Source organism: Narcine bancroftii, chromosome 1, assembly GCF_036971445.1.
Source record: "Narcine bancroftii isolate sNarBan1 chromosome 1, sNarBan1.hap1, whole genome shotgun sequence".
Lineage (NCBI taxonomy): Eukaryota > Metazoa > Chordata > Chondrichthyes > Torpediniformes > Narcinidae > Narcine > Narcine bancroftii.
Genome location: NC_091469.1, coordinates 250,123,797 through 250,561,041, shown reverse-complemented (window position 1 = coordinate 250,561,041; position 437,245 = coordinate 250,123,797). Strand labels below are relative to the sequence as shown.

The following is a 437,245-nucleotide window of genomic DNA, read 5'->3' as shown; positions in this document are numbered from 1 at the left end:
CCAAGACCCTCTGGCTAAAGAAGTTCTTCCTAATCTCTGTTTTATATGGATAACCTCTAATTTTAAGACTATGACGCCTTGTCCTTGATTTATCCACCAAGGGAAACATCTTACCTGCATCCACCCTATCTAAACCTTTCAGAATACAAAATGCCTTTATTATGAGATTTCCTCTCATTCTTCTTACAACCCAAGAGCTGCCAAACGCTCCTCGTACGTTAGTCCTTGCATTCCAGGAATCATCCTAGTAAATCTCCTCTGCACCCTTTCCAACATCACATCCTTTCTAAGATAGGGGGCCCAAAACTGTACATAGTTCTCCAAATGAGGTCTCATCAGTACCCCATAGAGCCTCATCAACACATCTTTACTCTTGTACACTATTCCTCTTGAAATGAATGCCAACATAGCATTTGCTTTCTTCACTACCAATTTCACCTGGTCATTAACTTTTAGGTTTCCCTGCATGAGGACACCCAGGTCCCTTTGCATATCCGAGGTCTGAATTTTCACCCCATCCAAGTAGTATTCTCCCTATTTGTTTCCACTGCCAAAGTGTACAACTGTACATTTCTCTATGTTGAATCTCATCTGCCATAATTTTGCCCAGTCTCCTAATCTGTCTATATCCTTCTGCAACTTTACGATTTCTACTACACGTCCCACTCCGCCACCTATCTTAGTGTCATCCACAAATTTGGCCACAAGACCATTCATACCACAATCCAAATCATTAATATAAATAATAAACAGCAGCGGCCCCAATACCGATCCCTGCGGAACACCACTGGTTACAGGCAGCCATCCAGAATGGGAGCCCTTAATTTCAACCCTTTGCTTCCTGCCTATCAGCCACTTTTCTATCCAGTTTAATAACTTCCCTGTAATTCCATGGGCTCTTATCTCATTTAGCAGCCTAATATGCAGCACCTGATCGAAAGCCTTTTGAAAATCTAAATAGATAACATCCACAGCCTCTCCTTTGTCTATCCTACTTGAGATTTCTTCAAAAAACTCTAATTGGTTGGTCAGACAGGATCTACTCTTTAAAAAACCATGCTGACTTGGACCTATCCTGTCATGCATCTCCAGGTATTTCTTCACCTCATCCTTGAGGATCGACTCTAATATCTTCCCAACCACTGATGTCAAACTAATCGGCCTATAGTTTCCTTTTTTTATGTCTCCCACCTTAAACAGTGGAACCATTTTTGTGACCTTCCAATCCTCTGGAATCTCTCCAGAGTCTGTCGATTTCTGGAAGATCATCACCAATGGATCTACAATCTCCAAAGCCACCTCTTTCAAAACCCGTGGATGCATCTCATCCGGTCTGGGAGATTTATCAATCTTTAATCCACTTAGTTTGACTAGCACAATTTCTCTAGTAACCCTAACTGAATCTAACTCTACTCCCTGAAGCCTATGACTGTCTGGGATATTACTAATGTCTTTCACTGTGAAGACGGATGTAAAATATTGATTAAGTTCCTCTGCCATCTCTTTATAGCCCATTACAATTTCCCCAGCATCGTTTTCTATCGGTCCTATGTCAGCACGTGACTCTTTTATTCCTTATATATTTGAAAAAAACTCTTAGTATCGTTTTTAATATTTGTTAGCTAATCTCCTTTCATAGCTCATCTTTTCTTTCTGAATGACTTTCTTTGTCTCTCTCTGTAATTGTCGAAATGAATCCCAGTCCTCCGATTTCCCACTAATTTAGGTTCCTTCTATGCCCTCACCTTCACCTCTTTTGTTAGCCACAATGGTACCATCTTTCCTTGGACAAATTTCTTTTTCCTTGGAATATATCTGCATACCTTTTATTGCTTGCAAAAATATCTTTCAGTCCTGCTCTGATCCTCAAATTAGTTTGGTTTCCCAGTTTACTTGAGCCAGTTCCTTTTTCATACCACTGTAATTTCCTTTATTCAACTGAAAAATAGATACATCCGATAAATGGTTTTCCTTTTCAAATTTTAAATTAAATTCAACCGTGTTATAATTGCTGCTTCCTAGAGGTTCTATGACCTTTAACTCCCTAATGACATGACCCAATCCAGAACTGTAGTTCCCTTGGTGGGCTTCACAACAAGCTGTTCAAAAAAGGTTTTTGACAAACTCTCTCTCCTGGCTTCCAGAATTTTCCTGTCTTTTCCAATCCCTTGTCATGTTAAAATCCCCCATAATTATTTTGATATTATCCCTGTGGCATGCCCTCTGTATTTCCTGCTGTATCTCATTATCCACTTCCCGGCTACTATTTGGGGCCCGTATATAACTGCTAATATGGTCTTTTTACCCTTGACATTTCTTAATTCAACCCATAATGATTCTATCTCTTTTGACCCTATGTCCCTTTTTTCTATTGATTTAATGCCATTTTTGATCATCAGAGCCAACCCTCCTCCTCAACCCACCTGCCTATCTTTCCTATAGACAATGTAACCGGGGAAATTGAGCTCCCAATCACACCCGTCATTAAGCCACGTTTCAGTAATGGCTACAATGTCATACTTTTTCAGTTGAATCTGAGCTACCAGGTCATCCCCTTTGCTTCTGATGCTACATGTATTTAAATATCGTGCCCTTGAACTTGATCCCGATATGATTTGTTCCGTATTCTTTTGGAACAGCCCTTTCTCCTGCCTTTTCTTCGTTGTTATTGTGTAAATCTTCACTATTTATTTCACTCCCTGTTGTAATTCCCTATCTCCCTCCTGTCCTATTCTCTGCACTCTCATTTTGAATTCCCTCCCCCTGCCAAACTAGTTTCAACCCTCCCCAACAGCTCTAGCAAACCCTCCTGCCAGGATATTGGTCCCCTTCCAGTTTAGGTGCAGCCTGTCCTTGTTATAGAGGTCTGACCTTCCCCAGATGATGTTGGCTGGTCTGATTGTAATAGGCCATCCTTCAGAGCTGAGCAGGTCTTATTAAGACTGTTCCCTCCTGCAAATAATTTGACAACTTCCATCAAGTTGAGTGTAATCATAACTGTGTTAAATTAAATGGACTCTTAACAGATTATGGTGCTCAAAACTGGACAGCCATGTAAATATAGCTCCAAGATCAGGTTTAAAACTAGATATTAAATGGAAATTGATTCATCTATCCCTCCAAAGCCTTTCCACCACCTACAAGGGCCAGATCAGGAGTATGATGGAGAATGCCATAAGTTTGAAAACAACCAGCGCTAATTAGCCTGCATAATAGACACACTGTCCCACATCCTAAACAGTCATCCCCTCCATAATCAGCACACGGCCTAATTCCACTTTCCAACATGTCGTCTATTACCTTACAGGTTGCACTTAAATAAGTACTACAGTAAAACCTTGTTAGAACGCGGTAGTTGGGGGTCTAAGATTTCACACCGCGTTACAGATGAGTCACGGACTACAGGGCTGGAGCGGCCGGCATGGTTCGTCAGTGGCCCAAAGTCCCACACCGGCCACCCCAGCCCTGACGTCCTGCGCTGGGGTCTGTTGGTCGACAGTGGGGAGGGTGACTGTCGGACGGCTGCCCCTGCCCCAACTCGGGAGCCGGCGTTTGCTCCGCGGCACCTCTCCCCGCTGCGGACCTTTCAGGTGGCAAAACACCGCCTTCAGTGCTGCCACCTGAACGTCCCTCGCAGACACCCGGAGCTGCATTCTCCAGGCGATTCCACCTGAAAGCAGCCTTTGGGGTCCACAGACACCCACCTTATAAGCGATTCAGTGGATTAACCAATTGCATTCTAACGAGGTTTCAGTGTACTTAAAATGTGGTTAGTGCCACCTTCGGGCAGTAAGTTCTCGATCACTTATTTTGTTTTAATTTGTCTTCTGTATAGTTTTAACAATTTAATAACAATGTTTGGGAGTTGGAATAAACTGGTGCTTTCCAGGATAGACAGATGTAACTAGTTGGAATTACCCCAAGGATTGGTTCTTGGCCCTTGATTGTTTACTATTTATATTAATCACCTGAAGGAGGGAATGAAATATATTTCCAAGTTTGCCAATAATAAGAAAAACGGTGGAAGGGAATTTTATGATCATGACATTATGATTCTGAAATGGGATATATGTTGAGGGGTGAAAAGATGGCAAATGGAGTTTAATGTGGGGCAGAGCAAGTCCATGCACTCGAGTCAAGTTCAAGTTCATTTATCACATTTTTTTTGCATTGACCAAAGTGCTATACAAACCAAGGCAATTGATTGAAACTAGTACAATTATTTACAGTACAACAGGTTAAGACATTATAAATAGACCACAATCGCAGTGAATGCTGTCAAAGGGTTTCTAGACAATAAATGCTAATGACAGAAGGTACATTTTTAACTTGGATTTAAAGCAGTTGAGAAAGGGGGCTAATTTAATGGTCAAGGGAATGCCGTTCCACAGTTTGGGGGTTGCAACAGCGAAGGTGCGGTCTCCTCTTTGTGTGTACTTAGTGCTTGGAACAGCCAGGTATCCTGTAGTAGCTGATCTGAATTGCTTGGGAGCAGAGTAGGGCGTAAATTGATTGGAGATATGGGGGAGCAAGGTTGTCGTTGAGAGCCTTGTATGTAAATATCAACAGCTTAAAGTTGATTCTGAGCCACCCTGGCAGCCACTGGAGGGAGGCCAGAATTGGAGTGAATGGTCTCTCTTCTTGGCACCTATCAGGACCCTAGCCACAGCATTCTGAACTGATTGGAGGTGGGTTAGGGAGGACCGGCTCGTCCCAGTGTATAGAGAGTTAGCGTAGTCCAGGTGTGAGAAGATATGGACGTGAATAACCCTTTCGAGGTCCTTGAGTGAGAGGTACGGTTTTATTTAACAATGGTGCAGAGCTGGAATCAGCAGGCCTTTACCAGGGCATTGACCTGTTTCTCATATTTGAAGGCAGGGTCAAATAGCACCCCAAGGGATTTAATGTGGGGTTTGATGAGAGTTGATTGATTACCTAGGAAGATGTGTAAAACATTTTGGTGAAATTAGGGGGGCTAAATAGGATTTTGTCTCATTAAATTGGAGGAAGTTGCAGGCCATCCAGCATTTTATGTCTTCCAGATAGATGGTGAGGTTGGTGATTTTTGACTGGGAGAGCTGGGTGTTGTCAGCGTAACAGTGGAAGGAGATGCCATGTTTCTGCATGATATGGCCAAGGGGGAGCATGTACAATGAGAAAAGAATAGGACCAAGGGTGGATCCTTGTAGAACCCTGCAGGAGAGGGTGGCTGAGGCAAATGTGTAGTTGCCCATGTTGACTGTTAAAGCCCTGTCAGTGAGGAGATTTGAACCAGCTTAGGGCCACACCATTGATGCCAGCCTCCTGCTGGAGAGAGTCTATCAGAGTCAAACACTGTTGAGGTCTAGGGGAATTAGAACAGTGATGCCACCTCCCATGTCTGTGGTCATTGTATACACTCAATAAAGCCAACTCTGCTGTGGTGGGCTTTGTATCCTGACTGAAACTTTTCCGTTATTTTATTTTGGTGAAGGTAGGGAGATAGTTGGTTAAGTATTACTTTCTCAAGAACTTTGGAGAGGAGAAGAAGTTTTGAAACAGGTCTGCAATTTTTGGGGATGGTGGGGTCAAAGTTAGGTTTCTTCAGGAGGGGCTGAACCACTGCCCGTTTGAAGCAGGTTGGGACAGAGCCAGTGGCTGGGGAGCTGTTGATGATGGAGAGGATGCTCAGGCCCGCGATGTTGAAGACATCCATCAGGAGGGTGGTAGGGATAGTGTCAAGGGGGCAGGTTGTAGGTTTCATGGTAAACTCGGTCTTTCTGAGGATGGGTAGTTTGATGAGACTGAATCCATCCAGGTTATGGGGACAGAGCTGCAGTCCAGTTAGGTTACAGCTGGTAGGGGGAGGGATGTTTTTCCTAATGTTCTCAACTTTCTGGATCAAGAATTTTAAAATTTCTTCATGTTTGGCAGGGAATGTGTCCTGGTTTGTAGTGGATGGACTGCCTACAACCGAGTTTAAGGTACTTAAGGAGGAACTCCAGAGTTATGAGAGTTGTTGCCAATTAAGTTGGTGAAGTATTTGCTTTCTTGGCCTTCGCTGCATCCTGATGTGTGTTGAGGTTATGTTTTAGGATCTGGAGGGAAACATGGAATTTGTTTCACTTCGGTCTCTGTTCGGCCTTCCTGCATTCTCTCCTTAAGGTCCTAGTTACATTGTTAAGAACAAGGCACCATCCTGGGCTTGGGTTTTTTTCAATTTGAGTGGAACCACGGCATCCAGGATTGAAGAGCAGGTCACATTGAACAGGGAAGTAAGCTCCTCAGTGTTGAGTTGGGGAAGGGACACCTAGATGGTGGGAGTACCTGGAGCAATGATGAGGGCTCTTGCAAACTCCCCTGCAGTCCTAGAGTTAATATATCGGGAGTATCGACCTTTGGGGGGGTGGGTGGAGGATTCTTTGCAGGCAGGGCAGGGAAAGGTCAAAGGTGATGGCAGTGTCAATTAATGGTGGGTTGATGATGATTAGGTCAGCTGACAGGACTAGATCCAGTGTGTGGCCTAGTTGTGGGTGGGTCCAGTAGATGCATAAACTCATCTACCAGGGGTTTAGATGGGCAACAAACATGAATATTGAAGTATCCAAGAATCAGAAAGTTTTGCATGATTTTGGAGATGAAGTCAGTGAATTGGGTATTTTTGGTGGGCAGTATAGGAGAACAATTGTGAAGGGATTGACCAGGCCCACTTTGATTAATTGGACTTCAAAGGGAGAGAATTCCCTTGGGTTTACTATGCAGCAGTTGAATTGGTCTTTAACTACAACAGCTAGATCCGTGCCTCGTCCGGAGGGCGTTAGAGTGCTGAAAAATTTACAGTTCTGCAGGTAGAGCTTGTGTGGATTCACCCAGGTTTCAAATGATAGTAGTAAGTAGAGACCTTGAGCAGTGAAGAAATTGTTAAGCATGAATGTCTTGTTTGCCAAGGACCTGATGCTGAATAGAGTCATTTTCATTGGGACTGTGTTTTTATTTGACATTGGTGTAAATTTCACCATGCAGCAATTATAGGAGACTATTCCACCACGCTTCACAGATGGCCAGGCAGGGAGGTGAGTTTGCATCGGTGTTCGTCAGAGGCATCGAAAAGATTATTATCTAGATGGAATGATACTGCAAATGAGTGAAGTTCATAGGGATCTAGGTGTTCTTGTACATGAACTTAAAAAAATGGCGGGCAAGTTCAGTAAGTAGTTAAGAAGACAAACAACACGTTGGCCTTGATTACAAAGTGGCTGGACTTTTAGAATGGGTAACTTTCATTACAGTGGTCCGGAGGCCACTTCAGGAATACTGTGTACAGTTTTGGTCTCCTCATCTGTTTTTTTGAAAAAGGAGATTCTTTGGAATGATAGGGCTGTCCTATCACGAGATATTGTGCAGTTTGGATCAAGTTTATCATCTGACTGTATATATACAATCAGGCAAAACAGCATTACCAGACCACGGTGCACACACATACGCAATATGTACAATCCTTCAGATTCCAACTGTGGAAAATCTCTATCCCTGAGGCCAGATCATTAGAAATATTTAAAGTGGGGAGAATTATATAATTGAAAGGTCGAGGAAACTGGCAATAAGTTGAGGCCTGGAAAGATCAACCATGGTCATATTTAATGATGGGCTTGAAGGACCAAGTGGTCTTCTGCTATTTTTGTGTTTGATCATTCACTCAGATCATGGTTAATCTGTTAACCCAATGCTATTTTCTGCAGGATGCCCATATCTCTTGATTCCCTTAGTGTACGGAAATCTGTATTTCCCACAACTTTCTGGAATATAAAATTATAAAGATTCATCAATCTCTTGAGTGAAGAGGTTTCTTGTCCCAGTCTCAAATAGGCTACTCCTTATTCAGAGCCTGGTCCTAGAGTAAACTTTCTTCTGCATCCAGTCTGTCAGGACCTCTAAAAATATTGCAATTCCGACAAGACCTTTCATCTAATCTTCAGGGAATACAGTCCCAGTCTCTTCAAGTAGTAAACCCACCATCCCTAAAACCAGTGTAATGAATCTTTGATGTGTTATTTGTGTGGGGTGAAGATCAGCAGGTAAAGGGTTTTTTGAAAATTTTATTTTTCATTTGCATCAATGCTTGTCCATAATCAGACAGAGTAGTAAAATTATGCAAAAGGAATACATAAATTTATATTTCCTCCCCCTCGCTCCTCAAAAAAGTATGAAAAAAATAAAAAAGCCTATCTGAATTTATCATATAATCATTCATTGATTAATTAAATTTCACATTTAACTCTTACCAATGAAATCCAAAAAATCTAGCACATTTTTTCTGGTTGATTCCGTAAATTATACATTATTTTCTCTAACCGTATTCAATTTTGTAATAACATTTGCCATCTATTCAACCCCCCCCCCCCCCATTATTGTCTAATTTCCAGGTAACCGCCATACATTTCTTTGCTATTGCTACACTTAGAAACTTCCTCTGATAAATATCTAACTTCAATTTGAGTATCACCTAGCAAAAATATTTTTGGATCTTTCTGAACTTTTAGCTTCATAATTTGTCTCAGTAAATTACTCACAACTTCCCAAAAAATTTCTATTTTTTCACGCTGCCTTTGCTACATCTAAAACATTGATCAGAGCAATTTGAATCAAGTCCATGTAATTTATGTGGAGTATAATATTATTGATGTAAAAAATTAAATTGGACCATTTGCTATCTCTTTCCCATCTCAATTTAGATTTAAATACATCTTTTTTCTATGTAGTATTGCAATTTTATATACATATTAGTAATATTTTTAATGAACCTATCAGTTATTAAATATTCAAATTTACTTTGTTGAGGTAATCTAAAATTCAATCCTAACTTTCTTTTTAAATATGATTTAAGTTTATGAGGAGAAAATAGTATTATTTAGTATATTATACTTGTCTTTCAATTGGTCAAGAGTCAAAAAAAAACAGAAGCCAAAAGAACAATCCTATCTCCTTTTTATTCCATAGTGCTAAATATAAAAAAAATGAATTATTTGCTGTAAAAGGAATTAAAGGATTTTGCTTTAATAACATTTTGGCTCTTTGGTAATCTTTCATTCCTCTTTCAACATGGATTCCACTCCATACTTTAAGTACATGTTTCAAAATTGGTGTATCTGTTTTCCCTTTCAACAGTTCTTCATGCCATTTATACAAAATATGTTCAGAATTATTTTTTCCTATTTTACTCATTTCAATTTGAACCCACGCTGTCTTTTCACCAATCTGATAACGGAGGACAAGAATCTGCTTTATAATAATTTTTTAAATTAGGCATTGGTAGTCTCCCCACCCCCCATCATATTTCCATGTTAATTTTTCCAATGCCATCCAAGGAATTTTGTCTCATCAAATAAATTCTTACATTTTTATTTAAATCTTGAAAAATGTTGTTGATACAGAAATTGGTAATGATTGAAATAGGTATTGTATTCTAGGAAAAATATTAATCTTCACACAATTTATCCTTCCTATTAAAGAAATTGGTAAATCCTTCCACCTTAAGTCTTCTTTAATTTTCTTCAATAAAATTATATCATTTAGTTTAAATAAATTATTCAAATTCTTATCAATAATGATTCCTAAATATCTAACCGCCTCCTGCCTTTTAAATTTTGTCATTTTCTTAATTTGAGTATAATCCATCTCAATCATTGGCATCACTTCACTTTTATCAATATTTACTTTATAACCTGATATTAACCCATACTCTGCCAATCGTACATTTATTTTTTAAATTAAATTTCAGGGTTTTTAAGATATAATATTGCATCATCTGCAAAAAGACTAATTTATGTTCTTTATCTTCTATCTTGAAGCCTTTAATCTCATCTCTTATCTCCTCTACCAAATGTTCTATAGCCAGAGCAAATAAAAAAAAAGATGATAATGGACAACCTTGTCTAGATGATCTTTCCAATAAGAAAGGTTTTGATATTTGTCTATTTGTAACTACTTTAGCATTTGGGTGACTTATCCAATTTATAAAATTTGTTGGAATTCCAAAAACCTTCAATACTTTAAAGAAAATGGTCCCATTCTAATCTATCAAATGCTTTTTCTGCATCTAAAGCTAAGGCTACTGATGGCATTTTTCTTTTTTGAGCTACATTTAATAAACTTTAAAAATTAACAATATTATCAGCTGATCTTCTATTCTTGATGAAGCCTGTTTGGTCCATATTTATCAATTTAGGAAAACTATTAGCTAATAAATTAGAAAAAATGTTATAATCTGTATTCATTAATGATATTGGTCGATATCACACATGTCAAACTCTGGCCCGCAGGCCAAATTTGGCAAGCAATATAATTATATTTGGCTCACAAGATCATTTCAAAAATGTATTAGAGGTGGCCCGCTGGGTGCCGCGCCAGTATAGCGCCTGCACAGTAATACTACAAATCCCAGAATGCATTGGCGTCAGCCTGCTAATCGCCCCCACCTCCTTTGTTTACGTTGCAGGGTCTCACCGTGGACTCTGGTTTTGGGGCCTGGCCGGTGTCAGGGGAAGCCAAGGCCGCTTCCCAGCGCCTGGAACCAGAGGCCTCGGGCTTGACCTCGCCAGGATCGTTGCCCACTCCCCCTCCCTACCACAGGCCGACCCGCGACTCACAGTGACGGGGCCGCTGATTCCCCCGAGATGCACCCGCACTGTTGTGTCCCCCCCGCCCGCCCCCCCCCCCCACCGCAGCGCGGTCTGGCCGGTATCAGGGGAAGCCAAGGCCGCTTCCCAGCGCCCGGAACCGGAGGCCTAAGGCCTGACCTCGCCAGGACCATTGCCCACTCCCCCTCCCTGCCGCAGGCCGACCCGCGACTCACGGTGATGGGGCCGCTGATCCCCCGAGATGCCGCCCTGCAGCGAGAGCCGATTCCCCCGCACTGTCGTGTCCCCCCGCCCGCCCCCCCACCACAGCGCGGCCTGGCCGGTGTCAGGGGAAGCCAAGGCCGCTTCCCAGCGCCCGGAACCGGAGGCCTCGGGCCTGACCTCGATAGGACCATTGCCCACTCCCCCTCCCTGCCGCAGGACGACCCGCGACTCACGGTGACGGGGCCACTGATCCTCCGAGATGCCCCTGCACTGTCGTGTCCCCCCGCCCGCCCCCCCACCGCAGCGCGGCCTGGCCAGTGTCAGGGGAAGCCAAGGCCGCTTCCCAGCGCCCGGAACCGGAGGCCTCGGGCCTGACTTCGCCAGGACCATTGCCCAAACCCCTCCCTGCCGCAGGCCGACCCGCGACTCACAGTGATCCGCCGAGATGCCGCCCTGCAGCGAGAGCCGATGCCCCCGCACTGTCATTGTCCAACCCGATCGCCCACAAACCTTGCCCTCCCGCACACAGGCCTGAGTAAGTATTATGAACTTTAATCTCAGGATAAAACGATCTTCCAATAGTTTCATGTCACAGTGATAAATATATTCCTGGTTAAAAATGGTCCTGCACCTGGATACAAGCTCATTAGGCATAAAACTTGAAAAGTTTTTAAATCAAAGGATATCTGTACCAATGGAAAAAGGGCATGGCAAATAACCCTGCTAGAGTTCATGCCCACAATCAGTCCCCCATTTGATTGTTTCAGGAATCATGTTATTCTCCAACATTCTCAATAGCCCTCAGATTTTACTATTCGACAGCACACTAGCAACATTTGACAAATCCTCTATAGAGAAATATTATTTATTGAATATTTTATTTCTCATTTGTTAATGCTTCTGGAAAGAGTTTATCCAAAACTATTATTAAACATTTATTTTAATAAGAAAAAGTTTAACATTACATATGTTGAAAGAAGAGAAAACATGCAGATGTTGTTGAAAATTTTCAATAAATATTTAGTTCGGCCCTCGACTTAGTCCAAGTTTTAAATTTTGGCCCTCCGTGAATTTGAGTTTGACACCCCTGGTCTATATGAAGATTGAAGAAAAGGATCCTTCCTTTTTCGGAATAACTGTTATTAATATTGATTTAACGACTCTGATAAATCACAGGAGTCGTACATTTGATCTAGCAATGCCATAAATATAAGGATTAGTAACTCTTTGAATTCTTTGTAAAACTATGGAGAGAAACCATCCTCTCCTGGAGCCCTATTATTTGGTAAAGACATAAATATGTCATCTATTTTATCTCCATCTTTCAAAGATTTTGATATAATTTCTTATAAAATTTCACAAAAACATAATTAATACTGTGTTTTATAAGTAAGATGATCCGATTTCTCTTTTATGGCTATTATTGTTCTTGATAATTACTCTATCTTCAATGGTCATGCTAAATCTTTATGGGCCCAACTTGTATCTCCCTCCACTTTATATGTTTGTATTTCATTAATTTTTAAAAAATTCCAGTATTCTTAGTTTCTCATCATTTTCTTGATTCTATAATTCTTTTTCCAAATGGTTAACTTCAGACATTTGTTTTAATCTTAGCTGTATAACTTATTATTTGCCCTCTTAAATAACATAACATAACAATTACAGCACGGAAACAGGCCATTAGGCCCTTCTAGTCCGCACCGAACCAAACACCCCTTTTTAATCCCACCTCCCTGCACAATGCCCATAACTCTCCATCTTCTTCTCATCCATATACCTGTCCAACCTTTTCTTAAATAATACAATTGACTCCGCCGCCACTATTTCTCCCGGAAGATCATTCCACACAGCTACCACTCTCTGAGTAAAGAAGTTCCCCCTCATGTTACCTCTAAACCTCTGCCCCTTAATTCTTAACTCATGTCCTCTTGTTTTAAACTTTCCTCCTCTTAACGGAAATAGTCTATCCACATCCATTCTGTCTATCCCTTTCATAATCTTAAATACTTCTATCAAATCCCCTCTCAACCTTCTACGCTCCAAAGAATAAAGACTCAATCTGTCCAATCTCTCCCCATACTCCAGATGCTTAAACCCAGGCAACATTCTGGTAAACCTTCTCTGCACTCTCTCCACTCTGTTTATATCCTTCCTATAATTAGGTGACCAGAACTGCACACAGAACTCCAAATTAGGCCGCACCAACATCTTATACAATCTCAACATCACCTCCCAACTCCTATATTCCATGCAATGATTGATAAAGGCCAGCATACTAAAAGCCTTCTTCACCACCCTATTCACGTGAGTTTCTACCTTCAGGGAATGATGTACCGTCACTCCTAAATCTTTCTGCTCTTCTGTATTCCTCAATGCTCTCCCATTTACCACATATGTCCTATTCTGATTCTTCTTACCAAAATGAAGCACCTCACACTTATCAGCATTAAATTCCATCTGCCATTTTTCAGCCCACTTTTCTAAGCAGCCCAAATCCCTCTGCAATCCTTGAAAACCTTCTTCATTATCCACTATTCCACCTATCTTAGTATCGTCTGCATATTTACTAATCCAATTCACCACCCCATCATCTAGATCATTAATGTATATAACGAACAACAATGGGCCCAATACAGATCCTTGAGGCACACCACTGGTCACCGGCCTCCAACCTGACAGACAATTATCCACTACCACTCTCTGGCCTCTCCCTTTCAGCCAATGTTCAATCCATTTGACTATCTTAAAATTTATACCTAAAGACTGCACCTTCCTAACTAACCTTCCATGTGGTACCTTATCGAAGGCCTTACTGAAGTCCATATAGACAACATCCACTGCGCTACCCTCATCCACATTCCTAGTCACCTCTTCAAAAAATTCAATCAGATTGGTCAAACATGACCTTCCTCCCACAAATCCATGTTGAGTGCTCCTGATCAGACCCTGTCTATCCAGATGTTTATAAGTACTATCTCTAAGAATTTTCTCCATTAATTTACCTACCACAGACGTCAAACTTACAGGCCGATAGTTGCCAGGCTTCCTCCTTGAACCCTTTTTAAATAACGGAACCACATGCGCAATGCGCCAATCCTCCGGCACTATCCCCATATCGAATGACATTTGAAAAATTACCGCCAGAGCCTCTGCTATTTCCTCCTTCACTTCTCTCAATGTCCTGGGGAAGATCCCGTCTGGTCCCGGAGACTTATCCACCTTTATATTCTTCAAAAGCCTTAAAACTACACCTTTTGTAATCTCTATATTCTCCATATTTACCCAATTTGCTTTTTTTATCCCACATCTCCCAATATCCTTCTCCTTAGTGAATACCAAAGAAAAGAAACTGTTCAATATCTCCCCCATTTCTCTAGGTTCCACACACAGTTTTCCACTCTGATTTTCTAAGGGACCAATTTTGTCTCTAGCTTTCCTCTTACCATTAACATATTTGTAGAACTCTTTTGGATTAGTTTTCACCCTGCTTGCCATAGTTTTCTCGTACCTTCTTTTAGCTTTCCTAATTCCTCTCTTAAGATTCCTCTTACATTCAATGTATCTTTCAAACATCTCCTTAACTCCATGCTTCTTATATCTAATGTACGCCTCCCTTTCTCTTCGAACCAATTTTCCAATATTCCTTGAAAACCACGGCTCTCTCAAACCTTTTGCCCCTCCTTTTAACCTAACAGGAACATAAAGCTTTTGCACTCTCAAAATCTGATCTTTAAATGACTTCCATCTCTCTACTACATCCTGCCCATAAAACAAATTGTCCCAATGCACACCCTGCAAGTCCTTTCGCATCTCCTCAAATCTAGCTTTTCCCCAATCAAAAACCTCAATCCTTGGCCCTGATTTCTCTCTTTCCATAATGACATTGAAGCTGATGGCATTATGATCACTGGACCCGAAGTGCTCGCCAACACTAACCTCCGTCACTTGACCCATCCCATTTGCCAACAATAAGCCTTCATAGAGTCCAAAACCACAAATTCATTGGTTACAGAGTATTCATTAGTGTCTAGAAATTTTTTTATCTGCTGTCTTATAAAGTCACCAAAATCTTGCCTTTTTAACAATGCAATATTAAACCTCCATCTATAACCCATATATTGCTCTTCTTCCAATAAAATTGACATAACTAAAGATGAATGTTTAGATAATATTCTTGCTTGGTATTCACTCTTTTGAACTCTTTCTTGTAGTTGAGATGAGAATAGAATAAAAACATATCTATATGTGAATGTCATGTCTAAAAGAATAAAATGAGTAGTCCTTAATACCAGGATGCATCTTTCCAACTATCAATGCGTTTTGTTTCATTCATAAAATTCATCACAGTTTTAACTACCTTGGTTTTAACCATAATTCATCCTGATCTATCCAACTTCGAATCAAAAAGTAAAATTAAATTCTCCCCCATGATTATTTTCCCCTTTGCATTGGCTAATTGCATTAAAAAATTTTATATAAATTCTCCTTCATCTGTATTCGATGCATATATATTCAACAATGTCCAACATTCCAAATAAATTTGACTATTTATCATCACATATCTTCCCACTCTATCAGTAGATATATCCAAAATTTTTACTTGGTAAACCTTTATTTATTAATAGCGTTACCCCTCTGGCTTTAGAGATAAATAAAGAAGACAATACCATTCCTATCCAATCCCTCTTTAATTTTGTATGTTCTATTTCCGTTAAATTAGTTTCTTGTTAAAAAAAAAGCCACATCCACTTTAGTTTTTTTCCATATAACTTAATAGCCTTTCTCTCTATCGGATTCTGAATTCCATTAATATTAATACTAATAAAATTCAATTTCCCTGCTATTAAACACCAGTATTAGATTGTATGTCCATCCATCATTCCCCCTCCCCCCTTCGCTAATCCTTAATGCTACTTATATAACATACTACATTCATAGACAATCCAGGCTTTGTACAAAAAAAGGAAAGATAGTAGAAGGAAGAAAAAAGTGAAGAAAAATCCCAGAGGCATGTGATGATATAACATCTCTAATCCCCCTGATCTATATGGATGCAAAAAATATCACATTTGTACCCATGATTCCACAGTGGTCAGCATCATACTCCCCATTTACTCGCTCAATATACCATGCCATCCCTTACTATAGTTTTTCCAACAAGTCTAATAATCCATTGATCTTATCAAAATGCAATAGATCACGTGCATTGTAGGTTAAACCTTCCTCCCCCTTTAAACTCTCTCGAAATACAACGTAATTTCAGTTATAGTAAAATTCTTTCAGTTATGTAATTAATTCAGGTATCAGCAACCACCTGTTTTTCTTCAGCAGGCAATGAATCGGCATATAACTTTGCTTCATTAGGCTCTGTAAAAAATCTATTCCTCCCACCCGGGACAAATACTTTCAATCCATCAGGATATCTCAAAACAAAGGCATCGCCTTTTTTCCATAGCACATCTTTAACTGGATAAAACTCTTCTCTTTTTTTAACAAATCAAAACTTACATCTGAATAAAATAAAAACTTATTTCCATTATAAATCAAAGGTGATTCTTTATCTTGCTTTGCTGCTAAATCCAATATAATCTCTCGAAGAAATCTGACAGGTATTGGATGGGACCTTTGGTCAGGCTGAGGTTTAGGTCTCAATGCCCTATGGGCTTGCTCAATCTCCAAATCTCCTTGAAATTCGACCTGACCCAAAGATTCTAGTATCCATCAATGGAAATTTTTTTTCAAATCTTGATCTTCATCACCTTCTTTAAGTCCAACAGTCTTGATGTTATTCTGTCTACTAAAATTTTCCAAAATGTCTTTTTTTTTTTGCATTAACTGATCATTCTTAGCAGCAGCTTCTGCTTATTATTTTCTTCATTTGATCTTTAATATTCTGAATCTCAAATTAATTTCCTTCAAATCTTGTGTCAACTTGTGGCATGAAACTTTCACTCTTGTCACCATTTTTCCTTACTTCATCAGTTAATACTTCCATAGATTGTTGAAAAGAATCTAAAAATTGCTTCATTTGCCCAGAAATAAAGAAACTTCTGCACTTTTCTCTGCTTTTTTTTCTTGATTGTAGATCGTTCTTGGTCTTTTGTTTTTCGGGTCTTCATCTGGGTCACTCGAGCTGTGCGCATCTTGTACCTTTTTTTAAAGTTCCTCCTTTTTTTAATGTGCACTGTGCATGCACAAGAAGTCGCACATGCGCAGACTCACTTCTTCACTCGATGTCGGAAGTCTTTTTCAGAGGAGACCTGTGCAGCAGTATCCAAGGTCTCCCCGGCTTCTGGACTTTCTCCTTTGGATATTACCTTGCAGGATCCTTTCTCAAGGTAAGCCTCTCTTCTTTTTCTTGCTCCATTTCTTATATTGCAGTAAGGCCTTGTATTGCAGGCTAACCCCACATAATCTAGTGCTGGAAGAACATTTTAACACATTTAAAAAATATATATATGCACCAGCACTAAAAAAATTTATATTCACCAGCATTTTCAAAAAATGCACTGAGGCAGAGAAGGCTGTGAAGCAAGTGCTGATAAATGGTTTGTATAGTGATGGAAACACAGTGTGGAAACAGGCCCTTTGGCCCAACTTGACAACGCTGACCAAAATAATCCACCCACACCATATCCATCTGCCTCTATTTGGCCTATATCCCCTGTACCCATCCAAATATTTCTGGAAAATTGCAATAAATACGCTGCGACCACCTCCTTTGGCAGCCTGTTCCATACACACACCACCCTCTCTACATTCCATGGTTACCGATTCCCCTACTCTGGTAAAATTATCTTCATAATTTTGTATATCTCTGTGAAATCACCCCTTACTCTCTTGTGCTCCAAATTGAAGTTCCACATTAAAAATACAGAGTACACAAGAATACATGTTAAAAGTAAAAACAAAACCTTACTTAGATCATATAGTTCATCCAAGGTACCTCACATTCTCAATTAAACAAATTATTACAGTAATATATTTTTTAAAATCTAAACCCACTACCAAAAACGAAGCTGTTTGGCAAGGAGAGAAAAAAAAATCCTAATCAAAGTAATAAATTGCCTTATTAGTCAATACCTCTGCATTTATATCAAACCAGAGATTCTAAAAATAATTCATAAAAGTAGTGTTTGAAAATGTAAATGCATATCATAAATTGAGCATTCTCTAAATTTAAGCATGATATAACATCACGTAGCTATAGAGCATGATTTGGTGCAGCAACATCCTTCCATCTGAGAAACACTGCCTAGCCATAAGAGAAGTAAAAGTTAATACATGTAAATCAGATGCCATTAGAGTTGTGCCACTCTCTCCAACAATACCAAACAAGTCAGTTAAAGGATTAGGCTTAAAATTAAGTTTTCAAAAGTACAGAAAAAGTTTGAAATATTTAATTCCAGTATTTCTCAAGGCTCTGCATGTCGAAAACATATGAATTAATGAAGCATCTCCTTATTGCATCTATCACAATGAAGAGATACATCTGCATAAAAATGAGATAATTTGACTTTGGACATGTAAGCTCTATGGACTCATTTAAATTGTAGGAGGGAGTGGTGGGCACATAAAGATGAGGTATTAACCAATTTGAAAATTGCATTCAAGTTTCTTGAGAGATTAAAAGCTGTTCCCAGGTCTTTTAAAAATTTTATCTAAAGGAGCCTCTCTTATTCCCAACAACAGGCCATAAATGTTAGAAATTGAATGGTTAAAGGTAAAAATTACATCTATTAAATTTCTTATCAGTGCTCATAGGGAATGTATGTAATAGAGATTGCAAAAAATCTCATCTATAAATAATGAAAAAATTCAGTATTTGGTAATCTATATTTAACTGATAGTTGTTCAAAAGAAGCAAGACTTTCTTCAATAAATAAATCTTTAAAATATTTAATGCCTAATCTATACCATTCTATAAAAGCTACATCAATCAAATAAAAGAATAAATAGAAAAAAATTGGACTAAAAGAGAAAATGTTTTCTAAATTGTATCCAGGTCCTCTAAGTTTAAATACTAGGTTATTGGTTAATTTATTAAAATATATAGGAAGTGAGGATCCGAAAAGGGAAATAATAAAAATTTTTGTAACAGTATTAGATTCCAGAGAGACCATATTGGATAGTCTTCACAGGTTAATATAACCTGTATATTGACTGCTCGATAATAGAACTGAAAATTTGATGAGATAAGATTGAGTCAAGAGAATAAAAAAGAGACGGGGGAGGGGGGGGGAATGACATAGCCACACTCAACCTCAGCACAGACATTGGGCTGAAAAGCCTGTTTTAGTGCTTTATCCATCTCTGAGAGGTCAGAAATTGTACACAAAATATTCTAGATGCAATCTTACAAAGCCCCTACAATCAGACTTCTCTGATTACTCATTACTCTGATTAAAGTAATCACATTGTTGGCCTTCAGTGCCTTGTGCACACACATTTGGATCTCTGAATAGCAATATGACTGAATCTTTCTCCATTTAACGATTTCTGATATTTACCCTAACTTGAATCAACTTGCATTTGTTAATATTTAACATATCTAGAATGTTTGATCAGCATCATGCATAACTTCCCATTTTGCCCTTTCTCATTTCTTGTATATTCCTTTCAATGCCTTTGTGCTCTTTGCATGTGTACCAGAACCTCGGTATATCATTTATTGGTGATTTAGAAATAGAGGTGGGATTTGGAGTCACTATCTTGGAGAATCTTTCCTGGACCCAACACACTGTTGGCATTGAGAAGAAAGCATATCAGAGCTTCTACTTCCTCAGGAGTTTGCAGAGATTTGATATGACACCAGAAACCCTGGCAAATTTTTACAGATTTGTGGTGGAAAGTGTGCAGACCGGCTGCATCACCAATATTCCAGAGCGTAAAGCCCTCCAAAAGGTAATGGACACACCCCAGGACATCACAGGCAAAACCCTCCCACTATCGAGAACATCTTCAGGGAACAATGACATCGGAGAGCAGCAGCAGCAGTCATCAAGGATCCACACCACCCAGCACACACTATTCTCGCTGCTACGATCAGGAAAGAGGTATAGGTACCACAAGACTCACACCACCAGGTTCAGGAACAGCTGTTCCCCTTCCACCATCAGACTCCTCAACAACAAACTCAATCGAGACTCTTTAATTCTCTCTGTATTGCACAATCAGCTTTTTTGAATTTGTTATCTGTTTACAGTTTATTTGTTTACATCTATACACCGTGTATTTTTTTTTGCACTACCAATAAGTGGTAATTCTGCCTCACCTGCAGAAATAAGAATCTCAGGATTCAATGTGGTGTCATGAATATACTCTAATGACAATAAATCTGAAATTTGAATCCATCCTTTGAACATAGAACACTACAGCAAAGTAAAGGCCCTTCAGCCATGGAAACCTGTTCCACAACAACTTAGTCCTTCTCTGCTTCACACCAATAACCCTTTATTTTTCTTGAATTCATTTGCCTCCCTAAGCATCTTTTGAATGTCTCTATTGTACAGCATCTAACACCACCCATCATTCTGAGGTTTTAAAAAAAAAACTTATCTCTGACATCCACCCTCAATTTTCCTCCACTCACCTTAAACAGATGTCTTTTGGTATTTGCTATTCTCCCTGGAAAAATGGGCTGGCTGTCCCCCCAAAACAAGTCTAATTTTATATACCTCCATTAAGTCAGCTCGTATCCTCCTTTAACACTTTGAAATCTGCTTTCTCTGCAGAGGTCCCCTTTTACTTAGATCTACATTCTCATGTAGATCTGTAAGATATGATTCTCAGTCTCCCAATTAGTAAGCAGTTGTAACATCCTGTCCCCACCCACCCATTCCCTTCAAGAATGCATTCTTTAAACTGAAGAAAAATATTAATAGTAAAACAGTAGAACCTAATACTCTCATTCACCACTAATGTGTGTTAGGAAGCCCAGCTGTTTCCATTTCACACTAGAGAAAATTTATACACAAGGTGGGGTATTTTGGTCTCTGTGTTGGTCCATATTTCCTTTGTGCAGCCTGCCAATGTGCTATATTTGCTCTTGTGTATAACAATTCCATTTAAAGCTGTCATTTTACTAATGTGGTCCTTGCACAACTTGTGTTTGGGCAAATTGCTTGATTAAGTTCAAATTATTAACTGATTCCATTCACCTGATCAATTGATCATTTGTTAAATAGGCATGGTGGTGTACCATATGAATTTTGATTACCTAACTGTGTGAAAAATATCAGTAAGATTGAAAGAGTGCAGAGAAAATTTACAAGGATGTCGTTGGGATCCAAGGAGCTGAGTTACAGAGAAAACTTGAATAGTTTAGGACTTTATTCGCTGGAGCATCAGAGAAAAAAGGGAGATTTGATATACAAAATTATGAGGAGTATTGATGAATTAGGCTTTTTCCTCTGCAGTGAGATACAAACCAGAGATCATAGGTTAAGGGTTTAAAGGGAACATTAGGGGGAATTTATTCATGAAGAATTTGGGGAGGATGTAGAATGATCTGCCAGCTGAAGAGGAGAATGCTGGTTCAAATTTGGCATTTAAGAAAAAAAAATTAATGGATGGGAGAGATATGGAGGGCAATGGTTCAGGTGCAGATCACTGGGAGTAGGCAGAATAATAGTTTGCCTCAGATAAGAATGGCTGAAGGGCCTGTTTCTGTGCTGTAGTGTTCTATGATATATTGTGTGCCCATTTACTTCATAACTCTATCCTCACTGTCAATCTTTCCATGCCACCACATGTTCCTTCCCAGCATGTCTGATAACCACCATGGCCCTGCATGTGTATTTATCATGCAGTGAAGTATACTTGCTGCTCTAGGATCATGCATCACAAATCTTGTATCTGCAATTGCACATTTTGGACGGTAATTCAAATTTATGGTCATGTATACCAATATGCAATGAGGTTGAATGTAATTTAGCCACTGTCTGTTAGCCTCCAGGGGAGACTATTCCTGTCACTTGCCCACACGAAAGATAGGATCCCATTACTCTCCAAATTCTGACCATTGAATATCAGTTAATATTTTGTTTTAAAAAATTCATGTGCTGCAAATCTTAAACAAAAACTATATGTCATCAGATAAGAAAAAAGGCGTTTGGTCAGAAAAGATGGTGGATGAGACATGGGGGATAGCTCTGCTAGGGATGATGCCACGATCTTGTGGAGATAAGTTCTAACAGTTCTCTGGTCAAGTGGGTTAATGGGGAGGCAGAGATGTTGCAAATCGTGGGACTGTTCGTGTCCAGTGGATCTGTGCCGAGAGGAAAACAGCCAATATCACAGAGGAATGTCTGGCAGCAATAACAGTTGCATCACCACTTTATTACCTTTATGTCTGGGTTTTCACCTTGTCCATGTCTCATCGTTTGGACAGCTTGTCATCAAAACGTTCAAGTTCAGTGTTTTATCCAGACCAGGGAGCACAAAATACTCAGCTCATAAGAATCACATATGCACACAAAATATCAAATAAGTGTGTATAAATATTTTGGAACAATTTACTTGCTTCTTTTCTTAGTGTGGATTGAAGTAATGTGGCAGCTGTTCAAGACCGTAGTTTGACCCCACTTGAAATATTGTGTTTGGTTCCGATCGCTCACCACTGGAAGGATAAGGGCTGCAGAAGAGGGGGTGCCAAGGAGATATGCAAGGATGTTGCCTGAATTGGAGAGGGCCTTATGAGGATAGGTTGAGTGAACCTGGTTCTTGGAGCTCTTTGGAGGGAGGGAGGTTGTGGGGTGTCCTGATAGAGGGGTATACAATGATAGGCATTGATCGTGTGGATGGCCAGAGGCTTTTTCCCCATCGCTAACATGGTGGGGTGTCGTTTTAAGGTGCTTGGAACTAAGTACAGGGGGGGGGGGGGGGGAACACAAGAAATAAGTTTTTCCACAGAGTGGACAGAGCAGGGACAATAGGATTTTTAAGAGGCTATTAGGTAGGTACATGAAACAGAAGAAATGGTAGTTATGCAGAAGGGAAATTCTTGTCAATTGTTAGAGTAGGTCATTAGGTAGGCAGATCACTGTGGGCCGAAGGGCCTGAACTGTGCCATGTTGGTTACCATGACTAGTTTATGTTCACAGACCCTCGCATAACTGGGATCATCCCCAGGCTCGGGCCACCGTCGGATCCAGTTTACTATCTCCGCCAGCAGCGCTCCGTCCACTTGATGCAAAAGTCATATAGATGCTAGCTTTCGATTATCCCCAGTCCGTCTCGGCAACCCGCTTGAAATTGCTTTATCTGGATTGTTCCGTCTTTGCTTCCCAGTTTGTGGGGGTTTTTTTTGCAATGTCCCAAGTGATCAAACCCCGTTATGTAAGTCAACTCTTTGAGTGTCTCTCACTCTGCTGGCCCCTGTCTGCACCTGTGGCAGATGGCGGGGTGGGATTTACCTTCTCTCCGCTCGTCACTCGGGTTTGAGCCGCCACGGCATAAAACTTATTTTGCTGTAACGAGGAAAGGGGCTTGGACCGGCTCGGGTCATCTGCGATCCCACCACCGGAGGGTGTGAGGGGAGGTGCGGCGTTGGGAATAGACAGTGTGTGGGAGGGGAGGTTTTAGAGACTCTGAGAGCGGGCGGAGCTGTCGTTAGCGCACTCGGTGGTAACGGGAGCGGGGTGGAAGCCGCCGGTCGCCCCGCAGGCGGGGTGGGGAGGGAAGGAGTGTGGCTGGACCATATCACGCTGCCCCATTCTCTTGCCTTTGTTCCTCTCTCCGGTCCGAAAGCCACTGCTGGCTCCTCCCCTGTGCGGCTTGGCCCTGTGATCGTGTGCATGTGGCTGGGGGTCGGTACCTGTTGCCCCGGCCTAGAGTCCGCTCGGCTCGACGTGTGGTGGCCTGGGTTAGATTTGGTGAAGTACCCGTTACCACGGAACAGCTTGGTTAAGTGTGTGTTGAATTAGACTGAGCTGGGATCACCGTTCACGGACTAGGGTGGGCCTAGCGTACGTTATCCCGGGCTGGGATAGGGTGGACTCGGGTCGGAGTTACCCCGGGCTAGCATAGGCTGTGTTACCCCGTGTGAACCAGGCTGTGCTGGGATTGGATCGATATGTGTTCCTAGGACTAGGGTCGGGTCGGCGCGTGTTACCCCGGGACTGGGTTGGATCGGATCGGCTCGGTGTGCGTTTTGTGACACCGGTGGCCGGACTGGAACGGAGCGGGCTGCGGGAATGGCCGAGCTGTGAGGCGCCCAGTCCACCCTACTGCTGAGGGAAGATGGCGGCGATGAGGCTGCTGACAGGGGCAGGGCTCCTGCTGGCTCTCTGCGCCCTCGGGCTCTTAGCCATGGCCATCTGCACCGATTACTGGTACGAGACGGACGCGCGGCGGCACCGGGACCGCTGCAAGAACTACGCCAACAAGAGGAACGACCCTGGCTTCATCTACATCCCCAGCCAGAACCTGCCCCTGCGTCAGGCACCGCGAAGCCTCCTGCACCGCTCCCGGAGGTTCTTCCTGGGCTCTTCCGCCGTGGATTCCCACTGCAGCCGGCAGTTCAACTCCACCATTCTGGGCCTCTGGAGAAAATGCCACCGCCAGGACTTCGACCAGGACACCGAGGAGCTCATCTTCAAGGGTGAGGGCAAGCTGTGTTGCGCCTCCGGTTGGAGTGGGGACGCGAGGAGGGGGGTGGGAGGAGATTGCCCTGGGCAGTGGGGAGCTGGGCCCGCTGAGGGTGGCATTCCGGCGTGGAAGTGGGTGAGGTGCGCGGTCCTGATGTGGAACGGCACCCTGTGCTCGGGCCCGGCCGCTGGCCGAGGTGCTGAAACCGCCAGTGAAGCGCTCGTGGGGTTTAGTCCGCATCTGGTGTCCGCTCTTCTGTCGGCCTCCCACAATACTGGAGTAGGAAGGGAGTGACCGTGGAAACCAGATCAAAGCTGGAATGGTGGAGAGAGGTTATTGATCGCTCGGCGGAGATGGGTGTGGACGGGGCTGGATGTGGGCGTCTGGTACAGTCTGTCTCTTCTCCCGACCTTGTAGCAGGGCGGGAATCCTGTTCGGCCTCTACCATCCTCGCTCGCTCGGGAACGGGAGAGCAAGGCATTGTAAATTATTGCTAGCCTATGTGGATGTGAGGGGTTTGTGGGGTTCAATGGGCTAATAGTGAGGGGAACAACCAGTGCAGCAAACGAGAAATCAGATGGGGAAGAGCTGGAGATAGAGAGAGGGTGAGAGGGCAGGTGATGGGGTGAGGTACAGGAGAGAGAAGTTGGACAGGTAGGGGCGACGGCAGAGCCAGTGAGGGGATTGGGGAAGGTTGATTATATGGGAATAAGACCATGGAGTCGTATAACACTGAAACAGGGGCCCCTTGTCTATCCCAAACAACCTGCCCACGCGAGACCCACACCCCTCCAGTCCATAGAGTTATCGAAGTGTTTGTTAAAGGAAACTAATATCCCTGCCTCCACCACTTTGATTGGCAGCTGGTTCATATGCCTACCACTGTCCGGTTACGTCCCTTCTCGCCTCTGGTTATGCCCTCTTGCTTCTCCTTAGCTATGCCCCTCATGATTTGAGAATGCAAAAATATCCCCTCTCGACCCAGGTTTTTAGTATCATACAATGATTCAATCTCTCAATTCCTAGCAATATATGTGTAAACCTCTTCTGTATCCTTTCCAATGTAAAAAAATCCTCCCTACATCAGGTGACCAAAACTGCACATGACTCCTACACAAGTTATGTAGGAGTAGATGTTAATGTCCCTTATTGCACTCCTGAGACTTGCTGCCTAGACTCTGTGGGGTAGCCAAGTGAGTGGAGACATATTCTGGGTTATTAAGTGGGTACCCTCCTTCCTCAGTGTTTCGCTAATAGACCCACGACACTTCCAGAGGCTTCAGCAGTGAATCCTGGTGACCTGGGCTCACCTTCTCCTCTCTCCCCCCCCCACCGCCTCCTCCATGCCAATCCTTCACTTGGGGGCCCAGATGGAATCCTTTCTCCTCATCCAGAGATACTGCCTACCCTTTTCAGCAGCTCTGGAGAGATCTTTTACTGGTTGTCAGTGTGTCTTTCCTCATGCTCTCAACTCCCGGAGTAGCCATGTTGTCAATGTAGCTACAAATCCTCTTTAGCCAACTTCAACTGGTCAGGCCCTTGCCTTCCATTTGCCCTCACTGTCTTGTACAACTTCAACATGTCAGCTCAGAATTTGTATTCAATGTCCCAATTCATGAAGGCAAGTGCCCCAAATTCTCCTTCCTACTCTGTCTACCCATGCTGCCATCTTTAAATAACCATGTTCCTACATCCCCTAGTCCTTCTGCTCCATAACACTTTTGCAGACTCTGTCGTTTACAAAGTAAGCCCTGCCCTCGTTCAATTTACCCATATGCAGCACCTTCCACTTGTCTGAGTTGAACTGAATCTGCCATTCCTTAGCCAAAGATGAGTGGATTGGGATAGAGGGAGAGCAGAGATCAACCATATGGGGTAACTGTATGAGAGAACAGGTGAGGGTTGAGAGAGGACAGAAAAAAAAACAGTAAATGGAAGTGGGAGCCCAGGAGAGAATGCAGGGTATAGGTCTGGGGATAGAAGCTGGTACCAAGTAGAAGTGGCAGTAAGGCTCCATTTAGGATTTGACAAGGTCAAGGCTAATTTTCTACTATCCTGCCATCTCCCTGATTCCTCTGCACATCTCTGTTCATTGCTCTCTCCATCATGACCAGCCTTCCAGAAAGGATATTCTGAAGATCCAGCAACTGTCAAGTGGATAAATTTCTCCCCTATTCAGAAATGAGCTGACCTTTATTTTGAGGCACTTTACCCAGGAGAAACTCCCCCCTGACATCCAACCTGCAACACTCTTCTGTGTCTCTCAATAAGATCCCTTTCATCCTTTTAGTCCCTGTTCTCCACTCAATCTCTCCTCTTGTGACAGTACCACCACCCAGGGAATGAATCTTCACCAATCTTCCCCTTGAGCAAGTGTGTCCTTGCTTGGCTTAGATGTGATCTTGCTCATGCTCCATATAATTGCAGTAAGGTTTCTTTATTTTTCTGTTTAAATGATTTTTTTTACATACAGATGTTGAAAATCTGAAATAAAAGCAGGAAATGCTGCAAACACTCAGCAAGTCAGTGTTCTGATGAAGATATTTTTTAAACTCAAATGTTGAATGTGCTTCTTTCTGCATATGCCTGGTATGTTGAGCTTTTAGAACATTTTCTGCTATTATTTCTTGTATGTAAATTGTATTTGGAATGAAGGGCAAATTTCATTGACTTTCAAAACTGCCGGAGGCAGCTATATGTTAACTCTCGGTAAGGTGCACTAGGACATATCACTGACCATAAACATCTCCCAATCTTCAACAATTTTTTAAATAATATTTAGCTTTTCTATTTTAACCTCACATCCCCCACCCTGCTATATTGTTGCCTTATACACTCAGGTAGTCCATATACCCTTGAAGAACTTCACTAACTTTCTCATTCCCACTTAGTTTTCTGCTACAAGTAAACTCAAAAATGTTACACAAAAAGAAACTCAACAGAGGGTGGACCAACATCAGTGGGAGACAAGGAATGGTCAGCGTTTCAGGTCAAGACCCCTCATCAAAGCACGATTAGCGTAGCAGTTATCCCAGCGCTGTTCTAGCTGCCAATGACCCGGATTCGAGTCCGCCCCTGTCTGTAAGGAGTATGTATGCTCTCCTTGTCACTGTGTGCAATTTCTCCGGGTACTCCCATGTTCCAAAGACTTGAAGGGGTTGGTCGTATGGGTGATATTGAGCAGCGTGGGCTCATGGGCCCGAAGGGCATGTTTCAGTGCTGTGGCTAAATTTTTATTTTAAAAAACTCTATGTCCCAGCCAAATGATCAATGTAGATTGTGAGTAGTTGGGACACAAGTATCCATTAGTGCAGAACAAGTATCCATTAGTGCAGATCCCCACTAGTCACAACACCCACTGTTAAATAATTACTCGTCAATCTCCATCTGTTAACCAACTCTCAAATGGAGCTGGTAATTATTCTCTATTTTATGTGCTCTTACCTTGCTTGTTAACCTGTTTTGGATCAAAATCCTTCTGAATACACCCAATCCAGTTACTCCTAGAGCCACAGAAGATTCCAGCAGATTTGTCCTGCAGAATTTCCCTTTCATTAATCCTTTTTGAATGCTGGTCTATTATTATTTTTGAACTGTTTTGAAATTAGATTGTCGCAATTTATTGTGACATGCTGAAGAAGGCAAAGAAAGAGTCACCACGCAATTTAGCATCGTTATTACAATAAGAAAGAAAAGCAAAAGAGGTCCCTTTCAGAGACATCGATTTACCATGGATTTATTTTTTAAATGATACAACAAGGTAGTGGGTCTTTCCAACCCATGAAACTTGTGCTTCCCAATGAACCTACCTTCAAAAATAGGTAGCGCTGCTGTAACAGCCGCTGGTGCTGTCTTGGGAGAGTGGAAAGTGGAGACAAAGCACTGCTCCACAGGGTCTTACCGCCTGGTCGTGATGCCAATGGCTCTGTATAGCTTTAAATGACCTCATAAAGGAGCCAACAGTGTTTTATTTTTCATCCTGCAACCACAGGATCTGTGCTGGGCAGCGTATCACAAGGGGTTTAGACTCTGTGGGAGCAGCAGACCAGCGCAGGACACCAGAAACAGGGAAAACACATCCTCCTCCCCCAGCTATGAGAAGGAGAAGAATAGGAGACAACTCTACAGGTCAGAGCTGACAGCAATGGGCCAGCAAGGAGCAACAGCGGCTAAAAGCCAGCATGCTGCAGGCTGATGTTGACTTGTGGCCAAAGGACTTGCACAGGCTGGGGACAGCTGGCAATTTGTGGACGAAGGACCCACACAGGCTGCGGGTTGCTGGAGACTGGCTCATGGGAACCAGATTTCGGAACTGCGATCCCAGAGGGTGCTGAGGCCAAGAAAGGTTAACAAATGGCCTCAGGCTCTGAAGGCTTCCTGAGCATATTGGAGGTTTGGATCTGGAGCTTTATTGGCAACCTAAGCTCTGAGGCTGCAGGACCTCTGGAGGCAAATCCACGGACACTCGGTTTCTCTAAAGGGACTCTCTTTTACTTCTCTTTCTCCTGTTGTTTGCCTCATGGCAGAGAAAGGTTGAAGTATATCATCCATATTACAATTTAATGTATTATTACGTGACAATAAAAGGAACTTTTGTAACATGGGAGGAAAACAGAGCACCTGGAGAAAACCCACGCAGGGCACAGGGACAGGTTCCGGATTTGAATGGGGGTCACTGGTGCTGTAACAGCAGTGGGCTAACCATGCTAGATGTCACCGCCAATAGCATTCCCCCATAACCTCCATCACTGCAGGTCTGTTGATCAGCAATGACGCTGAGCTTGAGGCCCTACGTCCAGGACACAGCACCTTGACCTCTGGCGTCCTTCATTGTAAATCCCAACATTTGTACCTTGTTGCTTTCTCTTTCCTTTCTTAAATAGTGGAGTCGTGCCTTTTGCTTCCTTTCCTGTAGGAGCCCGTTATGGATCTACGGAATGTTGGAAGATGATACTCAGAGTTACAGACAAAGGCTAAACAGGTTAAGACTTTATTCCCTGCAGCGTTGGAGAATGAGGGGAGATTTGATAGAGGTATTCAAAATTATGTTGAATACAAGCAGGCTTTATCTTCTGAGGTTTGGTGAGATACAGTCGGGATGACATGGGTTAAGAGCGAAAGGTGAAATATTTAAAGGGAACATCTTTGCGCAGAGAGTAGTGAGATTGTTGAACAAGCTGCCACCTGTAAGTGGGGAACGCAGGGTTCATTTCAACATTAAAGAAAACTTTGGAAAGGTACATGGATGGGAGGGGTTTGGAGGGAAATGTTCCGGGTGCAGGGTAGAATAATAGTTTGGCACAGACTAGATGGGCCAAAGGGCCTAGTTCTGTGGTTCTAAGTGAGTATCTTCTCCGGCTGTCTCTTTTGAAAAGTGGATGTGGAGCCTAAGGTCCTCCCCAGAAATTCATCACAAACCGTTTGATTGGTACTTTTTAATGAATATTAACTTATTTTCCTTTCTCATTTACGTTGGGCCCTTGTTACTCTAGAATTTCTTTGCTTAATAATTTTGCTGGGGTGGCACTGTTAGTGTACCGGTTAACTCAATGCTATTGCAGTGCCAATAATGGGGGCTTGAATCCACTGTTCTCTGTAAGGAGTATGGACATTCTTCCTCGTAACCTGGTGGGTTTCCTCCCACCCTCCAAAAACGCATGGTGTTTGTAGGTTAATGAATGTATTTGGGTGGCACGCTTCTGGGCTGGACAGACCTGTTACCATGCTCTATGTCTAAATTAATTTTTTTAATATGTTCTATTCTTCATTAAAAATGTTCCCATCTCTTTCTGGAACAGACCAACATTTGCTTTTCCCTTTGACCTACTCCTACAATCTGCTTTTGTTTCTTGGTGGCTTATCCATTTTTCCTTTTACTAAATCAATTTTTAGAATTACACTGAGTATTGGTGAAGTCACATCTGGAAAACTGGTATAGTTTTGTGCCCCTTGTTTAAGAGAGGAGGCATTGAAGGTAGACCAAATCTTAAAGTAATTTCTGGGAATGAGAGAGTTGGGGATGATGTTAGAGAAGCATGAAAGATCCTTGGGGGGACCATGAGAGAGTAGATGCTTCATGGTCACATTAGTGGTTAGCGCCATGCTATTACAGTGCCAGTGGCCTGGGTTCGAATACGCCACTGTCTGTAAGGGGTTTGTATGTTCTCCCTATCACCTGCATGGGTTGCCTCCCAGGTTCCAAAACAAATGGGGGTTTGGTTGGTTCATTGGATGGCACAGGTTTCATGGGCTATTGATATCTCCATTCAACTTTTATCCACTCACCTTAAACAGACATCCTCTGGCTGTCCACCCTATTCAAGCCTCTCATAATCTTATACACCTCTATTAAGTCTCTTCTAATCCTTCGAAAAGCCCAAGTTCTGTCAATGCAATGAGAAAGAGTTAATAAACGAACATTAGTTAGGAAGTTTGGAAAGGAGAAAGTCTAAGCTTTGTGGCTGAGGATACAGATCCTGTTTGGCATGAAGGGACAGGGAGAGGAAATGATATGGAGGGGGATGCATTATGATTAGATGGGATCCAATTTTCACATTCATTAAGGATTGAACCAGTGTCTTCCAAAGGTTTAGTGTGCCTGGAGTTCCATTGGATTTATTGATGAATGGAGAGATGAGGGGATAGGGTGAGCAGGTTAAGGTGTGGAGACCGGGAATCAGGCAGTTGAAAAGGGAGTCACAAAACATGGAAACAAATACAACTTGCCCACAGTGAGTAAAATGTCCTGCCCACACTAGTCCCACTTACCTGCATTTGGCCCATTTCCCTCTGAACCCATTCTATCTATGTATCTGTCCAATATTTACTTAAACATTGCAATAGTACCTGCCTCAACCATTTCCTCCGGCAGCCTGTTCCATACACCCACCACCCCCTGTAGAAAAAAGTTACCACTCAGGTTCCTGTTAAATCTGATCCCCCTCACCCTAAACTTATGTCCTCTGGTTACTGATACCCCTGCTCTGGGCAAAATACTCTGTGAGTTCACCCGATTTATTCCTCTCATGATTTTGGACACCTCCATGAGATCATCCCTCATCCTCCTGCACTCCAAGGAATAAAGCACTAACCTGATCAGCCCCTGTAGCTCAGATGCCCAAGTCCTGGCAACACCCTCATCAATCTTCTCTGCACCATCTCCAGCTTGGTAACATCTTTCCTGTGGCACGGGCAGAACAGTTAGTGTAGTGGTTACCACAACACAGTTACGACGCTGGTGATCAGGACTGGGGTTCATATCCCGTGCTGTCTGTAAGAAGTTTGTACATTCTCCACATGTCTGCATGGGTTTCCTCTGGATACTCCGGTTACCTCCCACTCTTCAAAACATAGCAGGGGTTGTAAGTCAATTGGGTAGAATGGGCTCATGGGTCAAAAAGAGCCTGCTCTATGTCTAAATTTAAAAAAAAATTAAAACTTAAGAGAATGCTCCAAATAAGGCTTCACCAATGTCTTGTACAATTGCCGCCAACTTCTATATTCAGGCTGATGAAGGCCAATATACCAAAAGCCTCCTTGACCACCATATTTCCTTTGAGGCTATTTTCAAGGATCCCTCTGCTCTACAACACTCCCCAGATCCCCACCATTCACACTAGTCCTGTCCCCGTTAGACCTCCCAAAATGCAACACCTCATATTCTCCATTCCCCTGCCCACCAACCTAACCAATCCAGATCCCGCTGCAATCTTTGACAACCTCTTTCATCATCTACAATACCAGACACTTTAATGACATCCACAAGCTTACTAATCATACCATGTACATTTTCATCTAAATCATTGGTACAGATGACAAATAACACTTGGAGAACTTACATTGCAACTCTTCATAGCAATGATGAATCTCCTCATAATTGTTTGCCCTGTGTCTCACGTACATTCTGTCCTCATGTCCTTCCAATTCTTTCTGTGTCCTCCTCAAATCTGTTCACCCTCCTCACGGTTTGCTGAGCATCAGAGATGGGTAGATCTGCAAGTCAACCAATTGTGCTCCACCGGCTCCAGGCATTGAGCCCAGGAGAATGGAGCTCCCCCGACCACCTGGGAGCTCCCTGAATCACATCGCACCATCCTCTGTAAATCCATTCGGCAGCTTTGGACAAGGGGAGGGTTGGGCATAGTGGGGAAGGGGAAGGAAGGGTTCAGGGGACAGTGGGGTAGAAGAGGGGCAGGGATTGATGATGTCCAGAGGAGGATGGAACATGGGAGGTAGGTGTAGGGTAGGGAGAGGTGGGATGAGTGCAAGGGAGGGTGGTACGGGGCAATTGGCTGAGTGCACCAGAGCAGGTGGGTGCAGGGGAATAGGGAGGTGGATGTTGGGAGGGGAGTGTGCAGGAGGAGCAGGAGAGGGTGGGATGAGGTGAGGAAGAGGCAGGGGAGGTTGGATGAGTGTGATGGAGGTTTGTAAAAGCCCAAATTAACGTTCCTGCCCCCCCCCCACCCAGCCTCCACTCTCAGTGAGTGTGTGGACGTGGTTGGGCAGCAGGCAGTTGATGGGCAGAGCCCAGTGAGCTGGAAAGGTGCTAGGTCATGGGAAGTAACCCTCCCCCTTACCATTACCCCCCGCCAGTGGCTGTTCCTGGGAGTTGGACCCCCACACACCGTGCTGACACCACTGTGGGGGAGGCACCCACCACTGGGGGGGGGGAGGAAATAAGTGGACAATGGTGGGTGGGAAGGGAGGACAGACGGCGAAGGTCTGGCCAAAAGTGAAAAGGAGGTCCACAGTGGGGCAGTGGATACCGATGGCTCATGAGGCTCTATCCCCATGTGATTGCATCCTGTGCACTGGTTTGGGTGGCGAAGTTGCAGAGGGTGGGATATTGCCTGGAGATGGATATGGCCTCGCTTTGCTACCGGAGGGAGTACTTACCCTGCTGTTGCAGGGTACGGAGGGTGTGCACAGCTATTTTGGAAGGGCTGGGTGGGATGGCACCTGTTTTACCAGTGAGAGTGTGTGCCCACTAATGCTGAGTCTGTTTCAGGTGTGGTACAGCGCTGTATGCCCGTGAAATACCATTACTCCTCTTCGACCGTCCCACAGAATCTCCCGGTCAATCTAACCATGAGCATCCGACAGGATGAATGGCATGCCCTACGTAAGTACCAGGGGTGGGTGTGACAGTAAATAACGAAAGGAGGGGGTGCTCTGGGTGGGTGGGGGGTTAAAGAACAGGCTGAACAGAGAGAATCGGGAATAGGGTCTTTTTGCAGAGTGGAGGAATAGACAGCATGAAAATATGTTGGCTTTGCTCCATTCTAACTGCATCCTCTGCCACCCTGCCCTCTGCCACTGTTTCCACCGCCTCCATGCCCTCTTCCACCATTCCCACCACCACCCTGTCCTCTGCCACTGTTTCGACCGCCACCCTGCCCTCTTCCACCGTTCCCACCACCACCCTGCCCTCTGCCACCATTCCCACCACCACCCTGCCCTCTGCCACCGTTCCCACCGCCACCCTGCCCTCTGCCACCGTTCCCACCGCCACCCTGCCCTCTGCCACTGTTCCCACCGCCACCCTGCCCTCTGCCACTGTTCCCACCGCCACCCTGCCCTCTGCCACCATTCCCACCGCCACCTTGCTCTCTGCCACTGTTCCCACCGCCTTCCTGTCCTCTGCCATCATTCCCACCACCACCCTGCCCCCTGCCACTGTTCTCACCTCCACCCTGCCCTCTGCCACCCTGTACTGTGTTTTAACTGCTTAAACCCATCTGTGATAGCCAGAGGTATGTTTTTTGTAACTCAAAATGGTGGGTGCCAGGAATGCATCGCTGGGGGTGGTGATGGAGGCTGATACAATAGGGACATTCAAAAGACTCTTGGACAGGTGCATGGATGAAAGAAAAATATAGCATTATAGGTACAAGGTAGGGAAGATTTAAAGTGTTTTGGAGTAGGTTTCCATAGATCTGCACAACATCGTGAACTGAAAGGCTGGAACTATGCTGGAATATTATGTTCTATGAACCCCTCCAGTAGTCTGGTACCTTACCCATCACTAAAGAAGATACAAGAATTTCTGCCAGGGCCCCAACAATTCCTTGGCTGGATTGCCTCCAGGTCCATAGCTGAGCAGGCCTCAAGGAATTTATGTACCTCAAGACTGCCATCTAGTCTGTAAAATCAATAGGCTTTGGGATCTCATGGTTCTCTTTCCTGAACTCCCGTGACTTCCCCATAGTAAATACAGATGGGAAGTGATGATTTAAGACCTCATCTGTCTTCTGCAGTGTCACACACATGAGCACAGTAATTAATAATGGGACCTATTCCCTCCCACATTGCCCTTTCACTCTTACAAATTTATTAAATCTCTAAGGATTTTTTTCCCTTGCCTGCCAAGGATATTTGGCCTCCTACTTTCATCAGGTGCTCTACTACATCCAACTCCCTTCTGGGACCCACTCAATCCCAGCTGCCTGTTCCTCAATGTCCCTTGGAGCCAGAGCTCCCTCCTCCTATCACATTTGTCCTTCTCTCCACATGTTGACCCTAAACTCTCCCTCTCTCAATCTCAAAAGCCTCCCACTTTGCCAGATGTTCCATTTCCTACTAACAACCTCCCAATAAAACCTGTGTAATCCCAACAGGAGTGAACCAAGAAAGTCTGCAGACACTGTGATTGTAGTGAGTGCTGGAGAAGCTCAGTGGGCCCTGCAGACATCCCAACGTCTCCTTTCTTTCAGCTCTACATTCCCCTAATCAGTTCTCAGCTTTTCTCTCCTGTCCTTCTATCCCCGTCCACTGATGGCCTCTTGGTTGTTGGCCTTTGCTCCTCCCCCTGCCCCTTCTCTCATCCCCCCTCCTTTTTTATTAAGCGTCTGCTTTCTTTTTGCTTGTACCTTGACAAGGAACTTAGGCCTTAATGTAGGTTATGTATCTTATGATGGATGCAGTGGGATCTGCTAAGCTTCTCTAACACTTGCTAGCATTAACTAATGCCAACCAGATTAGCCTCTTTCCCTCCCTCCCCCCCCCCCCCCCCCCCACATCCCACACTCAATTTAGGACTTGAATTTGTGGACCAGTTCTATCTCTTTGCATGACTATTTTAGGACAAGTTGAAATCTGGTCACTCGTCCAAAACAACAACACTTGCCCACCCATACTTCCCGAGAGGAGTTTAAGATGGCCTTGACCCCAGATTCCGGGGGTGGGGGCAACAAACAATTCTGGAGTCTCATTCCTGGCCACAATATCTCCTATCTGTCCAACCATCTATTGAATCTCTTATCGCTACAGCTTCCCTTGATCCCACCCTCCCCTGCTGTGGATCAGAGCTAACTCTGGGGATATAGACCTGGCTCCTCCCCTGAATGGCCATTCCCACTCTCGCCGCCCTCAACAGGATCCAAACAGTGGACTTGTTCCTGGGGCATATGACACTCCCAATCTAACCCTCTACCTTCCCTGATGGTCCCTGAACCTAACATCTCACCAAAATTCCTATCCATGATTAGAGAATTGTGTTTGTTTTTGGTCACTGTGCTACCGAAGAGATGTCGAGGATTGGCTTGCCCACAGAGGGTGGTTGTTGCTGGTTCATATTCTACATGGAGGTCAGGGTGCTTCCACAGGGATCTCCTCTTTGTGATTCTTATAATTGATCTGGATGAGAAAGTGGAAGGGTGGGTTAATAAGTTTGTGGATGACACAAAAGTTGTTGCTGTTGTGGATTGTCTGGAGGGTTCCCAACGGTTACAAAGGGACAATGACAGAATGCAGAGCTGAGCTGAGAGGTGGAGATACTTCTGCAATGTTTAAGAAAACATTGAAAAGAGCTACAGATAGGAATATGGGCCAAATTCTGGCAGATGGGACATTTCGGTCAGCTTGGGCAGATTGAGCCAAAGGATCTGTTTCCACACTGGATGGCCCTAGGGCTTCCAGCATCTTGGATGTTTCAGGACTGATGGCCTCTTAAACCCACCTCGAGTACAAAGCAAAGGATCTTACCTTATCTTGGCTTACTACTGCTCAGCTTCCTCTCCAGAGAACAAGGCTTTAGCTCTCCCATCTTAACAGCAACCACTTTCACCAAAGCCAATCCAAAATATCTGGAATGTTCTGTGCTGCACCTTCCCTGAGCATCTGAGCAGGGAGGAGGTTAAATTTTTAATTTAATTTAGAGATAAATTGAGTACAAGAGTTGGGATGTTAGGGTGAAGTTATATAAGATGAATCCAAATTTGTTGTATTCTATGCAGTTTTTTTGGTCATCTAATTCCAGGAAATTTACCAGGATGTTGCTTGGACTAGAGCTGAGCTATAGGGGAAGGGTTAAACAGGTTAAAACGTTGTTCTCTGTAGTGTCTGAAAATGAGGGGTGATTTGATAGAGGGGAATACAAAATGATGAGGGTATTTACAGAATAAATACAAGCAGGGTTTTTTCACACTGACGTTCAGTGAGATAAGAACTAGAGAGCATGGGTGAAAGGTAAAATGTTTAAAGGGAACATTAGGGAGCATGCAGTCACAGAGAATGGTTAGAATGTGGAACAAGCTGCCAGCTGAAGTGGTGAATGTGGCTCGATTTTGACATTTAGGAAAAAATTGGGTTGTTATATGGATGGGAGGGATATGGCCAGGATGCCAGAGGCACAGACTGGATTGGTCAAAAGGCTTGTAGTGTAGTGTTTTGTGTTTTTAAATGATCACAGAACATAGTGTAGGTTATGGGTGTGAGTTAGGGAAGGATTAGGTTGTTGAAGAGTAAGTTTACAAACGTTGGCAGAACGTTGCATTCTGGAGGACCTCTGCTGTAATGTTCTATTCATTTTCTATACATCTTCATGCGTTTACGCGATTATTATGTGCAGTGTATGAAATGTGTGCACATTGTGGTCTGGAGAAATGTTGTTTCATCTGATTATCTGTAGTCAGATGATAATGAACGAACTTGAGACGCAGCAGGGTAACAGGCCCGACCAGTCCATGAGTTTGCATTACCCAAAGACACCATATGATCAACTAACCCACTAACCCCATACATCTTTGGAACATGAGAGAAAACTGATGCACCTGGAGGGAACGTACAAACTCCTCACACAGTGGTTTCCTCAGACCAGGGTGAGTCTCAGGCCGGGATCTGAGTGCCGCTCCCTTCAGTCTGACGCTGACTCTGATCGACAGATCTGCGGCGGATGACGGCAGGCTTCATCGGAATGGCAGTGTCCATCATCCTGTTCGGCTGGATCATCGGGATCCTGGGCTGCTGCAAGGACCACGACCTGATGCAGTACGTGGCTGGTCTCCTGTTCCTCATGGGAGGTGAGAGCATCCATCTCTGTGCACCAAGGGCAGACCCATCGTAGTACCAAACCCAGGGAGCGATCCAGCACTGACTGCTGGTTTGCAGTAACACCCCTCCCAGCCCCCATCACTTGAGGAGATACCTGGTCTCTGTCTCCCTCTCACGGGAAAGGCATCCAGTGAACTTCTCTTGCACTTGGGGCAAATCCAGTATTTGATTGGGGTTCTTTCCCTTTTGGGATGAACATGTGGGTTTAAGATGTGGGGGTGGAGGGGAATGTGGGACCAGACTGGTGGAAGTAATTAGAGGGACAGGCAGCATCTGCACCAGGAATCTACCTGATTCAAGGACCGTTGTCGACAGATACATTTTTGAGGTGGGTCTCAGACACAGAGAGTAGGATGAAGAGCTGGAGAAGTTGACTAAAGGACACAGCAGAGCCCAGGAGCCAGGTCGTGATGCCAGGAGGGGAATTGAAATCAGGCACAATGTAAGATCCAGCAGTGCAGGTGTAGAATTGCCTTTGGGGCAGAAGTCTTGGGGATAAAATTGGGGGTATGAAAAGATTTTACAGGAAGCCACCTTTGATGTCTTTTTGGATGGTGCCTTTACATGGAAAGCAAAAGCATCAGTCCCATCGCCCTTCTCGCTTCCCTGGAGACCAGCCATCTCCCTTGTACGCTCATCAACGCCTCTGTGGCCATGCATACAAGAAATAAATAGCCTTTCCAAGTGAAGCAACTCTTCACTTGTGAATCTGCAGGGTTAGGTGGGGTGGGGGGGGGGGGAGTTGGGGGTCATCTACTGCATCTAGAGTTCCCATTGTGGCCTCCTCTACATTGACGCAGACTGGGAAATCGTGGCCTTGAACGCCTTCACAATAACGGGGACCTCCCAGTGGCCATCAATGTTAATTCCACACATGGTTCCCACATGTCTGTCCATGGCCTCTTCACTGCCTTCTCACAAACTGAAGGAACAACACCTGATATTCTGTCTGGGGTCTCTCCAACCAGACGGCATTTACATTGACCTCCAGTTTCCATTAAATCCCTCACGCTGGTTTCCCTACACCTCTGACTCCCACCCCTTTCCTCGCCACACAGAGAGTTGCCCCCTCCTCAATCACCTCTCAGCCTTTTTTCTTCTACCCTCCCACTCTTCCCTATCCACCTGGCCTGTGATCCTTCCCCGACATCTACCTCCCTCGTCCCTCGCCCCTCACCCCCGCCTTTTTATTCAGGAACTTGCCTGCTTTTGGGTTCATACCTTGACGAAGGGCTTGGGCCCAGAACGTTGGTTCCCATTTCTTTTCTGTAGATGCTGTGTGACCTGCTGAGTTTCTGCAGCAATTTGGTGTCTTTTACTACAATTTGCAAACTTTCCTGCTTAACTACAGAGGAAACTGGAGCAGGAGTCGACAATCTCAGCTTGACTTGCCCATCTGTTGCCTTAGTCAAACATCTATATGTGCCCTAAACATATTCCCTAAGCAAACTACTGAATTCCATAGATTCACCACTCTCTGGGAGAAGCAGTTCCTCCTCATCTCTGTCCTATATCTACTCCCAAGAATTTTGAAGCTATTAACCCTGGTTCAGGTCTCACCTACCAGTGGTAACAGCCACCCTCCTTCTATCATAGGAACATAGGAAGTAGGAACAGGAGTAGGCTAAAAATGGCCCATCGAGCCTGCTCCACCATTCAATATGATCATGGCTGATCTAATTTATGACCTAACTCCACCTACCTGCCTTCTCCCCATATCCCCTAATTCCTCTATCATGTAAAAAATTATCTAACCGAATTTTAAATATGTTTAATGAGGCAGCCTCAACCACTTCCCTGGTTAGAGAATTCCAAACATTCACTACTCTCTGGTAAAAACTATTTTTCCTCATCTCTGTCCTAAATCTACTCCCCCGAATCTTGAGACTGTGTCCTCTCGTTTTAGTTTCCCCGACCAGCTCAAAAAACCTTCCTACATCTATCCTATCCATACCCTTCATAATCCTATATGTTTCTATAAGATCTCCTCTCATTCTTCTGAACTCGAGCGAATACAATCCTAGATGATTTAATCATTCATCATAAGTCAACCCCTTCATCCCAGGGATCAACCTAGTAAACCTCCTCTGGACCCTCTCCAAAGCCAGAATATCCTTCCTCAAATATGGAGACCAGAACTGGACACAGTACTCCAGGTGCAGTCTCACCAGTACCTTATACAGTTGCAACATTACCTCCCTACTCCTGAATTCAATTCCTCTAGCGATGAAGGCCAACATTCCATTTGCCTTCTTAATAACCTGCTGCACCTGCAACCTAACCTTTTGTGATTCATGCACAAGCACTCCCAAGTCCCTCTGTACAACAGCATGCTGTAGTTTTTCACCCTTTAAATAATATTCAGCTCTTTTATTTTTCTTGCCAAAGTGGATAACCTCACTCTTACTAACATTGTACTCCATCTGCCAGACCTTTGCCCACTCATCCAGCTTAACTATATCCCTCTGCAGACTCTCCACATCCTCATTACAATTTCCTCTTCCACTCAATTTGGTGTCATCCGCAAACTTGGCTACACCATATTTTGTCCCCTCCTCCAAGTCTTCAATGTAAATGATGAACAGCTGTGGGCCTAACACTGACCCCTGCGGCACCCCACTTACCACTCTCTGCCAACCTGAAAAACTCCCATTTATACTGACTCTCTGCCTCCTGTCAGACAACCAATTTTCAATCATAGAAACATAGAAGATAGGAGCAGGAGTAGGTCATTCGACCCTTCGAGCCTGCTCCGCCATTCAACAAGATCATGGCTGATCTTAAAGTTCAGTACCCCGTCCCCGCCTTCTCTCCGTAACCTTTAATACCCTTATACTGAAGAAATATATCTAATTCCCTCTTAAATATATTTAATGAACCTGCCTCTACTGCCCTCTGTGGCAATGAATTCCACAGATTCACCACCCTCTGGGTAAAGAAATTCCTCTTCATCTCGGTCCTAAATGGTTTGCCTATTATCCTCAAACCATGGCCCCGGGTTCTGGACTTCCCCACCATTGGAAACATCCCATCTGCATCCATTCTGTCCAGTCCTGCCAGAATTTTATATGTCTCTATGAGATCCCCTCTCAATCTTCTAAACTCCAGCGAGTACAATCCCAATTTGCGCAATCTTTCCTCATAAGTCATTCCTGCCATTCCAGGTATCAGCCTGGTGAATCGCCTCTACACTCCCTCCATTGCAAGAATATCCTTCCTTAGATAAGGTGACCAAAACTGCACACAATACTCCAGGTGGGGTCTCACCAAGGCCCTGTACAGCTGCAGTAAGGTATCCTTGTTCCTATACTCAAACCCTCTTGATATGAAGGCCAACATACCATTTGCCTTTTTAACCGCCTGCTGTACCTGCATGCTCGCCTTCAGAGACTGGTGTACAAGTACCCCTAGGTCTCTCTGCACTTCCCCATCTCTTAATCTATTGCCATTCAAATAGTAATCTGCCCTCCGGTTTGTATTACCAAAGTGGATAACCTCACATTTATCCACATTGTAATGCATTTGCCATGTATCTGCCCAGTCCCTCAATTTATCCAAATCACACTGGAGCTTCCTGACCCCCTCTTCCGTGCACACAACCCCTCCTAGCTTTGTGCCATCTGCAAATTTGGAGATATTACATCCAATCCCCTCATCCAGATCATTAATGTAAATTGTGAACAGCTGGGGTCCCAGTACAGATCCCTGTGGTACCCCACTGGTCACCGCCTGCCACTCAGAAAATGAGCCATTTATCCCAACTCTCTGTCTTCTACCTGCCAGCCAGTTCTCAATCCACATCAATACATTGCCCCCAATCCCATGAGCCTTGATTTTGGAAGCCAGTCGTTTATGCGGGACCTTATTGAAGGCCTTTTGGAAGTCCAGGTACACCACATCCACTGGCTCTCCCCCATCTATTTTACCTGTCACCATCTCAAAGAATTCCAATAGATTTGTCAAGCACGATTTACCTTTTGTAAATCCATGTCGACTCCGTCCGATCCCTTCTCTGCTAGTCATATGCTCTGCTATTACATCCTTAATAATGGATTCCATCATTTTGCCCACTACTGATGTAAGGCTCACCGGCCTATAATTCCCCGCTTTTTCTCTACCCCCCTTTTTAAATCGTGGGGTAACATTAGCTACCCTCCAATCCATGGGTACTGATCCTGAGTCTATCGAGTTCTGGAAAATAATTCTTAAAGCATCTGCTATCTGAATGGCCACTTCCTTAAGTACCCTAGGATGTAGATTATCAGGCACTTTGGATTTATCTGCCTTCAATCCCATCAATTTCCTCAAGTCCACGTCCTTAGAGATACAGATTTCTTTCAGTTCCTCCCTTGCATTAGTCTCTATGTTTCCCAACATCCTTGGGAGGTTATTTGTATCCTCTCTTGTTAAAATAGAACTAAAGTAAGAATTTAATAGCTCTGCCATTTCCTTATTCCCCATTATATATTCCCCTGATTCCGACTGCAAGGGACCTACTCTGGATTTCACCAATCTTTTCCTCTTGACATATTTATAAAAGCTTTTGCAGTCGGTTTTTATATTTGCCGCAAACTTACTTTCGTAATTTATTTTTGCTCTCTTGATTAATCCCTTTGTCCTCCTTTGGTGTATCTTGAACTGCTCCCAGTCTTCGGTTGTGGTACTTTTTTTGGCCAATTGATATGCTCTCTCTTTGGACCTAATGCTGTCTCTAATTTTCCCTTGTTATCCACGGTTGAGATACCTTTTTTGGTTTATTTTTATGCCAAACCGGTATAAACGATTTTTGCAATTTCTCCATTAGATCTGTGAATGCTTTCATTGTCTATCCACAGTCAACTCCCCCATAAACACCACCCAATCAATCTTACTCAACTCCCGTCTCATACCATCATAATTCCCTTTATTTAAATTCAGGACCTTAGTCTCAGTTTTAATTTCATCACTCTCCATGTCGAGTGAGAATTCGATCATATTGTGATCGCTCCTACCCAAAGGGCCTCGTACAACAAGATTGTTGATTAGCCCCTTATCATTGCATAATACCCAATCTAAAATGGCCTGCTCCTGAGTTGGTTCCTCGACATATTGGTCTAGATAACTGTCCCGTAAACATTCAAGGAATTCCTCCTCCTCAGTATTTTTACCAATTTGATTAGTCCAATCTATATGCAAAATACTTCCCCAGACTCCACTTTCCTGTAACTTACTGATAAGTCTCTTGTGCGGCATCTTATCAAACGCTTTCTGGAAATCCAAATATACAACATCAACCTGTTCCCCTCTATCCACCGCACCCATTATATCCTCAAAGAATCCTAACAAGTTTGTCAAACAAGATCTTCCCTTTCTAAAACTATGCTGCGTCTGCCTGATTGAACCCTTACGTTCCAAAAGTTTCACTATTTCATCTTTAATGACGGCTTCAAGCATTTTTCCAACTACAGATGTCAAGCTAATTGGCTGATAATTTGCAGTCTTCTGCCTACATCCCTTCTTAAAAAGTGGCATGACATTTGCTGTCTTCCAGTCTGCCGGGACCTGCCCAGAATCCAAGGAATTTTGGTATATGACCACCAATGCATCAACTATAACTTCTGCCATTTCCTTCAGAACCCTTCGATGCATATCATCAGGACCAGGTGATTTGTCTGACTTTAGTCCCATTAGTTTCTCCAATACTACTTCCTTTGTAACAACTATTTTATCAAGGCCCTCCCCAACATTCGCATCCTTAACTCCGCACTTGGGCATGCTGGACGTGTCTTCCACCATGAAGACTGACACAAAATATTTGTTTAATGCCTCGGCCATTTCCTCATTTTTTTCTACCAGTTTTCCTTTCTCATCCTCCAAGGGTCCTATGTTAACTCTGGGCACCCTCTGCCGTTTTATATAATTATAAAATTTTTTGCTTTCTGTTTTTATATTTTGTGCCAATTTACTTTCATAATCCTTTTTCCCATTTCTTATTACCCGCTTTGTAACCCCTTGTTATCTCTTAAAGTTTTCCCAATCTTCCAGTTTCCCACTGCTCTTTGCAGCTTTGTACACCTGCGCCTTCAATTTTATACTCTCCTTTATTTCCTTTGTTAACCTTGGTTGATTTTTCCCTCCCTTGCTGCCCTTTTTCCTGACCGGAATATATTTTTGTTGAGCATTACAAAATATTTCTTTGAAAATCTTCCACTGTTCCTCAACTGTTTCATCAATTAGCCTGTGCTCCCAGTCCACTCTGCCCAATTCCTCCCTCATCCTATGGTAGTCACCCCTGTTTAAGGATAATATATTAGTTTTAGATCTAACTATTTCCCCTTCCATCTGAATGAAAAATTCAATCATACTATGATCGCTATTTCCCAGATGGTCTCTGACTATTACATAATTTACTCTACCTATCTCATTGCACAACACTAGATCCAGGAGAGCATTTTCTCTTGTGGGTTCCTTAACATGCCGCTCAAGAAAGCTATCGCGGATGCATTCTGTGAAGTCCTCTTCTAGACTCCCACGACCAACTTGATTTTCCCAATCTATGTGGAAGTTAAAGTCCCCCATGACTACTGCCGTATCATTATTACATGCCTCACTTATCTCTATTTATTTCCTGTGCCACTAAACTATTGTTATTTGGTGGGTGATAGATAACACCCACCAATAATTTTTTGCTTTGTTATTCTTTATCTCTACCCAAATGGACTCAACATTATGCTCTTTAGATCTTATATCATTCCTCACTACTGCCTGGAGCTCATCTTTGATTAAGAGTGCAACTCCACCTCCTTTACCATCCTGTCTATATCTTTGCACCACCTGATACCCTTGAAAGTTTAATTCCCATTTAGGGTCATCTTGTAGCCATGTTTCCGTGATGGCTATCAAATCATAGTCATGGGTACCGATTTGCGTCTCAAGTTCACTAACCTTATTTCTAATACTGCGGGTATTCAGATAAAGTGCCCTTATGCTCTTTGTCCTTTTAATATCTAGTGACTTCTGTAACCTTTTCTTTTGATTTTTCTACCCACTATTTTTCTTTGTAATTTTCTTAACACTCTCATTGACCCGAAAACTCACTGCACCATCTGATTTTTTACTTTCTCCTCCCAACATTACTTTTCCTATTTTACTTTTCCTGGCCATTACTTTATCTTCCCTACCCTTTTCCCTATCACTCTGGTTCCCATACCCCTGTCAAATTAGTTTAAACCTTGCCCCACTGCTGTACCAAACATACTTGCCAAAATGTTGACACCTTTTGGATTTAGGTGCAATCTGTCCCTCTTGTAAAGATCATGCCTTCCCCAAAAGGGATCCCAATGATCCAAGAAGCCAAATCCTTGCCTTGTACACCAGCACATGAGCCACACATTCATTTTCCTTATCCTTACATTCTTTTAATCACTTGCATTTGGAACAGGTAGTAATCCCGAGATCACTACCCTTGCGTTCCTGTCTTTCAGCTTTCGTCCCAGCTCACTGTAATCCCTTTTCATTACCTCCTCCCTTTTCTTGTCAATGTCGTTTGTACCCACAAGTACCAAGACATCAGGCTGCTCTCCCTCTCCTCTCAGAATATTTTGGACCCAATTTGCACCTGGGAGGCAGCACACCATGCGGGTATATTTATCTGGCTCACTGAACCTCCTGTCTGTACCCCTGACAATGGAGTCCCCAATTACTACTGCATTTCTCCTTTTCCTTTTCTTTTGCACCACTCTGCCAGGCTCATTGCTATTGACCTGATGCCCGTGGCCATCTTCTGTCCGGTCATCTCCCTCAACAGAATCCAACACAACATAACTGTTGCTGAGTGGGATAGTCACTGGTGTGCTCTCCGATTTTCTTGACTTTTTCTTTTCCCCCCCCGACGGTTTCCCACTTACCTGACACGGGTTCTGGAGTATTTATCACCCTGAAAGTTGAGTCGATTAATTCCTCACTCTCCCTTACAAACCGCAGGTCATCAATCTGCAACTCCATATCCCTAATTCGCTCCCTTAGTAACTGCATCTCAGTACACCTGGTGCAGATGTGGCCATTTGGGAGGGTGGAGGTCACCCATTGTTCCCACATCTGACACCCAGTACAGAGCACTAACCCTATTAGCATGACTCTGAATACGAAGGCAAATAACTCAGCTTACCTTTTCTCCTTGCCTGCTTTCGCCAAAGCCTGATAAGCCAAAGCCAGGAAGTCTCACTCCTCGCTGGCCACTCCTTCCCCTTTCACTCCTTTTATTGGCCCCTTGACCAATTAACCCTGTCACTTTCAGCAAGCTCCTCCTCCTCTGATTCACAGCCCAACTCTCTCCAATTATTTAAATTTAGACATATGCCACAGTAACAGGCCCCTCCGGTCCACGAGCCCATGCTGCCCAAATACCCCAATTAGCCTATAACCTCAATATGTTTTAGGAAGATGGGAAGAAACCCACGCAGACACAAGGAGAAGATACAAACTCCTTACAGTGTGGCATTTGAACCCCGGACCTGATTCCTGGTGCTGTAATGGCGTTGCACTAATCGCCACGCCAACCATGCTGCCCCAATGTATCTATGACTTAGATAATCTTGTAGACTTCTATTAAGTCACCTCTTTTCCTTCTTCACTCCAAAGAGAAAAGCCCCAGCTCTGTTAACCTTGTCCCACAACACCCTGGTCAATCTCCTCTGCACCCTCTCCAAAGCTTCCACATCTTTCCTGTAATGCAGGTACCAGAACTGAACACAATGTTACTAGTGTGGTCTAATCTGAGTTTTATGGAGCTGCAACATTACCTCAGGATTCCTGAACTCAATCCCTCCACTCATGAAGCCCAGCATCCAATTAACCTTCTTAATTACCTTGTCTACTTGCAATGCACCCTTGTGAGAGCTATGGATTTGGGCCCCAAAGTCCTTCTGTCTTCCACACTGTTAAGAATCCCGCTATTGCAATGTTTAAGAAAAATTGGAGTGGTACCTGGATAGGATGAGTTAGAGGGAGAGGCAGGGTGGTGTTTTGGTAGGTTGGGCCAAAGAATCTGGGGCAACACGATGTTAACCCTTTCATTTCCGAATGTGTGCTTTTTCCAAAGCGACTACATCCTTTATCAAGTAATATCCCTTGATCTGCTCCCGCCTCTATTCAACCGGCTGGTCTTTGGGTGGGGGCAGGGAACCTGGTGGTCACAGAGGAAACTGCCCTCCAGCATCAAAACCTCGAGTCAGGAGGTGTGACGAGAACTGGATTAGTCTAGGGCACAGGCGACGGGAGCTGGTCCGAAGGAGGACCTTGAGGTGATGTGGCCGAACTCTCGGCACCGTCTTCGCTTGGCAGGGGAACCAGAGGATGGGAGGGGAGGGGAACCAGAGGGTGCGAGGGGGGAGGAACCAGAGGGTGGGCTTCACTCTGCCTCCACATTCCTGCTTCACTCCCAGGATGGGGAGACAAGGGTTTAGATGGTGGGCGGGGGAGAGATCAATGCAACCTAACGCTGCGTTTGTTGCCGCCAGGAACCTGCTGCATCATCTCCCTTTGCACCTGTGTGGCCGGCATTAACTTCGAACTGTCGCGCTTCCCTCGGCACATGTACGGCCTGCCGGAGGACATCAGCCACGGCTATGGCTGGTCCATGTTCTGTGCCTGGGGCGGACTGGGCCTCACCCTGTTGGCCGGCTTCCTCTGCACCCTGGCCCCGTCACTCAGCACGCCGCGCACGGCCGTGCAGAAAGCACGGGTGGAGAACGGGACCATGTAAGGAAGCGGGGGGCTTGGCATCAGCTCGGCCGGCTGGTGAGAGACGCTTAAATACTTCCACTACTACCGGTTTATTGAATGTAATTTAGTAGAATTGCTTGTGATAAAAAAAAGTTCATACATTAAAAAAAAAATCAAGGAAGCATTTTTTTCATTGATGCATCGAAAGCTGATGCCCTGGATTTATGGACAATTTTTCTACGACTCCCGGTCAGGGTTTTATTCGTCCCCAAGCAATGAAATGTTTGTCCAGTTCACGCTGCCCTCTCGCCCCAGAGATGATGATGAACAAGCTGCATCCGGGAATATTTCTCCAGGGTCGTGTTTTATACCGTGTGTTTATTTGTACAAAGAGCATTTTCCCCCTGTACAGGAACCCGCTGTTGTAAATTGTTCTGCCGCTGCTTTTGGTCGGACCCTCCAGGCAGCTTAAAATGACCTTTATTACATGGTCGCCGTGAAACGCTCGGCAGAAGCTGGATTCTGCATCGTCCTCGCCCGCCCTCCTCGCAGAGTGACGGGGTCACGGTCTCGGTGACGGGGCTGGACAGCTGCTAACCCCCCTTGCACGCCGGGGGTTCGCCCAGCTCCACGTGTGGGCCTCTGGAACCAAACGGGCCTCAACCCGTTGGAGAAGCAGAGAAACGATCTTCTTCCCTGGAACTGGATGATAGGTTGTTTACCTTGACGCTCATGGGCAGCAATGGAGCTGACACCGGCCACTGTGGACAGGGCTCTCTCTCTGCATGGCCCAAGTCACCGGGACCGAGGGCTTTTTGTCTCAACGCAGAGAGTGATGCGAGGGTGTGGAACGAAGTGCCAATTGTGGCGAATGAGGACGATTTTGGCATTGAAGAAAATTTTGAATAGGAACTTGGTTTGGAGGCTTATAGTCTGGGTACAGGTCAGTGGACCTAGGCAGAATAAGAGTTGGGCATAGACTAGATAGGCTGAAGGGCCTGTTTCTCTGCTGTAGTGTTCTCGGACTATAATGGGATTCAGAAAAACGGTGTGGCCAGTGGGGGGAGAGGACTGGAATGTGCAGCATTGGGTGGGATAGGAGTTGGTTTGGGTCATGTTAGGGGGTCATAGGAACGTATTGAAATGGATAACATAAGGTCATGGAAGGAATCGTTAGACTCACTATGGCACTGCCCTCCTCTCCAGCTGGAATCCCTGTTTGGTGCCTGTTGAAGCCAAAAGACTCATCTTCCTTCAGGAGTGTGTCACATTTGCTCCATCCAACCAATTCTATTTATGAACAAGTTGTCAAGACATCAAGGTGGTCCTCAAAACAGTGCCCCTGTACATGGTGACAGGAGACTTAATAAAGTCACTGCTGAGGGTACTGTTATCCAATTATCAGCCCCCTGGTCCATCAGGAGGTAAGAACCTGGCCCTTCACCCCTAACCCATACTCAGTGCATGGTATTCTGTAGTAGCTTGTGCCCCATTACCTTCCTCTGGACTCATCAACAACTTAAGCTTCTTTACTCATTTCACTTCGGACAAGAAAATCTCAACCCGTGTTGCCAATTCAGCTTATCTCTTTACCAACTCATCAGGTTTTAGTTTTTTTTGGTGGGAGGGGGAGGCAGAAGTCACCAACAGCCTTCTGCTGTCCCCCTTCATCTGCTGAACTTTGTCCATGGTGGTCACATCATTACCTGAGGATGCATGCAGCAGCGCTGGGGCATTGTGGGGGTGTGTACAGTATTAAACTCCAGTGCAGTGTGATGTGTTTGGTACAGTGTAAAATATTGTGATGTCCTCTTTTGATGTATTGTTTATAGCTGAGGATATTGCGCAAGGAAGGAAAGTTATCTTGTCCAGGGGCATTTGTAATTGTAATATACACACTGAACATTCAGTCTGTCGATAATAAAATTACTTACAAGACAGCGTCTTTGGACTTTATTCTAGTCAGAATTGCTGGAGTGCCTGTTCTTTGGCTGTGTGGGAACTGGTTTTAGGGCCATATGAACTTGAACTTTTCTGAGTGGTACATCCCTCCCACGCTTGCTCCTCCTCACCACCAACCCCCAAGCTCCATCTGAGTTGCCACATCTATGAAGCTCCAGGTTACTGTTGCTTCACCCATGGCCAGACCCCAACATCATCCACCAGGTGACCCAGACACTAAAAATGGCTTGGAGACTAGTCCCCATAAGCTCAGAGTCCAATCTAAGGCACTAACCCCACTCCTGATTTTACCATTCATTCCAACGCAACTTTACAGTGACCCTGGCAATGGGAGAGGAAGCCAGGGTGACAGGGATGGGGACAAGATGCAAACTCCACCCAGACAGCACCAGCGGTCAGGATTAAACCCCATGTCCCTGGACAGTGGCTTAATGTGGAAAAAAATGAAAGATACATGGATGGAAGGGGTATGGAGGGCCATGCTCCAGGTTCAGGTCAATGGGCCAAAGAGCCCATTTCTGTGTTGTAGTGTTCAATGGAAGTGGTTCTGCAGGGGTGTGGTTGGCTGGGAGATTGGAGTTTGCCCACTGAACAGTGAATCTGTGAAAGAGTTGACCCCATTGAACTCCTCTTTCACAGGGGTGAGGGAGATGGGCAGCACCAGATTTTGTAAGGGAGGGGGTGTGCAGTGCAGGGAGGTGCAGGCACACTTGGGGTGACGAGGTTGCTGGAGCCCACAACCAACCAGCTGGAGGACAAGCTGCAGCAAGTGTTTCAGAGGCAGGCAGGAGCAGGCAGTCTATACACAAAGATGGAGAGGACCAGTTCCCTGCAGAGTCTGAGTGGGACAAGCACCACTCCTGGGAATACTCTGTCCTCAACTAAATTCCAAGGATCCAGCAGCTGCATGCTTCTGCAGGGAGCTTAGAGAATTAGCATAGGCCACAAAGTGTTACTGAGGACCAGGGGGTAGGTTTCTATTTGTGCAATCAGGAAAGCATTCCTGTTAAGTTAAACACAGACCTTCATGTACAACATCAAATGTTGACACTCCCATTCACACATAGAGACAGCTAATGATCTTCAGTCCTTTGGATCCCTGTCCAATTTAGTGACAGGCCCTTGTGTCTGCCTCACATTCCTTCTAGCTAGTGCTATGCAGGTAAAAATGAGCTGCCCTAAAGCTCCCCAACTTGATTGGAGCAATGCCCTGAAAAACATCCACCACCCCTGACAACTGAACTCAATTATCAGACAGTGTTGATGGCTACGGAAAAAATTCGCTGCAGCCATTAGAGGCTGAAATGAGATTGAGCAACAGAAGCAGGACCGTAAACAGTCCACCTCACAGCAGAAGTAGCAGTTGTGTCAAAGAACAAAAGGGGCAAGGAAAAGAATCCCAGGGCAGAGGGTTTCAAACACCCCAAAACTGGGCAGGCGTAGGAGGCTGTTCACACTGGACTGAATCAGTGGATTGGGTGGTGTAATGACTCAAAAAGCAGATCAGAATCAAATTCCAGAATGTGTAGGGAGCAGTGATCATAGAACATGGATCAGTACAGGCCCACATATAAACCTACTTTGTGATCAATCCAACCTCAGTCCACAACTCCCTATTTTTCTTGCATCCAATGATTGAGAAAGATGACAAAGTCAAGGTTGATAGACTGAAGATTATGACCCCAAGGAGCAGAAGAATGATCAACAAAAATTAAACAGGTGGAAAGGAAACATTTTATGCAGTGCCCAGGATCTTTTTTTTTCTGTTCCAAACAAGGGCAACCTAACAATGAGTGCAATAAATGTGCTGGAGAAACTCAGCAGGTCACACAGCATCCATGGATGCTTCAGGGTAACTAACCAACATCTCGGGCCTGGGCCCTTCATCAGGAATAAGGAAAAAAAAACAGATAGGCACTTGGAAAAAAGATGGGGAGGAGCTCTGATGAACAGCTAAGAGTCATGGGTGGATATAGTGGGGGAGGGTAGAAGGGAAAAAAGCTGAAGTGATGGGAGAGAGAGTGAGCAGAGGGCTAACAGTCAGCTCTGATAGGAAGGGGAAGGTAAGGGGTGGGGAGCTGGAGGAATAGGGAAAGAGAGACACAAGGGAGGGGTGAATAGAAATGGATAAGTCAATGTTATGCCGTCTCGTTGGAGGGTGCCGAGGCAGGAAACAAGGTGTTGCTCCTCCAATTTGTAGGTGGCCTCAATTTGGCAGCGCAGGAGGCCAGGGACAGACATATAACCATATACAGCACAGAACAGGCCAGCATGGCCCTACTAGTCCATGCCGAAACAAATCCCCACCCTCCTAGTCCCACTGACCAGTACCTGCTCCATACCCCTCCAATCCTCTCCCCATCATGTAATTATCCAGTCTTTCCTTAAATGTAAATAACATCCTTGCTTCAACCACCTCCGCCAGAAACTTATTCCACATCCCAACCACCCTTTGCGTGAAGAAATTTCCCCTCATGTTCCCCTTATAATTTTCCCCCTGCAATCTCAAACCATGGCCTCTATTTGAATATCCTCTAGTTTGAATATCCCCTACTCTTAATTGATAAAGCCTATCCACGTTGACTCTCTCTGTCCCTTTTAAAATCTTGAACATCTCCATCAAATCCACCCTCAATCTTCTACGCTCCAGAGAAAAAAGCCCCAGGCTGCTCAACCTTTCTCTGTAACTCAAACCCTGACATCCTGTCAACATTTTCGTGAACCTTCTCTGCACTCTCTCTATTTTATATCCTTCCTACAATTAGGTAACCAAAACTGCACAGTATTCCGAACTTGGCCTCACCAATGCTTTGTACAATTTCATCATAACATCCCAACTCTTGAATTCAATACTCTGATTTATGAAGGCCAATGTTCCAAATGCCTTCTTCACCACTCTATCTACCTGAGTATCAACTTTGAGGGTACTATTTACCATAACTCCTAAATCCCTTTGTTGCTCTGCCCTCCTCAATTGTCTACCATTCAATGAATATGACCTATTTAGATTTGCCTTTCCAAAATGCAACACTTCACACTTATCCGTATTAAATTCCATCAGCCATTTCTCAGCCCACTCCTCTAGCTTTCCTATATCTCTTTTTAAACTACGGTAATCTTCCTCACTGTCCACAATTCCACCAATCTTTGTATCATCTGCAAACTTACTTATCCAATTCACCACCCCTTCTTCCAGATCGTTAATATATATAACAAACAATAGTGGACCCAGGACCGATCCCGGAGGAACTCCACTAGTCACCGGCCTCCAATTTGACAAACAATTTTCTACCAGTACTCTCTGACACCTCCCATCCAACCATTGCTGAATCCATTTCACTACCTCCTTATTTATACCTAATGCCTCCATCTTTTTTCCTAACCTCCTGTGGCAATGGTGCGTGGAATTGTAATGGTTGGTCACTGGGAGATCCTTGCTGTTGCAATACAGTGGATTCATGAGGTCAAGGAAAGACAGAAGTTATTAAAGTCAGCATCCAGAAAACTAAGATTAGGCAAACTAGAGATTAGAACATCAAGTCAAAGCACTGATTGATTTAATCAAGTAATGAAAACAGAATCAAAGTTGCAAAATGTATTACAGGAACAGGTTGTAAACTAGGAGAAAGGATGTCCAGAGCAAAATTAAACTATATATTAAAAAAAACCAAATTTACATCTCGGCCTTTCTGCCTAATGCTGGTTAATGAGCACATAAAACATTACAGCACAGTACAGGCCCTTCAGCCCATGATGGTGTGCTACTCCACAACAACCTGACCCTTCCCTCCCCACACCCATAAGCTTCTCCTTTTCTTTACATCCATGTGCCTACATGTCTGTCCTGGACCTGCCTCCACCATCTCCCCCCGGCACCCACCACTCTGTGTAATAAAAACTTACCTCTGACATGTCCCCTCAACTTTTCTCCACTCACCTTCAACAGATGCCCTCTGGTATTTGCTGTTGTCCTCCAGAGGAAAGGAGCTGGCTAAGCCCTTCATCATCTTGGACATCTCTATCCTTTGTCATTCCAAAGAGAAAAGCCTTATCAGTCTTGAGGGACCAAGTTTACTGAATGTAGCAGGTAGGTATGACACCTGAAAATGACACTATAACTACCTTTAAAATGGAGAAATATTAAAATAAGATGGGAAAACAACTACCTGCACATTAAAAGAAATCTGAGGTTGAAGCATTAAATATCTGAGAATACATTAAGATTAAGCAGCTGGCTAGAGTTAGATTTAAGACAGAACATATCCAAACGACAGAATAGCCAGCTTGGCAGCAGCAGTCTTACAAATATCGTAGGATTGGAAACTTGCTTAACTATTGACCTGCAAAGTTTCTTGGGAGATGGTATGGTAATTGCATTAAGAGCAACTGGTGGAGATTTCCAAAGGCCTTCAACAAGATATCACCCAATGGACAACTGAGGAACATCGAGGAGGAGGGATTCAGGGTTCAGCATAGCCAGCTGGCTGCAAGATAGGAAAGAGGAGTAAAGGGAAGCTGGTCAGAGTGGGCGAATATTCTGCAGCCCCACAAGGATCAGTGGTAAAATGGTAAAAGTGGTAAAACACCTAACAATTTGCAGTTTACTGAACCAGATCCAATATCATCACATTTTCTAAATTGAGAAATGCAGCATGTAGGAGGCAGAAGGAAGCGAGAAAGGGAACAGGCAGGCAGTGCCCGGTACCTCTGTGGTCATTCCCCTCAGCAAAACATGTACCCCTTTGGATACTGCTGAGGGGGACGATCTATCTCGGCAAGGCAGCAGGCAGACAATGAGCACTATGGTCAGGTTTGAGCCTCTGAAGGGAAGGATGAAGTTAGGTAGAGCGATAGTCATAGGGAACTCAATAGTTGGGGAAACAGATTGGAGATTCTGCGGCCGCAAAAGGAAGTCCAGGACAGTGTGTTGCCTCCCGGGTGCTCGTGTCCAGTATATCTCTGAGCGGGTGCATAATATTCTTAAAGGGGAGGGTGAGGAGCCAGAGGTTGTGGTATATATTGGTACCAATGACATAGACAGCAGTGAGGTAGAGGTCCTGCAAAGTAAGTTAGGGAGTTAGGAAAGAGGCTGAAGAGCAGGACCTCCAAGGTGGTCATCTCTGGATTACTCCCAGTGCCATAAACAGGATGATGGTGCAGACAAATGAGCAGCTGATGGTGCAAGGGGCAGGGTTTCAAGTTATTGGATCTTTGGAACCTATTCTGGGGAAGGGGTGACCTATTCAAGTGGAACGGGGGTTGCACCTGAACTGGAGGGGAATGAAGATTCTGGCACAGGGGTTTGCAAATGCTGTTGGTGGGAGGAGGGGGTTTAAAGATAGATTTGCAAGGGGTGGGAACCAAAGTGAAGAGGAAGGAAAGAGGTGGTTGACACACAAGCAGAGACAGTTGGTAAGGAGTTTGTGTGGAAGGACAGGCAGATGGGGCAAAATTGCAGCAAAACAGGGAGTCAAAGAAGTTAAAAATAAAGGCTAAAGGTTTTATATTTAAATGCAAATAAATAAATGACCTTGTAGTACAGCTGCACATAGGCATGTATGAAGTTGTGACCATCAATGAATTGTGGCTAAAGGATGGCTGTCATTGGGAGCTGAGTGTCCAAGGATACACAGTGTACTGAAAGAATAGCAGTTGAGCAGGGGGGAGGGGGGGGGTGTGGCTCTGTGGGTAAGGAATAACACTAAATCATTAAAAACATGGGATCAGAAGATATAGAATAATTGTGGGTTGAGTCAAGAAATGGCAAGCGTATAAAGACACTGTTGGTTGTTATATACAGACATCCAAACAGTAGCCAAGATGTGGATGACAAATTACAATAGAAAAGGTGTGTCAGAAGGGCAATGTTACAGTAGTCATGGGGGATTTTTACTTGGAAATAGATTAGGAAAACAAGGTTGGGACTGGATCTCAAGAGATAAATTGTAGAATACCTATGGGATGGCTTTTTAGAGCAGCTTTTTTGACGAGCCCACGAGGGGATCGGCTAAACTGGATTGGGTGTTGTGTGACGCACCAGAGCTGAGAGTAAAGGAACCATTAGGGGGCAGAGATCACAATATGATGGAGTTCAATTTGAGATTTAACAAGGAGAAACTAGTCAGAACTGTCAGTATTTTAGTGCCATGAAGGGAATTACAATGGCACTAGAGAGGAACTAGCCAAAGTAGATCGGAAAGGGGTACTAGTGGGGAAGACAGAGCAGCCACAGATGGAGTTTCTGCAAGAAATGAGGGTGCAGGGTAAATACATAACAGGAGTCTGTTCCGTTGAATTACACCCAACTGATTTATAACCCCCCAGTATGTTTCGAATGGTAGGAGGAAACCAGAGTCCCTGGACATGGGGAGAAGGTACAAACTCCTTATTGACAGTGTGGGATTCAAACCCAGGTCCCGATCACTGGCTCTGTATCAGAGTTGTGCTAACTGTTACGCCAACTATGCTCGCCTTTAACAAGAATAATATACTGTGCACACGCACATCCTCATGGCGAACCGGCCTCACTTGTATCGCCATGTGGCGGGGCAGCCATGGGGAAATGGCGTCGTCAGAGGTTTCTCTCTAACTCCAGTCTCCCTTCCAGCGCCCATCCTGGGCAGCGATTATGATGTCACAATGCACCAGGTGACTGAGCTCGTGCTGCCCTTAAATGGGCGTGCTGAATTTGAATAAAAAGTCGTTAACAAATTAATAAAATCGTTCCATTGTACATAAGATTCCCAAATGAGAAATGCAAGGTTTTCCTTCTCTCATCCTGAAATGGACAGGCAGAGGGGATAGCCACAGAGATTTAAATCACAAAAGCTTCTGATGGCATTTCCTCCTGTGAGGGAGAGTAGAATCAGAGACCTTGGTCAAGTTGGTTAACGGTAACATCTGTAGCCGGAGAGAAGTGAAAGTGTGGAACTCATTACAACAGGGTGTCAGACATCATGGAAACAGGCCCTTCGACCCAGCTTGCTGATGCCACCCAAAATGTCCCACCAACACTAGTCCCACCTGTCTGCATTTAGCCCAAATCCCTCTAAACCTGTTCTATCCAAGTATCCATCCAAAAAAAAAAAAATTGTAGCCACCTCCGTTTCATACACCCACCACCCTCTGGACAGAAGTTGCCCCTCAAGTTCATGTTAAATCTCTCCCCCTTCACCTTAAACCTACGCCTCCTGATAAATGATTCCACTACTTTTAACAAAAGACCCTCTGCGCTCACCCAATCTGTTTATCTCTTGATTTTATACACCTTCATTTCATCAACCTCATCCTCCTGTGCTCCAAAGAATAAAGCCCCAGGCAGGGGCTACAGCTCAGGCCCCCGAGTCCTAGCAACACCCTGAGAAACCTTCTCTCACCCTCTCCAGCATTCCGAATGATGCCTCACCAATGTCTTATACAACTGCATCATGACCTCACAACCTCTGTACTCATGAAGGCCAATGTGTCAAAAGCCCTTGAGTCATTTCTCTGGGTGCACTAATTCACCACCTCAGAATCATCCCTGGAAAGGACAGATTACCAGGAAATAGAAGGCTGCTCTTCTGGCACCAGCCCAACAATGGTCATTAAATTGGTTGTCAGCATGCCCACCTGATAGAAGACCACACTGAGCACGAGATGCATCATAGTATCTGATAGGACTCTGACCAGTGAAAGATCTAGATTGAATGCCTCAGTCAGAATCTCGTCTAAAAATCTTAACCAACCATCAATGTAGAAAAACACAATTTATTTAATGCAAGTGAAAAGATTGCACGTTTACAGTACGACCTCCAATGGAGTCATACCCGTGAGATGCCTTGCCACCCTTTGCTCAATGTTGGTCCTGGTTGTCCTTCCATGCTAAGCATAATATTGCAAGTTGGCCTTTTTCTTGGCCTGGACTTCCAGGATGCCCTCCATGTAATCCTCGTGCGTGAGTTCTGTCGCTTTTCTGCGCAGAGCGATCATCCCCTGGAAGATTGAGAGTTCAAATTTATTATTATCTGACTGTACATATACAACTCGACAAAACACCATTTCTCTCAATCACACAGTATAATCACAAATATACAATTTAAAATAAATACAAATACTTTGGGATGATTTACTCAGTTACACGATATTATTCATCAATCCCAGAGCCTGCGGGAAGAAGCTATTTACCTCCTTCTTGATGGTAGTAGGTCAAAGATACAGTGTGGTCAGAAATTTTGAGCTCTATTTAAGAATGCTCCTGGTAAATGTTGTCAATAGAGGCAGTGATCTTCTCGTCCCTTTTGATGATCCTGTTTTGATGTCCAGTCCTGATGCTTTGCAGCCACCAATGCCACAAAATGATGCAGCCAGACAGGACACTATCAAATACAAGTTGTCAAGATGGGGGCCGGTAGCCTTGCCCTCCTCAACCTCCTTTGGAAGTATAGGTGTTGCTGTGCCTTCCTAATGAGGTGGTGGTATGGGTCCATGATAGGCCCACAACCAAGGAACTTCTGTGCTCTCCACAATGGAACTATTGCTATGTAATGGAGAATGGTCGACCTTCATCCTCCTGAATCAATCATATCCTTTGTCTACACTGAGATTCAGGTTATTATCCTTGCACCATTTTACAAGCTGCTCAACCTCCTCCCTTGTTGCCAATGTGCCCAACTACTGTTGTATCATCCACAAACTAGAGGATTCTGTTAGAATTGAATCTGGCAGTGCAGTCAAGAGTCAGCAGCGTGAACAGTAGAGGATTGAGCTCGCAGCTCTGAAGTGCGCCAGTGTTCAGCGTAAGCAGAGGGAAAACTGTCTGAGGAAACCAGGGAGTCTCATAGTCCAGAGAAAGCTCATTGTAAAATCATCCATCAGAAGGCAAAGTGGGATTTGGCGACACTTGGAGAAGTTCCAATTACATGCCAGTCAGTAACAGATATTGGGTGCAATACACAAATGTGCTGGAGAAATTCAGCAGGTCAAGTGACATTCATGGGAAGGGTTACAAATGTTTCTGGCCTGAAACGTTGGTTCCCCATTACTTCTGATAGATGCTGCATGACCAGCTGAGTTTCTCCAGCATGTTTGTGTATTGCACCCAAGCCCAGTGGCTGCAAACTTTTTTGCTCAACATCAAGTGTTGGGTTTCTGCTCTCAGAAGCTGAGAGGAGAGGGTAACTATTATGCTGGAAGAGCTGACTGCATCACTGTCACACAGTAGGTGCTTGTACCAGCTGTACCAGTCGGGCAAGGGCCCCTTCACAGCATCAAACAATCTGCTGGAGCAACAAAGTCGGTCAGCATCAGTGAGAGAAAAAGGAACCCATCAGTGAGCCCTTCACAGCTATATCAAAGTTCATATTTAGTTTTAGAGTACATACATGATATCTCATAAAACCCTGATATTCTTTTTCCTGTGGGCCTGGCAGCATTTCTATCGATAGTTAGAGAAAAAAAAAAGTACTTAAGCAAGAGTCTTAAATGAGCCTCTGATCGAGTTTGTTGTTGAGGAGTCTGAAGGTGGAGGGGTAGCAACCTGGTGGTGCCAGTCTTGTGACACCTTTCCTGATGGCAGCAGTGAGAACAGAGCATGTTCTGGGTGGTGTGGATCCTTGATAATTGCTGCTGCTATCTGATGGCAGTGTTGCCTGTGATGTACTGGGCTGTGTCCATTATCTTTTGTGGGGCTTCCACTTGAATCCAAGCCATAATGCAGCCGGTCAGCACACTTTCTACTATGCAACTGTAGAAGTCTGTCAAAGTTTCTGATGTCCTGCCAATCTCCACAAACACCTGAGGAAGTAGAGACGCTGACATGCTTTCTTCATGATGATATTAGTGTGTTTGGTCCAGGAAAGGTCCTCTGAGATAGTGACTCCCAGGAATTTAAATTTTATCACCCTCTTCACCTCTGATCCCCAGTTGATCACTGGATCCTACACCTCTGGTTTTCCCTTATTAAAATCCACAATGAGCTGCTTGGTTTTAGTGGCACTGAGTGAGAGCTGACTGCTGCCTGTGTGAACTTTCAGCACCTGGCAATACGGATTTATGAGCAAAGCAGCCTGAAGGGTCTTTGGAGGGGATTGTAGATTTCCTGAGATGGACAGGAAATTATAATTTCCTGAGATGGACCTGAATTATAATCTGCTGTATACATTTAACTAAGACTATACCTTGAACTACCAGTGACTCAGATGAACTATAATCAACAAATACAAATAACCATTCAGTTGTACTGAAATTTATCACGACGGGTCATGGAAGTTCAGGGGCAGCTGATGGAAGCCACAAGATCTTCAATCAGTGTTTGCAGCTCTATGAACAATGACAGTCACAGAGAGATGTAGCATGGAATCAGGCCCTCTGGCCAATCGAGTTCACAAGCATTCAATTACTCTAATCCTCTCTCAACTTATTTTCCATACATTCCCAATTCTACAAACTGATCTGAAGGTATTGTGCTTAAATGCACGCAGCATTTTTAGAAACAAGGTGGATGATCTTGCAGTATTGGAGGGTATGATGTTATGGCCATTACTGAGCCGTGGAACTGAACGCCCAAGGATACACCGTGTATTGGAAGGATAGGCAGGTAGGCAGAGAGGGTGGCGTGGCTCTGCAGGTAAACAACAATATCAAATCATTGGAAAGAAGTGACATTGGATCAGAAGAGGAAGAATCCTTATGGGTTGAGTTAAGGTAAAAGGACCTAAACAGCAGCCAGGATGTGGACTACAAATTACAACAGGAAATAAATGAGGCATGTCAGAAGGACTGTGTTATGATAATCATGTGGGATTTGAACATGAAAGTGGATTGGGAAAGTCAGGTTACTACAGGATCTCAGGAGAGACAGTTGGTGGAATGCTTATGGGATTGTTTCTTGGAGCAGCTGGATGATGACCCCACCAGGGTGAATAGGTGCTGTGTAATGAAATCTCTTGGTGCCTGCCACATTGACCACCGCCAGTGGGCTGATAACGCCTCAAACCGTGCATCTTGGCGCCTCACAGTTTGGCGGGCAGCAACCTCCTTTGAAGAAGACCGCAGAGCCCACCTCACTGACAATAGGCAAAGGAGGAAAAACCCAACACCCAACCCCAACCAACCAATTTTCCCCTGCAACCGCTGCAATCGTGTCTGCCTGTCCCGCATCGGACTTGTCAGCCACAAACGAGCCTGCAGCTGACGTGGACTTTTTACCCCCTCCATAAATCTTCGTCCGCGAAGCCAAGCCAAAGAAGAATGAACCAGAGCTGATTAGAGAGCTTAAGGTAAAGAACCATTAGGATCACAATATGATTGAGTTTACTGTGAAATTTGAAAAGGAGGCTAAAGTCCGTCGTGTCAATATTTCAGTGGAGTAAAGGAGATTGCAGTCACATGAGAGAGGAACTGGCCAAAGTCAATTGGGGGGTGGGGGGGGACACACAGTAATGGGGAAGACAGCAGGATCAGCAATGGCTGGAGTCTGTGTAAGAAATGAGGAAAGAGCAGGACAGGCACAGACCAAAAGGAAAGAAAGTTGTGAATGGGAAAATGAGACAATTGTGGCCGATGAGGGAAGTTAAAGCCAAAGTCAAAGCAAATGAGAGGGAAGTGAAAATTAATGGGAAGATCGAAAACTGGGAAACTAAGGTGTTAGGAAGGAAAAGATGGATTATAAAATGAGGATAGCAAATAACATCAAAGAGGATTCTAAAAGCTGAAGAGATTGTATTGGGAGACAAGGAGATGGCAGAGGAACTAAATGAATATTTTGGATCACTGTGGAAGACATTAGTAGCTTACCAAACTCTCATGGGTCTCTGGGAAGAGAGGCAAGTGTAGTCAGGATCACAAGGTGCTTGGGAAGCTAAATAGTCTAAGGGTAGATAAGACCGCACGGATGGCAGTCTCTTCAATCTGAGGCGCCTGCAAACTCACACCAAGACACAAGAGAAACTTGTCCGTGAACTACTCTTTGCAGACGATGCCACTTTAGTTGCCCATTCAGAGCCAGCTCGTCAGCGCTTGACGTCCTGCTTTGCGGAAACTGCCAAAATGTTTGGCCTGGAAGTCAGCCTGAAGAAAACTGAGGTCCTCCATCAGCCAGCTCCCCACCATGACTACCAGCCCCCCCACATCTCCATCGGGCACACAAAACTCAAAACGGTCAACCAGTTTACCTATCTCGGCTGCACCATTTCATCAGATGCAAGGATCGACAACGAGATAGACAACAGACTCGCCAAGGCAAATAGCGCCTTTGGAAGACTACACAAAAGAGTCTGGAAAAACAACCAACTGAAAAACCTCACAAAGATAAGCGTATACAGAGCCGTTGTCATACCCACACTCCTGTTCGGCTCCCAATCATGGGTCCTCTACCGGCATCACCTACGGCTCCTAGAATGCTTCCACCAGCGTTGTCTCCGCTCCATCCTCAACATCCATTGGAGCGCTTTCATCCCTAACATCAAAGTACTCGAGATGGCAGAGGTCGACAGCATCGAGTCCACGCTGCTGAAGATCCAGCTGCGCTGGGTGGGTCACGTCTCCAGAATGGAGGACCATCGCCTTCCCAAGATCGTGTTATATGGCGAGCTCTCCACTGGCCACCGTGACAGAGGTGCACCAAAGAAAAGGTACAAGGACTGCCTAAAGAAATCTCTTGGTGCCTGCCACATTGACCACCGCCAGTGGGCTGATATCGCCTCAAACTGTGCATCTTGACGCCTCACAGTTTGGCGGCAGCAACCTCCTTTGAAGAAGACCACAGAGCCCACCTCACTGACAAAAGGCAAAGGAGGAAAAACCCAACACCCAAACCCAACCAACCAATTTTCCCCTGCAGCCGCTGCAACCATGTCTGCCTGTCCCGCATCGGACTTGTCAGCCACAAACGAGCCTGCAGCTGACGTGGACTTTTACCCCCTCCATAAATCTTCGTCTGTGAAGCCAAGCCAAAAGAAGAGATATGTCTCCTGGACCAGATGGATGTACCCTTGGATTCCGAACGAGGAAGCTGTAGAGATTGTGGAGGCATTGGTAATGATCTTGCAGGAATCAATGGAGTCTGGCATGGTTTCGGAGGACTGGAGGATCGCAAATGTCACTCTGCTGTTTAAGAAAGGGGTGAGGCAGCAGAAAGGAAATTTATAGATTTATTAGACTGATCTCAGTGGTTGGGAAGCTGTTGGTGTTGATTGTCAAGGATGAAGTTACAGAATACCTGGAGGTGAATGAAAAGTGAGGCCCAAGTCAGTATGGTTTCCTTAAAGGAAAATCATGTCTGACAAACCTATGGCAATTTTTGGAAGAGAACACAGGTAGGATAGACAGGGGAGATGCAGTGAATGTTGTGCATATGGACTTTCAAAAGGCCTTCGACAAGGGGCCACACACAAGAGTACTTAATAGGATTAGAGCCCATGGAATTACAGAAAGGATATTAGAACAGGGAGAGCATTGGCTGGTTGGCAAGAAACAGAGTACAAATAAAAGGATCCTATTCTGGTTGGCTACTGGTGTGTTCGGGGTCAGTGTTAGAACCACTTCTTTTTACATTGCATACAAATAATTTGGATTATGGAACAGATAGCTTTGTGGCTAAATTTGCAGATGACACCAAATTAGGTGGTAGGTCGGGTGGTGCTGAGGAGACAGAAAGGCTGCAGAGAGACTTGGATAGATTAGGAGAACAAGCAAAGAGGTGATCGATGAAATACAAAGTTGGAAAGTGGACAGTCATGCACTTTGGCAGAAGAAATAGACGGGCAGACCATTATTTAGATGGGGAGAAAATTAAAAATTCAGAGTTACAAAGGAACTTGGGAGTCCTCATGCAGAATACCCTAAAACAGTAGTTTCCCAACTTTCTCAGGCCACATCCCAAGCACCCCCCTCCATACAACGATGCTTGGAGGGAGGGGAGGGTTAGCGGTGGCGCTGACCTGAGATGGGGGCTGGGGGCACTGAGGGGGCGGGTGGGGGTGGATACACCAGTACAACTTGGCAGCCACAAAAACCAGGTCCCGCGAGAACACCTTATTGCCGTTTATTTTGCTCACTTCTGCCACCCCGAGAATGGCCAGAAAATTACTGCACTGGCTCCTTCATTAAACTTTCAGCAAACTGAATAATAACAATACAAATGGTTCAAGCCGCCCCTCTTTTTCCTCACTGCCCCTTGACCTCCCCCTTTTCCCTCTCCGCCCCATTAGATCTTTCCACTGGGGAACCACTACCCTAAAGGTTACCTTCCAGGTTGAGTCAGAGGTGAAGACTCAATGTTGGCATTCATCTCTAGAGGAATAGCATACAAGAGCAGGGATGTAATGATAAGACTCTGTAAAGCACTGGTGAGACCTTGCAGTACTGTGTACAGTTTTGGGAAAAGACATGCTGGCATTGGAGAGGGGTTCAGAGAAAATTTACTAGAATGATACTAGTAATGAAAGGGTGAGCATATGAGGAACATATGTTGGCTCTTGGACTGAGTACAGAGGGATGAGAGGGGGCCTTTTGAGTCATTTTGAATGCTGAAAGGTCTGGTCAGAGTAGATGTGGTTAGGTTGTTTCCCATGGTAGGGGAGTCTAAAACAAGGCACAACTTCAGGATAAAAGGCATCAATTTAAAACAAGAGTTGCAGAAAAATTTCTTTAAGCAGAGGGTTGTGAGTCTATGGAATAGGTTGCCACAGGCAACTGGTTAGGTGTATTTAAGACCGAGATTAACAGTTATTTGATTAGTCAGGGCATCAAGGGTACAGGGAGAAGGCCAGGAAGTGGGTCTGAGTAGGAGGATCAGCTCATGATAGAATGGCAGAGCAGACTCAATGGGCCAAATTCTGCTTCTAGATCTTGTTAAATTGTGAAGATGGGAGTTGGAGTGAGGCAGATCTGGGGATCCAAGAGGTGTGCTGCACATGCCCAACAGGTACAAGGTTCTTGCAACCTGTGTGGGCAAGAGTAGGGTCTGAAGGGTGGATGTGTATAATGGTTTAGATTGGGAGCAGATGAAGTAATGTGTAATGACAGCAACAATATTACTGGGAGAGAGGTACTGCTCTTTGAAGTTCCAAGTAAGAATCCCAAAGGTTGTAATGCCTGCCTGGAGCTAAGGTTAAGGGCATCTTCTTGGGGCTGGAGGAGAATGGAGAGGGATTGAACAATCCAGTTATCTGCTAACCAACTGGCAGTGGATCACTAGGATCAGAGTTGAATTCATGGCTTAGAGACTAGTATGTCTGTGTGTGGAGAGGTAGTAGATAAAAGGGATTCAACTCACAGGGCACTTGCATCAGTACAGCTTTCAGTCCCATCAATTTCGATACAGTTCGCGTTATTTTTTTTTTTAAAACCAATGCTTGAAAGTACCCTTTTGAGACCACTCTTGGAGGAGTGTGTTTGCTGCTGAGTCTTCCTCTGAACTTGTGAATGGAAGAGTGCAAGAGGTTCACTACATCAGCTGCTTGCATGGGAGACTGTCCCATGAGGAGATTTAACAGACCACCTGAGCCTATAATCAAGTTAAACTGCGAGCTACCCCTTCTTAAACCTCTTCCCCCAATCATTTAATTAAATAATTTAATTTTAGACATACAGCACGCTAACAGGCCCTTTCGGCCCACAAGCCCATGCCACCCAATCATGACCTACAACCCTCAGTACGTTTTGAAGGGTGGGAGGAGACCAGAGCCCATGGGGAAACCTACGTAGACACAGGTAGAATGTGTATACTCCTTACAGACAGCATGGGATTTGAACCCTGGTCAAAATCACTGGTGCTGTGACAGCATGGCGCTAACTGTGCCACCCCTCAGTTTTTTCCTCTTCTACCCTCCTACCCAAATCCACGGATGACCTCTTACCCTGCGCTGCTTCCCCTTCTTCCCCAACCTTTTTATTCAGGAGCCTGCCTGTTTCTCCACATTCCTAATAAAGGGCACAGGCCCAAAACACTGATTACCCCTTTATTTCTTATGGTGCTGCATGAACTGCTGAGTTTCTCCACCACGTGTATTGTGCTGGGCCTACAATCACTAGAGCTTAGTGAAATACGGAAAATTCCTCAAAGATTTAGCACAGGAAAGCAGGGAAGATGTTTGCCTGTCTGAGGTGTCTAGGGCCAGGGGTCAGGCTGTAAAACAACCTTTATGGATCAAGACGAGATCTCTGCATTCCCAGGGTGGAAAATCAGTGGAACTTACCAAGGAGACAAAGTCACTACAAAGCTAAAAATTGACACCTTTGGATACAAGAGGTTAGTGCAGGGAGCGGCACTAGGTAAAGGACAAACTTGATCTCAATGGCTGGCAAACAAGATAGAAGATTTGAATAACCTTCCCTTGGCTCGGCTTCCTATATCGTTATGAGAAGTGATAGCAGGTTTATTCTGCTCATCTTTTATCCCAATATATCAGGACTGAATGCAGTACACAAATGTGTTGGAGAAACTCAGCAGATCACACAGGATCTAGAGGAAGTAAAATTTTGGGCCGGTACCCTTCTTCAAGGTATGAGGAAAATCAGGCAGATGCCTCAATAAAACAGTGGTGGGGGTGGGTGAAGAACAGTAGCAGGGAGAGGGAGTGGCAGGAGGAGGTAAGAGGTCATAGGTGGATGCAGGTGGGATGGTAGAAAAGCTGAGAAGTGATGGGGAAATCAAAGAAGGAAGAGCTTGAGGAACTGGAGGAAAGGAGACAGAGGAGTAGGGAGAGTCTGGGAGAGGAGTTTAACGGAAATTGGAAGTCAATTATCAATGTCATCTGGTTGGAGAGGGAGTTCCTCAGATGTATACTCACTGCTTCTACACACACAGCTTTGCACTGAGCTCCGTTGAAGTCATCAGTACATCGAGCCAATTCTTCAAAGTTCACATCAGGGCTGTGGAGAAACAACAAGGAGCCAATATTAACCAAGGACTACAAATGAGATCCCACCATCTCACCTTGAGGAGAGCCATCACGTCTGGGAGACTTTGCATACATTGCTGAACTGACAAACCTCAACTCAGACACACAACTATGAGTACCTAAACATGAATTTGATCAGGTGAAGATTGGACAGATAAGATACAGGACGTAGAGAACCAGGGAACAATGAGGTACATCCATACACTAGCACAGACTCACCTTACATTCATCTTCCTTGAGTGAATCTGCATAATTCTCGCCCGTGCCTCTTCATTGGGCATCGGGAACTCAATCTTCCGGTCAAGTCTGCCTGATCGCAGCAGGGCCGGATCCAAGATGTCAACCCGATTGGTAGCAGCTATCACCTGTGGGGAGGGAAGGAGAAAGTTGGGTGAATCCAGGCCACAAAGGACATACAGTTACATTGTTGGCTTCAGGTCCACTCTGCCCACCCCCCAATACACCCCAGCTGGGAGGTCTCGATCATGGCGACTGATCCCCAGGTGTCACCAAATTCCAGGAGGGCAAGGCCCAAACACCATTTCAATATTTGCAGTCGGGGCAGGGGGGGATGGAGTCCTGGCTCTACTGCTTGGTCAGAGGGTTGCAATTGTGCATAGCTTGGGGGTGGGGGGGGGGGCCCTGCTCACCTTGACGAGGGTGTTTGGCTGGAATCCATCCAGCTGATTAAGCAGCTCCAACATTGTACGCTGAACCTCCCGGTCTCCAGCCTTCTCACTGTCAAATCTGAGGGGAAAAGGCAGAGTCCAAGGGTCACCCATTGATCCTCCTCAGGTAGCACTTCACAACACTGCCCTGCTCCTGTTCCCAACACTTACTTCAACCCCTACGTGAACAGACCCCTCCAACAGGGAGGAACCCCTTTCCTAAAAACAAGCAGCTTTTGGTACCTTGCACAAACAACAAGTAGCTGGAGGGAGTCAGTGGGACCTGAAACATTTGACTGTTAATTTTTTCCCATGGATGCTGTCTCACTTGCCAAGCCCCTCAAGGGTTGCTCAACAGTTAACAGAACACCAAATCCCCTCATACAAAGGAGACTGCAGTACCTACCCCCCCCCCAACAGAAAGTGGCAATTTGCTTTCCACCCAACTAGTTGGAAGGACCCAGACCACGGAAGTCCAGCAGGTCCCCTTTGTCCCTCGACCACATCTGTAGGTTGCACCACCAAAAGCTGGATGCAGGAGCTGCTCTGTTCAAGAGAAAAGCTGCTGAAGATGTGGTGAATACATCTCAGAACGTCACGCACACATCTCTTCCCCTCCGTGGACCTCATCTCATCTAGATCTCCTGCTAGGAAAGGCAGCCAACATTTTGAAGGACCCCAGACACACTCTCTTCTACTCCCCTCCCATCAGGGAGAAGGGTCAAGAGAGTAAAAATAAAACAACAGGTTTAAAGACAGTTCCTACCCCCCCCCCCCCCCCCCCCACACACAACAGGCCTCTGAAATTACATGCTGCCCTTGCTTGGTGATAATTGATCTTTATTTCATTCTAATCCTATACTATGTAAATTGTGCTCTTAACACTGGTGTGTGTTAAAGATAATTAGACTGATCGTGGTAGAACCCTTCTCATTGTACTAGGTACAATGTGAGAAATAAACAAAATTTAAAAATATAAAAGAACCACTGAAAACCAGACTGCTACTCCTCAAGTACACAAGGAGTCAACAATGAAAGGGCTGTCATTCACACACCGCTTGGTTCCAATGGCATCCAGCTCGTCGATAAAGATGATGGAGGGTGCCTTCTCTTTTGCTAAGGCAAATGCATCACGGACCAGCTTTGCACCATCACCAATGAACATTTGGACCAGCTGTGGCCCTGCCAATTTCAGGAAAGTAGCCTAAAATGTGGGGACAGGTCAGAAGATCAGAAAAAACATTTGCTACACATTCCGTAAAACACATCAGGGTCTGATACAGAGCAAAACCTCTCCTGTTGTCAAATGTTTAAGTTAAAAAACAAAATAACTTAGCAATTCAAACACATCCCTAGAAAGCAAAAGTAAGCCAATAGTACATGTCTGATTTGGAGAAAGATTTCGACGGATACGTGGATAGGATGGGATATGGGCCAAACTCAGGCAAGTGGGACTCGTGTGGGTGTGACATTTTTAGCGCAGGCAAGTTGGGTCGAAGGGCTGTTGAAATGCTGTGTGATTTTATTAGGTATATTCAGAAGTGATTTGGATGTTGCCTTTTTAGTTAAAGGGATCAGGGGGTTATGGAGAAAAAAAAAAGCAGGAATGGGATTCATGTTATTAAATGGAGGAGCAGGTTCAAAGGACTTAACAAACCTACCAGCCTGTCAAGCAACTCTTACACCCGTCCTCCTTCCTCTCCTAGTGTGGAGACTGCAGTTCCTACTCTGGCCTCAAGTCAATGGGGCAAGGCAGAATAATAATTTGGCAGATACTAGATGGACTGAAGGGCCTATTTGTGTGCTTAGTGTTCGAAAGTCACCTCAGAACCTCCTTGGACCTTTTGGGAAGAAAGAGCCAGCCCAAAACTCTCCCTCACCAAAATGCAGGTCCGGCACTCACCTTCGTCTGGGCAGCACAGGCTCTGGCCAGCAGGGTCTTCCCCGTTCCTGGTGGTCCATACATCAGGACTCCTTTTGGAGGCTGAATACCCAGGTTCTCAAACTTCTCTTTGTGATTCATGGGCAGGACGATGGCTTCAACCAACTGTAGAGGGAAGGACCACAGACATTAGAGAGCAATAGGGCCCATGCACTTACACACTGAAAAGACTAGCACCACAGCCACTATTACAAGGCACTGCTGCTTGACTGCACTCTCCCCTTTAATAAGAGCTCATAAAGAGAATCGAAGAGAACTTGGCATCTGCGGTTTCTGATATGGGAGGTGTGCAGCTATGGAGGGATTATGGCAGCAGAGGGAGAGGTGGTGATTACCAGGAAAATGAGAACAATTGCAGTGGAGATAGGCCGGCATGATCAAGGAGAGAGCAACAGCTACTCAGGTGGGTACCCAAGCCAGCATAACCACTGTGCTATCAGAGACCACCTTCACCAGGCCTGTGACTGACGGCATGGAACGGCCGTTGGTGCTGGATTTCCTTCCCACCACCGAGAACCGAGTGGCTCCTGGAATGGAAGGAAGTTTCTGTGAAGGAGTCTGACTTTCCTGTGATATACAAGCACCACTACTTACTAAGGAGTCTGAGAAGATTGGACATGTCAAATACTCCATCAAACTTCTACCAGTGCACTGTGGAAAGTATCCTGGCTGGTTGCATCTGAGCCTGGTTTGGCAATTTTACTGCCCAGGAATGTAGAAGATAACAAGCATAGCCAGGTCTATCACAGGCTCCGACCTCCCATCCATTGCAACCATCTCTTTGAGGTGCTCCCTCGTGAAAGCAGCCAATGGGAGAGGGGGAGGGGGGCACTAGAGAGCAGCTGATGGAGTAAGTCACAACCTACAGACCTGATGCAAATTGTATTAGTAAAGTATTATTTAACAGCAACACCATCTGATTATAGTTAGCAACTCTTTGAAGTAACGGGTGGAATTTGAAGTGTTGAAATGCCTAACAAGAAGGCTAAGTCGAGACAGTACCCAGCAGACTGAAGTCTCAGCTTCACCTGATTCTGTCTTCCCGGGCAGCTCACTGTCAGACCAAGAAAATTAGTTAACTGTCTTTGAGCAGATAAAGCCAGCAGTACTGACTGAACTTCATAAAGACATAGTCTTTTTCTTTGGCTTGGCTTCGCGGACGAAGATTTATGGAGGGGGTAAAAAGTCCACGTCAGCTGCAGGCTCGTTTGTGGCTGACCAGTCCGAAGCGGGACAGGCAGACACGATTGCAGCGGTTGCAAGGGAAAATTGGTTGGTTGGGGTTGGGTGTTGGGTTTTTCCTCCTTTGCCTTTTGTCAGTGAGGTGGGCTCTGCGGTCTTCTTCAAAGGAGGCTGCTGCCCGCCAAACTGTGAGGCGCCAAGATGCACGGTTTGAGGCGTTATCAGCCCACTGGCGGTGGTCAATGTGGCAGGCACCAAGAGATTTCTTTAGGCAGTCCTTGTACCTTTTCTTTGGTGCACCTCTGTCACGGTGGCCAGTGGAGAGCTCCCATATAATACGATCTTGGGAAGGCGATGGTCCTCCATTCTGGAGACGTGACCCATCCAGCGCAGCTGGATCTTCAGCAGCGTGGACTCGATGCTGTCGACCTCTGCCATCTCGAGTACCTCGACGTTAGGGGTGTGAGCGCTCCAATGGATGTTGAGGATGGAGCGGAGACAACGCTGGTGGAAGCGTTCTAGGAGCCGTAGGTGGTGCCGGTAGAGGACCCATGATTCGGAGCCGAACAGGAGTGTGGGTATGACAACGGCTCTGTATACGCTTATCTTTGTGAGGTTTTTCAGTTGGTTGTTTTTCCAGACTCTTTTGTGTAGTCTTCCAAAGGCGCTATTTGCCTTGGCGAGTCTGTTGTCTATCTCATTGTCGATCCTTGCATCTGATGAAATGGTGCAGCCGAGATAGGTAAACTGGTTGACCGTTTTGAGTTTTGTGTGCCCGATGGAGATGTGGGGGGGCTGGTAGTCATGGTGGGGAGCTGGCTGATGGAGGACCTCAGTTTTCTTCAGGCTGACTTCCAGGCCAAACATTTTGGCAGTTTCCGCAAAGCAGGACGTCAAGCGCTGAAGAGCTGGCTCTGAATGGGCAACTAAAGCGGCATCATCTGCAAAGAGTAGTTCACGGACAAGTTTCTCTTGTGTCTTGGTGTGAGCTTGCAGGCGCCTCAGATTGAAGAGACTGCCATCCGTGCGGTACCGGATGTAAACAGCGTCTTCATTGTTGGGGTCTTTCATGGCTTGGTTCAGCATCATGCTGAAGAAGATTGAAAAGAGGGTTGGTGCGAGAACACAGCCTTGCTTCACGCCATTGTTAATGGAGAAGGGTTCAGAGAGCTCATTGCTGTATCTGACCCGACCTTGTTGGTTTTCGTGCAGTTGGATAATCATGTTGAGGAACTTTGGGGGACATCCGATGCGCTCTAGTATTTGCCAAAGCCCTTTCCTGCTCACGGTGTCGAAGGCTTTGGTGAGGTCAACAAAGGTGATGTAGAGTCCTTTGTTTTGTTCTCTGCACATAGTAGAGATCATTAAAATGGAGACAAGACCATGTATCAAAGAGCAGTCTTAGCTAAAGTCTGTAAAAACGCAATTCATGGCCAAAAAAGTATCCACACACACCAAACTGAGAGAAATTAAATATATTGTTGGGGAGATAGAACATTCAGTGTTGGGCTATACCAATGACATTTGCTCAATGCAAAAGAAAATTAAAACTCGCACTGCTGATATGATAAAATTAGAAACAAATGTGAGGATTTGGAAGCAAGGTCCCAGTGAAATAATAAGATAGTGGGGCTTCCCAAAGAAACCGACAAAACGACAAAAACACAGTTTCAGCTTTATTAAAGAGGCATTCAGACTAGATGAAGAGCCACTGGTGTATACTGGACCCTCTGATCGAAACCAGGACCAGAGAGTGCGAATGGGCCATAGTGACCAGACATCATTATTACAGTAACAACATGGATGGGAAAGAACGCCTCGAGGTAAAAATGAAGAGGATGACCATCAGTTTTCCATGATCTTACTGCAAAAGTGGCCCGAGGCATTCAACAACATCAGAGAGGAACTGCATAACCTGCAGTGGATCGGATACAGGTCAATCTACCCAGCCTGACTACAGATTACTCATAGTGACGAGGTGAAGGATTCCCTCTCAGCTGAATAAACGAGAATTCATGTCAAGACATTGAAAAACAACTGATTAAAGTGCAAGTGCAATGGGGCGCTGCCAGTTGTTGGGCATTCTTATTTTAATCTGCAGTTACCAAACTTGTTAAGATAGTTAAGGCAGAATCCCAAGACTTGTATAATACGGCATTACTACTGTTAAATTTGTACATGGATTTATTGGGCTGAACGACATAAAGCTGACCAAAGTGCCTTGCTCTGTGCTTGTAAGACTAATTCAAAATTCACAGGAGGAACGTTTCAATTTCATTTCTACTCGAGCTCACTCTCCAAGTCCTTGACGTTTAGGGGTAAGGACGTTTGGACCACATGCATGTAAAGTGTTATCCCCATGGCTTAGTCTTAATATGGGAACATGTGTAGTAACTATGTGGGTGGGTGCAGATTTGTTTGTGCATGTTGGCGCTTTCACTCAATTAGAGGGCAGCACAGCCCACAAAATCTAAATGCAGCAGAGGGATGCATCTCAGATCTATCAGTTGGAATAACAGAGGAACGGAAAGCCCTATCAAAAGATCAAAGGTTTTCTCCAGTCTGAACCGGTTAAAGCCTGATATAGTATTTATCGGTTTTTTTATTAGAGAAACATCAAAAACACATTAAGATGGTCTACCAGAAACCTTTTCCACAAATAGCAACCCTTTTTGTGTCCTTTTTTATGAGTGCTTATGGAGCAAAAGATTAACTGTGAGATGGTTGCACCAGTAAAATTGGTAATATACCGATGATATTGTCAGCAAAGGTGCCAAGGTGGTGAGGGAGTGGATGGATCAGGCATGTATCTGAAAGTGTACGAGAACATTTGTGTATATATGTTGGTTTTTCTGTTAAAAATAAAAGAAAATAAGAGCACCTGTATAATGTGTACGATGCTCAGTAAATACATTTTGGAAAAAAAGGCTGCCAACATCATAAAGGACCTGGTCACAACCTCTTCTATTACCTTCCAAGAATGGTTTCATTGTTCTTGCAAGAACAATGTCCAAGAACAGTTTCTTTTCAACAGCTATCAACCTTACTTTTTACACTAATTCAGGACTGCTCCAACACAATAAAAAGACTGTCTGCACTATGTAAAGCCTTTTTTTCACATTAGTATTACTGTGAATATTTATATCTATATTTTATGTAATTCAATTTGTTTACAATTGTAGATTTTCTTTACAAGTATACGTTTGGCTGCCGTAAAAGTTAGGGCACATGTACAATATATACGACAATAAACTCATTTTCATCATAATGTTAAAGGACTGGAATCCCAATGTGCCCCCATCATGATGAACCTCAATACAGTGGACTTTGCTTTTACTGGGTGACGTTCAGTCAATGCAAGAGAGTGGCGACTTTCTTTGTGATGCCTGACAATGAGCCCAACTGAAAGTCTGGCACCTCTCTCCCAACCCAAGCTAGCCCACCCCTGTAATATGACAACCCTATTTTTACCCCCAAATGGGACCACAGCTGGTTTCCCTACTCCAATACTTGGGATGGGATGACCTCAACCCCAATACAGGTGACCAGACATCCAAGGGCAATGACTAACCTCTTGAATCTGCTTGTCCAAACCCCCAACATCACTGTATTGCTCAGTGGGTCGTTCATCCACTTCCATTGCCTTGACCCGGGAGTCGTACTCTGTAGGCAGAGTCTCCAGAATCAGATAGGAGTCCTTGTTCACGCCCTGGAAGGAATGGCTGGAGATTACACTGGCAACACGCACACATAGTATAAACATGTCCTCACACTTAAGATCTCCAGATAGAGTAGGCACCACACAGGTCACGGACCCTCAAGGTTCTGAGTATTGTAAGGTAAAAACATCATGAGTTGGGACCGGAGAAGGAGTCACCCAGTACTAAAGAATAACAGGATGCAGGTGTGACCTTGTACGCTCAAGTGTGGCAATAACAAGAATGATGTGCAGCAGACTAACAGAGAAGGGTAGCAACAGCTTATTCATTGGACAATGTAATGGTATGATAATTTACTAAGTGCGTGTCCTGGGGTATTAAAAAAACACCACTTGCTGATATCGTTAGAATGCGCCTTCTCCAACTAACACTGTTAGTTGCAAGTGTTACAATCCGGTAATAAAGAACCTTGATTTCGACTCAGTCTGGTGTCTGACTCACTCATTCTCGAACAAAGCAGACCTAACAGTATGCAAATGACACATGCCAGACTCCTAGGCAGAGAGTTCAGATCAGATTGTAAACTAAATTCATCTATAGAAAAAGAGAAGTTGAAGCAAGTGAGGAGAGGAGGAGAATTAAATAAACTCACCACCAGATCGCCAGGCTTCAGTTTCTCTGCATCAACAAGTCCAATCACAGGTAGGAAATAGGTCTGCAGAAGACGAACACATGGTTACATCACTTGTTAAGGCTGGGGTTGTACCCTTCACATTCTTGACATTCCAGGACCAGCTAACTGCTGACCTTCAATTATAGGTCTGAGCAGTGCAGTGTGTGGAATGAAGAGACAGAGCCAGCATGGCTGTCTTTGTGCTGGTTGGTGAAGATCTATGGTGGACACTGGAAAGTTTTAGCTGGAGACATGGGCTTGTACCAGGAGTGGTCAACAGAACAGCCAGATTTGATCCCTCCGCTCGCACAAGAATGTGCCCCCCTCCATGTGGAGGCACAAGAGCGCAGACCCCGCCCGTATTCACCCTTTACACCACGCAGCCAATTTGAACTGCCTTCCTGTCCCCCTGCACAATCCTCTGACTCAACACTTCCAGATCCACTCACCTGACGTGTGGATGTTTTGATCACAGCACATTTCCCTTTCCGTTGGGAATCCAGATCAACATTTGCCCCATCCTCCTCCTGATCGTTTGGGTCAACATCCAGTAGCTGAGACCAATTTAAGGAAAGATGGTAAGTGGAATCCTAAACTCAATCAGCTCAACCCACAATACCAAACCTTGAACGCAAAATCAAGGCTGGTACCATAACATGATAATGATGGGAGACATAATTTCAGATGCACATAATTTAGTGTGGAAACCAATGATAGTTTGGTTTCCTTGAGAGGCTTATCTTTGAGGATGGAGGGGAAGGGCTCCATTCCCAGTCCAAACATTGTGGGTTCCCATCCCTCCACACAGCTCAAGGTCTTGATGAGAAGGTGATGCACTCTCAAAAGAGGCTCCACCTTGGAAGAATTTTTATTTGATTGCATGACCCCTTGAACGACGTGGCTAGTTTGGCTATTTCAGAGACAATTTAAACATCAATCACATTGATGGGCCTGGAGTCACAAACTGGCATATTGGAGGTCATTAGTGAAGCAAGTGACAAGTTAATAGTGTATAATCCCAATAATGCCCAATTCAATTGGGGTCAGTTTTACAGGCTCTTTGGCCCAACATCCATGTTGTCTATCTGAGCTGTTCCCATTTGCATGTGTTTGCCCACATCCCTTTAAACCTTTCCTATCCATGTACCACTCAATGTCTTTTAAATGTTATACGGTTACCCACCTCTGCAACTTCTTCTGCCAGAATATACCCACCACCCTCTGTGTGAAAAAGATGGCCCTACATTCCTCTTTAGATCTCTCACCTTATGCCCTCTAGTTTTGGACTGTCATACCCTTGGAAAACCTTATCTATGCCTCTCATTATTTTATATACTTCTATGTTTCCCCCTCCCACCCTCAGCCTCCAACGTTCCAGAGAAAAGTCCCACCTTATCCAGCCTCTCGTAACTCAAACGCATCAGACCCAGTAACATTCTTGCGAATCTTTTCTGCACCCTTTCCAGCGTAATGATACATTAACATTAGACCAGATGGCCCCATGGACTTACCTCGATGACGTTGGAGACCAGGTACGGAAGGGTCTTGTTGACTTTGATCTTCTCGCTGTTCTCTTTGATTTTATCTTTCATGGCCTGCAGCTCATGTGTCACTCTCAGCACCTCACTCTTCATGATCTGCCAAACACACAGCTTGTATCTGCTTCACAGCGCGCAAACATCAATCCCCATCCTCACAATTAGCCACAGGACAAAAATTCAGAAAATATGTTGGACTTTTGACTTTTTTTCCCCCCCAAGGATTCTGCCTGACCTGCTGAGTGTTTCCAGCAGTTTTCTTTTAATACAGCCCGAAGTCAATTCAAACAGAATCCCATCCGGAGATCAGAGGAAGCTGCACTTAAAAGTTCTATGACAGTGAACAGGATGCACCCCCTTGTCCCAGGGTTCCTGAGACTAACTGCACCACTTCTACCCTATCCTCTTTACATCAATTACCCAGCACAGTGGGGAATACAAAAATGTAGGAGTAGGGGTAGGTGACTTTCCACTTAAGCCTGCCACACCATTTGTGATAACCACGGCTGTTCCATAGAGGTTTCAACTCCTCTTTTGTCCTGGTTGACCAGAACCCTCAATCTTTTATGCATTTATCTATCCCCACCTTAAATACTTCTAAAGACCCAATGTAGGGTAGAGAATTCCAAAGATAAACAACCTTCTGAGAGAAATTTCAATAGCACCTCAATTTTAAATGAGCAGCCCCTTATCTTACAATTATGTTCCCTTGCTTGTGGCTCTTTCCCTGGAAACAGCTCTGCCTGCCTGCATCATTGTGTGGTCTGGTAGTTGCAAAGCATCAGGCCAGAAGTCAATACAGAGGATCATTAAAATATTGAGAAGATCACTGGGGTCTCCCTTTCCTCTTTTGATGACATTCACCAAGAATGTTCCTTACATAGGGCTCAAAGAATTATTGAGAACCATTTCCATCCATCCCACTACCATCAGGATGTATAGGAGGGTCAAAATCAGGACTGCCAGGCTGGAAAATATCTTCTTCCTGAAGGTTGTGAGATTGATTAATGGTATCCTGCAAACTTGGGTTTCATGCAAATGAAATGAGTAAATTATTCCAAAATATAATATAAAATAAACATGTATAAATATTTTGTATATATACATGATCGTTATGCGTGTATGAATGTGCACTGTGGTCTGGAGAAATGCTGTTTTTCCTGGTTGTATACGTACAGTCAGATGATGATAAACTTGAATTGACATAATCCTTTATTCTTCTAAACCCCAAGAAACTGAACCAACCTGTCAAGCCTCTCTAGAGTAGAAAGGAGAATGAAATCCTTGGTCTGCAATATCAGGCAAGTGAATAAGGTTATTAAAAAGGAAAAGAGTCGACCCCTTGCACAAGTCAAACTGCAGGGGTTAAGGGGGCACAGTGCCCCTGGCGGGCGGGCAGGGTTTGGAGGCAGCACCCCACTACTAGTTTCAAGCCATTAGAAGACTAGTCATTTTAAACAAAATCAATTTTTTTTTACAGTAAGCACAGTATATCAGACAGATCCCATCATCTGTACCGACTCTAAGCCCCTTCCAGATCGCCAAGCAGTACCCTCGATCTATGCTCAAACCAGAGTCTATGCTTCTCCTGACCCCAAGCAGTACCTGCCCATAACTAGCACTTAAGCATGCCAAGCAGTGCCTTTGGCCAACTTGCATTCAATCACCGTTGCCCCACCCAACCTGTTCTCAATTCCCAGGCAGCAACCGGTCCAATCTGCACCCAATCCCCAGGCAGCAACCCGGTCCAATCTGCACCCAATCCCCAGGCAGCAACCCGGTCCAATCTGCACCCAATCCCCAGGCAGCAACCCGGTCCAATCTGCACCCAATCCCCAGGCAGCAACCCGGTCCAATCTGCACCCAATCCCCAGGCAGCAACCCCGGTCCAATCTGCACCCAATCCCCAGGCAGCAACCCCGGTCCAATCTGCACCCAATCCCTAGGCAGCAACCCCGGTCCAATCTGCACCCAATCCCCAGGCAGCAACCCCGGTCCAATCTGTACCCGATCTCCAGGCAGCAACCCCGGTCCAATCTGCACCCAATCCTCAGGCAGCAACCCCGGTCCAATCTGCACCCAATCCCCAGGCAGCAACCCCAGTCCAATCTGCACCCAATCCCCAGGCAGCAACCCCAGTCCAATCTGCACCCAATCCCCAGGCAGCAACCCGGTCCAATCTGCACCCAATCCCCAGGCAGAGTCTTGCCCAATCTGTAACCTTTTCTTTGCAACGATGTCCATCTATTACTCGGTGTTTTTCTTCAGCTAACCTTAAAAGCAATGAGTCTTTCCCAATCGTTTCTTCACACATGGTTTTCGAGATATGGGTAAAAACGCAAGGGAGTGCCGCCGGCGTGGCATTGCAACACGTCAGAAATGCTTTGTAACTGAGGGGGAGTGCATGGGGATGTGCCACCCCTGCTATACTGAGGGAAAAGTGGCAGCCAAAGTTGGCAGAGCAACATCCTAGTAATGTATGGAACGAGTAGAGGGAATCAGAGTGGGCTAGGAGGGCACTGATAAAACATGGAGGTAGATTTTAAAAACTTGAAAATTCACAGAAATGCGGAAAATTCACATGCCCGCAAGATGTATGCTGACCATGGGTGATTCCTTTGACTGCAGAGACAAGCAGAAGCTTTTACCTTGATCTCACTGTCCAGAAGTCGCGTCCGTTGAACAATCTCCTCAGTGGACATCTTAAGCACCTCTTCACCAATCCCATCCTTCAAAAGCAAAACACAACAGCAAAGAGTGAAATCAGAGCATGAAGGAGGGAAAAATATGCTTTATATAAGAAGATATATATATATATATATATTTACACCCAAACTGGTAAATGCATAATCCCCAAATTCCCATCCCACTATACCTTCCACCAACCATCCTCTCTCCATATTTCAATCCTTTCTCCATTCTCCCTCCTATACACTCCCACTCTCTTCCATCCTTCCATTCCTCCTTTCATTAATTTCAACCCCTATTTTCAGCCTCTAACATAATTTTCTCTCCCCATTACAAATGTTTCCCCCTTCCTCCATCACCCCTCCCCTTTATGCTCACCTGCAGTATCCAAAAACCTCAAACACCACACATCCCCCCCAAGATTCCTCTCTCCTCCACTTGTTTCCTCCTATGTTCTCTGCCATCTTCATATTTTGTTTCCTGCTACTTTTCTGACCAGCACCTTATTTTAACATCTCCTATATATCCCTCCATTCCTTGCACATGTCAGTCCAAATGACTCTTAAATGTTGCTTTAGAATTTGCTTCCATCACCACCCCTAGCAACCGGTTCTGGGCACCCACCACACTGCAAATAAAATACCACATAAATATCCTTTAAACTTCCACACCTCTCTTTAACTGCACACCTTCCAGTATTAGACATTTCTATACTAGAAAAAGTTAGACATTTCTATACTAGAAAAAGTCAGACTATCAACTCTCTCACAGCACCCCTCATTCTCTGACTCTCCATAAAAAATTTCAAGCTTGTCCAATCCCTCCCCACATCTATTTCTCACTGTTCCTCCATCTCCCAGTAGTTTTTGATAGGCCTAATGATGATTGCATCTTTTTCCTCCCCCCCTGCCCGAGTTCTACCTATATTGCCTCAGTAGATGAGCCCTGCAGTAAATCCTCTCCGAGTGCAGCAGTGATATTCTCACTGATCAGTAATGCAATTCCCCTCCTCCTTTATGACTGAAACAACAAAACCCAGCTGCTAGTCCTGGTCCTCTCTCAACCAACTCTCTATAATGGCCACATCATAGTTTCATGCATTAATACAGGCTCCAAATTCATCTGCCTTACCCATACTACTACTTACATTAAAATAAACACACTTCAGGTCACCAGTCGCACTTTATTCATCAACCTGGCCCTACCTTTTACACTAATTTTCCCCTTAATTCCTCTACTCATTGGTCTACCACTCAGGTTCTTACCCCACTGGTTTAAACTGCCAGAGTATGACCAGGATATTGGTACACCTCCAGTTTAGTGCAATCGGTCCTTCTTGTACAGGTCTCACCTGCTCTGGAAGAAAGCCCAACGACTCATGTATCAAGTCCCATACCAACTCTTCAAGTCACCCATCTTCCCACTTCTTGTTTCATTGGCACATGGCAAAGGGAGTGATCCTGAGATCCTGCTTCTCAACCTTCTGCCTAATTTAATTCACTTTGCAAACCTCCTCACTTTTCCTCCCTATTTAGTTAGGACAAATATAGACCAGGAGCTTTGGAATGTCCTTTGCCCACTCACAGACATCCTTCATTCTGGCATCTAGGAAGGCACACACTACCCTGAATTCTCACTCAAAGCCAGTGAAACATCCCTGACTGAGGAGCTACCTATCCTCCCGTCTCCAATTGACAACAGAAACAGTTGTGGCAACTGATCTGGCTATGGCTGTCGTCTCTTCCTGAGAACCTATCCCCCCCTCCCCCCCACCCCACCACCATACCCCAACAGCATCCAAATGGTATACTTGCTTGAGAGATAAACCTTGAATGCAGTGGTTCTCAACCTTTTTCTTTCCACTCACATACCACCTTAGGTAAACTAATGGAAAAAAGTTTCTTACTATCAATGCCTCTCATAACTTGGTTAAAGTCCACCTCACTCACCTCCACTTCATCCCACACCGACCTGTCGTTCAACGACGCCATCTTGCCTGCTGATACCGGCGCTCGGCTCCGAGCTGCGCTTTCGGCCCCGCGCCCTGCTTCACACACTGCGCCGAGGAGCGCCGCAAACAACGGTCGGCTTCACCCACCACACACCCAGTGCCATTCACTCCGACTTCTCTCCTCCCGATTCTATCCAATCTGCATTCTAAAGTGAATACCGAATCTGCGATCACTGAGACCAGGTTTGCCTTCAAGAGGCACGTGACTGTCGAAACTGCTGAGTGTTTCTGTGACCGGCGCCATATGTATGCGGGGCGAAGGGGTGGCTGTCAATCAATTATGGGCTCGAGCCCCTCAAAATGGCCGGAGGCTAATCACCTGCACGCCGGTCAGATCTGTGCATCCCTGTTCAATTCAGAAAAGCGGACGTTCCTAAATCGATATTCAGATAAATAAGCCTTTAACCCCAAAACTCTGGAAATCTGCAATAAAATCTAAAACAGGCGTCAGGCCACACTAAATCTGCTTTGACCATAAGCTCTTAGTTGATACTTAATTTTTAACACTCCCTGAGTTCTTTTACTGCCTCTGAGCATTCTCACTGCAAGGAAGCAGGTACAGAGAGTGATGATGGTTTTTGTGACTTGCTCAGTTCGATGCTGTTTGTCAAAAACGGGAATGATGGTAGGCATAATTACATTTTCAGATGAACCAAGGCTGGTAGAGTTGTTGAGCATGAGGAGGGTGATGGGTTCTATCAATAAAGAGTCGCGGACTGAAGGAACGATTGGCTTTAATACACACTAGACTTTGGCTGGCCCAGATCCAGGTACAGGAATGCCAGAAAGGGGGAGGTAGCTCAAGCTTTATGGCTGGGGCAAAAGGGGAGGAAACTTAGGGGATGAGTCATTAGTGGGCAGACCAGCCTCATATGTACAGTAGCCGTTAGGGGCTATACAGTGAAGGAAAACATATCAGTACAGAGGGTCTTGTGTTACAGTGGGATAGCTGTCTTCTCTGTGGATTGTCACCTTACTGTGGTGGAGAAGCTTGTGTGGTCCTGAGATCCCGAGAATGATGCCATCTGGAGCTATGCCCTTGGTAGGGCCACCCATGGCAGTAAGGTCAAGGGTGAGGTCCCTGACAAAGAACAATCCAACTAAGACCTCCATGGGGGAATGGGCGGATGAAGTTACTCTGCACTCAATGGCTGCGAAGGCAGACGAAGGCTGCAACAAATCCATCAGCTCAGATCCTCGTGGTTTCTACCCTATTGGAACTAGTTGGTTGATTTGTGAAGTACTGTGTGTTTCTTGGAATGCAATAGCAAGTCCACTTTAAACAAATATATGCACAGGCATATATGCTCAGTGGCCGCTTTTCAAAATTGGACTTGTAAGCCATTTGAGAGCCCATAGGAATGAAGACCATCATCCCCAACCTCGAGTGATAGCCATCACGATAATATCTATGTGCTGGTGGAGTAGGATGAGAAATGACAGATGAGTTTTAAACCAGATAAATTTAAGAAATGATACATTTGGGAGTACTGTTGAGGCTGGATTTATGCACCATGAATGGGAGTAAATACACAACATTGCTGGAGAAACTCAGCAGTGTCCATGGTTCTAAATATAACTGTCAGTGTACTATTACAAATCTCCTGGCCAAGTCTGTAGCCCCAACAGTCACCACCAGCGGGGCCATTTGTAAATTAAAATGGCTACCCTGCCTGGACTTAGTGATGAAAGAGGAACAGAATTCCTGCCCCACCATGTCCCTTTTAAGTTTATCATGTTTCCTTTTTGTCAAATGCATTTCCTGTAAGAATATTACATCTGCTTTCAATTTTTTAAGGTGAGCCAGGGCCCTCTTCCTTTTTATTCACATTGATACTAATAAATTTGATAGTTTTATTCATTTGTGTTTCTATATCTTATTTTTTTCACCTTCACAATACCCTCACTTATTTGTCTTGAATGGCACCCTCCTCATGCTCTTCAGTCATTCATGGTCTCTCCATCCCCATGTCCTCACCAGTTTCAAAAATAAAAAGTAAACATGAAAAACACTAAATCCTCCCCATAGACAAACCTAGATAAAATAAAATAACCTTAAAATACCCCAATATGTCAAAGTTAACAGGCGAATTTGAGCTGATTTATAATAATTTTGAAAATTAGGGAGTTGTAAACCTCCTAATGCATATTTCCAAGTTAGCTTCTGCAATGACACCCTTGCCATTTTGTCTTTCCCCAAAATTTTATCATCAAAGTATTCAAATCTTTAAAAAAAATTGAGGGATCTTACATGGAATAGATTGAAACAGACATTGAATTCGGGAAAAATATTCATTTTAATACAATTAACTCATCCTATCAATGTTATAGGTAAATCCTTCCACTGATTCAAATCACATTTAATCCAAGTCAATAAGGGTAAAAAATTCAATGCAAATAAATGATTATAGTTATTACCAATAATAATACCCAAATACTTAATACGATCAGACCATTTAAACTTCACAACTACAAAAACAGAATAGTTCATATCAGCTAAAGGCACACTTTTATAATTTACTTTATATCCTGATAATGCACCATACTGTTCCAATCATTTATACAAAATCTCTAAAGATTGCAAGGAATGTGTTAAATATATCAAGACATAATCCACAAACAAGTTTATCTTATATTCATCAGAATTTACTGTAATACCTTTAATAGCACTATCCTGCCTAATCATCTGCGCCAAAGGCTCAATAACCAATGCAAACAGAGCTGGTGATGAAGGGCAGCCCTGTCAGGTTGACCTAGATCATGTAAAAGGTAAAGACATCTGTCCACTTGTCACCACTCTTGCAGTGGGATTTTTATACAAAGCCTTAATCCAACCAGTAAAAAGAAGCCAAAAATTAAACTTTTCCAAGTCTTTAAACAAAAAACTCCATTTCACTCTATCAAAGGGCTTTTCAGCATCCAAAGCAATTACCATTGGTTGGTCAGATTACTGCCGAGAAATATTAATTAATGAAATCAACTCTACCATGTTGTCCACTGAATAACAGTTCTTAATAAAACCTGCCTGATCTACATGAACTAAATCAGGTAAACATTTAGCCAATCTATTAGCCCAGATCCTTGGCTACTATCTTATAGTCCACACTTAGCAAAGAAATAGGTCTATAAGATCCTGCCTTCAAAGGGTCACTACCCTTCTTAAGAATAACAGTAATAATTGCTTTAGAAAAAGAATTCGGAAAAGACTCTATTTTCCCTGCCTGATCTAAAATCTCCATCAACAAGGGAATTAATAAATCTTGAAATTCTTTATAAAATTCCTTATAAAACCCATCATCACTTACCATCAGCATAGACTGAAGTGCATCTATTAATTATTTAACAATAAAAGAAGCATCCAATCCCTTAACATCCTTATTGTTCAAAGAAGGTAAAGTTAAGTCAGATAGAAAATTTTCAATATTAACTTCATCCTGTATACCTCAGAGGTGTACAGTTTCTCATAAAACATATGGAATTCATCATTAATCTCTTGCGGTTTATACGTAATTCTTGAATGATGCCTAATAGCATTTATTGTTCCAGATGCCTGTTCCGTTTTTAACTGCCATGATAACACTTTATGAGCTCTCTTCCCCAGCTCATAATACCACTGCCTAGCTCTCTGTAATAGCTTTTCAAATTTATATGTTTGTAACGAATTTCATTTGAGCTGGCAAGTACGCTGGAGGTGGCCCTCCAGAACATGGAGTCCTACTCAAATGACAACACAGCTGCCTCATGGTTACCATGGGTGCTGCCATCTTGGACACATTGCCACTCCCTCCCCCACTAACAATCTGACCGCGAACGCTATCCACTCCCATCACTTGGTTTCGTTCACGATCCGACCACAGGCGCAGTACTCCGGGAGGACCCGAAGTACTAATTCTGCAGCCTGGGCAAACACTGGAGGAAACGCTGCCCAGTGAAGGATGTGATCTGCTCCAGCTGTAGGAAGAAGGGATCTAAACCCACTCCCAGCAGCGCCACATGCATATTGTGGGGGTTGCCAACCTGGATGCCATTATTCCCAGGAACTAACAGCGCCATGTGTGAACCGTGGGGGCCGCCATCTTGAGCGTCATCTTTGGGATCCTGAAATGCTACATACGGGCCATGAGGGCTAATGTCTTGGACACCATCTTCTGGATCCAGCAAGTCCGCATGAAGGCCATGGGGGCCGCCATCTTGGATACCGCCATCTCCGATACCGCCATCTCCGGAATCAGCATGCGATCTCCCTGCCATGGTGACAAGCAGCAATCTGACCTTGGCCACCATCGCACTCAACCAGAACTCATCGGGTCAATGATCGACATTAAGGTAAACGGCCACGTAATGAGTTTCCTGTTTGACAGTGGGAGAACTGAGAGCTTCATACCCCCCAACATGGTGCGGCGCTTCTCCCTTGCAGTAAGGCCGGTGAACCAGAAGGTTTTCTTGGCCTCCAAATCATGTAAAGTGGATGTTGGGGCTACTGCGCGATTATGGAGTTCAATGGGCCCCATGCACCCCTCACTGTCTTTAATCGGCAGTTTTCAAACTGACTGCTGCACTCCAACCTCACACCCCTCCACCATCGTACATGGCCAACAACCCAGTCACGCACCTTGTATGACCCGTTGACTCTCCATGCTCAAAATCACCCCTTCACTGTTGTTCGCCAATCTCTTTTTTTTTGAAGACTTTATTTAAAATTTTATAACATGAATACAATAGAGAATTACATTTAAAGAAAAATAGAAAAAAATTAAAAAAGGTATGATTACAATATTACATCAGAAAACTACACAAAATAACCCCCCCCCGTTAATTGTAACACAATATTAATAGTCTAACTTAAAATTAGTCCAACCCTCCCCCCCAAAAATAAAGAGTGAAGAATTAATAAAATTGACAATATTATATATGGAAAAAAATACCCACTTACATAAAAAAAGAGATAAAACTTAACCTAAAAAAAATTCTAACAACAACAAAAAAAATTGTCAATACTAAAATATCACGCTTAAACATATATTTAAATCAAACTTTAATGCATATAATTAGCAAATGGAGTCCACTTTAACTTATAAAAAGACATCTTATCCTGAATTGAAAAAGATATCCTTTCCATAGTCAAACAAAATTTCATTTCCAAATACCACTTATCTAAAATTTCTATCTTTCCAAGTAAGTGCTATACATTTCTTAGCCACAACTAAAGCTAAGTAGATAAATGAAATCTGATAATCCTCTAAACCTAAATCAATTAATGATTGCATGTTCCCTAATAAAAATATATTGGGATCTAATACAAGATGGATATTATATAAATTGTTAAAAACAGATTGAATACCTTTCCAAAACTGTTGCAATCGATCACAAAGCCAAACAGTATGCAAAAAAGTATTGGCCGTCTGATCACATCGAAAACAAGAATCCAACTTACTAAGACCAAATTTTTTTAATTTCTCCGGCGTTAAATATAGCTGATGAATAAAATTATAATTAATTATCGCTAGTCTAGCATTAATTAATTTCCGAATACTATTCTGACAAATTTCCATCCAAGCTTCTTCAGCTATTTTATGTCCTAAATTTTTTTCCCATTTCAACTTATCTTTATCCCAGTCTTTTTTACTATCAGTTTCTTGTAAAATACAATACAAATCAGATATATATCCTTTTTTTGGTATTGAAAGTACATATTCTTCAAAACTAGATTCAGGCAATAAAATCATATGTCGACCACATAACTGTTTTACAAACGATCTTAACTGATAATATACAAATATAGAATTTGCACTAATACCATATTTCCTTTGTAATTCGTCAAAGGAACAAAAACAACCCTCAGAAAAACAATCAGATAAATTTTTTATTCCCTTCTTTTTCCATTGTTTCAAAGTGGCATTGGAGACCATAAAAGGAACAAGCTGATTATTATATAATGGCAATCTTCCAGAATATATATTTTTAAGTCCCAATTTTTTAAGTTTACTTGTCCATAAATTCAATAAATGTTTCAATATTGGCACATCATAAGTTCGTAATAAATTTTTATTCCATCGAAACAAAAACTCATGAGGAAATTTTTCTAAAATAACCGCCATTTCTATCTTTACCCAACTAGGTGAGTCATCCATATTCATTAATGCACTAAGAAATTTGAATTGAGCTGCTTCATAATAATGCTGAAAATTCGGTAATCTTAAACCTCCAAATTGAAAATCCCACATCAATTTTCTCATTGCTACTCTCGGAAATTTTCCCTTCCATAAGAATTCTCTAATCGCTTTATATGTCCTTAAAAATTTTTTTTTTTTTAAAATAAGGAATTGATTGAAACAAATATTGTATTCTAGGAAAAATATTCATTTTTATGGTATTAATCCTCCCTAGTTAACCCAAAGGTAGATCCCTCCACCTAATCAAATCTAATTTAATCATTTTTATTAAAGGAAAATAATTAATTGAATCTAATTCTTGAAATTCCATATCAACATTAATTCCTAAATATTTAATTTGTGTAGTCCACTTCAAATTTGTAATATTTTTATATACTGAATAATCACCTTTACAAATTGACAAAATTTCACTTTTAGCCCAATTTACTTTGTAATCAGATAATTGGCCATAAATTTCTAAACATTCTTGAATTGCAGGTAAAGAAATATCCGGATCCACCAAATATAATAAAACATCATCAGCAAATAAATTAATCTTGTATTCCTCATTCAGAACTCTCATACCTTTAACATTTCCATTTTGATGTATTAATTGTGCTAAAGGTTCAATAACTATAGCAAATAAAGCAGGTGACAACGGACATCCTTGTCTAGTAGATCTTGTCAAACTAAAAGATTCTGAAATTTGGCCATTAACAGCAATTCTAGCCTTCAGGCTATTATATAAAGTCTTTATCAACCCAATAAATGAAGAACCAAAACAAAATTTCTCAAGTACTTTGAACAGAAACTTCCATTCCACTCTGTCAAAAGCCTTTTCTGCATCCAATGAAACCACTATTGGATAATTCAACTGAAATTTAGATTTATTTATCAAGGTTATTAACCGTAAAATATTATCTGACACATACCTGTTTTTTATAAATCTCGTTTGATCACCATGTATAATTTTAGGCAGGTATTGAGCTAATCTATTAGCCATAATTTTAGCTACAATTTTATAATCTACATTTAACAATGAAATTGGTCTATAAGAAGAAACCTGTAAAGGGTCTTTATCTTTTTTTGGTATAACCGTAATTATTGCGTTAGAACAAGGTTCAGGTAATTGAAAAGTATTATAAGTTTGTTGTAATACATCCTTATAAATAGAAGATACATCAGCATAAAAAACTTTATAAAACTCTATAGAAAACCCATCTTCACCAGGTGCCTTTCCGTTCGGCATGTCTCTTATTGCCCTTTCTATTTCATCTTCTGTAAAAGGTTTATCTAACTCTTGTCTGTCTTCTTGATTCAATTGTGGCAAGTTAATATTTTCCAGTTACATCTTTACATTCTGAAGTATACAATTATTTATAGAAATTACAAAATTCATCATTAATCTCCTTTTGATTAAAAGTAATACCTGATTTCTTTCTAATCACTGGTATAATCCTAGATAATTGTTCCTTTTTTAATTACCATGACAAAACTTTATGAGCTTTCTCACCCCATTCATAAAACTTATGGTTAGTTCGATTCATTAAACATTCAAACCCATATGTTTGTAATTCATTATATTTAAATTTTAAATTAGTTAACTGATTCTTTTGAGTTTCAGTAGCATGTTTTTGAAATTCTTTTTCAGTAGCAGTTATTTTTTCCTCTAAGTCTCCAATCTCTTTAATTCTCTCCTTCTTTATTTTAGAGGCATAACTGATAATTTGGCCTCGCAAAAAAGCTTTCATTGTATCCCATAAAACAAAATGACTAGAAACAGAATTACAGTTAATACCAATAAAAATTTCAATTTGCTGTTTTAAAAAACTAATAAACTCTGGTTTTTGCAATAGCATAGTATTAAATCTCCATCTTGAAGCTTTCTGAACATCTTGTGAACTCAAATATTCTAATAATAATAGTGAATGATCTGAAACCAATCTAGCTTTATACTCCACAGATGTAACCCTATCCTGCAAATATGCTGATATTAAAAAATAATCAATTCTAGAAAAAGAATTATGTCACGAGGAATAAAAAGAAAAATCTTCCTCTGTAGGATTAACTCTTCGCCAAATATCAATTAAATTCAAATCTGCCATCATATTAGTCAATTGGATTGCCATCTTAGACTTCTTAATTACTCTTGGGTACTTATCCAATAAAGGCTCCAACACCACATTCAAATCTCCCCCAATCATCACATTAGAGTTTGATTGTCCAAGTAATAAAGACATATCCACAACAAAAGCTGTATCCTCAACATTAGGAGCATAAACGTCAAGCGAAGTCCATGCCCCATTAAAGATTGTACAATTTAATTTTAATAATCTTCCACCATTTTTCTCTTCATTCTGTAACTGGAATGGTAAATTCTTATGTACCAAAATTGCAACACCTTTTGCCTTAGAATTAAACAAAGAATAAAAAACTTGCCCAACCCATTCACGTTTGAGTTTCAAATGTTCCTTATCTGTTAAATGAGTTTCCTGTAAAAAAGCAACATTAACTTTTAATTTTTTTAAATAAGCAAGTACTTGCTTATGCTTAATAGGATTATTTAAACTCTGAACATTAAGAGAAGCAAACTTCAATTTAGACATTTCTTACACTCAATAAAAAACAAACAAAAAATATTTTTTTAAAAATTTTTTTAATCAACTTTGCCATTGCGACCACCGTTTCTTCCATTTCTTCCAGAAATCAGATTCCCTTCTTGCAGCTCTGCCCTCTTTGGAGACCGTGGAGGACTACATCGTTCCTGGAATTGCGTAATTGGTAAAGACTGAGCAAAATCCATAGCTTCTTTAGGATTATCAAAGAACTTTGGTTGATATCCATCCTGAAAAATCTTCAGTACCGCAGGGTATCTAAATGTTGCCTTATATCCTTTTTTCCACAATAATTCTTTCACAGAATTAAATTCACGTCGTTGAAACATAATTTCCTGACTCAAATCTGGATAGAAGAAAACACGATTACTCTGAACCATCAAAGGAGATCTGTTTTGCTGTGCATTTCTAATAGCCATACGTAAAATAGTCTCTCTATCACTGTAATTTAAACAGCGAACCAGAACAGGTCTTGGATTCTGTCCTGAAAAAGGTCTCCAATATTAAACCTTCAGGAAACTTATCTTGTCCCAACACTTGTGGAATCCATTCAGTGAAAAATTTTCTTGGATCTGGCCCTTCTATGCCTTCTGGCAAGCCGACAATTTTCACATTATTCCGTCTGGTTTGGTTCTCCAAATAATCAACCTTTTTTGCTAAATTTTTATTCTGAATCTGTAGCGTTTCAATTGTTTTATTCACATCTTGCAATTGATCTTGTACATCAGATAATCCTTGATCACACATCTCAAGTCTTTCAATAGTTTCAACTTTAAAAACTCCATAATCAGCCATCTGTTGAGTATTGACATCCACCAATGCATTAATCTTAGAAGGAAGATTATTCATAGAATCACCTAAATGCATCATTGAAGAAAATATCTTATGTTCAAGACTCTTGAAAAGTATATCAACATAAGTAGATCCAGACATGATGGGATCCTACTGTTCTTGTGGAATCAAAGGACCTTCTAGTCCTTCTTTTAATTTAGTAGCTTTTCTTGCAGTTTGACTCCGTGTAAGAGCCCCTGCCACAGACCCCCCAGAAGTGTCAGGAGGCTGATGATCAGGGTTATCTTTGATCCAAACCTCCTTTAAAAGCTTCGTTACGTCAGTATCTGGAAGAGCTGTTGTAACTGGTGGTATAGCAGTCAAATGACAACTCTTTAACTCTCCAACTGGTGGCGCCCCAACTAATTCAGCAGTCAAAGTCTCAGTAACAGCACTCACAGTAGACGTTGTTTGAAATACTGTCACCCAGCCAGCCCTTTGTTCTAAAGGCTGCTGAGAACGACCTTCAGAAAGACCCACCAATACAGAGTGGAGTTCCAAAGCCAAATTCTTCGCTTCTTTTCCTGGATCCATTTCACGCTGAGTCGTGGCTTTTTGTAAACAAGCAGGCTCAGATAATTTCAGAAAATATAATTTTTTAACAATCTGTTGATGTTTCCTTTTATTTTTTTTTACAAATGTACCATTAGGTATTAATTCAACACCTCATACTATTTATAAACTTTTTAAAGAGTTTTAACGGGCACTTAAAGACAAAACAATAAGTTAGAGTCAGGAGAGGACTGGAAGGCACGTCTGTTCCTTACGCCATCTTGCCACGCCCCCCCTTGTTCGCCAATCTCACCCCCAACTGTAAACCCATCACCTTTATTCGGGCAGAGGTGCAGCAGTTACTCAATGATCCCAGCATTTGGAGATCACATGTGGTGGCAGCAAGGAATAGGGAGAAGAACAGGATGGTCCTTGACTACAGTCAGACCATCAACAGGTACACACAATTAGATGTGTACCCCACTCCCATGCATATCCGACATGGTGAACCAAATTGCACAATATTGGGTCTTCTCTACCATCAACCTGAAGTCTGCATGACACCAGGTCTCTATCTCCCCAGAGAACCGCCAATACACTAGGTTGAAAGTGGATGGCCACCTCTACCATTTCCTGCAGGTTCCCTTCAGCATTACAAATTGTGACTCAGTCTTCCTGCAGAAGATGAACTGCATGGTTGAGCTGCAGGACACATTCCCATATCTTGACAATGTCATCATCTGTGGCCATGACCTGCAGGAACACGACACCAACCTCCAGAAATTCCTCCACACTGCCAAGCTCCTCAATCTCACGTACAATGAGGACAAGCATGTATTTCCCATAACCCGCCTTGCCATCCTTGGCCATGTCATTGAAAACGGAGTCATTGGTCCAGACCCTGACTGCATCTGCCCACTCCTGGAACTTCTGTTCCCCCACAGCCTTAAGGCACTGGAAAGGTGTCTAGGATTTTTCTCTAATTATGCCCAGTGGGTCCCTATCTATGTAGACAAGGCCCACCCCTCGTCAAATCCACCTCCTTCCCTCTGACATCAGAGGCTCATGCAGCCTTCAACCGCATCAAGGCAGACATTTCCAAGGCCACAATGCACACCGTAGATGAATCCACCCCGTTCCAGGTGGAAAGCGATGCATCAGATTTTGCTCTGTCTGTCACCCTTAACCAGGCAGGCAGATCAATTGCTTTATTTTCCTGTACCCGACAGGGCCCCGAAATTCGACACTCCTCGGATGAGAAAGAGGCCTAAGACATTGTTGAGGCAATGTGGCACTGGCATACTTACCTGGCTGTTAAACGATTTACCCTGCTAACTGACCAAATACAGTTGTGTTTATGTTTAATAACCAGCAGCGGGGTATAATTAAAATGACGAGATACTAAGGTGGAGAATTGAACCCTTCTCCTACAATTATGATATCTTATACCGGCCTGGGAAACCAAATGAGTCACCAGACGCCCTGTCCTGTGAGACCTGTGCCAGAACACAGACTGAACACTTACGAGCCCTCTGTAATGATCTCTGCCACCCCAGAGTTACCAGGTTCTTCCAATTCATTAAAGCCTGCAACCTGCCGTACTCGATCAAAGAGATCAGGTCGATGACCAAGAACTGCCAGGTCTAAGCATGGTGCAAACTTCTACTGGCTATTCAGAGCACAGTTGATAAAGGCCACCTGCCTCTTTGATTGCCTGAGTGTCGACTTCAAAGGACCTCTGCCCTCCAGGGACTGCAACATACACTTCCTCACTGTTATTGATGAGTACTCTCGTTTCCCATCCCCTGATCTGACACGACGACCGCCACAGTCATCAAGGTCCTGCGCAGCCTCTATTTGGCTTCCCCAGCTATAGTCACAGTGACCGGGGATCTTCCTTCATGAGTGATGAGCTGTGCCAGTACTTGTTGGCCAGGGGCATCGCCACGAGCAGGACCACTAGCTACAACCCCCGGGGGAACGAGCAATTGGAAAGGGAAAATGCTACGGTCTGGAAGGCCTTCCTCCTAGCCCTGCAATCTAGGGGCCTTCCAGTCTCCCACTGGCAAGAGGTCCTTCCAGAGGCTCTCCGCTCCATCAGTACTTCCTATTTACTGCTACGAATGCCACATAGCATGAACGTATGTTTTCCTTCCCCACAAAATCTGCGAATAGAGACCACGCTGCCGGTGTGGCTGACATCCCTACTCTGGAAACGTGAAGAGCCATAAATCTGACCCCCTGGTTGAAAGGGTCCATCTCCTTCACGCCAACTCCCAATAGGTCTACATAGCATATCATGATGGCCGCGAAGATGCTGTCTCCATTAGGGATCTGACACCCTCAGGAGTCCTGGACATCTCTATTGATCACTCCACACCATTTCCCCCACTCTTAGCTACCTACGATGCACCTGAACCATGGCATGTGGCCCTCCCCCAATATCGCCAGATCCCCACCAGCACAACTCTGATGAGTACATACAAGCACCCAAGACCATCCAGGACCCCATCACTGCTCTGCAGTCGCAGCTGGTATTACAATGGTCACAACAAAAGACCAAACCACCTGAGAGACTTAATTTGTGATTGTATCAGCACCACTTCACCCCACTGGACTCCCTTTCAAAACAGGGTGAATGTGGACCATCCATTATCAACGGTACCAGTGGCCCCTCCCACAAGCTTTTGTATAAAGGTGACTATTCCACAGCCCCCTCTCAGTGATGGACAGTCAAGCAGCAGGGATGTGCCTTTGTTCTTTAGTGAATAAAAGTATGCTGTTTACTCAACATCAGTCTTTGAGTCATTGATGGTGCATCAAGAGGGAAGGGAGTGGAAAGCTGGAGGAGATGAGAGAGGAAGAACAGGGAGCTGGCTAGCAGAAACTGGAGAGCCCGACATTAATACCATTTGGCAATGGTTCTCAAACTTTCTCTTTCCACTCACATCCCACTTTAAGAATTCCCAATGCCATTGATGCTCTGTGATTAGTAAAGGATTGCTTAAGGTGATGTGTGGGTGGGAAGAAAAAGTTTGAAAACCACTACTTTAATCGTCCCTAATTGACATGTTATGTGCACCATTTCATAACTCCTAAGGAAAATATTTCAGTAGCAATTGAAGGTTCTCAACCTTCTCTTTCCACTCGCATCCCACCTTAAGCAATCCCTTACTAATTACAGAGCACCGATGGCAGAGGGATTACTTAAAGTGGGATGCGAGTGGAAAGAAAAGGGTTGAGAACCATTAAGTTCCGAGACTGAAAATGAGATGCGGCTCTTCCAATTTACAGGTGGCGTGAAGCAAGGCTGTGTTCTCGCACCAACCCTCTTTTCAATCTTCTTCAGCATGATGCTGAACCAAGCCATGAAAGACCTCAACAATGAAGACGCTGTTTACATCCGGTACCGCACGGATGGCAGTCTCTTCAATCTGAGGCGCCTGCAAGCTCACACCAAGACACAAGAGAAACTTATCCGTGAACTACTCTTTGCAGACGATGCCGCTTTGGTTGCCCATTCAGAGCCAGCTCTTCAGCGCTTGACGTCTTGTTTTGCGGAAACTGCCAAAATGTTTGGCCTGGAAGTCAGCCTGAAGAAAACTGAGGTCCTCCATCAGCCAACTCCCCACCATGACTACCAGCCCCCCCACATCTCCATCGGGCACACAAAACTCAAAACGGTCAACCAGTTTACCTATCTCGGCTGCACCATTTCATCAGATGCAAGGATCGACAACGAGATAGACAACAGACTCGCCAAGGCAAATAGCGCCTTTGGAAGACGACACAAAAGAGTCTGGAAAAACAACCAACTGAAAAACCTCACAAAGATAAGCGTATACAGAACCGTTGTCATACCCACACTCCTGTTAGGCTCTGAATCATGAGTCCTCTACCGGCATCACCTACGGCTCCTAGAACGCTTCCACCAGCGTTGTCTCCGCTCCATCCTCAACATTCATTGGAGCACTTTCATCCATCGAAGTACTCGAGATGGCAGAGGTCGACAGCATCGAGTCCACGCTGCTGAAGATCCAGCTGCGCTGGGTGGGTCACATCTCCAGAATGGAGGACCATCGCCTTCCCAAGATCGTGTTATATGGCGAGCTCTCCACTGGCCACCGTGACAGAGGTGCACCAAAGAAAAGGTACAAGGACTGCCTAAAGAAATCTCTTGGTGCCTGCCACATTGACCACCGCCAGTGGGCTGATATCGCCTCAAACCGTGCATCTTGGCACCTCACAGTTTGGCGGGCAGCAACCTCCTTTGAAGAAGACCGCAGAGCCCACCTCACTGACAAAAGGCAAAGGAGGAAAAACCCAACACCCAACCCCAACCAACCAATTTTCCCTTGCAACCGCTGCAACCGTGTCTGCCTGTCCTGCATCGGACTTGTCAGCCACAAACGAGCCTGCAGCTGACGTGGACATTTACCCCCTCCATAAATCTTTGTCCGCGAAGCCAAGCCAAAGAAGAAGAAGAAGGTTTGTCAGTACATGAGGTCGTGGGCAGACATGAGTATGGGAGTGAGATGCAGAATTGAAATGGTGAGCCACTGGGATGTCCCTGTCACTGATGCGGACAGAGTGAAGGTGCTCAGCGAAGTGATCTCCCAGTTTGATGCAGACGGGAAGGAGGTTAAGTGGCAATGAGATTGAGGCAGAAAAAAATCATGAGGGCCATCGATGGGGTAGACTGCAGAAAACATTTCCCTATAGCACCTTGAGGACATCTTTTTAAGGTCAGGAATAAGATTCAGAGGGGACATGAGGGAGATGTACCTGGAATAAACTGGCTGAGAGAGTAAGGACAACTTTTGAGTCATGGGGCAGAGAAGCAAAGGGTGAAGTGGTGGAGAATGGGGTCGATGCAGATGGTGCCGATGCAGATGGTGCCCACTGAGCAGCATGAATGTGATGTGCAGTGTTGTCTGCCCATGTTGCAATTAAGATAGCCTTTTTGACATCCATGATGAAGGGCTCTGGCCCAAAACTTCAACAGCTCTTTGGTTTCCATGGACGCTGCCAGACCTGTTAAGTTCCTCTGGCACTTCTGTGTCTTACTCTAGTTCTCCAATGTCTGAAGACTTCTTGTTTAATGGACATAAAATTGCAAACACAAAGTGAACAATGCACAGTGGCCTGGATATTCCATTGCTGTGTGAAATGTGCATGTGAAGCATTTAAACAGTGAGTCGTGCTGATGTCACTGTAAGCGAACATGTAGATGTAGCAAGCAGTTAGAAATCAAGCAGCATAATGGTCTTTATTACAAGATGAATAGGGTAACAGTGCAGGGTCTTAGTGAGACCACATTTGGATTATTCTGCAGTTTTGACCTCCTTCCCCAAGAAAGGAAAGCTAACTGCTTCCAGGAATGGTGGGTTTCTCACACGAGGGAAGATTCAGCAGACCAGGGCTGTATTTCCTAGAATTTTGAAGACTGAGAGAGCTCCCTGAAATGTACAAAAATTCTTGTTAGGCTAGTTGATAGGGGAGTGATTCCACACTAGGGAGCATTAAAGCAGAGATCGTGGTCTCAGGGCAGGACTGAAGGACCCTCTACCCTGGGAAAAAGCCTGACTAATCACCCTATCTATGCCCTTTATTATTTCAAAGACCTCTATCAGGTTTTTCTTGCTCTCTCTCTCTCTCTGATTCAAGCCCTTCAGTCTTGATACTGTCCTTGTGAAATTTTTGCACCCTTTTCCAATTCATGACAGGCTTTCTGTAGCAAGGAGACCAAAACCGCACACAGTATTCCACATATGGCCCAAAGACTTACCATCTGTTACATGACACCCAACCTTTGTGGACCCAAATTCAAGTTACACGTACTGAGGTAAGGTGAAGGTTCACTTGGTGAGCTGTCCAGCTAGTCAACCCAAACAGTAAAGCAGTAAAAACACAGTACTTGCAGGGAGATCAGCTAGAAAAACAAAGGCAAATTTTTTACTGCTTTGAGCTTTATTCAGGTATCTGATATCGGAGGAAATCTTTAAGGATTAAAAAAAAATTATATTTATCATTTTAAATATATTTAACAATCAATAACCATACAAAGCACTTTTGCTAAATTTTATAGTCAACATTTAATAATGATAAAGACCTATATGAAGCTGGTTTTACTGTATCTATATCTTTTTAGGAATAACTGTAATTATCACCGTAGAAAAATTTCTGGAAGATAATGCAGTTTGAAATCTTGTTCTATTACCTTCATAAACAAAGGAATCAATAAACCTTTAAATTCTTTGTAAAATTCAACTGAAAACCCATCCTCTCCCAGAGATTTGTTATTTTGTAAACAATTAAGTGCATCATATACCTCTTGTACAATGAAAGGACTATTTAAATAATCTTTACCTATTTCAGTTAATCTTGGTAATACCATTTGTGATAAATATTCATCTATCTCATGTAACAATTCAGATGTATATAATTTTTCATAAAATTCCTTAAAAGTTTCATTTATTTCTTGTGGTTTAAATGTCACTTCACTGTTGTCTTGTGTTAATTGATCTAGAGGATTGTTCCACTTTTAATTGCCAAGCTAAAACATTATGGGATTGTTCTTCTAGTTTATAATATTTCTGCTTAGACCACAGTATCATGTTTTCTGTTCTATATGTTAACATTGTATTATATTGTAATTTCTTATCAGTTATGCTTCTATATTTATTCTCTGAGGGTGATTTTTGAATTTCTTTTTCCAATATTGTTATTTCCTTTTCTAATTTATCTATATCTTTCATATATTCCTTTTTAATTTGAAGTATAACATAATTTATCTTTGCAAACAAGCTTTTAATGCATCCCAAATAATAAACATCTTCTGTTGAATGTTAATTTGTATCACAAAACAATTCTATATATTGCCTTATTAAAAAAAAATCTTTCCTTTGCAATAATAAAGAATATAATCTCCATCTATGTACTGAGTGTTATTTTTCAGCAAATTCCACTTTCAATCAGCAATGGGGAATGATCGGATAATATTCTTGTTTTATAATCAATATTCATAATTCTTGATTGATTTTGAGCTGAAATCAAAAAAATAAATTCTAGAATATGTATCAAATCTACTAGAATAAAAGGAATAATCCCTATATTTAGAATGAATTCTTCTCCAAATATCAATTAGATTTAAATCCTTCATTAAAAATAACAATGTTTTAGCTGCTTTTGATTTAACTATAGTTCTTGATGACTTATCCAGCAAAGGTTCCAAACAAAAATTAAAATCACCTACTAAAACATTTTCATGGACATCTGCTAAATTCAAAAAAGTATTGTATAAATTTCTGATCATCTGTATTTGGTGCATATATATTTAACAAAGTCCATTCCTCAGAAAATATTTGATAATTTACCATTACATATCTATCTGCCGGATCTGTAATTACATTTTGAATTTTAACTGGTAATTATTTATTAAATAAAATTGCTACTCCTCCAGCTTTAGAGTTAAATTAAGAAAAAAACCATCTGACCCACCCAATGTTTTTTTAATTTCAAATGTTCTTTTTCAGTTCAATGAGTTTCTTGTAAAAAATGTGTTATCTACTCCCAATTTCTTAATATAAAACAAGATTTTCTTTCTTCTTATTTTCCCATTAATCCCATTAAACTCAAAATCAGGTTTTGCATCAGTGACAAAGTTATTTTTGCTGCCTGAGGTTTCAACACACTCTTGGTAGATCTATCCAATAAAGGGATGAGACAAAAATCAAAATCTCCACCCACTAATATATTTTCATTAACTTCCCCCATATTTAAAAAAGTTTCTTGTATAAATTTACCATCATCCACATTTGGTGCATAAATAGTCATTAATGTCGATTTTTCAGAAAAAAATTGAAAATTTATTAATAACCAACCAAATGTGTCTAAAATTGTATTTTGTATTTTAATTGAAAGATTTTTATTAATCAAAATTGCTACTCCTCCAGCTTTTGTATTAAAGTGTAATTGTATTACCATTCCAAGCAATATCTACTTTTGATGCCCCTTCATCAGTCCCTGTCTCTTTGCCAACCTCTTAAATACCAAAAACATTAAATCCAGTCATAAAGGTAAGACTTGATTGGGTACTTCAAAGAAAGAAAGAAAGAGAAATAGAAGAGAGAACCCCCCCCCCCCACGAGCTTTGTCATAAAGCCCCCTGAAAATGCTACCACCCTCGATTTTTTGGGTTGCGACTAAAGCTGCAAAATGTTCGGCAGGAGCCAGTCAGCATATCTCCGGCTCCTCTGAGTATATTAAACTCATCTCTGCAATATTACAAACGACTTCCAGATTAAATTCACCACAGTAGTATAACTTTCCATCTTCAAGTGTCCACCCTTTGGGTCAATTCTTGACACATGTCTGGTAAACTTTCTGCATATTCTTGAGCAGGTTCCAGATTCATAAAGAATCTGCTTGGACCTCCTTGAACAAATACTTACAGAGTTGCAGGATAATGCAGAATAAAAGTATATCCCTTATTCCACAAAATATTTTTAACTGGATTAAAACTCTTCCTTTTCTTCAACAATTGAAAGCTTATATCAAGATAAAAGAAAATCTTGTTCCCTTCAAATTCCAACGGCGCTTTTCTTTCTTTAGCCCTGTTTGGCTGCAAATTCCAAAATGTTTTTTCCCTCCCTTGATAATGAAGAAATTTGTCCAAAATAGGCTTGATCTGGCTGAGGTTTAAGTCGAAGGGCTCTATGAGCTCTCTCAATCTCAATATCTCCTTTAAAATGTTCTTGCCCAAAAGTCTGAGGAATCCAGCGCTGTAAAAATTGAATAATATCTTCTCTTTTCTCTTCTTCTTTCAGGCCAATTATTTTAATATTATTTCTTTGACTAAAATGTTCTAATGAATCCACTTTTTCAGACAGTTGCAGACAATTCTTAAACTGTGCACAGAATTTAACATGGATAAAGTTCACCAGGCTTTGGTGCTTGTCCTGGGTAAACTTGTACCTTTCACTTTGTTCATTTTAGATTGGTCACAGTGTTTGAGCTACCAAAAGAAAATAGACACACACACCGAGAGCAGTTCAGTTTATACAAATGTTTATTACAAATTCAAAAGCTGATTTCAAACTACAATATGCTAGCCCTTTCCAACTATACTTATCAATGCCTGGACTGGTCCCAACTGCCGAAGCGAGGCAACGACCGCACACTTGTAGTAGGTTGTCAGGGCGCCGGTAGCAGCTTCTCCACCTCCCCCGACTGGGTCATTGGCTGGACTCTAGAAGTTCTTCTTCTTGCTGAGAGATGTTGCCACCTCTCGGAGAGTCTCAAACTTCAGCAGCGGGACCATGGCTTATATTACCCAAAAAACTGCTTACCCAAGCACCTATTCCCAGCACAGTAAGAAAGATAAGCGAGCAAGCTAGCATGCTTAGGCTTCTATCGAATAACATAATTTTCAGCTTATCACTTTGAACACAATGATTTATTTTGCATCAAGGCTAGGCCTCTGACAGTCTGTGACCAAAACAAGCAGGAAGATTAAATGTTCTTGGTACACAGATGTCCTTTCGTCAGATAACTGCATCTCTGGCCCCTCGGTGGAATTTAGCTTATGTCTGCTGATTCTAAAACACAAGCAGGTTCTCAGCCTTGCAGAAGCAAAGGCTGCAAAAGTAAAAAACATGGTTTAAATCTTCCATTACAGTGCTTGAAAGGTAAATGGTTACTGCTCAGGAAGATTCTTGTCAGTTTCAACCACTTCAGTGTCTTGCCGAAGAAACTTGTCCCATCAGATCACCACAGAGTTCCTTTTTGTTTCTCTTATTCCAAGTGAAACATTAGGTAGCCAGTCCTCTCCTCTTGTATAGACCACAAGGGCTTTGACCAGGCTGAACTAAGCAGTCACAACCCACTTCCAAATGGGGTCTTACACAAGCTTGCCAGCTTGTCCTGTTCTGCAACACTGCAGAATTGAAAGCCTGTTTTACTCTCCCTGTTTGCAAAACCACATGACCCTCTTAGAACAGCAAGTTCTATTCCAGACAGCCTGTGGCTCCAATGAGTTCTTTCCTCTGTTTCCTTTGTGTAAACAACAATCCATCAGTGAAGTCTCTTGGGCACTCTCCAAAGCTTTTGCAAAGGCTCTAGGGCTGACATGTCCAGCATGAGCAGAGCTCCAATATTTTAAATAAGATCTGTTTTAAAGTGTTTGTATGTGACCTACACTAGCAAACCCTGCCCCAATTTATCTCCCAAAAACATACCTTTACAATACAAACACAACATAATCTGTCACAATATGTTTTTACAAAAAAAAAGCACCTAAAGTCGGTTTGTTTAAGTCAAGGGAAAGATGGGAACAAGATTTAAACATAACCACCGATCAACAGGTTTGGCAAGATTTATGTTAAGTTATGTCTAATATTATTAATGTAAAGTATAGAGACGTGACCCATCCAGCGCAGCTGGATCTTCAGCAGCGTGGACTCGATGCTGTCGACCTCTGCCATCTCGAGTACTTCGACGTTAGGGATGTAAGCGCTCCAATGGATGTTGAGGATGGAGCGGAGACAACGCTGGTGGAAGCGTTCTAGGAGCCGTAGGTGGTGCCGGTAGAGGACCCATGATTCGGAGCCGAACAGGAGTGTGGGTATGACAACGGCTCTGTATACGCTTATCTTTGTGAGGTTTTTCAGTTGGTTGTTTTTCCAGATTCTTTTGTGTAGTCTTCCAAAGGCGCTATTTGCCTTGGCGAGTCTGTTGTCTATCTCATTGTCGATCCTTGCATCTGATGAAATGGTGCAGCCGAGATAGGTAAACTGGTTGACCGTTTTGAGTTTTGTGTGCCCGATGGAGATGTGGGGGGGGGGCTGGTAATCATGGTGGGGAGCTGGCTGATGGAGGACCTCAGTTTTCTTCAGGCTGACTTCCAAGCCAAACATTTTGGCAGTTTCCGCAAAGCAGGACGTCAAGCGCTGAAGAGCTGGCTCTGAATGGGCAACTAAAGCGGCATCGTCTGCAAAGAGTAGTTCACGGACAAGTTGTCATACCCACACTCCTGTTCGGCTCCGAATCATGGGTCCTCTACCGGCACCACCTACGGCTCCTAGAACGCTTCCACCAGCGTTGTCTCCGCTCCATCCTCAACATCCATTGGAGCGCTTTCATCCCTAACGTCAAAGTACTCGAGATGGCAGAGGTCGACAGCATCGAGTCCACGCTGCTGAAGATCCAGCTGCGCTGGATGGGTCACGTCTCCAGAATGGAGGACCATCGCCTTCCCAAGATCGTGTTATATGGCGAGCTCTCCACTGGCCACCGTGACAGAGGTGCACCAAAGAAAAGGTACAAGGACTGCCTAAAGAAATCTCTTGGTGCCTACCACATTGACCACCGCCAGTGGGCTGATAACGCCTCAAACCGTGCATCTTGGCGCCTCACAGTTTGGCGGGCAGCAACCTCCTTTGAAGAAGACCACAGAGCCCACCTCACTGACAAAAGGCAAAGGAGGAAAAACCCAACACCCAACCCCAACCAACCAATTTTCCCCTGCAACCGCTGCAACCGTGTCTGCCTGTCCCGCATCGGACTTGTCAGCCACAAACGAGCCTGCAGCTGACGTGGACTTTTTACCCCCTCCATAAATCTTCGTCCGCGAAGCCAAGCCAAAGAAAGAAATATATAATTATGTTATCATGTATCTTAGATTTAGATTCTAATTATTGGGTTTAGTAAGGGTTGAGGAGGAGGGCTTAGTTGGTTTCCAGGGTTTTTTTTAGTAGTTTAAGTAGTTTTTAAAATTTTTATCTTTTACTATATATTAATCAACATATATTTGTAAACTCTGTAACACTGTGATTTGATACTAACTGTTATAATTATGTGTTGATTTAAATATAAAGAAAACCATACAAAATACAAAACGTCAAGAGAACCCATCCCTCCAACCCCCTCCCCACTTCCAATTAAACAGGGAAAACACATACAGAAAGATCCCATTGTCAATGTGTACAGTAAACACATGATGGTATCACAATGTTAAAATCTTTACAGAGGTCTGCTGGCTCGTCAGTAATGATCGTAACCCTATGGTGGCGCCATTGAGGTACCTAGATATTCTAAGTAGGGCAGCCAGATTTTTAGGAAGGCATTACATCCCCTCCTGAGACTGTATGTGACCTTTACAAGTGGAATGCAGTTGTTCATTTTTGAAGACCACCTATCAATGAGGAGATGGGAGTCAGATTTCCATGTTATTGTTATGCATTTTCTGGCCACACATAATGCAACTTCTGTGAATTTACTTTGAAATTTAGTTAGCGATCTACTAATATTTGTAAAATTCCCCAGAAGACAAAGCTCTGGGTCTACTGGGAAGGTGACTCCTGTGATCTTAGTCACACGGGCTATACCAGAAGAGTCTCATATTTGTGCAGAGCCAGGTGGAGCGTAAGAAAGAACCAACCTCTACCCCACACCTAAAGCACATCTCTGATATCTCAAGTTTATATTGATATAATTTCTATGGGGTGAGGTAGAGCTGATGAAGAAAATTATAGTGAACCTGGCATTGATAGAAGCCAATAAGCAATTGTTCTGTCTAAAATCTGACTCCCATCTCACTCTACCTGGCTTTGGGGCTTTCACTCATCAAGAAAAAGTACATTCTAGAAATAAATTTACAGACATTTCCTTCATGCAGTAGTTTCTCCAATTCAGTGTGTTCCAGAAAAGTCATTTTAGGGCCCAAATTGGCTTAACTGGAGGTAACAAAAGAAGATCTTGTTGGGCAAGTTATATTTCTTCTTCAACTGTCCAAATGACATGAGAAGATCTTTTTCATAACACTCTTCCAGACATTGTATCCCCTTATGGTACCAGGTTTCCAGAATTTGTTGTTCAAACTCATGGGCAAAATTTTCATTTTGTCTTAAAGGTGTTTTTGGTAACAATCTCTTTTCAGTCCAGAGCTTCCACAGGTTTCACTCCATATTCTAACCAAATTTTTAAAATGGGGTTGGCTGTTCTGTTGGCTATAATTCTGGAATTCCATTTATGAATAAAATTATTATACACCTTCTCTTTTAGGGAGTGCAATTCAATTTGTACCCAGGAGGGGGCATCATCACCCTCAAAAAAATGCAGAAATCAATCTAATTTGGGCCATCAAATAATATTTTTTGAAACGAGGCAACCAGGTGCCTCCTAGTCAAAATTAAAATGCCATGTTAATTTTTCCTTGGATACTCTGGGTTCTTTTCAGTTCCATTAATCTGCCCAACATGCTTAAAAAAAGGTTTGAGATAGTGGAATTGACAAGGACTGGGAAAAGTACTGCAGTCTTGCCAATATATTCATCTTTACACAGTTGACTCTGCCAATTAGAGTGATGGGCAGGTTCATCCACCTCCTCAAGTCTTCCTCAATTTTACTAAGTAGAGGGAGTTTGTATAAATTCTAAAGATTCTAAGGTATTTAATGCCACACGAGGGTCATTGAATGAACTTGTTTGCTGGTGCTCAGTGTGATCAAAATTTGTTAGTGGGGTGATATCACTTTTTTCCCAGTTGACCTTGTATCCTGAAACTTCACCGTTGGTAAGGGAATTAACCAGATCTGGTATGTACAGGATTTCATCATCTGCCATTAGATTAATTTTGTGATTTGTCTGACTCACCATAAAGCCCTTTATATCTGAGTCTTGTCTAATTGCTTCTGCTAAGGGCTCAGTAGTCAAGACAAAAAGTCCAGGAGATAAGGAACAACCCTGTTGACTCGACTTGCTCAAAGGGAACACTGCCGAGATCTGTCCATTCATGCCGATCCTGTAATAGTTTTAACCCAGTTAATAAACATTTGCCCAAACCCAAGCTTGGCCATGCCTGTTAGCCAGGGCCTTAGAAATAAATTTGCAATCTTAGTAAAGAAATGGGCCAAAATGAGAAGCATTTTAATGGGCCTGTTTTTTTTAATGGATCACAGTAATTATGGCAGTAGAAAATTATTCACGGAGAGTTTGGGTTTTAGATGCTAAATTAATTACATCCACGATGAGGGATATAAGTAAGTCCTTAAATTCTCTGTAAAATTCTGGTGGGAAGCCAGCTTCCTCGATGAGGATCAGGACATGTCTTGGTCTCTGGAATGTAGATGGTTGGGTGCAAAAACTCAAATGGGCCAGATCGATTATTATCAGTTCATTAAAGTGTTATCATCACATAATGACTGGGATCCAGCCAGTGAAGAATTTTATGGGTTCATTTCCTTCACAGCCTTCTTTCATGTTAACAATACAGATATTATTATATCAGCTGTGGTTCTCTAGTGGTCTATTTTCCCCAATAGAAAGTCATTTTCCCTCCTCAATGCACCAAGGGAGGAGTCAGTCTCCATTAGTTGATGCTCTTCCCTCCCAACGTGGTCCTCTGCAGCAGTCACGTAGGAACTCAGCTGGTCTAACATAGTCCTGAGATGGACTGATTAATCTCTTCAGTTTTGGAGTCCATCTTATTAGAGATGGCTTCATTACCTCTTTTAATCTCCTGGAGGAGGACATGTGACTCTCTCTCCTTCAGCAGTTGCTCTTGGGCTTGCTCCATTCCAGGGATGGATCCCTCCATTGACCCCAAGACCACCATTTTACAGTTTTCCAGATGAAATGAATTCTGCTGTAGAAGCTGGATTTTGATTGGTGAGTAAATTACCTGGTTTGTTTCTTCGTTTGCAGCTATTCAGCTGGTTTAGACATTTCTGGGCATTTAATCTTGTTAAATTAGATTTTTCTGAGGAGCCCCAGGGCTCACATCCTCCTATTCTCTGCTGCTTCACGTGACCCCATTTTTAAGAGTATCCTTGAACCTGGTAGTTGGTGACCTTACACTTGCAAATCTTCTTTCCATGAAGGTCAGTGAAGAGAGTGTGACCGGCATTGGATGAGGATGGCTGCTTTCCCGAGGTGGTGGAGTGTGTAGGTGGAGCTGATGGAGGGGAGCATTTGAGGGACAGTCTCAGCTGCGATCACGGCTCCGCAGTTTTTTTGAATATTTTATTTTTGATTTTCCAAAGACTCGTGCAAATCCATTAAACAAAATATTACATTCTCTTTCCACACAATATGATTTACAGAACCCTTTATTCCCCCTCCTTACACCCTCCCCTCTCTATCCCTTAAATTATACAAATACCAACATATGAAAATACCGACATACAAAAACCACCTAAACACCGACAAAGGCAACGATCATCCTTGAGGCTGGAGGACCTCAGATGTCAAATAAAAACAGGTTGGGGCAAAGACACACGTCATCTGTGCCACATTCCCCAATTCATACTCTTAATTCATTATCTGCTGGGATGGATCATTTCTTTTCTCTTATTGCAAAAGAGGGGGGGGGGGCTGTGAATTATATCTGTGCCCTCAGATACAGTTGCCACCCTTCAACAAGGGTGAAGGTATCTCTTCTGTAAATTGTAGGTGATTTTATCCAGGAGAAGGCAGCACTGTATTTCCATATTCCATTGTGTAATATTTAGCTGGGTATCGGACTTCCATGTGACCGCTATATACTTCCTGGGTACTGACAAGGTGACCTTCACAAACTGAATTTGGTGTTTAGACAGTTTAAACCAGTGGCTTTCAAACTGTCCCCCTAAACTCACATCCCATTTTAAGTATTCCCTATGCCATGGGTGCTCTGTGATTAGTAAGGGATTGCTTAAGGTGTGAGTGGGAAGGGAAGGTTGAAAACCACTGTTTTAATCATCCCTAATTGAGTTGTAATGTGCACGGTTTCATAACTCCAAAGGAAATGGGCCAATGACAATTTTTCTCAAGCAAAATATTTCAGTAACAATTGGTTCTAGAGCAGTGGTTCTCAACCATCCCTTCCCATTCACACCTTAAGCAATCCTTTACTAATCCCATGGTGTAGGGATTACTTAAGGTGGAATGTGAGTTGGGGGGGGGGTGCAGTTTGAAAGCCACTGGTTTAAACTGTACTTCCCCAATGTTCCCCAGAAGGTAAAATTCCAGATCCTGTGGAAAAACCATTTTTGTAATTTTTTTCAGTGTCCCCTAGGTCTTCCCAGAAGGATCTCACCCTCGTACATTGCTTTGAATTGTGTAATTTTATTGGTGTGAGGTATAACTGATGCGAGAAATTATATTGCACCAGTATGTGTCTGGCATTAACAATTCATGTCAGGGTATTCAAACACAAATCTTCCATCTATTCTTCATCAATTGTTATGCCCAAGTCTGACCCCCATCATTCCCTTGACTGATGTAAGCCCAGCTTCGGGCCTTCACTTTGGATTATGGAATGCACCCCAGAGATAAACTTATGCACAATTCTCTTTTGAATTAGAGTCTCCATGTCCCTTAGGAAAGATTTTAAATGCAAAAAAGCAGAAGAATGTTCTATTTGATAACTCATATTTAGTCCTGAACTGTTCGAATGACATGAGCTGCCCTTGATAATAACAATCCTCGATGCACCTGATCCCCTTCCAGCACCAGGCGTCCAGGATCTTATTGCCCATGGGTATTAAATTGCTCTTGGTCAAAGGTGTTTTAGGAGATAACCCACCTTCAATCCATCAGTTTATTCTTTGCCATGTCTGCCACATGTTTAATTATGGGGTTATCTGTTTTTTCCCAAAACTGATTTGACGTCCCATTTGTATATAAATTCTCCTGCTAGTTTTTCTCCAACCACATGCAACCCAATTTGTGCCCAAGAAGGAAGACCCCCTCCCTCAAACAATGAGGCAATAAACCTCACCTGGGACACCCAGTATATTTTTTAAATTCTGGCAATTTTAAGCCCCCCCAATTTATATTCCCATGTCAACTTTTCCTTGGAGACTCTAAACACCTTACCATTCCACAAGAAGTTTATGACACATCCATTGAGCACTTTAAAGAGGCACTGGGGTAACAAAATGGGGAGCATTTGAAAAAAAGATATTGTAGTCTTGGCATCACCTTTATTTTTACACAGTTAACTCTGCCCATCAATGCTATGGGCAGTCTTCCAACAAGCCAGGTCCTCCTCGAACTTCCAGTGCAAAGGGAGATCATTTAATTTATATATATTGCATAGGTTTTTATACACTCTTATCCCAAGACATTTAAAGTCTTCCTGCGGCCACATGAATTGGCTTTCCCATTGATAAGGTCTATAATCTCCTTTCAAGAAAGGCATGATTTTGCTTTTATCCAGATTAACCTTATACCCAGAGACCTTCCTGTAATCCTCCTATATGGTCCTCAGTTTGGCTGTTTGTGATGATCTTAGCCTGGGGTTTATAATACAATGTCCTTACCCAATTGTTTGGGTAATTTGACCCAGTCCAAATTTCTCCAGTATCTTAAACAGAAAGTCTATTCCAATCTATCAAAGGCCTTCTCCAGATCCATGGATATGGCCACTCCCAGGTCCTCCCTGGACTGTGCCAGGTGCATTATATTGAGCAATCTAGCTACATTATCTACTGATGGCCTCTTTTGAACAAATCTAGCCTGATCTGGGTTTGTTAATTTCAGCAGATGTTTTGCCAACCTATTTCCCAATGTCTTTGCTAGAATTTTATAATCTACATTTATTAATGATATAGGCCTATAGGAGAAGGATTTAAATGGATCCCTGTCTTTTTTCAGGATCATTGTAATGATTGCTGTTGAAAAAGATTCCGGGAGAATATGTGTCTCTGCCTCCTGATAAAGAGGGGCATTAAAAGGTCTTTGAATTTTCTATAAAATTTGACAGGGAAACCATCCTCTCCCTGTGATTTACCAACCTGCATGAACGTTACTTCCAAGACGAGGGACTTCTCGGTGGAACTGTTTAAAGTACGAACTGCTCGAGAAAGGAGCAAACAAACACAGCCGGTGCAAATGCACACCGTGCCAGAGAGAGGGTACATGCCCTGCATTCTTATGGCACCTGTCACAGGCTCGGCAGATCGTCTGGTAATGGGATGGCGAGTGCAACACGAGGAAGGCCGCGTCACCCAGCGGCCCGAGGACCGCAGGGAAGGGAGCATCTAACTCCTCTTGATCCTCCTGATGCAAATTTGGTAGTTCCAATGAAAGCAAGAAATCATCTATTTTGGCAGGGTCCCCCCCCCCCCCCGATTCTGATTTATACAGTTCTTTATAGAACTTACTAAATGTATCATTTATTTCTCTTGGTTTATATGAAATCTTGCCTTTCCCCATTTGGATCACCTCTTCTGCCAGGACAACACATTATGAGCCCTATCCCCCAACTCATAATACTGGTGCGTCGATCTTAAGATCAGCTTTTCTCTTTTGTATGTAAATATTCCTATATTTTTCCTCATATTCTGACCTTTGATCTCTTTACAATCCTGTTCCAAATTAATAATTTCCTTCATATATCCCTTTTCTATCCCTTTAATGTATTTAATTATCTGGCCCATTAAGTAAGCCTTCAACGAGTCCTACATTTAAAAAAATGCCATAAGTAGAGGGGCAGTTCATCTTGCAGAACAGTTCTACCTGAGTTCTGACAATGCTACAAAATTCCAGCTTTCCCAACAGCTATGGATTTCGGCACCATCTATATGCCATAGCTTGCTTATCTGGCATTACGATGGACAAAGTCAGGAGTGAATGGTCCGACAGCAGCTGAGCCATGTATTTGGTCTCCACTATCCTACTTTCCATCTAGGCTGATGCCAGAAAAAAATCAAATCTACTGTAGGAATCGTGTGGTCTTGAGTAAAAGGAATAAACCCTTTCTCTCAGATTCAACCTTCTCCAAGTGCCAATGAGATTCAAATCTTTCATGAAGGCCAGGGTAGACTTAGCCACCATGACCAGATCCAGATAAAAATGGAAATCCCCTCCAATCAATATATTCTAACCCTCCTTCAGATACTTTCAAGAATATATTTTCTATATATTTTACATCATCGAAATTCAGGGTGTATTTATTAATTAGTGTCCAGGATTCTGAGTATATTTGACAATGTATCTTCAAGAACCTCCCTGCTTGCTCAGCGACCACTCCTTGACTGTTACTGGAACCTTCTTTCCTATTAGGATAGCCACTCCCCTAGAATGGAATTGAAGGAAGACATCACCACCTGGCCCACCCATCCCCTTTTTTATTTGGAATGTTTCTGGTTTGTAAGATGTGTTTCCTGCAGGAACACTATGTCTGCCTGCAGCTTCTTAAGGCGTGCCATGACTCTTTTTCCCTTAATCGTCCTATTTACATTAAAACTTATAAACCTCATTATTTTACCCATCACCCCAGTTCCTCTCCATCTTCCTCACCCCCCTTCCAGTCCACCAATACTTACCTTCTGTTCCCTTTGTCTCATGTCGACTCCTGGTGCAGATGCTTGTGTGCAAAACAAAACCTAAACTAAATGATAATACCAATAATTCAAAAAAATACATTTAAAAAATTCACATGATCCCCTCTACTTCCCTTCTTTCTCCAACTCCACTCCTGACCTTCCTGGCACCCCTATCCCCGACACAGGTGCCAACTCCCCCTCCAACCTGGAGCATGCCCGTGGCACCCATCAAACCTCCCCACCTCCTTAAAGCTCCCGACATATCTTTCCTTTTTAAACTTCTTTCTTTCTTTGGCTTGGCTTCGCGGACGAAGATTTATGGAGGGGGTAAAAGTCCACGTCAGCTGCAGGCTCGTTTGTGGCTGACAAGTCTGATGCGGGACAGGCAGACACGGTTGCAGCGGTTGCAGGGGAAAATTGGTTGGTTGGGGTTGGGTGTTGGGTTTTTCCTCCTTTGCCTTTTGTCAGTGAGGTGGGATCTGCGGTCTTCTTCAAAGGAGGTTGCTGCCCGCCAAACTGTGAGGCGCCAAGATGCACGGTTTGAGGCGATATCAGCCCACTGGCGGTGGTCAATGTGGCAGGCACCAAGAGATTTCTTTAGGCAGTCCTTGTACCTTTTCTTTGGTGCACCTCTGTCACGGTGGCCAGTGGAGAGCTCGCCATATAACACGATCTTGGGAAGGCGATGGTCCTCCATTCTGGAGACGTGACCCATCCAGCGCAGCTGGATCTTCAGCAGCGTGGACTCGATGCTGTCGACCTCTGCCATCTCGAGTACTTCGACGTTAGGGATGAAAGCGCTCCAATGGATGTTGAGGATGGAGCGGAGACAACGCTGGTGGAAGCGTTCTAGGAGCCGTAGGTGATGCCGGTAGAGGACCCATGATTCGGAGCCGAACAGGAGTGTGGGTATGACAACGGCTCTGTATACGCTTATCTTTGTGAGGTTTTTCAGTTGGTTGTTTTTCCACTCTTTTGTGTAGTCTTCCAAAGGCGCTATTTGCCTTGGCGAGTCTGTTGTCTATCTCATTGTCGATCCTTGCATCTGATGAAATGGTGCAGCCGAGATAGGTAAACTGGTTGACCGTTTTGAGTTTTGTGTGCCCGATGGAGATGTGGGGGGGCTGGTAGTCATGGTGGGGAGCTGGCTGATGGAGGACCTCAGTTTTCTTCAGGCTGACTTCCAGGCCAAACATTTTGGCAGTTTCCGCAAAGCAGGACGTCAAGCGCTGAAGAGCTGGCTCTGCATGGGCAACTAAAGCGGCATCGTCTGCAAAGAGTAGTTCACGGACAAGTTTCTCTTGTGTCTTGGTGTGAGCTTGCAGGCACCTCAGATTGAAGAGTGCCTTTATAATAAACAAGTGTAACCATTTTGTAAAAATATAATTATATATACATTATGTAGAGCCAGATCCCTTCCCATTATGACCCACCATCTCTTTATCTTCCTTGGGAATCTTCCTGGGCTCTGACTAGGCTCTTAGTAAACCTTACCGCTTCATTAGTTTCTGGGAAAAACTTCTTACTTCCCCAGGCAGGATCACCTTTAAAGTCGCTAGATATAGTCATGCAAAACCAATACCTTTATTTTTTTTGGCCATATCGATTCCCTTCTGTCTTTTTACCAATTCTACACATATACGGAAAAAAAAAAAATCTTCCCCCCCACTCAACTTCTAATGGGCTGCCGTGCACAGGACTCATTCTCTATCTTGGTATCCCCAGAGTCTAATGAGGACTGAACTGGGTCTCTGTCCCAGTCCTGGTTTGGGGAAGGGGGACTGATAGGCCCCTTCCACCTGGAGTTTCTCTCCTCCCCTTTCCATTCCCAATATCTCAGGGATCCACCTTTTAAAAAAATGCAATGGGGTCTTTCCCCTCTTTAAGTCCTACAATTTTTATATAATTTCTCCTGTTAAGGTTTTCTAACATATCTAGTTTATCCCAAATCTTTAGCCTGTCCTTTACCCACCACCCCCCCACCACATCTCTATCATTTTCTAACCTTTCTACACTGACCTCCATCCTATTGATCCCCTTTTCCACCATATTCACCCTTCCACGACCCTCCTGAATTCCCCTATTTCTGCTGTTGTCTTTTAAAACATTTCTTAGTCTTATTCAGAGGCCTCAACCACTACCTCCATGATATTTTCCATAGAGGGCCCCGAGCCTCCTCCTTCTCTCCTATCTCCGTTCTCTTCCTCTCTCCTGTCCATGATGATGGGCCTCCCAGTCGACCGCTCTCCCCTTCCCGACACTGCTGCCACCACTGCTGACCTCGCCGCTATCGCCACTTCGCTCCCTCTGCTCCCTTCAGGTAAGGCCATTCTCCCAGCGCAGCCTGGTCTTCCACCCCCACTTCGGTCAGGGTCATCCGCCTCCTGCAGTCTCTCCCGTGCTGCCACCCACAAGGCCCTTCGCCATCACCACTGTCGCTATTCCCACCTATGGCGTCTTTCCTGTTGCAGCAGCCTCATCACTTCTGTTGTTCGTAGGGCTGCTCATTAGTCGCCGGCAACGCCTCCCCTCCGTTTGTTTCTGTTGGCTCCCACAGGTCTCACTTTGATGTGCAGGCATTGGTTCTCCCACAGCAATGCCTGCACTCTTCCCTGGGCCAGCTGACGAGCGGCTCCCATTGTCCTGCAACTCGGCAGCTTGAGCAGGTAGGTCGTTCTTCACAGACCCTGCCATTTTCTTTGCCACGAGGCAGCCTCTCCTGGTTTTCATGGTGCCTGGGGGATGGTGTTTCTTTCTGAATTGTCTTTGTTTTTCTTCCCCATGTCTAGGTTTAAAATTTTTGTTTCTATATATTTTTATGGCTGTTCTTAGGGCCTTGTTCACTTGTTATCTCGGGAGCTGAGAACCACATCTACCCCCTACTGCATCACATGACTCCCCCAATACTGCCGTTTCTTGAGCTCTTGGAGATGATCCTTTCCCACGCAGCGATGCCCCCTGACAGGTGCACGTAGAAGTTGTTGAGGGATCCACGTGACAGGCCACATTCCTTCAGGCTTCTGAGGAAGTTGAGGTGCTGGCACGTTTTCCTTGTCACTGTGTCGATGGGGTTGGATGTGGGAGATGTTTACTCCAAGGGAACTTAAAGCTGTGCTCAGTGCCATGCCCAAATAAAATGTGCATCAAAGCAACAACTACATCTTTTCATAAGAAATAGGAGCATCCGCTAATCAATGAGATCTGATATCTGTGGGCCACTGTCAGAGAACCAGGTACCTGTACCTCAGGGCCCTACTATTTATTGTACGAGGACTGCCTTGGTTTTATATCCCAAAATGTAACACTTTGCCCTTGTCTGAGTTAAAGTGCATCGGGGTGTCGAATTCAGAGAGTGCCTCCTGATAGTTGTCACCTGACCCAGAAAGTGTACATATGTTCTATCACTTCTACAGGGTTACCCAGTCTGGGAAAGGGGAAATCCTGGCTGCTTAATATTCAGAAATGACAGATGCAAAAGCGAAAGGAGGTGGGGTGAGTTAGTACAGGAGGAAGTCAATGCAATGGCAAGGTGGACACTGACCAGAAAATTTAGATGTGGACTGAGTGCGGGTCGAGCTAAGGTAAACCAAAGGGCAGGAAATGACAGTGGGACTTGCCTCTGGGCCTTGGACTGTGGAGATGAAGGAGGGAATGGAATGAAACAGGAACCGATATCCCATGCACAAGAAAGGTGTCACAGGGAAAAGGCAAGAGGATTTTTTCCTCCCTCACACCAATAACCCTCTATTTTTCTTATATCCATGTGCCTGTCTGGTCTTTTGAATGTCCCTATTGTAGTAGCCTCCACCACTATCCCCGGTAATGCATTCCAGGCACCCACCACTCTCTGTGCAAAAGCAACTTGTCTCTGACATCTCCCCTAAACTCTCCTCCACTCACCTTAAACAGATGCCCTCTAGTATTTGCTGTTCTTGCTCTGTGGAGGGCAAGGGTGCTGGCTGCCCACCTCATAATCTTTTCAGTCACCTTTGTCACTCGAATTGTTTGACATTCTCAGAAATGTAGCACTACCACTTGCAATCGGATAGAGCCCCAGGGCTTTTGTTGAGGCTGCTGTGGCTACACCTTCAATTCACTCAGAACTCTTCATACATCGACTGAAAGCTGGATTCCATCAGTGTCTGCTGCACATGTGCTGGCTTTTATGCTCATGGTCAGAGAAGTTTCCCTTAATTTCCCTCACACTAGCTTCAGACTGTTAAGTCGTTGCATGTCCAAGATACTGACTGTGCAGTATAGAAATCCAGAACAGGGGAGTCGCCAGAAAGGAGTTAAGCAAGAAAGTCTGCAGATGCTAGGCCAAGTCCAACACACAAACACGTTGGAGAAACTCAGCAGGTCACGCAACATCCATTGGAAGTAAAGGGTAACTAATGTTTAGCACTTGGACCCTTCATCAGGTACATGAAGTACCTGATGAAGGGTCCAGGTCCGGAACGTTGACTGCCTTTTACTTCCCATGGAGGCTACATGACCTGCTGAGTTTCTTCAGCACGTTTGTGTGTGCGACTGCACCTTTACTATGCAATCCCCTGGAATGGCAATGACCACTTCCAAACCGCATGGGTTTCCTAACACACACTTTATTGTTGGTGGTCTCCCACTGATATACCCTCCCCATTTCTTCCCTCAGGCTATCTGCTATCCACAAATTCAGTTCTAATGAGCCTCTACACTGGTGCTCAACTCCTGCAGAATGGGTAAGGTTGACAGAGACTGTGCATGAATCAGATAGAGGCCAAGGGAGGTGTAAGCTCCGCACTCAGGATGAGAAGACGCTGACATTGTCTCTTTCTATTGAAATCAATCATTTTAATTGGTTCAAGACACAGACCTTCTGAATTGCTCTCAGCAGTGTAACACGTGGTTCAAGCAAAGTGGCATAGTGTTTGACCACACTTTGTGTTTTGCCGGAGTCACAATTTGATACATTTTAGGAAAGGTCAGAGAGCTGCACAAGCCTGCTTTATTGAATGAACTTCAACGTGTGGCAGTCAGTGCATCCTCGCCTGACAGGCCTATTGGGAGCCGTGGGACCTCAGGTTGAGAGGCAGCAGCGTAGCTGAACGGCACTTCTCATCGCTGGCGGGTGGGGGCAGAGGAGGGGGACAGTCACTGAAGGTCAAGCTGTCCCAGGGGTTGAAGCACCAGGTTTGGCAGCATTCGCATCAGCCAATCCCCTCCTGGTGCAAGTTGACTGGAATCTTGGTCACCATATTTCTGGAGAATAAAGCACACCAATTTGGAAGCAGAATGGAGGAAATCCATGTCGTCTGTCGGCCCCGAGGGCACATGCAATGCCAGTGTTGAATGACACAGCGAGGGTCACAACAACCCGGGAAAGACCTGCAGTCTTTGCTAAATCAGCCGCTCGCAGGTCATGTTACAGGTCAGTGCACCTGCCAGTGTGGGCAGGGAATTAGTCAGGGTCCCAGCGTCCAAACGATTCACAGGGACATGCTGCATAGGTTTAGGCTTGGCTGCTCCTAAGAGAATGGACGCTGGGGTCTTCAGTGCTGTCCCTTCTCTTGGTTAGGAGTGTGGAGTGGGAGGAGAAGAAAAGGAGTCACCCGCAGCACATGGTCGTCCTCCGGAGATCCTGTCTCCATTAGTCGCCTTTGAAATGGCAAAACTGAGGGTCCCCATTAGTCACCTTTCAAATGGCAAAATCGAGGGAAGTGAGCAGATGATTGCCCACTGACCCTCCTCCCTTCCCACAGCCATGCTCTGCCTCGTTCTTTCATTCCAATTGTTCTGCCATCTTGGTGGAGTGCCTCATCCCCAGTGAAGGGCACACCCGTGTTGGTCATTCACGCAAAACTCTGGTTAACATCAAAAGTAAAAGTGTTTCCCTTTTCCATCAGGCTGCTTTCTCCACACACACCGACAGTGCGAAGCAGCAAAGCATCATTAAAAACTGCGGGGACATCATTATAAACAAAATCATACAAATCAGGTTCCCAAACCCCCCCTCCCCCTTCGTCCACCACCCCATCCTGCTCATTCACATGCTCCTTGCTGCATGCATTTACACGAATCACTTCTGGTCATTTATGTATATCCGTCCAGCTGGTGCCTTCCGGAAAAACAGGCTGTTCCCTCGGCTCATGCTCCCCTGAGACAGAAAAGAGAAAGAGTTCGGTGAGAATCCCTTGAAATGGGATGAGACGAGCTGAGAGTGCAAACGCAAAGCTTAGCACCAAATATTGGAGACATCTGGGACACCATCTGATGGGTGTGTGGACACTGTCCCAACTATACCACAGAGTTCCAGCGACCTGACACATAATGCTCTTGTGCTGGAGTACCATCACTGGCAGGTCAATAACACAGGCCATACCCTGTCTAGGCAAAGAAAGTAGGCAGATGGAATATATGGATTTCAGCAAGGTATTCAATAAGGTGCCACACAGTAAGCTGCTCTGGAAGGTGAGATCACATGGCATCCAAGGTGAGATGCAGAATGGATAGAATATTGGCCTCATGGATGAAAGTAGAGGTGATGGTGGAAGGTTGTTTTTCACACTGGAGGCCCGTGGGTTCGGTGCTGGGCTCACTGATGTTTGTCATCTCTATCAATAAATTAGACGCAAGTTTACAGATGACACTAACTTGTCTGGAATGGTAGACATTGACGACAGTTGCCAAATATTACAGCAGGTCACACTGTGCATTTTGTATCTCAATGATCTTTTTTAAAACACAGATGATGCAGAGGAATTTCTTTAACCAGAGAGTGGTGAATCTCAGGAAATTGCTGCCATCGGAAGTTGTGGAGGCCAGTCCACTGAGGGTATTTAAGACAGAGATTGATAGGTATGTGAATCAACAGGGTATTAAAGAATGGATCGACTCATGAGAGAGTGGCGGAGCAGACTCAACAGGCTGAATGGCCTACTTCTTATGCACATACCCGCATCTCCTCCATTTCCCACACACATGCCCTTGTCCTCGGCTACCACCCCACCAGACTCTGCATCCAACATACTATCCTCCACAATTTTCATCACCTACAACACGATCCCACCAGCACACATGTGTTCCCCTCTCCTCCTTCCAGAGACCACCCGCTCTGTGACTCCCTCATCCCTTCCCACTGATCGACCCCTGTGATCGTAGGAAGTGCTCCACTTGCACTCACACCTCCTCCTTCACCATTATTCAGGGCCCCAAAAAGTCCTTTTAAGTGAAGCAACACTTCACTTGTGAATCTGCTGGAGTCACCTACTGCATCCGGTACCACCGTTCTGGCCTTCTCAACATTGGAGAGACTGGATGGAGTCTGGGAGATCGCTTCGCTGAGCACCTTCGCTCTGTCCTCCAGTGGCCAACTATTTCAGTTCTAAGCCCCAATCCTGAGCCATGACCAAACCAGGGGCGCTTGTGAACTGCAAGCAACAACTAATATTCTGTCTGGGCACTCTCTAACCTAATGGCATTAACATCGACTTCTCCAGTTTCTGCTAAAAAGTAAAAACACACAGAAATGCTGGAGGAACTCAGCCAGTCTCACTGCGTCCATACAGGTAAGGATATACTGATGTTTGGGGCCTGAGCCCTTCTTCCAGGTATAACAGGAAGGCATCTGAAAAAAGAGGGAAAGGGGAAAGAACAGGGGAGGGGGAGGGGAGTCCCAACCATAAGCCAAAAAGTGCTAATGGGTTAAGAGGAAAGGTGAGAATCGATGTTGGCTCTGTGAAAGGAGACAAAGGGAAAAAGGGAGAGAGAGAGGGATAGAACTGGGGGAAAGGTGATGGGGGAAGAAGGGAGGAGGCAGCTCTGGTTTCTGCGAGACTAGCCTGTTCTTCCTCTCGTCCCTATCTCTTCCTCTCTCTCTCTTTTGTTCCAACTCTCTGGCCACTACCCTCTCCGTTCACAGAGCTATCCCACCATTCATCCCCCCCATGTTTTTGCCCTCCCTCTCATATCCACCTGGGGGCCTATACTCCTCCCCCCACCATTTTGTTCAGGTGCTTGCCCACATTTTGCTAGTACCTTGGTGAAGGCCTCAGGTCCAACCCATTGGTTATGTCTCTTTATTGTTATTTGAGTATGCTGTATTTACCACAATTCTCTACAACTGAGCTTCTTGAAGGGATGTTGGGAACCATCGCACAGCAACCCTGCTCACTCCACAGGGCCTGTCGGTGAGAACCATCTTTAATCTGTGTGGAGTATTCTAGCCACATCATATCAACTGGATAATGTAGCTTTTGAGAAATATCCACAGTCATGTGAGATGAAGCAGGACATGAGGTCCTGCAGCACGGAAATAGGCCCCTTGGCCTAGTACCAGGCTGATAAAGGTAGCCACCTACACTAGTCCCTCTGAACCTATCCACGTACCTGTCGAGTTGGGCTCACCTTCAGCACTTCCATTAGCAACCCATTTCACATACCCACTACTCTGTGCAGGGAAAAACCTGCCCCTCAGCTCCCCATTAAATCTTCCCCAATCTTAAACCCACGCCCTGCAATTTTTTGAGTTCTGGACCCTGGTCAAAGACTATGACCATTAATTTCAACAATCCCTCTCATGTTTTATATCTCTCTACGAGTTCATCTGCTCAAATTCCAAGACCCCACAATGGATCCTGGATTTCCTCACCTCCAGACCACAATCAGTTGAGGATTGATAAGAACATCTCCATCCGTATCAGAGCACCACAGTGCCATGTTCTTAGCCCCCTGCTCTACTCACTTTACACATACATCTGTGTGGCTTGGAACGACAATAACACCATCTACAAATTTGCCAACGATACCAAGGTAGTGGGTTGTACAAAGGAAGGGGTGAATTCACATACAGGAGGGAGACTGAAAACTTGGCCGAATGCACCAACAACAACCTTACACTCAATGTCACCAAAATCAAGGAGCTGATTCAGGAGAGGAAAACCAGAGGCGGACGATGCAGTGATCATCAGGGGATGAGAGGTGGGGAGGGTGAGCAAATTTAGGTTCTTAGGAGTCACTATCTTGGAGGATCTTTCCTGGACCCAACACTAATTGGCATCGTGAAGAAAGCACGTCCACCTCTACTTCCTCTGGAGTTTGCGGAGGTTTGGTATGACATTGGAAACCCTGGTGTGGTAGAAAATGAGCTGACCGGCTGCATCATGGTCTGGTATGGATTGCTGCAGCAATCATCAAAGACCCACACTACCCAGCCTGCACTCTGTTCTCGCTGCTGCCATCAGGAAAGAAGTATAGGAGCCACAAGACTGACTCCACCAGGTTCAGGGACAGCTGCTACCCCTCCACCATCAGACTCCTCACCGACAAACTCAATCAGAGTCTCATTTAAGGACTCTTATTTGTGCACTTTTGTTCTCTCTGTATTGCAGTCAGTTTGTTTACATTCGTTATCTGTTTACAGTTCTCTATCTGTTTACATGTTTACAATGTGTGCTGTTTATTTTTGCACTACAACTAGTGGTAATTCTGCAGCGCCCACAGTAAAAAGTATCTCAGGGTTGTATGTGTCAAGATGTATGTACTCTGACAATTAATCTGAAATCTGAACTTCTTTGTTCCAGGGCAAACAGTCCCAGCCTATCCAGTTTTTCCTTACAACTTAACCCCTCAAATTATGCCAATATCCTAACTCATCTTGCTGCACTGTCCAGCTTAATCATGTTTCCTGTAATATGGTGACCAAAACAATTCAAGTATGTAAGATTATGACAGGCCAAGATAGACACTTTTTTCCTGAGGCAACAATAGCAAATACCAGAGGATATGTGTTTAAGGTGAATGGAGGAAAGTTTAGGGTCCTCAGAGGCAAGTTTTTTTTTACTCAGAAAAGTGTGTTTGGAATGCACTACCAGGAGCAGAAGTGGAGGGACATTGAAAAGACTCTTAGCTATGGATGTGAGAAGAAAAAAGGGTTATGAGTGTGAGTTGGGAAAAATATGATGGTTTACATAGGTCGGCATAATATTGTGGGCGGAAGGGTCTGTTCTGTGGTGTAATGTTCTATGTCCCAGAACAGCAGTCTCACCATCGTCCTGTATTGTTGTACTGATGTCCCAACTCAATGCCATGGCTGATGAAGGCACACGTGCCATATCCTTTCTCACTGCCTAGTCCACCTGTGCTACCATTTCCAAGGTACCCATAGGTCTCTCTGTTTTGCAACAGTCTCAGGCTCTTATCATTCTCTCTGCATGACCTGCCGTTTTAATTTCACAAAATGCATCACTTCACACTGTCTGAGTTAAATTCTATCTGCCATTCCTTTGCAGGTAGGACTGAGATCAACTGAGAAAGCAGGCATGTTGCTGAGTGCAAATTTTTGGGATTAGCTACCCAGATGATCACAGATTATCAGAGCAAGTTTAAGGCATGGTTTTATTTTCCTCTCTAATGGAAATAGAATCTAAATTTAGAACACAAACCAGTACCCCACAGGAACAGAGCCTTCCGCCCATAATGTCTGCACTGAACACGATGTCAAATTAAACAAAATCTAATCTACTTGCACATGATAAATATTCTTCTGCCTGCATATTCATGTGTGTATTGAAAAGATTCTTAAGCACTACTATTGTGTCTGGTTCCATCACCAGCACCGGCAGTCTGTTCCAGACACCTAACACCGTGTAAAAAAACTCTGCACATCTCCTTTATACTTTCCTCCTCTTACCTTAAATGTATGTCCTTTATATAACGTTCATGATATGGACAAGGCCAGCTTTTCGTGGCCAGTCCCAATGCATTTGAACCAAGCGCATGAAAGGCCAATTTAGGGTCCATCAATGTTAATCAGCCTGTAGCCACATAAAGGCCAGACAGGATCAGGATGAAAGAGACCCTTGCCTGGAAGGACATCCCTGAACCATTTGGAGTTTTATAACAGTCGCGTAGTTTCGAGGTTCACAAACTGATTTATCCAACAGCAATCAGGTCCTTGAACCTCCCCTAACTCCTGTCACTATCCTAACCCTAATCATCAGGGACCACTACTGAAACATACAACTCTTTCAAGCTCATCCATGTACCTATCCAAAATTTTCTTAAATATCAAAACTGAGCCCTCATTCAGCCAGTAACTTATTCCCCACACTCACCGCTCTCTGCATAAAGAAGTTCCCCCTAGTGTGTTCCTGTTAAACATTTCCTCTTTCACCCTTCACCCATGTTCTCTAGTTCTTGTCTCACCAACCAAGCCTGCTTATGTTTACTCGATCTATACCGTCATAATTTTAAATACCTCTATCAAATCTCCCCTCATTCTTCCATGCTCCAGGGAATTAAGTCCTAACCTTTCCCTGTAACTCAGTTCCTCAGTCCTTGTAAATATTTTCTGCACTTTCAATCTTATTGATATTTTTCCTGTAGTTGGGTGACCAGTTAAGATAGTGCCCTCAAGGATGTACACCAGGGACAGATATTACTCGAGCATACCCATGAATCCGCTGGAGTCACTGTCTATTCTCCTCTCTGGAAGCCAGTGATTCTCCACACCAGTGCTTTCAACCCATCAAGCGCTGACCGTTCACAGTGCAAATGGTCAGCTCAGCAACAACAGCTGCACTCACCTCTCTGCTCAGCTGGCACCAGCAGTCAATCCACGACGTGTACACAGCAGCATAAGGAGGGAGACCACCAACTAGCCTGTAGGTAGAGAGAGACAGAGTAATTCAATAAGCCAGCATCTCTGCAGGAGTGTGGACAATTAGAGAGACAAGAAGGAGAGGTGAAACACTCCCCTGTGTGTGCAATACCCTCCAACGTACCCATATGCACTGGAGTTTCCTTTTTCCTCCCCCCTTGAACAAAGGAGGTTTATTCAGTGATTACAAGAAATCATTTTAATACAATATTACAGGGCTCAGTTACACACTATTTATTTCAAATCATAACACAGCTTCACCATCCAGAATGCACTTTGTGGTGCCCACCGGCTCTGGAAATGCCCCATCAAACCTATAGACACTGCCTGCTCCTTCTCCAGGGTCACAAGGGCATGAATGTAACCCCAGAGAATGGGGAGGCAGTCAGCCTGGGCACAATCCTCGGCTGCCCATTGCCTGGACCCATCATGAATGGGCAACTTGGCCAGGCCCAGGAGTAAAATGCCAAGGAGATCCCAAGTGGCCTACCCTCTCCTCATGGGGTGACCAAAGATCAGGAGCCTGAGACTGAAATGTCTCCAGAGTTTGAGGTGCAGCCCCTTCAGATATTCAAATAGAGGCTGCAATCACTCACATTCCTTATATACATGCTACACCATCTCCTCCAGGCCACAGAAATGAGAGGTTGTCACATGGTCTGAGGAAACTGACTGAGGAATCTGTTATATCCGTAACAGGAGCTCCTGTGATGAATGCTATTTTGACAGGCTCCATTCTCCATTTCACCCTATTGCTGGGGGAGTCGCACAAGGCTGACAAGCCACATGCAAGGGGGATGATACCCAGCAGCAGTTTTCAACTGCAGCACCATTCTCTCAAAGTCCAATCTGTCACATCTGCAGGCCATCGTGGCTCAGTCTATTTGCTTTAAATCAGGAAAGAGTTGTGACACAGGAAGCAGCTCTTTGGCCCATCAGGATTATGTCACCCCAAAAAGACAACAGCTGGGGTTTCCAACACTGAGTCCATAGATGTCTTCCAGAGCATGAGCAAGAGCTATTTAAATGGGAAGGTGCTTTCTGTCTCTCCCATACCTTCAAGAAGCAGGTTCCAGACCCTCACCACCCTCTGGGTTATCTCTCCTCCACTCCTTCCACCAATTAATTTAAGTCCATGCTCCTTGGAGCTCACTCCATTGGTATGAGATTGAAAGAGTGCAGAGAAGGTTTACAAGGATGTTGCCACAATTTTAGGAACTGAGTTACAGGGATTTCATTCCCTGGAGCATCGAAGAATGAAGAGAAATTTGATCGAGGTATACAAAATTATGAGAAGTATAAAGAGGGTAAATGGAAGCAGGATTTTTCCAGAGGTTGGATGAGACAAGAACAAGAGATCATGGATTAAGGGTGAAAGGTGAATATTTTAAAGGGAATATTTGGGGGAACCTTTTCAGGCAGAGAGTATGCAGGGTTATTTAAACATTTAATAAAAATTTGGACATGCACATTGATAGGAGGGGTTTGGAGGGCAATGGTCCAGGTCAGTGGAACAAGGTTGAATAATAGTTCAGCACAGACAAGATTGGCCGAAGGACCTATTTCTGCACTGTAATGTTCTTTGATTCTTTGAACCCTCGACCCACAAGATACAAGTTATTTCTATTTATTCTGTCTGGAGGCTCTTAAATTTGTACCCATCAACAATGCTCGCAAACAATGAACAGCTGGAGGAATCAGTGGGTCAGAAGCATCTGTGGGTAGAGATGGACACTAAATTTTGTGTTTCTGGTCGGGACACTAAATTGTAGCTTAGTGGATGCTACCTGACCTGTTGAGTCCAACTGCCATCTCATCTGTCTGCTCAGGATTACAGCATCCACAGATTTTGTGTTTCCTCACTCAGCTTCCTAGGTTCCAAAGAAAACAACCCGAAATCTGTTGAACAATATTCATCTGTACAATCTTCCTTTCCTGCAACATTCTGCATCCTCTCTAGCACAATCTCAACTTCCCTGTAACATGGGGAATCACCTCCCTACTCTTATATCCTAGGCCTCAGTTTAAAAAAAACTTTACAAATGATTTGCTACCTTTAGGGACCTGTGGGAACACACACCAAGATTCTTTTGTTCCCTCACACAAGTATCCTTTCTTCCAACAGCTACAATACAATTCCACCATCATCCCTTTCTCTGGGACCACGTTCCTTGCTTCCCCTTCCCTGAGCCCTTTCCACTCCTACCCTGGTCGCCACACCAGTCCCTTCACTTCCAGGGACCTGACAGCCCTTCTGGGTGAGATAGAGATTCACATGTGCCCCCTCCTGCCTGACCGTGTTCGGCTGCTCCTCATCTACGTCAATCAAGCAGGTGCTCTATCCATGACAGCGATCTTAAGCTCCTGGCTGTACCTCATTTTCACTCTTTTCCACATTCCCACCCTGGCCTGCCGTGTCCTCGCATTTCCATTTTCAGGGTGAGGCCAAACAAAACCTAGTGTAACGACACTTCATATTCCACACAGACAGTCCACGCCCATGGCAGGAATATTCTGATTTTAGGTAAACCTCTCCCCTCTGTTCCTTTCTCTCTCATTCTGACCCAGGTCCTCTCTCACACACTACTTTCCAACTCCACCACTGCCTGTTGCCTAGTTTCTTTCCCCTTGCTCACCTTGCTACCTCTCCTGCCACTCCCACCACACAGTCCCCTATCTTCTCTCCCCTCTGCCTCCCTTACGTGGTTCCACTCATCACCTTTCTTATTAGATCTGCAGCCCACATCACCTCCCAGCTTCTGTCTCTATCACCATCTTCCCATCTGCCTCCTCCTGTCCACTATCCCTTTTCCTCACCTGGCTCAACCTATCAATTGCCAACTCCTGCATCATCCCACCCCTTTATACCACCAGTCTCCCCGCAACACTCTCAGTCTTGATGAAACCTGAAACGTCAGCCATCCCTGTGCTTCTGCAGGTGCAGCTTGACCCCAAACTCCCTCCATCAGCTCGGCTTTTTTGGTCCAGATTCATGTCCACCCTTCCACTTGCTGCACAGTCCTTTGCCTTGGTGCGTCTTCCCAATTGCCTGGACTGGATTTTCCACTTCCCTGCCCAACTGATGAGACAATCTACATCTTCTTGCAGTCCAAAGCTACTATCCTGTCAATCATTATCAATTACTGTAGCATTGGCAAGTCTATTTATAAACCTATTTCATTAGTATAACTTGACAAAAACGATCCCTGTGGAACCCTACAAGTCACTGTCTTCCAGTTACAAAAACACCTTTGAACCATTACTTTTTGCTTCAATTAAGTGCAATATTCAAACTTGCTGAAAAACTCAGCAGGACACACAGCATCCACAGGAAGCAAAGGGTAACCAATGTTTTGGGCCTGGGCCCTTGTCAGGAATAAACAAAAACAGGCAGGTGCCTGGATACAAAGGGGGGGGGGGGGGGGTAGGAGGAGAGGAATCAATCAAGTTTTTAGAAGTATATGTTCAACTGCAGAAAGTTAGAATTTCAGTGCACATACACTTTGTACAATCTACATGACAATAAACTCATTATCCCATGGATAATGACTAATCAACCATGTGGGAACTTGCAAAAAGCCTTGCTAAAGTATGCATAGATTATATTAAATGTAATGCCTTCATTATCTCAAAAATATTAATCAGATCGGTAAGTCACAATCTTCCTTTCACTATCCCATGCAAAATGAAGGTTTCTGCTACACTTTACATTGGATTCCAAGAATTTATCTACCACAGAAGTTAAGTCTCTCTGTCTTTCATAGGGGCCGCTCACTCTGTTACTCTTTTGTGCACTCATCCTTCCCCATCAATTCCACCCCGGCACCTTTCCCTTTGGTCGCAGGAGGTGCCACACTTGCGTCCACAATCTCCTCCCTCATCTCAGTCCGGGACCCCAAACAGGCCTTTCAAGTAAAGCAACACTTCACGTGTATCCGCAGGTCTGATTCACTGCATCTGGTGCTCCCTTTGTGGCCTTCTCTACATTGGACATTCAGAGCAAGGACATTCAGAGGTTCAAACCTTCCCAGTTTCAGGAATGATTCCATTGGACTAAAAGAAATGAGGATGGGACAGACCAGATAATTATTATTGACTTCTGAACAAAAACGTGAAAGTCTGCAGACATCGTGATTAAAAGTAAAAACACAGTGCTGGAGAAACTCATCAGGTCAAACAGTGAACTTGATACAGTAAAGATAAAAATACATAACCAACGTTTTGCGCAGATTGGGAGATCGCTTCACTGAGCACCTTCGCTCCGTCCACATCAGATACAGAGACCTCCCAATGACCAACCATTTCAGTTCTGCATCACACTCCCATACTTATGTCTGTCCATGGCCCCATGTACTATCCTCACAAGAGCACACGTAAATTGGAGGAACAACACCTGATTTTCCATCTGGGCACTCTCCAGCCACATGGCATTAACATCAACTTTCCAAGTTTCTGCTATCCTGTTCTCTTTTCCCCCTCCCTTCCCTTCCCCCTGTAGCTCTCCATCCCCTTTTCACCAAGCCATCCCTCCTCCCCTTGCCTGCTGCTGTCCCCTTCGTCCCTTCTCCATCTATTACCTCCTGCTTTTGCGACCACACCTCCCCCTTTCCCCTTTTATTCGGACGCCTGCTGACATTTTTCTATACCTTGATCTTGATACCTATACCTTGGGCTTCAGCCCAAAACGTTGGTTATGTATTTTTATCTTTGCTGTATCAAGTTCACTGTTTGACCTGTTGAGTTTCTCCAGCACTGTGTTTTTACTTTTAATCACGATGTCTGCAGACTTTCACGTTTTTGTTCAGAAGTCAATAATAATTATCTGGTCTGTCCCATCCTCATTTCTTTTAGTCCAATGGAATCATTCCTGAAACTGGGAAGGTTTGAACCTCTGAATGTCCTTGCTTGATTCTGGTATATAATTCATCTAGACAGAAGAATTTACCTAATCTCAAAAATGCTGAACACCTTAATATACCCTCATTAACAATACTTACCACATACAATACTTAACACACACTTTCTTTAACTACTGCATTCATATTGGTCACGCCTTTCTTTTGCAGAGACCTGCAAGTTATTTAAGTACCTTCCCCGTATCATACACCCCTGGACATAGATCATCTTTCAGGTCCTCTATTGGTCTCTCCTTAGTGATCAGATTTCAGATTTATTGTCAGAGTATGTACATGACATCACATACAACCCTGAGATTCTTTTTCCTGCAGGTGTGGTGGAATTGCCACTTATCGGTAGGGCAAAAAAAAACACCTGACTCAACATACTCATGTAAACAAATAAAGAAATGTAAAGAAAATGACTGTGCAATACAGAGATAGAGAAAAAAAAAATCAATAAAGTTCAAAAGTAAGAGTCCTTAAACGATTGAGTCCCTGATTGAGTCTGTTATTGAGGAGACTGATGGTGGAGGGGTAGCAGCTGTTCCTGAACCTGGTGATGCAAACCTTTTGGCACCGATACCTCTTTCCTGATGGAAGCAGTGAGCACAGAGCATGTGCTGGGTCATGTGGAACCTTACTGATCGCTGCTGCTCTCTGATGGCAGCGTTCCCTGTAGATGTTCTTGATGGTGGGGAAGTATTTACTTGCAATATCCTGGGCTGTGTCCACCAATTTTTTCAGGGCTTTGTGCTCAGGAGTATTGGTGTCCCCATACCAGACCGTGATGTAGCTGGTCAGCACACTTTCCACCACACATCTGTAGAAATTTGCCAGGGTTTCTGGTGTCGTACCAAACCTCCGCAGACTCCTGTGGAACTAGATGAGCAGAGGTGCTTTCTTCATGATGTCATTGGCGTGTTGGGTCCAGGAAAGATCCTCTGAGATAGTGACTCTCAGGAACTTAAATTTGCTCACCCTCTCCACCTCTGATCCCCCAAATCATCACTGGATCATACACCTCTGGTTTTCCCTTCTTGAAGTTAACAATCAGCTCTTTGATTATCCTTCTTTTGATTTTACGTCACTATTTCTCATACCCTACCTTGACTTTCTCAATTCTCCTTCAAACATCTCTCAGATTTCCTATTCTTCTCCAGGTTCTCTGCTGCATTCGTATCATCTTACCCTCTCTGCAGCTCATCATCTGGGGCAGACAGGGAGGTGGGAGGGTCAGGGCTGAGTCGTCCCATCCATTTTTTGTGGGAACATGCTTACCCTGAACCCTTGAGTCTCTTTCTCGAAGGTCACCCATTATTTAGACCCCAATTTGTCTTCCCCTACCCATTTCCAGTTCACTTGTAAAATGCACCTTAATCCAATTTAGAACCATTTTTAACTCTAGTGACCACAAAACACAGGAGTAAAATTAGGCCATTCGATCCATTAAGTCCTCCCCACCATTTCATCTATTCCTTTCAACCTTATTCTCCTGTCTTTCCCCATAACTTGTTTCCCTTTCTAATCAAGAACATATTTCCCTCTGTCTTAAATATGCCCAATTTCTCTTCTCATTTTAACTTTAACTTTTTCCATAATTATGCTAGAGCAGTGGTTTTCAAACTTTTTCTTTCCACTCACATCCCACCTTAACTATTCCCTACGCCATCGGTGCTCTGTGATTAGTAAGGGATTGTTTAAGGTGGGATGTGGGTGGGAAGAAAAAGTTTGAAAACCACTGTTTTAGACGTCCCTTATTGACTCATGATATGCAGGATTTCATAACTCCAAAGGAAATGGGCCAATGGCAATTTTTCTCAAGCAAAATATTTCAGTAACAATTGGGTCTCGAGCAGTGGTTCTCAACCTTTTTTCCCCACTCACCACCTTAAGCAATCCCTTACAAAGCACCGATGGCATAGGGATTACTTAAGGTGTTATGTGAATGGAAAGAAAAGGTTTGAAAACCACTGTGCTAGATCTACCTAAGTTATGACCACTCGCTGTCCCGGATATACTGGATATTGACAGGAGAGGAAAGCAATCCTTCGATCAGCAGCAGGACGTTTAGATACAAATTGGAACGAATTGTAAATCCACGGAGGCTGTGCCCTGGATCTGAGAGAATAAAGGTTCAACTCACCCACAATTATTGACTGCCATCAGATTGGAGACGAGGACAAAAGGGTAAGTCATCATGCTGGCCACGAACTGTGAGGAGACCAACAAAAGAAGATGCTGTCATAACGGAGGGTGGTCAATTGAATAAAACAGTAGCAATCAACAATCCTCAATGCCAATGATGCTGTGCTAACAGACTCCACGAACCCAGCATTACTTGCAGGCTCCTCTCTGAGCCCTCTCTTCTTGCTGAGGGGAGGGGCAGAGTGATTGGGTGACATTGATTAGGTGTTAAAGCTGGATGAGGAGAATGTGCTTGACTGCTCGTTTCAGGGATTCAATTGAAGCAAAGGCTGATCCTTTCTCAAAGCAAAGCAAATGCTCAGAAGGAGCCTTGCTTCCTGTGGAAGGTTGGATAGGGAGAGCCTCAACTTCTCAGACAGGCAATCTGCAGCAGTCTTCTCTCGCCCATAGCCAAGCAAGAGCAGGTTTAAGTGAGATATGCTGCTCTACATAAAGATTTACCTTTCAGCTACATCCTGCTTGTAACAAGGCAAGAACTGCTCTGAGGATGGGAACAGCAGGCCAAAGACCACTCTCCATAACACATCAATGGCTCGATCATGGAGAGAGAGGAGAGGACAAAAGTGTTTGGTGTGCATAAAAGGATGACCTATCCTGGATCCCCAACAACTCCTCATTGGTGAGGAAAGTGCAGCAGCGCCTACACATCTTAAGGAGGCTGAGGAGAGCAAGGCTACTGGGCCCAATCTTGACAACATTTTATAGGGGCACAAGTGAGAATATTTGTCTGGCTGCATCACTGTGTGGTATGGTAGCTGCAAAGTATTGGACTGGAAGTCAACACAGAAGATCAAAACAGCTGAGAACATTACTGGGGTCTCCCTTTCTTCTATCAACAACATTCAATGGGTCCGATGCTTAAATAGGGCTCAATCAATTATTGAGGACACCTTCCATGCTGTATCTATGATCCACTACTATCACTAAGGAGGTACAGAAGCATCAAAATCGGGACTGCCGGGCTGGAAAGCACAGTTTTAACAGTATAAACCCCTGTTATCCAGAATTCATGTAACTGGCAAAAATAAATCAACAAAAACATAAAATAAAATAATAGGTAAAAAATAAAATAATAGGTTAAAAAAAATGTTAAATTTAAAATTGCAAAAGTAAATGTTCTCTGAAGTAACACATAAATCTTTGGTGAAGATGGGAGTAAATATTCAGCCAGCAGAGGGCCTTGGTTGTGCTTTGCTCATAGCAGCTGTTTCAATAATGTCATTAGATATGGGGATAGTGCCGGAGGATTGGCGCATTGCGCATGTGGTTCCGTTATTTAAAAAGGGTTCAAGGAGGAAGCCTGGCAGCTATCGGCCTGTAAGTTTGACGTCTGTGGTAGGTAAATTAATGGAGAAAATTCTTAGAGATAGTACTTATAAACATCTGGATAGACAGGGTCTGATCAGGAGCACTCAACATGGATTTGTGGGAGGAAGGTCATGTTTGACCAATCTGATTGAATTTTTTGAAGAGGTGACTAGGATTGTGGATGAGGGTAGCGCAGTGGATGTTGTCTATATGGACTTCAGTAAGGCCTTCGATAAGGTACCACATGGAAGGTTAGTTAGGAAGATGCAGTCTTTAGGTATAAATTTTAAGATAGTCAAATGGATTGAACATTGGCTGAAAGAGAGAGGCCAGAGAGTGGTAGTGGATAATTGTCTGTCAGGTTGGAGGCCGGTGACCAGTGGTGTGCCTCAAGGATTTCTATTGGGCCCATTGTTGTTCGTTATATACATTAATGATCTAGATGATGGGGTGGTGAATTGGATTAGTAAATATGCAGACGATACTAAGATAGGTGGAATAGTGGATAATGAAGAAGGTTTTCAAGGATTGCAGAGGGATTTGGGCTGCTTAGAAAAGTGGGCTGAAAAATGGCAGATGGAATTTAATGCTGATAAGTGTGAGGTGCTTCATTTTGGTAAGAAGAATCAGAATAGGACATACGTGGTAAATGGGAGAGCATTGAGGAATACAGAAGAGCAGAAAGATTTAGGAGTAACGGTACATCGTTCCCTGAAGGTAGAAACTCACGTGAATAGGGTGGTGAAGAAGGCTTTTAGTATGCTGGCCTTTATCAATCATTGCATGGAATATAGGAGTTGGGAGGTGATGTTGAGATTGTATAAGACGTTGGTGTGGCCTAATTTGGAGTTCTGTGTGCAGTTCTGGTCGCCTAATTACAGGAAGGATATAAACAGAGTGGAGAGAGTGCAGCGAAGGTTTACCAGAATGTTACCTGGGTTTAAGCATCTAGAGTATGGGGAGAGATTGGACAGATTAGGTCTTTATTCTTTGGAGCGTAGAAGGTTGAGAGGGGATTTGATAGAAGTATTTAAGATTATGAAAGGGATAGACAGAGTGGATGTGGATAGACTATTTCCATTAAGAGGAGGAAAGATTAAAACAAGAGGACATGAGTTAAGAATTAAGGGGCAGAGGTTTAGAGGTAACATGAGGGGAACTTCTTTACTCAGAGAGTGGTAGCCGTGTGGAATGAGCTTCCGGGAGAAATAGTGGCAGCAGAGTCAAATGTATTATTTAAGAAAAGGTTGGACACGGTATATGGATGAGAAGAAGATGGAGGGTTATGGGCATTGTGCAGGGAGGTGGGACTAGAAAGAGGTGTTTGGTTCGGTGCGGACTAGAAGGGCCTAATGGCCTGTTTCCGTGCTGTAATTGTTATGTTATGTTATAAAGTTGTGTGAAACAACCCAGGATGAAGAGCTGGTTGATGTTGCACACTGTTGTGGTGACTCTCTTAAAGTGTCTCCTTATCTCTACTTAATAAAAACTCCCCCAGTCAAAAGCTTTATCTGAAAACCTTGGGGACAGGAGGGTAATGATCTGTGTTAATATTCTTCTTTCTGATGGCTCCATGGAGGGGGTGGAATCTGCAGATGGTTAAATGTTTTCAAAGAATGTGACTGAAAATAAAATACTTTAAAGTTGATATATTCATGCAAGTGAAGTTTGTTCAGTGAGTGTACAATATAATATTTTTGTATTTTGTTTATTCTTAATGCAGGTGTATTAGTTAGGAATTGGAAGAGTAAGTCTCAAGCAACTGGAAAATACATTTATCCGGCATCTACTGATCACCATGGATGCTGGATACCAAGGGTTTTACTGTAGCCTGAAATTGATGAACAATATCCTGTTAATGAGTAAATCATTGCAAAGTATTTATATATTCCCGTGTATATATTCATATATATGTGCTTGAATGTAATTAATATGTGCTGTCTATTCTGTGTGTTATGTGTATGCACAAAGATGTGGAGAAATGCAGTTTCGTCTGGTTGTATATGTAGAGTTAGATGATAATAAACTTGAACCTGGGGGGGTGGGGTATGGAGCAGCAATATTAAAGTTTGGGTGTGGAGCCCTTGCTGGGAGCAGACAGGGAGATAGCTAATACTGAGCAACACTCACCCCAGTCACAGCCTGTGAGTAACTCCTCAACTCCCCAATCTGTGATCCCTGAAATAAAGCAGAGTAAAATAATCACAAACAATGGAGACAAGTTATTGAGCTCAACACCACAGAGACATGACTGGCATTGACAAGTTGGGCCAAAGGACAAATTAGTCCCATTTGCCTGCATTCAGCCCATACCTGTCTAAATGTCTTCTGAAGGACTTGCGGGCTTGAACTTTGGGCCTTTATTTGTTGGAGTGCAGGACGATGAGGGGTGATCTCGTAGAGGTGTACAAAATCATGACAGGAATAGATCAGAGAGTCTTTTGTCTGGGGGAGGGGAATAGAGAACCAGGGATATAGCTTTAAGATTCCTTTTATTTACACACAGAGGGCGTTGGGTTGATGGAACTGACTGCCGGAGGAGGTGGCTGAGGCAGGTTTAAGAAACAGTTGGATGGATACATGGATTGGACAAGTTTAGAGTCAAGCTCAGCCCTCAGCCAATCCCAGAGTCTTTGGATCAGAGTGTAGTTCAAAGCTTCCACCTCATTTCTGTCCTCAGCTCCCCCAAATCAGCAGATGGTAGCAGCACTGCCAAACGGAGATCACCACAGATTGGAGGAACAACACCTCATATTCTGTCTGGGCCCCCTCCAAGCAGATGGAATTAACATCGACTTCTCCGGTTTCAGTTAGCCCGCCTCCCCCCACCCCCACACTGCTTCTCTCTTTCCCTACCCCATGCTTCCTTTTCTCTAGCTGTCTCTCTCTTTCCTTATCCCTCTGTCTTTCCTCAAGTTACCACACCAATCAATTCTCAACATTTCCCTCCTATCCACATCCTATAGGCTGTTGGCCTGTGTTCCTCCTCCTGCCTCTTCTTCCCACTTTTTCACTCAGCTATGAGCCTGCTTTTTGTTCATTCCTTGATGAAGAATACAGGCCTGTGAATATCTAATAACGATACATATATTGAAAGATTTATTACTAATATGTTCATCAAATTACAAGAGACTATTCAGAAAAAGGATTTATTTCAATCTAAATCCAGATGGGAAAGAGATTTATATATACAGATTCAAGACGAAGTATGGTCAAAATTATGCTATGAAAGTGTAACTAATATAATTAATGTTTGATATCAAATGGCACAATTTAATTTTTTACATCAATTATATTATACCCCATAAAAATTACATGTACTTCATTCAAATTGCTCTGATCAATGTTTTAGATGAAATAAAAAAGTAGGATCTTTCCTGCTTGCAGTCTGGCAATGTGAAAAGGTAGATAAGTTTTGGAAAGATGTAAGTATTTTATTGGGACGAATTTTGAGGATGCAAATTTTGAAGGATCCCAGAATATTTTTATTGGGAGATATTTCCCAATTGAAGTTAGGTATTGATCAGAAGAAGTTTTTAGGTGTAGCAATAGAAATAGCAAAGAAATCTATAGCTGTAACACGGAATTAGGTGATATTGTGGGGCTAAGATAGCAAACGAAATTATTAAAGAGAATAATGTATAATTTACAAAATCAACCAGAAAAATTTGATAAGATTTGGAAACCCTACATGGATTTTATTGCTACGACTTTACCTAAAGCGTCCACCACTCCCCCACCCAACCCGTCCTAATTGGTTTATGGTTTAAGATTATTAGGTCAATTTGCATTCAATTAATTAAAAGATATGTTTATTAGACAGGCTTTTCTTTTTCTCTTTTGGGGAGGGGGAGTGGGAAGAAAATATATAAAAAACTATTCTTTTTGTGTCGTAGTTTTTATAATTCTCATGTAATAGACAAATACTGTATATGTTTTGATGCAAATGAAAAATAAAATTTAAAAAAAGAGCATTGGTCATATATCCTTGCCTCTTAAGGATGCTACAGGAGCTGCTGAGTTCCCCCAGCACTTTTGTGTATTAGGTACCAGTACCGTGCCTACCCCATCTATTCCAAGGGTGCCAGCTGTGTAAATGAGAGTTGCTGCAGCATTCTCTGGTTTTATTTTGGGCTTCTGGATCTTGCCATTTTCCAAATGAGTCTATAATAATTCAAATTACTTTTTTGTTTCCCAGAAAAATAGCCAAAAATTACAGTTTTGGAGAAAGCTGCATGAGGTAATTTTTGGCCAGCTGCAATTAGTGGGCTGAGGTGGGTCCCACAAGCTGCAGAAAGTGGATAATTTCAGTGTGGCTGTCAGGCTGAGGACTCACCACAGCTCTTCTGAGAAACAGGAATCTGCGTCTTGGATTCTCCCTCCCTTACCACAGGCTGTTTCAACATCCACCCTGCCCTGTCCCCTTCAGTCCACAGGAGGCTTCAAATCAATTGATTTGGTTCTCCTTTCACCAGCACTGTGGTGTCTCCTTGCTGGAGCTCAGTTCTGCAACACTGTGTCCTGTCAATCCCCAGAAGATCACCCACCTGACGTTCACTTAATGTTTTGGGGAACATCGGGGGAGACTGAGGAGCGACCTGACAGAGGCATTCATAGGGTGGAAACTCAGAATCTTTTCCCCAGGGTAAAACTTCACAAACATGACGTGTTTCAGATGAGAGGAAGGAAGTTAAGGGAGATGCTTGGGGCATTTTTAAAAAAACACACACAGTGATTGGTGCTTGGAACAGGCTGCCAGGAGGAGAGGTGGAAGCAAATACAACAGTTGGATTTAAGGGACCGAGACAAACCTATCAATATGAAGGGGGTGGAGGGAAGTGCAAGCAGCAGTGTTTTAGGAGCTACCCTCTCCACTATCAGCTTCTTCCTCCTCCACCGTCCCACCTGCATCCACCTATGACCCCTTTCCTGTTATTCTCCTCCCCCCCCCCCCCCCCACACTTCCTCCCTCTCCCCACCTTTTCATTCAGGCTGTTTATGCTTTTAACTGATGAAGGACTCAGGCTCAAAACATTGGTTACCCATTCCTGTGGAGCTGTGTGACCTGCTAAATTTCCCCAGCATGTTTGTGAATTGCAGTTTTAGTTTGATTTGGGCACGTTTGGCACAGACACATGGGTTAAAGGGCCTGCTCCTGCACTGCCTGTTCTACTTTCCATTAAATAGAGGAGGCAGCTTGCCAGAACTCCCTGGTATGGGGCCAAGATAAAGGATGAAAGGGTAGCCGTATCACCCTACTTCTTTACCAGTATCCTCCAGACCTCCCCCTAATCTTGTCATTCAATTCTCTCCATCATTCCGCCCATATCCTCCTTACACTGCCTCGGGAGCCACAGTGACTGTGGGTGCTTGGGCTGCCCAGACTTTGACTGGATGGGTGCTGTATTCCAATGACATACCTGGCTGGAGGGCTCCAGTATGTAGGTGTTGATCACGTATGCCAGCAAATTGCTAAGCCACAAAGAAATCATGTCGCCCAAGAGTCGAGGAATCAGGCCACTGTTGGATTACAAACAGGGAAGGGATTAAAGAGCTGCCTCGTCACCAACCACCCCTCACCAGGTGGGTGACACAGAGCCCACCCCTTACCAGGTGTGTGATACAGAGCCCACTCTTCAGGCGGGTGATACAGGGCTCACCCCTCACCAGGTGGGTGATACAGAGCCCGCCCATCACCTCCCTCTCCTCAGCAGGTGGATTATACGGGCACCACCCATCACCTGCCATCTTACACCCAGCTTTGCAATGGAGTGTGCACTCAACTCCCTACCATCCTTCATCCAGGTGGGTACTGGATAGTTCATCATTCATCCCTCCCCATCATACTGCCACCCCACATCCACCTTCATGCAGGGGGACGCCGTCATCACCCACTATCCCTCCCAAGAGTGTAATAGAGATGAAATAAAATATATAACCTGCTGGAGGAGCTCAGCATCAGTAGAAGTAAAGGGATAGATGATGTTTCGAGTTAGACCCTGCATCAGGACTGATAGTGGGAGTCAGAGGGTTTCATAGTAAATGTTAGTCGATAATTTGTCTCTTGAAATGGACTAAGAGGGTCCAGAAAGGGTGAAAGGCGACAGAGTTAATCTGAGGACATGGTGAAGTTAGCAGCGAAGATGATAAAATTGACTTTCCACATGAGTGCAGGAGGCATTTGTGACAGAATAGGTTTGGAACAAGCACTGTTGAACATATCCAATGGTGTTGCTGGGGCCCGTGGTTACAGAGTGAGAGGAATGAAAAGAGAAGATGTTAAGCTAAGAACAAGAGTCATAGTGGAGGGGAGTTGATTGGATCTTTGGCATGATGTGGAGGGCTCCCAAGACCTTCCTGGAGGATGAGGGTGTGTTATGACTGCATGTTCATGCTGAAGATAAGGTAATGTTGGGGCCAGGGAAATGGGAGGCTCTTAAGGTGTCCCAGATGTAGGTGGGAGGTAGGGAAACAAAGTTGAGCTGAGATATGAGAAGATGTGTTTGAAAGAGAAAAAGCAGGGAAACAGTAGGCCTACCAGATGCAGAGTTTCACCCAAAACATTAACCATCGTTTTGCTTCCACAGATTCTGCTCAACCATCTAAATCTTTCCAGCAGTTTATTTTTTAGCCCATTTGGTATCTCCCGTCACTAAGCTTACCCATAAAGGGCTCTTCCTAAACCTGAGTGTCAAATACAGCATCCCTTGATCACAAGGCAGTATAAGGGATCAGTATGGCTTTAAGGCTCACAGAGCAACATGTTCTTGGTCAAATTTATACTTACGCAAAGAAGCCAAAGAATCCTTCTTCTTGATAGATTGTTACTACTGAACTGAACATCCCACTGTGGAGTTAAAGAACAAAAAACATTCATCCTCAAACCAAAAAATCTGATGTTTGCATTTTGTATTAATGTTGCATTACATTCTGCATTAATACTTTGGGCACGTGCACATTCAAGCACTGCTATGATGCAACTTAAGTGCCCATCATTTATAGGACTTTGCAAAATAAAGCATCGTCCAGTTAAGATAGAAATATTTTTTCTCGGAAGGTCATGAATCTTTGCAACTCTTTCTTAACCTGATCACTTGATTATCCCAGAAGTAACATCTTCTCCACATTCATTTTTTCGAGGATCTTTCATGCCAATCAAGTCCCCTCTTCGTCTTCTAAACTCCAGTGGCCTGTCCAATCATTCCTCATCAGTCAACCCATCCTTTCCGTGTTTTAAAAAAACAGTAAATGCTGGTGCAACTCAGCTGGTCTTGCAGCGTCCAGAGGAGATGAAGATATGTTGCTGAATTTTTGGGCCTGAGCCCTTCAGGTATCCTCCAGGACTTACTGTGTCTTTTTTACTACACTTTTTCTACGTTGTAGTTCAGTGAACCTTCTCTAAATTAGCTATCATTACATTGTCAGTGTGCACATACAAGCCAGTACACAGACTTCTGAATTAATACTCTGTGCTCATATGATTGTTCCCAAATTCAAATACTGCCTCCATAGGCACAATCTTGAATTAACGTTTCATGCCTGAATTAATACACCACACATGCTCCTGAATTCACAATCTTGATCACAGACAGGAGCATCAATAAACATTAATTGTTTCTGAATTCATGTCCTGGCTGTGTGCACCCCCCCCCCCCCCCCCCCAAACTGATATTCTGGGCTGCTGCACATGTTCCCAAATATATCACTCTTAACCATTGCTTTGGACCTCACATAGGGAATCTTGATGTGGCTGTGTGCACAGCCCAGAATTCTGCATGTCAATATGGTGTGATTCTATGTGTAGTCATGCAATACCACTCAGGAAGGTGCAAAATAATTTGGAGTCAATTCCAAGTATCATGCCAATTATTTAGAAACATTTTTACCAAACCACAATACTGGCATGTGTGCAGTTGATGGAATGTCCTCCTTCTGAGTCATGTCCCCTCCTGGTACAAGCTAACTAGCCATCGAAGATGCCTCTACATCTGCTCTAGCAGGTCCTGGATCTTCAGTGTCCCTTTCTCGACATGTTAAAGAAACATTCCTCACTTGTGCGCCACAAGTTTCCCTAGCCTGTTCCTGAGTGGCTGATATTTTACACTCACCTGTACTTGGTTTCTCGCCCAATGAACTGTATCATACATCTCAAGGTGATCACTGGAATGGAACAAACCAGCTGAGTATTACACTGGTGCACTGCTGTGATATAGCAAATGTAGTTAAAGGCATCAAGCCAGTCTTACCGTGGAAAGGATGGGTCACAATAGTGGCTGTGGAGCGAGCAATCATCTCCCGCATTGTCTGAACATAAAGAAAATATTTATTATAAAGGCACAGATGCCACAAAGACGGAGGCCTTATAAACTCAACAGCTGCCAACTCTCTTTACGTGCCAGATAGAAGTTGAAGCTGCAGAGGGAGCTACACTCTGCCGCAACTGTTTAATCGTCCAGCAAAATTCATGGTTATGTAGCAGCCCGCGAACTGAATCATGACCTGGCTCACAAAATGGCCAGCGAACGCAACGATCGTGAGGACCCCACAGGGACCAACGGCCATCATCCTGTGTGACCTCCCGCACGGTGGGAAACAGCAGGCAACAGCGGGAACGCCGGCCAGTCGGAGGCTGGCACTGCAATGACATAATTCCTGCTGTCAGAGCTGGCAGAGCAATAAGTCTCGACCTCGACTGTGTGTGTGTTGCTCTTACTCCACACTCCGCGTAACGTGCACGCTACAATGGTGACCCTGAAGGTCCAACCAACAGTTGGACCCAAAGATGACAGACCAAGCAGCTCTCCACTCAAGTCTCGCTCAAGCTGCCAACGTTCTAGACATCGCAGCCACATGTGTGGTTCGAACAGGTCGAGGCCCAGTTGCACCTTCGACAGATCACCGCCGACGACACCCACTACTACTACATCATGAGCTTGCTTGACCAGGACACTGTTGTGAGGGTCGTCAATTTCCTACAGCAGCTTCAGAGCAAAGCAAATACTATGCCCTCAAAGAGCTACAAACCCGCATTTTCGGGCTACCATGGCACGAGTACGCCACCTGCCTGCTGCACATGGATGGTTTGGGGGACAGAGATGAGCGAGATGCTTGCACTCGCTGAGGGGCACAGGCCTTGCTTTCTCTTTGAGCAGATTTTCCTGGAGCAGCTGCCTGAGGATATCAAGGACTTCAATGACCTGAGGAAAGTCGCAGCCTGGGTGGATGTGCTCTGGAGAGCGAAGAAAGAAAACAGTGCCTCGATGGAGCACTAATCAACATCTGGGTGTCAAGAGTCTCAGAACATCTCACTTCCGACAAGGGAGCACAGTTTACCTCGGGGCTCTGGGCAAAACTAGGCAAAATGTTGGGAACACAACTCCACCTCACCATGGCATATCACCCACATGCCAATGTGTTGGTGGAGTGGTTCCAGAGACACTTAAAAGCAGCCCTGATGGCCCAGCGCAAGGGGCCCAACTGGGTGGATGAACTGCCTTGGGTCCTTCTGGGATACGCACCACACCGAAAGAGGACTTTAATGTCACCACATCAGAAATGGTTTACAGCACACCCTTGGTAATCGAGAAATCCCCACAGTTGCACTGAAACAACTGAGGAAAAGACTGGGTACCATAGCCCTTCTACAGCCCCCTCCGCACAGCCAGCCCAAATCTTTAATTCCCAAAGACTTGCACTGTGAATATGTTTTTGTGCAAAGTGGAGCACACTGGGCACCCTCCCCAATAGTCATTCGAGGGGCCATACAGAGTTGTCAGCCATAATGGGTCAACGTGTACTGGACATTGCCAGCAAAGAGGAAACATTCACCCTTGACTGCCTGAAACTGGCCCACAGAGACATTAGCCAGCCAGTCAAGATTCAGTCCCTGTGACACAGAGGTAGGCCGCCCAAAGTGGGAATGGACACTCCGATCGCTGGTTCTGGGGCGGGGGGTGGTTCATGTAGCGGCCTGTGAACTGAGTTGCGACCCGGCTCACAAAATGGCTGGCGAACGTGGAGATCATGAAGGCCTGGCAGGGAGCAGAGGCTGTCATTCCACATGACCTCCCGCATGATGGGAAACGGTGGGAACAACGGAGGCTGGCGCTGCGATGACATCACTCCTGTTGTCAGAGGCAAGAAGTGAATATAAAGAGAGGTGGCAGAGCAATAAATCAGTTTTAAACCTCAACTCAACTGTGTGTGTATATCATTCTTACTCCACACATATCGTAGCACACACGCTACAGTTACTAATCCACAAGATTGTGAAAGAATGGGGATGGAATCGAGGGTCAGAATTAACACACGACGAAAGTGGAAGCTAGACAAAGATTAACAGCATTATTTGTGAGACTTGAGCAGTGGTTTAACGAGGAAGGAAGAACACTGCTTAAAAGTATGATGTGAAAGAAGAACAGACTATGGCACATCACCCACAGACTCTAGATCAAAAAGACTTAATACAACTGGCATTTGAGATTTCATGGAAAAGCATATAAAGAGGCACATGTACCATAAATATTCATGTATAATGCGTTTCGTGTATAATGTGACCCTCCATTTTTGAGGGTAAAAATTAGAAAATTTTTTACCCCCATGTATAATATGACCCCCCCTCGCCTGCCCGAGTCATGTTGGCATCTCTTTCCCCCCTCGCCCGCCCAAGTCGTGCTGGCATCTCTCCCCCCTAGCCCGCCTGATTCACGCTGGTGTCTCTCTCCCCACCCGAGCTGCGCTGGTGTCTCGCCCGCCTGAGTCGCGCTGCCGTCTCTCCGCCCGCCCGAGTCGCGCTGCCGTCTCTCCGCCCGCCCGATTCGCGCTGCCGTCTCTCCGCCCACCCGAGTCGCGCTGCCGTCTCTCCGCCCGCCCGATTCGCGCTGCCGTCTCTCCGCCCGCCCGATTCGTGCTGCCGTCTCTCCGCCCGCCCGATTCGCGCTGCCGTCTCTCTGCCCGCCTGATTCACGCTGCCGTCTCTCCCCTTGGTTTGCCGTCAATGTAGGCGGCTGCTGCGAATCATATTTATTGTTAAAACTGGCAGAATTTTTTTTATATATTATACTCTCATGTATAATGCGACCCCGCCCCCCTACTTTGAGCTCGAATTTTGGTACAAAGTTTTTCTCATTATACTCAAATATTTAGGGTACATCAGAAAAAATAGAAGCTTATGGGTGATGGTGAGAAAAATGTGATCGTTGTGGAGTAGGTTTACATAGGTTGGCACAACATCTTGGGTTGAAAGCCCTGTATGTGCTGTAATGTTCTAGGAATGGTCAAATGGTATCTATAAGCATCAAATCAGACAATAAGCAATCGATGCATTGCAGGAACAGATGGTTCTGTATCCACAATGTACCAGTATATTTGATCCAACTTCTCTCCTGGAAACTTAACAGCTGGAGGCAAGGAGAATGTTTCAGCAGGCCAGCACCCACCTTACCTCTCCAAACACATGGCACAACGAAGACTGGTCTGAAGTCTTTTTCAGTTCTAAACACTACAAGGGAAGATAGCAAACATAATCAGTAAATAACTACTGCAATTCTGGAAAAAAACACACAAGTGCCGGTCTGTGAAGTACTTGTACTAATTACATTAAAGAAAGGAACATTTGAATCACCAGGTAGCTCAGCTTCAGACCAACTATTGACTGCCAAACAAAGCTTATAGAAGGAGCCTCGGAGATGCAATTAAAGAAGAGGACCCACAATATCAGTGAAACTTACAGAATCAAATGCAAGGGATCTGGGTAGTTTATAAATAGAATAAGACACCTTGCAGTGAACTTATCTAATCAAACAAATGGCATGGTCATGAATACAGAGCAATGGACAGGCACAATAACAGAGTTCTACAGCATGGGAGCAGTCTCAACCTGTCCTGATTGCCTGTATTCGGGCCATATCCCATTCAACCTTTTCGATCCATGTATCTGCCTAAATGTCTGGTATACATTAGAATTTCCCTGTTTATAACATTTGATCTTGCAGCTCGTTCAAAATACCCACCAACTATTCACACAGAGATGGGGGTGAATTATATAGAGAAAATGAATTTGAGCCCAGGATGGGTAGCACAGCTGGCGTAGCAGTTATCACAGTGCCGTTACAGTGCCAGCGACCCAGGTTTGAATCGCAGCTGTCTGTAAGGAGTTTATATGTTCTCCCTGTGACCAAGTGGGTTTGCTCCAGGTCTCTGGTTTTCTCCCACATTCCAAACACAGATGGGGTTAGCAGTGGACACATGGGTGTATTTGGACAGTGCAGATCGTTTCAGTTGTTACTACCAGACCAGGGTAGTAAATGCAAGTCCAGTTTCCTTTTGATGGGTTTAAAATTAGTGCAGGGTGACTCAGTGATTCCATTAATAAGAAGTGTCTGCTCACACCCCACTGTCACATGTCCCCAGATGATAACTTCTTTCTATTCCTTTCCCCCCTCCCTCCCCACCCCCTCTATTCTCTTTGAGTGAAGGTCACCAATTTTAATTTGCAGTAACACAGAAACAAAACTAAAAGAGACACACCAGAGACTGCAGATACTGGAATCTGAAGCTAAACATCTGCTGGAGGAACTTAGTGAATTGCGCAGTATCATTGGGAGAAAAAGAACAGTCAACATTTTGAGGCAAAACCCTTTGTCGAAATTGGTAAAAAGTTCAAATGTAAGGCAGACACTCATCTCAGTTTCTTTCACGTCTCGATATTTCTGCAACAAAAGGAGACAGAGTGAGAGAGGAAAGGTCTCTGCCCAACAGCAAGTGAGAGAGGTGCCTGGAAAGGAACTGGTTATATTCAGCAAACAATGAGCTTCTGGAGGAACTCGGCAAGTCAGGGAGCATCCACAGGTGGGAGTGGTCAGCCAGCGTTTCAGGTCCACATTCTTTGTATCAAGTGCCAAGTAAAATGGAGGGATATTATAGAGATATTACATGAAAGGGGAACATTGCTGTGGAGGGGCCAGGAAGTGATGTGGTATTGGACAGAAGTTGGGAGAGATGGAAAGTCAGGTGGAGGGAGAGACCATTGGGAGGAGGGGAGGTTCAAGAGAAAATTAAGAACACGAGTAGGTGAAGAAGAGATAGAAACAGTGGAATCAGATGGGGGTTATCTACAATTAGAAAAATTGATGCCATTGGGCTTAAGATCCCCAGGAGGAGTATCACCAAACCACAAGACACAAGAGCAGAAGTAGGTCTGCTCTACCATTTAATCAAGAGCTGATCCTTTTCACTCAGCCCCATTCCCCAAAACCCTTGATCCCCTCACTAATCAAATACCTGTCAATTTCTGTCTTAAATATACCCAACAACCTCACTTCCACTCCCACCTGTGGCAACAAGTTCCACAGACTCACAACCCTCTGGCTAAAGAAATTTATCTACATTTCAGTTTCAAACTGACGCCCTTTTATCCTGAAATTGTGGCCTCTTGTCCTAGACTCCCCACCATGGGAAACAACTTTGTCACATCTGCTCTGCTCAGGCCTTTCAGCATTCGACCTGTCTCTATGAGGTCCCCCTCATCCTTCTGTACTCCAAAGATGTTTTGTTCCCCAAGTTTATGTTTGTCCTCAACCTGACAATGGATGAGACTGAGGACAAATTATGACTACTATGCTGGACTCAGCCCTTGCACTTGATCTATATTCCTATGTCTATAAGAAGCCGCTTGAACACAATTATTGTGTCTGCTTCCACCACTACCCCAAGCAGTCAGTCCCAGGCACTACCATTCTGTGCAAAAAGAAAACATGGCCAACACATCTTTTGGAGACCATCGCCCCCCCCCCCCCCACCCCCAACCCCACATCCCGGAGGCAGTTTGCTTCAATGCTCTGGATACACGAAGCCCAGCTCTCTTCCCAATCTACGAATGTCCCACCGTTCCACCTGGGACTGCTCATAGAGTGACGCGTTAAAGTGGGCCCCATATCTGTGCACCTCTGCCATTTTGTGGCCATTGGATCACCCTTGCTCAGCCAGGGAATGGAGTGATTCCTGAATTCCAGGCCTGGCTGTCCTGCCCCATGGCGAAGGTTCCTCCATTACATGTGCGAGAAGAGTCAAGAGCTCATTATGAAGCACTGTCCAGTGTTCCCTGAAGCAGTGACTGGTATAGAAACTTGCCACCTCACCACTGACAGTGTACTCACCTGCAGCACCTTGCTATGTATGACTGTCCCAATGGCTCCTGAATACAGCCGGGGAGTTAGGCCTTTAAACAGGCCTCCCTTTCCATCAATTTTCACAATGTGCTTGGCTGCATGACAAATAATAGAGTGACAGTCAAGTAGCAACACAAGAGGTTCACCCTTTTATGTTAATAGTAACAGATACAAAAATAGGAGAATATTATCAGAAGCCCAGCTAATGTTGGAAGGTGAATTCAGAGCAGCCTCACTCCATAGGATCAGAAATAGGCTTTTCAGCCCATCGAGCTGATCCATTTTCCCACTCAGCCACACTCCCCAGCCTTCTCCCCATAACCTTTGATGCCAAGAATAATCAAGAACCTATTAATCTCTGCCTTAAATATTCCTAGTGACTTGGCCTCCACAACCACCTCTGGCAACATATTCCACAGATTCACCACCCTCTGGCGAAAGATATTTCTCCACATATCTGTTCTAGAGAAATCCCATAAATCTTGAAGTTGAATCTCCAAACCTGGGAAACAACCTTTTTACATCTTTCAACATTCAAAATGTTTCAGTGAGATCTCCCCTCATTCTCCTAAATTCCAATGAGTAAAGATTAAGAGCTGCCAAATGTTCCTGATAAGATATCCCTTTCATTCTCGGAATCATCCTTGTGAACCTCATCTGAACCCTCTCCAATGTGGATCTCAAAGCTGCTCACAATACTCCAAGTGAGGTCTTACCCTTGCCTTATAGAGCCTCAACATGATATCTCCTCTCTTATATTCTATTCCTCCTGAAATGAACGGCAACATTACATTTGCCTTTTTCACCACTGACTCATCCTTCAGGCTGTCCTGCATGAGAATTCTTCAGTCTCTTTGAATCAGCGAATTTTCAGCTTTCTCCCCATTTAGAAAATAGTCTGCCAGTTTATTTCTTCCACCAACGTGCACGACCATACACTTTCCAACAATGTTCAGTCATGCGTTACTTAACGTCCACAATACGATCTGTGAAATAGGATGTGGGATCAGTTTGGGGACTGACATGGGGCTGTGGGGAGAGAGCAGAGCAGTGGGATCAGTGTGTGGACCAATGGGGCATTGGCAAGGGAGCAACATGTGGGATCAGTTTAGGGACTGTCATGGCCTGTGGGGAGAGAACGGGGCAGTGGGATCAGTATGACACCGGGCTGTGGGGAGAGGACGGGGCAGTGGGATCAGTGTGGGGACTGACGCGGGGCTGTGGGCAGAGAGTGGGGCAGTGGGATCAGCGTGGGGACCGATACGTGGCTGTAGGGATAAAACGGGGCAGTGGGATCAGTGTGGGGTCTGACGTGGGGCTACAAGCAGAGAGTGGGGCAGTGGGATCAGTCTGGGGATCGACACGGGGCTGTGGACAGAGAGAAGGGCAGTGGGATCAGTGTGGGGACTGACAGAGAGCAGTGGGGAAGGAGTGGGGCAGAGGGGTCAGTATGGGGACTGACACAGGGCTGTGGGGAGAAAGCGGGCCAGTAGGATCAGTGTGGGGACTGGCATGGGGTTTGTAGGGAGAGAGCAGGGCAGTGGAATCAGTGTGAGGACTGATATGGGGCTATGGGGAGAGAACAGGTGAGAGGGATCAGAGGGGGGACCGACACGGGGCTGTGGGGAGGAAGCGCAGCAGTGGGATCAGTGTGGGGACCGACACAGGGCTGTGGAGAGGAAGCGGAGCAGTGGGATCAGTGTGGAGACCGACACGGGGCTGTGGGGAGAAAGTGCAGCAGTGGGATCAGTGTGGGTACTGATACAGGGCTGTGGGGTGAGAGCAGGTAAGTCGGATCAGTTTGGGTACTGATACAGGGCTATGGGGTGAGAGCAGGTAAGTCGGATCAGTGTGGGGACTGATACAGGGCTGTGGGGTGAGAGCAGGTAAGTCGGATCAGTGTGGGGACTGGCATGGGGTTTGTAGGGAGAGAGCACGGCAGTGGAATCAGTGTGAGGACTGATATGGGGCTATGGGGAGAGAACAGGTGAGAGGGATCAGAGGGGGGACCGACACGGGGCTGTGGGGAGGAAGCGGAGCAGTGGGATCAGTGTGGGGACTGACATGTGGCTGTGGACAGAGAGTGGGGTAGTGAGATCAGTGTGAGGACTGACACGGGGCTGTGGGGAGAAAGCGCAGCAGTGGGATCAGTGTGGGGACCGACATGGGGCTGTGGAGAGGAAGCGGAGCAGTGGGATCAGTGTGGAGACCGACACGGGGCTGTGGGGAGAAAGTGCAGCAGTGGGATCAGCGTGGGTACTGATACAGGGCCGTGGGGTGAGAGCAGGTAAGTCGGATCAGTTTGGGTACTGATACAGGGCTATGGGGTGAGAGCAGGTAAGTCGGATCAGTGTGGGGACTGATACAGGGCTGTGGGATGAGAGCAGGTAAGTCGGATCAGTGTGGGTACTGATACAGGGCTGTGGGGTGAGAGCGGGTAAGTCGGACCAGTTTGGGTACTGATACAGGGCTGTGGGGTGAGAGCGGGTAAGTCGGATCAGTGTGGGTATACAGTATACAACATCCTATTGCTACCAATCACTTTTTAAAAATTGCTTTGTACTTGCTCGCAGTTACTGAACAATTATGGGACTATGGATGTAAATGTGGTAAGATGTTGCCCGAACAGTCGTTAGGTGACACACGCTGTATTTCATTTGTCACATCTCAGCCCGTTCTGCTAATCTGTCCAAATCCTTCTGCATCCTCCCTGATTCCTCAACATTACCTCCTCCTCCACCTACCTTTGTATCATCTGCAAACTTGGCCATAAATTCCACAATCTAAACCATTAATATACGACATAGAAAGAAGTGGCTCCAGCACCGACCCCTGTGGAACACCACTGGCAACCAACCAGAATATGATCCCTGTATTCCGACTCTTCTTCCTGCCAATCAGCCAATCCTCTACCGCCGGAAATGTTTTCTCTTATATCACGGGCTCTCGTTTAGTAGCCTCCTGTGCGGCACTTGGTCAAAGGCCTTCTGAAAATCCAAGTACACAACATCCACTGCATCTTCTTTATCCAGCCTGCTTGTCACATCCTCAGAGAAATTCCAATAGGTCTGTCAGGCAAGATTTTCCCTTCAGGAAACCCTACTCGCTTTGGCATATTTTGTTATGTATGTGCCTTCAAGTAATCCGTAATCTCATCTTTGACAATGAATTCCAACATCTTCCCCACCACTGATGTCAAGCTGAATGGTCTATAACTTCATCTCTGCTGCCTTCCTCCCTTCTTGAATAGTGCAGTGACATTTGTGATTTTCCAGTCCTCCTGAAACTCATGATTCCTGAAAGATCATTACCAATCCTTCACTCCAGCTACTTTTTTCAGAACCTAAGGGTATATAGTCTATCTGGTCCCAGAGTCTTATCTACCCTTATTTTGTTTTCTAAGCATCATTTCCCAAGAATAGTAACTGCACTCACTTCCCTTCCTTGATACTGCTGGACATCCAGCACACTGCTAAACAGGCCATCCATAATGTAATACTTCCTTGACAGCGGCCACTCCCAGGATGGTCAAGCAACTTCTTCAAAGTGCCCATCTGACACTGCTGATAATGCAAGGATTGTAACTACTGTGTTGATCCCATGGCCACAGAAATTCTGGCAAACATAAATCAAAAGGATGCAGGGGATTCTACTTTGCTTTTAGTACCTACCGTAAGCAAAGAGTCCAGGCAGCTGGAGAACTGGGCGTCCGAAGATGTTCCGGCCCAGAGAAGGACCCATGGGCTCATGACCAACCTGTTAAGAATGACAAGTTATTAGGTTGGACAGCAAAACAAGCACCCCTCCCTCTACACTCCAAACGAGCAGCCTGAATGCAAAATATCCCACGAGACTCTTTCAGAGGAATATCTGGGGAATGTCACCAGTACCCTGGAAAACATTTCATTTCTTAAAACCCAACTTAAATTTTCTATTTAGAGATACAGCAAGGTAACAGGTCCTTCCTGTCCACAATCCCACCAATTACACCAATGTGACCAATTAATCTACTACGGTAATCCCGCATGTCTTTGGTATCTGCGAACAAACCCACACTGTCATGGGGAGAACATACAAACCCTTTACTTGTTGGAACCCGCTGTGCAGGCAATGACTGCTTCATTGCTTCCATTACAGTCACTATTTCAAAGCTGCCCTTGGTAATTAAGGTAAAATAAATGCAAGTCCTCTTTTCACTACTGGAGCAGCTAATGGCAGGGTTACTGAGCGCCAGCTAGCTCCCTGAAAGGCCACCATTGAACAAGACACCAACAAGCACACAGCCACCTAAAATATCCCAGTTATGCAATTCAAAGACTTACACTTTTATTTTCAGCCCCATAATTACTGTAGCGCTTTGGAGTACACTTAACCACAGGCAGGCCCCACCTAGAACAAGCACTTTTTCCAGGACTGGACGTTGCATACCCTCCCTTCCACTTTGCATCCCCACTCTTGGTACACATCAGGATTAGCATCTCTCAAAGGCCGCTCAGGTAGATGATTGTGCCAACATCTGACCTTGCACCACCTCCTGCCTGGCTTGGGGATACACAAGAGACTGAAGATGCTAGAATCTGAAGCAAAAAAGCATTGGTTCACAAATACCACCGTTGGCCTTGTCCAACCTGTCCTCCTCTTACTGATCATCTCCTCTCTCCATACTGTCCTTCCTGATAAAGGATTTTGGCCTGAAATGTTGTCCATTCATTTTCTTCCACTGCTCTGTTTGATGGCTCCTGGAACTTCACACAATGCCCACACTGAATACATGGGCTGAAAAATGGCAGATGGAATTTAATGCAGATAGGTATGATGTGTCGTACTTTAGGACTAACCAAGGTAGGACATACACAGTAAACAGTAGGAGGCTGAGGAGTGCAGAAGAACAGAGGGATCTGGGAATACAGATACATAAATTCCCTGAAAATGGCATCACATTTGGTCAGAAAGAGAGCTTTTGGCATCTTGGCCTTCATAAATCAAAGTACTGAGTATAAGAGATGGGATGTTATGGTGAAATTGTACAAGACATCAGTGAGGCCAAATTTGGAGTACTGTGTAAATGCAAGCAGGCTTTTTCCACTGAGTTTGGGTTAGACAAGAACTAGAAGTCATGGGTTAAGGGTGAAAGAGGAAAAGTTTAAAGGGAACTTCTTCATGCAGAGTAGTGAAGCAGATGCAGGGTTGATTTTGACTTTTTAAGAAAAATTTGGATAGGTACATGAATGGGCGGGATATGGTGGGCTCTGGTCTGGTACAAGTCATTGGGACTAGGCAGAATAATAATTTGGCATGGAGCAAAGGGCATGTGTTGTAGCATTCTATGGTTCGAAGAAACATTCTGTTAGGCAATAGCATTAATAGTCACAGAACCAAGGCAGGAAGAGGGAGTTAAGGTACAGGTCTCCCTGAATGGGAGAAGAGGCCCTCAGGGCTAAATGGTTTATTCCTGTTTCTGCTCCTAGACTGTATTATTCAGTGAAGTTAATCCCTTTCCTTTACATCCCTGATCAGTTTACTGAAAAATTTTAATTTATAAAATATGTCAGCAAAGCAACTCGGCTAAGAATGTAACATTTATACTATGATTTATATTTGTGTTTATAACAATTGCATTAATGGGTCGTGACTTTACTAATTAATGAGTTTGTTCAACTGGTAAAATGGTTAGAAAATATCTAGTTTACAGCAAAGGAAAGTATAAAAAATGCCAGAAATGGTGGGAATGAGGCCTATGCTGGGAATGGTATGAATTTACACAATTTTACTTAATGATGAAAAATCCTTGTTAACATTTCCTTCAATCTTGGACAGGTGATATCCATCATCAAGCTTTACTGCAAAGGCTTGGCTTCTGGTCACTTGTATGATTATTAATAGGTCAGAATCTGGAGTTCTAACTAGGAGAGGAAAAGAACAACCTAAGACAGTCTCCCCAAGTAACACACAAATGTGGCAGAGAAACTCAGCAGGTCATGCAAAACATTTAACTGGCTGCTCAGTTACTTGTGGTTGTAGATTACTTCACACACAACCTGTTTTCATCTGTGTTGATGACTTCTGATCATAGCTTAGCTTGTAAAAGTTGGGATAATGGTGCAATACTTCACCATTTCAGTTCAGACAATGATTAGGTGCAAAGTTCAGTCACAATTTCATTCAGTAGATGCAAGTCAGTTTAGTTTTGGGCCAACTATGGCATTAATCTTGGGTGCAAGGGGCATCTCCCATCATTTGCATGCTGTGGTAAGAACAATGTTGCTTCAATTCTGTGTGGAGCAGCTACTATTTTGTTTTAAGATGGGTAAAATAATGAAACGCTCTTGCTACATTGGCATGTACAAGCTGCAATTTCTCAACTATAGCAAATACACACTTGATACAGTTCTATGGATATGTTTATTTGCATCATTTTGTTAAGTTACATACATTGTTCCTGTAGTTTTCTTGGCCTTTGCTCCTAACATTATATATGATGGCCATAGCAGTTACTATTAAAGTGAGGAAAATCATTGCTCCTTGGATAAAGGAACCCAGGTGTGGAAATGATGGGGGTGCAGGGAGATAAAGAATTAAAAGCCAAAGGTCAGAATCAGATGCTCGCCAGCTATGGCAGAGCTTCCAGGCCATTACATTCTACAAGGAAAAGTCTAACAATCATAAATTGCTGGGATGCTTCACTCCCAGAGGAGCTGAACATATTTTATGCTCACTTCAACTTTAACAGAAGCTGGTGACCCTGTGATATCTGCTTCAAAGGTCAACGTCAGAACATTTTGCAAGAGGTGAACCCCACAAGATGTCAGGCCCTGATGGCATACACTGAAATCAGAATTTATTGTCATGAACAGGTCACAAAATTCAATGTTTTGCGGCAGCGTCGTAGAGCAAACATTGGTTTAAATTACATTTAAAAAATAAACAGATTTTCATTACTCTGCCAGGTACTCCATCAGGGCCTGCGCCAACCAACTAGCCGGAGTATTCACGGACGTTTTCAAACACTCACTGCTGCATTTGGAGGTTCCCATCTCCTTCAAAAGGGCATCAGTCACCCAAGTAGGGCAGGGTGAGCTGCCTCAATGACTCAGTAGCACTAACTTCTACTGTGATGAAATGCCTTGAGAGGTTGGTCATGGCCAGAGTTAACTTGTGCCTAAGAAAAGACCTGAACCCACTGCAATTTGCCTATCGCCACAATCATTCCACAGCTGATGCAATCTCACAGCTCTCTACTCAGCCCTGGGTCCACCTGGACAACAGCTTTTCATCAATTACAGCTCAGCTTTCAACACCATCATCCTCTCAGCACTGGTCAGCAAGCTCCAAAAGCTTGGCCTCTTTGACTGGATCCTTGACTTCCTCATTCACAACCATAAATTCCAATTTGTAGAATCTGCTTGTGAAGCCCTCCAAAAGCCTCCATGGTCGCGAACAGCTAGAATCCTCAGGATACCCTCACCACAGATCATAGGTGAGGAACACTCAGTCAGGGTGGTGGAGTACACTGAAACTGGCATTCTTTTATATAAAGTGCAGGTCTTATTAGCCATGGAACATGTATTGCTGCAAAATTTTCAGCTTCTTCTGAATAACTTCCAACAGAATATATCAACATCCCAAACTCTCATAACATTGTGAAGGAGGAACCGCGACAATAGGGCAAGAAACTCATGAAGCAACTCGTTAGCATAAGACCAGATGAGCCGGCAAAAACATATTCCCCCGATAATAACAAACAATAATTTTTATAAATTCAAGGCACAATGCCTAAACTCTCAGCAAGTCCATTTTCACAGCTACTCAAAAAAGCAATTGATTCACATTCAAATGTTCTGTTTTTCTCCCAGATGCTGCTCGAACCCCTGAGTTCCCCCAGCAGATTGTTTGCTGCTCTCTGCTCCAGGATTGACAGTCTTCCGTCTCCAGTTTTTAAAGACCATTTGAGCCCAGAGGGGAAAAAAAGGTTGTGCTTTCTTTACTCAGAATACTTCTTAGAACCAATTAAACTGGGTCAGGAAATAAAAAGAGACTTTGGAGAATGAGAAGTGTGAGAAGGGCGGGCCAAAGGTCATATGATGCAAGGAAAGGGAGGGTAGACACAGGGCACTGAATATAAACCAGGAAAGCACAAAGCAGCAGAAAACAGACAAGACAGAAGTGGAAAGGAGAGGATGAAGGAGCTCTCAGTGTCAGTCCTGTGTACTACTGTTTGGCTGTGCCTTTGTCCCAGCATAGAGATGAGCCAGTCTTCACCACGGGAGCGTCGAGGGCTTGTTGACATGGCCATGACCCTGTGGTGCTACCGTTCCAAGCTCAGAATTCCCCTTCTCAAGCTCCACAATTATGGCTGCTATTGCGGTACTGGGGGCTCCAGCAGGCCTTTGGACCAGGTGGACCACTGCTGTTTCCTGCACGACTGCTGCTACCACCATACCAGGGTGACTCTGGGCTGCCACGGCCACGTCAAGTGGAGTGCATACAACTTCGCCTGTTGGAAGTCGCAGACTGCGTGCAAAGGGCAGTCTGTGTGTACCAGGATGTCATGCGAGTGTGACCGGGCCTTTGCAGAGTGCTTGTCCCAGGTGAAGCCCAGTGAGCTCCACTACTTCTACAAAGCGAGGTTCTGCAAGGAGAACAAGGCCGTTTGTCCGGTCATCTTTCCCAACTCCTCAACAATCATGGACTGGATAAAACAAGGCATCTAAAGTCAAGCCATCGCAGCACAAGGAGGCAGCAACACCAGCCTGCCACATTAGGTCCACCCTGATCAGTCATTGGTGAGGAGCACTCAGTGAAGGTGGTAGAGTGCACAGAAACTGACATCATTTTATACAAAGGGCAGGTCTTATTAACCATGCAGCATGTATTATTGCATAATTTTCAGCTTCTTCTGAATAAAAAATATTTGTATTCATTTATAATATACAAGCCTCAAAGTTGGACCGGACCAAAGGATGTAACACCTGTATTTTGGTATTTGTTTTAAAAGAAGAATTGGTGGGGTGGGTGGAGAGGAAATTATAGGCCAGTGAGCCTCACATTAATGGTAGAGAAACTAGTGGAAAGGATGCTTAGGGAAAAGATGTATAATCACATTTGGACAGTCATGGTTAGATTGTGAACAGTCAACGTGGCTTTGTGAGGGGCAGGTCAAAATTTGAATGATGAAGGTAGGGCAGTGGATGTTGTCTCCATGGACTTTAAGGTGTTTGACAAAGTCCCTCATGGTAGGTTGATTGAGAAGATGCAGATGCATGGATTCCATGGCAGGTTGATGGTTTGGATTCAAAATTGGCTCGATCACAGAAGACAGAGGGTAGTGATGGAGAGTGTATATGGGCTGGAGGCCTGTGACCAGTGGTGTTCCACAGGGATTAGTGTTGGGACCATGGTTGTTTGCAATATGCGTAAATAATTTGGATGAAAAAGTAGATGGCGGGTTAGTAAATTTGCAGATACAAAGATTGGTGGACTTGTGGAAGGTGTCGAGGATTATTGAAGGATACAACAGGATAAAAGTCAGTTCCAGATGTGGACAAAGAAAGAGCAGATGAGTTTAATCAGGACAAGTGTGAGGTGCTGCACTTTCAGATTTCGGAACCCTTGGGGGACAGTGTGTTCCGAATTTTAGAACAAATGCCAGCTGCCCCAGATTTAAGCCAACCTGAATTGTTCTGCCGTATCCACCCCCTTCCAGTCACGCTGGTGTCTCTCTCCCCCTCGCCCACCCGAGTCACGCTGCCGTCTCTCCCCCCAGCCCACCCAAGTCACGCTGCCGTCGATTCCCCTAGCCCACCCGAGTTGCGCTGTCATCTCCTCCCCCCCCCCCCCCACCACCGAGTTGCGCTGCTGTCTCTCTCTCTCTTCCCCTCTGCTGTACTAGCACCAGGAAAAAAAATGCCAGTTTTTGGAGCATTTTAGATGTGCAGATAAAGGATGGTGTACCTGTACACAGTTAATGGTCAGGCTCTTAAAAGTATTGATGTGCAGAGGGATCTGGGGGTCCATCACTCATTGAAAGTCACCCTGGGTGGTAAAGAAGGATATGGTTGCTTGTCTTCATTGAATGGGGCACTGAGTACAAAAGTGAAGAGGTCACTTTGCAGCAATATAAAATTTTGGTGAGGCCACTCTTGGAATAATGTGTTAAATTCTGGTCGCCTCATTATAGGCTTTAGAAAGGAGACAGAAGAGGTTTACCATGATGTGGCTAGATTTAGAGGGCATGAATTATGAGAGAGATTGAACAAAGTTGGGTTGTTTTTTCTGGAGTGCAGGAGGCTGAGGGAAGACCTGAGAGAGGTGGATAAAATCATGATGGGCTTCAATAGGGTGGACAGTCATGATCTTTTCCCCAGGGTAAAAGCATCACACAACAGGGGACATGTATTTAAGGTGAGGGAAACCAAGTTTAAGGGAGATGTATGGGGCAAATACATTTACTAGGTGCCTAGAACAAACGGGCTGCCAGGAACGGTGGTGGAAGCCTTTTGTCAGTGAGGTGGGCTCTGCGGTCTTCTTCAAAGGAGGCTGCTGCCCGCCAAACTGTGAGGCGCCAAGATGCACGGTTTGAGGCGTTATCAGCCCACTGGCGGTGGTCAATGTGGCAGGCACCAAGAGATTTCTTTAGGCAGTCCTTGTACCTTTTCTTTGGTGCACCTCTGTCACGGTGGCCAGTGGAGAGCTCGCCATATAATACGATCTTGGGAAGGCGATGGTCCTCCATTCTGGAGACGTGACCCATCCAGCGCAGCTGGATCTTCAGCAGCGTGGACTCGATGCTGTCGACCTCTGCCATCTCGAGTACCTCGACGTTAGGGGTGTGAGCGCTCCAATGGATGTTGAGGATGGAGCGGAGACAACGCTGGTGGAAGCGTTCTAGGAGCCGTAGGTGGTGCCGGTAGAGGACCCATGATTCGGAGCCGAACAGGAGTGTGGGTATGACAACGGCTCTGTATACGCTTATCTTTGTGAGGTTTTTCAGTTGGTTGTTTTTCCAGACTCTTTTGTGTAGTCTTCCAAAGGCGCTATTTGCCTTGGCGAGTCTGTTGTCTATCTCATTGTCGATCCTTGCATCTGATGAAATGGTGCAGCCGAGATAGGTAAACTGGTTGACCGTTTTGAGTTTTGTGTGCCCGATGGAGATGTGGGGGGGCTGGTAGTCATGGTGGGGAGCTGGCTGATGGAGGACCTCAGTTTTCTTCAGGCTGACTTCCAGGCCAAACATTTTGGCAGTTTCCGCAAAGCAGGACGTCAAGCGCTGAAGAGCTGGCTCTGAATGGGCAACTAAAGCGGCATCATCTGCAAAGAGTAGTTCACGGACAAGTTTCTCTTGTGTCTTGGTGTGAGCTTGCAGGCGCCTCAGATTGAAGAGACTGCCATCCGTGCGGTACCGGATGTAAACAGCGTCTTCATTGTTGGGGTCTTTCATGGCTTGGTTCAGCATCATGCTGAAGAAGATTGAAAAGAGGGTTGGTGCGAGAACACAGCCTTGCTTCACGCCATTGTTAATGGAGAAGGGTTCAGAGAGCTCATTGCTGTATCTGACCCGACCTTGTTGGTTTTCGTGCAGTTGGATAATCATGTTGAGGAACTTTGGGGGACATCCGATGCGCTCTAGTATTTGCCAAAGACCTTTCCTGCTCACGGTGTCGAAGGCTTTGGTGAGGTCAACAAAGGTGATGTAGAGTCCTTTGTTTTTTTCTCTACACTTTTCTTGGAGCTGTCTGAGGGCAAAGACCATGTCAGTGGTTCCTCTCTTAGCGCGAAAGCCGCACTGTGATTCTGGGAGAATATTCTCAGCGACACTAGGTATTATTCTATTTAGTAGAATCCTAGCGAAGATTTTGCCTGCAATGGAGAGCAACGTGATTCCCCTGTAGTTTGAGCAGTCTGATTTCTCGCCTTTGTTTTTGTACAGGGTGATGATGGTGGCATCACGAAGATCCTGAGGCAGTTTACCTTGGTCCCAACAAAGCTTGAAAAACTCATGCAGTTTGGCATGCAGAGTTTTGCCGCCAGCCTTCCAGACTTCTGGGGGGGATTCCATCCATACCTGCTGCTTTGCCACTTTTCAGTTGTTCGATTGCCTTATATGTCTCATCCAGGGTGGGAACCTCATCCAGCTCTAGCCTTAGGGGCTGTTGAGGGAGCTGGAGCAGGGCGGAATCTTGGACTGAGCGGTTGGTACTGAAAAGAGATTGGAAGTGTTCTGACCATCGGTTGAGGATGGAGATCTTGTCGCTGAGGAGGACTTTGCCGTCTGAGCTGCGCAGCGGGCTTTGGACTTGGGGTGAGGGGCCGTACACAGCCTTTAGAGCCTCGTAGAAACCCCTGAAGTCGCCAATGTCATGCTAGATAAGACTGACAGCCATCGACCTGAACGTCGGTCTGCCCTCATTGCACATGAACTCCTCAGACTTGACATCGACATAGCCGCTCTCAGTGAAGTCCGCCTGGCAGATGTAGGCAGCTTCCAAGAACGCGGCGCGGGCTACACACTCTACTGGTCTGGCAAGCCTTCGGATGAACGACGCCTATCTGGTGTAGGCTTCATGGTCAAGAGCTTCATTGCCTCCAAACTCGAAAACCTTCCGACAGGCCTCTCGGACCGAATCATGTCCATGCGACTCCCACTTCAAAACAAGCGTCACATCACCCTCATCAGTGTCTATGCTCCAACCCTCCAGGCGGAACCAGCAGAAAAGAACAAGTTCTACACCGACCTGCGCAACCTCATCCAACGTACCCCTACAGCCGACAAGGTTGTCATCCTGGGCGACTTCAACGCTCGTGTCGGCAAAGACTCAGAAACCTGGCCAGGAATCCTGGGCAAGCATGGCGTCGGCAAGTGCAACGACAATGGGCGCCTCCTGTTGGAGCTCTGCGCAGAACAGCGGCTTGTCATTACAAACACCCTTTTTCAGCAGAGGGACAGCCTTAAGACCACCTGGATGCATCCCCGATCCAAACACTGGCACCTCCTGGACTACATCCTGGTGCGAGAAAGTGACAAACAAGATGTGCTCCACACCAGGGTCATGCCTAGCGCGGAATGCCACACTGACCACCGGCTGGTTCGCTGCAAGCTCAACCTTCACTTCAAGCCAAAGCCCAGGAACAATAAAGCCCCCAGAAAGAGGTTCAATGTTGGAAAACTGCAGTCAGACGAAGCGAGAGGAAACTTCCAGGCAAACCTCAAAGCAAAGCTCGACGTTGCAACCCGCCTCACGGACCCGTCCCCTGAAACCCTCTGGGATCAGTTGAAGACTACCATACTGCAATCCACTGAAGAGGTACTGGGCTTCTCCTCCAGGAAAAACAAGGACTGGTTTGACGAAAACAGCCAGGAAATCCAGGAGCTGCTGGCAAAGAAGCGAGCTGCCCACCAGGCTCACCTTACAAAGCCGTCCTGTCCAGAGAAGAAACAAGCCTTCCGTCGCGCATGCAGCCATCTTCAGCGCAAACTCCGGGAGATCCAAAATGAGTGGTGGACTAGCCTCGCCAAACGAACCAGATTCATGTAAAACAGCAATAATTACAGTAATACTAAAGCAAGGGAAAGATCCACTCGCACCAGCGTCATATAGACCAATATCTTTACTTAACACAGATTATAAGATAATAGCTAAACTATTAGCAAACAGATTAGCAGAGTATGTACCTAAAATGGTAAATCTAGACCAAACTGGATTTATTAAAAAAAGACGCACAACAGACAATATTTGTAAATTTATTAACTTAATTCATGCAGTAGAAGGGAGTAAAGCGCCAACAGTAGCAGTTGCTTTAGACGCAGAGAAGGCCTTTGACAGAGTAGAATGGAATTATTTATTCAAAGTATTGCAAAAATTCAGTTTACCAGAGAAGTATATTAATTGGATTAAAGCATTATATAAGGAACCATTGGCGAAAGTGACAGTAAATGGATATATATCAAAGCAATTTAACTTAAGCAGGTCAACACGGCAGGGATGCCCACTATTACCTTTATTGTTCGCGTTAGCTATAGAACCACTAGCAGAATTGATAAGAACAGAAAATAATATAAAAGGGATAAAAATAAAAGACAAGGAATATAAAATCAGTTTATTTGCGGATGATGTTATAGTATACTTAACAGAACCACAACTATCAATAAAAGAATTATATAAGAAATTGAAGGAATATGGAGAAGTGTCGGGTTACAAGATTAACGTAAATAAAAATGAAGCAATGCCTATGAATAATGCGGATTTCTCAAAATTTAAGAAGGAATCACCATTCAGATGGCAAATGCAAGCAATAAGATACCTAGGTATACAAATAAATAAAAATCTCGGCCAACTATATAAACAAGTATTATCCACTAATGAAAAAATTACAGGACGATTTAGAGTATTGGAAAGATTTACCATTAACACTAATAGGAAGGATAAACTGTATTAAAATGAACATTTTCCCAAGGATATTATACCTATTTCAGGCATTGCCAATACACTTGACAGAGAAATTCTTCAAGGAGTTAAAGAAAATAATAAGGAAATTTTTATGGAAAGGGGGGAAACCGAGGATAGCACTAGATAAATTAACAGAATGTTATAAACAAGGAGGCTTACAACTGCCAAACTTTAAAAATTATTATAGAGCCGCACAATTAAGATACCTATCAGATTTTTATCAAACAAGGGAAAAGCCAGATTGGACTAGATTAGAACTAGATAAAATAGGGGAAAAGATACCTGAACACATATTATATAAATGGGATGAAAAATTGGTACAACATAGAAGTTCTCCAGTATTACATCATCTACTCAATATTTGGAAGAAGGTTCATGTAGAAAGAAATAAAACAAATTATCAATTACCAAAACTAATATTGACACAAAATAAGTTACTCCCTTTTACAATAGATAACCTTTCCTTTAGAGAATGGGAGAAAAATGGGATCAAAAGAATAGAAAATTGTTTTTCAGGAAATAGATTATTATCCTTTGAACAAATGAAAGATAAATACAATATAACTCAACATACAGTGCTGGCATATTACCAATTGAGATCCTACTTGAAGGACAAATTAGGAAGCAGTCTGAGTTTACCAGAGGGAAGTAACTTTGAATATGTGATTACAGATACAATGATAATTAAAAGATTTATAACAAATATGTATATTAAACTGCAAGAAAAGGAGAATGAGGAAACAAATGGTAAAACTAAACAAAAATGGGAACAAGATTTAAATATAAAGATAAAAAAGGAAACATGGGAGAAATTATGTTCTGGAACGATGAGAAATACAATAAATACGAGGTTACGTATGATACAATATAACTGGATACACAGGCTATACATTACACCTCAAAAGTTAAATAAATGGGACCCAACAGTATCTGATAGATGTTTTCGATGTAAAAAAGAAATGGGAACAACAATTCATGCAATCTGGACATGTGAGAAAGTAGAAAAATTTTGGGAAGACCTAAACCAAATATTAAATAAAATTACAGAAAACAATATACCAAAGAATCCAGAGATCTTCCTCCTAAGTAACATAAAAAACAAAGAATTTGGAATTGATTTGGATGATGCACAAAAACGATTTGTTAAGATAGCGCTAGCCGTAGCAAAAAAATGTATTATGTCAACCTGGAAATCGGAAGATAATTTGAAAATACAACAATGGTATATAGAAATGAATAAATGTATTCCATTAGAAAAAATAACATATAGTTTAAGAAATAATATTGAAATATTTGAACAAATATGGGAGCCTTACATGAAACACAATAGCGAAAACCTACCGGGGACATTCACTACCTAAATTAACGAAAGGAGAAGGAAATGAAAAGAATTGACTCAGTGGAATTTCTTGTTTATTTTTATTGAATGACAACATTGTTTGACTGGTTTAATGTATCCTAGATTTTGTACTTTAAATGGACGGGAGGGGGGAGGTAGGGAGGGTGGGATGGGAGGAGGTGGGGGGGGGAAGAAAATGGCACTGTATATATTTGAAAAGGAAAAAGTATGTATCATGGTTAATGTGGTTTATGGTGTGAAAAATAAAAAAAATTAAAAAAAAGTTTACTCCACCACTATCCTTTCCAGCTCCATTGTCCTGCCACTCCCCATAATCATTGACCCCCTTTCTAATCAATAACCTATCTCCCTTGGTCTTAAATATACCCAATGACTTGGCTTCCACAGCTGTCCACTTTGAAGTATGATTGTATTTGTTCACCAAGCCCTCCATACTACAGGCTAACCATGCCCCAGCAGATGGAGCACAGTACACATCATCCACCGCTCATCTACAGCGGGGATTCAAATTCAACCTTCAAATAACAGAATTAATGGTGCAATACTAATCCAAGGTGATTATCTCTTTCTTTCTTTGGCTTGGCTTCACGGACGAATATTTATGGAGGGGTATGTCCACGTCTGCTGTAGGCTCGTTGGTGACTGACAAGTCCGATGCGGGACAGGCAGGCACGGTTGCAGCGGTTGCAAGGGAAAATTGGTTGGTTGAGGTTGGGTTTTTCCTCCTTTGTCTTTTGTTAGTGAGATGGGCTATGCAGTCTTCTTCAAAGGAGGTTGCTGCCCGCCGAACTGTGAGGCACCAAGATGCACGGTTGGAGGCGATATCAGCCCACTGGTGGTGGTCAATGTGGCAGGCACCAAGAGATTTCTTTAAGCAGTCCTTGTACCTCTTCTTTGGTGCATCTCTGTCTCAGTGGCCAGTGGAGAGCTCGCCATAGAACACGATCTTGGGAAGGCGATGGTCCTCCATTCTGGAGACGTGACCCACCCAGCGCAGTTGGGTCTTCAGCAGCATGGATTCGATGCTTGCGGACTCTGCCAGCTTGAGTACTTCGATGTCCAAGCTCCAAGGTCCAAGGTATAATCCAAGGTGATTATACAGCCTTTTTAAAACTCTCAGTTGAGCCAAAAGGACAGGACAGAGGCCACTGCCCTCTGTGATCGGGTGAGGCTGGAGCTGATCACGCCCTCTCACTATGGCTGGGTGAGGTAGGAACTGGTCAATGCCCTCTCCTTGTGGCCTGATGAGGTTGGTGCTAGTCACTGTCCTGTCACTGGCCAGGTGAGGTTGGAGCTGACCACTACCCTGTCACTGTGGCCTGGTGAGGCTGAAGCTGATCACGCCCTCTCACTATGGCCGGGTGAAGTTAGAGCAGGTCACTACCATATCACTATGGCCGGGTGAGTTTGGAGCAGGTCACTGCCCTCTCACTATGGCCGGGTGAGGTTGGAGCTGGTCACTACCCTATCACTATGGCCGGGTGAGGTTGGAGCAGGTTACTGCCCTTTCCCTAGGATTGAAGACACACATTTTCTATGACCTTGTGAGACAGACGTAGGTCAAAAGCAGTTATTTGCCTCATTTCAAAATTCTTCTGATCATGATTTTCTCAATACTCATTACCCGTAAAAGATTCCTAAAACAAAGCAAAGCAACATTAATGGAGAAAGGAGATGGGTCAGTGATGTGAGATGTCTACAACTTTCACCTTATCTGGCTCTATCAAAAATATAATGTGGTGACAAGTACATTTTACTTCCTGCTTGTTGCTGAGGTAATGAGTGTCATCATTTCTGTGTGAAGCAAGTCTATGCCTGCAATGTCATTGCAACCCAAACATATCCTTGTGATGCAAGATTTGATGATACGTTCAATGCCAGGAATCTAAACTTCTCTTTGAAAAATAAACACCCCTGACAATGCAACACAGTCTCAGCACATTACCCACAGCAGCATGCCCCCTGAATTCACACCCCACTCCACTCCTGTTTGAAATACCCTCAGCTATCCCATAACAATGTCCATCTAATTTAAAGGCTAGAACATTATACGCAGAGCAACGTAATCCACTGTGCTTGGCCCAATGAAATGGTTGAGTTGCAGGAGGAACAAACAACTAGGTTACGGGGCACCAAAATGGGAGAGAGAAGAGGATATCAGGTGAGCAAGGGGGAACAAAGACAAAAGAACAAATAGTGTCACCAACTGAGAAGGGTGGGATGAAGTTGGGAATTAAATGGGGTTCACAGTGGGGTACGATGGTGAGGGGTGGGATGATGGAAGTTCACAGTAGGTCGGAGAGGGGGATGGAGAAGGGTAGGGGTTCACAGTGGGGGGGTAGGAGAGGGTGGGGGTTCATGGGGGGAAGGAGAAGGGTGGGGAATCACGGTGGGGGGGACGGAGAAGGGTGGGGGTTCACGGTGGGGTGGACAGAGAAGGGTGGGGTTTCACGGTGGGGGGGACGAAGAAGGGTGGGGGTTCACGGTGGGGGGAACGGAGAAGGATGGGGGTTCACGGTGGGGGCATGGAGAAGGGTGGGGGGGAGACGGAGAAGGGTGGGGGTTCACGGTGGACGGAGAAGGGTGGGGTTTCACGGTGGGGGGGACGAAGAAGGGTGGGGGTTCACGGCGGGGGGACGGAGAAGGGTGGGGGTTCACGGTGGGGGTTCACGGTGGGGGGGACGGAGAAGGGTGGGGGTTCACGGTGGGGGGATGGAGAAGAGTGGGGGTTCATGGTGGGGGATGGAGAAGGGTGGGGACGGAGGAATCATAGGGCAGGGGGAAGGGATCATTGGGCGGGGCGAAAGAGTCACGGGATGGAAGGGGTCTCGGAGGGTGGGCGGGCACGTTGCCATGGGAACGACAGCCCTCCCCACATGACGGGCCGCTACCTAGGTCCTGATTCCGGCCCCCGCTCTGTCTTACCTGAATCAGCACCTTGACGTACATGAGCGGGTGCGACAGGACCGTCAACCCCGCCCCGAGGTATAACTGGCTCCATGTGTCGGCCATGGCTGTCCCGCCGAGCCGCGCGCCCGCACCGGAATTGCGTCACTAGCGCACGGCGGGCTCCGGAAGTGGCCGGCGACTAGGTATAGCGTCCGTTTCTCCTACCGTGTTTAGCCCTGCTTCACTCCCCCTCCCTTCTCTACCCCTCTCTAACTCCCTCCCATCCTCTTCTACCGCCCTCTCTAACTCCCTCCTCCTCTACCCCCTCTCCCTCCAACCCACGAGACCTTTCTACCCCCCCCCCTTCTCCAATCCTTGGACCCTTTCCCCTCCTCCACCCCTGCGACCCTGCATCTCTACCCTCTTTGCTCCCATTGATGCTGCTCGACCCGTTGAGTTCTTTTAGCAGATTATCTTTTGTTCCACTCTTCACCCAATCTGTCATCCTCTATCCCCTCAATATCTGAAAGCAACAGTAGGTGAATGGCATAACCAGATAAGTTCATCACATTTCTGAACCTTGTATCCTCCTATTTTCAATGACAACTATCATGTATTTGAAGGTGTGGGGAATTATTTTAAGTACACTCCTGGATGAGTAAGTTATCTAAATCCACCTATTTGAAAGTATTACACTGACTGTGTAAAATGTTTGTATTTCAACCAGGTTAGATCTAATATTAATAATTCAAACTGTATTTTTTGAGAACAATATCTGAAATTTCAGCAATTCCCATTCCAAGTCTGCAATAAATGATTTAAGACATCCCATTGTAAGTGAAGTTTGTCTACATCTGCTGGGTAGAAGTAATAGAGATTGATGGCTCTGAGTAATCAGTAACTCTACTATTTTACCATGTAATTATAGATGGCAGAAGGTAAATGTGAGAGTTTGGTCTTGTCACTTCCGGCTGTTCTTGTGTGCTTGTTGGAATGAATGCAGCAATGTTTCAATATTGCTGCATTTTCTGCTTCCCGTGCAGAGTTCATTGCACTACAGTGGCTAAACATAGATTGAGCTATCATTCCGTTGAACATCTGCACTCAGTCCACAAGTGTGACCTTGAGACTGACTATTACACTAGAGTTATACAGCACAGGACGAGGCCCTGAAATGTAACAACCTTAATTTTTTGCTATTACTCCATTCCTTTCATTAACAAGTGGGGATATTGTTGCCTATTTACACCAGTGTTTCTGAAACGTGCTGGAGAAACTCAGCACGCTGCATTCATAGGAAGTAAAGGGTAACCAAAGTTTCAGGCCTGGGCCCTTCGGGTATTAGGAAAAACACAGGCAGGTGCCTGAATAAAAAGTAGAAGAGGAGAGGAAGGGGGAGGAGCACAGGTTAACAGGTAAAGAGGCCATAGGTGGATACAGGTGGGAAGGTAGAAGAGGAAAAAAAGCTGAAAAGTGATATGGATAAGGGCTGAAGGTCACTCTCGGAGAGGGAACGGAAGGAGGAGCTGGAGGAAAGGACAGTAAGTAACCAACGGGATGGTCAGCATCTCATTTCTACTTGTAATCCAAGGCAACTGGAGTGCTTTCTAATTGCCCACTTCCTCCATTTCTGCTATTCCCACAGGTGTGCAGCTAGTGGAGCTGCTGTCTCACAGGGTCAGAGACCCAGGCTCAGTCCACACCTTGGGTGCTACTTGTGTGGAGTTTTGACGGTTCTCACTCTGACCATGTGGATCTCCTCCCACACCCCAAAGGAATGCATATTGGTGGCTTGATAAGGGAACTGGAGTTCATCAAAGGGGCATAAGCATCAGAATTTAATGTCAGAATTCAGTTCTGACAAAGGCAAAGGGATTCACTGAGTCCAGTACAGTGATGGGATTTGATGCGGGATACAGTTCAGGGAGGGTCTGGGATTTGATGTGGAATACAGTCTGGGGCTCAGAAAGGAATCAGGTGCACAAAGCATCTTGGGAACAGGGCCTGTTTCTGTGTGAGACGTTTGTATTGCTAAGTGACATTTGGAAGGAGTTTTTCGCCCATGCCTCAGTATCAATGTATTCTGTAATCTCTCTTTGACCACTAACAGCATTGAACACACACACTAAATGAGAAGTTTACAGAAATAAGTTTAATCAACAGTATAATCTGCAGGCCAGCACTGCACAAATATTGTACACACAGACAAGAACAAATCAGATATAAAACTAGAATCATTTTAACATTTATTGTAAAGAATACGTTCCTTTCAAAAATATGTAGGTGAGGAATGTTGAGGTTGATTCAGGCACTGTTGGGGACATGTGAAGGAGATGACAGTAGAACAGGGAGGCATCGATCCAGTGGTTAAATGGCAGCACTGGTGTTTGGAGGCTTTGCAGAGGGTAGTTGCTGCTCACTCTCCTGCCACAGACCTGCAGAGGACAGTTGGCCTTTGGGGTTTTCCTTCAGCACATTCTGTTCCATCTTCCGCTGCCTCTCAGGCTCAGAAGGCTTTTCCTGCATTTCAGGTGATTTTCTGCTCAGTACCTGCCTGAGTCCATCTGTAGCAGGGGTGTCCATCAGCTGCTTTGTCCTTGAAGGTCCATAGATGGGCTGGTGCATTGCCACTGTGGTCCCACTCACAACCTTGGGCAGCAAGAATGTGATGGCTTTGGCCAAGGGTTTCGGGAGTCTTTGTGCTTTGTTTGTCTTGTGACTCACTGCAGAGTTGATGGTTTGAGATGCTGATGGATGGGGATCAAGTTGAGGCAGGACCTTGTCAAGTCCATGGTCAATGTTGTTCACTCCTCTGTCAAAGGATTACAGGTTACTGGCATCTGTGTACACTTCCAGGTGTATTTTCAGAATAGATTCATTAACATACTGTTAACCATCACAAGATTTCAAATTCAGGCAGGGATTGCAGCTCAGTTAAATAGGCTTCCTCAGGAGCCCCAAACAGTCCTATCAAGTGAAGCAACACTTCACCTGTGACTCTGAAGGGGACATCTACTGAATCCAGTGTTTCCATTGTGGCTTCCTCTACCTCAGGAAGTCCAGATGCAGACTGGGAGATTGTTTCGTTGAGCACCTTCCCTCTCACACACCATTGCCACACCAACATGTCTATCCATGGCCTTGTGCACTGCTAAGTTGAGGCCACTTATAAATTAGAGGAACACTTTCATATCTAAGACTTAGTGATTTGACAGTCTCCAACTAGACAGCATCAATACTGTCCCCTCCGCTCTCCAGTAACCCCGTCTCTCCCTGCTTTATCTTCATCCTCTCCTTTCCCTTCTTTCTCCTGCCTGTCACCCACATCCTCCTTCCTTTTATTATACTTAAAATCCCTCTGGCCCCTTAGCATATCACCTCCCAGCTCCTTTCCTTTCTTCCCCCTTCCAGCTTGTATTCCCCTTTCACCCATAAGCCTCTGTTCCTCCCCCACTTACTTATTTCAGGCACTTGCTTGATCTTGACAAATGATGAAGGACTTTAGCCCGAAATGACAATGTCCCTTTTGTGCTTTCCATGGATGTACCTCCAGCACCTTTGTGCATTCTTCCTCCTCCACACAGTCTGGGGACAGGTGTGATGAGGAGATGCAGGATATAATCAGGGGTACAGCAGGATTTATCGTAGGATATGGTCACGACATGGATATCAGGTTTAATACAGGTTACAGCCCAGACACGGAGATTTCGGACAGGGTGATGTACTGTTAATAGCTTAAAAGACTGAGTCACTGATCAACAATAAACTTAGACCTCATCCTGTGGTGAGACCCAGGCTTTCTGGGGGAGGGGTTAGGGTGTTGGAGTCTTTAAACAGAGTCCAGAGGTACAGTCATAGAGCAGTCTGGAGCCAGGTAACCAAGTGTACAGCAGTTCACCACACAGGGATTGGGAAAGATGGACGACACATGTAGTTGTGTATGCAGTCTACGCTGAGGGTTGGAATTGTGTGAAATCAGCGACGAGGAAAAAGGACATAAAGTCCCACTCCTGTTTCCTTCAGCCTTGATCCTCCTCTCTTGTCCCCTCATCTGCCAGTTCATCCCTAACACATTAGTTTGGCATCTTGCTCTAAACCAGCTGAGGTCCTTCTTGCTGAGGTTTGATCCTCGTGTCTTTTTATTGTATTCATTTTAAATGTTAAAAGTGCAACACCATAGAAGGCCCTTCCGGCCCATGAAACCCACGCCGCCCAATTACCTGACCAAACCAGTACGATTTTGGAATGTGGGAGGAAATTGGAGGACTCGGAACAAACCCACGCAGGTCACGGGAAGAACATACAAGCTCCTCACATGCAGCAGTAGATTTAAACTGGACTGCTGGTGCATGTGATCAATGATTTAACTGTAAATCAGAATCTCCTGTTAGATGTATCTGAGTCCTGTCTGCTGACTGCAGCTAGTGCAGCCCATAGCATGGTCTGGATGGATCCCAAGACACTGCCTTGTGCCCATGGACAGTCTGATTCTCATGTTATGATGCCTGACCCTCAGTTTTGCCTGTATACTCAGTAACCCCACTCTTCCAGTGATGAACACTGCAATTTAAGGGTGAGGGTCCCCTGTGCCAGCGAAGGATTCCAGGGTATCTTATAAAGGATAGATTAGAGTATTGGAGATGCTGGAGTTCAGGAATCACTTAAAACTAGTGACAAGGAAAAATAAAAAATTTAATAAAAAAAAACCAAAAAACTAGTGACAAGGAACAAAAGTCAAACAAGCAAGTTTGCAGATGCAGGGGTCGATGCAACACACAAACGTGCTGGAGAAAATCAGCAGTTCATTTAGCATCCAGACAAAGTGAAGGGTAACCAATGTTTTGGGCCTGGGTCCTTCGTCAGGTATAGACAAAAGCAGACAGGTGTCAGAAGAAAATGGCAAGAAACAAAATACAATTCACAACACTCTGACATTGGTTGTCATACTCATTGGAATTTAGAAGATTGAGAGGAGCTTTCATAAGAAATAAAAATGTGATAGGCAATACAGGTCAGATGTTAGAAGATGTAGTGGTTGGCAGAGTGGTTAGCGCAACACTGATACAGCACCAGCAACTGGGACCTGGGTTTGAATCCTGTGCTGTTTGTAAGGAGTTGGTATGTTCTTCCTGTGCATGGGTTTTCAATGGGGGCTCCGGTTTCCTCCCACCCCCAAGAACTCCCACCAGGGTCGTAGGTCAACTGGGTGTAATTGGGTGGCACTGGCTTATGGGCTGAAAAGGGCCTGGACTGTGCTGTATGTCTAAAGTTTTTAAATAAATTTTCAAAAAGAATGTTCCTGATGTTGGGGGAAGTCCAGAACAAAGGGTCACAGGAAAGCCATTTAGTACTGAGATGAGGAGAAACACCTTCATTCAGAGAGTTGTGAACTTGTGGAACTCCCCGCAACAGAAAGTTGTTGAGGTCAGTTCAATAGATACATTCAAAAGAGAGTTGATGTGCCCCTTTTGGCTTAAGAGGTCAAGGGGTGCGGAGGGAAGGCAGGAATTGTATGATCAGCTCTGATGCCATTGAATGGTGGTATAGGCTTGAAGGCCTGAATGGCCTCCTGTACCACCATTCAATGACAAAACTGGAGCCCACATCCTTAGCATTAAAGGAGGGATTGCATTAATGTGATGTGTACAGCAGGTGATGTGAGTGTAATTGAAGGATTTAATGGATGGATGGAGAGAAATCATTCCAAACACCTCATATTCTGCCTTGGCCCTCTCCAACCAGATGGCATTAACCAACTTCTCCGATTTCCGTTAAACCTCTTCCCTGGTCTCTCTTTCCTTTCCTCCAGGTCCCTGCCCCCCCACCCACTTCACTTCCTTCTCCTATCAGAGAGCTACCATCTATCTTCTCTGCCTATCACTTCTCAGCTTCTTTCTTCTGCCCAACCACCTGTATCCAACTCTTACATGTCAGTTTGTGCTCCTCCCCTTCCCCTTCCTACCTCCTCTCCTCCCCCCACCAATTTATTAAGGCACCTGTCTGTTTTGGCTTGTACCTGATGAATGGCTCAGGCCTGAAACACTGGTTACCCTATACTTCCTATGGATGCTGCATGACCTCCTCAGTTTTTCCAGCACGTTGGTGAGTTGCATCCAAATCATTCCTGTGCCACACACCTGCGTATAAAGGCCAAGAACATGCGAGACGGCACAGAGGAGGGATGAACATTCTCCTCCTGCCCCTTCTTGGGTCTGAAAGGTGCCAGCTCACCCCTCCCATAGCACCTCCTTACCCATCTGCTGACAGGTGTCAGCTCACCCCTCCCGTAGCACCTCCTTACCCATCTGCTGACAGGTGTCAGCTCACCCCTTCCGTAGCACCTCCTTACCCATCTGCTGACAGGTGTCAGCTCACCCCTCCCATAGCATCTCCTTACCCATCTGCTGAAAGGTGCCAACTCACCCCTCCCGTAGCACCTCCTTACCCATCTGGTTTACATCTTGAGCCAGAGCTTCAGTGGACAGATGGTTTGTTTGAGTTGAGTCCGGTTTTATCCAATGTTAGTACACCAGCTGCCTGAGAAACATAGAAATAGGTGTAGGAGTAGGCCATTTGGCCCTTCAAGCCTACACCGCTATTCAATATGATCATGGCTGATCAGTACCCAGTTCCTGCCTTCTCACCGTACCCCTTGATCCCCTTAGCCACAAGGGCCAAATCTAACCTCCTCTTCAATATTGACAAGTAACTGGCCTCAACTACTTCCTGTGGCAAAGAATTCCACAGATCCACCACCCTCTGAGAGAAGACATTTTTCCTAATCTCAGCCCTAAAAAACCTCCCCCTTATCCTTAAACTGTGACTCCTGGTTCTAGTTTTCCCAAGCACTGGAAACAACCTTCCTGCATCTAGTCTGTCTAAACCCTAAAGAATTTTATATGTTTCTATAAGATTCCCCCTCAATCTTCTGAATTCCAGAGAATACAAGCCTAGCCTATCCAACCTTTCTTCATATGCAAGTCCTTCCATCCCCGGTATCAGTCTAGTGAATCTTCTCTGCACCCCCTCCATGGCGAGGATGTCCTTCCTCAGATAAGGCAACCAAAACTGCACGCAGTCTTCCAGGTGTGGTCTCACCAAGACCCTGTACAGCAATGGTCAAACAAGAGGCTTACTCATTCTGCTCCAGTGCAATGTCCAGGCTGACCAGTGAGGCTGTTGGGATGCTGAGCGGGACTGGTGGGGCCCGCTTCCCTCTCTCACTCCCGAGTACGCTGAATCCACTGTTACCCTCGGCCATCTTGCTGACATCAGGAGATGCTTGGAAATTCTTCCTATACACACAGAAGCTGAGATTAATTGAGGCAAGTCCTGCACCAAGAATGGAGTTAAACAAGAAAATCTGCAGGTACTGGGCAGCATCCGTGAGTGGTAAATGGAGCCAATATTTCAGGTCAGTGGCCTTCCACTCATGCAGGTTTGGGGGGGGGGGGGGTTGAGGGGGCAGACAGAAAAAGGGGAGTGTCTGTGAGAAGGTAGAGGGCTAAGCAAGTTAGAATGGTGGAAGTGGTGGTGAAGGCTTGTTACGTGTCAGGAGGAGAAGCAAGTAGAGGGGGGGGGAATGAGAACAGGAGGGGAAAAAATATTGCCCGAGCACTGTATATACTGGAAAACTAAAATAAAAGGTAATTCTGTAAACCCTCAAGGTGAAGTGGCATCTAGACAGAGAAATTGTTAATATTAAAGGGTGGTGACTGTATATTGAGTAGGCCAGCTGTGTTACAGCTGGGAAAGCTGGTGATCTCACACTGTTGAATCACGCTGAGACTGAATAATCAGCAGATGCTGGAAGATGAAGCTGAGCTCAACGGGTTGTGCAGCATATGCTGGGGAAAGAGAGGTTGACACTTCGGGCTGGGACCCTTCATCGGGAGGTGTGATGGCTAGGATAATGAGGATAGGGGCAAGCTGGGGATTGGTGAAGGACAACGGACTCAGGCAGTTTATTGGCAGAAGCACCAGTGAAAGGGAGAGAGAGGCAAGAGAAACTTTGGGGTGAGGAAGAGAAAATTGAGTCCTACAGGATGGTGGAGGGGTGAAGAGTAGAGAACAAATGCTGGAATCCAATAAGGAAAGTAATAATAATGATGTATGGAAAAATGTAGGAGGAGAGGGAGTCACGTGATGGAGTAGTGGCCGGACGGTGAACTCCAGCCCTCTCCAGAAAAGTCGGGAAAAACAAAGGAAAACACAAAGGCACAGAAATAAAAGTTACAGAAAAGTGAGTATAAAGGTGGAAAGAAGATGGCGACAAAAAAAGAAAAATCGAAAGCAACGGTAAGAAGAGAGGAAGAGAAGACAAAGAAGGAAAAAGGTGAAGGCCTTACCTGTCCGAAGAGGCCCGCTGCGGAGAGAGAAACCCGCTCCCTCAGGTCGGTAAATAATGGACTACAAAAATGGCTCGCAGAGCCGAGTAAAAGTGCGCAACCGCGCATGCGCGAAGTATCGCGCATGCGCGATGCGAATGAAAAAAAACACACCGACGGGAGGGGGGACCAGCTGGGGAGTCGACCTCCACAGCCGGCAACGACAGCTGCAGAACACCTGCAGCAAGAAGAGACCACAGAAGACAATAGAAACAAGAAAGAAGAGGAGGAAAGGGCACCAAAGAAACAACAGATGGTCAACCCAGAGGAAGGAGAAGAGGAAGAGTACAGGGAAATAGAAGAAGAAAAGAAAGGCAAGGTAAAGGATATACTTGCTCTTATTAAAGGATACATGGAGTCATTTAAAGAATGGCAAACACAGGAATTTAAGGATTTAAGAAAAAGAATAAATAACACAGAAGAGAAAATAAATAAAATGGAGATGACCTTAACAGAAATGGGAAAGAAAATGGACAAGATGGAAGAGCGGGCAGTAGCAGCAGAAATGGAGGTAGAAGACTTAAAAAAGAAATTGGAGAAATCTAATAAAAAAACTAAAGAGACACAAGAACTACTAGCTCAAAAAATAGATACAATGGAAAACCATAACAGAAGAAATAACATAAAGATAGTGGGCCTTAAGGAAGATGAAGAAGGCAAGAATATGAGGGAGTTTATAAAAGAGTGGATCCCTAAGACCCTAGGATGTCCAGAACTACAGCAAGAAATGGAAATAGAAAGGGCACATAGAGTATTGGCCTCTAAACCACAACCACAACAAAAACCAAGATCTATTGTAGTAAAATTCCTAAGATATACTACAAGAGAAAAGGTACTGGAGAAGACAATGGAAAAAGTAAGAGAGGGCAACAAACCACTGGAGTATAAAGGGCAAAAAATCTTCATTTATCCAGATATAAGTTTTGAACTCCTAAAGAAGAGAAAAGAGTTCAATACAGCAAAGGCGATTTTATGGAAGAAAGGGTATAAATTTATACTAAAGCATCCAGCGGTATTGAAAATATTTATTCCAGGACAACAAAACAGACTATTCTCGGATCCAGAAGAAGCACGAAAATTTGCAGAACAATTACAAAAATAGACTGAGGGAGGAAGACGGGTAATGAGAGTTAAAATGATCACGATTGATATGTATGTGGGTAAAGACAAAAATAGACTGAGGGATGAAGATGGGTAATGAGAGTAAAAATGATCACGATTGATATGTATGCGGGTAAAGAGGTATAAGAGTGAATAGAGACAATGAGCATACATGAATGTATCTGTACTTAGAGGAAAATATAGATAGTATAGACAAGAATTAATAAGGGAAGGTAATGGAATAGAGAGAATAAGGAGGGAATTAAAAGAGTGACCTTTGTGACATATGAAAAGTGAAATCTTTTCTGGGGGAGGCGGGGTGGGAGGAAATAGCGGTCACTGCAAAATCAGTTGACGCTTGCGAGTGGATTCGCAAATCCAAATGGAGAGGGGAGATGTGGTTGTCCGACAAGGGATAAAGGACAACTCAGGAGGTGAAGGGGAGATTGGGGATAAATAAGATAGAAATAGGAGAATAAGGAAAATGTTGGATGTTGTAGAAATGTTGTCTTATAAAGAGTTGAAAATAAGAAAACAGAAATGGAAAAGGAGGAAAGGTAATGATGGAAAAACGGAAAGAGAAGATAAACAAAATATAAAAGGGCTACGCTGAACTATATGTCTTTAAATATTAATGGAATACATAACCAAATTAAAAAGGAAGAAACTACTAAATTTAAATGAATAAATGTATTCCATTAGAAAAAATAACATATAGGTTAAGAAATAATATTGAAATATTCGAACAAGTATAGGAGCCTTACATTAAATACAATAGCGAAAACCTACCGGGGACAAACATTACCTAAGTTGATGGAAGGAGAAAGAAAGAAAAGAATGGACTCAGTAGAATTTCTGGTGTAATTTTGTTGAATGACAACATTGTCTGACTGGCTTAATGCAACCTAGATTGTATACCTAAAATGGATGAGAGGGGGGGGGGGGGGTGGAGAAAAAGTCACTGTATATGTGTGAAAAAGAAATAGTGTATATCATGGCTAATGTGATTTATGGTGTGAAAAATAAAAAAAATTTAAAAAAAAAAAGAAAAATGTAGGAGGAGAGGTGGACTGAGGAGGAGGGGAGAATTCTGTGGGGAAATGCTAAAAGAGAATAGAACCAGAGAAGGAGGGAGAAGAGAATGGGTGGAAGGGTCCGTTCTCCAAGCCTGTTGAGCATTGTTGATACAAAAGACAGGGAGATCAGATTGGGTGTGGGACAGAGAAATAAAGTGACTAGTAATTAGAAGTTAGGTTAAAACTGAAATGCAGTAGGTCAGGGAGTACATCAGGCCGGGAGCTCCATGGAGCTCATTCTGATTTCTCAGCTAAAGGAAACTCCATTTGAAACTCTGAGAAGCCTTGTTTAGTCAGGAAGGAGCAGCAGTGTCCACATTTCTTGAGGTGGAGGAAGGCAAGGTCACCAGCCCCCATCTTGCCAACATCTTACAGGGGCACAACTGGCTGTATCATTGTGTGGGATGGTAGCTGAAAACCATAGGACTGAAAGTCATTGCAGAGGATCATCAACACAGCCAAGAAGATCACTGGGGTCACCCTTTCCTCTATTGACAACATTCACTGGGAGTGTTGTTCAAAAAATTATTGAGGAGCATTTGCATGCAGCACACAGCATCTTTGACCTACTACCATCAAGAAGGAGGTACAGGTGCATTAAAATCGGGGCAGCCAGGCTGGGAAATCGATGAACAGTATCCTGTGAAAATCATCTAAAAATATTTAGAGATATTTATTTTAAATTATATCTTTATGTATGAATGCTATCATTATATATATATATATATATGTGTGTGTGTGTGTGTGTGTGTGTGTGTGCGCCTGTGGTTTGGAGAAATGCTCTCATCTGCTTGTATATGTACAAATAGATGATAATGAATTTGAGAGGACTGTACTGAGGAGTCATGAATAAATAATCTTGGTGGGCAAGTTCCTTCTCAGTCAGAGCCTGGAAAACATTGTGAAAAGGGCTGGAGAGGGAACAGTGAGCAATGTTCCCCTGAGATTGTCAGCTTACCTTGATGGTGTGTCAGTTCCCGACCACAAATCCTGGGGCTGACGAGTTGTCTCCCTGATGTGCAGATGATCCCCAGCTAAGAAAATTGTATCAGGAGAAATAATTAAAACAATACACAAAGTAGCTCATCCCCAAGGAAACCTTGTCTAATAATGTGCATCTGTAAATTGGCACAGGGTCCAGAAAATTAGAGTTCAAAGCGTGTCTCAAGGATTGGAGGAAGTGGGTTCCAATTTTAATTTAAAAAATTTTTTTAGACATACCGCACCGTAACAGGCCAATTCGGCCCTAAGAGTTCGTGCCGCCCAATTTACACCCCATTAACTCACACCCTGGTACGTTTTGAAGGGTGGGAGGAAACTATATTTTTATTTTCATGGGAAATTGGCACCAGTGTTGGGGAAGGAAGGAGCTGTTCAAAGGGGATGGCTTCTGGCTGAACCATGACAGGACCTGGATCCTGGTGGATCGCATCACTAGGACTGGTCAGGGCTTCAAACTAAATTGTGGGGTTGGGTCCAATAGATTGGAGAGGGATGGATAAAGTCAAAGCAAAAGTTAAAAAAGACAAAAATTAAGAGTAGAGGGGATAAAAGTCAGGTGCAAAAAAGGCAAAGACGACCAGGTTTTAAAAGTACAATAAGTATTAGGGCCCATAATATTCAAAACAAGGTCAGTGAACGTGGCACAGATCAGTACAAAGGGAGAATGATTTGGTGGTCATTACAGAAATGTGGTGCAGGGTGGAGAGGATTGGGAATTAAATATCCAAGGATATCAGGTAGCAAGGAAGGACAGGCAGGAAGGTAAGGGAGGTGGGGGAGTGCTCTTAATTAAGGATGCGATCAGGGAAAGAGTGAGAGATGATGTAAGGTCTAAGGAGCAAAATGTTTGGTCTATTTGGGTAGAGATTAGGAATAGAAAAGGGAGAAAATGACTAGAGGGAGATGCCTATCGGCCACCCAATAATAACATTACAGTGGCACAGGCTAATGAACCAAGAAATATGGGAGGCATGTAAAGATGGAACAGCAGTTATCGTGGGGGACTTTAACATGCACATAGACTGGGTGAATCAAGTTGGTTGAGGGAATCTTGAGGAGCACTTCATAGAATGCATACGCAATGGCTTTCTTGAACAGCGTGTTAACTGAACCTACAAGGGACCATGCTGTCTTGGATCTGGTCCTGTGCAATGAGACAGGTAAAATTAGCGATGTTGAAGTTAGGGATCCTCTTGGAAAGAGTGATCACAGTATGATTGAGTGTCTCATACAACTGGAGGTACAACAGTTCGGTCTAAACCCAGTGTGCAATGTCTAAACAAGGGAGACTACAGGGGGATGAGGGAGGATTGGGCAGGGTAGACTGGGAACACGGGCGATATGGAGGGGCAGTTGAGCAACAGTGGAAGACTTTCAAAGAGATTTTTGACAGTGGTCAACAAAAGTACGTTCCAGTTAAAAGCAAGGGCAGTGAGGGTAGGGGTAGTAAGGACAGTGAGGGTGGGGCCAGTAAGGGCGGTGAGGGTGAGGCCAGTAAGGGCAATGAGGGTGGGGCTAGTAAAGGCAGTGAGGGTGGGGCTAGTAAGGGCAATGAGGATGGGACCAATAAGGGCGGTGAGGATGTGACCAGTAAAGGTGGTGAGGGTGGGGCCAGTAAGGGCAATGAGGATGGGACCAATAAGGGCGGTGAGGATGGGACCAGTAAAGGCAGTGAGGGTGGGGCCAGTAAGGGCAGTGAGGGTGTGGGGCCAGTAAGATCAGTGAGTGTGGGGGCTAGTAAGGGCAGTGAGGATGGGACCAGTAAAGGCGGTGAGGGTGGGGCCAGTAAGGGCGGTGTGGGTGGGGGCTAGTAAGGGCGGTGAGGGTGAGACCAATAAGGGCAGTGAGGGTGGGGCGTAAGGGTGAGGGTGGGGCCGGTGAGGGTGGGGCCGGTAAGGGTGAGGGTGGTGAGGGTGGGGCCGGTAAGGGTGAGGGCGGTGAGGGTGGGGCCGGTAAGGGCGGTGAGGGTGGGGCCGGTAAGGGCGGTGAGGGTGGGGCCCGTAAGGGCGGTGAGGGTGGGACCGGTAAGGGCGGTGAGGGTGGGGGCTGCCAGCCTTGCATTAATGAGGAAATCAAGGAAGGCATCAAATGAAAACTCCCTCCGTACAAAGTCAGGAAGAGCAGTGGGAAACACTGGTCACGGAGCTCAAATAACACCCTTCCACCAGTGCTCTCTGTCTATGATCCAGCCAGTTTCATATCCAAACCATCAGCTCACTCTTTATATATTTTTTGTTATTATTTAGATGCCTGGTGACATTCTTCCACACCTTGATGAAGGGCTCAAACCTGAAACATTGATTATGTATTTTTATCTTTGCTATATAGGTGGCAAGGTTGGTGTAGCTGTTACAACACCAACGATCGGGACCGGGGTTTGAATCCCACGCTGTCAGTAAGGAGCTTGTACGTTCTCCCCATGTCTGCGTAGGTTTTCCCCGGGGGCTCTGGTTTCCTCCCACTGTTCAAAATGTACTGGGGGTGTAGGTTGCATGGGTGGCATGGACTTGTGGGCTGAAATGGCCTGGAACTATGCTGTGTATCTAATTTAAATGTAATTAAAAAATTTTAAAAATATATAAAGGACACTATTTGACCAACAGAATTTCTCTAGCGTTGCGTTTTTACTTCAACCACAGACTTTCGTGTCTTACTTACAACTCACTCTGGATCATAGCACCTTTACTTTCTGTATCAGCTGACCAAGAGGGACCTTGTCAAAGACCCTGAAGTCCATGGAGACAACATCTACTGCACTACTCTCAACAACCACCTTCATCACCCCTCAAAAAATTATATCATATTCGGAAGACATGATCTAACACCCACAAGGCCATGTTGACTGTTCCTGATCTTACCATAACTTTCCCAATGTGCATAAATCTAAATATTCCTCCCAGTAGTTTCCCAATCACTGATGTGAGGCTCCCTGGATTATCCTTTCTTCCCTTTATGATAAACATTGGCCATTCTCCGGTCCTCTGGGGCCTCCCAAGTCATTAATGAAGATGAATATATCTTTGTTAAGATGCTGGCAATCATTTATTTGCATCTTGCCGGCGCGCGAGTTATGGTAGCCAAGCAGAAGCGTCAATCTCCGGCTCTCAGGTAAGGGCCAGGCCGCTCAACCGAGAGCTCGTCGAGGTGGTTCGGAACCCGCGGGCCAGCCTGCGGCTCTTGCACCCTGCACCTGGAGCCCTAGCTGGTCAGCGGGCCCCCACCAAACACGGACAGGCTGGGCCAAGGGCGAGCCCCAAGTCTGTGCCCCACCAGAGCGGCCTTGCCTGGGAACCTCCAGGTTGTTTTGCAAGGCGTGGGAAAGGTTGTGGTCCTGTATGTTCCTGCCCACTCGACCCTACATGGTACAGCCAGGCGTGGAAGTAATCGAGCCACCTGTCCGGGGGCTCCAGGGCCTAGCAGGAGGGCAGAAGAAAGCTCATCCGCACCGCCAGCACTTGGCCACGGCAGGAGTAAATGCACGCAGGCCGATTCCAGGGCACACCACTCCATAATTGTGGACAGCAGTTGTAGATCTCCAGATATGGCTCAACCTAAAAGGGGAGGCAGGCCTCTTCAGCCCAGTTAAGCAACCTGCATAGGAGGACACTCCGATATAAAACCTACGACCCAAGGACCTTGCTGCCACGTCCCAGCTTGCTTGGCCACGGCACACAAACCATGGGTGTAAAGGGTGGGGCCAATACTGCGCACACTGCACTCCTCCTAAAAGCTCCTTTGCGCAGGCCCGAGGACATGTCCACGTCCTCCCCCCTCAAAAGATGCACACAAACTCAAGCTAGCATGCTGGAACATCAGAACCATGCTAGACAAGGCTGACAGCCACTGACCTGAACGTCGGTCTGCCCTCATCGCACATGAACTCCTCAGACGACATCGACAAAGCCGCTCTCAGCAAAGTCCGCCTTGCAGATGTAGGCAGCCTCTAAGAACATGGCGCGGGCTACACACTCTACTGGTCTGGCAAGCCTCAGGCTGAACAACGCCTATCTGGTGTTGGCTTCATGGTCAAGAACTCCATTGCCTCCAAACTTGAAAACCTCCCGACAGGCCACTCTGACCGGATCATGTCCATGTGACTCCCCCTTCAAAACAAGCGATGCATCACTCTCATCAGTGTCTATGCCCCAACCCTTCAGGCGGAACCAGCAGAAAAGGACAAGTTCTACACTGATCTGTGCAACCTCATCCAACGCACCCCTACAGCCGACAAGGTTGTCATCCTTGGTGACTTCAAAGCTCGCGTCGGCAAAGACTCAGAAACCTGGCCAGGAATCCTTGGCAAGCATGGTGTCGGCAAGTGCAATGACAACGGGTGCCTCTTGTTGGAGCTCTGCGCAGAACAGCGGCTTGTCATTACTAACACCCTTTTCCAGCAGAGAGACAGCCTGAAGACTACCTGGATGCATCTCCGATCCAAACACTGGCACCTCCTGGACTACGTTCTGGTGTGAGGAAGAGACAAACGAGATGTGCTCCACACCAGGGTCATGCCCAGTGCGGAATGCCACACTGACCACCGGATTGTTCGCTGCAAGCTCAACTTTCACTTCAAGCCAAAGTTCAAGAACAGTGGAGCCCCCAGAAAGAGGTTCAATGTTGGAAACTTGCAGTCAAACGAAGTGAGAGGAAACTTCCAGGCAAACTTCCAAGCAAAGCTCGAGGATGCAAACTGCCTCACAGACACGTCTCCTGAAATCCTCTGGGATCAGCTGAAAATGGCCATACTGCAATCCACTGAAGGGGTACTGGGCTTCTCCTCCAGGAAAAACAAGGACTGGTTTGACGAAAACAACCAGGAAATCCAGGAGCTGCTGGCAAAGAAGCGATCTGCCCACCAGGCTCACCTTGCAAAGCCTTCCTGGCCAGAGAAAAAAACGAGCCTTCCATCTCGCATGCAGCCATCTTTAGCACAAACTCCGGGAGATCCAAAATGAGTGGTGGACTAGCCTCGCCAAACGAATCCAGCTTAGCGCTGACATTGGTGACTTCAGGGGTTTCTATGAGACACTAAAGGCTGTGTATGGCCCCTCACCCCGTCCAAAGCTCTCTGTGCAGCTCAGACGGCGAAGTCCTGCTCAGCGACAAGATCTCCATCCTCAATTGATGGTCAAAACACTTGCAATCTCTTTTCAGTGCCGCCCGCTCAGTCCAAGAATCTGCCCTGCTCCAGCTCCCTCAATAGCCCTTGAGTCTAGAACTGGATGAGGTCCTTACCCGGGAAGAGACAAATAAGGCAATTGAACAACTGAAAAGTGGCAAAGCAGCAGGTATGGATGGAATCCCACCCCCCCCCCCAGAGGTCTGGAAGGCTGGTGGCAAAACTCTGCATACCAAATTGCATGAGTTTTTCATTCTCTGCTGGAACCAAGGAAAGCTGCCTCAGGATCTTCGTGATGCCATCATCATCACCCTGTACAAAAACAAAGGTGAGAAATCAGACTGCTCAAACTACAGGGGAATCACGCTGCTCTCCATTGCAGGCAAAAACTTTGCTAGGATTCTCTTTAATAGACTAATACCTAGTGTCGCCGAAAATGTCCTCCCAGAATCACAGTGTGGCTTTTGCGCAAACAGAGGAACTACTGACATGGTCTTTGCCCTCAGACAGCTCCAAGAAAAGTGCAGAGAACAAAACAAAGGACTCTACTTCACCTTTGTTGACCTCACCAAAGCCTTCGACACCGTGAACAGGAAAAGGCTTTGGCAAATACTAGAGCGCCTTGGATGCCACCCCCCCCACCCAAGTTCCTCAACATGGTTATCCAACTGCACAAAAACCAACAAGATCGGGTCAGATACAGCAATGAGCTCTCCGAAACCTTCTCCATTGACAACGGCGTGAAGCAAGGCTGCGTCCTCGCACCAACACTCTTTACTATCTTCTTCAGCATGATGCTGAAACAAGCCATGAAAGACCTCAACAATGAAGACGCTGTTTACATCTGGTACCGCATGGATGGCAATCTCTTTAATCTGAGGCACCTGAAAGCTCACACCAAGACACAAGAGCAACTTGTCCATGAACTACTCTTTGCAGACGATGCCGCTTTAGTTGCCCATTCAGAGCCAGCTCTCCAGCGCATGACGTCCTGTTTTGCGGAAACTGCCAAAATGTTTGTCCTGGAAGTCAGCCTGAAGAAAACTGAGGTCCTCCATTAGTCAGCTCCCCACCATGACTACCAGCCACCCCCAAATCTCCATCGGGCACACAGAACTCAAAACGGTCAACCAGTTTACCTACCTTGGCTGCACCATTTCATCTGATGCAAGGATCGACAACGAGATAGACAACAGACTCGCCAAGGCAAATAGCGCCTTTGGAAGTCCACACAAAAGAGTATGAAAAATCAACCACCTGAAGAAACACACAAGGATCAGTGTGTACAGAGCCGTTGTCATACCCATGCTCCTGTTCGGCTCTGAATCATGGGTCCTCTACCGGCATCACCTACAGCTCCTAGAACGCTTTCATCAGCGCTGTCTCCGCTCCATCCTCAACATTCATTAGAGTGACTTCATCACCAACATCGAAGTACTCGAGCTGGCAGAGTCCACAAGCATCGAATCCATGCTGCTGAAGACCCAACTGCGCTGGGTGGATCACATCTCCAGAATGGAGGACCATCGCCTTCCCAAGATCGTGTTATATGGCGAGCTACCCACTGGCCACCGAGACAGAGGTGCACCAAAGAAGAAGTACAAGGACTGCTTAAAGAAATATCTTGGTGCCTGCCACATTGACCACCGCCAGTGGGCTAATATTACCTCCAACCGTGCATCTTGTCACCTCACAGTTCAGTGGGCAGCAACCTCCTTTGAAGAAGACCGCAGAGCCCACCTCACTGATAAAAGATAAAGGAGGAAAAACCCAACACCCAACCAACCAATTTTCCCTTGCAACCGCTGCAACCATGCCTGCCTGTCCCGCATCGGACTTGTCGGTCACCAACGACCCTGCAGCAGACGTGGACATACCCCTCCATAAATCTTTGTCTGCGAAGCCAAGCCAAAGAAAGAAAGAAAGAAGCAAATAGCAAATTCTGTCCGAAATGAGCCTCTGGCTCTATGGACATCCCAGTCAATGGGGAAACCTACCTACTAATGGTGGTCATCTGTGGGGAGAGCCAGAGGAGTAGCTGAGATCGTCAATGAAGAAGGTTGATCAGACACAGGCCCTTTAGCCCAATGTGCCCATGCTGACCCTTTTGCCCATCTCCATTAACCTAAGTGTCTGTATTTGGTTAGTATTCTTCTTATGTATTACCTGTCCAAATGTCTGATACATAGTGATTGTATCTGATTCCACTGCTGCTCTCCAATTCAAACACCATGTATACACAAAATTCCCCTCAGACTCTCTTCAACTCTCCTCTCACCTTAAACCTAGGCCCTTTCATTTTTGCTATCTCCACCATATAAGAAAAAAAGGTTCTTACCCTCTACACTATTTTTGCCTTTCATAACTTTGCATACTTCATTCAGGTCACCCCCTCAGCCACCTTTATTCTGGGGAAAATAAGCCCAGGCCATCTAGTTTCTTCCATAACTAAAGTCCTCTGACCCGAGTGAGTCTCCTCTGCCATCTCTCCACCACAACCACATCCTTCCTGTCTGTCAGTGAGACCCTGTATCAGTTCCTTCAATAGTTTGCTTGTTTTTTGCTCCAGATTCCACCATGTGCAGTCTCTTGTGAAAGGTTGTAACACCCTGCAGGGTCTTGAGGAATTGAGTTCTGGGAAAGGTTAACCAGGTTGGGATTTTATCCCATAGAACATAAAATGAGGGAGATTTGATAAAGGTGATCTTAAATTATGAGGGGTATAGATAATAAATACAAGCAGGCTTTTTCCACGGAGGTTGGCTGAGACAAGAACTGCAGGACAAGGGATAAGGTGAAATGTTCAAAGGGAACATTAGGGGGAACCTTCGCACAGAAAATGGAACAAGCTAGCAGCTGATCTGGTGAATGTGGGCTCAATTTTGACAGTTATGAAAAATTTGGATAGGTACATGGATGGGAGGAGTATGGAGGACTTTGCTCTGGGTGCTGGTCATTGGGACTAGGTGAAATAAATAGTTCAGCATGAACTAGATGGGGAAAAGGGTCTACAGTACTCTATAGTTCCAAGGTTCTACCATCCCAACTCTTATACTCCAACTTATGTCAAACACCTTCACCACCCTACCAATGAACTATGAACCTCAATGTTCATCAATTCCCCATAGTCCTGACTCTGTCACACTTAAATTCTCTATGCCCAACGTTGCACCTGGTCCACAACTTGCTCCAGCCTTTGATCACCTCCTTCACTATCCACAATGCCACCACTTTCCACATCATTCTCAAACTTGCTAATCATTCCTCTTATGTTCCATCAATAAAATGGGGTGCTCAGGGTGTGAGTTAGGGAAAAATTAGATTGTTGTGGAAAAGGTTTCCTAGTCAGCACATCATGGGCTGAAGGGCCTGTTTTAAGTTGCTAATATTTATCATAATATATCCCAGAACCACTGATCACAGACTATTATTCACCAAGGGGAATGACATTAGGACGGTTCAGGGATGGAGTGGTGGATTTCCAGAACAAATTTGCCTTTGAAAAGGATTGATGGGGAGGGGCAAGGAAAAAGATTCCCTGTCCCTCTGAAAGTAGAAATTATCATGAAATCTTGTTCTGCAAAAGCTGCTAGAAGTGGTAGCTTTATTCAACAAGGCAGGCAATGACAAATTGGAGAGTCAAATCACCAGTGGTAAGAAAATTATTGGAAAAGGTTCTGAGGGAGAAGATTAATCTGCACTTGGAGTGGCAAGGATTGATCTGAGATAATGGTTAGCATTGCAGCCAGGACAATACTATTACAGATCCAGTGACCCAGGTTAGTGTAGTGGTTGGCACAGAGTTAATGCAGTGCCAGTGACCCAGGTTAGTGTAGTGGTTGGCACAGAGTTAATGCAGCTCCAGTGATCCAGGTTAGTGTTGTGGTTGGCACAGAGTTAATGCAGTGCCAGTGACCCAGGTTAGTGTAGTGGTTGGCACAGAGTTAATGCAGCTCCAGTGACCCAGGTTAGTGTAGTGGTTGGCACAGAGTTAATGCAGCACCAGTGACCCAGGTTAGTGTAGTGGTTGGCACAGAGTTAATGCAGCTCCAGTGACCCAGGTTAGTGTAGTGGTTGGCACAGAGTTAATGCAGTGCCAGTGACCCAGGTTAGTGTAGCCATTGGCACAGAGTTAATGCAGCACCAGTGACCCAGGTTAGTGTAGTGGTTGGCACAGAGTTAATGCAGCTCCAGTGACCCAGGTTAGTGTAGCCATTGGCACAGAGTTAATGCAGTGCCAGTGACCCAGGTTAGTGTAGTGGTTGGCACAGAGTTAATGCAGTGCAAGTGACCCAGGTTAGTGTAGTGGTTGGCACAGAGTTAATGCAGTGCCAGTGACCCAGGTTAGTGTAGTGGTTGGCACAGAGTTAATGCAGTGCCAGTGACCCAGGTTAGTGTAGTGGTTGGCACAGAGTTAATGCAGTGCCAGTGACCCAGGTTAGTGTAGTGGTTGGCACAGAGTTAATGCAGTGCCAGTGACCCAGGTTAGTGTAGTGGTTGGCACAGAGTTAATGCAGTGCCAGTGACCCAGGTTAGTGTAATGGTTGGCACAGAGTTAATGCAGTGCCAGTGACCCAGGTTAGTGTAGTGGTTGGCACAGAGTTAATGCAGTGCCAGTGACCCAGGTTAGTGTAGTGGTTGGCACAGAGTTAATGCAGTGCCAGTGACCCAGGTTAGTGTAGTGGTTGGCACAGAGTTAATGCAGTGCCAGTGACCCAGGTTAGTGTAGTGGTTGGCACAGAGTTAATGCAGTGCCAGTGACCCAGGTTAGTGTAGTGGTTGGCACAGAGTTAATGCAGTGCCAGTGACCCAGGTTAGTGTAGTGGTTGGCACAACGTTAATGCAGCTCCAGTGACCCAGGTTAGTGTAGCCGTTGGCACAGAGTTAATGCAGCTCCAGTGACCCAGGTTAGTGTAGCCGTTGGCACAGAGTTAATGCAGCACCAATGACTCAAGATAGTGTAGTGATTGGCACAATGTTAATGCAGCTCCAGTGACCCAGGTTAGTGTAGTGATTGGCAGAGAGTTAATGCAGTGCCAGTGACCCAGGTTAGTGTAGCCGTTGGCACAGAGTTAATGCAGCACCTGTGACTCAGGTTAGTGTAGTGGTTGGCACAACGTTAATGCAGCTCCAGTGACCCAGGTTAGTGTAGTGGTTGGCACAGAGTTAATGCAGCTCCAGTGACCCAGGTTAGTGTAGTGATTGGCAGAGAGTTAATGCAGCTCCAGTCAACCGAGTTAGCATAGTGGTTAATGCAATGATATTACAGCGCCAGCAATTTGGGTTCGAATTCACAGCTCCCTGTGAGGAGTTTGTACATTCTCCACATAGTTTCTTACGGGTGTTTCAGTTTCCTTCCACATTCCAAAGACATACAGGTTAATTGGTCACATGGGTGTATTTGGGCAGTGTAGGCCGGAAGGGCCTGTTACCGTGCTGTGTCTCTAAATTAAATTTTAAAAATTAAAAAGACAGCAAGGTGTGCCTTCGTGACAGAGCAATCCTGTCTGATTGTATTTTTCACGAATTAATGAGGGCTGCGGGTTGATGATGTCTGCCTGGACTTCAGTAAGGCCTTTAATAAGTTCTGCATGTGGGAGGAAGGTCCAAAAAATTAGGGCCCAGGGCTCTGGCTTGGTCATAGGAGGCAGAGGATTGGATTTTGATTGTGGCTAATGGATCAGTACTGGGATCCCTGAGGCTTGTTATATGTGCTAATAACAAGCTCCATGGGTGTACAGAAGGTATGACAAGTATGTTTGCAAACAAGACAAAACTTGCTGGAGTTGCTGTACTGAGGAGACAGCCAAAATGGAACGTAAGGTGTTCCTCCAATTTGCGGGAAGAAAACGGAGTACCTGCCGTCATCAGGCAGAGCACAGAACACATCTGAGCAGGGAAGGTACAGCACAACTTTACAAAATATTGAGTGAAACAGGCAAGTCTGTAGATGCTGTGATTGTAGACAATACGCAAAAGTGCTGCAGAAACTCAGCAGGTCTCACAGCGTCCATAGGAGCCAAATATTTCAGGCCTGAGCTCGTCAAGATCAAATTCTCAATAAAGCTAAGAATTGATCAGGAGAAGGGTGGACAGCTCGGTGATTGCAGAACTGGAGGAAAGGAGACAGACAAACAGGGAAAGAGAGAGAGAGAGAGAGGCAGGAAGCTGGAGGGAAGGAGAAAGACAGACAGGGAAAGAGAGAGGGGGGAGTTGCTAATGGAAACTGGAGCAGTCAATGTAAATGCCGTCTGGGTGGAGGGTGCCCAGTCAGAATATGAGCTGGTGTTCCTCCAATTTGTAGGTGTTCTATACTAAATGAACTAATAAAATATTCATTAAGCCATAGTTGACCAAGAGTATGGTTCTGGTGACTCACTCGGCAAGATTGTACTGGAGAGGAGATTCACCTGGATATTGTCTTGAGGGGAGTCATTTCAGCTGCGCAGAGACCTCAGCAGAGAGGTCTGGAAGAAGGGGGCTTGGGTTTAAGGTGAGTAGTTAGAGGGGAGGTGAGGAAGAACTGTCTCTCCCAGAGGGTGATTGGAATCTGGAATACACTGCCAGAATGGGAGATGGAGGCAGTGACTCTTAGAGGGTGTTCAAACTATCTAGACCAGCAGTTGAATCACAAAATTGAGAGTGCCCCGTCTGCCTGCATCATTGTGTGGTATGGTAGCTGGAAAGCATTATAGAGGATCATCAAAACAGCTGAGAAGATAATTGGGTCTCCCTTTTCCCTAATGATGATATTTAATTTATTTCATTTTTAAATTTAGATATACAGGCTCTTTTGGCCCACGAGTTGGTGTTGCCAAATTTACACCCCATTAACCTACACCCCCAGTACACATTTTGAATGGTGGGAGGAAATTGGAGCCCCTGGAGAAAGCCCACACAGACACAGGGAGAATGTTCAAACTCCTTACAGATAGCACAGGTCTCGAAACCTGGTCCGGTCCCGATTGCTGCGCTGTAAAGGTGTTGTGCCTACTGCTACGCCAATCATGCCATCCATTTACTGGAAACATTGTTTAAATAGGGCTCAAAGAGTTATTGGGGGGCCCTTTCCATCCAGCACTCAGTATCTTTTGACCCACGACCATCAGGAAGGCAGCGAAGGAGTTTCAAAATCAGGACTGCCAGACTGGGAAATCATTTCTTCCCGCAGATTGTGAGATTGATGAACAGTATCCTGTAACCAAATAAATCATTCCAAAATATTTATACATATTTATTTAAAATTTTATCTTATTAAGAGAGGCTCCCTCAGATATAGTTTAAAAAGCCTGGGAACAGGACCTACAGCTTTTAATTTTTGAAGAAACTTGGAATGTAATTTTCAAATTGGTTAATACCTCTTCTTTATATGCCCACCACTCTCTCCTACAATTTAAAGTAGCCCATAGGGCTATCAGTCAAACTATCTCATTGTTATGTGGATGCATCTCCACATTGTAATAAATGCAACAGTGGAGATGCTTCATTAATTCATATGTTCTGGACTTGTCAGAGTCTTGAGAAATATTGGAATGAAGGATTTCAAACTTTCTCTGCACTTCTTAAAGTGAATTTTAAACCTAATCCCTTAACTGCTTTATTTGGTATTGTTGGAGAGAATGACATAATGTTAACGACATCTGATCTACATGTATTTGTTTTTATTTCCCTTGTGGCTAGGTGGGTGGTGTTGCTCATTTGGAGGGATGTTACCCCTCCTAATCATGCTCAATGGAAACGTGATTAAAATGTGGGGAACCTTGGATGAAATGATATGATTTAAATGAAATGTATCTTTTTGACTATTAACATATGTAGTCTGTATTTTCTGATGTGAAATTTCAACATTGTGTGTATGTGCATGCAAGGTGTAAATGCTGTAAATGCACAGAAAGATAATGAACTCGAATTTGAATAGCATGGAAGGCTGCAGACCCAGTACTGGTTAATGGGGTAAAGGCCGGAATGGATACGGTGGGCTGTTTCTCAGCTATGGGACTCTTTCATAAATTGATGACCCCTGAATAATTTACTGATCACTAGGGAGGCAATGAGGAAACTGATTGAGAATGTACCCCAGGCCTCCTTGAGAATTCTAGTCCGTAATCTCTGGGAGAGCAGCAATCTGGGATGGTATTGGGAATTGGGTCAGAGCACTTGCTGGCCTGTACCACAGGCACCTACTCACCCACCTGAGGCAGATTCTGCCATTCCCATGTTGGGATCATCAGTTGCCATAAAATGGGGATGGGTGTCAGTCAACTTCCATCCCCAGGAACTGCCTGAGAAGATCAGAAAGCTCCATTACACATGGTGATAACTTCACCCATCAGGGCCCCTGATGCCTGGGCTCCCTGCTCCATTCTACTCTGACATCTCCATCTGGTACCCGCACTCCACAGCCCCCAAAGCCTAGGCTACCAGCTTTGTCCTATCCCACTCCCCTCCCTGACTGGGACTCTCACTTATCATCTGGGACTCCCGCTCCACAGCACTACCTGGCTCTGCAGCGATGACCATCCTGGCTGTGACTGGACGTGGTAAAGCCATCAGCTTTGCTCCCTCCTGCTGAGGAGTTGCTGGTTGTGAGGCCAGCTGCTGTCTTGTTGTCAGAGCCCTGGAGCTGGATGCTGAATGTGCATTCAGAGACCTGTACAGAGAAACCACAATTAATGTGATGCTCCGTATCACCACCCAAGCAGGACACCCCAGTCTCTACCTCGCCATCCTACAGTATGTCCCAGTCTCCCCTCCCCATCCTACAGGATGTCCCAAGCTCCACCTCCCTCCCCTCCAGGACATCCCTCTCTCCACCTCCCTGTCCTACAGGTCACCCCAGCCTCCACCTCACCATCCTACAGGACATCCCAGTCTCCACCTCCCTCCCCTACAGGATATCCCAGCCTTCGCCTCCCCATCCTACAGGATGTCCCAGGCTCCACCTCCCTCCCTGCCAGGACATCCCTGTCTCCACCTCCCTGTCCTACAGGTCACCCCAGCCTCCACCTCACCATCCTGCAGGATATCCCAGGCTCCACCTTCCTGTCCAACAGGACACTGCAGTTTCCACCTCCCTGTCCTGCAGATCACCCCAGTCTCCATCTCCCTGTCCTATAGAATGTCCCAGCCTCCACCTCCCCATCCTATAGAACACCCTAGCCTCCACCTCCCCATCCTACAGGACACCTCAATTGTATGATATACTCCAAGTGCGGTATAACCAATGTTTTGTACAGCTGCAACATGCCGTACCAACTCGTATACATGAAGTGAAGACTGGGTTGCTGCAGAGAAATGGATCAGAGGTCAATCCACAGGACCACAAGTGTGGCAGAGAGGATCACTGGAGTCTCCCTCCTCGCCACTGACGTGATCTACCAGGATCGTTGTCTGAAGGGGGCACACAAAATCATTGAGAACCCCTTCCACCCTGCACACAGCATCTTTCAGCAGCTCCCTTCTGGGAAGAGATACAAGAGAATCAGACCAGCACCACCAGGCTGAGGACAGCTTCTTCCCACGGGCAGTGAGAATGCTGAACAACCAAAGGAACTGCTCACACTGACCATCCGAGACACTCATATTCATGAAGTAATATTGATTTGTATAGATGAAATACTTTTCCTGCATCTGTATAGTTTGTATGTGTGTTATGTCTGGTTGTGTGTCTGTGTATTGAACCAAGGACTGGAGAACGCTATTTTGTCAGGTTGTATTTGTACAATCAAATGACAATAAATTGTCTTGATCTTCGATGCCTCAGCCGATGAAGGCAAATTACTTCTTTGCTACTTTGTCCACCTGTGTGCCACTTTCAGCATCTCTGGTCTTGCACCCTAAGGTCACTCTGTACTTCAATGCTCCCAAGGCCCTTGCCATTTACTCTAAAAGTCCCATCAGGCACCACCTCACATTTATCTGGATTACATTTCACCTATCACTCCTCCTCTCAACTTTCCAGCTGACTTATGTTCCACTGTATCCACCAACGTTTGCATCATTTCTAATCAAACCACCTGTACTCTTATTTACAATAACATGAATATATACACACACACACACACACGTATGTATATATACAGATACACACACATATACAGATACACACATGAGTATGTATACACACACGCACACATATACAAGCATGGGCATTAAAGAAAGTCACTATAGCTTTTGGGGAGGTACTGACACAATTTGATTGAGATTTTGGGGAGGTGACAAAGATCATTGATGAGGGTGGATCTTGCCTGCAGAACTGGTAAAACATTTGACAAGGTGCTTCATAGTGGGTTTGACCAGAAGATTTTCACAGTGAGCGGCAAGTTGGATACAAAACTGGTTTGACCATAGAATTCAGAGGATGGCGCTGGAGGCATGTTAATTGTCCTGGAGATCTGTGACCAGAGAGCTTCCTCCATTTTTTTCTGATGCATAGAAGTGATCTGGATGGTCTGATAGTTTGCATTTGACAGAAACATTGGCGATGGTGCAGAAGGCTGTGATAGGATATGGCAGGATAAAGATCAATTTGAAATTTGTTGGAGAAATGACGAATGGAGTTTTGTCTGGAAAAATGCGTGTGTATTATTTTAGAAGGTCAACTGCAAGTGGAAAGTATACAGTAAATAGCATGAACCTGAGGAGTTAAACAAGAGAGTGTGCAGATGCTGGGCCTGAGTGCAATGCACCACATGCTGGAGAAACTCAGCAGATCATGCAGCATCCATAGGAAGTGAAGTGGAACCAATGTTTTGGGCCTGGGCCCTTCATCAGGTACAAACAAAAACAGGTAGGTGCCTGATAAAAAGATGGGTTGTTGGGGAGGCAGAGGATCATAGGCTGACTGGTAAGAAGTCATGGATAGATACAGAAAAACACTGATGGGGAGAGGGTAGCTCTCTGATAGGAGAGGGAAGGGGTGGGGAGCTGGCAGAAAGGAGATGGAGAGATAGGGAAAGAGAGCCTCAGGGATGGCTTTATGGAAATTGGAGGTCAGCATTCATGCTGCCTGGTTGGAGAGTTCCCAGACCAAATATTAGGTGTTGTTTCTCCAAGTTGTGGGTGGCCTCGATTTGGCAGAGCATATACATGTTGGAGTGGGAATCGCTTATGGAATTAAAATAGTTGGCCACTGGGAGGTCCCCATTATTGCAGTGGGTGGAGCGAAGGTGCTCCACAGAACAATCTCCCAGTCTATATCCAGTCTCATTGATGTAGAGGCCACAATAGGAGTACCAGGTATGGTAGATGACCCCTGTCGATTTACAAGTCAAGTGTTGCTTCACTTGTAAGGACTGTTTGGGGACCTGAATGGTAGTGACAGAGTTGGTTTGGCCACAAGGTCTGGAACCTGAGGAGCACTAACACTGGATCTAGGATGCAGGTCCACGATTCTCTGAAAGGTGCAACACAAACAGATAGGGTGAGAAAGTAGGCGAATGGTGTGCTTGCCCTCATCAGTCAGGGCACTGAGAACAACAGTCATGGAGTCATGTTGCCACTTAGTCCCTGTTTGGAGCATTGAGTGGAGTTCTGATCACCTTGTGCAGGAAAGAGTGTGGAGGCTTTTGAGGGAAGAGGCCTGGAATGGAGTGCATTGGAAGAAGTTGGACAAATGTGAATTGTTTTCTCTGGAGTGTCAGAAGCTGAGGGTGACCCAAGGAAGTGTACAAAATTATACGAGGCAGAGATGGGGTAGATAATTGGAGATCCCCACCCCCCAAGGCTGGAAATGTCGAATACTAGAGTATGTAGGTTTAAGGCGAGAGGGGGAAATTTGACAGGAGATGTGGAGGGAATGAACCTTTACACAGAGGCTGGTGGGTGGCTAGAACAGGTAGCTGGGAGTGGTGGAAGCAGATCTGATGGCAATGTTTAAGAGGCATTTAGACAGGCACATGAACAAGCAATGGATGGAGGGATAAGGACCATGAAAAGCAAATGACATTAGGTTAGGTTGGCACAGAGCTGGTGTGTTCTATGTTTCTCTGCACACCACACAATACCAGTCAGGAAGATCATCCATCCACCATGCCCCTCTGCATCCAATCTCCAAGACGTTTTTGCATTCAGTCTTGCAACGCATTTCAGATTTCTGATGTTTTACCATGAGGGACCCTGTCAAAGATTTGGGAACTTGGGATGAGAAGGGTTTGGAGATGTATCTCCCAGGGTTCTACTGGTGTGTTGTTATGCTGGTGGCCCCTGCCCTAGATTACAGTGCTTCTCTGCAGGGTCCTACTGCCCTGTCGTTATGCCAGCTATCCCAGACAAGTTTAAACATCGAAGAACCCAAGATGGCAGTGTCCATGCTTGGCAGCCCAGACTTTAAGGGGTGTGGGCTCCAGGGGAGAGGTGGACCGACCTGGAGCATCAGAGTTGGAGAAAATTCCCCTCCCCTGAGTAGGATCAGCCCGGGAGAGGACCCCACAGCAAGGAGATCATAGCAAACCAACAAGGGGACAAAGAACTTATATCAGGCTGCTGGAGCCTGGCCTATGGGTAACCAGCAATCAGTACCAGGATCCAAGAGGGTGCCAATGGTGAGCAGGGCTCCTGAAGGGCTGATAGCTTCCTGGCCATATCGGGGGTTAGGAACCAGGGCTGAGGATTATTTGGATGCCTGTAACTCGGGTTCTCTGCTGGATACAGACAGGAAGCCGTGCAGCCATGGAGGTTACGGGGACACTGGAGGTAACGGGATCAGAGGAGGTGGTGGGACTATGGACTCTCAACGTCTCCGAAGGGTCTCCTTTCTGCGTTGGGGCACTGGGACTAGTGGTATCTGTGGGTGTATGTTTACAGGGCAAACAAAAGTAAACATATTCAAAAGGAATCTTGAAAAAGTTAAGATTGTTTTTCTTATTACGAGGTGGTGAGGGGAGGCTTGCTTCAGGTATATCAACTTTAAAGTAAAGAACCTTTTCCTTCATCCACGTATTGTCTAAAAACTCACACATATGAATACAAGATGAAACATGGTGTTAGAAGTGGGATGAAGTAAATTAGAAGGAAATACTTTAAAAGGTAAAATCTAAAGTCAGCAACTGATCAGTGAAGAGAAGCTATCACAGTGAAAAATGGTAGGGTTATATCCACCAGCGAAACTTCACCTGACAGGTAATGTGGCTGAAAATTGGAACAGATTTAAACAGCATTTTGGATTGTATTTAGTGGGAGTCAGAGCTGACGAGAAAAGTGATAAAGTGAAAGTGTCAGTTTTCTTACATGTCGTGGGTGATGAAGCCCTGGAGGTGCTTCACATTTGCTGCTGAAGGAGACAAAATGAAACTGGAAAAAAAAATGGAACAGTTTGAGGCAAACTGCATACCTAGACATAACATGATGTTTGAAAGGCACAGATTTTTCACGTGCACAGTAAACAGAAGAAAGTATTGATCAGTAAGTGACTGAATTGAGAAACAGAAGCAAACCATGTGAATTTAGTGGACTGACCGAGTTGTTGATAAAAGACAGACATGTATGTGGTATTCCAGATAATAGTCTAAGGGAAAGGACTGCTAAGAGAGCAAAATCTAGACCTGGAAAAAGTCATAGTACTCTGTAGGGCTACAGAAACTGTAAGCACGCAGGCAAAAGAGCTGTTCAGTGAAACTAGCTGCAACGTGGATGCAGTGAGCAAGAACAGACAAAAACCAGTTAACAAAAACAGCGCCAGAGTGGAGAGGCGTGGCCAGTGAACAAAAATGAAAGGGACAATCAAAATCCATGTTGTTGATGTGGTGCATAACACCTAACAAAGAGTGTCCAGCATATGGTAAAACATGCTATATGTGCAACAAAAGCAACCATTATGTCTGTTGCCATAGGAACCAAGTGCAACAAAGCAAGGTTCATGCAGTAGATGAAAGTGAGATAGAGGAATTCTATGTAAGATGTTGTGACTGAAAACAAGAAAGAAAATAGAGATTGGATGTTGAGATGAAAAGTGAATGACATACATTTCCGTTAAATTGGATAGTGGAGCACAAATTAATGTAATATCAGAGACTGATTTTAAGAAGATTCGACCCAGACCAAAGATGTATGGAACAAAAGTGAAGGTGACAGGATATTCAGGTACTGACATACCAGTGCAAGGAGAATGCACGGTCAAAGTGAAACACAAGGACAAAGAGCACATGCTAACATTCATCGTGGTACCAAAGGATGTGCAGGCCATGATAGGTTTAACAGCCTGTGAGAAAATGAACCTGGTAAAAAGAGTCCTTGTGATGGAAAGAGAAGGAGAGACAGTCTATGATGAACTCATGAAAAAGTACAAATACCTATTTCAGGGTCCAGGCTGCCTTCCAAGAGAACACATGGATCAGAGTGGATAAACGTGTGCCACTGTAAAGTTCCATTTGCGCTTCAAAAGCAACTGAATTGGACAGGATGGAAAGCCTGAACATGATTCTGAAGATAGATGAGCCAACGGAATGGGTGAGTTCACTTGTTGTTGTGGACAAAAAGAATGGAAAGCTTAGAATTTGCTTGGATCCAAGAGATCTAAACAGAGCAATAAAGAGAGAACACTTTAAGCTTCCGATGTGTGAAGAAATCATGTCACAGTTTGCAAATGCATCTTCAGGATCTCGGCAGTTGAAATTGGATGAAGCAAGTTCAAGATTGTGCATGTTCAATAGTCCATTTGGCAGATACAGATTCCTAAGGTTACCATTCAGAAATGCCTCAGCTCCTGAAGTGTATCACAAAACTATCCATATGGTCTATGAGCACCTTGAGGGAGTTGATACATCAATGGATGACATCATACTATGTGGAACCATGAGAATGGAGCATGATGAGAGACTAAGGAAAGTGCTGGAAGCAACAAGGAAAGCAACCCTGAATAGAAAGAAATGCCAGGGTGACAGAACTAATACTTGTAAGATATATTATTGGCCATGAGGGCAATATCCCAGATCCCAGAAAGGTGTCCGCCATGGGGAACATGCCAAGGCCACAATGCAAAAAGGATGAGCATAGGTTTAATGGAATGGTCAACTATATGGGTAAATTCATATCCAACCTCTCAGAAAAGATGGGTCTATTGAAAAGACGAATAGAAAAGAACATTGAATGGATCACGCTCAATGACAGACGCGGAGATGTGATGCGCTCAAATTGAAAAGGAGCTGCTCAGCATCGCCTGTGAAAGATTTCATCAGTTTGTGTCAGGACAAGCAATCAGTGTAGAGACTGACCTTGATTGCATTGTTCCAAAAGCCATTAAATGAATGTCCACTTAGAATACAAAGAATGAAATGCTATACACTGAATGTGGCATACACTCCAGGTAAGCTAATGTACACAGCAGACACGCTGTCTAGAGCTGTTGACATGATAGAGCCCGCAAACACCAAAATAGATGAAGATGTGAATGCCTTCGAGATCACATGTGCACGGCTCATATCAGATGCAAAAATGAAGCTCATAAAGTTAGAGAGAAACACTGAGACAACTGAGAAAAAACATCTTGGATGGATGGCCCAACGTGAAGCAGGATTACTGCCCTGATGTTTCAGAGTACTGGAACTGTAGGGCGGAACTATCAGTGGTTGAAGACATCCTCTACAAAGGAAGCAAAATCCTTATCCCAAAGAGTCTAAGAAAAGAGGTGCTAAAAAGGATCCATGGAGGACATCTCGGAATCAAAAAGTGTAAGAAAAGAGCACGAGAGGTGATGTACTGGCCGAGAATCAACGATATAACAAATGAAGTGTCAAACTCTACAATATGCTGGAAAGATCAACCAAGCGATCCTGCAGAACCACTAAAGCCACACCAAGCACCACACAGACTTTACCAGAAGTTAGGCACTGACCTATTCGAATGTCAAGGGAAGGACTATCCTGTAGTCACTAGTCACAGACTATTACTCCCAGTATCCAGAGTGTATAAACTAAACACCAACTCTGCGGATGCTGTAATGACAGGTATGAAAGCCATATTCTCCAGACATGGTGTGGCAAGCGAGGTCTTCATAGACAATGGACTCCAGTTTTGCAATTTAAAATTTTGACAGTTTGCCAAAGAGTGGAACTTTGTACACACCAAGTCAAGTCCTCATTTTCCACAGCCCAATGGTCAAGTGGAAAGATCAGTATAGATAGTGAAAAGACTGGTAAACAAGGCAAAAGACAGTGGAACGGACTTCTACAGAGCATGCTAGTATACCGCACAATGCCGCTCGAGTGTGGTATGTCACCAGCACAACTCCTTATGGACACAGGCTAAGATCAAACCTACCCATTCAGGAGAACCTCCTAAAAACAAAAGAGGGGGAGAAAGTGAGGAAGTTCAAAGAACAACAGAAAGAAAAGCAAAAGTATTATTTGACAGACGAACAAAAAACCTTCTGGAACTCCATACTGGTGACCAAGTAAGGCTAAAAGACAAAACAAATGTATGGACTCAGAAGGGAACTGTCCTTAGTGAAGTCCAACCAAGATCATACACCATTCAGACAGATGAAGGGACTGTTCTGTGAAGAAATCATCGAGATCTTCAAATGGAACCAGCCACAGTAGATGGAAATTCGATACTTTTGAACACCCTGAATGCACATCTAGGAAGACGTCGTCTGAGGCAACAACTCAAATTCAAGGACAATCAATCAGGAGATCATCAAGACATGTGAATCCTGAGGGAGTCACGTGATGGAGTAGTGGCCAGTCGGGGAACTCCAGCCCTCTCTAGAAAAGTAAAATAAAGTCAGTGAAAAAACGAAGGCACAAACACAAAAACCAAAATAAAGTGAAAATAAAGGTGTGGAGAAAATGGCAGCGAAAAAAGAAAAGTCAAAAGCAATGGGAAGAAGAGAAGAAGAAAGGACGTCGGAAGAAGAAGGTGAAGGCCTTACCTGTCCGAGGAGGCCCGCCGCGGAGAGAGAAGCCCGCTCCCGCAGGTCAGTGGAAGTCCCGGGCTCGGGACTACAAAAATGGCTCGCAGAGCCGAGTAAAAGTGCGCAACCATGCATGCGCGACTCCTCGTGCATGCGCGATGCACATGAAAAAAAAACACACTGACGGGAGGGGGGAACAGCTGCGGAGTCGATCTCCACAGCTGAGAGAGACACCTGCAGCACAGCAGCAGGTGCAGAACACAGACAATAACGACAACAAGAAGAGGGTAAAAACAAAACAAGGAAACAACAGATGGTCAATCCAGAGGAAGAAGAAGAAGAAGAACAGAAAGAAGTGGAAGAAGAAAAGAAAGGCAAGACAATGGATGCATCTTTTTTTAAAGAATATATGGAATCAGTGAAAGAATGGCAATTACAAGAATTTAATGAGATAAAAAGAAGAATTAAGAATGCAGAAGAAAAAATGAATAAAATGGAAAAGACCATGTCAGAGATAGGAAAAAGAGTGGAAAATATGGAAGAACGAGAAATAATTAAAAGAGAAATTAGAAGAATCTAATAAAAAAGTTAAAGAGGCACAGGAACAGTCATTTGACAATTCAGCATGGTGAAAAGGAGTCTGGCAGCAAGGTTCGGGCTTCCACAATATTGCTAGAAATTGCCCCTGTCCAAGGTCCATATAGGTGAAATAAATTGAGCAAGAGTTTGAGTCCTGAGTTGTGGTTGCTTCTCATTTTTGCATACTTTGTCAAAAGCTCAGAAGATAGATATAATAGAAAACTATAATAGAAGAAATAATATAAAGATAGTGGGCCTTAAGGAAGATGAAGAAGGCAAGAATATGAGAGAATTTATAAAAGATTGGAGCCCCAAGGTCCTAGGAAGACCAGAATTACAGGAAGAAATGGAAATAGAGAGGGCACATAGAACATTAGCCCCGAAACCACAACCGCAGCAAAAACCAAGATCCATTTTAGTAAAATTCTTAAGATATACAACAAGAGAAAATATATTGGAGAAAGCAATGAAGAAAGTAAGAGAAGACAAAAAGCCACTGGAATACAAAGGTCAAAAAAATTTTTTCTATCCAGACATAAGTTTTGAACTCCTGAAGAAGAGGAAGGAGTTCAATACAGCAAAAACGATCTTACGGAAAAAAGGATATAAATTTATGTTAAGGTACCCAGCGGTACTTAAAATAGTTATTCCAGGGCAACAAAACAGACTATTCTCGGATCCAGAGGAAGCAAGGAAATTTGCAGAACAACTACAAAACAAGCAGAGAGATGAAGACATTTAATGAGAGTAAAAATGACCATGAACTATATGTATGTGTGTAAAGAGGTATATGTGTGTGTGTGTATATATATATATATATATATAGTGTGTATACATGAATGTATCCGTATTTAGAGGAAAATATATATAGAGTATTTACTTTTGGCTTGGCTTCGCGGACGAAGATTTATGGAGGGGGTAAAAAGTCCACGTCAGCTGCAGACTCGTTTGTGGCTGACCAGTCCGATGCGGGACAGGCAGACACGATTGCAGCGGTTGCAAGGGAAAATTGGTTGGTTGGGGTTGGGTGTTGGGTTTTTCCTCCTTTGCCTTTTGTCAGTGAGGTGGGCTCTGCGGTCTTCTTCAAAGGAGGCTGCTGCCCGCCAAACTGTGAGGCGCCAAGATGCACGGTTTGAGGCGTTATCAGCCCACTGGCGGTGGTCAATGTGGCAGGCACCAAGAGATTTCTTTAGGCAGTCCTTGTACCTTTTCTTTGGTGCACCTCTGTCACGGTGGCCAGTGGAGAGCTCGCCATATAATACGATCTTGGGAAGGCGATGGTCCTCCATTCTGGAGACGTGACCCATCCAGCGCAGCTGGATCTTCAGCAGCGTGGACTCGATGCTGTCGACCTCTGCCATCTCGAGTACCTCGACGTTAGGGGTGTGAGCGCTCCAATGGATGTTGAGGATGGAGCGGAGACAATGCTGGTGGAAGCGTTCTAGGAGCCGTAGGTGGTGCCGGTAGAGGACCCATGATTCGGAGCCGAACAGGAGTGTGGGTATGACAACGGCTCTGTATACGCTTATCTTTGTGAGGTTTTTCAGTTGGTTGTTTTTCCAGACTCTTTTGTGTAGTCTTCCAAAGGCGCTATTTGCCTTGGCGAGTCTGTTGTCTATCTCATTGTCGATCCTTGCATCTGATGAAATGGTGCAGCCGAGATAGGTAAACTGGTTGACCGTTTTGAGTTTTGTGTGCCCGATGGAGATGTGGGGGGGCTGGTAGTCATGGTGGGGAGCTGGCTGATGGAGGACCTCAGTTTTCTTCAGGCTGACTTCCAGGCCAAACATTTTGGCAGTTTCTGCAAAGCAGGACGTCAAGCGCTGAAGAGCTGGCTCTGAATGGGCAACTAAAGCGGCATCATCTGCAAAGAGTAGTTCACGGACAAGTTTCTCTTGTGTCTTGGTGTGAGCTTGCAGGCGCCTCAGATTGAAGAGACTGCCATCCGTGCGGTACCGGATGTAAACAGCGTCTTCATTGTTGGGGTCTTTCATGGCTTGGTTCAGCATCATGCTGAAGAAGATTGAAAAGAGGGTTGGTGCGAGAACACAGCCTTGCTTCACGCCATTGTTAGTATAGACAAGAATTAATAAGGGAGGGAAGACCTTTGTTACATATGAAAATTGAAATCTTTTCTGGTGGGGCTGGGTGGGGAGGAGTTACGGTCACTACAAAATCAGTTGACGTTTGCGAGTGAATTCGCAAATCCAAATGGAGAGGGGAGATGTCGTTGTCCGACAAGGGATATAGGGCAACTCAGGAGGGGGAGGGGAGAATGGGGTTAAAGAAGTTTTAAATAGGAGAATAAGGGAAATGTTTGAGGTTTTAGAAATGTTGTCTTATAAAGTGTTCAAAACAAGAAAGCAGAAATGGATAAGAAGGAAAGGTGATGATGGAGAAACGGAAAGGGATGATAAACAAAGTATGAAATGGCTATGCTGAACTATATGACTTTAAATATTAATGGAATACATAACCAAATTAAAAGGAAGAAATTGCTAAATTTGTGCAAGAAACACATTTAACTGAATTGGAGCACAAGAAATTAAAGAGAGATTGGGTAGGACACGTAACAGCAGCGTCGTATAATTCAAAAGCAAGAGGAGTAGCTATATTAATTAGTAAAAATGTGCCAATTAAAATAGAAGAGGAAATAATAGATCCAGCAGGGAGATATGTAATGATAAAATGTCAGATATATTCGGAGTTTTGGAATCTACTCAATGTATATTCACCTAACGAAGAAGATCAAAAGTTTATGCAAGATATTTTTTTAAAGATAGCAGATACGCAAGGGAACATATTAATAGGAGGGGATTTCAACCTGAATTTGGATTCAAATATGGACCAAACTGGGAAAAAAATTAACAGAAAGAACAAAGTAACCAAATTTATAATTAAATCGATGCAAGAAATGCAACTTTTGGATATATGGAGGAAGCAACACCCAAATGAAAAGGAATATTCATATTACTCGGGTAGACATAAAACATACTCAAGAATAGACCTATTTTTGTTATCAGCTCGTATGCAAAATAGAGTAAGAAAAACAGAATATAAAGCTAGAATATTATCGGACCATTCACCCTTGATATTGACAATAGAGTTAGAGGACATCCTTCCAAGAATGTATAGATGGAGATTAAACTCCATGCTACTAAAAAGGCAGGATTTTAGAGAATTCATTGAAAGACAAATTAAAATGTATTTTGAAATAAATACGGAATCAGTGAAAGATAAGTTCATACTATGGGATGCAATGAAAGCATTCATTAGAGGGCTAATAATAAGTTATGTAACCAAGATGAAGAAGGACTATAATCAGGAAACAGAGCAGTTAGAAAGGGAAATAGTAAATATAGAAAAAGAATTAGCAATGAAGGAAGATACAACTAAAAGAAGAGAATTGGCAGATAAAAAAACAAAATATGAAACACTACAAACTTATAAAGTGGAGAAGAATATAATGAAGACAAAACAGAAATATTATGAATTAGGGGAAAAAACGGACAAAATTCTAGCATGGCAGCTTAAGACAGAACAAGCTAAGAAAATGGTATTGGCATCAAGGAAAAAAGACAAACAAATCACATATAATCCAACGGAGATCAAGGAAAACTTTAGAGAATTCTATGAACAATTATACCAAACTGAAAACGAAGGGAAAGAAGGGAAAATAGATGAATTTTTAACCAAAATTGAACTACCAAAATTACAAATAGAGGAACAAAATAAATTAACAGAACCATTTGAAATAGTAGAAATACAAGAGATAATAAAAAAATTACCAAATAATAAAACACCAGGAGAGGATGGATTCCCAATAGAATTCTATAAAACATTTAAAGATTTATTAATTCCTCCCCTCCTGGAAGTAATCAACCAGATTGATAAAACACAAAGCTTACCAGATTCATGTAAAACAGCAATAATTACAGTAATACTAAAGCAAGGGAAAGATCCACTCGCACCAGCATCATATAGACCAATATCATTACTTAACACAGATTATAAGATAATAGCTAAACTATTAGCAAACAGATTAGCAGAGTATGTACCGAAAATGGTAAATCTAGACCAAACTGGATTTATTAAAAAAAGACGCACAACAGACAATATTTGTAAATTTATTAACTTAATTCATGCAGTAGAAGGGAGTAAAGCGCCAACAGTAGCAGTTGCTTTAGACGCAGAGAAGGCCTTTGACAGAGTAGAATGGATTTATTCAAAGTATTGCAAAAATTCAGTTTACCAGAGAAGTATATTAATTGGATTAAAGCATTATATAAGGGGCCATTGGCGAAAGTGACAGTAAATGGATATATATCAAAGCAATTTAACTTAAGCAGATCAACACAGCAGGGATGCCCACTATCACCCTTATTGTTCGTGTTAGTTATAGAACCACTAGCAGAATTGATAAGAACAGAAAATAATATAAAAGGGATAAAAATAAAAGACAAGGAATATAAAATCAGTTTATTTGTGGATGATGTTATAGTATACTTAACAGAACCAGAACTATCAATAAAAGAATTATATAAGAAATTGAAGGAATATGGAGAAGTGTCAGGTTACAAGATTAACGTAAATAAAAGTGAAGCAATGCCAATGAATAATACGGATTTCTCAAAATTTAAGAAGGAATCACCATTCAGATGCCAAATGCAAGCAATAAGATACCTAGGTATACAAATAAATAAAAATCTCGGCCATCTATATAAACTCAATTATTATCCAACTAATGAAAAAATTACAGGATGATTTAGAGCATTGGAAAGATTTACCATTAACACTAATAGGAAGGATAAACTGTATTAAAATGAACATTTTCCCAAGGATATTATACCTATTTCAGGCATTGCCAATACACTTGACAGAGAAATTCTTCAAGGAGTTAAAGAAAATAATAAGGACATTTTTATGGAAAGGGGGGAAACCGAGGATAGCACTAGATAAATTAACAGAATGTTATAAACAAGGAGGCTTACAACTGCCAAACTTTAAAAATTATTATAGAGCTGCACAATTAAGATACCTATCAGATTTTTATCAAACAAGGGAAAAGCCAGATTGGACTAGATTAGAATTAGATAAAATAGGGGAAAAGATACCTGAACACATATTATATAAATGGGATGAAAAATTGGTACAACGTAGGAGTTCTCCAGTATTACATCATCTACTCAATATTTGGAAAAAGATTCATGTAGAAAGAAATGAAACAAATTACCAATTACCAAAACTAATATTGATGCAAAATAAGTTACTCCCTTTTACAATAGATAACCTTTCCTTTAGAGAATGGGAGAAAAAAGGGATCAAAAGAATAGAAAATTGTTTTTCAGGAAATAGATTATTATCCTTTGAACAAATGAAAGATAAATACAATATAACTCAAGATACAGTGCTGGCATATTACCAATTGAGATCCTACTTGAAGGACAAATTAGGAAGCAGTCTGAGGTTACCAGAGGGAAGTAACTTTGAATATGTGATTACAGATGCAATGATAATTAAAAGATTTATAACAAATATGTATATTAAACTGCAAGAAAAGGAGAATGAGGAAACAAATGGTAAAACTAAACAAAAATGGGAACAAGATTTAAATATAAAGATAAAAAAGGAAACATGGGAGAAATTATGTTCTGGAACGATGAGAAATACAATAAATACGAGGTTACGTATGATACAATATAACTGGATACACAGGCTATACATTACACCTCAAAAGTTAAATAAATGGGACCCAACAGTATCTGATAGATGTTTTCGATGTAAAAAAGAAATGGGAACAACAATTCATGCAATCTGGACATGTGAGAAAGTAGAAAAAGTTTGGGAAGATCTAAACCAAATATTAAATAAAATTACAGAAAACAATATACCAAAAAATCCAGAGATCTTCCTCCTAAGTAACATAAAAAACAAAGAATTTGGAATTGATTTGGATGGTGCACAAAAAAGATTTGTTAAGATAGCTCTAGCCGTAGCAAAAAAATGTATTATGTCAACCTGGAAATTGGAAGATAATTTGAAAATACAACAATGGTATATAGAAATGAATAAATGTATTCCATTAGAAAAAATAACATATAGTTTAAGAAATAATATTGAAATATTTGAACAAATATGGGAGCCTTGCATGAAACACAATAGAGAAAACCTACCGGGGACATTCACTACCTAAATTAACGAAAGGAGAAGGAAATGAATAGAATTGACTCAGTGGAATTTCTTGTTTATTTTTATTGAATGACAACATTGTTTGACTGGTTTAATGTATCTTAGATTTTGTACTTTAAATGGATGGGGGGTGGGAGGTAGAGAGGGTGGGATGGGAGGAGGGAGGGGGGGAGAAAATGACACTGTATATATTTGAAAAGGAAAATGTATGTATTATGGTCAATGTGGTTTATGGTGTGAAAAATAAAAAATTAAAAAAAAAAGACATGTGAATCCTCCAAAGAGACTCATTGAACAAATTTAGACTCGTGCTATCTTATTCACTCTTCAAGTTTTAGTGTATGTAAATGTGAACACACAAACCAAGTTTAAAAATGTTAACAATGTTGATAATAATGAAAATGCAAGTTCTTGGTGTTAAAGTTAAAATTGCAGATTTATACAAAGAAACATTGTTAGTTAAAAGTAAGATACTTTTGTTTTAAGAAAGGAAGATGTAATGATAATGATCATAGTTGAAAAGCAACTAGCAATATCTTAAGGATTATAGCTCCCGTTTGATTAGACTTGGTTGCCAGCAGGGAATTGACACACAAAGTAGGGCACCGCAGTCTGTTAGACCTGTAATGGTTGCTTCCAGCCTCATATGCTGTTTATATCAACTTTATATCCTTCATCCACATGTTGTCTAAGAGCTCACACACACAAATACAGGATGAAACAAGACACACACAAGAAAGAGAATTGATGGACGGTGGAGTAATGGTGATGGGACTGGAGCAAATTGAGGCAGTGCAGTGGTTGTGGGGGGGGATTGGGACTGTGGGTAGAGGCAGTGATAGAGTTGGGAAGCGGCATTATCGGATATGGTGGGATCCACTCGCTGCCCTCTGCAAGCCACAGGAACTCTGGGGAAATCAGGATCGGGGTCGGGATGGTACGACAGGGAGTAGGCAGCCAGTTATAAGGACTTGTTCTCCCTGGACTAGAATCAAGATTCAAGGGTGAAGGTTTAAGATGGAGATGGGGAGGAAAGGTTTCTCCCAGAGAGTAGTGAATCTGTGGAATTCTCTGCCCAGGAAGTGGAAGAAGCTGGTCATTTAAAAACACAGGTAGATTGTTGCACAATAGGGGAATTAAGAATTGTGAGGAAGAGGTAGGTAGGTGTGCTGAGACTATGGCCAAATCAGCAATGATCTTATTGAATGGAGGGACAGGCTCGATGGGCTGGGTGGCATGTATTTTTAAGAATGGACTTTTTTTTCTTTCCTTTCTTTATATTATGCAGAATGGCACTTTTGAACGATAGACAAAATAAAGCTTTTCAGTGTTTCTGGTACACGTGGCAATAATAAGGAAATCTGAGCAGAATTAGAAGGGTCAGAAATCTGAGGCCATTTGGCTTCATCCAGTTTCTGGAGGGAGGCAGAGGTGAATTCTTGGGAAAATGGGAAAACAAGGAGGAGAACGTATACATATAGGCAGACACTTACCGATTTAGGGTTGCCATGGTCGCAGAGTGCAAGTTTCTCAGGAACAAATCACCTGGGGAGTAGGACGAGGTTACAAGACACAAACACTGTGAGTTCAGGAAGTGCACACTCGGATGCCTTCATTCTCCCCCTTCTGAATATTAAATTGAGATTAGAGACCTTGATATAATGTAGCGTTAGGCAGATCTAGTTATGATAGGACACTGTCTACATGGTGAGTGGGAAGAGACTATGATGGGGGAGGTGGCCTATAGAACGAGATCGAGTTGATAGAGAGAATCAATGTAAGACCAATACAGGTGAGTGGGTGGAGGTGAATCCATGGGAAAAGGATACAAGGCTTGTGGCCCAGATTGCGATGGGGAGAGTGTACAGGACTTAGAGAAGAAGGAGAATCTATTATATAGGTGGGGGTACATAGGCTGCTTATAGTGATCTACTGGGCTGGGCTTGTCTGATAGCAAACAAAGGGAAGCTGGAGGAACTCAGCAGGTCAGGAAGCATCCACAGGTAGAATTAGCCAGTCAGCGTTTTGGGTTGGGACTCTTCATCAAGACTAAAGTAGAAACAGGGTGATATGAACCTTTGGCTATTTCTCCCTATGGATGCTGCCTGCTGCTCATTGTTTGCTCAAGGTGCCAGCAGCTGACAATGGCCAAGTACCAGAGGACCTCTGTTCAAGGTGAGTGGAGGAAAGTTTAGGGGAGATGTTGGAGGCAAGTACCTTTTCCTCTGAGAGTGGTTGGTGCTTGGAATATATGGCCGCTTCTGGTGGTGGAGGCAGGTACAATAAGAACATTCAAAAGGTTTGTCAACAGAGAAAAGTAGAGGGTTAAGGGTGTGAGGTAGGGAAGGATTGGATTGTTGTGGAGCAGGTTGACGTAGGTCAGCACAGCACCATGAGCCAAAGGGCCTGAACTGTGCTGGAATGTTCTGTGCTCTCTCTGGAGTCGTTTTGCATTTTCCTCCACTCTGTCACTTTGGAACCACATGAAGATCTAAGCTCACTCCTGTGCTTCAAGGGCTGAATTTGCATCAGACATGCTCATTTCCAGATGATCAGAAGGGGAATAAAAGGTTACGGCGAGAAAGCAGGGGAAGATGACGTCTGCCACGTTTCCAGGGTCGCAGCAGACTCGATGGGCTAAACAGGCTAATTGTGCACCGATGAATGAGGGTGATTCTCTCCCCCTCACCCCCCTCTGACTGCTCCTCACCTGGTTTCCAGCTGTTGTTGGTGACACACTGCCTGGGTGTATCTGCGCAGTCCACCTCAGTGTCGAAGGGGAGTGGATGCAGCTGGATGGGGGCACAAGGCTCCTGCTGCTGGTCCACGATGGTTAGGGGGAGGGTGGCACGTTGGCAGGCAGCTCGCTGCTGCAAGGGCCCAGGGGCAGGTAGACAGGAGCTGCTCCCACTGCCCCATACAAACTGGTCTGAGAGAGAGAGAGCGAGAGAGAGAGAGTATTCACACATCTCAGCAGGGAACTGGACTGTCCCAGGCCAGGAGTCGTGGATAGGATGACATTTCTTTATGAGTGGTTAACACTAACAAATGATCTGAGGTATCTCATGAGAAACCTATACAGACGGGTTGCAGGGGAGAACATACAAACTCACAGACAGAGGAGGGGGTCAAACCCGGGTCACTGGCACTGGAATAGTATTGGGCGAAAACCCTTCTGGTTGAGTTTACAGGGGATCAGCCAAGAAGATCACTGGGTTCACCCTTTCCTCCATTGACGACATTCACTGGGAGCATTGCTTAAACAGGGCTCAATGAATTAGTGAGGAACCTCAGTACACAGGATTTGTGACCATGACCATTGGGAAGGAGGTACAGGAGCATCAAAATCAGAACTGCCAGGCTGGGAAATGGCTTCTTCTTGCAGGCTGTGAGATTGATGAAACTGTGCAAATCATCTCAGAATATTTATAGTTGTTTTAAATAATGTATACATGAGATTATTATGTGCTGTGTATTGTGTTTATATGCATGAGCACTGTAGTCCAGAGAAATGCTATTTTGTTGAGTTGTACATGTACAGTCAGATAACAAACTTCATCAAGAACCTTGGAAAGGCTCACCTGTGGCTCGTAACCCCACCCCCCTCCACCCCACCGCTGGGTGAAGGGTGAAAGCTTGGGCTGATCGCCCAAGGGGTCGCCTCAGTGGTGACCTCCTGGTTCCTTGTCAGCTTCCAGGACTCTCCAGGTAGGGACAGGTCCTGGGAATGTTGAGCGCACAGCACCCCCACCCACCCTACCAGGTTCAGGGAGGAACCCCAACCCCACCCCAGGCCCGTAGTTATGCTGGTCCACCTCCCTAGGATGTGGACTATCTCTCTGCAAGAGAAGCAGAGACTGGTTGATGATGTCGGACAAGGACTGGACAGGGGTAGATGCCCTGGGAGCCTTGGTCCTCGGCCTGGTGAAACCCACCATCCTGGAAATGGGCAACCTAGGGCTCCACCTGAAGTGACCTGCTGGGGGTATATCCGAGAAATGGGAACCATGGAGGGGTTCTAGTAGTTTTGGGCACTCCGGAAATTACACTGGATCTGTCACGGAGACAACAATATTTTAATATAATTGTCTAATAATGAATGTTATCAAGTGATTTGATTTAATATTGAATTGATGTAATAAAGACTTTTGGAAAAAAAAAAGTGGACAAGTGGTCCTTGTGCTCTGTCAGAGGATGAGGTGGGTAGATACAGCACAGAGGTGGTAGGGATCAGATGCGGGAGCCCTTACCGTATTTCTGCCCCGCTGGAGTGCTCAGCTGCCTGCGCAGGTAAGCTGTGGACATCGCCTCAAGCCAGGCAGTCTGAAAGGAGAAATGTCAATCAATGCTGTTGCCTCGTGGTTAAGTCACTGGATCACAGCCAGAGCCCTGGACCACTGACCCTTTTGCCCAGAGCAGGGAATCAAGAGCCAGGCATGCGTTTAAGGCAAGGGAGAAGAAATATATTTACAGAGGTGGCGGTGGGTGCATGGAACAGTCTGCCAGAGGAGGTGGCTGAGGCCTGTACAATTGGCACAATTTATAGGCCAGATCCACGGATCGGATAGGTTTAGAGGAATATCAGCCAAACGCAGGCAGGTGTTGCTAGTGTGGGTGGGACATTTTGGTGTGCGTGGGGAGGTTGGCCCAAAGAGCCTGTTTCAATGCTGTTCGACTCTGACCAGAGTCACCGGTTAGAATGTGGTTGTAGCAGCTGTGAAATTTAATAGTCTCAGTAGCAGGTTGCTGTAGACATCCAACCGGTTGGCGAGAGGACTTAATGCAGGAAATGTGCCATCCTCATGCAGGTGACCCACCAACTTAGCTATTCATTCCCTGCCTCCTCAATTCAGAGCCAATTGGGCAGGGGAAATAAACACTGATGTGGCCAATGACGTCCACATCCCAGACACAGAAATAAAACAAACCCAGCAGGTTAATTGGAGTAGCAAGAAAGGCTGCAGACACTGGGCTCGAGTGCCACACCCAAACATGCTGGAGAAACTCAACAGGTCACACAGCATCTGCAGGAAGTAAAGGGTGAACAACTTTTGGGGCCTGGGCCACGAGATGTGTATAAAATAGGAAGGGGAGGGGAGGGAGAAAGGGGCAGGGGAGGAGCACAGGTTAACAAGTAAGAGATCACCTGCATCCACCTGTTGCCTCCTCCCACTGTCATTTCCTCCCCCTTCTCCTCCTCCCCATCTTTTTATTCATATGCCTGTCTGTTTTTGCTTGTACCTGGCCTTTGTAGGCCTGAAACGTTGGACACCCTTTACATCCTATGGAGGCTGCATAACCTGCTGAGTTTCTCTAGCACTTTTATGCATTGGTAACAAGTTAAATGTACCCCAACTCTGCATGCGTCAGGTGGGCATTCTGTAGAAATGCGCTCTGGTGCTGTTACCCCCTGAATCAACAGGTTTTGTGGAAAAAAATCTCAGTTGCTGAAGTCTTGCTTTGCATAGGATTTACTGCCATGGGTACTTCCAGCATTCAGCATTTGATTAGCTCTGAGGAGGCGATGGAGGTGGAAGAGGTCGGAGGTGTTCCGGGGAGAAGTGATGACAGGAGGATGGAATGCAAGTCGGTGACCAAGGGGTTTCAGGCAGAGGGAGAATTCCAGGCTGGAGCAGATCGCAATGTGTGGAGAGTAGGTGGGTATGGAGACCGAGGGGGATATGGGGCCAGGGTGGGTATGGGGACTAAGGAGGGTATGAAGACTAGGATGGAGTGTGAGGACCAGAGTACATGTGGGGATAAGGGTAGGTATGGGGTCTAGAGTGAGTGTGGGGACCAGGAGGGTACATGGTGGGGTGTGGGGACCAAGTTGGGTGTGGGAATTAGGAGGACACAGGGTAGGGTGTGGGGAAGAGGATGGTGTGGGGTGGGGTGTGAGGACTAGGGTGGGTATGGGGACCATGGTGGATATGGGGACTAAGGTGGAATGCAGGGTACACAATGGAGGGATGGGTTTGGTCTAGGGTAGGGTGGAGGGTACACAGTAGAGGTATGGGCTTGGTCCAGTTTGGGGTGCAGGGTACAAAGTGGAGGGATGTGCTTGGTCTAGGGTGGGATGCAAGGTAAATGGTGGAGGGATGGGTTTGGTCTAGGGTGGGGTGCAAGGTACCCATTGTAGGGATGGACTTGGCCTAGGGTGAGGTGCAGAGTACAAAGTGGAGGGTTGGACTTGGCCTAGGGTGAGGTACAGGCTACAAAGTGGATGGGCTTGTTCTAGGGTGGGGTGCAGGGTACACAGTGGAGGGTTGGACTTGGCCTAGGGTGAGGTGCAGGCTACAAAATGGAAAGGTGGGCTTGTTCTAGGGTGGGGTGCAGGGTACACAGTGGAGGGATGGGCTTGTTCTATGGTGGGGTGCAGGGTACACAGTGGAGGGATGAATTTAGTCTAGGATGGGCTGCAGGGTACATTGTGTAGGAATGGGCTTGGTCTCGGATGGGGTGCAAGGTAAATGGTGGAGGGATGGGTTTAGTTTAGGATGGGGTGCGTCTAGGATGGGGTGCAAGGTAAATGGTGGAGGGATGGGTTTGGTCTAAGGTAGGGTGCAGGGTACATGGTGGAGGGATGGGTTTGGTCTAGGGTGGGGTGCAGCGTAAATGGTGGAGGGATGGGCTTGGCCTAGGGCGAGGTGCAGGGTACATTGTGTAGGGATGAGCTTGGTCTAGGGTGGGGTGCAGGGTACACAGTAGAGGGATGGGCTTGGTCTAGGGTACACGGTGGAGGGATGGCCTTGGTCTAGGTTTGGGGCTGGGTAATAGTGGAGGGATGTGCTTGGTCTAGGGTGGGGTGCAGGGTAAACGGTGGAGGTATGGGCTTGGTCTAGGGTACATGGTGTAGGGATGGGTTTGGTCTAGAGATGGGTGCAGGGTACATGGTGTAGAGATGGGCTTTGTCTAGGTGGGGTGCAGGGTACAAGGTGGAGAGATGGGGCTTGGTCTAGGGTGGGGTGCATTGTACACGGTGGAGGGATGTGCTTGGTCTAGGGTGGGGTGCAGGGTACATGGTGGAAGGATGGGTTTGGTCTAGGGAGGGGTGCAGGGTACACTGGAGAGATGAGCTTGGTGTAGGTGGGGTGCAGGGTGCATGATCCAAGTTAGTGCCTGAGCTGGTGTACGAGGGCCAGGGTGAAGGGTGGGTTTTGTCTTGCCTGCACTTGGTTCCATAGACATACCTTATTTTTTGTCTTTGGGCCACAGATCACAGAGAGTCCACTTGTGGTGTTCGGTATCCACGGGCGTGGTTTGGGATGTTGGTCGCCATGTGTGTGTGGCAGCTGTACCTGGGGACGACATCAGACAAGGTCTCCTTCGTGAAATACACAGACCAACCAGAAGAACATCTAACCCTACCTCCCTGCCGTTCGTCTGTGTCCAGGCGGATCACGCTCCGAGAATACCCTTGTTCAACCTTCCACCAATTACTGCACACCTCTGGATTTTCACTGCCTCTGATAGAGGAGTCAATGTAAATTATCCTCAATTCAACCCCCACCCCTTGAAAATCAAGATGGTGGCACAACTTAGCTTGCAGCAGCCAATCCATACATGGATGTTTCCATTTACTGAAGTAGGTGCCATGAAGAAACATTGAAAAGGATTGAGGATGGTCTCTGGAATGATGGGGAACGGGAAAGGCAATGCTGGAGACATCATGAAGGAAGCAGACCTCTTGAAAGTCACCAACATCTGACTCAAATGACTGGTGCTGGTGGCATGAGTTCGTTGCGGCCTGGTGGTCATGGATGAAACCCTCTGTGTCGGGGACAATGGTGTGATGAGTGGAATCGGTGGTGAAGACTGGAGTCGCAATACCTCAAGGCTGGAATCAGCAGGGCACCGGCCGACAACCTCAAGGTGGGGTGTGGCTGTGGGAGACATCTGCCTCACTGACAGTGGCGCTGTGTCGGGCTGGAAGAATGGCGAAGAGTTGAGGAGGTAGTCGAAGGGTCTGGAGCGGTGGGCCATGTGGTGGCCTGTTGGGGCATAGCCAAGGCTCAGAGGAACTGTAAATTGAGGGAGTTTCCCTGGAAAATAGGCTGGAGGACTCTTGGTACCATCCATAGCATAGCAGTCGTAAACCTCAGACGACAAAGCCTCTAGGTGGGAGACGGCAACTGCTGAGCCAGGAGCCACTTTATGTTGATATGGACATACCTATCCTGTCTTACTGAGCCCACAGACTGGTCTCCATCTATAAACATGTTCTGTTTACTGTTACTTTTGTACATTCTGTATAAAATGTTTGGCCTGGAAGTCAGCCTGAAGAAAACTGAGGTCCTCCATCAGCCAGCTCCCCACCATGACTACCAGCCCCCCCACATCTCCATCGGGCACACAAAACTCAAAACGGTCAACCAGTTTACCTATCTCGGCTGCACCATTTCATCAGATGCAAGGATCGACAATGAGATAGACAACAGACTCGCCAAGGCAAATAGCGCCTTTGGAAGACTACACAAAAGAGTCTGGAAAAACAACCAACTGAAAAACCTCACAAAGATAAGCGTATACAGAGCCGTTGTCATACCCACACTCCTGTTCGGCTCCGAATCATGGGTCCTCTACCGGCACCACCTACGGCTCCTAGAACGCTTCCACCAGCGTTGTCTCCGCTCCATCCTCAACATCCATTGGAGCGCTTACACCCCTAACGTCGAAGTACTCGAGATGGCAGAGGTCGACAACATCGAGTCCACGCTGCTGAAGATCCAGCTGCGCTGGATGGGTCACGTCTCCAGAATGGAGGACCATCGCCTTCCCAAGATCGTGTTATATGGCGAGCTCTCCACTGGCCACCGTGACAGAGGTGCACCAAAGAAAAGGTACAAGGACTGCCTAAAGAAATCTCTTGGTGCCTGCCACATTGACCACCGCCAGTGGGCTGATAACGCCTCAAACCGTGCATCTTGGCGCCTCACAGTTTGGCGGGCAGCAACCTCCTTTGAAGAAGACCGCAGAGCCCACCTCACTGACAAAAGGCAAAGGATGAAAAACCCAACACCCAACCCCAACCAACCAATTTTCCCCTGCAACCGCTGCAATCGTGTCTGCCTGTCCCGCATCGGACTTGTCAGCCACAAACGAGCCTGCAGCTGACGTGGACTTTTTACCCCCTCCATAAATCTTCGTCCGCGAAGCCAAGCCAAAGAAGTATAATGTTTAATGTAACGTTACACTGTTAATTTGTAAGGATTAAAATTGTAATTGGGAGGCTGGGACAAGATATGGTGACCATGGTTCATGACGGCTGTACAGTGATCCCTTGATATGGTGACATTTTGCCCGCTCCTATGTTTGGTCTTTGTATAGTATTATATTATTAAGTAACAGCTTGAACTGGAGAAACGTAATCTCGCGTTTATGGCTGTTTTACTTCAGGGGCTGTGGTCCTGTGGGAGTGACTTACATTGTCTGGGTCAAGGCCTCTCCCACAATCTACAAGGCAAAGTTAGGAATGTGGCGGATCTCCTTCCATAAACCTGCATGCATGCAGCTTCAACAACTCAACACCATCTAGCACAAAGAAGCCCATTTGATTGGGCTCCCAACTATGACTGTAGCCGTTCACCCCTCCCACCATCTCATCCAGGCTACTCTCACCACTGCTCTCAAAGCCACATCCTCTATGCCCAAGATTGACAGCAGTAGGTACAGAGGATCACCAGCACCTACAGGGGGCCTTCCGAGTCACACAGCAATGACTAGGAAATGTGTCACCTGCCCTCAACTGTTGCTGGGTCTAAATTGTGGCACTGCAGGGAGCACCTGCAATAGGCCTGCTGCGGGTCAAGACAGCAGCTCAGCCAGTGGTGCAGAGCTCCCAAAAACAAGGGCCCGCAATATTCCTCCTTTCAACCACACAGTGAATCAATGTAACATCAACAAACTTCTGAATTATACCCCTACACTTCGGTCAAAACCAATGGCATGTTATAAACTCAAGGGAGTCCACTATGATCTGTACTAAAATTACCTTCACTCGCTGCTATCCTGCATCCTGCCAATTTGCCTCTTCCTTGGATTAGATGGGGCTTTTCATGTTTTGACCAGGCTGCAAATCAGGACCTTGTCAAAAGTTTTGCTAAATCCAGTGTGCAATGGAGGTTTTTTTGGCGGGAGATAGAAGTGGGCAGTGCGGAGTTGGGAAACAGCAAGGTTCATTGGTGTGGAAGGAAGATTCCATGGAGACAACTTCAAATGCCCTGTCCTCCCTACTACCTCCTCAAAGACTCCAACCACGTGGTTCAGACCCCACCTCAAACTTTCATCTGCCAATCATGGTCAAGTAGAGTCCTCTGGAGTTGCCCTCTGAACTCAGGTGTCGAAGGCAGAGGTCCTGGATGAGCTCAGCAACTGTCAAGCGGTATCTGCATCTGGAGTCACACTATTTATGTCCCTGGTCCAGTGGATGGACAACCCAGACACCGATTCAGGTTGGGACCTGTCCTCGGAACTTATGGTGGGGGCGGGGGGGTTGGAGTTGGAGGGCATGGAGGGGATACAGGTTTCAGAGCAGAGGTGGCAGGGATAGTGGAGGAGGAAGGTGTGGTACAAAAGAGTGTTGGGAGATTGGTTAACGCAGATCCGGTGAGGAGGAATATGAGAACTGTACGCTGGGTTGGCATTTTCAAGTAACAAGGGATAAAAGGGCTATAAGCTCCCCACCAAGGTGAAAGGGCATGGAATATTCCAGCAAAAGGCACAAGAATGACACAAACTCGAAGAATATTCTTTCTTCAGTCCGGGCACTTGCAAGCCTTCTGGGATGAATGCCAGGCTCTCAAACTACATGGAGTGTTGTGAGCTTCACATCTCTAAGGAAGAATGTTGGAAAGGATCCAGAAGATGTTTACGAGCATGACCCTGGGGACAAGAGGAGAACTTGATGCCTCTGGGACCTCACTCAGAAGGATGAGGGGCGGATTTCATTGAAACCGCCTGAACATTGAAAAGAGCGGGTGTGGAGAGGATGTTTCCAGAAGCGGGGAGAGTCTGGGACCAGAGGGAATGGCATCAGAATAAAAGCAAAAGGACAGAGATGAGGAAAAGTTTCTTCAGCTGGAGGGAGGTAAATCCAGATGGCTGTGAAGGCCACGCTATTGGGTAGATTTAAAGCAGAGGTTGGTAGGTTCTTGATTAGTGTCAAATGTTACAGGGAGAAGGCAGGAGAATGGAAAAATACACCAGCTATGATTCGAATAACCTAATTCTGCTCCTCTGTCTTTTGTTTTAAGCTGCTCTCTTATTGTTACCCACCATCAGCCCCTGCGCCCTCCCAGGTACTAGGATACACTGAGTATTGCATTCCGTTCTAACCTCATTACATGATCAATGTAGACGATTTAGAGAAGATGCAAAGGAGATTTACCAGGATATTTGCTGGATTAGACATGACCTATGAACAAAGGTTGGCAGATCTAGGGTTTTTCTCTTTGGAATGAGAGATGTATTAGATTATGAGAGGCACAGATAGGGCAAATTACCAGCAGCTTTTTCCTGGGGTGACAATTACAAATACCAGAGGACGTCTGTGTAAGGTGAATGGAAGAAAGTTTTGGGGAGATGCCAGAGGGTCGTTTTTCACACAGAGGATGATGGGTGTCTGGAATGCACTGCCAAAGGCGGTGGACAGGCTGGTAGAATAGGACATGCTAAAGACTCTCAGATAAGCACATGGATGTAAAATAACTAGAAGATTATGGATGTGAGGGAGGGACAGATTAGCTTGTTGTGGAGTAGACTTACAGAGGTCAGCACAAGATCGATGGCAGAAGGGCCTGCACTGTGGTGGAATGTTCCATGTTTGGTAGAGCATTTGGAATCATATCCATGCTCTGATAATTCCAGGATTGGGCATTCCCTGAGGTAGCTACGTCATCAGTGGCAGAAACACGAACCCCGCACCACCCTCTACTTACTCACCCTCTGTCCGTTTCACTAGCTCCCCCGAGCAGCTCTTTGAGTGGCTCTGATTTGGGGTTCACTCACCCCCTTTCCTGAGTACTGCCACGGAGCACCTTGGCTCCTCTCCAAGGGAATGGAATGAGATGGGGACATGCCACTCTCTGAGTAGGGGAGTCACATCTGTTTTGGAGGGGACTGTTGTGCGTGAAGGAAATTTGGCTCCTCTCTGCCTGTCTGGAATGCGTGGATTGCGGGTGGCACTTGTCCTCCCCACATCTGGACTTTATTCGGAAGTCACATCACCTGTCAGTCAAGGTTGGGTTCCAGCCACTAATTAATGTACACCTTGCTGTTGGCTAATTCAAATCACTCAGCGTCACTATTGACTAGACACAGGAATTCAAACCCTATTTAGCACCAAATCAGAACACATTGCTCTCTCTCTCTCTCTCTCTCTCTGCCTTGTGGTGATAGCCCTGGATACCACTCCAGGCCAGGTTGCTACTGCAGACGTTGCTTGGAAGGGTCACAGGTAAGGTGTGCACAGCACTGAAGCTGATCCGTAGTATCACTATAGATCAATACTTGCAGTAGAGCTGCACCTCCCAATGATAAGGGGTCCGGGACAGGTGTGTATATCCCTGTGGGTACCATTTGTACCAGGGCCATATCTCCTGACGATCAGGGGTTCAAGACGAGTGTGTATACTCTTGTGGGTACTGTTTGTACTAGGGCCATCTCCTGATGATCAGGGGTCTGGGACGTGTGTGTATACCCCTGTGGGTACCGTTTGTACCAGGGCCACCACCTGACAATCAGGGGTTCAGGACGGTGTGTAATCTCCTGCTATAGTGGGCAAATGTCGGCACTGCCTGTGTGAATTAATAACTGTGTATCGTTTAACATTTTCCCACGCTATTTTATAAATTGTGTGCATGTGGAATTTATTCCCATTCAATTTTCCCAGGCTCTTCTATAAATTGTTGTGTGTTAATAAAGTTAAATTTCAAACCCTTGTGTCCAGACTCGTCTCTCTGTGAACCCACCGAATCTGATGCTTTTCTGAACACCACACTCCTTCTGCTGTGGGGAGAGAGGAGCCAGGCCTGTGATTCCCACTGCACTGCTGTGACTTTATCATGGTTCCTCAGCCCATGTCCTTGAACACAACCTCCAACTCTGTGGTGGGACAGGGATCCCTGTCAAGATCACCACAGACCTTCCCTCTCCATCACTGCCATCCGATGGGGGTACATGCTGGTACTCCGGGAGGGCAGCGCACGAACGTAACATGAATATTACACTGGGGAGAACCCAGTGATGCTGATATTCAACATACCTTGACCACTGTGGTCCCAGTGGACCCTGCTTTCTCAAAGCTCCCTGGAGATTCGCTCTCTTTGCCCATCTTCCCTGAGGCCTTCATCAAACACAGAAGGTGAAGCATGGTCAGAGTGATGGAAAGATGGAGTACGGCTATGGGAATGGGGTGGAGGGACCAGATCACAGAAACAGAAAATAGAGATACCTCCCAAAGAGTGGCAGTAGATGTTGTCTAGTGGATATCTAGGACACAGTTCCCAATGAACCGCCTCACTCCAGAAACCTCAGGCATGGACACATCCATGTAACCCCATGCTCTGTTACCTCTCACATCCTTCCTCCCCCACTTCCTTGACTTCACTGACCCGCCCTTCACCCCCTCTTCTCCATCCTCACCGTCCCACTCATTCACCCCCTCCCCATCCTTGATCCCCTCCTTCAACCCCTCTCCCCCTCATCCTCACCATCCCCCAACACCCCCATCCATACCATCCCACAACTTCACCCCCCATCCTTACTGTCCCTCCTTCAAACTCTCTCCCCATCCTCACTGCCCTCACCTTCACCCTCCCCATCCTCACCATCCCCTCATTCACCTCCCAATCCTCACCATCCCCTTCACCCATTCCCCTTCCTCACCGTCCCCCTCCTTCACCCCCCAATCCTCACCATCCCCTTCACCCATCCCCCATCCTCACCATCCCCCTACTTCACCCCCCTCCCTCATCCTCACGGTCCCCCTCCTTCACATCCCCCGTCCTCACCGTCACCCACCTTCACCCTCCCCATCCTCACCATCCCCCTCCTTCACCACCTCCCCCATCCTTGATCCCCTCCTTCAACCCCCCTCATCCTCACCGTCCCCAACACCCCTTATCCTCACCATCCCCTCATTCACCTCCCAATCCTCACCATCCCCTTCACCCATTCCCCTTCCTCACTGTCCCCCTCCTTCACCCCCCAATCCTCACCATCCCCTTCACCCATCCCCCATCCTCACCATCCCCCTACTTCATCCCCCTCCCTCATCCTCACGGTCCCCCTCCTTCACATCCCCCGTCCTCACCGTCACCCTCCTTCACACCCCCATCCTCACCATCCCCTTCCTTCACCACCTCCCCCATCCGTGATCCCCTCCTTCAACCCTTCTCCCCCTCATCCTCACCGTCCCCCAACACCCCTCATCCTCACCATCCCCTTCTTCACCCCTCATCCTCACCATCCCCTCCTTCATCCCCAAATCCTCACCATCCCCTTCACTCATTCCCCATCCTCACCGTCCCCCTCCTTCACCCTCCCCATTGTCACCATCCCCCTCCTTCACCACCTCCCCATCCTAGATCCCCTCCTTCAACCCCTCTCCCCCTCATCCTCACCGTCCTCCAACACCCCTCATCCTCACCATCCCCTCCTTCACCCCCCCAATCCTCACCACCCATTCCCCATCCTCACCGTCCCCCTCCACCGTCCCCCTCCTCACCATCCCCCTCCTTCACCACCTCCCCCATCCTTGACCCCTCCTTCAACCCCTCTGCCCCTCATCCTCACCGTCCCCCAACACCCCTCATCCTCACCATCCCCTCCTTCACTCCCCCCAATCCTCACCACCTATTCCCCATCCTCACCGTCCCCCTCCTTCACCCTCCCCATCCTCACCACCCCTATCCTCATCATCCCCCTACTTCACCCCCCACCCTCATCGTCACGGTCCCCCTCCTTCACATCCCCCGTCCTCACGGTCCCCCTCCTTCACAACCCCATCCTCACCATCCCCCTCCTTCACATCACTCCCCATCCTCATCTTCCCCCTCCTTCACTCCCATCCTCACCATCTCCATCCTATCTCCTTCCTCCCTCACTGAACCCCTCCCCATCCTCCATACCCATTGCTTCTCTCTCTGTTGTGATATTGTCTTCTGTCACAATCCCTCATCTTCTGCTACCTCATCCCCCACTCTGTGCACCAGCCTCACCCCACTCCATATTCACCTCCCCCTCTGGCTGTCCATTGACCTTTGCCATCGACTCCTTCATCCGCAGCCCCCTTATCACTCTCCTCTGACCTCCATTATCCCATCTGTGACCTTACTTACCACAGGAGGTCTCAGGGGGACTGGTGGTGGTGGTCTGGCCCATGGGCGGTGCTGCCGCAGCCAGTTGCGGTCCCTCCTGCTCCTTAATCGCTTTTTCTTCCGGAAGCTCTGTGAGAGACACACAGACGGTCTCCATATTAGTACGCCTCATAATGGCCCCACTCCACTGAAACCTACCTCTCTGGCTCCAGGAAGTGTGTCCTTGTCAGCCTGAGACACAGTGGACACAGTAACCCTCTCCAGGAGAGGCAGTGTGTGAACAGTGCAGTTTGTCAATGGGGGGTAGGGATTGTGTAAACAGTGCAGTGTGTCAATGGGGGTAGGGAGTGTGTAAACAGTGCTGTGTGTCAGTGGGGGGGGGTAGGGAGTGTGTAAATAGTGCAGTGTGTCAATGGGGGTAGGGAGTGTGTAAACAGTGCTGTGTGTCAGTGGGGGGGTAGGGAGTGTGTAAATAGTGCAGTGTGTCAATGGGGGTAGGGAGTGTGTAAACAGTGCTGTGTGTCAGTGGGGGGGGGTAGGGAGTGTGTAAATAGTGCAGTGTGTCAATGGGGGTAGGGAGTGTGTAAACAGTGCTGTGTGTCAGTGGGGGGGTAGGTAGTGTGTAAATAGTGCAGTGTGTCAATGGGGGTAGGGAGAATGTAAACAGTGCTGTGTGTCAAGGGGGGTAGGGAGTGTGTGTAAACAGTGGTGTGTCAGTGGGGGGTAGGGAGTGCGTAAACAGTGCAGTGTGTCAGTGAGGGGAAGTGGGAGTGTGTAAACAGTGCAGTGTGTCATTTGGGGTAGGGAGTGTGTAAACTGTGCAGTGTGTCAGTGATGGGTAGGGAGTGTGTAAACAGTACAGTGTCAATGGGGGGATAGGGAGTGTGTGTAAACAGTGCAGTGTGTCAGTGGGAATAGAGAGTGTAAACAGTGCAGTGTGTCAGTGGGAATAGGGAGAGTGTAAACAGTGCAGTGTGTCAGTGGGGGCTAGGGAGGGTGTAAACAGTGCATTGTGTCAATGGGGGGTAGGGAGTGTGTGTAAACAGTGCAGTGTGTCAGTGAGGGGAGTGGGAGTGTGTAAACTGTGCAATGAGTCAGTGGGTGTAGGGAGAATGTAAACAGTGCTGTGTGTCACTGAGGGGAGTGGGAGTGTGTAAACTGTGCGGTGTGTCAGTGGGGGTAGGGAGTGTGTAAATAGTGCAGTGTGTCAGCGGAGGCGAGTTTTGGACAATATTTGGAGGGTAACTCACGAGGGAGATGTTGTCATTTCAATGGATGTTGTCAATTCCTGTCTGCCCAACGAAAGGCATTTAATGAATGCCAGTGGATGCTTGTTGCAGTCTGATCTGGTGTCTGGCTACTGCCAGGCATGAGAACAGGTCAGGATCAGGGTGATTTGTTTAGGGCATGTTTGGGCTTCTCGTACGAGTCTTCCCCTGTCCACCGTCAACACTGATGTTGACTGATTTTTTTATTGTACATTTTAATTTAGAACAGAACATGGTAATTAGCCCTTTCCTCCCCGAGCCTGCGTGTCAGTTAACCCATTGACCCTGCAGGTCTTTGGAACATTGGACGAAACACTTCGGGAGGTCATGGGGAGAATGTAGAAACTTACTGAGGACTTGAAAATGGAGCAAGCAGCTTTGGATGTGGTGAGCCAGCGGGGCATGCTGGGAGCTGGAGAGGTGGGCGGTATCCTTCCAGCTGTCATCTGTAGCCCTGACCACCCCCTTTCCCAATCCCACTGCTGACCTGGAGCACCTGTCCTCTACCTTTGCTGCCATTCTCATCAAGTCTGTTGGAGGTCCATCTGACTCTGTGCTGTTTGAACCACTGGTGCTGGGTAGAAGAGCAGGTGTAACATTAGCACATCTCAGAGTGGCAGCCAGGGTATGCCATCCACACAGGACCCCCATTCCGCACCCACACATCACATCAAGCATGCACACAGGCCACACAGTCTCCCGGCACACAAATGTACTGAGAAAACCCAGCAGGTCATGCAGCATCTGTCAGCAGTAAAGGTAATCAGCCATTCACCATGAATCTGGAAAAACAGGCTGACGTCTGATCCTTCCCCTCTCCCCAGCTTTTTATTCAGGATTCTGGATTCCCATCGAATGGCTCAGGCCTTATATGGTCAAATGGATCAGCAAGTTTGCAGATGACACTAAGATTGGAGGTGTTGTGGACAGTGAAGTAGGTTTTCAAACCTTGCAGAGGGAACTGGACCAGTTGGAAAAATTGGCTTCCATATGGCAGATAGAATTTAATGCAGATAAGTGTGAGGTGTTGCAGTTTTGGAGGATAAACATGTTAAATGGTAGGGCACTGATGAGTGTGGTAGAACAGAGGGATCTGGGAATACAGATTCACAATTCCCTGAAAGTGGTGTCACAGGTGGAAAGGGTTGTAAGCAGAGCCTCTTCATAAATCAAAATATTGAGTATAGGAGTTGGGATGTTATGGGGAAGTTGTATAAGATATTGGTGAGGCTCTTTGTGGAGTATTGTGTGCAATTTTGGTCACCGAATAACAGGAAAGATATCAGTAAGATTGAAAGAGTGCAGAGAAGATTTACTAGGATGTTGCCTGGACTTCAGGAACTGAGTTACAGGGAAAGGTTAAACAGGTTTGGAGCATGGACACAAGTGCAGGTACTTGTGTCCACACACTTGTTTTTGCATGTGTATACACATTTGTGTGTGCTTGCATGTGTGGCATGTGTCCAAGTGGTATCTGTAGGTGTGTATTGTGGGATTCCTATGTGTGTGCAGCACATGTGGTTTGGAGATTTGATGGAGGTATACACAATTATGAGGGGTGTGGGCAGAGTAAATGCAAGCAGGCATTTCCACTGAGGGTGGGTGAGACCAGAACTAGAGGTCATGTGTAAAGGGTGAAAGGGGAAATGTTTAAAGGGAACATTGGGGGAAACTTTATGTAGAGAGGGTGGAACGACCTATCAGTGGAAGTGGTGAGTGCAGGATGAATTAAATAAAAGTTTGGATTGGTACATGGATAGAAGGGCTATGGTACTCGACAGAATAATAGTTTGGGATTGGCTGGATGATATCTGGAATGGGTGAACAGGCTGGGCCTGACCCTGTCAGCATTCAGATGAGTGAGAAGCGATATGATTGAAATGTGGAAGGTCCCACTGTGCCTTGAGAAGGTGAATGTGGAGAAGTTGTTTCTGCTTGCAGAGAATTAAGAACTTCAGCTGCTGTTTAAAAAAAGGGAATTGAGGGATGGGGCAATCTTTTTTTTAAAAAGTCTCAGTGTGTGAAGCCTTTAGAAATTTATTCCTGAAAGGGAAGAGTCCAAGTATTTTCAAGTCATATGTGAATGAATTCTCGACAAGGAAATTGATGAAAAGTTACTGCAATGGACAGGAACACGGGGTTAGGGAGAAATAGTTTTATAGCATAGAAACAGGCCCTTTGGTCCAACATGTCCATGTCAACCAAATTGTGAACCCAACCTAGTCTTATATTCCTCTGAACTTCCTATTTCTTGTAACTCTCTAAGTCCCTTTCAAATATTGAGGTTTCAGCCATGATCTATTGAACAGTAGTGCACCCTGAAGGTGCCAAGTGACCTCTGGTAGATTCTGCAGTGTTATGGTCATCATTAACGGTTTTATCCAGGTTTACTGAATTGTGTGTGATTGTGCAAGCGCTTGCTTGTCTGTGCATGCTCACAGTTGTTTGTGTGCATGTGCTAGTGCAGGTACTTGTGTCCACACACTTGTTTTTGCATGTGTATACACATTTGTGTGTGCTTGCATGCGTGGCATGTGTCCAAGTGGTATCTGTAGGTGTGTATTGTGGGATTCCTATGTGCGTGCAGCACATGTGGTGTGTATTTGTGTGCACATGATGTGTGGTATCTGTGTGTGGGCAGGGTGTGGATGCGGTGTGTGTTTGCAGTGGGTGTGAGCATCTGGTGTCTGTGCATGTGTGGTGTGTGTGTGTGCACGTGTGTGTGTGTGGTGTGGGTGCAATGTGTGTGCGTGCATGTGGTGTGTGTGTTTGTGTATGTGTGTGTGTGGAATTTCTGTATGTTTGTGTGCACATGTGTGGTATGTGTGTCTGTGCATGCGTGTGTGTGTGAGGCATCTGTGCGGCATCTTTGAGTACTGTGAAAGTTGTGTCAGGCATGTGTGGAAAGTGTGCGCATGCGCGCGTGCCTGTGTGTGCGTGTGCATCCATGTGTGCGTGAGCGGTGTTTGAGTGATGCAGCCTCTGGTTTACCAGCCAGCGAGTTTACCCCTCCTTCCCCACTCCATCATGCCTCACACACAGCACCAGCTTGGCTAGATCTCTTTGTACCTGGACTCCAAGTCGGATATGGAGAGGTCACTGAGTGCCACGTCTGAACCATACTCGCGGCCCAGCCTCTCCAGCCTCTGACGGGCTACCTTCCATAGAACCACGTGAACTTCCGCCAGGCATTGTTTGAACTGAAAGTTTAGGAACACAGTATCAAAGTCTTGCAAACAACTCAGACACACTGGTGTCAACAAATAAAACTTGCCTGACTCCTTGCTGAATATGTATTGTATGCGTTTCCTCAGCACCATTGTGTATTGCACTCAACCCCAGCTGTTCCTGTTTAACTCCATTCATACTGATCTCTCACTGAACTCTGTTCAGTGCACTGCATTTTATTCTGATGTACTTGTGGATCGACTTGCTGGATAGCATGTGAAACAAACCGTTACCTAAAGCAGCTGTGAAAAATGGTTGAAAGTGATTAAACTTGCACCATCCTGTGATGGAATGCAAAGTATGTAGATTAGAGCTTGAGAGTAGACACTACTAGCTAGTGGGCCCCTTCTTATCTCGAGCCCCAAGGATACAAGGATCTGGTTCAGGCTGGTTCAGTGACCTAAGGTAGTCTATAGGGAGTACTGCGCTTGCTTAATAGAGACATGAATATTAACTTAGACACCCCTAAGGAGAAAATGAACTAATTAACATAACAGAGTGATACCTGGATTGATGGAAGGGAGAAGGAGAATGTTGTAATGTATTGGGATTCTGAATGGAAGAAGGGAAATGAAGGTGGGGTGATGTTGAGCATGAAACTGTACAAAGGAGTGATGATTCTGAACCTCCGGTGTGTCTCCGGACCAGGGACACCCGACTCTGCAGACTCAAAATGAAGCTGAACCTGTTCTCCAAGACTTTGTCTCCAGAGTAGTAATTGTGAACACTTTATATTTCACAAGCTTGGGTGCTCGTCCGGGATCCTCAACTCCCACTGCTTGGTGACTAGCTATCGAAGAACGAGAAGGAGCACCCCACTGATTTCAGTGGTCTCCGATTTCCTTGCTTGCCGTCAGTGGTTTGAGCAAGTGATATCCAGACAGGAGACTCTGGAGAATAGGACCTAGGAAAGCTCCAGTAGAGGGAGTGGAACAGAACGAAGGGAGTGGTTCGGTCGGGGCAACTCTCGTGTACGAGACCCGGGTAAGAAAAATTGACTATTAAGTACTACTCGGGCGACCGGGATTCTGTCAGGAGTGAGTGATCTGACAGGGATATGGGTAATTAGAGTGCCCGAGAGAAGAAGGGACTCCAGAGTGGGGGTCCTGGGATTGACATTCCGCCCGATAGTCTGTTGGGGGGATGTTAGGAAACTGGGGTCGGGGAAGGACCCAGGGAAAGACTAATGAAACTATGATAAAGTTTTGTTATTACAAATGACCTCAGACTCTGATTCTGGGGTCTTCGGTTTGGTGGCCCTGACTGGGGTCAGATGAAGATTGAATATGTCAGAAATTAAATTTATTTGTAAATGAAAGAAGTCCTCCAGACCCAGAGGAGTCAGATTATGCAGCGTGTTGGATCCGAGTGACCGAATTGTTTAAGGTTGCTGTGAAAAAAATGAAGAGGAAGACGGACCTCCCTGGGATCCTTTGAAGCACCTGCCCCCGTCGTATGACAGTCAGAGGGGAGGGAAGAATCACCAGGATGCTGGTGATATCCCTCCTAAGGAACACCAACAGGTGAGAGAGACCAATGGAGGGATAGAGGCCTGTGCCCCAGAGATGAAGGAGGCAGAAGAGCTTGGACAGGCAGGAAAAACATGAGAAAAAGAGATAGGCTTGCAGGTTGCCAAACTAACGCTGTAAAACTGGCAGAAGGGGATCAGTAAACCTATGGATGTCCTCCAGAAAAAATGTGCACATAGAAAGGAAAAATCAGGAAAGGAAAGGAAAGGAAAAAATGCAGGAGAAGCCTCCTGCATAGATGGATAAACAAAGACTACGTAGTCAAATGGAAGTCCTAAGGCTGATGGAGGACAGAGAGACGAGTGACCCCAAGTACTCCTCGGGGACCCCCTAAGGACCACCAATAGCATATCATCTGCCTGTATCTAAACCCTTAGCCAGCAATACAAGTATTTTCGGATACTGTTAGTGCTCGAACTCAGAGCCATGATAAATCATCCGGCCACTGTAACAAAGAAGTTAAGATTTAAAGTCTGTGGAAAATTTTAGAAGCTTTTGTTAAAACACATTTGTCTGCATTTGCACAGTTTAAAAATTAAGCTATTTTCAGCGAGGACAGAGAGAACTCAGTGTAAAAACATAAGATACCAGCAGGAAGCCCAGAAGAAGAGATAACGCAGCCAGTTTGTGCGGAATATTATAGAGCAGAGAACGAAGACAGCCAGGAATACTCTTAAAGGGGCCACACAAGATACCAATTTGTTTGCAGTTTAAAGTTGAGCACATACCCATGATAAAGACGTGATTTCTTAAGGCAGCAGATAAAGTATCTAAAGGGTTATCAGGATTGGGATTCCAAAGATTTAGTTCAACATGAGTCCTCCTCAACGAGCCTTATACCTTCCATCCAGGAGATTAGACTCCACCAGAGGGATGCCTCTGATAGAGAAAAATGAGCGATGGAAATGTTCCGGTTGTTATTATGTTGATGAACTTGAGTTTTGGGTAACCCCAGTAGCCAGGGTGTTACTATTGTGGGAAAGTGGGACATTTCAAACAGAAATGTCCCGAATTAAAGAGGGAAAGGGATGTTATCCCTCTGATGACTTTTGGGGAGGATTAAGGGTATCAGGGGTTTCTTCCAGGTGGGACCCAACAAAGAGGATGCCATTTTTCTGGTGGACACAGAGGCCACTAGATCATCATTATACCGGAGGGATTTAGATTCACTAGTCCACAATTAAAGGCATCGGGAGAAGGGGGGAGAGTCATGAAGACCCTTCTGATCAAGGGAGTCTTGTGAAGTATCAAGATAGGGAGGTAATTGAAGACCTGATTCTGGTTCCTCAAGCTGGGGTGAATCTGATGGGACCAGATCTGCAAATTAGACTAGGAGTCAATACCACTCCAGTGGAAGGACGTATAATGGTGAAATTGTACCCATTGAGGGAAGAGGATATCCAGGACATTGGGGACTGTGTCTGGGCCGGAGAAGGAAACAGGGGAGGACTGCAAATAACCCCACTCAAAATAACCCTAAAGGAGGGTTTCCAGCCAGTACAGGTGAAACAGTATCCTATTTCGGTAGAAGGACGAAGAGGCCCTCAGTCAGTTATTGAAAATTTGCTGTGAGATAGAATGCTAGAAAGTTGCATGTCCCCTTTTAACACCCCTGTCCTCCCTGTATGGAAAACAGATGGGACTTACCGCTTGGTCCAGGATCTACAAGAATTAAATCAGATTGTTTAGACATGATATTCAGTAGTCCCAAACCCCTATAACATATTGAATCGAATTCCCCTGGAACATGAGTGGTTTAGTATTGTAGATTTGAAATATGCTTTTTGGAGTTGCCCCTTGGATGAGAATAGTTGGGACTTGTTTGCATTCAAGTGGGAGGACCCTCACTCGGGAAGAAAACAGCAGTATTGATGGACAGTCCTCCCCCAAAGGTTTACAGAATCTCCCAATTTTAGAGCAAGTATTAGAAGAACACCCAAGCATTACAGGAACACAGTTAATACAGTATGTAGATGATCTGTTGATTTCAGAAACAAAGGAAAATGAAGTTTGTAAATCCACTATTGAGAGAGAAAGGGTTAAGAGTTTCTAAGAACAAACTGCAATTTGTTGAACAGGAAGTAAGGTATTTGGGACACTTGATTAGCCAAGGGAAAAAGAGAATTGGACCTGAACGAATTGCTAGTATCACCTGTCTGCCTATACCTAAAAATCAGAAGGAGATAAGGAAGTTCCTCGGATTAATTGGGTATTGCCGACTTTGGATAGAAAAATACGCACAGTAAGTCTGATTCTTATATGAAAAAACTAGGAAGCAAAAAAGAAAATGTGGAGTGGAACCTAGAGGAACAGCAGGAATTTAATCGCTTGAAGAAAGACTTGATTAATGCGCCAGTCCTGGATTTGCCTGATATTAATCAGCCTTCCCACTTGTTTGTAAATGTAGAAAAAGGGATAGCCTTGGGAGTGCTAGCTCAGGAAAAGAGGCCAAAGGCAACCTGTGGCAGTCCTCTCAAAAATGTTGGACCCAGTATCAAGAGAGTGGCCAGAATGCATTCAAGCAGTAGCAGCCATTGCAGTATTAGTGGAAGAAAGCCGAAAATTTACCTTTGGAGGGAGTCTGATTGTATTCACTCCCCACACTGTCAGAACCATTTTAACTCAGAAGTCTCACAGATGGTTGACAGACTCGAGAATTTTAAAGTATGAGGCAATCTTAATGGAAAAAGATGACTTAATGATTTGTACAGATAAAAGTCTGAACCCTTCACAGTTCCTGTACTCGTCAGGAGAAGATAAAGAACCAGAGGACTCAGGGCACGGCTGTAGCGAGGTGGTCGAGCTGCAAATGAAAAGTCAAAATGACTTAGAAGAGGAGCCCCTCTTGGAAGGACAGCGGTGGTTCATAGATGGATCATCAAGCTGTATAGATGGGAAGAGATACAGTGGATATGCTATCGTTGATGGAGTTACAGGAACCGAAGTGGAAACTGGGCGTCTGCCCGGCAGCTGGTCCATTCAGTCCTGCGAGTTGTATGCCCTAATGAGAGCCCTGGAATGGCAGGAAGGTACCATATATACAGATTCAAAATATGCGTTTGGAGTGGTACATACATTTGGTAAAATTTGGAAAGAACGAGGAATGATAACAGTAAGAGGAAAAGAATTGGCTCATGAGCAACTAATTGAAAAGACTTTAGAAGCATTAATCAAACCAGAAAGAATTGCCATAGTACATGTACCAGGACATCAGAAGGGGAACTTAACGATAGCTCTTCTCAGAATTCGGATAGCCCCACAACAAGACATTAGAATATCATAACATAATAACATAACATAACAATTACAGCACAGAAACAGGCCATTAGGCCCTTCTAGTCCGCACCGAACCAAACACCCCTTTCTAGTCCCACCTCCCTGCACAATGCCCATAACCCTCCATCTTCTTCTCATCCATATACCTGTCCAACCTTTTCTTAAATAATACAATTGACTCCGTCGCCACTATTTCTCCCGGAAGATGATTCCACACAGCTACCACTCTCTGAGTAAAGAAGTTCCCCCTCATGTTACCTCTAAACCTCTGCCCCTTAATTCTTAACTCATGTCCTCTTGTTTTAATCTTTCCTCCTCTTAACGGAAATAGTCTATCCACATCCATTCTGTCTATCCCTTTCATAATCTTAAATACTTCTATCAAATCCCCTCTCAACCTTCTACGCTCCAAAGAATAAAGACTCAATCTGTCCAATCTCTCCCCATACTCCAGATGCTTAAACCCAGGCAACATTCTGATAAACCTTCTCTGCACTCTCTCCACTCTGTTTATATCCTTCCTATAATTAGGCGACCAGAACTGCACACAGAACTCCAAATTAGGCCGCACAAACGTCTTATACAATCTCAACATCACCTCCCAACTCCTATATTCCATGCAATGATTGATAAAGCCCAGCATACTAAAAGCCTTCTTCACCACCCTATTCACGTGAGTTTCTACCTTCAGGGAACGATGTACCATTACTCCTAAATCTTTCTGCTCTTCTGTATTCCTCAATGCTCTCCCATTTACCACATATGTCCTATTCTGATTCTTCTTACCAAAATGAAGCACCTCACACTTATCAGCATTAAATTCCATCTGCCATTTTTCAGCCCACTTTTCTAAGCAGCCCAAATCCCTCTGCAATCCTTGAAAACCTTCTTCATTATCCACTATTCCACCTATCTTAGTATCGTCTGCATATTTACTAATCCAATTCACCACCCCATCATCTAGATCATTAATGTATATAACGAACAACAATGGGCCCAATACAGATCCTTGAGGCACACCACTGGTCACCGGCCTCCAACCTGACAGATAATTATCCACTACCACTCTCTGGCCTCTCCCTTTCAGCCAATGTTCAATCCATTTGACTATCTTAAAATTTATACCTAAAGACTGCACCTTCCTAACTAACCTTCCATGTGGTACCTTATCGAAGGCCTTACTGAAGTCCATATAGACAACATCCACTGCGCTACCCTCATCCACATTCCTAGTCACCTCTTCAAAAAATTCAATCAGATTGGTCAAACATGACCTTCCTCCCACAAATCCATGTTGAGTGCTCCTGATCAGACCCTGTCTATCCAGATGTTTATAAGTACTATCTCTAAGAATTTTCTCCATTAATTTACCTACCACAGACGTCAAACTTACAGGCCGATAGTTGCCAGGCTTCCTCCTTGAACCCTTTTTAAATAACGGAACCACATGCGCAATGCGCCAATCCTCCGGCACTATCCCCATATCTAATGACATTTGGAAAATTACCGCCATAGCCTCTGCTATTTCCTCCTTCACTTCTCTCAATGTCCTGGGTAAGATCCCGTCTGGTCCCGGAAACTTATCCACCTTTATATTCTTCAAAAGCCTTAAAACTACACCTTTTGTAATCTCTATATTCCCCATATTTACCCAATTTGCTTTTTTTATCCCACATCTCCCAATATCCTTCTCCTTAGTGAATACCGAAGAAAAGAAACTGTTCAATATCTCCCCCATTTCTCTAGGCTCCACACACAATTTTCCACTCTGATTTTCTAAGGGACCAATTTTGTCTCTAGCTTTCCTCTTACCATTAACATATTTGTAGAACACTTTTGGATTAGTTTTCACCCTGCTTGCCATAGTTTTCTCGTACCTTCTTTTAGCTTTCCTAATTCCTCTCTTAAGATTCCTCTTACATTCAATGTATCTTTCAAACATCTCCTTAACTCCATGCTTCTTATATCTAATGTACGCCTCCCTTTTTCTTCGAACCAAGTTTCCAATATTCCTTGAAAACCACGGCTCTCTCAAACCTTTTGCCCCTCCTTTTAACCTAACAGGAACATAAAGCTTTTGCACTCTCAAAATCTGATCTTTAAAAGACTTCCATCTCTCTACTACATCCTGCCCATAAAACAAATTGTCCCAATGCACACCCTGCAAGTCCTTTCGCATCTCCTCAAATCTAGCTTTTCCCCAATCAAAAACCTCAATCCTTGGCCCTGATTTCTCTCTTTCCATAATGACATTGAAGCTGATGGCATTATGATCACTGGACCCGAAGTGCTCGCCAACACTAACCTCCGTCACTTGACCCATCCCATTTGCCAACAGTAGATCTAATACTGCTCCTTCTCTGGTCGGCACCTCTACATACTGTTGTAAAAAACTATCTTGCACACGTTTCACAAACTCTAACCCATCCATTCCTTTCACAGAATGTGTTTCCCAATCTATATGTGGAAAATTAAAATCTCCCATAATTACAACCCTGTGCTTATCACAAATATCTACTATCTCCCTACAGATTTGCTCCTCTAGGTCTCGGTCCCCTCCGGGTGGTCTATAATACACCCCTACAAGTGTAACCTCTCCTTTCCTACTCCTCAGTTCCACCCAAATAGCCTCCGTGGATGTGCCCTCTAATCTATCCTTCCTAGGCACCGCTGTAATATTTTCCCTGACAAGCAATGCAACCCCACCTCCTCTTGCCCCTCCGACTCTATCACACCTAAAACAACGAAACCCAGGGATATTCAGTTGCCAATCACATCCCTCCTGCAACCATGTCTCACTAATCGCTATCCCCTTACAAGATGTTATTTGGACTCCCATATTTGGGGTGGGTAGAAGGAATACCTACAGTCGAAAGTAATGATGTGTTTTTAAGGAACTATTTACTGGCAGTCTCTCGTTCTCTTGCAGATTTAAAAGCTAAGGGTCTGCTGGCGCCGAGCCCTCCTCTGGATTTCCCTATCCACTCTGTGAATGTTGGTGACTGGGTCCTGATCAAATCATGGAAAGAAGAAAAGCTTCAGCCCCGGTGGAACGGACCATATCTGGTACTGTTGACCACAGAAACAGCGGTCCGAATGAAAGAAAAAGGGTGGACACATGCTTCAAGAATAATGGGACCAGTGGACCCACCACCAGCCGCAGAGGGAAAGAAAGAGGAGTAAAAAGGGACAGAAAAGAAAACTACAATAATGAAACTTTTATGCTGTTGCACACACATCCTGAATAAATCAGCTAATATCTCGGATTTGGCGGTCCATATTAAAAAGTATAGAGAGAAAATCCAGGAGGCTGGAGACAGATATCAAAAAGGAGGTGTATAGGATGATTGGACATGGGGAGATTGGAATTTCGAAGGTTGGGGGCCATGGTTAATGCACCTTGCAATATATAAAAAGTATAGAGAGAAAATCCGGGAGGTTGGAGACAGATATCAAAAAGGAGGTGTATAGGATGATTGGACATGGGGAAATTGCAATTTCGAAGGTTGGGGGCCATGGTTAATGCACCTTGCAATATATGGTTTAATGATTATAGTGGGTTTATTTATTGGATTGGCCATCCTTTGATGTGTTATTACCAGTTTAATCTACTCAGCTATTGGAGCGAAGCAGATGGTATTAAAAAGCCCATGGCAGATGAACAACGACAAATTCAACTCATGTTACAACAATTTGAAGAAACAAAAGATGATCAATAATGCAGTTTAATCAGAAATACATGATAAAGAGAAAAAAGGAGGAATTGTAAAAAATGGTTGAAAGTGATTAAGCTTGCACCATTCTGTAAAAAGTGATGGAATGTAAAGAATGTAGATTAGAGCTTGAGAGTAGACAGTACTAGCTAATGGGCCCCTTCTTATCTCGAGCCCCAAGGATGCAAGGATCTGGTTCAGGCTGGTACAGTGACCTAAGGTAGTCTATAGTGAGTACTGCGCTTGCTTAATAGAGACATGAATATTAACTTAGACACCCCTAAGGAGGGAATGAACTAATTAACATAACGTGCGATGTATGAAGAGGGGGGAACTGAGTGATACCTGGATTGATGGAAGGGAGAAGGAGAATGTTGTAATGTATTGGGATTCCGATTGGAAGAAGGTAAATGAAGGTGGGGTGAAGTTGAGCATGGAACTGTACAAAGGAGTGATGATTCTGAACCCCCAGTGTGTCTCCGGACCAGGAACATTCGACTCTGCAGACTCGAAATAAAGCTGAACCCGTTTTCCAAGACTTTGTCTCCAGAGTAGTGATTGTGAACACTTTATATTTCACACAGCACACATCAAAAGGTTCCAAGTTTCCTTTTTCTGTCAGGTAACAATACATTAAAAATGTAATATGCATGATATACTCAACGCTTGCCTGCCATAGGGCAAAGAGTCACCACGAGCATTCCCGGCATCTCTAACTATAGGAGAAAGAGAAGCAAAAGGGAGTCCCTTCAGAGACACCGAGTGTCTGTGGATTCACCTCCAGCCCTCCTGCAGTCTCCACAGCTGCACAGCAGACACCAGTTCCTCACCAACCTGAGGTCCAGATCCAAGCCTCTGATACGATCAGCACGTTTCCGTGCCCACGGCCCTTTGGGTGTGCTTCTCGCCCTCAGCACCCTCTTGAATCCTGGTTCCATTACCTGGTTCCACGAGCCAGATTCCAGCAGCCTGTGTAGGTCCTCCGACTGCAAGTTGCCAGCAGCAAGAGTGGGTCCTTTAGCCACTTAGCCCCTCACTGGTCCATCATCACCATCCTGTAGGATCGTATCCTATGCTTCTCCTTCCCAAATGGTGGGGGGGGGGGGGGGGTCAGGGGTGGGAGGGGTGTTCTCCCTATTTCTGGTGCTCTGCTTCTCCCTGGGAGTCTGCACCCCTCATGGAATGCTGCCCAGCACAGGTGCTGTCATTATGCGTGAGACCCGTGATTGCACGATTTATAAAAAATACTGTTGGCTCCTTCAAAGCCTATATGGAGCCATTGGCATTAGGACAGGGTAGTAGGACCCAGTGGAGCAGTATTGTGTCTCCGCTCCCCGCTCTTCCAGGTTCACACCTACAGCAGCACTGTAGCAACACTAGCAGCGCTGTCATTTTCACGATAAATGTAAAGTTGTCTGCAATGGGTACACATTACATGGAGCTGACTGTATGCACCAACTGCATATCATACACACCTGCTCACATATGTTGGACCAACTCTAGCTGTACTTACACCATAATGTGTGCTTGTAATGTGGTCGCAGATACCCGCACATTGGCTATGACCAACAGCGAGCGTGGCACGTTTATGTAGTGTGTTACACGCAGGAGCAATACTTCTAAATGCATGGGCAGCAAAAGTGTAAACTTTGGCAAAGCCTACTCCTTGTTCAAAGTGAAAGCAGTTTGACAACGCGCGTGCACACATGCCCGGGTTCTGAAGGAGGTAGGGCTAACCTTCGAGTGGTCCGGGTCACAGAAATCCAGGAGCGTGTCACAGAAGTGATATCCCAGTGACTTGAGGTCTTCTATGCTGAAGTGGGTGTCCCTGCGGTTACCTATTAAATGGGTACAATTTATTGCTTTTGGGAAAGCAGTGATTCGGTCTCTCTCCACAGAAACAACAGCTCCAAGCTCACCCTCCCTGCCTCCCCCGCTGGAAGGGAAACTGGTTCCAACTCAGAAGTGGCATGTCCAGCACACCAGTTTGCCTGAGTCTGCTAGAAGCTGGTTCTGGCTCCCATAGTATCCATGGGAAATTTGATGGTCACAGTAATACAGCGTGGTAACAGGCTTTTTAACCCAATTTACCCAGGCTGACCGAAATGTCCCACCCACACTCATCCCACCTGCATGTGTTTTGCACATATGCCTCTAAACCCGTCCCATCCATGAATATTTCCAATTGCTTCTTTTTTTTGTATATTTTATTTCTTATTCAAAGTAAGGCATACAATCAAACATAAAGTATAACTATACATAATTTTCTCCCCTATAATTCCCTCCCTCCCTCCCCCCCCCCCACTAACTACCCCAAAAGAAAGAAGGAAAAAGGAGTTAAACACATACAACATTCAACCAGTCGCCATGTTTGGTGCTGCCCCAACAGTGGAAAAAAACTCCACTAACATATTTAAACCCATATATTTCATATACAGGCTCCACACCTTAACAAAAAAGGAATAATTATTACATAAATTATAAGTTATCTTTTCAAATGGAATACAGGATCTAATTTCCATGTGCCATCTTTGAATACTTAACTCAGTTTCATTTTTCCAAGTAATAGCTAAACACTTTCTCCCCACAGCCAATGTTAATCTTATAAACGCAATCTGAAATTTAACTAATTTTAATTCCAAACCCAGTTTTTTAATATATCCCAATAAAAATACAAAAGGATCGAATGGATTTAAACTTAAATAAACCTTCCAAAATTTCCATAATTCTACTCCAAAAAGGCTTCACTGTCTCATACAACCATACTGAATGTAAAAAAGAACCAACTTGTTTACCAGTTCAAAAACACAAATCCAAAGAAATAAATTCCTATTTCTTTAACTTCTCAGGAGTTAAATAAAGCTGATGAATAAAATTATAATGAATTAATCTATGTCGTACTAATTTAGTCATAATCTCTTCACATAGTCATCCAGTCATCTTGAGAAATTGAAATAGACAGATCCTTTCCCACTTAATTCTAGCTTTATAAACATCCAGTTTAAACATTTTATGCTGCAATAAGGCATACATCTCTGAAATAAACCCCTTTTTACCTCCTTCAGTAAGTAAATTTTCAAATCTGGTTCATCGAGGTAACCTTAAAGTATGCCCAAAATTATCTAAGAACAAAGCTCGAATTTAATAGTAAGTAAATAACATATTCGAAGAGATTCCATATTTTTCTTCAGTCTATTAAATGAAATAAAATACCCAGGTTCATAACAATCCTCCACCAGTCTAATACCTTTCTATTCCCAAAGTTTCAAAAGCTGATTATTCACTGAAAAAGAAAAAAGTTTATTCTGGCACAAAGGAGTTTTAACCAAAATTTTACCTTCAGTCCCTATAATTTTTCCTGTACCATAACTCCATTAAATGTTTCAACATAGGTAAATTGTAATTTTGCAAAAGCTGAGGATTCCATTTATAAATAAATTGTTCCATTCTTTGTTCATTAATCTGAGCTATTTCAATTTTACCCAATCCAAAGATCAATCCGCTTCAAACATTCTATTAATAAATTTTAGTTGTGCCTGCCACTTCATAATAATTTTGAAATAATAATCATTGCAGTCTGCCTAAAGCATATTTCCAAGTCAGTTTTTGTAACAACACCCTTGCTAATTTACCCTTCCACTAATGCATTCAAATCCTTAAAAAACTTTTATTTGAATTTTACATAGAATCGACTGAAAAAGATACTGTATACGGGAGGGCGGGGTGGGGGGGTGGTGGGGGGGTGGCGTGATAGTGCAGGAAGAAGACGTGAGAAACACTTCCTGGCAGAACTACTTAAAACCCGATTTACAACTTAAAAAAAGTTCTGTAAGTGTTTAAAGTATTGGTGATGACTTCTTCTCTACAGCTATGAGGAAGATAAAAGCACAGATGGTGAAAAAAATGGCAGTTGAGCAGTCGGGAAGTACAAAAAAAACTTGGCCTTACCACACAGAATGAGTCTCCAGCGTTGAGTTCAGCTCCACCCCGGCCCCAGTGATCGTCCCTGGGTAAGGCATTTGCGATGCCGGAGCCGACCTTGCGTACCGCTGCGCAAGATGGCGCCGGCGATCGACAACGATCCTCCCCGGAGCAAGAGGACATTTCGCACATGCGCGCATCATTCAAATGGGCCCAAGCTGCGGGGGGACCTGACCTTCACCAGCCTAGTGACTCTGGGCTGGGCGGGGTCCGTAACTGCAGTCAGACGGCCCCAATTTCTTTAACAATGGAGGAGAAAGAAGAAGAGGGCATCGCTGGATTAGTTGAAAAAGAGGAACAACTACTGGAGGAGGCTGAAAGCTTGGTTGAGGGTAGGCCTGAAATCAGGAAGACTTTTATATTTAATTCGGATTCTGTATTCCTTAATCCTGCTTTAAATGATATAGCTAAACAAAAGGAGAATTTTGCAATGTCAATGAATCAGGGATTTGTTGTAGTCAAGGTGCAATTTAGTTAAATGAAGGGTGCAATGTCTGACATAGGGGAGAAATATCTACTATCAAAATGGATGTTAAAAAGTGTTTGAGAGCTATGGATAAGGTTCAAGATCATTTATAAAAAATGAAGGCATTTCTTGACTATAAGGATGAAGTGGAACAATATAAAGAAAGAATAGACCAATTGTTTATTCAATGTTGCAATAGTACCTGCCTTAACTAGGTATGGTCATGATGCACACTCAATCAGAGCTACATCCTGGCCATGAAACACACAGTCAGTGTAATATCTTGTCCACGATTCACACACTGTCACCCTGACAAGATGTTTGTGAGACACACACCGAAACCTTGAAAACCTGTCTGTGAGATACACACCGTCAACATGACAACCCATCAGTGAGATACACACCATCACCATGACAACCTGTTTGTGAGAGACACACCACTACCGTGAAAACCCATCATGAGGCACACACTGTCACCTTGGTAACTTGTCTGTGAGACACACACCGTCACCATGGTAACTTGTATGTGAGATACCACCATCATGTCAACCTCATCCTGCACCAGATCCAAGCTGCTCAGACTGACCTGTGTTTTCCTCTGAAAGTGTAACCACTCAAAAATTAATTTGATGGCCCCATGGAGCTTGCCTAAAGACAGAATCACTGGGATGATGTTGCGAATTGCGTCGGTCCCCCAGCCACCCTTTGGACAGTGGGAAACCTCACTCACCCAATGTAGATCCGGCAAAGGTTGTTTCCATGGTGTAACTGTGAGTGATCCCCATCTTCCACATCACAATCCGACCCGTGCCTGCCTTACTCTTCTGAACCTTGAACTTGCAGCTCTGGTAGGAGAACTGACCCCAGCAGGAGTTGTTACAGGTCTGGTTCTTCAGGGAATGGCTCCCTCCCTTCCTCCCTCCCTCGCATCTCCCTTTTATTCCCATTGCCTCACCAAGGGAAGACTGAATACTGAATCTCCAGTTTGCTCACAGGTATCTCAGAATGGTTTGGAATGTGGAGCTTATCTAAGTGTGCTGTTGAAACTAAATTGAGTGGAAAATCAAATTGTGGTGTCAAGGTGCAGAGACTCTGCAGAGAGATATAGATTGGTAAAGAGGCAGGGGTCTGGCAGATGGAGAACAATGTTGTTAAACATGAGATCATCAGCTTTGGAAGGAAGCATATTCGATCAGACTACACTGAACAACAATTTTTTTCAAAAGGTTTGCTTCCTGAAATCAGGCATTATGATGGTCAACTTCAAGCTGAACACAAAAGATAATTTTAGTTTTGCTGTATCACGTAGTAAGTTGGAGAAACATTAAATTAACTTTTATTGAATTTAGCATGTTTAATCGTATAATGATGCTGGCACATTGCTTTAGTTCAACTGACTTAAAATATTTTGAGTGTCAAACAACATTCGGCCAGCACTGATGGACTCCAGTTGCCCTGATATCACTTTACCATGGTCACAATGTCCTGGTGAAACCGTTCACTGACGGCACCAAGGTCAGTAGGGAAGAATGCAATAAATGAATTTTCAATGACATGCTGCACTTCACAGTTTTGTATGCTTGAAGCATGTTAAAAATCACAAAAATAGGTTGCACAGCATCTAAAATAAAGGTATGTGATAGGAAGATGTTAAGGTCATTTTCGTGATCAGTAGCCCAAAATCCATAAAAGTGTTCAGGAAGCAAAATCTTTGTTGTCCAGTTATTATTTAAAAGGTGAAACATTTCAGCCGACTGTTGAGCAGAGGGACCTAGGATTGCTTGTGTATGAATCACCAAAGGTTGGTTAGCAGGTAAAACAAATAATCAAGGCTGCAAGTGGGATGTTGGCCTTCATTTCTGGAGGGAGTGAATTTAGGAGCAGGAAGGTCCTGCTGCCACTGTCCGGGGCACCTAGAGTACTGTGTGCAGTTCTGGTCTCCCTACTTGCAGAGGAGGTTCACCAGGTTGATGCAAGAGATGAGGGGGATCAGAATCTGAGGAGAGAGCCTGGGACTCGACTTGCTGGAATTCTGAACAATGAGTGGGGATCATATCGAAACTTACAAAAAGGTGAAAGGAATTGAAGAGAGAAACAAGAAAGCTGTTTCCACTCCTACGCATGCTGAGTTCCTCCAGCATTTCGGTGTGATTTTACTATAATCACAGTGTCTACAGACATTCGTGTTTCACTCACTGGTGGGTGAGACGACAACTCATGGACAGAGCCTCAAGATTTAGGGTGGAGATGAGGAGGAACTGCTTCTCCCAGAGAAGTGAATCTGTGACATTTTCTCCCAAATGAAGCAGTAAAGGCAGCTCCATTAAATATAATTATGACGCAGTTTGATAGATTTTGGCATAGTTGGAGAATTAAAGTAATTGAGGTAAAATGGGTAGGTGATCTGCCATGATCTTGTTGAATGGCAAAGGCTCTCCAGGACGAATGGCCGACTCCTGCTCCTATTTCTGATGTTCTTATCATGTTCTGATGGCCTTGGTTGGAGTTGCCAAAGAGCCTGGTGTTGAGCACCAGTGTGGGATGGAGCAGGGGGACCACCTATACATGGCCAGGTAACCACATGTGCAAGACAGCCCCCTCGAGCACACATCCTCCACAGTGGCCCCCTGCCCCTCCCTCCACCTCCACCCTAGACATCTCTCCACCAACCCCCCACTCTTCTTTATCCTTCCACCCCTCTCCCATACCCTGCATCATCCATGCATGCCCTTCTCCTATGCTCCAACCCTCCCTCCCTCCCTGCCCCTGCCCCCAACCCCCACCTTGTCGGGGGTGTTTTTGCTCATCATCAGGGGGAAGACCATCTCCTCGAACCGCCGGGAGGGTTGGTTTCCACTGCAGCCATACATGAAGACATTGTTCTTCCTGCTGTGTCCATGAAAGTCGCAGTACATGACCACCTCCCGCTCCTGCATCAACCTGGGTGGGGGGGAGGGGTGGGGGGAAACAAGACACGGCATCAGTGCTGCTCCTCAATCATCTCAATGGGTATTCCCCGAAACTCCCCATCCCTCTCCCTCTCCACCCTCATTCTTCAGCCTTGGGGACCCACCCATTCAAACACACCCCCTTGTGACACAGGTCCAGCTCAATGATTCCACTCCCCCTGCACCCCCCCCACCCCCCACCAACCTATCAACCTCCCAACAGGCCAAGTATCTCCCTACTGACAGGTGACCATCAGGGCCTGGGCGTCCCAAGTTCAATAAATCTCCTGCCAAGATTCTGGGACTTTTACGGTTCAAAGGGATTGCTGTTCCAGACACTCCTGCAAGACACAGCACCCCTCAACCCCTCCCCTCTCCCAACCCTCAATCCATCCCTCTCCCAACCCACAACACCTCCCCAGTCCCAAACCTCAACCCTTCCCTTCTCTCAAATCGCAACTCCACCCCTCTCCCAACCCTCAACCCCTCCCTCCCCCAACCCACAACACCTCCCCAGTCCCAAACCTCAACCCTTCCCTTCTCCCAAATCGCCACCCCACCCCCTCTCCCAACCCTCAACCCCTCCCCAATCACAACCCTCAACCCCTCCTTCCCCAACACACTACTGCTCCCCAATCCCAACCCTCAACCCTTTCCCTCTCCCAATCCTCAACACCTCCCTTCTCCCAACCCTCATCCCCTCCCCCTCCCTCAATCCCTCCCCAATCCCAACACTCAACCCCTCCCCATCTCCCAACCATCAACCCCTCCCCTCTCCCAACCCTCAACCACTCTCCAACCCTCAACACCTTCCCAATTCCTGCACCCAACTCTCAACTCCTCCCCTCTCCCAACACTCAACCTCTCTGTGCTCCTAGCCTTCAACCCCTCCAGCTCCCAACCCTCAACCCCTCCCTCTCACCCAACCCTCAAACCCTCCACTCTCCAAACCCTCAACCCCTTCCTCTCTCCCAACCCTCAAATCCCTCCACTCTCCCAACCCTCAATCCCTCCCTCTCTCCCAACCCTCAAACCCCTCCACTCTCCCAACCCTCAATCCCTCCCTCTCTCCCAACTCTCAACCCCTCCCCTCTCCCAAGCGTCAAGCCCTTGCCCTCTACCAACCCTCAACCCCTCCCCACATCCCAGCCTTTTATTTTAATGAACATACAAATTTTTTTCAGTTACAACGTCACAAACGCAAAACACACACGGCGCTAACCAGAAAGCAGAACCCACCATAACATGTGGCAACAAAACCATGAGAGGCAATAATTACGACCATCTCACTATCACACAGTTTTACACATCAAATGAAAACACGATTTTCACCATCAGCCACGATTCACTGGAGGCACCACCATTCCCTGAACTTGGCCACCGTCCCCTCCTGCTCCTGTTCCAACACCATACCGGCCCCGACATAACACTGAAAGATGGGCAGGCCCGTCCCAACCCACCCCTCATCCTCCAATGCAACCCTCAAATCTCCTGTGCCAACTCTTCCATCTCCCCAACCAAATCCTCCTCCCAGACCCATTACTACCCACTCTCTGTCCCAACCCCCTCCCCATCCCAACCCTCACCCACTCCCCGTCCCAACTCTCACCCTGACCCACCACGCACCCACTCCCTGTCGCAACCCTCACCCACCCCGTCCCAAACTACACCCACACCCCGTCGCAACACTCACCCACTCCCCATCCAAACACGCTCCCCATCCCACCATTCAACCATTTCCTGACTCAAACTTCACCCACTCCTTATCCCAAACCCCTCCTCCTCCCCGCCCCAAACCCTTCCTCCTTCCATACTCTCCCACACCCCATACTAACCCTCACCCACTCCTAGTGCCAACCCACTCCATATCCCACCCTCACCAACTCCCTGTCCCAAACCTCACCCCTCACCCTCACCCACACACCATTCCAATCCACTGCCCGTTCGAACACTCACCCACTCTCCATCCCAATCCTCCCCATAACCTGTCCCAACCCTCATCCACACCCCGTCCCAACCAACTCCCCATCCAAACCCTCGCCCATTCCCCGTCCCAACACTCACCCATTCCCCATCCCAACCCTCACCCATTTCCCGTCCACTCACCCACTCCCTATTCCAATGCTCACCCTCTCCCTGTCTCAACCCTCACTCACTCCCATCCCAACTTTCACCCACTCCCCATTCTAACACTCACCCACACCCCATCCCAACCCCCTCCTCCTCCCCGTCCCAAACCAATCCTCCTTCCACCCACACCCACACCCTGTTCTAACCCTCAACCACTCCTCGTCCCAAGCATCACCCACGCCCCGTCCCAACAAACATCCCATCCCAATCTTCACCCATTTGCCATACCAACCCACACAAACTTCCCATCCCAACCCTCACCCACTCCCCATCCCAACGCTTACACACACCCCATCCCAAACTTCACCCACTCACCGTCCCAACCTTCACCAACTTCCCGTACAAACCCACACCCCATCCCAACACTCACCCACTCCCCGTGCCAACCCTCACCCACTCACTGCCCCTACACTCATCCACTCCCCGTACAAACACCCTCCCAGTCCCACCATTCACCCACTCCCCATCCCAAACCTCACCCAATACCCGTCCCAACCCCCTCCTCTTCCCCAGCCCAAACCCCTCCTCCTTCCATCCTCACCAACACCCCGTACTAACCCTCATCCTCTACCTGCGACAAACCCCTCCACATCCCAGCCTCACCAACTCCCTGTCCCAACCCTCACCCAAACCCCGTTCCAACCCACTCCCCATCCAAACTCACCACTCTCCATCCCAATCCTCACCGATGTCCTGACCCAACCCTCATCCACACCCTGTCCCAACCAACTCCCCATCCAAACCCTCACCCATTCCCCATCCCAACCCTCACCCATTCCCTGTCCCAACCTTCACCGATTCCCCATACACTCATCCACTCCCTATCCCATTGCTCACGCGCTCCCTGACTCAACCCTCACCCACTCGTCATCCCAAACCTCAGCAACACCCGTCCTAACCCTCAACCATCCAATCCCAAGCCAGACCCACTCGCCAACCCAACCCACTCCTCATCCCAACTCTCACCCACTCCCCATTCTAACACTTACCTACTCCCTGTCCAAACATTCACCTAATCCCCACCACAAATCACTCCACATCCCAACCCTCACCTCCACCCCGTCCCAACATTCACCTGCTCCCCGTACCAACCCACTCCCCATTCCAACCATCACCCACTCCCCGTCAAACGCACTCCCCATCCCAACCCTCACCAACACCCTGTCCCAAGCCTCACCCACTCCCTGTCCCAAGCCTCACCCACTCCCTGTCCCAAGCCTCACCCACTCCCTGTCCCAACCTTCACCCACTCCCCATCCCAAACAGCTCCCCATCCCAACCCCCTCCTCATACCACCCACATGCACTCCCCATCCCAACCAACACACAGTCCCTGTCCAAACACTCACCCCATCTGTCCTAACCCCCTCATCACCCACTCTCCATCCCAACCTTCACCAACTCTCCATCCCAAAACGCTCCCCATCCAAACTCTCACCCTCTCCCTGTCCCAACCCTAACCCAGTCCCCGTCCCAACCCTCACCCATTCCTTGTACCAACCCTCACTCACTCTTCTTCCCAACCTTCACCAATTCCCTGTCCTAACCCTCACATGCTCCTCATCCCAACCCACTACCCATCACATCCTTACCCTTTCCCCATCCTAACCCTCACCCATTACCCATCCCAACCCCCTCCTCATCACACCCTCATACACTGCCCATCCCAACCAACACCCATTCCCTGTCCAAACCCTCCCCCAATCCAAATCCCAATGCACTCTCCGTTCCAACCGTCACCACTCACTGTCGCAACTGTCAACCACTCCCTGTCCCACCCCACTCCCCATCCCAACCCTCACCCACTCCCCATTCCAACCCCAACTCCTCCCCATCCAAACCCCCTCCTCATCCCACTCACCCAAACCTTGTATCATCATTCACTCACTCCCTATTCCAAGCAATTCCCCATCCCAACACTCACCCAATCCCCATCCCAATCCATTCCTTTCCCACTCTCCGTTCCAAACGTCACCCACCCCATCAGAACCTAAACCCACTCCCCATCGCGACTCTCAACCACTCCCTGCCCCACCCCCACTCCCAATCTCAATCCTCACCCACTCCCCATTCCAACCCCAACTCCTCCCCATCCAAACCCCCTCCTCATCCCACTCACCCTAACCATGTACCAACCCTCACTCACTCCCTATTCCAAGCAATTCCCCATCCCAACACTCACCCAATCCCCATCCCAATCCATTCCTTTCCCACTCTCCGTTCCAAACGTCACCCACCCCATCAGAACCTAAACCCACTCCCCATCGCGACTCTCAACCACTCCCTGCCCCACCCCCACTCCCAATCCCAATCCTCACCCACACCCCATTCCAACCCCAACTCCTCCCCATCCAAACCCCCTCCTCATCCCACTCACCCAAACCCTGTACCAACCCTCACTCACTCCCTATTCCAAGCAATTCCCCATCCCAACACTCACCCAATCCCAATCCCAATCCATTCCTTTCCCACTCTCCGTTCCAAACGTCACCCACCCCGTCAGAACCTAAACCCATTCCCCATCGCGACTCTCAACCACTCCCTGCCCCACCCCCACTCCCAAACCCAATCCTCACCCAGTCCCCGTCCCAACCCTCACCCATTCCTTGTACCAACCCTCACTCACTCTTCTTCCCAACCTTCACCAATTCCCTGTCCCAATCCTCACATGCTCCTCTTCCCAACCCACTACCCATCACATCCTTACCCTTTCCCCATCCTAACTCTCACCTATTACCCATCCCAACCCCCTCCTCATTACACCCTCATACACTGCCCATCCCAACCAACACCCATTCCCTGTCCAAACCCTCACCCAATCCAAATCCCAATGCACTCTCCATTCCAACCGTCACCACTCCCTGTCACAACTCTCAACCACTCCCTGTCCCACCCCCACTCCCACTCCCAATCCCAATCCTCACCCACACCCCATTCCAACCCCAACTCCTCCCCATCCAAACCCCCTCCTCATCCCACTCACCCAAACCCTGTACCAACCCTCACTCACTCCCTATTCCAAGCAATTCCCCATCCCAACACTCACCCAATCCCCATCCCAATCCATTCCTTTCCCACTCTCCGTTCCAAACGTCACCCACCCCGTCAGAACCTAAACCCATTCCCCATCGCGACTCTCAACCACTCCCTGCCCCACCCCCACTCCCAAACCCAATCCTCACCCAGTCCCCGTCCCAACCCTCACCCATTCCTTGTACCAACCCTCACTCACTCTTCTTCCCAACCTTCACCAATTCCCTGTCCCAATCCTCACATGCTCCTCTTCCCAACCCACTACCCATCACATCCTTACCCTTTCCCCATCCTAACTCTCACCTATTACCCATCCCAACCCCCTCCTCATTACACCCTCATACACTGCCCATCCCAACCAACACCCATTCCCTGTCCAAACCCTCACCCAATCCAAATCCCAATGCACTCTCCATTCCAACCGTCACCACTCCCTGTCACAACTCTCAACCACTCCCTGTCCCACCCCCACTCCCACTCCCAATCCCAACCCTCACCCAGTCCCCATTCCAACCCCAACTCCTCCCCTTCCAAACCCCCTCCTCCTCCCACTCACCCAAACCTCATCCCAACACTCACCCACTCCCCATCCCAACCAACTCTCTGTCCCAACCATCACCCACTCACCACCCTTACACTCACCCACTCCGTCCAAACACCCTCCCAGTCCCACCATTCACCAATTACCCATCCCAACCCTCACACGATCCCAATCCCAACCCCCTCCTCTTCCCCGTCCCAAACACATCCTCCTTCCACCCTCACCCACACCCCGTACTAACCCTCATCCACTCCCCATGCCAACCCCCTCAACATCCCATCCTCACCAACTCCCTGTCCCAAACCTCACCCATTCCCTGACCCAAACCTCACCCAAACCCCATTCCAACCCACACCCCATCTGAACACTCACCCACTCTCCATCACAATCCTCACCCATGCCCTGACCAAACCCTCATCCACACCCTGTCCCAACCAACTCCTCATCCATACCCTCACACATTCCCCGTCCCAAACTTCACACACTCCCCATCCCAAACCTCACCCACACCCGTCCCAATCCTCACTCACCCCATTCCAACCCACACCCACTCACCAACACAACCCACTCCTCATCCCAACTCTCACCCACTCCCCATTCTAACACTTACCCACCCCCCATTCAAACCCTCATCTACTCCCTACCACAACAAACTCCACGTCCCAACCCTCACCTACACCCCATCCCTGTCCGAACACTCACCCACTCCCCATCCCAATCCTCACCTACTCCCCATCCCAACATTCATCCGCTCCCCATACCAACCAACTCCTCATTCCAATACTGATCCACTCACCGTCCAATGCACTCCCCATTCCAAGCCTCACCCACACCCTGTACCAATCTTCACCCACTCCCTGTCCCAGGCCTCACCCACTCCCTGTCCCAACCTTCACCCACTCCCCATTCCAAACCACTCCCCGTCTCACCCACATGCACTCCTCATCCCAACCAACACAGTCCCTGTCCAAACACTCACCCAATCTCTGTCCCATCCCCCTCCTCACCCACTCTCCATCCCAACCCTCACCAACTCCCCATCCCAAAACTCTCCCCATCCCAACCCTCACCCAATCCCCGTCCCAACCCACTCCTTTCTCACTCTCCGTTCCAAACGTCACCCACCCTGACAGAACATAAACCCACTCCCCGTCGCGACTCTCAACCACTCCCTGTCCCACCCCCACTCCCATTCCCAATCCAAACCCTCACCCAGTCCCCATTCCAACCCCAACTCCTCCTCTTCCAAACCCCCTCCTCCTCCCACTCACTCAAACTTCATCCCAACACTCACCCACTCCCCATCCCAAACAACTCCCCATCCCAAACAACTCCCCATCCCAACCATCACCCACTCCCCATCCCAATGCTTACCCACTCCCTGTCCCAACCCTCACCCATTCACCGCCCCTACACTCACCCACTCCCCGTCCAAACACCCTCCCAGTCCCACCATTCATCAACGACCCGTCCCAACCCTCACCCGATCCCCGTCCCAACCCCCTCCTCATCCCCGTCCCAAACCCCTTCTCCTTCCACCCTCACCCACACCCCGTACTAACTCTCATCAACTCCCCATGCCAACCACCTCAACATCCCACCTTCACCAACTCCATGTCCCAAGCCTCACCCATTCTGTCCCAAACCTCACCCAAACCCCGTTCTAATCCACTCCCCATCCGAACACTCACCCACTCTCCATCCCATCCTCACCCATTCACTGTCTCAACCCTCACCCACACCCACACCCCATTCCAACCCACTCCCCATCTGAACACTCATCCACTCTCAGTCCCAATCCTCCCCATACCCTGTCCCAACCCTCATCTACACCCCATCCCAACCAACACTCCATCCAAATCCTCGGCCATTCCCCATCCCAAACACTCACCCACTCCCTATCTCAATGCTCACCCTCTCCCTTTCTCAACCCTCACCCACCTCCCGTCCCAACTTTCACCCACTCCCCATCCTAACCCTCACCCACACCCCATCCCAACCTCCTCCTCTTCCCCGTCCCAAAACCATCCTCCTTCCACCCACACCCACACTCCATTCTAACCCTCAACCACTCCCTGTCCCAACCATCACCCACTCCCCGTCCCCATAAACATCCCATCCCAATCTTCACCCATCCACCATACCAACCCACACCAACTTCCTATCCCAAACCTCACCCACTCCCCATCACAAACTTCACCCACTCACCAGCCCAACCTTCACCCACTCCCTGTCCCAACCATCACCCACTCCCCGTATAAACTCACACCCCATCTCAACACTCACCCACACCCCGTCCAAACACCCTCCAAGTCCGACTGTTCACCCACTCCCCGTCCCAACACTCACCCAATCCCCATCCCAAACCCCTCCTCTTCCCCGGCCCAAACACCTCCTCCTTCCATACTCACCCACATCCTGTACTAACCCTCATCCACTACCCGTGCCAATCCCCTCCACATCCCAGCCTCACCAACTCCCTGTCCAAAACCTCACCCAATCCCAGTCCCATCCTCACCCAAACCCCATTCCAACCCACTCCCCATCCAAACACTCAGCACTCTCCATCCCAATCCTCACCGATGCCCTGACCCAACCCTCATCCACACCCTGTCCCAACCAACTCCCCATCCAAACCATCACTCATTCCCTGTCCCAACCCTCACCCATTCCCCATCCAAACCCTCATGCACTCCCTATCCTAATGCTCACGCACTCCCTGACTCAACCCTCACCCACTCCCCATCCCAAACCTCACCCACAGCCATCCCAACCCACAGCCACCCCATCCTAAGCCACACCCACTCGCTGACACAACCCACTCCTCATCCCAACTCTCACCCACTCCCCATTCTAACACTTACCCACTCAACATCCAAAACCTCACCTAATCCCCACCACAAATCACTCCACATCCCAACCCTCACCTACACCCCATCCCAACCAACACCCTGTCCCAACACTCACCCATTCCCCAACCCAACCCTCACCCACTCCCCAACCCAACCCTCACCCACTCCCCAACCCAACCCTCACCCAACTCTCAACTCCTCCCTGACCCAACATTCACCCGCTCCCCGTACCAACCCACTCCCCATTCCAACCCTCACCCACTCCCTATTCAATGCACTCCCCATCCCAAGCCTCACCAACTCCCTGTTCCAAGCCTCACCCACTCCCTGTCCCAACCTTCACCCACTCCCCAACCCAAACCACTCCCTGTGCCAACCCCCTCCTCATCCCACCCACATGCACTCTCCATCCCAACCAACACACAGTCCCTGTCCAAACACTCACCCAATCTCTGTCCCAACCCTCACATCACCCACTCTCCATCCCAACCTTCATCAACTCCCCATCCCAAAACTCTCACCAACTCTCACTCAATCCCTGTCCCAACCCTCACCCAGTCCCCATCCCAACCCTCACCAACTCCTTGTACCAACCCTCACCCACTCCCCATCCCAATGCTTACCCACTCACCATCCCAACCTTCACCCAGTTCCTGTCCCAACCTTCACCCACTCCCCGTACAAACTCACACCCCATCCCAACACTCACCCACTCCCCGTCTCAACCCTCACCCAATCACTGCCCCGACACTCACCCACACCCTGTCCAATCACCCTCCCAGTCCCACCATTCACCCACTCCCCGTCCCAACCCTCACCCAATACCTGTCCCAACCTCACCCAAACCCCATTCCAACCCACTCCCCATCCAAACATTCACCACTCTCCAGCCCAATCCTCACCCATGCCCTGACCCAACCCTCATCCACACCCTGTCCCAACCCACAACCACCCCAAGCCACACCCACTCGCTGACCCAACCCATTCCTCATCCCAACTCTCACCCACTCCCCATTCTAACACTTACCCACTCCCCGTCCAAACCCTCACCTAATCCCCACCACAAATCACTCCACATCCCAACCCACTCCCAACTCCCCAACCCAACCCTCACCTCCTCCCCTTCCCAACATTCACCCACTCCCCGTACCAACCCACTCCTCATTCCAACCCTCACCCACTCCCCATCCAATGCACTCCCCATACCAAGCCTCACCCACTCCCAGTCCCAATCTCCACCCACTCCCCAACCCAAACCACTCCCCATCCCAACCCCTCCTCATCCCACCCACATGCACTCTCCATCCCAAACAACACATAGTCCCTGTCCAAACACTCACCCAATCTCTGTCCCAACCCCTTCATCACCCACTCTCCATCCTAACCTTCACCATCTCCCCATCCCAAAACGCTCCCCATCCCAACTCTCACCCAATCCCTGTCCCAACTCTCACCCAGTCCCTGTCCCAACCCTCACCCACACCTTGTACCAACCCTCACCCACTCCCCATCCCAACGCATACCCACTCTCCATCCCAAACTTCACCCACTCACCATTCCAACCTTCACCCAGTTCCTGTCCCAAACTTCACCCACTCCCCGTACAAACTCACACCACATCCCAACACTCACCCACTCACCGTCCCAACTCTCACGCACTCACTGCCCCTACACTCACCCATTCCCCATCCAAACACTCATCCACTCCCTATCCCCACATTCACGCACTCCCTGACTCAACCCTCACCCACTCCCCATCCCAACCATCACCCAATACCCGTCCCAACCCCCTCCTCTTCCCCGGCCCAAACACCTCCTCCTTCCACCCTCACCCACACCCCGTACTAACCCTCATCCACTACCCATGCCAAACCACTCCACATCCCAGCCTCACCAACTCCCTGTCCCAAACCTCACCCAATCCCAGTCCCATCCTCACCCAAACCCCGTTCCAACCCACACCCCATCCAAACACTCACCACTCTCCATCGCAATCCTCACCCATGCCCTGACCCAACCCTCATCCACACCCTGTCACAACCAACTCCCCATCCAAACCCTCACCCATTCCCCGTCCCAAACCTCACCCATTCCCTGTCCCAACCCTCACCCATTCCCCATCCAAACACTCATCCACTCCCTATCTCCACATTCACGCACTCCCTGACTCAACCCTCACCCACTCCCCATCCCAATCCTCACCCACACCCATCCCAACCCACATCCACCCCAGCTTAAGCCACACCCACTCGCCGACCCAACCCATTCCTCATCCCAACTCTCACCCACTCCCCATTCTAACACTTACCCACTCCCCGTCCAAACCCTCACCTAATCCCCATCCCAACCAACACCCTGCCTTCACCAATTCCCTGTCCCAACCATCACCCACTCCTCATCCCAACCCTCAGCCACTCACCGTCTCAACATTCACCTACGCCCCATCCCAAACTTTTCCCACTTCCAATCCCAACCCACTCCCCGCCACAACCCTCACCCCATCCCAAAACACTCCTCACCCCTATCCACTCCCTCATCGACTCTCTGTAACAACCCTCACCCATGCCGCTTCCCAACCTTCACCCAGTCCGCGTCTCAACCCACTCCCTAACTCAACCCTCACCCACTCCCCATCCCAACACACTACCCATCACACCATCACTCACACCCCATCCGAACTCCCTCCACATCCCACCCTAACCCACTCTCAGTACCAACCCTCACCCACTCCTCATCCAACCCTCACCTACTCCCCATCCCAACCCACTCCCCATCACAACACTCAACCACTCCCCATTCCTATATTCACCCACTCCTCATTGCAAATTTCACCCACTCCCTATCACAACTCACTCCCCATTCCAACCCTCACCCATTCCCCGTCCCAATGCCCTCCCCATCCAAACCCTCAACCACTCCCCGTCCCACCCTCACCCACTCCCTTTTACAATCTTCACCCAATACCTGTCCCAACCTTTACCCTCTCCCTGTCCAAACCCACATCCCATCCCAACTCTCACCAACTCCCGATTCCAACACACTCTCCATCCCAACCCTAACACACTCCCCGTCCCAATACTCACCCACTGCCCATCGCCAACATTTCCCTCTCCCCGGCTCAACCTTCTCCCACTCCCTGTCCCAGCCCACTCCCCATCCCAACCCTCACCCACTCCCCATCCCAACCTTCACCCACTCCCCATCTCAACTTTGACCCACTCCCCACTCAAACCTTCACCCACTTCCCATCCCAACCCTCACCCACTCATCGCCCCTACACTCACCCACTCCCAATCCAAATGTCCTCCCAGGCCCACCATTCACCAACTACCTGTCCCAACCCTCACCCGATCCCCATCCCAAACCCCTCCTCTTTCCTGTCCCAAACCCCTCCTCCTTCCACCCTCACCCACACCCCGTACTAAACCTCATCCACTTCCCATGCCAACCCCCTCAATATCCCACCCTCACCAACTCCCTGTGCCAAACCTCACCCATTCCCTGTCCTAAACCTCACAAAAACCCCGTTCCAACTCACTCCCCATCTGAACAATCACCCACTCTCCATCCCAATCCTCACCCATGCCCTGACCCAATCCTCATCCACACCCTGTCCCAACCAACTCCCTATCCAAACCCTCACCCATTCCCATCCCAACTCTCACCCACGCCCCATCGCAACCTTCACCCAGGCCCCATCCCAACTTTCTCCCACTCCCCATCCCAACCCACTCCTTACCTCAACCCTTACCCACTCCCCATCCCAACCCACTACCCATCACACCATCACTCACTCCTCATCCCAAACCACTCCACATCCCAAACCACTCCACATCCCACCCTAACCCACTCCCAGTCCCAAACCTCACCCACTCCCCATTCCAACCCTCACCCACTCCCCATTCCAACCCTCACCCACTCCCCATTCCAACCTTCACCCACTCCCCATCCCAACCCTCACCCACTCCCCATCCCAACCCACTCCCCATCACAACCCTCAACCATTCCCCATCCCAATGCCCTCCCCATCACAACCCTCACCCACTCCCCATCCCAACCCTCACCAACTCACCATCCCAAAACTCTCCCCTTCCCAACTCTCACCCAATCCCTGTCCCAACCCTCTCACCCACTCCCCATCCCAACACACTCCCTATCTCAACCCTCAACCACTCCCCAGTCCTACACTCACCCACTCCCCATTGCAACCTTCACCCACTCCCTGTCTCAACCCACTCCCCATTCCAACCCTCACCCATTCCCCTTCCCAATGCCCTCCCCATCACAACCCTCACCCACTCCCCATCCCAACCCTCACCAACTCACCATCCCAAAACTCTCCCCTTCCCAACTCTCACCCAATCCCTGTCCAAACCCTCACCCACTCCCCATCCCAACACACTCCCTATCTCAACCCTCAACCACTCCCCAGTCCTACACTCACCCACTCCCCATTGCAACCTTCACCCACTCCCTGTCTCAACCCACTCCCCATTCCAACCCTCACCCATTCCCCATCCCAATGCCCTCCCCATCACAACCCTCACCCACTCCCCATCCCAACCCTCACCAACTCACCATCCCAAAACTCTCCCCTTCCCAACTCTCACCCAATCCCTGTCCCAACCCTCACCCAGTTGCCGTCCCAACTTTCTCCCACTCCCCGTCTCAACCCACTCCCTATCTCAACCCTCAACCACCCCCTGTTCCTACACTCACCCACTCACTGTTGCAACCTTCACCCACTCCCTGTCTCAACGCACTCCCCATTCCAAACCTCACCCATTCCCCATCCCAATGCCCTCCCCATTCCAACCCTCACCCACTCCCCATCCCAACTCTCACCCACTCCCCATCCTAAACTTCACCCACTCCTCGTCCTAACCCACTACACATTGTACCATCACTCACTCCCTGTCCAAACCCCATCCTAATCCCACCCTCACCCACACCCCATTTCAACCCTCATCTAGTCCCCATCCCAACACACTCACCGTCCCAATCCTCACCCACTCCGCGACCCAATCCACTCCCCGTCCCAACCCTCACACACTCCCCTTTCCACACTCACCCACTCCCTATCACAACTCACTCCCCATTCCAACCCTCACCCATTCCCTGTCCCAATGCCCTCTCCATCCCAACCCTCAACCACTCCCCATCCCAACCCTCACCCATTCCCCATCCCAACCATCACCCACTCACCATCCTAAACTTCACCCACTCTCTATCCAACCCAATCCCCTTCCCAACCGTCACCCACTCCCCGTTCCAACACTCACCCACTCCCCGTCGAAACCTTCACCTACTCTCCGTTCCAACCCACTCCCTGTCCCAATGCCCTCCCCATCCAAAACCTCACCCACTTCCTGTCACAACCCTCACCCAATCCCCATCTTAACTCTCACCCACTGCCCGTCCCAATGCCCCCCCCCATTCCAACCCTCACCCACAACCCATCCCAACCATCTTCCACTCTCCATTCCAAACTTGTCCGACTCCCCATTCAACCCACTCCCCGTCCCAACTCTCACCCTCTCCTCATCCCATTCCTCATCCACAACCCGTCCCAACCCACTCCGAATTCCAAGCCTCATCCATTCCCCATCCCAATGCCTTCCCCATCCCAACCCTCACCCACACCCCATCCCAACCATCATCCACTCTCCATCACAACATTCACCCACTCCCCGTACCAACCTTCTCCCACTCCCCGTCTCAACTCACTCCCCATCACAAATCTCATCCACTCCCTGTCCCAAACCCAATCCAGTCCCTGTTCCAACACACACCCACTCTCTGTCCTAACCAACTCCCCATCCCAACCCTCAACGAGTCCCCGTCCCAAACCTCACCCATCCCATCCTAAACCACACCCACTCCCCATCCTAAACCCCTCCTCATTGCACCCTTACACATTCCCCATCCTAACCCTCACCCATTACCAATCCCAACCCACTCATCACACCCTCATACACTGCCCTTCCCAACCAACACCCATTCCCTGTCCAAACCCTCACCCAATCCCAATCCACTCCTTACCCATTCTCCGTTCCAACCATCACCGACCCCTTCAGAACCAAAACCCACTCCCCGTCAAAACTCTCAACCACTCCCTGTCCCATCCCCACTCTCACTCCCCATCCCAACCCACACCCACTCCCTATGCCAACCCCAACTCCTCCCCATCCAAACCCCCTCCTTATCCCACTCACCCAAACCCCGTCCCAACATTCACTCACTCCCCATCCTAAGCTATTCCCCATCCCAACCCTCACCCAATCCCCATCCCAACCCACTCCTTTCCCACTCTCTGTTCCAAACATCACCCACCTCATTAGAACCTCAACCCACTCCCCGTCGCAACTCTCAACCACTCCCTGTCCCACCCCCACTCCCAATCCCAACCCTCACCCAGTCTCCATTCCAATGTCAACTCTTCCCCTTCCAAACCCCCTCCTCCTCCCACTCACTCAAACCTCATCCCAAAACTTACCCACTCCCCATCCAAACACCTTTCCAGTCCCACCTTTCACCAACTACCCGTCCTAACACTCACCCAATACCCGTCCCAACCCCATCCTCTTCCCTGTCCCAAACCCCTCCTCCTTCCACCCTCACCCACACCCTGTACTAACCCTCATCCACTCCCCATGCCAACCCCCTCAACCTCTCACCATCACCAACTAACTCCCTGTCCCCAACCTCACCCATTCCCTATACCAAACCTCATCCAAACCCTGTCCCAACCAACTCCCCATCCATACCCTCACCCATTCCCCATCCCAATCCTCACCCATTCCCCGTCCCAACCCTCACCCACTCCCCATCCCAACCCTCACCCACTGCCCATCCCAACCCACTCCCCATCCCAAACCTTACCCATCCTGTCCCAATCCTCACCCACCCTATTCCAACCCACACACTCCCCATCCCAACCATCACCCACTCACCGTCCCGACATTCACCTACGCCCCATCCCAAACTTCACCCACTTCCAATCCCAACCCACTCCCTGCCGCAACCCTCACCCCATCCCAACACTCACCTACTCTCTGTCCACTCCCTCATTAATTGTCTGTACCAACCCTCACCCACGCCCCATCCCAACCTTCACCCAGTCCCCGTCTCAACCTTCTCACACTCCCCGTCCCAACCCACTCCCTATCTCAACCCTCACCCACTCCCCATCACAATCCACTACTTATCACACCATCACTCACTCCCCATCCCAACCCCCTCCACCTCCCACCCTAACCCACTCCCAGTCCCAACCATCACCCACTCCCCATACCAACCTTCTCCCACTCCCCATCACTACTCACATCCACTCCCTGTCCCAAACCTCATCCAGTCCCCGTTCCAACCCAAACACTCCCCGTCCCAACGCTTACCCACTCCCTGTCCCAACCTTCACCCACTCCCCGTCCAAACCCCCACCAAATCAATGTTGCTGAACTCACCCACTCCCCATTCAAACACCCTCCCCATCCCACCATTCACCCACTCCCTGTCCCAACTCTCACCTAATCCCCATCCCAACTCCATCCTCTTCCCCATCCCAAACCCCTCCTAATTCCACCCTCACCCACAACCCATACTAACCCTCATCCACTCCACATGCCAACCCCCTCCACATCCCAGCCTCACCACCTCCCTGTCCCAAACCTCACTCATTTCCTGTCTCAACCTTCACCCACACCCCGTTCCAACCCACTCCCCAACCGAACACTCATCCACTCTCCATCCCAACCCTCACCCATTCCCGGTCCCAACCCTCAACCATACCCTATCCAAACACACATCCACTCCCTATCCCAACGCTCACCCACTCCCTGACTCAACCCTCACCCACTGCCCATCCCAATGCTCTCCCCATTCCAACCCTCACCCACAACCCATCCCAAACATCATCCACACCTCATCCCAACCTTAACTCACTCCTCATCACATTCACCCACTCACCATACCAACCTCCTCCACTCCCTGACCCAACCCACTCCCTGACCCAACCCACTCCCTGTCCTAAATCTCACCCACTCCCTGTCACAACCCTCACCCACTACCCATCCCAACCCTAATCATCCCACTCACATGCAGTCCCCATCCCAACCAACACCCAGTCCCTGTCCAAACACTCACTCAATCTCTGTCCCAATCCCCTCCTCACCCACTCTCCATCCCAACCCTCACCCACTCCCTGTCCCAGCCCTCACCCACTCCTTGTCCCAACTCTCACCCACTCCCTATCCCAACCCTCACCCACTCCCTGTCCCAATCCCCTCCTCATCTCACCCTCATCAACTCCCTGTCCTAACCCTCACACACTCCCTGACTCAACCCACACCCACCACCCATCCCAACCCACTCCCCATCCCATTATCACCCACACCCTGTCCCAACTACTCCTCATCCCACTCACGTCCCAACCCTCACCCACACCCCATCCCAACTTTTACCATTCCCCATCCCAACCCAAACCTATTCCCTGTCCCAACCCTCACGCACATCCCATCCCAACTTCCACCACTCCCTGTCACAACCCACTCCCCGTCCCAACCCTCACCCACACCCCATCCCAACACACTCCTCATCCCAACCCTCACCAACTCCCCGTCCACACCTTCACCCAGTCCCTGTTCCAACCTTCTCACAATCCCCATCCCAACCATCACCCACCCCAACCCTCGCCAACTCTGTTCCACCCCCTCATCCTCCCCTCCCCTTCCCAACCCAACCCCCTCCTCCTCCCACCCTCACCCAAACCCTGTCCCAACCCTCACCCACTCCCTGTCCCAAACAACTCCCCATCCCAATCCTCACCCATTTCCCATCCCAAAACTCACTAACTTACCGTTCCAACCCTAACCCACTCCCTGCCAAAACGCTCACCTACTCCCTGTCCCAACCCCCTCCTCATCCCACCCTCACCAACTCTCTGTCCTAACCCTCACCCACTCACTGTCTCAACCCCCACCCACTCCATGTCCCACATTTCCCCCACTCTTTTTCATAACCCTCTCCTCATCCCACCCTCACCCACTCCCCATCCCAACCCTCACCCACTCCCTTTCCCAACCTTCACCCAATCCCTGTCCAAACCCACACCCTGTCCCAACCCTAACCCACTCTACATTCCAACACACTCCCCATCCAAACCCTAACACACTCCCCGTCCCAACACTCACCCACTCACTGTAACAAAATTTCCCTCTCCCTGTCCCAACTTTCTCCCACTCCCTGTCCCAACCCACTCCCCATTCCAACCCTCACCCACTCCCCATCCCAACCTTCACCCTCTCCCCATACCAACCTCACCCACTCCCTGTCCCACCTTTCACCCAGTCCCTGCCCAAACATTGTCCCACTCCCCGATGCAACCCACTCCCCATCCCAACCATCACCCACTCCCTGACCCATCCCTCAACCTCACCCACACCCTGTCCCAACCTATTCCCCATCCCAACCCTTATCCTTTCCCCATCCCAACACTCACTAAATTTACATCCCAAACCTCAGCCACTCCCTGTCTCAACCCCCACCCACTCCAAGTCCCAGCTTTCCCCAACTCTTATTCCCAACCCCCTCCTCATCCCACCCTCACCAACTCCCCATTCCAACCCTCACCCACTCACAGTCCCAACATTCACCCACTCCCCATCCTAAACTTCACCCACTTCCCATCCCAACCCACTGCACCCTCCAACCCTTTCCCACACCCCATCCCAACACACTCCTCATCCTAACACTCACCTACTCCCTGTCCACTCCCTCATCGACTCTCTGTACCAACCCTCACCCACGCCCCATCCCAACCTTCACCCAGTCCCCGTCCCAACCTTCTCACACTCCCCGTCCCAACACACTCCCTAGCTCAACCCTCACCCTCTCCCCATCACAATCCACTACTTATCACACCATCACTGACACCCCATCCCAACCCCCTCCACCTCCCACCCTAACCCACTCCCAGTCCCAACCATCACCCACTCCCCGTCACAACATTCACCCACTCCCCGGCTCAACCCACACCCCATCACTACTCACATCCACTCCCTGTCCCAAACCTCATCCAGTCCCCGTTCCAACCCACACACTCCCCGTCCCAACGCTTACCCACTCCCTCTCCCAGCCTTCACCCACTCCCCGTCCAAACCCACACCTCATCCTAACACTCACCCACTCTCCGTCCCAACCCCCACCAACTCAATGTCCCTGAACTCACCCACTCCCCATCCAAACACCCCCAATCCCACCATTCACCCACTCCCTGTCCCAACCCTCACCTAATCCCATCCCAACCCCATCCTCTTCCCCATCCCAAACCTCTCCTCTTTCCACCCTCACCCACAACCCATACTAACCCTCATCCACTCACGTGCCAACCCCCTCCACATCCCAGCCTCACCACCTCCCTGTCCCAAACCACACTCATTCCCTGTCTCAACCTTCACCCACACCCCATTCCAACCCACTCCCCAACCAAACACTCATCCACTCTCTATCCCAACCCTCACCCACTCCTGATCCCAACACACTCCCCATCCAAACCCTAACACACTCCCTATACCAACACTCACCTACTCCCTGAACCAACATTTCCCTCTTCCTGTCCCAACCTTCTCCCACTTCCTGTCCCAACCCTGACCCACTCCCCATCCCAAACTTCACCCAGTCCCTGCCCCAAACTTGTCCCACTTCCCATCACAACCCACTCCCCATCCCAACCATCACCCACTCCCTGTCCCATTCCAACCCTCACCCACTCCCCATACCAACCTTCACCCACTTCCCGTCCCAACCCTGACCCACTCCCCGTCCCAACCTTCACCCTTTCCCCATACCAACCACACCCACTCCCCGTCCCAACTTTCACCCAGTCCCTGACTCATCCCTCACCCTCACCCTGTCACAACCTATTCCCCATCCCAACACTCACTAAATTTACATCCCAACCCTCACCCACTCCATGTCTCAACCCCTACCCACTCCAAGTCCCACCTATCCCCCACTCTTATTCCCAGCCCCCTCCTCATCCCACCCTCACCAACTCCCCATTCCAACCCTCACCCACTCACCGTCCCAACATTCACCCACTCCTCATCCTAAACTTCACCCACTTCCCTTCCCAACCAACTCCTCCACCCAACCCTTTCCCACATCCCATCCCAACACATTCCTCATCCCAAATCTCACCCATTCCCCATCCAAACCCTCACCTACTCCCCGACCGAATGCTCACCCACTCCCTGTCCCAACCCCCTATCATCCCACCCTCACCAACTCCCCGTCCAAACCCTCAAACACACCCTGATTCAACCCACACCCACTAACTATCCCAACCCTCTCCCCATCCCACTATCACCCACATTCTGTCCCAACTCCCTCCTCATCCCACCCCGTCGCAACACTCACCCACACCCCATCCCAACTTTCACCATTCCCCATCCCAACTCTCACCTACTCCCTGTCCCAACCCTCACGCACTCCCCATCCCAACCTTCACCCACTCCCCATACCGACCCACTCCCCGTCCCAACCCTCAAACACACCACATCCCAACACTTCTCATCCAAACCCTCACCAACTCCCCGTCCACACCTTCACCCAGTCCCTGTCCCAACCTTCTCACAATCGCCGTCCAAACCATCACCCACCTCATCCCACACTCACCAACTCTAAGTTCCAACCCCCTCCTCCTCCCACCCTCACCCAAACCCCATCCCAACCCTCACTAACTTTCTGTCCCAACCTTAACCCACTCCCTGTACAAATGCTCACCTACTCCCTGTCCCAACCCCCTCCTCATCCCACCCTCACCAACTCTCTGCCCTAACCCTCACCCACTCCCTGCCTCAACCCCCACCCACTCCATCCCACCTTTCCACCACTTATTCCCAACCCCCTCCTTATCCCACCCTCACCCACTTCCCTTCCCAACCCTCACCCACTCCCTTTCCCAACATTCACCCAATCCCTGTCCCAACCTTCACCCACTCCCTGTCCAAACCCACACCCCGTCCCAACCCTCACCCAGACCCGATCCCAACACTCACAAACTCCCTGTACCAACATTTCCCTCTCCCCGACCCAACTTTCTCCCACTCCCTGTCCCAACCCACTCCCCATCCCAACCCTCACTCACTTCCCGTACCAACCTTCACCCACTTCCTGTCCCAATCCTGACCCACTCCCTATCCTAACCTTCACCCACTCCCTGTACCCAACCTCACCACTCCCCATCTCAACCTTCACCCAGTCCCCGCCCTCAACATTGTCCCAGTTCCCGTCACAACCCACTCCCCATCCCAACCATCACCAACTCCCTGTCCAATCCCTCACTCTCACCCACACCCTGTCCCAACCCATTCCCCATCCCAACCCTCATCCTTTCCGCATTCCAATCCTCACCCACTCCCCATCCCACCCGATTCCCCATCCCAACCCTCACTATTCCCTGTCCCAACCCTCACTCACACCCCATCTCAACCAACTCCCCACCACAACTCTCACCCACTCCCTGTCCCACCCCCATTCCCACTCCCCATCCCAACCTTCACCCTCTCCCCATTCCAACCCCAAATCCTCCCCATCCAAACCCCCCCTCCTCCCACTCACACAAACCCCTCCCCAACCTTCACCCACTCCCCGTCCAACCCACTTCCCGTCCCAAACCTTACACACCCCTTTCCAACACTCACCCACTACCCGTCTCAACCTTCACCTACTCTCCATTCTAACCCACTACCCATTGCAACCCTCACCCACTCACCATCCCAAAGCACTCCCCATCTTAACCTTCACCCACAACCCTTCGTAACCTTCACCCACTCCCCTTCCAAACCCACTCCCCATCCCTATGCACTTTGCAACCCAACACTCACACTCTCCTCATCCCAACCCTCACCCACTCCCCATCCCAACACTCACCCACTTCCCTTCCCAATCCTCATCCACTCCGTCCCAAACCTCACCCACTCACTGTCCCAACCCTTACCCACTCCCCATCCCAACCCACACCCATTCCCCAACCAACCACTCCCCATCCCAACGCTCACACACTCCCTTTCCAAACTCCCTCCACATCCCACCCGCACCAACTCCACATACTAACTCCTAACTCTCACCCACTCCCCGTCCAAACTCACTCCCCTTCCAACCCCCTCCTCATCCCACCCTAACCCTCTCCCCGTTCCAACTCTCACACACTCCCCTTCCCAACCCTCACCCACTCCCCTTCCCAACCCTCACCCACTCCCCGTCCCAACTCACTCCCCATCCCAACCCTCACCTCTCCCAAACCCCTCCTCATTTCACCCTTACCCGTCCCCATCCTAACCCTCACCCACAACCCATCCCATCCTCCTCTTCATCCCACCCTCACCCATTCCCCATCCAAACACTCTCGCACTCCCCATCCCAACCCTCACCCACTCCCCATCCTAACCAACACCCACCCCCTTTCCAACTCTCATCCACTCCCCACCTAAACCCCTTCTCATCGCACCCTCATCCACTTCCCATGCCAACCCTCTCCAACTCCCCATCCCAACCTTCTCCTACTCCCCATCCCAACCCTCACCCACTCCCCATCCTAACCAACACCCACCCCCTTCCCAACTCTCATCCACTCCCTACCTAACCCCCTTCACATCTCAACCCTTACGCAAACATGTTCCAACACTCACCCTCTCCCATCCCAACCCTTACGCACACATGTTCCAACACTCACCCTCTCCCCATCCCAACCCTCAACCACTCCCCGTCCCAACCCTCACCCAATCCCTGTACCAACATACTCCCCATCCCAACACTCACCCTCTCCCCATCCCAACTCTCATCCATTCCCATTCCAACACATGCCCCATCCCAACCTTCACCCACTTCATGTCCAAACCCTCACCAACACCCCATCATAGCATTCACCCTCTCTCCATCCCAACCCTCACCAACTCCCTGTCCACACCTTCACCCAGTCCCTGTCCCAACCTTCTCACAATCGCCGTCCCAACCATCACCCACCTCATCCCAACCCTCACCACCTCTCCATTCCAACCCCCTCCTCCTCCCCTTCCCAACCCCCTCCTCCTCCCACCCTCACCCCGTCCCAACCCTCACCTACTCCCCTTCCCAACCCTCACTCACTTTCCGTACCAACCTTTACCAACTTCCTGTCCCAACCCTGACCCACTCCCTATCCCAACCTTCACCCACCCCCTGTACCAAACCTCACCCATTCCCCATCCCAACCTTCACTCAGTCCCCACCCCAACCTTGTCCCACACTCCGTCACAACCCACTCCCCATCCCAACCATCACCCACTCCCTATCCCATCCCTCACCCTCACCCTGTCCCAACCCAATCCCCATCCCAACCCTCATCCTTTCTGCATTCCAATCCTCACCCACTCCCCATCCCACCCGATTCCCCATCCCAATCCTCACAATTCCCTGTCCCAACCCTCACCCACTCCCAGTCTCAACCCACATCCCATCACAACTCTCACCCACTCCCTGTCCCAAACCTCACATAGTCCCCATCCCAACACACACCCACTCTCTGTCCTAACCAACTCCCTAACCCATCCCTAAACCACTCTCCATCCCAACCCTCACCCACCCTGTCCAAAACCACACCCACTCCCCACCCCAAACCCCTCCTCATTGCACCCTTACCCATTCCCCATCCTAACCCTCACCCATTACCCATCCCAACCCCCTCCTCATCACACCCTCATGCACTGCCCGTCCCAACCAACACACATTCCCTGTCCAAACCCTCACCCTATCCCTGTCCTAACCCACTCCTTACCCACTCTCCGTTCAAACCGTCACCCATCTCATCGGAACCTAAACCCACTCCCCGACCCCACCCCCATTCCCACTCCCCATCCCAACCCACACCCACTCCCCATTCCAACCCCAAATCCTCCCCATCCAAACCCCCTCCACCTCCCACTCACACAAACCCCTCCCAAACCTTCACCCACTCCCTGTCCAACCCACTTCCCGTCCCAAACCTTACACTCTCCTTTCCAACCCTCACCCACTATCCGTCTCAACCTTCACCTACTCTCCATTCCAACCCACAACCCATTGCAACCCTCACCCACTCACCATCCCAAAGCACTCCCCAACCCAACACTCACCCACTTCCCTTCCCAATCCTCACCCACTCCGTCCCAAACCTCACCCACTCCCTGTCCCAACCCTTACCCACTCCTCATCCCAACTGACTCCCCATCCCAACCCTCACCCATTCCCCAAACAAACCTTCAACCACTCCCCATCCCAATGCTCACACACTCCCTTTCCCAACTCCCTCCACATCCCACCCGCACCAACTCCCTGTGCTAACTCCTAACCCACACCCACTCCCCGTCCCAACTCACTCCCTATCCCAACCCCCTCCTCATTCCACCCTGACCCACTCCCCATCCCAACCCTCACCCACTCCCCTTCCCAACCCTCACCCACTCCCCTTCCCAACCCTCACCCGCTCCCTTTCCCAACCCACACCCACTCCCCTTCCCAACCCACACCCACTCCCCTTCCCAACCCACACCCACTCCCATTCCCAACCCACACCCACTCCCCTTCCCAACCCACACAACTCCAAAACCCCTCCTCATTTCACCCTTACCCAGTCCCCATCCTAACCCTCACCCACTTCCCATCGCATCCCCCTCCTCATCCCACCCTCACCCATTCCCCATCCCAACACCCTCCCACTCCCCATCCTAACCAACACCCACCCCCTTCCCAACTCTCATCCATTCCCCACCTAATCCCCTTAACATCCCACCCTCACCCACTTCCCATCCCAACCCTTACGCACACATGTCCCAACACTCACCCTCTCCCATCCCAACCCTTACGCACACATGTCCCAACACTCACCGTCTCCCATCCCAACCCTTACGAACACATGTTCCAACACTCACCCTCTCCCCATCCCAACCCTCACCCATTCCCTGTACCAACATACTCCCCATCCCATCACTCACCCTCTCCCCGTCCCAACCCTCATCCATTCCCGTTCCAACACACACCCCATCCCAACCTTCACCCACTCCACGTCCAAACCCTCACCAACTCCCTGTGGCAACAAACTCCCCATCCCAGCACTCACCCTCTCTACATCCCAACCCACACCAACTCCCAGTCCACACCTTCACCCAGTCCCTGTCCCAACCTTCTCACAATCACCGTCCCAACCATCACCCAGCTCATCCCAACCCTCACCAACTCTCCGTTCCAACCTCCTCCTCCTCCCCTTCCCAACCCCCTCCTCCTCCCACCCTCACCCAAACCCCGTCCAAACCCTCACCCACTCCCCATCCCAAACAACTCCCATCCCAACCCTCACCCATTCCCTATCCCAACACTCACTAACTTTCCGTCCCAACCTTAAACCACTCTCTGTCCAAATGCTCACCTACTCCCTGTCCCAACCCCCTCCTCATCCCACCCTCACCAACCTCTGCCCTAACCCTCACCCACTCCCTGCCTCAACCTCCACCCACTTATTCCCATCCCCCTCCCCATCCCAACCCTCACCCACTCCCTGTCCAAACCCACACCCCGTCCCAACCCTCACCCACTCCCGATCCCAACACACTCCCCATCCAAACCCTAACACACTCCCTATCCCAACACTCACCCAGTCTCCATCCCAACACACACCCACTCTCTGTCCCAACCAACTCCCCATCCCATCCCTCAACCACTCCCCATCCCAACCCTCACTCACTTCCCGTACCAACCTTCACCCACTTCCTGTCCCAATCCTGACCCACTCCCTATCCTAAGTTTCACCCACTCCCTGTACCCAACCTCCACCCACTTATTCCCATCCCCCTCCCCATCCCAACCCTCACCCACTCCCTTTCATCAACATTCACCCAATCCCTGACCCAACCTTCACCCAGTCCCCGCCCCAACCTTGTCCCATTCCCCGTCACAACCCACTCCCCATCCCAACCATTACCCACTCCCTGTCGTATCCCTCACCCTCACCCACACCCTGTCCCAACCCATTCCCCATCCCAACCCACATCCTTTCCGCATTCCAATCCTCACCCACTCCACATCCCACCCGATTCCCCATCCCAACCCTCACTATTCCCTGTCCCAACCCCCTCCTCATCCCACCCTCACCAACCTCTACCCTAACCCTCACCCACTCCCTGCCTCAACCTCCACCCACTTATTCCCATCCCCCTCCCCATCCCAACCCTCACCCACTCCCTTTCATCAACATTCACCCAATCCCTGACCCAACCTTCACCCACTCCCTGTCCAAACCCACACCCCGTCCCAACCCTCACCCACTCCCGATCCCAACACACTCCCCATCCAAACCCTAACACACTCCCTATCCCAACACTCACCCAGTCTCCATCCCAACACACACCCACTCTCTGTCCCAACCAACTCCCCATCCCATCCCTCAACCACTCCCCAACCCAACCCTCACTCACTTCCCGTACCAACCTTCACCCACTTCCTGTCCCAACCCTGACCCACTCCCTATCCCAACCTTCACCCAGTCCCCGCCCCAACCTTGTCCCATTCCCCGTCACAACCCACTCCCCATCCCAACCATTACCCACTCCCTGTTCCATCCCTCACCCTCACCCACACCCTGTCCCACCCGATTCCCCATCCCAACCCTCACTATTCCCTGTCCCAACCCTCACCCACTCCCCGTCTCAACCCATTCCCCATCACAACTCTCACCCACTCCCTGTCCCAAACCTCACCCAGTCTCCATCCCAACACACACCCACTCTCTGTCCCAACCAACTCCCCACCCATCCCTCAACCACTCCCCGTCCCAACCCTCACCCACCCTGTCCTTAACCACACCCACTCCCCATGCCAAACCCCTCCTCATTGCACCCTTACCCATTCCCCATCCTAACCCTCATCCATTACCCGTCGCAACCCCCTCCTGATCACACCCTCATGCACTGCCCGTTCCAACCAACACACATTCCCTGTCCAAACCCTCACCCTATCCCTGTCCCAACCCACTCCTTACCAACTCTCCGTTCCAACCGTCACCCACCCCATCGGAACCTAAACCCACTCCCCGTCACAACTCAACCACTCCCTGTCCCACCCTCATTCCCACTCCCCATCCCAACCCTCACCCACTCCCCATTCCAACCCCAAATCCTCCCAATCCAAACCCCCTCCTCCCACTCACACAAACCCCTCCCCAACCTTCTCACACTCCCCGTCCAACCTACTTCCCATCCCAAACCTTACACTCCCCTTTCCAACACTCACCCACTACCCGTCTCAACCTTCACCTACTCTCCATTCCAACCCACTACCCATTGCAACCCTCACCCACTCACCATCCCAAAGCATTCCCCATCCCAACCCTCACCCACTCCCCATCCCAACCCACTCCCCATCCCAACACTCACCCACTTCCCTTTCCAATCCTCACCCACTCCGTCCCAAACCTCACCCACTCACTGTCCCAACCCTTACCCACTCCCCATCCCAACTGACTCCCCATCCCAACCCTCACCCACTCCCTGTACCAACCAACTCCCTATCTCAACACTCACCCACCCCCATCTTAACCTTCACCCTCTCCACATCCCAACCCCCACCTCATCCTACCCCTCACCCACACCCCGTCCCTAAATCTCCATCTCTTCACTCCTCCCCCAACCACCTACCTATCCCAACTCTGCCCCTCATGTTACAAACCTCAACCCTTCCACCATCACAACACCCATCCCCCTCACAAATTTACCCCCACCTCCTGTCTCAACCCTTCCACACGCACCACCCATCTCACTCTCACTCCCCGTAATCCCCCTCAATCACCCCCCTCCCCACATCCCTCTCACCCAACTTCCCCTCACCCACTTCTCCCTCAGCTAATGCCCATGTCCCCCTCACCCACCACCTCCACCCACCCACCTCCCTCTCCGCTCCACCCACTCCTCCCCCTCACCCCTCACACATGCTCTTCCTCCCTCACTTCCCCTATCACCAACCATCATCCCCATTCCATATTTTCCCTTCTCCTCAAACTTCCTAACTACTCACCTCACAATCCATCACATCCTCTCCCCACCCCATCATCCACCCCCTCTCCACACTCCCCTCATCCCATGCCACACCTACCACCCTCCCCTCACACCATTACCTTCCCCCTCCCCTCCACCCTTACCTCTGCACCATGTCTTGGGTGTGCCAGACAGAGGGGCATTCGTGCCGCAGTGGGCTGCCATAGAGACGGTTCATGTCACAGCCGGTCAGTGAGCAGCGGGAGTTGCCGACTACCACGCCGTCGGGGTTGAGCATGGGCACCACCTTGAAGATGAAGCTGTCGCGCAGGAGGCGGGCATCTTCCGATGGTCCGAGCAGGTGGTCAAGGAGACCCCGCATAGCCCAGGAGCCGCCGGCTTCGCCCGGGTGGGCTCGGGCGGTGAGCACAATAGCGGGTCGGGGGCGTCCAGGCCGGCCAGGCGAAGTGATGGTGAGCAAGGGCACTGGGTTGCCGGCCAGGCTGCGGCACAGAGGCCGGAGGCTGCAGTAGCGAGACCGGAGCGAATGGGTGGCCACGGCATTCAGGTAGCGCAGCAGCTCAGAGTAGGTGTACGGGTAGGAGTGGGCCAGGTAGCAGGTGTCACCGGCGTGCGGGAAGCAGCACGTCCAGCTCAGCGAGGACAAATTCTGGCCCTCCTGGCCCAGCCGATTGCGGTAGTAGTGCAGGTCACTGCCTGCCCGCTGCCACCCCCGGCCGTTTAGCCGTGCTTCAACTTCCGAGTAGAGCAGTGGCCGCAGGCCCCGGCTGTACAAGCTGCTGCCCTTGCTCAGGTTGACGATGGTGAAGCGGTAGGTCAAGCCTGGCTGCATATTCCGCACCCGAAAGTAAAACCACTGGGTGTGCCGCTCGGTGTACAGATCGGGCCGGAGCGTGAGCTCGTACTCGTGATCATGGCTGCAGTGGAGAGAAAGCATCATCAGGCAACAGGGACAAAAGGAGAGGGCAACAGTGGGATCTCATTGTTATCCGGCAACAGGAGAGGGTAGCGTCACCTAGCAATGTGACAATGAGAGAGCCCATGCCACCTGGCAACAGGTCAATGGGAGAGGGCCTCATCACTTGGCAACAAGTGGGCAGTGTCACTTAGCAATGAGAGAGCCAAAGTCTCCTGGCAATAGGAGAGGGCAGTGTCGTATGTCAATGGGGACAACTGGAGGGCAACAGAAGGTTGGCATTATTGCCTGGTAACGGGAGAAGGCAGTGTCATGTGGCAACTGGAACAACAGGAGAGAGCAACATCACTTGGCAACAGAGCAATGGGAGAGGGCAGCGTCACCTGGAAATGGAGCAACGAGATGGGGTATTATCGCCTGGCAATGGAAGAGGGCAGTGTCACCTGGCAACGGGGCCGCAGGGAGAGGGTAGCATTGCCTGTTAATGAGGCAATGGGAGAGGGCACCATTATCTGGCAACAGGACAATAGGAGATGTTACCGACACCTAGTAACGGGGACAATGGGAGAGGACAGTGTCACCTGGCAACTGGAGAGGGTAGTGTCACTTGGTAATGGGGACAACAGGAGGGCATCATGGGATGGAATTGTCACCAGGCAATGGGGAGGGCAGCATCCCCTGGCAATAGGACAATGGGAGAGGGCAGTGCCACCTGGCAACGGGGATAACAGGAGAGCAGCATCACCTAGCAATGGAGCCACGGGACAGGTCAGCGTTGACTGCAACAGGGCCGTGAGGAGAAGGCAGCATCACCTGGCAACTGGGACAACAGGAGAGCAGCATCACCTGGCAATGGGGCCACGGGACAGGGCAGCATTGTCTGGCAACAGGACCGTGAGGAGAGAGCAGCATCACCTGGCAAAGGGAGGGCAGCAGAGGATGGCATCATTGCCTGGCAATGGGAGAGGACAGCATCACGTGGCAACTGGGACAACAGGAGAGCAGCATCACCTGCAATGGGGCCACGGGAGAGGGCAGCGTCACCTGGCAACAGGGCTGCGGGGACAAGGCAGCATCACCTGGCAATGGAGGACAATGGAGGAGGGCACTGTTGCCTGGCAATAGGGCAATGGAAGGTGTTTACCATCTCCTGGCAATGGGGACAATGGGAGAGGGCAGTCACCTGGCAATGGGAGGGCAGCAGAGGAGGGCATCTTTGTATGGCAATGGGAGAGTACAGCATCATGTGGCAAATGAGACAACAGGAGAGGGCAGCATCACCTGGCAACGGGGCAATGGGAAAGGGCAGTGTTGCCTGGCAATGGGTCGATGGGAGAGGGCAGCGTTGCCTGGCAAAGGGCCTGGCGAGACCTCACGGAGTATCGTGAGCCATTTTGCACTCCTTATTTAAATAAAGGATGTGCAGACATTGGAGAGAGTTCACAGGTGGTTCATGAGGATGATTCCGGGAATGAAAGGGTTATCATACAAGGAGTGTTTGTCAGCTCTTGGCCTATATTCTTGGAATTTAGGAGAATGAGGGGGATCTCATTGAAACATTTTGAATGTTGTAAAGCATGGACAGAGTAGATGTCAAAAGGTTGTTTCCCATGCGGAGAATGTTTAGGACAAGGGGAAAAACTTCAGGATTGAAGGGCGATCGCTTAGAATGCACTGAAATTTCTTCAGCCAGAGGGAGGTAAATCTGTGGAATTTGTTGCCGCAGGCGGTTTTGGAGGCCATGTCATTGCATGCATTTAAGGATTTACATTCTTGATTGATCAGGGCATCAAAGGTTATGGGGAGTGGCCAGCAGTGGGGCAAACTCAATGGGCTGAATGGACTTCTGCTCTTGTCTTATGGACTGCTGAGAATGGGTGGAGCAGCAGGTAACACGGTGGGGTCATGGGAAGGTGACAGGGTCATGAGGATGTGCCGAGACCACGGGCAGCAGACTGCTGGAGTGGTCACTGCTTTACCCTGTCATCTGCTGCCCACTCAGGTCTAGTTGGTCACCTTGGTTCTGGGGTGGAAGCAAGTCCTCCGAGGGGCCGCAGGAGGAGATGGTGGAGAAGGTAATGACAAAGGCTGATGTATTCTATCCTTTGTTCCAAGGGGAACTGTGAGGTCTCGAAACTACTGTCTGAAACCCTGGAAGCAAGACACCTGGAAGATTGACCAGCGGCAGGAATGCGATACACTGGAGATGGGTGAAGGTCGAAGTTCTACTGGCAGAGGCACTCTAGAACTACCTTAAAGATTAGAGCTGGTTGGGGACCATTTTAATGTGCAGAGGGTGGTGAAAACCTGGAAATGGCTATTGATCTGAGCTCAGTGATTAAAAATATATTGTTTCATCGAATAACACAATACAGACTCCTTAGCCGACGATTTATGCCAACCTATGTAAACCTACTCAACAACAATCTAATTACTCTTCTTCACATCCATAATCGTCCATTTGCATCAGAGGGTCATGGATCTGTGGAACTTAATGCTGCACAAAGCAGTGGAGACCAGATCTGGGAGTATTTAAACAGGAAACGGATAAGTATCTAATTAGTAGGGGTGCCAAGGAATATGGGGAAAAGGCTGGAAATTGGAACTAGGTGTGAGCATAGTTCAGCTTTGTGTAGAGTCACGGAACAGACTCGATGGGCCTAGTGGCCTGCTTCTGTTCCTTTATCTTGTGATCTTGACCACCCTATCTAGACCCCTCAATCTTATATAGCTCTATTTGTTACTGCAAAGAGAAAGGACCTAGCTCTGTTATCCTTGCTTTTAGGACATGTTCTCCAATCCAGCAATATGCTGGTCAATCTCCTCTGCACCCTCTCCAAGGCGTCAATGTCCTTCCTGCAGTAAGGCACCCAGAACTGTACACAATGCTCCCTGTGGTCTCACCAGAGTGTTATAGAGCTGTAACATTACATTGCAGCTCTTGAACACTACCCTTTGACTAAAGAAGGCCAGCGCAACATCCCATCCCATCTTAACCATCCCATCAACTCACGCAGCAATCTCGATGGATCTACAACCTGGAGCTCAAGCTCTCTGTTCCTCCACATGGAATCCTGCCATGACCACATACTCTGCCACAAGTTCAATCTTCCAAAGTGCATCACTTCACACTTATCAGGATTGAATCAATGGAACCTAGTATAAGGATGGTGCAGACGGAAGGTGATGTAGGACACGTTATACACGGGGCGGTGGGCAGACAGGAGGGGAGGGATGTGCACTGGAGCAGAGACTTGCACTGTCCCAGGCACAAGGAACAGTTACACATGCTCACATTCTGGTGGCCTTCTGTAGATTCCCGCTCTCAAACCTTGACTCGAAGATCAAAGTGCTGGGGTCTTTACCACTTGAACCCACGTTGGCGACACTTAAAGGTCCTCGGCGACCTCCAACACGGGAACACGTGAAGTAAGGTGCTTTACTGGCTGCAGGACAAGGTATTGATCATGTTGGGGAGGTTGGGTGGGGAAGTAGAGAACATGGGCAGTAATAGCAAATTGAAATGGATCAACATTGCAGCAAGACAAGGATGGACAGACTGGACATTGGTATGTACTGGGGACCACAGTGACTACAGTGGGAGGGGATGGGGATGCTACAGAGGAAAGGGGATGGGGACACTACAGTGGGGGGTGGGGAGAAGAGATGGGGACACTCAGTGGGGGGGGAGATGGGGACACTACAGTGTAGGGGGGAGATGGGGACACAACAGTGGCGGGATGTGGACACTACAGTGGGGGGGGGGGAATGGGGATACAAACCATGTGGTTACAAGGTGGGAACCGGGGGAGTGTGTGTTCAGGTCTCCGTGAGGTTACAGTGTGGGAACCGGGGAGTGTGGGTTCAGGGCTTGTGAGGTTACAGGGTGGGAACCGGGGGGAGTGTGGGTTCAGGCCTCTGCGAGTTTACAGTGTGGGAACTGTGGAGTGTGGGTTCAGGTCTCCGCAAGGTTACAGGGTGGGAACTGGGAATGTGGGTTCAGGTCTCTGCGAGGTTACAAGGTGGGAACTGGGGAGTGTGGGTTCAGGTCTCCGTGAGGTTACAGTGTGGGAACTGGGGAATGTGGATTCAGGTCTCTGCGAGGTTGCAGTGTGGGAGTCGGGGGAGTGTGGGTTCAGGTCTCCGCGAATTTACAGCAGATAAGCAGCGTGATGCAGTGATATCTCTATCCCTTCTCAGCATTTTTTCTTTTCTTCCTTCCATCCCATCTACCTGTTGACCTATGCTCCTGCCCCTTTCTCCTCCTTCCCCACTTCGATCTCCTTTTTATTCAAGCTCCTGCAGTTTTTCTTCTACCTGATGAAGGCTCATGGCTGAAACATTGGTCACCTTCACTTCCCTGGATGCTGTGTGACCTGCTAAGTTTCTCCAGCACTTTTGAGTACTGCAAGTGAAACACTGGCATCCAGTGTTTGGTGGTTACCTGTGTCGATGGCAAAAACTGTTTCCTTTCCTTCACCCCCCCAACTGGGAGGTATATTCTCCTGCCCGCTAGGCTGGTACAGCTTTTCTGGCTGGGCTGGGCTCCATTCTGTGGAGTAAAATTAACCAGGGTTCAGTCACACCAGGCACCAGGGATGTAAACAGGTTCATTCACACCTTAACCCAAAACATTGCCTGTGGTAGGATCTCATCTCAAGAACTTGCACCCATTTCCTCCCCCTTCACCCTTCCCTCACACTCTACTTGGTCACCCCAACCCATGAATAGAACCACAGATCCCAAGCGTGGTGGGAGAACTGCTGGGCGAGGTGTCCATTCCATGCTCTCCCATTTGCCCAGTGTTCCTACCTCAACCTCCGTGATCTCCTCCAATTCGAACAGCCCCCTCCCGTTCAATATCTCCTCTCTCAGCCTGACCACACACATCTCCATCTCGTGCCTCCTCCCTCCACTCCTGCAAGTCTCCCAGTTCATAGAACAGAACAGTACAGGCCCTTCAACCCACGACATTGTGCCACTGATGTGAACCTACTCCACAACAACCTCACTCTTCCTTAACTCACACACATAACCCTCAATTTTACTCATATCCATGTGCCTATAGAAGAGTCATTTGAAAGTTCTGGTTGTCCCAGTCTCCATCACCACCCCTGGAAATGCATTCCAGGCACCCACCACTCTCTGTGTAAAAGATATCTCCACTGAACATTCCTACACTCATCTGAAACAGATATCCTCTGGTATTTACTAATAGTCATCCCAGGATAAGGTGTTGGGTCCACACTCTTTAAGCCCCTCATTATCTATTAAGTCAGCTCATTCTCCCATTAAGCATGTGTTCTCCCACTCCCCAGCCAAGCCCATCCCCACTTCTCCCCCTCATTCCCACTAATCTTGCTGATAACCTCTATCGCTCCTCTTCCTCTCCAACCTCCCTCTGCGCCCTTACCCAGTTCATCTTCGTGGACCCAGGTTATTGACACTGAGATTAGTGCGATTGAACAAGACATTGATAGGTTAACCAGGGCAGCAAGGATATGGGGAGAAAGCCAGACACTGGGTCTGAGAAATAGTGAGGCAGACTCAATGGGCTGAATAGCCAATTTCTGTTTCTTCGCTTTCTGGTCTTCTGGAATGGAGGTACCTTCCCACCTCAAGGGTTCCCTTGAACTTCCTGTTCTGTTCTGTTCTGGGGCATTGAGCAGACCCTTGGACATCAACCCATCTAAATCCCCCTCATGGATTATAAGCCACATACCCCCCGCACTCCCCGTCTACCCCCCGCACTCCCCGTCTACCCCCCGCACTCCCCGTCTACCCCCGCACTCCCCGTCTACCCCCCGCACTCCCTGTCTACCCCCCGCACTCCCCGTCTACCCCCCCGCACTCCCCGTCTACCCCCCGCACTCCCCGTCTACCCCCCGCACTCCCCGTCTACCCCCCGCACTCCCCGTCTACCCCCCGCACTCCCCGTCTACCCCCCGCACTCCCCGTCTACCCCCCGCATTCCCCGTCTACCCCCCGCACTCCCCGTCTACCCCCGCACTCCCCATCTACACCCCGCACTCCCCATCTACACCCCGTACTCCCCATCTACACCCCGTACTCCAGATCTACCCTGTACTCCCCAGCTAATCCCCATACTCCCCATCTACACTCTGTACTCCCCATCTACCCATTTACGCCAAATACTCCTTATCTAAACCCCACACTCCACATCTACCCCCCGTACTACCCATCTACCCCATGTAAACCCCATCTACACCTTGTACTCCCCATTTACCACTGTACACTTTATCTATGCCAAATACTCCCCATCTAAACCCCATACTCCACATCTACCACCTGTATTCCCCATCTACCTCCCCATACTCCCCATCAAACCCCTATACTCCCCATCAAACCCCTATACTCCCCATCAAACCCCTATACTCCCCATCAAACCCCTATACTCCCCATCAAACCCCTATACTCCCCATCAAACCCCTATACTCCCCATCAAACCCCCATACTCCCCATCTACCTCCCCATACTCCCCATCTACCTCCCCATACTCCCCATCTACCTCCCCATACTCCCCATCTACCTCCCCATACTCCCCATCTAACCCCTGTACTCCCCATCTATCGCCTGTACTATCCATCTACCCCCTTACTCCCCATCTACCCCCGTACTGCCCACCTATCCCGTACTCCCCATCTACCCCCTACTCTCCAGCTATCTCCTCCTACTCCCCATCTACCTCCCATACTCCAAATCTACCCCCATACTGCCCACCTACCCCAGTTCTCTCCATCCATCCCCATAGTCCCATCTACCCCTACACTCCCCATCTACTCCCCGTACTCCTCATCTACCCTTGTACACTTCATCTACCCCGCATCCTCCCCATTGAGCCTCTGTACTCCCCATCTACCCCTGTACTGCCCACCTACCCCTGTACTGCCCACCTAGCCCCATTCTCCCCATCTATGCCCTCGTACACTTCATCTACCCCCGTACTGCCCACCTACCCCACTACTTCCCATATTCCCCATCTACCCCTCATACTCCCCATCTATCCCCGTACTGCCCACCTACCCCTGTACACCCCATCCACCCCTTCACACTCACCATATATCCCCTCATACTCATCTACCCCCCGTACTCCCCATCTACCCCCCATATTCCCCATCTACCCCCCATATTCCCCATCTACCCCATACTCCCCATCTACCACTGTACTCCCCATATACCCTCTCATACTCCCCATCTATCTCCTCGCACTCCCCATCTACCCCCATACTGCCCATCTACCCCTGTATTCCCCATCTACCCCCCATGTACTCCCAATTTACACCCCTGGACTTCCCATCTATCCCCCTACACCTTCATCAATTCTCCCAATCAGAAGAGTAGGGAGCAAGGGGAAGGGGAGGGGTACAGGCCAGCAGCTAAGAGGTCACAGATGGATACAGGTGGGAAGGTAGAAGAGAAATTAGCTGAGCCATGATAGGGGTGGTGACAGGGTAGGGAAGGAAGTGGAGAGTTGGGGAATGGGCAATAATTGATAGTTGCTCCCTGATCAAATCTTTGCCACTGTCCAACCCCTCCTTCACCCCATCTTGATCTCTCCCATGTCAATTCGATTACAGTAAGAACCATAACACTTGCCTAACTGCCTCTAGTCCCTCCGCCACAGACTACACCCAGTCCCCTCGATGCCTCCCTGCTCTCTTCTAGAGCCTTGAGCATATCCTTGGACCTCCCAGACCCCCAATCCCAGACCATACTCGTCCCCTCCCAGACCCTTCCCTCCCTGCCAGCCCCTCCCCCCTCACCAATGTGGTGCACCTCTTCCCTGATGACCTCACACTCTATTGGCCAGCGAGGGGGCTGAAGGAGGAAGTGGGCTGCTACAGCGTAGAGGTTGGCCGGTTCACGTAGGCGGGCCACTCGCCGACCAGCGTGGCAGTCAAACACCAATTGCCTGGTCCGCAGGAATCGGCACTCATTGAGGAAGGAATCTGCAGGGGTTTAAGGAAAAGTGATTTAGTCTTTCATCATTTCAATAGCTCCACTCGGCTATGTTAATGGGGGGGAAATACATGCAGGTTACTGGGCACTGTGTGTGTGACACCCTCACTCACATACTCATCAGAACATGCAAGGCCAGAGAACGAGGTAGGTCTATCTACAACTCCAACTACTGCTGTAACACAACCCAGTCCTCTGTATAAACCATTCCAGTCCCACACCCCATTCTCACAACCAACATGTCTCTCCACAGCCTCATGCACTGCCAAATTGAGACCATTCACAAAATGGAGGGACAACACCTTGTATTCCAACTGGGCACTCTCCAAATAGGCAATGTTCACAGCAACATCTCCAAATTTCCATTAAACCCCACCTCTGGTCTCTTTCTTTCCCCTGCCCTTTGTCTCCCTTCCTCTAATTCCCCACTACCTTCCCTTCTCTGCCCAATCAGAGAGCTACTGCTGTTGTGACAGTATTTAGAGGTGGTTTGGGAGGAATTGTTAGAGCAGCTTCCACACACACATTTTAAAACACAGAATATTTGCAGGACTTTTGCAGAATGCATTTTGCAGGAGGCCAACAAAGTATCAACAGCAGCTTGCCTGGGAACATGTGATCTTTGCAGGCAGAGGAGAAGACTTTTGCTCTCAGAGAGGGAGGGTGTGAAACAGAGAGGAGAGAGACAGAAATCCATTCCAGAGGGACAAGCTGGCAAACTTTGGAAGGCTGCCTGGTCAAAGGAGAAGACTGGCAGTGTGAAAGGTGACCTGAAAGAAAGAGGATCATCTGGAGAACCCTGAAGGGGACAAGTTTCGTCAGCAAGACTGATTGAGAAGGAATCAGTTACGAATGTCCTGGAAAAGGAATCTCTCTGAAAACCAGCGAGAACCCTCCTGAGTGGGAACCATTTGCCTGTTAAGCACCAAAGACTGGTGAACCTTGTTAATGCTAATTTCTGTGCACAGTACAAGAATTGCCTGCAATCAGTGAGATTAGACTGTGATCCAAAGAATTTTTCCAATCTTAAATATACACCTGCACTTAGTATTAGAGGGAGGATTAAGTAGTTAGGTAGGTTAAGTAATAAGTTCAAGTTTAATTCCGTTTCCTTGTTCAAATATAATTAAAAACAACTTTTATTTAAGTAACCCTGTGTTGTAGTGTATATCTATTGCTGCTGGGTTTTGGGGTCCTCTGGAGTCCATAACACTGCCCCTATCACTTCTCAACTTCTGTCTCTTCTACCCTCCCACCTGTATCTATTTTATCTATGACCTCTTATTTGTTAGCATGTGCCCTTCCCCTTCCTCTTCTCTCCTTCCCCAATCCCCCACCTTTTTTATTCAGGTGCCTGCCAGTGCTTCTCAACCTTTTTCTTTCCACTCCACCCCACCCCACCAGCCTCTGTATCCAGGATATTGTCCTCTGCAATTTCTGCCTACAATGTGATCCCTCCACCAGACACTCTCCTCTCCACTTTTACCTCTGTGTCCACTCAACCCTTCCCATTAACCGGTACCTATAGGACCATAAGACTTAAGAGCTGAAATAGGCAATTCAGCCCATTGAATCTGCCTTGCCATTTAATCCTGAGCTGATCCATTTTCCCACATAGACCCACTACCCAGCCTTCACCCCATAACCCTCAATGCCATGGCTAATCAATCTCTCTCTCAATGCACCCAATGACCTGACTTGTGGCAACAAATTACACAGATTTACCACCCTCTGGTTGAAGAAATTCCTCTGCATCTCTGTTCTAAGTGGATGCCTATCCATGTAATGGCAGGAAAAGCTAACTTATGCCCACCACCATTCGTGGCCCCCAAGCAGTCTTCCCAAGTGAAGCAACACTTCACTTGTAAACCTGCAGGAGTCACCTACTACAACTGGTGCTCCCATTGTCAATGCTCTACATCCGAGAGACTGGACGCAGACTGGGAGATAATTTCATTGAGCACCTTAGCTCCTTCTGCTGTCCTAACAGGGACCTTCCTGTGCCCAGCCATTTCCATTCCACATCCCATTCCTACACTGACACGTCTGTCCATGGCCCCAAACACTGCCACCCGCAAAATGGAGGAACAACTCCCAAAATTCCATCTGGGTACTCTCCAATCAGACAGCATTAACATGGGCTTCTCCCCTGCCTCTGTCTCCTTTTCTCTAGCTCTCTATTCCCTTCCCTCTCCTATCAGAGAGTGACTCCCTCCCCATCACTTCTCTGCCCTCCCACTTGTGACCATCCTTGACCTCTAGGCTGTGGATGTGCTCTCCTCCCACCACTCCTCTGCAACCCCACCCCACCCCACCCCACTGACCTGCAAGCACCACACCTTGACAAAACTGAAACATTGGTTATATATCTGTTTCCAATGGACACTGCGTGACCTGCTAGTTTGGCACTTTTGTGTGTTACATCCTTTTCTTGATTACCTGTTGCACCTGCAACCCAATCTTTTGTGATTCACACACAAGCTCTCCCAAGCACTTCTGCACAGCAACAATCTTTCACTATTTAAATAATTATCCAGTCGACTACCTTTCCTTGTAGTCGACCTCATTGTTCTCCATCTGCCAGAACCTTGCCCTCTTCCTTAACCTATTTACATCTCCCTGCAGACTCTCTGCATCCTCTCACAATGTGCTCTTCCAATCAAATTAGTGTCACCAGCAGACAGGTAAACTGCACTTGATCCCCTTCCCCAAATCGTGAACATCGTGGGCCCAGCACTAAACCCTAAGGCACGCTGCTCACTGCAACCATTTAACCCAAATCTGCCTTCAATTGATGAACTAATCTTCTCTCTATGGAAATATATTATCCCAATTCCATGGATCTTTATCTTATGGATAAGCCTTATCAAACACCTTGTTGAAGTCCAAGTGCCCAACATCCACTGGTTCCCCTCTCTCCACTGGGCTCATTATATCCTCAAACACGTCCAACTAAATTTGCCAAACAGGACCTGCCCTTCCTGATTCCATGCTGAGTCTGCCTGATGGAACAATTTCTATCCAGCTATCTCACTGTATCTTCCTTGATGATAGCCTCAAGCAATTTCCCGACGACAGTCATTAAGCCTGTAATTACCTACCTTTTGACTACATCTTTTATAAAAGTGGTGTCACATTTGCTGTCTTGCAGTCCGCCTGGATCATTCCAGAGAATTTTGGTAAATTATCACAACCACCAGTAATATAACTTTTGCCATCTATTTCAATTTCCTGGGATGCATTCCATCAGGCCCAGGGATTGATCTACCTTCAGCCCCACTGGTTGGCTCAGCAATGCCTCTTACATGACAGCAATTGTATCGAGGTCCTCACCTCCCATCGCATCCTTAGCATCACCCTGTCATATTAGACGTGTCCTCCAAAGCTCGCTCACCTCTTCCATTTCAACATTCCCCTCCTTCTAGTCTTCCATGGGACCCACATTCACTTCGTCATCTTTTCCACTTTATATAATTAGAACAACTACAATTTGTTTTTGTATTTTGTTCTAGTTTACTTCTGTAATATATTTTTCTTTATTTTTGCTTAGTGATTTTATGGAACATTTTCACATTTTCCCAATATTCCAGTTTCTCACTACTTTTGGCAACACATTAGAGTTAGGGTTGCAATGTGGCACCTATTACCTCACACTTACATCTTATTGCATTCATACCTACACACACTCACTGGTACACCTACAGACATTCACTGGTACACCTACACACACTCACTGACACATTCACTGACACTCACCAATACACCATCTCTCATACACACCATCTCAAATACACAGACACATAATCTCACACGCACTGAAACACATCTGTCTCTCACACACACCCACACAGACACACTATCTCATACTCACTGAAACACTCTCACACCCACTTTACACACCAGACACACCATCTCATACAGACACACCAACTCACACACACCCATCTCGCACACACAGACCCACCTCACGCACCTCACACACCCATCTCGCACACACACACCCACCTCACACACTCACAACCATCTCACACACACACCCATCTCACACACACACACCCATCTCACACACACACCCATCTCATGCACACACCCATCTTATTACACAATGTGCAATGAACTGGGATTCACTAGTAGTGTGTTGTTCTGATGGCTGGACCTGCCCCCAATCTGCTCACACTCACTGAAACACATCTGTCTCTCACACACACCCACACAGACACACTATCTCATACTCACTGAAACACTCTCACAACCAGACACACCATCTCATACAGACACACCAACTCACACACACCCATCTCACACACACACCCATCTCACAGGTTTGTGCGTGAGATGGGTTTGTGCGTGAGATGGGTGTGTGCGTGAGATGGGTGTGTGCGTGAGATGGGTGTGTGCGTGAGATGGGTGTGTGTGTAAGGTAGGTGTGTGTGTGTGTGTGTGAGATGGCTGTGAGTGTGTGAGGTGGGTGTGTGTGGCTTCCTGCCTAAACCCAGAACCCTTCTGAAGTCGACTGTGAAACCTTACACATAGTAAAAAGATAATAAAAGCATTTGTTCTTCCTCCAGTTGTGAAAGCTTTTATTCATGTTACAATTTTATTAGCATATTCCCCAAATGATGGAAGTGGTATTCAAGCCTGGTACGCTGCTGATAGACTCTCTATCCCTCGACACGGTTGAGAAGTTCATATACTGGCTAGATTCCTTCCAGGCCTACGTGAACGTGACCAGAGATGTCTTCCACACCGATAAACTCAGGAGGACTGCACTAGTTCTGAGGGTAGGAACGAAAGAGTACACAGTCATCAGGACGGCACTACATATGAAGCTGCCATCGAGGTGTTGAAGGCACGGTACCTGAAGTCGCAAAATAAGGTCCTAGTGAGGCATCGACTTGCTCTATGTCGCCAATGGCCAGGAGAGACCATCGATGACTACCTGCTGGATCTGTGGAAGCTTGCCAAGAAGTGCAGGTATGAAGCAGCTATGGGCCAAGTTCATGAGAAAGAACACTCTAGTCACGGGGATCCATTCAAGGTACATCATGCAGTGACTGCTTGAGTCGGGAAAGGAGGACCTGGCTAGCCAGGTTGAACTGGTCAAATTGTTGGAACAGGCCAAGCTCAAGAACAACGACCTTGAAGCCAGCGAGCTTGCTTACCCAGGTGACCCCGTCCAAGGACCGGCTGCTCCCGCTACCCCAGCCCTAATGGCTGGCGCTTCCGTGCTAAGGAGTGCTTTTTCTGCGGCAAGAGCCAGCATCCCCAATCTCATTGCCTGGCTAAAGACTCAGTGTGTTCCAACTGTGGCAAGAAAGGGCATTGGGTGAGTGTTTGCCACGTGAGGGGAAGCCCGGGGGTCTGTGGCCTCCACCGCTCCCAGATCCAATTCCAGCCCCAAGCCATCTGCCCTGAATTCACCAGAGCCCACTTACTGCGCTACATGCTGATGGAGAGTGGCAGTGGGGAAACGGTGTGTAAAGGTTCGGCGGCTATCTTGCCGTGACCCAAATTCAAACTTAGCACCATCATCGACAGAGGAGGAAAGAGGGTGGCCATCTTGCCGCACCATGAGGTCGAAGCCATCTTACCTATGTAGGCCAACCCAGGATGGTGGGGGCCACTCAAGTGGGGAGTATGGAGTCTCCAGGTTCCTAGCCTCGAAGGTCCTAGATCAGGATAGACCTCACCAGTTCAGCAACTCCATAGTGACCATGAAGGTAAACGGACATTCCACTGAAAGCCTAATCGACATAGGTTCTACTGAAAGCTTCATAGACTCATGGACTGTACAGGACGACAACCTAAAGATGTGTCCTTCCAATTATTGCATATTCCTTGCGTCTCAGTCACATTCTACAACATTGTAAAGTACATCTGTCGTTTGAAGGGGGAGAATTCTGTATGTACTTCCTGTGTTCCCTTAAAAGGGTGACCTTGAAGTATTCTGGTCCCATTCCCCTGTAACAGTTCGGAACGGAGGACCTCTAAAATCAGAACCCACATGTGGTCTCTCCACAATGAATATCGACCCCCACCCCTTGCCACCTCTCTTCCCAAATCTGTCCTCGGACAGAAAACCTATTGCTATCAAGTGCAGGAGGTACAGCACAGCAGACCGAGATTTCATAAAGTCTGAGACACAACGTCTGCTTGACGAAGGTATCATCGAACCTAGCACCAACCTGTGGAGAGCACAAGAGGCAGTGGTAAAAAGGGAAAACAAGCCCAGGCTAGTAATTGACTATAGCCAAACTGTTAATCGGTACACACTTCTGGACGCATACCCCCTTCCCTCGAAATTTGGACATGGTGAATGATATTGCCGAGTATCGGGTCTATCCGACCATCGACCTGAAAGCTGCTTATCACCAGCTGCCAATCTGTTCTGATGACCATCCATATACGGCATTTGAGGCTAACGGCCATCTCTATCAATTCTGGAGGGTTCCTTTTGGTATCACTAACAGGGTTTCTATCTTCCAGAGGCAGATTGACAGAACGGTGGATGAGTATGGGTTGAATGCTATTTTCCCCCACCTCGATAACATCACCATCTGTGGCCATACCTTGGAAGACCATGACACTAACCTCCAGAGCTTTCTCCACATGGCAAAAGCCCTGAACCTCACTTATAACTTTGACAATTGCATGTTCAGGACTAAACATCTGGCTATTGTTGGCTACATTTTCCTCCTGGCGAGAATGAGCTCCGTGGCTCACAGGGCACTTAAGGCAATGGACCCTCTGTTCCGGTGGGTGCCATATCCCTAATGGAGACGTGGTGGAGAACGGCATCATTGGCCTCGATCCCGATAGGATGCGTCCCCTGTTAGAGCTCCCCGTCCCCAGGACCACAAAGGCTTTGAGGAGATGCCTGGGGTTTTTCTCATATTATGCCCAGTGGATCCCTCAATACGCTGATAAGATTCACCCTCTCTTAAAAGCCACTCATTCCCCCCTCTCAGCTGAAGCCCAAATAGCTTTTGACTACCTCTGGAATCACATTGTGAAAGCCGCTATGCACGTGGTGGACAAGAATGTACCTTTCCAGGAAAGCTACACTTCAGGCGTAACCATGACCGTGACCCTCAACCAGGCAGGCAGGCCGGTTGCATTTTTTTCTCAAACATTACAAGGCCACGAGCTCCGGAACCCATCTGTGGAAAAGGAGGCTCAAGCCATTGTAGAAGCCGTGAGGCACTGGAGACACTACCTGGCTGGTAGGAAATTTACACTCCTCACTGACCAGCGCTCTGTTCCATTCATGTTTAATAATGTTGAGGGGCAAAATCAAAAATGACAAGATTGCTAGGTGGAGGATCGAGCTCTCCACCTACAATTATGACTGCCTATCTGCCTGGAGCCCTTAATGACCCTCCAGATGCCTTATCCAGAGGAAGCTGTGCCTCTGCACACACCAGCCAACTGTGGTCTCTGTATAATGAACTCTGCCATCCAGGGGTTACACGTATGGCTCATTTTGTCAAGGTGCGCAATCTGCCCTACTCCATGGAAGACATCAGGGAAATGACCAGGTCTTACTAGGTCTGCGTGGAGTGCAAGCCACACTTCTACTGTCCTGCAAAGGCGCACCTGATCAAGTCATTCAGGCCCTTCAAAAGGCTCAGTGTCGATTTTAAGGGACAACCCCTCCACAAATAGGAACATCTTCCTCTCTGTCATTGATGAGTACTCCCGCTTCCCTTTCGCCATTCCATGTCCATATGTACACTTCGTCAGTCATAAAGACCGTAGATCCCATTTTCGCTCTGTTCAGGTATCCCAGCTATATTCATAGCGACCAGAGCTCATCCTTTATGAGTGACGAGCTACGTCATTACCTGCTGGCGAGGGACATTGCATCCAGCAGGACTACTAGCTACAATCCCTGGGGGTCAAGGCAGGTTGAAAAGGAGAACGCCACAGACTGGAAAGCTGTCAAACTGGCCCTAAAGTCAAAAGGCCTTCCAGACTCACGCTGGCAGGAAGTCCTCCCTATAGCGCTCCATTCCATCCGGCTGCTACTGTGTACTGTGACCAATGCTACTCTTCACGAACTCCTATTCAATTTTGATAGAAGGTCGGCATTGGGAACTACACTCCCAGTCTGGCTCACCACTCCTGGTCCAGTCCTTCTCAGGAAACATGTAAGGAGAAGCAAGACCGACTCCCTGGTGAAAAGGGTGAAACTGCTCCACGCCAATCCCACATACGCCTATGTGGAGTACTCAGATGGCAGGGAGGATACTGCCTCCATCAAGGATCTGGTACCCTGGAACAAGTGCCCTGCGAGCCACGGAGCTCATTCTTGCCACCCCCAATCAGGGCTTCAGGGGATATGGTTCAGGAGAAAAGTGTATCCTCCTCCACCATTGAGCCGGAGACCCAGCCCACCTCTCCTACCTCACAAGGGACCGGGAGACCCAAGGAGCCCAAGGCTCCCCTGGTGCTAAGGCGCTCTAGCAGGATCTCCAGACCCCTGGACTGCTTAAATCTGTAAATTTGTAAATAACTATTTTTTTAACTTTTTTTCTTCTCTGAACCCATATTCTCTGTTTTCATTCCCAGTCCCTAAATGCAGTGCACTGGGATTTACTGGTAGTGTGTTGTGCTGATGGCTGGCCCTGCCTCCTGGCTCTGCGCCCCATCTACTCACACCTAAACTCAGAACCCTTCTGAAGATGACTGTGAGATCCAACCCATAGTTATAAGCTAATAAAAGTGTTTGTTCTCCCTCCAGTCGCGAGAGCTTTTATTCACACTACACACACCCATTTCACGCGTGCACCCACCTTACACACACAGTGCCCCTGCCCTTCCTGATCCTGCCCGTGCCAACAGTGCCCCTGCCCTTCCTGACCCTGCCTGTGCCAACAGTGCCCCTGCCCTTCCTGACCCTGCCCATGCTTACAGGTCAGTTGGTGGTCTTCCTCCTCGTTGGTGGTGAAGTTGTTGTTGGAACCTGGGATGTTCCGGTGTGCCATCGGACACCCGTTCTGTTGCCAGTTCTGCTCCTTCATCATCCTGGGCTGCTTTCTGCTGCGGTCTGACAGAGCACAGTCATTGCCCCCCCCGCTCTAATGCCAATGGTCTGGGTTCATGTGGACAGCAGTGGCCCCCCCCCCATGGGTGGGTGGGTAAGGATATGGTCTGAATGGGTGGAGGAAAACCCAAACAGGACAGACATGCTGAGACAGAGCCTGGAGTTCTCCAGGGGGTTGAGAAAGACAATATTTTTACAGGAGCAAAATTACGACCATTCTGTCTGGCTGCAACATTGTGTGGTCTGGTAGCTGCAAAGCATTGGACCAGAACTCAATATAGGTTCACTGAGGCTCCCTTTCCTCTATTGACAATTTTCACCAAGAGCATTGCTTAAACAGGGCTCAAGAAATTATTTGAGGACCCTTTCCATACTGTATATAATTTCTTTGATCTACATCAGGAAGGAGATACAGGAGCATCAAAATCAGGTTGGCATGGCTGGGAAATAGCTTTATCCTGCAGGCTGTGAGATTGATGAACAGTGTCCTGTAACTGAGGAAATCATCCCAAAATATCTATATATTTTAAATGTTCTCAATTTATTTCTATGATTATTATGTGCTGTCTATGTGTGTGCACCATCTTCCGGAGAAATGCTGTTTCGTCCAGTTGTATAAGCACAGTCAGATGATAATAAACTTGAACTTAATTCCACTGACAGGATGATGGGATGGCTATTGGCATGCGCAGATCACTTTTCATGTTGCATGGGCAGATCATCCAGATGAGAAGAACCATCTCCATGACCCTCAGTACACCAGAGCAGACAGGGTGGCCACTGCAAAGTTGCCAGCACTGCAGGATTCCTGAAAGTGTGGGCGTTCAGTGACTGCGCCCACACTGGATCTCCTGCTCCGTGCGGAAGACATCCAGATCTTTGGGAACTCCAGCCCCGCTCTCTCCCATCAATGCAGCATCTATTCTGTGTTCTGGGCAGTGGTGTGCCCCTTTTAGGGCTGGCAGCAAAGATCGAGTTGTGAAGCTCAAAGCTGGGAGCTGGCAGAAGTTTCAAAGGAGCAATAGATCATGCAGGGAGACTTCGCAATACTGTTCTGGATCTGAGCTCTCTATCTTACAGTACCGCAGCACTTGTCCGTGATGCTCTCTATCTTACAGTACCCCAGCCATGCCTATAATGCTTTCCATCTTACCATTCCCCAGTCCTTGCACATGATGCACTCCATCTTACAGTACCCCAGCCCATGCCCAAGTTGCAGCCCATCTTACAGTTCCCCAGCCATTGCACACAAGGCTCACCATCTTGCAGTACCCCAGGCCTTGCCTAAGATGCTCTCCATCTTACTGTTCCCCAGCCCTTGCCCATGATGCTCTCAATCTTACCATTCCCCAGCGCTTGCCCATAATGCAGTCCATCTCATATAACCCCAGCCCTTGCCCACAATACTTTTCATCTTACTGTTCCCCAGCTCTTGCCCATAATGTTCTCCATCTTATTGTTCATCAGCCCTTTCCCAAGATGTTCTCCCTCTTACAATACCCCAAGCTTTCCCCACGATACTATCCATCTTGCAGTACCCTAGCGCTTGCCCATAATGTTCTCTATCTTACAGTACCTCAGTCCATGCCCACGATGCTCTCCATCTTACAGTACCTCAGTCCATGCCCACGATACTCTCCATCTTACAGATACCAAGCCCTTACCCACGATGCTCTCTATCTTACAATACCCTAGCAATTGCACATAATGCTCTTCATCTTACAGTATCCCAGTGCTTGCCCATGATGTTTTACAACAGACCATAACCCAGTGAAAGCCCACGATGCTCACCATCTTACAATTCCACAGCCCTTGCACACGATGCCCTCCATCTTTTTTTAAATTTTTTATTTTTCACACTATAAACCACATTGATCAAGATACATACATTTTTCTTTTCAAATATATAGTGTCGTTTTCTCCCCCCCTCTTCCCATCCCACCCTCCCTACCTCCCCTCCCATTCATTTAAAGTGCAGAATCTAAGATACATTAAACCCGTCAAACAATGTTGTCACTCAATAAAAATAAACAAGAAATTCCACTGAGTCAATTCTTTTCATTTCCTTCTCCTTCTGTCATTTTAGGTGGTAGATGTCCCCGGTAGGTTTTCTCTATTGTGTTTCATGTATGGCTCCCATATTTGTTCAAATATTGTAATATTATTTCTTAAATTATATGTTATTTTTTCTAATGGAATACATTTATTCATTTCTATATACCATTGTTGTATTCTCAAGTTATCTTCTAATTTCCAGGCTGACATAATACATTTTTTTGCTACAGCTAAGACTATCCTAACAAATCTTTTTGTGCACCATCCAAATCAAGTCCAAATTCTTTGTATTTTATGTTACTTAGGAGGAAGATCTCTGGGTTTTTTGGTATATTGCTTTCTGTGATTTTATTTAATATCTGGTTTAGATCTTCCCAAAATTTTTTCACTTTCTCATACGTCCAGATTGCATGAATTGTTGTTCCCATTTCCTTTTTGTAACGAAAACATCTGTCAGATACTGTTGGGTCCCATTTAATTACCTTTTGAGGTGTAATGTATAGCCTGTGTATCCAGTTATATTGTATCATACGTAACCTCGTGTTTATTGTATTTTTCATAGTTCCAGAGCATAACTTCTCCCATGTTTCCTTCTTTATCTTTATGTTTAAATCTTGTTCCCACTTTTGTTTAATTTTACCATTTGTTTCCTCATTCTTCTTTTCTTGCAGTTTAATATACATATTTGTTATAAATTTTTTGATTATCATTGTGTCTGTAATCACATATTCAAAATTACTTCCCTCTGGTAACCTCTGACTGCTTCCCAATTTGTCCTTCAAGGATTTCAGTTGGTAGTATGCCAACACTGTATCTTGAGTTATATTATATTTATGCTTCATTTTTTCAAAGGACAGTAATTTATTTCCTGAAAAGTAATTTTCTATTCTTTTGATTCCTTTTTTCTCCCATTCTCTAAAGGAAAGGTTATCTATTGTAAAAGGGATTAGTTGATTTTCCGTCAGTATTAGTTTTGGTGGTGTTGTGGACAGTGAGGTAGATTACCGTAGATTAAAAGGTGATTTAGGAAGGCTGGAGGTGTGGGGTGAGAAATGGCTGATGGAATTTAATACAGATAAATGTGAGGTGCTACATTTTGGAAAGGCAAATTTAAATAGGTCATATACATTGAATGGTAGACAATTGAGGAGTGCAGAGCAACAAAGGGATTTAGGAGTTATGGTAAATAGTACCCTCAAGGCTGATACTCAGGTAGATGGTGTGGTGAAGAAGGCATTTGGAATGTTGGCCTTCATAAATCGGAGTATTGAATTCAAGAGTAGGGAGGTTATGATGAAATTATACAAGGCATTGGTGAGGCCAAATTTGGAGTACAGTGTACAGTTTTGGTCACCAAATTATAGGAAAGATATAAACAAAATAGAGAGAGTGCAGAGGAGGTTCATGAGAATGTTGACAGGATTTCAGGGTCTGAGTTACAGGGAAAGGTTGTGCAGACTGGGGCTTTTTTCACTGGAACGTAGAAGATTGAGAGGGGACTTGATAGAGGTGTTTAAGATTTTAAAAGGGACAGACAGAGTAAATGTGGATAGGATTTTTCAATTAAGAAAGGGGGAGATTCAAACTAGAGGACATTATTTAAGATTGAAGGGGGAAAATTATAAGGGGAAGATGAGGGGAAATTTCTTTACGCAGAGGGTGGTGGGGATGTGGAATGAGCTTCCGGCAAACGTGGTCGAGGCGGGATCATTGGTTACATTTAAGGAAAGACTGGATCGTTACATGGATAGGAGGGGACTAGAGGGGTATGGATCGGGTGCTGGTCAGTGGGACTAGGAGGGTGGGGATTTGCTACGGCATGGACTAGTAGGGCCGAACTGGCCTGTTCTGTGCTGTAAGTGGTTATGTGGTTATATGGTTATAATTGGTAATTTGTTTTATTCCTTTCTACATGAATCTTCTTCCAAATATTGAGCAGATGATGTAATACTGGAGAATTCCTACATTGTACCAATTTTTCATCCCATTTATATAATATATGTTCAGGTATCTTCTCCCCTATTTTATCTAGTTCTAATCTAGTCCAATCTGGCTTTTCCCTTGTTTGATAAAAATGTGATAGGTATCTTAATTGTGCGGCTCTATAATAATTTTTAAAGTTTGGCAGTTGTAAGCCTCGTTTATACCATTCTGTTAATTTATCTAGTGCTATCCTCGGTTTCCCCCCTTTCCATAAAAATTTCCTTATTATTTTCTTTAACTCCTTGAAGAATTTCTCCGTCAAGTGTATTGGCAATGCCTGAAATAGGTATTGTATCCTTGGGAAAATGTTCATTTTAATACAGTTTATCCTTCCTATTAGTGTTAGTGGTAAGTCTTTCCAATGCTCTAAGTCGTCCTGTAATTTTTTCATTAGTGAATAATAATTGAGTTTATAAAGATGGCCGAGGTTTTTATTTATTTGTATACCTAGGTATCTTATTGCTTGATTTTGCCATCTGAATGGTGATTCTTTCTTAAATTTTGAGAAATCCGCATTATTCATTGGCATTTCTTCACTTTTATTTGCGTTAATCTTGTAACCCGACACTTCTCCATATTCCTTCAATTTCTTATATAATTCTTTTATTGATATTTCTGGTTCTGCTAAGTATACTATAACGTCATCTGCAAATAAACTGATTTTATATTCCTTGCCTTTTATTTTTATCCCTTTTATTTTATTTTCTGTTCTTATCAATTCTGCTAGTGGTTCTATAGCTAACGCAAACAATAAGGGTGATAATGGGCATCCCTGCCTTGTTGATCTGCTTAAGTTAAATTGCTTTGATATATATCCATTTACTGTCACTTTCGCCAATGGCCTCTTATATAATGCTTTAATCCAATTAATATACTTCTCTGGTAAACTGAATTTTTGCAATACTTTGAATAAATAATTCCATTCTACTCTGTCAAAGGCCTTCTCTGCGTCTAAAGCAACTGCTACTGTTGGAGCTTTATTCCCTTCTACTGCATGAATTAAGTTAATAAATTTACAAATATTGTCTGTTGTTCGTCTTTTTTTAATAAATCTAGTTTGGTCTAAATTTACCATTTTCGGTACATACTCTGCTAATCTGTTTGCTAATAGTTTAGCTATTTATCTTATAATCTGTGTTAAGTAAAGATATTGGTCTATATGACACTGGTGCGAGTGGATCTTTCCCTGTCTTTGGTATTACTGTAATTATTGCTGTTTTACATGAATTTGGTAAGCTTTGTGTTTTATCAATCTGGTTGATTACTTCCAGGAGGGGAGGAATTAATAAATCTTTAAACGTTTTATAGAATTCTATTGGGAATCCATCCTCTCCTGGTGTTTTATTATTTGGTAGTTTCTTAATTATCTCTTGTATTTCTACTATTTCAAATGGTTCTGTTAATTTATTTTGTTCCTCTATTTGTAATTTTGGTAGTTCAATTTTAGTTAAAAATTCATCTATTTTGTCTTCTTTCCCTTTGTTTTCAGTTTGGTATAATTGTTCGTAGAATTCTCTGAAGTTTTCATTTATCTCCGTTGGATTATATGTGATTGTTTGTCTTTTTTCCTTGATGCCAATACCATTCTCTTAGTTTGTTCTGTCTTAAGCTGCCATGCTAGAATCTTGTGTGTTTTTTCTCCTAGTTCATAATATTTCTGTTTTGTCTTCATTATGTTCTTCTCCACCTTATATGTTTGTAGTGTTTCATATTTTATTTTTTTTATCTGCCAATTCTCTTCTTTTAGTTGTGTCTTCCTTCATTGCTAATTCTTTTTCTATATTTACTATTTCCCTTTCCAACTGCTCTGTTTCCTGATTGTAGTCCTTCTTCATCTTGGTTACATAACTTATTATTTGCCCTCTGATGAACGCTTTCATTGCGTCCCATAGTATAAACTTATCTTTCACTGATTCCGTATTTATTTCAAAGTACATTTTAATTTGTTTTTCAATAAATTCTCTAAAATCCTGCCTTTTAAGTAGCATGGAGTTTAATCTCCATCTATATATTCTTGGAGGGAAGTCCTCTAACTTTATTGTCAATATTAAGGGTGAATGGTCCGATAATATTCTAGCTTTATATTCTGTTTTTCTTACTCTGTCTTGCATACGAGCTGATAACAAAAATAGGTCTATTCTTGAGTATGTTTTTTGTCTACCCGAGTAATATGAATATTCCTTTTCCTGTGGGTGTTGTTTCCTCCATATATCCAAAAGTTGCATTTCTTCCATCGATTTAATTATAAATTTGGTTACTTTGTTCTTTCTGTTAATTTTTTCCCCAGTTTTATCCATGTTTGAATCTCAATTAAGGTTGAAATCCCCTCCTATTAGTATGTTCCCTTGCGTGTCTGCTATCTTCAAAAAAATCTCTTGCATACATTTTTGATCTCCTTCGTTAGGTGAATATACATTGAGTAAATTCCAAAACTCCGAATATATCTGACATTTTATCATTACATATCTCCCTGCTGGATCTATTATTTCCTCTTCTATTTTAATTGGTACATTTTTACTGATTAATATAGCTACTCCTCTAGCTTTTGAATTATATGACACTGCTGTTACATGTCCTACCCAATCTCTCTTTAATTTCTTGTGCTCCATTTCAGTTAAATGTGTTTCTTGCACGAGTGCTATATCAATTTTTTCTTTTTTCAGTAAATTTAGCAGTTTCTTCCTTTTGATTTGGTTATGTATTCCGTTAATATTTAAAGTCATATAGTTCAACATAGCCATTTCAAACTATGTTTATCTTTCCTTTCCATTTCCTTATCATCACCTTTCCTTCTTATCCATTTCTGCTTTCTTGTTTTGAACACTTTATAAGACAACATTTCTAAAACATCAAACATTTCCCTTATTCTCCTATCTAAAATTTCTTTAATCCCACTATCCCCTCCCCTTCCTGAGTTGCCCTTTATCCCTTGTCGGGCAACCACATCTCCCCTCTCCATTTGGATTTGCGAATTCACTCGCAAGCGTCAACTGATTTCGCAGTGACCGTAACTCCTCCCCACCCAGCCCCCCCAGAAAAGATTTCAATTTTCATATATAACAAAGGTCACTCTCTTAATTCCCTGCTTACTTCCTCTCTTCCCTTTCATTCCCTTATTAATTCTTATCTATTCTCTCTATATTTTCCTTTAAATACAGATACACTCATGTACACACATATATACACACACACACACATATATATATATATATATATATTTATATACCCATATACACACATACATATAGTTCGTGGTCATTTTAACTCTCGTTACATGTCTTCATCTCTCTGCCTGTTTTGTAGTTGTTCTGCAAATTTTCGTGCTTCCTCCAGATCCGAGAATAGTCTGTTTTGCTGCCCTGGAATAACTATTTTAAGTACCGCTTTAGCATAAATTAATATCCTTTTTTCCATAGGATCGTTTTTTGCTGTATTAAACTCCTTTCTCTTCTTCAGGAATTCAAAAGTTATGTCTGGATAGAAAAAAAATTTTTGACCTTTGTATTCCAGTGGCTTTTTGTCTTCTCTTATTTTCTTCATTGCTTTCTCCAATATATTTTCTCTTGTTATATATCTTAAGAATTTTACTAAAGTGGATCTTGGTTTTTGCTGTGACTGTGGTTTCAGGGCTAATGTTCTATGTGCCCTTTCTATTTCCATTTCTTCCTGTAATTCTGGTCTTCCTAGGACCCTGGGGATCCAATCTTTTATAAATTCTCTCATATTCTTGCCTTCTTCATCTTCCTTAAGGCCCACTATCTTTATATTATTTCTTCTATTATAATTTTCCATTATATCTATCTTCTGAGCTAACAGTTCTTGTGTCTCTTTAACTTTTTTATTAGATTCCTCTAATTTCTCTTTTAAGTCCTCTACTTCCATTTCTACGGCTGTTTCTCATTCTTCCACCTTGTCCCCTCTTTTTCCTATACTGACATGACCATCTCTATTCTATTCATTTTTTCTTCTGCACTTTTAATTCTTCTTTTTATTTCACTAAATTCTTGTAATTGCCATTCTTTTACTGATTCCATATATTCTTTAAAAAAAAATATCCATTGTCTTGCCTTTCCCTTCTTCCATTTCTCTATGTTCTTCTTCTTCTTCCTCTGGGTTGGTCATCTGTTGTTTCCTTGTTTTCTTTTTACTCTCTTCTTTCTTGTTCTCGTTGTTTTCTATGTTCTCTTCCTGTTGTTGTGTTGCAGCTGTCATCCTCAGCTGTGGAGATCAACTCCTCAGCTGGTCCCCCCTCCCGTCAGTGTTTTTCTTTTCATGCGCATCGCGCATATGCGACTCCTCGCGCATGCGCAGTTGCGCATTTTTACTTGGCTCCGCGAGCCATTTTTGTAGTCCCGAGCTCGGGACTTCAACTGACCTTAGGGTGCGGGCTTCTTTCTCCGTGGCGGGCCTCCTCGGACAGGTAAGGCCTTCACCTTCTTCTTCCGACGTTCTTTCTTCTTCTCTTCTTCCCGTTGCTTTCGAATTTTCTTTCTTCGCTGCCATTTTCTTCCCACCTTTACTTTCACTTTATTTTAATTTTTATGTTTGTGCCTTTGTGTTTTGTGTATTTTTTAAAAACTTTTCCGGAGAGGGCTGGAGTTCCCTGACCGGCCACTACTCCATCTCGTGACTCCTGATGCTCTCCATCTTACTGATACCCAGCTCTTGCCCATGATGCTCTCCATCTTAACATTCCCCAGACATTGCCCATGATGCTCTCAATCTTACAATACCCTAGCACTTGTACATAATGCTCTTCATCTTACAGTATCCCAGCACTTGCCCACGTTGTTTTACAACATACCATAACCCAGCCAAAGCTCACAATGCTCTTATTTTTACAGTAACCCAGCGCTTGCCCATAATGCTGTCCATCTTACAGTGCCCCAACACTTGTTCTCAATGATCTCCATCTTACAGTATCCCAGCACTTGCCCACGATGCTCTCAATCTTACCATTCCCCAGCCATTGCCCATAATGCAGTCCATCTTATATAAACCCAGCCCTTGCCCACAATACTCTTCATCTTACAGTTCCCCATTCCTTGTCCACAATGTTCTACACCTTACAGTACCTCAGCCCATACCCATGTGCTCCCCATCTTACTGTTCCCCAGCTCTTGCCCATAATGTTCTCCATCTTATTGTTCCTCAGCCCTTGCCCAAGATGTTCTCCCTCTTACAGTACCTCAAGCTTTCCCCACGATACTATCCATCTTACAGTTCCCTAGCACTTGCCCATAATGTTCTCTATCTTACAGTACCCAAGTCCTTGACCATGATGCTCTCCATCTGACATTTCCCCAGCCCTTACCCATGATGCTCTCCATCTTACAGTTCCCCAGCTCTTGCCCATGATGCTCTCCATCTTACAGTACCTCAGTCCATGCCCACGATGCTCTCCATCGTAAAGATAACAAGCCCTTACCCACGATGCTCTCCATCTTACAATACCCTAGCAATTGTACATAATGCTCTTCATCTTACAGTATCCCAGCACTTGCCCATCATGTTTTACAACAGACCATAACCCAGCCAAAGCCCACGATGCTCTCCATTTTACAGTACCCCGTCGCTTGCAAGTAATGCTCTCCATTTTACAGTAGCCCAACCCTTACTCTAAATGCTCACCATCTTACAGATTCCCATCCCTTGTCCATGATGTTCTACACTTTACAGTACCCCAGCCTGTACCCATGATGCTCCCCATCTTACTGTTCCCCAGTGCTTGCCCATAATGCTCTCAATCTTACAGTACCAGAGCCATTGCCCACGATGCTCCCCATCTCTTGTCCATGATGTTCTACAGTTTACCGTAGCTCAGCCTGTACCCATGATGCTCCCCACCACAGAGTTCCCCAGCCCTTGCCCATAATGTTCTCCATCTTATTGTTCCTCAGCCCTTGCCCATGATGCTCTCCATCTTACAATACCCTAGCAATTGTACATAATGCTCTTCATCTTACAGTACCCCAGCGCTTGCCCATAATGCTCTCCATCTTACAGTGGCCCAACCCTTACACTCAATGCTCTCCATCTTACAGTTCCCCATCCCTTGTCCATGATGTTCTACACTTTACAGTACCCCAGCCTGTACCCATGATGCTCCCCATCTTACCGTTCCCCAGCCCCTGCCCATAGTGTTCTCCATCTTACAGAACCCATGTCCTTGACCATGATGCTATCCATCTTACCGTTCCCCCGCCATTGCCCACAGTGCACTCCATCTTACAGTACCCCACCCCTTGCCCACAATGCTCGCCATCTTACAGTTCCCCAGCTCTTGCCTACAATGCTCTCCATCTTATAGTAGACTAGCACTTGTACATAATGCACTTCATCTTACAATATCCCAGCAGTTGCTCACGAACTTTTACAACATACCATAATCCAGCCATTGCCCACGATGCTCTCCATTTTACAGTTCCCCTGCCATTGCCCACAATGCTCTCCATTTTATATCACCCCAACCTTTCCCATGATGCTCTCCATCTTACAATTCCACAGCCCTTGCCCACGATGTACTCCATCTTACAGTACTCCAGTCTTTGCCACGATGCTCTCCATCTTACAGTACCCTAGCACTTGTACATAATGCTCTTCATCTTACAGTATCCCAGCACTTGCCCTTGTTGTTTTACAACATACCATAACCCAGCCAAAACTCACAATGCTCTTAATTTTACATTAACCCAGCGCTTGCCCATAATGCTGTCCATCTTACAGTGCGCCAACCCTTGTTCTCAATGCTCTCCATCTTACAGTACCCCAGCACTTGCCAAGTCTTTGACCACAATGCTATCTATCTAACCATTCCCCCACCATTGTGCAGAATGCACTCCATCTTACAGCACCCCAGCCCTTGCCCATGATGCTCTGCAAGCTCCCGTAACCCAGCCATTGCACATGATACTCTCCATCTTACAGTACCAGAGCCATTGCCCACAATGCTCTCCACCTTACAGTTCCCCATCCCTTGTCCACGAAGTTCTACACCTTACAGTACCTCAGCCCGTACCCCTGATGCGCCCCACCTTACAGTACCCCAGCCCTTGCCCACGATAGTCTACACATAACAGTAGCTCAGCCCATACCCATGATGCTCCCCACCTTAGAGTTCCCCAGCCGTTGCCCATAATGTTCTCCATCTTATTGTTCCTCAGCCCTTGCCCAAGATGTTCTCCATCTTACCGTGCCCCAACCCTTGCACACGATACTCCCCATCTTAAAGTTCCCCAGCGCTTGGCCATAATGCTCTCAATCTTACAGTTCCTGAGTCATTACCCACGATGCTCTCAATCTTACCGTTCCCCAGCAATTGCCCACAATGCAGTCCATCTTATATAACCCCAGCACATGCCCACAATACTCTTCATCTTACAGTTCCCCATCCCTTGACCACGATGTTCTACACCTTACAGTACCCTAGCCCGTACGTATGTGCTCCCCATCTTACATTTACCCAGCCCTTGCCCATAATGCTCTCCATCTTACAGTTCCCCAGCCATTGCCCACGAAGGTCTCCACATTAAGGTACCCCAGCCACTGCCCACAATGCTCTCAATCTTACTATTCCGCAGCCCTTGCCCACGATACTCTGCATCTTAGAGTACCTCCGTCCATGCCCACGATGCTCTCTAATGTACGGATATACAACCCTTGCCCACCATGATCCTACAATACCCTCGCACTTGTACATAATGCTCTTCATCTTACAGTATCCCAGCACTTGCCCACGTTGTTTTACAACATACCATTACCCAGCCAAAGCTCACAATGCTCTTATTTTTACAGTAACCCAGCGCTTGCCCATAATGTTGTCCATCTTACAGTGCCCCAACACTTGTTCTCAATGCTCTCCATCTTACAGTATCCCAGCACTTGCCCATAATGTTCTCCATCTTAGAGTACCCAAGTCTTTGACCACAATGCTATCCATCTATCCATTCCCCCACCATTGCGCAGAATGCACTCCATCTTACAGTATCCCAGCCCTTGCCCATGATGCTTTGCAACCTTCCATTACCCAGCCCTTGCCCACAATACTCTCCATCTTACAGTTTCCCAGCGATTGCCCATAATGCTCTCAATCTTACAGTACCAGAGCCATTGCCCACGATGCTCTCAATTTTACAGTTCCCCAGCCCTTGCCCACGAAGCTCTCCACTTCAAAGTAGACCAGCCCTTGCCCACGATGCTCTCAATCTTACCATTCCCCAGCCATTGCCCATAATGCAGTCCATCTTATATAAACCCAGCGCTTGCCCATAATACTCTTCATCTTACAGTTCCCCATTCCTTGTCCACGATGTTCTACACCTTACAGTACCTCAGCCCATACCCATGTGCTCCCCATCTTACTGTTCCCCAGCTCTTGCCCATAATGTTCTCCATCTTATTGTTTCTCAGCCCTTGCCCAAGATGTTCTCCCTCTTACAGTACCCCAAGCTTTCCCCACGATACTATCTATCTTACAGTACCCTAGCACTTGCCCATAATGTTCTCTATCTTACAGTACCCAAGTCCTTGACCATGATGCTCTCCATCTGACATTTCCCCAGCCCTGACCCATGATGCTCTCCATCTTACAGTTCCCCAGCTCTTGCCCATGATGCTCTCCATCTTACAGTACCTCAGTCCATGCACATGATGCTCTCCATCGTACAGATAACAAGCCCTTACCCATGATGCTCTCCATCTTACAATACCCTAGCAATTGTACATAATGCTCTTCATCTTACAGTATCCCAGCACTTGCCCATCATGTTTTACAACAGACCATAACCCAGCCAAAGCCCACGATGTTCTCCATTTTACAGTACCCCGTCACTTGCCAGTAATGCTCTCCATTTTCCAGTGGCCCAACCCTTACTCTCAATGCTCACCATCTTACAGATTCCCATCCCTTGTCCATGATGTTCTACACTTTACAGTACCCCAGCCTGTACCCATGATGCTCCCCATCTTACTGTTCCCCAGCGCTTGCCCATAATGCTCTCAATCTTACAGTACCAGAGCCATTGCCCACGATGCTCCCCATCTCTTGTCCATGATGTTCTACAGTTTACAGTAGCTCAGCCCATACCCATGATGCTCCCCACCTTAGAGTTCCCCAGCCCTTGCCCATAATGTTCTCCATCTTATTGTTCCTCAGCCCTTGCCCAAGATGTTCTCCATCTTACCGTGCCCCAACCCTTGCACACGATACTCCCCATCTTAAAGTTCCCCAGCGCTTGCCCATAATGCTCTCAATCTTACAGTACCAGAGCCATTGCCCACGATGCTCCCCATCTCTTGTCCATGATGTTCTACAGTTTACAGTAGCTCAGCCTGTACCCATGATGCTCCCCACCTTAGAGTTCCCCAGCCCTTGCCCATAATGTTCTCCATCTTATTGTTCCTCAGCCCTTGCCCATGATGCTCTCCATCTTACAATACCCTAGCAATTGTACATAATGCTCTTCATCTTACAGTACCCCAGCGCTTGCCCATAATGCTCTCCATCTTACAATGGCCCAACCCTTACACTCAATGCTCTCCATCTTACAGTTCCCCATCCCTTGTCCATGATGTTCTACACTTTACAGCACCCCAGCCTGTACCCATGATGCTCCCCATCTTACCGTTCCCCAGCCCCTGCCCATAGTGTTCTCCATCTTACAGAACCCATGTCCTTGACCATGATGCTATCCATCTTACCATTCCCCCGACATTGCCCACAGTGCACTCCATCTTACAGTACCCCACCCCTTGCCCACAATGCTCGCCATCTTACAGTTCCCCAGCTCTTGCCTACAATGCTCTCCATCTTATAGTAGACTAGCACTTGTACATAATGCACTTCATCTTACAATATCCCAGCAGATGCTCACGAAGTTTTACAACATACCATAATCCAGCCATTGCCCACGATGCTCTCCGTTTTACAGTTCCCCTGCCATTGCCCACAATGCTTTCCATTTTATATCACCCCAACCTTTCCCATGATGCTCTCCATCTTACAATTCCACAGCCCTTGCCCACGATGTACTCCATCTTACAGTACTCCAGTCTTTGCCCACGATGCTCTCCATCTTACAGTACCCTAGCACTTGTACATAATGCTCTTCATCTTACAGTATCCCAGCACTTGCCCACGTTGTTTTACAACATACCATAACCCAGCCAAAACTCACAATGCTCTTAATTTTACATTAACCCAGCGCTTGCCCATAATGCTGTCCATCTTACAGTGCGCCAACCCTTGTTCTCAATGCTCTCCATCTTACAGTACCCCAGCACTTGCCAAGTCTTTGACCACAATGCTATCTATCTAACCGTTCCACCACCATTGTGCAGAATGCACTCCATCTTACAGCACCCCAGCCCTTGCCCATGATGCTCTGCAAGCTCCCGTAACCCAGCCATTGCCCATGATACTCTCCATCTTACAGTACCAGAGCCATTGCCCACATTGCTCTCCACCTTACAGTTCCCCATCCCTTGTCCACGAAGTTCTACACCTTACAGAACCTCAGCCCGTACCCCTGATGCGCCCCACCTTACAGTACCCCAGCCCTTGCCCACGATAGTCTACACTTTACAGTAGCTCAGCCCATATCCATGATGCTCCCCACCTTAGAGTTCCCCAGCCCTTGCCCATAATGTTCTCCATCTTATTGTTCCTCAGCCCTTGCCCAAGATGTTCTCCATCTTACCGTGCCCCAACCCTTGCACATGATACTCCCCATCTTAAAGTTCCCCAGCGCTTGGCCATAATGCTCTCAATCTTACAGTTCCTGAGTCATTACCCACGATGCTCTCAATCTTACCGTTCCCCAGCAATTGCCCACAATGCAGTCCATCTTATATAACCCCAGCACATGCCCACAATACTCTTCATCTTACAGTTCCCCATCCCTTGACCACGATGTTCTACACCTTACAGTACCCTAGCCCGTACGTATGTGCTCCCCATCTTACATTTACCCAGCCCTTGCCCATAATGCTCTCCATCTTACAGTTCCCCAGCCGTTGCCCACGAAGGTCTTCACATTAAGGTACCCCAGCCCCTGCCCACAATGCTCTCAATCTTACTGTTCCGCAGGCCTTGCCCACGATACTCTGCATCTTAGAGTACCTCCGTCTATGCCCACGATGCTCTCTAATGTACGGATATACAACCCTTGCCCACCATGATCCTACAATACCCTCGCACTTGTACATAATGCTCTTCATCTTACAGTATCCCAGCACTTGCCCACGTTGTTTTACAACATACCATAACCCAGCCAAAGCTCACAATGCTCTTATTTTTACAGTAACCCAGCGCTTGCCCATAATGCTGTCCATCTTACAGTGCCCCAACACTTGTTCTCAATGCTCTCCATCTTACAGTATCCCAGCACTTGCCCATAATGTTCCCCATCTTACAGTACCCAAGTCTTTGACCACAATGCTATCCATCTATCCATTCCCCCACCATTGCGCAGAATGCACTCCATCTTACAGTATCCCAGCCCTTGCCCATGATGCTTTGCAACCTTCCATTACCCAGCCCTTGCCCACAATACTCTCCATCTTACAGTTCCCCAGCGATTGCCCATAATGCTCTCAATCTTACAGTACCAGAGCCATTGCCCACGATGCTCTCAATTTTACAGTTCCCCAGCCCTTGCCCACGAAGCTCTCCACTTCAAAGTACCCCAGCCCTTGCCCACGATGCTCTCAATCTTACCATTCCCCAGCCATTGCCCATAATGCAGTCCATCTTATATAAACCCAGCCCTTGCCCACAATACTCTTCATCTTACAGTTCCCCATTCCTTGTCCACAATGTCTACACCTTACAGTACCTCAGCCCATATCCATGTGCTCCCCATCTTACTGTTCCCCAGCTCTTGCCCATAATGTTCTCCATCTTATTGTTCCTCAGCCCTTGCCCAAGATGTTCTCCCTCTTACAGTACCCCAAGCTTTCGCCACGATACTATCCATCTTACAGTACCCTAGCACTTGCCCATAATGTTCTCTATCTTACAGTACCCAAGTCCTTGACCATGATGCTCTCCATCTGACATTTCCCCAGCCCTTATGCATGATGCTCTCCATTTTATAGTTCCCCAGCTCTTGCCCATGATGATCTCCATCTTACAGCACCTCAGTCCATGCCCATGATGCTCTCCATCGTACAGATAACAAGCCCTTACCCACGATGCTCTCCATCTTACAATACCCTAGCAATTGTACATAATGCTCTTCATCTTACAGTATCCCAGCACTTGCCCATCATGTTTTACAACAGACCATAACCCAGCCAAAGCCCACAATGCTCTCATTTTACAGTACCCCGTCACTTGCCAGTAATGCTCTCCATTTTACAGTGGCCCAACCCTTACTCTCAATGCTCACCATCTTACAGATTCCCATCCCTTGTCCATGATGTTCTACACTTTACAGTACCCCAGCCTGTACCCATGATGCTCCCCATCTTACTGTTCCCCAGCGCTTGCCCATAATGCTCTCAATCTTACAGTACCAGAGCCATTGCCCACGATGCTCCCCATCTCTTGTCCATGATGTTCTACAGTTTACCGTAGCTCAGCCTGTACCCATGATGCTCCCCACTTTAGAGTTCCCCAGCCCTTGCCCATAATGTTCTCCATCTTATTGTTCCTCAGCCCTTGCCCATGATGCTCTCCATCTTACAATACCCTAGCAATTGTACATAATGCTCTTCATCTTACAGTACCCAGCGCTTTCCCATAATGCTCTCCATCTTACAGTGGCCCAACCCTTACACTCAATGCTCTCCATCTTACAGTTCCCCATCCCTTGTCCATGATGTTCTACACTTTACAGTACCCCAGCCTGTACCCATGATGCTTCCCATCTTACCGTTCCCCAGCCCCTGCCCATAGTGTTCTCCATCTTACAGAACCCATGTCCTTGACCATGATGCTATCCATCTTACCGTTCCACCGCCATTGCCCACAGTGCACTCCATCTTACAGTACCCCACCCCTTGCCCACAATGCTCGCCATCTTACAGTTCCCCAGCTCTTGCCTACAATGCTCTCCATCGTATAGTAGACTAGAACTTGTACATAATGCACTTCATCTTACAATATCCCAGCAGTTGCTCACGAAGTTTTACAACATACCATAATCCAGCCATTGCCCACGATGCTCTCCATTTTACAGTTCCCCTGCCATTGCCCACAATGCTCTCCATTTTATATCACCCCAACCTTTCCCATGATGCTCTCCATCTTACAATTCCACAGCCCTTGCCCACGATGTACTCCATCTTACAGTACTCCAGTCTTTGCCACGATGCTCTCCATCTTACAGTACCCTAGCACTTGTACATAATGCTCTTCATCTTACAGTATCCCAGCACTTGCCCACGTTGTTTTACAACATACCATAACCCAGCCAAAACTCACAATGCTCTTAATTTTACATTAACCCAGCGCTTGCCCATAATGCTCTGCAAGCTCCCATAACCCAGCCATTGCCCATGATACTCTCCATCTTACAGTACCAGAGCCATTGCCCACAATGCTCTCCAACTTACAGTTCCCCATCACTTGTCCACGAAGTTCTACACCTTACAGTACCTCAGCCCGTACCCCTGATGCGCCCCACCTTACTGTACCCCAGCCCTTGCCCACGATAGTCTACACTTAACAGTAGCTCAGCCCATACCCATGATGCTCCCCACCTTAGAGTTCCCCAGCCCTTGCCCATAATGTTCTCCATCTTATTGTTCCTCAGCCCTTGCCCAAGATGTTCTCCATCTTACCGTGCCCCAACCATTGCACACGATACTCTCCATCTTACAGTATCCCAGCACTTGCCCATAATGTTCCCCATCTTACAGTACCCAAGTCTTTGACCACAATGCTATCCATCTATCCATTCCCCCACCATTGCGCAGAATGCACTCCATCTTACAGTATCCCAGCCCTTGCCCATGATGCTTTGCAACCTTCCATTACCCAGCCCTTGCCCACAATACTCTCCATCTTACAATTCCCCAGCGATTGCCCATAATGCTCTCAATCTTACAGTACCAGAGCCATTGACCACGATGCTCTCAATTTTACAGTTCCCCAGCCCTTGCCCACGAAGCTCTCCACTTCAAAGTACCCCAGCCCTTGCCCACGATGCTCTCAATCTTACCATTCCCCAGCCATTGCCCATAATGCAGTCCATCTTATATAAACCCAGCCCTTGCCCAAAATACTCCATCTTACAGTTCCCCATTCCTTGTCCACAATGTTCTACTCCTTACAGTACCTCAGCCCATATCCATGTGCTCCCCATCTTACTGTTCCCCAGCTCTTGCCCATAATGTTCTCCATCTTATTGTTCCTCAGCCCTTGCCCAAGATGTTCTCCCTCTTACAGTACCCCAAGCTTTCGCCACGATACTATCCATCTTACAGTACCCTAGCACTTGCCCATAATGTTCTCTATCTTACAGTACCCAAGTCCTTGACCATGAAGCTCTCCATCTGACATTTCCCCAGCCCTTACGCATGATGCTCTCCATTTTACAGTTCCCCAGCTCTTGCCCATGATGCTCTCCATCTTACAGCACCCCAGTCCATGCCCATGATGCTCTCCATCGTACAGATAACAAGCCCTTACACACGATGCTCTCCATCTTACAATACCCTAGCAATTGTACATAATGCTCTTCATCTTACAGTATCCCAGCACTTGCCCATCATGTTTTACAACAGACCATAACCCAGCCAAAGCCCACAATGCTCTCATTTTACAGTACCCCGTCACTTGCCAGTAATGCTCTCCATTTTACAGTGGCCCAACCCTTACTCTCAATGCTCACCATCTTACAGATTCCCATCCCTTGTCCATGATGTTCTACACTTTACAGTACCCCAGCCTGTACCCATGATGCTCCCCATCTTACTGTTCCCCAGCGCTTGCCCATAATGCTCTCAATCTTACAGTACCAGAGCCATTGCCCACGATGCTCCCCATCTCTTGTCCATGATGTTCTACAGTTTACCGTAGCTCAGCCTGTACCCATGATGCTCCCCACCTTAGAGTTCCCCAGCCCTTGCCCATAATGTTCTCAATCTTATTGTTCCTCAGCCCTTGCCCATGATGCTCTCCATCTTACAATACCCTAGCAATTGTACATAATGCTCTTCATCTTACAGTATCCCAGCACTTGCCCACGTTGTTTTACAACATACCATAACCCAGCCAAAACTCACAATGCTCTTAATTTTACATTAACCCAGCGCTTGCCCATAATGCTCTGCAAGCTCCCATAACCCAGCCATTGCCCATGATACTCTCCATCTTACAGTACCAGAGCCATTGCCCACAATGCTCTCCAACTTACAGTTCCCCATCCCTTGTCCACGAAGTTCTACACCTTACAGTACCTCAGCCCGTACCCCTGATGCGCCCCACCTTACAGTACCCCAGCCCTTGCCCAAAATAGTCTACACTTAACAGTAGCTCAGCCCATACCCATGATGCTCCCCACCTTAGAGTTCCCCAGCCCTTGCCCATAATGTTCTCCATCTTATTGTTCCTCAGCCCTTGCCCAAGATGTTCTCCATCTTACCGTGCCCCAACCCTTGCACACGATACTCCCCATCTTAAAGTTCCCCAGCGCTTGGCCATAATGCTCTCAATCTTACAGTTCCTGAGTCATTACCCACGATGCTCTCAATCTTACCGTTCCCCAGCAATTGCCCACAATGCAGTCCATCTTATATAACCCCAGCACATGCCCACAATACTCTTCATCTTACAGTTCCCCATCCCTTGACCACGATGTTCTGCACCTTACAGTACCCTAGCCCGGTACGTATGTGCTCCCCATCTTACATTTACACAGCCCTTGCCCATAATGCTCTCCATCTTACAGTTCCCCAGCCGTTGCCCACGAAGGTCTCCACATTAAGGTACCCCAGCCCCTGCCAACAATGCTCTCAATCTTACTGTTCCGCAGCCCTTGCCCACGATACTCTGCATCTTATAGTACCTCCGTCCATGCCCACGATGCTCTCTAATGTACGGATATACAACCCTTGCCCACCATGATCCTACAATACCCTCGCACTTGTACATAATGCTCTTCATCTTACAGTATCCCAGCACTTGCCCACGTTGTTTTACAACATACCATAACCCAGCCAAAGCTCACAATGCTCTTATTTTTACAGTAACCCAGCGCTTGCCCATAATGTTGTCCATCTTACAGTGCCCCAACACTTGTTCTCAATGCTCTCCATCTTACAGTATCCCAGCACTTGCCCATAATGTTCTCCATCTTACAGTACCCAAGTCTTTGACCACAATGCTATCCATCTATCCATTCCCCCACCATTGCGCAGAATGCACTCCATCTTACAGTATCCCAGCCCTTGCCCATGATGCTTTGCAACCTTCCATTACCCAGCCCTTGCCCACAATACTCTCCATCTTACAGTTTCCCAGCGATTGCCCATAATGCTCTCAATCTTACAGTACCAGAGCCATTGCCCACGATGCTCTCAATTTTACAGTTCCCCAGCCCTTGCCCACGAAGCTCTCCACTTCAAAGTGCCCCAGCCCTTGCCCACGATGCTCTCAATCTTACCATTCCCCAGCCATTGCCCATAATGCAGTCCATCTTATATAAACCCAGCCCTTGCCCACAATACTCTTCATCTTACAGTTCCCCATTCCTTGTCCACGATGTTCTACACCTTACAGTACCTCAGCCCATACCCATGTGCTCCCCATCTTATTGTTCCCCAGCTCTTGCCCATAATGTTCTCCATCTTATTGTTTCTCAGCCCTTGCCCAAGATGTTCTCCCTCTTACAGTACCCCAAGCTTTCCCCACGATACTATCTATCTTACAGTACCCTAGCACTTGCCCATAATGTTCTCTATCTTACAGTACCCAAGTCCTTGACCATGATGCTCTCCATCTGACATTTCCCCAGCCCTGACCCATGATGCTCTCCATCTTACAGTTCCCCAGCTCTTGCCCATGATGCTCTCCATCTTACAGTACCTCAGTCCATGCCCATGATGCTCTCCATCGTACAGATAACAAGCCCTTACCCACGATGCTCTCCATCTTACAATACCCTAGCAATTGTACATAATGCTCTTCATCTTACAGTATCCCAGCACTTGCCCATCATGTTTTACAACAGACCATAACCCAGCCAAAGCCCACGATGTTCTCCATTTTACAGTACCCCGTCACTTGCCAGTAATGCTCTCCATTTTACAGTGGCCCAACCCTTACTCTCAATGCTCACCATCTGACAGATTCCCATCCCTTGTCCATGATGTTCTACACTTTACAGTACCCCAGCCTGTACCCATGATGCTCCCCATCTTACTGTTCCCCAGCGCTTGCCCATAATGCTCTCAATCTTACAGTACCAGAGCCATTGCCCACGATGCTCCCCATCTCTTGTCCATGATGTTCTACAGTTTACAGTAGCTCAGCCCATACCCATGATGCTCCCCACCTTAGAGTTCCCCAGCCCTTGCCCATAATGTTCTCCATCTTATTGTTCCTCAGCCCTTGCCCAAGATGTTCACCATCTAACCGTGCCCCAACCCTTGCACACGATACTCCCCATCTTAAAGTTCCCCAGCGCTTGCCCATAATGCTCTCAATCTTACAGTACCAGAGCCATTGCCCACGATGCTCCCCATCTCTTGTCCATGATGTTCTACAGTTTACAGTAGCTCAGCCTGTACCCATGATGCTCCCCACCTTAGAGTTCCCCAGCCCTTGCCCATAATGTTCTCCATCATTTTGTTCCTCAGCCCTTGCCCATGATGCTCTCCATCTTACAATACCGTAGCAATTGTACATAATGCTCTTCATCTTACAGTACCCCAGCGCTTGCCCATAATGCTCTCCATCTTACAGTGGCCCAACCCTTACACTCAATGCTCTCCATCTTACAGTTCCCCATCCCTTGTCCATGATGTTCTACACTTTACAGCACCCCAGCCTGTACCCATGATGCTCCCCATCTTACCGTTCCCCAGCCCCTGCCCATAGTGTTCTCCATCTTACAGAACCCATGTCCTTGACCATGATGCTATCCATCTTACCATTCCCCCGCCATTGCCCACAGTGCACTCCATCTTACAGTACCCCACCCCTTGCCCACAATGCTCGCCATCTTACAGTTCCCCAGCTCTTGCCTACAATGCTCTCCATCTTATAGTAGACTAGCACTTGTACATAATGCACTTCATCTTACAATATCCCAGCAGTTGCTCACGAAGTTTTACAACATACCATAATCCAGCCATTGCCCACGATGCTCTCCATTTTATATCACCCCAACCTTTCCCATGATGCTCTCCATCTTACAATTCCACAGCCCTTGCCCACGATGTACTCCATCTTACAGTACTCCAGTCTTTGCCCACGATGCTCTCCATCTTACAGTACCCTAGCACTTGTACATAATGCTCTTCATCTTACAGTATCCCAGCACTTGCCCACGTTGTTTTACAACATACAATAACCCAGCCAAAACTCACAATGCTCTTAATTTTACATTAACCCAGCGCTTGCCCATAATGCTGTCCATCTTACAGTGCGCCAACCCTTGTTCTCAATGCTCTTCATCTTACAGTATCCCAGCACTTGCCCACGTTGTTTTACAACATACCATAACCCAGCCAAAGCTCACAATGCTCTTATTTTTACAGTAACCCAGCGCTTGCCCATAATGTTGTCCATCTTACAGTGCCCCAACACTTGTTCTCAATGCTCTCCATCTTACAGTATCCCAGCACTTGCCCATAATGTTCTCCATCTTACAGTACCCAAGTCTTTGACCACAATGCTATCCATCTATCCATTCCCCCACCATTGCGCAGAATGCACTCCATCTTACAGTATCCCAGCCCTTGCCCATGATGCTTTGCAACCTTCCATTACCCAGCCCTTGCCCACAATACTCTCCATCTTACAGTTTCCCAGCGATTGCCCATAATGCTCTCAATCTTACAGTACCAGAGCCATTGCCCACGATGCTCTCAATTTTACAGTTCCCCAGCCCTTGCCCACGAAGCTCTCCACTTCAAAGTACCCCAGCCCTTGCCCACGATGCTCTCAATCTTACCATTCCCCAGCCATTGCCCATAATGTAGTCCATCTTATATAAACCCAGCCCTTGCCCACAATACTCTTCATCTTACAGTTCCCCATTCCTTGTCCACGATGTTCTACACCTTACAGTACCTCAGCCCATACCCATGTGCTCCCCATCTTACTGTTCCCCAGCTCTTGCCCATAATGTTCTCCATCTTATTGTTTCTCAGCCCTTGCCCAAGATGTTCTCCCTCTTACAGTACCCCAAGCTTTCCCCACGATACTATCTATCTTACAGTACCCTAGCACTTGCCCATAATGTTCTCTATCTTACAGTACCCAAGTCCTTGACCATGATGCTCTCCATCTGACATTTCCCCAGCCCTGACCCATGATGCTCTCCATCTTACAGTTCCCCAGCTCTTGCCCATGATGCTCTCCATCTTACAGTACCTCAGTCCATGCCCATGATGCTCTCCATCGTACAGATAACAAGCCCTTACCCATGATGCTCTCCATCTTACAATACCCTAGCAATTGTACATAATGCTCTTCATCTTACAGTATCCCAGCACTTGCCCATCATGTTTTACAACAGACCATAACCCAGCCAAAGTCCACGATGTTCTCCATTTTACAGTACCCCGTCACTTGCCAGTAATGCTCTCCATTTTACAGTGGCCCAACCCTTACTCTCAATGCTCACCATCTTACAGATTCCCATCCCTTGTCCATGATGTTCTACACTTTACAGTACCCCAGCCTGTACCCATGATGCTCCCCATCTTACTGTTCCCCAGCGCTTGCCCATAATGCTCTCAATCTTACAGTACCAGAGCCATTGCCCACGATGCTCCCCATCTCTTGTCCATGATGTTCTACAGTTTACAGTAGCTCAGCCCATACCCATGATGCTCCCCACCTTAGAGTTCTCCAGCCCTTGCCCATAATGTTCTCCATCTTATTGTTCCTCAGCCCTTGCCCAAGATGTTCTCCATCTTACCGTGCCCCAACCCTTGCACACGATACTCCCCATCTTAAAGTTCCCCAGAGCTTGCCCATAATGCTCTCAATCTTACAGTACCAGAGCCATTGCCCACGATGCTCCCCATCTCTTGTCCATGATGTTCCACAGTTTACAGTAGCTCAGCCTGTACCCATGATGCACCCCACCTTAGAGTTCCCCAGCCCTTGCCCATAATGTTCTCCATCTTATTGTTCCTCAGCCCTTGCCCATGGTGCTCTCCATCTTACAATACCCTAGCAATTGTACATAATGCTCTTCATCTTACAGTAACCCAGCGCTTGCCCATAATGCTCTCCATCTTACAGTGGCCCAACCCTTACACTCAATGCTCTCCATCTTACAGTTCCCCATCCCTTGTCCATGATGTTCTACACTTTACAGCACCCCAGCCTGTACCCATGATGCTCCCCATCTTCCTGTTCCCCAGCCCCTGCCCATAGTGTTCTCCATCTTACAGAACCCATGTCCTTGACCATGATGCTATCCATCTTACCATTCCCCCGCCATTGCCCACAGTGCACTCCATCTTACAGTACCCCACCCCTTGCCCACAATGCTCGCCATCTTACAGTTCCCCAGCTCTTGCCTACAATGCTCTCCATCTTATAGTAGACTAGCACTTGTACATAATGCACTTCATCTTACAATATCCCAGCAGTTGCTCACGAAGTTTTACAACATACCATAATCCAGCCATTGCCCACGATGCTCTCCATTTTATATCACCCCAACCTTTCCCATGATGCTCTCCATCTTACAATTCCACAGCCCTTGCCCACGATGTACTCCATCTTACAGTACTCCAGTCTTTGCCCACGATGCTCTCCATCTTACAGTACCCTAGCACTTGTACATAATGCTCTTCATCTTACAGTATCCCAGCACTTGCCCACGTTGTTTTACAACATACCATAACCCAGCCAAAACTCACAATGCTCTTAATTTTACATTAACCCAGCGCTTGCCCATAATGCTGTCCATCTTACAGTGCGCCAACCCTTGTTCTCAATGCTCTCCATCTTACAGTACCCCAGCACTTGCCAAGTCTTTGACCACAATGCTATCTATCTAACCATTCCCCCACCATTGTGCAGAATGCACTCCATCTTACAGCACCCCAGCCCTTGCCCATGATGCTCTGCAAGCTCCCGTAACCCAGTCATTGCCCATGATACTCTCCATCTTACAGTACCAGAGCCATTGCCCACAATGATCTCCACCTTACAGTTCCCCATCCCTTGTCCACGAAGTTCTACACTTTACAGAACCTCAGCCCGTACCCCTGATGCGCCCCACCTTACAGTACCCCAGCCCTTGCCCACGATAGTCTACACTTTACAGTAGCTCAGCCCATACCCATGATGCTCCCCACCTTAGAGTTCCCCAGCCCTTGCCCATAATGTTCTCCATCTTATTGATCCTCAGCCCTTTCCCAAGATGTTCTCCATCTTACCGTGCCCCAACCCTTGCACACGATACTCCCCATCTTAAAGTTCCCCAGCGCTTGGCCATAATGCTCTCAATCTTACAGTTCCTGAGTCATTACCCACAATGCTCTCAATCTTACCGTTCCCCAGCAATTGCCCACAATGCAGTCCATCTTATATAACCCCAGCACATGCCCACAATACTCTTCATCTTACAGATCCCCATCCCTTGACCACGATGTTCTACACCTTACAGTACCCTAGCCCGTACGTATGTGCTCCCCATCTTACATTTACCCAGCCCTTGCCCATAATGCTCTCCATCTTACAGTTCCCCAGCCGTTGCCCATGAAGGTCTTCACATTAAGGTACCCCAGCCCCTGCCCACAATGCTCTCAATCTTACTGTTCCGCAGCCCTTGCCCACGATACTCTGCATCTTAGAGTACCTCCGTCTATGCCCACGATGCTCTCTAATGTACGGATATACAACCCTTGCCCACCATGATCCTACAATACCCTCGCACTTGTACATAATGCTCTTCATCTTACAGTATCGCAGCACTTGTCCACGTTGTTTTACAACATACCATAACCCAGCCAAAGCTCACAATGCTCTTATTTTTACAGTAACCCAGCGCTTGCCCATAATGCTGTCCATCTTACAGTGCCCCAACACTTGTTCTCAATGCTCTCCATCTTACAGTATCCCAGCACTTGCCCATAATGTTCCCCATCTTACAGTACCCAAGTCTTTGACCACAATGCTATCCATCTATCCATTCCCCCACCATTGCGCAGAATGCACTCCATCTTACAGTATCCCAGCCCTTGTCCATGATGCTTTGCAACCTTCCATTACCCAGCCCTTGCCCACAATACTCTCCATCTTACAGTTCCCCAGCGATTGCCCATAATGCTCTCAATCTTACAGTACCAGAGCCATTGCCCACGATGCTCTCAATTTTACAGTTCCCCAGCCCTTGCCCACGAAGCTCTCCATTTCAAAGTACCCCAGCCCTTGCCCACGATGCTCTCAATCTTACCATTCCCCAGCCATTGCCCATAATGCAGTCCATCTTATATAAACCCAGCCCTTGCCCACAATACTCTTCATCTTACAGTTCCCCATTCCTTGTCCACAATGTTCTACACCTTACAGTACCTCAGCCCATATCCATGTGCTCCCCATCTTACTGTTCCCCAGCTCTTGCCCATAATGTTCTCCATCTTATTGTTCCTCAGCCCTTGCCCAAGATGTTCTCCCTCTTACAGTACCCCAACCTTTCGCCACGATACTATCCATCTTACAGTACTCTAGCACTTGCCCATAATGTTCTCTATCTTACAGTACCCAAGTCCTTGACCATGATGCTCTCCATCTGACATTTCCCCAGCCCTTATGCATGATGCTCTCCATTTTACAGTTCCCCAGCTCTTCCCCATGATGCTCTCCATCTTACAGCACCTCAGTCCATGCCCATGATGCTCTCCATTGTACAGATAACAAGCCCTTACCCACGATGCTCTCCATCTTACAATACCCTAGCAATTGTACATAATGCTCTTCATCTTACAGTATCCCAGCACTTGCCCATCATGTTTTACAACAGACCATAACCCAGCCAAAGCCCACAATGCTCTCATTTTACAGTACCCCGTCACTTGCCAGTAATGCTCTCCATTTTACAGTGGCCCAACCCTTACTCTCAATGCTCACCATCTTACAGATTCCCATCCCTTGTCCATGATGTTCTACACTTTACAGTACCCCAGCCTGTACCCATGATGCTCCCCATCTTACTGTTCCCCAGCGCTTGCCCATAATGCTCTCAATCTTACAGTACCAGAGCCATTGCCCACGATGCTCCCCATCTCTTGTCCATGATGTTCTACAGTTTACCGTAGCTCAGCCTGTACCCATGATGCTCCCCACCTTAGAGTTCCCCAGCCCTTGCCCATAATGTTCTCCATCTTATTGTTCCTCAGCCCTTGCCCATGATGCTCTCCATCTTACAATACCCTAGCAATTGTACATAATGCTCTTCATCTTACAGTACCCCAGCGCTTGCCCATAATGCTCTCCATCTTACAGTGGCCCAACCCTTACACTCAATGCTCTCCATCTTACAGTTCCCCATCCCTTGTCCATGATGTTCTACACTTTACAGTACCCCAGCCTGTACCCATGATGCTCCCCATCTTACCGTTCCCCAGCCCCTGCCCATAGTGTTCTCCATCTTACAGAACCCATGTCCTTGACCATGATGCTATCCATCTTACCGTTCCCCCGCCATTGCCCACAGTGCACTCCATCTTACAGTACCCCACCCCTTGCCCACAATGCTCGCCATCTTACAGTTCCCCAGCTCTTGCCTACAATGCTCTCCATCTTATAGTAGACTAGCACTTGTACATAACGCACTTCATCTTACAATATCCCAGCAGTTGCTCACGAAGTTTTACAACATACCATAATCCAGCCATTGCCCACGATGCTCTCCATTTTACAGTTCCCCTGCCATTGCCCACAATGCTCTCCATTTTATATCACCCCAACCTTTCCCATGATGCTCTCCATCTTACAATTCCACAGCCCTTGCCCACGATGTACTCCATCTTACAGTACTCCAGTCTTTGCCCACGATGCTCTCCATCTTACAGTACCCTAGCACTTGTACATAATGCTCTTCATCTTACAGTATCCCAGCACTTGCCCACGTTGTTTTACAACATACCATAACCCAGCCAAAACTCACAATGCTCTTAATTTTACATTAACCCAGCGCTTGCCCATAATGCTGTCCATCTTACAGTGCGCCAACCCTTGTTCTCAATGCTCTCCATCTTACAGTACCCCAGCACTTGCCAAGTCTTTGACCACAATGCTATCTATCTAACCGTTCCCCCACCATTGTGCAGAATGCACTCCATCTTACAGCACCCCAGCCCTTGCCCATGATGCTCTGCAAGCTCCCGTAACCCAGCCATTGCCCATGATACTCTCCATCTTACAGTACCAGAGCCATTGCCCACAATGCTCTCCACCTTACAGTTCCCCATCCCTTGTCCACGAAGTTCTACACCTTACAGAACCTCAGCCCGTACCCCTGATGCGCCCCACCTTACAGTACCCCAGCCCTTGCCCACGATAGTCTACACTTTACAGTAGCTCAGCCCATACCCATGATGCTCCCCACCTTAGAGTTCCCCAGCCCTTGCCCATAATGTTCTCCATCTTATTGATCCTCAGCCCTTTCCCAAGATGTTCTCCATCTTACCGTGCCCCAACCCTTGCACACGATACTCCCCATCTTAAAGTTCCCCAGCGCTTGGCCATAATGCTCTCAATCTTACAGTTCCTGAGTCATTACCCACAATGCTCTCAATCTTACCGTTCCCCAGCAATTGCCCACAATGCAGTCCATCTTATATAACCCCAGCACATGCCCACAATACTCTTCATCTTACAGATCCCCATCCCTTGACCACGATGTTCTACACCTTACAGTACCCTAGCCCGTACGTATGTGCTCCCCATCTTACATTTACCCAGCCCTTGCCCATAATGCTCTCCATCTTACAGTTCCCCAGCCATTGCCCATGAAGGTCTTCACATTAAGGTACCCCAGCCCCTGCCCACAATGCTCTCAATCTTACTGTTCCGCAGCCCTTGCCCACGATACTCTGCATCTTAGAGTACCTCCGTCTATGCCCACGATGCTCTCTAATGTACGGATATACAACCCTTGCCCACCATGATCCTACAATACCCTCGCACTTGTACATAATGCTCTTCATCTTACAGTATCGCAGCACTTGTCCACGTTGTTTTACAACATACCATAACCCAGCCAAAGCTCACAATGCTCTTATTTTTACAGTAACCCAGCGCTTGCCCATAATGCTGTCCATCTTACAGTGCCCCAACACTTGTTCTCAATGCTCTCCATCTTACAGTATCCCAGCACTTGCCCATAATGTTCCCCATCTTACAGTACCCAAGTCTTTGACCACAATGCTATCCATCTATCCATTCCCCCACCATTGCGCAGAATGCACTCCATCTTACAGTATCCCAGCCCTTGTCCATGATGCTTTGCAACCTTCCATTACCCAGCCCTTGCCCACAATACTCTCCATCTTACAGTTCCCCAGCGATTGCCCATAATGCTCTCAATCTTACAGTACCAGAGCCATTGCCCACGATGCTCTCAATTTTACAGTTCCCCAGCCCTTGCCCACGAAGCTCTCCATTTCAAAGTACCCCAGCCCTTGCCCACGATGCTCTAAATCTTACCATTCCCCAGCCATTGCCCATAATGCAGTCCATCTTATATAAACCCAGCCCTTGCCCACAATACTCTTCATCTTACAGTTCCCCATTCCTTGTCCACAATGTTCTACACCTTACAGTACCTCAGCCCATATCCATGTGCTCCCCATCTTACTGTTCCCCAGCTCTTGCCCATAATGTTCTCCATCTTATTGTTCCTCAGCCCTTGCCCAAGATGTTCTCCCTCTTACAGTACCCCAACCTTTCGCCACGATACTATCCATCTTACAGTACTCTAGCACTTGCCCATAATGTTCTCTATCTTACAGTACCCAAGTCCTTGACCATGATGCTCTCCATCTGACATTTCCCCAGCCCTTATGCATGATGCTCTCCATTTTACAGTTCCCCAGCTCTTCCCCATGATGCTCTCCATCTTACAGCACCTCAGTCCATGCCCATGATGCTCTCCATTGTACAGATAACAAGCCCTTACCCACGATGCTCTCCATCTTACAATACCCTAGCAATTGTACATAATGCTCTTCATCTTACAGTATCCCAGCACTTGCCCATCATGTTTTACAACAGACCATAACCCAGCCAAAGCCCACAATGCTCTCATTTTACAGTACCCCGTCACTTGCCAGTAATGCTCTCCATTTTACAGTGGCCCAACCCTTACTCTCAATGCTCACCATCTTACAGATTCCCATCCCTTGTCCATGATGTTCTACACTTTACAGTACCCCAGCCTGTACCCATGATGCTCCCCATCTTACTGTTCCCCAGCGCTTGCCCATAATGCTCTCAATCTTACAGTACCAGAGCCATTGCCCACGATGCTCCCCATCTCTTGTCCATGATGTTCTACAGTTTACCGTAGCTCAGCCTGTACCCATGATGCTCCCCACCTTAGAGTTCCCCAGCCCTTGCCCATAAGGTTCTCCATCTTATTGTTCCTCAGCCCTTGCCCATGATGCTCTCCATCTTACAATACCCTAGCAATTGTACATAATGCTCTTCATCTTACAGTACCCCAGCGCTTGCCCATAATGTTCTCTATCTTACAGTACCCAAGTCCTTGACCATGATGCTCTCCATCTGACATTTCCCCAGCCCTGACCCATGATGCTCTCCATCTTACAGTTCCCCAGCTCTTGCCCATGATGCTCTCCATCTTACAGTACCTCAGTCCATGCCCATGATGCTCTCCATCGTACAGATAACAAGCCCTTACCCACGATGCTCTCCATCTTACAATACCCTAGCAATTGTACATAATGCTCTTCATCTTACAGTATCCCAGCACTTGCCCATCATGTTTTACAACAGACCATAACCCAGCCAAAGCCCACGATGTTCTCCATTTTACAGTACCCCGTCACTTGCCAGTAATGCTCTCCATTTTACAGTGGCCCAACCCTTACTCTCGATGCTCACCATCTGACAGATTCCCATCCCTTGTCCATGATGTTCTACACTTTACAGTACCCCAGCCTGTACCCATGATGCTCCCCATCTTACTGTTCCCCAGCGCTTGCCCATAATGCTCTCAATCTTACAGTACCAGAGCCATTGCCCACGATGCTCCCCATCTCTTGTCCATGATGTTCTACAGTTTACAGTAGCTCAGCCCATACCCATGATGCTCCCCACCTTAGAGTTCCCCAGCCCTTGCCCATAATGTTCTCCATCTTATTGTTCCTCAGCCCTTGCCCAAGATGTTCACCATCTAACCGTGCCCCAACCCTTGCACACGATACTCCCCATCTTAAAGTTCCCCAGCGCTTGCCCATAATGCTCTCAATCTTACAGTACCAGAGCCATTGCCCACGATGCTCCCCATCTCTTGTCCATGATGTTCTACAGTTTACAGTAGCTCAGCCTGTACCCATGATGCTCCCCACCTTAGAGTTCCCCAGCCCTTGCCCATAATGTTCTCCATCATTTTGTTCCTCAGCCCTTGCCCATGATGCTCTCCATCTTACAATACCGTAGCAATTGTACATAATGCTCTTCATCTTACAGTACCCCAGCGCTTGCCCATAATGCTCTCCATCTTACAGTGGCCCAACCCTTACACTCAATGCTCTCCATCTTACAGTTCCCCATCCCTTGTCCATGATTTTCTACACTTTACAGCACCCCAGCCTGTACCCATGATGCTCCCCATCTTACCGTTCCCCAGCCCCTGCCCATAGTGTTCTCCATCTTACAGAACCCATGTCCTTGACCATGATGCTATCCATCTTACCATTCCCCCGCCATTGCCCACAGTGCACTCCATCTTACAGTACCCCACCCCTTGCCCACAATGCTCGCCATCTTACAGTTCCCCAGCTCTTGCCTACAATGCTCTCCATCTTATAGTAGACTAGCACTTGTACATAATGCACTTCATCTTACAATATCCCAGCAGTTGCTCACGAAGTTTTACAACATACCATAATCCAGCCATTGCCCACGATGCTCTCCATTTTATATCACCCCAACCTTTCCCATGATGCTCTCCATCTTACAATTCCACAGCCCTTGCCCACGATGTACTCCATCTTACAGTACTCCAGTCTTTGCCCACGATGCTCTCCATCTTACAGTACCCTAGCACTTGTACATAATGCTCTTCATCTTACAGTATCCCAGCACTTGCCCACGTTGTTTTACAACATACAATAACCCAGCCAAAACTCACAATGCTCTTAATTTTACATTAACCCAGCGCTTGCCCATAATGCTGTCCATCTTACAGTGCGCCAACCCTTGTTCTCAATGCTCTTCATCTTACAGTATCCCAGCACTTGCCCACGTTGTTTTACAACATACCATAACCCAGCCAAAGCTCACAATGCTCTTATTTTTACAGTAACCCAGCGCTTGCCCATAATGTTGTCCATCTTACAGTGCCCCAACACTTGTTCTCAATGCTCTCCATCTTACAGTATCCCAGCACTTGCCCATAATGTTCTCCATCTTACAGTACCCAAGTCTTTGACCACAATGCTATCCATCTATCCATTCCCCCACCATTGCGCAGAATGCACTCCATCTTACAGTATCCCAGCCCTTGCCCATGATGCTTTGCAACCTTCCATTACCCAGTCCTTGCCCACAATACTCTCCATCTTACAGTTTCCCAGCGATTGCCCATAATGCTCTCAATCTTACAGTACCAGAGCCATTGCCCACGATGCTCTCAATTTTACAGTTCCCCAGCCCTTGCCCACGAAGCTCTCCACTTCAAAGTACCCCAGCCCTTGCCCACGATGCTCTCAATCTTACCATTCCCCAGCCATTGCCCATAATGTAGTCCATCTTATATAAACCCAGCCCTTGCCCACAATACTCTTCATCTTACAGTTCCCCATTCCTTGTCCACGATGTTCTACACCTTACAGTACCTCAGCCCATACCCATGTGCTCCCCATCTTACTGTTCCCCAGCTCTTGCCCATAATGTTCTCCATCTTATTGTTTCTCAGCCCTTGCCCAAGATGTTCTCCCTCTTACAGTACCCCAAGCTTTCCCCACGATACTATCTATCTTACAGTACCCTAGCACTTGCCCATAATGTTCTCTATCTTACAGTACCCAAGTCCTTGACCATGATGCTCTCCATCTGACATTTCCCCAGCCCTGACCCATGATGCTCTCCATCTTACAGTTCCCCAGCTCTTGCCCATGATGCTCTCCATCTTACAGTACCTCAGTCCATGCCCATGATGCTCTCCATCGTACAGATAACAAGCCCTTACCCATGATGCTCTCCATCTTACAATACCCTAGCAATTGTACATAATGCTCTTCATCTTACAGTATCCCAGCACTTGCCCATCATGTTTTACAACAGACCATAACCCAGCCAAAGTCCACGATGTTCTCCATTTTACAGTACCCCGTCACTTGCCAGTAATGCTCTCCATTTTACAGTGGCCCAACCCTTACTCTCAATGCTCACCATCTTACAGATTCCCATCCCTTGTCCATGATGTTCTACACTTTACAGTACCCCAGCCTGTACCCATGATGCTCCCCATCTTACTGTTCCCCAGCGCTTGCCCATAATGCTCTCAATCTTACAGTACCAGAGCCATTGCCCACGATGCTCCCCATCTCTTGTCCATGATGTTCTACAGTTTACAGTAGCTCAGCCCATACCCATGATGCTCCCCACCTTAGAGTTCTCCAGCCCTTGCCCATAATGTTCTCCATCTTATTGTTCCTCAGCCCTTGCCCAAGATGTTCTCCATCTTACCGTGCCCCAACCCTTGCACACGATACTCCCCATCTTAAAGTTCCCCAGAGCTTGCCCATAATGCTCTCAATCTTACAGTACCAGAGCCATTGCCCACGATGCTCCCCATCTCTTGTCCATGATGTTCCACAGTTTACAGTAGCTCAGCCTGTACCCATGATGCACCCCACCTTAGAGTTCCCCAGCCCTTGCCCATAATGTTCTCCATCTTATTGTTCCTCAGCCCTTGCCCATGGTGCTCTCCATCTTACAATACCCTAGCAATTGTACATAATGCTCTTCATCTTACAGTAACCCAGCGCTTGCCCATAATGCTCTCCATCTTACAGTGGCCCAACCCTTACACTCAATGCTCTCCATCTTACAGTTCCCCATCCCTTGTCCATGATGTTCTACACTTTACAGCACCCCAGCCTGTACCCATGATGCTCCCCATCTTCCTGTTCCCCAGCCCCTGCCCATAGTGTTCTCCATCTTACAGAACCCATGTCCTTGACCATGATGCTATCCATCTTACCATTCCCCCGCCATTGCCCACAGTGCACTCCATCTTACAGTACCCCACCCCTTGCCCACAATGCTCGCCATCTTACAGTTCCCCAGCTCTTGCCTACAATGCTCTCCATCTTATAGTAGACTAGCACTTGTACATAATGCACTTCATCTTACAATATCCCAGCAGTTGCTCACGAAGTTTTACAACATACCATAATCCAGCCATTGCCCACGATGCTCTCCATTTTATATCACCCCAACCTTTCCCATGATGCTCTCCATCTTACAATTCCACAGCCCTTGCCCACGATGTACTCCATCTTACAGTACTCCAGTCTTTGCCCACGATGCTCTCCATCTTACAGTACCCTAGCACTTGTACATAATGCTCTTCATCTTACAGTATCCCAGCACTTGCCCACGTTGTTTTACAACATACCATAACCCAGCCAAAACTCACAATGCTCTTAATTTTACATTAACCCAGCGCTTGCCCATAATGCTGTCCATCTTACAGTGCGCCAACCCTTGTTCTCAATGCTCTCCATCTTACAGTATCCCAGCACTTGCCCATAATGTTCCCCATCTTACAGTACCCAAGTCTTTGACCACAATGCTATCCATCTATCCATTCCCCCACCATTGCGCAGAATGCACTCCATCTTACAGTATCCCAGCCCTTGTCCATGATGCTTTGCAACCTTCCATTACCCAGCCCTTGCCCACAATACTCTCCATCTTACAGTTCCCCAGCGATTGCCCATAATGCTCTCAATCTTACAGTACCAGAGCCATTGCCCACGATGCTCTCAATTTTACAGTTCCCCAGCCCTTGCCCACGAAGCTCTCCATTTCAAAGTACCCCAGCCCTTGCCCACGATGCTCTCAATCTTACCATTCCCCAGCCATTGCCCATAATGCAGTCCATCTTATATAAACCCAGCCCTTGCCCACAATACTCTTCATCTTACAGTTCCCCATTCCTTGTCCACAATGTTCTACACCTTACAGTACCTCAGCCCATATCCATGTGCTCCCCATCTTACTGTTCCCCAGCTCTTGCCCATAATGTTCTCCATCTTATTGTTCCTCAGCCCTTGCCCAAGATGTTCTCCCTCTTACAGTACCCCAACCTTTCGCCACGATACTATCCATCTTACAGTACTCTAGCACTTGCCCATAATGTTCTCTATCTTACAGTACCCAAGTCCTTGACCATGATGCTCTCCATCTGACATTTCCCCAGCCCTTATGCATGATGCTCTCCATTTTACAGTTCCCCAGCTCTTCCCCATGATGCTCTCCATCTTACAGCACCTCAGTCCATGCCCATGATGCTCTCCATTGTACAGATAACAAGCCCTTACCCACGATGCTCTCCATCTTACAATACCCTAGCAATTGTACATAATGCTCTTCATCTTACAGTATCCCAGCACTTGCCCATCATGTTTTACAACAGACCATAACCCAGCCAAAGCCCACAATGCTCTCATTTTACAGTACCCCGTCACTTGCCAGTAATGCTCTCCATTTTACAGTGGCCCAACCCTTACTCTCAATGCTCACCATCTTACAGATTCCCATCCCTTGTCCATGATGTTCTACACTTTACAGTACCCCAGCCTGTACCCATGATGCTCCCCATCTTACTGTTCCCCAGCGCTTGCCCATAATGCTCTCAATCTTACAGTACCAGAGCCATTGCCCACGATGCTCCCCATCTCTTGTCCATGACGTTCTACAGTTTACCGTAGCTCAGCCTGTACCCATGATGCTCCCCACCTTAGAGTTCCCCAGCCCTTGCCCATAATGTTCTCCATCTTATTGTTCCTCAGCCCTTGCCCATGATGCTCTCCATCTTACAATACCCTAGCAATTGTACATAATGCTCTTCATCTTACAGTACCCCAGCGCTTGCCCATAATGCTCTCCATCTTACAGTGGCCCAACCCTTACACTCAATGCTCTCCATCTTACAGTTCCCCATCCCTTGTCCATGATGTTCTACACTTTACAGTACCCCAGCCTGTACCCATGATGCTCCCCATCTTACCGTTCCCCAGCCCCTGCCCATAGTGTTCTCCATCTTACAGAACCCATGTCCTTGACCATGATGCTATCCATCTTACCGTTCCCCCGCCATTGCCCACAGTGCACTCCATCTTACAGTACCCCACCCCTTGCCCACAATGCTCGCCATCTTACAGTTCCCCAGCTCTTGCCTACAATGCTCTCCATCTTATAGTAGACTAGCACTTGTACATAATGCACTTCATCTTACAATATCCCAGCAGTTGCTCACGAAGTTTTACAACATACCATAATCCAGCCATTGCCCACGATGCTCTCCATTTTACAGTTCCCCTGCCATTGCCCACAATGCTCTCCATTTTATATCACCCCAACCTTTCCCATGATGCTCTCCATCTTACAATTCCACAGCCCTTGCCCACGATGTACTCCATCTTACAGTACTCCAGTCTTTGCCACGATGCTCACCATCTTACAGTACCCTAGCACTTGTACATAATGCTCTTCATCTTACAGTATCCCAGCACTTGCCCACGTTGTTTTACAACATACCATAACCCAGCCAAAACTCACAATGCTCTTAATTTTACATTAACCCAGCGCTTGCCCATAATGCTCTGCAAGCTCCCGTAACCCAGCCATTGCCCATGATACTCTCAATCTTACAGTACCAGAGCCATTGCCCACAATGCACTCCACCTTACAGTTCCCCATCCCTTGTCCACGAAGTTCTACACCTTACAGAACCTCAGCCCGTACCCCTGATGCGCCCCACCTTACAGTACCCCAGCCCTTGCCCACGATAGACTACACTTAACAGTAGCTCAGCCCATACCCATGATGCTCCCCACCTTAGAGTTCCCCAGCCCTTGCCCATAATGTTCTCCATCTTATTGTTCCTCAGCCCTTGCCCAAGATGTTCTCCATCTTACCGTGCCCCAACCCTTGCACACGATACTCCCCATCTTAAAGTTCCCCAGCGCTTGGCAATAATGCTCTCAATCTTACAGTTCCTGAGTCATTACCCACGATGCTCTCAATCTTACCGTTCCCCAGCAATTGCCCACAATGCAGTCCATCTTATATAACCCCAGCACATGCCCACAATACTCTTCATCTTACAGTTCCCCATCCCTTGACCACGATGTTCTGCACCTTACAGTACCCTAGCCCTTACGTATGTTCTCCACATCTTACATTTACCTAGCCCTTGCCCATAATGCTCTCCATCTTACAGTTCCCCAGCCGTTGCCCACGAAGGTCTCCACATTAAGGTACCCCAGCCCCTGCCCACAATGCTCTCAATCTTACTGTTCCGCAGCCCTTGCCCACGATACTCTGCATCTTAGAGTACCTCCGTCCATGCCGACGATGCTCTCTAATGTACGGATATACAACCCTTGCCCACCATGCTCCTACAATACCCTCGCACTTGTACATAATGCTTTTCATCTTACAGTATCCCAGCACTTGCCCAGGATGTTTTACAACATACCACAACCTAGCCAACTCACATGATGCTCTCCATCTTACAGTGCCCCAAACCTTGTTCAGAATGCTCTGCATCTTACAGTACCCAAGCCCTTGCCCTCGATGTTCTCAATCTTACTGTTGCCCAGCCCCTGCCCACGATGCTCTATATCTTTTAGTTCCCCAGCCCTTGCCCATGATGCTCACAATCTTACCATTCTCCAGCCCTTGCGCTCAATGCAGTCCATCTTATATTATACCAGATCTTTCCACAATGCTCTCCATCTTACAGAACCCCAGCCCTTGCCCACAATGCTCTTCATCTTACAGACCCCCATCCCTTGTCCACAATGTTCTGCACCTTATAGTAGCCCAGCCCGTACACACAATGCTCTCCATCTTTCTGTTCCCCTGCCCTTGCGCACGATACTCTCCATCTTACAGTTCCCCAGCGCTTGCCCATAATGCTCTCAATCGTACAGTACCCAAGCCATTGCCCACGATGCTCTATATCTTTTAGTTCCCCAGCCCTTGCCTACGAAGCTCTCCAGTTTAAAGAACCCCAGCCCTTGCCCACGAAGCTCTCCACCTTAAAGAACCCCAGCCCCTGCCCACGATGCTCTCAATCTTACCGTTCCCCAGCCGTTGCCCACAATGTAGTTCATCTTATATAACCCCAGCCCTTGCCCACAATACTCTTCATCTTACAGTTCCCCATTCCTTGTCCACGATGTTCTACACCTTACAGTACCCCAGCCCGTACCCATGTGCTCCCCATCTTACTGTTCCCCAGCCTTTACCCATAATGTTCTCCATCTTATTGTTCCTCAGCCCTTGCCCAAGATGTTCTCCCTCTTATTGTACCCCAAGATTTCTCCACGATGCTCTCCATCTTACAGTATCCCAGCGCTTGTCCATAATGTTCTCCATTTTACAATGCCCAGGTCTTTGACCATGATGCTATCCATCTTACAGTACCCAAGTTCTTGACCATGATGCTATCCATATTACCATTCTCCAGCGCTTGCCCATGATGCTCTCCTTCTTACAGTACCTCAGTCCATGCCCACGATGTTTTACAACATACCATAACCCAGCCATTGCCCACGATGCTCTCTATTTTATATTATCCCAGCCTTTGCCAATGATGGTCTCCATCTTACAATTCCCCAGACCTTGTCCAAGATGTTCTCAATCTTACTGTTCCCCAGCCATTGCCCACGATGTTCTCCATCTTAGAGTACCTTTGTCCATGCCCACGACGCTCTCTATCTTATGGATACCCAACCCTTGCCCACGATGCCCTTACATTACCCTAGCGCTTGTACATAGTGCTTTTCATCTTACAGTATCCCAGCACTTCCCCATGATGTTTTACAACATACCATAACCTAGCCAAAGCCAACGATGCTCTTCATCTTACAGTGCCCCAAAACCTTGCTCTCAATGCTCTACATCTTACAGTACCCGAGCCCTTGCCCGCGATGTTCTCAATCTTACTGTTCCCCAGCCCCTGCCCACGATGCTCTATATCTTTTAGTTCCCCATCCCTTGACCACAATGCTCTCCATCTTTCCATTCCCCAGCCATTGCCCACAATGCAGTCTATCTTATATTACCCCAACCCTAGCACACAATGCTCTTCATCTTACAGTTCCCCACCCCTTGTCCATGATGTTATACACCGTACAGTACCCCAGCCCATACCTAGGATGCTCCCCATCTTACAGTTCCCCAGCAGTTGCCCATAATGTTCTCCGATTGTTCCTCAGCCCTTGCCCAAGATGTTCTTCATCTTACAGTACCTCAGTCCATACCCATAATGTTTTACAACATACCATAACCCAGCCATTGCCCACGATGCTCTCAATTTTACAATTCCCCTGCTGTTGCCCACAATGCTCTCTATTATATATTACCTCAGCCTTTTCCAACGATGCTCTCCATCTTACAATTCCCCAGTCCTTGCCCACGATGTTCTCTATCTTACAGTACCCTAACCCTTGCCATTAATGCTCTCCATCTTACCGGTTACCACCCGATGCCCACAATGCAATCCATCTCACATTACACCAGCCCGAGCCTACAATGTTCTTCATCTTATAGTTCCCCATCCCTTGTCCACGATGTTCTACACCTTACAGTACCTCAGCCTGTACCCATTATGCTCTCCATCTTACTGTTCCCCAGCCCTTGCCCACATTGCCCTTGCCTACTTGGTTCAGCTGGGAGTCGGAGGAGGAGCTTGGAGAGAGTCGGGCTGTGAGTCAGAGGAGGAGGAGCTTGCTGAAAATGACAGGGTTAATTGGTCAAGGGGCCAATAAAAGGAGTGAAAGGGGAGGGAGCGGCCAGTGAGGAGTGACTCAGTGAGTGAGTGGAGCAGTGAGGGAGTGAGCCTTCCTGGCTTTGGCTTATCAGGCTTCGGCGAAAGCAGGCAAGGAGAAAATGTAAGCTGAGTTATTTGCCTTCGTATTCAGAGTCATGCCAATAGGTTTAGTGCTTTGTACTGGGTGTCAGATGTGGGAACAATGGGTGACCTCCACCTTCCCAAATGGCCACATCTGCACCAGGTGTACCGAGATGCAGTTACTAAGGGAGCGAATTAGGGATATGGAGTTGCAGATTGATGACCTGCGGCTTGTAAGGGAGAGTGAGGAGTTGATCGACTCAACTTTCAGGCCGATAAATACTCCAGAACCCGTGTCAGGTCAGTGGGAAACCGTCAGGGGGGGAAAAAAAAAGCAAGAAAAACGGAGAGCACACCAGTGACTATCCCACTCAGCAACAGTTATGTTGTTTTGGATTCTGTTGAGGGAGATGACCGGACAGAAGATGGCCACGGGCACCAGGTCAATGGCAATGAGCCTGGCAGAGTGGTACAAAAGAAAGGGAAAAGGAGAAATGCAGTAGTTATTGGGAACTCCATTGTCAGGGGTACAGACAGGAGGTTCTGTGAGCCAGATAAGTATGCACGCATGGTGTGCTGCCTCCCTGGTGCAAGGGTACGAGATATCACAAATCGGGTCCAAAATATTCTGAGAGGAGAGGGAGAGCAGCCTGATGTCTTGGTACATGTGGGTACAAATGACATTGACAAGAAAAGGGAGGAGGTAATGAAAAGGGATTACAGTGAGCTGGGACGAAAGCTGAAAGACAGGAACGCTAGAGTGGTGATCTTGGGATTACTACCTGTTCCAAATGCAAGAGATGAAAAGAATGTAAGGATAAGGAAAATGAACGTGTGGCTCAGGTGCTGGTGTACAAGGCAAGGATTTGGTTTCTTGGATCATTGGGATCTCTTTTGGGGAAGGCATGATCTTTACAAGAGGGACGGGTTGCACCTAAATCCAAAAAGTGTCAACATTTTGGCAATTATGTTTGGTACAGCAGTGGGGCAAGGTTTAAACTAATTTGGCAGGGATATGGGAACCAGAGTGATAGGGAAAAGGGTAGGGAAGATAAAGTAATGGCCAGGAAAAGTAATGTTGGGAGGAGAAAGTAAAAAATCAGATGGTGCAGTGAGTTTTCGGGTCAATGATAGCGTTAAGAAAATTACAAAGAAAAATAGTGGGCAGAAAAATCAAAAGAAAAGGTTTCAGAAGTCACTAGATATTAAAAGGACAAAGAGCATAAGGGCACTTTATCTGAATGCCCACAGTATTAGAAATAAGGTTCGTGAACTTGAGGCGCAAATCGGTACCCATGCCTATGATTTGGTAGCCATCACGGAAACATGGCTACAAGGTGACCCTAAATGGGAATTAAACTTTCAAGGGTATCAGGTGGTGCAAAGAGATAGACAGGATGGTAAGGGAGGTGGAGTTGCACTCTTAATCAAAGATGAGCTCCAGGCAGTAGTGAGGAATGATATAAGATCTAAAGAGCATAATGTTGAGTCCATTTGGGTAGAGATAAAGAATAACAAAGGGAAAAAATTATTGGTGGGTGTTATCTATCGCCCACCAAATAATAATAGTTTAGTGGCACAGGAAATAAATAGAGAGATAAGTGAGGCATGTAAAAATAATGCCAGGAGTATTGTAAAAAAGGTGGATGAGCTGAAGGTGTGGATTGATACTTGGAAGTATGATGTGGTAGCGATTAGTGAGACATGGTTGCAGGAGGGATGTGATTGGCAACTGAATATCCCTGGGTTTCGTTGTTTTAGGTGTGATAGAGTCGGAGGGGCAAGAGGAGGTGGGGTTGCATTGCTTGTCAGGGAAAATATTACAGCGGTGCCTAGGAAGGATAGATTAGAGGGCACATCCACGGAGGCTATTTGGGTGGAACTGAGGAGTAGGAAAGGAGAGGTTACACTTGTAGGGGTGTATTATAGACCACCCGGAGGGGACCGAGGCCTAGAGGAGCAAATCTGTAGGGAGATAGTAGATATTTGTGATAAGCACAGGGTTGTAATTATGGGAGATTTTAATTTTCCACATATAGATTGGGAAACACATTCTGTGAAAGGAATGGATGGGTTAGAGTTTGTGAAATGTGTGCAAGATAGTTTTTTACAACAATATGTAGAGGTGCCGACCAGAGAAGGAGCAGTGTTAGATCTACTGTTGGCAAATGGGATGGGTCAAGTGACGGAGGTTAGTGTTGGCGAGCACTTCGGGTCCAGTGATCATAATGCCATCAGCTTCAATGTCATTATGGAAAGAGAGAAATCAGGGCCAAGGATTGAGGTTTTTGATTGGGGAAAAGCTAGATTTGAGGAGATGCGAAAGGACTTGCAGGGTGTGCATTGGGACAATTTGTTTTATGGGCAGGATGTAGTAGAGAGATGGAAGTCTTTTAAAGATCAGATTTTGAGAGTGCAAAAGCTTTATGTTCCTGTTAGGTTAAAAGGAGGGGCAAAAGGTTTGAGAGAGCCGTGGTTTTCAAGGAATATTGGAAACTTGGTTCGAAGAAAAAGGGAGGCGTACATTAGATATAAGAAGCATGGAGTTAAGGAGATGTTTGAAAGATACATTGAATGTAAGAGGAATCTTAAGAGAGGAATTAGGAAAGCTAAAAGAAGGTACGAGAAAACTATGGCAAGCAGGGTGAAAACAAATCCAAAAGAGTTCTACAAATATGTTAATGGTAAGAGGAAAGCTAGAGACAAAATTGGTCCCTTAGAAAATCAGAGTGGAAAACTGTGTGTGGAACCTAGAGAAATGGGGGAGATATTGAACAGTTTCTTTTCTTCGGTATTCACTAAGGAGAAGGATATTGGGAGATGTGGGATAAAAAAAGCAAATTGGGTAAATATGGGGAATATAGAGATTACAAAAGGTGTAGTTTTAAGGCTTTTGAAGAATATAAAGGTGGATAAGTCTCCAGGACCAGACGGGATCTTCCCCAGGACATTGAGAGAAGTGAAGGAGGAAATAGCAGAGGCTCTGGCGGTAATTTTTCGAATGTCATTAGATATGGGGATAGTGCCGGAGGATTGGCGCATTGCGCATGTGGTTCCGTTATTTAAAAAGGGTTCAAGGAGGAAGCCTGGCAACTATCGGCCTGTAAGTTTGACGTCTGTGGTAGGTAAATTAATGGAGAAAATTCTTAGAGATAGTACTTATAAACATCTGGATAGACAGGGTCTGATCAGGAGTACTCAACATGGATTTGTGGGAGGAAGGTCATGTTTGACCAATCTGATTGAATTTTTTGAAGAGGTGACTAGGAATGTGGATGAGGGTAGCGCAGTGGATGTTGTCTATATGGACTTCAGTAAGGCCTTCGATAAGGTACCACATGGAAGGTTAGTTAGGAAGGTGCAGTCTTTAGGTATAAATTTTGAGATAGTCAAATGGATTGAACATTGGCTGAAAGGGAGAGGCCAGAGAGTGGTAGTGGATAATTGTCTGTCAGGTTGGAGGCCGGTGACCAGTGGTGTGCCTCAAGGATCTGTATTGGGCCCATTGTTGTTCGTTATATACATTAATGATCTAGATGATGGGGTGGTGAATTGGATTAGTAAATATGCAGACGATACTAAGATAGGTGGAATAGTGGATAATGAAGAAGGTTTTCTAGGATTGCAGAGGGATTTGGGCTGCTTAGAAAAGTGGGCTGAAAAATGGCAGATGGAATTTAATGCTGATAAGTGTGAGGTGCTTCATTTTGGTAAGAAGAATCAGAATAGGACATATGTGGTAAATGGGAGAGCATTGAGGAATACAGAAGAGCAGAAAGATTTAGGAGTGACGGTACATCGTTCCCTGAAGGTAGAAACTCACGTGAATAGGGTGGTGAAGAAGGCTTTTAGTATGCTGGCCTTTATCAATCATTGCATGGAATATAGGAGTTGGGAGGTGATGTTGAGATTGTATAAGACGTTGGTGCGGCCTAATTTGGAGTTCTCTGTGCAGTTCTGGTCGCCTAATTATAGGAAGGATATAAACAGAGTGGAGAGAGTGCAGAGAAGGTTTACCAGAATGTTGCCTGGGTTTAAGCATCTGGAGTATGGGGAGAGATTGGACAGATTGGGTCTTTATTCTTTGGAGCGTAGAAGGTTGAGAGGGGATTTGATAGAAGTATTTAAGATTATGAAAGGGATAGACAGAGTGGATGTGGATAGACTATTTCCGTTAAGAGGAGGAAAGATTAAAACAAGAGGACATGAGTTAAGAATTAAGGGGCAGAGGTTTAGAGGTAACATGAGGGGGAACTTCTTTACTCAGAGAGTGGTAGCTGTGTGGAATGATCTTCCGGGAGAAATAGTGGCGGCGGAGTCAATTGTATTATTTAAGAAAAGGTTGGACAGGTATATGGATGAGAGGAAGATGGAGGGTTATGGGCATTGTGCAGGGAGGTGGGATTAGAAAGGGGTGTTTGGTTCGGTGCGGACTAGAAGGGCCTAATGGCCTGTTTCCGTGCTGTAATTGTTATTATTATTAATAATGATATGGCAGTAGTCATGGGGGACTTTAACTTCCACATAGATTGGGAAAATCAAGTTGGTCTTGAGAGTCTGGAAGAGGACTTCACAGAATGCATCCGCGATAGCTTTCTTGAGCGGCATGTTAAGGAACCCACAAGAGAAAATGCTCTCCTGGATCTAGTGTTGTGCAATGAGATAGGTAGAGTAAATGATGTAATAGTCAGAGACCATCTGGGAAATAGCGATCATAGTATGATTGAATTTCTCATTCAAATGGAAGGGGAAATAGTGAGATCTAAAACTAATATATTATGCTTAAACAGGGGTGACTACCATAGGATGAGGGAGGAACTGGGCAGAGTGGACTGGGAGCACAGACTAATTGATGAAACAGTTGAGGAACAGTGGAAGATTTTCAAAGAAATATTTTGTAATGCTCAACAAAAATATATTCCAGTCAGGAAAAAGGGCAGCAAGGGAGGGAAAAATCAACCAAGGTTAACAAAGGAAATAAAGGAGAGTATAAAATTGGAAGGCGCAAGTGTACAAAGCTGCAAAGAGCAGTGGGAAACTGGAAGATTGGGAAAACTTTAAGAGACAACAAGGGGTTACAAAGTGGGTAATAAGAAATGGGAAAAAGGATTATGAAAGTAAATTGGCACAAAATATAAAAATGAAAGCAAAAAATTTTATAAATATATTAAACAGAAGAGGGTGGCCAGAGTTAACATAGGACAATACTGGATCTCCTGTTAGGGAACGAGCTAGGTCAGGCAGCGGACATTAATGTTGGAGAACCAATTGGGTCTAGTGATCATAATTCTGTTAGTTTTAGGGTAGTTTTAGGGAAGAGCAAGGAGAGGCCTAAAGTTGAGGTTCTGGATTGGAAAAGAGCAAATTTCGAAGGAATAAGAAGGGATTTGGGGAGTATTGAGTGGGACAGGATATTTTCAGGTAAGGATGTTAATGAAAAATGGAGGATATTCAAAAAAGAAATTGTGAGGGTACAGAGTAGTTATGTCCCAGTGTGGATCAGGCTGGAAGTCATAGGGAGGCTTGGTTTTCGAGGAATATTGGAAATTTGGTTAGGAGAAAAAGGGAGGTGTACAAGAGGTATAAAGAGCAGGGAGCTGAGAAGTTGAAGGAGGACTACAAGGAGTGTAGAAGGAATCTTAAGAAAGAAATTAGAAAGGTCAAAAAAAGGCATGAAGAGGCTTTGGCTGACAGAGTAAAAATAAATCCAAAGGGTTTCTATAAGTACATTAAAAGTAAAAGATTAGTGAGAGATAAAATTGGACCCCTTGTAGATAGCGAGGGTAGGCTGAGTGAGAAGTCTGAGGAAATGGGGGAAATTTTGAATGATTTCTTTGCCTCGGTATTCACTAGGGAAAAAAACGTTGAACCAGTTGAAGTAAAGAAAAATAGTGGGGAGGTCATGAAGCATATAAGGATAACCGAGGAGGTAGTGATGGCTGTGTTAAAAAAGATAAAGGTGGATAAATCTCCCGGACCGGACAAAATATTCCCTAGGACACTCAGGGAGGCTAGTGGACAGTTAGTGGGGCCATTAACAGAGATATTTAGGATGTCACTGGCAACGGGGGTGGTACCAAAAGATTGGAGGGTGGAGCATGTGGTTCCTCTGTTTAAGAAAGGGTTCAAATGCAAACCTGGGAATTATAGGCCTGTAAGTCTGACGTCTGTGGTGGGCAAGTTGATGGAAAGTGTTCTGAGGGATGCTATTTACAAATTTTTGGAGGTACAGGGATTGATAGGGAGTAATCAGCATGGTTTTGTCAGGGCTAGATCATGCTTGACAAACCTGATTGAGTTCTTCGAGGGGGTTACAAAAAAGGTTGATGAAGGGAAAGCTGTGGATGTTGTCTATTTGGACTTTAGTAAAGCTTTTGACAAAGTTCCCCACAGGAGGTTAGGAAAAAAGGTTGAGGGATTAGGTATAAATAAGGAGGTAGTGAAATGGATTCAGCAGTGGTTGGATGGGAGGTGTCAGAGAGTAGTGGTAGAAAATTGTTTGTCCAATTGGAGGCCGGTGACTAGTGGAGTTCCTCAGGGTTCGGTCCTGGGTCCACTATTCTTCTTCTGGCTTGGCTTCGCGGACGAAGATTTATGGATGGGGTAAAAGTCCACGTCAGCTGCAGGCTCGATTGTGGCTGACAAGTCCGATGCGGGACAGGCAGACACGGTTATTTGTTATATATATTAACGATCTGGATGTAGGGGTGGAGAATTGGATAAGCAAGTTTGCGGATGACACAAGGATTGGTGATGTTGTGGACAGTGAGGTAGATTACCGTAGATTAAAAGGTGATTTAGGAAGGCTGGAGGTGTGGGCTGAGAAATGGCTGATGGAATTTAATACAGATAAATGTGAGGTGCTACATTTTGGAAAGGCAAATTTAAATAGGTCATTTACATTGAATGGTAGACAATTGAGGAGTGCAGAGCAACAAAGGGATTTAGGAGTTATGGTAAATAGTACCCTCAAGGCTGATACTCAGGTAGATGGTGTGGTGAAGAAGGCATTGGAATGTTGGCCTTCATAAATCGGAGTATTGAATTCAAGAGTAGGGAGGTTATGATGAAATTGTACAAGGCATTGGTGAGGCCAAATTTGGAGTACTGTGTATAGTTTTGGTCACCAAATTATAGGAAAGATATAAACAAAATAGAGAGAGAGCAGAGAAGGTTCACGAGAATGTTGACAGGATTTCAGGGTCTGAGTTACAGGGAAAGGTTGTGCAGTCTGGGGCTTTTTTCTCTGGAGCGTAGAAGATTGAGAGGGGACTTGATAGAGGTGTTTAAGATTTTAAAAGGGACAGAGAGTAAATGTGGATAGGCTTTTTCAATTAAGAAAGGGGGAGATTCAAATTAGAGGACATGGTTTAAGATTGAAGGGGGAAAATTATAAGGGGAACATGAGGGGAAATTTCTTTACACAGAGGGTGGTGGGGATGTTGAATGAGCTTCCGGCAGACGTGGTCGAGGCGGGATCATTGGTTACATTTAAGGAAAGACTGGATCGTTACATGGATAGGAGGGGACTAGAGGGGTATGGACCGGGTGCTGGTCAGTGGGACTAGGAGGGTGGGGATTTACTACGGCATGGACGAGTAGGCCCGAACTGGCCTGTTCTGTGCTGTAAGTGGTTATATGGTTATATGGTTATATCGGACCCTTGGAGGATGAGAAAAGAAAACTGGTAGCAAAAAATGAGGAAATAGCCGAGGCATTAAACAAATATTTTGTGTGAGTCTTCACGGTGGAAGACACGTCCAGCATGCCCAAGTGCAGAGTTAAGGATGTGAATGTTGGGGAGGGCCTTGATAAAATAGTTGTTACAAAGGAAGTAGTGATGGAGAAACTAATGGGACTAAAGCCAGACAAATCACCTGGTCCTGATGACATGCATCCAGGGGTTCTGAAGGAAATGGCAGAAGTTATAGTTGATGCATTGGTGGTCATATACCAAAATTCCTTGGATTCTGGGCAGGTCCTGGCAGACTGGAAGACAGCAAATGTCACGCCACTTTTTAAGAAGGGATATAGGCAGAAGACTGGAAATTATCGGCCAATTAGCTTGACGTCTGGAGTTGGAAAAATGCTTGAAGCCGACATTAAAGATGAAATAGTGAAACTTTTGGAACGTAAGGGTTCAATCAGGCAGATGCAGCATGGTTTTAGAAAGGGAAGATCTTGTTTGACAAACTTGTTAGGATTCTTTGAGGATATAATGGGTGCGGTGGATAGAGGAGAACAGGTTGATGTTGTATATTTGGATTTGCAGAAAGCGTTTGATAAGGTGCCGCACAAGGGACTTCTCAGTCAGTTACAGGAAAGTGGAGTCCAGGGAAGTATATTGGCTTGGATTGAAAATTGGTTGTCTGACAGGAGGCAGAGAGTCGGGATAAATGGGAGTTTTTCAGGTTGGCAGAGTGGTAAGTGGGGTGCTGCAGGGGTCAGTGTTAGGCCCACAACTGTTCATCATTTACATTGACGACTTGGAGGAGAGGACAAAATATGGTGAGCCAAGTTTGCGGATGACACCAAATTGAGTGGAAGAGCAAATTGTAATGAGGATGTGAAGAGTCTGCAGAGGGATATAGTTCAGCTGGATGAGTGGGCAAACATCTGGCAGATGGAGTACAACGTTAGTAAGTGTGAGGTTATCCACTTTGGCAAGAAAAATAAAAGAGCTGAATATTATTTAAAGGGTGAAAAACTACAGCATGCTGTTGTGCAGAGGGACTTGGGAGTGCTCGTGCATGAATCGCAAAAAGTTAGGTTGAAGGTGCAGCAGGTTATTAAGAAGGCAAATGGAATGTTGGCCTTCATCGCTAGAGGAATTGAATTCAGGAGTAGGGAGGTAATGTTGCAACTATTTAAGGTACTGGTGAGACTGGACCTGGAGTACTGTGTCCAGTTCTGGTCTCCATATTTGAGGAAGGATATACTGGCTTTGGAGACGGTCCAGAGGAGGTTTACTAGGTTGATCCCTGGAATGAAGGGGTTGACTTGTGATGAAAGATTAAAACGTCTAGGATTGTATTCGCTCGAGTTCAGAAGAATGAGAGGAGATCTTATAGAAATATAGAGGATTATGAAGGGTATGGATAGGATAGATGTAGGAAGGTTTTTTGAGCTGGCTGGGGAAACTAAAACGAGAGTACACAGTCTCAAGATTCGGGGGAGTAGATTTAGGACAGACATGAGGAAAAATAGTTTTTCCCAGAGAGTAGTGAATGTTTGGAATTCTCTCATCAGGGAAGTGGTTGAGGCTGCCTCATTAAACATATTTAAAATTCGGTTAGATAAATGTTTACATGATAGAGGAATTAGGGGATATGGGGAGAAGGCAGGTAGGTGGAGTTAGGTCATAAATTAGATCAGCCATGATCGTATTGAATAGCGGAGCAGGCTCGATGGGCCATTTTTGGCCTACTCCTGTTCCTACTTCCTATTCTCCCCATCTTCCATTTCACTAGTATTTACCCACGATGTTCTCCATCTTACAATTCCCCAGCCCTTGTCCAACATGTTCTCCATCTTACAGTTCCCCAGACCTTGCCCATGATCCTCTCCATCTTACAGTTTCCCAGCGCTTGCCCATAATGCTCTCAATCTTACAGTTCCCGAGCATTTGCCCACGATGTTCTCATTCTTACTGTTCCCTAGTCCTTGCCCAAGATGCTCTATATCTTTTAGATCCCCAGCCTTGCCCACATTCTCCCCATCTTCCATTTTGCTAGTACTTACCCACGATGCTCTCCATCTTAACGTACCCCAGATATTATCCACTATGCTCACAATCTTACCATTCCCCAGCCCTTGCGCACAATGCAGTCCAACTTATATTACAACAGATCTTGCCCACAATGCTCTCCATCTTACAGTACCCCAGCTCTTGCCCACAATGCCCTTCATCTTACAGTTCCCCATCCCTTGTCCATGATGTTCTACACCTTACAGTACCCCAGCCCGTACACACGATGCTCTCCATCTTACTGTTCCCTAGCCTAGCCCACTATGCTCTGCAGCCTCCTGTAACACAGCCATTGCCCACAATGCTCTCCATCTTTGCATTCCACAGCCCTTGCCCACAATACTCTCAATCTTACCGTTCCCCAGCCATTGCCCACAATGCAGTGCATCTTATATAACCCCAGCCTTTGCCCACAATACCCTTCATGTTACCATTCCCCAGCCCTTGCCCACGATGCTCTCCATCTTACATTATGCCAGAAAATGCCCACAGTGCCCTCCATCTGACAGTACCCCAGCCCTTGCCCATGATGCTCTCCATCTTACTGTTCCCCAGCCCTTGCCCACGATCCTCTCCATCTTACAGTTCCCCAGCGCTTGTCCATAATGCTCTCAATCTTACATTTCCCGAGCACTTGCCCACGATGTTCTCAATCTTACTGTTCCCTCGCCCTTGCCCATGATGCTCTACATCTTTTAGAACCCCAGCCTTTTCCCACATTCTCTCCATCTTCCATTTCGCTAGTACTTACCCTCGATTCTCTCCATCTTAACGTACTCCAGCCCTTACCCACGATGTTCACAATTTTGCTATTCCCCAGCACTGTGCACAATGCATTCCAACTTATATTACCCCAGATCTTGCCCACAATGCTCTCCATCTTACAGTACCCCAGCTCTTGCCCACAATGCTCTTCATCTTACAGTTCCCCAACCCTTGTCCATGATGTCCTACAACTTACAGTACCAAAGCCCGTATCCATGTGCTCCCCATCTTACTGTTCCCCAGCCCTTGCCCATAATGTTCTCCATCTTATTTTTCCTCAGCCCTTGGCCATTTTAGAGCACTCCAGCACTTGCCCATAGTGTTCACCATCTTATAGTACGCAAGTCCTTGACCACGATGCTCTCCATCTTACAGTTCCCCAGCTCTTGCCCACAATGCTCTCCATCTTACAGTAACTCAGTCCATGCCCACGATGTTTTACAACATACCATTACCCAGCATTTGCCCACGATGCTCTCCATGTTACATTTCCCCTGCCTTTGCCCACAAAGCTCTCTATTTTATATTACCCCAGCCTTTGCCAACGATGCTCTCCATCTTAGCCTTGTCCAACATGTTCTCCATCTTACCATTCCCCAGCGCTTGCCCATAATGCTCCCAATCTTACAGTACCCGAGCACACCCACGATGTTCTCATTCTTACAGTTCCCCAGCCCTTGCCCATGATGCTTTATATCTTTTAGTTCCCCAGCACTTCCCCACGAAGCTCTCCACCTTAATGTACCCCAGCCCTTGCCCATGATGCTCTCAATCTTACCGTTCCGCAGCCTTTGCCCACAATACTCTTCATGTTACAGTTCCGCATCCCTGGTTCACGATGTTCTACACCTTACAGTACACTAGCCCATACGCATGTGCTCCACATCTTACAGTTCCCCAGCCCTTGCCCACGATGCGCTATAGCTTTTATTTCCCCAGCCGTTGCCCACGAAGGTCTCCACATTAACGTACCCCAGCCCTGAAACACAATGCACTCAATCTAACTGTTCCCCAGCCCTTGCTCATAAAGTTCTCCATCTTATAGTTCCTCAGCCCTTGTCCAAGATGTTCTCCCTCTTACAGTACCCCAAGCTTTCCCCACGATCCTCTCCATCTTACAGTACCCCAGTGCTTGTCCATAATGCTCTCAATCTTACAGTACCCGAGCACTTGCCCACGATGTTGTCAATCTTACTGTTCCCTAGCCCTTGCCCACGATGCTCTATATCTTTTAGATCCCCAGCCCTTGCCCACATTCTCCCCATCTTCCATTTCGCTAGTACTTACCAGCGATGCTCTCCATCTTACAGTACCCCAGCCCTTGCCCACAATGCCCTTCATCTTACAGTTCCCCATCCCTTGTCCACGATGTTCTACACCTTACAATACCCTAGCCCGTATCCACGATGCTCTCCATCTGACTGTTCCCCAGCCCCAGCCCACTATGCTCTGCAACTTCCCGTAACCCAGCCATTGGCCACAATGTTCTCCATCTTCGCATTCCCCAGCCCTTGCCCACGATACTCTCCATCTTACAGTACCCGAGCACTTGCCCACGATGTACTCAATCTTACAGTTCCCCAGTGCTTGCCCATAATGCTCTATATCTTTTAGTCCCATGATGTTCTGCACGTTACAGTACCCCAGCCCGTGCACACGATGCTCTCCATCTTCCCATTCTCAAGCCCTTGCCCACGATACTCTCCATTTTACAGTTCCCCAGCGCTTGCCCATAATGCTCTCAATCTTAGAGTACCCGAGCCATTGCCCACAATGCTCTCAATCTTACAGTTCCCCAGCCCTTGCCCACGATGCTCCACATCTTTTATTTCCCCAACACTTGCCCACGAAGGTCTCCACATTAAGGTACCCCAGCCCCTGCCCACGATGCTCTCAGTCTTACAGTTCCCCAGCCCTTGCCCACGATGCTCCATATCTTTTATTTTCCCCAACACTTGCCCACGAATGTCTCCACATTAAGGTACCCCAGCCCCTGCCCACGATGCTCTCAATCTTACTGTTCCTCAGCCCTTGCCCACGATGCTCTTACAATACCCTAGCACTTGTACATAATGCTTTTCATCTTACAGTATCCCAGCACTTGCCCACAATGTTTTACAACATACCACAACCTAGCCAATGCACACGATGCTCTCCATCTTACAGTGACCCAAACCTTGCTCAGAATGCTCTGCATCTTACAGTACCCCAGCACTTGACCACAATGCTTTTCATCTCACAGTTCCCCATCCCTTGTCCACGATGTTCTCAATCTTACTGTTCCCCAGCACCTGCTCACTATGCTCTTTATCTTTTAGTTCCCCAGCCCTTGCCCACGATGCTCACAATCTTACCATTCCTCAGCCCTTGCGCACAATGCTCTCCATCTTACAGTACCCCAGCCCTTGACCACAATGCTCTTCATCTCAGTTCCCCATCCCTTGTCCACGATGTTCTACACCTTACAGTACCCAGCCCGTACACACGATGCTCTCCATCTTACTGTTCCCTCGCCTAGCCCACTATGCTCTGCAGCCTCCTGTAACACAGCCATTGCCCACAATGCTCTCCATCTTTGCATTCCACAGCCCTTGCCCACGATACTCTCCATCTTACAGTTCCCCAGCACTTGCCCATAATGCTCTATATCTTTTAGTTCCCCAGCCCATGCCCACGAAGCTCTCCACCTTAATATACCCCAGCCCTTGCCCATGATGCTCTCAATCTTACCGTTCCCCAGCCATTGACAACGATGCTCCACATCTTTTATTTCCCCAACACTTGCCCACGAAGGTCTCCACATTAAGGTACCCCAGCCCCTGCCCACGATGCTCTCAGTCTTACAGTTCCCCAGCCCTTGCCCACGATGCTCCATATCTTTTATTTTTCCCAACACTTGCCCACGAATGTCTCCACATTAAGGTACCCCAGCCCCTGCCCACGATGCTCTCAATCTTACTGTTCCTCAGCCCTTGCCCACGATGCTCTTACAATACCCTAGCACTTGTACATAATGCTTTTCATCTTACAGTATCCCAGCACTTGCCCACAATGTTTTACAACATACCACAACCTAGCCAATGCACACGATGCTCTCCATCTTACAGTGACCCAAACCTTGCTCAGAATGCTCTGCATCTTACAGTACCCCAGCCCTTGACCATAATGCTTTTCATCTCATAGTTCCCCATCCCTTGTCCACGATGTTCTCAATCTTACTGTTCCCCAGCACCTGCCCACTATGCTCTTTATCTTTTAGTTCCCCAGCCCTTGCCCACGATGCTCACAATCTTACCATTCCTCAGCCCTTGCGCACAATGCAGCCCATCTTATAGTATCCCAGATCTTGCCCACAATGCTCTCCATCTTACAGTACCCCAGCCCTTGACCACAATGCTCTTCATCTCAGTTCCCCATCCCTTGTCCACGATGTTCTACACCTTACAGTACCCAGCCCGTACACACGATGCTCTCCATCTTACTGTTCCCTCGCCTAGCCCACTATGCTCTGCAGCCTCCTGTAACACAGCCATTGCCCACAATGCTCTCCATCTTTGCATTCCACAGCCCTTGCCCACGATACTCTCCATCTTACAGTTCCCCAGCACTTGCCCATAATACTCTATATCTTTTAGTTCCCCAGCCCATGCCCACGAAGCTCTCCACCTTAATGTACCCCAGCCCTTGCCCATGATGCTCTCAATCTTACCGTTCCCCAGCCATTGCCCACACTGCAGTGCATCTTATATAACCCCAGCCTTTGCCCACAATACCCTTCATGTTACCGTTCCCCAGCCCTTGCCCACGATGCTCTCCATCTTACATTATGCCAGAAAATGCCCACAATGCCCTTCATCTGACAGTACCCCAGCCCTTGCCCATGATGCTCTCCATCTTACTGTTCCCCAGCCCTTCCCCATGATGCTCTCCATCTTACAGTACCTACGTCCATGCCCACGATGCTCTCGATCTTACAGATACCCAGCCCTTTCTCACGCTGCTCTCCATCTTACTGTTCCCCAGCTGTTGCCCACGATGCTCTCCATCTTACAGTCCTTCACTCCATGCCCACGACTCTGTCCATCTGACAGATAACGAGCCCTTGCCAACAATGGTCTCCAACTTCCCATAATCCAGCAATTGCCCACGATGCTCTCCAACTTTCCGTAACCCAGCCGTTGCCCATAATGCTCTCAATCTTACTGAATCCCAGACCTTACCCACGATGCTCTCCAACTTCTTGTAACCCAGCCCTTTCCCATGATGTCTCCATCTTACAGTACCCCAGCCGTTGCCCACGATGTCTCCAACTTACAGTACCCCAGGACTTGCACATAATGTTCTCCATCTTATTGTTCCTCAGCCCTTCCCATGATGCTCTCGATCTTACAGTGCCCCATTCCTTGCCCACATTGCTCTCCAACTTCCTGCAACCTAGCCATTGCCCACAATGCCCTCCATCATACAGTTCCCCAGCCCTTGTCCATAATGCTCTCCATCTTACCATCCCCTACCCTTGCCCATGATGCTCTCCATCTTACCATCCCCTACCCTTGCCCATGATGCTCTCCATCTTACAGTAATCCAGCCCTTGCCCCGATGTCTCCATCTTACTGTATCCCAGCCGTTGCACATAATGCTCTGCATCTTTTAGTTCCACAGCACTTGCTCAAGTTGCACTCTCTATTTTACAGTTGCCCCACTCTTTCCGAGCATGAACTCCATCTTACCGTATCTCAGCCCTTGCCCACAATGTTCTCTAACTTAACACAACACAGCCATTGACCACGATGCACTCCATCATACAATTCCTCAGTCCTTGACACCAGTGCTTGTGCATAATGCTCTCAATCTTACAGTACCTGAGCCCTTGCCCACGATGCTCTCAATTTTACCATTCCCCAGCCCTTACCCACGATGCTCTATATCTTTAAGTTCCCCAGTCCTTGCCCATAATGTTCTCCTTATATTACCCCAGTCCTTGCTTACGATGCTCTCCATCTTACAGCACCCCTGCCATTGTCCACGATGCTCTCCATCTTACAGTACCACAGCCCTTGCACATAATGTTCTCCATCTTATCGCTCCTCAACCCCTGCCCACAATGCTCTCCATCTTACATTACCCCAGCCCATAATGCAGTCCATCTTATATTACCCCAGCCATTGTCCACAATGCTTTTCATCTTACAGTTCCCCATCCCTTGTCCATGATGTTCTATACCTTACAGTACTCCAGCCCGTACCCATGATGCTCCATTCCCCACCCCTTGCCTATAATGTTCTCCATCTTATTGTTCCTCAGCCCATGCCCACGATGTTCTCGATCGTACAGTGCCCCAGCCCTTGCCCACAATGCTCTCCATCTTACAGTACCTCACTCATTGCCCACGATGCTCTCCATCTTACAGATACCCAGCCCTTGCCCACGATGCTCTGCATCTTACTGTTCCTCAGCCCTTGCCCATAATGTTCTCCTTCTAATATTACCCCAGCCCTTGCCCACGATGCTCTCCATCTTCCAATACCCTAGCACTTGTACATAATGCTCTTCATCTTACAGTATCCCAGCGCTTGCCCATAATGTTCTCTATCTTACAGTACCCAAGTCCTTGACCATGATGCTCTCAATCTTACAGATACCAAGCCCTTACCCATGATGCTCTCCATCTTACAATACCCTAGCACTTGTACATAATGCTCTTCATCTTACAGTATCCCAGCACTTGCACACGATATGTTACAACATACCATAATCCATCCATTGCCCACGATGCTTTCCATATTACCGTTCCCCAGCCCTTGCACATAATGTTTTTCATCTTATTGTTCCCCAGCCCTTGCCCATGATGTCTCCATTGTACAGTTCCCCAGCGCTTCCCCATCAAATTATAATAAAAGAATTTAGTTCAGAGACTCAGATCCTCCCAAGTAGAGACTCGCCACAGAGACATTACTTCAGAGTGTGCCTGAACTGAGGCATTGAGAACATAATGCTCTTAGTATAATTTCTGCACTGGTTGTCTTCAGGTGAGGTTATTGTCATGTACATAAATACAATGTACAGATGCACTGACATTCTTATCACATCGAAATACCAGCGACAATAACAGGTGCACTTCAAGAATACATGATTAGCCCACTGCTCTGCTCACTCCACACCCATGAGTGTGGCCAGGTGTAAATCAAATGCCATCTACAAATCTGCAGGGGCAGGGAAAAGATTGTAGGAAGAGGGAACCATAGTTGATAAAAACAGGTGAGGCAGCTGGTCAAGATAAAGAAGGCAGCATCCGTTAGATCCATCTTACAGTATCCCAGCCCTTGCCCACGATGCTCTCCATCTTACCATTCCCCAGCCCTTGCCCACGATCCTCTCCATCTTACAGTTCCCCAGCATTTGCCCATAATGTTCTCAATCTTACAGTACCCGAGCCCTTCACACGATGCTCTCAATCTTACGGTACTCAGTCGGCCAATCTGTTTGCTAATAGTTTAGCCATTATCTTATAATCTGTGTTAAGTAGAGATATTGGTCTATATGATGCTGGTGTTAGTGGATCTTTCCCTGTCTTTGGTATTACTGTAATTATTGCTGTTTGGCATGTTTTGTGTTTCTTCAATCTGGTTCATTACTTCCAGGAGAGGAAGAATTAATAAGTCTTTAAATGTTTTATAAAATTCTATTGGGAGTCCATCCTCTCCCGGCGTTTTATTGTCCGGTAGTTTTTTTAATATATCCTGTATTTCCTCTATTTCAAATGGTTTTATTAATTTATTTTCCTCCTCTTCTTGCAATTTCGGTCGTTCAATTTTAGCTAGAAATTCATCTCTTTTGTCTTCTTTCCCTTCATTCTCAGTTCGATATAGTTGCTCGTAGAATTCCTTGAAGTTGTCATTGATCTCCGTTGGGTTATATGTAATTTGTTTGTCCTTTTTCCTTGATGCCAATACTGTTCTTTTGTCTTAAGCTGCCAAGCTAGTATTTTGTGCATTTTTTCTCCTAGCTCATAATACTTCTGTTTTGTCTTCATTATGTTCTTCTCCACTTTATATGTTTGTAGTGTTTCATGTTTTACTTTTTTGTCCGCCAATTCTCTTCTTTTTGTTGTATCTTCCTTTATTGCTAATTCTTTTTCTGTACTTGCTATTTCCCTTTCCAACTGTTCTATTTCCCGATTGTAGTCCTTCATCTTAGTTACATAATTTATTATCTGCCCTCTGATGAACGCTTTCATTCCATCCTGTAGTATAAACTTATCTTTCACTGATTCTGTATTTACTTCAAAGTACATTTTAATTTGTCGCTCAATGAATTCTCTAAAATCCTGTCTTTTAAGTAGCATGGAGTTTAATCTCCATCTTATACATTCTCGGTGGGATGTCCTCCAGCTCTATTGCCAGTAACAGGGGTGAGTGATCCGATAACAATCTAGCTTTATATTACGTTTTCCTAATTCTCCCTTGGATGTGGGCTGACAACAGGAACAGGTCTATCCTTGAGTATGTTTTTTGTCTACCCGAATAATATGAGTATTCCTTCTCCTTTGAGTGTTGTCTCCTCCATATATCCAAAAGTTTCATTTCCTGCATCGATTTAACCATAAATTTGGTAACTTTATTTTTTCTGCTAGTCTTTTTTTCCAGTTTTATCCATCCTTGAGTCCAAATTAAGGTTATAGTCCCCTCCTATCAGTATATTCCCCTGCATATTTGCAATCTTCAAAAAGATATCTTGCATAAATTTTTGATCTTCTTCATTAGGTGCGTATACATTGAGCAAATTCCAAAATTCTGAATATATCTGACACTTTATCATTACATACCTCCCTGCTGGATCTATTATTTCCTCCTCTATTTTGATTGGTACATTTTTATTGATTAATATAGCTACTCCTCTGGCTTTTGAATTATATGATGCTGCCGTTACGTGCCCTACCCAATCTCTCCTTAATTTCTTGTGTTCCACTTCAGTTAGATGTGTTTCTTGCATGAATGCTATATCAATTTTTTCTTTCTTCAGTAAATTTAACAGCCTCTTCCTTTTGATTTGGTTATGTATTCCATTAATATTTAAAGTCAAATAGTTCAACATGGCCATTTCATACTTGTTTACCTTTCCTTTCCGCTTCCTCATCACCACCTTCCCTCCTTTCCCTCTGTTTTCTTTTTTTGAACACATTGTAAGACAACACTTCTAAAACATAAAATATTTCCACTATTCCCACATCTAAAATTCCCTTAACCCCAAATGTACACCCCCCCCCCCACCGAGTTACCCCTTGTCGGGCAACCACATCTCCCCTCTCCATTTAGATTGGGAACCCGTCACAAGCGTCAACTGATTTCGCAGTGACTGTTATTCTCTCCCACCCAACCCCCTCCAGAAAATACTTTTATCTTCACAAATAACAAAGCTCACTCTCTTAATTCCCCCCTTACTTCCTTTCTTCCCTTTCTTAGTTCTTACTTATACCTTATTCTTCTTCTTTATATGAAGTTTGTCACCATTCTTGTTCTTATTACATCTCTTCATCTCTCTGTATGTTTTGCAAACGTTCTGCAAATTCTCGTGCTTTCTCCGGATCCGAGAACAATCTGCTTTGCTGCCCCGGGATAACTATTTCAAGCACCGCTGGATATCTTAACATAAATTTATAGGCTTTCTTCCACAGGATTGATTTTGCTGCGTTAAACTCCTTCCTCTTCTTCAGGAGTTCAAAACTTATGTCTGGGTAGAATTTTTTTTTGACCCTTGTATTCCAGTGGCTTTTTGTCTTCTCTTATTGTTTTCATTGCCTTCTCCAATATATTTTCTCTTGTCATATATCTCAGGAATTTTACTAGAATGGATCTTGGTTTTTGTTGTGGCTGTGGTTTAGGGGCTAATGTTCTGTGTGCCCTTTCTATTTCCATTCCTTCCTGTAATTCTGGCATTCCTAGGACCCTGCGGATCCATTCTTTTATAAATTCTTTCATATCTTTGCCTTCTTCATCTTCCTTAAGGCCCACTATCTTTATATTGTTTCTCCTATTATAGTTTTCCATTATATCCATCTTCTGAGCTAACAACTCCTGTGTTTCTTTAATTTTTTTATCAGACTCTTCCAATTTCCTTTTTAAGTCTTCCACTATGGCTGTTTCTCGTTCTTCCAGCTTGTCTACTCTTTTCCCTATTTCTGTCATTACCATCTCTAATCTACTCACTTTTTCTTCTGTACCTTTTATTCTTCTTTTTATTTCATTAAATTCTCATGTCTGCATTCTTTTAATGCTTCCATATATTCTTGAAAAAATTTCCTATCTATGTATAGTCCATTCCCTTTATCTTCTATTTCTCTGTGCAGAGCTTGATGTTCTCCCTCCTCTTCCCCTGCGTCCACTCCAGGGCCTGTGTCCCCTACCTCTCTTTCTTGTATCTGTGTCTCTTCTGACTTTCTTGTTGGGCTGTTTGTCTCAGTTTGCTGGGTATTTTTTTTTTATTAATGGTGTCTTGATGTTGGTCCTCTTCCTCTGGGCTGGTCATCTGTTGAGTCTCCGATTTCCTTTTTTCATTCTCCTCCCTTTCGTTCCCATTATTTTCTGTATCTTCCCGCTGAGAGCCCTGCTGTCGGGTCTTACCCGGCTGTTCAAGCCGTGGAGTTCCACTTCACAGCTGGTCCCCCCTCCCGTCAGTGTTGTGTTTGTTGTGCGCAGCGCACATGCGCGATTGCGCACCTCCATTTGGCTCCGTGAGCCATCCTTGTAGTCCTGCGCTCGGTGGGTCGCGACCCTTCGGGTTTTCCACTGACCTCAGGGAGTGGGCTCCTCTCTCCATGGTGGGTCCCTGCTTCTTCGTACAGGTAAGGCCTTCACCTTTCTCTTCCGACGTCTTTCCTTCGTCTTTTATTTCCGTTGTTTTTGGCTTTTCTTTCTTTGGTGCCATTTTCTCCACACCTTTATTTTTTATTTGTTGTGGTTTGTGTGTCTGTGGCTTTGCTTTTTCTTTACTTTTTTCCTTCTTTTCTGGAGAGGGCTGGTGTTCTCCTCCCAGCCACTACTCCATCACGTGACTCCTCCATAATAGTACCAAAAATGTAAAACTAGATCAAACTGGATTTAAGAAAAGACGAACAACGGACAATATCTGTAAGTTCATTAACTTAATCTATGCAGTACAAGGAAACAAGACGCCAACAGTGGCGGTTGCTTGAGACGCAGAGAAAGCCTTTGACAGAGTAGAATGGAATTATTTATTCAAAGTACTACAGAGGTTCAACCTACCAGAGAAATATATTAATTGGATTAAAGCATTATATAAGGGACCTTTGGCAAAGGTGACAGTAAATGGATATATATCAAACCAATTTAAATTAAGCAGATCAACTAGGCAGGGATGCCCACTATCTCCCTTACTGTTCGCGTTAGCTATAGAACCACTGGCAGAACTGATAAGAACAGAAAAAATAAGAGGGATAAAAATAAAAGAGAAGGAATATAAAATCAGTCTATTTGCAGATGACATCATAGTATACTTAACAGAACCAGAAATATCAATATAAGAATTACATAAGAAATTGAAGGAATATGGAGAAGTATCAGGGTACAAGAACAACGCAAATAAAAGTGAAGCAATGCCAATGAATAATGCGGATTTCACAAAGTTTAAGAAAGAATCACCATTTAGATGGCAAACACAAGCAATTCGATACCTAGGTATACAACTAGATAATAATCTAGGCCATCTATACAAACTAAATTATCAGCCATTAATGAAGAAATTACAAGATGACAAAGCATTGGAAAGACTTACCACTAACACTGAGAGGAAGGGTAAATTGTATTAAAATGAATATCTTCCCAAGGATACAATACCTATTTCAATCATTACCAATTCACCTAACAGAGAAATTCTTCAAGGAGCTAAAGAAAATAATAAGGAAATTCTTATGGAAAGGGGGGAAACTGAGGATAGCATTAGATAAATTAACAGAATGGTACAAACAAGGGTCTTACAGTTACCAAACTTTAAGAATTATTATAGAGCAGCACAATTAAGATACCTATCAGATTTTTATCAAACAAGGGAAAAACCAGATTGGACCAGATTAGAGCTAGATAAAATAGGGGAGAAGGTACCTGAACATATACAATATAAGTGGGATGAAAAGCTGGTGCAACATAGGAATTCACCAGTACTGCACCATCTGCTCAACATTTGGAAGAAGATTCACGCAGAAAGGAATAAAACAAATTATCAACTACCAAAATTAATATTGACGCAAAATCAACTAATCCCTTTCACAATAGATAACTTTTCCTTTCGAGAATGGGAGAGAAAAGGGATCAAAAGAATAGAAAATTGTTTTTCGGGAAATAAATTATTATCTTTTGAACAAATGAAGGACAAATATGGTGTAACTCACGGTACAATGTTTGCATACCACCAACTGAAAACCTACTTGAAGGACAAATTGGGAAGCAATCTGAGGTTACCAGAAGGAAGCAATTTTGAATATGTGATTACAGACACAATGATAATTAAAAGATTTATAACAAACATGTACATCAAACTGCAAGAGAAAGAGAACAAGGAAACAAGCTGTAAACCTAAACAAAAATGGGAACAAGATCTAAACATAAAGATAAAGAATGAAACATGGGAAAAGCTATGCTCTGGAACTATGAGAAATACAATAAACATGAGGTTACGCATGATACAATATAATTGGTTACACAGACTATATGGGACCCAACAGTATCAGACAGAAGTTTTCACTGTAAGAAGGAAACGGGAACAGTACATGCAATTTGGGCATGTGAGAAAGTGGTTTAGTTTTGGGAAGATCTAAATCAGGTATTAAACAAAATCACAAAAAGCAACATACCAAAAAATCCAGAGATTTTTCTTCTAAGTAATATAAGAAGTAAAGAATTTGGATGGAGTACAAAAAAGATTTATTATGATAGCCTCAGCTGTAGCAAAAAAATGTATTATGTCAATCTGGAAATTAGAAGATAGCCTGAGAATACATAGAAATGAATAAATGTATTCCATTGGAAAAAATAACATATAATTTAAGAAATAACATCATAGTATTCGAACAAATTTTGGAACCGTACATGGAACACAATAGAGAAGTCCTACCGTGGACCTCCACCGCCTAAAATGACAGAAGGAGAAGAAGACGAAATGAACTGACCCAGTATGTAAAAGTAGAAGACACTAATTTCTTGTTTATTTTCATTGTGTGATGACATTGTTTAATGGGTTTAATGTATCATGTAGGTTGAACATTGAGTGAGTGCGGAGGGGGGAGGGGTGAAGGAGGGAGGGAAGGGAGAGGGGAGAAAATGACAAGAGGGAAATGTCTGTGTGTATTTTGGACAGTATAGAAACATAGCAACATAGAAGATAGGAGCAGGAGTAGGTCATTCGACCCTTCGAGCCTGCTCCGCCATTCAACGAGATCATGGCTGATCTTAAAGTTCAGTACCCCGTCCCCGCCTTCTCTCCGTTACCCCTAATTCCCTTATACTGAAGAAATAGATCTAATTCCCTCTTAAATATATTTAATGAACCTGCCTCTACTGCCCTCTGTGGCAATGAATTCCACAGATTCACCACCCTCTTGGTAAAGAAATTCCTCCTCATCTCGGTCCTAAATGGTTTGCCTATTATCCTCAAACCATGGCCCTGGGTTCTGGACTCCCCCACCATTGGAAACATCCCATCTGCATCCATTCTGTCCAGTCCCGCCAGAATTTTATATGTCTCTATGAGATCCCCTCTCAATCTTCTAAACTCCAGCGAGTACAATCCCAATTTGCGCAATCTTTCCTCATAAGTCATTCCTGCCATTCCAAGTATCAGCCTGGTGAATCGCCTCTACACTCCCTCCATTGCAAGAACATCCTTCCTTAGAGCAGGTGACCAAAACTGCACACAATACTCCAGGTGGGGTCTCACCAAGGCCCTGTACAGCTGCAGTAAGGTATCCTTGTTCCTATACTCAAACCCTCTTGATATGAAGGCCAACATACCATTTGCCTTTTTAACCGCCTGCTGTACCTGCATGCTCGCCTTCAGTGACTGGTGCACAAGTACCCCTAGGTCTCTCTGCACTTTCCCATCTCTTAATCTATTGCCATTCAAATAGTAATCTGCCCTCCGGTTTGTATTACCAAAGTGGATAACCTCACATTTATCCACATGTAATGCATTTGCCATGTATCTGCCCAGTCCCTCAATTTATCCAAATCACACTGGAGCTTCCTGACCCCCTCTTCTGTGCACACAACCCCTCCTAGCTTAGTGTCATCTGCAAATTTGGAGATATTACATCCAATCCCTTCATCCAGATCATTAATGTAAATTGTGAACAGCTGGGTTCCCAGTACAGATCCCTGTTGCACCCCACTGGTCACCGCCTGCCACTCAGAAAACGAGCCATTTATCCCAACTCTCTGTCTTCTACCTGCCAGCCAGTTCTCAATCCACATCAATACTTTGCCCCCAATCCCATGAGCCTTGATTTTGGAAGCCAGTTATTTATGCGGGACCTTATCGAAGGCCTTTTGGAAGTCCAGGTACACCACATCCACTGGCTCTCCCCCATTTATTTTACCTGTCACCATCTCAAAGAATTCCAATAGATTTGTCAAGTACGATTTACCTTTTGTAAATCCATGTTGACTCCGTCTGATCCCTTCTCTGCTAGTCATATGCTCCACTATTACATCCTTAATAATGGATTCCATCATTTTGCCCACTACTGATGTAAGGCTCACCGGCTGATAATTCCCCGCTTTTTCTCTACCCCCCTTTTTAAATAGTGGGGTAACATTAGCTACCCTCCAATCCATGGGTACTGATCCTGAGTCTATCAAGTTCTGGAAATTAATTCTTAAAGCATCTGCTATCTGAATGGCCACTTCCTTCAGCACCCTAGGATGTAGATTATCAGGCCCTTGGGATTTATCTGCCTTCAATCCCATCAATTTCCCCAAGACCATGTCCTTAGAGATACTGATTTCTTTCAGTTCCTCCCTTGCATTAGTCTCTATGTTTCCCAACATCCTTGGGAGGTTATTTGTATCCTCTCTTGTAAAAACAGAACTAAAGTAAGAATTTAATTGGTCTGCCATTTCCTTATTCCCCATTATATATTCCCCTGATTCCGACTACAAAGGACCTACTCTGGATTTCACCAATCTTTTCCTCGACATATTTATAAAAGCTTTTGCAGTCGGTTTTTATATTTGCCGCAAGCTTACTTTGATCATTTATTTTTGCTCTCTTGATTAATCCTTTTGTCCTCCTTTGCTGCATCTTGAACTGCTCCCAGTCTTCAGTTGCGGTACTTTTTTTGGCCAATTGATATGCTCTCTCTTTGGACCTAATGCTGTCTCTAATTTCCCTTGTTATCCACGGTTTAGTCACCATTTTTGGTTTATTTTTATGCCAAACCGGTATAAACGATTTTTGCAATTTCTCCATTAGATCTGTGAATGCTTTCCATTGTCTATCCACAGTCAACTCCCCCATAAACACCACCCAATCAACCTTACTCAACTCCCGTCTCATACCATCATAATTCCCTTTATTTAAATTCAGGACCTTAGTCTCAGTTTTAATTTCATCACTCTCCATGTTGAGTGAGAATTCGATCATATTGTGATCGCTCCTACCCAAAGGGCCTTGCACAACAAGATTGCTGATTAGTCCCTTATCATTGCATAATACTCAATCTAAAATGGCCTGCTCCCGAGTTGGTTCCTTGACATATTTGTCTAGATAACCGTCCCGTAAACATTCAAGGAATTCCTCCTCCTCTGTATTTTTACCATTTGACTAGTCCAATCTATATGCAAATTAAAGTCTCCCATGATGACAGCTGTTCCCTTATTGCACGCTTTTCTAATTTCTCTTTTAATGCCTTCCCTCACCTCTACACTACTATTTGGAGGCCTATATACTACCCCCACTAACGTTTTCCGCCCCTTGCTATTCCTCAGTTCTACCCATATAGATTCCGCATCTTCTGAGTTAATATCCTTCCTGTCAATCGTGTCGGTCCCTTCTCTCACCATCAATACTACTCCACCCACTTTTCTTTCTTGCCGATCCCTCCTAAATATCGTATACCCCGGGATGTTAAGTTCCCAGGCTTGCCCACCCTGCAGCCATGTTTCTGTAATCCCAATCAAATCATATTTGTTTATCTCAATTTCCACAGCTAATTCATCTACCTTGTTCCGAATGCTTCTTGCATTAAGATATAAAGCCTTCAGATTTGCTTTTTTCACCCTCCTTGCTCTTTCTGATTTTTCAACTTTCGCTACCTAACCTAACTTTTCCTGTTTTATCTTTTCTGTCCTTTGCCCTATCATACAGGTTCCCACCCCCCTGCCAAATTAGTTTAAACCGCACCCGATGGCTGTACCAAACCTAGCTGCCAATATATTGACCCGTTTTGGGTTTAGGTGTAACCCATCCTTCTTGTAGAGGTCATGCCTTCCCCAAAAGAGATCCCAATGATCCAAGAAGCCAAAACCCTGTCCTTTACACCAGCCCCTCAGCCACACATTCATTTTTCTTAACCTTCCATTTTTGTCCTCAGTTGCACTTGGCACAGGTAGCAAACCAGAGATCACCACCCTGGCTGTCCTATTTCTTAGTCTCTGTCCTAGCTCTCTGTAATCCTTTTTCAGTACTTTCTCCTTTTTATCTATGTCATTGGTACCCACATGTACCAAGACATCAGGCTGTTCGCCTTCCCCTTTTAGAATACCCTGGACCCGATTGGAGATATCCCGCACCCTTGCACCAGGGAGGCAGCACACCATGCGGGCATACCTATCTGGCTCACAGAATCTCCTGTCTGTATTTCTGACAATGGAGTCCCCAATGACCACTGCATTCCTCTTTACCTTTTGGTCCACCATGCCAGGCTCAGTGCCAGTGACCTGGTCACTGCTGCCAGCTTCTGTCAGGTCATCTCCCTCAACAGCATCCAACAAAATATACCTGTTACTGAGATGGATATTCACAGGTGTGCTCTCCATTTTCCTGGTATTTTTCTTCCCACCCCTGACAGTTACCCACTTACCTGACACATCTGGTCTTGGGGTAACTATGTCCCTGAAAGTTGAATCTATCAACTCCTCATTCTCCCTTACCAGCCGTAGGTCCTCAAGTTGCAGCTCCAGTTCCCCAACTCGGTCCTTAAGGAACTGCATCTCGGTGCACCTGACGCAGATGTGGCTATTTGGGAGGGTGGGACTCACCTATGGTTCCCACATCTGACATCCAGTACAAAGCACTAACCCCATAGGCATGGCTGAGCTAAAATAATGCCACTTACCCTTCTCCTCGCCTGCTTTTGCCTAAGCCTGTTGAGCCAAAGGCTGGAAGTCCCACTCCTTCAGTGCCCCACTCACTCAGTGCGCTGCTCCTCGCTGGCCGCTCCCTCCCCTTTTACTCCTTTTACTGGCCCCTTGACCAATTAACCCAGTCACTCTCTCCAAGCTCCTACTCCTCTGACTCACAGCTCAAACTCCAGCTGCTGTCTCCTCAGACTCCCAGCCTGATTTGAGTAGGCCCAAGCCCCAGTAAGCCCTTGTATTTAACTGCTTACCTCCAAGTCACTCTCTCCGAGCTTCTCCTCCTTCGACTCCCAGCTCGAATTTACATATAGATTGGACTAACCAAATTAATAAATCCAGCTATTTATTCTACTCACCTCTCTGATGCTCTCTCTTGGCTCCTCCTCCTCTCACCCGACACCAGGCACTGACTCACTGTCTCCCCCGACCCCGAGTATGGTTCATAGTGTGAAAACAAAAATCTTACAGTACCCCAACCCTTGTCCTGTTACATTGCCCACAATGCTCTCCATCTTACAGTACCGGAAACAGGAAGGCTCATGAGAAGTATAGGTAGCCAGGAAGGAACTTAAGGACTTGAGCTCGAAGGTGGCCTGAGAAGGACTTGGCAAGTAGAATTAAGGATAATTCCAAGGCGGTCTATGTACATGTGAAGAACAGAAGGATGACAAGAATGAAGATGGGTCCACTAAAGGATAAAGGAGGCAACATGTGCCTGGAGGCGGAGGAAGTTGGAGAGGTCCTAAATAAATACTTTGCATCAGTATTCACCAGAGAAAAGGAACTTGATCAGAATGAGGTCAGAAAAGAACAGGCCTGTGTGCTGGATGATGTGGAGATTAAGGAAGATGAAGTGTTGGATCTTAAAAATATTACGATTGATACGTGTCTGGGGCTGGACACGATCTACCCCAGATTGCTGTAGGAAGAGATAGCTGGGACATTTGTGATGATCTTTGAATCCTCTTTGGCCACAGGGGAGGTGCTGGAGGATTGAAAAATGGCAAATATAGTCCCCTTGTTTTAAAAAAAGGTAATAGAGAGAATCCTGGGAATTATAGACTGGTAAGTCTTACGACAGTGATGTCCAAATGGAGAGGATTCTTAAGGATAAGATCTATGAGGATTTGGAGAAGTACAGTTTACTCAAAGATAGTCAGCACCACCATCTTGGCTCAAACCCTGTGGTCTCAGGATTTTAAAATAAATCATCAGCTCCTTTAAGGCAAATAGCGCCTTTGGAAGACTACACAAAAGAGTCTGGAAAAACAACCAACTGAAAAACCTCACAAAGATTAGCGTATACAGAGCCGTTGTCATACCCACACTCCTGTTCGGCTCCGAATCATGGGTCCTCTACCGGCATCACCTATGGCTCCTAGAACGCTTCCACCAGCGTTGTCTCCGCTCCATCCTCAACATTCATTGGAGCGACTTCATCCCTAACATCGAAGTACTCGAGATGGCAGAGGCCGACAGCATCGAATCCACACTGCTGAAGATCCAACTGCGCTGGGTAGGTCACGTCTCCAGAATGGAGGACCATCGCCTTCCCAAGATCGTGTTATATGGCGAGCTCTCCACTGGCCACCGTGACAGAGGTGCACCAAAGAAGAGGTACAAGGACTGCCTAAAGAAATCTCTTGGTGCCTGCCACATTGACCACCGCCAGTGGGCTGATATCGCCTCAAACCGTGCATCTTGGCGCCTCACAGTTCGGCGGGCAGCAACCTCCTTTGAAGAAGACGGCAGAGCCCACCTGACTGACAAAAGGCAAAGGAGGAAAAACCCAACACCCAACCCCAACCAACCAATTTTCCCCTGCAACTGCTGCAACCGTGTCTGCCTGTCCCGCATCGGACTTGTCAGCCACAAACGGGCCTGCAGCTGACGTGGACATTACCCCTCCATAAATCTTCGTCCACGAAGCCAAGCCAAAGAAGAATAGAGTTTTCAGTAGTTGAACTGGGCGGTAGAATTCTGCGGGGAGCACTCTCTCCACTCCTTGCTTTATGCACAATAAAACTATCGGCAAAGTAAGACCGTGCAAAGTCTTTTAACATCCTTTGTGTCATATTTATATACTTTTTATTATTTCTTAACATTAATCTTCTAATTTGCTAGATTACACTGTTGTCATTACAGTGGCGCCTTCTCAATACTCCCCTCTCTGTTGTTTGAGGGACTTGCCCTCAGTCTTAGCCCCTCAATGCCCTGTAATGGCAGGACTCCACTCTGTGGTCCTTCCCCACATTGGCTGCATCAGTATTTCACTCAGCCAGTACTCCTGCAGCCTGGAATATGCCAGTTGGCAGCATTTCCTCACTGACATCTCCTTGTGTTGTAGACCAACAATTTATGGCCAAACCAAAGGGCGTCTTTCACCAAGATGATGATCTTCCAACAGCTCTGGATGTCTGTCTCTGCTTGCATCTGGGAAACAGCCTGTCGATCAGCAGCTGCTGGGGATGAACTGTGACAAGGACCTTTTCATAGTTCTCCATGCACTGTTAGAAAATCCACAGTATGCAGAGATGTGAGTGCTTATCTCCACTCCTCTGCAGACATTTAGAGGAAAATGTGCATTGTGAGTGGCATTCCTGATGTACAGGAGGGATTTGACCGACAGGGCTCCTCTCGTGCCCAGCCAGGCTAAGTCCTGGCGCTTGTTAGTGTGCACTGGTGAGGAGGCATTCTACCAGGTGACCTGGACAGTCTGCTCAGGGAAACACCCCACTGTGTCCATCAAGTCATTGGCCCTTAGCATCTGCAGGACATTCAGTGATGACCACCGCCTTATGGACATGGTCTGGAAAAATATTTCCACGAAGGATAGGTAGTGTGGCAATGTCCAGCTGACTGGGACATTGCGTGCAAAATGGTGCCCTCATACTTTTGTATATCTCTCTGATACCATGTGTGCTGCCCCACTCTCTACAACCAGGTTTCCCTTCATACAATGCCAGTATTCTTCTAATACAAGGTGCTCCAGTCAATCTTGCTCTCCCTGATAGATTCTCTGGACCTCACTGGATATCATGTTCCAATCTTCCTCTGATACAAGCCCCAATCTTCTCACGTGTCTCTGCTCTACTGTCTTTGCCTATCATTGATACAATGCATTTCAGTCGCACTCTGAGACCATACATCTAATTAACACACACATACACGTGCTGGAGCGAATCAGCAGGTCACACAACAATCTGTAGGAAGTAAAGGCAACCAACAGTTTGGGCCTGGGCCCTTCCTCAAGGTATGTGCAAAAAAAACAGGCAGGTGTCAGAATATAAAGGTGGGAGTGGGAGGAGAGGAGGGAGGTAGGGCAGGGGGAGGAGTACCTGCTCGGTCATAGGTGGGAGGGTAGAAGAGCAAAAAGCTGCAAAGTGATGGGGTGGGGAAGGGGTAGCTCTGAATGGACAGGGGAGGGGGTCAGTAGCTTATGGAAAGAAGGAGAGAGAGACTTGGAGAGGGATTTAATGTAAACTGGAGAGGAGGATGTTAATACAATCTGAGTGAGAGTGCCCAGCAACAGTAGGACATGTTATTCTTCCGATTTGCAGGGTAAACTGGGCTTGGCAGAGAATGAGGCCATGGATAGACATGTCAGTGTGGGAATGGGGTGTGGCCACTGGGAGGTCCCCGCGCTTGCAGCTGATATTGTGCTCCAGTCTGCATCCAATTTCCCAGTGTAGAGGAGTCCACAATGGGAGCACTGGATGCAGCTGTTTGTCTTTCCCTTGAGGAAAAGCCCAGGACCAAAACGTTAGGTACCCACTACTTCCAAGGACCTGCAGAGTGTCTCCAGCCCCTTTGTGTGTTGCACACGCCAATAGTCCGTGTGCACATTTCCCGGTGTAACTCCAGTTTAATTAGTACCTCGTTCCCATTGGATTTGTGTCCTGCCGTCGCGGGGGGCAGTCCTGACGCAGCTCCGTGTCGGGAATATTAGCACCCGGACTTCCCGCCTCTGCGCCTGCACACCCCTGCCGTAACCCACGCCACGACTCCCCTCCCGTCCCTATCCCACTCCTCCTGCCCCTCTCCCTCCCTCCCTCCTGCCCTTCCCACTCCTGCCCACCTCACACACCCTCCCTTATCGCACATCCCTCTCCCCCGTCCTCCCTCCTCCCCACAGCCCTCTCTTCACACCATCACTCTCCCTCCTTCCCTCACCCGCATCCCTCACCTTCTGTCCTCGTTGGCTCTCTTCCCCCGATCTCTCTTCGGCTCACAGCATAGCCCGCTCTTCTCCTTCCACACTCCCTCCTTCTCTGGCGTCTCCGAGCAACGGCAGCAACAAAAAACGCGGTCTCCTGACAACTGTGGAAGCGGGAGGGCTCGGAACCCCGCCCAGGAAGCGGCGCCCCGCTCGCTCGGGGAACGGGAAAAGTAACCCGAGCAGGAGCAATGAGGTCCAGAGTGAATCCGGAGCTGGGGCAGTGAGGTTCAGAGTGAATCCGGAGCTGGGGCAGTGAGGTCCAGAGTGAATCCGGAGCTGGGGCTGTGAGGTCCAGAGTGAATCCGGAGCTGGGGCAGTGAGGTCCAGAGTGAATCCGGAGCTGGGGCTGTGAGGTCCAGAGTGAATCTGGAGCTGGGGCAGTGAGGTCCAGAGTGAATCCGGAGCTGGGGCAGTGAGGTCCAGGGTGAATCCGGAGCTGGGGCAGTGAGGTCCAGAGTGAATCCGGAGCTGGGACAGTGAGGTCCAGAGTGAATCCGGAGCTGGGGCAGTGAGGTCCAGAGTGAATCCGGAGCTGGGGCAGTGACGTCCAGGGTGAATCCGGAGCTAAGGCAAACGTACCACACATTGTAACTTACTGCTGCTACACAGGAGCGTGTAGATAGTGTAAATAGAGTCAGCCAAGGCAGGAAAGGAGAATATAAAATTATGGTTAAATGTTCACAGTTGCTGTTGGTGAAAGGTAAAAGAAAGTTACGGTTCAATGGTGCGGACAGATTGTTTCGTGATCCAGCGCAGGGGTAGGTAGCGAGGTACAGGGTCACCTGAAGCAGGGTCTCTGACCCTCTCAACAATCTTACTGATGGTCATAAATACGTCAATTTTAAAACTCAAGAAAATTAGCAGGAATTAGATGAGCACCTCAATTTGTGTTTAATCTGTTCGAAAAAGTGCTGTAGAAACTCAATAGGTCACACACAGATCCTGATGTTGCCTCCTCTACATCGATGAGACTGGGAGAATAATTGGTTGAACTCCTTCCCAACTTCCGGGGCAGCAGCAAGGACTTCCCAGTTGCCAGCCATTTCAATTCCACACACCACCAACCGCACCGACACCGACCTCCATGGCCTTGTACACTGCCAAACCTGAGGCTACCCGCAAATTGGAAAAACACCTTATATTCTGCCTGGGCACTCTGCAACCAGACGGCATGAACATCAACCTCCAATTTCTGTTCACCCCCTATGCTGAGTCTCTCTCTCTCCTTATTCCTTTCCTCCATCTCCCCGCCCCTTCCCAGTTCAGAGAGCCACCCTCTTCCACTATCACCTCAGCTTTTTTCTCTTCAACCCCTCCCCCACACCTCTTACCTGTGCTTCTCTGGTCCCTTCCACCTTTCTCCATAACCGCCCCCCCTTTTTATTCAGACAACTGCCTGTTTTTGCTTTTCCTTGACAAAAGGTCCAGGCCCAAAACATTGATCACCCTTTATTTCCAGTAGATGCTGAAATGACCTGCTGAGTTTCTCCTGCACATTTGTGTTTTGATCTTACAGCTTGCTGTCCAGACCCACCAGCTTGGACCCACAAGGACCTAATGCACACGTGGGAATTGTTCACCTCCTTGGCAATTAAATTCCTGCTCTGGATGGATTGCACAGTAAAGGGTGATTGAATGGACAGTACAGACACTGTTGTGTACAAACATTAAGCCATGAGGAGAGGGATCCCATCAGGAGAGAGTTCTGGGCAGAGAGTTAATGCCAGCAGCAGCAAAGCAAATAGAAACGATGTGTCAAAGATGTCATGGAAAAAACATATCAAAACAAGCTACAAGACTTCAAAATATAAAGATCATGCATCATTATGGAATTTAACTGGGACAGATGGCAGGTATTGGATTTACACCCAGTCGGGGCATATATAATATGGCCCTGGAGAGAGTTGCAGAACAGAGGGGTACATAGTTCCATCAAAGTGGTGATGCAGGTGTTTGGTCAGGGCACCGAGCAGAGAAGCAGGGACAGATATGTGAGGATAGAGGGGATCTTTCTCCCTGGAGCGTAGGAGGCCGACAGAGGACCTTAGAGCGGTTCATAAAATCATCATTGGTGGGTGGTCAGTCTTTTTGCAAGAGTAGGGGAATCTAAATCTAGAGGACACCGATTTAAGGTGAGATGTAAAAGGAACAGGAAGAGCAATGTTTTCCACGGAGGGTGGTGGGTGTGTGAATTGAGCTGCCAGAGGAAGCACTGGAGGTGAGACAATTACATTGTTCAAAAGACATTCAGACAAGTACGTGGACAGGGAAGGTTTTGAGGGATATGGGGTGAACACAGACCAATAGGACTAGTGCAACACACAAATGTTTTGGAGCATATCACCCAGCATCTCTAGGAAATAAAAGGATAATCAACGTTTCTGGCCTGAGCCTTGTGTCAGGACTCAGGAAAAGGTGGGGGGAGAAGCACAGGCCAACAAGTAGGTGAAATGAGACTAGCTCAGGTACGCAACTTGGTCTGCATGGACAACTTGGGTTGAAGGACCTGTTTCCGTGGGGCTGTTGAACTCTACGACTGTAATTGTTATTGAGTTCACTGAAACAGTAATAGAACAGGATAATGCAGAACATAGAAGATCTTCAATGCAGTGGTACACAATATGTCCACTTCTGAAGCCAGGCAGAGTCAAAGGACGGTGTGGAGGAGATGGAAAATTGAAAAAAAAACACAGATGCTGTAAATCTGAAACAAAACACAAACGCACATGAGCAACTTAGCAGATCAGGCAGCATATGTGGAAAGAGAAACCATCAACATTTTGTGTTTATGAATCTTTGTAAATGAAAATCAAAGCTCGCTAAATAACCTGCACTAACCTTTTTCCTTCTGTTTTGGGATGCTTTTCCAGCAGTTTCCTCTTTTTAGTTTTATGTCGTAGCTGGCTGCTACAAGCTATGGCTCTGCGGAGCCTACAGCGCAGGAGAGGTTCTAGTTGTTCGCAGTTAGCTCAGAACACGCTGTTCCCAGAAAGAACGACGTGAACCCCAGTTGAGTAGTTAAACCTGAGCCTTGTTGGGCTCACAGCCCTACTTTTATTCTAAAGCTGAGGGGTGTGGTCAAAGCCCCCTCAACACTGATTGGTAGATTTGGGATCTGCTTTCCTTGATAGGCCAGTTACCCCTTTAGTCGTGGCCAATTGGAGGCCTCATGCAGCCCGCTGGATCGTCACGTTCGACCTTCATTTTAAGAGGGGCCCCAAGGGGCTGCTGCAATGTCATATTGGCTGTTTCTTTTTTAATTTAATTTAGACATACAGCACAGTACCAGGCCATTTTGGCCACAAGCCTGTGTTGCCCAATTACACCTAATTACAACCCCCGGTATGTTTTTTTTTTGAACGGTGGGAGGAAACTGGAGCCCCCAGGGAAAAACTCTCGCAGACATAAGGAGAACGTACAAACTCCTTATGGACAGCCTGGGATTCAAATCTCGGTCCTGATCGCTGGCGCTGTAACAGCATTGTGCTAACCAAGCCACCCAGTCTAGCCTGCCAGACAGTCCCACCACCTTGCATACACAGCCAAGAATCTGTGATGGTAACTTCCCCATTTCAATCATCACAGACATTCCCTTTTGTTCCACACATCCCTCACCCTCCTTTCCCGCTGCATCTATTTCTGGTCTTGAAGAACATGGACAATATCTCATTTCAGATCTGTGGAGTTTTTTTCCAACATTTTCCTTAATCTTGGAATGCATCCTAATGGGATCGCTGTGGAATGGCAAAAGGTCAGCATTGTCATGGAGGTCCAACAGGCTTGTCTCCAACTGAATGGATGATAAGCTGGATAGCAGCATGGTTAGCACAATGCTATTTCAGCACCGGCGACCCGGGTTTGAATCTGCTGCTGTCATTCTCCCCGTGACCCGTGTGGGTTTTCTCCGGGTGCTCTGGTTTCCACCCAGTTCCAAAGTTGGACGGGGCTAGAAGGTCGATGGTTCACATGGATAGACTTGGGTGACATGGACTCAAGGGCCTGTTACTGTGCTGTATCTCTAAAAATACAGGAGGGGTTGAAAGGAGGTGCACAGCCCAGTAAAAGTTGGGATGTGGTGTTCTGTACAATTCAGTGCTGATTCACCATCAACACTAACCAACTTTGAGAGAGTGATGAAGTTCATAAAGGCATTGGTAAACTTGCTGAATTGCAAGTAATCTTATCCCACAAAAGTTACACAGCCGAAATTTCAGAGATGTGTTTCAGATGTGGGACTGAGACAGGAACATTTCTACGTGCCACATGGTCGTGCATGAAAATGAGGCAATTTTGGCAAGAAATCACTAAAAAATTAACCAGATACAGTAATAAAAAGGAACATAGAAGGGTATCTATACAAAAGCGTAGTTTCCCCAACAGCATATACTTAAAAAATATGTAAGATCTGATGGTGAATGGATCTGTATGTATGGAAGTTTTGATGAGAAAAGCAGATTATTTTATTGAACAGAATGCACATGACTTTATTGCGAGTTTAATTGTTTAGCAGGACCAGCCCCCATCTTGACATCATTTTAAAGGAGCACAATTGAGAGTGTCTGTCAAAGATGGGAATCAGACTTGGGTGAGGTGATTTCAGGAAGAAGCTGGTCAGATTGGTGCAAGGACAGCATGACATCAATTAGAAATGCAAAATATGGATTGGTTTTTACACCAATTATATCTTATCCCACAAAAGTTACACAGCTGAAATTTCAGAGATGTGTTTCAGATCTGGGACTGAGACAGGAACATTTCTACATGCTACGTGGTCGTGCATGAAAATGAGGCAATTTTGGCAAGAAATCACTAAAAAATTAACCAGGATAACAGAAGTGACCTTCATGGGCAACCCAGAGTGATATCTATTAGGTAATTTCATGGAAATAAGTAACAAATTGACCAAATATCAAATCTCATTTATAAAAATAGCTTTGGTGGTAGCAAAAAAAGTATTGTGATCACTTGAACGTTCAACTCCCCTCTATTTATATATCGCATGACGGATTGTGGAACTGAACACCTATGGAAAAAAAATATAACTTAAAGAATAGATATGACAATTTTGTAAAGGACTATAGCCATACATGGACCACATAGGGGCCCAGATACAGTAATAAAAAGGAACATAGAAGGGTATCTATACAAAAGCGTATTTTCCCCAACAGCATATACTTAAAAAATATGTAAGATCTGATGGTGAATGGATCTGTATGTATGGAAGGGGAGGAGGGGGGACTTTTGTGTTTTTGTTGTGTAATAAAAAGTTTAAAATATTGTATATTTAAAATGTTACTATGTATATTTTTTTTTAAAGTGTCCTGTCTGGCTGTAGCACTGTGTGGTCTGGTAGCTGCAAACATCGGACCAGAAGTCAATACAGAGCATCGTCCAAATGGCCAAGATGATCACTGGGATCTCCCATTCCTCTAAATGACATTCACCAGGAGCGTTGATAAAATAGGGTTCAAAGAATTATTGAGGACCCTTTCCAACCAAACCTCAGTATCTTATGACCCACTACCATCAAAAGGTACAGAAGCATCAAAATCAGGACTGCCAGGCTGGAAAATAGTTTCTTCCTACATCTTCTTCTTTCATCTTTGGCTTGGCTTCGCGGACGAAGATTTATGGAGGGGTAATGTCCACGTCAGCTGCAGGCTCGTTTGTGGCTGACAAGTCTGATGCGGGACAGGCAGACACGGTTGCAGCGGAAAATTGGTTGGTTGGGGTTGGGTGTTGGGTTTTTCTTCCTTTGTCTTTTGTCAGTGAGGTGGGCTCTGCGGTCTTCTTCAAATGAGGTTGCTGCCCGCCGAACTGTGAGGCGCCAAGATGCACAGTTTGAGGCGCTATCAGCCCATTGGCGGTGGTCAATGTGCAGGCACCAAGAGATTTCTTTAGGCAGTCCTTGTACCTCTTCTTTGGTGCACCTCTGTCTCGGTGGCCAATGGAGAGCTCGCCATATAACACGATCTTGGGAAGGCGATGGTCCTCCATTCTGGAGACGTGAACTACCCAGCGCAGTTGGATCTTCAGCAGCGTGGATTCGATGCTGTCGGCCTCTGCCATCTCGAGTACTTCGATGTTGGAGATGAAGTCGCTCCAATGAATGTTGAGGATGGAGCGGAGACAACGCTGGTGGAAGCGTTCTAGGAGCCGTAGGTGATGCCGGTAGAGGACCCATGATTCAGAGCCGAACAGGAGTGTGGGTATGACAAATACCCACACTCCTGTTCGGCTCCGAATCATGGGTCCTCTATACGGCTCTGTATACGCTAATCTTTGTCATACCCAAAAAAAAGATTCTTCCTACATACTGCGAGATTAATGAACAGTGTCCTATAACCAAGTAAATCATTACAAAATATTTATATTAAATTATATATATGACCCACCACCCCCCATATTTTATTCTGTGCTGTATATTGTTTATGTGTGTGGACCATGGTCTGGAGAAACGCTGTTTTATCCAGTTCCACATGTTCAGTCAGATAATACATCAATCAAAAGTAATTACTGGGAAATTCTGTACAATTTTCCATGAACTACAAGTTGATCTGATAAGAAGCTTCCATAAGAATGTCATGGAGGGTCTTAATGTTTCAGATGAGGGAATGGGATGCTGTCTCCTGGATGGCGTTGAGCTCCTGGAGTAGTTGGGACTGCACACATGCAGGCAAGCAGCAAGGATTCCAACACACTCAATGTGGAGAGGGCTTGAGGTGTGGGGATGATTCGCTCATTGTCTTGTTGCCAGTTATCCCTCACCCTAACTATCCAGCACACAGGACCTAGCACAATCAAGGATATACAGGCGCATCAAAATTAAGACTGCCAGGCTTGGAAATAGCTTATTTTTGCAGGCTGGGAGATTGATGAATGGTATCCTGTAACCTTTTAGTTCTGGATTCTCTTGGAAGAGGAAACATCTTCTCCATATTCACCCTCTCAACATTCCTCAGGAATTTGCTTCAGTAAAGTTGCCTTCACTATGTATTGACCTCTGGTCCAATGTCTTGCAACTACCAGACCACACAATACAGCCAATATATCAACATCCTTCCTTGGACAAGGATTCGAATACTGTCTGCATTACTGCAGAAGAGACCACCAATGTCTTGTACAACTGAAACTCAACATTTCATTTCCCCCACTCACCGGGTCAACCAGCATTTGTGGTAGAAAAAGAATGGTTGATGTTTCAAACTAGAATCCTTCATCAAGGATGTTGCCAGAACTTGAGAAGCTGAGTTATAGGGAACGGTTGAATAACTTAAGACTTTATTCCCTGGAGCTTTGGAAAATGTGGGGAGATTTGATAGAGAAGATGCAAGCAGGCTTTTCCCATTGAGGTTGGGTGAAGAGAGGACATGGGGAGAGGGTGAAAGATGAAATGTTTGAGAGGAACTTCTTCACACAAAGTGGAGAGTGTGGTACGAGCTGCCAGTGGAGCTAGTGGATGTGGGTTCGATTTCAACATGGATGGGAGGGGACTGGAGCGCTATAATCCAGGTGCATGTCAATGGGTCTATGTGGAATAAATAGTTTGGCACAGACTAGAAGGGCCAAAAGGCCTATTTCTGTGCTAGTGTTCTTTGACTGCAGTGTCCTGTGTGTTTCCAAATAAATACCCTGGATGCTGAAAACCTGAAATTTAAACAAGTGTGCTGGAGACACTTGGCAGGTTAGGCAATGTGTACAAAGAGAAACTCTTCAGGCAGGTCAGAAACTCTTCAATGAAGTGGAAAATGATAACTATGCTGGCCACACCTTGTCAGGCACCAAACCCCTCAGCATCTCTCTTTGGTTTGGATGTCTCCCAGCCAGCCTTCAGTCCCCTTATTCTTCAGTCTTCCTGTTCTTTGTTTTTACCTTGAAGAGCTCAGGTTTGAAATAGCTTTACCTCTGATGGACGCTGCGAGTCCTGCTGAGGTCCTCCAGCACTTCTGTGTGTTTACTACAATTACGGCGACTGCAGCCTATCGTGTTTCACTCAGTTCAGTTGATCCACTGTGAAATCTCTTCAAGGGATGCCTGCCTGAAGAAGTTCTCCTCTCCTTGAAGGGAGTTCTGCGAGAGTCTCTCTCACTGCTCCCCATCTGCACTCCCTGCTGCTCTCAAGCTCTAGGACCATGTTCTCACCCAGACTCACTTCCACAGCCACGTGTCTTTCCTGGCTCTTTGCCCCATCACAATTGGTGCCCATCTTATTGTTTCCCAATCTTGCACTGCCCGTTTTTACTGCCTAAGACCCACAAACCTAATTGTCCTGACAGACCCATTGATTCTGCGTTGTCCTGCTCCACTAAACTGGTATGAACTTGCCTTGATGGTTTTATCCCCCTGATCCAGTCACTCCCCACCTACATTCAGGACACTTCACACTCCCTTCATCACTTCAACAACTTCCAGTTCCCGGAACTCAATCACTTCAACTTTACCACGGACGTTCAATCAATATACAATTCCCATCACCCATACTGAAGGCCTTAAAGCCCTTCATTTCTTTTTGGACAATAAATCCAACCAGCCCCCTGCTCCACCACCACCCTCCGGCTGGCAGAATATCCTCACCTTTAATAACCTCCTGACTCATCCCACTTTCTCCAGGTCAAAGGGGAAACCATGGGTATCCAGCTATCCCTGCCTTTTTGTTGGCTCCGTGGAGCAATCCTTGCTACAAGCCAACACAGATAAAGTCCCTCAGCATCTCCGCTTCATCAATGACTACTTTGGTGTAGCCTCAAGCACCCATGAGCTCATCAACTTCATCCACTTTGCAGCCAACTTCCACCCCGACCTTAAATTCACTTCTGATTTATATCACTGTAGTTACAAACTAGTTCAGAAGTAATTATGAAGCACTTTTAAACATTATCTTCAGATCTCTTTAAACTCACAAGTGTCTTGATGAGTGGACTTTCAGAGATATTCTTCAAACAGGAGTGACCATCTTCCGGACAGAAATGAGGCTGCCTCTCTTCTTAAAAGAGCATTTGTAAGTGGTCTTAATTATTTAAAAGCCACTTATGTTGTGCATCTCCTACAAGGACATCATTTCCCTCTTTTCAGAGAGACCACTGTTTCAATCCGTCTTTTCACAGGAAGGTCAATCTTCTTCAGTGGTTCAAAATGTCTCTCTGCCTTTATTTTATGGTTCTCTGAAATCATGTGACATGACACCACCACAATTTTAGTTTCATTTTTGCAAAACTTCCTGCCTTTCTTTAAAACCATTTCATATCCATAAAAACATATGACCTCATCTTAGTGCAAGAGGCTTAACTGGTTTACGATGTTGGAAAGTCTACATAGATCATTCCAAATGATACTTGAGGTTTGAAACAGCTGCCAGAAAAATGTTGATTGTACATAAAAAATTATTTTAAGAACCACACCTGCTACTTGAGTTTCAATTAAGAACACATCTTTCAGTTTTATGGTGGTTTTTACCAGATTTCAACTCCAACTGAACTCTTTCTCTTATTGCAATGGTGTTTCTGCAAATGTGCTGTGACCCAGTATTGAGCCCACAATTCCCTCACTAAAATATATTTAACTCTATATCTTATTTTACTAAGAAATGTAAATTTTATAATGAAAGATTTTAACTTTAAATATGAACACAAATCCATTATAATACATACATGACATCACATTACAACTATGAGCTTTTTCCTGTGGACCAGGGAGAATTAAGACTTATTGGTAATGAAAAAAAACTGTACATAATGTACACACGTAAACAAATAGAACCATATTACAAATAGAACCATATTAAAATTACAACACAGAAACAGGCCACCTTGGCCCCTCTAGTCTGTGTCAATTTTTTTTTGCTTAGTCCCACTGACCTGCACCCTGTCCAGAGTCCTCCATACCTCTCCTATCCATGTACCTGTCCAAATTATCTTTAAATGTTAAAATAGAGCCCATATTCAATACCTCAGCTGGAAACTCATTCCACACATACTGTGTGGAAAAAGTTCCCCCTAAACTTTTTGCCTTTCACCTTTGACCCAAGTTTTCTGGTTTATATCTTTCCTATAGTTAGGTGTCCAAAACCACACACAATACTCCAAATTTGGCCTCATCAATATCTCACAACTTTACAATAACATTGCAACTCCTGTATTCAATACTTTGATTTATGAAGGCCAAGATGTCAAAAGCTCTCCTTACAACCATATCCACCTGTGATGCCACTTTCAGGGAATGATGTATCTGTATTTCCAGTTCTACCGCACTCCTCAGTGCCCTCCCATTTACCATGTACTTCTTTTCTTGGTTTGTCCTTCCAAAATGCAACATCTCACTTGTCTGTATTAAACTTCATCGGCTGTTTTACAGTCCATTTTTCCACCTGGTCCTGATCCCTCTGCAAGCTTTGAAAACCCTCCTCCCTGTCCACAACACCACCAATCTTAGTGTCATCTGCAAATTTGCTGATCCAATTTACCACATTATCATCCACATCATTGATAAAGATGACAAACCACAGTACCCATCCCTGAGGCCCACCAATAGTCAGTCCTTCAGTTTGAGAAGCAATCATCCACCACTACTCTCTGGCTTCTCCCATCTAGCCATTGTCGAATGCAGTTCACTATTTCACCATGAATACCTAGTATATGAACTTTTCTGACTACCCTCCCAATTGTCAAACTCCACGTAGACAACATCCTCAGCCTTTCCTGGTAACCTCCTCGAAAATCTCTAAGATTGGTTAAACATGATCTATCGTACACAAAGCCATGTTGACCTATCCTAATCAGTCCTTAGCTATCCAAATAATTGTATATCCCAATTCTTAGAACACCTTCCAATAATTTACCTACTATTAATGTCAGGCTTACCAGCCTATAATTTCCAGGGTTACTTTTGGCATTTTTTTTAAACAATGGAACGTGAGCTATCCTCCAATCCTCTGGCACCACACCCATGGACAAGGACATTTTAAATATTTCTGCCAGACCCCCTGCAATTTCTGCACCAGCCTCCCTCAAAGTCTGAGGGAATATCTTGCCAGGCCCTGGGGATTTATTCACCCTTATTTGCTTTGAGAGAGCGATCTCCTCCTGCTCTTTAATCTGTACAGATTCCATGACCTCACTGGTTGTTTTCCTTATTTCCCATGACCCTGTGCTCGTTTCCTGAGTGAATCCTGATGGAAAAAAAAATTAAGATCTCCCCCATCTCTTTTGGCTCCATATAAAGCAGCCCACTCTGATCTTCAAGGGGACTATTTTCTTACTATCCTTTTACTCTAAAGAGTTTCCTTCACATTATCTCCCAAAGCAACCTCCTGTCTTCTTTTACCTTTCCTCATTTCTCTCGAGGTTTTTCTGCTGAAGATCCAGCTGCGCTGGGTGGGTCACGTCTCCAGAATGGAGGACCATCGCCTTCCCAAGATCGTGTTATATGGCGAGCTCTCCACTGGCCACCGTGACAGAGGTGCACCAAAGAAAAGGTACAAGGACTGCCTAAAGAATCTCTTGGTGCCTGCCACATTGACCACCGCCAGTGGGCTGATATCGCCTCAAACCGTGCATCTTGGCGCCTCACAGTTTGGCAGGCAGCAACCTCCTTTGAAGAAGACCGCAGAGCCCACCTCACTGACAAAAGGCAAAGGAGGAAAAACCCAACACCCAACCCCAACCAACCAATTTTCCCCTGCAGCCGCCGCAACCGTGTCTGCCTGTCCCGCATCGGACTTGTCAGCCACAAACGAGCCTGTAGCAGACGTGGACTTTTACCTCCTCCATAAATCTTCGTCCGCGAAGCCAAGCCAAAGAAGAAAATTTTATACTCTACAAATACCTCATTTGCTCCATGCAGCCTATACCTGCTATACACCTCTCTTTTCTCCTGAACCAGATCCCTAATATCCCTCTAAAACCAAGGTTCCCTTGTGCCTATTAACCTTGCCTTTGATCCTGACAGGAAGCTACAAACTCTGTACTCTGAAAATGTCACCTTTGAAGGTCATCTACTTACCTTGCACAACCTTGCCCGAAAACAACTTATCCCAATCCTTTCTCATGTCCTCACAATTGGTCTTTCTCCAATTTACAATCTCAGTCTGAGGCCCAGACCTATCCCTCTCCATAATTAACTTGAAACTAATGGTGTTATAATCACTGGACCCAAAATGTTCCCCTACACATACTTCTGTCACCTGTCCTATCTTGTTTTCTATCAGGAGATCCACTATTGAACTCTCTCTAGTTGATACCTCTATATATTAATTTAGAAAACTTTCCTGAACAGATGTGATAAACTCCAAGCCATCCAGCTCTTTTACAGTATGGGAGTCCCAGTCAATATGTGAAAAGTTAAAATCTCCTATCACAACTTTGTTCCCTGCAGCTGCCTGTTCTCTCTCTACAGATTGGCTCCTCGAATTTATGCTGACTATATAATCCCATGAGTTGCACAACTGACTGCAATACAGAGAAGAAAAAAACGAACTGCAAAAGCAAAAGTCCTTAAATGAGTCCCTGAATTTGTTGTTAAGGATTCTGATGGTGGAGGTGTAGCAGCTGTTTCTGGTGGCACCTATACCTCTTTCCTGATGATAGCAGCAAGAACAGAACGTGTGCTGGTTATGTGGATCCTTGATTGCTGCTGCTCTCCAACAGCATCGTTCCCTGTAGATCATTGACTCTCAAGTCGATTAGGTATGATTAAAACAGTGATTTTCAACCTTTTTCTTTCTACCTACATACCACCTTAAGTAATCCCTTATTAATCACAGAGCACCTATAAAGTGGTATGTGAGTGGAAAGAAAAAGGTTGAGAACTATTGCTGTAGATGTTGTTGATAGTGGGAAGGGGTTCGCCTGTGATGTCCTGGGCTGCGTCCACTATCTTTTGCAGGGCTTTACGCTTGGGGGTATTAGTGTCTCCACGACAGAATGATGTAGCTGGTTGGCACACCATCAGAACTGATACATGGGAGACCAGGAAGGACCACATGGGATGGAAATGTGGGCAAAGATTTGCAATTATATTTTTGTCAATTGACAGCTTCTTTAAAGTTTCTCCACTCATAGGTTCAAGAGGCTTTCAGGACAACTGAAGGACAATTGGATTGGTCCCAGGTTACAAGCAGGGATCAGGTCCTAATCAGAGACTGGGAAAGAGTTAAGTTGAGACCTCGGTAGAAAGGTCCATTCCAGATACTTCTGAAAATTCCGACAGCTGTGAAAGTGCAAGGAATTGATCAGTGGATCCACCTCAGTGTCTGCAAATAATGGGAACTGGGTGGAATGTGAATTATGGACCTGAACTTTATTTTAAAGTATATTTCCTTTACTGTTTGGTTATGGCTAAGGGGAGATCTATTGAGGCCCTCTCAGATATTTGTTGGATAATTTGTTTTATCAAACGTATTTAAAATTGTATGGGAACAGGACAGTTTGTTACCCTCTCATGTGCTCAGGCTCAGCTGACAAATGAAAACTGGGAAAATCTAATCATATACAATAACACAAATAAATTCTAGTGCGGTAAAGGAAGGCGTCTAGAGAGCCAGCCACACTTATTTGACCAGACAGACAGCCCAATTAGAGGGGATTGCCATGGTACTCACTTTTATAACATGATCACATCGAATTGTTTAAATAAGAGTTACCCCATGTCATTTGATGGTATGGGATGGGGATGTGGAATAGTAAAATTTAAGGATGAATTGCCTTGTGCAGAACACTGCTGGGAACACAATTGTAGTATTAAGGAAGGACACTTCTCATGCACTTGTTTAAGAAAGGAATGCTTGAATCTAACTTGAACTCGGTTGGTTTGTGGAGATTCTGCTAGGAAAAACCATCCTCGAGTTTGCTGGCATCTACAGAGATCTGTGACACTGGTACCAACAAATGTACTGAGACCCCACTACATATTATTGGTTTAAAAAAAAAAGACTATGTATTCCTTTTTAATGTAAGTTTTACTACTGCTATTACAGGAAACCACCTTCCTGCCTTGTTTGCCATCAGGACATTAGAACCTCTTGGCCCTTCCCCAGAAAAAGCTAGAGTCAGAAGACGAATCATCGCTCGAGGAGTGACAAAGGTATTTTGTGTGGACTACGATAATCTTGTTACCCTAGGATCCGACTTCGGATGGGGAGTCCTCAGCTCCATATCCCTTGGCTGGGATGGTGGCTATGAAGAATTGCAATGATCTCATCTGTGGCTTAACAGCATTGGGCAAGGGTTGGAGGCAATCAATCGAGAATTAGAATTGAGACCTTTCTTCTATGAAAACCTCTATGCAGTGGATTATTAGTTGGCTACCCAGGGTGGTGTACTCTCTACTGTAGGGGATAAGTGCATTACAATCCTTCAATATTTTCAAGGCACTACAGGATATCCATAATCAGTTAGACTGGGCCCAAGGGGACAGGATGAATACTAGCGGCAGCATTGGTTGCTCTGTGCTGCAATGACTTGTATAAATGTTGGCTGTAAAACCATACTAATGTAGCGGGAGCTACAGCAGAGAAACTCACAGCCACCACCTTGAATGCTCTCAACAACTGTTTTATTCAAATCTCGCACACGCCCCTTTAAGGACAGCGTGTGAGTGGTGACGTCATAACAGCTCCTGAGTCATGCGCTGGGCTGGAACCATGGGGTAAGGAGGACCCCCGACGGCGCCCTCTTCTCATGGCTGCCCCGCCACATGTTGGTACAAGCGGGGCCAGTTCGCCACATGGTGGTACAAGCGGGGCCAGTTCACCACAAGAGAGTGCGCTGCCACACAAACCCCCCCCCCCCAGAACTGGTTTACATGTCCCGCCGCTTGGGTGGACGGCCTCGGCACTTGGGCTTAGCCATTTGAACTCATCGCAATAGGTCCAAGTGTGTTGCCTTGAGGCAGTCTACTGTGAACAGTTCATTTTTGCCCCCATTGTCTAAGGTAAAAGTCTTGCTGGACCACTGGAGGACTTTAAACGGGCCCTTGTAAGGGAACTGCCAAGGTGCAGTGTGCGGTCCATGCCAAATGAAAATGAATTCCGCCGAATCCAGCTTTTTAGGAAGACGGGCTGGTCGGGCGCCGTGATGCATGGGAGGTGTGGGGCTAGCGAGGCGAGCTTGCTGCATAGGTCTGCCAATAGGTTCAGGTGCTCGGTCGCAGAGTCAGATTCCGGGCCGAAGAACTCACCAGGCAACGAGAGTGGCATGCTGAACACCAGCTCTGCAAATGACGCCCGTAGATCCTCCTTGGGTGCTGTTCTGATGCAGGGCAGGACCCAGGGTAGTTTATCTGCCCAGTTGGGACCTGTGAGGCGAGCCATGAGGCCTGACTTCAGGTGGCGGTGAAATCTCTCCACCAGACCATTTGCTTGCGGGTGATAAGCCGTGGTGTGGTGGAGTTTAACACCCAGTAGCTTCACCAATTGAGTCCAGAGGGCGGAGGTGAACTGGGCGCTCCATCGCTGGTGATGTGCGCCAGAACTCCGAACCTGGTGATCCAATGGACGATCAAACTCCTGGCACGTCTCGGTAGAAGCCTCCTTGATGGGAATGGCTTGTGGCCATCCCGTAAGCAGATAGCGCACCTCCCTGGACACCGGCAGGGGACCCACGACATCAACATGCATGTGTTGGAATTTTTTGACTGCTGGGTCGAACTGCTGAATTGGGGCCTGCGTATACCGGTGGACCTTGGACGCCTGGCACTGAGTACAGCTCCTCGCCATCTCAGATACCTCCTTCTTGAACCCATGGCACACGAACCACTCCACCACCATTCGCACCGATGCCTTCACCAAGGGGTGTGCTAGATCGTGGACCATGTTGAAAGCCTGTGATCTCCACTGCTGCAGAACTACCGGGCGTGGCGTCACAGAGAAGCATGTCTGGGCTGTTCGGCAACCGAATGCCCTGGAAGTGGAGCCCCAAAATGGCGGTACGGAGGGCTTGCGTATCTACGTTTCCCCTCTGTGTCTGCGCCAGTTGAGGCCGGGGGCGAAGGTGTTGATTGCCGGTCGGGAAAGCACGTCCGCCACGACATTATCTCTACCTGCCCTGTGCTGGATGTCGGTGGTGAACTCCGACACATAGGAGAGATGGCATTGCTGGCGGGCTGACCATGGATCCTTGGCCATTGCGAGGGCCTGCATGAGAGGCTTGTGGTCAGTGAATGGCCTGCCCTCCAGGAAGTAGCAGATGGCCAGGTATAGCGCCAGGAGCTCCTGGTCAAAGGCACTGTATTTGAGCTTCGGCGGTCGAAGTTGCCTGCTAAAGAAGGCCAGCGGGTGCCACTGCTCAAGTATGCCCCCAACGGCTGTGGCTGAGGGGTCTACTGAGAGCGCAGTGTGTGCCTCTGGGCACGGGTGAACTAATAAGGTGGCGCTGGCCAGTGCGTCCTTTGTGGCCGCGAAAGTGCCCTCTGCCTCTTCAGACCAAACCAGGACTTTGTCAATGAGAACAGCGGCCGCATGATGCAGGCGGCACCAGGAATGAAATGATGATAAAAGTTCACCATCCCTACAAATTCTTGCAGGCCCTTGAGGGTGGTGGGTTTGGGGAACTGCCGGACGGCCACGACTTTTTCTGGTGCTGAGGCAGCTCCTGCTGCCAAGATGGTGTGTCCCAGGAACTGCGGCATCTGCTTGCTGAACTGGCACTTGGTCACGTTGACTGTGAGGCCAAATTCTGCCAAGTGGGCAAACAAGGTGTGGAGATGGGCCTTGTGCTCCTCGTGGTCGCGACTGGTGATAAGAATGTCAAAGTCCAGGTCCATGAGGAGCTGAAAAGTCTGGGCCACGTTTTTAAGCCTGAAGGACATGCGCAAGAATTCAAACAGGCCGAATGAGGTGATGATTGCCATCTTACCAATGTCCTTGGGGAAGACTGGGATTTTATGATAGCCCTGCACCAGGTCGACTTTCAAGAAGACCTGGGCGTTGTGGAGGTTGGCTGTAAAGTCCTGGATGTGAGGGATTGGGTACCTATCCGGCGCAGTCGCGTCGTTCAGGCATCGATAATCCCCGCAGGGTCACCAGCCTCTGGAAGACTTGGGGACCATGTGAAGAGGGGATGCCCAGGGGCTGTCAGAGCGGAGGATGATACCCAACTCTTGCGGGTGAGAGAACTCTCCCTTGGCTAACTGCAGCGGGGGGCCTTGCATGGAGATATGGTGGTAGATCCCATGCTGGGGCAAGGAGGATGCAGGATGCAGGATGGAGGATGGAGAGGAATTCGTCGAGTATGCTGGAATACTTGTCCCTGGGGGTGGTGATGGCAGCTATTTCAGGCTTGCAGGTGTCGGTGGCATCAAGGCAGACTGAGTGGAACTTGTGGGCATTAACTAGACCTGCCCCTCACGTCTACCAGCAGGCCATGTGCCCGGGGAAGTCAGCGCCCAAGAGCGCGGTACCCACTGAGGCCAGCACGAACTTCCACGGGAATTTATCTTTCCCGATCTGAATTTGCGCCCTGCGGGTGCCGAAAGTTTTGATGGCGGAACCGTTGGCTGCTCGCAGGGTGGGACCACGAGATCAGGTGTGGGTCTCGATGGCGGTCGGGGGCAAGACTCTTAGTTCCGCTCCAGTGTCCACAAGGAAACACTGGCCGGTGGACATCGGTCACGTGCAGAAGGCTGTTCACGTGGCTAGCCACCGTACCCATCAATGGCGGCTGGCCGAGTCGTTTCCCTGGTAGGTACAGGGTTGCTTGCACTTATGAGCTTGAGCATTGACGATAGAAGCACCAAGTTGGGTGGTGCTCCTCTGGCTTGTGCTGGGGGGGGGGGGGGGGGGGCTGGCTCCTGGATGGGTGACCTGGCTGAGGGCGGCTTCGTTCTCTCTCTTGGTGTGCCAGAGGATGTCTGCTCGGGCAGAAACTCGCCATGGGTCACTGAAGTCTTCGTTCGCCAGCAGGAGCAGAATGTCCTCGGGCATCTGCGCCAGGAAGATCTGGCGGAACAAGAAACAGGGTTTGTGATCTTCCGCCAGCACCAGATCTCACCCATGAGGGCCAATGGCATTCGGTCTCCCAGCTCGTCTAGATGCAGGAGTCTGGAGGCACGCTGTTGTGGGGAGAGATCGAAGGTGCCTAGAAGAAGATTTTTGAGGGCAGGGTATTTACCCTCAGCTGGTGGGTTGTGGATGAGATCATCCACCCTGGCTGCCGACTCCTCGACTAGCACTCTCACGACGTGGTAAAACATAGTGGCGTCTGCGAAGATGTTCCTGAGGCGAAACTGTGCCTCTGCCTGCCCACGAACATGGGCGATGGGTCCAGAAGGGGGGCAGTTTCACAGCGACGGCGTTGATCTCGGCTGGATCCATGTTGGGAGACCAGAAAAGTGTCTGAGCTCGTTAGGGTCACCAGTACAGCCAAGAAACTCACAGCCACCACCTTGGATGCTCTCAACGACTGTTTTATTCAAATCCCACGCGCGCCCCTTTAAGGGCAGCGTGAGCTCGGCCAAAGCATGAGCAGTGACATCGTAACGGCTGCCTGAAACCACGGGGAAGGAGGACCCCCCCCCCCCCGCACGGTGCCTTCTTCTCATGGCTATCCTGCCATGCAGCAGTACAAGCGCAGCCGGTTTGCCACGAGAGAGTGCCGCCACACTAACACATTTATCTGCCTCTATCCACTATAATCCTCCATCCCACCTTTTGTTTGTGGTTCACTCATTTATTAATGATCTTTAACCACTTAAATGCTATAATCTAATTACCGGTAGTTATCATCTAATGATAAAAAGGAAGGAATGTAGTATTAAAGTGAATATTAAAATGATTCAGAAGTATTAAAATGACAAAGTATTAAAACATAAAATGGAAGCCAAATGCTGGAAAGATTAAGGGGGTCACCGCGAGTGTGCTGCAGATACCAACAGATGGTTTTGGAATGCAGGCAATACAAGGTAAGGAGTGCATGTTTTTGTTGAATGTGAAGTTATTGTAACTGTTACAATAACTTCCATTTATCCACCTTTTCTACGATTTCAGGGAGGACAGGGAAGCCAACCCATAGAATTACCCTCTCGATATTCATTGGAAATAGTAGTAACCCCGTCAGCTCCCCTTTCAATCCAGCCTCTGCTCTCCCTTCCATCCCCCTCCATATTACCTCTAACTCAATATACAGATCCAGTTGCCTGGCAATAGCAGGAGTCATGCCTCCAGTCAACTTCAAATGCTCCCTTATGTTACTGAGCGGAAAAAAAATTAGAAACCCCAAAAGAAACTACAGGCAATGAGTGAGAAAACAAGAGGTGGAGGCTCTGGGATTGAACCAAGAGGGGACAACAATGATCTGTTTTGGACAGGGACGACACCCACAAGAGCCCTTCCATCTCGAACTGTTCCCAACCCCCATGGAGACTCCCCCAGAAGCCCCATGAGATGTGCATGATTTATGAGCCAAGCCCCTAGTCGAAAAACAAATCCAGAAGAATTCAGATTTTATAATGAATACTATTCTTACATTTCAAACTACCCCTTTAATACTCCTAAATTATTTTAATATTCACTTTAATACTACAGAGGCACTGACATGCTTCTTCATGATACCATTTGTGTGTTGGCACCAGGAAAGATCTTCGAAGATAGTGACTCCCAAGAACAAATTTGCTCACCCTTTCTATCCATCTCTAGCAACACTCTCGCTTTCCTCGATCTTTCGGTCTCATCTCTAGAGACAAACTCTCGACAGACACCTTTGACAAACCCATCAACTCCCACAGCCACCATGACTACACCCCTTCATACTCTGCTGGCTGCAAGGATCCCATTCCCTTCTCTCATTTCCTCTGTCTCCATCGTATCTGCACCCAGGGTTCCATGCCAAATTATCAGAGATGTCCTTCAATGTGACTTTCCCTCCACCACCATCAACTCGTCCCTTACTAGCATATCTTCCATTACCCACACATCTGACCTGGCACCCTCTGCCCCCACACTAAACAAGGACAAGATACCTCTTCTCCCACCAGCCTCCATGTCCAACATATTCTCCTCTGCCATTTCCACCACATACTACGTGATTCCACAACTATACACTTTCCTTCCCTCTCCACCATCCGCAGGGACCGCTCTTTCCATGACTCCCTCGTCCACTCCTTGCTCCCCTCCAATCAACTCCATTACTGCAGGAAATGCTCCACTTGCACCCAAACCTTCTCCCTCTCCACTATTTGGAGCCCCAAACAGTCCTTCCAAGCGAAGCAGCATTTCACATGCGAATCGGCAGGGGTCATCTACTGCATCTGATGTTCCCATTGTGGTCTTCTCTACATCGGAGACTGGACACAGACTGGGAGATTGCTTTGTTGAGACCCTTGGCTCTGTCCACCGCAATAGTGTGATCTTCCAGTGGCCATTCATTGTAATTCCTCATTTCATTCCCTTGCTGACATGTCATCCACAGCCTCATGCACTGCCAGACTGAGACCACCATAAATTGGAGGAACAAAACCTCACCTTCTGTCTGGACACCCTCCAACCAGATGGTATTAATATCGACTCCTCTGGTTTCTGTTAAACCTCCCCCCTTCTTTCCCCATCACCTTTCCCCTCAGTCTCCTTTCAGAGAGCCAAAATTAATTCTCACCTCTCCTCTTATCCAATTAACATCTCCCCCAACCAGTCTTCAGTCTCTTTATTCTGAGGCCTTCCTGTACTTTGTTTATTCCTTGAAGAAGGGCTCAGGCCTAAAACATCAGTAATATATCTGTACCTCCTGTGGACACTGTGAGACCGGCTGAGTTCCTCCAGCATTTCGGTGTATTTTTTACTTTCTTTTCCCTGCCAAGTTCACATTTTGTTACATTTAATTTTGTTTTAAAAATGGTATTTTTAATACAGATCAGGCAAAATCTCTGAGGCCCATGAGTGTTTGGGATTCTGTCTCAAAAGGGCAATGGAAGGAGTTTGAATATTTTTAAAGCAGAAGTAAACACACGTTATAACACATCAGGAGATCAGCCATGACCTTACTGAATGGGAGGGACTGTTCCTACTCTTGTAGACGCCAGTTGGAAGCCCACAGCTTTTGAAGTAGTTAGTTCTGGAGCACATCCCTCAAGTGCCACATTTGGGACACTGCCTAATCCTGAGGCACTCACTGGTTTCTTGGCACCAAATGGTGGAGATTGTGCTAAGAGATCATCCACTCACTGAACCTGGTTCAGCCTAGATCCAGCCTGTGCTCCCCCATCGTTGAGGACGCTCCTGCAGTCTCTTCCCCCATTCTTGTTCCCATGGCCTTTGAACAAGTTAATATCTTTCCTTGCAAAGAATTCAGGGAGGTAGCTGCTAAAGTGGTCGTACAAGAGACTATAAATCACAGAAGCAAACCAAGGTGTTTGCTTCAAATGTCTTCACTCATCCCATTAAGCTAACTGGTTTCTCATCTCCTTAAATATTAAAATCTATAATAAACATTAGTTATCTAGCACACATACACGGGAATAGGATGTAGCATGTTGGATGTAAGCAACAAAATACATGCTAAGTTCAGACAAAAGGGATTCCAATCTATTGTTAAAAAAGGTTTATTGTTATATACAAATGTACAGCACATATGAAACTAGAAATAGGCACCATTCGTTCACAACTTGGATGCACATCATTTTATTACTTAGAATTATTTTGTTGCTCAATACTAGAAAATTGAAAGCAGGATACACTTTACCAAATATGCCCATGCACCAAACTGCTTACAGACCCACTATCTAACTCAGTCACAGTGATTTACACAAATATAAACAGTTCTGTATAAAGATAGAAAAATAGTTTACCCGCGGTACAAAACGCAGCATTAGGAGTTTGAAGTCATTTTCCTCCTCTTCAGCCGCTCTCGCCAGTCTTCTGGTAACGCTTCAAAGTTGGCATTTTTCTCAGCTTGCCCACTGCCGATGTAATCACAAAAAGGGCGGGTGATTGAGTCATGAGAAATACACAGAAACACACCAATATCTTAACATCACCTTCTCCCAAATCTAGTGTCCGAAAAATATCCTTCAATATCCCGCCCCATTGAAAACCCCAATTTTTAAAAACACAAGACACAGGAGTCAACTATCCAACCTGTTGACCCTGCACCCCATTTATTAAGAGGATGGCTGATCTAGCTGTGGACTCAGTTCCATCCACCTGCCCATTCTCCATAACCCTCAACTCCCCACTGTGCAAAAATCTAGCCGCCTTTTAAATACATTCAACGAGGCCACTTCCATTGCTTCCTTGGGTAGAAGATTTCAGATTTGCCACTCTCTGGAGAAGCTGTTACTCTTCTTCTCCATCCTAAATCTACTCCCCAAATCTGAATTTTTAAAAAATATTTTATTTTTCATAAAAATTAACAATAACATTTCAATAACAATATACATTTATTAAATGATGTAAAGCAAAAGAAAACACATACACATACAGAAACCTTAACTCTACTCCTCTCCCCACCTTTATTAAATACTTTCTCGTACACCATCAGAGCTCACAGTTTGAATTAACCTCAAGATTCAGGGAGAGATCTCTTTTGAATTTAGCAGCATTATTAAAGTTCAAATACAGTTACCATATTTTAAGAAAGATGTTGTACTTGTTCCTTAAACTGTTGGTATGTTTTCTATTGGTATATATAACGATCCCTCACCAAGGTAACTGGAGAGCTTGACTTATATGTGCTTACAACTCACTTTTTAGCCACCGCTAGCACTATTTTAAACCAAATTTGAAACTCTGTAAGATTATTACTTATATCTATAAAGTTGCCCAACAAAAAGTTGTGGAAAACCTGGAAAGATCCTTGCAATTTTTGTTAATACTTAAGAAATTTCTTGCCAAAAGGGTCTAACCTTCAATCATAACCAGGTTGAATGAAAGAATGTTCCCTCTTCTATTTCAAATCTAAACTACAATTCTGATATTTCTGACTTAGATTTATGCAACTTCTGTGGAATGAGATACAGATGGCGTAAAAAAAATTATATTCAACCAACCCATATCTTGCATTTGTAGCGGCCTGCAGCTTGGGCCGACACACCTCACATGGGCTGAGATGCCCATTTCCATAGGCCGCCAGTAGAACAGTGAAACTGGCCAACCACCGCTGGTGGATCGCATGGCCCCCAATCTGGGCCCGGATGCTGGAATCAACCAATCGGTGGCCGGCCCACTCAAGCCATGCCCCAGTAGTGTCGTGGCCAAACTCACTATAAAGGGCAGAGCTTCCCTAAATAAACCCAGTGTCGAATACACTCTACCAGGGTGTGGGTCTTCTTTCTTCCACAAGTCTCGAGCTACAGTCCAGGAGCTATAACCTTATGCCTTTGGCTGTCGTCGCAGCCATTAACGATGCTGCTGTAGCAGTAACGACCCCGGTACAGTATTGACTCCGACCGATCCAAACGGTGCTTTGGACCCAACGATGGAGCAACAACCCAAGATCAATGCCGTAACATTGAAAGTTCCCTGCTTCTGGATCACCCAACCACGAGGCACAGTTCACCATTCGAAGGATATCCGAGGACAGTTCACTGCAGCCCAGATTATTGATTTCCTCCAATAGCCCCCAGAACAAGGAAGTTATGTGGCCATCAAAGAGCTACTAACCTGCACTTTTGGCCTCTCAAAGCGTGAGCGTGCTGCTGCTCTACTGTATATTGACAGTATGGGGGCAGGGCCCCATATACCCTCAAGCTCGCTCTGCAATTGCCACACCTCCTGCCTGCTGTTCCAGCAAATATTTCTGGAGAGACTGCCTAAGGTCATCGGCTGCTCATCACAGAGGAGGATTTCGAAAAATGAAAGGTGGCCACCTGAGCAGACATACTATGGGTGGCGAAGATGGACACCTGCGCTTCAATTGACCAGGTGACACCACCACATCAACAGTGCCTGGCCACAAGGTACATTGACCAAATAAGACGCCCCACTGGTGAGCTGTACTGTTATCATCAATGGTGAGGCTCCAATGCCTGGTGATGCTGCTCACCCTGTGCGTTCCAGGGAAATGCCCAGGCCGGCCATCGTTAATGGCTGCGACGACAGCCAAAGGCATAAGCCTCGTATCTATCCAGGACTCGTCAGGCCGATCCTTCTTAGTGCACATTGGGGTACAATACAGTGTCATTCCCCCCACCAGCCTCAAGGCTCGCTGTGGCAAAATGGGCTGAAAACTCCAGGTGGTAAATGGCTCCAGTATCCAGACTTTTGGCACCTGTTCCATGGCCCTCTGTTTTGGGGACTGGAAATTCACCGTGGCAGCCATGCAGCAATCACTTTTAGGTGCCGACTTCCTAAGGGCCCACTCCCTCCTGGTGGGCATCAAGGGGTGTCAACTTGGTACTCGCAGAAGATCTCACGCTTATATGGCTGGTATCTGCTCCGGGTATATACGACAATGGCTATTGGAACAAGATGTTCTCTATCTGCAAAGGGCGGTTGAACTTAGAAACTCTGGAGGTGGCCTTCCAGAACTCAGATGCCGCTTGGTCACCGCAGGTGCTGCTATCTTGGAATGGGGCATCGTCCCACCCTGTGAGTGACTTGTTCCTTACATCATCCCACTACTCTAGTGATCTGACCTCGGCCATCGTCGTGGGAGATCTCTCCAAGTGCTACTTTTATGGGCAGGGTCAGTATCCGAGGAAATGCAGCCCTGCCAAGGATGTGCGTGCTTCAGGTGCCAGAAAAAAGGGGCATCACCCCAAAGTTTGACAGTCCAAACCATCCACAAGGTCCAGCAGCACCGCTGCATAAAATCACCACTCCAGCAGCACAAGCAGCACCATCTTCCCTGCATTCAGCAACACCATGTGAAAATCCTGTAGGCTTGCGCACCAAACGTCATCATCCCAGGCACATGATACTTCCAAGGGTTGAGGGCAGCCATCTCGTGCACAGGAGCACCCATCAGACTCTGACAATGAATCCACACTGGCCTCCATCACGCTGAACCAGGAGGCCCACATAAACTCACCAGGTGCAATATCAACTGTTTATTCGATAGCAGGAGTACAGAAAGCTATTCACCCCAATACTGCTGAACAACTATCCTTTAAAGTACAGCCCACCAAGCACAGGATATCACTCGAGTCCAAATCATACATGGCAGCCACCCTGGGGTCCTTCATAGTAACCCACACTGTTGGAGGCATAGTGTACAAACGCTTCAGAATGCTCGTTATGCCACAACTCTGTGCCCCTTCCTACTGAGGCTGGATTTCCAGTGGCAACTTCAGAAAGTGACATTGAAATTAGATGGGCCCCATCCCCCCCCCTCAGTGTCTGCAACGAACAGTTCACAGACGGCCCCCCTGCAGACAACTGGTCTCTTAATCCTCAAGGTTGACCCCCTCTGCTGTTCGCCAACCTCACCCCCGACTGCAAGCTGGTGGCCACCAGTAGACTGTACTGTATGGCTGATAGGGCACTCATTATGGCAGAGGTTCAGCGCTTATTGAGCGAGGGCATCATCGAGGCCAGTAATAGCCCTTGGAGGGGACAGGTGGTTGTGGTGAAGAATGAGGATAAGAATAGAATGGTGATAGATTATAGCCAGACCATCAACTGGTATACGCAGCTTGATGTGTACCCCTTTCCCCATATCTGATATGGTCAATCAGATTGCACAATATCACAAGAAGGTTGACAGGATTTCAAGGTTTGAGTTACAGGGAAAGGTTGTGCAGACTGGGGCTTTTTTCTCTGGAGCGTAGAAGATTGAGAGGGGACTTGATAGAGGTGTTTAAGATTTTAAAAGGGACAGACAGTGTAAACGTGGATAGGCTTTTTCAATTAAGAGTGGGGGAGATTCAAACTAGAGGGCATGGTTTAAGATTGAAGGGGGAAAATTATAAGGGGAACATGAGGGGAAATTTCTTTACGCAAAGGGTGGTAGGGATGTGGAATGAGCTTCCAACAGACATGGTCGAGGCGGGATCATTGGTTACATTTAAGGAAAGACATGGATAGGAGAGGACTGGAGGGGTATGGACCGGGCGCTGGTCAGTGGGACTAGGAGGGTGGGGATGTTACGGCATGGACTAGTAGGGCCGAACTGGCCTGTTCTGTGCTGTAAGTGGTTATATGGTTATAATATCGGGTATTCTCATCGACTGACCTGAAGTCAGCGTATCACCAGCTTGCTAATCCGCCTCGAGGACCATCAGTATGTGGTGTTCAAGGCAGATGGCCGCTTCTACCACTTCCTCAATGTCCCTTTCGGCATCATAAATGGGGTCTCAGTTTTACAGCAGGAGATGGAGCGCATGGTGGACCACTATGATCTACACAGTGTCTTCCCATATCTAGACAACGTTACTATCTGCGGCCACGACCTGCAGGATCATGATGCAAACCTCCGCAAGTTCCTCGGGCAGCAAAACACATGAATCTCACTTAAAACAAGGATAAATGTGTGTCCTGGACAGTATGACAAGCCTATTTGGCTGCATGCTCAAGATCAGAGTCAATGGCCCTGGCCTGGACCGTATGTGTCCGCTGATAAAGCTACCCCTCCCCACATACCCTCAAAGTTCTGAAGAGATGCCTCGGATTCTTCTCATACTGCGCTCAATAGGTCCCCAACTATGTGGACAAGATTTCCCATTGGTCAAAGCCACGTTTTCCCTGCCAGCAGAAGCCCAAGCAACCTTCAACAGTATCAAAGACAACATCGCCAAGGCAACCATGCATGCCATAGACAAGTCCACACTGTTCCAAGTGGAGAGTAATGTGTCTGACTTTGCCTTGGCTGCCACACTCAACCATCGCCCCTTTCTTACATATCCTCCAGGGCCTGAAACTCACCACTCCTCCGTTGATGAGGCCCAGGTCATTGTGGAGGCTGTACACCAATGGAGGCATCATCTCGTAGGGAAACTGTTCTTCCTCCCCACATCAGCGAGCGGTAGCATTCATGTTTAATAATAAGCAATGGGGCAAAATCCAGAATGATAAAATCCTCAGCTGGAGAATTGAACTGTCCACTTACAACTCTACTAGCCCGGCAAACTTAACGAGCCCCCGATGTTCTTTCCCGAGGAACGTGCTAGTGTTCAAATGGACAGACTGCAGGGTCTCCATAATGACCTTTGCCACCCCAGATTTACTCAGGCTATCCATTTTATCAAATTTCAGAACTACCATACTCCATTAAGGATGCCCGGACTACAACTAAAAACTACCAGGTCTGTGCCGAATGCAAACCCCAATTCTACCGGCCAGTCAAAGTGTATCTGATCATGGCTACCTGCCCCTTCGAGCGCCTCAGCATCGATTTCAAGGGTCCCTACCCCCTCCAAATGGAATGTCTACTTCCTCATCATCAATGAATACTGTACTAAATGAGAGTTATTCCACTCAGTTTACAAACAGAATTCAAGTGGCATGTTGAATAAAGATGTTTTCTGAGTCTGTATCAGAAGAGTTGAGCACTATTACTGTGTAACTCCATGAAGATGCCTATTGGGATGCTGCAGTTGAACACTGACGTGGCAACTGGTGTTTCCTCAGCAGTTCAATCCCCCAAGTACCCCGAACAATGCCAGTGACCATGGTGCTCACCTGATTAGCTGCTGTTGCTTCCACTCTTCAATCCGCTTGTGCGCCAGAAGTGTTCTCTGCTCATCTTCACTAGAGCTCGATTGCTCATCCTCGTCCAACTCCCGTTGAATGCTCTGCCACTTCTTTACCAGCAATGGCATCTTCGTTTTACTCTTCTTATTCTGAAAAGAGTAGACGAGTGCGTTTCTAAAAATGGGCCACATTATGGATCTATTTTCAATGGCTGGCTTCACACCAGCAGCAGATCTGTCAGGACTAGCCTGCAAAATGTAATGGGAAGCTGACCCCATGACCCATATCCTGAATCCCCCCTCATAACTTACACAAGAGCTGGCAATGGCTAAAAGGTAGAGGCTGGTAGGACATCTGTTGGAGAGTTTGCTTGCTTATATTAACACAATATGGAAACAGATCCTTCATTCTAACGCCAGCATTGACCAAAACATCCCACTAATGCTAGTCCTACCTGCCTGCATTTGGCCCTTGCCTTTCAAACCCATCATTCCATCTAGTTTTTAAAACAATGCCACAGTTTACTGCCTCAACCACCTCTTCGAGCAGCCCGTTCCATACATCCACCACCCCCTGTGTAAAAACAGTTACCTCTTAGATTCCTGTTAATCGTCTCTCTCCCCTCTCACCTTAAATCTCTGGTTATCGATTCTCCTGCTCTGGGAGAAAGATTCTCTACATTCTATTCCTCTCATGATTTTGTACACCCCTAGGAGATCATCCCTCATTCTCCTGTGTCCTGTGTTCCAGCCCCAGCCTGCTTAACCTCTCCCTGTAGTTCTGGCAACCTTCTCTGCACTCTCTCCAGCGTGACACCTTCCTGCAGCACAGTGACCAAATATGAACACAATACTCCAAATAGTGCCTCACCAATATCTTATACAATTCCTGTATTCTTCCCACATTACAGCTGCATGGAGAAAACAAATGCTCAAATTGGTGCAGGACCAATTTTTGCAATACTGAAACAAAACCCAGTTCTCTCTATCAGGAACTAAATCCCCAGGGTAAAGTAATTCACTGGAGTTGTGAAGAAGCCTCAGCTGCAAGGGTTTCTCCAAATCTGATCACAGCCACAACACTCCTAGAAAGCCAAACTCTCAAAATCGAGGCAGGACTGGAATGGAAACTGAAGTATTAAGTACAAATATTTTGTCAGCAATTACTTAGAACAGTACATGTCCTTCGGCCCACAATATTGTGCCAACACACGTAAACCCACTTTAAAACAATCTAACCTTTCCCTTATATCCATAACCCTCTATATTAATTACATTCATGTGTCTAAGATACTTTTGAATGTCCCTATTGATCCAGCCTCAATCACCATCTCCATTAATGCATTCCAGACACCCACCACTCTGTTTAAAAAAAAAACATACTGTTGACATTGCCCCATAAACCTCCTCCACTCACCTATTAGTGTCCCAGGAAAAAGGTGCTGGCTGTCCACCCATCTAAGCCCCCTCAATCTTTTATTTAATATTTTATTTAAAAATTTTAAAAACCACATCTACAGGTATTATGAATTGAAAAAACAATACATATGTGGTACATATATATCCCTTAATCCCTCCCTCCTCACTCCCCAACCACCCATAACCCCCAAAATAAAAGAAAAAAGAGAATGTCAAAAAATACAAATATAATTCAAGTAGCTATGGAGCTGAAAATTCCACCGGAACAAGTTATTGAGAGCTCTAAAACTTTTTAACCAACATATTGTAAATATGGGCTCCATATTTTCAAAAAGAAATGATACTTATTATACACATTTTAAGTTATTTTTTAAAGTGGAATGCAAGATCAAAGTTTGCATGCCATCTCTGCATTCCTAAATCTATATCTGATTTCCAAGTAACAGCTATGCATTTTCTAAAAACAGCTAAAGCTAATCATAAGATTCAATTTGATACATAGTTAATCTTAAGACTAATCATTTTAACATTGGCCATCAAAAATAAAATTGGATCAAGAGTGAGTTCTTCCTTTAATATTTTTTCCAAAAATACTTTCACCTCTTTCCAGAAGGGTTTTACTCTGAGACACTGCCAAGTAGAATGAAAAAATGAACCTACTTCTTGACCATATCTAAATGTTGTATTAATTTTTTTTAATTTTTGGAGTAAAATATAGTTGATGTTAAAAAAAATTATATTGAATCAGTCTATATCTTACATTCATAATTCATACTATCGTTACATTAACTGCATCCAATCATTCTCATCTATCTATCTAATTCAACCTCCCATCTTAATCTTGATTTATGAATTTTCTTTGAAGTAATTTATACATTTCTGAAATAAATTTATTCATATCACCCTTAGTAATCAATAATTCTAATTAATTCTGTCTAGGTAGTCTTAAATTTTGACCTAATTTATCAGCCAACAAGGCTTTAACTTGATAATAACAAAAGAGAGTCTTATTTGGGACATTAAATTTTTCCTTCATAATAAATTTACCAGCTTCAAAACTATCTTTTTTTTGATCCCCATTTGACTCCAAAAATTGATTATTCATAGAAAAGGGAAGTCTTCTGATCTAAAGGCATTTTCTGAGAAATTAAACCTTGTCCACCCATCTCATAGTCTATTTTATTCCATAATTCAATTAAATGTTTCAGAAAGGTGCATCTTTAGTTCCTGATAACAGTTTTGAATTCCATTTATAAATAAATTCCTTCATGTGTTCTTCATCTATTTTACTTAATTCTATTTTAACCCAAGTTAAAGATTTCTCCAAATCAAACATCCTATTAATAAACTTCAGTTGGGCTGCTTTATAATTCTTGAAATGTGGAAGTTGTAAACCTCCTAATTCAAACATCCGTTAATTTTTCTAAACAAACTCTAGCCATTTTTCCTTTCCATAAAAACTTCCTAATAATTAAATTCAAATCCTTAAAGAATTTTTGAAGTATATTACAAGGAATAGACTGAAAAATTATTGAATCCTTGGAAAAATATTCATTTTAATACAATTTACTCTACCCATTAAAGTTATAGGCAAGTCATTCCATCTATTTAAATCATACTTAATTTTATTAAATAATGGCAAATAATTCAATTTATATAAATTATTCAAATCTTTATCAATTTTGATCCCTAAATATTTAATTCCATTATCTGACCATCTTAATTGAACAAATTGTTTACATTGAGTATAATCCTCATTAATCACCCCAAATAATCTTTTATACCTCTATCAAGTCATCTCTCAGTTCAAATCTGATTGCTGAGTATTAACAACTTGGACTGTCTTCATTTGTAAAACAATTACTATCAGGAGAGAGTCTCACAATTTTGCAAAAGTACCCAGAGAAGCAGCTGAAAGACCAAGGCATAGAAGGCGATGGACCAAGTGCTGGTAAACAAGATGAATATGATGGGAACAATAGTTAGCATGGTCATGGAGGGCTGAAGAGCTTTTCTTTGTGCTGTTTGACTCCATGATAAGAAATAAAAAGACATTGAGAATATCTGTATATCTGCTGTACGATTTCTCTGTCGCTCAGTCACCAGGAATTGTACCCTCAGACATAAAGAGAAATAAACTGTGGCCTACCTTGTCCTTCTTCACCTTCCTGCTTTTCTCTGCTGCCTGACCCACTGTAGCAGCTGGAACTACCTCGGGCACGTGTGGGGGCTCTGGAATAGCTGGTGCGACCAGCATTCGGTGCTGTGGTACAGTGTGCGTGACCTGCATGATGTGGGTCGGTCTGGATAGAAGGAGGGGTCGTGGGGCAGGCATGGGCTGGTGTACAGGAGGAAGAGGCATCATTGTGGCCAGCACTTGTGGACCTGCAGCTCAATCAAAATGGGAACAATGGTCAGAAGGAAGCAATAAGGTTGCAATGCTCGGCATTCCAAGGGGACCAACATCAGAGATGCAATCAGACATCCAAACCCCACTGCATGAAACAGATCACGCAAAGCAACTACAACCTCGGCAGCCCAACGATCATGTCTCAACATGCACAGACTGGGGAGAGTAGAGAAACATTGCTCCTTTGTGGTAAATTGGTTTAGAAATTGGCCTTGCGGGAGAAGCCAGAGAAGATGACCATGGTAGCAGACCAGGTATCAGGAGTGTGCCAAAGGTAAGAAGGGCTCCCAAAGGGCTTCAGGCACCGAAACCCTCTTGATTGTATTGGAGATTCTGATCTAGATTCGCTGCTAGAACGGACAGGAGGTCATGCGGCTGCAGAGGCTGCGGGAGTGTAGGAGCCAAGTCCGCGGTCACACTTGGTGTCTCTAAAGTGATTCCCTCCTGCTTCTCTCATCTCCGATTGGTGGAAGAGCTGGGCTAATGGCGCCTGTTCGTGACTTCATGACAAGCAAGTGTGAACAAATTTTATGTATTACATTTTGCTTATTATTACATGTCAATAATCTTGAATACATGCAAGCTGTACAGAGACATGACCTGTCAGCTCAAATAATGGGGATGATAGCTCTCTTTTCTAGCAGATCACAGATACCCCCAGTCCCATTAACTGATGGACATCAAAGTGGGCAGTGCCAGGGAGAGAAGTGATAGAGAGCCAGAGGTGCACAGGCTGCTGTGCAAAACTAACATTCCTCACTCCCATTTAGAGTTTAAGCTGGGAACATGCACTTTAGAAATGCAGTAAGTTACAGTGGATAACTGTAACCTCCACTTGCTCAGTATCACTGCAGCATACCCTATTCACAGACACCACATCTCAATGCCACTTGCTCACGACAACTCAACAGCCCAAGAGCATCAAGTGGCACCGTACATCAGGTTTACCTGCGACCATGATTGACTGACTGTAGAGGACAGGACTGCTGCCGATGGTTACAGCCCGTGGCATCGCTGTGGCAGTCAACACTGCTGCTTTCCTCTTGCCTGGTTTGGCTGCTGGGGCTGGTGGATTCGAAGGAGTGCCCGAAGTAGAGTTACTCTGAAAAGATAATTAGCTGTGTTGACAAGCAACCTGGGTGTCTTTGCATTAGGCTGTGGGCAGGAGCTGCTTTACAGACCCTGCCCACAGCACCGAGAGAATTGCCAATGGCAGCACGGTTAGCGTGACACCATTACAATACCAGTGTCTCGGGTTCGAATCCACTGCTGTCTGCAAGTTTGCTTGTTCTCCATGTCTGAGTACGTTTCCTTTGGGTGCTCTGGTTTTGTCCCCACATTCCAAAGGTTAGTAGGCCTGATAGGTTAATTGGGCACTAGAGGCTTTGAGTGCTGGAAAGGCCTTCATTAAAATTAAATTTTTAAAAATTAAGATATCCTGAGAAGGTGACACCATAACGGTAATTTGAGTCAGATTATGACAGAGTGGATGAGCCTCACCAGTTTCCTCGAGTGCATAAAAGATGGCAGATGCACTGTACTAATAACTATGGTTTCTTAGTAGCTTACATGTAGGACTGACTGTGCACTGTCTCTGCTACATTTTACAGAAGGCACAGATAATAGAGAACAGAAAACTTTCCTCACAAATTTCGCAAACCATCAGGATACTGCAGCTGGACTTTGACCTCACAATCCGATTCAGCTCACCTTCATTGCCAGGTGGAGGCCAGAGGACAGAAAACCTTCCTCTTGGGCTACACACATGACCCACTGAGCTTGGGTGAGGTATGGGAGGAGCTGGGGGAGGAAGGAGGGAAGAAGGATCTGGTCTGAAAACTGTGCAGACTCTACAATCTCACCACCTTGACTGCTGGAGGCTGGACTGTTGTCACTGGGATGGCAGGGAGAAGGGCTCTCTCCAGACAGTCTTCTTCAGTCCCTGGCGCCGGGGGCTCCTTGCTCTCCACTTCCATCTCCACTTCCTGGATGTCGCCGTCATCACTTGGAGGGGGTGGAGGGGGGGGGCGGGGGTGGAGGGGAAGAGGGAGGGGGCGGGGGAGGAGGAGGGAGGTCCAGGGGGAGGGGGGGCTGAGGGGGGAGGGGAGGCTGGTCAGCAGGCCCTGCAGGAGGTTGGCCGCCAGAGAGCTCCACATGTGAGGAATCTGGGTTCAAGCAGAACAGGTGAAGCAGTATCAGTAAACTTGAACATAAGAGAAAAAACAAGAGCAGGGATCCTATAGAACCATGGAAGATTACAGCATAAAAACAAGCCCTTCGGCTTATCAAGCATGTGCAGAACTATTAATCTGCCTCATCCCATTGGCTTGCATCCAGACCAGAGCCCTCCAAACCCTTTCATCCATGTACCTATCCAAATTTTTCTTTAATGTTGAAATTGAGCCCACATTCACCATTTCAACTGGCAGCTTGTTCCACACTCCCACCACTTTCTACATGAAGTTTCCTTTAAACGTTTTCCCTATAACTCTAGTCCTTTTGTTCTCATCTCACCCAATCTCAGTTGAAAAGGCCTGCTTACATTCACTCTATCAGGGTCTGGATGCTGGCAGCAGAGGTTCCTCAGCAGTCTCCTCTGCTCAGCGAGCATTCGTGATGACTTTTTGTGAACCCACCTCCCCACCTTTATCACATTCCTGAATGAACCTGTACCAGTAACACAGCAGAGAAATGATGCAGAGCACAGACTTTTGAACCTTGAAGAAACAGGCCAGGCAGCATCTGCTGAGAGAAAATTTCAGTCAACATTTAAGTCAACCCTTTATCGATAAGGCGGTCCAACTATTTTTGTCCACGGATGCTGTCTGACCTGCTGAACCTTCCCAGCAGCTCATTATTTGCACCAATGTTATCTTTGCTCTGTACAAACTGATCAGTCTCTGTAACTGTATGCTCTTTTTTGACTACTATATTAATATATGGGGTGACTGGCTGCATTGCACACAGCACAAACTTTTTACCATATCATGATACATGTGATTATAAATGAACTCGGCAGCAAAAAAGGCCTAGTCAAGGCCAATTCCATCCAACCCCACAATTGCATGAAGAATCATGGGTTTGCTACAGTGAATTTCTCTGCCAAGCCACTGCATCTGCATAGCATGCAATGAATCCATTCATTCAATGTACCCTTGCAAAGGGCAAACCTGAACTTCCAGCGAGCCCACCCCCCCCCCTCCTATTTCAAGTACAGTGAAACCTCATTAGAACTCGATTTGTTAATCTACAGAATCGCTTATAACGTGGGTATCTGTGGACCCCTAACTGGGGCAGGCTGATAGCAATCAGCCAGTGACCCAACTCCCCGCGCCTGACAGCCCCCCTGCCCCGATGTCCCACGCCAGCCGCCCCTGCATCTGTTCCGCAACTCAGCTGTAACGTGGTATGAAATCTTGGACACCAACTACCACGTTCTTACGAGGTTTTACTGTAATTCTTTCTAGATCAGAGGCCAGTGCACAAGAGCCTTCATTCCAGCATCATCTCAGAGGGACAAGGAACCCAATGGCAACTTGACAGGTGCAGCTGAGACCAGGAGGTTAGTCCAGGCTCACTGCCTGCCCCTCTTTCAGGGTTAAGTCCATGCCCCTGGAGAAGGTACAGGCAGTTTACATGGGTACAATGGGAGCTTTCTGGGACTTGTGGACTCGAGTGCATTCTGGACATGATGTCTGTCATAATTTGAACTTGTCGATAATTAATGAAAGAACTCTATAGCACAGAAACAGACCCTTTGGCCTATATAGTTTGTGATATACTATTCTGCCTAGTCTCACTTACTTGCACCTAGGCCATCGCCCTCTCCTATCCATGTACCTATCAAAATTTTTCTAAATGTCAAGATCAAGCCTGTGTTCACCACTTCAGCTGGTAGCTCATTCCATGCTCTCACTCTCTGTGAGAAGTTCCCACAAATGTTCCCTTTAAACATTTCACCCTTAACCCATGTCCTCTAGTCCTTGTCTCGCCTCACTTCAGCAGAAAAAGCCGACTTGCATTTACTCTATCTATACATCTCAACTTTTGTAAACCTCTATTAAATTTCCCTTCATTCTCTACACTCAGGGAATAAAGTCCTAACCTTTTTAACCTCTCAGTTTCACAAGTCCTGGCAAAATTGTTGTAAATCTCTCTGCACTCTTAATCTTGCATCTTTCCTATAGTTGGGTGACCAAAACTGCGCGCAATACTCCAAACTTGGTCTCACCCATGTCTCGTACAATTTCACCATAATGAGAAGCACTTAGTGAAACCAGGAAGTCTGCAGATGCTGAGATTGCGTGCAACACACAAATATACTAGTGAAATTTAACAGGTCACGCAGCATCATAGCAAGTAAATGGTGACCAGCGTTACAGGCCTGAACTTTGGTTCTTTGTCATGTTGGAGAATTTTTGTCAGAGTAGGGCATCCCTTGAACAGACTTTGCAATGGACCAGCAGAATGCAGTTAAACAAGTCTGCAGATGCTGGGGCCCATAGGGATGTTTTTTGGTAACCAAAGTTTTGTGTATATACCCGACAAAGGGCCTAGGCTTGAAACATTGATTACCCTTCACATGACCACTGAATGTGTATCACACTCAGCCCCAGTGTCAGCAAACTTTCTTGCTTAATTCCATTCCAAAGTCTCTTGGAGGAATCCCCACCCTGAAGAAGTTGGTCTCCTTGCCCGACGAAGAGCCAAGGGCCCAGGCCTGGAACATTAGTTCCCCTTTACTTCCTTTGGATGTTGTGTGACCTGAGTTTCTTCATCACTTTTATGCATAACTGGATGTAATATTGTTTTAATGGGATTTTTTGTAATCACTGAACCAAACACCTTTGTTTGGGGTGAGGGTGCAGGGGAAGGACCAGGTTTAACAAATCAGCAGCTAACCCCCTCACCTGCGGGATCACTTGTCTTGCCCGCAGTTTCCTTCCCTGGCACGCCAAAAGCGCTTCGGCCAACAGCCAGCCTCGGAGTGCACTCGGCCGCATCCTCCTCCTCCACATCCGGGAACTCCCACTGCGACTGGCCCGTCTGTTCATTGAGATAGAAATAGCGCCGGTGCTCCCTACGGCGTGACAGAAAGGACACACTTAGTACGGGTGGGGCAGCACCAGCAGGTGGTCCCTGCCAAAAGGTGAAAAAAAAGTGATGAGTTTTTTTTTGCTGGCAGGAGGCTTGGCACCTCCTGCTCCTAGATGTCTAGGACAGCAGAGGTCAGACAGAAAACCTCATGATTCAAGTTTGTTTTGGATTCAATTGTTTTTTTAGAAAAATAGATCAGCCATTTGAAAAGAAAGTTAGTAATTTCAGCCCAATTATTGATGCTTTCGAAGAGAGTAAATATGCCTGATATTGATGGCATTGAGGGTGTCTGATGTGTCACTCAAACAACCCTTTTTATTCTAGAAGCAAATAAGTAATTAGTGCAAAATTATTCTTTGAGCTGAAAAATAAAACTAATTTTTAAAAATATATATATTTGAATTTGTAAAAACGCCATTAACATGTTTTACAGATGCAGTAAACAGTAAAAAGAGGAGAAAAGAAAATAATTCTGACCTGTACTTCCGGCAGTAATCTTGGTCTTGTCTCGCAGCTGCGGCAGGAGGCACCTTCCCACTGTCTGCGGCGTGGTCGATTCAGGAATTCCATCCCAGAAATTTCCAGCAAAGCGCAGACATTTCTTGCATGCGCACTCTCTCTCTCCCGCCCCTTTCCCCTTTATCGTTACTCCCATCCTCAACAAAATTTATATGAGCAGTCTATCTGTCCAATTCCAACACTCTACCCTCAGCAAGAGAAATTGGCAAAAATTTGTGGGCGACATTTTAGGCTGGTCCAATACTTTGTTTGGCTTTTGGGGATTTTGCACGCATGCGGGAGTGCCACCAGATTAGTAGTTTTGCTTTTAAAGGAAGCTGTCAGTCTGCAACCATTGTTGCCACGTCGTCAAGTGGTGATGGGGAGGGCGAGGGGGGTCACAGTTCAGTTGTCACGTGTCAAAGGTGAAAGGTGAAAAAGTAGAAGAGTGCGTACCTGTCCCAATGGCAGGACCAGCCTTTTGGGGATGCATTAGATTCATAGTGTTTAATCTGTAAATCAGCTTCCTGCAGTTTACGTTTGAGATAGTGGCCATTCAATGCTCCTTCTCGCCAGTCTGATATTCGAGTCTGTAACCAAACAGGAGGAAAGGGGAATTAGAATAGAGCAGGAGAATCACAACAGCGCAGGCATGGAAGGAAAGATGACAACAATCTCGCATGCTTTGGCAAAGCTCAGCAGAAGTGGACTATCAGCCCTTGGGCCACAACCAAAAACAAGGAGAAGGATTTGGAGGGAAGGAAGGTGAATAGATTCCCCAGCACAAAGTTATCCATCCTGCCCACCAGGAAGTGGTGGGAAACAGATGGTGGAGTAGAGTGACTGGGCAGATGGGTCCACTTCAGGCTGGGGTGGGAGCAGATGGGCTGACATTAGGGGAGGATGCAGAACTGGGCGCACAGGTCCATCATTGACATTGGGCAAGGGCAAGAATTCAAATGAGGTCACAAATGGGGCAGAGGTAGCAAGGAGATGCTGTGACTGGGCAGACCCCACCCCCACTCTGCTCATGGGCAGACAGATACTTGTACATCCTTTCAAGAGTCTATTAATTTTAAGACTCTTATTTTTTCACTGTCATTTACCACAGAGTCTATACTGATTCTCTGCATTCAATGGAGCACAAGATGCTGAGGGACAAATTCATGAAAGGCATGTAAAAGGTAAAGGTTCCATTATTGTCACATACTACTACATTTAGAATGCAACATATGTAGCCAACTGCAACAAGAAACACACACACTCGCAGTGTGGGAGGTTAAGCTCAAGCCGCTTTCAGGTGCATTCTCCGCCAAGAATGCGCCTGCAGAAGCAGATGCAGAACTTTGGAATCATCGTTCAGGTGGCAGCCCTGAAAGTGCTGCGCTGTCCTCCTGAAAGGGACAGCTGCACAGGAGGAGCCTCAGAGTGCACTCCGGCTCCTGTCCACTGTAGCTTTCAGGCAGTGCCATTCAGGTGCCTGGGGGGACTTCAGTGCTCCGGTGATTATCCCTCCTGGAGGGTTAGAAAGTACGCCTCGGAGGCGCCGCCTGCTCTTTCAGGTGGGCACTGGAGAGCAGCATAAGGGTAGAATATGCAGCTTGACAATGAGGTATTCTGGCCTTCAGATTTATTGAGGCTGGAAAGGCTCCTTTTATACAGTTGGAGTTCCCACTGACATCAGCTGCATGAATAACAATAGTGGGCAGGAACATTCTTGCATGTGAATACCTTTCTTTCCCAACCTGTTACTGATCTGTTAGCTGGGCAGCTTGGCCAGTGTCATTTTAGGTCTGCTGGTCTTGTACTGCTTCAGCTTTCAACCGCGCTGGTTCACTGGTGTTAAGGGACGCGTCAGTGTGTTTTGCTGCTGTTTATTACTGCGCAATGTGCCTGCTTGATCTCCACGGTGGCGGGCCACCACACATACATGAAATTCCTTAATTTTTGTTCAAATCCCATGCTGTCTGTAAAGAATTTATACTTTTTCCCCATGTCTATGTGGGTTTTCCCCAGGGACTCAGTTTTCCCCTCACTGTTTGAAACATATCATTTGAAATGTATCGGGATGTAGGTTAATTGGGTGGCACATTTGTGGGCCAAAATGGCCTGTTACTGTACTGCATGTCTAAACTAAATTTAGACAAGTAGATGGTTAGGAGAGGTTCAGAGGGAAATAGGCCAAGCTGAGGTAGACAAATTAATCTGGACAAGTTGGGCTGAAGGGCCCATTTCCGTACGGAATAACATCTATAACTCTAGGAGGAATGAATGAGTCAGTCTCAAACCTCAATCTGGAGCAGCAGGAAGTGAAAGTTGGAGATAGATTGTCTGCTAATTCCAAGGAATTCCAGTTTACTGGAAAGAGTGTTTGCCAGTTCTGCAATCTGAAACTGATCAAAAATCTAGAGTCAATATTCCCATGACGACAAGAACCATATCCCAGAACAAGTTTCTATCCCCCTGAAATAATCCGCTTTATTTAAATCTACCGCTAGCTCGAGGCATCACTTACCATAAACCACTCACCACAGGCAAAGCACTCAATTTTAGACAGTTTTCTCTGAAGACTACTGGTACAAACATAGCCCATCTCCTAGTTGACCACTCCCACCATCCCTCTGCCACAACCTCCTGCCCCAGCTCATGACTGATCAGGGGACAATCGGCTCTGCAACGTTCCACAGAATTGATAGCACTAATGCGCCCTGTTCCAAATCCTGCAAAAGCAGGGTATTATCAGCACACTCCAATCATCCCACCTTCACTTCATTCTCTTCATCCTTTTCTTCTGGAGCAGGCTTTGGTGCAGCCACCGGCTTTTCTGCAGCCCCCTCAAGGTCCATGTCTCCATCTTCTTCAGGATTAGCACTTGATTTTTCAGAAGCTGCAGGAAGCACATTTATGGAGAAAATAAGCTGCCCTGAAAATTCCTGCTCCTAAATATCTAATACTGAGAAAACAGCTACAAGTTTTGTCAATTTACCACATTGAGTTTGATGGCCTGTAGGAACAGCTGCTAGACACAACTGAGACCAAAAATTATGTTTATCTGGCATAATTATTGGTCTTTCCCAGTAACTATTCAAAATGGTACAAAAGGGCCATGATGATGTTGGAACATCCAACATACTCATTTTGACTATGCCTCTGATCAGTGAGCCAGTGGACACCACCAAATGTGGGCAGTGAAGGAGGTTTGGCTACGATGACAACAGCATCTGGACGGATTGGGAAAGTGGGCTCATGTGGTCAATGGAATTTAAATGGAAAGTGGTGCATTTTGGGAATGTAATCCTGAGCAGGGACGGTTGGGGGGGGGGGTGTTGCAGAGGAGAGATTTTGAGGGGAATGGGGGGAGGCGCGCGAAAGGGTGAAGGTACTTCAAATTCCTATAAAAGGTGACCCAGGTATAAAAGATAGTAAAGAAACTCTTGCGTCCATTGGAAAGATTATTGAGTACAAGGGCTGGGTCAGCATATTACACATGGGAGAATTGTTCCATCACTTAGCTGCAGGAAGGATGCTATTAAGCTAGAGAGGGTGCAGAAAACATTTGTGAGATGTTCCTGGGACTAGAGGGTTTCAGTTATAGGAAAAGACAGAATAAGGTGGGACCAATTTCCAGCCTTAGGGTGATGAAGGGAGAACTTGGAAGTTTATATAATTGGACAGCATAAAGTAGCTAGTCACAGTCCTTTTCCCTAGGGTAGGGGACACTAAGTTGAGAGGGGAGTGATTTAAAGGGAGCCTAAGGGGCAACTCTTTCTCACTCAGAGGCTTGTGAGTATATGGAACACAGTGCCAAAGAAAGTGATAAAGAGGAGGTAAATTAGAACATTTAAAATAGAGGCAAGATAAATAGCAAAGGTTTAGCAGGGATGGGTCCAAATGCAAGCAAATGGGACGAGTTCACAAAACCTCCTAGTGCAGCATGGACAGGTTGGGCTGTAGGGTCTATTTCCATGTTCAACCACTCTATCACTTATACCACAAAAACCCAATTGGGAGATCCATTCCCACTGTGCTCACCCGATAATCACACACCATGATTAAAACCACTTTCTTTTTGACATCTTGTATCCTCTCAATTAATTCATATGAGGTTTGCAGATACTGTAATAGTCAGGCTAGACCGAAAATGGATCATAAAAACTAGTTATAGTCCTTGTAGTCAGCGAGCCCTCAGAGAGATAATACTCTGTTTAAAAAAAAATTCAGCATTTTGAGGGCACCCAAAATATATATTTCCATGTGGCAAGCCAAAAGTTCTCTCTTGGAAGTTAAGAACCAAGAGGCTGGGTTGGGGTTAAATTTATCTCATAACTTACCAGGTTCGGCAGAATGCACCCCCTCTGAGGCAGTGTCCTGTTCTGGGTTATTTGAAGCATGGCTCGAAGGTTCAGGGCTGAAGGTGCGAGCAAGTGCCTGCCACTTCCCCTTCCTGTGGATGTGTTTATTGTTCTCGGACCCCTGCCCATCCTGCACTGTGATCTGGCTGCAATCAGACCGTGGACTCGACCCACTGGCATCACCCTCCTCCAGCGCACGCAGCTCTGCCTGTGAAGACGTGGACTCAGTTCAATAGGATTTCATCTCTCTTTTTCTATTTATCTGCTCTTTTGCTATTTTAGCATATTGTGATCATTTAATTTAGACTGTGTAGCTGTGTCTCTCATTTACCCGTGTGCCTTCTGCAAGTAAGGAGTTGAGTCCATCTGGACAATAAACTCTCCGTTTACCAGCACGGAAACATGGACACAAAATGCATCTAAAACAGTTCGACACAATGCATGGGCATTTTCCAGAGGTAGATGTCAAAGCCTACTCTGGGTTTTATCCCGGAGGGAGTGTTCGCTCTGGCACGGAATATGCGAATTCCTGTTGGTAGCTCTCAATGTCGTCTCTAAACATCAAAGCAACTCCACTTGCAGACAAGCTTTATCTTCCCTTCACCTCAACAACCATCACAGTGTTCTGTTCGAGCCATTCATCTTTCCAAATCTTCCAGAGTTATTGTCAGCACCAGGCATTACTTCAGGCAACTTTGCAAGAACGTCGCAAAGTAATGACGACACTGACACCTCAGCAAAATAAAGTTAGGGAGGAAAATGCAGTTTAGACATTCACACATTCCTGATAGCTTGAACTCAGGGATCATGGTGATCACCACTGTACGAAATCTCAGTATTTCTATTAGTATAGATAATAGCATTTATAATTATTGGATGCAACAACAGTCCATATAATTAGTATATAGCAGGGGTGGCCAAACTTGCTTTGCACCAGAGCCACATACGATAAACTTCATGTTTGTGAGCTGCAAGACATAAACCTTTTTACTCTTACATGCACTGTGAGCCATAAATTTTATAAATACCAGTATTAAGAAATACATGTATGTAATATTTATTCATGCATGCAGTTTTTAAACTTCTAATTTGTATTAATTTCAATAATAAAAGTGCACATATCCATACCAAATACTTACACAATCCTGAATGATTTTCTGTGGAAATCTTTGACCAAGGAAGTAGTAGAGGCTGCCTTATTAAATACATTTAATATACAGTAAGAGAGATTTTTGCATCATAGGGGAATTAAGGTTTATGGGGTATGTTGGAGCTGGGTCCACAGCCTGAATGTCAGATGAGGCTCGATGGACAACTCCTGCTCCTGATTTGTTCTCTTCAGGAACGCTGCTGTTACTGGTCTCTACAGAGACCTGCACCATGGCAGCATCAACAGATGAGTGCAAGATGCAGGAAACGGCCCGATGCAAAGCTGTCTCCTGCAGCAGGGCGAGGCCAGGGGACCAAAATTCAGAGTGTCCCGGGTCAGCTAGGAGAGCACTGGTATCTCCTCCAGCCAACACATTCCTGCGAGCTGCACATTACATGTCAAAGAGCCGCATGTAGCTCGCAAGCCATGGTTTGGCCACCCCTGGTCTACATAATATTCTGTGTGTATAAGTGCAAATATACTGTCATTATATAATACCAGTATATATTCTGTACATACAAAGGCATATATAATCGGTATGTACCAACATAAAATTAGTATAAACAAGGGCACACAAACTCAGTGCAGAGTGACAATATATCAATACACAATGCCTTATATAATAAAAATAGAACTATATATGTGCACGTGCCCCCCCCCCCCCCCCCCAATCTTCCCACTTGCATCCTACTTTAAGTAGTCCCTATGCCATCTGTGCTCTGTGATTAGTAAGAGATTGCTTAAGGTGGTATGTGAGTGGGAAGGGAAGGTTGAGAATCACTGCTCTGGTTCTAATTGATACTGAAATATTTTGCTTGAGAAAAATTGTCATAACAAGTCAACTATGAATGATTAAAATAGTGGTTTTCAAACTTTCTCTTTCCACCCACATACCTCCTTGAGCAATCCCTTACTAATAAAGGTGGTATGTGAGTGGAAATAAAAAGGTTGAGAACCACTGGGTTAAACAGCAACAACAGGGCTTTTTGAGCGCTGACATAATGCCACAAGTGGAAAATTCGCATGAAATACTCAGCTTACAAATAAAAACACCTCCCCACTGGCACCACTCCTGCCCGGGAGCCCGAGGCGACTTCTTCAATGTGGACACCAGAGACACCACTTTGAGAATGGAGTGGCCATTGCCAACTCCAGCTGCAGCTGATGAAGAAGACTTGGACCCAGCTCTGTTTGTGGTACCTTCACGGCCAGAAGCAAAGATATCATTTTTATTTACTGTAATTGTGATTCAACCCACTCCACGGAGCGTCAGAAGCCCACATGGGCAAGCCAGGTGTTTAATTCCCCCCTCCCCCACTTGTGACGTCATGCCAGCACTAAAAAAAAACTCGATTTTTGGATCTTCAGATAAGGGGTACTCAATCTGATCCCTCTGTTTCCCTCGTCTCTCTATGTATAAACTTGTATATATAGCAGCATGTATAATCAGAATATATACATGCACGTAAAAAACGTTATGAAAGCCACATATGAAATAGTTGAAAGAGGCAACCCACTCACAGGTGCAATCTCACCTTCTTTCTCTCTAGCACCAGCTCCAGCTCACGTGTGTACTCCTCCTCCTCCTCTTTCTCTTTCTCTTTCTCTTTCTCTGCCCCTTCCTCCTCTTCCTCCATGTTCTCCTGGGAAAGGTTGGAGCTCTGTCGATCCTCTGGAGGGGCCTCTTCCACCCGGCCAGCGCCCCCGCCAACGTCCTCTGCTATTTCTGCCGCCTTCTCTGGTGATTGTTCCTCCTGGCAAATCAACTTCTTCCGCCACTTCTCTTCAGCTTTCTTCACCTCCTCTGGGATGAGCGGAGCCAGCAGAGATGCAGCGACGCCCGAACGTTCCTCCTTTTCACCAGTCAGTGCAAACACACTCTCGTTAACTTCCTTTGGAAGTAGGAAAGGGCCGGTTAGGGAGAGACAATAACCACAGGTGCCAGCACGGGCCACAACCCAGAAGTTACCTGTACATCAATGGCCCCACTGAAACAAATGCAGCCTTCCTTCCACACAAGAACTTTATTTCTCTTGCCCCTGTACCCTGTGGAAAGCATCAGATATCACCTTAATTCACCCTACCTTCTTCTTCAGTTTCCTGCCATCAGGCTTTGCCGGAGTATGGTCGTGGTGGTAGACACCCACATGTTGATAAGTGCTCTCCGCTTCACCGACAGACAGGGCCACAGAGCTGAAAGACAACACACAATAACATGCACCTTTTCTCGACCTGCTCAATGATTAATTGAGAATGCACATTTTCAAATATCAGTGTCTCTTCCATTCAATCTTTAGAAGGAACAATAACCAACCCTGCCACCCCTTCCACCACCTCCCCCAGTGTGGGTTGCCAAATGGCGTTGAGGGGCCCGATTGATTCAAATCCATCATAACGGGCTCAGAGCATTATCCTGTAAGTGACAACGCTCTCATTAGACCGCAACTGGAGCTCCATACTTCAGGAAGGAAGGAAATGTAGTGGGTGCAGATTCATAGGAATGATACAAGAGGAATAGAGGCTGCCTAACTTAACTGGCTGCTGAACTGGGATTGCATTCCCATGAATGAGAGAAATAATTGAGAAAAAGGGAAGCTATTTCCTCCAGGGAGGGGCTCCAAAACAATCATGCGATGTGAAGAATATATTTGCAGAAACGCTTGTGTGAATTGCAACCAACAAGAAAGTGCTGAGGAGGATGCTCTGGAAATATTAAAATATTTTTATTAGCAACAAGAGCCTTAATGGACAATAAAAGGTGCATGGGAAACACTATCTTCAGACACTTAATTCTCACGAGAAAATCTAAACTTGCCTTTGTCAGTACTTACAATGCAAAATTTAATCCAGTCCTGCTTGACAATTGTAGCATTGCAAAATGGCAAATTGCCACCCCCCCCACCAAATAAATCACACTACGCTGTGATACTTAGCCTAAAGTTTTTGTGTGGCATGACAGAATGCCAATCACATTTACCAAATCTAAAATTTAATTTAAAAAAAAATTTAGACATACAGCACAGTAATGAGCCCTTCTGGCCCACTAGCCTGCGCTGTCCAAATATTTCAATTAACCTACAACTCCCCTACATTTTGAAAGGTGGGAGAAAACGAACGCTGACACAGGGAAAAGTACAAAGTCCTTATAGACAGAGCCAGATTCAAACCTGGGTTGCAGGCACTGTAAAAATAGCGTTGCGCTAACTGCTACACTAACTGTACCACCCTCAAGTAGAGTAGTACCTGTTTTCTGGATCTTGGGAAAATGAGATGATCTCCAAAGCCATTGATCCTTCTTGTAACCCTGAATCCAGGCCTTTACTCAATTAATGAACACCCAATCTTTTGAGGCAATGAACTGGAAAGGTTTATTAACCACCAATGAAAAGCACTCTGTGATTGTAATTGCTGGTTCTTTATCTCAAGGCAAGTTTCAGGTGCAGCACCCAGGGACAAGAGCATTCATGCCTCAAGATTAACTTTTCATTGGAGATCATCTCATATTCCCAAGATCTAGAAAATGTTGGCACTATTCCACTTGAACCTCTTTGTAGAAGACCATGGCGATCAGTGAAGTAAACCTTCGTTATCTCTCCCAAGGACAATATCCTTTGTTTAAACCAAAACTGTACAGGTTACTCCAGGTGCGGTCTCACCCATGCCCCACCTTGTTATGGGCAGGGATCATTGCAAGAACTTTGCACACATCCCACTTTCAAGCTGAACAAAATTTAATCCAGTCCTGTCTTGGCAATTGTAGCATTGCAAAATGGAAATTGCACCCCCCCCCCAAAAAAAATCACACTGCGCCGTGATACTTAGCCTAAAGTTTTTGTGTGGCATGACAGAATGCCAATCCATTACCTTTTGCACGCCCTCAATAGTAAGCGAATACAGGAACAGACATGGGTAGGTCTAAGATCATCACTTGTACTACCCAGCATCGAGCCACTGGTTGAATCACCCTTGCTCCTGAATATCGAGGTGTTGGACCCTGGTGAGACAGCCCTTCAACTTTTCACACTATGCTAGGAATGGAGAATTGCAAACCGTCTTTTTGGTTAGAAACACTGTAACATTTGACATTCTTTCACTGATTGTTCATCCAAGGAGGCGCTGCCCCTTGCCTGACCTCGATCCTCTTGCATACTCGATTCATTCCATCCTTTGGTTTCAACGCCCTCAAAATGGGCCTCGGGTTTTGCCAGGTGTTGTGTCTTCTTCATTAACAATGTTTAACTTTCTCTCATGAAAGATACAAATGAATGTGAACAACCGTCAAGTGTGCATTTCCACGTATTCCACATCACTAAAACACGTCACATTCTGTAAAATCATAGCAAGCACTCGCATTATTGCATAGGCTCAAATATCTTACAAGTTACAGAGGCTGGCAACGAGAACCAAAAAATACTTGGGGAACTTTTAGTTTATTTGCACACAACGTTTGTAGTTCACCTTGCCCTCTGGGGGACAAGCCAGAACCATCGAGTTGACACAAACGATTTAAAAGTGATGGGCAACAAGGTTTGACCTCTTTTGATGGCCGAGTTAAGGGTAACCTGTAGCATATGACGTACTTTGTTTCCTTTTATATTAACGAAAACAGTAAACATGTAATTTAAGCCAGTTAACACCACTATGTCAGTTAACACCACTGAGTTGATGGCACTGGAATGCATACAAGCATGCAGCGTGAGGGTGTTGAGGTTGAGTACCCACCTGGCCTGGTAATGGACCCCTTGAAGTTGAGTGGCTAGGTATTGGGGTAGTTCCCACGTCACTTCATTGGTTTGGATGTTCCAATAGTAGTAACAACCCGTGTTCTCATCCCATACCTCTTGCCAGTCACCCATCTCCACGTTAACTGTAGCAATTAAATGTACAAGAACATTTTTGTTACTATTGGACACACATCTGGCCGCTGCTTACCCCCTCTCAGCACACATTTCATCAGTAGTGAGGGTAAAGTTGTATAGGCCACAGACTGACTGCAAGGATCACCACTTTCGAGGTGTCCAACCATACAACTATAAAAATTATGATTTTCCCATGTCTCCTAAATGATTATAGGGAAAAATACCAAGCATGACACTATTCATCCATTCTAAATGACAGAATACCGGAATCTTGACCAGATAAAATTGCTGGAGGAACTCTAATATTAGGTCTCTTATCCACAAAACAAGAAAATTATTCCAAAATATTCAGAAATTCATTTTATCTTGTTTTTTTTTATGTATACATGTGATTATTATGCGCTGTGCATTGTGTTCATGAATTGTGGTCTGGAGAAACGTTTTGTCTAGTTGCACATGTAGTCAGAAATAAGGCAACGTGGTTAGCACGCAATTACAGCTTGTGACCCAGGTTCAAATCCATTGCCGTCTGTAAGGAGTTTGCAACATTCTCACCATGGGCTGGAGTTTTCTCCCACATTCCAAAGATGTATGGGGTTAGGAGATTAATTGGCCTCACAGGTGAATTTGGGCTGCGCAGGCTCGTGGCTAGAAGTACCTGTTATCATGCAGTATCTCCAAATTAAATAAACTTGAAGACCGTGCAGGACAGTAGTTGTTAAGGAGGAATGTGAGGCTGGACAAGTCCTGAATAGTGAGATGCCTTCATGGTATAAGGTAGAGGATACCCTTCAGAGGATGAAATAGTTAGGCACAGCCCAAGCTCAAAAGCAATATCAGGAGTGTGAAGATTCCATAGTCTGACTGTTAGGGGGCCACAAGTTTAAAAGAACAGAACTTCAATACAGCGCTGATCTCTGGGGCAATTCCAGTACCACAAAGAACTAAAGAAACAGGAAACCAGTGCAGATGGACGAGAGCTCGGAGAAGTGGCGCAGAAGAGAAATGTCACAACTCTGGGGATTCAGTTTGGAATGGAGCTGAAGGGGAGTGTACAACATGGAAAGGTTTCATAGAGCAGGGCTGGTGCAGTGGCTCCAATGGTAGGTTAACAAATGAATGGCACCAAGCCCATCTAAAGAGGCCCAAAGTTAGAAGGGGGAGAAAAAAAGGACAATAGAAAAAGAATGACATTTATTCAACACAACGTTTATGCTGATTACAAGATCCCTATGCTCTAACCCCACCTCCTCACAAAGTCTAGCCAAGCAGACAGTGAGCTCCAGACCTCAGTCACTCTCGGTGAAATTTCCTTATCTTCTCAACACCCTTCAATTACTTTAAGCATTTGACACATGGCTTTGGACCCTTCTGCCATCTCACCTACTTCTTTCATGGCCTTTCAGCTTTGATACCTAACTTAAATCTCCTATCAAAAAAATCCCAGTCAAAATAACCTTTCCTCAAAACTGCAGCTTCCCACTTCCTTGCCCATCTCCCCTGGAATCACATAACATGCAAACGAGAAGTGTAGCCAGAGCTCAATGTGGTTTGACTAACATCATGTTGACTTCTACCATCATCTCCCCAATCCTATATCCAATACCTTAGATAATAATGGGAAACACCTTGTCCTCTTTTGCAAACATCTATTAAACTGCCTGCCACAAGGACCTTCAGTGTTCCCACACAAAACACCAACCCTGATTATAGTGTCTTGTACCTTATATTTTACTCATCTTTTCCACCCAACTCACCAGAGCACTTACAGCTGCTGCTGAGTCAAGGTATTTAGGTGGTTTTTGTATTTTTGTATTCTGGTATAATTTAAGGGATAGGGAGTGGAGGGTGCAAGGAGGGGGAAATAAGGGCTTTGTAAATCATAGTAAAACACAAAATTCTATAGGCACCGTGGTTAGAGTAAAAACACAAGGTGCTGGAGGAGCTCAGCAGGTCAGTGTCCTTTATGTAGGCTGGAGGAGCTCAGCAGGTCAGTGTCCTTTATGTAGGCTGGAGGAGCTCAGCAGGTCAGTGTCCTTTATGTAGGCTGGAGGAGCTCAGCAGGTCAGTGTCCTTTATGTAGGCTGGAGGAGCTCACTGTTTGACCCGCTGAACTTCTCCAGCATCGTGCGTTTTTACTTAGTAAATCATATTATGTGGAAAGAGAATTAAATATTGAAAAATCAAAAATATTAAAAAAGTTTAAAAAAATGTGATTGGTGGAGAAGCACATTCAACTTGCAAAGTTCCCATGGCTGGAGGGCAGGACTATCTTTCCACATTGCAATTATAATAGATCTCACTTTTTAAATGGACAGGAACAGCCACCAAACATTACAACGCAAGGGAAAAGGAACCAGCTGGGAATAGTATGGCAAATGATTGATGCCAGGTTACAAGTTGAAGATTGGATAAAATACAGCATGTATAAGGGAAATTTAGAGGATACAGGTACAAAGTATTAAGTTGAAATATTCTCAGCAAGTCACTTAAAATGAGATTAAAAGTCTATTCTTCTTCTTCTTTGGCTTGGCTTCGCGGACGAAGATTTATGGAGGGGTAAATGTCCACGTCAGCTGCAGGCTCGTTTGTGGCTGACAAGTCCGATGCGGGACAGGCAGACACGGTTGCAGAGGAAAATTGGTTGGTTATAAAGTTAAAAGACAATTTATAAAGGAATTGTTCACCCATTAGGAACTAAAGTACACATGGATTCAAGAGAGCATGCCTGAATTAGTGAATGAGGGTAAAAAAAAATTTAACTTTAGAGAAGATGTTTAAAAAGTTCTGTTCTTGCTGCAGCCATCAGGAAAGAGGTCTCGGTGCCACAAGACTCGCACCACCAGTTTCAGGAACAGCTGCTACCCCTCCACCACCCGACTCAACGACAACCTCAGAGACTCTTTTAGGGACTCTTGCTTGTGCATTTTATTGATTTTCTTTTGTTCTCTCTGTATTGCAGTCAGTTTGTTTACATTTGTTATCTGTTTACAGTTACATGTATATGCTGTACAGTTTTTTTATATTACATTGCTAATTGGTGGTGGATCTGCCACGCCCGCGGGAGGAAAGAATCTCAGGGTTGTATGCGATGTCATGCATGTACTGACAATAAATCTGAAATCTGAATCAAGATTCCTTCATTGTCATGTAATAAAACAGGTGTTATATTACACTAAATCAACTTTAGTCTGTTATAAGCCAAAGATTTGTCATCAGCAGAAATTGCTTGGCACCTCTTCCAGTCAGAGAAAGGAGCAAGAGACTCTACCCACTCCCATGTATTCTCCTCCAGCCGCCAACCACAGACTTTAGTACAAACTATCAGCAATCCGAGCTCCAAATCCAAACCTCCAACATCATCGGGAAGCCTTTAGTGCCCTCGACACCCGGGTTTTGCTATCTGCAACCCTTTCAGCTGGTCTCGAGCCAGTTTCCAGCAGTCTGCAGTCTGATGGAAAGCCTTTGACCTCAGTTGCCAGCAGCCCGCAGACTGCGTGGATTATTTGCCTCGTCAACAACCACCCGCTGTCTTTGTGTTCTTCAGCAGCAAAGCCCCTCACTGGTCTGCCTCTGTGGTCACCATCCTGTGTTCTCCCTGTTCTCTGCTTCCCTTGGGTCTGCAACCCCTTGAGGCCGATGCTGACCACAGGTCATGGGCCCAGACCCCACAGTTGCGGGATTTTAAAATAAGTCATTGTTGGGTCCCTTAACAGCCCTAATGGAGCCATCGGTAGTTGGACTTGCCGTGGAGCTCTGTATCTCCTTCTCCCTGCAGCACCACAATTTTTTTTTGAAGATGGGAAGAGCATAAAAAAACAGGCGGAAAGGCCTTTTGGCACCAGCCAGTGTCACCTGACCCAGGCAGGAAGCACTTGAAACTACCAAGGGAAAACACCGTTCAAACAGCAGAAACTCTGATCAAAATATTACTCTTCTGGCATCAACATCGAAGAACTGGGACAGCTAGAGCTAAATCAAATAGAAAAAAGGGGAGGATAAACATGATAATTACAGGATATTTAGTCTATCATCAATAGTGGGAGAAAAGATCATACACAAGGATACAATTATCTGTCACTTGGAAGAGTTTAGGTTAACAATAGACAAATACATTGTATTAAAAGCTAACAGTGACTATCCAGATTAGTGCTGTGGCAAAAAGTCCAAATGAACAGCTTGTAAATGGCACTAGAGCGTTGAGTGAGAAACCAGGGAAAGACCCACTTTTGTCTAGGGGGCTTTGGGAATGACAGAAAATGACTGAGGAAGCAAACTCCTGAGCTCGAATCTCTGGCATTTTTGATCATGAAGGGAGTAGAACCTCACTTTCACAAATTTCTCCACAGCTTCCTTTAAAACAAATTTTGGAAGGTATAACTCAAGAGGGAGAACCATTTTCTTTTGAAAGATCTCAAAGGATTTACAAGAACAGCAGGTGGCCACTCAAACCAGAAAGCACTGCATGAAAAGGGGGAAGTAGTAGATTCAATGGGAGCCTGCAAAAGGAAAGGAAGCATTTACTCAAGGGCCAAGAACAAAAAAAAACTGGATTATGTTATTGAACTGAATGGCACTATCTTTGAGTTTAGTTCACCTCGAGGTTCAGGAACATTTTACTTTTCCTCCTCAATAGCTATCAGGCTCTTGACCTTCCTAATCATAACAGCATTCCAGGACCAAAGATCTGTCAGAGCCACTACAATTAATTTTTTTGCACAAATTACCCCTATGAATATTTATCTATCCTTTCCTAGTTAACTTTTTCCTCTCGTGTCCCAAGTTAATATATACTTAGTGTATTTTATGCCCTGTAACTACAGCAGGCAATTTCAGCGAATTTGTACAATGAACCCATGTGAGACAAACTCTCTTTGCATTATCTTTCAGCACACAGTGGCTCACCTCTGTTCTAAAATCAGTCGATGTAAAAGACAGAGCTGAAGTTTGTATCCTAAGAAGCGATAAGGTCAGTATATCCAACGGGCTCTGCACACAGTAACAAACTATATACAGCACATTTTGACTGTATAATTCGAATCTTGCACATACCTCCAGCCAATGAGTACTGCGTATCATAGTGCCAATCAGCTGCCATGTTACTGCTTGCCACCAGAGCATTCATCTCACTGTCAATATGGCTGTTTGTAGTCTTCTGAGCATTTGGTACCGGTTTAGGTTCTGGCCGTGGAGGTGTGGGTGCTGGGGCTTGTGTCTCGGTGGAAGCAGCCAACAATTCAGAAGCAGGCAAAGGTGCAGTAATTGCATCAATCTCCTTTGAACAAAACCACAAACATTACACTTTGGCAAGGTACGTGCATGACCCAGGGCTTCCTGCAAGGTTCAAACTCACACTTTTCACAACTTCACACCCAATGGGAAGGAAAATATCACCAGAAGCAAGACAAGAAAGTCAAAACAGAGATCGGCTTGTAGTTCAAGGAGAAGTGGAGTTCTGGAGAGCAAGAATGTGGAAATTCAGTGGATGTGCTGGGGGGGGGGAGACAACAGTGGGGTTAAGACGAAGAGGGCAAAAGGAAGGCCAAGTAATTGCTTAAATAGGGCTTAAAGAATTATGAGGATCCCAACCATCTTTCATACCTTTGACATACTATCATCAGGAAGAAAATAAAGGTTATGAAATTGATGAATGATATCCTGTAACCTTGGGTCTCATAAATAAAATATTGCAAAATATTTACACATTTATATGATTATTATGTGTTGTGCATTGTGTTCGTGAGTGCACTGTGGTCCCGAGAAACACTGTTTCGTCTTGTTGTATATGTACAGTCAGATGATAACATACTTGAACTTGAGAGAAAAGTGGTGGAACTGTGAGGACAGAGACAAAAAGGTCATAGTGATCCTGGAGGGGTTGGACAAAAAGAAAGTGGATAACCGCAGAGTGCATTTGGGGGTGGAGGTGGGAGAAGAGGAAGGAGAGGAAGGAACCACATGCAGTGCTAGAGAAGATCAAATGTCATCTAATCCTCACCGCCATGAAATTAGCCAAGGTGCTGTCGATGTCTGCGGGCTTACTGGGCCGCGGCTCAACCTCCTGTGGCTCAGCAGCAGGACTATCTTCATCGTCACTGTCTGTGTAAGCACCCAGCAAGCCTAGCCCACCTGAGGGAGAGCAAGTTACAGTAACACATTACAACCACCGCATACCTGGTCATTCCAGCCCAATATGCAAGTAATGAGTGCCTGCTTGAAATACTGCATTGCCAGCATGTCAACGGTTTACCCCTGGGTTAGGAGGGATGGTAAAATGTGCTGCCAAATAATGGGAGGTTATCCAAACCTAAAAAGGTATTAATGAGGTTGTCCACCATCTGATCCAAGAGAAAAATTGCAGCATTTTCTAAATGAAGGCAAGGAGTAGATCAGAGAGATCTGTAGATTTGTGCACATAACTTAGACTGGAATACAAAGTTAATGAATAGGCTTCAACTGAGCAATCTCTCATGTGGAATACAATTTTCCACAATTTTTTGCCTGGTATATTTATTGGGTTCTGTTCTGATTCAACTCACTGACACCCAACTAATTCTACTTCCTCCATGGCATTTTTTTTTAAGCTGTTATAGCATTTTTCACATTCCTTCTACCCCCCCCCCAAACAATTTTTCACTGGTCTCTGCTTCCCTCACTCTCCCCTCCAAATGGGGATTGCTTAACCTCTGACCAATCCTCCCATCTTCTGTTCCGATAGCAGATTCTTGGCTTGATTGTGCTGTTGTAATAAAATACCCTGGGCATCACTTTTGTAAATGCTCAAGGGAATGGAGTAACAATTTGTACATCAGAATGAAAGCTGAGCAATTTGAGTAACACGCTTAAAACATTTCAGATGGAATGCAGAGAGGAGTCCAGGATAAGGACACACCATCATAAAGTATTGAAACCAGGATGCAGTTACCTGTAGTCCGCATGGTAGGATCTTTCGCTGTCCCATTATTTGCATTTCCTGAACTGGGATTCACGCATAATTGATCCGACCCATCTTCTTGCTCATCTGCAAAGAAGGGAGCATAATCTGAATTAAGTAATACACTGGTCAGGGAATTTGCAATACAATGATTTAATAAAAAAAACAAATCCATCATGTAGCCCCTCACAATTTTCTCATCTCTCAGACCAGTGACCATTCACTTATCCCACCGTGTGGCCAGAGTGTTCCTATGATGGCTTTTTTTTGGGGGGGGGGCAGAATAAATATATTACAACACATTTAGGTCAATAAACAAAGCAATAAACAATAAACAAAACTGGTTCAGAGCCAACAAAGGATCAAATGAAGAGAAACAATTCAATGTAGGTTGCAATGGGAAGAGACAGCCCCAAAGGTGTAACAAGTACTCCCCTGAAACTAGTTCTACTCCAAGGTGCCAAGAATCATAGCAATTTATTGTAATCACGTCATTCAAAACATTTCAAACCAATGAGTTAACCAAAACATGAGGTGAGGACAGAGAAAAGAAAGTGTCCGAAATTAATAACTTGGAAAGCTTAACTTCAATTATCAGCCCGACTAGGGCATTTCCAGTGTGATGCAGAGCAGGTTTGTTTCTCAATTTGTATAAATAAGCCCATGGAATGAATGGTCAAGGGACTAATCACTTGACTTGCTCCTACACCATGAGTGAAGCATCAGCACAGAAAATTTCTTTTAAAAACTGCAGCTGCTGGATATTTGCAGCCAACACTGAAAATATGCAGCACTCAGGCAGCACCTAAAGAGAAAGAATTAATTAACATTTCACTTCAACCTGAATGCGAGGCAGTGACGTGTTCTGGCCCATTAACGGAAGCAACAGTGTTGAATCAGTTTGTAATCTTGTGGCTTGACACATTTTCTACACCCCAATCACTATCTGACTGAAGTACTGATGCGGATTGCTGAGCATGGAAGCCCACACCAGGGGCAGCAGACAGCAAAACTGGTGCCAACCTGACATAGAGGCGCCAATAAACTGCATGCCCAGCAAACAGAAAATAGCGCATCATCAAAAGTTCGGATCAAAGCCCTGCAGACTGGCCACATCCAGGTGTATTTAATGGAGGGCATCTCCAAAAACATCCTCAAGCAATGTCAGAGACCAGCACAGGGGCTCTGAAGTCAGAAGTGCCAAAAGCTGAGGAAGCCAAGAATGGTTGGTCCAGGACCCGCTGCTGGTCCTGGGGCAGCGTTTATTAGCTTCCAAAAACATACCAGGTGCAACACTTGTGCAATCCTGTTTTACAAGGGCTTCCCGATGCCTCATTTGGTCAAGAGTTACCTTGATGCACCACCATTTTCACTTTCGAGGAATTCACCACTAGAAGTCCCCAAAATCACAGAAGCTGGTCTGTCAATTTACTCCACACAATATAACAAAATGGCCAACTGAAAGAATAGAACACCAGAAAACATTCCTGAAGCAAAGCCAAGCATTACCAGAAAAGATTTAACACCAGGATCTGAAAACACATGCTGGGTATCTGTTATTGAAAAGTAAAAAACAAAAATCTGCAGACACTGGCTGAAGTAAAAACACTGCTGGAGACACTCAGCAGATCAAACAGTGTCCTTTATATAGCAAATACATAACTGATAAAGAAATACAATATATAATATTGAAATGCTGTAAAGACTCAGCAATTCAAGCAGCATCTGTGAAGAGGGAATCAGAGCTATTGATTCATGTTAATAACATTTGTCAAAACTGGCCAGCTTCAACACAAATTGGATTAAAGGTCATCTCATAGGTTGTTCTGTGTACAAATGAGATGAAATAAAGACAAGTGCATCTATGTGCGATGAAGGTTCAGTGTCATCCTTGCAAATTTAATGGAGGTGCTCTGCAAAGTAATTTGATATGCCTTTGGTTTCTCTGATGTAGGCAAAACCACAGTCAGGATCAAATTCAGGGCTTCCCCTGGAAGGACTGGCCTTCATTCCCACTCTTTTGATCAATTCAATAGAACGATCACCAAAATGTCTACATGCAGATCAAATTGACAAGGGGGCCCATTCCATCCACACCAACTATGTCAGGTTACCTCTTTTCCATCAATGGATTCATGCATGCATTGTACATGAAGCATGAAAAGACTGCAGGAAGCAAAAGATTGAGCATTTCCTGTTTATTTGATCGCCAGCATCTACACACCTAGATGGAAAACTGCCCACATACATCTTAGCACCAAAAACAGAACAAATCCAGTCTAACTAATTACTACATCAGTCTGAACTCAATCACTGACTGCTCTTACCAATTACTCAATTTGGGTTTTGCCCAGATCATGAGCCTTCAAACCTCATCACAATCTATTGCAATAAGAGTGCGATTCCTGAGGAGGGGTGAAAATGACAAGGCAATGATTACATGGGCCATCAAAAGCTTCGATAAAATTGTCCTGCCGACATCCTGTGCCAAGGAAAATAAACCCAGACTATGGAGCAGGGGTGCCTTAATGCAGGAGCCAGATAATAAACTTCAGATGTTTGAGAGCCACAAGAAATGAAAAATTATACATACATTTTCACTCTTACATGCACTTTGTTACAAAAAATTATATAATCAAGAAATACATGTATGTAATATTTATTCACGTATGTAGTTTTTAAACTGATAATTTGTATTTGTTTCAATAATTAAAAGGGTACACATACCAAATATTTAAAAATTTTCATTGGAAATCTCTGCCCAAGGAAGCAGTAGAAGTTGCCTCATTAAATATATTTAAGACCAATTTTTGCAGCATGGGGAATTAAGGTTTATGTGGGAAAGGCAGAGCTGGTTCCACAGCCTGATCAGCTGTGATCTCATTGAATGTAGGGGCAGGCTCGAAAGGCCGATGGACAGCTCCTGTTTCTGGTGTGTTCTCTTTGGAAATGCCACTGGTCCCTGCAGATACCTGCACCATTAAGGAATCCACAGCCAAGCATGATGCGTGAAGTGACTCAATCCAAATTGGTCTCCTGCTGTGGGGCGAGGCCAGGCAGTCCACAGCTCTGCTTCTCCCTGTCCCACCATCCACACTCCTCTTCCCAGTTGCCAGTGGATAGGGGGGAGGTGGGGAGCGGCTGCTGGGAGCAGAGGCTGGGGTATGGAGTGGTCCAAGCTCTGTGCTGCCTGGCGTTCACTCTCCATCTGGTGGGGCCAGAGCTTGCCCATGGCCACTGACAGGATCGTCACTGTTGCAGCCAGAACATAATTGGGGACCCTCGTCGCCATCTTGATTTCCTATACCAGGGTGCCTGGACAAGAAACCCCCCCCCCCCCACCCACCCCAACGGCAGGCCATGTCTCATCCGAGCTCTCCTAGCCCAGGCCAGCTTCCCAACCTGTGGCTTCTCCCTGCACCTCAGCTTTGCCTGATCCCCCCCACTGCACACCCCACATTGGCAGTGTTCTGCTGTAGCTTGCCCCAAATGAGATCTTTTCCTATGCAGGAGCCATTCCTCCAGTGTTTATTCCTCTCTCCTCACATAGCCCTGGCTGTGACCCCTGGTCTGATTGCAGGGATTTAGAGTGTCTCGGGGTGGCTTCGGGAGTGCTGTTTTCCTCCAGCCAACATGTTTTCGTGAGCTGCACATTACACATCAGAGCCGCAAATGTCTTGAGATCCTCAGTTTGTCTATAAAGTCTCTCCCCGCAACTCCTTTGTTTCAAACACCATCCTGGTGAATCTACCCAGAATCCTCTCAGGTGTAATTACATCCTATTATTCCACAGTGACCACACAAATCTAAACTGTAGCCAAGCAAAAGTTTTTAAATCAACTTATACCATAGCCTCCCCTCTCTTAAATTCTATGTTCCAGCTTAGAAAAGCAAGTCTATCATATTTAAAGGACTATCTGCAAGCTCTACCTCCTTCAGACATCTTTGGACATGTACACCATGGTTCTTCTGTTCCTCAGGACATTCTTGGGCCCCAACAATCAGTGACTGAGACTCCTCAATCTCAATACTGCTAATTTTTTGTCACAGAATTAGATTTGCAAGACTCACATAACCAAAACACTCACACCACCAGGTTCAGGAACAGCTGCTCCCCCTCCACCACCAGACTCCTCAACAACAAACTCAATCAGGGACACATTTAAGGAATCTTACTTATGTACTTTTATGATTTTTTTCCCCTCTGTATTGCAGTTTCTTTACATTTATTTATTTACATGTACATTAAAATACTTTTTTTGGCACTCCCAATAAGTGGTAATTCTGCCTTTCCCACAGAAAATAAAGAATCTCAGGGTTGTATATGATGTCATGTATGCACTCTGACAATAAATCTGAAATTTGTAATTCAACTTTCTAAAACTATACAGCTCTAGAAAGCACTGGTTAAACCAAACTTGGGAGTATTGCTCTCAGTTCTGGTCGCCTCATTCTAGGAAAGATGTAGATGCTTTAGAGAGGATGACTTAATAGAGGTTGAGATTATGAGGGGAATAGGGTGGACAACATTGCACTTTTTTGCTGGGCAACAATAGGAAATATCAGTGGACTTCTGTTTAAGGTGAGTGGAATGAAGTTCAAGGGGAGATATCAAAGGTAGGTTTTCTTAAATTTATTTATTTCAGTGGTACAATTGGAACATTTAAAGACTTTTGGAATGGCACATGGATATATGAATAAAGGGTTATGGGTGCGAGGAAGGGAAGAATTAGATGGTTGTGGAGTAAATGTTTATTTTTAAAAAATGTAGACATACAGCAGTTACAGGAATTTCGGCAAACAAACCGATGCCGCCCAATTACACCGCCACCCCTGGTAAGTTTTGAACAGTGGGAGGAAATCGAAGCCCCTGGGGAAAACCCATGCAGACACAGCGAGAACGTACAAACTCCTTACAGACAGCGCCAGATTCAAACCCCAGGCCTGATCGCTGGCACTATAACAGTGCTGCGCTAACCGTGTCACCCGAGTAGGTTTGTATAGGTCAGTACAAAATTGCAGGCTGAATGGCCTGTATTGTAATGCTTTATAATGGAAACCTGTCTTTGGCCCAACACATCTATGCTGACCAAGTTGCCCATATGAGCTAGTCTCAATTCCCCATACTTGACCTATATAGTACCAATCCTTTTCTATCAAATCATAATTGTATTCACCTCTATCACTTCCATGTGCCCACCACTTAGGTGTGGTAAAAGTTGCCTCAAGTCCCCCTTTTAAATATCCCACCCTCCCATCCCCAACCTTACACCTATGTCTTCTAGTCTTATATTCTCCTACTATTGAGAAAATATTTTATTCATGTCCCTCATGATCTTAGATACCTTTAAGATCATCTCACAGCCACCTATATTCCAACATGAGAAAACAAATCCAAGCACATCCAGCCATAACATCCTCGTGAAACTTTTCTGCACCCCTTCGTTTAAGGGCATCCTACCTTTTACTGAGTGACTAGAACTGCACACATCAAATCCAAATATTGCCTGATCAATGTCTTACACAACATGACGTCCCAACTCCCATATGCAATGTGCTGAGCAAAGACAGCGAGTGTGTCACATCATCTTCATCACAGTCTGTGTCGTCACTTTCTGGAAACCACATGCTCTATCCCTAAATCTCTGTTCTACCACACCCTCCAGGGTCCCAATATTTAGTGTGCAAATTCTGGCCTAGTGCATCTTCCTAAAATGCAGACTTTTGCTCTTGCCCAAATAAGATGCAGCTATGGACCATATAAGCGACTCCATGAGTCATTTGTGAATCATCGATGGATATAGTAGAGGATCTAATCACTGTGTTCGCACATTGGTCGTGAGGAACCCTCCATTATCACCCTCTGCCTCCAGTCACTAACCCAATTTGTAGACCTGACTTGGTTCCAATAGGTTCTAATTTTTTTTGAGTAGTCTGTCATGAGGAACTTTGTCAACAGTCTTACTGAAGACTATGAGCCAATAGTCCTTGGTCACTCCAGGATTCCCGTTGTGCATCAATTAAGTGAAGTATTCTTGTTTTATACCAGAAAACAGATTTTATTGTATTAATATACCCTGCAGCTGAAAGTCATCCATTATGCCCAGATATTTTCTGTGAACTTGCCTGGAGTACAACCAGCCCAAACTCAGGGCATCTTTCTTAATGATTGGAAGTCTATTGCACATGGCTTGAAATGAAGCTCACAATGGAGAGATTAAATCAATTTTACCACAGGAGATTACAGCTCCAGCTAAGGATACTGACAATCGAGTATCTTCTTTTTTGAGAATGAGAAACCATTACCCATGGCAGCTTAGCAAAGGTCAAAGATATAAAATGATTGTCAACAATGATAATTAGAATATTTATCAGCAGGGTTTGCTACAACTAGCTGAAGGGTAAAAGAAGCAGATTCCATGGGAACCTTAAAGGACAATTGAAAATTAACCTGAAAAGGGGTAAGCAGAGTTATGGGAAAAACTGGTGTAATGTATCTTTAGAAGTATAAAAAAGTGCTAAGAGGTCGCTTTGTTAAGTACTTTGGCTCTGTCTGCCTGCAATAGTGTGGATCTCCCAGTGGCCTCTCATTTCAATTCTCCATCCCATTCCCTCGATGACATGTCTGCCCATGGGCTCATGTACTGCCAAACTGAGACCACCCACAAACTCGAGGAACAACACCTCATCTTCCACCTGGGCAACCTCCAACCAGATGGCAATAATATCAACTTCTCTGACTTTCGTTAAATACCCCCCTTCCCCCATATGTCACCCATTTCCATCTCCTTTCACACAAACATGATAAATTCTTACCTCATTCCTCATCATATCTAATTAACACATTTTGTTGGTCTGGATTCCTCCCTCAGCCAGCATTGTCTGAATTCTGAGACTTCCAGCTTCAGGCTTATTGCTTGAAAGGTTCAGATCCAAAATATTGGCAATATATCATTGTCTCCTATAGATGCTGAAAGAATCAGTTGAGATCATCCAGCATTTCAGTTTTTACTACAATCACAGCAAATGGAGACTTTCAGGTTTCACTCTGTTTACACTTTTAAAAAGGCAACTATTGGGTTCCATTCTGTTTCTGAGCATGGCACGGTGCCACATCACATCTTCTGTCTACAAAGACTATATTATAAAAAAAAATCTTCCACTGAACACATTTCATAAAGAACAGTACAACAGCTTTCAAATGTTTATAATACCATTATAAATTGTATTAAAATTTGTATTATGTTTTAATCCTGTTTTTTAGGGCCTTACACAAAGTTTCAAATCAAATTTTAAAAATTTAGACATACAGCACAATAGCAGGCCCTTCCAGCCCATGAGCCTTGCAGGTCAATTGCACATTAATATGGTAACATTAATGTGACAACTTTTACACATTTTCATGCAAAAATTAATAATTAAATATCTCGCTTCCATTTATTGTCAATTGTGCTGAGGTACAGTGAATACAGGCTGGTATAATTAATTTTGCTAAAGAATCAACATTCACAATGTGGAATAAAGAATCTACTCCATATTAAAAATATAAATCATAAACTTAGATAGAAATATGACTATCCAATGACTAGTGTGTGACAGAATCCTATGTTTTTGGGAGATAAATTGGGTAGGGTTTGTTGATGTAGGTCACATACAAACACTTTAAAACAGATCTTATTTAAAATACTGGAGCTCTGCTAATGCTAGACATGTTGGAGCCTCAGAGCCTTTGCAAAAACTTTGGAGAGTGCCCAAGAGACTTCACTAATGGACTGTTGTTTACAAAAAGGCAACAGATGAAAGAGCTTGTTGGACCCGCAGACAGTCTGGAGCGGAACTTGCTGTTCTAAGGTGGTTATTGTGGTTTTGCAAGCAGAGAGAGTCAAATAGGCTTTTATTCTCAGAAAACGAGACAGAGAGACAGAGAGACAGAGAGACAGATCAGTTCTACAGTTTTAAAGTCAGCAGCAGCAACTGGAACTGGAAGAGGACAAGCTGGGAAGCTTGTGGAAACCCCAATTGGAAGATGGGTTGTAAATGCTTAGTTCAGCCTGGTCAAAGCCCTTGTGGTTCATGAAAGAGGACTGGCTGTCTAATGTTTCACTTGGAATAAGAGAAACAAAAAGGCACTCACTCTGTGGTGATCTGAAAGAAAGAGGTTATCATCTGGAGAACCCTGTGGGGACAAGTTTCGTCAGCAAGATACTGAAGTAGCTGATGGAACTAAATTAGTTGTGGGTGTCTAGGAACAACAAATCTCTCTTAGAAAACCGACAAGAACCTTCCTGAGCGGTAACCATTTATCTTTCAAGCACCAAAGCTTGATGAACTTTATACATGTTAAATTCTATGGATAGTATAAGAATTGCCTGCAACCAGTGAACTTGGAGGAATGAGAACTGAGATTGGACTGTGAATCAAAGAACTTTTCTGAACTTACATACAAATGTGCTTAGAATTGGAAGGGGGTTAAATTAGGTTAGTTAAAGTGTGATTCTGTTTTCATGTTTAATGATAATTAAAAGCAACTTTTGTTTAAGTAACAATTTTTCTTGGTGAATATCTATTGCTGTTGCGTTTTGGGGTCCTCTGGACTCCTAACAAGTGCAACACACAAAAGTGCTGGAGAAACTCAGCAGGTCGCGCCATGTTCAGAGGAAGTAAAATGTAATCAATATTTCGAGCCAGAGGCCTTCAGTGGGAATAAGTAAATACCTGAGTGAAAAGGACGAGGCGGGGGTGGGGAAAGAGAGGAGAGCAGTGAGGAAGTGTGACCTGCTGAGTTTCTCCAGCATATTTGTGTATTGTACTCGACATCAGCATCTTTTGACTTTCTTGTTTAATTGTAATGACGAGCTTTTGGCAATTGAGTTTATTATTTAGATGAAATGTTTTCAAAATTAGAACTCTAGTGTTTAATGAATTTTGGGCTTATAGTATGAAATGCAGATTCAATATTGTCCAATATTTCAATCACTACTAATTAAAAATGCATATTTCTATTACATAGCAAATTGCTGAAAATTAGTATGAGGAGATCAACTAGAGCAAGATGAATTGAAAGAATGGCACTTAAATTCCTCTATCTAATGGACTGATTTAAATATATTTTCCTTTATGAATAAATATAAATAATTCACCTAAACTGCTTTAATGTTTGCCTGACTACAGATTAGAAACACAGATTATCGATTTATGTCAACAATGGTCAGACTTTGTCTAATTTGGGAAAAGTAGATGGGGGTATGGGGTCTCTTGTGGGTCAGTCACCAGGTGCTTGACGAGGTGCACAATGAGGTTGTCAAACACCATGGCCGAAACAGCTGAGATGAATGGCCCGAATAATTTTATTTCCATCTAAGCCATTGTTATGCTTTGTAAATAACCAAGGATCCTAATACTAATCCTTGTGGTGATGAAATGGCAAGTTGGAAACCCAATTAAAATCTGATTAACCAATACTCTTGCCATCTTAACATATGACATCCAATCCTGAGAGCTGTTTCCATTGCATTTAAAATAATTTAAATAGGAGTAAACTACACAATGCCACCTAGCCTGTTCTGCCATTCAATATGGCCAATTTGATCTTTGACTTCAACTTAAAAACCCACAAGCCTTGAATCCACAATGACTCACATTCACAGTTTTCCAGGATATAGAATTCAATTTACAAAATCCTCCCACATGCAACCCATCCATTTATCCAATGCTCCAAGTCTGAGATTGCTACACAGGGGGAACAGGTATCTAAACGATCATATACATTTAAATGCCCAAATCTTCTTTTTGTAAATTCTAAATGACATAGACCCAAACTCCTTAGTCATTCCTCATGGGAGAATCTCCATTCTAGGAACTGATCTACTAAGCCTCCACTTCAAAGTCACTAGACTTCTTCAGGTAGATTCGCCGCTAAGAATGTGCCTGAAGAGGAAGTGGCCCTTTGACTTTTTGTTCAGGTGGCAGTGCTAAAAACGCAGCGCTGGCCACCTGAATGAACAGCTGCACCAGATGCGCATTTGAGCGCACATCGGCTCCTGTCCCTCGGGGTGTCGGATTTGAGATGGCAGGCTGTCAGAGCTGGGTCAGCCAGCTTGGGCATGTCCCACATGGGAGGTCCCCACACTGATCGCTCTGCCCCGGCAGGGGAGTATGGGGCTGGGGTGGCCGGCGGCCCCCTTCTCCCCCGCCGGCCCGTCCCAGACCCACTTTTAGGCGGATGCATTCAGATGGCTGGGGAGGCCACTGTTCTGCGGCAATTATCCCTCTCGGAGGAGGGTTACAAAGTTTGCCTCGCAGGCGCCTCCTGCGCATTCACGTGGCCTCCTGACAGCCGCATATTGCCAAAATATGCAGGTTTACAAGCGGGGCAAATGGCCACCTGAAAGTGTCATTGGGCAAGGATTCACCATCATCCTATACATCATTCCCAAGACAGCTTCCTCTGGTCACTCTACTCCTTACAATAAAAGCCAGTTCAATTTGCCTCCATAATTATTACTCCACCCAACTTTCTGTTTCAAGTAAGATTGCAGTCATATCTACATCCCTAAGGAGGTTGAGGAGGGCAAGGCTACCAGCTCCTGTCTTGACAACATTTTGCAGGAGTACAATTAAGTATCCTGTTTGACTCTGTCATTGTGTGGTCTGTTAGCTACAAAGGATCAGACAGGAAATCAATAAAGAGGATCATCAAAATGGCCACAATCACTGGGGTCTCCCTTTCCTCTATTGACGATATTCACCAGGAGCATTGCTTAAATAGGGCTCAAAGGACCCTTACCATCCATCACACAGTATTTTTGACCCACTACCATCAAAGAAACAATGAAGGAAGTACCAGGACTGCCAGGCTGGGAAATAGCCTCTTTCCTCAAGCTGTGAGACTGAGATACCTTGTAACTGATATACATATTTAAAATTATATCTTTATGAATGTATGTGATTACATCCAAAAATTTAAATAACATTTGCCATTATGGAGGAAGAACATGCCATTCTTATTCTTCCTTCTGTAAAGGATGACCTCACATAGTCCCTTGTTATATTCAATCTCCAATATATTAAAGGCTCCGATAGTTTAGTTGTTCGAGCAGTGGTCTTGTAAATCAGGGGTCGTGAGCTCTTTCCTCGCTCGGGTCTCATTTCTGCGACTCTGTCTTCCTTATGGTAGACAAAGTTAAAGAATTTCATGTATATGACAATAATGGAAACTTTACCTTTCTCACTTTATATAAACCGTAAACATTTCTCCGGCTGGGAAGGAGCAGGAGAGTCAGAACCTTTAAGTTCCTGGGAGTCTATATTAAAGAACTTTCTTGGAGCCAACCATAAAGACACATCAACACCTCTACTTTCTAAGGACTGAGAGGGCATTTGGTATGTCATTGAATATCAAACTTCTCCAAGTGCACTGTGGAAAGTATATTGACTGGTTGCATCACAGCCTTGTTTGGCAATATAAGGGTCTAGGAATGCAGAAGGGTCCAGAAGATAGCAAACATAGCCAGGTCCATCACAGGCTCCAATGTTCCATCTACTGAAAATATATGATGCGCTTCCTCAAGAAGGGGAGGTACTGTTGGCGTAGTGGTTAGCGCAACACTTCACAGGGCCTACGACCGGGGTTCAAATCCCGTGCTATCTGTATGGAGTTTGCACGTTCTCCCCATGTCTGTGTGGGTTTTCTCCAGTTTCCTCCCACTGCTCAAATCAAATCAGGGGTGGAGGTTAATTGGGTGTAAATTGGGCAGCGTGGGTTTGTGGGCCAAAATGGCCTGTAACTGTGCTGTAAATCTAAAAAAAAATCCCCACCCTTCCTTCTCCCCTTCCTCTCTCCCTCCCTCCTTCCTCTCTCCCTCCCTCCTTCCTCTCTCCCTCCCTCCTTCCTCTCTCCCTCCCTCCTTCCTCTCTCCCTCCCTCCTTCCTCTCTCCCTCCCTCCTTCCTCTCTCCCTCCCTCCTTCCTCTCTCCCTCCCTCCTTCCTCTCTCCCTCCCTCCTTCCTCTCTCCCTCCCTCCTTCCTCCCTCCCTCCTTCCTCTCTCCCTCCCTCCTTCCTCTCTCCCTCCCTCCTTCCTCTCTCCCTCCCTCCTTCCTCTCTCCCTCCCTCCTTCCTCTCTCCCTCCCTCCTTCCTCTCTCCCTCCCTCCTTCCTCTCTCCCTCCCTCCTTCCTCTCTCCCTCCCTCCTTCCTCTCTCCCTCCCTCCTTCCTCTCTCCCTCCCTCCTTCCTCTCTCCCTCCCTCCTTCCTCTCTCCCTCCCTCCTTCCTCTCTCCCTCCCTCCTTCCTCTCTCCCTCCCTCCTTCCTCTCTCCCTCCCTCCTTCCTCTCTCCCTCCCTCCTTCCTCTCTCCCTCCCTCCTTCCTCTCTCCCTCCCTCCTTCCTCTCTCCCTCCCTCCTTCCTCTCTCCCTCCCTCCTTCCTCTCTCCCTCCCTCCTTCCTCTCTCCCTCCCTCCTTCCTCTCTCCCTCCCTCCTTCCTCTCTCCCTCCCTCCTTCCTCTCTCCCTCCCTCCTTCCTCTCTCCCTCCCTCCTTCCTCTCTCCCTCCCTCCTTCCTCTCTCCCTCCCTCCTTCCTCTCTCCCTCCCTCCTTCCTCTCTCCCTCCCTCCTTCCTCTCTCCCTCCCTCCTTCCTCTCTCCCTCCCTCCTTCCTCTCTCCCTCCCTCCTTCCTCTCTCCCTCCCTCCTTCCTCTCTCCCTCCCTCCTTCCTCTCTCCCTCCCTCCTTCCTCTCTCCCTCCCTCCTTCCGTCTTCCCTTCCTTCCTCCCTCCCTCCCCCCGTCTCCCCTTCCTTCCTCCCTCCCTCCCTCCCCCCGTCTCCCCTCCCCCGTCTCCCCTCCCCCCGTCTCCCCTCCCCCCGTCTCCCCTCCCCCCGTCTCCCCTCCCCCCGTCTCCCCTCCCCCCGTCTCCCCTCCCCCCGTCTCCCCTCCCCCCGTCTCCCCTCCCCCCGTCTCCCCTCCCCCCGTCTCCCCTCCCCCCGTCTCCCCTCCCCCCGTCTCCCCTCCCCCCGTCTCCCCTCCCCCCGTCTCCCCTCCCCCCGTCTCCCCTCCCCCCGTCTCCCCTCCCCCCGTCTCCCCTCCCCCCGTCTCCCCTCCCCCCGTCTCCCCTCCCCCCGTCTCCCCTCCCCCCGTCTCCCCTCCCCCCGTCTCCCCTCCCCCCGTCTCCCCTCCCCCTTCTCCCCTCCTCCTCCCCTCCCTTCTTCCTCCCTCCTCCCCTCCCTTCTTCCTCCCCTCCCTTCTTCCTCCCCTCCCTTCTTCCTCCCTCCTCCCCTCCCTCCTCCCCTCCCTCCTCCCCTCCCTTCTTCCTCCCTCCTCCCCTCCCTTCTTCCTCCCTCCTCCCCTCCCTTCTTCCTCCCTCCTCCCTCCCTTCTTCCTCCCTCCTCCCTCCCTTCTCCCCTTCCTCCCTCCCTTCTCCCCTTCCTCCCTCCCTTCTCCCCTTCCTCCCTCCCTTCTCCCCTTCCTCCCTCCCTTCTCCCCTTCCTCCCTCCCTTCTCCCCTTCCTCCCTCCCTTCTCCCCTTCCTCCCTCCCTTCTCCCCTTCCTCCCTCCCCTCTTCCTTCTCCCCTTCCTTCTCCCCTTCCTCCCTCCCCTCTTCCTTCTCCCCTTCCTCCCTCCCCTCTTCCTTCTCCCCTTCCTCCCTCCCCTCTTCCTTCTCCCCTTCCTCCCTCCCCTCTTCCTTCTCCCCTTCCTCCCTCCCCTCTTCCTTCTCCCCTTCCTCCCTCCCCTCTTCCTTCTCCCCTTCCTCCCTCCCCTCTTCCTTCTCCCCTTCCTCCCTCCCCTCTTCCTTCTCCCCTTCCTCCCTCCCCTCTTCCTTCTCCCCTCTTCCTTCTCCCCTCTTCCTTCTCCCCTTCCTCCCTCCCCCTCTTCCTTCTCCCCCCCCCTCTTCCTTCTCCCCTCCCCTCTTCCTTCTCCCCTTTCTCCCTCCCCTCTTCCTTCTGCCCTCCCTCCCTCCTCCCCCTCTTCCTTCTCCCCTTCCTCCCTCCTCCTCCCCCTCTTCCTTCTCCCCTTCCTCCCCCCTCCCCTCTTCCTTCTCCCCTTCCTCCCTCTTCCTTCTCCCCTTCCTCCCTCCTCCCTTCTTCCTTCTCCCCTTCCTCCCTCCTCCTCCCCCTCTTCCTTCTCCCCTTCCTCCCTCCTCCTCCCCCTCTTCCTTCTCCCCTTCCTCCCTCCTCCCCTCTTCCTTCTCCCCTTCCTCCCTCCTCCCCTCTTCTCCCCTTCCTCCCTCCTCCACTCTTCCTCCCTCCTCCACTCTTCCTCCCTCTCTCCCTCCATCCTTCCTTCCTTCCTCCTCTTTCTTCTCCCCTCCCTCCTTCCTTCTCCCCTTCCTCCCTCCAACTCACCCTCGGAGCCCGAGCCGCGCTCCTCCTTCTTCTGACCGGAATCCAGCTGCAGGATGGGCCGACGCCGGCTCTGTGGTAAGACGATTCGCGTTTTCTTCCCCATCGGACCGGATTCCAGACCTAGACCGCCGCCCGCTCCCGGAGCTCCGGCGTTGGCCTGTTGCTCTCGGCGCTTCGCCACAGGCCTCAGTCCCGCTGCTCCACCCGCTCTCGGCACTTCGCCACAGACCTCGGGCCCGCTCTCGGCGCTTCACCACAGGCCCCGGGCCCGCTGCTCCAACCGCTCTCGGCGCTTCGCCACAGGCCCCAGGCCCGGTCCTCCACCCGCTCTCGGCGCTTCGCCACAAACTGGCGCGCACGCAATGACGTAACCGCGCAAACGCTTCCACGACGTCATGACGCCGTTGCTATTGAGGAGACCGCCCCCCGAAAAAAAATCCATAACGAAGTATTTACAAAAGAAACCAATGAAAAGTCTTTTCACATTCTCAGTGTCGTTTCTATACACCTTTGTGTCTCCTCCCTCTCTTGGAGATGGTCTTCCCCTTGGCCCCAGCCCTTCAGCGGCCTGTAATGGGCGGGCTCACTCCAGTGTAGGGGTGGCCAAACTTGCTTAAGGTAAGAACCACGTTCGAGAGCCGCAAGACATGGACAAATATTATATACACGTTTTTACTCTTGCATGCACATTTTGTTACAAACCCTTTGTGTAAATATTAAGAGATACATGTAATAATATTCATTCATGCGAGTTTGTATTAGTTTCAATAATGGTGTATAATCCAGTGACCATGGGGGGATCCGAGGTGGGGAGGCAGAGCACATTTAGGGTCTATGGAGTCACTATCTTGGAGGATCTTTCCTGGGCCCAACAGACTAATGGCATCATGAAGAAAGCACGTCAGCACCTCGACTCCCTCAGCTACAGAGGTGTGATGGAAAGTGAGCTGACTGGCTGCATCACGGTCTGGTATGAGGGCACCAGAGCATAAAGCCCTGCAAAAGGTAGACACAGTCCAGGACGTCACAAACAAAACCCTCCCCACCACTCTCCATGGGAAGGCTGCTTGTCGGAGGGCAGAAGCAATCAGCAAAGACCCACACCACCCAGCGCACATTTTGTTCTCGCTGTTGCCATCAGGAAAGAGGTGTCGGTGCCACAATACTCGCACCACCAGGTTCAGGAACAACTGCTATCACTCCACCATCAGACTCCTCAACTACAAACTCAATCAGCAACTCATTTAAGGACTCTTATTTGTGCACTTTATTGATTTTCTTTTTGTTCTCTGTGTTACACAGTCAGTCTGTTTACAGTTATTTTATTTGTTTACATGTTTACGCTGTGTACAGTTTATTTTTTGCAACTGTGACAACCTACCTTTTGCAAAGGTGATCTGTACACTGCAACAGCATTGTTTTCTGATGTTGCATAGCATATTACTACAGGGGCTTAGCATTGGCAGACAGGATCAAGACGACTGAAACCAGGGAGTTAATGAGGAGCTCTGAAGCTGCAGGCCTCCTTTTTGAAGCAAGGCCTTGTCTGCGAACAGAGATGTTTTGCCAGTTTAATATCCAAGTTGGTCACAGCTTAACCTGATCAATTTGGGACTGAGTGCATCCAGAAAAAGCAACCAAACAAATCCACCCCCCCCCCCCCACTCCCACCGAGGAGGAGGTATTGCTCAAGGTAGAAGTATGATTCTTCCTCATGTCCAGCGAGACATCTTCCTCACAGGGCTTAGGACACCTGAGCATGACTACGGTGTTTACAGATAAAATTATCGGGCACCTTCAGCTCTTTGGAGATGCTAATCTTGCATATTTTCTGGACACGTGAATGTTATTTCTAATGCATTTGATTTATTTTACACAATGGTACAATTTTTAATTGAACTCAGGGAGTGTAAAGGAGTGGAAAGTAGAATCTAATGAATTTCCACCTGCATCCCAGTACCCAAGAAGAGCAGGGTGAGCTGTCTCAATGACTATCGCCCTGTAACAATCACACCCACTGTAATGAAATACTTTGGTCATGGCCAGAATCAACTCATGAAACACGAAAGTTTGCAGACGCTGTGATTGTAGTAACAGCACACCGAAATGCTGGAGGAGCTCAGTCGATCGTTCAGTATCCATAGAAGACAAAGATATATCGCTGACATATTGGAATAAGCTGAATGAGCAAAAAACAGGAAATCTCAGAATACAGGCAACGCTGGGGGAGGAATCCAGACCACAAAAGGTGTTAATTAGGTATGATAAGGGGAGAGGTGAGAATTGATTATGTCTGTGCCAAAGGAGGCAGGGAAAAAGGACAGAGAGAGAACTGGGGGAAGAAATGAGGGGGGGTCTTTAACGAGAGACAGAGATGTTGATATTAATGCCATCCAGTTGGAGGGTTCCCAGTCAGAAGATGAGGTGTTATTTTTCCAATTTGCAGGTGGTTTCAGTCTGGCAAATCATACCTAAGTAAAGATCTGGACTCAGTGCAATTCGCCTACTGTCACAATTGCTCCACAGCAGATGCAAAATCACTGGTACTCCACTCAGCTCTGGATCACCTGAACAACAGTAACAGTTCAGCTCAGTTCAGCTTTCAACATAATCATACCCTCATATGCTGATCAACAAGCTTCAAAACCTTGGCTTCTTCACTCCCCTCTGCAACTAGATCCTTGATTACATCATCGAAAGTCCACAGTCAGTACGAATCAGAAACAACATCTCCTCACTGATGATCAACGTAGGAACAATTCAAATTTGCCGTTGACATGACAGTCATTGGCACAATCACAGACCAGCAATGAGGAAGTGTACAGGAGGGTGAGAAATCAGCTCGTTGAGTGGTCACAACTTGCACTCAATCCTATCAAAACCAAACAGCTGATTGTGGACTTCAGGATGGGGATGGGGCGGGGGGGGTGGGGGAGGGAACATCAGAAGAACACGAACCAATTCTCATAGAGGAGTCAGCAGTGGAAGTTCAAATTCCTGGGTGTCAACATCTCTGAAGATCTGTCCTGGGGCCTCCATGTTGATGCAATCATAAAGAAGGCTCACCAGTGGCAATACTTCTTGGGGAGTTTGGTACGTCGCTAAAAGACTTGTAAATTTCTACAGATGTACCATGGAAAGCATTCTTACTAGATGCATCACTGGCATAGGACAGGAAAAAAACTCAGCCAGTGCCAGCATGGGCACCAGTCTTCACTTCATCAGGGACATCCACAAGAGCTGTTGTCTTAAGAAAGCAGCCTCTATCCTTGAGGACCTTCACCACCCAGGCCATGCCCACTTCACTCTGCTACCATCAAGAAGGAGGCACAGGAGCCTGAAGACGAACACCCAGTGCCACAAGAAAAGCTTCTTCCCCTCTGCTTTCAGATCTCTGAATGGACAATGAACCATAGATAGTACTTATTTTTACATGAATGTATTAAATGTAATTTATTGCAGTATTTCCACTATAATGATGTTGCAAAACAACAAATTTCATGACATGTTCATAACAATTAATTCTGATTCTGAATTTCCACTTGTAAGTTTCACCATATCAGAACAAGCTGAAATATACAAGCCCCCAATTCTGGCCACAAATCTATGAACTGTTCTGATCCCCAATATTTCTGATGCCAGGCCTAGCTATCATTCCAAACTGCCGGCTCACAGTCTGGACAGATGAGCCAGATGTCAAACCATCAGGATTTGCAGTGGAGAGAAATCTGCAAGACTGCATGGCAAAGTTTATATCTAATTCAAGAGTATGTTTGAGAATGAAGAGATTTTGTTTCCTCTCATGCCAGAGGGATATGATCTGACTGAATTAAATGGGTTCAATAAATCTAGTTTTTGCTTAAGAATTGTTGAGAACTCTTTCCATCCAGCACACAGTATCCTTAACCCACTAGCTTCAAGAAGGAAGTACGGGAGCATCAAAATCCGAACTGCCAGGCTGGGAAATAGCTTCTTACTGCAGGCTGTTATGCTGAGGAACAGTATGCTGTAACCAAGTAAATAATATATATAAAACTGGTTGACCGTTTTGAGTTTTGTGTGCCCGATGGAGATGTGGGGGGGCTGGTAGTCATGGTAGGGAGCTGGCTGATGGAGGACCTCAGTTTTCTTCAGGCTGACTTCCATCGGGCACACAAAACTCAAAACGGTCAACCAGTTTACCTATCTCGGCTGCACCATTTCATCAGATGCAAGGATCGACAATGAGATAGACAACAGACTCGCCAAGGCAAATAGCGCCTTTGGAAGACTACACAAAAGAGTCTGGAAAAACAACCAACTGAAAAACCTCACAAAGATAAGCGTATACAGAGCCGTTGTCATACCCACACTCCTGTTCGGCTCCGAATCATGGGTCCTCTACCGGCACCACCTACGGCTCCTAGAACGCTTCCACCAGCGTTGTCTCCGCTCCATCCTCAGCATCCATTGGAGCGCTTTCATCCCTAATGTCGAAGTACTCGAGATGGCAGAGGTCGACAGCATTGAGTCCACGCTGCTGAAGATCCAGCTGCGCTGGATGGGTCACGTCTCCAGAATGGAGGACCACCGCCTTCCCAAGATCGTGTTATATGGCGAGCTCTCCACTGGCCACCGTGACAGAGGTGCACCAAAGAAAAGGTACAAGGACTGCCTAAAGAAATCTCTTGGTGCCTGCCACATTGACCACCGCCAGTGGGCTGATAACGCCTCAAACCGTGCATCTTGGCGCCTCACAGTTTGGCGGGTAGCAACCTCCTTTGAAGAAGACCGCAGAGCCCACCTCACTGACAAAAGGCAAAGGAGGAAAAACCCAACACCCAACCCCAACCAACCAATTTTCCCCTGCAACCGCTGCAACCGTGTCTGCCTGTCCCGCATCGGACTTGTCAGCCACAAACGAGCCTGCAGCTGACGTGGACTTTTTACCCCCTCCATAAATCTTCGTCTGCGAAGCCAAGCCAAAGTAATATATATAAAATAAAAAAATATATATAAATAAAATTAGTAATTATTAATCTGAAATTAGTATGGGCTGTATGTGTGTGCACTATGGTCCAGAGAAACACTATTTTGTTTGGTTGTACACATACTGTGTCAGAAGATCATAAACTTGAACTTGAGATTGAACAATTGTGAGAACAGCAGAACAATATTTCAGTTTATTTATAATAAAAGAATTTCTAAAATATTCTAAAGCAAGCAGCATTTAAGCTCTGACAGGCAAGAACCAGGAATGCAATAGGTGAATAGTAGACCATTACAGAGAAGCGAAAATGTGGGTGGTGTGGTGAGGAGTGCCTGACATAGGTATCATTGGGGAACATTTAGAAGGTCGGCCCCAACTTCAATGTGTTTATTTTTTTCACCAACTGGCTCTTGGGACAGGCTGGAAATGTGGTTTGTAAATTTGGAGAAGGCAAGTTGAAAGGGTCACAGCATTAGAGCGGATCTGTTCCTTTGGGTTATTAAAGAAGGACGTATAGTCTGTCACATATAAATGGATCCGATCAGGAAATTCCTTAATGAACTGTTTTGAAATGTCCCTCAAGAATCCTGTTTAGTCCAGCATTGGCTCCCTTAATTATTTATCAATCTGTGAGAATGCCTCGGGTGAACCAATAAGGGGGATGACCAAATGAAGGGTTGAGTTACAAGATCTGCACACCTCAGTGCTGCTTCCATTCAGATGCAACAACAAGCGAACCAAGTTTGAATGGAACTGTTGGAACAAGTAGGATTTGGGATCTCGACTCGCACACTTGGCTAATTTCCCCAACACACAAAATGCTTCAGCACACACTTTATCACACATGGCATCAAAGAATTGTTGGATCCCAGTGACAATTTTCAATATGAAGGGCCTGATGGCATTTGCTCTCAGTTGTTCTAAGTACCTTGACAGGCACCACAGCACTTCAAACATAAGCAGATCGTTGTCAGTTTCCCCAGTTGTCATCAGTTATATCATTGCACACAGCATTGGTTGAGAATATTTCTCAATGCTGTAAGGAGATCCTTTTGTAATGTTGCACAAGAACTGTACAACCGAAGAGGACTCAAGTAAACTTCGAAGCAATCCTGTAATCAGGGTGTCTGTGAGCTTCAGTTTCAAAGCTAATGGAGACTTTAAGAGTTCTGCAAAGAAGGCAGCTACTGTGACTTTCTGACACTCTTGCACAGTGAGCATAAACATTGAGACCTGAGCTACAATCGCAGTCAGACTAGGGGCAGCATATTGAACCATTGCTTTGGCCAGCGGTGTAACACCCCTGTGGGACTTGCATAGGTCCATCATCTGGTCCCAACCTCCAGTTTCTGCCATCAACTGGACCACTTGCTGATTGTTTGACTGATCCAGAAGCTTTATTAGCAGCTCCACACAGTTCACACACACGTCTCTACTGCTAGATGTCTGAGGCTCAGCTGAGAATTCTCTCTGCTTCAGATCCTGATGGGGAAGAAAGATCTTGGGCAAGTGCACATTGACAGAGATGAGTAGAGTGCTGAATAATTGGGGGAATAACTTGATTACAGTCTCTTTAGACTCTGGTGTGGTTATCATTACATCCAATGCACACACAGGTGCGAGGGTTTCAAGTGCTGAAGGTTGAATCAGGTTTTCACTCACAGAACAGGTCTTCTTTTCCCCAGAAGACAGCTGTTTGTTTAGTGTATCCAATAGTTCTGTCATTGTCAGCAGGATACACTGTCTGTCCTCAGCAAGTGATCTCCAAATATCGCGGATGTACTCGTTTGAAAGAACAGGGTAAGTGAGGAGACAGGCCACAACAGTTGCTGTGTTATGTGATGCGAGAATGGCAATGCTACGTAGAACTGAAAGTTTCACCATCTTGTAAGGGACACACTGCAGTGGAACCTTCAACATTTCAAGGATTTCTGAGACCTGGTCCCGAAGTTCACTGCCCCGTCTTTGAATAATGGTTTTCATGAGGATAACTGCTGCACTGGAACAGCTGGGGTGTTGGACAGCCAGTCCTTTGAAGAGTGTTATGAGCAGGTTGCCCAGCTGGTCACGGGGCAAACACTTGGAGATGACTTCTGTGATCTGACAGCATGTCTGGAAGAAAATGGAACAGCCGCCAATGGCTAAATGTTCTTTGACTGCTTTCAGAACCTCCAGGTCCTCATTTCGCTGGTCTAGGTCAGTGCTTTCATATATTAATTGAATGGTCAGAATAATATCCAAGCTGTCCACAGCCATCTGCCCAATGGAGGGCAATGGATCTGCACAGCGTGGCATCAGTTGTCCAATCAGCGACCCCAGGTTTTTTAGTGGTGTGACATTGTTCACGTGGAGTGTCTGCAAGTAATACTTCAGCAGCTTCAAAGTAGTGTCCATTGCTCTCTCTCTTTCATAGTCCTTTCTTGACACAATCCACTCTTCTAGATGCATGAATATTGCCTGAAGACCTTCTGAGGATAGGTCCTGAAGTAGAATTGGCTTCAGGAGATCTTGTAGTGCAGTCATGGTTTGGCCAAAAAGTGTTGAAGGCTCCTTGGTCTCACCATTCATGTGCTCATCTTTCTCCAGCTCAGAAGGGACCAAACTAAAAGTGCTCATCAGGCAGGTGTGAACTAGTTGTGAGGTGTCAGCTTGGTTGGATTCACTGTGTAGTTGTACAAGATGGGCACAGGCCATCATGGCTAATTGTCGAACAGGAGTGTGCAGTTGGTCTGGTGGCTCAGACCTAATGAGTTGCTGCATGTATCTCAGGAGCTCCCCTTTCCTGCTGAAATGGAAGGGAATTATCTGGTGACTTGAACGTAGGGATTTTGCAATCAGAGTGGTGGTCTTTATCAAGCTGAGCTTCAACGTAAGGTCTCTGGATTCGAGCTTTATACCTTGTCGACAAGGATTAAATTGGCTTATCACAGCTGGGAGAATGTGGGACTCAATTCTGGATTGAGCCAGTTCTGCAGGTGCATACAGTGCTATGTTCCCATAGCACAGAAGCAATGTGCTTTTAGCTTTATCCCCATTCACATCAGGCTTATCTTGGAGAATATTGAAAAAACTATTCCCGTTCTTTGATCTACTGGAGTGTGCGATCTCCTCCAGGCTTCCAAGGGTGTCATCAAAGTGAGCCATGGCACATAGACCAATGGCAATGGCCACACCCTCTCTCTCTGAACTCTCGCGATGCCGCACACTCTGTAACATTTGACGAAGCTCTTCCTTTATATTTTTACTGGGCATCTGATGGAGCACTGTCCCAAGAGATTTATAAAGGAAAGCTTTCTCTTCTGGGCAACAATGGTCGATCTCAATCTGTTTGCACATTTCATCACTTAGCTTGTTCATCCACTCCTGATCATCAATGGCATTCAGGGTCCTGGACAAGAAGAGCAGCAGCTTCTCCTCCCATTCCTTTTGTGGCAGAGATGCTTCTGTATGCTCCTGTAAATAGTCAACTAATGAAGGAAGCTGCTCCTTCCACTCTGGCACTGTTGCTGGGTGGATACTGAAGCTCAAGACTTGCATTAGCCTCAGCGCAGCAGCTCCTCGCCCTCCTCCCTGATAAGGGCAACAAGATACAAGGAGGAGTTGGGCCAATAGTGCCTGTGGTCTTGGGAGATTGGCAGCCTCATCATAAGTTGGTAAGAACTGTGCACTGCTAGTTTGTAGTTTCCTTTTGGCAATATGTGCCACGCAATTGCAGATTGTTGTGAAAGCCTTGGTATACTGAGTCTTGGTAATCCATTCCAATAAGAATGGCCAGAGAGCTGCTTCCATCTTCACGGAATCTGTGATCATAAATATTGCCGTTTCACAGATTGCAACTAAATCTTTTTTTGTATCCTGATCTGGATGGTGGCGGGATGTTGCTGGGGTCCTTGAATTAATGGGTGCAGAACACTGCTTGATGAGGAATTCTACCATCATCTCTCCTCCCTCCGGCTCAAGGTATCCTTGTTGGGCCATGGCACATATTTTTTGAGCAACGTGCTTCTTCTCCATATTGCTGCTCTTGTCCAAAAGGGCTGGGTTTATTGCAGCCACAATTTGGGACTTCTGTGGCTCCAGGTGTGAGGAGAGGGAGCTGATGAGGTGTCTCAGCACATCAAGTGTTCCTGCTCTAACTTGCTGATCACCATTTTCTAACTTCCCTAAGAGAAAATTGACCACTGAATCTGTGTAAGTTGATGCCAGAACTGTGAAACAGCAAAGAATTGCAGTGTGGCTCTTTGTGACAAGTTGGTTATCAAGATTTACTGATAGACAGACCTGCCGGTGAAGACTGTTGAGTAGAGTGTCCATTAGGGTTTTCAACCCGGCACTCCTCATTTCTGTGGCAATTTCCAGAACCCGACGTAGACACTCTGTGATGGAAAAATGTCTCAGCTGTTTTTCAAAAAGAGTTAAGATGACTCGAATTAACTTGGACAGCTCTTCCTCCAGCTGGTCCTTGGGGAGTAGGTTACTGACATAGCCAAGAGCTTCTACTGTGGGGATGTTAAACTTGGAGGGCTTCTTCTCAAGCCACACCTTAAACAACAGATTGTAGACGATGCTGATCTCTGTAGAGAAGAACTTTCTGGTGATTGTTGGGTCTGCACCTTTCCCACTATTTCCTAGGTAATCAGGATGCTCTTACTGAAACTCCCTAATGCTGAGGCAAATGCAGATTTCAGCTCCTCCTCCTTAACTTTAATGAGAACTGGAATCATGGTGGTCAAGATAGGTTTGAGGAGTGGCACCATCCCATACACGTTTTCTATTGACATTTTGGTCAGTGTCTTTACTGTGTACACATGTGGAAGGTGGCCTTGTTGGAAATTCTCCATCATCAATTGGACAATTTCATATGTGAACCGAAAGCTCATGGTGGCCAGGAGATTGCTGGCAGCTTCCTGGATCTCAGCTTTGGCTTCTGACATTGTCATCCACAGGACAGCCAGAGAAAAAGTTTGCTGCCCTATTGCCTGGCTCATTTGATCACGGGTGTCTTTGATAATCCTTGTCATAATCTCTAAAACTACAACCCCCGGTGGTGTTGCTTGTGTGCTCCTGTGGGACAGATATTCATGGCAGGTGGTGAATACTATTTCAGGGTGATGGCAGCCTAGTGCGTGGAGGGTGTTTGATATTTTCTGCTGACAACTTTCATCTTCCTCTTCAGTCATTTTCAGCAGGGCAACTGAGAATGATTTTGCACTACTGAACATTTTAGGAGCCTTTTTGTATCCTCAGACAGGAAGGTGAAATTGCCCAGATTGATATCAACTGGATGACTTGTGCTTTGTCACAAACAAATGTTACCTTTCAGGATTCTAACTCTGGGGTGTCTGTTATTTTTCAAGTAGCTGGATCCTGATTGTTGTTCTGAGTTTCGACTACTGCTCTTCAACCTGGAACAATTTATTGACTAAAAGCTTTCAGTGCCTGATCTTCAGTTAAAGTTGTCCATGTTCAGACTCTCTCAGCCAGAAAGAATCCTCCTGTTAACTGACAATTTATTTTTCCTGTTCTTTCTCTCTGTTCACTAGCACTGTTCCTTTACGCTCTCTCTGGTGATCTCCCCAGGTGTGGATGGTTTGATGAACATTGTCCTTTCGATTTGCCTCTCTCACTACAAATGTGTATTTTTGCCTCTTTGCTGTATTTACCTCCTCTCGTCTTGTCTCTGGGTTGTTATGGTTTTCATTGTGAAGTCACATGGTGTGACATAACTTCATGGTTGTGAAGCGGTTATTGATTGTACACTCATAAAAAAGATTGTCAGATGGTTGGGGTAAAAACACATTGCCAGAGCCAGAGAATGGTGATGAGAAAACATCTGTTTTATGCTACTTCTGGTGGTCATATTAGTACAGAAACATGCTGGAGAAAGTCAGCTGGTTATGCAGCACCCATATGAATAAAGGGTAACCAGTGTTTCGGGCCTGCCCTTTGTCAAGGTATGAGTAAAATACAGACAGGCACCTGAATAAAAAAAGTGGTGGAGGAGAGGAAAGGAAGGAGGAAGTGAAAGGGGGAGGGACACAGCCTAACAGTTAAGAGGTATAGGTGATACAGGTGGGAGGGTAGAAGAAAAAAAAAGCTGAGTGATAGAGGGAGGGGTCTTATTAGGCTGTGTAGCATCCTGTCCCACAAAAAAACAGTCTTTCAGGGTTTGTCCCAAAATAGCTGGAAATGGGAAGGATAGGCTGAAAATGCAAGGTGGAAGATGGTCTCCCTTACCATTGTCTCATTCTGACCCCTCTGTCGGCAACAAAAGGAAAAATGAGCTGCAGATGTTGGAGATCTGAAATAAATACAAAAGTTGTCGGAAATGCTCAGAACATACTATCGTTCTTGAGGCCGAAGGTTACACTCAGCTATAGTCAATTATGTTATCTCTCATTAAGCTCTTCTGATTGGTCCAGACTAAAATGTTGGCTGTCAGTCTTTGCTGGTTTTGGATATGTACTGGTGCCTGTGTGCTGGTTGGGGGAGAAGTCAGCGATCCGTGGATAGTTCCCCGGTTTCACCCAGCCATGTGAGAACTACCTGGTGAGAATTAAATGTTGGTTCTCGGTCAAAGTAGCATTGAAACTGACTTTTCACTTTAATTCTGGGTCCATGCTTTCTCAATGTGAAAACAACATCGAGAAACTCAGCAGGTCAAACAGTGTAGCAGAAACCAGAGAAGTCGATACCATCTGGTTGGAGAGTGCCCAGAAGAAAAAATGGGTGTTGCTCATCCAATTTATGAGTGGTCTTGGTTTGACAGTGCATTTGGCTATGGACATGCATGTCATAGCAGATGTGGAGAACAAAATTGAAATGGTTGGCCCCTGGGAGATCCCAGTCATTGATGCAAACAGAGTGAAAGTGCTCAGTGAAGTGATCTCCCAGTCCGCATCCAGTCTCTCCTATGTAGTGACGTCCTTATCCAACCTTAGACCATTGAGCTTTCTGAGCACCTTCTCCCTTGAAATAGTAACTGCACTTACTTCCCTTCCCTGATACCCTTGGACATCTGGCACACTGCTGGTGTCTTTCACTGAGAAGATTGATGCAAAATACTCATTTAGCTCCTCTGCCCTCTCCTTGTCTCCCATTATTATTTCTCCAACGTCACTTTATAGTGGTCCATTATCTACTCTTTCCTCTCTTTTACCCTTTATATACTTGAAGAAGGCTTTTGTATCCTTCTTGATGTTATATGCTAGCCTATATTCTTACTCCATCTTTTTTCTTTTAAAATTACTTTTATTGAGTTTTATCATACATCCAAACATTATAAAGCCATATATATTGAATACAATATTTTACATTTGGATTGGTATGTCATATAGAAATAATAATGCATGGACTCATATTCCAATCTAAGCATATAGTGAAGAGCCAAAAAAAAGTAAAAGAAAAAGAAAAAAAATCTAATCCCATCCACCACCCAAGGTTGAAATTGGTAAGCAAGCAGACTTGAAATGAGCAATGGTCTGCAGAGATCTGACGAAACATGCCCATTTACCGCATT

At 46.0% G+C, this 437,245-nt stretch overlaps 6 protein-coding genes, 1 non-coding gene and 1 pseudogene across 12 annotated transcripts; 2 read left to right on the top strand and 6 right to left on the bottom strand.

The window, feature by feature from the left end:
• The first annotated feature begins 24,065 nt into the window (after nt 1-24,065).
• LOC138751262 (transmembrane protein 178B-like) lies at nt 24,066-49,334 on the top strand. Its single transcript, XM_069913336.1, has 4 exons — nt 24,066-24,426; nt 33,421-33,534; nt 37,574-37,711; nt 47,240-49,334. Exons 1-4 carry the CDS (start codon nt 24,066-24,068, stop codon nt 47,482-47,484), a joined length of 858 nt encoding a protein of 285 aa, XP_069769437.1. The 3' UTR covers nt 47,485-49,334.
• A 7,807-nt stretch (nt 49,335-57,141) lies between these two features.
• Nucleotides 57,142-80,733, bottom strand: psmc3 (proteasome 26S subunit, ATPase 3). Its single transcript, XM_069894531.1, has 12 exons — nt 80,589-80,733; nt 78,600-78,680; nt 75,925-76,050; nt 74,863-74,967; nt 74,393-74,455; nt 73,653-73,790; nt 68,861-69,004; nt 68,013-68,161; nt 66,940-67,036; nt 66,509-66,654; nt 66,179-66,260; nt 57,142-57,380 (listed from the first exon to the last, which is right to left on the bottom strand). The coding sequence occupies exons 1-12, from the start codon at nt 80,628-80,630 to the stop codon at nt 57,270-57,272; spliced, it is 1,284 nt and encodes a 427-aa protein (XP_069750632.1). The 5' UTR covers nt 80,631-80,733; the 3' UTR covers nt 57,142-57,269.
• Nucleotides 80,734-114,860: 34,127 nt separating this feature from the next.
• Nucleotides 114,861-163,132, bottom strand: mtch2 (mitochondrial carrier homolog 2). Of its 2 annotated transcripts, XM_069894521.1 has the most exons (13): nt 162,995-163,057; nt 157,669-157,765; nt 147,937-148,021; nt 144,254-144,360; nt 141,541-141,597; nt 138,344-138,401; nt 138,206-138,257; nt 136,885-136,944; nt 135,518-135,617; nt 132,228-132,275; nt 128,728-128,795; nt 121,613-121,688; nt 114,861-116,184 (listed from the first exon to the last, which is right to left on the bottom strand). In XM_069894521.1, exons 2-13 carry the CDS (start codon nt 157,723-157,725, stop codon nt 116,107-116,109), a joined length of 846 nt encoding a protein of 281 aa, XP_069750622.1. In that variant the 5' UTR covers nt 157,726-157,765; nt 162,995-163,057; the 3' UTR covers nt 114,861-116,106. The 2 variants fall into 2 exon arrangements, with proteins under 2 accessions (XP_069750622.1, XP_069750617.1); XM_069894516.1 differs by lacking the exon at nt 157,669-157,765 and having other exon boundaries at nt 162,995-163,132.
• On the bottom strand, nt 118,166-118,297 carry LOC138752175 (small Cajal body-specific RNA 14). Its single transcript, XR_011350430.1, has one exon. It is a non-coding gene; the product is annotated as a small Cajal body-specific RNA 14 (non-coding RNA).
• Nucleotides 163,133-165,106: 1,974 nt separating the features above from the next.
• On the bottom strand, nt 165,107-356,209 carry agbl2 (AGBL carboxypeptidase 2). 4 transcript variants are annotated; one of them, XM_069894445.1, is made up of 21 exons: nt 356,128-356,209; nt 284,410-284,544; nt 275,300-275,485; nt 271,960-272,067; nt 270,811-270,961; nt 266,743-267,516; nt 238,822-238,978; nt 236,769-236,895; nt 233,329-233,429; nt 222,915-223,045; nt 220,353-220,419; nt 218,599-218,706; nt 216,522-216,602; nt 210,451-210,558; nt 207,511-207,583; nt 205,971-206,189; nt 204,754-204,805; nt 188,142-188,293; nt 174,481-174,556; nt 170,095-170,253; nt 165,107-165,770 (listed from the first exon to the last, which is right to left on the bottom strand). In XM_069894445.1, the coding sequence occupies exons 2-21, from the start codon at nt 284,519-284,521 to the stop codon at nt 165,326-165,328; spliced, it is 3,387 nt and encodes a 1,128-aa protein (XP_069750546.1). In that variant the 5' UTR covers nt 284,522-284,544; nt 356,128-356,209; the 3' UTR covers nt 165,107-165,325. The 4 variants fall into 4 exon arrangements, with proteins under 4 accessions (XP_069750546.1, XP_069750552.1, XP_069750560.1 ...); XM_069894459.1 differs by lacking the exon at nt 165,107-165,770 and adding an exon at nt 169,356-169,495; XM_069894451.1 differs by lacking the exons at nt 233,329-233,429; nt 236,769-236,895.
• Nucleotides 223,518-231,418, top strand: LOC138741001 (uncharacterized). 2 transcript variants are annotated; one of them, XR_011343266.1, is made up of 2 exons: nt 223,518-224,057; nt 230,808-231,418. XR_011343266.1 is itself a non-coding variant. In XM_069894428.1 (2 exons), exons 1-2 carry the CDS (start codon nt 227,082-227,084, stop codon nt 231,059-231,061), a joined length of 804 nt encoding a protein of 267 aa, XP_069750529.1. In that variant the 5' UTR covers nt 225,816-227,081; the 3' UTR covers nt 231,062-231,418. The 2 variants fall into 2 exon arrangements, 1 of the variants encoding a protein (XP_069750529.1); XM_069894428.1 differs by lacking the exon at nt 223,518-224,057 and adding an exon at nt 225,816-227,631.
• A 21,457-nt stretch (nt 356,210-377,666) lies between the features above and the next one.
• On the bottom strand, nt 377,667-425,126 carry fnbp4 (formin binding protein 4). Its single transcript, XM_069894399.1, is given in 18 exon segments — nt 377,667-378,039; nt 383,699-383,859; nt 387,278-387,513; nt 388,487-388,640; nt 389,401-389,565; nt 389,567-389,703; nt 392,449-392,618; nt 393,590-393,723; nt 395,422-395,526; nt 395,896-396,020; nt 397,465-397,693; nt 400,171-400,527; nt 400,720-400,828; nt 403,358-403,502; nt 408,547-408,769; nt 409,493-409,623; nt 410,420-410,515; nt 424,758-425,126. Coding segments are annotated over 18 exon segments (2,871 nt in total). The 5' UTR covers nt 424,861-425,126; the 3' UTR covers nt 377,667-377,948.
• Nucleotides 425,127-429,890: 4,764 nt separating this feature from the next.
• Nucleotides 429,891-434,067, bottom strand: LOC138740988 (maestro heat-like repeat-containing protein family member 1 pseudogene; annotated as a pseudogene).
• Between the last annotated feature and the right edge of the window lie 3,178 nt (nt 434,068-437,245).

Coding starts and splice junctions, on each gene's coding strand:
- mtch2 (XM_069894516.1), bottom strand. CDS start 163,081: ATGGCCGACACATGGAGCCAGTTATACCTCGGGGCGGGGTTGACGGTC. Junction 138,258..138,343: donor TGTGACCCATCCTTTCCACG/GTAAGACTGGCT, acceptor GTTCCATTCCAG/TGATCACCTTGAGATGTATG. Junction 132,276..135,517: donor TACTGGAGCCCTCCAGCCAG/GTATGTCATTGG, acceptor GCTTTATTTCAG/GGATCACAGATTGGGGAGTT.
- LOC138751262 (XM_069913336.1), top strand. CDS start 24,066: ATGGCGGCGATGAGGCTGCTGACAGGGGCAGGGCTCCTGCTGGCTCTC. Junction 24,427..33,420: donor CGAGGAGCTCATCTTCAAGG/GTGAGGGCAAGC, acceptor AGTCTGTTTCAG/GTGTGGTACAGCGCTGTATG. Junction 33,535..37,573: donor GGATGAATGGCATGCCCTAC/GTAAGTACCAGG, acceptor TCTGATCGACAG/ATCTGCGGCGGATGACGGCA.
- LOC138741001 (XM_069894428.1), top strand. CDS start 227,082: ATGTTGGACCCAGTATCAAGAGAGTGGCCAGAATGCATTCAAGCAGTA. Junction 227,632..230,807: donor AGCCCTGGAATGGCAGGAAG/GTACCATATATA, acceptor GTTCTCTTGCAG/ATTTAAAAGCTAAGGGTCTG.
- agbl2 (XM_069894445.1), bottom strand. CDS start 284,521: ATGATGAAGGAGCAGAACTGGCAACAGAACGGGTGTCCGATGGCACAC. Junction 275,486..284,409: donor GGAAGACCACCAACTGACCT/GTAAGCATGGGC, acceptor AAACCCCTGCAG/ATTCCTTCCTCAATGAGTGC. Junction 218,707..220,352: donor TGATGAGAATGGCAGCAAAG/GTAGAGGACAGG, acceptor TGTCTCTCACAG/AGCTTCCGGAAGAAAAAGCG.
- psmc3 (XM_069894531.1), bottom strand. CDS start 80,630: ATGGCGTCGTTGAACGACAGGTCGGTGTGGGATGAAGTGGAG. Junction 67,037..68,012: donor GATGCCATTGGAACCAAGCG/GTGTGTGAATGA, acceptor TTTTCCCCTCAG/ATTTGACAGTGAGAAGGCTG. Junction 66,655..66,939: donor AGCCAAACACCCTCGTCAAG/GTGAGCAGGGCC, acceptor CCCTCCCCACAG/GTGATAGCTGCTACCAATCG.